Source organism: Geotrypetes seraphini, chromosome 4 (genome assembly GCF_902459505.1).
Source record: "Geotrypetes seraphini chromosome 4, aGeoSer1.1, whole genome shotgun sequence".
Taxonomy (NCBI): domain Eukaryota; kingdom Metazoa; phylum Chordata; class Amphibia; order Gymnophiona; family Dermophiidae; genus Geotrypetes; species Geotrypetes seraphini.
Genome location: NC_047087.1, coordinates 154,934,761 through 155,511,476, shown reverse-complemented (window position 1 = coordinate 155,511,476; position 576,716 = coordinate 154,934,761). Strand labels below are relative to the sequence as shown.

The following is a 576,716-nucleotide window of genomic DNA, read 5'->3' as shown; positions in this document are numbered from 1 at the left end:
CTGCTCCACTTCAGTGATCATCCGGCTATGGGTGTCAAATTTCTCATTCATTTTGTCTACGGCTGACTGGATCTTATTTAGCCGGTCTGCCAGGGCTGCTGAAACCGATTTTGTGATCTCATGGATCCATTCCTCAGTGGGGACAGTGAAAGTGGCCGGCTCTGCCGCCATTTTAAGTGGGTCCAGGGCTGTTTATCTGTGATGTTTTTTGCCGATTTTATAGGCATACCCGGCACTGCTTCTGCTGTCCAAAATGGCTCCAGGCAGGGGCAGGAACCCTTCTCCAGCGCTCAGACCAAAAAGGTCCGGGGGGGGGGTTGACACACACACAGAAAAAGCAGGTAAAATCGCTGATGTAGGTGAGGTGGGAATGTAGCTCTTCTCTCACACGTCTGCACAGGCAGGCTGCATCATATGACCCCCACTTTTCCATCTTTGTCAATGTTTGCCATGCTATCTATTACTATACTATGTCTGAGAAAGTGACGCAGTGGTTAAAGCTGCAGCCTCAGGGCCCTGAAGTTGTGGGTTCAATCCCACACTGCTTCTTGTGACCCTGGGCAACATAAGAACTTAAGAATTGCTACTGCCATTATGCCCAGCAGTCCGCTCACGCACCGGCCCTTATGTCAAAGACCAGAGCCCTAACTGACTAGCCTTACCTGCGTACGTTCTGGTTCAGCAGGAATTTATCTAACTTTATCTTGATTCCCTGGAGGGTGTTTTCCACTATAACAGCCTCCGGAAGAGCGTTCCAGTTTTCCACCACTCTCTGGGTAAAGAAGAACTTCCTTACATTTGTACGGAATCTATCCCCTTTTAGCTTTAGAGAGTGCCCTCTCATTCTCTCTACCTTGGAGAAGGTGAACAACCTGTCTCTATCTACTAAGTCTATTCCCTACATTATCTTGAATGTTTTGATCATGTCCCCTCTCAGTCTCCTCTTTTGAAGGGAGAAGAGGCCCGGTTTCTCTAATCTCTTACTGTACGGCAACTCCTCCAGCCCCTTAACCATTTTAGTCACTCTTCTCTGGACCCTTTTAAGCAGTACCGTGACCTTCTTCATATACGGCGACCAGTGCTGGACGCAGTACTCCAGGTGGGGGCATACCATGGCCCAGTACAGCGGCATGATAACCTTCTCCGATCTGCTTGTGATCCCCTTCTTAATCATTCCTAGCATTCTGTTCGCCCTTTTCGCAGCTGCCACACATTGCATGGATGGCTTCATCGACTTGTCGACCAATATTCCCAAGTCTCTTTCCTGAGGGGTCTCTTCGAGTACCGCACCAGACATCCTGTATTCGTGTATAAGATTTATGTTACCGACATGCATCACCTTACACTTATCCACGTTAAACCTCATTTGCCATTTCTCAAGTGTGTTTATGTCACGTTGCAGGTCTTCGCAATCCTTCTGCGTCTTCACTACTCTGAATAAATACGTATCGTCCGCAAATTTAATCACTTCGCTTGTCGTACCAATTTCCAGATCGTTTATAAATATGTTGAAGAGCACGAGTCCAAGCACCGAACCCTGCGGCACTATACTTGTGATGCTTTTCCAGTCCTAGTATTGTCCATTTACCCCCACTCTCTTGTTTCCTATCCGCCAAACAGTTTTTAATCCATATGAGTATTTCACCCTCAATTCCATGGCTCGCAATTTTTCAAAGCAGTCGTTCATGCGGGCCCTTGAACACGTTCTGAAAATCCAGATATACAATGTCAACCGTCTCACCCTTGTCTACTGCCTGTTTACTTCCTCGAAGAAGTGCAGCAAGTTCGTCAAGCAAGATCTTCCCTTGCTGAAGCCGTGAAGTGATGTCAGCTGTTTATGGAGGACTCAGAGTGGAGGTATGTCAGGTCTCACCGGGGTGGGGATTGCAGAATTGACGAGTCTGATTTTTTTGGCCGATTTGGGCACCACTAGTGTCAGGGATGGAGTCAGGGACATTCGCGGGGGGGGAGGGGCTTCGGGGGTCAATCTTAACTAGGGCTTATTTTTGGGTAGGGCTTATATTAGGAGCATCTTTAAAAATCATGCTAGGGCTTAATTTCGGGATAGGTCTTATTTGGGAGGAAACAGGGTATTATGCAAATTATATGCATGCTTTTTATGCGGAGAATCGCAGGTAAAGAGCTGGAGGAACTGTGCCTAGCAATTCCTCAGAAGAGCAGGTCTCCCCAAGTTTGTTTATTAAAATCTTTATATATCGCATATACAGCCAAAAAAGGATCAAAGTGGTTTACAATATAATTAAATCAAAATTATAAAAAAGAACTCCATTTAAATAGAAAAGAAAAAGAAAAAAACATTTCTAATACATAATATTACATCTAAATAAATAACATCTAAATTAATTAAATTAACAATTAACACAAATTATAAAAATGTTTAAATACAGACTCCAGTCCCAGATTCACATTCTGTCAATTTAAAAAGGCCAGTTGAAAAAAATATGCCTTTAAATGTCTTTTGAAATTTTGAAAAGATTCTTCTTTTCTCAATTATACAGTCAAGCTGTTCCATAATATTGGGACTAAATTAAAAAATGCACAATTTCTAGTCTAGACAAGATGGGCCTTTGAAATATGGGGTACAATTACTCTGTTATCATTCAAAAAAATTAATAAATGCCTAGGCACATAGAATAATACTAAGCTAGAAAGATATAATGGTTGTAACTCAAACAGTGCTCTATGTGCTAACATCAAAATCTTAAATTTGATCCTAAATTCCATTGATAACCAGTGGAATTTTAAATACAAAGGAGGTCACATGATTACAAATATGCCTTCTCAGCTGATTAACTGGCAGGGAGAACAGCAGAAAAAAGAGTCCTGCCGACACCTCCCACTCACCCCCCCCCCCAACACATTGAACAAGATTGGCAGGAGGGAGGCTCATTCCCTCCTGCCACTGCCGCAGCCACAGAGGTCCCCCTATCGCCGTCCCCGCTACCACCCCACAACCTCCCCAATACTATCCCGGCAGGAGGGATGCCCACACCTTCCCGCTGCTGTGATTCCCACCCTTGACATCCCCCTGTCAGGAGGGATGCCCACTCTTTCCATCACCGGTGGTTTCCATTCCCCCACCTCCAACATCTCTGGGAGGAGGGATGCCCACTCTTTCCGCTGGGGTCCTTCACCCCAACATCCCCCATACCTTTCCGACGATGGTTGGCCGGAGTGATACCTTCAAAATGGTGGGCCTTCCCAGTGCATCCTGGGATGCACCAGGGAGGGGACTAAGGTACTGATTGTTCCAGGTGCTTAAGGCCCCTCCTATGGGAGGAGAAAGGGAAGGCCCACCACTTTGAAGAGACGGGCCAGCCAGCTGGAGGAAATAAGTATCCCTCCGGCCAGCCATTGTCGGAAAGGTATGGGGGTAACCTGATGGCAGGAGGGAATGGCATCCTTCCTGCCGGGCGTTGGTGGATGGGAATCACTGGCAGCGGGAGGAAGTAGGCATCCCTCCTGCTCGGAGGGGTTGTCGGGGTGAGAATCACCAGCAGCAGAAGGGAGTGGGCATCCCTCTTGCCTGGGGGGGGTGTTGTCAGTGTGGGAATTGCTGGCGGTGGGAGTGGCCATCCCTCCTTACAGGGGTGTTGGGGATTATCGGAGGGGATGGGGACCCCAATGGTGAGAGGGAGTGGGCATCCCTACTGCTGTCCTTGAATTCAGGGGTCTTTTTATTTTAAATTTGTGGGGGGAGGGGGAGGTCTAAGCTGTCAAGCCTTACTTTTCTGTCAGTGCCTGGACTAATCAGTGCTCAGGCACTGACTGGAAAGTAAGGCTAAGACAGCTCAAACACTGTTGGAAAATTTTGGCTGCACATGTGGCACAACAAGGTTAGGGAATCACCTGGCTATGGTAGAAAATCACCTGGAGTGCTCCTTTAAATATTAATGAGCCAATTCACTATTATTTTAACATTAATGACCTTGTTATACTACATTTACATGGCAGAGTCGGAGACTGCTAGGAAGCTTGGGAAAGTCTGTTCTGATAATTGGCTGGTAAAATACTAGCATTCTAAATCAGCTGGAACTGGTTTAACGACCATGTTAAGGGCATGATAAGTTTTGAGAATTCTGCCCTCAGTTTGTTAAAATGACCTGTCAATGGACCAGTTTGTATGAGATAAAAATATAACAGATCATACAAAGTATATATTGGTCTGCTAGTTGCAGTTAGCTAGATTGTGAGCCCACCGGGACAGAGAGGAAAAATGCTTGAGTACCTGATTGTAAAACCGCTTAGATAACCTTGATAGGCGGTATATAAAATTCTAATAAAACTTAAAACTTGAAACCTGTATTTGTTGCCTAGTTAGCTACTGTTTAACAATAAAATATCCATTTCAAAATCTTTGCTGCTTGGAGCTTCGGGGTACTCGGATGAAAATTTTTCAGTCTAGGTCAGGGGTGTCAAAGTCCCTCCTTGAGGGCCGCAATCCAGTCATGTTTTCAGGATTTCCCCAATCAATATGCATGAGATCTATTAGCATACAATGAAAGCAGTGCATGCAAATAGATCTCATGCATATTCATTGGGGAAATTCTGAAAACCCGACTGGATTGAGGCCCTCGAGGATGGACTTTGACACCCCTAGTCTAGGGGATATTTAGCTTGAACAAGTTTGGAAATACTAGTTTAAATAGTACAGCTAGAAAAACTAACCTTACAGAGTACTTTTTTTTTTTTTTTGCAAGGGTCTTTCAGTTAGGAAGTTAGAAACTTAGAAACTGCTCTGTTGTTCAGTTGCATTTTAGTTAATAGTGCCTGCTTAAAGGAAAGAGCTAAAAGGGCAGAATAAGTGCAGAATGACTCATCCAAGAGGTATAGCTGACATCACTTCCAGTTTAGAGGCACTTCTACAAAAAGGTAATCCAGAACTCAGCTGCTTATTGTCCCGAAAAGGTGCTGGATAAGAATCTGTTAAGGGAAAGAAAAATGCCACTGGAATATTTTATTTATTCCGTTTTATAGCTCTTCCTCCCATAAGAGCCCAGAACAGGTTACAATAGGTGCACAAACTTCTTACAGTAATAGAACAATTTTGATATACAGTACAGTCAGAAAAAATTAACATACGAATTGAGACTTCTTACAAAGCAAGGCAATTTTGACAATAACTCATGAGCCAGCAGAGATGGTTCTCCAGTTAGCAGATACAGAGGACTTTATCTTGAGAATTTGCTTGAGAATAGGAGCTGTCTTTGTAGACAGCATTACATAAAAAGATGGGTTTTCACCGCGTTTCTGAAATTTAATATTCCTTCCAATGATCTGATAGATGGTGGGACTTGGTTCCATACTCTGGGCAAGAAATAAGAGTAGACACATCTTGCGGGCTTGTTCTATTTGAAGGTTTGTGCTAACGGTATATTTAATTTATTTGGTTTTATAGCCCGTCCTTCCAGGAGAGCTCAGAACAGGTTACAAGTTTATAAACATAACAAAGCATGGTAAAACATAACATGACAAACATGGTATGGTGTGACAAAGCATGGCAGACATTGTATTATCCTATATAATAAAACGCTAGCCGCGCATGAGCACTCAGACCTGCGTGATCTGTAATCCCTGATCCGTAGGTCCGTGGCCAGAGTGCGTATGCGGCAGACAGATCGGGAAAGCACAGCACAGCCAGTGACGCCCCCCCTCCCGCCCTCACTCACTGCCAAAACCACCACCTCCTTCTCGCTGGCTCACCTGCTTTTAAATGAAGAGAAAAGCGCTGCACCGCGCTAACGCTGGCTTTTCTGTCTTCTGTCCACTGCGGGCCGCCCTCTCTGACTACTTCCTGTTTCCGCTAAGGTTGGCCGCAGTGGATAGAAGACGCCGAAGCCAGCGGCTGTAGCCGCCGATCTCCGTTCCTCCGGGGGGGGGTCTGGGAGGAGAGGGATTGCGGCCACTCAGCGCCCCCACCGAGGAGCCCAGCAACTTTCCGGTGTCCGGGACCCGAGTCATTTGCCGCCCCCCCCTCTTCCCTTACCGCGGGCCCGATTGGCGATTTAAGCAGCATGTGCAGCAGTCTTCACACGCTGCTTCGGGCCCTTCTACTGCCCTGATTTGCTGCGGATGTGCCAGAGTAAATCAGGGCAGTAGAAGGACCCAAAGCAGCGTGTGAAGATTGCTACACACGCTGCTTGAATCACCATGTATAATCGGGCCCGCGGGAAGGGAAGGGGGGGGCGGCAAAGGACTCGGGCCCGCGTTTGTAGTCCCGACTGTGGGAAGGGAAAGGGGGTAGAGGAAACGCTAATGCTGCTGCAAAGGGAACTGGTGTGGGGGGAGGGAAATGGAGGGGGAGGGAATGCTGCTTTGGACAGACAGACAGAGGGAGGAAGGAAGACAGAAAGACAAGAAGAAAGACACAGGGGCAGGTGCACAGGGAACGTGTGGGGGGAGGGAAATGGAGGGGGAGGGAATGCTGCTTTGGACAGACAGACAGAGGGAGGAAGGGAGACAGAAAGAAAAGAAGAAAGACACAAAGGCAGGGAGATATACAGAAAGACGAACAGACAAAGGGGGCCAGGGACAGAGACAGACAGAAAGAAAGACAGCGGGAGTCGCGTCAGGAGGGGTGCGGGATGCCGCAGAGGGAACTTTTCCAATGGGTGCAACTAGGCGGCTGTCGGGAGCCTCTGATCAGGGGCAGAGCAAGGTAAGTGTATCATAGAGATAAGAAGGAGGAGGGGGGGGGGAGAAAAAGGAAGGGACCCCTACTGCTGGACAGGGGGAGAAGGAAAGAGGTGCTGATGGACAGAGGGGGGTGAAGAAAAAGGAACGGAGGCCTAATGTTGGACAGGGGGAGAAGGAAGGTGCTGATGGACAGGGGGGAGGTAAAACAAAGGGAGAAGGGCTGCTGCTGCATAAGGAGAGCTGTGAAGGGGTGGTGGTGGACACAGGAGAGGTAAAAGGAAGGGAGAATGGACAGGGGGAGCAGGCAAGGGGTGGTGATGGACAGCCAAGGAAAAAGAAAGACAGAAAGAAAGAAAGCAGCTAAGGAGAGAGAGAGAAAGAAATAAAGAGAGACACACACACATATATTCTAGCACCCGTTAATGTAACGGGTTATAAGACTAGTATATAATACAAGCATAGAAAATAAGAACATAAGAATTACCGCTGCTGGATCAGACCAGTGGTCCATTGTGCCCAGCAGTTTGCTCATGCGGTGGCCCATTGGTCAAAGACCAGTGCTCTAAATGAATTGTCTCACCTGCATACGTTCCAGTTTAGCAGGAACTTGTCCAACTTTGTCTTGAATCCCTGGAGGGTGTTTTCCCCTATAACAGACTCCGGAAGAGTGTTCCAGTTTACTACCACTCTCTGGGTGAAGTAGAACTTCCTTACGTTTGTATGGACTCTATCCCCTTTTAACTTTAGAAAGTGCCCTCTCGTTCTCCCTACCTTGGAGAGGGTGAACAATCTGTTTTTATCTACTAAGTCTATTCCCTTCAGTATTTTGAATGTTTCGATCATGTCCCCTCTCAGTCTCCTCTTTTCAAGGGAGAAGAGGCCCAGTTTCTCCAATCTCTCACTGTACGGCAACTCCTCCAAACCTTAACCATTTTAGTCACTCTTTTCTGGACCTTTCGAGTAGTACTGTGTCCTTCTTCATATACGACAACCAGTGCTGGACGCAGTACTCCGGGTGAGGGCGCACCATGGCCAGGTACAGCGGCATGATAACCTTCTCTGATCTGTTCGTGATCCCCTTCTTAATCATTCCTAACATTCTGTTCGCCCTTTTCGCCACCGCCGCGCATTGGGCGGTCGGCTCCATTGGCTTGTTGATCAGAACTTCCAAGTCTCTTTCCTGGGAGGTCTCTCCAAGTACCACCCAGGACATCCTGTATTTATGTATGAGATTTTTGTTACCGACATGCATCACTTTACACTTATCCACGTTGAACCTCATTTGCCATGTCGCTGATTATGTCACGTTGGCAGATCTGACATATCATAACATAAGAACTGCCATCTCCGGATCAGACCTTCGGTCCATCAAGTCTGGCGATCCGCACATGCGGAGGCCCAGCCAGGTGTACACCTAGCATAATTTTAGTCACCCTTATGCCTTTATGCCTCTCGTAAGGAGATTTGCATCTAGTTTGCTTTTAAATCATAAAATGGTGGATTCCGCAATAACTTCCTCTGGGAGAGCATTCCAGGTGTCCACCACTCGTTGCGTGAAGCAGAACTTCCTGATATTTGTCCTGGACTTGTCCCCCCTCAGCTTCAGTCCATGTCCTCTTGTCCGTGTCACATTGGACATTGTAAATAATTTTTTTTCCTGCTCTATTTTGTCGATTCCTTTCAGTATTTTGAAAGTCTCGATCATATCCCCTCTCAGTCTCCTTTTCTCAAGGGAGAACAATCCCAGTCTCTTAAGTCGTTCCTCATATTCCAAGTTCTCCATACCTTTTATTAGCTTCATTGCGCGTCTCTGCACCCTCTCCAGCAGTTTTATATCCCTCTTTAGGTTGGGCACAGCATTCCAAGTGTGGTCTGACCATTGCCCTATAAAGCGGCATTATAACTTTCTCCGATCTACTCGTGATTCCTTTCTTTATCATACCTAACATTCTATTTGCTTTCTTTGCCGCTGCCGCGCATTGTGCCGATGGTTTCAGGGTCCTATCTATCAGTACACCAGGTCCTTTTCTTGTTTGCTCTTACCCAGAGTTGCACCTGACATTCTATACTCGTGTTCCTTGTTCTTTCTGCCTAAATGCATTACTTTGCACTTTTCCACATTAAACTTCATCTGCCATTTCTCCGCCCATTTCTTTAACTGACACAAGTCACTCTGGAGTTCCTCGCTATCCTTCTGCGATCTGATTGCCATGCATAGCTTTGTGTCATCTGCAAACTTGATGATCTCACTGGATGTTCCTTTTTCTAGGTCATTGATGAAAATATTAAATACCGCTAGTCACTTTCTCCCAGTCTGAGAACTTCCCATTTATGCCCACTCTCTGCCTTCTGTTCTCCAGCCATTTGCCTATCCATCTTAGTATATCTCCCTCTATTCCATGGCTTTGTAGTTTCCTGAGAAGTCTTTCATGTGGAACCTTGTCGAACGCTTTCTGGATGTCCAAGTATATTATGTCCACCGATTCTCCACTATCAATTTGTTTGTTCACGGTCTCAAAAAATTGAAGTAAATTCATCAAACATGATTTCCCTTTCCTGAAGCCATGTTGACTGGCTTTCATCAGGTCATGTGTATCCAAGTGCCGGACTATGCTATCTTTAATCAGTGCTTCAACCATCTTTCCAGGGACAGACGTAAGACTCACAGATCTGTAGTTGCCTAGTTCTCCTCTTGATCCTTTTTTGAAAATTGGAGTGATGTTCGCTATCTTCCAATCGTCTGGTATCTGTCCAGTTCTAATTGACAGGTTGGCAAGATTTTGCAAAAGCTCTCCAATTTCAACCTTCAGTTCTTTTAAGACTCTCGGGTGAAATCCATCAGATCCAGGGGATTTGTCACTTTTAAGATTGTCGATCTGGTAGTATATCTGGTCCAAGTCCACTTCTACTGTGGTGAGGCTGTCCTCTATTACTCCTTTGAACACTTTTACTGCTTCTGGTATTATTGCTGCGTCCCCCTGTGTCTTCATGGCAAACATAGTATTATAGATGGTGAACATAGTATTATATATTTTTTATTTATTTTTTTATTTATATTGGGGCGGGAAGTAGGGACAGCTGAGGATAAGTAGTTGGACCCTTATCCTCAGCACTGTATCCAGCCAAATGGTTTACTGTAGTGGCCAAGGGGATTGCAAACTCAAAAAGGAAAAACAACACACGTGCAAAAATTAAAGACTTTTATTTCCCCATACTCTGGGGTGTTGGATCAAGTATAACCAAGTTCAGTCCAGTGCTTCCACTATGCACTGATTTATTCAAAATAGTAGTCTCAAAACAAAACAAATTCCTTTTCACAAATGAAAGGCAAATTGCTTCAAATACAGTCTGTAATGCAGACACACACTTTTCCTCTTGATTCCACTTTCAATTCAGTAACTTGACTATAACTCTATGAGTCTTAGGTCCATCAAATATGTTGGCTTTGTGCCAAATTTTATGCACTGGTGCTATTCAGACAGTTCAATTACAACAGGCTTTGCTAATCAAACTTGAATCATTTTGTCTTTGCACTAAAGCTTTCCTAATATTGGAAAAACTAGTCACTGATCCTTTAACTAGAATTGCCTGGGCTTAGAGAGAGGACAAACCTGCCTGACTGTATCCCTCACGTTTAACAAAGATTAGGGCTTTATATTTAGAGTTTAGTACTACTACAGCCATGTTTGTCAATTAGAGAGAGACAGAGTTAAGGATTCTCTCCCCCCCCCCAGTAAATCTCCTTATGGAAACTAAAATTGCTCTGAAACATGTCAGTTTTTCTCTTCAGTGTTCTCCATTGTAATACACATTCAACCTACCACACTCATGCCTTATGTTTTAGTCCCATAGTAACATAGTAGATCAAAGTTAAAACAGGTAAAATTAAATTAAATTCAAAATGCTTCCGCTGATCCTTCCAACTGGCTCAGCGTGGTAATGTAGGGGAGGCGCGGAGTGCGCTCCCACGCCCGAGGAGTCCTCCAAGCTGCTCCCAGTCCGATGATTGAGGAAAGTAGGCAGGGCCAAAGTAAAAGTTAAGACAGGAGAAGTTAAATTAAGTTCAAAATGCTTCCACTGAGCCTTCCAACTGGCTCAGCGTGGTAACGTCTGCGGCGGTGTTTCTTTTGCTTGTGTCTCTGGGCTTGCTTTTGCTGTGTCTTTTGTTCCAGCAGTGAGGCAGAGGGGAGGAAACCGGAGAAGCAGAGGGGAGGAGGACTAACCAGCAGGCAGGCAGACCGGGGTCGCAGCGAGAGCTAGCTCCGCCCACCCCCACCGCGTCACAGGTCGCATCGGCCCGGGCTCCCCTTTAAGAGGAAGGGAGCCAGGGCACGAGGCAGTCTGCGGCGGCGTTTCTTTTGCTTGTGTCTTTGGGCTTGCTTTTGCTGTGTCTTTTGTTCCAGCAGTGAGGCAGAGGGGAGGAAGCCGGAGAAGCAGAGGGGAGGAGGACTAACCAGCAGGCAGGCAGACCGGGGTCGTGGCGAGAGCTAGCTCCGCCCACCCCCACCGCGTCACAGGTCGCATCGGCCCGGGCTCCCCTTTATGAGGAAGGGAGCCGGGGCACGAGGCAGTCTGCAGCGGCGTTTCTTTTGCTTGTGTCTTTGGGCTTGCTTTTGCTGTGTCTTTTGTACCAGCAGTGAGGCAGAGGGGAGGAAGCCGGAGAAGCAGAGGGGAGGAGGACTAACCAGCAGGCAGGCAGACCGGGGTCGTGGCGAGAGCTAGCTCCGCCCACCCCCACCGCGTCACAGGTCGCATCGGCCCGGGCTCCCCTTTATGAGGAAGGGAGCCGGGGCACGAGGCAGTCTGCAGCGGCGTTTCTTTTGCTTGTGTCTTTGGGCTTGCTTTTGCTGTGTCTTTTGTACCAGCAGTGAGGCAGAGGGGAGGAAGCCGGAGAAGCAGAGGGGAGGAGGACTAACCAGCAGGAAGGCAGGCAGACCGGGGTCGCGGCGAGAGCTAGCTCCGCCCACCCCCACCGCGTCACAGGTCGCATCGGCCCGGGCTCCTCTTTAAGAGGAAGGGAGCCAATGGCGCCCAGCTGTTCGGCGCGCGGCAAAGGCGTGCAGCAAAGGCGCTCGCCTTAGCGAGAGCGCCTTTGTGAAGGAGCCTTGAGAAGGAGCCCAGGCAGTCCAGCAGCAAACCTAATTTCTAAAAAAAAACAAAAAAACCTAACTTTAAAAAAAAAAAAAAAAAGTACTTTTCTTCTCTTCTCATTCTTCTCTCTCTCTCTATTCTTTCAGCTAGCTGCACGCCGGGCACCACTCTCAACCACCGAGGGACCATAGGAGCAAGGAGAAAGAAATGGAGGCTACAGGAACCCAGCGGAGCTACCCAGTATACTGCATCGAATGTCATATGTATGACTACCTCCCCTCCGGGAGGTGGGCATATATATGCAGTCGATGTCAGGAACTGAATAGCCTGAAGAAGGAGGTTGGGAGACTGCAGGTTCGAGTACAGGAACTGGAGGGACTGTGCACCATAGAGGAACAGTGCTGGGCAACTGAGAACACTGCCATAGAGGACCACATCACGGAACAAGTTAGAGAGCTCAAGAAATTCATCGAGGAGGCCTGCAGGATGGTGGAGGCACAGGACCACCAGCACATCAGGGGAGAACTACCGGTCGGATGACAAAATCCACCAGACACCATGGGAGTAGGACCTTGCGGAAAATCTGGACAGGCAGATGAGGAGGAGACCCAACTGAACCGAGAGGAAGGACTAGCTGCCTGCGCCACTGACACAGACCTGAGACCAGAGAGACAGTTGAGGAAGGGGAGATCTGCTATCGCAGTAGGAGACTCAATCCTGAGAAGAGTGGACAGTCACATAGCTGGAAGGAGAGAGGACCGACTCCCTGGGACAAGAACGAAGGACGTCATCGACAGAATTGAGAGGATCCTGGAAGGGACCGAGACGGAGGAGACAGCTGTAGTAATCCATGTTGGAACCAACGACGTCAGTAGGAAGGACTACAACAGGACTGCACTAACTGATCAGTTCAGGATCCTGGGGAGGAAACTGAAACTGAGGGCAAGGAAGATAGCCTTCTCAGAGATCCTGCCAGTACCGAGAGCGGACGCACGGAGGCAGAGTGAACTACAAGCAATAAACGGCTGGCTCAGGAGATGGTTCGAGGAGGAGGGTTTCCTTTTTGTTCGGAACAGGACAACTTTCTTGGGAAAGAATAAGCTGTACAGGAGAGACGGACTGCACCTGAGCACGACTGGGACGAGGATGCTGGCACGCAACGTACAGAGCGCCATAGACTTGGCTTTAAACTGAGGAAGAGGGGAAAGCCGACAGTCAATCTTACACATCGGACAAAAGTATCAAATAAGGATACTGAGCAAGGACATTGTAAAAGAGGGCTCGGGACTGAGTGGGAATTTTCGGAAAAAGGACCTAAGGAAGCATTACAAGGGCCAGGGCCAAGGACATTGAGCAAGGACGTTGTAAAAGAGGGCTCGGGACAGAGTGGGAATTTTTTGAAAAAGGACCTAAGGAAGCAATACAAGGGCTCAGGGCCAAGGACATTGAGCAAGAACATTGTAAAAAAGGGATCGGGGCTGAGTGGGAATTTTTGAGAAAAGGACCTAAGGACGCAATGCAGATGCCCAGGGCCAAGGACATTGAACAAGGACACTGTAAAAGAGGGCTCAGGACTGAGGGGGAATTTTTTGAAGAAGGACCTAAGGACAAATTGCAGGGGTCTAGGACACAAATAAAACTGGCAAACAGGACTAACAGAGAACAACGGAATCCAGAGGGACAACCAAAAATGAGGAAACAGGCTGAGGACGAAACAGACACACCACAGGAGGAGGATGACCGAGACAAGGCTTGGGGATTGGCAACTCACGAGGGGGTCGCCAGGAGCGCCAAACCATGAGGAAAACCAGCAAGAAAGGCGAACAACCGGGACTTACACTGCCTGTACACTAATGCTAGGAGCCTAAGGGCTAAAATGGGAGAGCTGGAAATATTAGCCAGCAAAAAGGGCCTAGACATAATTGGAGTCACAGAAACGTAGTGGACTGATGACAATGAAAGGGATGTGGCTTTTCCAGGGTTCAAACTCTACAGGAGAGATAGGTCACACAAAAAGGGTGGAGGAATAGCGCTATATATAAAAGATTCCATACCTTCAACCAGGATAGAAACAACAGTAAGGGCGGACGACTTGGAATCACTATGGGTTAAGATACCAGGAGGAACTGGAGCAGACATAAAATTGGGTCTGTACTATCGCCCACCTGGACAATCGGAGGAAATCGACCAGGACCTGGAGGCTGAACTGAGGCAGGTATGCAAAAGCGGAAGTGTGGTGGTGATGGGAGACTTCAACTACCCGGGAATAAACTGGAGTATTGGGCACTCAAACTGCATGAGGGAGACCAAATTCATGGAGGTCACGAGGGACTGTTTCATGGAACAGCTGGTCACGGAACCAACATGGGGAGATGCCACTCTTGACCTAATCTTCAACGGACTAGGGGGGCCCGCTAAGGAGGTGGCAGTACTAGCCCCACTAGGAAACAGCGATCACGACACGATCCAGTACAGGCTAGAAATTGGATCATCAAAGTGAAAAGAACCACAACGACAGCACTAAACCTCAAAAAAGGGAATTATGATGCCATGGGGAAAATGGTGGGAAAGAAACTCAACAATACCTGGACCCTACTCAAGGGCACGGTGCCCGAAGCACAGAACCCCAAGTTCAGGAAAGGGTGCAAAAAAAATAGAACAAAAAACCCAGTGTGGATAACAAATGCAGTGAAAAAGGCGATAAGTGATAAGAAGGCATCATTCAAAAAATGGAAAAAAGACCAGACAGAGGATAACCAAAAGGAGCATAAAAAACACCAAAAGGAGGGTCACCGAGTGGTTAGGAAAGCAAAAAGAGAATATGAAGAGAGACTGGCAGGGGAAGCAACAAACTTCAAATCATTCTTCAGGTACGTCAAGGGGAAGCAACCAGCTAGGGAGGAAGTGGGACCCTTGGATGATGGAGACAGAAAGGGAGTGGTAAAAGAGGAAAAGGAAATAGCGGACAGGTTAAATGAGTTCTTCACGTCAGTTTTCACAAGGGAGGACACAACCAACATTCCGGAACCCGAGGAGATCGTAAAAGGAGATCAGGATGAAAATCTGGTCCAACTAGAGGTGAGCAAGGTGGATGTCCTCAGGCAAATAGACAGGCTAAAGAGTGACAAATCGCCAGGTCCGGACGCATTCACCCAAGGGTACTCAAGGAACTAAGGAACGAAATAGCTGAGCCACTTCGACAGATATGCAACCTATCCTTAAAAACTGGAGAGATTCCGGAGGACTGGAAAATAGCAAATGTCACGCCCATCTTAAAGAAAGGCTCAAGGGGAGACCCAGGAAATTACAGGCCGGTGAGCTTGACCTCGGTCCCGGGAAAGATGATGGAAGCGCTGATTAAACACATCGAAAACAATGGGCAGCTAAAGTCGAGCCAGCATGGCTTCTGCAAGGGCAGGTCATGCCTCACAAACTTATTATACTTCTTTGAGGGGGTAAACAGCCAGGTGGATAAAGGGGAATCCATAGACATCATTTACCTTGACTTCCAAAAAGCCTTCGACAAGGTACCACACGAAAGACTGCTAAGGAAGCTATGGAACCACGGGGTGCAAGGGGTGGTCCACCGATGGATCAAAAACTGGCTGGCAGACAGGAAACAGAGGGTTGGAGTAAAGGGCCATTACTCGGATTGGCAATGGGTCACAAGTGGAGTTCCATAGGGGTCGGTGCTGGGACCGCTCCTGTTCAATATATTTATTAACGACCTGGAGGCAGGACCAAAATGTGAGGTTATTAAATTTGCAGGGTCAAAACCATGGAGGACTGCGAAGACCTCCAAAAAGATCTGACAAAGCTGGAAGAGTGGGCCAAAAAGTGGCAAATGAGCTTCAACATAGGGAAATGCAAGGTCATGCATGTTGGGAAAAAGAACCCGATGTTCACTTACAAGATGGGGGGAACGCCGCTAGGGGTGAGCAACCTTGAAAGAGATCTGGGAGTGATGGTAGACACAACATTGAAGGCGTCGGCGCAGTGCGCCACAGCCTCAAGGAAAGCGAACAGAATGTTGGGTATCATTAAGAAAGGTATCACGACCAGGACGAAGGAAGTCATCCTGCCACTGTATCGTGCAATGGTGCGCCCGCACCTGGAGTACTGTGTCCAGTACTGGTCGCCGTACCTCAAGAAGGACATGGCGGTACTTGAGAGAGTCCAGAGAAGAGCAACTAAGCTCCAAGTCCACCTACCACTCCCTTGCCCCCCTTTCCACCAAATCCATCTCCTATCCTCGCAAAGCCCCCTGGTACCTCCCTTATCACAGAGAATTAAAGCAGAAATGCTGTACCCTAGAGCGCATATGGAAAAAATCTAACTCCCCTATAGACAGGCAGTCCTGGAGAGCCAACATTAAGCTCTACAATTCGGCACTAAAAAAGGCTAGGAAGAACTACTACGGTGAGAACATATCCAGATCCAACAATCAGAGTAGTACACTTTTCAAAATCTGGCGCTCTCTAACCTCCAAAAAAGACTCCACCTCTCTCCCCTCCTCTCCCTCATCCGAAGTCCTAGCAAAATTCTTCAATGAAAAGGTCACCACCCTTCGTTGCTCCTTCCCACCTGCTATCTCCTACACCTCCCTAGTTTGCACTGACTTCAACTCTACTCCAACGGCCTCTAATAATATCCCAGCCGACAGATTCTGGGCAACCTTCGAACACATTTCCGAATCCCTCATCCTCAAACTCTGTCTCAAACTGAAATCATGCAATTGCTCTTTAGACCCTTTCCCCTCCTATCTCTATGAGGAAATACCCGCTCAGGCCATCTCCTCCATTACCATACTCCTAAACCTCGCCCTACATTCAGGCCTTTTCTCCCCAGAAATGGGCCATATCGCCTTAACCCCTCTATTGAAAAAACCCGACCTCGACCCTTCCTCACCATCCAGCTATCACCCAATAGCAAATATTCCTCTTTTAACCAAGATGCTCGAGATCATCATATCGACCCAACTCTCATCCTATCTAGAGAAATTTTCCATTCTCCTACCTTACCAATATGGTTTTCGCCCCAATTTCAGCACTGAATCCCTACTGACCTCCCTAATCTCCAAGGTCCAACAACTTCACTCCCGTAACAAGTTCGCTGTCCTCCTACAATTCGATCTTTCCGCCGCCTTCGACGTTGTCCACCACGATATACTGATCTACCAACTCTCCGAGATCGGCATCACCTCTACAGTCCTTGATTGGTTCTCAAAATTCCTCCGTTCCCGTTCCTACATTGTCAATAGGAACGGCACCTCATCCCCCCCCCCTGGACACCAACCTGCGGAGTCCCGCAAGGCTCACCTTTATCTCCTATTCTTTTCAACATTTATATGGCCTCTCTAAAACTCCTCCATCTATCCCCCCTTGAAACAATTTACACCTACGCTGATGACATCCTTGTCCTTCTCGAGGCCGACTCGAACCTCACCAATCTCTCAGAGAACATATCTTCTTGTATCTCGAACCTCCAATCTTGGGCCCACACCGTCCAAATGAAATTGAATGAAACCAAGACAAAACTCCTTTGGCTTGGCCCAAAATTAGCTCACCTACCCGCCTCAATCCCACTGTCCTCTGGCTCCACTCTGCAGCTTGAATTCTCCAGCAAGGTCCTGGGCGTCATCATTAACTCCACATTGTCTTTCAATGACCACCTCAACTCCCTGGTAAAAAAATGCTACTTCAGCCTACACATGCTGAGGAAAGTAAGATCCTGTTTCCATCAAAAACATTTCGCTGTTCTTGTCCAATCCATCATCCTCTCCAGATTGGACTACTGCAATTCTATTTTCATAAGCCTAACGAAGAAAAACCTTCACAAACTCCAACGGATTCAAAATGCCGCGGCCAAGCTTATCTTTGCAAAAAGTAAATTTGATCACGTCTCACCGCTTCTTTCCAAGCTTCATTGGCTCCCGATAATTTCCAGAGTTCACTTCAAATGCATCTGCCTAACTTTCAAGATCCTCCACGGCATCCTTCCTCCATTAATTCCACTCACCTGGAATTCCTCAAATCTCAATACCATCAGACCCACCCAAAAACTAAAATTATCCTTCCCCTCACTAAAAGACATCTCCCACCCAGGAAAACTGGGGACCTCCCTCCTCTTCTGATTCATCGAGCTCTGGAATAGCCTTGCCTCCCCTCTTCGGAACCTGAATGCCCTCGAACCCTTCCATAAACATCTGAAAACCTGGCTTTTCTCAAAAACCTAACACTCCCTCCTCTTTTGATATCCCAGCCCGCTAACATTCTCCCCCTCTGATCTTCACCCATCCCTCCCTTGGAGTTCCTTTCTCATTACAATTCTTGTAAACCGTGCCGAGCTCTACAAATGTGGAGATGGTGCGGTATATAAACCCAAGATTTAGTTTAGTTTAGTTTAATAAAGGGTATGGGGGACCTCTCATATACTGACAGACTGAAAAAGCTGGGGCTTTTCTCACTGGAAAAGCGAAGACTCAGAGGAGACATGATAGAAATCTTCAAGATCATGAAGGGCATAGAAAAAGTGGACAGGGACAGATTTTTCAAACTATGGGGAACCACAAGTACAAGGGGGCACTCAGAGAAATTGAGAGGGAAAGGTTTAGAACAAATGCCAGGAAATTCTTTTTCACCCAGAGGGTGGTGGATACATGGAACGCGCTACCGGAGGATGTGATAAGCAGAAGCACGCTACAGGGCTTCAAAGAAGGTCTGGACAGGTACCTGGAGGACCAAGGGATTGAGGGGTACAGATAAGAGTAGAGGTAAGGTTATAGGGATAGGATTAGAGATAATTTATAAAATTTGGATTAGAGGTAATTTATAAAATTAGTCAGAGACCACTGTTCAGGCAGTGGGCCTGATGGGCCGCCGCAAGAGCGGACCGCTGGGCGAGATGGACCTCTGGTCTGCCTCAGCGGAGGCTACTTCTTATGTTCTTATGTTCTTAACGTTGGGGAGGGGCGGAGTGCATTCTCATGCTCGAGGAGTCCTCCATTCTGCTTCCGGTCCGAAGCTTGAGGAAAGTTGGCAGGGCCAAATTAAAGTTTAAGACAGGAAAAATTAAATTAAATTCAGGATGCTTCCTCTGAGCCAACTGGCTCAGTGTGGTAATGTTGGGGAGGGGCGGAGTGCGCTCTCACGCCCAAGGTCCATCCAGTCTGCCCAACCTAATTCAATCTAAAAAAAAATTTTTCTTCTTCTTAGCTATCTCTGGGCAAGAATCCAAAGCTCTGCCCGGTACTGTGCTTAGGTTCCAACTATTGAAGTTTGCCCAGTACTGGTCTCAGTTCTTCACTATTTACTATTATTTTCGGATTCTAGATCCTCTATTTTCATCCCATGCTTTTTTGAACTCTGTCACCAGTGGCGTACCAAGGAGGAGGCGGGGGCGGGGGGGCGGTCCGCCCTGAGTGCAGTCTTAGGGGGGGTGTACAGCCGGCCTGGTCCCTATTGCGCTCCCACTCTCCCAGCGAGACCAGCAAACCTCCCTCCAATAGCGTCGGCTGCTTCGCGGCTTTCTCCTCCCTCTGCCGCATCGCTGATGACATCATCAGTGACGCTTCACCGGCAGGAGAAAGCCGCGAAGCAGCTGACGCTACTGGAGGGAGGTTTGTTGCTCTCGCTGGGAGGGTTGGTAAGGTTCACTTGGGGGGGAGAGATAGGAGGGTCAGCAGGGGTTCGGCTGGGAGGGGGGAGAAGCAGCTATCTCGGTGCTCCAAGGCCTGGCGCCATTACCTTCTTCGGGCAGCAGCAGCTTTTACAATTTGCTGCTGTTGCCGGCTTCAGGCCTTCCTCTCTGCCGGGTCCTGCCTACTTCCTGTTTTCATGAAGACAGGAACGGACAGAGAGGAAGGCCTGAAGCGGGCAACAGCAGTGAATTGTGAATGCTCCTGCTGCCCGATGAAGTTCAGGACACCAGGCCTTGGATGACAGAAGGAGGAAAGGGAGCAGAGGGGGAGAGAATTGGGGAGAGTGTTGCTGTACCCAACTGGAGGGAATGAAAGGAGATGCCAGGGCTTGGAGGGAATAAGAGACGCCAGGGCATGGAGGGAAGGAGGAAAGCATGCCAGATCAAGGGAAAAGGAAGGGGGAAAGGAAGGAGGAGATATTATAGCATGGAGTAGGAGGGAGAGATGGAAGAAAAGGAAAGGAGAGAGATGTCAGGAATCAGGGAAGGGATGATGCCAGACTGTGAGGTGGGAAGGAAAGAAAGGAGAAGAGAGAGATGCCAGAGCATAGGGGAGGGGGTGGTGACAGAGAGAGAAAAACGGAGAGGTGGACAGAGTTGAAATCAATCATGTACAAAGGAAAGAAGGGGCACGGGATAGATAGTTTATGGAAGGAGCATAGAAAGAGGGAAGATGCCATATGGAAGAGAGAGAGGGGAGCAGTTTACCGGACTGGAGGAGAGCTGAGGGGTGTCCCGTTGCTGGTCCCGGGTGTACAGCGGCGGCTTCCTTTTCCTGGTCGGCGGCGCTGACAGGCAATTACAGAGACGGACCCCTGACGTCACTGGGTCCGTCTCCAACAGCGTAAAAGCACCCGCTGCTGCGGTTGCGGCCGCAGGGCGTGGCCGAAGGGGCGTGCCCTAAGGGGCACGCAAGGCCCCTTGGGAGCCCCTTAGGAGCCACGTAGAGTCCGGGAGCCGGCAGTGGGCAATTTTATTTGGGGTACATAGATCCGGATCGGATCCTGCTCCCTATTATTGGATCTAAGAAGTTTATTCCATATCTGCTGCAGTGAGGACGTCGTTGAAGTTTTTTCTTTCTTAATAATGCCGAAAAGACGAGGAAGGAACACCGGAGGAGCCTCCCGGCGACCCTTAACCCCAGTGGTTACTATTGATGATTTTCTCCGACGCCTACAACGGGAACAAGAAGGGTCGGGTGCTAGCTCGTTGGGGACACCGCCGGAGAGTAGTGCGGTGGGTTCCCCTGAGCATGATGTCACTCTTAGCCCCGACGTTAGGACGCCACCCCTCCAACCGACGCCGCAAGCTGCCAGCTCCCCACGGGACCAGAATCCACCTGAGGAGGTGGTTTCTTCTTTGTCCACAGAGGCTAGTATGGAGGGCTCGCCGAATATGACAACGGGACTTGCGACCGGGACAACAGAGGTTGGAGGAATACAAGACGTCACTGAGGTAAAGCTAATTTCAGAACATTTAGATACTACACCATTACAACTTTTCTCACCTACAAAACCTCCTACAGTCACACTCAAAGCATTATGGGACTTGGTAGTGAATCTGGGGAATTCCTTAAATCCTCAAATAAAAAGTTTGGATAAAGAATTAAAAGAACAAAAGGAAGAAATAAAAGTTTTAAAGCAGGATATGTCACAATTTAAAACAGAGACACAAAATACAAATAAGGAGCTAATGCTACTGAAACAAAATCAAGATATGTTGGTTAAAGATAATATATTACTCAGGAAGAAGTTGGAAGTGCAGGAGAATAATGGCCGAATAAATAACTTGAGATTTATAAATTTTCCAAGAATCCTGTCAACTTCTCCTAGAGAAATGGTGAAAAGATATTTTATGGAAATTTTGGAAATTCCTGAAAACTCCTTACCTCCTCTTACAAGAGTGTATTACCTACCTGCTAAGCCCCAATTCAAAGAAGAAGAAAAAATTGAGGAACCCCGGGAGAGGTCATTGGACATTTCGGCTATACTGGAACAATCAGATAGAGAATTGGCTGTTCCAGCTACTCTCTTGTTGTCTGTTGCTTTGGCTCCAGACAGGGATTGGATATTAAAACTTTTCTTTAAAAATAGATCCAAAGACTTCCTGGGACAGCATATTCAGATTTTTCCTGATGTCTCTAGAGAGACTCAAAAAAGAAGGAAAGAATTTTTAATTCTAAAACCTGGAGTGACTCAAATAGGGGGTATTTTCTTTTTGAGATTTCCAAGTAAATGTGTAGTTAGATATTTATCATTGAAGTATATATTTACAGAGCCATCTCAACTGATTAGCTTTCTCTCAATGAAACGTCTAGAAAAAGGAATAACAACGTCCATGGAAAGTTAGCTTCCTGCACTTTAGTCAGATAAGGATTTTTCTTATTTAATTAATTTGAATTATATATGTTCTACTCTTAATTATGGATCCAATAAAATTGAGGACTAGTGTGAGATTAGCTAGATTAGTATTTCCTTGTAGTAATATTAATTTTGCAATTTTAGTTTAATATGTTGTTTGATCTCACTTTATTGTACAAGATGTATACGCTTGAAAATATTGTAAAATTTTATAAATAAATAAATAAAAAAAAAAAAAGGAAGAGAGAGAGAGAGAGGGTACACACTGGATAGAAAGAGCACAGAGGGCAGTGAATGGAAGGGGCGAGATAGAGGGTGAACAGTAGATAGAAGGGGTAGAGAGAGGGAAACAGACGCTGAATGGAAGTGTGGGGAGAGGAAGGACAGCTGCTGAATGGAAGTGTGAGGGAAAGGGGGAGCTGATGCTGGAAGGAAGTGGGGAGGAGAAAGAAAAAAAGGGCACATGCAGGATTCAGGATAGAGTTAGTTACTGGAAGGGGTGAGGGAAAGAGGTGGCAAGCTATAGGTAGACACAGTGAAAGAGGGAAATTAAGGACTGAATAGTAAAAAATAATTTAGACAGAGGCAGAAAATAAATTGAGAAGGAAGACCAGGGAAGAACAGGAGGAAGGGGGCGGAGAGAGAGATGCCAGAGCAGGGGAAAGGAGAGGAGACAGATACCAGACCAATGGGTGTGAAAGGAGAGATGGAAGGGGGAGGCATACAGTTTCTGGAAGGGGCATAGAAGGAGAGAAGATGCCATATAGGGGCAGAGAGATGGCAGACAGTGGATGGAAGGAAGAGAGTAACAAGACGATGAGGAAAGCAGAAATCAGAGAAGACAATGGTAGAACAAAAATTTTCTATTTATTTATTGCTTTAGGAGACGTGTGTCACTGTTTCTGTGTTATTGCATTGTATGCAGAGTCCAGATTCTTGCTGGTTCAATTTAACCTTTGTCTATGTATTTCTATTTTATTCCCCCTTTTACAAAACTGTGGAACGTTTTTTAGCGCCAGCCATGGTGGTAGCTGCTGTCCCCTTCTTCTTAGTTTAAAGTCTGTTCTTTTCCTCTCCTGACGTTGTTTGCTAGAAGCCTAGTTCCCGCCGCGCTCAGGTGCAATCCATCTCTCCTGAAGAGCTTGCTCTTGCCCCAAAACGTTGTCCAGTTCCTCACGAAGTGGAACCCCTCTTCCTCACACCATCTCCTCATCCATGCATTTATTGATTGTAGTTCTGTTTGCCTCTTGACATCTGCCCTCTCTGAAAATGCTATCTTCTGAGTCCTCATCTTCAACTTCCTTCCCAATATCTTGACTTGTTCTATCACTGCACTTCTACTGTAGTCCCTCCTGCTGACATCATTTGTCCTGATGTGGATCAATACTGTAGTTTCTTCCAATGTTCCCTCTAAGGATTGATGAGGTGTGTGCAAAAAAAAATATGCATGAGCGACAAGTTACATACTCCACAAATTTATGAGCAGGCGCGGAGGACGCATTTTTAAACAAATGTAGTTTATCCTTGTACTCCTTATGTATTTTTAATCATCTATGGATATGTTTGTATGTTTATTGTTCAAATGGTTTTATTTATTTCCCCAAATTTATTTTTGTTATACGCATTGAAAATATTTGATATTGCGTTTAAATCAAAATCTCAATAAACTTGAAACGAGTGCCCGTGAGATTGTGGGAGGATTAAATACTCAAAACTTAGAAGAATAACTATTTACTTAAAGTTTTTGCTTCGCCAGCTTTCTGGTATCTTTACATACAGTGGCGTACCTAGCATATGTAACACCCGGGGCCCATCATTTTTTGGCACCCCCCCCCCATCTGTACGAAAAACATGATTTTTAGTAACAAACCACACATCACACGAGTACCTAGGAAAAGGCAGCATCTTACATATTGCAGTGAGCAGTACATCAATACATCAGTACATACATCAATACATCAATACATCAGTACATCATTGTAAAACTAAACAAGCCAGACCAGCACAGATCAATCCTAACAGAAAACCATGTATTTCGAACACACAGAACACATAAAACACCTTTGCCTAGTATGGAATATGTCAGCACAACTAACCCCTCCCCCTTTTACAAAACTGTAGTGTGGATTTTAGCCATGGTAGTAACAGCTCTGACGCTCATAGAAGTCTGAGCATCAGAGCTGCTACTACCACAGCTGGTGCTAAAAAACGCTCCACAGTTTTGTAAAAGGGGGGATAAAATAGAAATACACAGCTTCAATGCTCTAGATCAGGGGTGTCCAAACTTTTTGGGCTTGCAAGCTATTTTAAAATGACCAAGTCAAAATGATCTACCAACAATAAAATTAAAAAACACAAAGCACACTATACGCTGAGAAAATGTTAATTATCATTCCTATTCTGGGTTTTTTTCAAAGAGGTCAAGGCAGATGACTCTATGCATTGTCACCTCAGTAACAACCATACAAAAATAGACAAATATACCCCCTTCCTTTTTATTAAACCACAATAGCAGTTTTTAGCACAGGGAACTGCGCTAAATGCCCAGCGCTGCTCTCAATGCTCATAGGCTCCCTGCGCTAAAAAACACTATTGCGGTTTAGTAAAAGGGGGCCATAGTGCAAAATATAGACAGCATATATAAATTGAGACACATTTTGATCACTAAATTTAAAATAAAATCTTTTTTCCTACCTTGTCTAGTGATTTCATGAGTCTCTGGTTGCACTTTCATCTTCTGACTGTGCATCCAATCTTTCTTCCCTTCTTTCAGCCTGTATGCTTCCTCTCCTCCAGACCTCATTCCCTCCCCTAACTTTTTCTTCCTCTCTCCCTGCCCTTTCTTTCCTTTTTCTCTCTTGATGCCCCCTTTCTTTTTTTCTATTTCCCTTCTGTCTCCCTGCCTGCCCCCTTTCTTTCTTTCTTTCTTTCTCCCTACCCTCCACAAAGCCACTGCTGCCACCATCGGGGGAAACAGGCCCCAAAGCCACCACCGCGGCTGCCCCGATCTCTCTCTGCTTCCCCCGATGTCAATTCTGCCGTCGGAGAGGAAGTTCCGCCCAGCCAGGCAGCGATTGGCTGGCCCGAACTTCCTCTCCGACTGCAGCCTTAGGAGGGGTGCACTGAAGACGTGGCAGCGGCTCCTCTCACGAATCCCCACCTGCGTCGGAAGTCCGATGCAGTCGGGGATCTTGAGAGGAGCCGCCGCTGCATCTTTCAACTTTAAAATACACTAAGGCCGCCGCCGCTTCCTCTCACCTCCGCCCGCCCTCGAGTGAGCGACAGGAGACAACGTATGAGCGACGCCACTGAAAATAGCGATCGCTCATGCGCTCAGCTTAGAGGGAACACTGGCTCTTCCGTCTCTGCTCCTTCTAGGATCTTCCCAATTTTGTCCACAATGTCCTTTGTTCTCACTCCTGGGAGGCAGGTCACCATTCGATCCTCTCTCCCACCCTATGTGGCTATCTACTTGCCTAATGATTGATTCTTCCACTAGGATCGCAGACGTTCCCTTCTTCAGTTTTCGCTCCGGTCGCAGGTCTATGTCCTCGGAGTGCTTCGCTGCTACTTCATTTTCTATGTCCTCGGTGTGCTTTGCTGCTGCTTCTTCTTGGCATCGACTAGACCATTCCTTCCCTTCCTGCAGGATTCCTCTGTGGGTTTCTTCCTTGGCGTCGTCTTCCACTTGTTCTCCCTTCCATGTTGGTGTGTCTTCATCTTTCCTCTGATGTTCGTGTTCTTCCACCTTTCTCCTGTAGGCCTCCTCAATGAATTCCTCGAGTTCTCTGACTTCTTCCTCAATGTGTTGCCCTCTCATGAAGTCCTCCACTGTCTTGAGTGGGTCTTCTGTGATGTAAAGTCCTTCCAGTTCATGTATCCTGTCCTTCAGTTGCCTGACTTCCCTCTTCAAGCTATTCAGCTCCTGACACCAACCGCATACATATGACTGCCTCCCCGAGGGGAGGTATTGTATGACAGACTGTGCAGAACACTGGAAAACTCATCTTCTGGTTTCCCTCTGCTTCCATTTCTGTCCGCCTTTTTGGAGTGCTCTCTTTTATTTCACTGGTTCCTTTTTGCTTGTGTGAGTGTGTTCTCTTCTGTGCCTGCTGCTTGCTATTTCCCTATTCCCTAATTATATGTTTTTCCCTGTAATTACTTCTAATATGCTGCGTTTGTCTAGTGTTGACTAGTGTTGTGGTGTTTTGTGTTGGTTGGTGTTCCTAAACTTAGGATGGCAGTTTGAGTGGGCAGTAGGGGCGGACGGCTTGGAATCACTATGGGTTAAGCTGACAGGAGGAAATGGAGCAGACATAAAATTGGGACTGTACTATCGTCCACCAGGACAACCGGAAGCAAACGACCAGGACCTGGAGGCTGAATTGAGGCAGGTATGCAAAAGCGGAAGTGTGGTGGTGATGGGTGATTTCAACTACCCTGGAATAGACTGGAGCATTGGACACTCAAATTGCACGAGAGAAACAAAATTCCTGGAGGCGGTGAGGGACTGTTTCATGGAACAGCTGGTCACGGAACCAACCCGAGGAGATGCCACTCTTGACCTAATCCTCAACGGGCTAGGGGGACCTGCAAAGGAGGTGGTAGTACTAGCGCCACTAGGAAACAGCGATCACAACATGATCCAGTGCAAGCTAGAAATAGGAACATCAAAGGTGAAAAAAACCACAACGACAGCACTCAATTTTAGAAAAGGGAATTACGAGGCCGTGAGGAAAAAGGTGGGAAAAAAGCTCAGCAACAGTTCAGGGAAGATGGAGACCGTTGAGGAAGCCTGGGCCCTACTCAAGGACACGGTGCACGAAGCACAAAACCTGTCCCCAGGTTTAGGAAAGGGTGCAAAAAGAATCGAACCAAAAACCCGGCGTGGATAACAGATGCAGTGAAAAAGGCGATAAGTGACAAGAAAACATCATTCAGAAAATGGAAAAAGGACCAAACAAAGGACAACCAGAAGGAGCACAAAAGGCACCAAAAAGACTGTGGTTAGGAAAGCAAAAAGAGAATATGAGGAGAGACTGGCGGGGGAAGCAAGAAACTTCAAACCATTCTTCAGGTATGTGAAGGGGAAACAACCAGCCAGGGAGCAAGTGGGACCATTAGACGATGGAGACAGGAAGGGAGTGATAAAGGAGGAAAAAGAGATAGCTAACAGGTTAAACAAGTTCTTCTCGTCAGTCTTCACGAGAGAGGACACATCCAATATCCCAGAACCCGAGGACATCACAAATGAAGACCATGACGAAAAACTGGTCCAACTAGAGGTAAGCAAAAAGGATGTCCTCAGACAGATAGACAGACTGAAGAGCGACAAATCACCAGGCCCGGACGGCATCCACCCAAGGGTTCTAAAAGAACTGAGAAACGAAATAGCGGAAACACTTCACCAAATATGTAACCTATCCTTAAAAACTGGGGAGATCCCAGAGGACTGGAAAATAGCAAATGTCACGCCCATCTTTAAGAAGGGATCAAGGGGTGACCTGGGAAACTACAGGCCAGTGAGCTTGACCTCGGTTCCGGGAAAGATGATGGAAGCACTGGTTAAGGACACAATCTGCGAACACATAGAAAACAATGGACAACTGAAGGCGAGCATGGCTTCTGCCAGGGAAGGTCATGCCTCACGAACTTGCTGTACTTCTTTGAAGGAATAAACAGCCAGATGGATAAAAGGGAATCCATAGACATCATTTACCTTGACTTCCAAAAAGCCTTCGACAAGGTACCTCACGAACGACTGCTTAAGAAGCTGTGGTGCCAAGGGGTGCAGGGGGATGTCCCAATGGATCAAACACTGGCTGGCAGGCAGGAAACAGAGGGTTGGAGTAAAGGGTCATTACTCAGACTGGCAATGGGTCACGAGCGGAGTTCCGCAGGGGTCGGTGCTGGGACCGCTCCTGTTCAATATATTTATCAACGACCTGGAGACGGGGACGAAATGTGAGGTTATCAAATTTGCTGATGACACCAAACTCTGCAGCAGGGTTAGAAACACGGAAGACTGTGAAGACCTGCAAAGGGACCTAACGAGACTGGAAGAGTGGGCAAAAAAGTGGCAAATGAGTTTTAACATAGAGAAATGCAAGGTCATGCATGTAGGGAAAAAGAACCCGATGTTCAGATACAAAATGGGGGGATCATTGCTAGGGGTGAGCAACCTTGAAAGAGATCTGGGGGTGATGGTGGACTCAACATTGAAAGCATCGGCACAGTGTGCAACAGCCTCAAAGAAAGCAAACAGAATGCTGGGTATCATTAAAAAGGGTATCACAACCAGGACGAAGGAAGTCATCATTCCGCTGTATCGTGCAATGGTGCGTCCACATCTGGAGTACTGTGTCCAGTACTGGTCGCCGTACCTCAAGAAGGACATGGCAGTACTTGAGGGGGTCCAGAGAAGAGCGACTAAACTGATAAAAGGTATGGAAAACTTTTCATACGCTGACAGGTTGAAAATGCTGGGGCTGTTCTCCCTGGAAAAGCGGAGACTTAGAGGAGACATGATAGAAACCTTCAAAATCCTGAGAGGCATAGAGAAGGTAGACAGGGACAGATTCTTCAGACTGTGGGGAACCACAAGTACAAGGGGTCACTCGGAGAAACTGAGAGAGGACAGGTTTAGAACAAATGCTAGGAAGTTCTTTTTTACCCAAAGGGTGGTTGACACATGGAACGCGCTTCCGGAGGTTGTGATAGGCCAGAGCACATTAAAGGATAAGGGGATTGAGGGGTACAGATAGAAGTAGAGGTAGGTTAGAGAAATGGTCAGGAACCACTTCACAGGTCATAGACCTGATGGGCCGCCGCGGGAGCGGACTGCTGGGCACGATGGACCTCTGGTCTGACCCAGTGGAGGCAACTTCTTATGTTCTTATGAGTGTGTCCTGCTGTTGTTACTTATGTATGTGCCCTCTGTGTCTGCTTTGTTCTTGCTTTTATGTACTTGTCTGTCTATTTAGCTGTGATATTTGCTGGCTTCCTTACCTTATTGCCCTTTCTTGGTGTCCTTGAGTGTGGTGACTCTGTCCTTCTTGAGGCCCTTTGCAAAGGCACTCTCACTAAGGCGAATACTTTTGCCGCGCGCCTTCACCGTGCGCCAAATGACCGCGTGCCGTTGGCTCCTCCCCTTTTAAGGGGGAGCTTCAGGTCTGCTTCGGGTGATGTCAGGGGGTGGGCAGAGCTACCTCTCGCTGCAGCCCCCCACTCTCTGCCTCCTCTCCGCTCCCTTGTGCTTCCTTTGGTGAATTTCTTCTCTCTTCCTCCTCTGCCCGACTTCTCCTGCCTGCCCCGAACTCAGAGATATCTCCCTCTACCTCCATAAGAGATTCCTCACTCTCTGAAGCTAGATGCAGGCTATCCTCATGGAGCTTTTCTCTTCCAATTAGTCTCTGCTTGGAAAGTAAAGTTTTGTTAGTATGGAAGTGTTGTGGGACAGGGAGTTTCTTAGTAGAAGGCAATAAGACAGAGCTCCTAGCCTTCAGTTCCCTGTTCTGTGAGAAACGTCCTTCCCTCCAGGTTCCTGATTGCTTATAGATGTTCTAAGCTGGCCTTGATTTAGTCTGCTGTGTAACTTTCACTCCTGCTCTAGCCACGTTCTGCCTGTCAGCTCCACCCCTTTCCTTAACCCATACTGTGTCAGATTGCCTGACCAGAGGTTTTACTAGAGAATTAACAGATGATTTATAAAAGGGATTATAGTGACTTGGAACAGGTGTTCTGTTCTTCTTTGCCATCCCTGCTTGTTTGATCTTAGCACTGGGAACAGAGTTAATGGGCAGCTTCCTTGGCTTAGGAATAGGCACATTTGCTTTAGTGGCAGGGTTTAAAGCAGGTTTTGTATCCGTGACAGGGGCTTCCCTGTCACAGTACATATATCTACCGAAGGCGTGATTCCAGTTGTACTCATTGTACACGGCAGGTTGGTTCTGTGTTGTTGCCATGTTCTTGCCTATGTTTTCTATTGCATGTTTATTAATTGTTTCTTTATATTGCAGAGCAGAATAGAATGAAGTTGTATAGTGGGGAGTTTCCCTATGCCCCCTTGGTGTCTGTTTTGTTCCATTCCTATTTGGTTGATTTTGGATGGTTCTGCAGGGGTTCTGTGTTCCTCAGCCAAGTGGGAGGAGCAGAAGAGAAAAGTGTGTTGGATTTCTGCAACATCTCGTTCCTGGGTTGGGATGAAACAGGAGTTGTAATGGCTCCTTCATGTTTAACAGAAAGAAGATTACCAAGAACCTAATCTTCCATTGGAATTACAATACAGCAGTTTGAAGTACAATACAGTTGAGTTAGATACACGTAGTTAGTGTGATTATGTCATGTAGAGTTTGAGGAGGGAGCTCTTGTGGTTTATGGAAAGGTAAAATGCTGTGTAGGTTGCTGTGGAAAAGCATACTTGTTAAGTATTGACGGAGTATATGTTCTCCAAAAAGAAAGTGTTCCATTTTCTTTCAAAATCTGGGGTAGTTAGGTTCTGTTTTAATAATTTTTGGAAGATTGATGCTGAGGTAGGTGAGTAGTGAGTTAAATATGCACTTGTATTTTACTACTTTGTTTTCTATTGAACATAAGAATAGCCTTACTGGGTCAGGCCAATAGTCAGTCAAGCCCAGTAGCCTGTTTTCATGGTGGCCAATCCAGGTCCCTAGTACCTGGTCAAAACCCAAAGTGTAGCAACATTCCATGTTACCGATCCAGGGTAAGCGTGACTTCCCCCATGTCTTTCTCAGTAACAGACAATGGACTTTTCCTCCAGGAAATTGTCCAAACCTTTCTAAAAACTAGCTATGTTCTACACTCTTACCACAACCTCTGGCAACACATTCCAGAGCTTAACTATTCTCTGAGTGAAAAAATATTTCCTCCCATTGGTTTTAAAATTATTTCCCTGTAACTTCATAGAGTGTCCCCTAGTCTTTGTAATTTTTGACAGAGTGAAAAATCGATCCACTTGTACCCGTTCTACTCCACTCAGGATTTTGTAGAATTCAATCATGTCTCCCCTCTGCCGTCTCTTTTCCAAGCTGAAGAGCCCTAACCTTGTTAGTTTTTGCTCATATGAGAGGAGTTCCATCCCCTTTATCGTATTGATCGCTCTTCTTTGAACCTTTTGTAGTGCCGCTATATCTTTCTTGAGATAAGGAGACCAGAATTGAATGCAGTATTCCAGATGAGGTTGCACCATGGAGTGATACAGGGGCATTATAACATTCTTAGTCTTGTTAATCATCCCTTTTTTAAATTCCTAGCATCCTGTTTGCTTTTTTGGCTGCCACCATCATCACACATTGGGCGGAAGGTTTCATCATATTGTCTACGATGACACCCAGATCCTTTTCTTGGGCGCTAACCCCCAAGGTGGACCCTAGCATCCGATAACTGTGATTCAGGTTATTCTTCCCATTGTTGTAGTGGTCACCTTGCTGAAATGTGAAGATACTCTTCAAGAGTTGAATTTTATTCTCCCCTACCCCCTACAGAGATGTACAGCAATTCAGCAGCCCAACCGCTGAATTTTGTATTTGTAGAGCTACTTAGGTAGACTGGGGAGCTATTTTTATTATTTAGTTAATAAAATTGTAGACCATACTTTCCAACAGTTCTTGGTAGTATACAATAAAATATACAAAAACAACATAAAAAGAAGCAAAGTAAAAGCATAAGTCTAAATTATTTGAAACTTATAGCAACAAAATATGATCATTGAAAATTCAGCAGAATGAAATTCAATACATCAGGGAAGATTCAACTGCAGCAAAGGCTTACATAACCCTGTTGTGAGAAAATTCCATAATATTACACCTTTAATATAAATATATGAATTACATGACATTTGTTTTATATTTACATGACCAGGCCATTACTGAAAGGCACTTATGATGCTGACTATTTAAATACTTTAAAAAAACAATTCAGTGCTGGCTAATGAATAAATGTTGGCTAAACAAGTTGATGTCCAGCTAAAAGGAAGTTTTTTCATACAGGAAAATGAGGTGTTGGGGCATTCAAGTGCAACCAAAATTTACAGAGGGGGAATATTCAGCTGCTGTCTGAATAAGTTTATTCGTTTTAGGAGGACTGCATGAATAGCAGCTCTAATCAGAGAGGGTATGAAATATTAGTTGTAAGGTAAATGACTAAATCATCTAGCTGTGTCTTTGAATATTGACCCTGATATTTTGGCCATTTTTTACCTACCTCATTCTTCACTTTAGATGGGCTATCATTTGGAAAGTAGTAAAGAAATTATTTTAAATAAAATTAATATTAAGCTCCAGTATAGTTTCTTTTTGTCTTTTTGAGACTCATGAGACTAACATTCAGTAGAGTCAGGAATAGAACACACACAAAAAAATCCATTATGGATTGGATGATTTTGTGGTTGTCAGCATTAGAGAATGACACGGGGCCAAATTTTTCCTCGTCCCCGTGGGAACTCATTTTCCTGGTCCAGCAAGTTCTTTTCCTGTCCCATTCCCATTCCTGCAAGCTCTGTCCTCATCTGCACAAGCCTCAAAAACGTTAAAATCATATGTATTTGAGGCTTGTGTGGTTAAAGCAGAGCTTACAGGAATGGGACAGCAACAGCGACAAAACTTGCAGGGATGGGACAAGGAAATTAAGTTCCTGCAGGGATGTAGACAAATTTGTCCCTGTGTAATACTCTAGTCAGCATCTGGGACATTGGGATCCCCCTTGTTTTTTTGTATATGATGGGGTTCATATTCCAGTGCAATATGAGATAAAAAGCTTAGGGGTGTTGTTAGACGCCTCACTGTGATTTCGGAGGCCTTATTGCTGCTGTAGTTAGGAATGTATTTTTAAAGATTTGTTTAGTGCTGAAACTTTGAGGTTTACTTTCTCCTACCAATTTTCATCAGGCTATGCAATGTTTTGTACTGCCACATCTTGATTATTGCGATGCTTTTGTGTGGGCTTCCTAAGAAGTCATTGAGAGCCTTACAGGTGGCCCAGAATGGGGCAACGTGAGTGATTTGAGGCATTCTACATAGTGAACATGTGTCCCCTTTGTTAATTGATTTGCATTGACTTCCAATTGCTTGGAGGATTCAGTTCAAGATTGTGGTTTTAGTGTATAAGGCATTACATCAAACCTTGCCTGAGGTGGTAGCTAATCTAATTGTGCCTTATAAGCCTTCTCACTCTTTGTGTTCTCAGTCCATGCAGTTGTTGGAAATACCCTCATTGCAGCAATTAAGTAAGGTGTCTATTCACTCTCTGTTTTTTGTGTGGCAGTCCCTCAGTTGTGGAACGCTGTTACGGAAACAGTTCATCAGATTCCAACATTTTTATCTTTTTGCAAGGCATGTTATTTTCAGGAGGGTTTGTTTTGTTTTTTTTAAAGAGTGTGGAGTGATATTGTTGTAAGGATTGTAGTTTTTAGTGAGTATGTTTCTTTGTAGCCTGCAGAGATTTTTGGTTGTGTGGTATATAAATGTTTTAAATAAATAAAAAATATAGGAAATGTTTAAAATAAGTAAATTATAAAACACCAGATACATAATTCTGAGAAGACTTAATATTTATTTCTTATGCTTGCAGAAAAGGAGAAAAAAGAAAATATTTAAAGTTTCTAATGAAGTCATCAATGATCAAGACAAGGAAAAAGTTAAAAAGCAGCCATTAATTCCTGTTCCACTGCAAGGTAACATACTCATGGATTCTTATAGAGCTCTCAGATATACGATTTCCATTGAGAGATAATTGTTTCATTCAAGTATGAATATATCTATGACCTGTCTTCCACTGCAAACACATAATTCTAGGCTTTTAGCCAATTAATCATCCAACAAAACATACTTGCACACAAATTAATCTATCCTAGGATGAAGATCCACCAGAAACATACTGTGATCAGGCCGAGCGGTCAACACCCATTACTCCAACATTTCCAGGCACTTATGGTCTTCTATCTCCTACTGCCATGCTTCTAAAACTCAACCAGGCTTCTCCAACACTTCCTGGTCGCCACCGGTTCCTCTCTGGCCCTCATTGGCCCTCCGGGTTTTCGGGCAGCTTATGATACTATTACTGGTCGCTTTGCTGATTGCCACCTGCTCTATCAGTCCCTCCACCAGTCACTCGCCAGTCAGCTTTGGTTAGTGCTCTCTGGGTCTTGTGACAAACCTGTAGCCAGCTTTGTCCCTGTAAGGGATAAAAGCAGAACACAGTCCCTGGTCAGAAGGGCTGACCAGGTTAAAAGTAAAGTTTTGGAAATGGCTGACTACCCCTCAGACAGTGAGGTGGAGCAGGAGAGACATGAGCATAGGAATATCCAGCAGGGAGCGCCATCTCAGTATAGATACTCCAGAAAGCCTGATAGGACTCTTGTTGAGAAATGGAGTCCTAATCCTGCAAGGTATGCACATTACCAGCCTAGGAGGAAGCTGTATGATTTCCCTAGGGATTTCCTGCCCAACCCTCCGGCTCCTAAGAGAGAGGGGTGGGGCTTTAACTCACATAAGAACAGAGCATGGAATCACAGCGGGGAGAGCAGGGACCAAGCAGGAGCTGAGGAGCCTCGGGCAAGGCATGACCTACAGCAGTACAAGTAGGAAGAGAAGGAGAGAAGTCTCTCTCCTCAACCCCACTTTAGTGAGGACATAGAGATGTCTGAGGACTGCCCAAGCTCAACCCCAGCTGCTGCTGAGAAGGCAGAAGCCATGGAGATCTCTGAGTCGTTTGTGGAAGCTGATAATTCCCCTGCTGAAATGGAGGTTAGTTCCTAAAGGGAGTGAAGCAAGGCTGTGCTTGTGCTGGCTCCCGTAATCCAAGCCCCAGCTGGCAGTGATTAGAGATAGCAGGAGAGCCTCTCTGTTTCACTTTGGGGGCTGCCCAGAGGTCAGTTTTCAAGAGCACGGTATCTTGAATAAGTGTAAATTGCCTGTGTGAAAGCTTCAGTAAAACTCTGCAGCTTATCTATTATCCTGCTGTGCTCCGTGAGCTGAGAAACGCAGCTGTTACTAATGAGCTTAGAAGTCAGCTCTGAACTCTTTAATGTTATTCAGCTAGGTTAGCTGAAAGTTGGAACATTAAGGCACAGTTGCTACTTTGGGTTCCTGCTTTGTTAGGCAGTTTGTTTTCATGATTTTGGAGATTTATTTTTGTGGCATTTTTGTGTTTCTGGAACCCTGGTGAAAAGGACTGTGTTCAAGGCAAAGCAAGTCCAGGGAATTGCCATTACATGCCATATTCCAACTGTAAGCCATTCTGACAACTCTGACATCTGTATGGTATTTCAACTGCATGCTGAAGTGCTACATTCTATGTGGGTGGACCCTCTTGGTTAGTAAAGCTAATGAACAAGTTTTGAACAGACTTAAAATTGTGTCACCTCCTTTTTGGGCAAAGAGGATCTCAGTGGGGCCTGGCAGACTAGGCAGGAGCCTAGGTCTGTTCTAACCTGAAAAGCCTTCCTCCTACCTGAGGAGGCCAGGCCGACAGGCCAAGATTCAACACAACTATACCCCCTGCCGGTCAGAGCAGGGTATAGGTGTGTCACAGTCTACAGGCTGTTTCCTTCTGGGTCTTCTGACAACTCCTGATACCAGTCTCTCCACTGGTCGCAATTGGCCCCATTGGTCCCTCCGCCGGTCAATCACCAGTCCCCATCAGCTTAGATCCTTGAACTCTTCTAGCAGCTTTCTTCTGTCTGTCTACCAGGTCACTCTGGGGCCACTGCTTGTCACTTGAATTCCCAGCCTTTTGATCCCCACTGGTCCTGGACACTCTCACTTTCCACTGGTTGTCAAGCTTGAGTACTCTCTGGTCACTCCAAGCTCTACTGGGCCCTCAGCTGCTCTCTGAAGACTCTCCCAGTCACTCACTCTCTCTGAGGATCTCTTTGTCACTCAGACTCGTTCTACCAGGTCATTTGCCTGTCACCAAGCTTGAGCTCTCTCTGGTCACGCCAAGCTCTACCGAACAGGCCGGTCTAGTTCAGTTTACCAAGGATTAGGTTGAAGCCAGCATTCTTCTCAAGGGTCTCCTAGCTCCTAGCTCTTCTCAACTCTTTGCTTTCTTAATTTCTCCTATAGAATTTAGGTCCACCCCAGTGCAGTCTGTTAGATCTATCAAGCTTCTGGGAATCACCCTTGACAAGATACTAACTTTCCATGATCATATCAGCTCTGTTGTATGGAAATGCTTTTACCGTCTCTGCATGATACGCTCTCTTGCTAAGTAACTAGACCATGCTTCCCTTAACATCCTCATCTCCTCTTTAGTTATCTCTTGTTTGGACTATGTAATTCCCTTATATAGGGTGTTGCCAAAGAAAGAAACTTGGTGTCTTCAAATAGTCCAAAAGACTGCCGTCAAAATCATTTTCAATGCAAAAAAATTTGATCACTTCACACCTCTTCTGGTCAAAGCACACTGGCTTCCTATCGAGCACCATATCACTTATAAAATTATGCTATTAGCATTCAAAACCAAAAAAGCAGGGCAGTCCAAATTCATCAATAGACTTCTAATACCCCACTCCACTCAGCGTACTCTTAGATCATCTAACCAAAATTTGCTTGCAATCCCATCATTAAGACATATTAACACCATGAGAAATAATATTTTTTCTGTCACTGTCCCCTCACTCTGGAACTCAGCACTGACTTATTTATGAGAGATTACATAGTTCTTGTACAATATCCTCTGGAATCTACACCCTAGGGTCATTTATCTTTTCCAGCCTGGAAACTGTAGGGAACTTGAAACCAATTTCTAGCCCCTCCCTCTGTGGACATCTCCTGTCACTCAAGCCTGGATATCCAGTTTCATTTCCTACAAGCCTAAGCTTATCTTTTCTGCTCGTGTTTTATTTTCTAAAACTTTGAGAGTAGGTCCCACGATATAGCAGTGTGTAGGCTAGTTAAGTCTAGCAGCCTGATGGACATCATTTCTGAGTCCCGCTGAGAGTTGACCTGTGTTCAGGACAACAGAGAACGCAGAATGCTCCATTCTGAGTGACATCCGGACATCCGGACTTGGCTAGGTTCCTTTCAGAGGTCTGGAGAGTCCCTGGAGGGTTCCCTAAAATGTGCTAGGGCCATGGTGCGTTTGTTTCCCATCGAACCGGAATTCACCAAACGTTTGGCTCTGCTGAAAGTAAATTTGGCTGTGGCGCAGGTTGCTAAGAGCACGTCCTAACCCTTGGATGAGGGGTTGTCCTGAAGGATGTTCCAGGCAGGTGAGTGGAATTCATTCTCAAGCACCTTTTTGTTTCCACGGCGACAGGAGTGAGAGCTACAGCGGCCACCTCCCTTGTTACCCATGCATATTACACCAGACTGCGCCAAGATCTCAAGGAGGTTGTCCTTCGGGACCTAGACATCCTGGTTTCCAGGGTTAATTTTCAAATAGATGCCCTATATGACATGATGAAGGTTTTTGCTAAGCTTGGAACTTATTCTGTGTCAGCATGGCAAATGCTGTCGATTCGCCAGTGGTCTGGTGCTTCTTCCTCCAAGACTACACTGAACAGGTTGCCTTTCAAAGGTTTGTTCATATTTGGCCAGGGTCTGGTTGATGTTATGGCCAGTGTTCCAGACCACAAGCCCAAGGTGCTTCCCAGTTTGAAGCCTCGCCCAGCAAGGGGTTGGGGATGACCAAATTTTCGTCCTTACCGGCACCCTCATCTGTATGCCGGGCTCCAGGCATCTGTGCAACACTTCAAAGCTCTTTCCAGAGCCTGTTTCGGGGGACTGTCCTGTCAACAGTCCTCCAACAATTGCCCTCTTGCCCCTGCTAAGAAGCAGTTCTGATGCCAGGCTCTTTCGCCTCTCCCTTTACCTACCAGAGTGGTAAAGGGTGACTTCAGATCAGAGGGTCCTCGAAGTGCTCAGAGTCTCAAGCTGGGCCAGGTTATCCTGGTGGCCCTGGACTGGCCCAGTAGATCGTGGTACGCAGACCTGGTGCGATTGAGCATAGAGAGGGTTCTGCGTCATCCTTGTCATCCGAGGCATCTCATGTAGGGTCCCATAGCACTTCAAGATCTGGACCGCTTTGGTCTTACGACTTGGCACTTGAGTGCTCAGCTTTGATGGCTAGGGGCTATTTATCTGTGGTCATTGCTACGCTCCTCCATGAGTAAGCAGAAATCCACTGTATCAGCCTCTGCAAAAGCCTAGAGGTACTTTCAGGCTCCTGTAGCATAGGTCCTGGATTTCTTACAAGCAGGCCTTTGAAAGGGCCTTGTGATCTCATCGCTCCGTGTTCCGATTGTGGGCCTCACTTGCTTGGGTCCTGCTTCTCTCAGGGGTTCTCTTGCGTCTCACTCGGACGTGACCTGCTTCTTGCGGGGGACGGGAGAGGCTGCAGCCTGCTTTACACCTGCCTTGTCCAATTTGGCATTTGAATCTGCTGTTCCACTGGCTGGCTCGTCCTCCTTACGAGCTCCTGGATCAGATCTCTCTAAAGGATCTTTCCATAAAGACTGTTTTCCTAGTGGCGATCACGTCGGACCATAGTTCACAACAGAAGCAATACCACTCTCAAACCTCAAGCGTCTTCTAAATTGACCCAATCTTTTTGACAAGCTACTAGAGAGCATAGCTTCAATTCCTTTACATCAGCCAGTCAGAGGTCATCTCCAATTTTATTTTCATTGTTGGGAGTTCATCATCTCAGACCTCTGGGTTCTATAGATCATTCAAGAGGGTTACTCTCTTTATTTTATCTCCATTCCTCCAGATCATCCTCTAAGAGAGTCTGTTTTGAACCCTCATCAGTCCTCCCTTCTTCAGGAAATTGAATCCCTTCTCCTCCTCAATGCCATCAAGAAGGTTCCTGCAGATCAGCAGAACCAGGGGTTTTACTCCCGCTGTTTTCTAGTCCCGAAGAAGACAGGTCTCTGACCTATTTTAGATCTCAGAAACTTCAGCAAGTTTCTTGTCAAGGAAAAATCTTCTCTTGCCACGCTATATCCCCTCTTGGCTCAAAACGATTGGCTAAGCTTTCTAGATCTCAAGGAAGCCTATACTCATATCCCCATTCATACAGCTTACAGAAAGTACCTCAGATTTCAAGTGGCACACCAATCACTATCAATTCAAAGTTCTACCTTTCAGCCTGGCATCCTCTCCCAGAGTCTTCACCAAGTGTCTTGTGGTTGTGGCAGCGGTCTTAAACCCAGTGCCTTCAAGTCAAGGTATACTCTTAGTGACAAATCAGACCATACTATTTCTTCAGAACTTGAGGTTCGAGATCAACTTCCCCATATCACAACATCAACCATCTCAGAAGCTCCAGTTCATCGGAGCTCGGCTCGACACCACTCAACTCAGGGCGTTTCTTCTTCAACAACGTCAGGATACTCTAATCCAACTTTGTCATCAGATCGCTCAGCTTCAGTCAATTTCAGCCAGGCCCATGGTAGTTCTTCTGGGTCACTTGGCTTCCACAGTCCAAGTAACTCCCCTTGTGAGGTTTTATCTCCGGATGCTTCAATGGTTTTTGGAGCTCAGCCCACTCTCTCAACACATTTTTGTCACTTCATCTCTTTGACAGTCACTTCAGTGGTGGATGAGCTCTTCCAATCTTTCCAGAGGTCTTTTGTTTCACATGTTTCCTTACCAAAAAAGATCTGACCACGGATTTGTTAACCAATGCTTGGGAAGCTCATCTGAATGGCCTTCACACTAAAGGTCACTGGTCCCCCAGAGAACATTTTCACATAAATCTTCTGGAACTCAGAGCAATTTACTGTGCTCTCAGAGCTTTTCAGCATTTAGTAATCAATCTTGTCCTTCTAGTCCATACAAACAATCAAGTCGCCATGTACTATATAAACAAGCAAGGAGGGACGGGTTCTCTCCTCTGTCAAGAGGCTCAGAAGATATGGCTTTGGGCAATTGCACGCAACATCTTTCTCAAAGCAATCTATATTCAGGGGGAACAGAATTTTTAGCAGACAAACTCAGCAGAATTATTTGGCCTCATGAATGGACGCTCAATTCAGCAGCTCTCCATCCCCATTTTCTCTCAGTGGGGGACTCCTCAAGTGGATTTGTTTGTGTCTTCCCCACAACAAGTTGCTCCAGACTGTACTCTCCTCATCGTCTGGAGGTGGATGCTTTTCTTCTGGATTGAACGCACAGGTTTCTCTATGCATTTCCACCCTTCCCTGTTATTCTCAAGACACTTAGCAAAGCCAAGCAGGAGTCAGCCACTATGATACTTATAGCTCCTTGATGGCCCAGACAGCCTTGGTTCTCCCTTCTACTTCAACTGAGCATTAAGGATTCAATACATCTGCCAAATTTTCCATCTCTTCTCACGCAGAGTCACAGTTCTCTTCTTCAACCCAACCTTCAGTCTTTACACCTGACAGCTTGGTACCTCTTGGGCTGAGTCTCTCAAGTCTGTCAAACTCATATTGGAAGCTTCCAGAAAACCAGCCACTCAGCAGTGTTATCAGCAAAAATGGACTCGTTTTTCTGCTTGGTGTCGCCATCATCAGGATCCAAAATCCATCTCAGTTTCTTCAGTTTTGGATTATCTCCTTCGTTTGTCTGACTCTGGCCTCAAATTCACATCCATTAGCATCCATCTCAGTGCTATCAACCTTTGGTAAACCTCTCAGTGCTCATCCTCTTATCTCCAGGTTCATGAAAGGACCTTTCAATGTCAAACCACCTTCAGTGGATCGTAATATGGTTCTTGCTATGTTGATGAAGTCTATTTGAACCAATGTGTAAGGCTCATCTCAAATTCCTTACTTGGAAAGTTTCTCTCAATTCTCTTACTTCTGCCAGGAGAGTGAGAACTTCAAGCACTAGTGGCAGACCCACTCTTCACAGTGTTCCACCATGATAAAGTTGTGCTTTGCACTCATCCAAAGTTCCTTCCTAAGGTCGTCACTGAATTTCATCTCAATCAATCCATTGTTATTCCAGTATTTTTTCCCAGGTCTCATTCTCATGCTGGAGAATTGGCTCTTCATACTTTGAACTGTAAGTGGGCATTGGCCTACTAACTTGACAGGACAAAGCCTCAACTTTTTGTCTCCTTTGATCCTAACAAGTTGGGTCATTCTGTTTCAAAGAGAACGATTTCCAATTGGTTGGCTGCGTGCATCTCGTTCTGTTATGCTCAGGCTGGGTTACAACTGGGGAGTCAGGTCACAGCCCATAAAGTTCGAGCTATGGCAGCTTCAGTAGCTTTTCTCCACTCTACTCCTATTGATGAGATCTGCAGAGCTGCTACTTAGTCCTCGGTTCATACTTTCACCTTTCATTACTATCTGGAATCTTTTTCCAGTCAGGATGGACACTTTGGCCAAGCAGTATTGCAAAATTTGTTTTCCTAAAAGCCAAACTTCCCCCCCATCCCATTCTGGTTAGCTTGGCGTCACCCACATGTGAGAATATGCTGCCTGCTTGTCCTGGAATAAAGCACAGTTGCTTATCGTAACGGGTGTTATCAAGGGACAGCAGGCAGATATTCTCACAACCTACCCACCTCCTCTGGTTAGCTTCTTAGCTGGCTTACTGAACTGAAGAGCTGCGTGGCTACATCAGCCAGGAAGACACTCGTGCATAAGCGGTGCGGTCAGTTGCAAACTTTCTAAAGTTCTTAAAGTGCTGATGCACTTTTGCAGCTGTCCGTACCAGGACTCCATGGATGACGTCACCCACATGTGAGAATATATGACTGCTGGATAACACCTGTTATGGTAAGTAACTGTGCTTTACTACAAAGAATCAAAACACTAAATAAGCATACAATATAACCCTAAGACTATCTAAGAAACAAACACTAAATAAAGCATATAATAAAATCCAAGACTCTCCATAATAGTCTAATATATTCCTAGTAGCTTAATAAGGTTAATTAATTAATCAACTCGATAACAAGATGCAAACAGTAGTCCAGCAGCAAGAGGGTTGCTATCCAGTCTTTTGCATTTAGTGTTGCATGTATGATTTTCTCCCGGTTGGTGAGAAGTTGTTATATGTGTGTGCTCGCTGCAAAGAGCTCCTAGCTCTCAGAGAACGAGTACGTTCCCTTGAGGCTAGAGTAGCATACTTGGAGGAGCTGAGGGAGACAGAGTCTGTACATAGAGGAGACCTACAGGGATGTTGTAGAGAAGTCCCACCTCTGCTGCCTTGGAAGAGAAAAGTCTCCTAGAAAGAGAGCATCACCCTGGTGAAGTAGGAAACAATCCTGTAGCTAGGACCTGCCCACCAGGGGATGCAATAGCCTCTCGCATAGAGGATGTGTCTCCAGGGGCTGTTGTAGTTGGTGATTTGATCATTAGACATGTAGATAGCTGGGTGGCTGGTGGGCGTGAGGATCACCTGGTCACTTGCCTGCCTGGTGCGAAAATGGCAGACCTCACGTGTTACATAGATTTTAGATAATGCTGGGGAGGAGCCAGCTGTCTTGGTACATGTAGGTACCAATTACATAGGAAAACGTGGGAGGGAGGTTCTGGAAGCCAAATTTAGGCTCTTAGAAAGCTGAAATCCAGATCCTCCAGAGTAGCATTTTCAGAAATGTTCCCAGTTCCATGCGCAGGACCCAAGAGGCAAGTAGAGTTCCGAAGTCTCAATACATGGTTGAGGCGATGGTGCAGGGATGAGGGATTTAGATTTGTTAGGAACAGGGCAACCGTCTGGGAAAGAGGGAGCTTGTCCGAAAGAACAGACTCCACCTTAACAAGGATGGAACCAGGCTGCTGGCACTAACGTTTAAAAAGGAGATAGACAAGCTTTTAAACTGAGATGTGGGGGAAATCAGAGAGTCGCCTGGGAGCGGATGCTTCAATGTGAGGTATCCTTGGAGGATACTATTGAAACAGGATATTTAGGGAGTTCCAGTAGTGATGTTCAAATAATGGTGAAAGAAAGCCAGAAGGATTTAAGAGGAATGCAAAGTAAAATGGTAACATAGTAAATGACGGCAGATAAAGACTTGAACGGTCCATCCAGTCTGCCCATAAGTTATACTCATTAAAAAATACACAATTAGATTAACATGTCTCTTCTTTGATAAAAACATAAGAATTACCGCTGCTGGGTCAGACCAGTGGTCCATCGTGCCTAGCAGTCCGCTCACGCGGCAGACCTTAGGTCAAAGACCAGTGCGCTATTTGAGTCTAGCCTTACCTGCGTATGTTCTGGTTCAGCAAGAACTTTAACCTTTTCTTGAATCCATGGAGGGTGCTTTCCCCTATAACAGCCTCTGGAAGAGCATTCCAGATTTCTACCAATCTCTGGATGAAGAAGAACTTCCTTACGTTTGTACGGAATCTATCCCTCTCGTTCTTGCCACCTTGGAGAGGGTGAACAATCTCTCTTTCTCTACGGAGTCAATTCCCTTCAATATCTTGAATGTTTCGATCATGTCCCCTCTGTCTTCTCTTTTCAAGGGAGAAGAGGCCCAGTTTCTGTAGCCTCTCATTGTACAGCAACTCCTCCAATCCCTTAACCATTTTTGTCGCTCTTCTCTGGACAATTTTGAGTAGTACTATGTCCTTTTTCATGTACGACAACCAGTGTTGTATGCAGTATTCCAGGTGGGGGCTTACCATGGCCCGGTACAGCGGATTGATAACCTTCTCAGGTCTGTTTGTGATCCCCTTCTTAATCATTCCTAGCATTCTGTTTGCCCTTTTCGCTGCCGCCGCACATTGTGCGGACGGCTTCATTGACTTGTCTACAAGTACTCCCAAGTCCCTTTCCTGGGGGCTCTCTCCGAGTACAGCACCGGATATCTTGTATTCGTGCATATGATTTTTGTTACCGACATGCATCACCTTGCACTTATTGATATTTCTGGGCCATTTCTGGTATTTTCCTAGGTTCCAAATGCTGAAGTTGTCATCCAAGCTCACTCCAGCCTATCCAACCATCCCATTGTTTGCAGGACTACCATAAAGTCTGGCCAGTAACATCCTCCTGTTCCATATTAGTGGTGTCAGGGCTGGATTAACAGGAGGGCCCAATAGGCACGTGCCTAGGGCCCAAACTTTTCATGGGGGCCTGCTGAAAGGAGGGCAAACAAGAAATAACAGAAGACTCAGCATTTTTTTTTTCAAACGGCAACAAGCCCCCAGGAAAGTAAGATTGGCAATGTGGGGCCCCTGGCATCGTACCCCTCCCTGGCATCAGGCTTCCCCAATTTCAGCGGCAACCATTATCTTGCAAGCGGTGCTCAGCCCAAAGCTTCCCCTCTGATGCAGCTTCTTGTTTCTACCTGGGTAGTTCACATCAAAGGGAAACTTTGGCTGAGCAGCAGCACTGCTTGCAACATAACGGTTGCCGCCGATGCCGGGGGGGGGGCGCATTTCCGATCTTACTTTCCCGGGGGCCTGTCACTGTTTGAAAAAAAATATCAGAAAATAAAGTGAGTGGTGACCTCACGAAGGTAAGGGAAGGAGATGGGCCTGGGGTGGAGCCGGGAGAGAGAGAGAGACAGTGGCAGTCGGGCAGATGATGGAAGTGGGGAGAACTTAAGGGAGAGAGAAGGGGTAGGGCAGATAATGGAAGTGGGGACAGGAGAAGGCAGAGAGAGAAGGGGCAGATGATGGAGGTGGGGAGGACTTGTGCCGTCAGTGTCAGGCACATATGGGAAAGCAGCGGTGAGGAGGTGAGGGGGCCCTCACCACTGCTGCTGCTTTCCCACATGCTGGATGGGGAACATATGCTGGATGGGAGGAACGGGGCAAGATAACACGATGGGATTGTCTGGGGTGGAGAGAGAGAGAGAGAAGGGGAAGATGATGGTAGTGGGGAGAAGGGGGAAGATGATGGAAGTGGGGAGAAGAGAGAGAAGGAGGCAGATGATGGAAGAGGGTTAGGGTTAGGGTGTGCCATCAGCTTCAGGTGCATATGGGAAAGCAGCAGCAGCAGTGAGGGCCCTCACCTCCTCACCACTGCTGCTGCTTTAGAGTTAGTGAGATAGTGGAGGGGTGAAGGAAAGGGGTAGCAAGCTGTGAGTAGACACAGTGAAAAGAGGGAAACTGAGGTATGAGTAGTAAGAATTTAATTTAGACTGAGGCAGGAAATAGAGAAGGAAGACCAGAGAAGAAAAGGAAGAGAGAGGAGAGAGTTGCCAGAGAATGGGGAAGGAGACAGAGATATCGGATCTGAGCGGAGGAAATGAGAAGATATGCTAAAAACCACAGGGGGGAGGGAAGGAGAGATGCCAGACCATGAAGGAAACAGAGGGAAGATGACGGATGCCAGACCAAAGGGGGGGGGTGCAGGAGGAGAGATGGAAGGGGCAGACAGACAGTTTCTGGAAGGGGCAAACAGTGGATGAAAGGAAGAGAATGACAAGAAGATGAGAAAACCAGAAACCATATGACAAAGATAGAAAAAAATATTTTTTTATCTTATTGCTTTAGGATAAAGTAGTATTATAGCTGTTTTGATAAATCCTTTTATTGGACTAATTTTAATACATTTTTGATTAACTTTCAGAGACCAAATTCTCCTTCCTCAGGTCAGGACAGAATGCTGTAACAACAGTATACTGACCTAAGGAAAAAGGGTTTGACCTCTGAAAGCTAATGAAAAAATGTTTTAGTCCAATAAAATGGTATTATCTTTTCCATTTTTTGTTTTATTTTTATTTGTTAATTTGTGAAGTGATGTGTTATTTCTCTTTTTTCAAATTTAGATCTGCTCTCTTTATATTTTGTTCAGTATTGGGAGATATGCACCACTGTTTCTTCACCCCATAAACTGTAACACAAGCCAGCATGCTGAATGCTCTGCACTGCTCTGATGGTCATAGAAATCCTATGATCGTAAGAACAGCGCAGAACATTCAGCCCGCCAGCCATTGCTAAAAATCTCTTCCATGCTTTTGTAAAAAGGGGCGGGGAAGGTCAGGTTGTGATTACTTACTCCATACTGGATGAGGGTGGTTCTGTGTCCTGTGTGTATGAAAGACATGGTTTTCTGTTAGCATTGACCAGCCTTGTTTGGCGAAATGCATCAGGCATGGTTCCTGGGAGCACCATGAATACATCTAATTTGAATCTCCTTATTGTCTACCGGTCTTTTGTTCCATGTTGCCTTGTTTTTTGTTACAAATTAATGTACAGGGAGTGGAACACACCAGAGGAGATACAGATTTGATTGTTTATACATACATATAGGTTAAAGTTGGACGACAATGAGTGAGGCAGTTGAGAGGAGTTGCAAACTTGGTTATTAATATAGACTTATGGGGGGCGTGGCTTGGAAGCGCATGAGGAAGGTTGGCTAATAAGTGAGCTCCAAGAAAAAGACCTTGAAAGTCTGCAAAAAGTCTAAAAAAAACTTTAAAAATAAGGAAAAAAAAAAGCTTGGATTAATAAAGAAGACAAGATAAAAGAATGGCAACAGGAAAACAGAACAAAAACGACTTTGCGGTGGCTGGTAGCAGCAAAAGATCAAAACCGGAACAGGAGACAGGTTCAAAAATGACAGATATAGAAGTAGTAAAAGAACTAAAGGAAATAAAAGAAATGCTATCAGTATTAACGAAAAAAGTTACGAATATATCAGAGGACGTTTCAGCACTAAACAAAAAAATGGATCTCCTGGAATTAAAGTCAAATAATCTAGAAGAAAGAATGATGTTTGTAGAAGAAGAAGCAAGTTACAGTCGAACAGATAGAAAAAAAATAGAAATACTTACTAAAGAAATTGAAGATTATTCTAATCGAGAAAGAAGAAGTAATGTCCGTTTGATTGGATTACCAGAAGGAGCAGAAAAGGGAAATCCGGTACTCTTTATTGAAAATCTGTTACCCAAACTACTTCCTATAAAAACAAAATATCCCATAGAGGCAGAAAGAGCACATAGAGTGCCTATGAAGAGAGGAGAAAATCAACACGGACCAAGACCATTTATATTCAAACTATTGCGCCACCAACAGGTCTTAGAAATACTTCAACTAGCAAAGCAAAATAAAGGTCTTAAATATCAAGATGCTTATATCCACTTTGTTCCTGATTTTGCTAAAAACACAGCTATAAAAAGGAAAAAGTTGTTGGAATTGAGGCCAAAACTAAGAGAATTAGGTGCAAAGTTTGGATTAATGTATCCTGCAAACATGAAGGTTACCATCGGAAATAAAACTTTTACATTTGATGATGCTGAGAAACTAGAGAAATTTATTCAAACTCAAGAAATACCTATGTTATCCTAATTTTGAATAATATGTCTTTAATTTATTAATATAAATTTGGGGAAATATTATACTATATATATCATCATATATTAATTATATAGAGAAAATAACTTTAAAGAATTTACTATATTTCAAAATGCAACGATTTAGAATGTTTTTATTTAGCTTCAAATATATTCTTTTCAACGTCTCTCTTACAATAGAATTAGAATGTAACAGACATTCTAAAAAAAAAAAAAAAAATTTCAAAGGCTTAATGCAATTATATGTTTGTAAGTTTAACAGGAAATAATTATAATATAAAATATGAAAAAGAAAGTTAACATAAATTTAAATGAATGTAATATAGAAAGGATAATATAACTAAAAGCCTGCTTTGAAATTGATTACAGACAGAATATATTGATGGGAACATCAGAGATTAAAAAAAAATAAATAAATAAAAAATTGAGGGGAATGGTTTTTCGGGTGAAGTTTTTCTTTTCCTGTGGTGAGACTGCTGCGGGGTCGCACACCGGACGCATATATATGCTTGTTTAAATTGTGTTTCCTCTTCTCTCTTTAAAATGACTTAAAAAATCTAAAAACTTACAATCCCGAAGGTCTATGCGTAAGGAACGCAGGAAATGGATTTTTTTCATACCGGAAACACAACATGAACATATAATATAAAATATAAGAAGAAAAAAGAAGAAGAAGAAATCAGAAAATGGATTATAATAACTTTGGAAGATCGTAAAGAACTATTCAATATAATCTCCTTAAGAAAAGAAGAAGAAAGAAGACAAGGAAAAAGAAGAAAATAAAAATGAGAAGAGAGAGAGAAAGAATCAGATAAGTGGAAAAACGATGTATGTGCCTGGTGTGTGATTTTAGCGGTGTTCTCTCATGGGGGGGGGGAGATTCTTTACTTGTGAAACTATTGTTCCTATATCATTATGTTCCCATATTAATGATATTACTATAATAAAATATAAGATAAGAGGAAAAAGTTTTTTGAGATAGAATGAAAAATACTATATTTATTTAATTATTAATGAATTGATGGTAATAAATATAGACTTTTAAAATATCCTAAGAAATGTATATGTAACTGATTGAATTCACAGATATATAATATATGAATTATTTATATTTTAATTTTATTTAAATATTTAATGACTTAAACTGTATTTGGAAAGCTAAAGGGTCTTCTTGGAGTGTGTTATGGCTGACCTTGATATGCGTGTTACCAAGTATACACTATTTTTGCTAAATGGGGAGGGAAGGGAGGGGGATGGGAAAAGGGAGATGAAATTAATTAAAGAAAATCTTAAAATTAAGGGTTTAATAATAACTAGAAGAATAAATATTAAACATGTGTGGATATCTGATCAAAAATATATTTATAAAATTTTAATTAAAATATTACTTTTTAATTTAAATGGCTCTTAAAATTTATTCTCTTAACGTCAATGGTCTTAACCATCCAATCAAACGAAAGAAAGTACTAAATTTTCTTCATAAGCAAAAAGCTGATATTTATTTCATACAAGAGACACACTTGTCAGGTATTGAATCTAATAAACTAAAAGAGGGTTGGGTGTCCAAATGTTTTTATGCACCTGCTGTTGGAAAAAAAGCAGGAGTAGCTATTCTCATAAATAAAAAATGTATAGCAGATTTTAAGTTAATAAAATTTGATCCATTAGGAAGATGGGTACATATTAAAATGAATCTGAGGAATACAACCCTGGATTTATTCAATTTATATGCTCCCAATTCAAATCAAATGGAGTTTTTCAAAAATATTCAACAGATATTACTACCACTGGCTGCTTCTAATTTAATAGTAGCTGGAGATTTCAATGCTGTAATGGATCCTATTTTGGATAAAAAACCAAGTAAAATAATGAAATCATTAGGATTAGATAATTTGATACAAACTTGTGATTTAGTAGATATATGGCGTATCCTTCATTTTAATGATCAAGAATATTCTTTTTGTTCTCAGGTCCATAAATCCTTTTCAAGAATTGATTATATATTTGTTTCTAATAACATAGCACAAAAAGTGATGAAAGCAATTATTGATCCTATTATTATATCAGATCATGCTGGTGTGTGGATTGATCTACAAAATGATATATCTGTTTATTCTAAACCAATTTGGAGATTTAACAATGCTTTACTTGCAGACATAAAATTTATAGAAAATATTAAAGAAAAAATGCATGAATTCTTTCAATTTAATGATTTGGATAACATAAACATTGAAATTTTATGGGACGCTTATAAAGCAACAATGAGAGGAAATATCATATCATATTCTGCATATATGGAAAAACAACTTAAAAAACAATTTATACAATTGGAACAAGAAATTAAATTATTAGAACAAAAATTAATTACTAAATGGGAACACGATACATTGCAGAAATTATTAAAAACAAAAGTTAAATATAATGAGATTTCTTCTCAATTTGTAAGGAAAGATATGTTCTGTCGGCAAGTACAGTATTATGGAAATTCAAATAAAAATGGAAGATTATTAGCAAATTTTATTAAAGCAAAAAAAAGAAAATCTAAGATTATTGCAATTAAGGATAAACAGGGCAATACACACACTAGTAATGAAGATATTATAAAACAATTTCTTGATTTTTATAAGGATTTATACACTTCTGATACTTATGAAAATAAAGAACAAGATGGTATAGAATTTTTAAAGGCATTTATTGGACCAAATATTCCGGATTATATAAAAGGAAGTTTAGAAGAACATATATCTTTAAAAGAAGTAGAATCAGCATTGAAAGCTCTTAGAGTTGGATCCGCTCCAGGTGGAGATGGATATACTGTTGAATTTTACAAAACATTTCAAAATATTTTATTACCTTATCTATTAAATTTATATCAATATCAAATAAATAATGGAAATATAACGGGAACTATGGCTGATTCTGTTATAATTGTCTTACCAAAACCAAACAGGGATCCGACATTGATAACAAATTATAGGCCTATATCTTTGATGAATGTAGATGCTAAATTAATTGCTAAAGTGCTAGCTATAAGATTAGCAAAAGCTCTTCCTTTTATTAATGATATACACCAAACTGGATTTGTTGCTAAAAGACATTCTTCACATAACACTAGATTAGCATTTCATTCTCTAAATTTAGCAAAAAATTTGAATGATCCAGCTTTTCTAATATCATTAGATGCAGAAAAAGCATTTGATAGAGTAGAATGGAAGTTTATGTATCAAACTCTAGAATGGTTTGGTATAGGACCTGGTTTTATTAAAATGATTCAAACATTATATAGCTCCCCTGGAGCAAGATTAAATATAAACAATAATTTATCTGATAAATTTAACTTGCTAAGGGGAGTTAGACAGGGTTGTCCTTTATCTCCCTTACTATTTGATATCGTTCTAGAACCCTTATTAATTGCAATAAATCAAACTAAGGGAATAAAGGGAATCACATTTTCTAATTGGGAATTTAAATTATCTGCATATGCAGATGATATATTATTATATTTAAGAGAACCAGAAGACACCATTCCACATCTACTTAATTTAATAGAAAAGTTTGGAAAGTTTTCTGGATATAAAATCAATTGGGAAAAATCTGAAGTTCTTCCAATTAATATCCATTGCACCAAAGGACTATTTGATTCATATTCATTTAAATGGAAAGAGGAAGGACTAAAATATTTAGGTATTCTTATAAAAAATACAATTGATGACACAGTAAAAGAGAATGAAAAACTTTTATTAAAAAAAATAACAGAAATGTGCGAGCAATGGAATCCTTTACATCTTTCTTGGTGGGGAAGAGTCCAAACAGTTAAAATGATGATTTTACCTGTGGTTTGTTATCAAATGAGTATGATTCCAATATTTTTTCAGGGGTCATTTTATAAAAAATTAAACAATATTCTAACAAAATTTGTTTGGTTTGGGAAAAGACCAAGAATCGCTTTAGCATCATTACAAAAAACAATTAAGGAAGGAGGGGTAAATTTTCCAAATTTCTATAGGTACCATCAAGCCTATATTTTAAGACAGGGAATGTATTGGATCCTCCCAGATCTCATGGAAAATGTACCCGACTGGTTATATTTAGAATGGCGCCTCATGTTTCCTTTACATCCAGAACATTTTATCAGTATAACAATGCCTAGGAGATATAAGGACAACAGAATTCTAATAGATACATGGAAAACACTAAGATTTATAAGCAATTTAACACCAGATCCTTTGACTAAATCTTTAAATCAATCTATTTGGGTAAACTCCAGGATCAAAATTGGTGGATTTAAAATAGTATGGAAACAATGGATAAAAGCAGGTATACGAACTTTAAAAGATGTAATAGTAAATGGATCACTGCTTAGTTTTTCACAATTGCAACAAAAATTTGGATTAGATAAAACACAATATTTTAAATGGATGCAATTGAAGCAGGCCATTCAGGAAGGGTTCCCTGAATGGAAGAATCTTAACACTCAATATAGTTTACCAATCCTTTGTTTTCAAGCGGATTTTCTAGGACACCAAGCCGCAAAATGGTATAAGAAAATAAACAAATTTTTAAACAAAAAAAAGAGATCAGGACTTAGGGATATTTGGAGTATTGAGATAGGACAGATAATTTCTCCATCTCAATGGCAAAAATTTTGGTCCTGGAGAATACATACTACAAGATCAGCATCTATGAGTCAAACATGGTTGTTTTTATTACATAGAGTTTTATGGACCCCTACGAGATTACAAAAATTAGATAGTAGTAGATCTAATAGATGCTGGCATTGTAAGATAGAAGTGGGGACATTAGACCATTTACTATTCTTTTGTCCCTGCATTAATTCCTTTTGGAAATTAATTTGGCCCCAAATTAATAATTTATTAGAAAATCATGTTGGACTATCATATGATACAATATTATTTGGAACAGCAATGAGAACACAAAGTCCGATTTCTGCTGATAATAATAAACTTTTATTAATTTTAACAGGGGTAGCCATACAGCAAATTACTCAGAACTGGAAGGATTACACTAAATTGAATTACACTTTTTGGTGGAATTCAATTTGTCATATATATAAAATGGAAAAAGTACTGGCATTACAACAAGGTTATATTAACAAATTTAATAAAATATGGAGACCATTGACAATTTATTCCACTGATCAGATATAATAACACATGTATAAAACATATAGAAGGGGTAGGGAGGGAAAACTATTGTAATATTAATATGATATAAATTCTGAAAAAGGGTTTATTTAATTCACATTGTAAGAAAATTTAATGATAATTTCAAGTGTTTTTTTTGTATAATTGAATGTATTACATGTATTTCACTTGATGTAAGAATTTAAAAAAAAAGAATAAAAAATATTTATACAAAAAAAAAAAAAAATATAGACTTATGTTTCAGATAGTATTACTGCTTTACAATGCATTTGAACACATTTATATACGTATGGAAAGGGTTCAGAGTTGAAGTCCTGGGCAAGTAGATAGAAAGGGGGGATTTGTTCAGAGGTGTTTGGGGCTTGCATAGAACTAAAACTGTACACTGGCACTGGTATAGTAATCTTTGTTGTTTGTTTTGAATTTTATAATAAAAGAAATACAAGTGGAAATAAAGAAGTAAATAAGAAAACAGATAAATAAATGGGGGTGGGGCGTGGCAGGGTTAGGGGGCCCAGTGTACTTGTGTGCCTAGGGGCCCTCGAAGAATTAATCCTGCCCTGAGTGGAATTCACATTGATTCCCACCCCAGCCCATCCTACGCAGGTCTGTTCAATACCGTCCCTAGTTCTTTACTTTACATCCTTCATTTTCTAATTAGAGATCCTCTATTTTTATCCCATGCTTTTTTGAATTCCATCACCGTTTTCCTTTCCACCACTTCCTTCGGGAAGACATTCCAGGCATCATCCACCCTCTCCATGAAGAAGAATTTCCTAACATTGCTCCTAAGTCTTCCTCCCTGTAATCTCAAATTATGCCCTCTAGTTTTACAATTTTTTCTTCTCTGGAAAAGATTTGGTTCTATATTAATGCCTTTCAAGTATTTAAACATCTGTATCATATCTCCCCTGTCCCTCCTTTCCTCCAGAGTATACATATTTAGCTCTTCCAGTCTCTTCTCATACTTCTTTTGGTTCAAACCTCATACTATTTTCATCGTCTTCCTTTGGACTGCTTCAAGTCTTTTTATATCCTTTTCCAGATACAGCCTCCAAAACTGAACACAGTACTCCAAGTGCGGCCTCACCAACGACCTATACAGGGGCATCAACACCTCTCTTCCTCTGCTGGTTACTCCTCTTTCTGTACAGCCTAGCATCCTTCTGGCTACAGCCACCGCCTTATCACACTGTTTAGATGCCTTTAGATCCTCAGAAACAATCAACCCAAGGTTCGCTCTCCATCTGGGCTTATCAGCCTCTCACCTCCCAGCAAATATGGTTCCCTCAGATGTCAACCCCCCAAATGCATCACTCTGGACTTCTTCGCTTTGAATTTTATTTGCCAGACGCTAGACCATTCTTTTAACTTTTGCAGATCCTTTTTCATGTTTTCCACTCCGTCCGGGGTGTCCACTCTGTTTCAAATCTTGGTATCATCCACAAAAATATTAATCTTACTTTCTAACCCTTCAGCAATGTCACTCACAAACATACTGAACAGAATTGGTCCCAGCACTGAGCCTTGAGGCACTCCACTACTCACCTAACCCTCCTCTGAGCGAATTCCATTTACCAGTACCCTCTGGCGTCTGTCCATCAACCAGTTTCTAATCCAGTTCACCACTTTTGGTCCAACTTCAACCCATGGAGTTTAAAAGACTCCTATGAGGAACCGTGTCGAAGGCTTTGCTGAAATCTAAGTAAATTACATCTAGCACACGTCCTTGATCCAGTTCTCTGGTCACCCAGTCAAAGAATTCAATCAGATTCGTTTGGCATGATTTACCTTTAGTTAACTCATGTAGCCTCAGATCTTGTAAGCCATTAGATTCTAAGAATTTCACTATCCTTTTCTTCAGCAACATTTCCATTATTTTTCCAATAACTGAAGTGATGCTTAACAGCCTGTAGTTTTCCGCTTCATCTCTACAACCACTTTTGTGAAGAGGGACCACATCCACTCTTCTCTAGTCCCGTGGAATCTCTCCCATCTCTAAAGATTTATTGAACAAATCTTTAAGAGGACCCACCAGAACCTCTCAGAGCTCCCTCAATAGCCTGGGATGGATCCTGTCCAGTCCCATAGCTTTGTCCACCTTCAATTTTTCAAGTTATTCATAAATGCTTTCTTCTGTGAATGGTGCAGTATCCATTCCATTCTAGGTGTAATTTTGCTGACCAATTGCGGTCTGTCTCCATGTTTTTCTTCTGTGAACACCGAACAGAAGTATTTGTTTAGCACAGTGTTTTTCAACCTTTTTACACCTATGGATTGGCAGAAATAAAATAATTATTCTGTGGACCGGCATCGATCTGTGGACCAGCGGTTGAAGAACACTGGGCTAAGTCGTGGGCCAGACCCCGCCCATCTCTACCCAATATCCACCCCAGACCCCACCCCCATAATAGTACTAATTGCACCTTGCACGTCCCATGCCTCATCTGGAAGCCTCTGATGTTGCAATGTCAGAGAGAAGGCTTCCGGTTCAGGCGCAGGATGCCCGTAGGAGCCACTCCCCGTGGCTTTGTGCACTGAATCAGTTAGGAAGAGGGAGCAGGCTCGAAGATTGCATCGATTGTGGTTGAAGAACACTGTTTTGGGCCTGATGCAAGTACTGGCCCTGTGGACCGGCAGGAAATTTCTGTGGACCGGCACTGGTCCATGGACCGGTGGTTGAAGAACACTGATTTAGCACATTTGCTTTTTCCTCATCACTCTCCACTTAGCAGTTCATGCCTTCTTTCAGTCTCGTAATTCAATTTTTTGTCTTCCTTCTTTCACTAATATACCTGGAGGCACATGCTTCCCTTCAGCTCCCAACATCACCCCTAAGCAATTGCAGGTGTATTCCAAAACAAAAAAGAGAGTTTTACAAACATTAGATAGGGAAAAAATGATTGAGTACCTAAACATAAACCATTTTTTAAAAATAAATAAATACAAACAACATGTGCGGGGTTCGGGGAGTGGGGTTTGAAGGGAGTATCCAGTGGCAGGAGGGAGTGGGCATCCCTCCTATCTTTTTTTTTCATTGATGGTTGGGGGGTGTCAATGGCGTGGGGGTCCAGGAAAGGGTGAGAGCATGGCATGGGGATAGTCAGCCAGGTAGGAGGAATTAGGCATCACTTCTTCCATTTTCACTGCCATGTGGGGGTCACGGTGCCAGTTTGTGGGTGTGCGTGGGGGGGGTCATTGGTTAGGGCCATCAGCACGAGGGGGGGGCTTTTTCTTTTTTTAAAGGGACTGATTGTGCGTGTGTAACACATGCACAATATCTGTGCTATTAAAAAATAGAAGCCCTAACAGCAGTGACAGGAGACTGTTTCCCCTGTCACTGCTGTTAGGGCTCTGCACCTGTGTCAATCGCTCACTGAGCAATTGATCTGTCAGGTTTGCATGCAAATGATTTTCACCTCCATGCAAATTATTTGCATGCATACTTGGTAGTGCATCGATCATTGTTCCACAATCGGCCAACAGCGATCCAGTCAGTATTACCAACTGACTTTAGTGCATCTGGCCCTCAGATGTCCTAAATTTCCTGGTTTTGTCCATCCAGTTATACACAGAACCCTTGGCATAATCATTCTCATCTCGTCTGACCTTCTTGATTTTCATCTGTTTAATCTCCAAACAAATTTATCCATCTGCTCTTTAAAAGTGACCATGTTTTCATTAAAGGCTTCTACTGCAACAGAGGCTTGTAAAGTATCCAATTTCTTTTGAAAATCATCCTGGTATTGGATTAACTCTGAGTATTCTCAATGATTAACAACATAAGGTCTAAAAATCACTTGTTGAGGACTATATTTCACTTGTCCAAAAATAACCTAGGTTCTTTCTGACTATGTAAACTTCTGAGAATACATTTTGCTCTACAATATTCCGCCAGTGTGGCAGCATGAAGTTCAGCCCTTATGCGCTTTTGCAAGGAGCCAAGTTGATCCCAATCTAAAGGAATTTGAGCCTCCTCTTGTGTGGAAAGTAGTGGCGTAGAATTTGGGGGGGGGGGGCAGTCTGCCCTGGGCACCATCTTAGTGAGGGTGCAGGCACTCATCCTCCTTTCTGACTCCCGCTCCTTCCCAGCCCCTCCCCCACTGCCATGTAGGCGCACCAGTTCCCTTCCCCCATACCTCTGTAATGTTCCTGGCATGAGCAGCAATTCCAACCTGCTGTCGCACTTGTCGGCTCTTCCTCTAATGTCAGTTCCTAGACCCATGCCTAAGAAGTGATTTCAGAGGATAACTGCAGCTGATGCAACAGCAGCTTGGGGGTTGTTGCTCATGCCAGGAGCATTACAGAGGTGCGGGGGAAGGGAAGCAGCGTGCGCATGCAGCAGAAGGAGGCAGAGAAGATCATGTGGGGGAGGGGGTGGAGAAGAGGGTAGGCAGGGGCCCCACCACCCTGGGTGCCTCACACCTAGGGTTACCAGATGTCTGGGGGTCCGGACGGCTTTTCAAAACCTGTCGCTTTGTCCAGGTTTTGAAAAGCTGTGTCAGGCAGGGAGAAAGCAAGTCATTGGTTTGTCGGTCATCAAAGGAAAGGGCATTATCCCATCCGAAGGACACTATGATATCACCCCCGAGCAGTTGCAGGTGTATTCCAAAACCAAAATTTATTTATTTATTCAATTTTTCTGTGCCATTCTCCAAGGAGAGCTCAACAGTTTAGATGAATTTATTCAGGTACTCAAGCATTTTTCCTTGTCTGTCCTGGCGGGCTCACAATCTATCTAATGTACCTGGGGCATTGGGGGGATTAAGTGACTTGCCCAGGGTCACAAGGAGCAGTTTGGGTTTGAAGCCACAACCCTGCTGAGGCTGTAGCTATAACCACTGTGCCACACTTTCCCCGTCAAAAAGAGAGTTTTACAAACATTAGATAGGGAAAAAATGCTTAAGTACCTAAATATAAATCACTTAAAAGAATAAATAAATATAAACAAAAAAACCTCACTACTGATAGGCAACTTTCTATATAGTCAAAGATATTAAAGTGAATTCTTATGTGCTCATAGATAAAGTTCTTCACAAAGCAGCCATGCGATTAAATAACTTTTAGTAGTGGTCCATGTTAAACTCTAATCATAGCACAGTCTTCAAATATTCACAATAGCAATGCTTTCTCAGTGTTAGTAAAACAAAAGTAGAACCCAGCTTCAGTGGGAAGATTACCTGACATGTAGTTAGTCAGATACTGGCACCAACAGCAACACAACAGATGAGAGTTATGCTAATCCTTGAAATGCATGCAGTGGCTGGTGGATTTTCATAGATACTGAATCTTCAAAGGATTTTGAATCAATTATCAGCCAACCCAATTCCTATAGGAAGTGCATTGGAGTAGGATGTTTCCACAAACATTGATTGACTTCAGGGAACAGCCAAAAAGTATTTCTCCATTGGTATATTTCTGTGGGTCAGAATTTGACCATTCCTAGAGTTCTGATTGTAAGCTAGAAATGTTCTCTGAAGAGGGGGGACTATTGGTTTCCCCTTTGACCCTCTCCTCTAAATAAATGGAGAAAGCTTCCCACAGATGATCTTTTATATGTAAAATTCTAATACTATTCTTATTCAATTAGAGGAAAAAGAAGAACTCGGGGCAGAATTATTGGGCAACTTCCAGTTCCCCCAAAGGAAGCATGATAACACCTACTCACAGGGTCCTGGGGGATACACTAATGAGAATGTGTAGCCCTGTAAACAAAAAGATCAATTGCATCTATAGAGTCCAAAAGGCTCTCAGTAGAGCCATTCACAAAAATGAAGGCAAACTATCCCTGTATATCCAAGAAGTATTAACTGGGAATTGTTACATGCCAAAAGAGTTAGGAGAAAAGGAACTTAGTTGAAACAACTGAATCCCTTTTCAGAACAATCACAAATTCTCCAAATCTTTCAGAAAGTATTTGAGTGGAGTGTTGAGAAGACCACCTCAAAGGAAGATATGTCCTCCATTTCTTTCAAACGGGTATCTTGCTTTTATTTATTTTTCTATACCATTCTCCCAGGGGAGCTCAGAACGGTTTACATTAATTTATTAAGGTACTCAAGCATTTTTCCCTGTCCGTCCCAGTGGGCTCACAATCTTTCTAATGTACCTGGGACAATGGGGAGAGATTAAGTGACTTGCCCAAGGGCACAAGGAGCAGCGTGGATTTGAACCCACAACTACAGGGTGCTGAAGCTGTAGCTTTAACCACTGTGCCACACACTCCCCAAGACAGAGCAAGGACAAAAAGAAAATTCAACAAATCTGCAATAAAAATACAGTGAACAGAAGACAAAGAAAGGTACTATAGACAGATGTACAAGATGCAGGCAAAGTTTATTTTAAACAGATTGTTGCATACAAATGGACCACTTTATATAAAATATGGGATCCAACATGGTACGTGTTTCGAACAACACGTCTTCTTCAGGGGTCCCAAAAAGTGGTGGTAACAAAGGACACGCAACAAATGCTTGATCTGTGTGTTGTGTACTTAGGCGGTGATAATGTACTGCTGAAGAACTAAGTACACAACACACAGATCAGGCATTTTTTGCGTGTCCTTTGTTACCAACACTTTTTGGGGCCCTTAAAGAAGACGTATTGTTCAAAACACGGACCGTGTTGGGTCCTTAATCTATTATAATAAAACGCTAAGCGCGCATGCGCACTCCTACCTGCGTATTCCGTGATCCGTATGTGCGCCTAGGGTTCTGTTTTCCTGTAAGCCAGTTCGTCGTCGTCGCCCATCTCCCCACCACACCCGAACCCCCATTGACCCTCCCACCCGACCCTCCCACCGCGAGGTGACCACAAACTTCCCGTCTCCAGCAGCGTCCGCAGCACTACAAACACGCAGCCTCGTGGCCTTCCACCACCCCGATTTCCTCTGCCGCATCCCTGATGACATCATCAGAGACGCGACAGAGGAAATCAGGGCAGCAGAAGGCCGCGAAGCAGCATGCCCAGATCGCTGCGGACGCTGCCAGAGCTAGGAGGGCCCATTGGTCGACTCGCAATGAGAGGGTCAGTGGGGTCGGCTGCATGGCGGCAGTAGTGGCGGGGGGGGGGGGAGATGGAAACATGCTTCTCAAGGGTTATACTGCAAAGGAGGATGAGAGGCAGGCAGGCAGGCTTCGGAGGGTGGGGCTGGGACAAAATCTAGAAGGCAGTGAGGGGGACAGTGTTCTCCCCAGAAATATTTTTCCAGCCTGGTGGCATGAAAAAGTTGCCGGGTGGGGTGGGATGGGGAAATTTGGTGGTGGGGAAAATTAAATGTGTACTATTTTTATTAATTATTATTATTATTTTCCAATGCTCAATATGACTCCCTTTTTTAAGGGTTGACACTTAGGCAGTGTTCCAGTAGCATTTAAGCCAACCTTGTAAAAAAAGTAATGCAGATCCTTTTATTCCGAATAACTACTGGCCAGTATCGAACCTTCCATTTCTTTCAAAGCTACCGTACTTGAGAGAGTGATATTCAACCAACTTCAAACTCATGTTGAATCAGTTAATGCTTTGCATCCCCGGCAATATGGTTTTTGTTTAAGACATAGCACAGAGACAGTAGTTCCTGCTCCTTATACAAAGCTGCGATAGCAATTCTGCCACAGCAAATGCACTGAAGCCCATAGGAATTGAATGGACTTTGGTGAATTTGCCATGGGAGAATTGCTACTGTGGCCTTGTAAAAGGGGCCCTTACTGCGTGAACTCCATAGTCACCTAGACCAGTGATTCTCAAATTTTTCAAGTCAAGTACCCCCTAAGTCTAACAAATACAACCAAGTACCCCAGCCCAAGCTCTGCCCCTTACCCCACTCCCATTTATAATAGTACTAATTGTAATGCAATTTCTTCCATTCATACACAATATAATCTCATTAATTCACAATGGTAACCACAAATTTTTTTAAAAAGCCACAAAGCACACTGTATGCAGAGAAAATGATAATTATCATTTATATTTGTTTTATTTTTCAAAGCAGTCAAGGCAGAGGACTAAAATATGCACTATCGCCTCAGTAACAACTATAATGCAAAATATAGATAGTAGATTATAAATTCTCAAAACTGACACATTTTGATCACTAAATTGAAAATAAAATTATTTTTCCTACCTTTGTTGTCTGATGATTTCATAAGTCTCTGGTTGCACTTCCTTCTGCATCCAGTATTTCTTTCTGCTTCCTGCATGCTTCCCCTCCTCCGGACCTCATTCCCTTACCCAACCAACATCTCTCTCTGTCCCTCCATGAGTCCATCTTTCCTTCCTCTCTCCTCTACCCCTATTGGCAACATGTCTCCCTTTCTCTCCCTCCTCTGTTATGATCTTGCATCTCTCTGTTCTTCCTCAGAGTCTCCCCCCCCCCCTCCCCATCTCTTCTCTGTCTGCACCTCCCATAGTCCAGCATCTTTCATGTCATAGAAAGATGATGGCAGATAAAGACCAAATGGCCCATCCAGTCTGCCCCTTTGGTCCAGGCCTCTGTCTTTCTGTTGCTTACAAATACCCCCCATCCCCAGCATTTGTACTCCTTTCTTCCAGTTCTTTTTCTGACTCTCTTTCTCTATCTCTCCTTACTTCCTCCCTCCTTGGTTCAGAATCTTTCCACCTCTCTGCAATCTCTTTCTCTCTTCCTTCTATACATCCCCAAATTCAACATCTCCCTCTCTCTTCTGCCTCCCCTTTGTTTCAGGTTTCTCCCTCTATCTTCCTTCTGTTAACTTTTCGAGTTCTCCCACCTTTGTTTCAGGTCTTTCTGTATCTCTCACTGTCTTCTACCTCCCCAGGACCTGGTATATGCATATCTCTCTCCTCGGTTCAGGGTGTTTCCCCTCTCTGCAGTCTCTTTCTCTCCCTCTATACCCTTCTAGTCCAGCATCTGCCCTGTCTTCCCCCTCCCTTTTGATTTAAGTCTACTTTCCCACCCCTTCTCAAGGTCCTTTTCTATCTCTCTGTCTTCTCCTCCTCCTATCCCCACCCCCCAATGTCCAGATCCAGTGTCTCTGAAAAGTTTTTTTAAAAGTTACCGACAAATTCATATGCCCTTACCCTTGTAATATCAACCATAACCCCGCCAAACTCTCTCACATTCTTCTTTCTGAAACTCCCCGAGCGCGGAAACAATTAATTTTACCACAAAATCACCCTATACTGAGCAACAGACGCTCCTCTGAGCTCTTAACTCCTGCGCTGTAGTGTCCAACTTTTTTTCGATTTGAGTCAGGATTGCCAAACACAAATTGTTTATACACTGCATATATCCCAAACAGGCTATTCTTTTGTTTTTATGCAATTCAAAAAGACATGGGGTATACACATAGCATCCCCCATTTGGGAAAAGAATAAAGTATAGTATATTTCCAATCAAAGCAAAACATAACTCCCCCACACACACATACACACCAAAAAAAAGAGGAGCTCATGGGGTGGGGGAAAAGAGGTGATCTTCACAGTGAGAGGATAGCTTACATGGATCAGCAGGTTCAACTCTAGAGAACTTTACAAAACCCACCAAACCGCTGAGGCTGTCCTGCAGGATTAAATAAAGGGGGTGGCTGACAGTTTCACGCCATAGCTCCTCCTCCTCCTCCTCAATTACCTTCCCCAATTATCTTCCATTCGACTCCTCTACATACAAAATAATAAAAAGGAGGCAGGGAGGGGGGTTGAACAGAATTAAATAAAAGCATGATCGGACTTAGAAGTCAGCGGCCCATAAGTCTGCTTTAGGAGGCCTGCATTCCGTCTTCAGCTCATCTCCCTCTCCCTTTCCCTTACAACTTTCTTTTTGGTTTCCCTATGCTGCAAATTTCGACTTTCTTTTAACAAAACTGGTGGGATATAGGAAAAAAAAAGACTGTACAAGAAAAATCTCTCCTGGCAAGGCAGTTAGTAACAGTGGGATCTGAATCGCCAGCACATTCTCTCATTACATGAAGGCTTTCAGCGCTCAGGGAAGGAAACACAGACAGTACAGCCGGTGGCAGCACATGCAGACACACGCCTCTCACAAACACCTACACACGACTTTCACACTAATGAAAGCTACTGGTAAAAAAATAAATAACCCACCGGTTTACCTCCAAACCTCCTCCCTCACTCTTCAGGCTCCTACCCCAGCTGTTGGCCGTCCACCCCAAGACCTCTCCACTCCACGAGTTGTAAATTAAGTGCTTCCAGTCAGCGCGGGTCTGTTCAAAGGTTTTATGCTCTCCTCTTTGGCCATGGCGGGCTCGCTAGTGTTGGTGCTCTTCCCGTACCGACGGCGGTACGGTTCTTTCTCAAAGTTGAAGCTCCTGCTGCGGCGCCGGAATTTTCATTGGCTCAGCTAGGACACAACGGACCAGTCACAAACGACCTCAGAGTTCTACGGTCATTTGTGATTGGTCTGTTGTGCTGCAGCTTAACCAATGAAAAAAAAAACCCTCAGCAATAGGCATTCCAGAACCAGCCAAAAAGTAGCCCAATAAAGTGGAGAGATTTGTGAGCTCCTGTAATGAGAACCGCTGTAACCAGTACTGTCCCGTCAACTAGATTTTGAAGGGTAGTTGTGGTTTCAGTATTTAACAAGTGCCGTTCCAGACTGTCTATCTGAAATTCACAGCCGGGCGCTCACTTAAATTAGCCAGGCGGAGCGCCTAGCTAAAAGTCGCTAGAGAGAACACTGGGGGACATAGGAAGGAGGCACTGGGGGGCACGAAGGACATAGGAAGGGGCACGGGGGCACTAAGGACATGGGAAGTAGACACTGGGGGCACTAAGGACATGGGAAGGAGGCACTGGGGGCACTAAAGACACACGGCGGAGACAATGGGGACACTAAGGACACAGGACGGAGGCACTGGGGGCACTAAGGGCACGGGAAGGAGGCACTGGGGCCACTAAGGACATAGGAAAGGGTACTAAAGACATGGGAAGGAGGCAATAAGGACATAGGAAGGGGCACTGAGGACACTAAGGACATAGGAAGGGGCACTAAGGACATAGGAAGAAGGAACTGAGGGCACTAAGAACATTAAGAACATAAGAATTGCCGCTGCTGAATCAGACCAGTGGTCCTTCATGCCCAGCAGTCCGCTCACGCGGCGGCCTTCTGGTCAAAGACCAGCACCCTAACCTAGACTAGCCCTAATAGTGCACGTTCTTGTTCAGCAGGAACTTGTCTAACTTTGTCTTGAATCCCTGGAGGGTGTTTTCCCCTATAACAGCCTCCAGAACAGCATTCCAGCTTTCTACCACTCTCTGGGTGAAGAAGAATTTCCTTACGTTTGTACGGAATCTATCCCCATTCAACTTTAGAGAGTGCCCTCTCGTTCTCCCTACCTTGGAGAGAGTGAACAACCTGTCCTTATCTACTAAGTCTATCCCCTTCAGTACCTTCAATGTTTCAATCATGTCCCCTCTCAATCTCCTCTGTTCGAGGGAGAAGAGGCCCAGTTTCTCTAATCTTTCGCTGTATGGCAGCTCCTCCAACGCCTTAACCATCTTAGTTGCTCATCTCTGGACCCTTTCGAGTAGTACCGTGTTCTTCTTCATGTATGGCGACCAGTGCTGGATGCAGTACTCCAGGTGAGGGCGCACCATGACCTGGTACAGCAGCATGATAACCTTCTCTGATCTGTTCGTGATCCCCTTTTTTATCATTCCTAGCATTCTGTTTGCCCTTTTTGCTGCCGTCACACATTGTGTGGACGGCTTCATTGACTTGTCGATCAGAACTCCCAAGTCCCTTTCCTGGGAGGTCTCTCCAAGTACTGTCCTGGACATCCTGTATTCGTGCATGAGATTTTTGTTACCAACATGCATCACTGTACACTTATTGATGTTGAACCTCATCTGCCATGTCAATGCCCATTCCTCGAGCCTGATTATGTCACGTTGCAGATCTTCACAATCCCCCTGTGTCTTCACTACTCTGAATAACTTCGTATCATCCGCAAATTTATTCACCTCGCTCATCGTACCTTTGTCCAGATCATTTATAAAGATGTTAAAGAGCACGGGTACAAGCACCGAGTCCTGCAACACCCCACTGGTGATGCTCTTCCAGTCCGAGTATTGTTCATTTACCCCCACTCTCTGTTTCCTATGCTCTAGCCAGTTTTTAATCCACGTGAGTATTTCACCCTCGATTCCATGGCTCGTAATTTTCCAAAATAGTTGTTCATGCGGAACCTTGTCGAACGCCTTGTGAAAATCCAGATATACAATATTCACCAGATCGCCCTTGTCTATCTGTCTGTTTACTCCCTCAAAGAAGTGCAGCAAGTTCGACAAACACAATCTGCCTTTGTTAAAACCGTGCTGATTGGTCCCCATCAGCCCGTGTCTGTCAAGGTGATCAATGATGCTGTCCTTTATCAGTGACTCTACCATCTTTCCCGGTACTGAGGTCAGACTCACAGGTCTGTAGTTTCCCGGATCTCCCCTCGAACCTTTCTTGAAGATCGGCATAACATTTGCCACCTTCCAGTCTTTCCCGATTTGGTCGACAGATTGGCTATTAGTTGAAGCAGTTTAGCTATAGTCCCTTTCAGTTCCTTGATGAATCTCAGATGGATGCCATCCAGTCCCGTGGATTTATCACTCTTAAGCCTATCAATCTGCCTACATACCTCCTCTATACTGACTGTCAATCCTGTCAGCTTTCCATCTACGTTTCCAGCATATAGCTTGATGGGTTTCGGTATGCTGTGTACATCTTTGGTAAATACAGATGCAAAAAATGTGTTCGATTTGTCGGCAATTGCTTTGTCCTCTTTTAGCGCTCCCTTTATACCATGGTCATCCAACAGTTCCACCGCTTCCTTCGCGGGTCGTTTCCCCTTAATATAGCAAAAGAACGGCTTGAAGTTCTTCACCTCTTTAGCTATTTTTTCCTCGTAGTCTCTTTTGGCCCCTTTTTCCGCCTTATGGCACCTGCATTGATGTTGTTTGTGCTTGTTCTAGTTTTCGTCCGTTTTTGACCTTTTCCATTCCTTAATTGAAGTTTTCTTGTCTCTGATCACTTCCTTCACCTTTACAGTGAGCCATGCCGGTTCTTTGTTCTTTTTCCTCTTTTCTCTTGGATCCCTTGTTGATACGCCGTACATATAATTTTGCACCTCGGTGACTGTGTCCTTAAAAAGGGACCAAGCTTGCTCTAGCGTTTTTACAGTGCTTATCCTCTTCTTAATTTTCTTCCCTACCATGAGTCTCATCCCTTCATAATTCCCTTTTCGTAAGTTCAGTGCGTGGCTGTCGTTTTGGATCGATGTTTCTCCCCTGCATCCAGAGCAAAGCGGATCATATTGTGATCGCTGCTTCCCAGCGTCCCTTCTACTTCTACATCTTGTGCCGGTCCTCGCAGGCCATTTAGAATTAAATCTAGAATTGGATTTCCTCTAATATTTTCCTTGACAAGTTGTTCCAGGAAGTAATCGCCTACAGCATCCAAGAACTTGGTCTCTCTAATGCAGCCTGAGGTGCCTAGGTTCCAGTCTATTCCCAGATAGTTGAAGTCACCCATGATAACTGTGTTGCCTCCCTTGCAGTTGCGTTTAATCTCGTCTGTCATTTCTCTGTCAATTTCTTCAGACTGCCCTGGGGGTCGATAGTAGATGCCGATCTTCGTTTCCATGTCATTTTTCCTGGAATTTTGACCCATAGAGAGTCTAACTTATCCGTCAGTTGTGGCGTATTCTCTCCAGTAGATTCAATTTCCTCTTTGACATATATGGCACCTTTTTGAGCCACTCTGTTTCCCAGTAGCACAGTGTCCCAGACGTTTTCCTCAGTCCACCATGTTTCCATGATGCCTATGATGTCAACGTTATCTTGTTGTGCCATGGCTTCTAATTCACCCATCTTATTTCTTAGGCCTCCTTGCGTTTGTGTACATACATTTGAGTTTGCGGCCTGTTCCTTTCTTGCATTTCCTTCCCTCTTGTGTCCTTTTCGATCTGTCTTGCCTGTAATCCAGTGAATCTTTCCCTCTATCTTCTTGCACGGTAGTCTCCTGGTATTCCGGTTCCCGAACCATCGACTCTCTCTCTCGGTCGACTGTCGGCTTTCCCCTTCTTCCTAGTTTAAAAACTTGTCCACTTTTCTCTTGATGTTGCTTGCAAGTAGCCTCATTCCATCTCTGCGGAGGTGGAATCCATCCTTCCCTGTAGAACGTCGTCCAGTTTGCGCAGAGTCTCACACCATCTTTTCTGCATCTAGCCCTGAGTGTCTTGGTTAATCTTTCCACACCAAGAAATACAATACTTACTAAGGAGCTCCTCTCTCTTGGAGACCAATGTGATTGAACCTTTTTGCCACAAAGGAAACTGAGAGGAAGGGGCATCCCATTTCATCCCAGCCTAGACCTAAAAGACTGGAGCAAATACCTGGCTTGAATAAGTTCAAGAGCATATAAGTTGCCTTACAAGCTTAGACCAAAGGTCCATCTAGTCCAGTATCTTGTTTTAACAGTGATCAATCCAGGTGACAAGTACCTCAGTCATCAAACAAATTGCCAGGAAACTAAGCACTTGTGCTGAGGTAGAGATCAAAAGAACACAGTCACCTTATATTACTTATCCCTGGCAATAAGTTGCACGAAATCTTGCTAACTGTTGTGATTCTGCCAGGTACTTCTTATCACCTTATGTGAAAACAAATGATCTCTAATATATGACTTGATAAACATTAGTATATATAGTTTAAACACCCATCAGCTGTTATAACCCCCATATGTTCAAAGTTATGTAGCCATGCCAAGAACCAAAGTCCCTATAGTAAGACCCACCACCCAATCATTGCACATGTGAACAATATTTGAATGCAATCTCTAAAGTGCATGATTAATTCACTTTCATATACATTTTGATTAATTCAATCATCCACTTTAGAGATTGCATTCAAATATTGTTCACATGTGCAATGATTGGGTGGTGGGCTTTGTTCTTGGCATGGCTACACAACTCTGAGCATATGTGGTTATAACAACTGATGGGTGTTTAAACTATATACTAATGGTTTATCAAGTCATATATTAGAGATCATTTGTTTTCACATAAGATGATAAGAAGTACCTGGCAGAATCACAACAGTTAGCAAGATTTTGTGCTACTTATTGCCAGGGATAAGTAATAATAATAATAATAACTTTATTCTTATATACCACCATAGTCGTGAGACTTCTAGGCGGTTCACACTGAAGAGAGCTGGACAGTCAGCGAGTTACAATATGTTGAAGTCCGGGATACAGAATATAGAAACTTACAAAAAACATATAGAATCTTACAAAGAGCATATTGAGTCTTACAGAAAGGCAAAGAGATAGAGCATATAAAATCTTACAAAAGGCAGTGAAATACAGCAAACAGAATCTTAAAAAGGCGGCAAAATATAATGTTAGACACTTCAGACTTGAAAGCAGGAGTGGACATATGTAGTGTTAGGTGTAGTTACTTTATTAGGTGACAATTCTGTTGAATAAGGCAGTTTTTATGGCTTTTCTAAAGGCATTATATGTCAGTCTTGCTCCATTTATGTAGCTGTCTAACCAGTGTTGTTGTTTGTTTGCTTGGTACATAAAAGTTCTATCCAGGAAGGTTTTGTATTTGCAGCCGGTAATGCTTGGGTATGCAAATAGGTTGCTGTTTCTGGTTTGTCTCGTAAGGCTGTATAGAATGAAGTGAGGTAGCAGGTATGTAGGAGCTAGTCCCCAAGCCAGCTTGAATATTATTTGTGCCTCCATTGGTAGCCAGTGAAGCAGTCTGTAGTAGGGGCTAACATGGTCGCTCTTTTTTAATCCAAATATCAAGTGGACTGCTGTGTTTTGGACAATCCTAAGTTTCCTTACAGTTTTGCAATGTTGCAGTAGTCCAGTGTTGAAAGCACCAGTGATTGCACTAGTAGTCTAAATGATAGAGGCTCGAAATATTTTTTGATGGACCTTAATTTCACATAATACAGGATCCTCACTTATCAGGATTGAAGATCAGCATAAATAACAGTCAATAAATATCATAATATATATTTGTAAAAAAATAGATGACGAACAAAATTTTTGTCATTCTTTACTTATCCTTTATTGTATTGTAGTATGCTTGCCCCAATACTTATGTGCCCGACGGGACCCCGTTTCGCCAAAACAGGCTTTCTCAAGGGTTCCAGCAGGGAGCACTCATTTTCAGCTTCCTCTCGCTTCTAGGGCAGGAGAAGCGAGAGGAAGCCGAAAATGAGTGCTCCCTGCTGGACCGGGTATGCATGATCTTTTATATGTAACGTTGTATTTTTAATGTAATATTTTTTTACCTAAAGTCTTAACTAAATCCCAATCATCTTCAGATCCCTCCCACACTTATCTCACATTAATACATATTGAAATCTAAGGACAGATAAAACCCTTTGTAGTAAACTAAAAAAAAAATACAGGAAAATTTCTTTTATAATGTCCATAGAGAATAGAGTCCAGAACTGTTGTGGGAAGGAAAAAAGAATCAAGACAAAAATGAGGTATATGAATGTAAGTAAGTAAAATAATAGTCCATAAAAATAAGTCAACCAAGGATATGTAGAAATCAGCAAGTAATGAAGGCTATGGTAAATGAAAGGCAGATGCCGGCTCACATAGTGATCTTCGCTTCTCAAGCAGAAGTGCAGGCATGTATCTGGAGCAAAGTGCAAAATCTTCAAGAGGGAGACATGCCTTGGGATTGCAGGCCATCCAAGAAGGACTGAAGTTGTTCTGGGGATTCGAAGTGGCGAGTTGAGTTATTAATCGTTACGATCATCCTTGCAGGGTATTGTAGCCCGTATCTGGCTCCCATCGATTTGAGTCTCGCCCTCATTTCAAGAAAGGACTTTCTTTTCCGAGCCGTTGTCTTTGCCAGATCCGGGACTATTAAGATCTTCTTGTCCTCGAATTTCAAATCTGAAGTGGATTTTGCGGCAGTTAGAATTTGTAAAGCCTGAGGATAGCGCAAGTAGCTTTGCAATGATGGGTCTTGGTCGCGTGAACCCTTGCTTCACAGAAGATGGCGTCCTGTGAGCACGCTCGAATTGCAGAGCCGAATCAGTTGGTAAATGCAGGATTTTCGGTAGTTGATCCATAAGGAATTTAATTAAATCAGTTCCCTCTGCACATTCCGCTAATCCAATTATACGAATGTTATTTCGACGATTTCGGTTAGAAAGGTCTTTCCAATTCCTGATCTAGTTTTTTAAAGCGCTGCTGAACTCGTTCCTCGAATTGAGCAGAGGAAAGTGCCGCCATGTCTGCCTTATTTTTCTAGCGCTTCCACACGTGTTTTGCAGGATTCAAAAGAGGCAGAAAGTAAGTTTATTTCACTGCGCATTTCACATGTGATATCGTACTGCTTAGTTATTAAATCTTTCAGCGCCCGAATCTCATCTAACACGATATCAGAGGACTCCACATGATGTTTACTCACCGACTGTTTTTTCCGGAGTCGGAGGATCGTGTTTTGATCTTTTTGAGCTTGAGGCTTGCGGTATTTGCGCTTCTGCTTTAGAAGATTTAGTCGCTGCCATCTCAGTAAGAGAATGAGATGTTTATATGCTTGATTATTAAAGATTATCACTTGCTCCGTGACGATGATTTAGGAATCAAGGAGGAGAGGAGAGATTATGCAGCCATCTTGTTCTCCAGCTCAATAGCGCCCCCCCTGCCAGGTTCTTTCTATTTTTCTCAGTTCCTGTTTTAGAGTTAGTAATTCAGTCGTACCATTCATTTGGTTCCCTTTCTTTCTTTTTGTATGTTTGTAATGGTGATATTTGATCTAATATTTCTTTGCTAGACTTTGCCCATCTGTTTGGGAAGTTTTGTGTTTCCTCCATTTTTGGGTTGTAATTTGTAGTGGGTCCCAGAATTCTATTGGGTTTATAGTTCCTCTTCTGGTGATTGTGGCTGGCTTGGGTTTTTTCTTTTATACTTTGGTTTGGGGTGATTTTTTTTGCCAATAAAAATCAAAATTGCAAATGTAGTGATCTGACCAGATGCATTTTCTCCAGCCTCTATGCTATATTGGATCTTTGGGTCATGGACTTCTTTTTGTGAAAAGGTAATTAGGTCTAGTTGGTGGCCTTTTTCATGTGTTTTCTCTGGTTTTGGTACTGAGAAGCCGAGGGTTGTTAGGAAAGTGACAATTTTCTATCACGTTTGGTTTATCCACTTGTTCTAGGTGAACGTTCATGTCGCCCAGTAGTAGGTTATATGTTCCTTTTAGGGTGTTGGTGGTGAGGTATTCGAAGAACTCTTCTCTAGTATTAGACCACTTTTGGGGGGGGATGTAAAATAGTGTCACAGTTAGTGCCTCTTCTAGTTTGGTGTTGGTGATCTTACAGGTTAATATTTCTAGGTCGTTTGTGGATTTTGCGTCTATTTTGCTATATTCCATTCTCGCTATATCGCCCCCTTTTTTCCAGTTTCTAGATAGTGGTATTATTTTGTAACCTTGGGGTAACATTTCTTTCATAATCGTATCTGTGTCTGAAATCATCCATGTTTCGGTCAGGCATAGGAGATTGGGGTTAGTTTGCGTCAGCCAATCGTGCATTATTTGAGCTTGTTTCTTACCGAACGGGTGTTTAGGTAATATCCCTTGAAATTGGCATATTTAGTTGGGGTGGGAGTATTAGTACATTCTATTGTTTTCAATTTTCTTTCCTTGATCTTGTTACTATGGTGTTTAAAGGAGTTGCGTGTTCTGTTTACCCACGGGTATTTGTAGTGGGCCTAGCTTTGAAAAGTCATGTAGAAATTGATGTGGGCCAGTTGGTTTACTCGTCTTGGTTGGCCTGTGCCAGGAAAAAATGAATAGGGATTGGTTTGGGATTTTTTTTTTGTCATTACACCAGCTTCTATAACATTTTAAGTAGAGAATCCCCAGTATAAGTAGGTATTTGTTTATAATCGCCATGTTTTGTTGTTTAGATTTTGTGATCGAAATTTTTTGCTGTGACAGTGCGATATAATAATATCGGCAGTATTTTTCCCGCAGCAATAATATCAGTTGTCAGCAGTAAGCAGTAATATGCAGTAATACTATATATAATAATATCGGCAGTAATTTTCCGCAGTAATAAGCAGTAATAATATCAGTTGTCAGTAGTAAGCAGTAATGTGCAGTAATAAGCAGTTGTAAGCAGTAATAATGTCAGTTGTAAGCAGTTGTTATACTTATCTTAGTATTTTAGAGTCATGCGAGATCCTCTCTTCACTGATCCTCTCTTCACTGTTCGGTCGCTTCACTAAGGCGCATGCGCCTTTGCCGGCATGCCGAACGCCAGTGTGCTTCCAATTTAAGGAGCCCCTGCTGGTTTCGGGGAAGGGGCGGACTGGCTCATGCTCTCCTGCAGGATCGGGCTCCTCTCGCTGCTGTTCTGCCTTCCCGCCGGCTCACGGTGCGGGAAAAGGCAGTGTGCCGTTGGTGTGCTTCCAATTTAAGGAGCCCCCGCTGGTTTTGGGGGAGGGGCGGACTGGCTCGTGCTCCCCCGCAGGATCGGGCTCCTCTCACTGCTGTTCTGCCTTCCTGCCGGCTCACGGTGTGGGAAAAGGCAGTGCGCCATTGGTGTTCTTCCAATTTAAGGAGCCCCTGCTGGTTTCGGGGGAGGGGCAGACTGGATCGTGCTCCCCCGCAGGATCGGGCTCCTCTCGCTGCTGTTCTGCCTTCCCGCTGGCTCACGGTGCGGGAAAAAATGTCTTTTCCTAAGTTTACAAAGTGTATGAGAGAGTACATAAGTGATAAGAGAGAAGCCAGATAGAGGGACTTGCCTGAGACAATTGTGCAAAGTATCAGATAGAAAATCTTAAATTTCAAACAGGCCATGACAGGAAGCCAGTGTTCTTTGAAAAGCAGAGAGATGACATGATAGTAATGACAGGCATTATGGATCGGTTTCATGACTATTGATTAGACCAGCTGAAGTAATTTCAAAGAGATAAATGGCATAATATTATAAAGTGTATTACAGTTATCAATATGTGGAATTACTAGATAGAATAAGTAGTCAGAGCAGATGAGGACTGTATGAGGACTGGCTGAATGAATATACCATGAGAAAAAAGAAGCATGAATTGCGGATGCTATCTGAATTTACACGGATGCTATCTGAATTTAAAAGTGAGCTTTTTATTTATTTAATTTTATTAGGTATTTATATACCACCTTTCTGTTACATCCCTTCCAGATTCCATAAACTGGGGGGCTCATAATTGAAGTACAAATACATCTAAAAATCTGCCCAAATTGGCACTTGGACGATCTAAAAGACAGGTTGTCTTAATAAGCTTAATAATATATAAGCTTAATAAATATATCAGAAAAAACTACACATCTGAGCGCATATCTGAACATACACATCTGTATGATCCCATCCTCCTCTGCTTGCCTATAGCTGCATCATGCATGTTAAAAATGTACGATATGTTGATATGTGCACCTTTCCTTCCCATCCATCCTCCTCAGCCTGTGCTTACACATCCACAGCTGCATGTTAATGATGATGTATATGTTATGATGATAAATAAGTGCATATGAGCACATCATTAACATGCAGCTATGGATGAATATAAAAAAGGAACAATATTCTGTACAATTGTCAATTTATAAATCAGCGTCTTCTCCCCATTCTCTCTTCCCCATTTCCCTTCAGCGTCCTCAGCCCACTCTCTCTCCACTTTCCTTCAACACACACACATAAAAACAAGCAAGTAATTTATATCATTTTCATTCTATTCATTCATAGAAATTAAAGTCTAAATAATGCTAGTCACATAACAAAACATGATTTTACAAAAATAATTCCCTGCACAGTCAAGCCTTCAAGGATTACTAGATGTCTTTCAGCAGTTCCCCTCCCTCCCTCCCCCTTACCTTGTGGACAAGTCAAAATGATCTACCAACAATAAAATTTTAAAAACACAAAGCACGCTGTACGCAGAGAAAATGTTAATTATCATTTATATTCCGCGGGTTTTCAAAGAGGTCAAGGCAGATGACTTTATGCAATGTCACCTCAGTAACAATTATACAAAAATAGACAAATATTCCCCCTCCCTTTTTACTAAAACGCGATAGCGGTTTTTAGTGCAGGGAGCTGCGCTGAATGCCCCACGCTGCTCTCAACGCTCATAGGCTCCCTGCGCTAAAAAAACGCTATTGCGATTTAGTAAAAGGGGGCCATAGTGCAAAATATAGACAGCATATATAAATTCTCAAAGCAGACACATTTTGATCACTAAATTGAAAATAAAACCATTTTTCCTACCTTTGGTAATTTCATCAATCTCTGGTTGCACTTTATTCTTTCTGACTGTGCATCCAATATTTCTTATATTTCTTCCCTTCTTTCAGCCTCCTGTATGCTTCCTCTCCTCCAGACCTCATTCCCTCCCCAAACTTTTTCTTTGTTTCACCCTGCCCCTTCTTTCTTTTTTCTCTCTCTCCATACCTCCTTTCTTTCTGTATGTCTGTTTTTCTCTCTCTCACCCTGCCCCCTTCTTTCTCTCTCCACACCCTCTTTCGTTCTGTATGTCTGTCTTTCTCTCTCTCTCTTTCCGTGCCCCATTTTTCTTTGTTTCACCCTGCCCCCTTTCTTTCTTTTTGGCTTCCTGTCCCCCTTATCTTTCCTTCTCCCTTCCCTCTCCTATGCCACCACCATTGGGAAAATGCTGCCACCACCACTGGGGAATAGGCTGCCACTGCCACCATCGGGAACAGGCCGGCGCCGAGTTCGCCCTGCTTCTCTTCCCCGCGGGGCCGACCAACTCTCGCCACCCGACATCAATTCTAACGTCAGAGAGGACGTTCTAGGCCAGCCAGGCAGCGATTGGCTGGCCCAGAACATCCTCCTGCAACGTCAGAATTGACGCGAGTGGCGAAGAGTTGGCCGGCCCCACAGGGAAAAGCAGGGAAAACTTGGCACCAGCCTGTTCCCAATGGCGGCGGTGGCACTCAAGTGGCTAAAGAGCCGCAGTTTACCGGCCTAGGGAGAACACTGGAGGGTGGCCAGCTGTGCACACCCTTGGGACGTAAACCCGGGGCGGGGCGGACCGCCCCCCCACCCTGGTATGCCACTATCTGTACCTCACTCCCTCCCTATGACCAAAAATTCTCCTTTCTTCTATTCCCCGTATACACAACCATCTCTTTCCCTCCCTTCCTCTCTCCCAAGTCCATGCCTTCTGTGTCCAAAAACTCATTCCCTCCCCCACCTCAGCATCTCTTTCCCTCCCTTCCTCTCTCCCAAGGTCCATGCCTTCTGTGTCCAAAAACCCATTCCTTCCCCCACCTCAGCATCTCTTTCCCTCCCTTCCTTTCTCCCAAGTTCATGCCTTGTGTCCAAAACGCACTCCCTCCCCCCTTTTGTGTTCCGCGTTTGCCTCCCAGCCCATCTTTGCAACTTTCTCAGCAAAACGAAGCTCAAGCCGCGAGGCTTGTCTTCTGTTTCCTGCCTGCCCTGCTGCACACAAATAGCCGACCGGAAGTATTCTCCGACGTCAACACTGATGTCGGAGGGCAGGCTTTGCTTAACCACTCCCTCCCGACGTCAGCGCTGACATCGGGGAACACTTGTGATCGGCTATATGTGAGCGGCAGGGCAGGCAGGAACAGAAGACGAGCCTCGCGGCTCGAGATATATTGAACTCCGCGGGTCCCCCGTCCAGCTCTCTCCTGTCCACATGGGGTGGACCACCCCTCCCCCTAGACTGTGGCCTAGGACCCTGGGGAGCCCGGGCCCCCTGTCAGCTTCCGGGCCCCTGAATGCCAGGACTGGTGGTACTGCCCTGATGGCGGCCCTGGAAAGGGCTGACAGACTGGCACTGCAGAACTGTGAGTAACCCTCCCTTTATTTCCTATGGGAACTTTGGGGGTGGCTTTTTAAACAGTTTTAAAATAGTTTTTCACAGTTTCTGAGGGTAGGGTTCAGGTCCCTACCTCCCCAGACTCCAAATAGCTATTTTTATTTTTCAGATTTTTCTTTTTGCTGCTTTTGGCACAAATTTGCTGGCGGGGACCATCTTGGATTTTAAACAATCTTTTTTTTCTTAGTTTTATTTCTGCCTCAAAACCCCTTGATTTGATTTAAAAATTGTTTGCAATGAACTCCCCAGACCCCTAATCTATCAAATGTGTGCATTGACTGCGTACTGCATGCCATGGCATGCTGGGGAAGGGGGCAGGAGCTTCGGATTTCTCCAGGTACTCTAGGGCTGGGGAGCTGGCCTGGGTCTGTAGCCTTTGGAAAAAAAATCTTGTCCAGAGACCGTTTTGGAATCTGGCGCAAAACACATGCGTTCCAAGTCTAGGGACTTTCTTGGCACAGTGCGTGTGCCTCAACAGAGCCATACCTTGGTTGTGTGATGTGGACTTTACTTGACTTTGTTTGGCTCCTCTGGAAAGTGTATCTTCAGACCCTGCACATTTGATGCAGCCAGCGGGCACGTCGTGTCTTTCTCGGCCGGTGGCGTAGATTCCTGTTCTGGAGCCCCCTCGTCTGGCTTTGGCAGACCTCAATTGTAGTTGCCATTCAGATATTATGCCTCTTCTGTATCCTGAAATGCTTCTAGATTGGATCTGACTGATACCCTTGCCGGGACTAGTCACCTTGGCTGCCCTGAAAGTCCGGATTTGGGTGATTACCCTTCCAAACACAGACTTTTTAAGCTTGGCTCTGTCCATCTTTTTATTGCTAATGTTGTGAAAGAGCTCAAATTGGAATCTCCATCTTCCACATCTCAGCCTTCAGTTATGGACCATTCTAATGTGCAGTCTTCCTATTTTCCATACTATTCACAGCTTCTTGGTCTAGTTATGGAACAATTGTATACCTCAGAAAGCTCTTTCTGGCTCTCTAAAGCTTTATCCACTGACTCCTGATTTTCAGCAGCCTAAGGTAGATTCCACTGTGGCGTAGGTTATTCGGTGCATGGCCCTCCCTAGTGATGCCTAAGGATTCTCAGGACCGTAGAGTGGATATTATATCGAAAAAGCTTTTTGAAGTGGCTTATGGTCAAATATATTTTATTGAGCTCAACAACAGCAACAAACATGAAACAAGCCACGGGCAAGCAAGCTCAGCAGTTTAAATAACAGTACCCAACATCACTGAATGCAACCTCCCTATACCACCCCCCCAGCCCAATACAACCCTACCCAAAATAAATAACCCCCCCCCCCCAGGGTCCTCCTTCCAAGCAATGCATAATCAGAAAAATCAAACAGTTGTCAGTGTAACCAAGAAATCAAATAGAAACAAATAGAAAAAGTCAACAATTCAGCAAGCTTCTACAAGCCAGCGGGGTCATAGTAGTCCAGAACGGTTCCCAGGTATGCTGAAAAATTTGGCCTGCAGGAGAAGAAAGGTCGATCACATCTCTGCGTTCCCACATCAAAGGGAAATCATCCGCATCTCCAAAGAGAGTAGTCTGGAGCTGCAGCATCAAGCCAGGTAAGTAAAAGGCACTTCAGGGCCACTAGAACAGTCCATTTAAGGAAGGTGGCAGCCCCCCTCACACGTGGGAAGTAATGAGGAACAGTTCCAAACAATAGCAAAGGGGAGCGGCGGATGATAATGTTCCAAATTGCGCTCCACAAAAGCAAAAACAGCATTCCAAAAAGCCTGAACATTAGGGCAAGTCCAAAGCATGTGTCCCAAGCCCGCCTCGGGAGCCTGACAACAAAGACAAGCAGCAGAGTCTTGCAGGTGGGATAAATAAGCCCTCCTAGGAGAGATATACAAACGGAAAACCAACTTATAATGTTGTTCCAAAAAGTGGTATACTTCCCAATAGCAGGCAATCTACGGATAGCATTGCAGGAGCACATCATCCGGCAATTCCACCGCCAGGTCACGTGCCCAGTCATCCTGCAATGAGGAAATGATCAAACAAGGGGGATTTCCATCTTTCAAATGGCGATGATGGATTTGAGGGGTGACATGGAAGCTGGGAACCCAGAGTGAATGCCTGTAGATAACAGCTCATGACCAGAAGCAGTCAAAAAAGGAACCTGAAGGCAAGGAAGAAATATAATCGATCGGATTTGCATATAGCAAAATAATCATGGGCAGGAGACCAAATTCACTCTCTGCAACTGCATAAAAGGCTTTAATGAGACTCCATCCATCCAACCAACCATTGAAAAATCATAGTGAATGCCCTTCGTTTCCCACCTAGCAAAACTTGGGCCCAATCACACCCAGGCAAGAAGGACTATTAAAGTGGATAGGCAAGAATGGTAGGTGTACAGTAGCAGAGTAAGAGCATGGAATTTACAGACCCAGCACTAAACCTTCCGTAAGGGACGGTGGAGCACTTTCACAGAGAAAGATTCAGGCACAGGAGAAGGGAGAGAGTGAAGAAAGGCACTAAAGTGAGTAGAGCGAAAACAGGAGAGTTCCAAGAAATGTTATGTGAACACTGAAGTACCCCTAAAAAAGTCATTAATATGACGCATGTGCCACAGCAACCGTCAAAATAACGAAGATTCAATAAGCCAAACCACCCCTGTACTACGGAGATCGCGGCCACTCTTATAAGGCAGATGAGGCCAATTTTCCAGACCATAGAAACCGCTGAACAAGCGTACCAAACGCCTCTCATCTCGAGAAGTCAAATAAAGAGGAAGGACCTGAAAAAACATTAGAGCCAACAGGAGACTATAAGAAGTTATACAGATGTACCCGACCCAAGAGCGAAAAGGGAAAGATCCCCAAAGCTGAAACAACGGTTCAACGTCAAGCGGTACAAAGTGGACAAGTCCTGCGGATAATGGACCCCAAATATTTCAATGAGTCCGACCCAATGGAGAGGGAAAAACACCCTACCACCGGGAACGTAGTTCGGGTGGGAAAGGCAGAGCTAGGGACTTGTCCAGATTAAGAGACAGACAAAATTAAACCCAAATTCAGAAATGAGATCCAGCGCAACCGGTAAAGAAACTTCAGGCTGGGTGAGAATCAAAAACATATCATCCGCAAATGCAGGGTCTTCAATACAATTCCATCAACGCAGAGACCCCTCACCTCTGCAAATCCCCGAAGAGTACACAGCAAAGGCTCAAGAGAAAGAAGAAACAGCAAGGGGGAGAGGGGGCAACCCTGCCGGGTTCTCACGAAGAATAGGAAAAGAATCCGTGCGAGTCCCATTGACAAGAAGCGAAGCCCGAGGATTTGAGTAAAGGGAGCGTATGGCCTCAAGATAAAAAGCCCCCCAACCCAATGTATTCCAGGGTGCGAAACAAGAAAGACCAATGAACATTATCAAATGCCTTAGAAGCGTCAAGACTTACAACAGAGCAGGGATCTGTGAGAATGACAGTGGGCAAGTGCAAAGAGAATCTTAAGGACATTACAGACTGATTGACGCCCCCGGACAAACCCAACCTGATCCTCATGAATAGCTCTGGGAGATGGGGAGCAAGACGATCAGCTAACATGCGGGCGAAAAGCTTAAAATCTACATTGATCAAGGAGATGGGATCGATAGGAGCCCGGGGAGTCGGCCTCCTTGCCAGGCTTCAACAATAAAGAGATGAGGGCCTCATTGGCGTAACGAGGAAAGGAACCCCGGGCAATAGCAGTGTCAAGTAAGCCAACAAGGGGCCACAAAGATGAGGAGAAAGAAGTCCGGTAAAAGTTACCTGAAAAGCCATCCAGGCCAGGGGGCTCTATCAGGGTGAAGAGCTTTAGTAGCAGATTCCAATTCCAGCCGCCCTAAAGGGGCTATTAAGAGAAGACACTACGTCATCTGACAGGCGAGGGAGACCAGAAGACTGAAGATAGTCTAGTCAATTAATTCCGGAGATACGTCATCAGGGTAGCTGCATATAACCTGCTAAAAAGTCACAAAGCACTCCGGAAATATCAACCGTTTTGGACACCACCCCCCCCACCCCCCCACACCACACACACACTACCTGGGGTCCGGAGAGATAATATCGGTTTCCTAGCGGTCTCAGAGTTAACAATGCGGGCCATGAGACGCCCCGGCCTGTTGCCAAAACGATGAAAGTGATGTTTTTGGAAAGCCGACTAGCACTGGAGCAAGAGTGAAGCAGCAAATTTAAAGCCTCCTGAGTAGACAGTAGCATTCACGGGTCTCCGAGAGGGATGCAAGTAAAAGACTGTTTAGCCCCACATAGAGCATGCTCTAGATTAATAATGCCTTTATTGTTTGTTTGGTCCCCTCGAGCACTCAAAAAAGAAATAATATGTCCCCGAATCACCGCCTTACCAGCCTCCAAAACAGAATAGGATCAGTCAAGTGGGCAGCATTGTGGGTAGAATAGTCCTCCCATTGGGCCCTGCAAAAAGGTTTGAAATTCCTGATCTTTAGCAAGATAGGCGGGAAATCGCCAAGACGGGGTCCGAAGATAGTCGGAATCCAGAGAACATCTACCCAAATTGGAGTATGGTCCGAGATATTCAGAGGACCAATCTCCACCGACCGTACAAAGGGGAACAACTGTGAGGACAAAAAGATATAATCAATACGGGACCATGTTCCCATGGTCCTAGAAAGATGTGTATAATCACGGACTTCAGGATGTAAGAGACGCAAGGGTCTACCACAGAGAGAGTATCACAAAAATCAGAAAGCAAGCGACCCTTAGACCCCAAAGAAGCACTAGAGGTTCCTGATTTATCCAAGTCCGGGCGCAGTACCAAGTTAAAGTCACCCAAGATAAGAAGGGGATCACCAGAAAAGCAAGAACAAAGCTGGAGCAAATGTTGAAGGAAGGCGGATTCCCCCGGAGTTGGAGGCCATACGCCACAAGCAGGAGGTAGGATCGGGCACCCAAAGTGAGGCGTAGAAGCAAGGATCTCCCATCACTAGCTTTATCGAGAACCTGCCACCCCAAGAGGCGAAGATTTACGGACCAACACAGCAACCCCACCATGGCGGCCCTGAGAGGAAGCAAAATATACTGCACCCACCCAGGAGCGGGCCAGTTTTTGGTGTTCCGAATCAATCAGGTGGGTTTCCTGTAAATAAGCAATATCTGAACGATAGCGCTGTAAGGCCGCTAGTATTTTAGGACCGCTTAACCGGAGATGTAATGCCCCCTACATTCCAAGAGGTTAGTCTAAAAGAAGTGCTCAGGTGAGAGAGTCAGTACGGAAGCATCATAGAAAAGACAAAAGAAAGAACATGAAATACCCCAGGGGCCCAGCCTCCCCCCAGAGCATTGAAGCCACACCACCAGTATAACCTGAAAGAGAAAACAGGAGGAAGACAAAATCAATGCAAGCAAAAAATACGATTTGAAGGAGGACCCCCCCCACACCCACCAACCCAACCCACCCAAACCCTACCCCCACCCATTCCCAACCTTCCAAAATCCCCAAAACACCCAGTAACCCAACTACAAACACACACCCCAGTCAACAGACGTGAAGTGGAGAGGAAGCCACACAAAGATGTCAACAGGGCACCCAATCCTCCCCCACCCCACCCGCCCACAGAAGCAAACAAAGCAGAGACCCCTTACACACACACATAGAGAACCAGCCACACACCTGCCATTTCAAACCCACCCCACCCAAACACACTGTATTAGAGAGAAACCAAAGTGCCAGAGTACAAGCAATCTGCCTTGGAACAGAGAGGGCTCCCACAAGAAAGCAGTCCCCAAATAAACAGATCTTCACCCAGCACAAGCGCACCCCCAAACAAGCCATAAGCACCCACAACAGGATCTGCTATAAACAACAGTGCAAGGATAGGATCAAGGAGTCCTCAGGCAGTCCCAAGCCAGCTAGGGTCACGGCCACCCCCTACAGCATCAAGAGAAGCCAAGCGCAGGGAAATGCACCACAGCAGCCCTGGTACACTCAAAGTTCCAGAGAAAGGGGGACTCAAGCCGAGAGCCCAACACCAGCAAATCCAAACAAAGAGCCCTCCCAAAAGAGGGGACCATGAAGAGATCCAGGAAGAGGCAGAACAAGGGCCCAGAAATCTCAATGGGTAGATGAAGGGCCACTCTCCCCCGGAAGGGCATCCAAGTAAGCCTGTGCGTCCTCCGCCGAGGTGTAACTCTTCCACCCGGTAGAAGTCCAAATCTTCAACAGCGCAGGATAGGAGAGCTGGAAGCGCTGCTTACGCTCAAATAAGGCCATACAAACCCTGGAGAACTGGCACCGCCGCTCCTGGAGGGCGGGGGAATAGTCCTGGAACATACGGACCGGAGCCCCTTCAAAGATGAGTACGTTGCGCTTCCTCCTGCCGCATCAGTTCTGTTTTATGAAAAGAATTAAGAACTTTGAAAATAGTCACCCGTTGCACGGGTATGGTCTTCAGCGCGTACGGCCAAGGCGGTGAGCTCTTTCCAGCCGAAGGGGCCCCCATCCCTTCAGGGAGTGGTAACTCTGCCTGGAGCCAGGACTCCAAGGTGGTAAGGAGGCGAGAATCAGAAACCGCCTCAGGCAGACCGATCAGCCGCAAGTTCTCCAAATCTTCAATTTTGTCCTCCTGACGCCGAAGCAGTGCTTTCAAAGAAGAGAGATCTGCAGCAGAAGCAGAGTGGGCCTCCTCCACGTGGGCGATGCGGGTCTCCAGCTCCCCGGTACGGCGAGTGGTGTCAGACAGCAGGGAGTCCAGCGAAGTCAGTTGGGCTGAGAGCCGATCAAAACGGACATTCCAGAGCCCTCACCACTGAGGCAGACAATGCCTCGATGTGGGCCGATGACAAGGGAGCTCAGAGCCTTCCCCAGCAGCCGCGCCATCTTGGAGTCAGACCGCGCGGCTCGCACCTCCCGATCCTTCGCACCACGGCCTGATTTGGCACTCATGGCAGGGCTGGGAGACTGGAGGAAGCGCTCCATGCACCGCACGATCCAAAATGGCGGAGATTAAAGCAGGATCCGAGGGCGGATAGGGCGTGAAGGACCCGGGGCCCCGGAGCTCGAGCAGTGCACGTCCTGCTCGGCTCAGCACATCAAGTGACCCCCTGAAGTGGCTTATTTAGGTATCAAAGTAGCAGCCACCACTTCCTTTTATGGCACGTGCCTGTCACACGAGATTGCATAGTGCCAGTGGCGTACCAAGGGGGGGAAGCCCACCCCAGGTACCACGGCTTGGGGGGGTGCACAGCCGGCCAGGTCCTCCTGCCCTTCCTTTCCCGGGCGCGCCGCTACAATCCAACCTCCTCGCCGACAGAAGTCTTTTCCGACGTCAATTCTGATGTCGGAGAGAACATTCCGGGCCAGCCAGGCAGTGATTGGCTGGCCCGGAACGTCCTCACCGACGTCGGAATTGACGTCGGAAAGTACTTCTTGTCAGCGGGTGGAGGTAAGATTGCAGGCGTGGACCGGGAGAAAGTAAGGGGAGAGGCGCTTTTTTTTTCCGCGGTAGGTAGTGCAGGATGTAGGCAGGCAAGGCTGGCTGACTTTAGTGCAGCAGGAAGAGAGGGAGATAGGTAGGCAGACAGGCAAGGCTGGCTTTGGGGGTGGAGAAAATCTGGAAGGCAGTGAGGGGGACATAAGAAGGCACTGGGGGCACTAAGGACACAGGAAGGAGACACTGGGGGCACCATGGACAAAGGAAGGAGGCACTGGGGGCACTATGGTCACAGGACGGGGACACTGGGGGCACCATGGACAAAGGAAGGAGGCACTGGAAGCACTATGGACACAGGAAGGAGGCACTGGGGGCAATAAGAACATGGGAAGGAAGGAGGGAGGGAATAGAAAGGGACAATTGTTGGGCCTGAGTGCAGAAAGAAAGAAATGAAAGAAAGGATACATAGTCAATTAATAGATGTCCCCTTTTGATGAAATAAATAAATGGTCACGTTACCTCTGACTTACTTTTTCGGCAGCAGAGTCGGCAGCTGTGCTGAGGTACAGGAAGGTCCATGATGACTCATCTGCCGGCTCTGCTCCAGAAGAAGTAAGTTACGTCGGAAGGGGTAGACCCGGCAGACGCAGTCATTGCGGGACTTTGCCACAACTCCCTGCGTCTGCCGGGTCCACCCCGTCCGACGTAACTTACTTCTTCCGGAGCAGAGCCAACAGACGAGTCATCACGGGACCTTCCAGCATGCGGCTACTGAGTCCATTCCAGAGCAAGTACGTCGGAGTGGGGTGGACTGGCAGCCGGCAGCTACAGTCATCGTGGGACCTTGCTGAATGAAGGAGAGAAAGGAGCAAGATGCTGAAATGGAAGAGTGGTGGAGGGAAGGAAAGGGGGCAGGGGTGGTATGGAAGGGTGGTTCTGATAGAATTGATGTACAGAGAAAGGGGAGAGACATAAGGGGGAAGGATATTGGAGGGAAAGAAAGGGGGCAGATGCTGATTGAAGAGGGGTGGATGGCGAGAGAAAGGGCAGGCATTGGATGGTAGTGGGGAGCCTATGCTGGATGGAAATGCAGATGGGAGAGATAATGCAGGAAGGAAATGGGAGGAGAGAAAGAGGGGAGCAGACGCTGGATGGAAGTGGACAGAGAGAGAAGGTACTAGATGGAAGGGTTGGAGAAAGAGGGTACATGATGGAAGGAGGGGATAAATAAAAGGAGGGCACATGATGGGGAGAGAAGGATTGAATTAGGGAAACACTGGAGGGGTGAGGGAAAGAGGTGGCAAGCTTTAGGTAGACAGTAAAAAAGGACATTGATGAGAGGTTAGTAAGAACGTAATCTAGACAGATGCAGAAAATAAATTGAAAAGGAAAATGAGGGAAAAAAGGGATTGCAGAGGAGAGGTGTGGGATAGGAGAGAGATGCCAGATCAATGGGGGTGAAAGGAGAGATGGAAGGGGGAGGGGCATATAAGAAGAGAAGATGCCATATAGGGGAAGAGAGACGGCAGACAGTGGATGGAAGGAAGATAGTTACAAGAAGATGAGGAAAGCAGAAACCACAGAAGACAAAGGTAGAAAAAAAATTTCTATTTATTTATTGCTTTAGGAGACGTGTCACTGTTTCTGTGGTGCACTGTATGCAGAGTCCAGCTTCTTACTGGTTCAATTTAACCTTTGTCTATGTATTTCTATTTTATCCCCCCCCTTTTACAAATCTGTGGAGCGTTTTTTTAGCGCCAGCCATGGTGGTAGCAGCTCTGATGCTCAGAATTCTATGAGCATCAGAGCTGTTACCACCGTGACTAAAATCCACACTACAGTTTTGTAAAAGAGGGAGGGGTTAGTTGTGATTACATATTCCATACTAGGCGAAGGTGTTTTCTGTGTTCTGTGTGTTCGAAAGACATGGATTTTTGTTAGGATTGACTGCAGGATTGATCTGTACTAGTCTGGCTTGTTTAGTTTTACAATGGGTGTATTGATGTTGTACTGCTCACTGCAGTATGTAAGATGCTGCCCTTTTCCTAGGTACTCATGTGTGACGTGGCTTGTTAATAAAAATCATGTTTTTCATACAGATTGGGGGGGGTGTCAAAAAATGATGGGCCCCGGGTGCTCACATATGTAGGTACACCACTGCACAGTGTGTTCTCTGCAGAGGTGCATGCCTGTTTTCCGCTAGTGATGCATGGTATGGATTATGTGGCGGTCACCCTTTATGACTTTTGGATCCATCATTGAGCTGGGGCCGCTACCTCCAAGACCACTTTAAGTAGACTTCCTTTCAAGGGCCTGCTTCTTTTTGGAAAGGGTCTGGATGACCAGTGTTGCCAAGTGCCGTCTTAAGTCTCTCCCTGTGAACAAGTCTTGCCAGACTTCAGAAGGGGACGTGGTTATTTTTGTTCCTCCTGTAGGTTTCATCAGAGATCCTGCAGGTTTCATCAGAGATCATTACAACGGTTTCCATTCCAGGTGTCCTCAAGCCTCAGGTTCCCGATCAGCTACTGCTCCTAAAAAGCCCCAGTGATGCCAGAGGTCAAGTGGGGCTTCCTCATATCGGAGGCCGACTTTCTCAGCTTTATGAATGGACTCACATTTCCTCAGATCAATGGATGCTGGAGGTGCACAAGATGAGACTTCTTTTGCTGCCTTTGGATTTGTTTCTGGACTCCGGCAGGTCAGCCGGAAAAGGATTAAGAACATAAGAAACACCTTCACCGGATCAGACCCTTGGTCCATATAGTCCGGTGACCCGCACATGCGGAGGCCAAGCTAGGTGCTCACTGTTGGAGACCCTGATTTCCCGTATCTCTCGATGTGATTTGCAAGAAAGTGTACATCCAACTTGCGCTTGAATCTCAGAATGGTAGTCTCCGCCACAACCTCCTCCGAGAGAGCATTCCAGTGTCCACCACTCTCTGTGCGAAACAGAACTTCCTGACATTTGTCCTGGACCTGCTGCCCCCTCAGTTTCAGTCTATGACCTCTTGTCCGTGTCACATCTGAAAAAGTGAACAATGATGTTTCTTGTCTATTTTGTCAAATCCTTTTAATATTTTAAAAGTATCATATCCCCTCGCAGTCTCCTCTTTTAAAGGATGAACAGTCCTAGTTTACAGAGGCGTTCTTTGTAGCTCAATTTTTCCATACCTTTGACTAGTTTTGTGGCTCGCCTCTGCACCTTCTCCAGCAGGGCTATATCTTTCTTAAGGTATGGAGAACAGTGTTGGACACAGTATTCCAAGTGTGGTCTGACCATTGCTCTATAAAGCGGCATTATGACGTCCTTGGATCTACTCGTGATGCCCTTCTTTATCATGCCCAACATCCTATTTGCTTTCTTTGCCGCCGCCGCCACGCATTGAGCCGATGGCTTCAGGGTCCTGTCTATCAGTACCCCAAGTCCCTTTCTTGCTCGCATTTGCCCAAGGTTACACCTAACATTCTATATTCATGTTCCATATTTTTCCTACCCAGATGCATCACCTTGCATTTGTCTATGTTAAAATTAATCTGCCACTTTTCTGCCCATTTCTCCAGCTGGTTCAGATCCTTCTGGAGATCCTCGCAGTCCCTTTGAGAGCCAACTGCCCGACATAGTTTTGTGTCATCTGCAAACTTGATTATATTGCTTGTTGTATCCTCTTCCAGGTCATTTATAAAATATTGAACAAGATGAGCCCAAGAACCGAGCCCTGGGGCACGCCGCTAGTTACCTTTGCCCAGTCCGAGAATTTCCCATTTACGCTTACCCTCTACATTCTGTTTTCTAGCCACTTGCCGATCCATCTGAGTACGTGTCCTTGTATTCCATGACTTTAGTAGTTTCCTGAGCGGGACCTGAGCAAGGGACATTGACGCCTTCTTGAAGCTCAATGGTTTGAAAATAATAAAAAAAACATGCAAAATGACACCAACGCAAGGTTTTAAAAATTATAATTAAGATTTATTGAGTTATTGTTTCTATTTTTCCATTATGAGAGTCAAAAGATAAAGCATAATTGCTTGCACTAACAGTTGCGCTAATGGGAGATATACGTTATAGTTGCCAAATGCTGGCATTCTGATAACGAGCTCAGCTTAATATCTCAAGTCACTCTATTATATACTTTTGGCTCAGTGACATCATCAGTTTGACAACCAATAACAATTAACAAAGGAGGTGTTTAAAATTAGACAAAGTTTCAGAACATTACATTTGTTTACTTATATTCATTTCTGAATATAAATCATAATTTTTCACAAAAGTATATTAAGAGAAATTATTTGTTAAAAAGATGCTGAAATGTTCTCAGCCCTATGAACCATGCTGAAAATTAGTCAGCCTTAGAGGAAAAGAGGGCTCTCCCTAAACTGATAGGTTCAAATTACATAAGCCATTACACAGAAGCCTTCCTAGAAAGGAGGAGGAGGGGCTGGCCTCCCCATCTCTTCACTAGAAACTGTTACTCTTTTCCAGATGTTTTAGGATTTCTTTAGGTTGCAAAGATATATAATATGTTTTTTTCAAAACCCATTATTTTGTTCAGTACAGTCACACAATCACATACTTCAGTCATATTTGCTTGGCCAAGCATTCCATACATAATTTTCATTCATAACATATATATAATTCCTGTTATATCTTAGTTTGGGAGTAAGTTATCTTCCTAACCAGGACTAAAGCACATGTGTGGGAAAACTAAACAAAGAAAAACAGAGAGGACAAGAAGACAGAAACTAGTCACTGGCACAAAATGGTGTCCAAAGACAGAGCAGATATAGCAAACAAAAGAACCCAAAATGGATTCCATGTATCCTTTATGATTTCCTCCATGATCTAGCCTAACAGCAAAGTACACAAAAAGAACATCATTCTTTCCCTTATATTAATCTGTAGTGTGTTTTTTCTGGCTTTAGCTACATTTATATTTAGAATTTTATTCACCAGTTTTGTCGTACGCTTCTATTGGGCGTGGCCTTATCTAACACATATGCTTGTATCTAACTAGAATACCCAGAATCATACGAAAAACAGGCACTTTTGTAGAAAAACTCCACAAAATTACTGCACTATCATGTTCTGATATCCATTTCCATTACCGTCCCATAAACATCACCCCCTACTGGCCACAAGCCACTACTCCTCAGACCTTGTCGAACGCTTTCTGGAAGTCCAAGTAAATTATGTCCACCGTGTCTCCGCTATCAATTTGTTTGTTCACCTTCTCAAAAAATTGAAGTAAATTCGTCAAACATGACTTCCTCTTCCTGAAGCTGTGTTGACTAGCTCCCATTAGGTCTTGATTTCCAGGTGTTGCACAATGCTATCTTTAATTAGTGATTCAACCATCTTCCCAGGAACCGACGTAAGACTCACAGAGTCTGTAGTTACCCGGTTCTCCTCTTGATCCTTTTTTGAAGATTGGGATGACATTCGCTATCTTCCAGTCATCTGGTATTTGCCCGGTCATCCGGTATTTGCCCGGACATGTTAGCTAAGGTTTGTAATAGTTCTCCTATTTCAACCTTAAGCTCCTTTATTACTCTCGGGTGGATTCCATATGGTCCAGGGGATTTATCACATTTTAGTTTGTCAATCTGATAGTATATCTTGTCCAAATCCACATTTACTGTGGAGAGATTTTCCTCTATGTCTCCGTTGAATAACCTCCCTGTTTCTGGCATTGTTGTAGTGTCCTCATTGGTGAAGACAGAGGCAAAGAATGAATTTAACCTATCAGCAATCTGTTTGTCCTCCTTAATGCACCCTTTTCTTCCTTGGTCGTCGAGAGGGCCCACTGCCTCTCCTTGTTGGTTCTTCCCTTTTATATATCTAAAAAAGGGCTTGAAGTTTATTGGCTTTTTGGGATTCCAAGGTCCGTGCTACCCTGCAACATCTCTTAGATATCAGAGCGATAGAACTCATTCTAGAACACGAATCGGGCTTCAGCAGATACTCTTTAAACTTCATCAGGCCAAAGAAAGATTGCGACTTTATTAGATCATTGATGAAAGGTAAGAATAAGCAATTTTCGCATGGTGGTTTTCTTTGCCTGTGCTTACAAAGATCCATGGAGAAACTTGTTTATTTACAACTTAACAGTATCTACGGGAATATAATGTCCTTGATGATCATTAGTATGCATTCCGAAAGCATCACAGTACTGAGACCTGAGAATCGATGCTGGATGAATTGCAGAATGGCTTGGATGGGTGGAAAGAAGTATCTGGCTGTCTGTCTCAACATCTCAGCCGCTTTTGATACATTAGATCAAGTCATTTTATCGGTATAGGGTTGCAGCATTGGGGAAGCGGTCATGAATGGTTCTCATCCTTCCTGTCATCGGCAGCAAGAAGTGATGATAAATGGAACACTATCTTGCTGTAGTGAGGTAAAGATGGGTGTTCTACAAGGATCCGCTCTTCCACTGCTCTGTTTAACCTTTATCTTGTCCACTCTGTAAGCTGTCAACATACTGTTCTTTTATTCCCCATAGATGGGGAATTCCAAGAGGCTGTGCAGCGGTTACAAATGGTAATGCCAAAATAACGGCTGGATGGATCACAATAGGTTAAAATTGAGCATCCAAAAAACAAAAGTTATGTGTTTTGGAAGGGCATTAGGGGAAGATCTTCCAGACTCAACTGAATTTTTGGTGCCTCCGTCATAATCTCTAAGGAGGTAAAGTATCTAAGGGTGCTTGTGGATTCTTGTTTGACTTTTAGGGGACAAGTGTATGCAATGGTAGGAAGGTATTTTCAAATTGCACATGATGAACAACTTGAGGCCGTATCTGTTAGGCAATATGTTTAGGATTGTCCTGCAGTCTATAGTCTTATCTAGCCTTGACTATTGTAATCTGGCTTTTTGGGGCATGCCTGCATCAGTATTATACGCTTTGATGGTTGCGCAAAATTCGATTGTTTGGACACTTTTTAGGTTGTATCAGAAGGCTATATAACATTGCCCTAGCTCAAATTAGAGTACCAGATACGTTATAAACTGTTGTCAATAGTTTATCTTTGTGTACACAATTAAGTACCCAAGTACCTGGTGAATAGCATTCTGCTTATATTCCCAGCTACGACAGTTGAATTCGGTCAGATCTACACATTCCTACAGTGAAGCAATTAAGGTTAAAGGTATCTAGGACCAGTATGTTTTCTTGTATAGGCCCCAAGAATAGAACAAACTATCAATGGTATATATGCCAACAGGCAAATATGAGCAATTTCAAAAGACTGTTAAGAAGATATCTTTTTTGTTATGATGAAGTATGGAATTGAATGTTATGCAGTATGTTTGAGCGCTAGTCGCTTATTGGACCCTCTCGCCTGCAAACTCTACTTCCGGTACATGCAGCTTAAAACCTGGTATTTTGCGGCGCACGCTATTCACAACTGCACTGCACTTGTTCACCTAGCTTATTAGAATTGTAGCTTGATAACACAAGTCTGCCGACTAAAGCTGTTTGATTATTTTCATCTAATTTGGTGTGCTGAAAACAAATAAAATATTGAAAAAACTCCTAGACATCATGATTTGCCACAAAATGCAAAATTGTCTTCAAATTTATCAATTTTTTATATTATGGGTTTTAACCAAATTTAAGGCCCAAATTACTATTAATTAATTCACATAAGTGCATTTAAGATATAAAATGCCAAACAATCCTTAAAGGGGTTGTCCAAGTTAGGTAAAAAAAATATAGCACTGTAAATCTGATGGTCAGCATTATATACATAAGCTAAGCAAGTTTAGTGAAAAAAATTATATTTCCTCATTTCCCTAGTTCTCTCTCTGTCCCTTTGTTGTTATTTGCAGGTAAACAATCTCTGCCCCTCCCCCCCTGCAAAGGGGGTGAATACAAGTGCTGCTCTGAGTGACATGTCTGACTACTGGGATACTCAGCAGCATGCTGTATGTTTAAGAGTCAGCCCTGAGTCTGTGCTTTTAATGGTAGAAGGGATTAATCTTTACAGAAGAATCCAGTGGGAGAGAGACTCAGGGCAGATAGCAGCAGCTCCAGTCAGTGCAGTGGGGCATGGCCAGAACTGTGATGACTCGTATAAAGACAAAGAGCTGCTCTCTCCTGCAGTCCACACTTGTGCACGAATCATCATCAGCTTCTTGGTTCTAGGCTGTTCACACTTTATCGCAGTTCGTGTTAGCTTGTCATTCTTCATAACCGTTATGTTATGGCTCCGCGAAAGTGTATTAAATTTGCCAGACAATTTCTGTTTCATCTGTGGTGAATATACAGTGTTGAAGCAACAGCAAGAATATTACAGACTTTGAAAAAAATATACTTCGCAAAATTGGAGATCAAGATAAAGTTTGAGCGCCTCATAAAGTGTGCAAACAGTGTGTTGAGGACCTCCGAAACTGGTTCAAGGGTAAGAAAAAATCTTTCCGTTATGGGATTCCTATGGTATGGCGAGAGCAAAAGAACCATAGTGACGACTGTTACTTTTGTTCATGCGATGTGAAATGGTTTAATTCCAAATGGAAGCATTCCATTCATACCCCAATCTTTACTTAGCAATTCGTCCCATCCTCCATGGCTTAGATATACCAGTACCAAGTCCCCCTGCTACCTTGAAGAGAGTACCTAGCTCCGATGAAGGTGAAGTTCATACCTGAACCAGATGATCAAGTTCTTACTTTGAAGATGATACAAGACCAAAAGTTGTTTTCTCGGGAGGAGATGAATGATTTGGTAAGAGACTTGAATCTTCACAAAGACCATCCGCTGAGATTACTCGGATCAAGGCTGAAAAGCAGAAATTTATTGTTGCCAGGATTGTCATCTTCATAGTTCAGACAGCATGAAATGGAGTTGCGGTTCCTTTACTTCGCCTTGGAAGACAAGTTGGTTTATTGCATCGATGTCAAAGGTCTGATGGGGTCAATTTAAAATCCAATATGGTTCAAAGTCTTTTTATAGATCTTCAAAAAAGAAGTCTCAAAGCAGTTTTACTCCACAATGGGTTATTCCGTACACTTGAAGGAAACCTACGAGAACTTGGAATTGGTTCTTCATAAACTTAAATATGAAGACCATGGTTGGCAAGTATGTGGGGGACTTGAAGGTCTTGTACATGCTGCTCGGGCAACAAGCTGGGTATACCAAATACCCTTGTTTTCTGTGTCTATGGGACAGTCGAGACCGACAAAATCACTGGACCAAGAAGAGTTGGCAAGCCGAGGGTGCTAACAGTCAGTGAAAAAAATGTCCTCCGAGAAACTTTGGTACCTTCCCATAAAGTTCTTCTACCACCTCTCCACATAAAATTGGATTGATGAAGCAATTTGTAAAATCACATTCCAGAGATGGAGAATGCTTCAAATACTTGGTCACCAAGTTTCCAGGCCTGTCGGAGGCAAAATTGAAAGAATGTCGGACCAGACATTAGAAGTCTTATAGTTGATCAAGAGTTTGTCAATAACATGACGGATCCTCAAAAAGAAGGGTGGATTGCATTTAAAGAAGTTGTACAGAAATTTTTAGGCAATAACAAAGATCTCACTACAAAAAGATTGTCGGCGAATGCTGAAGCATTTCAAGCTTTAGGTTGCCTGATGAGTTTGAAAGTGCATTTGCTCCAGTCCCACCATGACTACTTTCCGGAAAATTTGGGAGCTGTGAGTGAGGAACAAGGTGAGCGATTCAATCAAGACATTAAAGAGATGGAAAGGAGATACCAGGGAAAATGGAGCATTACAATGATGGCAGACTACTGTTGGATGCTTCAGAGAGACATTTCCAGATAATACTCACAAGCGTAAATGCATCAAGAGGAGCCTCACAGGGAAGAAGAATCGAGTTTAGTGTGTGTAGGTGAGCTCATTTCAGTTCAAAAAAGGATTTTCATGAAAAAAATTGTAATAAAACTTTAATTTTAGAAGTCTATTTCCATTATTTTGAGGTATTGCCTTATTTAACATAGTTACCTAAATTGTCAGGAAAATGTGATGTCTATGACAAAATAAGAGGTCATTTTTCAGATTCAAGCGCACCAAAAAACAAAGATTACGTGGAATAACCAAAAACAACTCTTGAAGAAAAAAATTTTTTGCAGACCTGTGTAATCTGTATTGTAAGAGTTATTCTCTGCTGTTAATGTTTTGTTCCTGCTTGCCACCTTGTTTTTTAGGCCTTCCCCTCTGAGTTACCTTTGATTTCAACTACCAAAGCGGGCGATGCTTTGGACCCTCTCGCATTCGAATCTCTACTTCCGGTAACCAAACAGGCCTTCCCTGAAGAGTTCTTTCTGCATGTAACATAAGAACATAAGATTTGCCTCCACCGGGTCAGACCAGAGGTCCATCCCGCCAGCGGTCCGCTCCCGCGGCGGCCCTCCAGGTCCATCACCTGTGCTGTGGTCCCTGACTATTCCTATAACCTACCTCAACTCCGATCTGTACCCTCGATCCCCTTATTGTCTAGGAACCTATCCAAACCTTCTTTGAAGCCCTGTATCGTGCTCTGTCCTATTCACGGTCTCCGGAAGCGCGTTCCACATGTCCACCACCCTCTGGGTAAAAAAGAACTTCCTAGCGTTTGTTTTAAACCTTCCCCCTTTTAATTTCTCTGAGTGCCCCCTTGTAACTTGTGGTTCCCCACAGTGTGAAGAATCTGTCCCTGTCTACCTTTTCTATGCCCTCAGGATTTTGAAGGTTTCTATCAGACTCCTCTAAGTCTCTCCCGCTTATTCCAGGGAGAATAGCCCCAGCTTTTTCAACATCGTCCGCATATGAGAGTTTTCCATAACCCTTTATCAGTTTAGAGTCGCCTCTTCTCTGGACTCCCTCAAGTACTGCCATGTCCTTCTTGAGGTACGGCGACCAGTACTGGACACAGTACTCCATTGCACGATACAGTGGCATGATGACTTCCTTCGTCCTGGCTGTGATACCCTTCTTAATGATACCCAGCATTTTGGTTTGCTTTCCTTGAGGGCCGTCGCACATTGTGCCGACGCCTTCAATGTGTGTCTACCATCACCCCCGAATCTCTTCAAGGTTACTTACCCCTAGCAGCGATCCCCCCATTTTGTAGCTGAACATCGGGTTCTTTTTTCCTACATGCATGACCTTGCATCTCTCTATGTTGAAGCTCATTTGCCACTTTTTTGCCCACTCTTCCAGTATCGTTAGGTCCCTTTGCAGGTCCTCGCAGTCTTTCGCGGTTCTAACCCTGCTGCAAAGTTTAGTGTCATCCGCAAATTTTATAACCTCACATTTTGTCCCCGCCTCCAAGTCGTTAATAAATATATTGAACAGGAGCGGTCCCAGCACCGACCCCTGCGGAACGCCGCTCGTGACCCATAGCCAGTCTGAGTAGTGGCCCTTTACTCCAACCCTCTGTTTCCTGCCTGCCAGCCAGTTTTTGATCCATCGGTGGACATCCCCTTGCACCCCGTGGTTCCACAGTTTCTTAAGCAGCCGTTCATGGGGTACCTTGTCGAAGGCTTTTTGGAAGTCAAGGTAAATGATGTCTATGGATTCCCCTTTATCCATCTGGCTGTTTATTCCCTCAAAGAAATATAGTAAGTTTGTGAGGCACGACCTTCCCTTGTAGAAGACGTGCTAGCTCGCCTTCAGCTGTCCATTGTTTTCTATGTGCTCCCAGATGCTGTCCTTAACTAGTGCTTCCATCATCTTTCCCGGAACCGAGGTCAAGCTCACCGGCCTGTAGTTTCCTGGGTCACCCCTTGAACCCTTTTTAAAGATGGGCGTGACATTCGCTATTTTCCAGTCCTCCGGTACCTCCCCAGTTTTTAAGGATAGGTTACATATTTGGTGAAGTGGTTCCGCTATTTCGTTCCTGAGTTCTTTGAGCACCCTTGGGTGGATGAGAGTCCGGCCGGACCCAGTGATTTGTCGCTCTGTCTATCTGTCGGAGGACATCCTCTTGTCTTACCTCTAGTTGGACCAACTTTTCATCCTGATCCCCATTTATGGTCTCGTCGGGTTCTGGAATATTGGATGTGTCCTCTCTCGTGAAGACCGATGAGAAGAACTTATTTAACCTGTCAGCTATCTTTTTTTCCTCCTTTACCGCTCCCTTCTTGTCTACATCATCCAATGGTCCCACTTCTTCCCTGGCTGGTTGTTTCCCCTTGACGTACCTGAAGAACGATTTGAAGTTTGTTGCTTCCCCCGCCAGTCTCTCCTCATATTCTCTTTTTGCTTTCCTAACCACTCGGTGACATTCTCTTTGGTGTCTTTTATGTTCCTTCTGGTTGTCCTTTGTTGGGTCCTTTTTCCATTTTCTGAATGACGCTTTCTTGTCGCTTATTGCCTTTTTCACTGCAGTTGTTATCCACACTGGGTTTTTGTTCGATTCTTTTTGCACCCTTTCCTGAACCTGGGGACGTACAGGTTCTGTGCCTCGTGCATTGTGCCTTTGAGTAGGGACCAGGCTTTTTCTACGGTCTCCATCTTCCCTAAGTTGCCGCTGAGTTTCTTTCTCACCATTTTCCTCATGGCATCGTAGTTCCCTTTTCTGAAATTGAGTGCTGTCGTTGTGGTTCTTACCACCTTTGATGACCCACTTTCTAGCTTGCATTGGATCATGTTCTGATCGCTGTTTCCTAGTGGCGCTAGTACCGCCACCTCCTTTGCGGGTCCCCCTAGCCCGTTGAGGATTGGGTCAAGAGTGGCATCTCCCCGTGTTGGTTCTGTGACCAGCTGTTCCATGAAACAGTCCCTCATAGCCTCCAGGAATTTGGTCTCCCTCGTGCAGTTTGAGTATCCAATACTCCAGTCTATCCCGGGGTAGTTGAAGTCCCCCATCACCACCACACTTCCGCTTTTGCATACCTCCCTCAATTCAGCCTCCAGGTCCTGGTCGATTTTTTCCGGTTGTCTAGGTGGGCAATTTGATGTCTGCTGCAGTTCCCCCTTGTAGCTTAACCCATAGTGATTCCAAGCCGTCCGTCCTTACTGTTGTTTCCATCCTGGTTGAAGGAATGGAGTCCTTTATATATATATATCGCTATTCCTCCACCCTTCTTGTGTGTCCTGTCTCTCCTATAGAGTTTGTACTCTGGTATGGCCACATCCCATTTGTTATCATCAGTCCACCATGTTTCTGTGACTCCAATTATGTCCAGGTCCTTTTTACTGGCTATGACTTCCAGCTCTCCCATTTTGGCTCTTAGGCTCCTAGCATTAGTATATAGGCAATTTAAGTCCCGGTTGCTTGCCTTCCTCGCTGGTGCTCCTCGTGGTTTGGCACTCCTGCCGACCCCCTCATGGGTTTCCAGCTCCCGAGTCTTGTTACTTTCATCCCCATCCTGCGGTTTGTCTGTGTCATCCTCAGCCTGTTTCCCCATATTTGGAGGCCCCTCTGGCTCCTGTTGTTCTCTCTTAGTCCTGCTTGCTAGGATCCTTTGTGCTTTGGGCCCCTGCATTGCGTCCTTGGGACCTTTTTCCAAAAGTTTCCACTTAAGTCCCGAGTCCTCTTTTACATTTCCGTGGTTCAGTACCTTTGTTTGATACTTTGGTCCGATGTGTCGAGGTCAGGTCGACTATCGGCTTTCCCCTACTCCTTAGTTTAAAGCCAAGTCTATGCCGCTCTGGATGTTGTGTGCCAGCATCCTTGTCCCAGCCATGCTCAGGTGCAGTCCGTCCCTCCTGTAGAGCTTGTTCTTCCCCCCAAAAGTTGTACAGTTCCTTACAAAGTGGAAACCCTCCTCTTCGTACCATCTCCTCAGCCAGCTGTTTATTGCTTGCAGCTCGGTCTGCCTCCTTGCATCTGCCCTCGGTACTGGCAGGATCTCTGAGAAGGCTATCTTCCTTGTGTTTCTTCAGTTTCCTCCCCAGGATCTTGAACTGCTCAGTTAGTGTAGTCCTGTTTAGTTCCTCCTGCTTACGTCGTTGGTTCCAACGTGGACTATTACTGCTGTCTCCTCCGTCTCAGCTCCTTCTAGGATTCTCTCGATTCTGTCGATGATGTCCTTCGTTCTTGCCCCCGGGAGACATGTCACTAGTCGGTCCTCTCTCCCTCCTGCTATGTGACTGTCCACTTCTCTCAGGATTGAGTCTCCCACTACAATTGCAGATTTCCCCTTTCTCAGTTGTCTCTCTGGTCTCAGGTCTGTATCAGTGGCGTGGTCAGCTAATCCTTCCTCCGGGTTCTGTTGGGTGGAGACACCTCCTCTGCAAGTCCAGATCCTCCGCAAGGGCCTATTCCCATGGCGTCTGGTGGATTGTGTCCTCCAACTGTTGACTCCCTTCTGATTTGCTGGTGGTCCTGTGCCTCCACCATCCTGCAGGCCTCCTCGATGAATTTCTCGAGCTCTCTAACTTGCTCCGTGATGTGACTCTCTCTGGTGGTATCCTCAGTTGTCCAGCACGGTTCCTCTATGGTGCGGAGTCCCTCCAGGTCCTGGACCCTGACCTGCAGTCTCACAACCTCCCTCCTCAGGCTATCCAGTTCCTGGCATCGACTGCATATGTACGCCTGCCTCCCGGAGGGGAGGTAGTCATATATATGACACTCGGTGCAGTACACTGGGTAGCTCTGCTGGGTTCCTGCAGCCTCCATTTTCTTATTCCTTGTTCCTATGGTCCCTCAGTGTGTAAGAGAAGAAAAGTACCTTAGTTAGATTTTGTTGCTGGGCTGCCTGGGCTCCTTATCAAGGCTTCTTTGCAAAGGCACTCTCGCTAAGGCGAGCGCCTTTGCCGCGCGCCGTTGGCTCCTCCCCTTTTATGGGAGGGATCGGCTGGTGACATCGGGGGTAGGCGGAACTATCTCTCACCTCTTCCCCTGGGCTCTGCTCTGCCCGTTCCGCCTTTGCCCCTCTCTTCTCCTCATCCTAGCAATCTCTCTGCACTCCTCTGATCTTTCTCTGCACTCTGCACTCCTCCGATCTCTCTCTGCACTCCTCCGATCTCTCTCTGCACTCTCCGGTACTGCTCCTCTCCTCTCCGGTCTCTCTCTGCACTCCCCAGCAGCAGCTGCCCGAAGACTTAAAATTACAGCAACCAGGAGGAAGTGGGTAGGGGAGTCGGGAGCTGAAGAGAGACAGGCTGCAGGATCCTGCTGGGCAAAGCTATTAGGCCCCCAAACAAAAAAGCGTTCCGCTGCCTCTGCCCTTCCCCACCACCTCCATCACACAAGATGCAGATGCTGAGGACCCTCAGCAGTTCAAATAGGCATTTCACATAAGGCTCACAAAATCCAGGATGGAGCTTTGTACTGGGGATCTCGAGGACCGCAGCAGGGACACCATGCCAGTTCTCCTGAACTCCGCGGCCACCGCAGTTCTGCGCTTAGCTAATGCACCTTTGGAAGGCCCTGAAAATGGTTTCTTCCCTTGGGAATGCACCTCCAGGGGATCCCCAGCCCTAGAGAACTCAAAGGAGGCTGAGCCCAAGGCTCTGACTCCTCTCTCACATGCTCCATCACACATGGAATATGGACACTCCTTAGCCAGCCAGCCAGCGCAAACCTGGCATGATATAGGGCAGGGGTGTCAAACTCAATTACATAAGGGGCCGAAATCTAAAACGCAGGCTAAGTCACGGGCAAAATTTTTTATTAAGACACTTAGTCTTAGTAGAAGTATAGGGTTACAATCTCTCCAACTCCACGTTGGCTCTGTGGTAACATAGTAACATAGTATATGATGGCAGATAAAGACCTAAATGGTCCATCCAGTCTGCCCAACCTGATTCAATTTAAATTTTTTTAATTTTTTCTTCTTAGCTATTTCTGGGCAAGAATCCAATGCTCTACCCAGTACTGTGCTTGGGTTCCAACTGCTGTAATCTCCGTCAAAACCTAATCCACATCCACCCATCTACACCCTCCCAACCATCTACACCCTCTCCAGCCCATCCTCCCCCAAACGGCCAAATACAGACCGTGGAAGTCTGACCAGTACTGGGCCTTAGTTCAATATTTAATATTATTTTCTGATTCTAGATCCTCTGTGTTCATCCCATGCTTCTTTGAACTCCGTCACCGTTTTCTTCTCCACCACCTCTCTTGGGAGCGCATTCCAGGCATCCACCACCCTCTCCGTAAAGGCATCCACCACCCCTCAACCTCAAATTATGTCCGCTGGTTTTACAATTTTCCTTTCTCTGGAAAATATTTTGTTCTACGTTAATACCATTCAAGTATTTGAATGTCTGTATTATATCTCCCCTCTCCCTCCTTTCCAGCTTCCAGTTTCTCCTCATACATCTCCTGGCGCAAGCCTCCTATCATTTTCGTCACCCTCCTCTGGACCGCTTCAGTCTTCTTACGTCCTTCTCCAGATATGGTCTCCAAAACTGAACACAATACTCCAGATGGGACCTCACCAATGACCTGTACAGGGGTATCAATACCTTCTACTGGCTACGCCTCTCTTTATACAGCCCAGCATCCTTCTGGCAGCAGCCACCACCTTGTCACACTGTTTTTTCGCCTTTAGATCTTCAGACACTATCACCCCAAGGTCCCTCTTCCCGTCCATGCATATCAACTTCTCACCTCCCAGCATATACGGCTCCTTCCGATTATTAATCCCCAAATGCATTACTCTACATTTCTTTGCATTGAATTTTAGTTGCCAGGCATTAGACCATTCCTCTAACTTTTGCAGATCCTTTTTCATATTTATCACTCCCTCTTCGGTGTCTACTCTGTTACAAATCTTGGTATCGTCTGCAAAAAGGCACAATTTTACTTCTAACCCTTCAGTAATGTCACTCACAAACATATTGAACAGGATTGGCCCCAGCACTGAACCCTGAGGGACTCCACTACTCACCTTTCCTTCCTCCGAGCGACTTCATTAACCACCACCCTCTGGCGTCTGTCCGACAGCCAGTTTACATTACATTACATTAGTGATTTCTATTCCGCTTGTACCTTGCGGTTCAAAGCGGATTACATAAGAAGAAGCTGGACATTTCCAGGAGGGTACGTGACATTTAGGGTAAGACATAGTTACAGAATGAGTATAGATTTGGTAACATTGGATGAAGCAGTTATATTACATTACATATCAAATCTTTTTCCAGGCGTTGGTAGGTAATATGAATCGATAGGATGAATTAGGTTTTTTGGTTTTTTTTGGTCGGTTGAGGATATGGTGTCAGGGAGTGGGTAACCTGGTCGGTGTATGTGGAAGAGGAGATTAGGTGTTTTGAATATGTTTCTAACCCAGTTCACCACTTTGGGTCCTAACTTCAGCCCTTCAAGTTTGTTCAACAGCCTCCTATGAGGAACCGTATCAAAGGTTTTGCTGAAATCTAAGTAAATTGCATCTAGCATATGTCCTCGATCCAACTCTTCAGTCACCCAATCAAAAAATTCAATCAGGTTCGTTTGGCACGATTTACCTTTTGTAAAGCCATGTTGCCTCAAATCCTGTAAAGATTCAAGGAAGTACATTACCTTTCTTTCAGCAACACTTCCATTATTTTTCCAACAACTGAAGTGAGGCTTACTAGCCTGTAGTTTCCTGCTTCATCCCTGTGACCACTTTTGTGAATAGGGACCACATCTGCTCTCCTCCAATCCCCAGGAACCAGTCCCTTCTCCAGAGATTTGTTGAATAAGTCTTTAATAGGACACGCCAGAACCTCTCTGAGCTCCCTCAGTATCTTGGGATGGATCCCATCTGGTCCCATCACTTTGTCCACATTCAGTTTTTCAAGTTGTTAATAAACGCTCTCTGTGAACGGCGCAGGATCTACTCCATTTTCTCGTTTATCTTTGCCGGACAATCTCGGTCCTTCTCCAGGATTTTCTTCTGTGAATTCAGAACAGAAGTATTTGTTTAGCACATTTGCTTTTTCCTCAACATATCAGTTCCCAGCATCTTTTAGTTTAGCAATTCCATTTTTCATCTTCCTCCTTTCACTAATATATCTGAAAAAAATTTTTGTCTCCTTTTTTACATTTTTAGCCATTTGTTCTACCGCCTGTGCTTTTGCCATCTCTGTCTTGGCTTCTTCCAGTTTCACCCTGTAGTCTTTTCTGCACTCCTCTTCTTGGTTTTTTTATATTTCACGAACGCCAACTCTTTCTCCTTTATTTTTTCTGCCACTAGTTTGGAGAACCATATCGGCTTCCTTTTTCTCTTGTTTTTATTTATTTTCTTCACATAAAGGTCCATAGCCATTTTTATCGCTCCTTTCAGCTTAGACCTCTGTCTTCCACTTCTCTTATGTCCTCCCATCCTAACAGCTCTTTCTTCAGATACATTCCCATTTCATTAAAGTCCGTACCTTTGAAATCTAGGACTTTAAGTATCGTGCGGCCGCTCTCCACTTTAGCTGTTATATCAAACCAAACTGTTTGATGATCGCTACTTCCCAGGTGAGCACCCACTCGAACATTAGATACTCTTTCCATTTGTGAGGACCAGATCCAATATCTTTTTTTCCCTCATGGGTTCCGTCACCATTTGTCTGAGCAGAGCCTCTTGAAAGGCATCCACAATCTCCCTACTTTTTTCTGATTCTGCAGATGGAACATTCCAGTCCGCATCCGGCAGGTTGAAATCTCCCAACAGTAGCACCTCCTCTTTCCTTCCAAACTTTTGAATATCCACAATCAGATCCTTATCAATTTGCTGCAATTGAGTTGGAGGTCTGTAGTCTACACCCACGTAGATAGAAGTTCCATCTTCTCTTTTCAGAGCAATCCATATCGCTTCTTCCTCTCACCAGGTCCCTTGAATTTCGGTTGCTTGGATATTGATTTTTACATAGAGAGCTACTCCTCCACCTTTTTGACCATCTCTGTCCTTCCTAAAAAGATTGTATGTTTGCATCCCATCCATGTGATTCACTGAACCATGTCTCTGTGATCTGCCTCTAAAATTGACTTGCAGATCATGAACTTTGTTGCTTAGACTGTGAGCATTTGTGGTCATCACTTTCCAGCTATTTTTCAGCGGTAATCTCCTTTTCTGTATAGATTTTTGTTTCGTTTCACTTTCCGTTTCAATGCTAAGAAGTGAGTTGCTGATATTGTTTACGTTGCAGTCTTTACTACCATCACATCTTTTCTTTTGCCGGGGGTGGTCTCTATAATTGTGAACTAAATAAATTTAAAAAAACTTATCCTCTCTTATAGGTCCTAGTTCGCACTTTCTATCTAACACCAGCTCTGACAGGGTACACATTTCAAATCTGACATATTGCAATCACAAAATAGGAAATTTAATTTAATTTTTCTACCTTTTGTTGTCTGGTCATTATTCAAATAATGATGGTCCCAGGCTCTGGTTGTCTTCTGATAACTCGCTTGCCAGGGTCTCCTGACCATTTTTCATTTTCTTCTTTCTCGGTGCTAACCATCCATCTTCCATATCTGTCCTCCCCTTCCATTTCCCTTCACTCCCCCAGAGGTCTGGCATCTTTCCATTTTTTTGTCTCCATCCCCGCAGCTGCAGCGATGGACCCCACCATCCCCAGATCCACCATCTCTCCTTTTCTCAGTTACCCTTTCAGCCAGCATCTCCTTCCTTCCCCACTACCTCAGGGTCCACCATCTCTCCCTTTCTCTTCCTAACTACCCTCCTATACAGTATATCTATCCTCCCCTCCACAGCATCCCATGTGTCCAGCTTCTCTCCCTTTCTGTTCCTTCCCTCCCTCCATCCCATTGTTTACCATCTCTCTCCCTCTCCTCTGTGTTTAGACCCATTATTTCGTCCCTTCCTCCCACCCCTCAGTTTGGCATATGCACTTCTCTTTGGACCCCTCCTTCCCTCTGTCCCTCTGTATTACTACACCAGGGCCCGGCCTCCTCCCCCTGTCTAAGGCCTGCATTTTTCCCCCTTCTTTCTATCATCCTTCGGCTTCCTAGTCTCACCTTCAAAGCAGCCTGCAGAGGATCGCCGGTCAGCTGTAGCAATCCTAGCAGGCTGCCGTCAGCTTCTGCAGACATTTCCTCTGCTGTGGTCCCACCTCTTCTTTGATCTATAGGACCACGGCAGAGGGAACGTGCTGTAGAAGCTGACGGCAGCCTGCTAGGATCACTACAGCTGATCCTCTGCAGGCTACTTTGAAGGTGAGACCGGGAAGCCGGGAGAGAGATGGTGGGCAATTGGATGGTGGGAGGGAAGGAACAGAAAGGGTATTTTCTCGTGGGCCAAATTTAATTACCCTGCAGGCCAAATTTGGCCCATGGGCCTAAGTTTGACACACCTAATATAAGGGTAGGAAGGCCTGAGGGATCCATCCATTTTGATTTTAAGTAAAATTTTGGAGTTTTGAGGCAGATGGAGGCTTTAGAAAAAAGATTGTTTAAAACCCAAGATAGCCACCACAAGTAAAATCACACCATAAACGGCCCGTTGGGACCTACTTGAAGTACAAAAAATACAAGGAAAGGGGTTTTAGAGGTGGGGGACCTTGGTTCTTGCTGCAGAAACCTTTAAAATTCACCCCCCCCTACACCCACACTCAATTCTCCCCATAGGACCAGTAGCATCTATCCCTTTTTTTGTGTGAAGATCATGGTTTAAATTCAATTAACAAAGTACCTAGAGCAATATTCTGGATTACATGAGTCCCAATCAGGTTTAAGATCCAATGGAGACAGTATTGGCTACATTATAAGACCATCTTAACAGTTTGTTGAGTCAGGGTAGCAGCGCATTGGCTCTTCAGTTTGATCTGAGCATTGCCTTTGATCTGGTGGATCACTCCAAACTGCTCAAATCTTTGGATGCATTAGGAATTCAAGGTAAAGTTCTTTCATGGTTTAAGGGATTCCTTAAATCTAGATTATATCAGGTTAGATTTAACAATATAATAATAATAATAATAACTTTATTCTTATATACCACCAACAATCTTGCGACTTCTAGGCGGTTTACAACAAAGAATATTGCAATGTACATCTGATAGTAACAGCTGATAGTAATATGTCTTCCACTACTTGGAAAAACCCCTACGGAGTCCCGCAGGGCTCACCACTCTCTCCCACATTGTTTAATGTGTATCTTTCCTCATTGGGTTACATACTGAGCGACCTGGGCAGCTATGCTGATGACATTACATGCTGATGACATCCCCTGTAGTACAGTTTTGTCCAATAGTACTCAAATTATTGAGTCTGTGTCGAATCCGATGGATTCATGGATGCAGGAATTTAAACTAAAATTTCTTCTGATTTCTACTCATCTTGTAATTTCTCCTATGTTCGCTACCCATCTTGTAATTTCTCCTCTAAGACTCTATTATGTAACCAGCCCCCTAGAGTGTAATTTTCCTGGAAATGCCCAGTTATCTTCTGATATAATCCGCCTAGAACTGCAAGGTACAGGCAGAATAGAAGTCACTAATGTAATGTAATGTAATGTAAATCAAGATAGACTATTTTTTTTTTTTTTTTTTTTTGCTTCTTCACAAAACTCTCATTGAACCACCAATTAAGATAAACTCATCATCTTACACCATATGTCCAACAATTAAAATACTGGGAGTTGTTTTTGATCAGTATTTGATCATGAAGAACCAGATCGATGTCGTGGTTTGAAAGGGATATTATACTTTATGGAAACTACGTACCACAGCTATTTTGAAGCTTTAAAATCCTGGTTCAGTCACTATTGCTAAGTCTTCTCAATTACTGTAACATCATTTACTTGACAAGCACTAAGAAAAACATGGCCAGACTGAAATTGATTCAGAATACCATGGTTAGACTGATCTATGGCCTGAAGAAGTATGATCACGTCACACCTTTCTCTTGTGAACTGCACAGGCTTCCTATGGAGGCCCGTGTTATCTTTAAGTTGGGCTGCTTATAAAAATTGCCTTTGGTTTAGCTCCGTTATATTTAGCCGATAGATTTCTTATAGTGTCCCATAAGAACAGCAGAAAGTCACAGGCCCTTTTTACTTTTCCATCAGTCAAGGGATGTAAAAGTAAGAAATATCTTGAAAGATTTTTGACAGTTGCTGCATACATCTTATGAACATTTTAGAAAACAGCTGAAAACTTTCCTCTTTTCAAAATTCCTGACTAAATAGATTCATTGCATTATTCATTTTGCAAACTTTTGTAAACCACATTGAACTTATGGTTATACAGTCTAGAAATTTGGAGTTATGTTATATTACATTATGTTATAGGCTATAATAGTCTTACTCACTGTGCAATGTGCCTGCCTGCTTCAACTCAGGAATGCAGTTGAGATAAATGGAGAACTCTGCCTCACAGTTTTGCCAAACAAACTGGGTCTTCGGACTGCCAGTTGAGCCAAGGTCGGACTAAGCCTCAGCACCCAGAAAACCTTGCACCGTGAATGGGGAGAGGACCATGCAGCCAGCCCACAAATAATCCTGGCCAAGCTTGGAAGGAGTCAAACAGCCTGTGCTCAAGTTCCTCATAAATCAGGGATGTGAGCAGCTCAAAAACTACAAAAGTAATAGGTGTCCCTGAGAACTGATCCTGGTAGCAGCAGACTTCCACAACATGAGTCTGCTATTTCTCCCAGACAAAGGTCCCAACAAGTAGGAATCTCTAGACACCAAGCCAAAACTACAGAGCAGAGCAGAAACAGTTTTGAGCAACTTGCTTGCAGAAAAAAATTGAGGGGGCAGGAGTAGCTCCCTGGGAAGGAAGTGGTGTTCAAGAGATGATTGACAGCATTCTGCAAGCAACTTGCAAGTTCAGATCAAAAACCCTAGCATTCAGGACCACTAGACACATTACACTAGAAATACTGTGCTAGTTGATGGCGGTATTGCCCTTAAGGATTCTCAAGACCAGGGGTGGGCAATCACAGTCCTCGAGGGCCACAACCCAGTTGGGTTTTCAAGATTTCCACAATGAACCACTGCTTAGAAAAATTGCGAGCCATGGAATCGAGGGTGAAATACTCAGGTGGATTAAAAACTAGTTGGCGGATAGGAAACAGAGTTGGGGTAAATGGACAATACTCGGACTAGAAAAGTGTCACGAGTGGAGTGCCGCAGGGTTTATTGTTTGGACCCATGCTCTTCAACATATTTATAAACAACCTGGAAATTGGTACGACAAGCGAGGTGATAAAATTTGCAAACGATGCAAAGTTATTCAGAGTAGTGAAGACACAGAAGGATTGCAGACCTGTAACGTGGCATAAACACGCTCGAGAAATAGGACATGGCAAATGAGGTTTAACATGGATAAATGTAAGGTGATGCATGTCAGTAACAGAAATCTTATACACAAATATAAGATGTCCGGTGCAGTACTCGGAGAGACCCCAAGGAAAGAGACTTGGGAGTACTGATCGATAAGTCGATGAAGCTGTCCGCGCAATGTGCGGCAGTGGCGAATAGGGAAAACAGAATGTTAGGAATGATTAAGAAGGGGATCACAAACAGATCAGAGAAGGTTATCATGCCACTGTACCGAGCCATGGTACACCCTCACCTAGAATACTGCGTCCAGCACTGGTCGCCGTACTTGAAGGATACAGTACTACTCAAAAGGGTCCAGAGAAGATCAATTAAAATGGTTAAGAGGCTGGAGGAGTTGTCATACAGTGAGAGATTAGAGAAACTGGGCCTTTTCTCCCTTGAAAAGAGGAGACTGAGTGGGAACATGATCAAAACGTTCAAGATAATGAAGGGAATAGACTTAGTAGATAGAGATAGGTTGTTCACCCTCTCCAAGGTAAAGAGAACGAGAGGGCGCTCTCTAAGGTTAAAAGGGGATAGATTCTGTACAAACGTAAGGAAGTTCTTCTTCAGCCAAAGAGTGGTGGAAAACGAACACTCTTCCGGAGGCTGTTATAGGGGAAAACACCCTCCAGGGATTCAAGACAAAGTTAATCAAGTTCCTGCTGAACCAGAATGTACGAAGGTAAGGCTAGACTCAGTTAGGGCAATTCTTATGTTCTTATGTTATGTTCTTATGACATAAATTTGCATGGACTGTTTCCATTGTATGCAAATTAATTTTGTGCATATTCATTGTGGAAATCTTGAAAACCTTACTGAGTAGTGGCCCTTGAGGACTGTGATTACCCACACCTGCTCAAGACCAAAGGTCGTCTGCCGATGCTGCTTCCAAAGCTAAAATCTGTTGTTTTCCTTATAAAAGGTTCTTTGTTGTTGCTTAAAGAAGTATGGCTGTTCAGAATTTGAGTTTCCATTCCAATTTCTTCATGGAGTTTGAATATGATATTAAATGGTGCTTCACACAAAAAGAGATACAGTATTTCTTAGACTCCAGTTTTGCAGAATAGTATATACAAATTCCTCCTCCTTCAGACAGCACACCCAGGCTTTGCCCCTTCAATATCATGCAATTAATTAAAGTAAACTAGTCAATTCATCCTTCTGAGATATAGCAGATATTGGATGTTTGGATGTATGTTGCTGTTAGAATGGATTAGGACTAACACAGTTTTCTTTTGTTTTTCATTCATGCAGCGCACCTTCTACCACTTCCTCAGAGCCTACTACTTCCTATTCCAGCATTTCCTCAAAGACCTGCTGAAGCTGCATCGGTGCCTGTTAGTGCCAGCCCTATATGTGCAGCTGGATCTCCTGCAGACTATCACTCAGAATCTGCTGAATCCATGGATGAGATTCCTGTTGCCCAGACATGTCTTGGCAGTGCTACAGTTAGTGATTACTGGCAGCACACCCATCATGCTTCCAGTAGCAGCCTAGTGAACTCGCATCAAAACCTCTTTCTAAGCAGGCAGAACCAAGGCAATTGGTCAAAGCATCAAAAGTCTCCTAAGTCAAATATCAGACGGAAAAGTTTTCAGAAGTTTTCAAACAATAACAAAAAGTTTGAACTTGTCTCAAAAGCCCCTACTGTATTTGTAAGCAAAAGTAGTGGAGAATCCACTGTACCAAAGGTCAAACCAAGTCCTAGACAACTGGTTGGAACTTCTGGGCACCATAAAAGGAACTGCAGCAATAAGAGACAGCAAGGGAATCAAGTTCTCTCTGATCCATTGGATTTAAAAAATCAGACTCCTTTATAAGCAGATTTCTTATCATGCTGGAGAAATGGAATTTATAAAATGACATTTGACTTCTAAGTTGAGAGAAATATCACTGGTTTTATGACATTCTTCTCTGTGCAGTACTTAGAGGTGTCACTGAGCACAAGCAATAACAGACATGCCTAGAATAATGTTATAAAAATTCTCTACTTATCCTAAAACTTTATCAGGCTATCATTGCTTGCTGACCTAAGAGCAGAAGCTAGCATAGTGGAAGAATAGCCTATTCTTGTTCAATCCTACTTTATTCCGGGATCAGTGGGTTATTTCTGTCTACCTACCAGGAAGCCTCAAACTTCAAAGACTTAAACCCCTCCCTCTCTTACCTCATCACTGCCCCTGTAAGCATCAGTTTTCCTTCCTTCAAGCCAGGTTGTAGGAGCTTGTCTTTTCTGCTCGTGTTTTATTTTGTGTATTTTCAGTCTTTGCATTCACGGTTTTCACCCTTGTACTGTGGAGGTTTCCCTTTGGAAAAGTCTGCTTCTGGAGGGTTTCCTGGAGGGTTTCCTGCTTGTTAGTAAACTTGCACATCAGATCAGGGCTCAGGGACTGTTCCCTTGGGAGCTTGCTCACCCCAGGTTCATCCACCAGTGAGTAGAGCACAGGCTGCATGGTTCCGTGGAGGTGTGCCCAGGATCGTAGCCAGACTGTGTTCCTTCACAAGGCGGTCTGTGCGGTGTGTCTCAGGGTAGCGTAGTTACCCAGCCATGGAAGTCCAACCGGTTGGGCAGTCAGAAAAAGCAAAGTCCAGCTTTCCAGCAACTTGAGTTAGAGGATCTCCCTGTGAGCTGTTTCAGCTTTGTCTTGTGTTTTCCAGTCAGCACATGTTTCTATGAATACAGACTGACAGCCTGAATCAGCAATTTGGGGGGGGGTCTTAAAAAGGGGAGGTTTGGGTGGTTTCCCTGCATGCACTACCTCCCCTACCAACCCCTAAAATTGTGGTTTTCCCATGCTATTTTTAGTCAAAATCTGCACCTACGGTGGCCATCTTGGAATTTTTCCTGATTTGAATTTAAAGTTATTTTTTGTACTTGCCAGCTTTGGTTTTGAAAGAAAACCACATAGATGGCCTCCCCAGGGCAGATATAATGGATTTATGCCTCATTTGAAGTGGATGGCTGTCGGTCTTGCAGCCGTGTTCCACATGCGCTGTGGCCTGCAAGGGGTGTAAGGCTTGCCCAGATTCAATGCCTTTGATCTCCAAGAAGGGTCTTCTAGCGCCTTCTGTTCCGACTCCCGTGAAAATGTTTTGGGGGCCCTGGGAAGTGCGCAGGTAACACTATGATGGAACACAAGTGTGTCTCAGGAAATAAATCTTGTAAATCCTCCGAACAGTCCAAAACTAGTACGCTGGGGTCAGCTCCCACCATGAAGGATGGGTTTTCCCCAGATTTGAATATGCTGTATCAGGCATACTTGGCTAAAAAGTTTCTGTCTCCCTTCAGCCAGCCTCTCTGCTGGTCACAGGGACCCCTGCTCCTGTGGACCAGGGTCTTTTTTCTTGCCCCCCTCCTCAGGGGTGCTGGCAGGAAAGTCGGTAATGCACGCGGTTGCGCCAGATACACTTTTCATACCTCTGCTTTCACAGGGGGGCACCGCGGTGGCCACAGGTGTAGCAGATCTGGTGGATCTCCAGGATCCATACCAGTGCAGAGCCCCTGATTTGGGGGAGGATCCCACTGTGCTCAGATTTTTCAAGCACACGCATCTTGTAGATTTGATCTCTGAATCTCTCCAGGAATTAAAGCTGCAGTCTGAGCAGCCTGTCACTGCAGAATGTTCCCTCATGAGTGACCAGAGGCCACAATCCAGCTCTTTTCTAGATCATCCTGACCTCATTTGGATTTTTGCGGACATCTAGGAGATTCCTGAGGTTCCCTTGAAAAATGCTCGTGCCATGGTGCGGCTTTATCCCATGGCAGATGCCTTTAAAAAGCGCTTTGCTTCACAGAAGGATTCCTCAGTGCAGGTCACTAAGCGCACTTCTCTCCCCAGTGACGGGGGAGAGGTCCTGAGGGATGTTCAGGACCAATGTGTGGTTTTGTCCTTAAGCGTCTGGTTCAGCGGCCACTGGTGTTGAGGCAGCGGTGACCTTTTCTTTTGTGGTCTGGGCATGCCATTCCAAGCTGTGTCATTATCTTGGCGACACTGGAAGAGTCACCTCAAGCTGATGCAGGACTTGGAATATTTGGGAGTTCGATTTCCTGCCTGTGTCCTGTCAGTAGAAGCTATGGCAGGTTTTCAGAGACTTTATGGCCACTCCAGTCCCAATGGCGTTGCAGTACCTCCAAGTTCTGTGGACCATGGTGGCAATGAACGATGTGATCTCTTAGACAAGAACCCGTCTGCATCTGCTGCAGGATGCTCTGCTTTCGCGTTGGAATCCCCAGCAGGACCCATTACATTCACTTGGTGGTTGTGACCTCTCTCGCTATCCAGAGGCCTTCCCCTGCGGATCTGACTTGGGTGATTCTGTCTATGAATGCAAGTCTCAAAGACTAGGGAGCGGTGTCTATGACCATCCCTGTTCAGAGCGCAAGTGGTCGATCACTAGCCTGGAGCTTCGGGCTATTCAGCTAGCTCTCCTCCACTTCTGACTAGCCTTTATAAAAGTGCCATCAGAATGGGTTTAGCACTTAGTTTGGGGGGGGGATGTCTGGTTCAGATGCCCCCTTCTGACAGTGCAGGCTTTGTCTCCTTTTAGCACTGTTTTGTCATTCAGGTTTCTAATATTTGGGTTTTTTTTAAGTTTATCAAGTTTAAATTATTATATCAAGTATAGAGAAGAAAAGTATATATAAAATTTTATATCAAATATAGAGAAGATTGGAACAGTCAAATTTCAGGAAAACAAAAACTTTATTGACTAATAATGATTAGTCAATAAAGTTTTTGTTTTCCTGAAATTTGACTGTTCCAATCTTCTCTACATTTGATATAATAATTTTATATATATACTTTTCTTCAAATCCACAGTTAAGATCCAAGATTACTTAGAGCAGACATATAAAAGTATTACTAGACCAAATTAGAAAAGCAATAAGGAATTAAATCATCTGAAGCCTGGTTCAAGAGACCACCAATCTTTTTAAGAGCTCATACTTCGTGCTCCATCAAGGCGTTTCATGAATAGGAAAGCAGTTAGATGAGAAGGTTCAAAAAACACATATTTCATAGATTGAGAAGAGTGACTAAAATGGTTAAGGGGCTGGAGGAGTTGTCGTACAGTGAGAGATTAGAGAAACTGGGCCTCTTCTCCCTTGAAAAGAAGAGACTGAGAGGGGACATGATCAAAACGTTCAAGATAATGAAGGGAATAGACTTAGTAGATAAAGACAGGTTGTTCACCTTCTCCAAGGTAGGGAGAATGAGAGGGCACTCTCTAAAGTTAAAAGGGGATAGATTCCATACAAACGTAAGGAAGTTCTTCTTCACCCAGAGAGTGGTGGAAAACTGGAACGCTCTTCCAGAGGCTGTTATAGGGGAAAACACCTTTCAGGGATTCAAGACAAAGTTAGACAAGTTCCTGCTAAACCAGAACATACACAGGTAAGGCTAGACTCAATTAAGGCACTGGTTTTTGACCTAAGGGCCACCGCATGAGCAGACTGATGAGCATGATGGACCACTGGTCTGACCCAGCAGCGGCAATTCTTATGTTCTTATGTTTACTATGCATTTACATGGGTATCTCAAATAGAAAGTCCCTCCTATGAGAGTAACTCCAGATTTCAAAAGCAAAAACTGACACCTCCACTTTTGAGTATCACGAGAGACATCCGGGAATATCTGGATCTTAAACCCTAAAAATTCCTTATGTCTTATTTTGAAGAACATTTTCAAAATCCACCTTTTATCTGGCAAAGATGCCACTGAAGCCACTAATGTTGAGGGTTTAGCTGCTGCCCCTTTATCAGAGGTCTCCAAAATAGTTGAAATATCTAACTGTTCTTCATTTTGATTTTGACTAGGAATTTTCTGATCTTGTTGACTTCTAATTGGTAGATAATAGGAAAAGGAGGAATTGAATCCCCTGGTACCAACAAAACTTCCAGGAAATATCTTTTCAACATTTCCCTTGGCATCTCTACAAAGACCTGAGGGAAATTCAGAAATTGTAAAATTATTATTCCTAGAATTATTTTCCAAAATTTCTATTTTTCTGAACTTAACACATCTCATTCGGTTCCTTATCATTTTTATCCAGCTGAAGTTTTAAAGAACCTATTTCAACTCTCAATCCTTTCAAATCTTGTTTATTAATTCTTCCTTCCAGACCTTGAATTTGAGGGCACAGAGATTTCCCCAAATTTGCCACTAAGTCCCATAAAGAATCAAGAGTTATTTCTGAGGATTTAACCAAGGAATATGTTGTAAGTGCACAGGTATACTATATTTTTCACTTCATAAGGCGCATCGGACCATAAGACGAACCCTTGATTTAGAGTAGGAAAACCAGAAAAAAAACATTCTGAACCAAATTGTGTACTAATATATACCAGGCTCTGCACCCAACCCCACACTCCCTGCCAGACTCTGCACCCTCTCTCCCCTTCCCTGCTAGGCTGTTCCTTTCATTTTTCATATACATACAATACACACACCAGATATAAATTATAAAAACTGACACATTTTGATCACTAAATTTAAAATAAAATAATTTTTCCTACCTTTGTTGTCTGGTGATTTCATGAGTCTCCTTCCTTTCTTTCTTTCTTCCTTTCTTAACTCAGGCCCAACAATTGTCCCATCCTTCCCATATCCCAAGTTCATGCCACCTCCTACTCACTGCCTTCCAGCCTTTGCTCTTCGACCTACCTCCCTCCCATGTCCCGAGTTTGTGCCCCCTCCCATTCACTGCCTTCCAGCCTTTGACCTCCCTCCCATATCCCAATTTCGTGGCTTCTCTCTGCTCACCAGCCTTTGTCCTTCGTTCTCCATCCCTACCATGTCCTGAGTTTGTGCCTCCTCCCCCTCACTGCCTTCCAGCCTTTGTCCTTCCTGCCACACTGGAAACTGCCTTCCTTGCTCCCTGCTGCGCTGAAGCCTGCCTACCCTCCGCCAATTCCCCCTCCTCTGGCCCGGGTCCGCTGCCGCAGCTGCACTGCCACTCAATGAAGGGGAAGGGTCAGTGTGCAGCGATGTGCACGTTGCTGGCCCACAAGTAATCGCATGCTGGTCCTTCCCTCCTGAGTTGCAGTGCAGTGGCGGCCAGCAGGTTGCAGCGGCGGTGAGCAGGAACAGTGGTAGTAGCAGGCAGGTGGGTGGCAGTCAGCCCGCATATTCCCAGCGAGTGGGACATTTTGAAAAGGTACAACGGGGTGGGTGGGGGTGTTTTAAAAAAGTCACCAATCTGTCTCTCCTTCTGAAAATCTCCATTGGAGTTCTCGTCCTGCTCAGAAGTTGGTAAAATGCAGGGTCCTTCTGACGTGGAGAATCCGGTTTTACTAGTGTTGATACCAAAGCCTCCAGGAGAGGAATCATTACCATCGTCGGTATGTTCTTCACCCGCTTCAGCGAACTAAGATTCAGCAGTTGAGGAGGAGGAGCTCTGCAATAAGGGCTCAGCATGGCGTCTAGCTCATGGATGTCCACTATGCTTCTGCTCCCTGCTGGCGTCTCCTGCGGGTGTCCCTCTGTTATCTCCTTTTGCAGCCTCTTCAGAAAATTATCCAGTGAGCGGAGCAGAGCAGAGCGGACTTGGGGCGCTGTGATACTCCAGCAGCACTCCTACTTCAGTGCTTTTGGCATAAGAAGGAAGATATTTTCCATCACAAACAGGAACACCACAAAAGAGAGGAAAAACTTTGAAGAGACCTTCCATGCATCAGGTAAGTACGGCCATCTTGGATCAGTCCATGTATATCTGTTTCTAATGTTTTATGGCCTGTTCTCTCACTTTTCATTGTTTCCTGTTTTGCATTTGTTGATATGTGCAGAATTGACTTACTTGCCAAGGAGTTTCTCCATTCCCCTCTCTCTTATTATTCTCTATAGATGTTCCTGGCTGTTTTAAGACTAACTGATGCTTACAGGGACAGTGATGAGGTAAGAGGGAGAGGGATTTAGGTCTCTGAAATTTGAGGCTTCCTACAAAGCCCTGGTAGAAAGATGGAAATATAACCCACTGGTCCCAGAATAAAGTGTGGATTTACAAGAAAGAAGATTAGCAAAGGTAAGAACCTAATCTTTCGTTGCAATGTTTCTCCACCCATCTGGTTTTCAAGATAGGCACAATCAGGATGGATCTGATTTAAATTAAATAAATTTAAATCACTACTCAGAAAGTCTTGATTTTTTTATATATTCTTTTTTGATTTTCCAACTATCAACAGTGCAATAAATAAGTAGATGTACATTTAAATCATGCTCTTGACATTATGAATGAGTTAATGGAATTAATTTAATATAAAATTTAAACATTGCCTCAGGCTACATAATTAGAAACTAATTCTTATTTCATGATGAATAATTTTGAACTGTCCTGTATTTTAAATAGAAAACTATCTTTAAATAGATTTTTTTCTCAGAAAAGCGTTTTATTTAAATAAAAAATCTGATTTATTTTAAGTCATTGATTTTTATAATCTTTATTAAATTTTCCAACTACAATTATGCATACAAATAATTCATGTACATATAATATTACAAGAAAAGCACATATAAACTTACATATAGTAATAAGCAATTATTTTCCCCACTCTCCTACCTATTAATCAAGAAAATAAATACCCACAAAAAACTAAAAATTCTCCACAACAATTCCAGTACAAATCCCTCCCCCTTCTCTCCCACCCTGGATGTGTATGTTTAAGGTCAGTAAAATAAAGTCAGTTATCATTCCTTATAAAATTTAGTCAATGGATCCCAAACATCCATAAATTTCCTGTACCTTCCCAGACGTTCCATTTTAAAAGTATAACAAAGGGATTCCCACCAGAAAGTGTAATTTAACAGTTCTTCCAATTCTTCAAAATAAGTTGTATGGCAACCCTTGTCATTACAAAGAGAAGTTTGTTATTCCTAGCAGATATTTGACTTTTAGCTCTCATTAACGTACCAAATAGGATGGTATCGTATATCAGTGCCACTGGATTTTCCAATATATTGTTCACTTGATACCAGAAAGATCTCCAAAATCTAAGTATCAAAGGACAATAGTATAATAAATGATCCATAGTCCCAGCTTCGAGATGACAGTGCCAGCATCTATTAGACTTTGAACTATCTAATTTCTGTAATTGAACTGGGGTCCAAAATGCTCTATGTAATAAGAAAAACCATGTTTGTCTCATAGATGCAGTTACTGTACATTTCATCCTCCAAGTCCAAATTCGTGGCCATTGAGGCGCAGTAATCTGATGCTTTATCTCAATGCTCCAAATGTCACAAAGACCAGTCTTTGGTTTCTTATTCAAAAATCCAGATATTAATTTATATCACTGAGCAGCCTGGTGCCCCAGGAAGTCCACTTGAAAACATAAAACCGGCAAGCTATATTGATTTTTAAGATTTTTCCACTCAGGGAACCCTTCCTGAATGGCCTGCTTCAACTGCAACCATCTATAACTTTGAGAATTAGTAAGACTAAATCTATGTTGCAATCGTGAAAAGTCAAGCAGTTTACCATCTGACATTACATCATTCAAAGTGTGTATACCTGCCTTTATCCAATGTTTCCAGATGACCTTAAACCCAGCAATGGATTGGTTTGGTATTGGTTCCGGATTTGTACAAATGATTCAAACTTGTATACATATGAACATAAGAAACGCCTTCACCGAATCAGACCTTTGGTCCATCTAGTCCGGTGACCCGCACACGCGGAGGCCAAGCCAGGTGTTCCCCAATGAAGACCTTGTTTACCTGTATCCCTCAATGTGATTTGCAAGAAGGTGTGCATCCAACTTGCCCTTGAAACCCAGAATGGTGGTCTCTGTCATAACCTCCGGGAGAGCATTCCAAGCGTCCACCACTCGCTGTGTGAAACAGAACTTCCTGGTATTTGTCCTGGGCCTGTTGCCTCTCAATTGACCTCTTGTCCGATTCCAGTTCCCCTTCTTCCAGATTATATATAAATAATACCTTTTCAGAATGTTTTTGTCTGGAGAGGGGAGTTAGACAAGGGTGTCCGTTATCTCCTTTGCTTTTTGACATTGTATTGGAACCCTTGTTATTGGCTATTCAGCAAGCAGAAGAGATACAAGCTATTCCTTATGCAGGTCGGGAATATAAAGTGTCTGCTTATGCAGATGATATTTTGCTTCATTTGAAGAATCCTGAAACTACTATTCCACATTTTCTAGATTTGATTGATAGATTTGGTAAATTTTCTGGATATAAAATAAATTGGAGTAAAACGGAGGTTCTTCCACTGAATGTACATTGTCCAAAAGGATTATTTCTTTGGATGGAAGAGGGTATAAAATACTTAAGTATTTGGATAAAATGTACACTGGATGAAACGATGAAAGTACAGAAATGTGTGACCAATGGAACCCTTTACATCTGTCTTGGTGGGGGAGAGTTCAAACGGTTAAGATGATGATTTTGCCTGTGGACTGCTACCAAATGGGTATGTTACCAGTGTTTTTTCAGGGGTCTTTTTACAAAAAATTAAATAGTATTCTTACTAAATTTATTTGGCTGGGGAAAGCTGTGAAAATTGCTTTAGTATCTTTACAAAAACCATTTGTGGAGGGAGGGGTAAATTTTCCAAATTTTATAGGTACCATCAAGCCTATATAATGTGTCAAGGTATGTATTGGATCCTCCCCGAGCTCATGGAAAATCTTCCTGATTGGTTATGGTTGGAATGGCAGCTCCTGTCTCAACTGAGATTAAGTCACATTTTGAGTATCAAGTTTCCGAGGTTATATAAGGACAATAGAATTTTGCTGGATACATGGCAGACATTAAAATGTATTAATAATTTGACACCTATTCCAATTCATAAATCCACCTGTCAGTCCCTTTGGCTGAACTCCAAGATTCAAATAGACGGTCCAAGGATACAGAGGATGAAGGTCCAAGGATACAGAGAAGGCCAGATCATTCATGGCTTTTGTTAAATTTAAGATATGAAAAGCCAGTCTGGTGTTATTTGAAGAATGTCTTTGAGCAACAAAACCCATTTGGTGCATACCAATGATATAAGGGAGAGCCTTGGCCAAGCCTAAAGCCAATAACTTAGCCAAAAGTTTGCCATCTACATTAATCAAAGAAATAGGCCTGTAATTTGAAACCAACGTAGGATCTTTATTTGGCTTCGGCAAAACTATAGTTAAAGATTCTGCCATAGTACCTATAATGCATCCTCTAGTCAGTTGAGCCTGATATAAATTTAATAGATTTATAAAACTCTACAGTGAACCCATCACCACCTGGAGCAGATCCAACTCTAAGGGACTTCAACGCTGTTTGTAGTTCTTTTAGTGAAATAGGAAATTCAAGAGATCCCTTTATATGCTTGGGAATTTTAGGTCCCTTAATTAATTATAAAAACTCTAATCCATCAAGTTCTTTATTTGAAGAGCTCAGAAGCATATAAAGCTTTATAATACTTCAAAAATTGTTTTAAGATACTTCCAATTTGAGAGTGGGTTTCCCCATTCTCATCTTTGATAGCCACAATTTGTATTTTCTTTTTTTTAGCTTTAAGATAGCTAATACTCTTCCCGCTTTATAATACAGAGCCTGCTGAGAAAACAACTCTTTTCTATCCGTTTTAGAGGAAATCTCATTATATTTGTATTTAGCTTTTAAGAGGGCCTGTAAAGTATTTTGTTCCCATTTCAAGGCCAATTGTGATTCTAAGGGCTCCTTTTACGAAGGTGCACTAAGTGTTTTAGCGCACGTATTGGATTAGCGCACAATATAGCATGCGCTAGCCAAAAATCTACTGCCTGCTCAAAAAGAGGCAGTAGCAGCTAGCACACGCGGCAATTTAGTGCGCACTCTTCCGCACATTAATGCCCTAGCGTGGCTTTGTAAAAGAAGCCCCAAGTCTTTAAAATTTTGTTCCAAATTAGAGAATTCTAGCTTAAGTTGTTTCCTGACATGAGCCGAATATGAGATAATTTGCCCTCTCATGGTAGCTTTAAAAGCATCCCAAAGTATTTCTAAAGAGATCTCCTCTGAGGCATTAAGTTTAAAATATTCCTTCATTTTTATTTGGAATTCCTCAATAAATTTTGCATCTGCAAGCAATGTATTATTAAATCTCCAAGCAGGTTTATTATATTCTTGCTCTTCAACTTTAAATTCAATCCAAACTCCACCATTATCTGACAAAATGATTGGATCAATAGTGGCTTTTGTAATCTATTGTACAAATATGTCTGATACAAATACATAGGGCTCCTTTTACAAGGGTGCGCTAGCGTTTTTAGTGTATGCATATGATTAGCTGAAAAACTACCATCTGCTTAAAAGGAGGCAGTAGTGGCTAACACACGTGGCATTTTTGCGTGCACTATGCGCGCGCTAAAACCGCTAGCGCACCTTTGTAAAAGGAGCCCATAATCTACGTGAAAATGATTTATGAACATGAGAGTAAAAGAAAACTCCTGAGCATTATAATGAAGAATCCGCCATATATCCTTCAATCCACAAGATTGAACCAAATTATCCAGTCTTAATGATTTTAACATCCTACTAGGTTTTTTATCCAGCAATGGATCCATTTCAGCATTGAAGTCTCCTGCCACCACTAAATCAGAGGCAGCCAGTGGTAGAATCAACTGTTGCAGAGCCTTGAAAAATTCAATTTCATTTGAATTAGGGGCATATATGTTAATGAGCTTCAGTGTGTGTTTTTCCCATGCTCATTTTCACTTGAACCCATCAACCTAAAGGATCAGCAGAAAGGAATTTAAATGTAGCCAAACATTTTTTATTAATTAAAATAGCCACTCCTGCCACATGTTTAACCTATCCCTGTTCCAACTTACTCGATTCTAAGGCATTTAAATGTGTTTCCTGAATGTAATATATATCTGCATTTTGTTGTTTCAAGAAATTAAGAGTTTTTTCCTCTTAACTGGATGATTAAGGCCATTGACATTTAGTGAGAATAATTTCAGAATCATTTCTATTCTAACAAAAATTGGACCCCAAAATATAATCCAACATACTTAATCCTTATTAGCATTATATAAACAATACACATCCTTATAACCCCTCCAGAGGGCTGCCTTGCTCAATTTTACTAGGAGTGGACTCGCATATCTTTGTATAAATGGGTACTGGACATCATTTGGGAGGGGCACAAGCTAGATTTCTTTTGCCTACCTCCAGATTTGTTTCTGAACTCGCTAGCAGGTCAGCCAGAAAAGGAGTCAAAGGTCCACACTATGCAGCGTCTCTTGGACATCCGAGCACTAGAACCCATTCCAGAACATGAATTGGGTTTCGGTCAAAGTACAGCTCAGAGGCCCATTCTGGATCTTAAGTTGGTCAATCACTTCCTGCAGATTCCTTATTTCTGAATGGAAACTGTTCTTACATTCATTGCTGCTGTCTCTCCTGGGGAGTTTGTAGTGTCCTTGGATCTCACAGAGGCTTTCCTCCATATTCCATTATTTCTTGAGCATCACAGGTTTCTGTGTTTCCATGTTTTGCAACAGCATTTCCAGCCCGCGGTTCTTCCCTTTTGAGCTCACAACAGCTTCCTACACTTTCACCAAGGTGATGGTACTTTTAGTGGTTTTTCTCTGCAGGCAGAGTGTCCTGGGCCATCCTTTCTTGGACGACTGGTTGATCTGGACTGTCTCAACACAAGTGCACCAAAGTTGGATTACTGCAATTCGCTCTATAAAGGAGTTGCTCTATAAAAAAATCCATCTACTACAATTAATTCAAAACACTGTAATCAAAATTATAACGAATAGGAAAAAATTCAGTCATGTAACTCCTCTTCTCAAAGAAGCTCATTGGCTACCAATTGTCCATGGAATCTCCTTTAAAATATCATTATTAACATTCAAAATATTAACAACGAAAGCCCCATCATTCCTAGAAAGGTATATTATTCCATATATTTCTACTAGAAGTTTGAGCTCAGAGGACAAAAACTTTCTAGTAATTCCATCACTTAGTATAATACAGCACCCAGAATATGGAAATCTTTACCAGCACTTAAGGAAGAAAAATCGCTAAGTAAATTTAAAGGGCTGTTAAAATGCTGGTTATATACTGTAAGGATGCCTTTGAGACATAATCACTGGATTCTCTTTTGACCCCGTTCATTGCAGAAACTTTTGTTTCCTTTGTCCCAGGCCTCAATAATTTTTTTATCTCTCTTTAATTTTCTTTTTACTTTTTTATTACACTTTTAAAATTCTTACCTTCCCATTATACTTATCTTTCGTATTTACTTTACTATGCTTATTGTAGTTCTCCCTACTTTCCCTATGTATAAGTCTATAATGTTCATGTTTGTTGTACTTAATAACTGAGACCCTGTTTTTAATTGTACATCAAAATTTTAATAAAACTTGAAACTTACAGTGGAGACAGTGATCTCTCTGCTACAGAGCTGGGTTGGATTGTCAATTTCAAAAAAAGCCAGTTGATGCTGTCTCAGACCTTGGAGTATCTGGACCTTCTCTTCGACACCTAGCAGGGTAGTGCATTTCTTCCCAAGCTACTCAGTCCAAAACTTCAGAAGCAGGTCAGAGATCTCTTGAACCTTCCAGCTCCCACACCCTGGTATTATCTGCAGGTGCTGGGGTCCATGGCAGTCTCATTGGCGGTGGTCTCCTGGACCAGTGCTCACTTGCGATCTCTACAGGAGTCTCTATTCTTTTTTTTATATATATATATATATATATATATATATATATATATAATTTTATTGCTTTTATACAAATACAAAATAATACTCTTGTTCCAGAAATACGGAAAAAGAAAACAAAGAAATTAGTACATTTACAAAATTAGGAATATAACTTTTCCCCTTTTTAGACCACAAACTTGGACAAGATTTCCCCCAAAAAGAGAGGAGTACTTCAATTAAGTAAAGTGGTTTTGGCATATTGGAAGGTCCCAATATCACAACTGATTTAGCTGATTTAGCTAAACAGTTCCAGTCACCAATTTCTTGAAATCTAAGAAAACCCTTAATTGCTCCGATAAATAGAATGTATATTTCAAACCAAGATATTTAATCAAACATTTGCAGAGATAAGCCAACAAGAATGTAGCACCTAATGCCAAAGTTTCTGTCGAGTGACATCAGGATACATCCAAGTCCTTTTCCCATAAAACAATACTTGAGATTGACAAAAATAAGTTCTAAATATGGCATTGATGTCTTGCTCAAATACTAGTGATACCAATAATGTGGCTCTTTCTGTTGATTCTGACAAACTGGTTTCAAGAAGGTTAAATACATTGAGGTTTTCTCTTGCTTCTAAATTAATTGCCTCTACCTTTAGATTTGGACATATTTCCTTCATTGGTAAATAGTAAATTTTATTAACTGGCAGTAAATTTTCTAGAGGAAACTTCAAAACATCAATTAGGTATTTTTTAAACAGATCTAGAGGGGTTGTAAACAAAGGTTTAGGAAAATTCAATACGCGCATTTTTTTTCTTTATTTGAAAAATTTTTATTTATGCAAATATGTATACAAAGTAAAAGATACAACACTCTGAAAACAGACACAACCTAAACAGGACTGAAGATAAGAAGTCATCTGCGTGGTTTCTTCACGGAGACTAAGGGCTCCTTTTACAAAGGTGCGCTAGCATTTTTAGCGCATGCACTGAATTAGAGCGTGCTACCCGAAAAACTACCACCTGCTCAAGAGGAGGCGGTAGCAGCTAGCGCGCGCTATTCCGCGCATTAAGGCCCTAACGCACCTTTGTAAAAGGAGCCCTAAAAGAACCCAACAAAACAGGTCAAAAAACCGTCCCCCCACCCCACCCCAATCCCACCCCCTTCCCCCCTATCCTCCCCAGCACTCCAGTGTCAAATCTCAAAAGAATCAAAAATTCAACAGAGCACTTCGGGCTCCATGGAACAAGCTATCCCAAACAGGAGCCCAAATTGCCCGGAACTTTCTCCAAAGACCAGGTCCACAATTCTTAACATCCTAATATTCATACCTAAATAGAATAAATAGTTCATTTTTCCACATAGTAATGGTAGGTACCTCTGCCTGCCGACACAATAAAAGTATACATTTCCTAGCCAACAAAGAAGCTTTTTGCAATAACAAAGAATTACACTTAGACAATCCCAATGAAGAGATTTGAGAAAAAAGCAGGACATTTGCCTGCAGCGGAACTCGCCTTTGAATGATCGTCTGCAGGTGAAGACCAACAAATGACCAAAAGGTTTGCAATCTGTTACAGGACCAGAATATATAAAAGAGTCCAGCTGGTGTTGAATGACACTTTGGACAGCTGGCATGAGAGACAATATACCCTATAAGGTGAGATATAAAGGCGTAACAGGAATTTGTAGTGTTGTTCCTGCAGAACCACAGAGCGAGTCAAACGCAGTAGACGTTTCATAAGAAGACGCAAACCATCTCCAGTTGTCTGCTCAGAGGAGGCAAGATCCTGATTCCACACCACCGCCATAGCTTCATAGTCCCAGGGAGCACTGAAGCTTCCCAAACACCTGGTGAAAGGACAAACTAGTTCTAGGCTGTCGAGACAAGGCCAAAGTTTCCTGAACCATATCTACCATGTCCACATGGTCCAAAGAGTGTAAGTAATGGGTAACTTGGCCATATGAAAACCAATCTCAAGCCTGCAAAATTCCCCGAGCTTGGAGATCCTGAAAGGACAGGGGAAATCCATGCTCCGACACCACATCCCGCACATAACATAAACCATGGCCTGTCCATCTCTGCAGATACAACTTAGAGCCATCTGGATCCAAGTCTCGATTCCCCCATAAGGGCAACAATACTGTAGAAGTGAAAGGCAAATGCATACGTTTGCATAACCATAGCCAGCACTGTCACATAGATTTCAACAGGGGATGGGAACGGGTAGGAAAAATCCTATAAGGTCTTTTAGAATGAAGATAATATAACAAGCGCATTGGTGCCATCAGCTGCTGTTCAAGAGAAACAGGGGTATAGTGTTGAATGTGCTTGATCCAATCGACCAGATGGTGGAGGAGATAGGCAATATTATATCGTCTCAAATCCGGCAATGCTAAACCACCTCTCCCCACTGGCAAAGTCGATCTGGGTTTCTTATTCCAAAGAAATTTTCACAAAACTTTTTAATACAGCCCCAAATCCTTAGTCACGTACATAGGAAAAGTTTGCATCACATAAATCCATTTTGGAAACAACACCATTTTGAACAAAGCAATTCTGATGGCGGCCCTGGGTGGCTCCTCTCATGATCCCCGCCTGCGTCAGACTTCCGACGCAGGTGGGGGATCATGAGAGGAGCCGCCGCTGCGTCTTTCAACAAAAAGTACAATACGTCAAGGCGAACAGGGAGCAGGCCAGACCGAAGCTCCGAATTTCTCCCCGATGTCAGCTTCAGGCGGCGCGGAGGCTGTCGGCTTCTGATGGCCGCGCGAATCTCCTCACTGTCTCTCCCAGATGTCGGCTTCAGGAGGTAATAGATTGGGAAGCTGCGCTTTGGTGGGGGAAGTGGCGGGTGAGTGAGGGCCTTTCTCTGCAGCAGGAACTCTTCAGCCCCATCATTGCCTGAATCCCTCTGTTCCCGCGTCTGACCTTTTCACTCCTCCATGCCCCGATTTCTCCAGCAGGTATGCTCCAGCTGTCTCATCTGTCCACCTCTGGGGTGTTAGCAACGCCCTCGCTGTCCCCACGTCTCCCACCAACATTCCCCAGTCTCTCCTTCATTCCCATCGCCTCCTGATCAGCATCCAAACGCGTGGTTTAAACTTCATCATGTCACTTTCAAAATCAGAGGAGAAAATCCAAATGGGCTGGCCCAACCCTGAAAGAATTTCTCCTTCCCTCGCTTCTGTTTATTTGCTCTTTGGAGTCTATTAGCTTTTTGAGGTTTTGAAAACTCATATTGCAAGACTGGACAGGGCTCTGTGCTCAGAGCTGAAATTCTTTCAGGGGAAGAGTCCGGGGAGGAGATAAAAAGGAAGGGAGGCCTACTGCTAGACAGGGGGATAGGAAAGAGGTGCTGATGGACAGGGGAAGAGACGGGGGAAGAAAAAAGAAGGGAGGCCTACTGCTGGACAGGGGACAGGAAAGAGGTGCTGCTGGACAGGGGGGAGATAAAAAAAAGGGAGAAAGACTGCTGCTGGATAAGGGGAGCAGTGAAGGGGTGATGGTGATGGCGGCCCCTAGATCAAAGACCAGCGCCTTAACTTAGATTAGCCCTATCTGTGTATGTTCCGGAGGGTGTTTTCCCCTATAACAACCTCCGGAAGAGCATTCCAGTTTTCTACCACTCTCTGGGTGAAGAAGAACTTCCTTACGTTCGTACGGAATCTTGTCTCCTTTCAACTTTAGAGAGTTCCCTTTTGTTCTCCCTACCTTGGAGAGGGTGAACAACCTGTCTTTATCTACCAAATCTATTTCCTTCAGTATTTTGAATGTTTCGATCATGTCCCCTCTCAATCTCCTCTGTTTGAGGCAGAAGAGGCCCAGTTTCTCTAATCTAATATAAACTGCTGTTGATGGTTTGTTTGAGTTTTAATCTTATGGCGCCCAGGTATTCATGCGATTGTTTGGCACTGTATGTCTGAACGAGGCAACTAAGATCCTCCACACAGGGATGGTAAAAAGACGGGAGAATGGGTGGACAGCCGAGGAAAAAGAAAGACACAAAGAAAGACAGAAATACAGAAAGCGGCTAAGGAGAGAGAGAAAGAAATAAACACAGACACACACACATATATATTCTAGCACCCGTTAATGTAACAATATATTTTGTTAACCTGCTTTTGCTGTTGCATTTTTATATTTTGTTTAAATAAAATATTGTCTGCTTTTGGGTAATACATTGCACATCTGTGTAATTTTTGGAGTCAGCTTGGGAAGGGCTTTGGCAGTGAGTTCTTCAGTACTATAGGGCTCTTCCAATGAAAGGTCTGTACCAACTGGGCTGCTGTGAAAGCCAGCCATGTCAATTTATCCTGTGTGTCTTCCACCTTGACCTAGGGTACTTGTGTATTCTGTCTTTCTGTGGGGTATGAGATCTACAGCTCTATTGGTTTGGGGTATCTCAGCTGTCTCTTTGGGGGAAGGGAGAGTTGGGAATAGTGGGAGGGGTTCATTGGGGTTTGGGGGTGGGAGCGGGGGGGGGGTTCATGGATGATTTTTTGAAACTTGGTTACCACTGTTCATGAGTTCCTGTATTGCCTCAGGCTAAGGGGTGCTTTTGTTGAGTGCACCGATTTGCTGTATTTCTTGTGTTTGTATCTGTAGTAGTTTAAATAAAGAATTATAAAAAGAAAAAGAAAAGGTCAATCAGCGGAGCTACCAGAACTTCCCTAAGTTCCTTCAGTACCCTAGGATGTACACCATCCAGCCCCATTGCTTTGTCTTCCTTTATTTTAGCTAGCTCCTCAAGAGCACAACCCTTTTAAAATCGATTAGGGTCGGGCAGTTGGGTCACAAAAAGACAGTGAAGATCTCCAGAAGGATCTAAACCAACTGGAGGAATGGGCGGAAATGTGGCAGATGAAGTTTAACATAGACAAATGCAAGGTGATGCACCTGGGCAAGAAAAATAAGGAACATGAATACAAAATGTTAGGTGTAACATTGGCCAAAACTGAACAAGAAAGAGACCTGGGGGTACTGATAGACAGGAACCAGAAGCCGTCGACTCAATGCGCAGCAGCGGCAAAGAAAGCAAACAGAATGTTGGGCATGATAAAGAAGGGGATCACGAGTAGATCAGCGGACGTTATAATGCCGCTTTACAGAGCAATGGTCAGACCACACTTGGAGTACTGTGTCCAACACTGGTCTCCTTACCTAAAAAAGGATATAGCCCTGCTGGAAAGGGTGCAGAGACGAGCCACGAAACTAGTAAAAGGTATGGAAAATTTGAGCTACAAAGAACGACTAGGAAGACTGGGACTGTTCACCCTCGAGAGGAGGAGACTGCGAGGGGATATGATTGAGACTTTTAAAATACTGAAAGGATTCAACAAAATAGAGCAAGAATCATCGTTGTTCACATTGTCAAATGTGAAACGGACAAGAGGTCATGGACTAAAGCTGAGGGGCAGCAGGCTCAGGACAAATGTCAGGAAGTTCTGTTTCACACAGCGGGTGGTGGACGCTTGAAATGCTCTCCCGGAGGAGGTGTTGACGGAGACTACCATTCTGGGTTTCAAGCGTAAGTTAGATGTATACCTCCTTGCAAAACACATCGATGGATACGGGTGACCAGGGTCTCCGTATCTGGGATCTGGGAGCACCTGGCTTGGCCTCCGCGTGTGCAGGTCGCCGGAATAGATGGACCTAGGGTCTGATCCGGCGAAGGCATTTCTTATGTTCTTATGATCACTATTCACGTTTATCTTCTGCGGTCCCGCTCCCAATGCTTCAACCATGAACACAGAACAGAAATATTTGTTAAGCAATTCAGCCTTTTCTTTATCAGCTTCTACATATTCCTCCTCTTTACCTGTGAGTCTCACAATGTCACTTTTGCACTTCTTCCTATCACTAATATATCTAAAAATGTCTTGTCTTCCCGTTTTACCATTTCAGCTATTTTTTTCTTCCATTTGCATCTTTGCTTTCCTGACTACATGACCAGCTTCTCATAACTTTTCCAGATATTTTTGCCTGTCTTCCTCTTTCAGCGATCTTTTGTAGTTTATGAAAGCTAACCTCTTATTCCTTACCTTCTCAGCTACTTTGAGAACCAAACAGCCTTCTTTTCCTCTTACTTTTACTTACTTGCCTCACAAAAAGGTTTCTTGCCCTTACAATCGCTCCTTTCAGTTTTGTCCATCGCATTTCCACTCCTTCCAGACGTTCTCATCCAGACAATAATAATTCCTTGACATAAACCCCCATCCGAACAAAGTAAGTTTTTTTTAAAGTCTAGAACCTTTACTTTTGAATGAGCCCTGTCTATACCCATCTTAATTTTAAACTGTACCATGCAGTGATCACTGGATGCCAGATATTCACCTACTGTAATATCAGAAACACTAAGTCCAGCATGACCCTATGACGCGTGCGTTCCATTACCAACTGCTGGAACAGTTCTCCTTGTAGAGAATCCATAATCTCCCTACTTCTAGAAGACCCCACAATAGGGATACCCCAATCAACATCCGGCATGTTAAAATAACCTATTAGCAAGACTTCCCCTTTTTTTTAGATATATTCTGAATGTCTACTATTAAATCTCTATCTACTTCTTCTGTCTGTGAAGGAGGACCGTATATCACACCAATGTAAATATATTCACCATTCCCTCTTTCCAAATTGATTCACAGTACCTCTTCCTTGCCCTGCAGATCCTGAAATTATGTGGTTTTAATATGATCATTAACATCATTAACACATAACGCTACTCCTCCTTTTCTTCCTACCCTCTTTCCTGAACAGATTATAGACCGGTATAACTACATTCCAGTCATGGTTCTCTGTGAACCATATCTCTGTAATCGCCACTATATCCAACTCCTCTTCTTCCATCACAGCTTCTAGATCCAGAATCTTGTTTCCCATACTTCGAGCATTAATATAAACTGCTTTCCAGACATTGCCCCCTTTTTACCATCCATGTAGAGATATTCAGTGATTTACTTATCTGAGTGCTTATACTCACCCAGGAGCTTTGATCACCATGCCCCCATCACTTTTAGTTTAAAGCCCTCTTCAGTAGATTAGCCAGCCTGATGGCGAAGACACTTCTTCCCTTCTTTGATAGATGCACACCATCCCTGCTCAACAGCCCTTGGAAGATCATTCCATGGACCAGGAAGTCAAAACTCTCTCAACGACACCATCCACATAATCACGCATTAATCTCCAGAATTCTCTGCCCTGGCTTTTACCCTCAACAGGGAGGATGGACGAGAATACCACTTGCGCACCTGACTGCTTCACCTCTCTCAGAGCCACAAAGTCACTTTTGACACGTTCTCAGGGATACCTGGCAGTATCGTTAGTGCCAATGTGGATGAGCAACATCAGATGTGGATGAGTAGTCATCAGGCTTGATGAGTCTCAGCAAGCTCTCCGTAACATCTTGGATTTTGGCATCAGGCAGACAGCACACCTCTTGTGACATCATGTCTGGTCTGCAGAGGAACACTTCTGCACCCCTCAGAAGGGGAATCACCAACTACCACTACCTTATGCCTCCTAGTAGTCACAGATCCACAGATTTTGGGGATTTCAAGCTCTGGGCTTTCCTCTCCTTAGATGCTCTCTTTTCCTCCACTTCCAGAAGAGCATACCGGTTCTTCAGTTCAAGAGCGGGGGTAGTCACAGTACCAGTCTTGCAGTGTTCCGTAATCTGAGTTCAATTGATTGAAAACAATTTTTTCTGTTAACTGGGCAGATAGGGGATGTTAGCAATTGCGCGGCAGTTGGCACAATCATCAGGATTTCCAGAGGAGATTTCCAGAGGTCTAATTTGTGCTAATTTCCAGTGGATTTCCAATCATATTTGGAATGAAGGAACTGAAAGTGGAGAAATATTTTTTGATTAGGAAAGATGGCAAGGAATCTTCATGGTTTCCTGAGTTATTAATGGAATGCATTGTTTTTTGAATTTCTGATAAAAAAGGTATACTGAACATAAGAATTGCCGCTGCTGGGTAAGACCAGTGGTCCATCGTGCCCAGCAGTCCACTCACGCGGACTGCCCCTAGGTCAAAGGCCAGTGCTCTAAATGAGTCCAGGCTCACCTGCGTACGTTCCAGTTCAGCAGGAACTTGTCTAACTTTATCTTGAATCCCTGGAGGGTACTTTCCCCTACAACAGACTCCGGAAGAGTGTTCCAGTTTTCTACCACTCTCCGGGTGAAGAAGAACTTCCTTACATTTGTATGGAATCTATTCCCTTTTAACTTTAGAGAGTGCCCTCTAATTCTCCCTACCTTGGAGAGGGTGAACAACCTGTCTTTTCCCTTCAGCATCTTGAATGTTTCTATCATGTCCCCTCTTTTCAAGGGAGAAGAGGCCCAGTTTCTCTAATCTCTCACTGTACGGCAACTCCTCCAGCCCCTTAACCATTTTAGTCACTCTTCTCTGGACCCTTTCGAGTAGTACCGTGACCTTGAGAATGTGCTGAAGGAGAGGGAATGAGGCTTGTCAGATGAATTTACAGGGGGCATAGTGTTGTAGAGATTAAATTGTTACGTATAGAGGTGATTTTATTTGAAAAGTAGTTTGCCAAATCCTGTGCTGGGGAAATTGTGGAAGATAGAGTTGGTTTATTGTTTCCTTTTGCAGTAAGCAATTTTACAATTGCATATAAAGCTCAAGAATTTTTGGCTGTGACAATTTTTGTTGTTGTAATACATTTTTTTGTTTTCCTGAATTCGCTTTTTAAAATTTGTGGCTTTATCTTAATACAGGCTGAATAGAGTAGGTGTACGATGATGAATCCAACGTCTTTCAAGAGCATGAACCTGGTGTCAGAGCAGGACTAATTCTGGTGTAAACCAGGGCTCTTTCTTCTTTTTATTAAAAGAGGAATTTTGATCTTGAACGGGAGCTAGGTGATCTAAGAGTTTTTGTGCAGCCTTTGTCCATGATTCTATTTGTGTGTCTATTGGCAGGGTTTGAAAATTTATAATACCAAGATCAAAAGGATTCTACTATAGAATCATGGTTTAGTGTACTAAAGTCCCTGAAGCTGGCTGAATAGTTGGACTGGTTAAGCTACTCGATAAGAGCATGGTCAATCCAAGGAAGTTGGGAGATCTCAGATAATTGAATATCTTGATTCAGGGTGTTTGTGAAGAAGACCATGTCAAGGATGTGGCCTGCAGTGTGTGGGGGTCCTGAGAGAAGGGGAAAAAGATAAGTCTGTGGTTAGGGTTAGAAAGTCAGAGGTCAAGGGGTTATTGATCTCGTCAAAGTGAAGTCACCTAAAAGAATGGGATTGGTGACAAAGGTACAAAAGTCTAGCACAAGAGATTGTAGGAGTGATAAAGAATCTCTAGTAATGGGCGGTGGTAAGTAGATGAGAAGAAAATCCAGTGGTGTACCAAGGGGGGGCGGTCCGCCCCGGGTGCACAGCTGGCCAGGTCCAGGTCGTCCGGTGCTGGTCCGTGCAGGGCCGGCAAGATCGCACTGGGCCATCGGCAGAGTCTGGGTTGCAACGATGATGAGTGGCATCGGCGGCCCCACGACGCAATTCATGATCGGCAACGTCCCCTGCGATGACACTTAAGATCGGCAATGGGCCTCCTACCCCCGGCATCAACAGAACTTCAGATCAGCAACACAGTGCTCAGTCAAAAGCTTCCCCTCTGACTGAACTGCCTGGGCGGAAACAGGAAGCTGAGTCAGTGGGAAGCTTTGGACTGAGCACCGCATTGCCAATCTGAAGTCCTGTTGGTGCCAGGGGTAAAAGGAGGCCCGTTGCCGATCTTAAGTGTCATCGTGGGGGGACATTGCCGATCTTGATGCCAAAATTGGAAAGATGAGAGGAAGGGAGAGAGATGGGCCTGTGGTGGATGGAGAGATTGAGAGAAGGGGCAGATGATGGAAGTGGGGAGAAGGGGGAGAGAGAAGAGGGCAGATGATGGAAGTGGGGAGAGAGAAGAGGGCAGATGATGGAAGTGGGGAGAAGGGGCAGATGATGGAAATGGGGAGAAGGGGGAGCAAATGCTGAATAGAAGTGGAGAAAGAGAACACATACTGGATGGAAGGAGGGATAAAGAAAAAAGACATATGCTGGATGGGGAAGAAGATAGAGTTAGTGAGATAATGGAGGGGTGAAGGAAAGGGGTGGCATGCTGTGGGTAGACTCAGTGAAAAGAGGGAAACTGAGGACTGCAAAGTAAGAAAGAATTTAATTTAGACGGAGGCAGAAAATAAAGAAGGAAGACCAGAGAAGGAAAGGGAAGAGAGAGAGATGCCAGAGAACAGGGAAGGAAACAGAGATATCAGATCTGAGTGGAGGAAATGAGAAGAGAGAGATGCTAAAAACCACAGGGGGGAGGGAAAGAGAGATGAAAGGAAAAAGATGCCAGACCATGAGGGAACAGAGGGAAGATGATGGATGCCAGACCAAAGGGGGATGGTCTAGAGGAGAGGTGGCAGGGGAGACAGACAGTTTCTGGAAGGGGCAGACAGTGGATGGAACGGGCAGATGCTGGATTGAAGAGACAGGGCAGACGCTGGAAGGAAAAGAGTGAAAAGAAGATAAAAGCAGAAACCAGAGACGACAAAAGGTAGAATAAAATCATTTTATTTCTATTTTGTCATTAGAATATATCAGATTTGAAATTTAAATTCTGCTAGAGACATAACTGCAAAGCCCAGGCAGTGCTTCTTTAGCTAGATGGAAGGGGTAGAGAAAGAGGGCACATGATGGAAGGAGAGGATAAATAAAAGGAGGGCACATGATGGGGGGAAAAGGATTGAGTTAGGGAAATACTGGAGGGGGTAAGGGAAAGAGGTGGCGAGCTGTAGGTAGACAGTAAAAAAGGAAATTGATGAGAGGGTAGTATGAACGTAATCTAGATGGATGCAGAAAATAAATTGAAAAGGAAAATGAGGGAAGAAAGGGATTGCAGAAGAGAGGTGTGGGAGAGGGAAGGAGAGGAGAAAGATGCCAGACCAATTGGGGTGAAAGGAGAGATAGAAGGGTGAGGCATACAGTTTCTGGAAGGGGCATAGAAGGAGAGAAGATGCCATATAGGGGCAGAGAGACGGCAGACAGTGGATGGAAGGAAGAGAGTAACAAGAAGATGAGGAAAGCAGAAATCAGAGAAGACAATGGTAGAACAAAAATTTTCTATTTATTTATTGCTTTAGGAGACGTGTGTCACTGTTTCTGTGGTGTTGCATTGTATGCAGAGTCCAGCTTCTTGCTGGTTCAATTTAACCTTTGTCTATGTACAGTCAAACTTCGGTTTGCGAGTAACCCGGTTTGCGAGTGTTTTGCAAGATGAGCAAAACATTCTCGCAAAACTTGTCCGGGGTGGTACTTGGAGAGACCTCCCAGGAAAGGGACTTGGGAGTTCTGATTGACAAGTCGATGAAGCCGTCCACACAATGTGCGGCGGCAGCAAAAAGGGCAAACAGAATGCTAGGAATGATAAAGAAGGGGATCATGAACAGATCAGAGAAGGTTATCATGCAGCTGTACCGGGCCATGGTACGCCCTCACCTGGAATACTGCATCCAGCACTGGTCGCTGTACCTGAAGAAGGACACGGTACTACTCGAAAGGGTCCAGAGAAGAGCGACTAAGATGGTTAAGGGGCTGTAGGAGCTGCCGTACAGCGAAAGATTAGAGAAACTGGGCCTCTTCTCTCTCGAACAGAGGAGATTGAGAGGGGACATGATCAAAACATTCAAGGTACTGAAGGGGATAGACTTAGTAGATAAGGACAGGTTGTTCACCCTCTCCAAGGTAGGGAGAACAAGAGGGCACTCTCTAAAGTTGAAAGGGGATAGATTCCGTACAAACGTAAGGAAGTTCTTCTTCACCCAGAGAGTGGTAGAAAGCTGGAACGCCCTTCCAGAGGCTGTTATAGGGGAAAACACCCTCCAAGGATTCAAGACAAAGTTAGACAAGTTTCTGTTGAACAAGAACGTGCGCTGGTAGGGCTAGTCTCAGTTAGGGTGCTGGTCTTAGACCAGAGGGCCGCCGCATGAGCGGACTGCTGGGTATGATGGACCACTGGTCTGACTCAGCAGTGGCAATTCTTATGTTCTTATGTTCCTAGGGGGAAACTCGCTTTGATATACGAGTATTTTGGTTTACGAGCATGCTTCTGGAACGAATTATGCTCATAAACCAAGGTTCCACTGTATTTCTATTTTATCCCCCTTTTTCAAAACTGTGGAGTGCTTTTTAGCGCCAGCCATGGTGGTAGCAGCTCTGATGCTCAGAATTCTATGAGCATCAGAGCTGTTACCACTGTGGCTAAAATCCACACTACAGTTTTGTAAAAGGGGGAGGGGTTAGTTTGTGATGACATATTCCATACTAGGTGAAGGTGTTTTCTGTGTTCTGTGTGTTCGAAAGACATGGTTTTCTGTTAGGAATGATTGTTTAGTTTTACAATGGGTGTAATGATGTTTTTTTCCTTCTCTTCCTATATTTTAAGTTTTTGTAAACTGTGCTGAGCTCCACATCCGTGGAGATGATGCGGTATGTAAACTTAAGGTCTAGTTTAGTTTAGTACTGCTCACTGCAGTATGTAAGATGCTGCCTTTTCCTAGGTACTCATATATGACGTATGGCTTGTTACTAAAAATCATGTTTTTTGTACAGGGTGTCAAAAAATGATGGGCCCCGGGTGTCACATATGCTAGGTACACCACTGAGAAAATCAATTTGGGTTGTATCGGTTAGTAAGAAGTGCATATCATCTAACCGTTGATTGGAGTAAGTGCATTCAAGTTTGATTTTTAAGGAAAGGTCAAAAATAATAGCAACACCGCCTTCTCTCCTGCCTTGCCTGTTATGATGGAGAAAGGAAAAACCAGAGGGACAGGGTAAGATAAGCTTCTTCTCCATTGTTCAGCCAAGTTTCTATGATGCACAAAATCTTAAGCTGCCGCTAAATGATCAGATCTTTGATCAGGTGAAATTTATTTTTTAAAGAGCAAACGTTAATGAGGCCTAGAGAGCGAGTAGCGATGTTAGGCTGCAGAGGAACAGAAGGGTCGTGAGAATCAGAAGGGAGGATAGGTATTAAGATTCAGTCTCTATATAGAGGTTTTTGTTGTCTTTTAGTGGTATGTCAAGCTCTATGGATTAGAATTCAGGGTGGAACAGTAAATATTGCGAAGCAAACAGCTGAAATAAGACATAAGTAAACACATGCTTAGGACACAAAAGTTTAGGGAGCCCTATCAAATGTGCCAACTGGCTGGATTTTTTTTTTTCTTCCAGGATTCTACATATTTCTAAATGAACAATCTCAAAGCCAGAATGATGGCTAAAATGTCTGAAAGAGTTTAGATCTTTATAGTTCTATAATCCTCCCCCCCCCCTTCCAACGCCGTGTTATAGGATCCAGCCAACGTGCAGGCTTCTAATCACAGGGAGAAAAGACCAAATCATTGAAACCAGTTAGTGTCCAGGGAGAAAGAGTGGTTATTAAGAAGGAGCAGGAATTTAGGAGGAATGGGGTAAGTGTGAGGGGTCTGCTGCAGGCTGAGGAAAAGAGCCAGCAAGAACATTGCAAGATGATGGGCAGAGCTGCCACATTACCCAGTTCCAGGATGGAAACTTTTTGGGGGGAGAGGGAGTGAAAAAAAGAAGTAAATTGGGAGGTTCATGATAAATATCCCACAAATAGACTGCAGGCTAATGACCTTGGGGCCCAATATAGTATTAATCTGGCCAGGAAAACAAACCCATAAAATATGTGTTTTACATGCATAGCTAATTTTGCCTTTCTATCAAATTAAAGGTTGATTGATGCAATTGTCGAGCTCTTGCCATAATGGCTAAAACGGTGGTATTCAAATGCAGCAAGACCCAGACAACTGCAACAACCAAATTAAATGTTTGTTCAAAATACTACCACAAAACAGTTTTAAAAACCATGCAAAACTGCTTAAATTGCTTAGCCTGAAAAACAATGAATTTAGCACAAGGCAAAAACCTGCAAAGAAAAATGTCACGTATTCAAAGGAGCATAAAATAATGTTAAAACACTAGCTCACTTCTTAAATCTGGTGCTGCCTCTTTGCTATCACAATGCAGCTTTGTCAGCTGCTCTCTCACATGTGCAGTAGCAGTAACTCTGAAAACACATAAGAATGTTAATCTTTCTTTACTGTCTTGCTTTGCTGAGTTTTGTGGGCATAAGTCTCTTCAGATAACTTGTGTTTGTGGCAGGCTACGGTATCCAATGTTCCTTGTTTAACAACAACACAAGAAGCATCCTAGCAACACTAGGCTTTATTTTCTTGCCTTCCTCAAAGAAACACTGTCTCCTTATTTTTCTTGTTGCTGGATTTCTGAACAGAAGTGTTTTAGATGATATTTTTAATTGCTACTTGTCAATCGCTAACTGAGCAAATCAGCATTCTACAAATATACTGTACAATAGTGAGACTAGCAACAAGGAACAAAGAATGCCTTCTGTTCCCCAAATCATGCACTCAGCACTTGTTGCTCTACTCCAACCCCACCGTCAATCACAAGACAATACTCTAGTGCTCGTCAACAAGTGTGGAATTTATTTTGGCCACAGCCATTATTGCACGATACAATAAATCATGAACAGTAATCAACTGGACAATACAACAAATCATGAACAGTAATCGACTTACGTCAAGACTGAAAATATGACATAACATATCACTCTATGTACATATCACCTGTTACTAGTATGCAATGTAACAAAAACATGATCAGGTGCACAGTATATGCCTCTCCATCAGTTCACATTGTGGGGTGCTGTACAAGCTTCCCACTGCTCAAACTGATCCAGCCCGTTGAAGGATGGGTCATTTCCATATGCTGTACTTTGCCGTGAAAACCATGGCCTGGCCTCCCTGCCGTCCAAGCAAGGAGACATGCCCCTTTTCCCTAACCTATGTGAAGGTGTTTCTCTGTTATTCATATGCTGTACCTATGACCCCTATCTGGTACCCTCCATTACCCGGGATAGCGAAACCTTGCTTGTCGCAGGTTCCCCCAAGTGTGATGGCTGTGGCCCGCACGTAACAACATCGCCTCTATGCTATCTTGAATTGTACTGATAGATATGTACTGATAAGTATATCTAAACCAATGTACTGATAAATATATCCCCACCATCCAAATCAATGTACTGATAAATATATCCAAACCAATGTCAGACCGGTACACATCCGGACAACTGTCCTCTAGCAGCTCGTGTGGTAATGTAAACCCTAATGTAAACCCCCAATTCTAACTACCATCCATTTATTGATCTTATTTCTTGACACTCGTTCTTACCTCCCAGATGCTCATGAGTAATAGACTCAACCTCTTACCTTTTGTGAGCACCTGTCAGTGAAACTAACCGAGTGAGCTGGTACAAACACCAATTCTAAAGGTCTCAGATAATGAGGTATCAAGCAACTATGGGTGGTAAATGATGGTATCATGGCAATGTAGCTGCTGAAGAAAGAGAAAACATGTGAGGAAAGGAAACAGTTAATACATTGATGACATTCATACATTCCAGCTTGTGAGGACTAAAATACAACTGTTAACTGGCAGTGCTCCATCCGCCCCTTGTATAACGGGAAAATTGGTCCGCTGGGCAATCTAGCGTGCACCCAAGAATTGCTCAAAACACGCCCTCCAATGCAATTGTTGAGCGAGCTAGAGTGCACAAAAACTGGCCAAAGAAGAATTGATACCACCTTGACATGGTCCCTTCCGGTTTTAAGGAGTCATAGAGGATGAAAACCTTGAGAGGCAAAACTAAAACTGTTAAGACATATGAAGTATGTAGCATACTTACCGAGATGCTCCCCCGAGTATGCTACCGTGAGTCCAACCGAACCCATGCTTAACCTCGAGAAAAGCAATCCACAAACACCCAACGACCCCTGCCACTGCATAGAGGAGGAGCAAGTGTCCCCCGGTAGTATGCAAAAGACATAAGAACATAAGAAGTGCCTCTGTTGGGTCAGACCAGAGGTCCATTGTGCCCAGCAGTCCGCTCATGCGGCGGTCCCAACAGGTCCAGGACCTGTGTAGTAGTCCTCTATCTATACCCCTCTATCCCCTTTTCCTTCAGAAAATTATCCAATTCCTTCTTAAACCCTAATACCGTATTCTGTCCTATCACGCCCTCTGGAAGCTCATTCCAGGTGTCCACCACCCGCTGGGTGAAGAAAAACTTCCTAGCATTGGTTTTGAATCTGCCCCCTTTCAGCTTTTCCGAATGCCCTCTCGTTCTTGTAGTTTTCGAAAGTTTGAAGAATCTGTCCTTCTCCACTTTCTCTATGCCCTGGCAAGATAGTGTTATCAGGCAGCATAGTGTGATCTGGACCTCCTGGTTGAAAGGGATCGAATTCCACTAACTCCTTGGATCAAAGTCCCCGAAATCCCCTGATGTTCAACCAAGAGCTGAACCTAAGCCAGAAAAGTATTCTCTGGATCTCCTGATTAACTTCCACTAACACCCGGATCTTCAACGAAGTGAATAAAACTTCAGCGTAACCCAAAACAATTACCTAATGGGTCTTGATTGAAACCTGATCCAGAAGGCTAACCAACGACTGGGCTGACTGCATAGGTCCTGCAGCCTGTCGACTGATGTTGAAGACAAGGGGACAAGGGGCAACAATCCTGCCACCAGTGAGCCGGCGAAAGAACAGGACATATATAGTTGTCAGATGGAGGACAAATCTAAACCAGTCTGGGAGATATACCCAGACCACTTTAACTGACCCCATCTCATCCTTTATGCCTTTCCAAAACACCACCACCACAGCTGCCTCGACACTCTACTGTAATGTGAATGTTGCCCACCTCAAGGCCGAGATCCCTAACAATGGACCACGGGTGTTCTGCACCCTGGGGATACACTCACTGATGAAACCACCCAATCGGGCCAAATTTAATGGACTCACCTGAGCTGGCTTTCCATGTTTTCCGTACCGTCCAAAAAGGCCACAGGCTGTCATATCCGTGGACAGACTTCTTTACAAGAATCGCAGAGGTGCACATCTCCCGCTCCAAATGACACAAATAATTAGAAAAACATGATGGCAGATAAAGGCCATCTAGCCCATCTACAGTAACCATTCTGTTTCTCTCTCCGAGAGATCCCACCTGCTTAGTAGAAACATAGAGCCCAATAGAAGCCTAACGGCAGATAAAGGCCAAGTGGCCAAGTCTACCCATCTGTAGTAAATTATCTCTTTCTCTCCTTGAGAGAGCCCATGTGCCTAATAGAAACATGACGACGGATAAAGGCCCAATCTATCCAAGCTCTCTCTTTATGGAGATGATGCGGTATGCAAACTTAAGGGTTTGCTTCAGTTTGATAGCAACATAACAATGGGTAAAGGCCCAATCTGCCTATCCGCACTACCATTATCTCTTTCTCCCCTCCGAGAAGTCCCTCGGCCTATCTAGTCTGCCCCTTGGTCGTAACCATCAACTCTTTCCCCAGAAAATCCTACTTCCCTAATAGAAACATGACTGCAGATAAAAGGCCAAGTGGCCCATCTAGTCTGCCCATCGCGGTAACCATTATCTATTTCTCTCCCCAAGAGATCCCATGTGCTTAAAGAAAACAGAGTGGCGGATAAAAGCCAAGTGGCCTATCTATTCTGTCCCTCTGTAGTAACCATTATCTAATACATCTAGTCTGCCCATCTATCGTAAGCATCAACTCTTATCTCTGGAAAATCCTATTTGACTAATAGAAAACTGACGGCAGAGAAAAGGCCCAGTGGCCCATCTAGTCTGCCCCATATGTGGTCAGCATTATCTATTTCTCTCCCTGAGAGATCCCACGTGTCTAAAGAAACAGGATGGGAATAAAAGCCAAGTGGCCCATCCAGTCTGCCCTTCTGTAGTAATCATTATCTATTTCTCTGGAGAGAGATCCCAGGTGCTTAAGGAAACATGATGGTGGCTAAAGGCCAAATGGCCCATGTAATCCGTCCGTCCTGTCCACATACAAATCATGCTGGTAAACTTCATGTTAAAAGTGTATTTACCACGCTGTGGATCTTGAGGACTAATGAAGCACATCACGGCACGCCATAAGAACTTGTACAAGCACTTAGAAACTGATTAATCCCGGCGCCTGCCCAAACTGTGATTCCCCTTGTTACACCGGCAACAATTAGTTCCGCTGCCTATGTGTCCAAGTGCCAGTTTAATCATAATAATAATTTTATTCTTATATACGCCATACCGAAAAAGTTCTAGGCAGTTCACAACAAGGTGAGCTAATACATGGGATACAGATAAAATACAAATTAGAATAATGGACTTAAAAACAGATAAAGACAGAAAGCATTTATAATGCAGACAATAACGGCATGGCAGGGAAAGAAGCAATTCATAGATCAGATAAAATACATTAAGTTGAATATAAGGAACCTGATTGAAGAATGAAGCAGAATGCCTTAAGATACCAGCCTATCAAAGAGTTGAGTCTTTAACAATTTTCTAAAATCAAGATAGGAAGAGACCTCTAACATTCAATTTAGAGGCTTGAAATGAGAGGGTTTATGCTTTCTTTCAGATGTCTCTCTTTTTGAAAATAGGCCTGAGAATCTAAGTGAATTGGCATGATGCTCAGTTTTAACTTGTGGTATCAGAAGAGACAAGTAAATCTTCATATGGCACAAGAAAGAAAATATTCACTCTATGCAGGAATGAAATAAACACGGGAAGTAACTTAATTCCTGAGTATGGTTCCCAAAGGCCAGTCAAGTTTTCAGGATATTTATAATTAATATTCATGACACTGATTTACATGTAGATTTATCTCATGCATATTTATTGTAGATACCCCGCCGTATACCCAAGCAGCCATGGGGTCCCCAGGACAAGATCTGGAACCATAGTCCAGTGGCGTACCTAGCATATGTGACACCCGGGGCCCATCATTTTTTGACACCCCCCCATCTGTATGAAAAACATGATTTTTAGTAACAAGCCACACGTCACACATGAGTATCTAGGAAAAGGCAGTATCTTGCATACTGCAGTGAGCAGTACAACATCAATACACCCATTGTAAAACTAAACAAGCCAGACTAGTACAGATCAATCCTGTAGTCGATCCTAACATAAAAACCATGTCTTTCGAACACACAGAACACAGAAAACACCTTCACCTAGTATGGAATATTTCATCACAAACTAACCCCTCCCTCTTTTACAAAACTGTAGTGTGGATTTTAGCCACAATGGTAACAGCTATGACACTCATAGAATGTCTCTCCCCTTTCTCTGTACATCATTTCCATCAGCACCACCCTTCCATACCACCCTGCCCCCTTTATTTCCCTCCACCACTAGCTGTCCTGCTCTTTTCTCTCCCTTCAAGCAGCAAGGTCCCACGATGACTGTAGCTGTCGGCTGCCAGTCCACCCCACTCTGACGAAATTGCTCTGGATCAGACTCAGCAGCCGCATGCTGGAAGGTCCCGTGAATGCTCGTCTGCTGACTCTGCTCTGGAAGAAGTAAGTTACATCAGAGGGGGTGGACCCGGCAGACGCAGGGAGTTGTGGCAAAGTCCCACAATGACTGCATCTGCCGGGTCCACCCCCTCCGACGTAACTTACTTCTTCCGGAGCAGAGCCAGCAGACGAGTCATCGCGGGACCTTTCTGCACCTCAGCGCAGCTGCCGACTCTGCTGCAGAGAAAGTAAGTCAGAGGTAACGTGACCATTTATTTTTTTCATCAAAAGGGGACATCTATTAATTGACTGTATCCTTTCTTTCATTTCTTTCTTTCTGCACTCAGGCCCAACAATTGTCCCTTTCTATTCCCTCCCTCCTTCCTTCCCATGTTCTTATTGCCCCCAGTGCCTCCTTCCCGTGTCCTTAGTGCCCCCAGTGCCTCCTTCCTGTGTCCATAGTGCCCCCAGTGCCTCCTTCTTGTCTCCATAGTGCCCCCAGTGACTCCATCCTGTGTCCATGGTGCCCCCAGTGCCTCCTTCCTGTGTCCATAGTGCCCCCAGTGCCTCCTTCCCGTGTCCTTAGTACCCCCAGTGCCTCCGTCCTGTGTCCATGGTGCCCCCAGTGCTTCCGTCCTGTGTCCATGGTGCCCCCAGTGCCTCCTTCCTGTGTCCATAGTGCCCCAGTGCCTCCTTCCCGTGTCCTTAGTGCCCCCAGTGCTTCCGTCCTGTGTCCATGGTGCCCCCAGTACCTCCGTCCTATGTCCAAGGTGCCCCCTTCCCGTGTCCTTAGTGCCCCCAGTGCCTCCTTGTCTCCCACTGCCTTCCAGATTTTGTCCACCCCCAAAGCCAGCCTGTCTGCCTACCTACCTATCTCCCTCCCTCCCTGCCGCGCTAAGACAGCCAGCTTGCCTGCCTACATCCTTCCCTCCCTGCCATGGAAAAAAAGCGCCTCTCTCCTTCCTTTCCCCCGGTCTGCGTCGCTGCAATCTTATTTCCCCGCTGCTAATCGCCGACAAGAAGTCTTCTTTCCGACATCAATTCTGATATCAGAGGACGTTCCGGGCCAGCCAGGTAGTGATTGGCTGGCCTGGAACGTACTCCAACATCAGAATTGACGTCGGAAAGAAGACTTCTTGTTGGCGATTAGCAGCAGGGAGGTAAGATTGCAGCGGCGCGGACCGGGGGAAAGGAAGGGCAGGAGGGCCCAGACCTGGCCGGCTGTGCACCCCCCAAAGCCATGCACCGGGGGCGGACCTCCCGCCACCCCCCTCTCCCGCCACCCCCCTCCCCCCTTGGTACGCCACTGCCATAGTCATACACACAAAATAGGGAAAACAATCAGGTCTCTTGCAGTTGCTCTCTCCTACCAAGAAATGATAGTTAGCAAACTAGTCCATTATCTGAGACACAGCAGCAGAACCATCACTGATAAGAAAGAGTTAATATATGGAGCTTATTATAGTCTTTTGAACTCAGGTGTCAAAGTGATAATTTGATTTCACAAGTTGCTGTGGGGGAGAGGACAGAGTTGAAGCCGAGTTGCTTAGTGATAACCTATCTGACCTAAGAGAAAGGGCCCCACGCTGCTCCGGCGCACTGTGGCCTGCCTCCGTCGCTTGGAGAGTGCACGCTGGTGGGATTGACCGATGCCCCTACTGCCTGAGTCGCCGACTATGGGTGATCGCAGCCTCCTGCGTTACTTGCTGACTGCCGGAGCTACAAAAGCCTCCACCGCTGCCTGCAAGCCTAGCGGCCCACCCTGTGTCTGTGTCCACGTGGGGACACCCTCTCTTCCCCAATACCAGCACCGCCGGAGCCCTTAGATTGCCGACGCAGCTTCACTACGTCTGAATCTCTCTGCCCTGCACAGGCTACCTCCTGCTCCAGGACACAGCGGCATTGTTCCTTGCAGCTCACCCGGACTCTGTGCCGGCCGGGCGGTGTTACTCTGCGTCTCTCCCAGGGCCTTGCAAGGGCCTACATACCCTCCAACCGTGCTGATGAAACAACCTATCTATTCACAGTTACAATGTTTTTTTACTAACCGCTGCGCTCAAAACGTCCCTCTCCAGGCTGCATGTGGCTGATATCAGACAGCAACGGCTGCTCTATGTGGCCGCTGCCATTTTCCCGGTGACTCTGCAGGCGATCATAAGCCCTAACACTGTGCTTTACTTGTCTCTCTTCCTCTTCCTTTACTTCCTGCTTCTTAGACCACGTGGTCACCCTCTCCGCCCGAATATGAGCGCCGCCGGAATCACAACGCAGCTGTACTGGGTCTCAATATTTCGGACTCTGCAAACATCGCCACTCCTCCGGCGCCCTTGGACACCGCAGCTGCATTGTCCTTTTAAAGTGGACAGCGCATCAGACCTCCCTGCATCTCCCCTGGACCCCGCGATGGCCTACATACCCTCTGCCCGCTGCTACTGCTGGCCCTTGCCACGCGCTGCTCCAGCGTGTCTCATCCGCGGCGTATCTGCCTTCGGAAGATATCGCATGCGGGTCGGGTAATTGCCGCTGTTGCCGCCAAAGTTGCCGCTTATGCCCGCCGAAGGGGAGGAAGCCATAGCACGCCGCCTGAGCACCGCTCCCGCATGTCGGCAACTGGGACTCTGACTGCTAGCTTCAAGCCTTTCTCTTCTGTCCCACACCACAGCCATGCACCCCTACCGCCATCCGAGCGCTGTCAGGATCTCTGCCCCAGTGCCGGCACACAGCAGCGATTCCAGCGACTCTCGCACACGGGAATTAGCCGACCCTACCCAAAGCAGCGCCAGCGGCCATCTATGCCTGCACGGGCAAGCGACGCTAAGGGATCGACCGAAAATCAACTATGGGAACCGCGCAGATACCTCCTCTACTGCCTACCTGCCCCACGCTTCTCATTTTCGACGGTGCTAGCTCCAAACAAGGTAAGGCAAGCAGGTAGTATGAAGTCACGGCCGCCTCCTCTGAGTGCCGGATTCAAAAGCGCAATTTTCCCTTCCACCCTCCACTATCCTTTCTCCCCTTCCTGACCTGCTCTTCCTTGATTCCTGCTCTTCCTTGCCTGCCCTTCTTTGCCGCTCCCCCAACCCTTCTTCTTACCCCCCCCCATCGCAACGGCTTTGGCCGATTTAGCCGCACTCCCCCTAGATGAGATGGGAGCTTGTTTTAAATCATAAAAGCAGTATTCTGTTGCTCTGTTCAGTACGCCACTGTAGATAAACTGCAATGTTGTCCAGCGTGAGCTGTGTCTTTATCTAAACTACTAGTCTTTAAGCCCGTTAGATTAACGGGTGCTAGAACATATGTGTGTGTGTCTGTCTTTTTTTCTCTCTCTCTCCTTAGCCGCTTTCTTTCTTTCTGCGTTTCTTTTTCCTTGGCTGTCCATCACCACCCCTTGCCTGCTCCCCCTGTCCATTTTCCCTTCCTTTTACCTCCAATGTGTCCACCACCACCCCTTCACTGCTCTCCTTATGCAGCAGCAGCCCTTCTCCCTTTGTTTTACCTCCCCCCTGTCCAGCAGCACCTCTTTCCTTCTCCCCCTGTCCAACATTAGTCCTCCGTTCTTTTTTCTTCACCTCCCCTGTCCATCAGCATCTCTTTCCTTCTCCCCCTGTCCAGCAGTAGGCATCCCTTCCTTTTTTATCCTCCCTCCTCCTTCTTATCCCTATGATACTCTTACCTTGCTCTGCCCCTGATCAGAGGTTCCCGACAGCTGCCCAGTTGCACCCATTGGAAAAGTTCCCACTGCCGCATCCCGCACCCCTCCTGACACGGCTCCCGCTGTCCTTTCTGTCTGTCTCTGTCCCTGGCCCCCTTTGCCTGTCTGTCTTTCTGTGTATCTCCCTGACCCTGTGTCTTTCTTCTTTCCTTTCTGTCTCCCTTCCTCCCTCTGTCTGTCTGTCCAAAGCAGCATTCCATCCCCCTCCCCCCACACCAGTTCCCTGTGCACCTGCCCCTGTGTCTTTCTTATTTTCTTTGTGTTTCCCTTCCTCTCTCTGTCTGTCCAAAGCAGCATTCCATCCCCCTCCATTTCCCTCCCCCCACACCAGTTCCCTGAGCACCTGCCCCTGTGTATTTATTATTTTCTTTGTGTTTCCCTTCCTCTCTCTGTCTGTCCGTCCAAAGCAGCATTCCCTTCCCCTCCATTTCCCTCCCCCCCCCCCCACCAGTTCCCTGTGCAGCAGCATTAGCGTTTCCTCTACCCGCCGCTGTCCCTTCCCCTTCCCCTTCCCCTTCCCGCGGGCCGGACTACAAAGGTGGTGATTCCAGCAGCGCTTTTATCAGTCTCCACACGCTGCTTCGGGCCCTTCTGCCCTGATTTACTCTGGCACGTCCCTGATGACATCATCAGAGACGCGGCAGAGCAAATCAGGGCAGTAGAAGGGCCCGAAGCAGCGTGTGGAGACTGATGTACACGCTGCTTGAATCGTCATTCGGACCCGCGGGAAGAGAAGGGGGAGGGCGGCAAAGGCGAAACGGAGATCGGCGGCGGCGACAGGAGAAACGGAGAACGTCGTCTGGCTGCGGTCCGGCTTGTGGAGGCGATTGGGTGGTGACGTATTCGCGCGCATGCGCACTCCTTCGGCCACAGACCTACAGCGCACGGAACACGAAAATAGGACTGCGCATGCGCGAGTTAGCCTTTTATTATATAGGATAACTCAACCATAATAGGCTTAGAGTGGAACATGTTAGAAAATAAGACTATGATGATCATTTTATTGCAATAAAGTCCCAGTTGAAGCATCTCTCATCTCTACTTTTGAGTGCGATATTTTTTTGGTTGCTTTGATCATTATCCCCCTCTTTTACTATTGCATAGTGTGGGTTTTAGTGCTGGCAATGGTGGTAACTGCTCTGACACTCATAGAATTCCTATGACATGGTAGCAGTTACTGCTGCTGCCGCACTAAAATCCACGCTATGTATTAGTAAAAGAGGAGGGTATAAGTTACCCACTAAACCATTACTAACCACAACTGGAAGTAAATTGTGTATTACAAAAAAAGTGACAAACTTATAAAATGAACACAATAAGCTTTAAGATGTCCGATTCATATAATGAGGAAAACCCCCCTCAAATACCCCATGTGTCAAAAACAGTTTTTGCAAAGACACTCATTGAGGAGCAGAAGGTACTATCACTGGTCATAAAACCTCATTTTTATGCAGATATAAGTGCAATAATCAAAATATGTCAAAATTGTGCTATAAATATTTACTGTTGTTTATAAAACCGTACACTAGAAAAAAAATTTTATATACTGTATATTTTTTTAAAAGCTGGTTCCCTGCGAGTAAACAGTTTTAAATTTGTAAAAGTGGGTGTGGTAACTTCTCCCATCTCAAATATCAAGGAACAGTAACAGAGCTGATGGCGATGAAATCAGGGAAGAAGGAGAAACCCCGTACAAAGGCTGAGGAAAACAAAATGGCATTAGGTACATCGGTTAGCTCAGAATGAATGGCTGAGCTAGTAACTGATGTAACAGCTGCAGTGGAGGGAGCACTGGACAAGAAACTACAACATTTTGACCATGTGGAAGTTGGATAGTATGGGATTGGAAATGGATGCCAATTAATTTTGAACAAGTGCCCTTGAAGATCAAGCCTAGGCGGTGTCATGTGAACAAGAACACTTTCGCAAGCGGGTCATGGAATTAGAAATAGGACTCGAAAAAACAATCTCCATTTAGTAGCGCTCTCAGAAACAAAGGCGGAAGGTAATGTGCGAATATTTTTGGAGGAATGGTAACCAAAAACTGTAAATCTGACCGTTAAAATCCCAGACTTTAAAATAGAACACATGCATAGATTGGGGGCTAAACAGGACAGAGCGCAAATTTTGCACATAAGCTCATGATTTTGCACATGATCTCAAGTGGATTATGAAAACTGTAGAGTGCTTTGTTTTCAAAACTATTCAATCTCGTCTGAGAAATTTTTCACCTATTTGCTCAGAGTTATTTAAACAGAAGATACGATTTTCTCTAATATACCCAGCTAAACTCAAGGTTCATTATGATGGGCACGGTAGCAAGTCAAATACATGCAAGACAAAAGCGTGCGGACAACTGCACGCAGACAACTGAGCGCAAGACAATTGCACGCAATGACAATTCAGTGCAAACACAATTCAGCGCAACGACAATTCAGCGCAAATGACAATTGAGTACAATGACAATTGAGCACAACAATTGAGCGCAACGACAATTCAGCGCAAGACAAAATGGCGTTGCGCGCCACAAAACATTAACACAATAACACACAATTACACGTAAACGTGATGGTGTTTTGCAAGTGCATTTTTATCACTATGGTTACCTAGCCTCTTTGTGCTTTGAACATAAAACCTATATAACAAAAACAGATCCTCCCAAGCATCACCTACAATCTACTTCTTAGCAAATCAAAAATGTTCAAACTACTCCTTATGTATCTCCCAATATCTTGACAATTCTCATGGAATCCATTTTATGTATTCTGTATCATCTTGACAATTGTATGTAATCCTCCTTGAACCGCAAGGTAATGGCGGAATAGAAATCACTAATGTAATGTAATATAATGTAATATGTCACGTGAATGCATTGTCGTTACTATGCTTATGTTTGCTTCTTTTATATGTGCTGTTGGGATGGAATGTGCTTATTCCTTTCCTTTCGCTGCCTGACTGTGTCCGTTATAGGTAAAGGTCTGGTCTTGCTAGAACTTGCTCTATAACAGGTATTTGTCTTGCGCGGATTTCACTCTCCTTTGGTGAGAGCGACACTACTTCCAAATTTCTTCATTTGCAGGTATGTTTATATTTTCCTTTCCTAATTTTTTTAATGTTGAAAGCCATACAAGATGCACGCAACAGAATCACAAGATAATCAAGGGTATAATAAAACACTGAGCGCGCTTAAGTTTCTTCATTCGTGCACTCACATTTCACCTTCCTTGTGGCTTCTACGCTAATGGTTTAAGCAACAAAGTTCATGATAAAGGGGAATCCATTGACATCATTTACCTTGACTTTCAAAAAGCCTTTGACAAGGTACCGCACGAAAGACTGCTTAAAAAGCTGTGGAAACACGGGGTGCAAGGGGAGGTCCACCGATGGATCAAAAACTGGCTGGCAGACAGGAAACAGAGGGTTGGAGTAAAGGGCCATTACTCAGACTGGCATTGGGTCACGAGCGGAGTTCCGCAGGGGTCGGTGCTGGGACCGCTCCTGTTCAATATATTTATTAATGACCTGGAGGCGGGAACAAATTGCGAAGTTATTAAATTTGCGGATGACACCAAACTCTACCGCAGGGTTGAAACCATGGAAGACTGCGAAGATCTGCAAAGGGACCTAACGACGCTAGAAGAATGGGCCAAAAAATGGCAAATGAACTTTAACGTAGGGAAATGCAAGGTCATGCATGTAGGGAAAAAGAACCCAATGTTCAGCTACAAAATGGGAGGATCACTGCTAGGGGTAAGTAACCTTGAAAGAGACCTGGGAGTGATGGTGGACACGTCTTTGAAGGCGTCGGCACAGTGCGCCACAGCCTCAAGAAAAGCAAACAAAATGTTGGGTATCATTAAGAAGGGTATCACGACCAGGACAAAGGAGGTCATCCTGCCACTGTATCGTGCAATGGTGCGACCGCATCTGGAGTACTGTGTCCAGTATTGGTCACCGTACCTCAAGAAGGACATGGCGGTACTTGAGGGAGTCCAGAGAAGAGCAACTAAACTGATAAGAGGTATGGAAAACCTCTCATATACTAACAGACTGAAAAAGCTGGGGCTGTTCTCCCTGGAAAAGCGGAGACTTAGAGGAGACATGATAGAAACCTTCAAGATCCTGAAGGGTATAGAAAAAGTAGACAGGGGCAGATTTTTCAGATTATGGGGAACCACAAGTACAAGGGGGCACTCGGAGAAATTAAAAGGGGACAGGTTTAAAACAAATGCCAGAAAGTTCTTTTTCACCCAGAGGGTGGTGGACACATGGAACACGCTTCCGGAGGCTGTGATAGGCCGGAGCACGTTACAAGGCTTCAAAAAAGGTTAGGATAGGTTCCTAGAGGATAAAGGAATTGAGGGGTACAGATAGGAGTAGCGGTAGATTATAGGGATAGTCTGGGACCATTGCTCAGGCAATGGGCCTGATGGGCCGCCGCAGGAGCGGACCGCTGGGCGAGATGGACCTCTGGTCTGCCTCAGCGGAGGCAACTTCTTATGTTCTTATGTTCTTATGATCTGCAAGCCCTAATGTTAGAGGCAGATCTAGATATTGTCGCTATCACAGAGACATGGTTCAGTGAATCATATGGATGGGATGCAAACATACCGGGATATAATCTTCTTAGGAAGGACAGAGATGGTCAAAAAGGTGGAGGAGTAGCTCTCTATCCAAGTGACCGAAATGCAAGGGACCTGGGGAGAGGAAGAAGCGATATGGATTGTTCTGAAAAGAGAAGATGGAACTTCTATCTATGTGGGTGTAGTCTACAGACCTCCGACTCAATCGCAGCAAATTGATAAGGATCTGATTGTGGATATCCAAAAGTTTTGAAGGAAAGAGGAGGTTCTGCTGTTGGGAGATTTCAACTTGCCAGATACAGACTGGAATGTTCCGTCTGCAGAATAGAAAAGAAGTAGGGAGATTGTGGATGCCTTTCAAGAGGCTCTGCTCAGACAAATGGTGACGGAACCCACAAGGGAAAAAGCGATATTGGATCTGGTCCTCACAAATGGAGAGAGTATCTCTAATGTTCGAGTGGGTGCTCAACTGGGAAGTAGTGATCATCAAACGGTTTGGTTTGATATAACGGCTAAAGTGGAGAGCGGCCACACGATACTTAAAGTCCTAGATTTCAAACGTACGGACTTTAATGCTATGGGAGAGTACCTGAAGAAAGAGCTGTTAGGATGGGAGGACATAAGAGAAGTGGAGAGACAGTGGTCTAAGCTAAAAGGAGCGATAAAAATGGCTACGGACCTTTATGTTAAGAAAATCAATAAAAACAAGAGAAAAAGGAAGCCGATATGGTTCTCCAACCTAGTGGCTGAGAAAATAAAGGTGAAAGAGTTGGCGTTCGTGAAATATTAAAAAACCCAAGAAGAGGAGAGCAGAAAGGACTACAGGGTGAAACTGAAAGAAGCCAAGAGAGAGATACGTCTGGCGAAAGCACAGGCGGAAGAACAAATGGCTAAAAATGTAAAAAAGGGAGACAAAAATTTTTTCAGATATATTAGTGAAAGGAGGAAGATGAAAAATGGAATTGCTAGGCTAAAAGATGCTGGGAACCAATATGTGGAAAGTGAAGAGGAGAAAGCGAATGTGCTAAACAAATACTTCTGTTCTGTGTTCACAGAAGAAAATCCTGGAGAAGAACCGAGATTGTCTAGCAAAGTTACACGAGAAAATGGAGTAGATTCTGCGCCGTTCACGGAGGAGGGTGTTTATGAGCAACTTGAAAAACTGAAGGTGGACAAAGCAATGGGACCAGACGGGATCCATCCCAGGATACTAAGGGAGCTCAGAGAGGTTCTGACGAGTCCTATTAAAGACTTGTTCAACAAATCTCTGGAGACGGGAGTGATTCCTGGGGATTAGAGGAGAGCGGATGTGGTCCCTATTCATAAAAGTGGCCACAGGGATGAAGCAGGAAACTACAGGCCGGTGAGCCTCACTTCAGTTGTTGGAAAAATAATGGAAGTTTTGCTGAAAGAAAGGATAGTGTACTTCCTTGAATCTAATGGGTTACAGGATCCGAGGCAACATGGCTTTACAAAAGGTAAATCGTGCCAAACGAACCTGATTGAATTTTTTGATTGGGTGACTAGAGAGCTGGATCGAGGACATATGCTAGATGTAATTTACTTGGATTTCAGCAAAGCCTTTGATACAGTTCCTCATAGGAGGCTGTTGAACAAACTTGAAGGGCTGAAGTTAGGACCCAAAGTGGTGAACTGGGTCAAAAACTGGCTGTCGGACAGACGCCAGAGGGTGGTTGTTAATGGAAGTCGCTCGAAGGAAGGAAAGGTGAGTAGTGGAGTCCCTCAGGGATCGGTGCTGGGGCCAATCCTGTTCAATATGTTTGTGAGTGACATTGCTGAAGGGTTAGAAGGAAAAGTGTGCCTTTTTGCAGATGATACCAAGATTTGTAACAGAGTAGACACCGAAGAGGGAGTGGAAAATATGAAAAAGGATCTGCAAAAGTTAGAGGAATGGTCTAATGCCTGGCAACTAAAATTAAATGCAAAGAAATGCAGAGTAATGCATTTGGAGATTAATAATAGGAAGGAACTGTATATGCTGGGAGGAGAGAAGCTGATATGCATGGACGGGGAGAGGGACCTTGGGGTTATAGTGTCCGAAGATCTAAAGGCGAAAAAACAGTGTGACAAGACAGTGGCTGCTGCCAGAAGGATGCTGGGCTGTATAAAGAGAGGCGTAGTCAGTAGAAGGAAGAAGGTGTTGATGCCCCTGTACATGTCATTGGTAAGGCCCCAGTTGGAGTATTGTGTTCAATTTTGGAGACCGTATCTGGCAAAGGACATAAGAAGACTTGAGGTGGTCCAAAGCAGGGCGACGAAAATGATAGGAGGCTTGCGCCAGAAGACGTATGAGGAGAGACTGGAAGCCCTGAATATGTATACCCTAGAGGAAAGGAGAGACAGGGGAGATATGATTCAGACGTTCAAATACTTGAAGGGTATTAACGTAGAACAAAATCTTTTTCAGAGAAAGAAAAATGATAAAACCAGAGGACATAATTTGAGGTTGAGGGGTGGTAGATTCAAAGGCAATGTTAGGAAATTCTACTTTACGGAGAGGGTGGTGGATGCCTGGAATGCGCTCCCGAGAGAGGTGGTGGAGAGTAAAACTGTGACTGAGTTCAAAGAAGCGTGGAATGAACACAAAGGATCTACAATCAGAAAATAAGATTAATTATTGAACTAAGGCCAGTACGGGGCAGACTTGCACGGTCTGTGTCTGTATATGGCCGTTTGGTGGAGGATGGGCTTGGGAGGGCTTCAATGGCTGGGAGGGTGTAGATGGGCTGGAGTAAGTCTTAACAGAGTTTTCGGCAGTTGGAATCCAAGCACAGTACAGGGTAAAGCTTTGGATTCTTGCCCAGAAATAGCTAAGAAGAAAAAATTTAAAAATTTAAATTGAATCAGGTTGGGCAGACTGGATGGACCATTCCGGTCTTTATCTGCCGTCATCTACTATGTTACTATGTATGTTACTATATAAGATGCACGCTACTGAATTGCATGATAAACGAGTGTAACAATGATAGGCTGCTGTAGAAAAGCACGACTATACGTTTATTTATGGGGCGCGACTACACACTTATTTATCTAATATGATAAAGAGCTAGCCACGCATGCGCACTCCTATTTGCGTGTTCTGTGCGCTGTAGGTCTGTGGCCGAAGGAGTGCGCATGCGCACTAATACGTCACCAGCACAAGCCGGACCGCAGCCAGACGACGATCTCCGTTCCTCCTGCCGCCGCCGATCTCCGTTCCTCCTTTGCCGCCCACCCCCTTCTCTTCCCGCGGGCCCGAATGGCGATTCCAGCAGCGTGTGCATCAGTCTTCACACGCTGCTTCGGGCCCTTCTACTGCCCTGATTTGCTCTGCCGCGTCTCTGATGATGTCATCAGGGACGTGCCAGAGTAAATCATGGCAGTAGAAGGACCCGAAGCAGCGTGTGGAGACTGATGCAAGTGCTGCTGGAATCACCACGTTTGTAGTCCGGACCCCAGGAAGGGAAAGGGGGGGTAGAGGAAATGCTAATGCTGCTGCACAGGGAACTGGTGGGGGGGAGGGAATGCTGCTTTGGACAGACAGACAGAAAGAGGAAGGGAAACAAAGAAAATAAGAAAGACACAGGGGCAGGTGCACAGAGAACTGGTGTGGGGGAGGGAAATGGAGGGGGATGGGATGCTACTTTGGACAGACAGACAGAGGGAGGAAGGGAGACAGAAAGAAAAGAAGAAAGACTCAGGGGCAGGGAGATACACAGAAAGACAGACAGGCAAAGGCGGCCAGGCGGACATCACCACCCCTTGCCTGCTCCCCCTGTCCATTTTCCCTTCCTTTTACCTCCCCTGTGTCCACCACCACCCCTTCACTGCTCTCCTTATGCAGCAGCAGCGGGAGCCGCGTCAGGAGGGGTGCGGGATGCGGCAGTGGGAACTTTTCCAATGGGTGCAACTGGGTGGCTGTCGGGAACCTCTGATCAGGGGCAGAGCAAGGTAAGAGCATCATAGGGATAAGAAGGAAGAGGGGGGGATAAAAAAGGAAGGGATGCCTACTGCTGGACAGGGGGAGAAGGAAAGAGATGCTGATGGACAGGGGAGGTGAAGAAAAAGGAACGGAGGACTAATGTTGGACAGGGGGAGAAGGAAAGAGGTGCTGCTGGACAGGGGGGAGGTAAAACAAAGGGAGAAGGGCTGCTGCTGCATAAGGAGAGCAGTGAAGGGGTGGTGGTGGACACAGGGGAGGTAAAAGGAAGGGAAAATGGACAGGGGGAGCAGGCAAGGGGTGGTGATGGACAGCCAAGGAAAAAGAAAGGCAGAAAGAAAGAAAGCGGCTAAGGAGAGAGAGAAAAAGAAATAAAGACAGACACACACACATATGTTCTAGCACCCGTTAATGTAACAGGCTTAAAGACTAGTGTATGATAAAACGCTGAGTGCACAAGTGCAGATCAAGGTTTCGTCGTTCGTGCACCCGCATAATTTTGTCTCCCTTGGGGCGGTAAGATACTGAATTGCAAGATAAATGAGAGTATCAACTAATAGGATGCTGTAAAAAAGTGCGACTACACTGTTATTTTTATATAATAATGGAACGCTGAGTGTGCATGCGCAGATCAAAGTTTTGTCATTCGTGCACCCACATAATTTCATCATCCGCGTTCATAGTCCAATGCGCGCAAGACAAAGGCGTGATACAACCGCGGCTAAAGCAAAACTCAAGCTAGCAATGGCTAGGAAACATTGAAAAATGGTTCATAGTCGGATGTGCGCATTATATTTGTGTATTGTTAATGAACGATATGCTACTACATAAATTTCCACACCCAACTGTGTTACTTAGCACCTGGATACATTATATATGTGCTTTCTCATGATATTCTCCTGCTTTTCATTGAATGTAAAAGGTTTTAATAACCCAATCAAAAGAACTAAAATATTACGCTACACTGACCGGTTCATAGTCAAATGGCACAGGAAACATAGTTAAAACCACTGACAAATAAAGTCACCCGACATCAAAGGTAGGGGAAATGATTATATTATACATTTAGTGATTGAAATGTGTCAGGTTTGAGAAAGGAAAGATATTAAATGTGAATTTTGAGGCCTGCAGGAAAAATAGGGTACTTGGAGGATGGGAAGAGAAAAGTTAATATCTTATTCAAGAAATTACAATGTTGCATGTAATAGATGCTGGCACTGTCATCTTGAAATAGGGACACTGAATCATTTGTTGGTCTACTGACCTTTAATACTTAACTTTAATACTGACCTTTAATACTTAACTTTTATATCTATCCATTGGTTATTATGACTGTTATACTCATACAAATGGTTATCAAGAACTGGGATACTTAATGTTGTTGGAAATCTTTTTTGATGCTATAAATATGAAAAAATGAAATCAAAAATTATGTGTAAGAATAAGCTATGTACATTAACATGAGGTACAGTGACAAATTTTGTTAATACTGATTAATTGGATTATGCTTATATTTTCCTGTTTTGCTTGCACGTCCATGATGGGTGTGTGGGAGGGAGGGAGAGGAGGTTATGCAGTATTCTCCCTAGGGCCTTTCAGCCGGGCGGTCCGCCCGGGTAATTTAGATGACCGCCCAGCTAAATTCTGCTGCTGCCGCTGCTGTTCAACATTAAAAAAAAAAAAAAAAAAAGCCTGCTTGGAAATTTCACACCTTAGCCCCTAGCGAACTTATGCTCCGGGGCTCTAAAGTGTGCGTGCCAGCTTCCCTTCTCTTCCCTCCGAAACCGGAAGTTGTGTCGGGGGGGGGGGGGGGGGGGAAGAGAAGGAAAGCCGGCACCCGCACACTTTAGAGCCCCGGAGCATACGTTCGCTAAAGGCTAAGGCGATTGTGGTTGGTTTTGAATAAAAGTTTCTTTTCATAATAAATGTAAATGCCAGTAATCAAACATCAACAACTCTACCTAAAAAAAGACACTATTACAAACATTAGAACGGCCCGAAAACAGACTAGGAAAAACCGGGACTCAATAGATCTCTGAATTCTTCACACTATATAACAAGAAAAGAAATTACTCCCTTCAACAGAATATGCCCCGGGAACAAACAAATCGCCATAATTCCCCTTCACCTAAACTTCCAGCTAGCACCATGAAACCACAGTTACTTCCGGTGTAAAGAAAGGAGGTCACAACCAAAAGGAAACAAAAAGGCATTTGGATCAGAGCTGGCTCTTCGTCGTGTGAGTAATGCAGATAGTGGGAATTAGGATCCGGGTTTTAGCTTAATTAAGATGGGTATCCATTATTTTAAAATGCATTTAGATTAGAAAAATGGAAGTTTTTTAGGAAACAGCATTAATTGTGGGGATAGTAGGGGTTGATTTTAGGGCCAGTGAGCAGTTAACCAAGGCCTCTTCTGAGGGGCAATAAAGACCACCAACAGTTAAAGCAAAGCAATAGATCTTGATAGCCAAATAAACACAAAGAATCATCAATATATTATTTTACTTGCAGTGGATGTTTTCAACTACCCAATTTATAATTATACATGCAGCATTATATACCATAGATATATAGCATGATTTAATATTCTAAAGTATTTTATCCAATTAGCAGTGCTGGCATTAGTGGGATTGAAACAAGGCACTTGCATGGGCACCCATGCTAGAAGGGGCCATAAGCCTTCCTACAACTGAAGGCAGCAGCGCTGGGCCTCTGTATGGAAATATGATGGAAGATAAAGGCCAAATGGCCCCATCCAGTCTGCCCATCCACTGTAACCATTATCTCTTCCTCTCTGAGATCCATGTGCCTATCCCACACTTTTTTGAATTCAGACAAAGTCTCTTGTTTCCATCATCTCTTCTGGGAAATTGTTCTATGCATCTACTACCCTGACGTGACATTGCATATTTTAAAGTCTTCTGCCTTGACTAACCTGACCATTTATTTTTTTTATCGAAAGGGGACATCTACTAACTGTCAGTCACACCCCCAATCCTGCCATAGCCCCACCCCAATTCCACCCTAACCCCGCCCCCAATTTCTTCCATTCATTTTTCATGTACACATAATATCTTATTAATTCATAATGGCCTCATTCCCATGTCCTTAGTGCCCCCAGTCCTTAGTCCTTCCTATGTCCTTAGTGCCCCTAGTGCAGGATTAGGGAATTCCGGTCCTCGAGAGCCATATTCTAGTCAGGTTTTCAGGATTTCCCCAATGAATATGCATGAGATCTATTTGCATGCACTGCTTTCCCCTTCTCGGCTGTATTAGCAGGCAGGCGGGAGCAGGAAGAGCAGCTGCCCCGGGCACTCTGTTTTGGTCCGCGATGGTCGTCTACTTTTTCTCTGTTTCCCTGATGCGGCAGGAACAAAAGCTGCCTTCCTTCTCCTCCCTTCCCCGACGTCAATCTTGATGTCAGAGAGGACATTCCGGCCCAACCATGCAGCGATTGGCTGGCCTGGAACGTCCTCTGCGATGTCAAAATTGGCGTTGGGAAGAAGGCAAAAAGCAGCAGCAGTGGACCGGGCTTTGAATTGGCGCAGCAGGGAGGGAAAGCGATCACCCATCCCGGTGTCCCCATGCACTGCTTCAGGACGCTGTCCCTGAAAACGGGACATTTCAGTGTCCCAAAGCGGTGGATTGGGACAATGGGACGGTCGGTCCGAAAACAGGACGTATGGTCACCTTAGCCTTGACCTCTTAAAAAAAAAAATACAAATGATAATTAACATTTTCTCTGCGTACAGTGTGCTTTGTTTTTTCAAATTTTATTGTTGGCCATTTTTTAAAAGTAGCTCGCAAGCTAAAAAAGTGAGGGCACCCCTGCTGTACTGTCTTGAAGAAAGATTTGGCCTCTAAATGCTAATTGAAAAATGGAATAGTCCAATAAAATGGTATTTTCTTATTTCTCATTATTTGTTTTATTTCTGTTTGTTAATTTGTAAAGTGGTGATTGTTACGTAGCAGTTTTTTCAAATTTACATCTACTGCCTTTATATTTTGCACAGTATTAGAGGACATGCCACTGTTTAACATAGAAACATAGAAGATGACAGCAGAAAAGGGCTATAGCCCATCAAGTCTGCCCACCCTACTGACCCTTCCTCTTAAGTCTATACCTAGTGACTATTTATTCAGATTGACCCTCTTAGGGATCCCCTATAGGCATCCCATTTATTTTTAAAGTCCCATTTATTCTTAAAGTCCAACACGATGCAGGTCTCGATCATCCCATCAAGTCTGCTGACCCATCCTCTTAAGTCTATACCTAGCGACCGATGTTCCAGTTTGACCCTCATAAGGATCCCACATAGGTATCCCATTTATTCTTAAAGTCCAGCACGCTGCTGGCCTCGATCATCTGCGCTGGAAGCTCATTCCAATGGTCAACCACTCTTTCTGTGAAGAAATACTTCCTGATGTCGCCATGAAATTTCCCGCCCCTGAGTTTGAGCAGATGCCCTCTAGTGGCAGAGGGTCCCCTATACGTCCTGTGATGTATTTAAATGTCTCAATCATGTCTCCCCTCTCCCTACGTCCTTCTAGAGTGTAGAGCTGTAGTTTGTTTAGTCTCTCCTCGTACGAGAGACCTTTGAGCCCCGAGATCCTCCTGGTGGCCATCCGTTGAACCGACTTGATTCTAAGCACATCTTTACGGTAATGTGCCCTCCAGAATTGTACACAGTATTCCAGATGAGGTCTCACCATGGTTCTGTACAATGGCATTATGACTTCAGGCTTCTTGCTGACAAAGCTTCTACTGATACATCCCATCATCTGCCTTGCTTTAGATGAAGCCTTCTCCACTTGATTGGCAGTTTTCATGTCTGCACTGATGATTACTCCTAGGTCTTGTTTCTGTGGTGTTGCATTGTATGCAGAATCTGGTTTCTTGGTTCAGTTTAACTTTTGTCTACATAGTTCTATTTTTAGTTTGTGATTATTCCATATTGGGCGACGGTGTATCTGTCTGTGTGTATGAAAAGGACATGGCTTTCTGTTAGCATCGACTGTACAGGATCAATTGACTGTGCAGGATCTGGCTTGTTTAGTTTTACATTGCGTGTGTTGGTGTTCTAGTGCTCACTGCAGTATTTAAGATGCTGCCTTTTCCTAGGTGCACCCTTATTGTGTGACTCATGGATTATTACTAAAATATCTTTTTTATAGAGAGGAGGGGGTTGTTAAAAAAATGATCAGCACTGGCTGTCATATATACTAGGTACGCCACTGGATTTGATAACCCTATTCTAACTTTACTGTTGATATAGGTGTTGTCCCTCCCCCCCTACACACACACTATAAAGAATTAAATTAAAGTTGTATTAACATCAAGCAGCTTTCAAATGACATTATAAGCAAATAAAAATAAAATATTTTTAATACATTGCTAATAATTATCTGCATCTTTATCTAAACTGTTTTGCCCTAGCTCTCACTTTGCTCTACAGCAAAATAAAAAAGAAGCAGATAAAGATCAATCACACAGGTCTCCTTCAAGGCTCAGTAACACCTTTCCATAAATTATGTGGAAGAGGTCTGGAAGTGGGGATAGCATCTATTTCATATCCTCAGTGAGACCTCAGGAAGGAACCTAGCGATCAAAACATTATTAGAGGTGCTGTAGAGCCATTTCTTGTATGACTGGATGAGCTATATTTATCTTTTTTGTTGTTGTTGTTTAAATTCATGCAGAAATAAATGGCTAGATTGAACCTAATGACTTCTTAATGCATTTCCCTTTTTTAAACCTCTATACCATTTGAAAGAGGGCAAATATCTAATTATTCCCTTCTAGAATTGGATACTTCTTAAATTTAGTAAAAATATTCTGGCATAAGTGTCAAGCCTTAAAAAAGAAAGTCATATTGAGCATTGGAAAATAATAATTAATAAAAATAGTACACATTTAGGGCTCCTTTTACTAAGCTGCGATAACGGTTTTAGCATGCGCTTAGCGCGTGCAGAATTGCCCCACGCGCTAGACACTAACGCCAGCATTGAGCTGGCATTAGTTTTCCTGCGTAGCGTGGGGGTAATTGCACGCTAAAAACACTAGCACACCTTAGTAAAAGAGGGGGATTAATTTTCCCTACCACCAAATTTCCCCATCCCGCCCCAACCAGCTACTTTTTCATGCCACCCAGCTGGAAAAAATTTCTGGGGAGAACACTGTTATATATTGTGTACTATTTAGTGATTACAAGGGTGATTTATAATATTAATTTTATGTATCATTTAAAGCTCTTTGTGCTTGTTCTCAAATTTGGGTGGGAGGGAGGGAGAGGGGGAAAACATATTCTTTGATTGATTGTAAGTGATGTCTGAGATATTAATTGTATGTATAATTTAATGCAGTTATAGAATTGAAAAGTAATAAAGATGTAAAGAAACATTTTTGCATGAGGTAAAAACTCTTATGCCAGCAATTGTTAATGTAATGGTCTTCAAGACTAGTATCTGAATATTTTTAATTTGAATATTTTTAATTTGGTCCGAGGACAACAATTGGGATGTGGTCATACCAGGGTACAAGCTCTATAGGAGAGACAGGACATACAAGAAGGGTGGAGGAATGGTGCTATGTATAAAGGACTTCATTCCTTCAACCAGGATGGAAACAACAGTAAGGGCGGACGGCTTGGAATCACTATGGGTTAAGCTACCAGGAGAAAATGGAGCAGACATAAAATTGGGACTGTACTATCACCCGCCAGGACAATCAGAAGCAAATGACCAGGACCTGGAGGCTGAATTGAGGCAGGTATGCAATAGCGGAAGTGTGGTGGTGATGGGGGATTTCAACTACCCTGGAATAGACTGGAGTATTGGACACTCAAACTGCACGAGGGAAACAAAATTCCTGGAGGCTATGAGGAACTGTTTCATGGAACAACTGGTCACGGAACCAACACGAGAAGATGCCACTCTCGACCTATTCCTCAACGGGCTAGGGAGACCCGCAAAGGAGGTGGTAGGAACATCAAAGGTGAAAAGAACCACAACGACAGCACTTAATTTCAGAAAAGGGAACTACGAGGCCATGAGGAAAATGGTGGGAAAGAAACTCAGCAGCAGCTCAGGGAAGATGGAGACTGTAGAAAAGCCTGGTCATGAATGTTTAGCTCAAAGATTTTCTTGTGTTTATATAACGTTTGAACATATATGTGTATTACATGTTTCTCATATATGTTATATGTTAATAAACATTGAACATTGTTGAAAAAGTTTTTTCTCTTGTTTTATCTTAGTATGAAATAAATAACCATGGCAGTTATTGTTACTTTTAAACGTGCTATCCCACTAACTAGTAAGGTATACAATTTAAACAATGAAGTAAACACATACAATGGATTCATTTAAACTCTTCCCTTGATTTACAGCTGTTAGGTAATTACTTTTATAAGTTATAAAGACAAGAATTGACATGGTAGATAAGTGAAATAAAGTGATCACATAACAGCTGTGTACATCCAATTAAACCTATACATAATTGGGTAATTATTAAAAGTAGTTATTAAACCTTTTAAACAAATGTGCACATGGTAACACTCCAAAAGTGGAGTTCTAAAAAATCTAATCTTTCTCCTAATTTAAATTACAATAAAATAGCTCAAGCTTGGAATGAAGAGTTGGGGATTCACCTTCAAGGATTCCACATTGTGACAAATCTAGCTCTCTTCCTAGTTTTGGCACAGGATTTAGGGAAGAAGAGCAGGAAACCCTGAGGCAGGAGAGTTGTCCAGGTTGGCTCCACGGTTTGCTGAAAGCGCTGACTTCACTTGGACTAGCTCAGGGGGGTTAAGAAACTACAGCTCCCAGAAGGCCAGCCTCAGCACAGGAAGTTATCACTGAGGCAAGCTCAGCTGCAGAAAGTTTTCTCTCCCTTTCCCCCTCTTCAGAGCAGGGAGGGGTGAGTTGATTGGGGTTAAAAGTGAGCAGCTGAGACAGAGATAGGAGGAGCCCAGGAGGCAGGAGAGCACCCTGCTCCTCCATGGAGGTGTGGGGAACTTAGCCCTAATTGTGAAGATGTCTGATGTGCTGGAGATTGAAGCAGAGGGACAAGTCTAGAGTGGAGAACCCATGGACCTTGGAGTTGCAAGTCTGCCCAGCGAGGGTTTTGATGCCATGAACCTTGATTGAGCAAAGGTGGGGAATGTGTGGCTTTGTTTCTTACCTTTTTTTTTTTGCTTAAAAGTTTGAGTGAAACAGTGCTTGTATGCAAAACGCTGGGAGCTTAGCAAAGCTAATCTTTAAAGCACTGCAATGCTTGAAACGGAACATTGTACTGACTAGCATTGCAACACACGTAGCGTTTGTCTTTTCACTCTCCCAGCCCAGCTGGAAACTAATTAGAGGCAGATTAGATTTTGTCTAACGGCAAGCACAGGAGAGTTCCTTTGTAAAAGAAGTTCCTTATCTCCAGGCACTTCATAGCAGGGCTACAACCTTAGCAGTTTTTTTTTGTCTTGTTGAGGAAAACTGTATTTCTGCTTTGCCTACAAGAATGTTATTTTTGTGCCTACCTTCCACCTTTGTGCTGCTGGAGGGAATTCTGCTGAGGTTATGCTAACTCCCAGAAGGCTGGTGAAGAGGACTGTGGTATAAAAGACTAGAGTCTAGCCTACTCGGGTTTATTTGGTTTGATGTTTTTGGACATTAGGGCTAAGCTGGTGTTTGTTAAGCCAGGGGGGGGGGGGGGCAGATTGGCCTGAAGTTTTATGTTTCACTAAAACCTGTGCATTGGAAATATTGCTATACATGGCAAGTACCTGGACAAAGTAAACCCGGATTATAAAAATAAAATACAGCTTTATTTTTCTGGCATGCTGGGCAGTGTGTAGTTTTCTTTTTCCTTTTGCCTGATTTACCTGAGAACCTTGAACCTACTGTTTTACCTTAGGTGGTTGCCTAAGAAGACCTGAAAGATTCCCTTGTTAAAGGGTTCACGCTGGGGAACAGTTAAAGTCATGTGGACCACAGCTCGCTGCAGTGATCAGGAGCTCGTGGGTTGTGACAATATTCAAAGATTTTTAAAGATTTTATATGGTCTTCTTTCTGATATCACCTATTATGAAATGGGTTATAAATGTATTTGTAGAATATATATTGCTCCCTGGCATGCTTATAGGGTGACTTTTGCTACATTAGGCTCTTGTTTGAAATGTGGTCACCCTAAAGATAATTTATCTCACATGTTTTGGACATGTCCTTTGATACACCAATTTTGGAACGTTATTTTTTCTAAAGTTGAGCAAATGTGGGGAATTGATTGGCATTGCAATAGTTATAATATATTTTGGATTTTTGATGTTAACCATCGTATTCCAAGAGGCCTAAAAGGCTTTCTTCAAAGAACAATCTTATCAGGTTTGAAAGTCATACTTTATCTTTGGATTGGACCTTTAAGACCAACATATAGTCATTGGCGTTCTAGAATGTTACACATTTTAACAATGGAAAGTATGCAATTATCAGAATGGGACACTAGACAGGGAAGACAATTTTTTACTATTTGGGAACCTTATTTAGATACATTAATACCACACACTCGCAGTCGCATATTATTTAATATGTAATTACAGTTCTAAAATAGGGGAAAAGGGGAGGGAATTGGGTATATTTGTTTTTAGTGATAATGTTTATTATATATTAACTCTGTAAATGTTAGTTTTCTTCTTGTATTTAAAATGATTTTTTTTACTATTTTGTTTGTATTTGAAATTTAATAAATATGATTTACATTAAAAAATCTAACTACTCATGTCCATGTTAGTGTGGTTGCACTCCCTGACCTTCAAATGTTACTATAAACATTTTCCATCAACATTCAAGAAATGTGTATACATAGCCTATGCAGTCCCCTCCATACATATGGCAGTTTGCGTATCTATCACCCCCTGTATTGACAATTATAATATATCTCCCTCTTATCCCCTTGTGTGCAGTATATTCTGCCCTTGCCCAATAGCCCTATGTCCAGCATTTCAGCTGCTATCAGCCCTCTTGAACTGTATGCCACATGTCTTCATCCAATCTCTCCAAAGCCATGCCCAAAATTTCACCCCATGTATCCATATCCATCTGTGCCAATGTTTTAACTACTACACTATTATATTTACTCTTTAACATATTGTGCTACCCCTTGTGATACAAATGGATATGATTGGGAGTCTGAGAGTTGTTTTTAGTAACAATGGCTGTTTAAGAAACCATCTTCTACTATCCTAATACCAAATAACAACTTTCTTTTTTTAAAAAGGGGAACTAGAGTTCAGAAAGATAACTTGCACCTGGCGAGCCAGATTTAGTCAAAACAGGATATGGATGACTCAATCGAGAAAGGGGGAAAAAGCAGGATATGCATAAACCGGATCCTGACCATAATACTTTGAGTAAAAAAGTGCCTATATGCTCATGTTTGAGCACAATACATAAACCGGATCCTGACCATAATAACTTGTTTGTGACATGTTCATGTTTGAACACATATACAAACCGGACCCTGACCATAACTTGTCTGTGATATGTTCATGTTTGAACACGTATACAAACCGGATCCTGACCATAATCTGGGCATAAAAAGACAGGCAGAACTCAGTGGAATCAGGACTTCTCCACTGCTGACAAGCCGTGTGATGCTGAGATGAAATGAATGCGCTGCCTCTGATGGTCGCTTGTCCTCCGATATCAGAGTGATGATGCAATATATATGGTAACAAATTATTGATTCCTTACTGCATGATTTCATTATTATAAAATTGTATGAATAAACCTATATTATGCTTTCAGTCATCTGTGTATGCTATTAATTTTCCCAGTCAGAGAGCTGGTGAGGGGAAGGGAAAGTGGGATATAGCATTACCCTTAGAAAAATAGCAATACACCCCTCTTCAAACAATGTTTCTTCTGTGCATGCGCAGATGCATCAATCTCTGTCATGCATATGACTTGCCGCCATTCTGCTTCAGTTATTTTATGTTGTCTCGAACAAATACGTGCAAGACAATTATGAATATTTGATAGTAAACCCTTCTGCACATGCACACTGCACATTTCATATATACGCGACTCACATTAGTATCAAATAAGGAGAAATAAGTCAGTGCATGCATACTTCAGACATCATGTGCGCATGTGCAGTTCGGTCCCCATGCGTTGACGCCTCTGTCTTCCGAGTTCCCAGGAAATCATTTATGTTCTTGGAAGACAAACATAAAGAAATTGCGCTCATTTGATGCTTAACCCGTCAATTGAGCACAGGGAAATCCGTCAATTGCACACAAAATGATTACTTTAAAATGAGGACAGACATCATTACCATGCACTAATGTATGCATGCTGATGTCATCACGCGGTTCATAGTCAAATGCATGCCACGCTGATGCAAATTCTGTGTTTTGCTAAACTAGAGAGACAAAACAATATATGCTTTAAACTTCACAATTCAAATATGCTCAATTAACATGCACATTTCACTATTCGAATGCGTGCTTTCAACATAATATAATCTGTGCTTGACATGTCAAATCAATATTGTTTGACAATTATCCATATAACACATGTTTTAGATAACCAACAGCAGCGCAGGAAGGGGAAATCTCACGATACTCACTCCCAATCAGCCATGTCAGTGGTATATAAGCTGTGTAAATATGTCATACATGCATAGTGAATATGGCTTTGGAAGCGCGAGGGCAAAAGCCCAATTTCACTGAAGGAGAAGTACTCCGGTTAACGGAGTACTTCTCTTTAAATGAGAAATTACTGTTCCCCATTAAACATGTTTCTTTGTTTATTTTATTAGGATTTTATATACCGCCTATCAAGGTTATCTAAGCGGTTTTTACAATCAGGTACTCAAGCATTTTCCCTATCTGTCCCGGTGGGCTCACAATTTATCTAACGTACCTGGGGCTATGGAGGACTGAGTGACTTGCCCAGGGTCACAAGGAGTAGCGTGGGGTTTGAACCCATAACCCCATGGTGCTGAGGCTGTAGCTTCAACCACTGCGCCACACACTCCAAACATAGAAATATTATACAGATGGACAGGGCATTTTGGAAACTCCAGCACCTGTTCAATGCCAGTACCCTGACACCTCGCTCTGTAAATACCTATTAAATACATACGCGGTTTATATATATTTTCAATCAGCATGTTTTTTGTGCGGAAGCCAATAATATGTATGCATATTTCATCCACACTCGATGAAATTGCATACTGCATATTCATCCACCCACAAGAAAATTGCGCTGTTTATAATTGTGCACTAACATTTCACTTGCGCGCAATATATGATATACAGTGCAAGTTGAATAATTTTATTATGAAAATACAACGTTGTAAAATAGTTTATGCGCATGTGCACTGTGACACTACTGTGAACATAAGAACATAAGAAATGCCTTCACCGGATCAGACCGAGGTCCATCAAGTCCGGCGCTCCGCTCACGTGGCGGCCCATTTAGGTTCTCTATTATGAAAACCTGAAATTACCGTATCCCTCAATATGATTTGCAAGAAGGTGTATATCCAACTTGTGCTTGAAACCCCGAAGAGTTGTCTCCGCCACAACTTCTTCTGGTAGAGAATTCCAGGCGCCCACCACTCGTTGTGAGAAACAGAACTTCCTGGCATTCGTCCTGAACCTGCTGCCACCCAGTTTCAGGCTGTGACCTCTTGTCCGTGTCACATCTGAAAATGTTAGTAATGCTGGTTCTTGGTCTATTTCATCCAATCCTTGTAATATTTTAAAAGTCTCTATCATATCGCCTCTCAGTCTTCTCCTCTCGAGTGTGAACAGTCCCAGTTTCCTGAGGCGTTCCTCATAGCTCAAATTTTCCATTCCTTTGACTAGTTTCATGGCTCGCCTTTGCACCTTCTCCAACATAGTTATATCCTTCTTGAGGTAAGGAGACCAGTGTTGGACACAGTATTCCAAGTGTGGTCTGACTATTGCTCTGTAAAGTGGCATTATGACTTCTTCCGATCTACTCGTGATCCCGTTCTTAATCATGCCCAACATCCTGTTTGGAGGAGTGTGTGGCGCAGTGGTTGGATCTACAGCCTCAGCACCCTGGGGTTGGGGGTTCAAACCCCGCGCTGCTCCTTGTGACCCTGGGCAAATCACTTAATCCTCCATAGCCCCAGGTACGTTAGATAGATTGTGAGCCCACTGGGACAGAGAGGGGAAAATGCTTGAGTACCTGATTGTAAAAACCGCTTAGATAACCTTGATAGGCGGTATATAAAACCCTAATAAACTTGATCTGAAACTTGATCTGAAACTTGCTCTCTTCGCCGCCGCTGCACATTGCACCGATGGCTTCAGGTTTCTGTTAATCAGTACCCCCAAATCCCTTTCCTGTTCGCATTTTGCTAATGTTACTCCAAACATTCTATACTCTTGTTCTTTATTTTTTTTTCCTAGATGCATCACCTTGCATTTATTTATGTTAAATTCATCTGCCACTTTGTCGCCCATGTTTCCAGCTGTCTCAGATCCTTCTGAAGCTCCTCGCAGTCCCTTTGAGAGCCAACCGACCGACTTAATTTTGTATCATCGGCAAACTTTATTATATTGCAAGTTGTTTCCTCCTCAAGATCGTTTATAAAAATATTGAACAAAATAGGCCCAAGAACCGAACCCTGGGGCACTCCACTAGTCACATTCACCCAGTCCGAGAATTTCCCTTTTATGCTAACCCTCTGCTTTCTGTTCTCTAGCCATTTACCGATCCATCTATGCCAGGGGTGTCCAATGTCGGTCCTCAAGGGCCGCAGTCCAGTCGGGTTTTCAAGATTTCCCCAATGAATATTCATGAGATCTATTTGCATGCACTGCTTTCATTGTATGCTAATAGATCTCATGCATATTCATTGGGGAAATCCTGAAAACCTGACTGGATTGCGGCCCTCGAGGACCGACATTGGACACTCCTGATCTATGCACTTCCCCCTCCTATTCCGTGGCTTAGTAATTTCTTCATAAGCTTTGCATGTGGGACCTTGTCAAATGCCTTCTGGAAGTCCAAGTAAACTATGTCTATTGGATCACCAATATCCATATGTTTGTTCACTATCTCAAAGAATTGTAGTAAATTTGTCAAACAAGACTTCCCTTTCCTGAATCCGTGTTGACTAGCCCTTATTAGTTTGTGATCCTCTAAGTGTTGCACAATGCTATCTTTAATAAGTGTTTCAATTATCTTCCCAGGAACCGATGTGAGGCTCACAGGTCGGTAGTTTCCTGGATCACCTCTTGATCCTTTTTTGAAAATCGGGATGACATTTGCTGTCCTCCAGTCTTCTGGTATTTGCCCTGTTCTAATTGACATGTTAGCTACGGCTTGTAATAGTTCACCAATTTCCACCTTAAGTTCCTTTAATACTCTCGGGTGAATTCCGTCTGGTCCAGGGGATTTGTCGTTTTTTTAGTTTGTCAATCTGTACGTATATCATGTCCAGCATCACATTTACTGTTGAGAGGTCGTCCTCTATGCCACCGGTTAATATCCTCCCTATGTCTGGCACTGATGAAATGTCCTCATTTGTGAAGACCGAGGCAAAGAATGAATTTAACCTATCGGCAACCTATTTGTCCTCTTTTTTTTTGTTTGAAATAATTTTTATTAAACAGAAAAGCACTGAACAGCCAAAGAAAACAGTACAATACAGACATGGCAGGGAAATAACGAAGTAGCAGATCAGTCAGGGGAGCTCCCCCCCCAAAGGAAGGAGAGACAAGCCCCACGAGACCCCTAAAAGAGCAAACCAAAAGCCAGCACAGTCTGCATAAGAGGAGAGCACAGAATGCAATCAAGCTGGGCAGTACAATTCAACATTTTGCAATAAACAAATGCAACAAAAAAATAAAAAATGAAACCCCCAACATCCAGCCAACTCACCCACCGAAACATCCATACCCCAGTCATACCGACCCCCACACACACAGTCACCGGCAACCATCCAAGCAAACAAACAAAAAAACAACAACAAATAACCCCCCCTCCCCCCCAGTCCAGTGGAAGTAATTAGGGGCAAGGCACACACAGTCACAGAGAGCCAACCTCCAATATGGTAGCATCCCAAAGAGATCGATACAGGCGCCGAGACGCCGACATCGGTTCTGGACAAGAGCGAAGCTCCCATCGAGCCACTTCAAGCAAGGAGCGCTTCCATCCTATCACCTCAGGCGCACTGGTATCCATCCAAAGACGGAGCACACCGCGCTTGGCCACCAGCAGTGCAGTGTACAAAAAGCGCCAGTGTTCCAAACTCAGGCCCTGGTCTAGCACCTCTCCCTCGCACCCCAGTAGAAGAAGTAAATAGGACCATTGAAAGGGCAGTTGCACAACCCGAGCCAAAAAATCCAACACCCCATTCCAGTAACATGTTCAAATTGAAAAGCCCAGTGGTCCCGCGTTCCCCCTCCTATCCGACGTCGCCACCAGAGCAGCGCGCGCCGCAGCGGATCCAACCAAAGAGAATTACAGCCCACCCGGGGGCGCCGCCACCTAGGTACATCAAGACAGGCCAGCGCACTGTGCGGGGCCACCCAAGAATCAAACATGCCTGGGGGAGCAAATCGATAACCGAGCATGTAAAGTTCATGCACCCAGCGCAGCAGAGCCGCCACATTATATAACCGGAGATCCGGAAGCGCTAAGCCGCCCCGCTCTCTACTCTGCGTGAGTCTCCAGAACCCAATGCGGGCCCTCCGGTTCCGCCAGATAAAAGAACCAATAAAGGACCTGTAGGCCCTCTCCTCAGCCACCCTCAGCCATAGAGGTATCATTTGCAAAGGATAAAGAATCTTGGGCAACAGAACCATTTTAACGAGGGCGATGCGACCGAAGAGCGACAAAGGGAGGTCCCCCCAGCGATGACAAGTATCCCGAAGCTGAGCAAGGCGATTCACAATGTTGCTCTGATAAACCGCAGCCCAGTCAGCGCTAAGGAAGATCCCAAGGTATTTAAGCTCCCCCACAGCCCATCGAAAAGGGAAATTGGGCAAGGCACGTGATGCACAAGGCGAAGTGACAGGGAGCGCCTCAGACATTACTGAAATTAATACACAGTCCTGAAAAGGACCCAAATGAGTCAATAAAGGAAGTTATACAAGGAATGGAAACCCGGGCATTGCCTACAAAGAGCAGCATATCATCCGCAAACATGGTGATCTTACAGAGCTCTGCACCCACCCGGATACCCTCCACTCCCGGGGCATCTCGGATCTTAGCCGCCAGTGGTTCAAGTGAAAGTATGAATAACAACGGCGACAAGGGACACCCCTACCGGGTCCCTCTTTGCAAAGGAAAAGAAGTCGTGCGCTGACGATTAATAAGCAGCTGAGCGGTAGGAGCCGTATATAAACGGACCACCCAATCATGAAACAAGCCGGTGATACCAAAGCGCCGAAAGACCCAGAAAAGGTAAGGCCAAACAACCTTATCAAAGGCCTTTTCGGCGTCCAAACTAGCCAGCAAATCGTCCCCAGGGCGTCCCCTGCCCTCCCTCAGAGCCACCAGTGCCTTGAGAATGTTGGCCAAAGAAAAACGTCCAGGCACAAAGCCCACCTGGTTAGGATGTACCAGCAAGGGACAACCTGAGCCAGTCGCTTAGCCAGAATAGCCGTAAGAAGTTTCATGTCTTGGTTAAGCAAGGATATGGGTCTATAAAAGCCTACCAGGGTGGGATCCTTGCCCGGTTTAGGAAGCACCACGACGTGAGCATGGTTCTGCTCCAGGAGAATCCGAAGTCTGCATATCACCAAACATAGCGCATAAGGCAGGGCCCACATGATGTTGTAAGATCTTATAAAACTCGGGCCCCATGCCATCTGGTCCCGCAGCCTTAGCGAGTTTCAAACGGCCTATAGCCATAGAAATCTCCCGACAAGTGATAGGGGCATTGAGTAATTCGCTGTGCGCCTCAGAAACATACGGAAGAGTCAAGTCCAGAAAAAAAGATCGCGAGCCTCAGTATCATATGCGCCCGCGCTGTACAGGTCGCTATTAAAAACGCACAAATTGGGACTGGATAGCCGCCTCTGTCTGGTGCAACACATTAGAATATGAGAGACGCGCGCCGCATGGCGAAATGGCCGAACCAGGTTGGCCAAAAGCTTCACCCGCCCGATTGCCCCATCTGTAAAGTTGAAACTTGTAACATCAATATGAGTTAAAGCCCGCGCAGAGAGAATGGCATCAATCTGTTTACGCAAACGAAGATACGACTGTCGAGCTTCCTCAGAACTGTGCCGCAGATGATAAAACTGGCATTCCCTCATTTGTTTTGCCAACGATGCTAGTTCAGCATCCCGTAACTTTCGTTTGCGAATAGAGTAGGCTATAATGCAACCACGCAGAAAAGCCTTCGCCGCTTCCCAAAACACGGTATCCGAGACATCAGTCCCTTCATTCGTCTGCTTATACTTAGACCATTCCTCAATAAGGTAGGTGTGAAATTCCGCGTCTAAATACAGGGAGGGATTAAAACGCCAAATGCGATCACCAATGGAACCGCTCCCCCACTTGAGAGACAATGATACAGCAGCATGATCACTAAAAGGAACATCCAATATGTGGGTACGCACCGTCCGGCCAATTGAACGAGAGGGGAGTAAAAAATAGTCCAGACGGGAAGTGACAGTGATGAACCCCCGAAAAAAAAAGTAAAATCCACCTCCCCAGGATGGTAAACCCTCCACACATCCTGGAGGTCCAATTCCCCCATCAGGAAATTCACCCCCCTACGCTCATTATCGCTGCCACTGGTCTCGGGGGCTTACAATCAATGGAAAGGATCACTAGTGATTGTTGAAATCCCCACTCACCAAGAGCTCATAATTCGGTAACGCTATCAAGTGGGCCAAGAGAGTAGAGAAGAAAGAGGGAGTGTAAACATTTGGAGCGTAGACATTGCAAAGCACCACAGGTCTGTCAGACAAAGTCCCCGCCCAGATAACAAAATGGCCTTGAGGATCCCGGATAACCCTGTGGGTGACTGCAACAACCGCCTTGTGGATGAGAATAACCACCCCCCTCTGCCTAGAAGAAAAGAGGACGCAACCACTTCCCCCCACCCAGTCACGTTGCAACTTCTGGTGTTCACAGGCCGTGAGGTGAGTCTCCTGTAGAAAAGCCACTGAGACTTTTTCCCTCTTCAAGAACGACAGGACCTTGGTGCGCTTCACAGGAGAATTGATGCCAGCCACGTTCAACATGAGACACACCAAGTCAGCCCATAGCCATGGGAAGCACCCAGCACCAATGCCCAATCCCAATGAAGTAATGTACAGTCCCCTGAGGGTCTCCCAGCCGAACCCCCAAGAACAATCAGTAGAGCTCCCAACCCTCCACAGAACCGGAGAACCTCCCCCCCCGCAGCCAATCCCCCCCTCCCCACCCCAGATCACACCCAAGCACACCCCACACAAACAATCCACAGCCCAACAGATATACAATACCCCACCCATACGTCCCCCCCCGCTCCTCCCTCCCAGCCCCAGCCAGCAATCCCTCCATCCCCTCCCCCCCAACAGTAAAAACATAGTACTGAAAGCCCCCCCAACCCCCTCACGCAAAGACCCAGAAAACTGCAAAAAAAAAAAAAAACCCACCCCAATCCCAGCATCAGACCCCCCAAGACAAACATGCCCCAAGGGCCCGCAGGAACAACAATTGTCCAAAAAGAAAAGAAAAACAAACAAGGGGCATAGGCCGAAATACCAGACACCCAAATTCAGGATCCCTGTAGTCAAAAAGGAACAGCATCGTCCAGGGACCCGGGTGGAAAGGTCCTGGGCAGGGGTCCAAAACTAAAAGGGCAGCAGGCATAACAGGGTAGGGTCACCCTTTAAACTCCCCCAAGGAGGACCAGGAACACCAACCCGGAAGACAGAGAGGCAGTCCAGACCCCAGGTTGAAGCACAGTCGACCCCAGAAACAGCAAACAGGGTAGCCAACAAACTGGCAGAAGTCAAGGCTGGCCCTAGAGCTCTAAAGCCCCCACAACACTGGATCAGGGCAAAGGCTCAAGACAGTCCAACCCCCGGTCCAAGCGCAAAGTCTCCAGGGAGGTCAAAATCTGAAGAGAGTCGCAGTGAGATCGAAGCAAATCTTCTTAGGGCACCGGAGGCACAGGCGCCAGAGATCTTATATAGGCCTGCAACGCCTCTACGTCCTCGCAGGTCTTCGGTCTCCCGGCCTCAAAGACCCGGACCCGTGCAGGATATTGCACCACGAAACGGAGGCCTCTATTGCGGAGCTCGGTGCAGTAAGGCGCCAGGGCGTGCCGGCGAGCAGCCACTTCGACGGAGTAATCGTTGAAGAGCAGGATCTTCGTGCCCGCATGCTCCAGCGAGCTCTTTTTTCTATACAGAGCCATGACCTGGGCCTTATCAGCAAAGTTAAGGTACCTGGCAATAACAGGTCGGGGCTGGCCCGCGCCCTCCCGACGCGGACCCAGGCGATGCACCCTCTCCACCAAGGTGCGCGACCCTTCCGGGGTAAAGCCCACCACTCCAGGAAGCCACATCTCCACCAGCTCTCGCAGCTCAGCGTCACGAATGGTCTCCGCCAGGCCCACCAGTCGGATGTTGTTTCTGCGGCCGCGGTTCTCCTGGTCTTCAAGCCGCTCGTGGAGGGTCGTGCACTGAGCCTGCAGGGCCTGAATCTGCGTCTCCAGCACCCCAGAACGATCCTCCTGGGCAGCTATGCGGGACTCCGCGGTCTGGAGACGCTGACCATGTCGCTCCAGGCAATCCCTAACATCCTCAACTGTTGCCTGGAGCTTAGTAAGCCGTTCGTCGATCATCGCTGAAATTGTCCGGGTCAGTTCTTTAACCGCGTCGTCTTGTAGCAGCACCCTCGGCGGGGTGACAGAGCCGGACGCCATTTTGAGTGCCCCGTGCACACGCTGAGCCCGAGTCAGCCGCAGGGTCTTAATGGGCATAACGTGCGTAGGATCCACTGCAGAGAACTGCCTAAGCGGTCACTAGCACCACACAGCGCTCCGCTCCACTAGCAAGCAAAGAAAAAGTGAGGGCAAAGCAGAATGGCTGAAGAAAGCGAAAATTAGAGCATGAGAGGGTCGGAGCACGAGCAGGGAGCCGCCGCTCAGCTCAACGTCATCACGTGACCCCTGTTTCTGTCTGTTTGTCCTCTTTAATTGCCCCCTTCATTCTTTGGTCGTCTAGAGGCCCCACTGTCTCTCTTGCTGGTTTCTTTCCTTTTACATATCTAAAAAAGGGCTTGAAGTTTTTGGTTTCTTGTGCTATCTTTTCTTCATAGACTTTTTTGGCAGTAGTATTAAAGAACAGCTTAAAAAATAGACCAAAAACAAAACACAGTCATTTATAATCCAACTAGGCAGTTTTCATCACTTGCCTTGAACCAGCACATCGCCATGGGTTGGACTTCGTTCTGCATGTCAGCCTTAGGCTCCGGCTCCAACTCCATGTCTTGAGCGACTTCATCCAGGTTAGGGGTTAGCTCTGGTCTGGCTTCTGTAAGCTCCATGCATTCTGGCAATTGATGGCCCTGCAGAGCTCTCAATCCTGAGTTTTGTTCCTGTTCCCTCAGTTTCTCTGTCTGCCTCTCTAGCAGCTCTGACCTCTGGTTTAGAAGCCTACAACCACACCCCAAACCCTCAGGTGTAGAGGATATCCTGTTACTACCTCTGGGACAGCGTGGGGGAAGGGAAAATTGCAGCTCAGCTCCCGGGCTCCCTCTACTGGAAAAAGCAGGAAAGTCGGGCAACTTGCTAAACTGAGCTTTAACCTGCACAGATTGGGAAATGTCAGCTTTGGAAATGGGTCTAACTCTAGGGCTAGACCTAGCAGGCACAGTCTGCATATCACATACTCCCCCTTAAATGACTGCTAGGGGTGGACCTCTGTCCGGTCCTTTCTCTCCAATTCGAGACAAGGCATCTGCATTGGTATGTAAACGTCCTGGCCTATGTAAGACCTTATACCAAAATGTTTGAAGCGCCAGGTACCATCTGGTGAGTCTGGCATTATTATTCCTCATCAGGTTAAGCCAGTTCAACGCAGCATGATCAGTAACTAAGGTAAATTCTTGACCCTCCAAATAGTGATCAAGATTTTGCATCGCCCATTTGGCCGCTAGGCATTCCAGCTCTACCGCTGCATAATGCCTCTCATTGTCGTGTAGCTTCCAACTTAAGTAGAGCACTGGGTGTTCTAGTCCCTCTAGTTCCTGACTTAACTCTGCTCCTAGCCCTGTCTGGGAAGCATCAGTTTGCAATATATATGGCTTCTGAAAATCTACTGAAGCCAGCACTGGTTTAGAACATAAGCAGGACTTTAAGTCATATAAGGCCTCCTGACCTTCATGACTCCACTGCAGCCTGTCGGGCTTATTCTTTTTTAGCATTTCTGTCAGAGGGGTGGCACGAGTGGCAAAGTGGGGAATGAAGTGCCTGTAGTACCCTACTAGCCCAAGAAACCCCCGAAGCTGTCTTTTAGACTTCGGAACTGGGTACTCTTGAATACATTGAATTTTATCCACCAAGGTTTCACTACCCCCCTTCCCACTGGGTACCCCAAATATTTCACCTCCTTCCATCCCAAACAACATTTTTTTGGGTTAATAGTGAGGACGGCCTCTCTCAGGGCTCGTAGGACCACTTGGACCTTTGCTACGTGTTGTGACCAAGTTTGGGAGTGAATGATATCATCTACATAGGCAGATGCATACTCCTGGTGACTCCTTAACACCTGGTCCATTAGGTGCTGGCAGGAAACGACAGCGCCAGGCAGTCCAAAAGGCATCCTAGTGAACTGGAACAGGCCCTGGGGAGAACTAAAAGTTATCTTAGGTCTGGCAGCTGTCGTCAACGGGATCTGCCAATAGCCTTTGGTAAGATCAACAGTGGTAAGGTACTGTGCTTGTCCCAACCTATCCAGAAGTTCCTCCACCCGGGGCATGGGAAAAGCGTCAAACTGAGAAATAGAATTTAATTGACGGAAGTCAATACAGAACCTTGGAGACCCGCTTTGGGCACGATTACAATCGGGCTTGCCCAAGGACTCTGGGATGGTTCCATAACCCCAAGGGCTAACATCTCCTCTACAAGTCCTGAACCAACACCTTCTTTTCCTCCGACAGCCTATAAGATTTGACTCACACTATTTTCCCCAGAGGGGGTCAGAATATCGTGACTCACCAATGTCGTATTGCCTGGTATGGGTAAAACATCTTTGTACTCCTCCACTAAGAGTTCTACTTCTTCTCTTTGCCTAGAAGTAAGTTCCTCTCCCATACTGACCTGAGCTGTCAAACTAAACTCCTCTATCTGGGGCCCAAATTCATCTTCCTCACAATCTTGGGCAATGAGAGCCAAAATCTGGGCGTTATTTCCACGGCTCTTAAGAAGGTTAATGTGATAGACCTGTTCTTTTCCCTTTACTATCACGGACCTTGTAGTCTACTTCATTGACCTGCTGCACTACCGTAACAGGCCCTTTCTACTGAGCAAGGAACTTATGTGGTACCAAAACCAAAACCTGTTCTCCCACCCTCAATTGTCTTTCTTGGGTTTTCCTGTCATAGCAAGTTTTCTGTTTAACTTGACTCTTTTCCATATGAGTCTTACCCTTTTCTACCAAATTACTGAGCTTTTGTCTGAGATCTTTCAAGTAGGATACTACATTTGTCCTGCACTCCGGGGGAGGATCCCATTTGTCTTTCAGTATATCCAATAGCCCCCTGGGTTTCCGCCCGAACAACATTTCATAAGGGCTGATCCCCAAAGAGACTTGGACCTTCTCCTGGCTGGCATACAGAGCCCATGGTATCATCAAGTCCCAGTCAGTCAGCTCCTGCCCCACTACCTTCCTGCGCATGAGTTTGAGCGACTGATTAAATCTCTCCACCAACCCGTTCCCTTGGGGGTGGTAGGTGGCAGTCTTTATATGCCTAATGTCGAATCGCTGCCAAAAGGCCTCCATCTCCCGTGAAACAAAGTTACTCCCTTGGTCAGTAAGAACCTCCTTTGGGAACCCTACTGAGCAAAACAATCCCACCAACTCCTTGGAAAAGTGGGTTGCTATCCACAATCACCAGTATATACTGGTAACCACGAGGGGTCTTCTCCAGGGCCCTACCATGTCCCCAAGGGTTCCTCCACCCAGGGGATGGGAATCAACGGGGCTCGAGGAAGCTTCTGAATAGCCAACTTTTGACAGGTGGGACAGGAGGCACAAAACTGCACCAACTCCTGGCGCAGCCCAGGCCAGAAGAACCTTTACAAAATCTGGGTCTCAGTAGCTTCCACCCCCTTATGTCCTGCCAACGGATGGTCATGGGCCATTTGTAAGACCAGAGCCCTAAAACCTTGTGGGACCACCAACTGCTCAACCCCGTCGTCCCGTCCTATCCCGGGCCTAACCCGATATAACAATCATCTTCTCACCCTCATGTCTCCTACTCCTTTGTGGACGGTCCCTACCTGCTGCCAGGCTGCCCGCAAAGTGGGATCCGCCTTCTGCTCAGCCTGAAAGGTAGGAAAGGTCTGAAGTACTTGCTCCGATATAGACGGGACTTCTTTTTGCTGAGCAGTGTGAGCCAGGGCCTGCCTCCTTTGCCATTTCTGATGTTTTACTTGAGCCTTGGAAGGACATGGGCCCCTGGTAGTACCTTTCTGGAAAATCTCTCCCTGAAAGGGGAAGGTGCGCCCAAGACTCCCTTCAGTAGTCCCTTCTTTTAGACTCTGGGCTTGGGTACTAACTAGAGTTTGAGCAGTGTTCCATACTCCCGACCAGCCCTCCCAATCCCGCCCCAGGATCATGTCATACGGGGCTCCTGGCACCACTGCAACCAGTAGAGGACTTTCTTGGTCCCCATACTGGACCTTCGTCCATTGAGTCACATAATCATGAACGTCCCCATGTATACAACGGAAGGAGACTTTGGGGCCTTCTGAGCTTACCTCCTCCTTCTCTGTCTGGATAGTAGACCAAATTTGGCTCTTTACCATCGACTGGGAAGCCCCGCTATCTAGAAAGGCCGCAATGGGATGCCCCTCAACCTGCACCCGTACCTGATATCCACCCTGAGTGGGATCAGAGGAGGGCTGCTGTCCTAGCAGATTTACCCGTCCCCTACACTTACTCCGAATATGACCGGGCTTCCCGCACCCAAAACAAGTTATGGACTTTTTGTTGGGTGATCCGGCCTCCTGAACCTTCCTCATGGGCTGGGATGTATTCTCCTGGGGCCTATTAAGACCTCTCGCCTGTGCAGACTGTCCTCTATTTAGCCAAGTCCCCCCATGAGTGCCTCCTTCCGGTCCTATGGTAGCTATAGAATCCATATAGGCCTCTGCTAGGTCAATCACCTGGGCTAGAGAGCGACTACCCTGTCTTTGGATCCAGGCTTTAAGACTTTTAGGCACAGCCTCCAAAAACTGCTAATGTAATACCTCCTTAAGCGATGCCTGAGCATCCCCAAGCCATCTTTCCACTTACTTTCTTAGCCTGTATAGGATTGCCTTAGGTCTTTCTTTATCCTTCATTTGAGTACCCCTAAACTCCTGCCGATAGTGTTCTCTGGTGAATCCTAGATAGTCTAATATTCGATTCTTTATGGCCCTATAATTACTGGCTAGCTCAGGACTGAGAGTCTGATAGGCCGCCAACGCAGTTCCTGCGAGGCACGGTATCAGCCCTGTAGCCCACTGTTGCTCTGGCCAGCCTGCCGCCACGGCCATTCTTTCGAATGCCAGTAGTAAATCATCGGGAGCATCAGTCAGACCCATTTTACATAGTTGCATGTTATTAAGTAAGTGTAGTCCTACCGGAGCTCCCACAGTTGTTGGTGACCCTGCACTGGGTCCACTAGTAGTCCCTTGGAACAATTGGGCTAGTGTCCTCTTCTGGTCACCCATAGCTTGCACCAATTCATCGGGCCGCCGCTCGGTCTCTACCTGACTCGCACGCCAGAAGTCCTGGTTACTTTGCAGCATGACTTTCAGATCCTCGGTCTGCTTCTGACATTCGGAAGCCAAGAGAGTAAAGAGTTGTTGGAGATCCATGGCGAACCTGGAAGGAAACAAACAGAGAAAAAGAACCCAAGTGTGGCCTTTCTTTTCCTCTGCCCCACCTCGCAAGCTAGCCCAGCCTCTGCCTCCCAGTCACTTTATCGAACCCGTATCCTCCACCAGCTGTCCCCAGGTTACTCTTACCCGACAGACTGATGAGTCTGAGCCTTTGGGTATTGATAACTGGGCTTGGCCTTCTGGAACTTAGCTGGGCTCTCTCCGGTTCGGCTTCTCAGTTTCACTTCCTCGTTCCTCCCCGTGCCGGTCTGTTAGCAGAAAGATGGCTACAACCCTGTCTTGGGGATGCTCAGGCATTGCTCACGGAGGTATTACAGGAGCAGTTTTTGGAGCTGTACTGTCTTCCCCCTTAACCCCTCCTAGAAAAACTACAAAAAAAGAAAAAACTCCCAGCCCTTCTCCCTTACACACTCCCTCCCCTCCTGCCCTTACCCCTCCTAGAAAAACTACAAAAAAAGAAAACACAACTCCCACCCCTCCTCCCTTCCCCTTCCACACTCCCTCCCCTACTGCCCTTACCCCTTCTAGAAAAACTACAAAAAAAACAACTCCCACCCTTCCTCCCCCTTTCACACTCCCTCTCCTCTTGCCCTTACCCACTCCTAGAAAAACTACAGAAAAGAAAAAAAACAACTCCCACCCCTCCTCCCTTCCCCTTCCACACTCCCTCCCCTCTTCACCCACCCCCTATACACTCCCACCCCCTCTACATCCATTCCCCACTTACCCATCTTTTCCCCATATAAAGCCATCTCTCATCACAGCAGCAGGACTCGCCTGCATCCCACTCGTCTTATGGTCAGATGTTCTGGACTCCAATCCTCCTGTGAGTGCCTCTCTTCCTTTGCCTGCCTTGCGCCTCTCTCTCCTGTCCAGACTGGTGCTTCCTAGCTCTCACAATCTGTGCTTTCTTCCCCCGCCAGCCTCCTGTGTTGCAGCAGCACTCAAGCCCCACTACTACCTCAGCCATGACTCCTCCAGCAGCAGGACTTGCCTGCGTCCCACCGTCTTATCTCCCACATCTGGACAATACGAGAAGTACTCATGTTAAACAGAATACTTCTCTTTTCCCTGAAATTGGGCTTTCGTCCTCATCCCTCATCGGCAGCCTATTCCCTACATTTTATTAGAAGCCATTGTCTTTTCCATTCAAACTGTTTGGAATTCTCTTTTCCATTGCTGAACATAGTGAACGTCATATTAGTCTGTCACCACCCTTATCAGTTTTAAGTGATCATCTTTCCTTTCATGACCTAGCTTTCTACTTGTATTTCTAACAATAAATAAAACAGCATAAGTGCCATTGAGCAAATTACATTGGTGCAAAAATGATGAAGGAATCTCCCTGCCCTGATAAGCTCACCGGCACCTATAATTTAATTTGTAAACTATTATGTGGTGGTCATATGGTAACATTTCAATGTTATTATTCACAGTTCACTTCATGTTTAATTATGTTCATTAATACTTACATTGTATTTAACTTTGTCCTGGGGGATCTGTTTTGTCCATTCTATATGTTCACTGTATTATGCTTTGTTAAATGACACAGTGAACCAGAAATAAATACATTATTATACAACTACTGAGTCCTGAATTGCCGTGGTCATTTATTTTAACCTCAAAAACTACAATGAGAAAATGAACTTCATAAACACTTTAGGTTCAAATAATTTTTATTGATGCAAACAACAGCTAAGTCAACGCCCTGGCACCCAAAAGGTGCACGGTACAAACAATGATGCATCATATACAATAATTTAACAAGCATGAACAAAAGAAGAGTAACATCAGCCAAACTCCCCCATCCTACTCTATATAGGGAAAGCGAGATTAATGAGGGCAGAAAGGCACTCCGAGGCCCTGGACTCTTATGAGCCCCGAAAATGCCGTACCACCCCCTCCTCCCACCTAAGCCCACTTATCCTATATATGACTGAGTGCCAGAACCGTTCTAGACCCCCCACCTCCCCTCCCCAATCCCCCCTCCCCTCCCCCCAATGGTACTTTCCACCCCACCCCACCAGTACTCGCCATTACTCTTCTAGTCCAACTAACTGAGCGCCCAGATTAGGACACCCATCTTAGGACCGCACTGCGGCCCTTTGGATGCAAGGCTTGGCTCCTAGATATTCAAGAACAACATCTTTCGCTTCCTAGCCCCTCCGGCATCTCGCGTCTCCCAGATGGCCAACTGATGCAACTCGTTCCGCCAATGCCAAGACGCCAGAGGGTCCAGTACCATCCAGCACTGAAGAATACATTTCCTGGCCAGTAAGCTCAGCTTCCTGCACAGAACCCGACGCCCATAGGCAAATAACTAATAGCCTCTGGCAAATCCAAGACAAAGTGGGCCGAGGTACTGCGCAAGGTTCTCCCAATTAACCCTGACATGTAAGAAATTATACGCCTCCAGAAGCGCTGGATAATGGGGCAGGACCAAAAGGCATGTCCCAAAGTGTGTCCCCCATCCACATATTATTGACACAATGGTTGTAGGGAGACCGCCACTGTAAGGTTCATTAAGCATGACCTTCCCTTACAGAATCCGTGCTGGCTTGTTCTCAGTAGGCCATTTCTCTCGATGTGCTCACAAATACCATCCTTGATCATAGCTTCCACCATTTTCCCTATAATTGAGCCTGATTTCAATTATAGGGAAGATGGTGGAAGCTATGATCAAGGATGGTATTTGGGAGCACATCGAGAGAAATGGCCTACTGAGAACAAGCCAGCACGGATTCTGTAAGGGAAGGTCATGCTTAACGAACCTTCTGTACTTCTTTGAGGGAATAAGCAGTCGGGTGGACAATGGGGAACCCATAGACATCATTTACCTCGATTTTCAAAAGGCTTTCGACAAGGTGCCACATGAAAGGCTGCTTAGGAAGCTGTGGAACCATGGGGTGGGAGGGGATGTGCACAGATGGATCGAGCACTGGTTGTCGGGTAGACTGCAGAGGGTCGGAGTAAAGGGACAATATTCTGACTGGCTGGGAGTCACGAGCGGTGTGCCACAGGGATCGGTGCTGGGGCTGTTACTCTTCAACATATTTATCAATGACCTGGAAAAAGGAGGCAAAGTGCGAGGTTATAAAATTTGCAGACGATACCAAACTGTGCGGCAGAGTTAGATCCAGGGAGAGTGTGAGGACCTGCAAAGGGACCTGGACAAGCTGGAAGACTGGGCAAACAAATGGCAAATGCGCTTTAACGTGGAAAAATGCAAGGTCATGCATATAGGGAAAAAGAACCCGTTGTTCAACTACAAATTGGGGGGGGCATTGTTGGGAGACAGCAGTCTAGAGAGAGACTTGGGTGTGCTGGTGGATGCATCACTGAAGCCATCTGCACAGTGCGCAGCAGCCTCGAAAAAAGCCAACAGATGCTGGGCATCATAAAGAGGGGCATAACAACCAGGACGCGGGAAGTCATCATGCCATTGAATCGAGCGATGGTGCGTCCGCATCTGGAATACTGCGTTCAATATTGGTCGCCGTACCTCAAGAAGGACATGGCAGTACTTGAGAGAGTCCAAAGAGAGAGCAACAAACTGGCTAAGAGGCCTGGAACACCACCCATACGCGAGAGGTTGGATAGGCTGGGGCTCTTCTCTTCTGGAAAAAGGAGGCTCAGGGGAGATATTGATAGAGACCTTCAGGATCATGAGGGGCATAGAGAGGGCGGATAGGGACAGATTCTTCAGGCATGCAGGGGACAACAGGTACGAGGGGCATTCGGAGAAACTGCAGGGAGATAGGTTCAAACAAATGCAAGGAAGTTTTTTTTCACACAAAGGGTTGTGGACACCTGGAATGCGCTACGGAGGAAGTGATAGGCAGAGTACGGTACAAGGATTCAAACAGGGATTGGACGGATTCCTGAGGGATCAAGGGATCGTGGGATACTGAGAGAGGTGCTGGGATGTAACACAGGCTATAGAAGATAACAGGTAATATTAGAAACCCATACCAGGTCGTGCATGTGCAAGACTGGAGGGTTAGGACTTCGATGGGAAGATAGGACTCAATGGGAAACCAAGGTGGCAAGGGGGCCCCTTCTGGTGATTCAGACAGGTCGTGACATGTTTGGGCCGCCGCGGAGCGGACTGCTGGGCAGGATGGACCTATGGTCTGACTCGGCGGAGGCACTGCTTATGTTCTTATGTCTTATGTTATGAACATCTTAATCAAGCAAATGCACCCCATCAGAGAAAGGGGCAATGCCCTCCAGGTATCCAGCAAAAGCTCCGTCTGATTGTGAAGCTTATCCACATTAAGACGATACAAATGGTGAACTTGCATCGTCATCAAAGTCCCCTAGTAATATTTCCAGTGTTCCCTCTAAGCTGAGCAGGTGTCCTCCAGCTGCATGCTACCACTAGGGGGTGGAATATTTTCAGTCGCTAAGGACAGGTATGTTCCTGGAGTCCTGCAGAACTTGCATGTCCCTCACAATTGAAAAATGTGACAGTAATCAGCACCCCTCTATTGGTGAGACTGTGGGTGGAGGACTCCTGCTCAGCTTAGAGGGAAACAGTGGCGCAGGCACCCACGTCAATGGAAACCCAGTCTCCATTGGGCCTGTAAACCATCGCAGAGGATGCTAACACCTCCAATTTATCAAAATTTAAGCTAGAACCCAGCATAGTCACCATATTCTTTAATCAAGTCCAATAAGGCCATCAAGGAGGCAAAGGATCTGTAAGGTGTACTAAGATATCATCCGCAAAGGCCGATAACTTAAAGAGGTAGCTCCGATGTCAATCCCCCGTATAGATGGCATCGCATATATATCCCGAATTAGGGGGTCCAATTGTTAGCACAAACAACAATGGTGATAAGGGGCAACCCTGTTTCGTCCCCCTAGAAATCGGGAACCAGTTCTGTTTCAAAATCTTTCAACACTATTCTAGCCTGTGGAAAGAGCATACAATGCTCGCACCGCCGATACAAAAAACCCCTCAGAACTATAGGCTGCTAAAGTATCATAAAGAAAATCCCACCACACCCTATCAAACGCCTTTTCGGCATCAAAGCTAACTAGCACAGATGGGAGATTACACACCGCCCTCTGTTCCAAAGACAGTTATAATTTTCTTACATGAGATTACGGAACTTGGAGACCTGTTGGATGGCTGGCTAGCTGTTAAGCTCCCTCCTGTGAGCATCAATTATTGGACTCCAGAGATATAAATTTTCATCTATTTTATTATAAATTCATCTAATTAATGGCATATAACAAACAAGAGACTCCCGCGCAAAATCCACAGGGAAAACTAAAAGATTAAAGAAGATCCACAGTCTCCCTGTGGGAGTTCTTTGCCTTTGGATGCCTTGGATGTAATAGATATAATGGAAGAATTCAAAAATATAAATCTAATGTTAATGAGATGAGAAAGGATGGGAGGGAAAGGGATAATTCTATTTTAATATGAAGATTTCAAGTGATATATTTAAGTTAAAATGGTTGATATTTTTTTGATGCACTTGATATAAGTTATAAAAATGAATAAAGAAGTTAAAAAAATAATAATTTTCTACATTTTTAGTTTATAGTTCGTCCTTTCACAAATCCCACCTGAGCTTCGTGAATAAGGAAGGAAGCACAGCAGCCATCCGCCTTAGCCATGATTTTCGCTAGCATGTTTACCTCTGTATTCAATAAGGATAATAGGGCGATAAGCGCCTGCTTTTTCAGGGTCTTTATTCGGTTTAGGCAACCAGCAATATGCGTGCCCATGTTCATACCCTCCGGTAAAGCCTCTGCTCCAACCATAATATTAAACATCTGAGCAAGCGGCTGGACAATCTCCTCATTTAAGACCTTATAAAATTCAATACGCATGCCATCTTCACCCGGTGCCTTCAGCAGAGGACTGCTCCCTATTGCCCAATACACTTCCTCCGGCGTTATTGGTGCATTCAGGTGCTCCTTGTCTGTTTCATAGATACGGGGCAACGTTATCCCATCCAAATAGGGCCCTGCCAGTACTTTCTCCTCTGACGGGGGGCATAGAGGTTCTTAAAATAGCGAAAAAATGTCTACGATCTCCGAGTCTGTTGTAACTCTCTTCCCCTGCTCGTTCTGCAGGGCCTGAACCCTACGGGGGCCTGTCCGGGTAGAAACCAGTCGGGCCAGTAATTTCCCCCCCTTATCTATAAAGCTGGTACTTATAGTAAGCGAGGGATTTGTGCGCCCGCTGATAAAGTAGGGAATTGAGGGTCACCTGATATTCCATCAACTCCTGTTTGTGCTTGGGGTCGCCAATCTGGCCATACCGCCTCTGGGCTCTAGCAACGTCCCTCTCTAAACGCAATATTTCCCTATCTCGAGCTTGTTTTACATGACTACTGTAACTAAGGGTATCCCCCCTCAACACCGCCTTCGACACTTCCCAGAATAAAATGAGGTCCTCTTCTGCGTGAGTGTTATGCCGTTTGTACTCATTCCATATACCTAGCAACCGTTCCCTATAGTTCGGATCCCTATACAATGTTAGCGGAAATACCCAATGCCCCACATTCCCCGGAAGCCCCCCCCTCAGCTTGATACGTTCACTTGAACCCAGGGCATGATCAGAGATTGTATAGGGACCTATCTCCACACCGCTCCAGCTTCTGAAACACCTCGTTCCGATCACCCAATATATATATATGGCAAGTACTAGTGTACCATACGCGCCCAGGACATATGGTGTAATACCTTCACGGTGCATGCAGTACCCTCCAGAGGGGTCGATAATTCTCAGGTTATCACTAAATATTTTGGAGCTCCCTCTCCCCTGCCCAACATAGAGCACCCCCCGGCCCCATACAATCCAAACTAGAATAACGAACAGCGTTAAAGTCCCCCCCCCATACAACGAGGGAAATCTGGGCGAAGGGCAGCAACAAGCGGGTCAATGTAGCATAGAATGCTGGGTTCACTTTCAATTAGGAGCATTATACATAGCAAAATACCAGGTCCATGCTGCGCAATCCCTCCTCGACAGAGCACATATCTGACCTCCCCATCTTTAGCAAAAATTTGTAAATTATCTAGGAGGCTCTTACGGAAACAGAATAGCTATCCCCTGCGTTTCCCCTTTGCAGAAACCGCAACACACTCCCCCACTCACCATTGCTTCAATTTTGCATGTTCAAGATCAGTCAAATGGGTCTCCTGGAGAAAGGCCACATCCACCTTATGGCGCTTTAAGTGTTGCCAAAATTTTGGAGTGCTTAATGGGGGAATTTATCCCCCCACATTCCAAGTTACAAAATTAACCAGGATCTACTGCCACTAACCACTCCGCTATACTCCACCATCAATACCCGTGGACCCAGCCACCCCAGTCTCTGACCAGGCCCCACCAGAGCTGCAGCTGTGTATCCCATACCATAGTCAGGGCAGAGAGTACCATCTTCTCCCCCCCACACCCCGACTTCCAACCCCTCCCCCCTCTATCCACCCTTCCCCCCCATCCCGTCCCCTCTAACATCTCCCTCCCCTCTGATCCCAACCCAAACTGTATCTCGAGACCATCCAAACAGGTCTCAAGATCCCCTGGGAAGAAGCAATTCTACCACCCCAGCCACTCCAACATATACCCCCCACCAGCACCCCAAAATATACACCTAATATATGCAGTACACTCCACCCAGGTCCCACCACAAACAAACCTCCCCAACAGAGCCTCCATCCCTCCCTGCAGCACTCACCCTGCACACAATCCCCCCATAACAGACCCCCCCGGCTAGACTGAAACAGACTACCCAGGCCCATCATGCATGCCCCACACTTGCGAATGCCCTCTATATCAATCTGGCTCCCCTCCAAATTACCACCACCACTCACTGACTCCCCCGACCTATCCTCCAACTCCTTCCAAAAACACACTCACCAGCAGCACACCCTGCCCCTCCTCCCAAGTAAAGACCCCACAGCCGTCAAACAGCAGAAGTCATCCAAGCCAATAGTATGCCCATCGATGCCAGCAACCTTTCACGTGGCTGTCCTGGTGGCTCACTGCTCCCTGGCATTCTGCGCCATCGCGCCTCTGATCTGTTGCCACCATTCGGAAGGTCCAGCTATCTCCTCCCCTCGTTCTCCAGCAGGTCCCCTCTCAGAAGGTTAGGAGCACCTAGTTCTTGTAGCACCAACCAGGCCTCTGCCACTGTTCGATCCTGTCTCGTCGAGCTCCCTACCATCAGTACCAAGACGAATGGATATCTCTGCGAAGATAGGTGGTCACTGCTTGCATATCCTTCCGCTTTCGCAAGGTGGCAGCAGCCACATCTTGATAAATGTCCACCCACAAATTATTCCATTTGTAATTCCTCTGCTTTCGCTTTGCATAGAAAATTTCCTCCTTCACCCAAAAGCTGCCCAGGCACAGAACAATGTCAAGGGCAAGTTGGATTCAGGGCGCCCCAAAGCTCGATGTGCTCGTTTTATTTCTATTTCCGGCACCTGTCCCTCACCTGCCAGAGCACTAGTAAAGATGTCCGTAGAGATGTCCAAGGCTGTCTGGTGGGCATCCTGATAGGCACTTTCTTCTGGCACCCCCCGGAATCCGAAGATTACACCCTCCTAGACCTGTTTTCCAGATTTTCAGCTTGTCCCACAGCGCAATCTCCTCCGCGCGTACTCCAGCCACTGCCTGCTGCACTTCTATAATGTCCTCAGTCATGGTGTTAACATGTGCTTCCAACGCATCCTGCCTTTTCATGAGCTCCCCCCTAGGTCTTGTTTTTTAATCTGTTACTGCTTTGGTGACATCGTGGCGTAAGGACTGCATTTTCTTTACAAATATCCAGCAGCACTCGGGGAGTTCGGGGCCTCTATGGAGTCCCCTGCCCCACCACTGCCTGGCCGATCCTGGAGGTCCCACCGCCGCCCCCCATGTGTGGCCTCCGCACACCGCCATCTTGGCCTGCGCCTCCTGCGGTGAGCTTGCTCCCAGTGCTTTCTGAACCCCCTGCCTTCTTTCCTGCAAACACGTAGCTGTCCAATCTTCTTTGTTTGGACATCCCTTACGCATCCGTCAGCCAAGCACAGCAGTCCGGGGGCCTCAGGTGCCTCTATTGGGTGGATAAGGCAAGGTTTCCGCGGTGATAACAGGCTAGAGGGCAATCACGGCCACGCACAAGCAGAACAGCAGGCCAGGGCTAGCGTCCGCACACTGCAGAGGGTCTCCGGGGGTTTCACACTCGAGTCGGAGAGGTGAAGTGGTAGAGTGGACACTCACCCTCAGGATCCATCCAGGGTTAGGGGTGACCACCCAAAATGCAAAGCGAGGGAATACAGGGCACTGGACCACCTCGTTACAGTGCTGTGTGCAGCAACCCGAACAGTTCAAACAGCCAGGTAATGCGTCGAGCCCAGCAGCCAAACAGCTCACAGGATATGCTCTCTTCCGTGTGCAGATGTCGTTCTCTGCTGTCCAGATCTGCAGAGCAGCGCTGGAGAGTACTGCGGCCTGCACTCGGTTGCCTGTTCAATTATCTCCGCTGCTCTCTCACTGCGTCGCGGGTGGGGAAGAAGCAGTCTCGGCTAGCGGGCCGGTGATCCATCGCCTGTGTTCTGTGGAGATCGATCCCTTTTCGGTCCTCTTTTTAGATGGCAGAGAGCCCGGGGAGTTCAGCCATCATCAGCATCCAATAAAGAGGCAAAAAGCCACCGCCGGCATGAGGGGCATCGGGGTAGCTAATAGTGCAAGACAGAGCCTCCGTTTTAGGCTGCCATCTTTGTGGGCGACGTCACTATCTTCTTCATCAACACTTTAAAATTGTATTCTGTCATGTAAAGATTATCATGCAAATATAATTAGCCATTTAGCTTTAACATACTTTTGTGAAACTCATAGAACAAAAATATCCTGCAAGAAAAAACACAAATCAAATGAATACAGGTGGTAAACTTAGAATAATGTAATAACAGAACTTACTGAATGTTGCACACCTCTAGTAGGAGGCATGGTTAGATTAGCATTTGACTATGAACTGGGAGAGAGAAGGGATCAATCAGGTTAGCTTGGCATCAACGGAATAGACACTGCAGGCATAGGAAGAAGGCACTAGGGGCATCAAAACACAATATGGAAAGCACAATATGTCTTGCACGCATTTGACTATGAACCTACTGAAAACACAATAAGGACCTACTATGCCCATTTACCTTATGCTATAAGATCCTGCGCGCTATTGTCTGGTGAAAGGACAAAAGCGTGCGGGCATAGTGTTCACGCTGCTGTGCCGTGTCTACTGAAAACTGAACTTTTCCCCTGAATAATAGGCAAAATATTAAGTTTCCTCTATAATGGGGGGGGTTTACAACCCCCCAAACCACCCCCAACGGCAGCACCAACATTATTAAGTAATCTGGGGGGGGTTCCCCCTACACCCCTCGTTAGCTTTTAAGGCAGCGTGCAGAAGTCTTGCGCTCAATTGTCTGCTCCCAAATGTCGTCATGTGCGTTTGTCTCCTATGTCTTGGTAATACAATCACGCGCAAGACGATGATGTAAGGATATCATTTACGTCATTGTATTGCGCGCATCTGACTATGAACCATCTTGCTAACACAATCACGCGCAATACGTTGACGTAAGGATGTCATTTACGTCATTGTCATACGTTACTGTGTTTGGCAAATGCATTTTTAATCATTATAGTTACATGGAGGGCATAATAAATAACAAAATGTCTTAAGTCCCCTTCTGGCCTAAGGCCTTAAACATAGAAGCAGGGAAAATGTCCATTACCAAAAAAAACATCCAAAAGGAGGTTTTTTTTTGATAATGGCCTGCCTCTATGTTCAGCTGTGTTAAACGCCCAGACCACCACCACGTCTAAACTTACACATATAATCAACCTAAAAAAGCCCCAAACGTCCAAAACAGAGCTTTTAGGTGAAGGAGGGAGCCAGTCCTTCGCCTTAAAAGCTAGATTCTGTAACCGGTGTCTGTCCAAAATACAACACCGGTTATAGAATCCCCTCTACATGATCAGGGCAAGAGGGAGCTCAAGCCCTCCTGCCCTGGTGAACCGCAACCCCCCCCCACCCCCCGCCTGACATCAGAGAACAGGGAGCCCAAGTCTTCCTGCCCCGTGGCAATCCCCAAACCCCTGACTAAATCAGGGCAAGAGGGAGCTCAAGCCCTCCTTCCCTGGTGAAACCACGACCCTCCCCGCTAACATTGGGGCAAGAGGTAGCCAAGTCCCTCTTGCCCCGCGATCCCCAACCCCCCCCCCCCCCCCCCCGCCACCCCAGCCAAGTTCCGATGGGGCCAGGAGGGAGCCCAAGCCCTCACTGGCCCAGCGATCTCCTACCCCCCTCCCCCCCACATGATCCGGCCAGGAGGGATCCAAGCCCACCTCCTGGCCCTGGCGACACCCTCTAACCCCCACCCCCCACTAAATACGGGCAGGAGGATCCCACACTCTCCTGCCCTCGATGCAACCCCCCACGACCGACCCCCTAGACCCCCGATCGGACCACCCACCGACCACGACCCTCCTGCTGACCCCCCCACCCCAACCCCCTTTCCCCGTACCTTAAAATTGTTGGTCGGACAGGTGGGTGCTAAGCCATCTCGGGAATGGCTGGCCTTAGGGCCTGATTGGCCCAGGCGGCTCAAACCCCGCCCACAGTGCAGGAGTCAGTAGGAAGCAGTTACGTGATTGGATTTCTTCAACCCAAAAATCAGCCTGACCGCTGCATTTTGCACTAGTTGTAATCTCTGCATATTCTTCTGGGAAATTGTCAGATGGGGCGATATTGCAGTAGTCAAGATGGCTCAGTATGAAGGATTGTACCAGAATTCTGAATGATGATGCCTCAAATATGCTCTAATGGACCGAAGCTTCCAGAGAATAAAAAATCCTTTTCTGACAAGGAGTCCACTTGGTCTTTCATGGTTGGGCCATGGCCCCAGTATTACCCCAAGTACCTTCATTGTAGGTTTAATAGAGTAACTGAGCTTATTGATGCATAGTAATGCTTTAGTGTCAAGTTGGTGTGGCGAGGCTACAAAGAATTTTGTTTTTTCTGAGTTAAGCTTCAGTTTAAATTCAGTCATCCATTGGTCCATCAAGTTTAGTGCTTCTGTTGCCATAAGGGTATAGCTTCAGAGAGAGGAATAGTGAATGGGATAATAATCATTAACTACCTGCTCATCCTGCGTAACTAAATAATTTATCCCCCGCTGGGTCAATTGCACTCTAGTGATGACATGTAAACATTGAAAAGCATATGGGGATAATGGTGATACAGGGAAATAGAATGGCTGACTTTGAATTAACGTTTTCATGTATTGTTGTGTATCCCTGCCTGTCATGTTCTTGTTGGATTCTTTTTGTGCTATTGATTTGATCTGTGGACTCCTGTTTAGCTTTGATCCAGTTCTGGCTTTTCTTTTACTTTTCAGCTGCTCCGCTGGTGCTGTTCTGGTGCCTTATTCATGGCACCACCTTAATTAATAGTCTTGTCAGCTGTTTCTTGTTTGCTTAGGATATTTAAATGCATTTGTAGCTCCCTGTCATCACTACGTATTGCCGTGGCGACGGCAGAGTTCTTTATCTCTGATGAGCCGTGCTTTGATTTCCTGGCCCGGTAGGTTTGCTTTTCATCTATTTGCTTTTTTTGTTCTTTAACTTGCTCTTTTTGTTCTTTAACTTGCTTTTTTGCTTTTTGTTTTTTTTCTTTTAGTTTTTCTGACTTGTTGGCTAGCTCATATTTTCTCTTTGGTTCTAGTGGCGTTTCTTCCTTTTGAAAAAGAAAGCTTGAAACACGGCCTGTGTCAAGGAAGAAGGAAGGAGGAAGAATGAGTTAAGAAGAATGTTCATGACTCTGATTTAGAACTGCCCCTCTTGCTCATGGGCTTCTTGACTGTGAACTTCTGGTGTATCCGTGGTGGTCCCTTACCTTACGTCAAAGACTTTAGTATACAGGATTTTCAGTCCTAGGATTCTAAGGACTTTGTTTCTTTCTTTGGTTCTTTTTTTTTTGGACTTGCTTTGCTTTCAGGACATTTGCTTTAAATTTTCTTTTTGTTCGGATTTTGCCTGAACTTCTTCTCACTTTTTACCTGATTGAACTCTTTATTTTTTGCACGATATTTTCACTTGATTGTCAGGTGACCTTTCATGTGCTTTTTTTTTGCTGTGTTTGCTTTGTCTGTAACTGTTATTGAATGTAATCGTTTTTGCATCTTTTAAGCTGTTATGCTACCATACATGTTTGTTTTAAACATTTAAAATTGTATCTATTCATTCTACTATTGATGCTTTTGCTTCTGAGCACTCTTCTTGGTTTATATAGATGATATTTTCTAGATTTAAAAGTGTTTAAAGGGTGGAAACATTTAGCTATTGGGATCCCTTTTTCATTCATGATCATGAAGCTTACATTTTTTGCTAGTGGGGCTTGAGTCTTTTTATATATCTTTATACTGATTTTATAATAGTCGTATTAAGTTAATGATACTTTTTCATATATAATATTTCTGAAAATGAATAAAGTTTTGTAAATTGTTTAAGTCTATTTCTGACATTTACACTTTTTTTGCTTTTCCATTTTTTTATTATATTATTTTGATGATATTGAATGTGAGGGGCTTATTTTTGATTGAAACTTAGTTGCCAAGTCTTTGACCAATGCTCCAGCAGGAGTAGGTCCCGCGTCATACTGTCGGGCATTGAGCTTTTGTCGAACACTGTGCTTTCATCTGTTGTGCAGTTGCCTACCATGTTGTATAGTTTGGCGTCATCGGCGAATAATGTAATTTTACCTCAAAGCCCCTCAGCCAAGTCTTTTATGAAGATGTTAAATAGGATCGGGCCCAAGACCGAGCCCTGCGGCACTCCGCTAATCACCTCCGTCGTATTGGAGAGGGTACCGCTTACCACTACCCTCTGAAGTCTACCTCTAAGCCAGTCCCTAACCCATGTGGTTAATGTTTCACTCAGTCCCATCGAACCCATCTTGCTCAATAACCTGCGGTGTGGGACGCTATCAAACGCTTTGCTGAAGTCCAAGTACACGACGTCCAGGGACTCCCCTATATCCAGCTTTCTTGTTACCCAGTCAAAGAAGCTGATCAGATTTGATTGGTAGGACCTTCCCTTCGTAAAACCATGTTGATGGGGATCTCGTAGATTCTCCTCATCCAGGATCATATCCAATTAGCATTTGATTAGTGTTTCCATAAGTTTACTCACTATTGATGTGAGACTCACCACTCTATAATTCTCAGCCTCCGTCCTGCATCCTTTTTGGTGGAGTGGAAATGACGTTAGCCATTTTCCAATCCAACGGGACTCTTCCTGTACTTTAGGGAAAGAATTGAAGAGCGCAGATAACGGTTCCGCCATGACATCACTCAACTCCCTGAGCACCCTGGGATGTAGTTTGTCCGGTCCCATAGCTTTGTTCACCTTGAGTCTTGATAGCTCCTCGTAGACACTGCTGGGCGTAAACTCGAAATTTTGAAATGGGTCTTCCAAGTTTTCCCTCGTCGGCAGCTGAGGGCCGGATCCCGGCGCCTCGCAAGTGAAGACCGAGCAGAAGTATTCATTTAAAAGTTTGGCTTTGTCGGAGTCCGATTCTACATAGTTCCTGTCAGGTTTTCCTAAGGCATACTATCCATCTGTGTTTCTTTTTTCTGTCACTAATATACCGGAAGAAGGATTTATCGCCCTTCTTGATGTTCTTCGCAAGGTTCTCCTCCATTTGGAGTTTGGCCTCCTGACTGCCGCTTTAACCGCTTTTTGACTTGGCCAGATAGTCTTCCTATGGATTCTCGCTTCACCTGATTGTTTGTAGATGATGAACCGCTCTTTTCTTCTTTTTTATGAGGTCTGAGATCTCCGCAGAGAACCACTGTGGTCTTTTGTTTCTTTGCCGTTTACTTACTGATTGACGTAGTGGTTGGTTGCCTGTGTAAGGTATAATTTCAGACCCACAGTACACCCAAATCTCTTTCAAGGCTACTTCTATTTCTATACTAATCCCCCATTTGGTAGCTGAACATTGGGTTCTATTCTCCTAAATGCATGACCTTGCATATTCCCTACATTGAATTCCATCTGCCATTTATTCGCCCACTCCTCAGTTTGCTTAGGTCCCTTTATAGGTCCTCACACTCTTCCGCATTTCTAACCCTTCTACAGAGTTTAGTGTCATCCGCAAATTTGATATACTTCACACTTCATCCCCGTTTCAAAGGTCATTGATAAATACATTTGAACAGCAGCGGTCCGAGTACAGATCCCTGCGGACTCCGCTTGTGACCTTCCTCAGTCCGAGCAGTGACCCTTCACTCCAAACCTCTGCCTTCTGCCTGCCAACCAGTGTTTGAACCCATCATGTTGTGGTCATGGAGGCCAACGTATCGCCTACCGAGACCTCTGTGACACTTTCTCCATTGGTGAGTATTAGGTCTAGTATCGCCCGATCCCTAGTGTGCTCTAATACCATTTGGTCTGAGTCTCGCTCCCTATATAGTGGTTAATAGCTTCCTGCTGCCGCTAGTCGTAGCGGAAAGATTGTTCCTAATCCACATCAGGCATATTGAAGTCTCCTAACAATATGTGTCTCACGCAAAGTGATATTCTCAATGTCTTCGACTAATTCTATATCCTATGTCCTCCTGTTATCTTAGGAGGTCTGTATACTACACCAAGATACAGGCCATTTGTCCTTCCCCTAGCCAAATTCACCAGAGGGATTCCCCGGTGTACTTGACATCTGCGAATTTTGGTAACTTTTGAAGTCCTCTTTAGTGTATAGTGCTACCCCTCCTCCCATTTTGCCCTCTCTGGTCCCGCCGAAGTAAGTTGTATCCCGGTATAGCCATATCCCACCCAAGTCTCGGATATCGCCACCACATCTAGGTCGGCATTCCTCATTTCCATCATCTAATTCCAGAATCTTATTGCCCAAACTGTGGGTATTTAAGTACATAGCCCTTGCTATGTCCCTGTGTAGATATTCCTGCTTGAGCTAATTGGACTCCTATAATACTATTTGCAATGTGTATACTTACCTCTGACTTGGAAATGCAGTGTGTACTTACCTCGGTACTCAGAAATGGATATGGGCAACTTACTCGCCAAGTTGGTTACTTGCGCCAGCACGTGAGGGGGTACCCCTCCCCCAACTTACCTAGTTTAAAGCCCTACGAAGTAGGCGGGCTAGTCGGTGTCCAAGACGTTCTTTTCCCCTTCTGGTCAGGTGACGTCAGTCAGGTCCCTGTAGTCCTTGCAGCGCCTCTCCATGGTTCAGAAATATAGGCGGTATATAAAAAAAAAATCCTAATAACTTAATATATTACTGTTCAAATCTTTGCTGATTAATTAGAAGGGTGTGTTGTAATTTGTTTTGAAGGGTCTCATAGCAAATCTGCTGTGGTGTCCATACAGTCTTCCAACCAACACATCCGTGCAGGAACAGATGAGACACTTGAAACATGTCTATGTCCCCCTTTTTTAATGGCCCAGAAAGCCACGAGGCCCGCTAACTTGCTAGTGCTCAGGATCCCTCCACCAGGAATTTCGTGAAGCCCTCCACAGTCCTCCCTGGCCCCTACCAATCCTAAAATCCATTGGTCTGACATGTGCCAAGTGTGAAGGTTTTTTTTTATGCCAACCAGGTAACCCATTCAAGCATACTTTTACTCACTTTGATCTTTTCTAGGTGTTGTGGGTGGTGTTCATAGGCTTTTTCCTTCATGTAGGGCAGGTCAGATGGTGTCGTTGCTGGAGACGGCTTCATGGGATAGCCAGTGTTAAGCTCCTTCCTTTTTCTAGTGTACTGTTGGATTATCTCCTGTGCCTAGCTCTTTCTCACACCCGCTGCTGTTGGTTATCTCCTGTGCAGGTTAACTCCTGTGCCAGCTCATTCTCACACCCCATGCTGTTGGTTATCTCCTGTGCCAGCTCATTCTCACACCCACTGCTGTTGGTTATCTCCTGTGCCAGATGCTTGTGGTTCATCTCCTTCCCTCACACTCACTGCTGTTGGTTATCTCCTGTGCCAGCTCATTCTCACACCCACTGCTGTTGGTTATCTCCTGTGCATGCTCATTCTCACACCCACTGCTGTTGGTTATCTCCTGTGCCAGATGCTTGTGGTTCATCTCCTTCCCTCACTCTCACTGCTGTTGGTTATCTCCTGTGCAAGCTCATTCTCACACCCACTGCTGTTGGTTATCTCCTGTGCTGGATGCTTGCGGTTCTCTCCTTCCCTCACACTCACTGCTGTTGGTTATATCTGTGCCAGATGCTTGTGGTTCATCTCTTTCCTCACACTCACTGCTGTTGGTTATCTCCTGTGCCAGCTCTTTTCTCACCCATGCTGTTGGTTATCTCCTGTGCAAGCTCATTCTCACACCCACTGCTGTTGGTTATCTCCTGTGCCAGATGCTTGCGGTTCATCTCCTTCCCTCACACTCACTGCATGGCCATAGTATGAGCTGCCCATATTTTGGCACTATGCCTTCCTTTCACATATCCTGAATCACATAATATGTATTCATGGTAATTCATTCTGATACAATGGCACAATGGCCCATGAATGCCTCTGTCAAATAAATAAAATGTTTATAGTTTTCTCTATACGTATTCGACCATACATGATTATATGCAATACTATACAATTTATTGGTTCAACACCCCCATGTGTGTTTATTGTATTAGCAATATAGTACTAGGTTCATTTGCTCTGACATTCATCTAGCTTCCCCCTTTGAGTGTTTCCACAAGCACCCACATCCAAGTAGAATTGAGGTCATATATACCCAGGACTCCACAATGTTAACAAATGTTAACAAAGGTGCAAACGTGATGTTGGCAGTCAGGTGTTGGCATTTGAAGAACCCACAAGCAGAGTCCCCCAAGCAGGAATGTCAATCAGGTGCTGGCTCATAAAACATGAGATGTAGAATAATACATTGTTTTAAAATTCAGCATGTTGTACATTACATGATCATGAATGTTTAGCTCAAAGATTGTTTGGTGTTGACATATTTGAACATATGTGTATTACATGTTTCTCACATAAACATTTACCATTCTTGAAAATGTTTTTTTCTCTTGTTTATCCTTAGAATGGCATTTATTGCTAATTTTAATGTGCTATCTCACTAACTAACGAATAAGGTGTACAATTGAAACAATGAAGTAAACACATACAATGGATTAATCTAAACTCTTCCCTTGATTTTTCAGATTTCTTTTTTCTTTATTCATTTTTGAAACTTACATCAAATGTTTCAGAAATACAAACATTAAAACTCCTCAAACTATTTGCAGATTTGGAAAACAGTCTACGGCAGTAACATCAAACGCGATCCCACCAAGGATCTCTTAAAGTAAGGAGACCATGTGAGGGCTATCAAAAGTTAAAGGAAAATTTGAGAAAGGTTACGAGCAAACATGGACGAATGAGATATTTATAATAAAAGATGTTTTAAACAGGGGTCAGAGAACAACATACAATATATAGGATTATAATAGCGAAGCTATACAAGGTTCTTTTTATCCTGAAGAATTACTAAAAGTCAAGCCTCTACAGGACAGAATATACTGTATCGAAAAGGTTCTAAAGGTAAAAGGAGGGGGTAAGAACAAAAATTTGTCTCGTGAAATGGAAGGGATGGCCTGATAAATTTAACAGTTGGGTGAAGGCCTCAGAGATTCAAGACATCTGATTTTGTCTTATTGAAGCAGCACAGAGAGAGAGAGAGAAAAAAAATGAAATGACGTTGGCTTTTATATCACATTGCCCTAGCAATGCTTCAGCTAGCTATTGCCATAATACCAGCTCTAATTTTACCATACAAATAGCTAGGCCTTTGGATTTACAAGGGTCATGGGATGCGGGCTGATGGAAATACAATACCCACATACTTGGGAAAATATTAAGAAAGACATAAAGTACGTTGTCACCTCTGGAGAAGGAAATGTACACCAATTTACAATCCAGAGAGGATATTATGCGACCATGGGGAGGTTATTGGAAACCATGAATCATGGACTTAGAAGCGTCTATGAGTCTGAGAGACCGACGAGAATCATATATGACCCCAATACGCAAAGAATTCATGTAAAATCAGAGGATAAGTCTGTTATTTCTGGAGGGGTGATTTGGCAACCATTTTGAGGGCTAATGGCTACGTTAATTACAAGGCATTCTCATTTCCAGCAAATATCGGAGACCGCTTTAATACCTTCTACGTGTACACCAATATTGTTAAGCACCAGTTAGTAGGTGACCATTTTGTACAACTGTTGCACTGTGTTTTATGTTTCTATGAATAAATGGGATACCATGTGGGATCCTGCGAGGGTCACAGATAAGGAAATTGGGTCATTAGGGCATCGACAGAGGGTGGGTAAGCAGAGTGGGCAGACTTGATGGGCTGTAGCTCTTTTCTGCGTCTCTTTCTATGTTTACTATGTTTCTATGTGTTCCAGCTCTAAGGTCAGCGGATAAGTTTATCACCCTCACGTCCGATAAACCGCACTATGTACCTGTGAACAAGCAGCACATCGACACCATCACATTTGAAATAAAGCGGATCAGAACAGGAAAGTATCATTTTGTTACGGGAAGGTGATCCGTAAGCTTCACTGCGACCCAGGAAGACTGTTGTGTTTTAAAATGTTGGTGTCTAAAGATTACGTAGACCCTAAAGCATACAAAAATTATTGCACAGCACAAGCCAGTTATGGACTTTCAGGATATCATGGGGCCCCTATCATGCACGGTGCCGGTGTAGGTGGCGTATTTCGTAGTCTCTTTAGAAAAGCAATACCGCTTTTGAGAAGGGGTTTTGAAATTATTAAACCACATGTGAAAGGAGCCGCAAAAAAAAAAAAGCTAAAGATGTCATGGCCATGTCGCAACAATCATTCCTAAATAAAATAAATCATTTCCGCAGAGCAGGCAGGGCAGGACTGGCTGTGGTTAGACGTGCTGTTAAAAGAAAGAGAAACCTTCCTCAAGAGATTCTGCAAGGACCTCTAAAACCTTTTAAAGAAAGAAACCCAAGGTAACAAATCACAGAAGCTATCCAGCGGATCCATGAAGAGAAGGGTCCGTTCTACGAAACGTGATATATTCTAAAAAACCATGGCTTTTGTACACAACAGCTCTGAAGAATGCGTTAAATCAGAACTAGATCTGTTTGAGCTATCCCGACCCAAACCAGTATCGAGAAAAGCATCTATGTGGAAATACCACCATTATCAGCTTTATCGGAAACAGCACCTTGGACTTCTACATAGCGGGGCACGGGTGAAGACTACATTGATTTAACAACACTCTCCTGCATCTGACCTGTAAAATTGTGAAAGAAGACGGTTCAGACATTGACGCAGCCGCCAAAGTAGCCCTGGTAAACTACCCGAATTGCATCTATTTTAGCCAATTGGATGTTACCCTGGGAGACCAGCTGATTAGTCAGAGTAATAACTGTTACCCCTACAGAGCCTCATAGAGCTGATCCTCAATTACGGTGAAGGAGCCCTCAATCACAGTTCACAAGCGGCCTGTTTATATAAGGATACAGCCGAACATCACGACGTTAGAGATATAGGGTGCACGTAATGTGGGTTTTACCGAAAGGGCTCACTTTACAGCATCTAGCCACAAGGTGGAACTTTTGGGACATTCTACACAGTGATCTATTTTTTCAAGAAAAGCTACTCATCAACGGTGTAGATCTTAAATAAAACTGTCTCGTAACAAAAAACTCTTTCTGTTTAATAATGGTGATGCTGACCAAAATTATAAACTCCTTATCCTAAACGCAGCCTCTTTGTAAAGAGAGTTAAAGTGGCCCTGGAGTGGCCGCTTGGGACATGCTGAAGCTCCACTGAAAGCTAACGCCAAGTATGCGATAGACCGTGTGGGGTTGAAGGTGTTTAGCATACCGGTCGGCGCCCGTGTGACTAATCAGGAAAATCTCTTTTTGGAGCCAGTATCCAAAGCTCCTCGTGTTGGGCTTTGTGGATACCGACCGCTCTTCAGTGGTAATTATGCTAAAAACCCTTTCAATTTTTAACATTTATGATATTAATTTGCAGCTCTGTATGTAGATGGTGAATAAGTACCCAGAAACCTCTACAACCCGACTTTGAAAATGGAAATTTTGTGAGAGAATATATGCAACTTTATTCAAGCGACCAGTAATATCTGAAAGACAACGCCCTTCTGGTTGATTGTCAGGAGTTTTACAAAGGTTATAGCTAGCCTTTGACCTATCGCCGGACCAGGAGTGCGCTGACCACTACTCGCCAATCAAAACCGGTAACCTGCGGGCTGAAATACGTTTTGCCAGAGCTTTACCTCACACTGTGAACATGATTGTGTATGGGGTTTTGACAACGTGATAGAAGTTAATCATAGAAGGAATGTTCTTTTTGACCATTCTTGAACATGAACACCGTACAGATCTTCTGTGTTTTAAAGAAGGACTCCTGAGTTAGCAGAATCTTTTTTAGATGTACTGCCCACTGACTGGTTAACAGGATTAGAAATACCAAGGAAACCCGTTGGAAATTGTCGTGAACACACACATACAACCTACTTGGATGAACACTAGTTGGCCTCTATATGACCGGGGATAGGACAGGAGAATTTTTTGATTCTAATGGACAACCACCGGATAGTTTATTCTTTCCTAACAGCATTATGAACTTTTTCAATAAACACTGTAAGGCCGTATTATATCATAAAAGACAGTTACAGCACCTGCTGTCTGAGGCCTATGGCTATCACTGTGTGTTTTTTTTACATCACTGTAAAGGGCAACCTTTTGAAAATAATTTCAGAAATGTATTCTGAAGATTTAATGCAAAATGATGAAATGGTACTGAAATTTGTAAAAAATAAAAAACAAGTCTTGTGTAGACCTTTTCAAAAACCCGTTTCATACTCCCCAGGGTTGTATTTCCTACCTATGATGTCATGCTGCTTCTAAATAAAAAAAAAGTATACCTTAAAATCAAAATGTCTGCAGTCTATTTATTTTCATTTTTAAAAAGCATTATTTTATTAAAGATATGTTTTTATACACTCAGCACCGGTAACTGGGTAATAATTTACGTCTTTTATGAGGCAGGAGTTCTTTGGTCTTGGCAGGTTTCGTATATAGTTCAGGAACCTTCATAGCTGGGTTCTCCTTGAGGCGTAACAGTGTATCTCTGTTGGCAGCGTTGCCACAACCGAGGAAGGCATATTTAATTCACCTAGGGTTTGCATGAACTCCACCCAGCCTAGGGCCTTCTTTGCTCTGAAAGAGCATGGGTCTGCGTAACACTGCGAACGAGGTCGAGCAGGTTAGAACCACTGATAGGTTTTCCTTGGTATACAAACGTACCATTTCCCTCCCAGGATGCAACACTTTTGTTTTTTGAAAGTTTGTTAAGCAGAACTTCTTCATTTTTCTTATAGCGCATGTTGATACTGTTTAACACTTCTTGAACCACAAGTCTGGAGGTATACTATTTTCTGGAGAGGGGGTTGTTGAAGTATCTAACCGGTCCTTGTAGATACACATTTAGCTTTTCTTTTTCCATATCCTTTGTCTGCTCAACACGAGATAGCATTGTAACACTTCTGAGTAACGTTTAACTTTTTCATGGTCAGACATACCGGGATTCTGCAGTATGTTTTTCATTTCCTCGTCTAACCTATGTATGGTTGAGGTTCTAATATTTTCTTCCCGATCTATGGGGTTTCTCAAGCGCTCGAGTTGTTGCCTAGGGACCAGGTACATTTTTTTCAGTGTGATGCATCAGCAGTTTGTCAGAAGACCCGTTATCAATGGTAAAGCAAAACTTAACAAGGGCCCTATACATCCGCCCGATTGTTTCACCAACTGCTTCTTTTTTTCTTAAGGGTTAATCTTTTTATCACACAGTCTCTTTTATAGCGTGACGCTTCCTTTTTAAAACCTTTACCTGGTTTTGTGAAAGCAGGATGTTACCTTTTAGGCTGTTGAGAGCGATTTCAGCTATAGCAGCCACCAAATCATCAGAAGCTGTATTCAGGATGGCTTTTCTGTGCAACAGCAAGGCTTTGACTAAAGTTTTAAAAGGGGCAGGTTTCTCTTTACGCGGCTAGACATGTTACCTGAGACACGCCCCAAGTTATATAAAGGGATCTGGTTATGTATTCACAGCCTTTTTACGGGTTGATTATGGTTTTACACAATATATTGTTGTCCAGTCTGGCGGGAAAATATCCGTTCTCAATCTGTAAGCCTCAGGCGTTGTAGTATTTAAGACCACACAGAGATAGCCGTACGGCTTTCTGGTGGCATCCTCGAAGGCCTCTAAAAGAATTGTGATTTTCCCAGGGTACATCTGTCTAGCCAGAATGGCTATCTGTAACTTATCTCTAGGATTCTTAAAGAGAACCATGTATTTGGTGTTTAAAGTTATAGTCCGGCTTGTTTTACCCTGGCAGAAAACATTCTGAACTATATATATGATGCTCAAGTTTCTGTGATGTACGTACTTAGTAAAGACATTCTCTATTTCGCCGCTTTTACAGGCAGAATACATTAGATCATCTACAATAACCAAGTTTTACTTTATGGGTTGGAAACATTCGGTCATCGTTAAAAGTTTCAGTCAAAATGTCCGTAAAAATAATAAAAGGATATTTATTTAACATTTCTTTATACAAAGGTTGAAACTGACGAAAAATAGGAACACTTGTGATATATAATGTGTATGTTTTGTGATATATAATGTGTATGTTTATAAACAAGGGAAAAAAAAGACCTCAAAACATATCACAAGTGTTCCTATTTTTCGTCAGTTTTCAACTTTGTTATTTGGTCACTTGAATTTTTCCATTACTTCTATATACAAAGGTTGCCATTGTTTTTCAATTGGTTGATGATGGAGCCATTTATGCAGTTGCGAGAGGAATTTGGTCTCCCATCCACTGATTATTTTGTTTATATGCAAATCCATCATTATATTTCTTCCTTACCTTCAGGTTTTTTGACTGCCTCTTGTCATGAGCTGTTACCACGGCCTTCACTTTGGGCTCTCAGCTTCCAGTCCCCCTCAAATTCCATCATTGCCATTTGAAAGATGAATCCCCTTGTTTGATCATTCCTCCTTGCGGGATGCTTGGGCACGTGACCTGGCAGTGGAATTGCCGGATGATGTGCTTCTGCAAGCTATCTGTAGATTGCCTGCTTTTTCGGAAGTACACCACTTTCTGGGAACAACATTATAAGCTGGTTTTCCGTTTGTATATCTCTCCCAGGAGGGCTTATTTATCCCACTTGCGAGAATCTGTTGCCTGTCTTCGTTGTCAGGCTTCAGAGGCGAGCTTGGGACACATGCTTTGGACTTGCCCTACTGTTCAGACTTTTTGGACTACTGTTTTTGTTTTTGTGGAGCGCATTTGGAATATTACCGTCCATCGCTCCCCTTTGATATTGTTTGGAACTGTTTCCTCATTATTTCCCTCATGTGAGGGGGGGCTGCCACTTTCCTCAATTGGACTGTTCTAATGGCCCTGAAGTGCCTTTTACTTACCTGGCTTGATGCTGCTGCTCCAGATTACTCTCTTTGGAGATGCCGGATGATTTCCCTTTCGATGTGGGAGTGCAGAGATGTGATCAACCTTTTTTCTCCTCCAGGCCGTATTTTTCAGCGTACCTGGGAACCGTTTTGGACTACTATGACCCCGCTGGCTCGTAGCTGCTTGCTGAACTGTGATTTTTACCATTTTGTTTCCATTTGTTTTCTTGGTTAACCTGACTACTGTTAGATTTTTCTGATTGTGCATTGCTTGGAAGGAGGACCCTAGGGGTTTTTTTTTTTATTTTGGGCTGGGTTGTGTTGGGCTGGGGGGGGGGTTTCTTTGGGAGTTTGGGGTTCTGTGGTGTTGGGCACTGTTATTTAAAATGCTGAGCTTGCATAACTGTGGTTTGTTTCATGTTCGTTGTTGTTGAGCTCAATAAATACATTTGACCATACAAAGGTTGCCAACAACTATAATACCAAACAATATTGTCAGGTATGACAGACAATACACGGCCAGTGTGTTCTAACAGTTTTTTTAACAAAGAAGCTCTTGCCTGAATTGGACGGTCCTGCTAATATACAAGTGAAAGGGTGCGACTAGCGGGCATCCACCGTGCTAGTATCCATAGAGTAGTGTGCTGAACCCATCCTCCTCTTTCATTCTTTTGTCATACACAACTTGCTGTGTTTTTTTAATCACACCTGTTTTTATAGTCCACCTCTATTTGTTTCTTATAATACGGTTTGTTGCACCCCTATCTTTTTTCTGGGTGTAAACCTCTGCACTCGGTTTGTAGTCCAAAAACTAGATCTTTTTAAACTAGTAAAATTGATTTTCTGGCTGTTTTCTACATTTAACGTTATCCCTTTCACTTTCATACAGGTCTTTCCACTTGTCAGTTTGTAACCGTATGTATAAGGACCGCTGATACATACTCTGTTATATGTTCATCGGCAGGTATCTCCCTGGTGAGCTCCCCTAAATAATCACCCAGAGGGGGGTTCCAGTCACCCTCGTGGATCACAAATATCACAGAATCTGTATCGTGGGTACAGACAGCGTTCTTGTAGACTGTCTAGAAGTTTGTACAACTCTAAACGCGCATAGGCTGTTGTAAAACAAGCTATGAAAACATTAGTGTTACCGGGCAAAGAGTGCGGTCTTTTGAGTGCTTCCAAGACACGCAGGCCGTTTCATCATTGATAAAGTCGCACGATGAAACCTCAAATTCAGGGGAAAACAGGTTATTTAAAGAGATTATCGGGCTCTCTGACAATGCTAATGGTAGGCAGGTTTGTCCTTTGACCAAATTTCCCCCACAGAGAATTTAAGAAAAGTTTTGCTATTTGGCGTTTAGCAGGGTTTAGCTGAATATGGTCTGCATGCAAAAGTACACCTTCTTTTCTACAGAAATCAGAGATGTACATGTTTTGTTTTTTCTGTATCATTGCACCACTGGGGGTAGTCAGAAGTCTCTTGTTTTTGACGGAGGTGTATTTTGATGTATTCAGAAAAGAGACTGTCAGATTTTGCTCGAAATGCCAGATTTCATAGATTTGCAATGGCAACATCCATCTCCACCGTGCACCAAGTCCCGTGAAAGCTCTCTCTCCTCATCCGTATGGGCACGTTTCCTGTTGCCGTGCGTCGGCGCACATAGGGCACAAAGGAAACATAAGCTTACCGCCCACCCCTGAAAAAAGAACTTTCTTGGGAGGATATACTTTTGCTTTTATAAAACCAAAATAATTTGTGGGTGACCAAAGTTGTCATAATGATTTGCGGATGGCCTGTTGGATATTCCTTTGTTTTTTGTTTTTTTAATTTTTATTTATAAAATTTTATTCTTACATAAATGAATAGCATAATATTTAGTTTATAATAATTATAGTTGTATGTACAATATCATATCATATATATTGAATCCCTTTCCCCTGTTATTTGTTTTTTCATTTTTCCTCATATTAATTTCTATATTTCCCTCCCTAACCCTATATTATTATTATCAATGTGTTAAGATATCTGATCTTTAGAATATTTTGTCAATGGATCCCATATTTTCTTAAAATTTTTTATATTTCCTTGTTGTAATGCCAATATTTTCTCCATTTTGTATATGTGACACACCGAGTTCCACCAGAATGTATAATTTAGCTTGGTATAATCCTTCCAATTTTGTGTGATTTGCTGCATGGCAACTCCTGTCAATATTAAAAGCAATTTGTTATTGTTTGCTGATATTGGGACTTTGTGTTTCTCATTGCAGTACCAAATAATATGGTATCATATGAGAGACCAATATGATTTTCTAGTAATATATTAATTTGGGGCCAAATTAAATTCCAAAAGGCTTTTATGCAAGGACAAAAAAAAAATTAATATGATCTAATGTCCCTACTTCTATTTTACAATGCCAGCATCTATTAGATCTAGTATTATCTATTTTTTGCAAGCGCGTCGGGTCCATAACACTCTATGTAATAAAAATATCCATGTTTGACTCATAGATGCTGACTTTGTTAATCTTAATCTCCAGGACCAGAATCTTGGCCATTGAGATGCAGAAATTGTCTGTCCAATCTCAATGCTCCAAATATCCCTAAGTCCAGTTTTCTTTTTTTTTATTTAGAAATCCATATATTAATTTATACCATTTTGCGGCTTGGTGTCCCAAGAAATCCGCCTGGAAACATAAAACTTGCAAACTATATTGGGTATTAAGATCTTTCCATTCAGGGAACCCTACCTGAATGGCTTGCTTCAATTGCATCCATTTAAAATATTGTGTTTTATTTAGTCCAAATTTATTTTGCAATTGTGAAAAAACTAAGCAAGGAACCTTCTGATATGACATCATTCAATGTTCTTATTCCTGCATTTATCCATTGTTTCCAGACGATTTTAAATCCGCCAATTCTGATCCTGGAGTTTACCCATATTGATTGATTTAGAGATTTAGCTATTGGTTCTGGTGATAGGTTACTTATGTATCTCAATGTTTTCCAAGTATCTAAAAAGATTCTGTTATCTTTATATCTCCTAGGCATTGTTATGGTAATTAGATGTTCTGGATATAAAGGGAACAGGAGCTGCCATTCTAAATACAGCCAATCTGGTACATTTTCCATGAGATCTGGGAGGATCCAATACATACCCTGTCTTAAAATATAGGCTTGATGATACCTATAAAAATTTGGAAATTTACCCCCCCTTCCACAATTGGTCTTTGTAATGATACTAAAGCGATTCTTGGTCTTTTCCCAAACCAAACAAATTTTGTAAGAATATTGTTAAGTTTTTTATAAAATGACCCCTGAAAAAATATTGGTATCATACTCATTTGATAACAAACCACAGGCAATACCATCATTTTAATTGTTTGAATTCTTCCCCACCAAGAAAGATGTAATGGATTCCATTGCTCACACATTTCTGTTATTTTTTTCAATAAAAGTTTTTCATTCTCTTTGACTGTGTCTTCTATTGTATTTTTGATCATAATTCCTAAGTATTTTATTCCATCTTCTTTCCAAATAAATGAATATGGGTCAAATAGTCCTTTCGTACAATGAACATTAATTGGGAGGACTTCAGATTTGCTCCAATTAATTTTATATTCAGAAAAAAGTGCGAATTTCTCTAATAAATTAAGTATACATGGAATAGTAGTATCCGGTTCTCTTAAATATAATAAAATATCATCTGCATATGCAGAAAGTTTAAATTCCCAGTTGGAAAACGTGATTCCCTTTATCTCCTTAGTCTTATTTATTGCAATTAATAAAGGTTCTAGGACAATATCAAAAAGTAATGGAGACAAAGGGCATCCTTGTCTAACTCCCCTATGCAAATTAAATCTAGTTGATAAATTATTATTAATATATAATCTTGCACCAGGAGAGCTATACAATGTCTGGATCATTTTAATAAAACCGGAGCCTATACCAAACCATTGTAAAGCTTGATACATAAAATTCCATTCCACTCTTTCAAAAGCTTTTTCTGCATCTAAAGATATTAGAAAAGCTGGATCATTTATATTTTTTGCTAAATTTAATGAGTGGAATGCTAGTCTAGTATTATTTGATGAATGTCTTTTAGCAATAAATCCTGTTTGATGTACATCTATAATGAAAGGAAGAGCTTTTGCCAATCTAAGTGCTAATACTTTAGCCATTAACTTATTATCCACATTTAATAACGAAATAGGCCTGTAATTTGAAACCAGAGTAGGATCTTTGTTTGGTTTTGGTAAGACTATAATTATCGATTCTGCCATAGTACCTGAAATATTTTCATTCTTTATTTGATATTGATATAAATTTAACAGATGTGGTAAAATGATATTTTGAAATGATTTATAAAATTCAACAGTATATTCATCTCCACCTGGAGCAGATCCAACTCTAAGAAACTTCAATGCTGTTTCTATTTCTTTTAAAGATATAGGATCTTCTAAACTTCCTTTTATATGATCCGGAATATTAGGTCCAAGAAAGGAATTTAAGAATGTTAATCCTTCTTGTTCTTTATTTTTATAAGAATTAGAAGTGTATAATTCTTTATAAAAATCAAGAAATTGTGTTATAATATCTTTTGTGCTGGTATGTGTGTTACCTTGTATATCTTTTATTGCAATAATCTTAGATTTTCTTTTCTTTGCTTTAAGAAAATTTGCTAATAATTTTCCCGCTTTATTTGAATTGCCATAATATTGTACTTGTTTATTGAAAATGTCTTTTCTCACATATTGAGAAGAAATCTCATTATATTTAACTTTTACTTTTAACAACTCTTGTAATGTATTGTTTTCCCATTTTTTAATTAATTTATTTTCTAATAATTTAATTTGTTTTTCCATATCTTCATATTGTTTTTTAAGTTGTTTTTTAATAAAAGCTGAATAAGAAATAATATTTCCTCTCATTGTTGCTTTAAAAGCATCCCATAAAATTTCTATATTAATGTCATCTGAAGAATTAAGTTGAAAGAATTCTTGCATTTTTACTTTAAGATCTTCTAAGAATTTCGAATCTGCTAATAAATCATTATTAAATCTCCATATTGAATTAATTGATCAATATTATAATTCTTAAGGTTAATCCACACACCAGCATGATCTGAAATTATAATTGGATCTATAACTGCTTTTGATACACGCTGCGCTATGTTATTAGTTACAAATATATAATCAATTCTTGAAAAAGATTTATGGACCTGAGAACAAAAAGAATATTCTCGATCATTAAATGAAGGATACGCCATATATCTATTAAATTACAAGATTGTATTAAATTATCTAGTCCTAAAGATTTTATGATTTTACTTGGTTTCTTGTCCACAATTGGATCCATTACAGCATTGAAATCTCCAGCTACTACTAAGTTAGAAGTAGCCAGTGGTAGTAATATCTGTTGAATTTGATTAAAAAACTCCATTTGGTTCGAATTAGGAGCATAAAGATTAAATAAATCCAGGGTTGTATTTCCCAGATCCATTTTAATATGTATCCATCTTCCTGAAGAGTCAGAATTTATTAATTTAAAATCAGCTTTGCATTTCTTATTTATTATTATCGCTACCCCTGCTTTCTTCCCTATTGCCAGTGAATAAAAACATTTTGATATCCATCCTTCTGTTAGCTTCCTAGATTCAGTGTCCGAAAGGTGTGTCTCTTGTAGGAAATAAATATCTGCGTTTTGCTTATGGAGAAAACCTAATAATTTTTTTCTTTTTATAGGATGATTTAAGCCATTGACATTAATTGAAAAAAAATTAATATCCATTTACTTTTGTAATTAAAATTTGACATGAAATCATATGATTATTATTTTCAGATATCCACACATTGTAATAATATATTTTCCCCATTCTCTTTCTTCCCCTCTTCCCTCCCTCCCCCCCCCTTCCCCCCCAATATTATCTGTGTATGCTTGGCAACACGCATCTTAGGTCAGGTATCAAAACACTCCACAAAAGTCCATTTCCTGTTAAGATTCAGATATAAGTCACAAATATATCATATATTACTAAATAACATTAACAATCCATATAATATTTAAACATTTTGCCTTTTTTTTTTCCCAATGTTAAATTTAATCTTTTCAAATATTATTTTCTGTATCATTTTCATATTTTATAACTATTAGTATATCTTATTAATTCAAATAATATGAAAAATATCGTAAATTTTTTTTATAAAATTCATATATATCACCTTTATATTTTCTAATTCTATTTCTTTATAATATTTTAAAGTAATATATAAGTTTATGAATATATTCTAGATCCTTATATTTCTTTTAAACTTATATATTATATAATGAGATGTTTCATTTCTTTGGAAAATAAACAATGTTTCACATATATGTGCTACTTGTACTATGTGATTTTTTTTTTTCCCGTTCCAGAGCTTCCTTCCTTCATTATACAGAGTCATACCTCATTCATATAACATACTTCCTAGTTTCATTTTTAAGATATATCAAAGTTAAAGATGTGTCATTCCATTATCTTTATTCATCCAAGTAAATATTATTTTTTCTTCCTTTCTTTTTCTTCGTATTTTTTATATCCAGAGTATTATTCATTTCTTTTCAATAGTTTGTTAATTCCGAATAAGTTCTGGTTCCAGCGACGATCTAATTTTAGTTTATTTTGTGATCTTTCATCCGATGTAATCCTTTATCCTTTATTGTCAAGTCTAGTAGTTTATTTATTCATATTTGTTCATAGTTCATTCGGTTTTAAGAGTTATTCTTTACATGTATTTCCTTTTGCAAGGACTTCTGGGATTTGTAGTTCCATTGAATCCGAGAAAGGATTTTTAATAGGTTTATTCTTCCTGTATTGTCTTCTGAGAAGTGGGTTATATATACATACATCTTCATTCATTCTTACATACATTCCATAGGAAGAAAGCTCTGGACCATGATTCAATCACATAATAATATTTAGGATCTGCTCATTACAGCATCTGTTATTATTAATATCAATAGTTAATTTATTTATTAACTTTCTAAAACCAATTAAGGGCTTATATCTCGTTTTTATATTCAAGTTCTTATTTATTATCTAATAAATATTATATTCTTCCTTGTTTAAAAACTATATTACTTTTATCTAAGATCTTGTATACTTATATGTTAATTTATCATTTGAAGAATCATTCCATTCTAGAATGTATAATCTATCCATATTTCTAGTAAAAAGATCGTTGAAGGAATTTTTTGAACAGAGTCAAAAACATTCTATACCGTTTTTCATCTGCTAAATACTTATTATATTCAATCAATAATTTCCAAAAATACAAGGTGATATTAGCTCTTCTTAATACATATCATTTCCCCTACCTGTTTATATTATAAGACATTCAAACTTGACATTCAAATTATTTAAATTATAATAAAATAAAGAAAATTAAGATGACATTGGCATTTCCTGGTTTAGTATATATTTTTGTAGCTCTTCAGCATTATCAAAGGTTAAAGTTTTGTTTGCTATGGTTACTTTCATATTTGCTGGGTATACAAGACCAAATTTTGCTCCCAGTTCACGTAGTTGTGGTCTCAAATCCAGCAGTTTCTTTCTTTTAATTGCTGTGCTTTTTGCAAAATCCGGGACAAAGTGAATACGGGCATCTTGATATTGTAAACCTTTATTCTGTTTTGCAAGATGAAAAATTTCCATAACCTGTTGGTGGCGTAGTAGTTTAAATATCAGTGGCCTCGGTCCTTGATGCTTTTCTGACCTCTTTGTTGGCACTCTATGTGCTCTTTCAATCTCTATGGGATATTTAGTTTGTAGAGGAAGTAGTTTTGGTAATAAGTTTTCTATAAATGTCACCGGATTCCCCTTTTCTGCTCCTTCCGGTAAACCTATCAGACGAACATTGCTTCTTCTCTCACGATTCGAGTAATCCTCCAGTTCTTTAGTAAGTGTTTCAATTTTCTTTTTTTCAGTTTTTGTGTTGAGAATTTCCTCTTCCACAGTTATCATTCTTTCTTCTAAATCGTTAGATTTTAATTCGATTAGATCCATCTTTTTATTTAATGTTGAAACATCATCTGTTAATTCTGTAACTTTTTTTGTGAGAATTGAAAGCATTTGTTTGATTTCTTTAAGTTCTTTCATTACTTCTGTATCTACGGTTTTGGATCCTGTCTCTTGTTCAGGCTTTGCTCTCTTGCTGCTTCCAGAGACTGCGAAGTCGTTTTTATTTTGCTTTCCTGACGCCATCGAGTTTATTTTTATCATAAATTTAATCTTAATTCTTCAAATTTTTGCGACTTTTTTATTCTTTCAAGGACTTTTTATATGGAGCTCTTCTGTTAACCGACCTCCTTCATGCGTGTCCAAGCCACGCCCCCTCGATATTCCTTTTATTGACAAAAGGGTATAGGCTGGTAAAATCGTAGTAGTGTATTTTTTCCCCAGGTTTTGCTTTGTAGTATAGAGAAACAGCATTTGTTCTACCCCCAAAAAGGGCATCTCGTGGGTCCAAGGATTATGGTAATGCAGCACTAGCCAGGAAGTCTGCACAGCCCCTATCATTTTCTTTGACTATTCGCTTCCACTCATGCTCCCACAGACTCATGACCTTGAAGCTCAGGCTTTCCAGGTAGTCTGTCTTTAGCTGCTTTTTATAATAAAGAAAGCCATAGGTCGTTGCTGCTACAGGATTCTTATCTTTATCATTATAACAGACCGGACAGCTGTGATAAAAGCAACTATTAAATTCAAAAGCTGTTTCTACCCCATCAATGACAGCGTAACCATCAAGAAAATAAGGCCCCAGCTTTCTTTCACCCCCGTTCAGAGCATACATGATCTGTATATTTTGTGCAGCCTCTTGATACAGCAACCATTGAATAGAGGGGGATTAATAAATTTTGTGTCTGTAATAGTTATCCGGGGGGATGAGCGCTACTGTCTCGGGTTCTAAAAACATAAATCTGACCATGGCCATATGTACAGAGGCTAGGGTTATATATTGGAAAGGGTCTAAACAATTCATTAGAATTTTTGAAGTACTCTCTCGTTCTACAACCACATCTTTCTGTGTCATTTTCATGATTTCAGCTCTGTAGAGAACACATGCCTATCGCAAAATAGCCACATTCTGTTGACAGTAATAAGCCAGCTCTTTTTGCAAATCAAACTTCTTGTGCTGGTTGTCCTTGTACCATTTTTAAAATTCCTCTTTTTCTTCAGGCATCATGTTTCCCACACCATAATGCTCCATATCTGGCATATGCCCCACATAGTCTTGATTTTCCTAAGTATTAAAAAAATGCGGGAAATAACCCTTACAGCCTGGAAAGCCTTTGGAAGTTTGCTAAGTTTCATAGGTAGGAAATTTAGAGAGTCTATGAAACAAATAGCTAAAGGTTCAACTGTGATTTGTAAAAGCTTGCCACCTTGAACCAACAGACCTGTGTCCATCTTTTCCTTTAACAGTTGGCTAAGAACAAAATATCCGTCATAGCCTTTGGCATTATGGGCTATGAAGGTATAGTCTTTAATTGTTTTGTCACAAAAAATCTGTACAAAGACAAAAATACACTCAAGACCCTTGAATTCCCATTTTCTTGTTTCGTACAAGTCCACCGCATATATGTAATTAGGAATGTGCCACCCCGTTTCTTGCATACATTCACATTTGTAAATAATATACTTTTTAGATGTTTTGAGTTTATCGATAGGGGTCATAAAACATAAGTGAATGTCGTCACCGCATAAGGGTTCACGGCATAGCTTACACATCCTACCCTTACATTTATGTTTCTCGTTCACATAGGACTCGCATTTCAGACACAGTGTTTTAGATAAACACTCCACTTCTTTTTTCTGCACCAGCTGCATATGTCTATCTAAACATTCTTTAGAGCGACAACACATCTTGCATTTAGGACATCTCTGCTGTACACCGACATTGTTCAAATACGTCTGTGTTGAACAAAGACGACACCATAACGTACAGGAGTGGTCATGACTATAGGGCTTCTGGCAAAAAGTACAGAAATTACGCTCCCCGTAGAATTTTTTGACATCAGTTATGCCGTAGAAATGATCATCATGTAGTAATAAGAAAACCGTTTTAGGATACACGGGTTGATCTGATGTTTTAAAGCAACACCATGAGTTTGTATAAAACACTACTCTTATATTTATCTTTAAATGTTGTTCTATGGTTGCTACATCATCGAGCATGACTTTTTTATGTACCGACCACCCCAAATCATAATGTAGCTTTTCAGCACTTGTTAACAGTTCAGCATCTGTGAGTTTTACTGGCGACATAAGTGCTATAAGGCTACCGGCAAAACACAGGTTATTGCCTATGTTATTCAAATCTATTAAATACATCCTTTTTTCCTATAAAATCTGGCTAAACAGTATAGATTTTAACACCCTAAGGGCCCCATCATCCTTGTTTCTTATTACAAGTATAACACGGAATAAATCACAGACCTGTATTTCTCTGTGACTTTGAAGGAGTTTAGCAACCTGGTCTAAGAAATCATCAGCATTTAGCAATTCGGGATTTAATTTACCAGAAAACAAGGCGCTGTGAAAAAGCGATGAATGTAGATGCACTTGTACGTAGTCACCGGGCGGAACTCTGTTGCTGACATCATCCAGGATATGTTGAATGCCTTGGCGTATGGCATTTTGAGCCTCACGTAATGATGTTATCCTGTCTAAATTAATGAAACAAAATTCTTCTGAATAAAGTACACCATGAAACTTGTCCAGTTTACGATCCCATCTTTTCACAAACTGGACATAGCTGATAGGTTCTGAATCTTCAGAAGAACCTAATGCACCCTTATTTGACCCATCCTCTGACACCTTGCTGCTATCAGAATAATTATCAACTTCATAACATTCTACTTCTTCTGTGCTGTCTGGCTCTGAGACGCTTTCGCTGTGTGTCTTTTTCCTGTTAGACTTTTCTGTTGGCTTCAGGGTATCTGTTTGCGACTTTCTAACATTTTCTTGATCTACAATTTATAACATAGCATAACCTTTAATACACATTTTCTTTGGGGGGAGTCTGACTATGCTTAACATTTTCTTCATCAACCATTATAAAAGTAATGACATTTTCTTTTACATTAGTCTCCTTACAAAATCAGAATACTTACTATTTCGTTTATCTTTTGGTTTCTGGTAAGCACCTTTGGGCTCTGGTTCACTGTCTAAGAAGCTTTCACTATGTGATCTTTTCCTGTTAGACTTTTCTGTCGGGTTCACGGTATCTGCTTGTGACTTTCTAACATTTTCTTGATCTACAATTTATAACAGCATAACCGTTAATACTTTTTCCCCCTTGAGGATCTGACTGCCTAATATTTTCTTGATCAACCATTATAAAAGTAATGATATTTTCTTTTAACCCTAGTCTCCTTACAAAAACCAGGATACCTACTATTTCGTTTATCTTTTGGCTTCTGGTAAGGAACCGGTTGTTCGTTAGAACTTGTCGATGTAGAAGGTGTCGGTTCTCCAGCTGTTTCTTGGTCTAATCATAACGTAAAAAAGAATGTTTTGTAGATGCTGTTTTTAAAAAAACCAACATGCGTACCAGATAAATCAACTGTCACTTACTGTTTAACAATTTCTGTTGTCTTTTTCTGGTAAGAGATAGTTTATTTCTACCATCAGATCCCCGTTGCTGTTTTAAATGCAATGATAGATTCAGAGACAGAAAAAAAATTATATCCCTAAAAACAAAAATAAAAGCCTCTTTTCTACTCACCATATTAGTGGTTGATGTATCCGGGGTCCGGTGTAACATCCACAAAAACCAGAACTCTTGCTGGTCTTGTCACAGCGTATTTTTTATACATTTACAACCCTCTATAGAAGTTATCCATTCACAAAGGCTTTATTGTATGTCTAAGGTCTCTGCTAGATCTTGTTTGTCTTGGTTAGTCATTTTTAGATATCAAAATGACCCCTACGTGCCTAGTCCCTTATAACCTGTCACACGTTCTATTTTTTTAGTTTGGGCTGATAATTCACGTGGCTAGCCATTCCTAAAACATACCACACATTTGTAATTTTAAAATATCTTTATTTTACAATAAATAAACTTTTATACAAACAAACAAGCAGTTACATACTATATTTCCCACAATCCCAAGAATAAAACCATGTTTTAAAAAACAGTTACATACTGTATTTCCCACAATCCCAAGAATAAAACCATGTTTTAAAAAGCATTTCTTTTGAAGAATGATTTATAATCGGTGTCACGGATTAAATCATTTACAATCTCTACATATTCACCATCTCTCATAAAATTGACCAATCTATTGAGTAGTCGTGGCCCGTTTATAGAGGTCTTAATATCTCTGATGAAATCAATGATTATATTAATGCTTTCATTACAAAGTATCAGTATTTTCATTTTATAGCCTACAAAAGTGACTATATTTACCACACATTCCAGGCACAGCATGTCACAAGTTTTCCTGAGTTTCTGTTGTATATCTTTTTGCCCCCATATCAAGCAATCGTGGTATTTTTTTCCCCCCAGCTCGTATTAAGCAGGCTCCACAATCTTCATTCTTCACGCCTTGCAGACGTTTATTTAGAATGCAGTATACAGCTACCTTTATAACTGATTTAAGTTCTGTTGGTGTTTTGGAAAGGCCTATGCCGGTCCAAAACCATAATCACAAGAATCTTCAGTTTTACGTTCATTCACCGCTGGTTCTCTTTGAAATGAGCAGAAAAAACACAAACAGGATAGATTTATCATCGATATGTACACCTTGTCTACAGGTTTCTGTGATCGTGAAGATCCGCCACTTCCCTACAAAAAAACTATACAGAAATAAATTTTCCTTTTTAAAACACACGAACACATCCAGCTTCATAAACCCTTCAACACCGATACCCCCCCCCCGCCAATGAAAAGTGTGTGTGTCTCTCTCTCTCTCTCTCTTACCGTGGAAGATCATGGATTTTCCAACATGTCTGTCGCTTCGATGGTGGCGGCTTCATAAAATTCAATATCCGAAGTATTATCCTGTGGTAGTTAATGGCCTGCATCTTCATTTTCTATGTCTGAATCATATAGTTTTTGAGTGTCTAGAAACTCTTGTATCGGTTTTTCAGCTGGTGGGTAACCCTCTTTCTCTGCATTACAGTCTTTATGAAAGTTACGAGACCTCTTGGTAGGCTTTTTTTCAGTTATCTGTGTGTTAAAGGGGTTCATGTTTTCTTTGTCTGATTCGTACAGTTTTTCTGTCATCGGGTAACCCTCTTTTTCTACATCATGATCTTTAAGAAAGTAACTCAATCTACGAGCCTTTGTGGCAGTCATTTTGTTTGACGGCTTGAGAACCTTTATTTCTGTTGCTAACAGCTGTGAGAAATTTTATTTCTGATGTTAACAGCTGTTAAAGATCTAAGACATATGTCACTATGACAACACCAGGGGGCCGGGACATGTTCAGACAGGTTTAAACACACCTCCCCCTCTCCCCTTGGCTTTATCGGGGGGATGCAAGAAGGATGAACCAATGAGCTGTAAAATGCCGCCACATTTTGGATTTTATAGTCCTGTTAAATCTTTCCACTACAGCTGCTTTAACATCATTATGGGTTACAAAATGGCTAACACCTTTTTGTTTTAATAAATTCTTCAGAGACTTATTTAAAAATTCTTTACCCTTGTCTGTTTGAAGTTTTTCAGGTATACGCCCTAAATTAAATATTGTTTCAAAGGCTTTGGTAACTTCGTGACCGGTTTTTGTTTTTAAACTCACGATCCGTGCATATTTTGACAGGATATCTATTACCGTTTTTATAACCGTTGACAGGATATCTATATACCGTTTTGTAACCGTTGTTATAACGGGCAAAGGCTGACATGTCAACTAAGTCACTTTGCCACTGGCTGTCAACTTCTGACACCATTGTTTTATTTCTTTTAAAATGGATTCTAGCTGGTCTGTGTAATTGTGTGTGTTTTGACCGGTGACCCAGTCCACTACGTCTTTTCTCCGGACTGTAATATTGCTCTTTCTAGCCACTTGAAGTAGAGGGTTAATGCCTCCATAGCTTCCTGCCGCGTATGGATCATAAAAATTTGCTTCTAAAAAAGATTCTTTCATGTTCCATTCAGCTCTGTCAACATAGCTCTAAATAAAAAAAATAGGTCTTAAAACTCTGCCTTTTAGGTTACAGTTGTTTTTTTTTCTCAGATTGTTAAAGACAACACCAGGGGGCTGGGACATGTTCAGACATGTTTAAACACACCTCCCCCTCTCTCCACTTGGCTTTATCAGGGGGGCTGCAAGGGGCTTTTCAGCTGTTACCATGACCCCTCGAAAGGGGTAGCCACACCTCACTAGAATACATGCTTCTGTCAACGATGAACTTCACCCTCACCCACTGGGCATCCTGCTTCTATACTGCCCACCTACCCCTTGGAACAATTCCTCCGAACTTGTCCTTGAGACTATAACAAACGCCTTCCTCAAGTTCCAAAGGTTACTGATCATTGGAGAAATCAATCTCCACCTAGATGACATCACCAGCAAGGATACGATTGAACTTATTAGCTTCCTCACCTCCCTTGGCCTCCCCCCCTGCACCATCCCCAACCCATGAAAAGGGGCAAACACTAGACCTCATTAGCTTCCTCGATCTTACCGCTCACAAGACGTCAGTTGACGACACTCGCTGGGAACATGTCCCTTGGTCTGACCACTTCCTAGGGGCTTTCTGTCTCCCCATCTTTATGTTGCACCTTGGGGCTCCACCCCGCACTTCCAACCCCATTACCTTCCACAAAAAAAATCACAAGCGATCTGTTCTGGTCTAAATTTCTCAATCTATTCTCCTCTGCCCCTAAGCCTGCAGATTCAGGTACTAACTGGCATAACTGTCGCTCTCTCCGAATCCACCTATTTTTCTCTCGCACTTCTTTCCACTAAATCCATCTCCTACCCCCGCAAGGCCCCTTGGTACCTCCCATATCACAGAGAGCTAAAACAGAAATGCCGAGCTCTGGAGCGCATATGGAAAAAATCAAAATGTCCCATAGACAGACAGTCCTGGAGAGTCAATATCAAGCTGAACAATACAGCGCTAAAAAAAGCAAGAAAGAACTTCTATGGTGACAAAATCTCCAGGTCCAACAATCAGAGCAGTGCACTATTCAACATTTGGCGCTCCCTAACCTCCAAAATAGACCCCACCGTGCTCCCCTCCTCTCCCTCAGCCGATGTTCTAGCAAAATTCTTCAACGATAAGGTTTCTACCTTGAGATGCTCCTTCCCTCCTTCAGTCTCCTACAACTCCCTGGTGCCCACTGATTCCACAGATTCCACTCCCATCCTAATGGTCTCCAACCCTATCCCAGCTGACAGATCCTGGACCACCTTTGAGCGCGTATCTGAATCCCTGGTCCTCAAACTCTGCCTCAAACTGAAATCCTGTAATTGCTCCTTGGACCCATTCCCCTCCTACCTATACGAGAACATTCCCGCACAGGCTATCTCTTCTATCACCAATCTCATAAACTCCGCCCTTCAGTCAGGCCATTTCTCCCCAGAAATGGGTCATATTGCCTTGACCCCACTACTGAAAAATATCTGACCTTGACCCTTCCATACCATCCAGCTATCGCCCAATTGCAAATATCCCTCTCCTAACCAAGATGCTAGAGTCCATCATTTCTACCCAACTCTCATCATACTTCATAGATTCTCTATCCTTCTACCCTATCAATATGGCTTTCGTCCTAACTTCAGCACCGAATCCCTACTGTCTTCCCTAATTTCAAAGGTCCAACAACTTCACTCTCAAAACAAGTTCGCCGTCCTCCTATAATTTGACCTTTCCGCTGCTTTCGACGTTGTCCACCATGATATTCTTGTTTACCAACTCTCTAAGATAGGCATAAACTCCACAGTCCTAGATTGGTTCTCTAAATTCCTCTGCTCTCGTTCTTACATTGTTAACATGAATGGCACCTCATCCTCCCCCTGGAAACCGAATTGTGGAGTCCCGCAAGGCTCTCCACTATCGCCTATCCTTTTCATCATCTATATGTCCTCCCTAAAACTCCTCCACCTATCCCCCCTTGAAACAATTTACCCTTATGCTGACATCCTCGTCCTCCTCAAGACCGATTCGAACCTCACCAACCTGTCTAAGAACATATCCTCTTGTATAATGAACCTACAATCCTGGGCCCACACTGTGCAAATGAAATTGAATGAGTCCAAAACAAGACTTCTTTGGCTCGGCCCAAAACTAGACCACCTACCCACCTCTATCCCACTACCCTCTGGCTCCTCTCTGCAACTTGAGTTCTCGAGTAATGTCTTGGGCGTCATCATTGATTCCGCATTGTCCTTCAATGACCACCTCCAATCCTTGGTAAAAAAATGCTTTTTCAGCTTTCACATACTGAGGAAAGTTAGATCCTGCTTCCATCAAAAACATTTTATCCTCCTTGTCCAATCCATCATCCTTTCCAGATTGGACTATTGCAACTCTATCTACTTAAGCCTAACTAAGAAAAACCTCCACAAACTTCAGCGGATTCAGAATGCCGCGGCCAAGCTCATTTTCGCTAAAAGTAAATTTGACCATGTCTCCCCGCTCCTGCCAAGCTTCACTGGCTTCCGATAATCGCCAGGGTCCACTATAAATGCGCCTGTTTAGCTTTCAAAATCCTACACGGTATCCTTCCTCCCTTTATCCCTCTTTCTTGGAATTCCTCAAACCCTAATACCACCAGATCCTCCCACAAATTAAAACTATCCTTCCCCTCGCTAAAAAGCATTTCCCACACAGGAAAGCTAGGGACCTCCCTCCACTTCAAAATCACTGAGCTCTAGAACAACCTTACCTCCCCTCTTCGGAACTTGAGCTTTCTCCAAGTTTTCCGCAAACATTTGAAAACCTGGCTTTTCTCAAAAATGTAAGCCTCTCTCCAACTTAGGAATCAAGAAAACTCTTATATCTGGCATCCTAAGTCCTCTAAATATTCTTCACACTTCTACCTCTAACTCTCTGTTGTAGTTCCTTCCTATTTCATCTACTGTAAACCGAGCCGAGCTCTACGAACGTGGAGATGATGCGGTATACAAACCTAAGGATTAGATTAGATTAGAGTTGCCCATCCCCACAACCATTAACTAAAGTTTCGTGCTGTCTGTTAAAAAAAACAGGACAGAAAAAAATGCAGCCTTTTCTAAGCTGTTTCTACATTGCTCTTAAAACCTGGCATCTGTTTTAAAAACAGGAAAAAAACAAAAACAGCTGTAAATGTCTTTTGTTTTTTGATCTGCCTGTGCATTGCTTTATCCATGAGCTCTTAGAACCTGTCTTTTAACTAAAATGTTAAAATACAGACACTTCTTTTTCTGGCCACATCTTTTCCGGGGGTTTTGACTAAGTCTGTTTCCGGTAAAATCATCAGAAAATGCATTTCCCTCTCATCAGAAAAGCACATTTCCGGCTCTTCATTTACCCTATTTCCACCTACGTCATCAGAATGTACATTTCCGGTAGGGCATGGCACTCCCATTTAAACTAAACTAAACTAAACTAAATCTTAGGTTTGTATACCGCACCATCTCCATGGTCATAGAGCTTGGCACGGTTTACAAGGAATTGTGAAGAGAAAGGAACTACAAGGAAAGGGGTTAGATGAAGATCAGAGGAAAGAGGAATGTTAAAGAGCTAGGATGTCAGATGAGGGGGGGAGTGATTAAGTTTTTGAGAATAGCCAGGTTTTAAGATGTTTGCGGAAGGGTTGGAGAGCACTCAGATTCCGAAGAGGGGAGGTAAGGTTATTCCAGAGCTCGGTGAATCTGAAGAGGAGGGAAGTCCCCAGTTTTCCTGGGTGGGAAATGCCTTTTAATGAGGGGAAGGATAGTTTTGATTTTTGAGTAGGTCTGGTGGTACTAAGATTCGAGGAATTCCAGGACAGTGGGATTAATGGAGGAAGGATGCCGTGGAGGATCTTGAAAGTTAGGCAGATGTATTTGAAGTGGACTCTGGAAATTATCGGAAGCCAGTGAAGCTTGGAGAGGAGTGGTGAGACATGATCGAATTTACTTTTTGCAAAGATAAGCTTGGCCGCGGCATTTTGAATCCGCTGGAGTCTGTGGAGGTTTTTCTTCGTTAGGCAGATGAAGATGGAATTGCAATAGTCCAGTCTGGAGAGGATGATGGATTGGACGAGAACGGCAAAATGTTTTTGATGGAAATGGGATCTTACTGTCCTCAGCATATGAAGGCTGAAGTAGCATTTTTTTTACCAGGGAGTTGAGGTGGTCGTTGAAGGACAGTGTAGAGTCAATGATGACGCCCAGGACCTTGCTGGAGAATTTGAGCTGCAGGGTGGAGCCGGAGGACAATGGGATTGAGGTGGGTAGCTGAGCTAATTTTGGGCCAAGCCAAAGAAGTTTTTTCTTGGATTCGTTCAATTTAATTTGGACGGTGTGGGCCCAAGATTGCAGGTTCGAGATACAGGAGGATATGTTCTCTGAGAGATCATTGAGGTTCAAGTCTGTCTCCAGAAGGACAAGGATGTCGTCAGCATAGGTGTAGATTGTTTCAAGGGAGGATAGCTGGAGGAGTTTTAGGGAGGACATATAAATGTTAAAAAGGATAGGAGATAGAGGTGAACCTTGCGGGACTCCACAGATTGGTATCCAGGGGGAGGATGAGGTGCCATTCTTGTTGACAGTGTAGGAACGGGAATGAAGGAATTTTGAGAACCAGTCAAGGACTGTAGAGGTGATGCCAATCTCGGAGAGTTGGTAAAGTAGAATGTCGTGGTGAACAACGTCGAAAGTGCAGAAAGGTCAAATTGTAGGAGGACGGCGAACTTGTTGCGGGAGTGAAGTTGTTGGACCTTGGAGATTAGGGAGGTCAGAAGGGATTCGGTGCTGAAATTGGGGCGAAAGCCATATTGGTAGGGTAGGAGAATGGAGAATTTCTCTAGGTAGGATGAGAGTTGGGTCGATATGATGGACTCGAGCATCTTGGTTAGGAGGGGGATATTTGCTATTGGGCGATAGCTGGATGGAGCGGAAGGGTCGAGGTCGGGTTTTTTCAGTAGCGGGGTTAAGGCGATATGGCCCATTTCTGGGGAGAAAAGGCCCGAATGTAGAGCAGAGTTTAGGAGTTTGGTAATGGAAGAAATGGCTTGAGTGAGTATTTTCTCATAGAGGTAGGAGGGGAAAGGGTCTAAAGAACAATTGCAGGATCTCATTTTGAGACAGAGTTTGAGGGTGAGGGAATCGGATACTTGGTCAAAGGCAGCCCAGAGTCTGTCGGCTGGGAAAGCGCTAGAGGCTAGCAGAGTAGGGTTGGGGTCAGTGAGCACCAGGGAGTTGTAGGAGACTGCAGGTGGGAAGGAGGATCGTAAGGTAGTGACCTTTTCATTGAAGAATTTTGCTAGAACATCAGCTGAGGGGAAGGAGGGGAGAGAGGTGGAGTCTTTTTTGGAGGTTAGAGAGCGCCAGATTTTGAAGAGAGTACTACTCTGGTTGTTGGATCTGGAGATTTTCTGACCGTAGAAGTTCTTTCTAGCTTTTTTTTAGCGCTGAATTGTAGTGCTTAATATTAGAAAGCATATTTCCGGGGTCAAACACGCCCCCCATTTCTGGTGATGTCATCAGAAAGTGCATTTCCAATGGCATGGGGGTGGGGTATAGGGGCTGGGCCATGGGCGGAGCCACCAACATTCATTCCTATGGGGCGGGGCATGGGCGGGGCTACCACCATTCATTCCTATGGGAGGGGGCAGGGACGGGACTTGGAGAGTGGACGGGGCTTGGGTGGGAGAGGGTGTGGTATGGGCGTGGCCTGGTGGGGCTATGGGAAAGTGGGTGTGGTATTGGTGGGGCCTGGGCAGGGCTAAGAGAAAAGTGGGCGTGGGGTGGGCGGTGCATGGACATGGTTTGGGTAGAGAGTGGGCATGGTGTGGGTGGAGCTTAATCCGGAAGTGAACACTGATTGGTCGATCCTTATCTCTGACAGCTGTCAATCATTGTGACATGAGGTGTGCCCATTATACTACTTCCTGTAATCCCAAAAATCAATTCCTTCTATTTCCGCTCTTGCTTCGTATTGTGACCAGTATTCCTCTGGATTTATGTGATCCCTTGTGAGATGTTCTTTTTTTATCCTTGGGTGTGTTTTAGATTTTAGATGAGCCCAGATTAGGTTAAAGTAATAAGTAAAATGATCAGGCCAGATATCATGACATCAAGTTCTGTCAGTAAGAGAGATAGAAGGATCTAAGATCTCCTTTGTGGACATGGCTGCCACATCTAAATGATAGCCTTTTTCATGTGTTTGTGTGGGTAAATGGAGATTATAATTAAGTAAAGATAGGAAGTTTTAAAAATCTTTTGCATCTAGATCAGTGGTCTCAAATTCAAACCCTTAGTGGGGCCACATTTTGGATTTGTAGGTACTTGGAGGGCCGCAAAAAAAATAGTTAATGTCTTATTAAAGAAATGACAACTTTGCATGAGGTAAAACTCTTTATAGTTTATAAATCTTTCCTTTAACAGTTAAAGGAAAGATTTATAAACTATAAAGAGTTTTACCTTATGCAAAATTGTCATTAACTATTTTTTCTGCAGCCCTCCAAGTACCCTATTTTTTCTGCAGCCCTCACATTTAAAGTTTAATATCTTTCCTTTCTCAAAACTGACACATTTCAATCACTATATTGAAAATAAAATCATTTTCCCTACCTTTGTTGTCTGGTGACTTTATTTTTCTGTGCATTTAACTATGTTTTCAGGGTCTTCTTGTCCTTTGACTGGTTTTCTCTCCGTCTTCATTTTCTGCCTTGCATCCATCTTTGGCATTAACTTAATATTCAATTTTTCTGCTTTCTTTTCAAAATCTACATTTCCATGTCTTACCTTCCCTTCTATCTCTCTCTTCTGTCCCTATTTCCATGGTCTGACATCTCTTTCTTTCCTTTCCCTCCCTCCTTCCTTCCTTCCTTTCCCCTGGTCTGGAATCTGTCTCCTTCCCTCCCCCAACTTTTTATTTCTTTCACCCTGCCCCCTTCTTTCTTTCTCTCTCTATCCATGCCCCCATTCTTTCTATATGTCTGTCTTTCTCTCTCTCTCCGTGCCCCCTTTCTTTCTTTTTTCTCTCTCCATGCCCCTTTCTGTCTGTGTCCCGTTTCCCTTTTTTCTTTCTGCCTCCTGTCCCCCCTTTCTTTCTTTACTTCTCCCTGCCCTCCCCCAAGCCACCACCATTGGGAAACAGGCTGCTGCCACCGCAATCGGGGACCAGGCTGCTGCCGCCACAATTGGGGAACAGGCCAGCGCCGAGGTCTTAACTCTCCCTGCTTATCTTCCCCAGCATGGGGCCGACCAATTCACGCCACCCGACATCAATTCTAACGTCGGGGAGGAACTTGGGCGCTGGCCTTGGGCGCTGGCCTGTTCCCCAATTGCGGTGGCTAGGGGGAGGGCAGTGGGAAGGGAAGCAGATTGGGGACCCCTGCTTTAGGTGAGGACAGATCACGGGCAGCAAAATAGTCCCTGGGGGGGACGCATGCGGCCCGTGGGCCGCATGTTTGAGACCGCTGATCTAGATTGTCCTAATCTAAATCAGTGGTCTCAAACCCTTTGCAGGGCCACATTTTGGATTTGTAGGTACTTGGAGGACCGCAGAAAAAATAGTTAATGTCTTATTAATGAAATTACAACTTTGCATGAGGTAAAACTCTTTATAGTTTATAAAACTTTCCTTTAACAGTTAAAAGGAAAGATATATAAACTATAAAGAGTTTTACCTTATGCAAAATTGTCATTTCTTTAATAAGACATTAATTATTTTTTCTGCGGCCCTCCAAGTACTCTATTTTTTTCTGCAGCCCTCACATTTAAAGTTTAATATCTTTTCTTTCTCAAAACTGACACATTTCAATCATTATATTGAAAATAAAATCATTTTCCCTACCTTTGTTGGCTGGTGATTTTATTTTTCTGTGCTTTTAACTATGTTTCCAGGGCCTTCTTGTCCTTTGACTGTTTTTCTCTCCATCTTCACTTTCTGCCTTACATCCATCTTTGGCATTAACTTAATATTCAATTTTTCTGCTTTCTTTTCAAAATCTAAGTTTCCATATCTTCCCTTCCCTTCTATCTCTCTCTTCTTCCATCCCTTTTTCCATGGCCTGACATCTCTTTCCTTCCTCCCTCCTTCCTTTCCCCTGGTCTGGCATCTGTCTTCTTCCCTCTCCCATGCCCTGGCATCTCTCCCTCCCCCTCCATGGTCTGGTATCTCCTTTCCTTCCCTCCCTCCCTCCCTCCCATGAACTTGGCATCTCTTGTTCCTCTCCTCTTCCTTGTCTTCCTTCTCCTTCCTTCCCTCTCTTTCCCCAATTTGGGTGCAGCAGCAACAGAAGCAGTATTTCCCTTCCCCTTTCCTGTGCAGCAGAAGCATTTCTCTTCCCCTCCCCTTCCGTTCCCTTCCTTGTGGAGCAGCAGTGTGTCTGGCCGGTTCCCTTGCTCAGTCGATTGTTCCGTTCAAAGCCGCGGGTGGCGGCTCCTCGCGAGATCCGCGCCTGCGTCTGAAGCCTCTCTGATGTTGTGATGGCTTCCAATGCAGGAGTGGATAGTGCGAGGAGCCGCCACCCGCGGCTTTGAACGGAACGATGACTGAGCCGGCCAGACACGCTGCTGCTCCATAAGGGAAGGGGGAAGAGAAATGCTGGTGTGGATGGCACCAGGAGCCGCCACCAGCTGCAGCTTTCACCGGAACAATCAACTGCAGCAAGGGAGCAGTTGATCATCGCGTCCAGACCGTGGGCCGCATAATAGCACCTGGAGAGCCGCATGCAGCCCGTGGGCCGCGTGTTTGATACCGCTGATCTAAATGTAAATTAACGTCTCCTGCAATAATATTATATGAAGGAGTAATTGAATAATGTAAAGCAAATTTGCAGAAGTCCTCTTTAGCTTTTGTCCAACTTTTCGGTGGGATATAAAATAATATGCAAGAGAGGGATTCTTCTAGTTCCTTATTGCTAATTTTACAGGCTAGTATTTCTAACTGATTAGTTATTTTGGAATCCAAATTTGAGTCCTTCCTTAAGAATAACTGCTAATCCTCCCCCTCTTCTGTCCTCGCGATTTAGCATGTGAATTTTAAAGTTATCTGGTAAAAGGTCATTTATTATTGGATCCTCTTCAGACAATAGTCATGTTTCCGTTAGAAAGAGACAGTCTATTTGCTTGCTGATGATCCAATCTTTGATTAAGAAAGCTTTGTTCCTTAGAGATCTAGTATTGAGGTAGGCACAAGGAACGGAAGTGGTTGTGATAGGTCTGGTAGGTCTGGTGGTTCTAATAGGTTTTACTTCCCTTTCCCTTTTTTTAAGGGTGCATTGTTGTCTTCTGTTACTTGTGATTATTTTAATATGGTTTACTCTTTCTTCTCATTGGTTGCTTATAAGCCTCATGGGTACATCAGGATAATGGACTGAGTGTAGTTGTGGATAGAGTGAATTAACATCCTTAATGCTACCACTTATTAAATAGATCAATAGGAAATTCATGTTTCTTTGCAGATTATTGTGACTCCTTCCTGTCACAGTAGTTATATTGATTTCCCCTGTCTCTTCTAATTTCATGTTGATTCAAAGCCATGGGGGGCCAACCCGATCTCCCTGTTTTGCTGCTGAAGGCAAAGTTTCCAGTGGGGCAGCTCCCGATAGCAGTGGAGCTGCCCTAAAGAGGTAGAAAATTAAGCTGGAGCTGTGGGGGTTGTCGGGAGGCGGAGCTGGTCTCCCTCGCTGACCCAATCTCCCTGCTTTGCTGCTGAAGGCAAAGTTTCCATTGGGGCAGCTCCCGATAGCAGTGGAGCTGTCCTGAAGAGGTAAAAAGTTAAGCTGGAGCTGCTGTAGGGGGTGTCGGGAGGTGGAGCTGGTCTCCCACGCCGACCCGATCTCCCTCCTTTGCTACCGAAGGAAAAGTTTCTGTTGGGGTAGCTCTTGATAGCAGTGAAGCTGCCCTGAAGAGGTAAAAAGTTAAGCTGGAGCTGCGGGGGGCATCGGGAGGTGGAGCTGGTCTCTCATGCCGACCCGATCTCCCTCCTTTGCTGCCGAAGGCAAAGTTTCAGTTGGGGCATCTCCCAATAGTGTTAGGTCAACTTTTACATATAAGTTGGGACAGCTTGTTTACTATTCTAATTGATTTGGTTACTTAGTCAGTTGACGAGATGAAAATTGTCACTAACTGGCTGGATATGAATGCCATTCCCAGATTGCCCCTAATATAACCTAATCAGTTGAAGGATTCAACTGCATAGGTCAGATGAATGACGCTATATAAATGCTGCGTGATGAATGAGAAAAAGAAGAATTTGAAAGAATACAAAAAGAAAACAGTTCCTTCTTGGGAAATGTAGAAAAAGAAGAAAAGGTTAAGTTGGAGACAGAGGTGTATAAGATGGTAAATGAAAGGCTGGACTTTGACAAACTGGAAGAAAGACACATGAAAGAGATGTTTCTTGCAAGGATGAATGAAATTGACAAAGAAAATCTACAAGTTATACAAATTCACATAAAAACTGTTTAATGGTCTTCTTATATGTGGCAACAGTGAAACTAGCACAAAGGCAGAAAGACAGGGATGCAAAGGCTTAAAGGCCATGGAGTTCAGTAATGATTTGGCATTTGGTTGTTATGCACCTTCTTCTGGAAAATGTTCAGGGAGATCCAGTATGTTTAATCAAAAAAGTGATATTTTTAGGAGATAAAACTCACCAGAGGATACCATGCAGGAAGATAGAGGAGAGGATTCACTAGATCACAGGCAAGATAGTTCGAAAGAGACACAAGAGGGAAGGAAATGCAAGAAAAGAACAAGCCACAAACTCAAGTGTATGTTCACGAATGCAAGGAGCCTAAGGAATAAGATGGGCGAATTAGAAGCTATGACACAAAAAGATAACGTGGACATCATCGGCATCACAGAAACATGGTGGACTGAGGAAAATGTCTGGGACACTGTGCTACCGGGACACAAACTTACCACAGAGACAGAGTGGCTCAAAAAGGTGGAGACGTTGCCATATACTTCAAAGAGAGAATCAAATCTACTGGAGAGACTACACCACAACTGACGGATAAGTTAGAGTCTCTATGGGTCAAAATTCCAGGAACAAATGGACTGGAAACAAAGATTGGCATCTACTACCGACACCCATGGCAGTCAGAAGAAATTGATGGAGAAATGATGGACGAGATTAAACACAACTGCAAGGGAGGCAACGCAGTTATCATGGGTGACTTCAACTATCTGGGGACAGACTAGAATCTAGGCACCTCTGGCTGCTCTAGGGAGACCAAGTTCCTGGATGCTGTAGGCGACTGCTTCATGGAACAGCTTGTAAAGGAAAATACAAGAGGAAATGCAATTCTGAACTTAATTCTAAATGGACTGCGAGGACCTGCAGAAGATGTAGAAGTAGAAGGGACGCTAGGAGGCAGCGATCACAATATGATCCACTTCAACCTGGATGCAGGGGAGAAACATCGGTCCAGAATGAAGGCCACGGTGCTGAACTTCTGAAAAGGGAATTATGAAGGGATGAGACTCATGGTAGGGAAGAAGTTTGAGAAGAGGATAAGCACTGTAAAAACGCTAGAGCAAGCTTGGTCCCTTTTTAAGGATACAGTCACCGAGACGCAAAATCTATATATACCATGTATCAACAAAGGATCCAAGAGGAAAAAGAACAAAGAACCGGCGTGGCTCACTGTAGAGGTGAAGGAAGCGATCAGAGACAAGAAAACTTCATTTAAGGAATGGAAAAGGTCAAAAACGGATGTAAACTGGGAAAAGCACAAACAGCATCAACACAGCTGCCATAAGGGGGTAAAAAGGGCTAAAAGAGACTACGAGGAAAAAATAGCCAAGGAGGCAAAAAACTTCAAGCCATTCTTTCGTTATATTAAGGGGAAACGACCCGCGAAGGAAGCGGTGGGACTGTTTGATAACCATGGAATAAAGGGAGTGCTAAAGAAGGACAAATAAAACGCAGACAAACTGAACACATTTTTTGTGTCTATATTTACCAAAGAGGATCTACACAGCATACCGGAACCCATCAGGTTATAAGGAGGAAACAAAGATGGGAAACTGACAGGGTTGACAGTCAGTCTAGAAGAGGTATGTAGGCAGACTGATAGGCTTAACAGCGATAAATCCCCGGGACCGGATGGCATCCATCCAAGGGTCATCAAGGAACTAAAAGGGACTATAGCTAAACTGCTTCAACTAATAGCCAATCTGTCAATCAAATCGAGAAAGATTCCAGAAGACTGGAAGGTGGCGAGTGTTACGTCGATCTTCAAAAAAGGTTCGAGGGGAGATCTGGGAAACTACAGACTGGTGAGTCTGACCTCGGTACCGGGAAAGATGGTAGAGGCGCTGATAAAGGACCGCTTCATTGATCACCTTGACGAACACGGTTTAATGAGGACCAGCCAGCACGGCTTCAGCAAAGGCAGATCTTGCCTGATGAACTTGCTGCACTTCTTTGAGGGAGTAAACAGGCGTTCGACAAGGTTCCGCATTAACGACTACTTCAGAAAATTGCGAGCCATGGAATCGAGGGTGAAATACTCACGTGGATTAAAAACTGGCTGGAGCATAGGAAACAGAGAGTGGGGGTAAATGGACAATACTTAGACTGGAAGAGTGTCACCAGCTGGGTGCCGCAGGGCTTGGTGCTTGGACCCGTGCTTTTTTTTTTTTTTTTTTTTATTATTTATTTATAATTTTATTTATTCCCAAGCATAAACATCTTGTACAGTAAGATTGTTTTAAATACACATAAAGAAAAAGAAAACAAATTACAATACGATATAGAAGATATTAAATATCATAACATCTTCTCCTTATAAAGACAATCTCTAGTCCACAATAATTGGATCCTAGACTTCAATAGGGTGGATTAAAACAAAAAGATCATAAGATTAATCTTATACTTAAGAAAATCTAAATGGATGAAATCGCGGGGAGCTAATCATGTATTTCTGTTGTTACTTCTATTTTTTCACCTTTCTCAAGACGTTTCAATGCCACAAATTTGGTTAGGTGTGTCGGATCAAAGAAAACATATTTATCAGAACCATAATGAACAATACATTTGCAAGGAAATCTAAGGAAAAATTTCCCTCCCACTGAAATTACACCAGATTTTAATAACAAAAACTGCTTTCTTCGTTTTTGAGTCTCTTTGGTAACATCAGAAAAAATTTGTACTTTCTGACCCAGGAACTCTTTAGTTCTATTTTTAAAGAACATTTTCATAATCCAGTTCTTGTCTGGCATCAATACAACTGTTACCAGTAATGTCGCAGGTTTAACTAATTCTTTCATTGAACTTTCCAGTAATGTAGTAATGTCCAATTTTGATTCCTGTTGTTGCTCGTTGATCAATTGCTGATCCAATTTTCTATCAGGCAGGTAAAATACTTGTGTAAATGGTGGAATTAATTCTTCTGAAACTGAGAAAATCTCCAAGAAGTATTTTTTTAACATTTCCCTAGGAGACATAGAAGGTATCCTGGGAAAGTTTAGGAACCGCAAATTATTGGCTCGTTGGCCATTTTCAATCATTTCCAGTTTCATCCTGATATTTGTACTATCTCTAATCATAGTTTCTTGTACTTGTTTGACCCCTACTATCTCATTTTTATTTTTGTCTGAGGTAGCTTTGACTATAGTCAATTCTGATTGCATTTGAGTCAATTCTTGTTCCTGCTTATCAACTTTCATTTCTAGTGCTTTAAGTTGTGGAGTCAGTGAATTTCCCAGTTTGACTACTAAGTCCCAGAGAGACTCCATTGTAATTTCAGTGGGTTTTTCAACCAAAAAGAAGGAAGTCTCACCTGCCATACTTGCAGTAATCAAGTCTTGTTGTGTCTCCCTTTCCTTTGATGTTCCAGCCGCAGTATCTCTCTCCAGACTTAAAAAGTCTTTTGATAGTTCTAATACATCGCTCAAAGATGAACCAGCCTCCTGGGCTACCGGCACTGCCTCTATGGACGTGCCTTGTGCCTGCGGTGAGCTAGTATGCTGCGGTTGGGGGGGAGTATCTCTTTCTTCCGGGCTCAGCGTAACCTCTAGCCCCTGGATTCTGGCGGCGTCACCCCGTACCGCCAAGTCCTGCGGGCGATTCCCCGAAGTTGCAGGCTCCCTCTGAAGCCGCGTCAATAGGCGCTCAATAGTGAGAGGAGGAGGAATTACAGAACGCCGCGAGGCTCCGGCGGCACTTCTCCCTCTCCTCTTAGGCATGAGGAAATCTTCAGAGCAAGCTGAATATCCAGACAAGGTAAATTATAATATCTACCGAACGCTCAGGAGACGCTCCGAAATTCAACCACTCGCGGCCATCTTGGATCGCATACGGGACGAATCACCTTCTTGGACCCGTGCTTTTTAACATCTTTATAAACAATCTGGACATTGGTACGACGAGTGAGGTGATTAACTTTGCGGACAATACAAAGTTGTTCAGAGTAGTGAAGACATGGGGATTTGTAGATCTTCGCAATCCCCTCAATAACTTTGTATTGTCCACAAACTTGATCATCGTATCAATGTCCAGATTCTTTATAAAGATGTTGAAAAGCACAGGTCCAAGCACCGAGCCCTGTGGCAACCCGCTGGTGACACTCTTCGAGCTCGAGAAATGGGCAGCAACATGCAAATGAGGTTCAACATGGATAAGTGCAAAGTGATGCATGTCGGTAACAAAAATCTCATGCACAAATGCAGGATGCCCAGGGCAGTACTTGGACAGACAAGTTGATGAAGCCATCTGCACAATGCGCTGCGGCGACAAAAAGGGGCAAACAGAATGCTAGGAATGATAAAGAAGGGGATCACGAACAGATCGGAGCAAGCTATCATGCCGTTGTACTGGGCCATGGTGCATCCTCACCTGGAGTACTGCGTCCAGCACTGGTCACCGTACATGAAGAAAGACATGGTACTACTCGAAAGGGTCCAGAGCAGAGCAACTAAAATGGTTAAGGGGCTGGAGGAGTTGCCATACAGTGAGAGATTAGAGAAACTGGGCCTCTTCTCCCTTGAAAAGAGGAGACAGAGAGGAGACATGATCGAAACATTCAAAATACTGAAGGGAATAGCCTTAGTAGATAAAGACAGACTGTTCACACTCTCCAAGGTAGGGAGAACGAGAGGGCACTCTCTAAAGTTGAAAGGGGATAGATTCCGTACAAACGTAAGGAAGTTCTTCATCCAGAGAGTGGTAGAGAGCTGGAACGCTCTTCCGGAATCTGTTGTAGGGGAAAACACCCTCCAGGGTTTCAAGACTAAGCTGGACAAGTTCCTGCTAATCTGGGACATACACAGGTGAGGCTGGACTCATTTTAGAGCACTAGTCTTTGACCCGGGGGCCGCCACGTGAGCGGACTGCTGGGCACGATAGACCACTGGTCTGACCCAGCAGCGGCAATTCTTATGTTCTAGCAATATAGATGCTAATGGAGCAACTGTTTGGAGCTGGTGCTAATGCCTGCACTACCAGTTCTTCGAAAATCAATGATTCTAGACCTTTTGTTTCAGGCAAGGATGTCTTTGAAGCTAGTCATTCCCTCCCTTGGGATAAAGGGAGCAAAGTCAGAACAAAAGTTGATCCTGTCTTTTCAAGTGAAAGGAAAAATATAAACTCTAGGCACAGTGTGCCACATGCAAGCAGACCAGCAGTAAAAGTTGTGGATTCTTTAGATGATGAAATAGAAGAAGTGGTGTGTGAGAATTGTATAATTCATTTTCCCAAATGTATATAGAAATGTTTCACTACGATTTTTATTAAGAAAACACTTTCATAAGAAAAATGCATAATGTCTGATGGTTAGAAATAGCATAGCTCAGGCTTAATTACAATGTGCAATTGAAAAACTGGAGGAAAAAGCCTCAGACTAGGGCCCTCCCACCGACACAAGATAAGTTGAAAGTAATTTCTTCTATCTTTTAGCATAAAATAGCACCGCATAAGGCTTTTATCCTTTGCAGTGAAATGGAGGTTATTTGCTGATGAGGTAAATGCCTAACCACCTTCAACCACTTCTTGTAGCGGTGGGAGGGCCCTATTCTGAGGCTTTTTCCTCCGGTTTTTCAATTGCACATTGTAATTAAGCCCATTGTGCATTTTTCATGTGAAAGTGTTTTCTTAATATTATTGATTTTTCATAATACCCGAGTTTTTTTCACTACGGTATTTACTTCATTTGTTTAAATTTGCATAATTAAAAAGAAAAAGCTCTCTCAAAAGAGTAATTTTGAAAAGTAGCAGAATATACAGTATGGGGCTCATAATTTAAAAAAAAATCTATAAAGCGGCCTAAATGGGTACTTGGACGATCAAAAAGCCTGATCGTCCAAGTACCCATAATCAAAGCTGATTTTAGACGTATCTAAAACCAGCTTAGGCCTTTCCCCTGCCTCTAAACACATAGAGCGAAAAGAGGCATTTTTAGAGGAAGGGAAAGGCCAACCTAGACATAGGCGTACAGCAGGTATAACCAAAAGTTTAGGCAGATTGCCTAGTCGGCACTTATACGTTTTGACTTAGACCAAGTCAAAACAGGTATAAGTGCTGAAAAAGGGGCCGCTGAGCTGATGGCGGCTGGGGCGATCAGCTCAGCGGCCCGGCAACCTACACACCCCCCACTGCAACCATCAGGGCAGGAGAGATGCCTCATCTCCCCTGCCACAATAGTAATACCACCTGTGGGCGGGTTTGAGCCGCCTGGGCCATCTGTGGGCCAATTGGAGGTTCGGGAGGCAGTCGTGGAAGGTTGCGTCGAGGCTGGGATCCCTCCTGCCTGGATTTTAGTGGGGATGGGGGTAGGGGGGTTGCCTGGCCAGGAGGGCTTGAGGTCCCTCCTGGCCCGATGGTCATTGGCAGAGGGGGGGGCGCAGCTCAGGCAAGAGGGCTTGGGCTCCCTCTTGCCCCAATGTTGTCGGGGAAGGTCGCAGCTGGTGGGGCAAGAGGGCTTTGGCTCCCTCTTGCCCTGATGTTGTCGGGGAGGGTCACGGCTGGCGGGGCAAGAGGGCTTGGGCTCCCTCTTAGCCCGATGTTGTGGGGGAGGGTTGCGGTTGGCGGACAAGAGGCTTGTTAGTGTAGATGTAGTGGTGGTCTGGGCGTTTAAACAGCTGAACGTAAAGGCAGGCCATTATAAAAAAATAACTCCTTTTGGACGTTTTTTTTTTTTTTTTTTTTGATAATGGACATTTTCCCTGCTTCTACTTTCAACGTTTAAGGCCTTAGGCCAAAAGGGGACTTAGACATTTTTTTTTATTATGCCCCTCTCTCTCTATATATATATATAATGCATAGTCTTCAGACTTCTCCTGATGGTAAAGTACTGATTTTTGTACAGGCTCATTTTAATAAATGTAATTTGGCGAAGTTTGACTGAGCAGAAACTTCTGCCCGGTGGAACTCTTTTGAATGGCAGTTGGTCTGTCTCCATTTGTTTGTGGAACACAGTAAACAAATTATTCATTTTAATCTGGTTTAATCTTGATACCGATTCAAGATATCTGAGTAATTCAGGCTCTTAAAGGCCTGAACATTACTGAACATTACTTTGAAATTATATGATATTTGAGTATTAGGTAGTTTCTGTACTCTTGTGTTTTATATAAATGCCATGTAGACAACACGCAACAAACATAAATATAAATGAAACAATGAATGAGCATCTCATGTATTCATAAAAACAAACAATCATAACATTTAGAAAACAAATAACTAAAATAAATAAGTGTAATTAATGTGCTAAAATAAATGAAAATGCATCTAATTAATTAATTATAACAAACTGAAAATACATGTAATTAAATATTATAACAAAAGTTGAAAAATTAGGTGGGCATTTAATTCATAATTTATTTCAAACATGTTAAAGATACTTTGCTTAAGTTGCAGCCCAAAACTGTCATATTGCTGCTAAAGTTATCTCCCTTGAACATCAATTCCAATGTGCCAAAGAGACTTACCTTCGTTGACCCACAGTAGCTCACAAAGAAAGTATGTTAACTGCACATGTAGCTTTGAATACCCTATTACATGAAAGAAGTAAACGTTGCAGAATGCGGCAGTCAGACTAATCTTTGGAATAAAAAAATTTGACCACGTGACACCCTACTACCGGCAGCTACATTGGCTGCCGATGAAGGCACGCGTAAAGTTCAAATTTGCCTGTATCTGCTTTAAAGCATTACACGGACTTGCCCCCAAATACATTACTGACCTTTTCTCCTTCTCAACCAACAGACACAAGAGAAGTTCACATTCCAACTTCGTTTCCCCCCCCCAGTGAGAGGTTGCAAACTGAAAAAACACCATGAATTCCTTCTCTCACACCAAGCAGCATCATGGGGTAAAGACCTAGAACAATTACTTTCGCCCTCTACTTATGAGGAATTTAGGAAACGTCTAAAAACACACCTGTTCCTAAAACATCTTGACAACTGATCCACTTATCTCTTTCCTCTCAATAGCGACCTACTGTCCTTTTGATCACTTTTCTCCTCAACAATGAATTTCCTGTCTAATTACTTCTCTTTCTTCTTCCCCTCTTGAAGTCAGTCAATTTGTACCTTTGCTTAATCTTTTGTAAACCGCATAGAACTTCACGGTATTGCGGTATATAAGCTGTTATTATTATTATTATTTTTTTCTCGCAAACATTATTACTTTCATTTTGGGAATCGTCTTGGCAGTTTACTTGCACGTATTACCAAGGTTTGGAGTGGTTCTAAGTTCATTCTCACAATTCATTTACTGGATAGAACCCTGACTAATGCTTCTGATAAGATTTCCCAAGCCTTTTGTGATTATTTTTCTCACCTTTACACAGTCGATGTATCGTCATAACCCTCTTTAGTTCAGGCATACTTAGAAGATGCTTCTTTGCCTCGTTTAACCTCATGGATGCTGGAATCATTAAATGCGCCATTATGTGCGGTAGAGATACAAAAGGTTATTCAGTCCCTGTCTACTTGTAAGGCTCCTCTATCATATTCAGAGTGTGATGGTACGTAATTCTGACATTTGTGTAGAAGATTCTTTTTTTTCCTCTTGGAGCCACAGATGTTTAATCACTTTGATTCCCAAACCTGGGAAAGATCCTCAACATGCAAATTCTTATCACCCCATTTAATTAATTAATATGGATCTCAAAATTTTTTGCGCGGGTGTTGGCAGATAGACTGATGTCTCATCTACCTTTGCTTATAGGGGAAGAGCAGGTCGGGTTTGTGTGTGATCGTCAGTCTGTTTTACAAGTACGTAAAGTTTTGGCTGCATTGGTGACTGGTCAAGCAAAAGCAGTATCAGGACTGTTGGCAAGTCTAGGCACAGATAAGGCATTCGATAGAGTGGAATGGTCTTTTCTTTTTTCCACATTGTCTCACATGGGCTTTTCTGGATGGTTCTTAGACTGTTTACACATCTTATATGCTGGTCCTCATGCATCCATTCTCATTAATGGAACTAGATCTTCATCTTTTATTGTCTCAAGAGGCACTCGTAAGGGATGCCCCCTTTCTCCGTTATTGTTTCTCCTTTATCTAGAACTTTTTCTTACAGACTTTGAAAAGGGATATTCATATAACTGTACTTTATGTTATGGGTAAAGAAAAAAGAGCCCAAGACCTGGTCTCGTTGGGCAACTATAACAATGGGCTGGATGGTCCAAGTTGGTCACCCAGGCAGAGACAGCTTGCAGGTGTCACATGGAGATAGTTGGGTTAAAGGGTCAGAGATAGATAAGGAGGGACTCCACTCCTGCCAAGTGGCTGGGAACGGATTGGCTGCAAGAGGGGAAGCAGGGCATGATGGGTGGTTTTTTAAAAAAAGATTTCATGCCTCTGAGGAACAGTGCGCTTCCCTGTCCCCCGGAGGCAACTTTCACCAGGGAAGCGGTAGTGTCGGGTAAGCCATTACCTTTTAGACTGGGCTTCCGCTTTCGCTGGTCCCGCATGGGGTGTTGGTGGGTATTTAACAGTGTGGCACCAGTCTTCTGCTCCCCGACTGCAGTGGTGTGGATGGCAGGCCGCTGCTTCACCCAGCCTCTGGCTCCAGGCGGTGCGCAGGGCTGGCGGGTGGGTTGGGGCTTGCTTGTGCGGTGAGAGTCCACCCACATGTGGGATGCACACGGGCACTCGGCAGTTGAGAGGGTGTCTCCAGGTGCAGCAGGTTGAGCCCATGCAGCTGCAGGGCCTTTTGCTGGCCTTTGCCAGGTTGTTGACGGCATCTGCGAGCAAGCGATGCGGTTCTGGCCCTGACCTTTCCTGTCGGCATGCTGCTCCTTCGTGATGACTCGGCGGCAGGTAGGTGCCTCTGGCTTGTCTTGGGCGGCAGGGCCTGCAATACAATGCTGTTTGCACCAGCTTGTTTGGCGGTGTGCAGGGCCTAGGTAGAGAAAGTCTGGTCTCTGAACCTGCAGGGTCAGGTCGCTGCTGCTGCTGGCCTCCTCACGCTGGGTCCCCGCATGTTCTGACCACCTCAATTAGCTTCTTGGGGGCAGGGGGAGGTGAGCGCTGGTCTGGTTGGCCGGAAGGGTCGTTGGCAGCAGTGCACCATTGTGTCCTCCTATTACAGCACCTGTGACTTGGTGGTTACTGGGGAGGTTCTTGGCTAAGTGGCAGAGCTCCTGCCTCTTTAGCCCAAGGTGGTGGGATTGCAGCTCAGTGCTGCACCTTAGGACCGTGGGAATATCACTTCCTATCACTTCTTCCATGCTCTGAAAGCCATGGGTTCTTATCCCAAGTGTGGTCAGAGGTTCCCTGCCATTTTCCTATCTCATCTGAGTACGCAGGGGGGTGCATGGGGCTTCCTATCCCACAGACCGCCAGGGTAGGGCTGGAACAGATGTCTTGGACCAGGGAAGATGAGTCCAGGGTCATATTGCCCCTCCTATGCCTGATTCCTCTAGAGTACATGGGGTGACTGGCCACTGCAGCAGGGGTGGCTTTGACGAGCCATTGGGGCTTTCTTTATGGGAGTATGTGGTGTCTCAGTGATTTCTGGCAGCCTCCTGCCACCTGTTGGTGGCCATGCAGCCTGTTGTGGGGCCCAACTCAGGACTTTCCAGAACCTGGGCTCTGACTGCGGCCTCACAGGAATATCGCAGGGCGTTGGAACATCCAGGTAACCTTGTGGAGCTCAGGTAGTCTGATTGGGAACGACTCCCAGCAGTGGGTCATCGTGGCTGGGTGGGGTCACTGCCTTCACAACGCTCCTTGGCAATGGGGGCTGCTAGGGGGCCTTGAGGTTTTGGATATTTCTCGGGTAGCCAGATCCTTGGGAGTTTGGGCAGAGTCATTGAGGAGGTTCCCTGGGGTCAGGGCACTCTGGAACAGGGGGCGTTTATTGCAGCACGTTACAGGGGTGAGTCTCATAGGGGTGCAGAGATGGGTGCTCGGGAGCAATAGGTGGGAAACACAGTGGGCATGTTATCACAGCATGCTATTGGGGTGAGCCTCATAGCGGGTGCCTCCAGTTCCCACTGTGCAGGATGGGGTGCTATGAGACCTCGGTGGAAGACACAGTAGGTGTGTCTGGTGGTAAGGCTGTCACAGGGGGCAGCCTACCCCCTAGCTGTTGCTGCACATAGGTGGGTGAGACGCCCCGGAGAGGTTCGCGGAAGGCCTTCATAGGCCGGTTTTCCTGGAGCACCCTTGCTGCCTCCATGCAGTTTGGGATGAGGGAGGTGGATTAGGCTTGGCGCTGGGCATGGCTGTGGGTGACTGCAGTCTGGGTCTGCTACAGGGGTCCTTGCAGTGCACTGCTTGCTTGTGCTGCTGTTTTTCTTCTGCTTATTTTCAGGAGCGATGGTCCCAGAGCACTTCAGTGATGGGGGTTTTCGGTGTGTCTGACCGGCCTGAGAGATGGATGCAGATGAGAGATAGAGTAGTTGCTGTGGAAGGCACCATTTCCTCTGCAGTCCAGGTCTGGTGGGGGCAAGGTGGCTGCTGCTAGGGTGCCACAGGTCAATGGCACACCCTTTGCAGGCAGATCGTGGAACTGGGGGCTGTTCCGCAGCTGTGAAATGTGGTTGGTTCTGCTGGTTTGTTCGGGTGGGGACCAGGCTGTGTGGGACACACACTGGTAGCTGGAGCAGGCTATGTGGCTGCTGTCAGGGCGCCACCGGTCAGTGGCACCCCTTATTTGGTGACCTGCCGCAGAATGGGGAGTGGGACCCGGCAGTTCCAGGGGGCCCAAGGGCGGCTGGAGTGGACTGCGTGGTTGCTGTCAAGGCATCACCGATCTGCAGCCTTCCCCAATTATATGGCATGCTGCAGACCTGGGGGATGTTCTGCGGTGGTGGTTTTGGGCCGGGCCAGGTGGTCTGGTGGTGCTGCCTGTGTGGCTAGAAGGCCATCGTACAGTTCTTTCCGTTTGATGTCTTTGATTGGAGGGTATGTGAAAGGTGTCTGGGTTCTCCTGTGTCTGGTTGTGGTAGTTTGGATTAGGCGGTTGTTCAATTAGTCTGGGCTGTTACCATTTATGGATTTAAATAATAGACAATAGAATTTAAATAATATTCTTGCTTGGGAGCCAGTAAGTCTCGGTGATGTGGTCATGTTTTCGTAGTGAATAGATTAGTCTCAGGGCTGTATTTTGTACTTTTATAGTTGTTTTATCATTGTTGCGGGGCAGGGGAGATATAGGATGTTGCAGTAGTCAAGGAGACCTAGGACTAGGGACTGGACCATGAGCTGAAATTGTTTTCTGTCAAAGAATTTTTTAACTTGCCTTAGGTTTCGCATGACTGTGAATGATTTCTGTATTGTTTTGTTGATTTGTGGTTGCATGGTGCAGCATCTGTCTATCATCATTCCCAGAAGTTTTAGAGTGGGTTGAATTGGGTATGTGATTGAGTTTATTGCTAGGTTTGTTATGGTTGGGGTTTTAGTTTTTTTCGAGAAGTATGAATTTTGTTTTCTCTGGATTCAGTTTTAGTTTGTGGTCTTTCATCCTTGTTGCCACTGTTTCTAGAGTTCTGTGTAGTGTGTCTGTCATGGTGGGCATTGGCTGATCAAAAGGTAGAAGAATGGTGATGTCGTCTGCATAGCTATAGGAGGTTAAACCTATGTTGTCTAGGCAGGTGCCGAGGGATTCAATGTAGAGATTAAAGAGTGTTGGGGATAATGGCGATCCTTGAGGTATGCCACAGGGGTTGGACCATGGTTCTGATTTTTCTTTGTTTGTCTTTACTCTTATGAATCCTTGAAACCATGTGTGTACTTTGCCTGTGATTCCTATTGTAGCAGGATGTCGTGGTCAAATGCTGCAGTGAGATCTAGTTGAATAATCAGAATTTTTTTTGCCTGTGCTGAGGTGTTTTCTAGCTTTGTCCAGAAGAGAGCCTTGTAGTGTCTCAGTGCTGAAGTTGGTTCTGAATCCAGACTGTGTAGGGTGGAGCAAATTGTGGTTTTCTAGGTAGTTGGTGAGCAGTTTAGCAACAAGGCCTTCCTTGTACTCTCTTTCTGTTACTACATATAACATGTGCACTCTGCCCCGCTCTCTCTGTCACATTCCATGTGCCCTCTGCCACGCTCTCACCGGGTGGAGAGATAGGAAGTAGGTGTGAAGGATTTGAGAGTTTGTAAACCCAATGAGCAGACAGGCAGGAGGGGCTAAATAAAGATTGTACATACTATATATTCAATGAATGTACTATGCCAGGTGTGTCTATTGTGCTAATTTCTGGGCAGAGGGCACCCTTTTGGGGCCCAAAACGTAAATAAATTATATTGCTTTATTTTACTCAAAGTCTCTCATCTTGTAGGCCACACTTGTCAAACACAAGGCCCAGGGGCCAAATCTGGCCTGCTTGCAGTTTTATTTGGCCCTCAGTGACTGTGTCGCATCTAAGTGCCTGACTGTGCAGCCCCTGTCCAAGTGGCACTGCAAGCTCCTCATCATGCTGCCTCAGTACCCATTTGCAGACAGAAGGACCCAGTTCCAGTGTAAAAGCTAGGTTGGAGCAGGGCGCTCCACAGAAGTGTCTGACCGCGCCATAGGTGTCTCAGGGCGAGGAAGGATCTATTCCTTTACTAAGACTATGTATCTTAATAGAAAATTTGGCCCTCGACTTAGCTTGTGTTTTAAATTTCGGCCCCTTTTGTGATTGAGTTTGACACCCCTGTTGTAGGCAGTGCTTTTCTCACAGCTTGAAAAAGTTAAGAAACACTGATTTAGACTAGAATATAGGTTTTGAAAATAATGAATTGGAAGGGTTTGATGAGAAAAACATCCATCTGTCCCTTTATGCTATTTTTTTTGGACATTTTTCTTTCTTGTCCCATAGGGTATGCATCACACAAAGAAGAAAATTCACCACCAAGTCTTTCTCATGATCTTAAATTAGCCCAGCAGGAATCATAATACTCACATTCCTCTTACTTTCATTAGTATGGGCATGGGTGTGGTTAATGCAGCCCTGAATATTAGCTTCTGGCTACTGTTTCCCTCCCTGTGGTAATGATCTAGTGCCTTCCCAGAGAATGCAGGAGAAGCTCTGCAGCCTGACCTTGGTCACTCTGCAGTCTTAGCTCATTTATATGTTACACTCCCTTGGTGTTTCACAGGATGTCTCTATGGATACCAGCATAAACAGAAGATAATAATCCAGCAGCCTTTAAAGCAACATTTCATCTAGAGAGCAAGAGGGTGGGAGCTCGGTTTTGCTGTGGAGACTTGTCTAGCTAGGCACAGAAAGGAACAAGAGGTAAGCACTTGTCTCACTGTCCTCCTAGAGAGAAACTGCGTGACTGCTAAAATTTAAAATGTCCCTAATGGCGTGCCGATACCCCTAATATTATACATAATGACCTAGGTTACTAGGGCAGTTGTAAACGCTGTGCTGCTGCCTTTTCCGATTTCATTACAGTCGGTAATTTTCTGCTTTGCTTCCTGTGGCAGGAATATGCACAGCTTTCTTCCATTTTTCTCCTAGTTACTGTCTTGAAAGTGATTTGCAGTGTCTAAGATACAGGAAGGCACGGTTAACTCCAAGACATAAGAACTCCATAAGGAGTATGTCTGGGAGAATATCGCCTCCTTCGCTCTCTAGAGCATAAGCAGGACACATTTCCAAGCTATGACAAAGAAATACACATAGCTGTTACAGCATCAGTATATAATTGTTGTTTGTTTGTTCAGAAAAAGATACTATAACCTCCAAAGCAGAGTTATCTTCCTGTGACTGATATGGCAACAAACATTTCAATCTGCGATGTGACAATCTATAACTGTTTCAGTTTTGTGCAGATAATCTGTGACTCCAAGCTTTTTGATCTCCCTCTCCTTTCAGTGTTTGGAAGGAAATTACAAGAGTTTATTGATCACAGCTGTTTCAGAATGATTTTTGATTGTTCCTGAGCTTGAATTTAGCAGGATGGCAAGAGATGTCATTCCACTGAAGGAGAATGCTTTTATGACTTAATTGTTTATTGTAAACACAGTGTATATTCTTATCTAGTAGCAGTATTATGAATTATCAGAACCAATCTGTAACAATTCAGAGGGCATGATTCCATTCCCTCTGCTGACTTTGGTAAAGCTAGGGAGGTAGTGTTCACAGCTCTTGGGCAGAGAGAGGCCTAGTCATGTGCAACAGTAACATGTAAAGGGCAATTCAATAACACGGCACCTACATTTACCTTTTTAAGCACCTAGATGTCCAGAATACTGTCACTTTTACAGGCTATTGTATACTTATGCATGTAAGTAGTAGCAAAGCAACTAAGTTATTGGACAGAAAACAGGGTAGTTTTAAATGGCCATTTTTTCTCAATGGAGGAGGGTAAATAGTGGAGTGCCACAGGGATCTGTATTGGGACCAGTGCTATTTAATGTATTTATAAATGATCTGGAAATTGGAATACATAGAATACATAGAGTATAACGGCATAACCAACAAGTCTGCCCACTCAAAGAACCCTCCCCCTAAAAGAACCCTCCCCTAAGCATTTCCCGGAGCAAACCCACATGTTTATCCCATCATCTCTTGAAGTCGAGCACATTGCTGGCTTTGACTACCTGACGTAGAAGACCATTCCAACGATCAACCACCCTTTCAGTGAAGAAGTACTTCCTGATGTTGCCATGAAGTCTCCCACCTTTGAGTTTGAGCGGATGCCTTCTTGTTGCCGTAGGACCTATAACAAAAAAAGATATCTTCCTCCATCTCAGCACGACCTGTATGATATTTGAACGTCTCTATCATGTCTCTCCTCTCTCTGCATTCCTTGAGAGAATATAACTGCAGCCTGCTTAGACGTTCATATGGGAGATCCTTGAGTCCTGAGACCATCTTAGTGGCCATTCGCTGAACCAATTACATTCTCTTCACATCCTTTTGATAATGTGGCCTCCAGTACTGAACACGGTACTCCAGATGAGGTCTCACCATGGACCTGTACAACGGCATTATAACTTCAGGCTTTCGGCTGACAAAACTTCTTCGGATGCAACCCAGCATTTGTCTAGCCTTGGTTGAAGCTTTCTCCACTTGATTGGTAGTCTTTGAAAAGGTTTAGGTCCCAATTCCTGCCCCATACTTTCTCTCTGTCTGTCATTTGTAAGACAGATGCACCTGGGGACATATCTTAGAGGCAAGAAATTATCTCCGAAACATGTCCGCTTTATTGTCAGCTTTACACCTCTTTTATATAATTTTACATGAATCAGTGTTGTCAGCATGTGACGTAAATGCAAACCATATATGGACACAGGTCACATGAAACTTTAAAGAAATTTACAAGCATTTTTACTATCTAAAGACTGAAGTCCATAGGGTGCCCTGGTCAGCAGAGCCTCTTATCTAAAGCTGCTTGCAAATACAGCTTATGAAAACAATTGAAGTCACTTCACAACAAGATAACACACATCTTTTCAAACATAAAATGTCCTTGCAGTATTTCAGCAAGAGAAGGCAAACAGAGTCTGGATTTACAGCTTTAAACACAGTCTAATGAAAACTACAAGACGTGTCCCTTCAGTCTTCATATCTTCACTAATGATTACACCCAGGTCCCGTTCTGCGACAGTTCTTGTTAAGGTTTCACCATTCAGGGTGTATGTTTTGCAGGGGTTACCGCTACCAAGGTGCATAACCTTACACTTTTTAGCGTTAAAACTCATTTACTACAAATAAACCCTTTACTGAAAACCAAATAATTAATCTATAAAGCAAATGCTGATGTAAATAAATTAAATGTAAATATAAATAATTGATAAATATATTTCAATCTTTATTAATCTTATAAACCTCAAAAATATATTAAAAGCTATACACATAAACATGATCTGACAAACATAGTCAAACAACAATCAAAAAAAAATACGTAATAGTCTTTGTGCAAGAACAAGCAGACAAAAAAAGATTGCTCTGTTCAAATTAATGAGATGTATTGTACTTATCTTAAAGCAATCCAAAAACATACGAGTGAAATCTTGGAGCGAGAATCATAAGTAAGATCCAAAATGGCAGATGAAACTTCTGAGTTCACAGTTCAGGATTCAAGGTTCAAAGTGCAAAGTGCAGTCACGTGCAAAAGAATCTATGTGCAACCAAAGCAAAACATTGTTGCAAACCTAAGTGCACAACAAGGAAAAGACAGCATCTTAAAAACTGCAGTGAGCACTTTGTAAAACTAAACAAGCCAGATTAATACAGATCGATCCTGCACAGTCAATGCTAACAGAAAACAATGTCCTTTTCATACATACAGAACACAGATACACCCTCGCCCAGTATGGAATATGTAATCACAAACTAAAAATAGAAATATTTAGACAAAAGTTAAACTGAACCACCAAAAAAGCCAGATTCTGCATACAGTGAAACACCATAGAAACAGTGACATGTCCCCTAATACTGTGCAAAATATAACGATAGCAGATATAAATTTGAAAAAACTAACAAATAATCACCACTTTACAAATTAACAAATAGAAATAACACACAAAAAAAATGGGAAATCAATTTTTCAATTAGCTTTCAGAGGCCAAAACTTCTTTCTTCAGGTCAGTACAGTATACTGCTGTTACAGTATCCTGCCCTGACCTGAGAAGAGGAATTTGGACTCTGAAAGTTTAGTAAAAAAATGTATTAAAATTAGGCAAATAAAAAGATTACCTTATTTCCATTTTCTGTTAACAAACATTTATCAATACAACTATGATTCTACATGTATTTTATTCTAAAGCAACAACAAAAAATCTTTTTCAACCTTTTCTCATTTCTGCTTTATCTTCTCTTTACTTCTTTCTATCCAGCGTCTGTCCTCTGCCCTCTCTCTCTGCCCCTTCCATCCACTATCCTCCCTCTCTGTCTGCCCCTTCCATTGATTGTCTGCCATCTGTCTCTCTCTGCCCCTTCCATCCACTGTCTGCTCTCTCCCCCTTCCATATGGCATCTTATCTTTCTATAAACTCTCTATCCTATGCCCCTTCTTTCTTTTGTACATGATTCATTCCAGCTTCACTCCCTCTCCATTTTTCTCTGGCTCCACTACCTCCCCTATGCTCTGGCATCTCTCTTCTCCTTTCCTTCCTTCCCTTCTCTTCCCCCATGTCCTGGCAATGGCATCTCTTTCCTCTCCTTCCATCTCTCCCTCCTCTTCCATGCTCTGGCATCTCCTCTCCTTCCTTTCCCCTTGGTCAGGCATCTGTCTCTATTCCCTTCCTTCTTCCCATGCCCTGGCATTTATCTCCTCTCCTTCCCTTCCATCTCTGCCTCCCCCTCCATGGTCTGGCCTCTACTTCCTTTCCTTCCCTCCCTCCTTCCTATCTCCTTGGTCTGGCATCTCTGTCTTCTTCCCTCCATGACCTGGTTTCTCTCTCTCCCCCTCAATGGGCTGGCATCTCCTTTCCTTTCCCTCCCTCCCTACTCCTCTCCCTTCCCTGGTCTTCCTTCATCCTCCCTCTTGCCATTTGGGTGCAGAAATTCTCTCCTCCTCCAATCCCTTCTCTCCCTCTCTTTGTCACTCTCCTGGTTTGGCAGCACAGCATTCACAACTCCCTGTTCTTGTTGGCTTTGGGCTGTTCTCTCTGCCAAGTCCTGCCTAATTCCTGTTTCTGTGAAGGAGGGACCCAACAGAGAGGAAGACCTAAAGCCAACAAGAGCAGAGAGGTGTGAATACTGTGCTGCTAAAGTTTCTGATGCCAGCCCTCAGAGGAGTCATCTGAGCACTTCACCTCCATATGCGCTGCAACAGGGGTGGACCGTACCCCCCACCCACACACACAGAATAAGCAGAATCTTAAAAAAACCAAATGTTATATATTTAATGCCGTGCTGAGGCAGTTTACCGGTTCCGAAACTGCAGAGTTATGCCACCCTGTTTCTCCTGTGCTGTATTTTCTGCACAGCCGTAGTGAGTGGTGGTGGGCTTGAGCAGACTGGATTCGTGAGGGTGGAGATCTCAGCCAAGGCTCACTACTGGAAGAGCTCTTACATCCACCAATCTAGGAGAAAGAGCTGGAGCTTGATGGCTGGAGCTCTGTCTCCCTGATTGGTGGATGTGCAGAGCTGTCCTTTGTGAGTGGCAATAAGCAGCTTGTTCACCGCACAATGAAAGAAGGTGCACGGCCGTGCAGCTGCACGGTTTAGAAACAGGGCCGGATTAATGTGTAGGCCCAGTAGGCATGTGCCTAGGGCCCAAAGTTGTCAGGGGGGCTTGCTAAAGAAAGAGGAATTGGGGTTTGTTTGTTTATTCTTTGGCAATGCAGGCCCCCTAGAAAAGATCAGTAGCACTGTGTCTGGGCCTGGCCCCCTTGGGAGATTACCCCCCCCCCCCCAGCATCGACAGCAACGCGGCCGGAATAAGTGATGTCAGAGGAGGGTAGACCGGCAGACTCAGAGAGTTGTTGTAAGGTTCCGCGATGACTTCGTCTGCTGGCTTTGCTCAGGGAAGAAGTAAGTGACATTGGAGAGGATGGACCGGCAGATGCAGTCATCGCGGTACCATGCAGCAAGTCCCCACATCTGCCAGTCCACCCCCTCCAGCGTCACTTACTTCTTCCCTGAGCAGAGCCAGCAGCTGAAGTCATCGCAGGACCTTGCTTCATGGCATTGGTTAGTTTGGAGGGAGAGAGAAAAGAACATAGAAGGGTGGGTGGAGGGAGAGAAAGGGTGCAGATGCTGATGGAAGTAGGAGGAAAGGAAAAGGGAGAGAGACATAAAGGGGAAGGGATACTGGATGGAATTGGGATGGAGGGAAAGAAAGGGGGCAGATGCTGATGGAAGTGGGGGAAGGGAGAGGAGAGAGTGAAATGCCAGACCATAGTGTAGGAGAAGGGAGGAGAGTGATACCAGACCATTGGAGGAGGGAAGGGAAGAAGATGGATGCCACACGAATGGGGGGGAGGGAGAGATGGAAGGAAGAGGCAGACAATTTCTGTTAGAGGCATAGAAGGAGAGCAGATGCCATTTGGAAAAGGCAGACAGTGGATGGAAGGAAGAGAATGATGAGAAGATGAGGAAAGCAGAAGCCAGACAACAAAGGTAGAAAAAAATGTCTATTTGTTTTATTTATTTATTTTTGCTTTAGGATAAAGTATTATTGTAGCTGTGTTAATAATAGTTTATTAATAGAAAATGGAAATAAGGTGATCCTGTTTATTGGACTAATTTTAATACATTTTTTACTAATCCTCAGGTCAGGATAGGGATACTGTAACAGTAGTATAGTTTACTGATCTAAAGAGGTTTTAACCTCTGAAAGCTAAGTGAGAAACATATTAGTCCAATCCGCGAAAGGAGGAAAGACCTCCAGCGCAGAAAACAACTAGGCAGGAGCGACAAAGCCCTACCCACACACAACCATTGGATGCCTCATGTGTGCATAAATAATACAGTGAAGATAATAGTGAAAATTATGTGAACAGTCATTAAATAGTCATTAAATTGTCACACGAGTGAAATCACACAGAGAACTCTGAGAACCCACCAGCCAACTCCCAAAAAGAACTTGAATTAGAACTTAGCTTGAAGGATAAGGCTGCTTCCTCTTGAAAAGAATCAACAGGCACGATGAAATAGGAGTCCAAACAGTCACCACAGTTGAAAATCCCCTGAACCTACAGGGGATTTTCAACTGTGGTGATTGTTTGGACTCCTGTTTCATCATGTCTGTTGACCCAGTAGCATACTAAGGGGGGGGGAGGTCCGCCCTGGGTGCACGCCCCAAGGGGGTACACATCCGGCCACCTTCCCTATTTTGCCGCTCACCACCATATCCCGGCACCGGCTCCCCCGCAGCGTCATTCCTTAACCCGGCCAGCCGGCCGGCAACTGGTAGGTGAAGACAAAAGATGAGGCGGGCTGGTGGGCGGGGAAAAAGCATCAGGCCCACAAGGCTTCACCTCCGGCGTCAATTCTAACATCGGAGGGTAAGTTCTGGGCCAGCCAATTGCTGTCTGGCTGGCCGGCAACTTCCTCCCCATTAGAACTGATGCCAGAAGTGAAATCTTGTGGAGAAATCGGCACGATGGCTTTGTGGGGGCTAGGGGGAGAGAGAAAGAAAGGCAAAAATAAAGAGGGGGGCCAGGGAGAGAGAAAGAAAGGCAAAATAAAGAGGGGGGGGCCAGGGGGAGAGAGAATAAAAGGCAAAATATAAAGAGGGGGACAAGAAAGAAAGCAGAATATAAAGAGGGGCCTGGGGGGAGAGAGAAAGAAAGCAGAAATAAAGAGGGGGCCGGGGAGAGAGAAAGAAAGAGGGGGGGGGGGCCTGGAGGAGGAAAGAAGAGGACCATGAAGAAGGACCAGAGACTTATAAAATCACCAGACAAAAAGGTAGGAATAAATGATTTTATTTTCAATTTAGGATCAAAATGTGTCCGTTTTGAGAATTTATATCTGCTGTCTATATTTTGCACTAGGCCCTCTTTTACTAAACTGCAATAGTTTTTTTAGCGCAGGAGCCTATGGAGCGTCGAGAGCACGTGGTCAATCAGCACAGCTCCCTGCACTAAAAACCACTATCGCGTTTTAGTAAAAAGGGTGGGTATTTGTCTATTTTGTATAGTTGTTACTGAAGTGACATTGCATAGAGTCATCTGCCTTGACCTCTTTGAAACCCCCCAGAATATAAGTGATAATTAAAATTTTCTCTGCATACAATGTGCTTTGTGGGTTTTTTTAAATTTTATTAGTGGTAGATCATTTTGACTTGGTCATTTTAAAAGTAACTCGCAAGCCCATAAAAGTGTGGGCATCCCTTCTGTAAACAGTGGTGTCCGTTCCAGCTTGTGCTCCCTCGGGTGGGTTGTTCATTTCTGGCTGGCTCCCCTGCTCAAAGCTGCGGGTATTGGCTCCTCACGCAATCCGCGGCTGCATCAGAAGTGTTCCCTCTGACGTCACGATGTCAGAGAGAAGGCTTCCAACGCAGCCGCGATCGTGTGAGGTGTAGACGCCTGCTGCTTTGGAGCAGGGGACCTGGCCAGACATGCTGGGCAGGGAAGAGATGTTCCTGCTGCACAGGGAAGGGGGTGAGAAAAATGCTGCGCTGCTGCTGCACCAATTGGGTAAGAGAGAGGAAGAAGGGAGACGGAAGACAAGGGAGAGGAACCAGAGATGCCAAGTCCATGGGAGGGATGGAAAGGAAAGGAGATACCAGACCATGGAGGGGGATGGAAGAGATGCCAATGGCATGGGGGAGGGAAGGGAAGGAGATAGAGATACCACACCATGGTGTGGAGTGGGAAGGAAGGAAGGAAAGGAGAAGAGAAAGAGAGAGATGCCAAAGCATAGGGGAGGGGGTGGAGACAGAAAAATGGAGAGGGGGTCAAGCTGAAATGAATCATGTGCAAAGGAGAAAAGGGACCCTGGATATACAGTTTATTGAAGGGACATAGAAAGAGGGAAGATGCCATATGGAAGAGAGAGGGGGGTGGACGTAGATGGAAAGGGGCAGAGGGAGTATGGGCAGTAGATGGAAGGGGTAGAGAGAGAGGGCAGAAGCTGGGTGGAAGGGGCTAAAGAGAGGCAGATGTTGCATGGAAGGGAGAGAGGACAATCGCTGTATAGAAAGAGAGAGATGAACATAAGAACATAAGAACATAAGCAATGCCTCTGCTGGGTCAGACCTGAGTCCATCATGCCCAGCAGTCCGCTCACCGGCGGCGCACAGGTCCTGGACCTGTGCAGAAATCCTCTATTTATACCCTTCTATCCTCTTTTCCAGCAGGAAACTGTCCAATCCTTTCTTAAATCCCAGTACCGTACTCTGCCCTATTACATTCTCTGGAAGCGCATTCCAGGTGTCCACCACACGTTGGGTAAAGAAGAACTTCCTAGCATTTGTTTTGAATCTGTCCCCTTTCAACTTTTCCAGATGCCCTCTTGTTCTTTTATTTTTTGAAAGTGTGAAGAATCTGTCCCTCTCTACTCTCTCTATGCCCTTCATGATCTTATAAGTCTCTATCATATCCCCTCTAAGTCTCCTCTTCTCCAGGGAAAAGAGACCCAGTTTCTCCAATCTCTCAGCATATGGAAGGTTTTCCATCCCTTTTATCAGACGTGTCGCTCTCCTCTGAACCCTCTCGAGTATCGCCATATCCTTCTTAAGGTACGGCGACCAATATTGGACGCAGTATTCCAGATGCGGGCGCACCATCGCCCGATACAACGGCAGGATAACTTCTTTCGTCCTGGTTGTAATACCCTTCTTGATTATACCTAGCATTCTATTCGCTCTCTTAGCGGCCGCTGCGCACTGTGCCGTTGGCTTCATTGTCATGTCCACCATTACCCCTAAGTCCCTTTCCTGGGTACTCTCATTCAATAACATCCCTCCCATCGTATAGTTGTACTTCAGGTTTCTGCTTCCCACATGCAGTACTTTACATTTCTCAACGTTGAACTTCATCTGCCATCTCGTCGCCCATTCCCCTAGTTTATTCAGGTCCCTTTGCAATTCTTCGCAGTCCTCTTTAGTCCGAGCTCCACTGAATAGTTTGGTGTCGTCTGCAAATTTTATTATCTCACACGTCGTCCCTATTTCTAGATCATTTATGAATATATTAAATAGTAGTGGCCCGAGCACCGAGCCCTGCGGAACACCACTTGTGACCCTCTTCCAGTCCGAGTAGTGGCCCTTCACCCCTACCCTCTGTTTCCTACCCGCCAACCAGTTTCTGATCCATCTATGCACATCTCCGTCCACCCTATGGTTCTTCAGTTTCCGGAGTAGACGCTCGTGAGGCACCTTGTCAAAGGCTTTTTGGAAATCTAGGTATACGATGTCTATGGGGTCTCCTTTGTCCGTCCGTTTGTTGATTCCTTCGAAGAAGTGCAATAAGTTAGTTAAGCACGATCTCCCCCTGCAGAAACCATGTTGGCTTGGTATCAGAAGTTCGTTTCTTTCCAAATGTTCATCGATGTTTTCTTTTATCAGCGCTTCTGCCATTTTCCCCGGAACCGAGGTCAGACTCACAGGTCTGTAGTTTCCCGGGTCACCTCTTGATCCCTTTTTGAAGATGGGCGTGACGTTGGCTATCTTCCAATCCTCTGGTATCACACCTGTTTTCAGGGATAGGTTGCAAACTTGCTGCAGTAGTTCCGCTATCTCCAACTTTAATTCCTTCAGAACCCTTGGATGGATTCCGTCTGGACCCGGGGATTTGTCAGTTTTTAGTTTTTCTATCTGCCTGCGCACATCTTCAAGGCTCACTTCCATGGATGTTAATTTTTCTGCTTGATTTCCATTGAAGAATTGCTCAGGTTCCGGTAAGTTGGTTGTGTCTTCGTTCGTAAATACAGACGAAAAGAACATGTTAAGTCTTTCTGCGACTTCTTTCTCCTCCTTCACTATCCCCTTCCTGTCTCCATCATCCAGCGGTCCCACCTCCTCCCTAGCTGGCTGTTTCCCTTTAACATATCTGAAGAATGGTTTGAAATTTCGTGCCTCCCTGGCTAGCCTCTCTTCATACTCTCTTTTGGCTTTTCGAACCACTCGGTGACATTCTTTTTGATACTTCCTGTGCTCCTTCCAGTTCCCCTCAGTTTTGTCCTTTTTCCATTTCCTGAATGAATTTTTCTTATTGCCTATCGCTTCCTTCACTATTTTAGTCAGCCATACCGGGTCTTTTGTTCGACTCTTTTTGCTCCCCTTTCTGAATCTGGGTATGTACAAATTTTGCGCCTCGCTCACCGTGTCCCTGAAAAAAAGCCAGGCATGTTCTACCGTTTGCCATTTCTTGGAAGTGTTCCTAAGTTTCTTCCTTACCATTTCCCTCATTGCTTCATAGTTTCCTTTCCTGAAGTTGAAAGTTGTTGCTATGGTTCTCTTTCCTTTCGGTATTCCTACTTCAACTTTGAATTTGATCATATTATGATCGCTGTTTCCCAACGGTCCCACTACTTCCACTTCCTTTGCAGGGCCCATTAACCCATTTAGGATTAGATCCAGAGTGGCATTTCCTCTCGTCGGTTCTCTAACAAGCTGCTCCATGAAGCAATCTTGTGTAGCCTCCAGAAATTCTGTCTCTCTAGCGCATCTGGAGCTTCCAAGTTTCCAGTCTATCCCGGGGTAGTTGAAGTCTCCCATAATAACTGTGTAACCACTTTTGCATTCTCGCTTCATCTCGGTTTCCATTTCTCTGTCGATATCTCCGGTTTGCCCGGTTGGACGATAGTATAGGCCCATCTTTATTTCATGTCCTTTCCTATCCGGTATTTTAATCCATAGTGATTCCAGCTTGTTGGTCATCTCCACTGTGTCCATTCTTGTCGATTGTATGCTTTCTTTTATGTATAGGGCTATTCCACCTCCTTTCTGTCCTGACCTGTCCTGGCGATAGAGCTTGTACCCCGGCAGTGCTGTATCCCATTTGCTTTCCTCATTCCACCATGTTTCAGAGATTCCAATGATGTCTATGTCCTCTGCATTGGCCAAAGCCTCTAGTTCCCCCATTTTGTTGCTTAGACTCCTTGCATTAGTATATATGCAATTTAGGTCCTGGCATTTTGTTGTCTTCACTACCTTTCCCTGTGCTTCGATCCTTGGTGTCTTCTCTTTTGCTGCACTCTTTCTAACCTCCTCTTCTGGTTTAGTCGACTCCTGTAATTTGTCCCTTGCTTCTTCCCAGCCTTTTTTCCCCTTAGTATCTTCATGGGATACCTTCTTCCGAATTGTCGACGCTAGGTCGACTGTCGGCTTTCCCCTTCCTTTTAGTTTAAAGCCTGTTCTATTCCTCTCATGACGTTGCTTGCTAGAAGTCTTGTTCCCGCTGCGCTCAGGTGCAGTCCATCTCTCCTGTAGAGCTTGTTCTTGCCCCAGAACATTGTCCAGTTCCTCACGAAGTGGAAACCTTCTTCCTCACACCATTTCCTCATCCACGCATTTATTGATTGTAGTTCCTCCTGCCTTTTCACATCTGCCCTCGGTACCGGTAGGATCTCTGAGAATGCTATCTTCTGGGTCCTCATCTTCAGCTTCCTTCCCAGAATCTTGAACTGTTCTATCAGCGTGCCTCTTCTGTAGTCTCTCCTGCTGACATCATTCGTCCCGATGTGGATCATTACTGCGGTCTCTTCCGTCTCTGCTCCATCCAGGATCATCCCAATTTTGTCCACGATGTCCTTGGTTCTCGCTCCTGGGAGGCAGGTCACCAGTCGATCCTCTCTCCCTCCTGCTATGTGGCTGTCCACATGCCTCAGGATCGAGTCTCCCACTAGGATCGCTGACTTTCCCTTCTTCAGTTTTCGCTTCGGTCTCAGGTCAATGTCCTCGGTGTGCTTCTCTCTCTCTTCTGGGCATCGACTAGCCAATTTCTCCCCCTCTTGTGGTATTCCTCCGTGGCTGTCTTCTTTGAGGTCATCTGCTTCTTGCTCCCCCTTCCATATTGGTGTAACTTCATCCTTCATCTGGAGTTCGTTCTCTGCCACCCTCCTCCTGTATGCTTCCTCAATGAATTCCTCGAGCTCCCTGACTTCCTTCTCAATGTGTCTCTCACTCCTGAAGTCTTCAAATGCCTTGATAGGGTCCTCTGTGGTGTAAAGTCCTTCTAGCTCCAGTATCTTGTCCTCAAGTCGCTTGACTTCTTTCTTCAAGCTTTTCAGCTCCTGACACCGACTGCATACATAAGACTGTCTCCCCGAGGGGAGGTAGTCATACATATGACAGTCTGTGCAGAACACTGGAAAGCTCATCTTCTGGTTTCCCTCTGCTTCCATCGTCATTCCTACTTTTAAGATAACAGTTAAGATTATGTGCTCTTTCTGTGCCTGTTTCTTGCCTTGCTACCTTCTTCTTGTGTGTGCTGCCTATGCTCTACCTTTCCTTGCTTTTGCTTGTGTGTTTATTTCTTCTGTGCCTGCTTCTTGCCTTGCTGCCTTCTTATGTGTGCTGTCTTTGCTCTTCCTTACTTTACTGCTTCTTGTGTGTGCTGGTTCTTTCTGCGCTTGCTTCTTCCTTACCTTCTGTGTTTCTGTACTTGCCGCTTCCTTACCTTTCAGTCCTTCCCTGTACTCCTGGGTGTAGTGACTTGGCCCTTCTTGAGGCCCTTCGCAAAGGCGCTCTCGCTAAGGCGAGCGCCTTTGCCGCCCGCCTTCGCCGCGCGCCGAACGGCTGCGTGCTGTTAGCTCCTCCCCTTTTGTAGGGGAGTTCGGACGCTGACTCTTCCGACGCGGTGGGGGTGGGCGGAGCTTACTCTCGCCCTGCCCCTAACCTCCTGCTCTTCCTCCTCGGCTCTTTTCTTTACTTTAACTGCTTTTAAACAGCTTTCTCCTGCTCCTCTTCCTCTCCCTTAGCTATTCTTGCTGCTCCTCCTGTCCGATGCTGTGCACCGTGTGTGTCTTTGACTCCTCCCCTTTTGTAGGGGAGTTCGGACGCTGACTCTTCCGACGCGGTGGGGGTGGGCGGAGCTTACTCTCGCCCTGCCCCTAACCTCCTGCTCTTCCTCCTCGGCTCTTTTCTTTACTTTAACTGCTTTTAAACTGCTTTCTCCTGCTCCTCTTCCTCTCCCTTAGCTATTCTTGCTGCTCCTCCTGTCCGATGCTGTGCGATGATTAAAGCAGAAACGACAAAAGGTAGAAAGATTTTTTTTGTTGCTTTACTTAGAATCAAGTAGTATTGTAACTGTATTGATAAAAGTTTATAAATAGGAAATGGAAATAAGGCAATTTTTTGGACTACACCCCTTTCCTCAGGACAGAATAGCATAACAGCAGTATACTGTACTGTTCTGAAGAAAGATTTGGCCTCTGAAAGCTAATTGAAAAATGGATTAGTCCAATAAAATGGTATTTTCTTATTTCTCTTTATTTGTTTTATTTTTATTTGTTAATTTGTAAAGTGGTGATTGTTATGTATCAGTTTTTTCAAATTTACATCTACTGTCTTTATATTTTGCACAGTATTAGGGGACATGTGTAACTGTTTTTTGTGGTATTGCATTGTATGCAGAGTCTGGTTTCTTGGCGGTTCAGTTTAACTTTTGTCTACATATTTCTATTTTTAGTTTGTGATTATTCCATATTGGACGAGGATGTATCTCTGTTCTGTGTGTATGAAAAGGACATAGTTTTCAGTTGGCATTGACTGCAGGATCAATTGACTGTGCGGGATCTGGCTTGTTTAGTTTTATAATGTATGTGTTGGTGTTCTAGTGCTCACTGCAGTGTTTAAGATGCTGCCTTTTCCTAGGTACACTCTTGTTGTGCGATATGTGGATTGTTACTAAAAAATATATTTTTCATATAGATGGGGGGGGAGGGGTCAAAAAATGATGGGCCCCGAGTCTCACATATGCTATGTACGCCACTGTGTTGACCATCCAAAGATGGTGTGCGGGTAGCGGTTTGTCGCTCCTGCCTAGTTGTTTTCTGCGCTAGAGGTCTTTCCTCCTTTTGCAGATCCCCCACACTGAGGACGCCCCGTTTCACTTAATGTATTATTGAGTATTTGTTTTGCTCTCGAGTGATCACTTCGGAGTTCTCTCTGAGAACCTATTGACTGTTACTGCCTTTTTGTAGCGTCTTTTTAAGTTGTTTTGGCAGTCTTGCTTTGGAGTTTTTTTTGTGAATTATAAATTGGTGGACTTCCCAAAGTCTTGCCAGCTGAAGATCTCTTCCTCTAGGAAGGAAGGAGAGATTTGTTCAGAGATGTTTGGAGGTTGCATAGAAGAAAAACTACACTGGTACTAGTATGGTAATCTTTGTTGTTTGTTTTGAATTAAAAAAAAAAAAAGAAATAAAGAAATAAAGTAGAAATACTAAACTAAACTAAACCTTAGGTTTGTATACCGCATCTTCTCCACGGTCGTAGAGCTCGGCACGGTTTACAGGACTAAGATAAAATGGAACTCCAAAGGATGGTTGTGGGTTGAGAGTAATGGAGAAAAAGGGAGTAAATAATGAAGTAAATAAAAAAATGGGTAAATAAATAGGGATGGGGCAGGGGGCGGGGCATGAGTGGTGGGGCGGGGAGCCCAGTGTACTTGTGTGTCTAGGGGGCGGGGCTTGTGGGGTGGGGTGGGGCGGGGGCCCAGTGTACTTGTATGTCTAAGGGCCCTCAATGAATTAATCCTTCCCTGCTTCAATATAACATTGGTATCATTGTAGCCACTACACTGAAATCTTCTACCCAATTTGAGACTTTGGCAAAGAAAAGTTTGGAATTATTAGGAAAGGCATGGTTAATAAGACTGAGAATATTATAACGCTTATTTCATCTGATAATATCCTCTTTAGATTTCCTTGATAGTAACGTATTATTTAAAGCAGTGGTCCCCAACCTTGTCCTGGAGAACCACCAGGGTTTTCAGGCTAGCCCTAATGAATATGCATGAGAGAGATTTGCATATAGTGGAAGTGACAAGCATGCAAATCTGCTCCATTAATATTCATTAAGGCTAGCTTGAAAACCCGCTTGGCCTGGTGGTCCTCCAAGACAGGGATGAGGACCACTGATTTAGTGCATGTTTGTATTTCTGAACTGCTGAAATTAGACTTGCTTTGCATGCAAATATAAATTGTTTGGCTATTTACTTTAGAATTAGTTATTTGATATGATGTTTTTTTGTTTCTTTAATTGGTGAATTTACTGATTCTTTAATTGGTGAATTTACTGATTCTTTAATTGGTGATTTACTGATATTTTATATTGGGGAGAATGTTTATGATGTTGTCCAGACATGTCTACGTTACAGTGAAAGATTAGAGAAACTGGACCTTTTCTCACTCAAACAGAGGAGATTGAGAGGGGACATGATCGAAACATTCAAGGTACTGAAGAGAATAGACTTAGTAGATAAGGACAGGTTGTTCACCCTCAAGAATGAGAGGGCACTCTCTAAAATTGAAAGGGGACAGATTCCGTACGAACATAAGGAAGTTCTTCTTCACCCAGAGAGTGGTAGAAAACTGGAACGCTCTTCCGGAGCCTGTCATAGGGGAAAACACCGTCCAGGGATTCAAGACAAAGTTAGAGAAGTCCATAATGAACAAGGGCGTACGCTGGTAGGACTGGTCTCAGTTAAGGTGCTGGTTTTTGACCAGAAGGCTGTCGCATGAGCGGACTGCTGGGCATGATGGACCACTGTTCTGACCCAGCAGTGGCAATTCTTATGTTCTTATGTGAAAATCGCAGGGAAACAAGATTTTATGTATGTGATATAGAAACTGCATAGTTGTATAGGATATATAAATTTTTAAATAAATAAATGTCTCTGTATCACTCTATGGTGTGTCCTTGCCTTAAATATTGTGCACAGTTTTGGTCATCGTATCTCAAACAATATATAGTGGAATTAGAAAAGGTTCAAAGAAAATCAACCAAAATGATAAAGGGAATAGAACTCGTCTCGTATGAGGAAAGACTAAAGAGGTTGGGGCTCTTCAGCTTGGAAAAGAGATAGTTAAGAGGGCATTTGATTGAGGTCTACACAATCCTTAATGATATAGGACAAGTAAGAGTGAATCAATTTTTCACTCTTTCCAAAAATAGAAAAATTAGGGGACACAAATTAAATTACATGAAAATATTTTTAAATCAAATATAATTTTTTTTAACTTAAAATAGTTAAGCTCTGGAACTCATTTCTAGAGGAAGTGGTTAAGCGGTTAGCGTAGCTAGGTTTAAGAACGGTTTGGATAAGTTCCTAGAGGAAAAGTCCATAGTCCATAGACAGACATGGGGGAAACCACTGCTTGTCCTGGATTGGATGTGACCTGGATTGGCCCCTGCTGGAAACAGGTGACTGGGCTAGATGGACCTAGTCTGACCTAGTCTGTTCTTCCTTCCTTCCTTCCTATCATAGGTCTGAACAATCTCTGATAACTTTCAAATCACAATTAAAAGCCTGTTACTTTATATTGGCCTTTACTACATCATCTTCTACTTGATCTTTCTATTTCTTAATAATTGACTCATCACCTGAACAGCTTTTTACCCCATCAACATGTTTTTTCCTACTCTTTTGTTCCCCTTGGTATACATTGTATTTTTTTCCCTGCCCTCATTCTCACTTCATATCTGTAGGTCTTGTTTCTCTTCCTCCCCACAAATATGCATGTATTCAATGACATCATTGTTATTCCAAGGATTCGTTGTATTCAAGAACTTCATTGTTATTTCTTCGCTGACTGTCCAGCTCTTCTTATTGTAAACCGCCTCAAACTACTTTGGCTTTGGCAGTATATAAAAATAAAATAATTATTATTATTCTCTTGTCTAAGTGTGTTTAAATTTACTCCCTCCCTTATTTTATTGTAAACTACTTATAATATTTCACTTTTGTATATATTTGTGATATATCAAATAAATCAAACTTGAACTTGCTCCTCAAGATTCAGCACCCACTCCAAATCAGTTGGCTGACTACTTTTCCTCAAAATGCTACATCTCTCAGATATTGACATAGTAACATAGTAGATGACGGCAAATAAAGACCCGAATGGTCCATCCAGTCTGCCCAACCTGATTCAATTAAAATGGTTTTTTTTGGGTTTTTTTTATTTTTTCTTCTTAGCTATTTCTTGGCAAGAATCCAAAGCTTTACCCGGTACTGTGCTTGGGTTCAAACTGCCAAAATCTCTGTTAAGACTTACTCCAGCCCATCTACACCCTCCCAGCCATTGAAGCCCTCCCCTGCCCATCCTCCACCAAACGGCCATACACAGACACAGACCGTGCAAGTCTGCCCAGTAACTGGCCTAGTTCAATATTTAATATTATTTTCTGATTCTAAATCTTCTGTGTTCATCCCACGCTTCTTTGAACTCAGTCACAGTTTTACTCTCCACCACCTCTCTCGGGAGCGCATTCCAGGCATCCACTACCCTCTCCGTAAAGTAGAATTTCCTAACATTGCCCCTGAATCTACCACCCCTCAACCTCAAATTATGTCCTCTGGCTTTACCATTTTCCTTTCTCTGGAAAATATTTTGTTCTACGTATTTGAACGTCTGAATCATATCTCCCCTGTCTCTCCTTTCCTCTAGGGTATACATATTCAGGGCTTCCAGTCTCTCCTCATACGTCTTCTGGCGCAAGTATGACCATGTTACACCAGCTTTGAAAGACGCCCATTGGCTTCCAGTGACACACCGTATCACTTACAAAATTATCTTACTGACATTCAAAATAAAATCTTCACAGTTACCATTGTTTCTTCACAAATTACTCATTCCTCTTTACTCCTCTCGAACTTTGAGATCTACTTGCTAATTCCCTCTATAAAAGAATTTTACTACACACGAAAAATAAATTTTGCCGTATCTGCCCCGACACTGTGGAATTCCCTTCCACAACCGCTCCGAGAAGAACAACATCTTGAAAAATTCAAGAAGAGTCTAAAAACTTTCCTATTTCTTGACGCTTTTTCTTCCGTATAAATTTCTCCTTACCATCATACTTCTACACACTATTCCACATCACTTACAATTCCCCCACCCTATCTGTTATAACCCAACCCTTCTATTTCCATTTTCTCTCTACAATGTAACTTTACCCACCCTTCCCTTTCTTGCCCTCACTATCCAGTTTGTCATGTTAAAGTCATTAATGTTCACTACGTGTTTTAATTTTATTTTTTATATTTTTTAATTTGTGTTTTTTAAAAAAAATTTTTTTTTTTTTAATTACTCGTACCATTTATTTTAGAAAAAACTTTTAAACTTTATGTAAACCGGCTAGATATTTGCTTGATAGTCAGTATATTAAAATTCTAATAAACTTGAAACTTGATCATTTTCGTCGCCCTCCTCTGGACCGCCTCAAGTCTTCTTATGTCTTTCGCCAGATACGGTCTCCAAAACTGAACACAATACTCCAAGTGGGGCCTCACCAATGACCTGTACAGGGGCATCAACACCTTCTTCCTTCTACTGACTACGCCTCTCTTTATACAGCCCAGCATCCTTCTGGCAGCAGCCACTGCCTTGTCACACTGTTTTTTTGTCTTTAGATCTTCGGACACTATAACCCCAAGGTCCCTCTCCCCGTCCATGCATATCAGCTTCTCTCCTCCCAGCATATACGGTTCCTTCCTATTATTAATCCCCAAATGCATTACTCTGCATTTCTTTGCATTGAATTTTAGTTGCCAGGCATTAGACCATTCCTCTAACTTTTGCAGATCCTTTTTCATATTTTCCACTCCCTCTTCGGTGTCTACTCTGTTACAAATCTTGGTATCATCTGCAAAAAGGCATACTTTTCCTTCTAACCCTTCAGCAATGTCACTCACAAACATATTGAACAGGATTGGCCCCAGCACCGAACCCTGAGGGACTCCACTAGTCACCTTTCCTTCCTTTGAGCGACTTCCATTAACCACCACCCTCTGGCATCTGTCCGACAGCCAGTTTCTGAGTGTAAAGCTGACCTATACTGGAATGACTTCTCCATTCCAGAATGGGACAAATTTAATATTCTATTTAACAAATATTCAAAATTGCATTGTCCTTCGGACATATGCCCACCAAGTATTCTAAAATTAGCCCCATTACAATTTAGAATGGATGTGTTCTCTTGGTTAACTACCCATTTGCTAAATGGAATTTTTCCATCAGAATTTGGCCATATTTTAATAACACCTGTCATTAAAAACTCAAGAGAATCTATCACTTCCATCAGCAATTACAGACCAATTGCTGCTATTCCTTTTTTGATTAAACTGATGGAGAGACTTGTCTGTCACAAATTAAATAACTATTAGGATCAGTTTTCAATATTACATCTCTTTTAATCAGGATTTCATTCTCTTCATAGTACATAGACAGAGCTGGTCTCTTTATTGGATTATTTATTTCAACATTTTAGTTTGAGTAGGAGTGCTTTGATTATGCAATTTGACTTAAACAGTGCTTTTGATCTTGTTGATCATGAAATCCTACTTAGATGTCTTGATGCTATTGGACTATCAGCGTGGGTTCACAATTGGTTTAGGGGTTTTCTGAAGAGCATCAAATTCGTCTTAGAGAACAACTCTCTTTAAAATAGACAGATTTAAGTGGAATTAGGTAACTGGCCCAATTCCAGTTGGCCCAGGTGCCTAAAGCCCCTCCTATGAGTGGGGTCTGAGGTTCCTGGGCCAATCAGGCCCTAGGCCCTTCCCCGGTGCATCCCACAATGCACGGGAAGGGTAAGGTCCACTATTCAGAGGACGACGGCCTCTGTCCGATCATCGATTAAGGTTGGGGGGCACAATCGGGGGGGGGGGGGGCAAGATCGGGGGGTTCAGGGGGAGGTTGCCAGCCTGGTCCTGTGCCACTTCCCGTGAGAAAACTCCTATTAAGAACTCTCGCGGGAAGCGGCACGGGACCATGCCGGCAGCCTTGTGCCGCAAAGGAAGAGGACTCTGAGGCAGCTGCATTAGCTGTCAGTGCTCGGGGAACCAAGGCAGGCAGCCACGTCCAGCGAGGGAGGCCTCAGAATTTTAAAAAGGGTGGAATGTGCTTCCAGAGGGTGTCAAAGGACAGAGTATGGTATTGGGGTTCAAGAAGGGATTAGATAACTTCCTGATGGAAAAGGGGACAGAGGGGTATAGATGGAGGATCACTATACAGGTCCAGGACCTGATGGGCCCCCGCGTGAGCGAACTGCTGGGCATGATGAACCTATGGTCTGATCCAGCAGAGGCACTGCTTATGTTCTTATAAGAACATAAGAACTGCCATCTCCGGATCAGACCTTAGGTCCATCAAGTCCGGTGATCCGCTCACGTGGAGGCCCAGCCAGGTGTAAATTGGCGAAAACTTAGTCACCTGTATCCTTCTATGCATCTTTTGAGGGTATGTGCATCTAACTTGCCTTTAAATCCTAGAACGGTGGGTTCCTCCGCAACCTCCACCGGGAGAGCGTTCCAGGTGTGCACTACTCGCTGTGTGAAGCAGAACGTCCTGGCATTTGTCCTGGGTTTATTCCCCCTCAGCTTCAGTCCATGACCTCTTGTCCTAGTCACATTTGACATTGTAAATAACTTTTTATCCTGCTCTATTTTGTCTATTCCTTTTATTAATTTGAAAGTCTCAATCAGATCCCCTCGCAGTCTCCTCTTCTCAAGGGAGAACAGTCCCAGTTTTCTAAGTCGTTCTTTGTAGTTCAATTTCTCCATACCTTTTACTAGCTTTGTTGCTCGTCTTTGTACCCTCTCCAGCAGTTTTATATCCTTCTTTAGGTAGGGAGACCAGTGTTGGACACAATATTCCAAGTGTGGTCTGACCATTGCTCTATAAAGTGGCATTATGACCCTCTGCAATCTACTCGTGATTCCCTTCTTTATCATGCCCAACATTCTATTTGCTTTCTTCGCTGCCACCACCGCACATTGTGCTGACGGTTTCAGGGTCCTTTCTATCAGTACCCCCAGGTCCTTTTCTTGATCGCTCTTACCCAGAGTTGCACCTGACATTCTATACTCGTGCTCCTTGTTCTTTCTGCCCAAATGCATTACCTTACATTTTTCCACATTAAACTTCATCTGCCATTTCTCTACCCATCTCTCTAACTGGCTCAAATCTCTCTGTAGTTCCTCGTTGTCCTTTTGCGATCTGATTGCCCGACATAACTTCGTGTCATCTGCAAACTTGATGATTTCACTGGATGTTCCTTCTTCCAGGTCATTGATGAAAATATTGAATAAGATGGGCCCAAGAACCGATCCCTGGGGCACACCGCTAGTCATTTTCTCCCAGTCTGAGAGCTTCCCATTTATGCCTACCCTCTGCATTCTGTTTTCCAGCCATTTGCCTATCCACCTTAGTATGTCTCCCTCTATTCCGTGGCTTTGTAATTTCCTGAGAAGTCTTTCGTGTGGGACTTTGTCGAACGCTTTCTGGAAGTCCAAGTATATTATGTCCACTGGTTCCCTGTTATAGATTTGTTTGTTTACTGTTTCAAAGAATTGTATTAAATTCGTCAAGCATGACTACCCTTTCCTGAAGCCATGTTTACTGGCTCTCATCAGTTGTGGGTATCCAAGTGCCGGACTATGCTATCTTTAATCAGCGCTTCAACCATCTTCCCAGGGACAGACATAAGACTCACCAGTCTGTAGTTGCCCAGTTCTCCTCTTGATCCTTTTTTGAAAATTGGGGTGACGTTCACTATCTTCCAGTCGTCCGTTATCTGTCCAGTTCTAATTGACAGGTTAGCAAGGTTTTGCAGTAGTTCTCCGATTTCTACCTTCAGTTCCTTTAAAACTCTCGGGTGAATTCCATCCAGTCCAGGGGATTTGTCACTTTTAAGTTTGTCGATCTGGTAGTATATCTGGTCCTAATCCGCTTCTACTGTGGTGAGGCTGTCCTCTGTTTCTCCTTTGAACACTTTCACTGTTTCATGTAATGGAAAAAGTGCATCTTATGGAGCAAAAAATACGGTAGTTCTGTCATTAGAGGGGATAAACACTTCTGACTTTGTCTTTCCTACTGCAGGCAAGACTTATTTTACATAGCCAATCAGAACAAAAAGCAGCTTTAAGGCTTAATCTGTAGTTGGAGATTAAAGCATAGAAACTGCTACCTAGATTTATTGGGAATATTTAGAATTTTTTTAAAAAAAGGAAAAAAAGGTATATTCCAGCAGAATTTGTATCATAGTGTCTCAAATTGCTAGGTCCTTCTATAGAACTGCTATTAGGGATCTTGCTGACTCACTGGGACTTTACTCCCTCCCACCCATCCCAGGGTTGGCAACTCATATACAGACAGTCCAATAATCAAGAAGTCTCAGTCAATCCCAATTCCAACCAATCAAAAGGAATTTCATTCAGTGCAATCATTGTGGTGCTTTAGTTCCCAGGCACACCATCTGGAGACTCAAGGCTTGCCCCATCTGTCTTCAACTTGATAGTATCAAAGAGGAACTCTATAAACTTAAAAAAGAATTGGAGGTAATTAAAGCAACTACAATTACCCCATACAAACGTACCAATTTACCACCACTCCCCCAAAGAATAAAACAACCCAGGAATAAATGGATCATAGTAGGCTCAGGTAGACTGTGGCATATGGCACAGAAACATCCATCTTCACAATTGTTGTCTCTAAAGAATCCCTATGCTTCATTAGAACAGTGTGATGCTAAAGATAAAAGAACTGAGGAGGAATTAGAACCAGTGAAGATAACTTGTGAAGAAAAGCTTCCCCTTAGCACATATAAAAAGCTCAAACCAGAAAAGTATTACTGCTCAGGGATTCCATCATCAGAGGGATTAACCTTGGAGCACAGGACAAGGAACTCAACAAAGTGAAATGCCTTCCAGGATCCTCAGCTACCAGGATTGCGAGACAAATACTGACTGTAATTAGGGAAGAAGCAAAGATTTTGAACCCTGATCCACCTCAGAACAAATGACCTAACCAACAATAACCTACCTGTAGAACAGAAAGCTTTTTGGGAACTGGGAGAGTGGATAAAACCTTTTGTAAAGACTGTAGCATTTTCAGAAGTACTGCCTACTTAAAGAAAGGGTGTGGAATGAGTAAAGAACACTGAGAACTTCAATAGGTGGCTCAAAGCCTGGTGTCATCAAGAAGGCTTTAGGTACTGTGATGGGGGTGTATATCCCATCACGTGTGAGAGTACTTTCCCGAGGGAGAGCTACACCAGAGTCTGCCCCTCCTCAGAGTTCCCATGGGAAATAGGTAACCAGGGTTAAACAGGGAATAGCTGTGTTCAACTGGTTCCTAATGGGGTGGTTTGTAGAAATGCCACAAAAGAAACACACACACGCAGTCTTAGAATCGGGAGGAGGCGCTAGTAAGGGCTAGCTCCGAGTCCCTATTTATTATGCTTCTAAGATAATGACATCATAGTAACTCCCTCGTTTACACATCTCATGATTGGTGGATACAAAGATAGGTACATGCTTTTACCTCATGATCATCCTCCAACTCAGCACTTAGACAAGGGCCTGATTAATACATGGACAGGGCCTGAGTCTTTGCATATCCTCAAGGCCTGTCAGCTGATGTCCTTTCCTATTAAGGACAGCTCAAATAAGATAAGCATGTGACAGTCCAAAGGTTATAATGCATACTCCTAAAGCTACTAAGCTCAGGGCCTGCACGTAGGCTGAGTCTGATTGCTGCCCATATAAGGAATAAGGGTAAACCTGTGTCAGGTTAATATGTGACAGGTCTTGTGACAACATAGTAACATAGTAGATGACGGCAGATAAAGACCCGAATGGTCCATCCAGTCTGCCCAACCTGATTCAATTTAAATTTTTTTCTTCTTAGCTATTTCTGGGCAAGAATCCAAAGCTTTACCCTGTACTGTGCTTGGGTTCCAACTGCCGAAATCTCTGTTAAGACTTACTCCAGCCCATCTACACCCTCCCAGCCATTGAAGCCCTCCCCAGCCCATCCTCCACCAAACGGCCATATACAGACACAGACCGTGCAAGTCTGCCCAGTACTGGCCTTAGTTCAATATTTAATCTTATTTTCTGATTTTAGATCCTTTGTATCATCCCATGCTTCTTTGAACTCAGTCACAGTTTTACTCTCCACCACCTCTCTCGGGAGCGCATTCCAGGCATCCACCACTCTCTCCGTAAAATAGTATTTCCTAACATTGCCTTTGAATCTACCACCCTTCAACCTCAAATTATGTCCTCTGGTTTTACCATTTTCCTTTCTCTGAAAAAGATTTTGTTCTACGTTAATGCCCTTCAAGTATTTGAACGTTTGAATCATATCTCCCCTGTCTCTCCTTTCCTCTAGAGTATACATATTCAGGGCTTCCAGTCTCTCCTCATACGTCTTCTGGCACAAGCCTCCTATCATTTTCGTCGCCCTCCTCTGGACCGCCTCAAGTCTTCTTACGTCCTTCGCCAGATACGGTCTCCAAAATTGAACACAATACTCCAAGTGGGGCCTTACCAATGACCTGTACAGGGGCATCAACACCTTCTTCCTTCTACTGACTACACCTCTCTTTATACAGCCCAGCATCCTTCTGGCAGCAGCCACTGCCTTGTCACACTGTTTTTTCACCTTTAGATCTTCGGACACTATCACCCCAAGGTCCCTCTCCCCGTCCGTGCATATCAGCTTCTCTCCTCCCAGCATATACGGTTCCTTCCTATTATTAATCCCCAAATGCATTACTCTGCATTTCTTTGCATTGAATTTTAGTTGCCAGGCATTAGACCATTCCTCTAACTTTTGCAGATCCTTTTTCATATTTTCCACTCCCTCTTTGGTGTCTACTCTGTTACAAATCTTGGTATCATCTGCAAAAAGGCACACTTTTCCTTCTAACCCTTCAGCAATGTCACTCACAAACATATTGAACAGGATTGGCCCCAGCACTGATCCCTGAGGGACTCCATTACTCACCTTTCCTTCCTTCGAGCGACTTCCATTAACCACCACCCTCTGGCGTCTGTCCGACAGCCAGTTTCTGACCCAGTTCACCACTTTGGGTCCTAACTTCAGCCCTTCAAGTTTGTTCAACAGCCTCCTATGAGGAACTGTATCAAAGGCTTTGCTGAAATCCAAGTAAATTACATCTAGCATATGTCCTCGATCCAGCTCTCTGGTCACCCAATCAAAAAATTCAATCGGGTTCGTTTGGCATGATTTACCTTTTGTAAAGCCATGTTGCCTCGGATCCTGTAACTCATTAGATTCAAGGAAATACACTATCCTTTCTTTTAGCAACACTTCCATTATTTTTCCAACAACTGAAGTGAGGCTCACCGGCCTGTAGTTTCCTGCTTCATCCCTGTGACCACTTTTATGAATAAGAACCACATCCGCTCTCCTCCAATCCCCAGGAATCACTCCTGTCTCCAGAGATTTGTTGAACAAGTCTTTAATAGGGCTCGCCAGAACCTCTCTGAGCTCCCTTAGTATCCTGGGATGGATCCCGTCTGGTCCCATCGCTTTGTCCACCTTCAGTTTTTCAAGTTGCTCATAAATACCCTCCTCCGTGAATGGCGCAGAATCTACTCCATTTTCTCGTGTAACTTTGCTAGACAATCTCGGTCCTTCTCCAGGATTTTCTTCTGTGAACACAGAACAGAAGTATTTGTTTAGCACATTCGCTTTCTCCTCATCACTTTCCACATATTGGTTCCCAGCATCTTTTAGCATAGCAATTCCATTTTTCATCTTCCTCCTTTCACTAATATATCTGAAAAAAATTTTGTCTCCCTTTTTTACATTTTTAGCCATTTGTTCTTCCGCCTGTGCTTTCGCCAGACATATCTCTCTCTTGGCTTCTTTCAGTTTCACCCTGTAGTCCTTTCTGCTCTCCTCTTCTTGTTTTTTTTTATATTTCACGAACGCCAACTCTTTCGCCTTTATTTTCTCAGCCACTAGGTTGGAGAACCATATCGGCTTCCTTTTTCTCTTGTTTTTATTGATTTTCTTCACATAAAGGTCCGTAGCCATTTTTATCGCTCCTTTCAGCTTAGACCACTATCTTTCCACTTCTCTTATGTCCTCCCATCCTAACAGCTCTTTCTTCAGGTACTCTCCCATAGCATTAAAGTCCGTACGTTTGAAATCTAGGACTTTAAGTATCGTGCGGCCGCTCTCCACTTTAGCCGTTATATCAAACCAAACCGTTTGATGATCGCTACTTCCCAGGTGAGCACCCACTCGAACATTAGAGATACTCTCTCCATTTGTGAGGACCAGATCCAATATCGCTTTTTCCTTTGTGGGTTCCATCACCATTTGTCTGAGCAGAGCCTCTTGAAAGGCATCCACAATCTCCCTACTTCTTTCCTATTCTGCAGACGGAACATTCCAGTCTGCATCCGGCAGGTTGAAATCTCCCAACAGCAGAACCTCCTCTTTCCTTCCAAACTTTTGGATATCCACAATCAGATCCTTATCAATTTGCTGCAATTGAGTCGGAGGTCTGTAGACTACACCCACATAGATAGAAGTTCCATCTTCTCTTTTCAGAGCAATCCATATCGCTTCTTCCTCTCCCCAGGTCCCTTGCATTTCGGTTGCTTGGATATTGATTTTTACATAGAGAGCTACTCCTCCACCTTTTTGACCATCTCTGTCCTTCCTAAAAAGATTATATCCCGGTATGTTTGCATCCCATCCATGTGATTCACTGAACCATGTCTCTGTGATAGCGACAATATCTAGATCTGCCTCTAACATCAGGGCTTACAGATCATGAACTTTATTGCTTAGACTGTGAGCATTTGTGGTCATCGCTTTCCAGCTATTTTTCAGCGATAATTTCCTTTTTCGTATATTCACGCTGAACCCATTGTCTGGAAATATGCTAGAAGCCATGCATGGTAGCACAGCATGTAAAGCAGGTCAGAGTTTCAAAGTTATCATTGAGGAAGTTTGCTGATCTGCTTGCTGACCGTGTGTAATTCTCTCTGGGCTGAATCCTGAGCCCAGGGCACCTGAGTAATGCCGGCTGAAACGGACTCAGCTGAATGAATGGTATAAGGAAAACCAGAAGCTTCCTGCATTTTGTGGGACAGTAAGAGAAGCTGGGGTTTTGAATGTTTTCCTGGTTTTCCTCTCAAATATGTGAGCTGGGGTTTTTGAGGGAGAAGACCTTGTGAAAGTTATTTTTGCCTTTTTATGTTTCTTTCTATGATTTCTGCTTGGAACTTGTGTGACCCAGGGAAGTGGTTAAAAAACCTGAATGGGACTTTCCAAAATAAAAAGGACTGTGAGAATTATGCTGGTTTTTCTTTTGGGTATGTTTTAAACCCGAACTGGTTTTCTTCAAGGCTGCTTATTTTGCTGGACTGTTCATAAGAGACTGTAGCAATAAGACCTCCAGGAGTGGGGGGGGGGGGGGGGGGAGGGAGAAGTTTCTTTATTCAGCATTACGTTTCTTGCTGGGAAACATCCTGACCCACAGGTTTTGAATGTGAGGGTTTTTTTTTTTCTTTTTCTGATTTTGTAAAGTTTATAAGAAGTTCCAAAGCTTGAATACCGGGTCTTGTTTATGGACTATGCTTAGCCCGGAGGCACTCCAACTGTTTGGTTATATTTGCTCGATTATGCCATCTGACATGACTGTGAATTGAATTATTATTTCCAATTAAAGGAAACATTGGCTTTGCTTTTGAAACTCTGTGTGATTTGGTTCCTTTTGGAACCAAGTGAAAAGCTTAGCGGGAGTATACCAGTGGGCCTGGGAGCCACTGGCAGGATCCAGGTCACAGACAACTCTATTCCTTGTGGCACGGGGCCCCGGGTAGGTCACACCAGCCTAGCTCAAGCATCCCTGCCACAATATTTACCGTGTATCATCAAGGGATCCATGAGGAAAAAGAACAAGGAACCGGCGTGAAGGAAGTGATCAGAGACAAGAAGACTTCGTTTAAGGAATGGAAAAGGTAAAAAATGGACGAAAACTGGAAAAAGTACAAACAATATCAAAGCAGGTGCCACAAGGCGGTAAGAAGGGCCAAAAGAGACTATGAGGAAAAAATAGAGAAGGAGGCAAAAAACTTCAAGCCATTCTTTCGATATATTAAGGGAAATGACTCACAAAGGAAGCGGTAGAGCTGTTGGATGACCATGGGATAAATGGAGTGCTAAAGGAGGACAAAGCCATCGCTGACCAAACTGAACACATTTTTTGCATCTGTATTTACCGAAAAGGATATGCACAACATACCAGAAGCCGAGAGGCTATATGCAGGAAACGAGGATGGGAAACTGACAGGGTTGACGGTCAGTCTAGAAGAAGTATGCAGGCAGATTGATAGACTCAAAAACTATAAATCCCCGGAACCAGATGGCATCCATTCAAGGGTAATCAAGGAACTGAAAGGGGCTATAGCTGAACTGCTTCAACTATTAGCCAATTTGTCTATCAATTCGGGAAGGATTTCAGAAGACGGGAAAGTGGCGAATGTCACACCGATCTTCAAGAAAGGTTCGAGGGGAGATTTGGGAAACTACAGACCAGTGAGTCTGACCTCAGTACCTCAGCAAGCCGGTTGAAATTTATATCTGGATTTTCAGAAGGCGTTCGACAAGATCCCGCATGAACGACTACTTTGAAAAATTGCGAGCCATGGAATCGAGGGTGAAATACTCATGTGGATTTAAAACTGGATGGCGGATAGGAAATAGAGTGGGGTAAAATGGACACTACTTGGACTGGAAGAACATCACCAGTGGGGTGCTTGGACCCATGCTCTTCAACATATTTATAAACAACCTGGCAATTGATACGACGAGTGAGGTGATTAAATTTGCAGACGATACGAAGTTATTCAGAGTAGTGAAGATGCAGGAGGATTGTGAAGACCTGCAACGTGACATAAACAGACTTGAGAAATGGGCTGCAACATGGCAAATGAGGTTTAACGTGGATAAGTGTAAGGTGATGCATGTCAGTAATAAAAATCTTATTCACTAATACAGGATGTCCAGTGCAGTACTTGGAGAGAGCCCCCAGGATCCCCCAGGACCAATACTTGGGAGTATTGGTCGACAAGCCAATGAAGCCGTCTGCACAATGTGAACAGAATGCTAGAAATAATTAAGAAGGGGATCAAGAACAGATCAGAGAAGGTTATCATGCCGCTGTACTGGGCATGGTAAGCCCTCACCTGGAATACTGCGTCCAGCACTGGTCACCGTACATGAAGAAAGACACAGTACTACTCAAAAGGGTCCAGAGAAGAGCGATTAAAATGGTTAAGGGGTTGGAGAAGTTGCCATACATTGAGAGAATAGAGAAACTGGGCCTCTTCTCCCTTGAAAAGAGGAGACTGAGAGGGGGACATGATAGAAACATTCAAGATAATGAAGGGAATAGACTTAGTAGATAGAGTCAGGTTGTTCACCCTCTCCAAGGTAGAGAGATTGAGAGGGCACTCTAAAGTTAAAAGGGGATTGATTCTGTACAAACGTTAAGAAGTTCTTCTTCACGCAGAGAGTGGTGGAAAACTGGAACGCTGTTCCCTCCAGGGATTCAAGATAAAGTTAGACAAGTTCCTGCTGAACCAGAACGTACGCAGGTAAAGCTAGTCTCAGTTAGGACACTGGTCTTTGACCAAAGGGCCGCTGCGTCAGCGGACTGCTGGGTATGATGGACCACTGGTCTGACCCAGCAGTGGCAATTCTTATGTTCTTATGTCTTACTTGACTAACTGTATGAAGTCCGTCTTTACCACCACTCCCCCAAAGAATAAAACAACCCAGGAATAAATGGATCACAGTCGGCTCAGGTAGACTGCGGCATGTGACACAAACATCAACCTTCACAACTGGTGCTCCTAAAGAATCTCTTTGCTCCATTAGAGCATTGTGATGCTCAAGATAAAAGAACTGAGGAGGAACCAGAAGCAGTGAAGATAACTTGTGAAATTAAACATCCCCAAAGTACATATAAAAAAGCTCAAGATAAAAGAAGAACTACGAAGGAACAAGAACCATTGAAGATCACTTGCGAAGTAAAACACCCCAGTGCACATATACAAAAGCTCAAACCAGGGAAGAATTGCTGCTAGGGGATTCCATCATCAGAGGAATTAACCTTGGAACACCAGACAAGGAACTCAAAATAGTGAAATACCTTTCGGGATCCTCAGCCACCAGGAATGCCAGACAAATACTGAATGTAATTAGGGAAGAAGCAAAGAATTTGAACACTGATATTATGATCCACCTCGGAACAAATGACCTGGCTAACAATAACCGACTTGCAGCACAGAAAGCTTTTCGAGAGCTTGGAGAGTGGATAAAACCTTTTGCAAAGACTGTAGCTTTTTCAGAAGTATTGCCTACTTATGGAAAGGGGGAGGAAAGAGTACAAAACACTGAGAACTTCAATAGGTGGCTCACAGCCTTGTGTCATCAAGAAGGCTTTAGGTACATTGGAGGATGGGGCAATACATGGAAAAACAAGAGACTGTATTGTAATGGGCTGCACCTTACCATGGAAGGGAAAAGAATCCTAGCTGAGAAATTCAAGCAACATGTTTCTAGGCATTTAAACTAGAAGGTGGGAGTGGTATATGTATAGAGGTTACTTCCGGTGGCCACCTCAAGCAAAAGACAAGATTTGATGATGATAAAGAAAGCAATGAAAACAACAATATTAGCAATTCACTTCATAGTGATGCAACAGAAAATGTGCTGGAATTAAAAACTATACAAAAATGAGATTGTTGAGGAATAGTAGCTGGAAAGCAATGACCACAAACACCCGCAGTCTAAGCAACAAAAATCAGGATCACAAACACCCGCAGTCTAGGCAACAAAAATCAGGATCTGCAAGCCCTGATGTTAGAGGCAGACTTGGATATTGTTGCTATCACAGAGACATGGTTCACTGAGTCCCATGCCAACTTACAGGGCTATAATCTCTTCAGGAAGGACAGAGATTGTAGCTTTCTATGTAAGGACAGATATCCAGGCGACTGAAATGCAGGGCACCTAGGGAAAGGAAGAAGCGATATGGATTGTTTTAAAAAGAAAATATGGAACTTCTATCCACTTGGGTGTTTTCTACAGACCTTAGACTCAATTGTAGAAAATTGACAAAGATCTGATTATGAATATACAAAAGTTAGGAAAGAAAGGGGAAGTGATGTTGCTGGATGTGGACTGGAAAGTTCCGTCTGCAAAATCAGAAAGAAGTAGGGAGATCGTGAATGCCTTTCAAGGGGCTTGCTCAGACAAATGGTAATAGAACCCACGAGGGGAAAAAGTGATATTGGATCTGGTGCTCACAAATAGTGAAAGTGTTTCTAATGTCGAAGTGGGGACCCACCTGGGAAGTAGTGCTCATCATACAGTTTGGCTTGATATAGCAGCCAAAGTGGAGGATGGCCACACAAAACTCAAAGTCCTGGATTTCAAACATACAGACTTTATTAGCATGGGGAAAAAAAGAGCTGATTGGATGGAAAAACAGTGGTCCAAGTTGAAAGGTGCAATAAAAAGAGCTACTGACCTTTATATGAAGAAAATAAATAAAAATAAGAGAAAAAGGAAACCGATATGGATCTCTAAACTAGTGGCGGAAAAAATAAAGGCAAAAGAATTGATGTTCGTGAAATATAAAAAACTCAAGGAGTACAGAAAGGCATATCGAGAGAGATACGTCTGGCGAAAGCAGAAGAGCAAATGGCTATAAATATAAGAAAATGAGACAAAATTTTTTTAGGTATATTATTGAAAGGAGAAAAAAAAATGGAATTATGAGACTGAAAGAAGGTACAAATTGTTATGTGGAGAGTGATGAGGAAAAAGCAAATGTGCTAAATACTTCTGTTCGGTGTTCGCAGAATAAAAACATGAAGAAGGACTGCAATTGGTCAGCAAAATTACACCTGAGAATGGAATGGATATTGCACTGTTCACAGAAGAAAGCATTTATGAACAACTTGAAAAACTGAAGGTGGAGAAAGCTATGGGACCAGACGGAATCCATCCCAGGATATTGAGGGAGCTCCAAAAGGTTCTAGCGGGTCTTCTTAAAGATTTGTTCAATAGATCTTTAGACATGGGAGAGGTTCCATGGGACTGGAGAAGAGCAGATGTGGTCCCTCTTCACAAAAGTAGTTGCAGAGATGAAGCGGGAAATTACAGACTGGTAAGCCTCACTTCAGTTATTAGAAAAATAATGGAAATGTTGCTAAAGAAAAGGATAGTGAAATTCCTAGAATCTAATGGATTACAGGATCCGAGACAACATGAGTTTACTAAAGGTAAATCGTGCCAAATGAATCTGATTGAATTCTTTGACTGGGTGACCAGAGAACTGGATGAAGGATATGCACTAGATGTAATTTACTTAGATTTCAGCAAAGCCTTTGACACGGTTCCTCATAGGAGGCTCTTAAACAAACTCCATTGGCTGAAGTTAAGGCCCAAATTCATGAACTGGATTAGAAGCTGGTTGACGGACAGGCGTCAGAGGGTAGTTGTTAATGGAATTCGCTGAGAGGAGGGAAAGGTGACTAGTGGAGTGCCTCAAGTGGGGTCGATTCTGTTTAATATGTTTGTGAGCGATATTGCTGAAGGGTTAGAAGGAAAGGTTAGCTTTTTTGTAGATGATACCCGGAGGGAGTGGAAAACATGAAAAAGGATCTGCAAAAGTTTAAAGAATGGTCTAATGTCTGGCAACTAAAATTCATTGCGAAGAGGTGCAGAGTGACGCATTTGGGAGGTAGAAATCCAAGGGAACCGTATGTGCTGGGAGATGATAGGCTAATAAGTACAGACAGAGAAAGAGGGACCTTGGGGTGTGTGATATGCAGACTGTGCCTGCTAGGTCTGGCCCTAGGGTTAGACCTATCCTATATCAAAAACAGACAGTTGCTAACCTGCTCAGGTTAAAACCCAGTTTAACATTTTGCCTGACGTACCTTCTGTTTCCAGTAGGGTTAAGCAGCAGTTTTCCCTTCCCCCACGTAATCCCAGAGGAAAGAACCGGATATCCTCTACACCTGAGGGTTTGGGGCGTGGTTGCCAGCCCCTAAACCAAAGGTCTGAGCTGCTAGAGAGACAGAGAGAGAGTTGGAGGGAACAAAAGCAGCTACAAAGCTCAGGGCTGAGAGCTCTGCAAGGCTGTTCTTCACCAGAATGCATGGAGATCACAGAGGCTGGAGCAGAGCTACCTTGTGACCCTGCTGAAGAATACCAAGCCATGGAACTGGAACCGGAGCCAATTACAGAGGTACCTAACGATGTTCAGCCCATGGAAATATGTTGGTCCAAGGCTAATGTTTGAAACTCTAGTGGATTACAAATATCCGGGTTTTGTTTCTTGGACTATTTTTCTTGATACTGTGCCTTGTCAGTCTTGTTATGTTAAAGCAGGATTGGATTGCTTGACAAGGGCTGTGCTGGACTTATCCTGTTTTGAATTAGTTTTTCTTTTCTTCCTTTTTGGAAGTTTAACTGTTTGGTATCCAAGATGGTGGGGGGTTTGCCCCACGTTCATGCGGAGGGATTGAGGGCCAAATCTTGGCAAATTACCAGCACGTGGAGCACGCCACCTTGCCAAGCACTACTGCTGCTGGAAGATTCGGTGCAGGTGCACTTTCTGAGGCATGCAAGGACTTTTGTTTGGACTATTTTTGGTTTAAAAGTAAACCTTTTGTTTTGGGACTTCATTATTGGTTACTGAATCCTGACAAGTTTATGTTTGATTTATTGGAGGACTGGATTAAGAATAAAAGAGTAAAGCCACTCTTCTGTTTGTGCTGTAGAATAAATCTGGTCCGGGTTTTGATTTTCACCTTGCTAGTTGTTGTGTTTCTTCCACTAAACCCTGACTTTCTTTTTCCTTGTGTTGCCCTCCTTGGCACACAAGAGTATTTCCTTGTCCCAGCGGTCCAGGACCCATTGCCCTGAGCCCGCTGGTGACAGGTGATTGTGTCTGAGGATCTAAAAGCATCTAAACAGTGTGATAAGGTGATGGCTGTAGCAAGAAGGATGCTAGGCTGTATAGAAAGAGGAATAAACAAATTATAAATAGAGCTAAGACACCCAAAATTAAATCAAACAAATCAAAAATAAGACGTGTCTACATCTCTGAAGGGGGCACCCAAACAAGCTTCAATCAATATTAGCAAATGGACCTCAAAATCCAAAGGATAGCCTCCCGAAGTACAAAGACTTGGATCAGGGAGATAAAAGACTATCATGGGTCCAGCTCCGGAGAAAAACTCTCTGCAAGTTGAGAAAAAACTCTCAGAGCTCAAAAACCGGACATAAATCATTAAAGCTTAGTTCTACATGGGGGCACCCCACAGTGAGGGGGAGTGTGAATCAAGAGGTAGGTTATAAAATCAAGGAGGCATGTTTTCAAATAATTTTAAACAGCAAGCAAAAAGTTAAATGAAAAATTTACCTCTTAGCTGTAAAGTTACTGTTACTGTCTGTGTAGTGCAATCTTTCTGCCTTTTACCACAGTCCCAGTATTTAGAAGGTATCCACAATGCTTTGAACTGCCACCTCCCAGAAAGATTTACATCAGCAAGAGAACCTTGTTTCGCATAAAGATTGCTGTGTCAGGATGAATGAACCTCTCCAATAACGACTGCACAGAGTAGGGAAGGCGGGCCACTTAAAAACTGACCCTTATAATGGCAGAAAAGATGCGAAAATTCAAAAACGTCAAATGCTTATGGGGAAACTATATTAGGAAGACATTAAAGGGAAATTCTCAATGTACTACATAGTTGTTGTCATACTACACCAAAATTCAGCTGATAAAGCCCAAACAGTTCAAAAGTTAAAAAGTTAAAACCCAGCTTCATTCCTGAAAACGCTACGGGGGTAATAATAATAAAAAAAAAAACGTCTAAAAAGTGTCCTAAATGGCTACTTGGACGATCAAAAAGCTTGATCGTCCAAGTACCCATAACCAAAGCTGGTTTTTAGACGTATCTAAAACCAACTTAGGCCTTTCCCCTGCCTCTAAACGCACAGAGAGAAAAGAGGTGTGTTTAGAGGAGGGGAAAGGGCGGGCAATGGGCGGGAGGAGGGCCGACCTACACCTAGCCGTACAACAGGTATAACCAATACAGTTTAGTCGGCACTTAGACCTTTTTTGTTTAGACGAAATAAAACCAGGTCTAAGTGCCGAAAAAGGGGCCGCTGAGCTGATGGCTGCTGGCGCCATCAGTTCAGCGGCCCGGCAACCTAACCATCACGGCAGGAGAGATGCCTCATCTCCCCTACCGTGATGCCATCACTCTTCTCACATCAATAGTGTGCAAACTCATGGAAACACTAATTAAAAGCGAATTGGACACGATCTTGAATGAAGGGAATCTTCGGGATCCCAGTCAGCATGGATTCACCAAGGGTAGGTCCTGCCAATCCAATCTCATCAGCTTCTTTGACTGGGTAACAAGAAAGTTGGACTTGGGAGAGTCTTTGGACGTCGTGTACCTGGACTTCAGTAAAGCTTTTGACAGTGTCCCACACCGCAGGCTGCTAAGCAAGATGGAATCGATGGGGTTAGGAGAGACACTAACTGCATGGGTCAATGATTGGCTGAGTGGCAGACTTCAGAGGGTGGTGGTTAATGGTACCCTCTCTAAAACATCGGAGGTGACCAGTGGAGTGCCGCAGGGCTCGGTCCTGGGTCCACTCCTTTTCAACATATTCATAGGGGATCTGACTCAAGGGCTTCAAGGTAAAATAACACTATTCACCGATGACGCCAAACTATGTAATATAGTAAGTGAATGCAGTTTACAGAATTATATGGCGCAGGACCTGCTTACATTGGAAAGTTGGTCCTCAACCTGGCAGCTAGGCTTCAATGCTAAGAAATGTAAGGTCATGCACCTCGGAAGCGGAAATCCATGCAGGACGTACTTCTTGAATGGAGAAACTTTAATTAGGACTTCAGCAGAACGAGATTTAGGAGTAATCATCAGTGCAGACATGAAAACTGCCAGTCAAGTGGAGAAGGCTTCATCTAAGGCAAGGCAGATATTGGGTTGTATCAATAGAAGTTTCGTCAGCCGAAAGCCTGAAGTCATAATGCCGTTGTACAGGGCCATGGTGAGACCTCATCTGGAGTACTGTGTGCAATTCTGGAGGCCACATTACAGTAAAGATGTGCGCAGAATTGAATCGGTTCAACGGACGGCCACCAGGATGATCTCGGGGCTCAAGGGTCTCTCGTACGAAGAGAGACTGAACAAATTGCAGCTCTACACTCTTGAGGAACGTAGGGAGAGGGGAGACATGATCGAAACATTTAAGTACCTCACGGGACGTGTCGAAGTGGAAGATGATATTTTCTTTCTCAAGGGACCCTTGGCCACAAGAGGGCACCCACTCAAACTCAGGGGCGGAAAATTTCATGGCGACACCAGAAAGTATTTCTTCACAGAGAGAGTGGTTGATCATTGGAACAAGCTTCCAGTGCAGGTTATCGAGGCAGACAGCGTGCCAGACTTTAAGAATAAATGGGATACCCATGTGGGATCCCTATGAGGGTCAAGATAAGGAAATTGGGTCATTAGGGCATAGACAGGGGGTGGGTAAGCAGAGTGGGCAGACTTGATGGGCTGTAGCCCTTTTCTGCTGTCATCTTCTATGTTTCTATGAACTGCCGTGACCCGTGGCAGTTTGGGTAGAGGAGTGATGGCATCGCGGTAGGGGAGATGAGGCATCTCTCCTGCCGTGATGCATCACTCCCCTCCCCACACACAACATCGGGGCAAGAGGGAGCTCAAGCCCTCTTGCCCCAGCCAACCGCGGCACCCCCGACATGATCGGGGCAAGAGGGAGCCCAAGCCCTCTTGCCTCGCCGACTCCCCAACTCCTCGACAATATCAGGCCAGGAGGGAGCCCAAGCCCTCCTGGCCCTGGCAACCCTCCCTCCCCCTCCCTGCTAATTGTTCGGGCCAGGAGGGAGCCCAAGTCCTCCTGGCCCTGGCAACCCTCCCTCCCCCTCCCTGCTAGTTGTTCGGGCCAGGAGGGAGCCCAAACCCTCCTGGCCCAGCCGATACTGCCTCCCCCCTGACAACATCAGGCCAGGAGGGAGCCCAAACCCTCCTGGCCACGGCGACCCCCTACCCCCACTCCACACTACATTACGGGCAGGAGGGATCCCAGGCCTTCTGCCCTCGATGCAAACCCCCCTTCCCCCAATGACCGCCCCCCCCAAGAACCTCCGACCGCCCCCCCAGCCAACCCGCGACCTCCCTGGTGCGGTTCGAGAGAGGAGTCGTGGCGGCGGCTTGAGCATAAGCGCGATTGTTGTCCCCCTACCTAGCCGCGAGGCTGCGGTGGCCTTCCTCACCCGGCTCTCACGGCTGGCGGCCGGTGAACCCTAATGCTGACATTCAATCCAAGTAAACAACCGGGGCTGCCTAAAGAAACATGGTAATCATATTCTGTCCTGAAAGCCCCTGCCGCAGCTCCTCTCTCGATCCTGCTGCAGTTCGAGAGAGGAGCCGTGATGGCAGCTTGAGCATAGTGCACAGTGAGAGCCAGGGGTGCGCATGCGCAGTCGTATTTCCACGACGGATCAGGGAACACGACTTTTGAGTGCGCATGCGCGACCTAGCATTTTATTATATTAGATGGCAGTAATGGTGGGATGATCAGGAGAGGAGGGGTCCCCCTTCTTAATTTCTGCCCGGGTCCCACAATGTCCAAAACCAACCTTGGTTCACTGACCTGATTGGGAACAGGGCACTCCACCAATTTGAATTTTGGTGGGAAAGTCAGCCGGCAGAAATTTGAGTTTTGTTGTAAAGTCCCTAGAATGGAAGTCTCCACAGCTGGCATTGTGCATGTTGCAGGTTTCCAAGTCTTGCTACGTAATTGTCAAGTAGAAACCGATGTTTCAGCCTCCATGCTGTGGATTTCTTCAGGGTATGCTCTGAAGTCTGCAGTGTGACTTTGTAAATAGTGGGTTCACTGACCTGATTGGGAACAGGGCAGTCCACCAATATGAATTTTGGTGGGAAAGTCAGTTGGTCAGAAATTTGAGTTTTCTGACCAACTGATTTTCCCGCCAAAATTCAAATTGGTTGGCTGTCCTGTTCCCTGTTACAAAGTCACACTGCAGACTTCAGAGCATACCCTGAAGAAAGCCATAGCATGGTGGCTGAAACGTCGGTTTCTACCTGACAAAGACGTAGTAAGACCTGGAAACTTGCAACAAGCATATAGAGATGCATTTTCTTTTCTTTTTTTTTTTATTTGGATTTAATGCATTTACAATATCATAAAGATATCAAGGAAAAAAAGGTTTCCATACAAGTTTTCAATACAACAAATAATACAAAAAAACAATCCTTTACAAGCCCACTAAAGGGGAAACATATTGCTTATACCAACTAAGTTTTTAAAGAAAAACAAGGAAATGGGTTGAATTCCAATGAACCCAAATCATTCCCAACTAAATTAGGACATTAGACATTCCTACCCTAATTCTCGTCAATAAATGAAAAAGAAAAAGAAAGAAGGAAAAAAAAGAGAAAACTCACTTCTGTTCACGAGCTACCAAAAATTGTTGCAATTGAATGGGATCCCAAAAGACAAACTCAGTATCCTGTATCTTAACTAAGGAAACTTCAAATAAAATGAAGCCTCAAGTGCCAATACTCTAGTTCTCAATTTCAAAAATTATTTTCTTCTAAATTGAGTAGCTCTTGAGACATTGGGAAACATGCTAACCAAGTCCCCACAGAACTTGGTCAGTCTATTTTTAAAGTAAAGTTTCATTAACAACATTTTATCTGTCTCACTAATACATGTTAGAATCATTGTGGACCGAGTCTGAATAACATCTTGAGATGCATTTTCAATATGATATCTAAATCTGATTTTGGACGTTTTGGACTGTAAATGGCAAGCATACCATTTGCATACAGATATCTGCTGTCATCTACTATGTTTCTAGAATATATTACTGTGGAATTGGAAAAATTCCACCTTAGAAATATACTTATTAATGAATCTCTAATATTAAGCTAGGATCTTCTAGAAGTAGTAAGAGCAGTTAACTACATGCACCATGTATGGGCCTCTGCTGAATCTGAAATTCACTCTATTTTTATGTATTCATGTGATCCATTTGTGTTTAGAGATGCAAAATTCCCTATATAAGGGGCTGGCTTTTGTCTAGAAATTTAGAACATACTAAATCTGCCTTAAGATTTGTGTGTCATCATATATCAATATATTAATATACAATTGTTAAACTGACACAACTAGTTTTTATTTCTACAATTCTTTGTGGAGAATGCTAATGGCAGGTTAACTTCCTCTAATCCATATGGGAATGATCTTTCCCTGGCACCATCAACACAAGGGTAGATGACCTCATTTTAAAATCATCTCAGAAATGGAGACAGACATCCATGTGTATGATGTTCAGGGATACAACTGATTTCCCAGATAATAGTATAAAACAGTTTGTGGGTTGGATTTTCAAAATTGTCTGCAGACAGGATCCTGTTTTTTGTGTGGTAGTGTGTTTTAGTGTTAAGTGTTCTGTGTGGCCAGTCAGGAATTAATACAGGCAGGGCTGACAGTGGTCTCATACTGGCAACTTTGCCTAACACTGTCTACTTGTCATAGCCCATTCTATATTTCTCTTTATGTGTCTACTTCTTCTCATCAGTTAAAATTCAAGATTATGGTTTCAGGGCTAAAGGAGACCTGTGTACAAATAATCTCAGGACAGAAATAGTATTCCCAAGACAGTGGGAAGGGGGGATATAGGAGATATCCCAGGGCTTTAAATAGCTGGTAGAGTTCCCGAGACAGGGTGTCATAGGAAGGAAGGATAGAAAATATCCCAGAACTTAAAGATATATGTTTAAAAACTACAGTACAAATGGGCAATATAAGATTTCTCAACTTCTATCAAGTCAAGTACCGCCCTTAAGTCTAACAAATAAGAACATAAGAACATAAAGCAATGCCTCCACTGGGTCAGACCCGAGGTCCATCGTGCCCAGCATTCCGCTCACGCGGCTGCCCAACGGGTCCAGGACCTGTAGCAGTAGCCCTCTATCCATACCCCTCTATCCCTTTTTCCAGCAGGAAATTGTCCAATCCTTTCTTGAACTCCAGTACGTACTCTGTACCTAGTACGTCCTCTGGAAGCGCATTCCAGGTGTCCACGACGCTGGGTAAAGAAAAACTTCCTAGCATTCGTTCTGAATCTGTCTCCTTCCAACTGTTCCGAATGCCCTCTTGTTCTTTTATGTTTTGAGAGTTTGAAGAATCTGTCCCTCTCTACTCTCTCTATGCCCTTCATGATCTTGTATTTTATTTATTTAATTCGATTTCTATCCCATCCTCCCAGTAGCTCAGAATGGCCTACAAGCAAACATTCACGGAGGAATACATTTGGACAGTACAAAGACTATACAGTAGTTTAAGTACAAGGACAATACAGCAATTTAATTACAGGTTAAGAATGGAGAAGAGAGGGTGGAAGGAAGTTGGAATTTAAGGGAGCGAAGGGGTAGATTGCAGTTGTAATTTTAGTTGAAGAGGAGGGTCTTTACTGCTTTCCAGAAGGTCATCAATGAGTTTTGTAATCTGATTTGCGGGGGGAGTTGGTTCCAGAGTTGGGGGATGAAGTGGCTGTAGGAGCGTTGCGGGCGGTTTTCTGACAAGAGAGACCTCCTGGGGGGGATGCATAGGGTTGTTTCTCCATTTCCAAGCAGAGCGTGGGGTGGGGTGTACAGGTGTAGCTTGGATCCTATGTAGGCTGGGGTGGTGCGGAGATTCTTTTATGCACTAGATCTTTTATGCAAGATTCTTTTACCAGCATCTTGAATGCACAACATTGGTTGATTAGAAGCCAGTGCTCTACGCGGAGGACTGGGGATGATGGGGTCATGGTAGTTGAGGGTGGATTGCTGTGTTTTGGTTACACTGGAGGTGCTTGAGATCTTTTTGGCTACTCCATTAAATAAGGAGTTGCAGTACTCCATCCTGGAGAGAACATAGGCATAGAGGAGTTGGGGCTAGGTCAGGTTTGGAGATGTAGGGTTTGATCCTTCTCAGTTGGCGGAGGTATTAGAAGGGAGGGTGGAGACTACTTGAGATATGTATAGTTCCCCTTATGCAAGATTATACATTAATAATAATTTTCTGAGACGTTTTGTCTTAGAAGGGAAGTTAGATAAGGGGTGTCCGTTATCTCCTTTGCTTTTTGACATTGTATTGGAACCCTTGTTATTAGCTGAAAACTAGGCTATACACAAAAATGTAATGCTCTTTTCCCTCTATAACCCAACCTCCAACCCCATTATGCTGTACCTTCCTAACATTAAGCTCCTGTAAACTGCGCCGAGATCCATAATTATGGAGAGGATGTGGTATATAAACTTAAGGTTTAGTTTAGTTTAGTTTAGTTTAGCTATTCAGCAGGCAAAGGACATACAGGGTATTCCTTATGCAGGTCGGGAATACAAGGTCTCTGCTTATGCAGATGGCATATTGCTTCATTTGAGGAATCCTGAAACCACCATTCTGCATTTACAGGATTTAATTGATAGATTTGGAAAATTCTCTGGTTACAAAATAAACTGGAGCAAATCAGAAGTTCTTCCACTAAATGTACATTGTCCAAAAGGATTATTTGATGCATTCCCTTTTCTTTGGAAGGAAGAGGGTATAAAATATTTAAGTATTTGGATAAAAAGTTCCATAGAAGAAACTATGAAAGTAAATAAAAAATCTTTATTACTGAAGGTCACAGAAATGTGTGAGCATTGGAACCCATTACATCTGTCTTGGTGTGGGAGATTCCAAACAGTTAAGATGATGAATTCTGCCTGTGGTTTGTTACCAAATGGGAATGCTACCGTTGTTATTTCAGGGGTCCTTTTATAAGAAAGTAAATAGTATTCTGACAAAATTAATTTGGCTGGGAAAGCACAAGAATTGCCTTGGTATCTCTACATAAAACCAATTTGGCGGAGGGTGGGGTAAATTTTTCCAACTTTTATAGGTACCATCAAGCCCATATTATGCATCAGGGTAATGTACTGGATCCATCCTGAGCTCATTGGAAAATCTCCCAGATTGGTTATGGTGGAATGGGCAACTCACGTTTCCATTGCGATTAGGTCACGTTCTAAGTATCAAGTTTTCCTAGACTGTATAAGGACAATAGAATTTTATAGACACATGGCAAACTTTAAAATTTATCAGTTAACAACTATTCCAATCCATAAATCCACATGTCAGTCCCTCTGGCTGAACTCGAAGATTCAAATTGGTGGGTTTAAGGTCATCTGGAAATACGGATGAAGGGCAGGAAATACGTACTTTGGATGATGTTATATCAGATGGTAAGCTGCTTGACTTTTCACAATTGTAACACAAATTTGGGCTTAACAAATCACAAAATTATAGATGGTTGCAGTTGAAGCAGGCCATTCAGGAAAGGGTTCCCTGAATTGAAAAATCTAATTAATCAGCATAGTTTGCCGATCTTATGTTTTCAGGTGGACTTCCTGGGACACCAGGCCACTCAGGTGGTATAAATTAATATTTGGATTTTTGAATAAGAAACCAAAGACTGGTCTGCGTGACATTTGGAGCATTGAGATAAAGCATCAAATACTGTGTCTCAATGGCCACGAATCTGGGCTTGGAGGATGAGATGTATGAGGCGTCGGCATCTATGAGACAAACTTGGTTTTTCTTATTACATAGAATAGTGTGGACCCCAGCTCGTTTACAGAAATTAGATAGCTCTAAGTCTAATTGATGCTGGCACATGTCATCTCGAAGCTGGGACATTCTATTATCCATTGATACATTAGTTTTTGAAAATCTATTTGGGTGCCAAATGAATAATCTACTGGAAAATCCGGTGGCTTTATCATATGACACTGTGTTATATTGGTACTTCCATGAGAGCTAAAAGTCAAATCTCTTCTAATAATAATAAACTTTGCTCATTATGACAGGAGTTGCCATTCAGCAAATTATGAAAAACTGGAAAAATTGGGATTGGCTGAATTATAATTTTTGGTGAAATTCAGCATGCCAAATCTTTAAAATGGAGAAAGGGCATTTTAAGAAATTTAGGGATGTGTGGGAGCCATAACAAAATATTGTACAGAAAGGAATATTATTTTCTCCCTTTGTTCACACACGTTGAGGGGGGAGGGAATATTTATGATTTATTATGCTTAAGTACAATTGTTGGATATAAGGGGGGAGGGATATTTGATGCGAGTTAAACTTTGATGGTATTTTAAGTGATTTTAAAGTATAAAATGATTGTATATTATGTTACACTTGTTGAAAGTTTTAAAAATGAATAAAGATAAAAAAAACCAAAGATGGCATGTCCGGACGTCCAGACATCTGGTAACCCTATCTAAAACCATACTTCTTGAATTGCGCAAGTGTAAACTCAGTCTGCAAGTCTGCATTCCAAGCTGACATGTAATAATGATAATGCAACTCATTAGTGGTATCTTGCAAATATCTGTGATGATATCTTAGAGAAACCTGCACTTCTTCATTTAAGTCCTCCCAAGAAAGTGTTTTAAACTGTAAATATGGAAATGAACTGTATCTTGGGGGAACAATGAGAATGCCTGTTACAGTTCTTTAAAAGATTTCATTTTGCCCTTTTCTCTAACCATATGAAACAGGTATTTAATACCCTTTGCTTGCAATTGATGGAAGGTACTGAAGTTTGTTCTGGAAGAAAAGAATTTCCATAAATAGCTAGAAAGTGGGTCATTGTAGCTGAAAAATGCTGATACCCATCGTTAGGGTTACCAGATTTGGTAAGTCAAAAGAGGACACCTGGCCCTTTCCTGGCACCACCCATCCCCACCCTCCGGCCAACCCACAGTGGTCTCAGGTCAGATTCCATTAACTTACACACAGGCTCCAAGTGAATGATGCCGCCTGGAAAAAACCAACCTTGAAACAGTATATGTGTAAGCAAAGTGAACAAAAATGTCCAGATGACTCTGTCAAAAGCCTTTTCCATGTCCAAGCTGACCACTATTAAGAGCTTCACTAAGAGACACCTGTGTGGAAACTGATCTAGCTCAATAAGTAAAAGCCCTGTGCTCCTCTTCCAGAGGTCATAGGTTCTAAGCCCAGCACATATTTTAATTGTGGCATTCTACCTTGTAGGTGCACCTTGATGATCTCACAATGAGGTCACCATTGTGCAGCTGCAAACCTCAATTTGCAATGAAGTAGAAACCATGCTAAGGTCTGTATCTGGGGTGTTTGTTGTTGGGGTTTTTTTTGTTTTTTTTTCAGTTTTTGAGCTTTTGCAAATGGAGGATTCCGGAACTTGGAGGCTGAGTGGATGGCTGGCTGATTGCTGAGCTCCCTCCTCTGAGCATCAAATATAGAACTTCAGAGATATAATTTTTATTTTATTTGGAAATATTTATAAATATGTCTTCTAACAAACAAAAGATACAAGAAGTTCCAGCAAAATCTTTGGGAAAGAACAAAAGACTAAAGGAAGACCCACAGACACCTAGTGGAAGTTCATTACCTATGGATACTTTAGATATTATAGATGTTATGGAAAACATCAACTTATCTTTGATGGGGATGAAGAAAGAAATGAACAACATGAACAGAAAATTACATATAATAACCAATAGGATTGACAAAATGGACAATAGGATGGAAAAGATAGAACATATACAACAAGAAAATAAAGAGGATCATAGGATATTACAAGAAATGAAAAAGAAGCTGACGGATCTTGAAAATCGCTCCAGTAAACAGAATTTAAGAATAACAGGTTTAAAAGAAGGTTTTGAGGGGAAAAACATGATTTCTTTTCTAGAAGAAATTATACCAAGAATTCTTCCACTCAAATTAACAACACCTTTAGAAATTGAAAAAGCAAATAGAATTGGAGCAAAAACATCACATAATCAAGGTAAGCCAAGAATAGTAATATTCAGAGTAATGAGATTCCAACATGTTCTGGATATTTTAAAAGCGGCCAGAGAAGCAAAAAATATTTTATATAAAGATTGTAAAGTGTTATTCACTCCAGATCTGGTCAAAGAATCTGTTCAAATAAGACAAAAATTTTTACAGCTTAGACAGCCATTAAAAGAACGGGGAGCAAAATATGGTTTGTACTATCCAGCACAGATGAGAATTACTTATAAAGATAAATCTCATCTGTTTGAAGATCCATAGAAACTAAAGGAGTTCTTATCTTCTCAAGAAACACCTATGATCTGAAAATTAATATATTGATAAGAACAAAAACTATTCTTGAAATATAAGGAATTCAGGAATATATAAATAGTCATATATATATATATATATATATATATATATATATATATTTATTTTAACATCAAAGATGGCCACGACAAATGACTTTAACTGATTTGGAATTGTTTGTAATCAGAAACATTTTAAATAGGATATAATTCTAAACTATAAAATATACTTGCTGATGTAACTGAGGTGTTCAGGAATGTGCTGACATCTGAGGATTCTATGATGAAGTCATAAGATATTCTGGTTCTGGTTCTGATAATTCCTCTCCACTTCTCTGATCTGGTGAAGGATGCTCATCATGGTGGTCTGAGGTGGTTTCTATTGGTTTCTTGGGATTCTTTTTTGACCTCGGCTGCAAACAAACCACTACAAAGAATTTAAATAGCACTCACCACAAGGCACCCTCATAAAGCATGAAACAGAGATGCTGGCGATGGTGCTGACTCCAGACACTGACAACTCTCCTATACGCGCGTCTTCTGTGGCAGCCTAAGCAAAGGAGCAGAGAAAACTCGCAGTACACTCCCACTGATTGCTCAGTGCTATCACCTTCAACTGGGGCCGAACTAGCCCGGCCTGAGTAGACCGTCTTTAAAACCGGTTCCTGTCAGTGCGCGTTACCTGAACAGCACGGCAAGCAGCAGGAAACCATCAAACATCGCCTACCCGTAACCGCATAGCCGGCCCCGTACATGTACGGTCATGCCGCTAACATGATCTGCGTTGTCAGGGCCGACCAAAGCAGAAAAAGACGCACGGAGCCGAAGGCCTCACACACTGGTTTCCTACAGGCACGTGTCGTCACTGCATTCAGCACCACAGAAGACCAGGAAACAGCTGCGGGCCGCCAGAGCCATTCCTCACACTGCATACAGTGCCAGCTCTCTCCCAACACATTTCTCTGGTTCCAGGGACAGAACTACATGCAGCAGGCACTATGTGAACGGACCCTTGATGTCATGGGGTCCGTTTTCAACTTAGTAAATTGGAACTGCTGCCGTGGTCAACCGGGGAGTCAGATACTGTAACTGAGAGATGCCGATGAGGTTTCTTATTTTTAGTTTCCGGGCTTCCTGCATTAGCGACTATTGTATGTTCCGGCAAGGAACAGGCATTATTATATGGGACGGACCCCTGATGTCATTTGGTCCGTCTCCAACTGTATGAAAAGAAGCCGCTGCAATGATTAAATCGGAAATCCTGATGTCATTTCTGGATTGAGAAAGGAAACTGAACAGCTTGAGCAGATTGCTCAGGTTATGATTTGAGGAGGGAATCGATACAGTCGGAGGAAGGAGGATTCAGAGTGGTGAGGAAAGAAGAAATGATGGATTTGTTGTATGCTTGTTTCTTTCTGACTTCAGATCTTTGGAGGTGAATGGTGAGGAAGCAATGCTAGTTAATTTGTGGCTCTGGCTGAGTCTCGGGAATTCTGCGTGTCTCTGCTTGTGGCAAGTGTTTATTAGACTTGCAGAAGTTTGCTGACATTACATATCCACCTGAATTTGTATTTTACCTTGGCCATCTTTTGAGACACTTCTGTGGAATACATGTACATTGTTTAGATTTAGAATGATCTAGGTGGACTGCCCCTGGTGGTTCTGCATAGGTCTTCTTCCTCTTATGATTCTTTCTCTGGTATACTTTTCTGACTTTAGAGTTTAGAAATGGTTATTAGTAAATGAATATGACTATGAAAATATATATTTAATATAAAACATATTTAATATGAATTGGATGAATGGATAAACTAAATTTTTATGAAATTCAGATTAGATTGAGTATGTGGTTGATTGAAATATTGTAAGGTATTTGTTTTATGTTTAAGGGGTAAATATATTGATACAAGGTATATATTTCAGATAATTATATTTATGAGTACAATTAAACATTTATTTTTATACATGGTTATGGAAATAGTTTAAAGTATAATTCTATGAAAATAAGATGGGATACTAATTATTTTTTTATCATTTATAGTGTTAAAAGAAAATGTATGGATGGATTAATCTCTATAATATTATCACCTGATGTAATAGGATGCTTGGGGGAGGGGTAGTTGGGCTAGTTTGAATTTATGTCTTCAAGTTTTTGCAAAACAGAAAGGGTAGGGTTATGGGAGTGAATAGGGAGGGGGTTTGGGGATTATAGAATTATAATAATTAAGAAAATAAAGGAAGTTTTACAAAGTAATTTAAGGGAGATGAAAGGTATAAAGAACAATTATATTAAGATAATATATTTGAGAAGGTTTATGTGTTCAATACATAAATTTCTTAATGGAGCTTAAATTTTATTCGCTAAATGTTAATGGCCTCAACCATCCTATAAAAAAGGAAGAAAACACTTTTTATTTTTTAAAAAGCAGAATGTAGATATGTTACATTCAAGAGACTCATCTATCAGCTTTAGAGTCCAAGAAATTGGAAACAGATTGGATAAAATATTGTTTTTTTGCCCCAGCTATAGGGAAAAAGGCAGGGGTAGCAATTTTAATAAATAAAATATGTAATGCTTTATTTAAGATGATTAAGGCTGATCCTTTAGGAAGATGGGTACATGTAGACATGATAATGGGAAATACTACCCTGGCACTTTTCAATGTATATGCACCTAATTCGAATCAAATTGAATTTTTTAGATCTGTACAACCATTGTTATTACCACTGGCTGCTTCTAATTTAGTTGTGGCAGGGGATTTTAATGCTGTTTTAGATCCTATATTGGATAAAAATCCTAGCAAAGTTATGAAATCATTAGGTTAGATAATTTGATACAAAATTGTGATTTGCAAGATATATGGCGGATATTTCATTTTAATGATCGGGAATTTTCATTTTGCTCCCATGTCCACAAATCATTTTCAAGAATAGATTATATATTTGTTTCAAATGCTTTAGTTCAACAAGTTACACAAGCCTCCATAGATCCAATTATTTGGCTGATCATGGTGGGGTGTGGATTAATATTAAAATAATTGATCAAGATGATAGCAGATCTGTATGGAGATTCAATAATACATTGCTTGTAGAACCAAATTTTATAGAGCAAATTCAATTAAAAATAAATGATTATTTTCTAACTAGTCTTTAAGCCCGTTACATTAACGGGTGCTAGAACATATGTGTGTGTGTGTCTGTCTTTCTTTCTCTCTCTCTCCTTAGCCGCTTTCTTTCTTTCTGCCTTTCATTTTCCTTGGCTGTCCATCACCACCCCTTGCCTGCTCCCCCTGTCCATTTTCCCTTCCTTTTACCTCCACTGTGTCCACCACCACCCCTTCACTGCTCTCCTTATGCAGCAGCAGCCCTTCTCCCTTTGTTTTACCTCCCCCCTGTCCAGCAGCACCTCTTTCCTTCTCCCTCTGTCCAACATTATTCCTCCGTTCCTTTTTCTTCACCTCCCCTGTCCATCAGCATCTCTTTTCTTCTCCCCCTGTCCAGTAGTAGGCATCCCTTCCTTTTTTATCCTCCCTCCTCCTTCTTATCCCTATGATACTCTTACCTTGCTCTGCCCCTGATCAGAGGTTCCCGACAGCTGCCCAGTTGCACCCATTGGAAAAGTTTCCACTGCCGCATCCCGCACCCCTCCTGACGCGGCTCCCGCTGTCCTTTCTGTCTGTCTCTGTCCCGGCCCCCTTTGCCTGTCTGTCTTTCTGTGTATCTCCCTGACCCTGTGTCTTTCTTCTTTCCTTTCTGTCTCCCTTCCTCCCTCTGTCTGTCTGTCCAAAGCAGCATTCCATCCCCCTCCATTTCCCTCCCCCACACCAGTTCCCTGTGCACCTGCCCCTGTGTCTTTCTTATTTTCTTTGTGTTCCCCTTCCTCTCTCTGTCTGTCTGTCCAAAGCAGCATTCCCTTCCCCTCCATTTCCCTCCCCCCCCCACCAGTTCCCTGTGCAGCAGCATTAGCGTTTCCTCTACCCCCCCCCTTTCCCTTCCCGCGGTCCGGACTACAAAGGTGGTGATTCCAGCAGCGCTTGCATCAGTCTCCACACGCTGCTTCGGGCCCTTCTACTGCCCTGATTTATTCTGGCACGTCCCTGATGACATCATCAGAGACGCGGCAGAGAAAATCAGGGCAATAGAAGGGCCCGAAGCAGCGTTGCTGGAATCGCCATTCGGGCCCGCGGGAAGAGAAGGGGGTGGGCGGCAAAGGAGAAACGGAGATCGGTGGCGGCGGCAGGAGGAACGGGCATCATCATCTGGCTGCGGTCCGGCTTGTGGAGGTGACGTATTAGCGCGCATGCGCACTCCTTCGGCCACAGACCTACAGCGCACAGAACACGCAAATAGGAGTGCGCATGCGCGAGTTAGCCTTTTATTATATATGATTAATAATACGGAAGATTTCTCAACAGAAACGTTGTGGAATGCTTTTAAGGCAACCATGAAAGGTCAAATTATTTCTTTATCGGCATTTATTAAAAAACAAATTAAAAATCAATTTTCCAAATTAGAACAAGATATAAAGATGCTGGAATCTAAATTAATTGATAAATGGGAATACTCTACATCAGTGTTCTTCAACCTTTTTACACCCGTGGACCGGCAGAAATAAAAGAATTATTTTGTGGACCGGCAAACTACTAAGACCGAAATAAAAAAACACATTTCCGCCCCGTCTCCGCAAGCTCGGTCCCCACAAACCATCTGATCCCATCTGCACAAGCCTCAGTTATGATTTTATATTGAACGTATTTTATTAAAGTATAAAAAGAAACAATATTCTGTACAATTGTCATTTTATAAATATAAATATTCAGAACAAGGACCAACAAAACCCCTGTCTCCCCTCCCCTTCACATATATCCCCTCTACTATCAAGAAAACTGAACAAGCCAAATTATTACAGAATGCTACACAGAAATATCATGCTAACAGAATACTGCAGTCACACATGACAGGAATAGTGTTAGGCTTTGCAGTCCACAGTTATGTCTCTAGCAGGATATATATTTCAAATCTGATATATTGTAATGACAAAATAGAAATAAAATGATTTTTTTCTACCTTTTGTGGTCTCTGCTTTCATCTTTTTTCCACTCTTCCTTCCAGCATCTGCCCATTCCATCCACTGTCTGGCCTCTCCCCTTTCCATATGTATCTGACTTCTTTCTATGCCCCTCTCCCCTTTCCATCCAGCCTGTGCCTCCTCTCTCCTTTTTACATCATTCATTCCAGCTTCACTGCTTTCTTCATTTTTATCTCTCCTACACCAGATCTAGCATCTTTATCCCTCTCTCATTTCTCTGCTGACCCCCTTTCCAGCATCAATCTCTCTCTACTTTCCCATTCCTGTCTCTCCCCTTTCCCTCCTCTAATCTCCCTGCCAGCTGTTTCCTTCCTTTTTACCTTCTCCCTTCCCTCCTCCCCCCTATCCAACAGTAGCTCTCTTCCCAACTCTTTCCCTCTTCCCCTCCCAGCAGCATCTCTCTTTCTACCTCTCTCCAGGTGCAGTAGCAGCTCTCCCTTTATCCATCAGATTCCCAGCCTCCAACAGTGGCTTCCTCTCCTTCCAGCAGCTCTCAGTACTTGCCTGCAGCAGTGATTTCCTTAGGCAGCCTTGGGTCCGTTGCCGCCTCTGAGGAAAGGGGAAGTTCCCAAAGTGAATCATTGCCCTGGTAAGTACAGAGCTGCTAGGAGAGGAGACAGCCACTGTTGAAGGCTCCCCATGATCTTACTCCTGCTGTGCCCTGCACATTCGCGACCCCCCCCCCCCCAAGCCGGCAAAAACAGCTTTGCACCGCAGGCCCAGCCGCCCAAGACGAGTCGGAGGCCCCTACCCGCCGCATCCTGCACGTGGGCAGACTCAGCACAAACGCTGCTGATGGCCCCAATCGACACGCTGACCTCCCCGCGCACGCTGACCATCTTCTCTCTGCCTGCACTTTCCCCGCGGCCCTCTTCGGCGACTCAGCAGGGGCAGCGATCAAGACAGGCTGCAAACGTCGGGACCTTCCCTCTCTGAGTCCCGCCTATTTTGTTTCAACTTCCTGTTTCCGCATAGGCAAGACTCACAGAGGGAATGACCGCCTGTCTTGATTGCCCGAGGCTGGGAGGAACAGAAGATTTCTGCAAACACCATCGGGGCAGAAAATTTAACGGGTCCATCTCGCCGGTCCTGTGCGGACCGGCAGGAATTTTCTGCGGACCGACACCGGTCCGCGGACCGGCGGTTGAAGAACTGTGCTCTACATTATAGGATCTTTTGAAAGCTAAAGGAAAATATAATGAGATTTCTTCTAAATTGATAAGAAAAGATTTATTTTCTCAACAGGCTTTGTATTATGGGAATTCAAATAAGGCAGGAAGATTATTGGCAAACTATCTAAAAGCAAAGAAATGGAAAACGAAAATAGTGGCGATAAAAGATGAAAAAGGGAATACATATTCTCAAATTGGACTGATTTTAAAACAATTTTTGGATTTCTACAAAGACTTAAGCAAAGCCCTCCCTCCTTCCGACGTCAGCGCTGACATTGGGAAGACTTCCGGTTGGCTGTGTGCTGCGGCAGGGCAGGTAGGGAAAAGGCAGTGGTGTACCAAGGGGGGGGCCGGGAGGGCGGGCGGTCCACCCTGGGTGCAGCTCAATCGTCCAGGTCCTTACCTTTGTGGCGCTTCCCCGACTGACCGACAACAGGACCGGTCCGACAAACCTCCCTGCCCTGTAGCCGCAAATCTAAATTACCTTCTTACAGCAGTAAGAAGGTAATTTAGATTCGCGGCTACAGGGCAGGGAGGTTTGTCGGACCGGGCCTGTTCTGTTGTCGGGTGGGCGGGGAAGCGCCACGAAGGTAAGGGGGCAGGAAGAGAGAAAGGGAGGAAAGGTGGAATGGAGAGGAAAAGACGCTTAAGGGAAATGGGTAAAACTGAGGGGGGAGAAGGACGCTGAAAGCACTGGGGAAGACAAAGGGGTGGAGAAGGACGCTGAAAGGACATGGGGAAGACAGAGGGGGGAGAAGGACGCTGAAAGCACATGGGGAAGACAGAGGGGGGAGAAGGATGCTGAAAGGACATGGGGAAGATGGGGGAGAAGGACGCTGAAAGGACATGGGGAAGACGGGGGGAGAAGGACGCTGAAAGGACATGGGGAAGACAAAGGGGTGAAAAAGGATGCTGAAATCACATGGGGAAGACAAAGGGGTGGAGAAGGATGCTGAAAGAACATGGGGAAGATGGTGGGAAAAGGACGCTGGAAGGACATGGGGAAGACAGAGGGGGAGAAGGACACTGAAAGCACATGTGGAAGACAGAGGGAGGAGAAGGATGCTGACGGGACATGGGGAAGATGGGGGGGGAGAAGGATGCTGAAAGGAAATGGGGAAGAGAGATTGGGGAAAAGACGCTGGCAGGGAAGAAGACAGAGATGCCAGACTATGGGGGGAGCGGAGGGAAGAAGATGAGTGCCAGACCAATTTGGAAGGGGGAGAAAGGGAGAGGCACAGTAACAGAACAAATGGAAGATGCAGAGAGAAGAGAGACAGTGGATGGAAGGAATTGAATGAGAACATGAGGAAAGCAGAAACCAGGCAACAAAGGTAGGAAAAGAATTCTTTTTTTTTTTTTTTGCTTCAGGATAAAGTAGTATATTAGTTGTGTTGATAAAAATTTATAAATATTAGAGGCTCTGGTAGAAACCCGTTTGCAAAGTATGTATTCTTCCCAATTAATATTTCCAAATTAATTAAGTCTTTTTGCTTATTTGTAAATGGGTTTCTACCAGACCCTTTAATTCAGTAGCATAATTAAATGAAATAACTATTTCTGAAGTTTACAGGGATGGGCGGGGAAGGAGGGGATTCCTCACGGGGACGGGCGTGGACGGAGGAGATTCCTCGCGGGGACGGGTGGGGATAGAGGGATTCCTCACAGGGATGGGTGGGGATGGGTGGGACTTTGGCGGGGACGGGTGGGATTTCTGTCCCCGCGCAACATTGAAGTCCCTTAGAGTTGGATCCGCTCCAGGTGGGGAATGAGTTCTATAAATCATTCCAAATTACCCTATTACCATATTTGTTAAATTTATATCAGACTCAATTAACTAAAGGATGTATTACAGGTACCATGGCAGAATCGTTAACTATAGTTTTGCCAAAGCCAAATAAAGATCCCACACTGGTTTCAAATTACAGGCCTATTTCTTTAATTAATGTTGATGGAAAACTTTTAGCTAAAACTTTAGCTATATGTTTGGCTAAAGCTCTCCCTTTTATTATTGGAATGCATCAAACAGGATTCGTTGCTCAAAGACATTCTTCTTGCATTACATATGTTGAATTTGTCAAAAGACTTAAATGATCCAGCTTTTTCTGTGTCCCTTGATGCAGAGAAGGTCTTTGATTGTGTTGAATGGACCTTCATGTATCAAGCATTGGATTGGTTTGGTATTGGTTCAGGATTTATACAAATGGTTCAAACATTGTATAGCTCCCCTGTTGCTAAATTATATATTAATAATAATTTTTCAGATGGCTTTAGGTTGCAGAGGGTGGTTAGACAAGGATGTCCCTTATCTCCTCTGCTTTTTGATATTGCATTGGAACCCTTGTTATTAGCTATTCAACAGGCAGAGGAGATTCAGGGTATTCCCTATAAGGATCGGGAATATAAGGTCTCTGCTTATGCGGATGATATATTGCTCTATTTGAGATATCCTGAGACAACTATTCCCTCTTTACTTGAATTGATTGAGGAATTTGGAAAATTTTCAGGATACAAGATAAACTGGAGTAAATCAGAAATTCTTCCACTTAATGTCCACTGTACAAAAGGTTTATTTGATTCATTTCCCTTTCTTTGGAAAGAGGATGGAATAAAGTATTTAGGCATCTGGATTACAAATACGCTGGAAGAAACAATGAAAATTAATGAAAAATCTTTAATGCAGAAAATAACAGAATTGTGTGAGCAATGGAATCCTCTACATATTTCATGGTGGGGGAGAGTTCAAACTATTAAAATGAAGATTTTGCCTGTAATTTGTTATCAAATGGGTATATTGCCAGTTTATTTTCAAGGGTCCTTTTATAAAAAATTAAATATTATTCTTATAAAATTTATTTGGTTGGGTAAAACTCCTAGAGTGGCTTTGGTATCTTTACAAAGACCAATTTCAAAGGGAGGGGTAAATTTTCCCAATTTTTATAGGTATCATCAAGCCTATATTTTGCGCCAGGGTATATATTGGGTCCTCCCAGAGCTCATGGAAAAACTTCCAGATTGGTTGTGGGTAGAATGGCAACTCATGTCTCCATTACGCTTTTGTCATGTGCTCAGTATCAAAATGCCTAGTTACAGTAAAAATAACTGAATTTTAGCTGATACATGGAAAACATTGCGGTATGTAAGCAATTTAACAACTATTCCAATTCACAAATCTACAAATCAATCTATATGGGTGAACTCCAAGATTCAAATTGGCGAAGAAAGGCTCGTCTGGAAGCATTGGATGATTGCAGGAATACGTATATTAGATGATGTTATTTCTAATGGTGATATGCTTGAATTTTCACAGTTGCAACATAAATTTGGACTTAGATCTGAAAGTTTTAGATGGTTGCAGCTGAAGCATGCCATTCAGGCGGGGTTCCTTGACTGGAAAAATCTTAATAATCATTATAGTATGGAGTTCCTATGTTTTCAGGCAGACTTCTTGGGTCACCAGGCCGCCCAGTGGTAGAAATTATTAAATGGACTTATTAAATAGAAATTAAACACTGGTCTTAGAGACATTTGGAGCATTGAGATTAAGCATCAAATTACTGCATCTCAATGGCCACGAATTTGGTCTTGGAGGATGAGATGTATAGTGTCAGCATCTATGAGACAAACTTGTTTTTTCTGTTACATAGAGCGTTATGGACCCCTGTTCGGTTACAAAAATTGGATAGCTCTAAGTCTAATAGATGTTGACACTGTCATCTTGAAGCAGGGACTTTAGATCATTTATTATTCTATTGTCCATTTATTATGAATTTCTGGAAATCAATTTGGGACCAAATTAATTGTTTATTAGATAACCCAGTGGCATTATCATATGATACTGTGCTATTTGGTATGGAAATGAGAGCAAAAAGTCAGATTTCTACAAACAATAAAAATTATTACTCAAAACGACTGGTGTTGCCAATCAACAAATTACGTATAATTGGAAAAACTGGAGTAGATTAAATTATAATTTTTGGTGGCATTCCTTATGTCATATATATAAAATGGAGAGATTTCTAGCAATACAGTGGGGTAGTTTCAAGAAATTCCAAGATGTTTGGGAGCCATTAACAAAGTATTGTACTGATTAGATGAAATTTTCTTTTCCCTTAAATTTACAAGTTCAATTGTGAGGGAAGGAGGGTGAATTTTATAGTTATGTATTGTATAAGTCAGGGGTGCCCAATACGTCGATCGCGATCGACCGGTAGCTCAGGAAGGCAACATGAGTCGATCGCGGAGCCCATCCCGGGCTCCGTGATAGACTAGTGTTGCCGTCCTGATCTACTGGGCCTGATCTACTGATCCTTCCTCGGTGTTCTCCCTAGGGCCTTTTAGCTGCTGCCGCCACTGCTGAACATTAAAAAAAAAACGGCTTGGAGATTTCAGCCCGTAGCGAACTTATGCTCCGGGCTCTAACGTGTGCGTGCCGGCTTCTCTTCTCTTCCCTCCGAAAGCGGAAGTTATGTCCGGGGGGAGAAGGGAAGCCGGCACGCACATGTTGAGAGCCCTGAAGCAAGCGTTCGCTACGGGCTAAGGCGGGAGACATGTTAGTGAAGCATTTCCTCTTCTTGCTGCTGGGTCCTGCCTACTTTCTGTTTCCGCGAAGGCAGGACCCGGCAGCATTTCCCCCAACAGCTCGATCGCGATGCTGGTCGGCCGAAGCAGGGAGAGGTTGGGGCGGCGTCGGCTTTCGGGCGTGTTATTGGCGTCGGCTTTCGGGCCTGTTATTGGTGGCGGTTTGGGTCCTGGCCCCCAATGGCAGTTTGGGTCCTGGTCCCCGATGGCAATGGCAGTGGCAGTGGCTTGGGGGAGGGCAGGGAGAAAGAAAGAAAAAGGGCAGGCAGGGAGACAGAAGGAAAGAAGAGAAACAGAAAAAAAGGAAAGGGAGGCAGGGATAGGGCAGGGAGAGAGATAGGGCAGGGAGAGAGGAAGGAAAAGTTGGGGGAGAGAATGAGGTCTGATACAGGCTAAAAGGGATACGGGCTAAAAGGGAATGAGGAAGCATACAGGCTAAAAGGGAAGAAAGATTGGAAGCACAGTCAGAAGAAGAAAGTGCAACCAGAGACTCATGAAATCACCAGACAAGGTAGGAAAAATGATTTGATTTTAAATTTAGTGATCAAAATGTGTCTGAATTTATATCTGCTGTCTATATTTTACACTGTGGTCCCCTTTTACTAAACCGCAATAGCGGTTTTTAGCACAGGGAGCCTATGAGCGTCGAGAGCAGCTCCCTGCGGTAAAAACTGCTATCGTGGTTTAGTAAAAAGGGAGGGGGTATATTTGTCTATTTTTGTATGGTTGTTACTGAGGTGATAGTGCATAGAGTCATCTGCTTTGACCTCTTTGAAAAACCCTGGAATAGGAAAGATAATTAACATTTTCTATGCGTACAGTGTGTTTTGTGTTTTTTAAAAATGTTACTGTTGGTAGATCATTTTGACTTGGTCATTTTAAAAGTAGCTCGCAAGCCCAAAAAGTGTGGGCACCCCTGGTATAAGTATTGATTATTTGATAGGTAAGGGGGGGAAGGGGGGAGTTAAGTATTTATCACTGTTACCATTGATGATTATTAAGTGATATAGATATTGTTAATTTGTTTGGACATTTTATCACACTTATTGTAAGTTTGATAATGAATAAAGAATTAAAAAAAAAAAAAAAGCTTTTGCAAATGAAGTTACGTATGCAATCTATATATTTTTGTCATGTGCTAATGAGTTGATTGGAGCACTGTGTAGTCAGGAAAAAAAGGGTAGCTTTTTAGCAAGAAAACTAAAGCTATGTTTTTCATGTGATATGCTTCAGTTAATGGATCTTTTCCTCTAATTAATAAATAGCATTGCTGTTTGTCCACAAAAATAGGTTTTGCATTCAATATATCTGTTTTAATGTGCCCCGTTTATGTGGTGCCTTATTAAATGTATTTTGAGCTTAATAATGCAAAAATAAAAACCCAGAGAGCTATTTAGCAGATCACATTAAGGACATCCAAACTGTGCCTAAGTTCTGGAAGAACGTCCAAAGAGTGGCTAAGTTCCGCCTATAGAATTCAGATCTATTTGAAGCCCAAACTAAGCTCAAAAGTAGACCTGGTTTTCATTCACCTACAATATAGGCATCATATGGACGCCCTAGGTCGCTCAGTGTTATGTAAATGAATGAAAGGATGCCCAAATTGAGTCATTGTCCAAACCATGCCCATTCGACACCCACGCATATTGAGATAGGCGTGAGTTATAAACATAGGCATTCATGAAATTGTGGCTGCATCTACAAAATGGCGCTTTGGATGCCTAAGTACCAATTATCGCTTGCTAAGACCCTTAATTGGCTCATTAACTACTTTAGACTGGACGCCTAAAGCATGCCTAACTTTAGGCATGCTTTAGGCGTCCTTTATAGAATCGGGGCCTTTGAGTCTTATCTTAGTCTTAGTGGTGTCACAAACACTCCTCAGAGCGGAGCTCACCAGTGAAAAAACTTATACTCGGCGTGTCCCCTATAACCAGGGGTCTCTTCAGGTCTTTCGGTCAGCCCTAGGGAATTGCCTAGGCCAGGGAGAGAAAGGTTAAGTACTGGCTTTAAAGGCACCACCACTCAGACCAGGTTCTTCAAACAAGATTAATATATATTTATTTGTGACCTTGGTGATCCAAACAGGTGAAAAACAAATCAAAGATATTTGTAGCATTTCACACAAACAACTTCAGTTGCCCAAAACAAGAAAAAAACAAAAACCAATTCAAACACAAAAATGCCATACATGTTGTTTGCATAAGTTTCAGTAATGCATTTTTTTAGTGATATTCAAACAGAATCCCAAAACTTCCTCTTAGCATTATTCCTCTCAAAAGGTAGGAAACATAAATGTTCAGCATTCAGATAAAGTTCATATCAATCTCTTGTCACAGTGAACAGTAGAATTTCAGTGAGGCAGCAAGCCCCAGAACAGCCTTGCAAACAGCCTACTACTTCTGCAGCTACCTCCTGTAGAGTAGTACAGCTGTGGGAGATTAGGTGATTATCCCAGGACAAGCAGGCATGATATTCTCACATGTGGGTGACGTCATCTACAGAGCCCCGATGCGGAAGTATTTTCAAGCAAACTTGATTGAAGATTTAAGTTTGCTCTGCTGCTCCACGCATGCGTGCCTTCCTGCTCCACTAGGGGGAGCATCCCCTCGTGGTCTCCAGTTCAAAATTTTCCGCTGAGCCTAGAAGTCGTGTTTTTTCAGGCTCTGCCCCAACTGCCTTCTAGCACCGCGATTTTTTCTTATTTTTCTCGATTAAGTCGCTGTGCGCAAATTTTTTTCTTGTTTCAACTTGTTCCTGCTTCATTTTTGACCGACCCGGGTAAGTCCCCTCTTCAGGTCCCGTAACAGCGAAGAAGCCAGCCTCGGGGACACCGGCGACGCATAGCGGAAGTCCCATGCTTACAGCCCCGGCGAAGTCCTCCAAGCCTTCGGGCCGTGCCTCCACCACACGGGAATACTCTGATACGAGGTCGCCCCCGGTGGAGCGCACCGAGGCAGTGGACATGCCCTCGATGCTGTCCGTGCCCGTTTTCCAGGACCTACTCCGAGCGATGATCTCATCGGAGCTGTCCGCTGCAATGGCCCATCTACAACCGGCCTCAACCTCGACCCCGCATGTGCAAGACCAGCCTGAGCCTCACGTCGAGCCACCTCGAGGAAAAGCGCGCAAGCTTCGCCGCATCCCATCCTCCTCGGACTCCTCGCCGAGACACCCGAGGCGCTCTCCCTCCACAGACCGCCGCGGGGCAAAACGTCGTGCTAAAACGACAGAAACCTCGAACCGCCGTACCTCCAAGAAGGTCCGGGGTTCCCCCACTCTACGAGGCCGTTCACCTACACCTCGTACGGGACCGCTCAGGGAAACGGAGCTATCACTCTCCAACCCGCGCATCCTCCGAACTCCCCCTCGGACCGGGGCTCCGATCTGAGGCTTCGGGCTTTCACCGAGGGAGTCCGGGTCGAGGTCACCGATTCGACACCGATCGGTACCCCAAACCCCGGCATCGTCTCCGAGGGGCTCCTCGAGACGTCGGAGATCCACGACCCCTTTCACAGTGCGTCCCCGGTCTCGGAGCATGGATCGGAGCAAGAGCCTCGATACTCGAGGGAAGCCTCCCCATCCTTCTCCACCTGACGGAGGTCTCGTTCACCGACCCCGCACGGGGCCTCGGGAACACCCCGCCCATCCTTCTCACGCTTTGTCCAGGACATGGGCCACGCTTTGGACTTGGACCTCCAATCCGACTCCAGATACTCTAAGGAGTACCTAGCGGAGCTGGATATGCCATCACTGCCCAGAGAGTCCCTTCGCTTACCGCCTAACCCGGTACTCCAACAGGCTTTCTTCAGGAACCTGGAGACCCCTTATATGGTCACAGCAGTACCCTCCAAAATGGAGGCCAAGTACCGTACAGTACCCTTCCCTGGATTTGAACAACCGCAGCTCTCCCACCAGTCCTCCTTGAAAAAGGCTCACCCCTCCAGGGTCTCAGCGGCGGTCCCCCCAGGCCGAGAAGGCCGAACCCTAGACAAGTTCGGCAGGAGACTATATCAAAATGCGATGATGGCCTCTAGGGTGCAAAGCTACACCTTCACCTTCACATCCTACCTCAAACACCTCATTGGACTACTGAGAGCCTTTGAGACTGACCTACCGGCCTCCCGCCAAGGAGCGTTTAACCTGCTTTCAGAGTCCCTCTCCAACCTACGCCTCCATCTATTCCATGCGGCCTACGATGGCTTCGAACTCTTCTCCAGAGAGGCAGCCTTTGCTATCGCCATGCGCCGCCTAGCCTGGCTGCGCCTGGTCGACATGGACCCCAACTTACAGGACCGGTTGGCTAACCTCCCTTGCGTGGGTAAAGAACTGTTCGATGACACTATCGAGGCGGCTACAAAACGCCTCTCCGAACACGAACGCTTGTTTGCCTCCCTCGTGCGGCAAAAGCCTAAACCGCCCGCGTCCAGGCCGTTCAGGGCCCCTCCGCGCCGCTACCCACAAAAATCCACTCCTGCCTTCTCGCGGCCCCCGCCCAGGCGTCCGTAAGCACACCATCGGGCCATGCCCAAGTCCCAACCGCCTGCGACTACCAAACCATCCCCGTCCTTTTGACGGGATACGCGGAAGGGGGCGGGCCCCCTCCGCCATAGTCCCAGGCCTCCTTCCCATCGGGGTCGCCTCAAAGCCTTTTACCCTCGCTGGGAACAAGTCACGTCGGACACATGGGTCCTTGGCATGATCTCATCAGGATACTCTCTCAACTTTCGAGCCATTCCTCCTGACAACCCCCCCAAGGAATTGCCCTCCCAACCGGACGCAGCTACCCCTACTCCTCTCCGAAGCTCGAGATCTGCTTCGCCTGAGAGCAGTAGAGGAGGTCCCCCCCAGCCAACGGGGGAAGGGCTTCTACTCCCGTTACTTCCTGGTACCGAAAAAAACGGGAGACCTTCGCCCAATACTAGACTTGAGACGCCTCAACAAATTTCTGGTACGGGAAAAATTTCGGATGCTTTCCCTACCGACCCTCTACCCCCTGATCGACGAGGGTGACTGGCTCTGCTCCCTCGATCTGAAGGAGGCGTACACACATGTTCCAGTGCACCCCGCTCACCACAAGTTCTTGCGATTTCAGGTGGGAGACCTGCACCTGCAATACCAAGTCCTCCCCTTCGGCCTAGCATCGTCACCTCGGGTCTTCACCAAGTGCCTCGTAGTGGTTGCAGCTACCTTACGCTCTCGAGGTCTTCAGGTATTCCCCTACCTGGACGACTGGCTGATCAAAGCGACCCAACAGACTATTACCTACCTACAGAGTCTGGGGTTCGAGATAAACTTCCTGAAATCCCAACTACACCCCTCGCAGTCCCTACAATTCATCGGGGCAATGCTGGACACGGTTCGCCTCCGTTCCTTCCTCCCCCCTCCACGTCGAGAGGCGTTAGTAGGTCTGAGCCGAAGGATCTCACTGCTGACCTCGGTATCAGCGCGACAGATGATGACTCTCCTGGGCCACATGGCCTCCACCGTCCATGTCACACCCTTTGCCCGCCTCCATCTGAGAATCCCTCAATGGACCCTGGCCTCTCAATGGCGTCAAGACTGGGACCCGATCGATCGCCCCGTGACAGTGACTCCTTCCTTGCAACGATCGCTCCGCTGGTGGGCCGACTCTTCAAATCTTTCCAAAGGTTTACTCTTCCTCGCCCCTCCCCACAGCAAGGTACTTACCACGGACTCATCGGAGTACGCTTGGGGAGCCCACCTGGACGGCCTCCGCACTCAGGGGATGTGGTCAGCAGAAGACCGCCGCTGTCACATCAACGTGCTAGAGCTCTGGGCCATCTATCTCGCAGCTGTAGCTTTTCAACACCTGCTTCACGACCGGGTGGTCCTCATCCGAACCGACAACCAGGTGGCAATGTACTACGTAAACAAACAAGGGGGGACAGGGTCTTGGCCCCTCTGTCGGGAAGCCATGCGCCTCTGGACATGGGCAATCTCCAACAACACCTTCCTTCGAGCGGTGTACATACAAGGAGAACAAAACTGTCTGGCGGACAGACTCAGCCGCCTCCTCCAGCCGCACGAATGGTCACTGCACACTCAGACCCTACGACAAGTGTTCGAAAAGTGGGGGATGCCTCAAATAGATCTGTTCGCATCCCCCCACAATCACAAACTGCCCCTCTTCTGCTCCCGGATATACTCCCCGGACCGACTCGAGGCCGACGCCTTCCTCCTCGACTGGGAGGGAAGGTTTCTGTACGCGTTTCCGCCGTTTCCTCTGATCCTGCGGACGCTGGTCCACCTGAAAACGGTGAAAGCCACCCTGATCCTGATTGCTCCTCGCTGGCCACGCCAGCCTTGGTTTTCCCTTCTACTTCAACTCAGTGTCAGAGATCCACTGCCTCTGCCTCGGTTTCCCTCTCTACTATCACAGAGTCAGGGTTCGCTGTTTCATCCCAATCTTCAATCTCTTCATCTGAATGAACATAAGAACATAAGAAGTTGCCTCCACTGAGTCAGACCCTAGGTCCATCCTACTCAGCAGTCCGCTCCCGCGGCGGCCCATCAGGCCCATTGTCTGAGCAATGGTCTATACCTATCTATACCCCTCAATCCCTTTTTCTTCTAGGAATCTATCCAAACCTTCTTTGAAACCATTTAATGTTTTCTTGTCTACAACAGCCTCTGGAAGCGCGTTCCATGTATCCACCACCCTCTGAGTGAAAAAGAACTTCCTAGCGTTTGTTCTAAACCTGTCCCCTTTCAATTTTTCCGAGTGCCCCCTTGTACTTGTGGCGCCCCTTAATTTGAAAAATCTGCCCCTGTCTACTTTTTCTATGCCCTTCAGGATCTTGAAGGTTTCTATCATGTCTCCTCTAAGTCTTCGCTTCTCCAGGGAGAAAAGTCCCAACTGCTTCAATCTTTCGGTATATGGGAGATTTTCCATTCCCTTTATCAGTCTAGTTGCTCTTCTTTGTACTCCCTCAAGTACCGCCATGTCTTTCTTGAGGTACGGTGACCAGTACTGGACGCAGTACTCCAGATGCGGCCGCACCATTGCTCGATACAGCGGCATGATGACTTCTTTCGTCCTGGTTGTAATACCCTTCTTAATGATACCCAACATTCTGTTTGCTTTCCTTGAGGCCGTGGCGCATTGCGCCGATGCCTTCAGTGTTGCATCTACCATCACTCCCAGGTCTCTCTCCAGGTTGCTGACCCCTAGTGGTGTTCTTTCCCCCTGACTTCTCTCCCCGTGTCTCAATCAGTCAAGGAGATATTGGAGGCCTCTAGAAAGACCTCGACGAGAACCTGCTATTCCCAAAAATGGACCAGATTCTCAGCTTGGTGCTCTTCTCACAGCCAGGACCCGGTGTCGGTCCCCGTCCCTCTGGTCCTTGACTATTTACTTCAATTATCTCACTCCGGCCTAAAGACCAACTCCATTCGAGTACACCTCAGTGCGATTGCGGCCTTCCATCAGCCCCTGGAAGGAAAAGTCCTCTCGCTCCACCCCTTAGTCTCTCGCTTCATGAAGGGTCTGCTGAATGTCCACCCTCCTCTCAAACCCCCACCGGTGGTTTGGGACCTTAACGTGGTTCTGGCTCAACTAATGAAACCTCCATTTGAGCCCCTAGACAAATGCCATCCTAAATTCCTCACTTGGAAGGTGATTTTCCTGCTTGCACTCACTTCCGCTCGGCGAGTTAGTGAGCTACAGGCCCTGGTAGCGGGCCCACCCTTCACTGTATTCCACCATGACAAGGTGGTACTCCGCACACATCCAAAGTTCTTGCCTAAAGTAGTGTCTGATTTCCATCTCAATCAGTCCATCGTCTTGCCCGTGTTTTTTCCCAAGCCCCACTCTCACCCCGGAGAGGTGGCGCTTCACACTCTTGACTGTAAGAGAGCGTTGGCCTTTTACCTCCAACGCACTCAACCACACCGGAAAGTCCCACAATTGTTTTTGTCCTTAGACCCAAACCGGTTAGGCCACCCAGTTTCCAAGCGCACCTTGTCCAACTGGTTGGCCGATTGCTATGCTCAGGCTGGTCTCGCGCTGCATGGTCGAGTAACGGGACACAAGGTCCGAGTGATGGCAGCCTCCATAGCGTTCCTCAGGTCCACACCTATTGAGGAAATCTGCAAGGCTGCCACGTGGTCTTCGGTTCATACTTTCACCTCCCACCACTGTCTGGACTCACTATCCAGAAGCGATGGCCGGTTCGGCCAATCGGTATTGCGAAATCTATTTGCTTAAATTGCCAACTTCCCTCCATCCCTTTTCAGTTAGCTTGGAGGTCACCCACATGTGAGAATATCATGCCTGCTTGTCCTGGGATAAAGCACAGTTACTTACCGTAACAGGTGTTATCCAGGGACAGCAGGCATATATTCTCACAACCTGCCCACCTCCCCGAGGTTGGCTTCTTTGCTAGTTAAGTGAACTGGAGACCACGAGGGGATGCGCCCCCTAGTGGAGCAGGAAGGCACGCATGCGTGGAGCAGCAGAGCAAACTTAAATCTTCAATCAAGTTTGCTTGAAAATGCTTCCGCATCGGGGCTCCGTAGATGACATCACCCACATGTGAGAATATATGCCTGCTGTCCCTGGATAACACCTGTTACGGTAAGTAACTGTGCTTTAGCCACCACCAAACCGTAGCCACAGTATGGTTTCAAAAACTCAAAACAAAAATCCATTCATACAGAACTCCGTTTCCTTTAGCCCAAACTTTACTTTAGGTTTAAACCCAGTTGTTAGCATTCAGGTAAGTAACTTTCTTAAACCCAAAATAATAACTACCCTAAAGATAGGCAGCAAATTCTTCAGGCATTTCTTGTAAAGGAAGAAGGAAAAAAAACCACACCCACTGTTTTCCAGCTACTCACAAACTCATTCAGTGTTCATGAGCTCTGCCTGGCTCTCTATCATAGGGCATATCTCTATCTTGTACCTCCATTACTTCCACATAGTCAGGCTCCTGGAAGTCTGAAGTGAGGAGGCTTTCTTCCACCTCCTGCATAGGTCAATCTGGAACTTCTGTGTCTGTTCCTTGGCTCCACAGCTCTTGCCCTTCCTTGGGCTGCAGAAGTGACTCCTCCTGGTCACTCGCTCCTCCCCCTGCTGTATGCTTCAGCCTGCTTTTGAACAGCTCAGAGCCAATCCCCTTCAGCCTGTAGAGGAGGATGGGCTTTGGTTTCCCTGCAGGTTTTTCCTGCTTAGGTTTTCTAAGTGCAGCCAATCTCTCACTGGCTTTCCTAGCTACTTTATAGACCATCTGCTGCTGTGGCCAGTCTGCCTGCCTCTGTTCCACATTACTCCTACTCTGGTCATATGAACAAGAGAGGTCAGCCTCAAGTTGCTCCCTAGAATCAATCTGGTCAGCTTTTCTGCACCGGATCCTAATAGGGGCAAAACTAGTACTGGTGCTAGGTTTGTCACAGTGGACAACCCTGTTGCGTGTCTCTCAAAATGAGAAAGGTCTCAGGTCAGATTCTGTTAACTTGCAAAACAGGCTCCAGGGGGATATACCGCCTCAAAATACCCAACCTTGAAACCCCATATATGTAAGCAAAGTGAACAAGTGTCCAGCTGACTCTGTCAAAAGCCTTTTCCATGTCCAGGCTGACCACTACAGAAGAGCTTCACTAAGAGAAGCTTGCGAACTTTCCATACCGACTACCTGCCTCGTATAAACCCCACTTGTTCAGGCTTTATGACCCGAGGAAGCACAGTAGCCAGCATAATGTGACCATTTATTTTTTTCATCAAAACGGGACATCTATTAATATTCAGTCCCGCCCCCAATCCCGCCCTAGCACCACCACCAGCCCCATCCTAGCCCCGCCCCAATTTCTTCCATTCATTTTCTTGTACACACAATATCTTAATTTATAATGGTAAACATAAAATATAAAAAAAAAACACAATGCACATTGCACGCAGAGAAAATATTAATTATCATTTATGAGTTTCAGGGTTTTTTCAAAGATTACTTTAAAATATGCAATGTCACCTCAGTAACTATAGAAAAAAAGACAAATATAGTGCAAAATATAGACAGCAGATATAAATTCTCATAACAGACACATTTTGATCACTAAATTGATAATAAAATCATTTTTCCTACCTTTGTTGTCTGGTGATTTCATGAGTCTCTGGTTGCACTTCCTTCTGACTCTGCATCCAATCTTTCTTTCTTTTGCATTCAACATTTCTTTCAGAATCCATTCCCATCCCCTTTGGGTCCAGGTCTCTCTCTCTTTTCCCTCTGTTACCCTCCCCAGATTCAGTGTCAGTTCTCCTTTCTACCTTTGTTCCAGGTCTCCCTCTCTCTCCCCCTCTGTTTGAACCTCCCATAGTCCTGCATCTGCCTCCTGTCTTTCCACTTTCGTCAAAGTCTTTTTCTCTGTAGTCTTTCTAATGTGCTTACAACCCCCCCCCTTTCTCTGCCTCTTTCTCTCCTTCTTTCCTTCCTCCCTCCCAACAGATTTTAGCATATCTCTCTCCTCCTTTTTTCCCCTCGAATCTAGTATCTGTCTCCTTCCTCTTTTCCTCCTCCCAGGTCTGGTATCTGTCTCCTCTCCTTCCCCCCTGCTCTGGCATCTCTCTCTCCGCTCTCTTCCTCCGTTCTTCCCTGGTCTTCCTTCTCAATTTATTTTCTGCCTCTGTCTAAATTCTTTTTTACTATTCAGTCCTCAATTTCCCTCTTTCACTGTGTCTACCTATAGCTTGCTACCTCTTTCCCTTGCATCCCATGTACTGACTAAACGTATCTTTATTGTAAACCGTTTCTATCCCATGTACTGTCAAATGTATCTTTATTGTAAACCGCTTCGAACTTCACGGTATAGCGGTATATAAGAAATAAATTATTATTATTATTTCCCTCACCCCTTCCAGTAACTAACTCTATCCTCTTCCCTCAATCCTGCATGTGCCCTTTTTTCTTTCTCCTCCCCACTTCCTTCCAGTGTCTGCTCCCCCTGTCCCTCACACTTCCATTCAGCGGCTGTCCCTCCTCTCCCCCACACTTCCATTCAGTGTCTGTTTCTCTCTCTATCCCTTCCATCTACTGTTCACCCTCTATCTCGCCCCTTCCATTCACTGCCCTCTGTGCTTTTTCCATCCAGTGTCCGCCCTCTCTCTCTTTCTCTCTCTTCCATATGGCATCTTCCCTCTTTCTATGCTCCTTCCATAAACTATCTATCCCATGCCCCTTCTTTCCTTTGTACATGATTGATTTCAGCTCTGTCACCTCTCCGTTTTTCTCTCTCTGTCACCACCCTCTCCCCTATGCTCTGGCATCTCTCTCTTCTCCTTTCTTTCTTTCCCCCATGGTCTGGCATCATGTCTTTCCTGATTCCCGGCATCTCTCTCCTTTCCTTTTCTTCCATCTCTCCCTCCCCCTCCATGCTCTTACATCTCCTCCTTCCTTTTCCCTTGGTCTGGCATACCTTCCTCCTTCCCTCCAAGCCCTGGCATTTCCTTTCATTACCTCCCTCATCTTCCTTCAACACTCTCCCCAATTCTCTCCCCCTCTGCTCCCTTTCCTCCTTGTCACCCAAGGCCTGGTGTCCTGAACTTCATCGGGCAGCAGCAGCATTCACAATTCACTGCTGTTGCCGGCTTCAGGCCTTCCTCTCTGTCGGGTCCTGTCTTCATGAAAACAGGAAGTAGGCAGGACCCGGCAGAGAGCAAGGCCTGAAGCCAGCAACAGCAGCGAATTGTAAACGCTGCTGCTGCCCGAATAAGGTAATAGAGTACCGAGGCAGACCTCTTCTCCCCCTTCCAGCTGAAACCCCGCTGACCCTCCTATCTCTCCCTCCCGACCCTCCCAGCGAGTTGACAACCTCTTTCCAGTAGCGTCGGCAGCCACAGCAAGCTAAACAGGCTGCTTCGCGGCTTTCTCCTGCCTGCGAATCCCTCTGCCGCGTCACTGATGACATCATCAGTGACACTTCGCCGGCAGGAGAAAGCCGCGAAGCAACCTGTTTAGCTTGCTGTGGCTGCCGACGCTACTGGAGGGAGGTTGTCAACTCGCTGGGAGGATCGGGAGGGAGAGATAGGAGGGTCAGCGAGGCCTGAATCCAGGCTGTGATCCCCTGTCCTGTTGTCCACACTCACAGCTTTGGGACGCCCTCTCTGAAAACGGGACATTTCAGCGTCCCGAAGCTGTGAGGGGATGTGAAAAAGGGACTGTCTCGTTCAAAACGGGACGTATGGTCACCTTAAGCCTGGATGCCAAAATGGTTGACAAAATCTTGATGTCCACATTGATTAAGGACATAGGTCTGTAGGCCTTTATTGTTTCTACATGCCTACCCATCCCCGGCTTAGGTATTAAAGTAACCAATACAACATTTTATCTATCACCTCATTATAACATGCCTGCAATGGACCCAATAATAAGAATTCCTGTTGTTTGTAAAATTCATCCAAAAATCTGTTGGGGCCAAGGGCAGAGCCTAACTTTAGCGAGTGGATGGCTTGTTGTAATTCTTTGCCAGTAATGGGCATACTTAAATAAGAAAGCCTATCTAGTGACAATTTAGGAACCCCTGAATTTTCTAGATACCCTATAACCTTCAACAGTGCTATTTTAAATCATTCCTATGAGTCTCTCCCTCTTTAATCAAGAGCTTTAGCCACCACCTCTGCCGTACCTCTGCCCCAGCATATATCTTTCCCTCCTGGCTGGCACCTCACCTTACTCCCCCCCCCCACCCTCCTGCTGTTGCCGCAGGTATAGATAGAGGATCACTAAACAGGTCCTGGACCTGATGGGCCGCCGTGTGGGCGGACTGCTGGGAAAGATGGACCTCTGGTCTGACCCAGCAGAGGCACTGCTTATGTTCTTATGAATCTACTTTATTTATATTTCAGATATTACTGGTGGCAGAGATTCACATACGCTTTATAAGGGATGAAATCCCACCCACATTACAGGATATTAAGCGATTATGAAAAACCCCCAGGTCACCGCAGAGTCCTGCAGGCACTGCCAACTATGCATGCAAAACACAAGATGGATGCCCAGCCCCCAGCCCCATTCCCACATGGGGAACCAATGAGAACATCATCTGGTCTGTACAATTATCCCCCTCTATTCCCACAGACTATCCCCTCCCTCCCATCCCCAACACCTCCAAATCCCAAGCCCCACTCTCCCACCACTCACTCCTCGTGTTCCAGAGCTTAACTATTCTCTGAGTGAAAAAAAATTTCCTCCTATTGGTTTTAAAAGTATTTCCCTGTAACTTCATCGAGTGTCCCCTAGTCTTTGTAATTTTTGATAGAGTGAAAAATTAATCCACTTGTACCCTTTCTATTCCACTCAAGATTTTGTAGACTTCAATCCCCTCAGCCGTCTACTTTTCCAAGCTGAAGAGCCCTAACCGTTTTAGTCTTTCCTCATACGAGAGGAGTTCCATCCCCTTCCATCTTGGTCACTCTTCTTTGAACCTTTTCTAGCGTCATAAAAATCTTCCATTACTCCAATGCTGCAGGAACGTTGGCGGCAGTTACAACTATTATGTGTGGCCTTAGCACAGGGCTGACAAGTCCGGTCCTCGAGATCTACTGGCAGGCCAGGTTTTCAGGATATCCACAATGAATATGCATGAGAGAGATTTGCCTGCACTACCTTCTTGATATGCAAATCTCTCTCTCTTGCATGGAATGTTGCTACTCCTTGGGTTTTAGCCAGGTACAAGTGACCTGGATTGGCCATCGTGAGAATGGGCTACTGGGCTTGATGGACCATTGGTCTGACCTAGTAAGGCTATTCTTATGTTCTTATAGCAGAGAAATTCTCTCTTTAGGCGATAACATTTTTATGATGACATCCGTGTAGAAATACACGGAGGGAATGGGGGGGTTCAAAGAGACGCGCATATGCCGGACTTTGGGTGGGAAGAAATAATGGGTCTGAAAATAGAGAAGAGGGAGAGAGATGATGGACCATGGTTTTTAGAGAGGGAAGGAACAGAAAGGGAGAGAAGTTGGACACAAGGGATGGTGTGGAGGGGGAGATAGAGATACTGGATAGGAGGGTAGTTGGGAAAAGAAAGGGAAAGATGGTGGACCCTGGGGTGTTGGGGAAGGAGGGAGAGATGCTGGATGAAAGGGTAAGAAAAGATGGATCTATGGAGGGAGACGAAAAAAGGATAGATGCCAGACCTCCTGGGGAGGGAAGGGAAACGGGGAGGACAGAGATGGCAGATGGATGGTTAGCATGCAGAAAGAAGGAAGAAGGAGACCCTGGCAAGCAAGTTATCAGAAGACAACCAGAGCCTGGGACCAACAAGATTTGAAAAATAACCAGACAACAAAAGGTAGAAAAACTAATTTTATTTTCTGTTTTGTGATTACAATATGTCAGATTTGAAATGTGTATCCTGCCAGAGCTGGTGTTAGACCGCAAACGTGAGCTAGGATTTAACAGAGAGGAAAAGTCCTTTTTGTTTCTTTATTTTATTTACACCACAGCGCCAGTGTGGTTAGGAGAAGCCAAAGGAGGGTGAAAAAGCTATAAAATAAACCCACCAGGATGTTTGAAAAAAACAAACAAACACCCAATTGGGCAAGAAAGTTGAATCGAAAAACCAATTCAATAGGCTGAATCGAATCGAAAAAAATTTTGTTTTCTTGAATCGGGCAGCACTAGTTTGCGCTACTATCTTAGACTTTAGGACCTGGGATTGGAGAGAGATGGCATCCTCAGTACTTTATAATGCAAGTGAAATGAGGATTTGGTCAGACTTTTGAAGGGTCTGCAGAAGAAAAATATTGTATAGGCCGGGGACATGAGACAGCAGGAAACGAGAACTTTTCTTCCTTCTATTTTTGTGAATGGCAAGGCTGAGGATGTCAGAGAGTTCAGTTAAAATATGTGCTTTATAAGAAAATATAATAATTTGTTTTATACAGTTTATAAGCATTGCTGGCCTACCCGGTGAGGTGTTCCTAATGGTGGTGGTGGTGGCGGCAGCGTATCAATGTGTTGAGAGGAAGAGGTGGTCTGGTAAATTCTGCTGAGCAAACTCCGGGCCCATTTCCACCCCCCAGTTAGTCCACTCCACTCAACTGGTTCACACACTGAGTGGGTCTTTGGGTGTTGTGCCTGGGTAGTTGTTTTGGGATCTCTTCCAGTGGTTTGTCAGTATCTCCTTGTGGTCCAAGGAAGGAAACTTTGTTAATCTTAGCATTGACCTTCAGAATATGTTTGTAACAACGCTGCTTGTGTGGCATTAGGCTATGTAGTGATCGAAAGAAAAAAACAGACCTTTGCACATTTTTGCACTATATGGTAGGTGTATGAGGAGATTCACAATTCCTGCACAGCTAAGTCCTTGTGAAGTTACCTTGTTCTTTCTGTACTTGACATCTAGCAAGGTCTCTGTTTGGAAGGAAAGATCTAAGCTTAAAAATGAAGTAGCCAGAAATTATGGTAAAAGCAGATAGCATTGCTGATTTTAAGAAAGGTTTGGACAAATTCCTGGAGGAAAAGTCCATAGTCTGTTATTAAGACATGGGGGAAGTGTCTGCTTGCCCTGGATCGGTGGCATGGAATGTTGCTACTCTTTGGGTTTTGACCAGGTACTAGTGACCTGGATTGGTTACCATGAGAATGGGCTACTGGGCATGATGGACCATTGGTCTGACCCAGTTAGACTATTCTTATGTTATGTTCTCATCTGTAGGGGCCTTTGTTTTCACTTCTTATTTTAATGTATTTTTTTTCTGGGAACTTATCAGTGTATTTTAGAATGGGAACAAAAATGGAAGAGAATTAATGTGTGTGGAATGGGGGGGTTTACTAATTTCTTCAGCTAAATAATTAAATCCACTTCAACCAGACATAGGAGAACTCACGCCCCATTCACATACCCTCCAACCAAAATCGTCAAAAGAAAAAAAACTGTTCGTCAACCTCCTAACGCTCAACCCTCAACTCTACAACCTATTGACCTCGACCACAAACTACAAAACCTTCAAAAAAGAAATAAAAACCCTTCTATTCAAAAAACACATAAAACCGAACTATCCCAAGCATCACCTGCAACTACTCCATATGTACTTCTGATGTCATTATAATTCAGACATAATTTGTGTTATGTTTGGATTAATGGTTACATATATGAGGTCCAATAAAAGAAAATTTTCACTGCCTGTTTCTATTCTGACCATTTATTCCGTTTCATGGTTATTACAAAAAATATTTTTTTACATGGGGGGATGTCAAAAACTGATGGGCCCCGGGTGCCACATACCCTAGGTACGCCACTGCGTGGAAATGCAGTCACCTGAAGAAGGAATTGAACTTCTAGAGGACAATTTGCTAGAGGATATGGAAACGAATGCCCTGCCTGAGCTATCACTTTCTGAGGAGATGGAAGTGAGTTAAACTGTTTGTTGGCCTTTGCCAAGGGTTTTATTTTCCTTTTTCTGGAGCAAGAGTTTTGCTGTTTTGTTTGCTGGGACAATTGCTTGCCTCTAAGGAAGTTTATGGCTGTGAGTTCTACTGGGATGTTTCAGAACTTGTGGGTACTTTCAGAAGAGAGAAGTTTATTCCTTGAAACTTTTCAGTGAGATTGTTCTTTTTCCTGGAGGGTTTTTTTCCCCTTTTAAAATGGCTGCCGCTGCAGTTAAGCAGGGTTGAGACTATCTTTGCCTGGAAAGTTTATTTTACTTTATTGAAACTAAGAAGACATAGAGGTTGGGGGATGGATTTGCCCGTCATCTTTGTGGAGGGATTTTGAGAGTTGCATTTTGTTCTGGCAAAGTACCAAATTGGCAGATCCACCAATCTCGCTCTCCTTGCTAGTATTGAGAGGAGGGAGAATTCTCAATGCCTGAGCTGGAACATTTTTTTTCTGCTAAAGAACTGAATGATTGTGATGTTCTGATTCATGTTTGTTTGGTTTTTTTTTGGGGGGGTGGGGGGGGTTTGTTTGTTTTGAAAATAAGCAGAACTTACCTGGGACATGGATTGAGCACTCGAGGATTTTGCCAGACCAGGCTGGCAGGAGAAACTTTGGGTTTCTTTTTTTTATTATTGGTTGTACTCCAGGACACAGTTTATTATGAATTCTCAGTCAAACCTGAATTCAAAATAAATTCTGTTTGTTTTTGAAAGCTTACCTATTTCATGCCATTCTGATGGTTGTAAGCTGGGTAAGTCCACAGATACAGGGACTTCCTCCTATTTGAGGAAGCATGCCAGGCCTATATCTGTGGCGTGTGCCGGTCCCTGCCATAACCTAAGGGACGACCATGCTACAAACCGAAGCAGTTGCTAGATTTTATTGTGGCTAGAGAAAGAGGGGGTGGGGGAGTAATGATTAAATCAGTGGCCTCTCCTACAGATTAATGCGAACCAGTTGCCAACACTGTACGTCCAGTTGCTGTCTTCCTTAATATATATATATTACCTCTGTATTCTTGTGGACTAAATAATGAAAATTTCGTATAGTTAGATGATTTGTTTGTTTTTCACCATAAATTTTTTTGTGAATTTATTACATTGCATTACTGACTTCTATTCCGGTTCAAGGCGGATTACATAAGAATTGTTATGATCTTAATACATAAGCTTATATAGGAACATTTTCTAATTTGCTAAGGAGAAGATTGGTAAAGTTGGTGGGGTTTGGAACTTTGTTGGTAGAGTTATATTGGTCTTATGTGTTTTTTGAAGAGTAAGGTTTTTGTTTCTTTTTTGAAAGTTTTGTAGTCTGTGGTTGAAGTCAACAGATTGGTGAGTTGTCGGTCTAGTTTTGCTGCTCTGGTGGCCAGAAGGTTGTCATATATTTTTTTTTCGTTTGACCTTTTTGATTGGCGGGTGTGCGAAGATTGTGTGGGTTCTCCTGTGTCTGAATGAGGTGGAATGAGTTAGTCGATTGTTCCAGTAGGAAGGGCTGTTTCCGTTTATGGCTTTGAAAAGTAGGCAAAGGAATTTGAAGTGTATTCTGGCTTGTATTGGGAGCCAGTGTGAGTCGTGGTAGGCCTCTGTGATGTGGTCGTACTTTTTTAGAGAGTAGATAAGTCTTAGGGCTGTGTTTTGTATTGTTTGGAGTTGTTTTATCTTTGTTGTTGGGCAGGGGAGATATAGAATGTTGTAGTAGTCTATTAAGCCTAGGATTAGAGATTTAACCATCAGTTGGAATTGTTTTCTGTTGAAGAATTTTCTGACTTGTCTAAGGTTTCTCATAGTGGAGAATGATGTTTTTATAATTTTGTTGATTTGTGGTTGCATGGTTTAACCTCTATCTATCAACACTCTGAGTAGTTTTAGTGTGGGATGGATGGGGTATGAGATTGAGTTAATTTCTATGTTTGTCAAGGTTGGGGTTTTGCAGTTTTCAAGGAGGATGAAGTTTGTTTTATCCGGGTTAAGTTTTAGTTTGTGTTCTTTCATCCATGTTGCTACTGTCTCAAGTGTTCTGTGTATTGTGCCTATCATTGATGGTTCAAGTTGGTCGAAGGGGATGAGTATGGTGATATCATCTGCGTAGCTGTAAGAAGTAATACCTAGTTTATCTAGGTATGAACTTAGGGAGGCAATGTAAAGGTTGAAAAGTGTGGGAGATAGGGGAGATCCTTGTGGTACTCCACATGGGTTGGACCAAGGATCCGATTTTTCTTTGTTTGTTTTGACTCTATAAGTTCTGGATTGTAGGAATCCTTTAAACCATGTTATAACTTTTCCTGTAATTCCTATTGCATCAAGAGTTTGTAAAAGGATGTCGTGGTCTACTAGATCAAAGGCTGCAGAGAGGTCTAGTTGTATGATCATCATTTTATTCCCAGTGCAGAGGTGCTGTCTCGCGATGTCCATGAGTGTTCCTAGTAGAGTTTCTGTGCTGTAATTGGTTCTGAAGCCGGATTGTGTGGGGTGGAGTATGTTGTGATGATCTAGGTAATTGTTTAGGGCTTTAGCTACTAGGCCTTCTATTAGTTTGACATATAGTGGGACTGAGGCTATAGGTCTATAGTTAGATGGTTGGTCTGTTGCTCCCTTGGGGTCTTTTAAGATTGGAGTTATGATGATTTCGCTGAGGTTTTTTGGGAAATGGCTATCAGTGAATAGGGTTTGTATCCATTGTAGGAGTAGAGTGTGGAATATCGTACTGGAGGTTTTCAGTAGGTATGGTGGGCAGTGATTGAGATCGCAGGCTGTGTGGCTGTATTTGTTGTATAGTTTGTTGAAGTCTGACCATTGTATAGGTGAGAAGTGGGACCAGGTCCTGTCAGCTGCTATCGATTCTTTTTCTGTGGGAGAAGTTGAGATTTCTTCTAGGTGAGTCTGTATGTCATTGAACGTGGATCTGATATTAGCGATTTTATTTTTGAAGAATGTGACTAATGCGGTGGCTGAGGGAGGGGGGAGTTGTTAGTAGTTAGATATGGTGTGGTGTCTGAGTTCTTTTAGTAGCTGGAATATCTTTTTTGTGTCTGGGGATCCTTCTCCTATTTGCTTTGTGTAGTACGTCTTTCTTTTTTCTTTCAGCTTTTGTTTGTAGTTCTGTTCAAGTATAGTATGCATGTCTTAAGAACATAAGAATATAAGAAGTTGCCTCCACTGAGGCAGACCAGAGGTCCATCTCGCACAGCGGTCCGCTCCCGCGGCGGCCCATCAGGCCTATTGCCTGAGCAGTGATCCCTGACTATTCCTATAACTTACCTCTTACTTCTATCCCTATAACCTACCTCTACTCCTATCTGTACCCCTCAATCCCTTTGTCTTCTAGGAACCTATCTAAACCTTCTTTGAAGCCCTGTAACGTGCTCCTGCCTATCACTGCCTCCGGAAGCGCGTTCCATGTATCCACCACCCTCTGGGTGAAAAAAAACTTCCTAACGTTTGTTCTAAACCTGTCCCCTTTAAATTTCTCCGAGTGCTCCCTTGTACTTGTGGTCCCCCATAATTTGAAAAATCTGTCCCTGTCTACCTTTTCTATGACCTTCAGGATCTTGAACATAGTAACATAGTAGATGACGGCAGATAAAGACCCGAATGGTCCATCCAGTCTGCCCAACCTGATTCAATTTAAATTTTTTTTTTTTTTCTTCTTCTTAGCTATTTCTGGACGAGAATCCAAAGCTTTACCCGGTACTGTGCTTGGGTTCCAACTGCCGAAATCTCTGTTAAGACTTACTCCAGCCCATCTACACCCTCCCAGCCATTGAAGCCCTCCCCTGCCCATCCTCCTCCAAACAGCCATGCACAGACACAGACCGTACAAGTCTGCCCAGTAACTGGCCTAGTTCAATCTTTAATATTATTTTCTGATTCTAAATCTTCTGTGTTCATCCCACGCTTCTTTGAACTCAGTCACAGTTTTACTCTCCACCACCTCTCTCGGGAGCGCATTCCAGGCATCCACCACCCTCTCCGTAAAGTAGAATCTCCTAACATTGCCCCTGAATCTACCACCCCTCAACCTCAAATTATGTCCTCTGGTTTTACCATTTTCCTTTCTCTGGAAAAGATTTTGTTCTACGTTAATACCCTTTAAGTATTTGAACGTCTGAATCATATCTCCCCTGTCTCTCCTTTCCTCTAGGGTATACATATTCAGGGCTTCCAGTCTCTCCTCATACGTATTCTGGCGCAAGCCTCCTATCATTTTCGTCGCCCTCCTCTGGACCGCCTCAAGTCTTCTTACGTCTTTCGCCAGATACGGTCTCCAAAACTGAACACAATACTCCAAGTGGGGCCTCACCAATGACCTGTACAGGGGCATCAACACCTTCTTCCTTCTACTGACTACGCCTCTCTTTATACAGCCCAGCATCCTTCTGGCAGCAGCCACTGCCTTGTCACACTGTTTTTTCGCCTTTAGATCTTCGGACACTATCACCCCAAGGTCCCTCTCCCCGTCCGTGCATATCAGCTTCTCTCCTCCCAGCATATACGGTTCCTTCCTATGATTAATCCCCAAATGCGTTACTATGAATTTCTTTGCATTGAATTTTAGTTGCCAGGCATTAGACCATTCCTCTAACTTTTGCAGATCCTTTTTCATATTTTCCACTCCCTCTTCGGTGTCTACTCTGTTACAAATCTTGGTATCATCTGCAAAAAGGCACACTTTTCCTTCTAACCCTTCAGCAATGTCACTTACATACATATTGAACAGGATTGACCCCAGCACCGAACCCTGAGGGACTCCACTAGTCACCTTTCCTTCCTTCGAGCGACTTCCATTAACCACCACCCTCTGGCGTCTGTCTGAAAGCCAGTTTCTGACCCAGTTCACCACTTTGGGTCCTAACTTCAGCCCTTCAAGTTTGTTCAACAGCCTCCTATGAGGAACTGTATCAAAGGCTTTGCTGAAATCCAAGTAAATTACATCTAGCATATGTCCTCGATCCAGCTCTCTGGTCACCCAATCAAAAAATTCAATCAGGTTCGTTTGGCACGATTTACCTTTTGTAAAGCCATGTTGCCTTGGATCCTGTAACCCATTAGATTCAAGGAAATACACTATCCTTTCTTTCAGCAACACTTCCATTATTTTTCCAACAACTGAAGTGAGGCTCACCGGCCTGTAGTTTCCTGCTTCATTCCTGTGACCACATTTATGAATAGGGACCACATCCGCTCTCCTCCAATCCCCAGGAATCACTCCCGTCTCCAGAGATTTGTTGAACAAGTCTTTAATAGGACTCGCCAGAACCTCTCTGAGTTCCCTTAGTATCCTGGGATGGATCCCGTCTGGTCCCATCGCTTTGTCCACCTTCAGTTTTTCAAGTTGCTCATAAACACCCTCCTCCGTGAACGGCGCAGAATCTACTCCATTTTCTCGTGTAACTTTGCCGGACAATCTCGGTCCTTCTCCAGGATTTTCTTCTGTGAACACAGAACAGAAGTATTTGTTTAGCACATTTGCTTTCTCCTCATCACTCTCCACATATTTGTTCCCAGCATCTTTTAGCCTAGCAATTCCATTTTTTATCTTCCTCCTTTCACTAATATATCTGAAAAAATTTTTATCTCCCTTTTTTACATTTTTAGCCATTTGTTCTTCCGCCTGTGCCTTCGCCAAACGTATTTCTCTCTTGGCTTCTTTCAGTTTCACCCTGTAGTCCTTTCTGCTCTCCTCTTCTTGAGTTTTTTTATATTTCATGAACGCCAACTCTTTCGCCTTTATTTTCCTAGCCACTAGGTTGAAGAACCATATCGGCTTCCTTTTTCTCTTGTTTTTATTGATTTTCTTCACATAAAGGTCCGTAGCCATTTTTATCGCTCCTTTCAGCTTAGACCACTGTCTTTCCACTTCTCTTATGTCCTCCCATCCTAACAGCTCTTTCTTCAGGTACTTTCCCATTGCATTAAAGTCCATACGTTTGAAATCTAGGACTTTAAGTATCGTGCGGCCGCTCTCCACTTTAGCCGTTATATCAAACAAAACCGTTTGATGATCGCTACTACCTAGGTGAGCACCCACTCGAACATTAGAGATACTCTCTCCATTTGTGAGGATCAGATCCAATATCGCTTTTTCCCTTGTGGGTTCCATCACCATTTGTCTGAGCAGAGCCTCTTGAAAGGCTCTTGAAGGTTTCTATCATGTCTCCTCTAAGTCTCCGCTTTTCCAGGGAGAACAGCTCAAGCTTTTTCAGTCTGTCAGTATATGAGAGGTTTTCCATACCCTTTATCAGTTTAGTTGCTCTTCTCTGGACTCCCTCAAGTACTGCCATGTCCTTCTTGAGGTAAGGCGACCAGTACTGGACACAGTACTCCAGGGCTCACCATTGCACGATACAGAGGCAGGATGACTTCCTTCGTCCTGGTCGTGATACCCTTCTTAATGATACCCAACATTTTGTTTGCTTTCCTTGAGGCTGTGGTGCACTGCGCCGACGTCTTCAGTGTTGTGTCTACCATCACTCCCAGGTCTCTTTCAAGGTTACTTACCACTAGCGGTGATCCCCCCATTTTGTAAGTGAACATCGGGTTCTTTTTCCCTACATGCATGACCCTGCATTTCCCTATGTTGAAGCTCATTTGCCACTTTTTGGCCCACTCTTCCAGTGTCGTCAGATCCTTTTGGAGATCTTCACAGTCTTCCGTGGTTTTAACCCTGCTGTATAGTTTGGTGTCATCCGCAAATTTAATAACCTCACATTTTGTTCCTGCCTCCAGGTCGTTAATAAATATATTGAACAGGAGTGGTCCCAGCACCGACCCCTGCGGAACTCCGCTCGTGACCCATTGCCAGTCTGAGTAATAGCCCTTTACTCCAACCCTCTGTTTCCTGTCTGCCAGCAAGTTTTTGATCCATTGGTGGACCTCCCCTTGCACCCCGTGGTTCCATAGTTTCTTAAGCAGTCTTTCGTGTGGTACCTTGTCGAATGCTTTTTGGAAGTCAAGGTAAATGATGTCTATGGTTTCCCCTTTATCCACCTGGCTGTTTACCCCCTCAAAGAAGTACAATAAGTTTGTGAGGCATGACCTACCCTTGCAGAAGCCATGCTGACTCGACTTTAGCTGCCCATTGTTTTCGATGTGCTCACAGATGCTGTCCTTAATCAGCACTTCCATCATCTTTCCCGGGACCGAGGTCAAGCTCACCGGCCTGTAGTTTCCTGGGTCACCCCTTGAACCCTTCTTGAAGATGGGCGTGACATTTGCTATTTTCCAGTCCTCCAGAACCTCTCCAGTTTTTAAGGATAGGTTGCATATTTGTCGAAGTGGCTCTGCTATTTCGTTCCTTAGTTCCTTGAGTACCCTTGGGTGAATGCCGTCCCGACCTGGCGATTTGTCGCTCTTTAGCCTGACTATCTGCCTGAGGACATCCACTCGGCTCACTTCTAGTTGGACCAGTTTATCGTCCTGATCTCCATTTATGATCTCTTCGGGTTCCGGAATGTTGGTTGTGTCCTCCCTCATGAAGACTGACGTGAAGAACTCATTTAACTTGTCAGCTATCTCTTTTTCCTCTTTTACCACTCCTTTTCTGTCTCCATCATCCAAGGATCCCACTTCCTCCCTTGCTGGTTGCTTCCCCTTAACCTGAAGAATGATTTGAAGTTTGTTGCTTCCCCCGCCAGTCTCTTCATATTCTCTTTTTGCTTTCCTAACCACTCGGTGACACTCTCTCTGGTGTTCTTTGTGCTCCTTGTGGTTGTCCTTTGTTTGGTCCTTTTTCCATTTTATTGAACGATGCTTTCTTGTCACCTATCGCCTTTTTCACTGCATTTGTTATCCATACTGGTCTTTTGTTCTATTTTTTTTGCACCCTTTCCTGAACTTGGGATGCACAGGTTCTGTGCATCATGCACCATGCCCTTGAGTAGGGTCCAGACTTTTTCTACGGACTCCATCTTCCTTGCGTTGCCGTTGAGTTTCTTTCCCACCATTTTCCTCATGGCATCATAATTCCATTTTTTTAAGTTGAGTGTTGTCGTTGTGGTTCTTTTCACCTTTGATGATCCAATTTCTAGCCTGCAATGGATCGTGTTGTGATCGCTGTTTCCTAGTGGGGCTTGTACCGCCACCTCTTTTGCGGGTCCCCCTAGTCCGTCAAGAGTGGCATCTCCCCGTGTTGGTTCCATGACCAGCTGTTCCATGAAACAGTCCCTCGTGGCCTCCAGGAATTTGGTCTCCCTCGTGCAGTTTGAGTGCCCAATACCCCAGTTTATCCCAGGGTAGTTGAAGTCCCCCATCACCACCACACTTCCGCTTTTGCATACCTGCCTCAGTTTCAGCCTCCAGCTCCTGGTCGATTTCTTCCGATTGTCCAGGTGGGCGATAGTACAGTTCCAATTTTATGTCTGCTCCAGTTCCTTCTGGTAGCTTAACCCATAGTGATTCCAAGCCATCCGCCCTTACTGTTGTTTCCATCCTGGTTGAGGGTATGGAGTTTTTTACATATAGCGCTATTCCTCCACCCTTTTTGTGTGTCCTGTCCCTTCTGTAGAGTTTGTACCCTGGTATGGCCACATCCCATTTATTGTCATCAGTCCACCATGTTTCTGTGGCTCCAATTATGTCTAGGTCCTTCTTGCCGGCTATGACTTCCAGCTCTCCCATTTTGGCCCTTAGGCTCCTAGCATTGGTGTATAGGCAATGTAAGTCCCGGTTGTTTGCCTGCCATGCTGGTTTTTCTCGTGGTTTGGCGCTCCTGGCGACCCCCTCCTGGGTTGCTAGTCCCCGAGCCTCGTCTCAGTCATCCTCCTCCTGCGGTGTGTCTGTTTCGTCCTCAGCCTGTTTACATTACATTAGTGATTTCTATTCCGCCTGTGCCTTGCGGTTCTAGGCGGATTACAATTTAGAAGATATCTGGGCATTTCCAGTAGAATTGCATAACAGGAAGTGAGTATATTACAGGTTACGGTAGAGAATAATAACACATTCAAGTTACAGAAGATGGTTACATAACATTGAAGGAAGAAGTTTTCTAGTTACAGATGGTGATTGCTTATTTAGGTTTCTTAATATATGTTGGTGATATAGTTTTAAGAGATGATTAGTTTGAAGATTTGACTAGATGTTACTATAGGGGTGGTATTCCCGAGGGAATAACCATGAGCTAATAGGTGGTGGTTAGAGTGATTGGAAGTATTTTTTGAATAGAAGTGTTTTTATTTCTTTTTGGAACACTTTAATGTCTGTTTTGATCAGTATTTTGAAGATGGAAGGGTCAATTTTAGCTGCCTGTGTCGCTAGAAGGTTGTCGTACAGTTTCTTGCGTCGAGTACCATTGAGAGGAGGGTAGGTGAAAAGGTTCTGAGTTCTCCTTCTTCTGGGTGGGAGGTTTCCCCTTTTTTGTTTGCCCCTCTTGCTCCCGTTGTTCTCTGTTAATCCTGATTGCCCGTTCCATTTGTGCCCTGGGCCCATGCATTGCGTCCTTAGATCCTTTTTCCAAAAATTCTCACTCAGTCCCGAGCCCTCTTTTACAATGTCCTTGCTCGGTATCCTTTTTTGATACTTTTGTCCGATGTGTCGAGGTCAGATCGACTATCGGCTCTCCCCTTCTCCTCAGTCTATGACGCTCTGGACATTGCGTGCCCGCATCCTTGTCCCAGCCGTGCTCAGGTGCAGTCCGTCTCTCCTGTAGAGCTTGTTCTTCCCCAAGAAAGTTGTCCAGTTCCGAACAAAGTGGAAACCCTCCTCTTCGCATCATCTCCTCAGCCAACCGTTTATTACTTGTAGTTCGCTCTGCCACCCTGCGTCCGCTCTCGGTACTGGCAGGATCTCTGAGAAGGCTATCTTCCTCGTCCTCAGTTTCAGTTTCCTCCCCAGGATCCTGAACTGGTCAGTTAGTGTAGTCCTCCTGCTGACGTCGTTGGTTCCAATGTGGATTACTACTGCTGTCTCCTCCGTCTCGGCTCCCTCCAGGATCCTTTCAATTCTGTCGATAACATCCTTCGTTCTTGCCCCCGGGAGACATGTCACCAATCGGCCCTCTCTCCCTCCCACTTCTTTCAGGATTGAGTCTCCCACTACAATAGAAGATCTCCCCTTCCTCAACTGTCTCTCTGGTCTCAGGTCTGTGTCAGTGGCGCAGTCCGCTGGTCCTTCCTCCAGACTCTGATGGATCTCCACCTCATCTGCCTATCCAGATCCTCCGCAAGGTCCTACTCCCATGGCGTCTGGTGGTTTCTGTCATCCAACTGTTGGCTCTCTCCTGATGTGCTGTTGGTCCTGTGCCTCCACCATCCTGCAGGCCTCCTCGATGAACTTCTCGAGCTCTCTAACTTGTTCCGTGATGTAGCTCTCTCTGGTGGCGCCTTCGGTTGCCCAAAACTGCTCCTCTATGGTGCAGAGTCCCTCCAGCTCCTGGACTCTAACCTGCAGTCTCTCGACCTCCTTCTTCAGGCTATCCAGTTCTTGGCATCGACCGCATATGTACGCCTGCCTCCCGGTGGGGAGGTAGTCATACATATGACACTCTGTGCAGTATACTGGGTAGCTCAGCTGGGTTCCTACAGCCTCCATTACTCCTTTCTCGTTCTAATGTCCCACGGTGTGAATGGGTTGTGCCCGGCGCGCAGCTAGCTGAAAGAGTAGAGAGAGAAGAGAGAAATGAGTAGAAAAGAAGTACCTGTGGTTTATTTTACAGAAGTTAGATATCGCTGCTGGGCTGCCTGGGCTCCTGGCTCCTTCTCAAGGCTCCTTCACAAAAGCGCTCTCGCTAAGGCGAGCGCCTTTGTCGCTCACCTTCGCCGTGCGCCGTTGGCTCCCTGCTCTTAAAGGGGAGCCCGGGCACCGATGCGACCTCTGATGCGGTGGGGGTGGGCGGAGCTTCCTCTCGCCTCGACCCCAATCAGGCTTCCGCCCCTCTGCCTCTCCTCCCGATCAGGCTGTCTTCCCTCTGCCTCTCCTGCCTCTCAGGCTGCTCTGTTAACAAAAAACAAAAATGCTGCCGAGATCTGCCTCATGGTCCGGCTCCCTGCTCTTAAAGGGGAGCCCGGGCACCGATGCGACCTCTGACGCGGTGGGGGTGGGCGGAGATTCCTCTCGCCTCGACCCCAATCAGGCTTCCGCCCCTCTGCCTCTCCTCCCGATCAGGCTGTCTTCCCTCTGCCTCTCCTGCTGATCAGGCTGTCTCCCCTCTGCCTCTCCTGCCTCTCAGGCTGCTCTGTTAACAAAAAACAAAAATGCTGCCGAGATTTGCCTCGTGGTCCGGCTTCCTGCTCTTAAAGGGGAGCCCGGGCACCGATGCGACCTCTGACGCGTGGGGATGGGCGGAGCTTCCTCTCCCCTCGACCCCGATCAGGCTTCCGCCCCTCTGCCTCTCCTCCCGATCAGGCCGTCTCCCCTCTGCCTCTCCTGCTGATCAGGCTGTCTCCCCTCTGCCTCTCCTGCCTCTCAGGCTGCTCTGTTACCAAAAAACAAAAACGCTGCCGAGATCTGCCTCATTGTCCGGTTCCCTGCTCTTAAAGGGGAGCCCGGGCACCGATGCGACCTCTGAAGCGGTGGGGGTGGGCGGAGCTTCCTCTCGCCTCGACTCCGATCAGGCTTCCGCCCCTCTGCCTCTCCTCCCGATCAAGCTGTCTCCCCTCTGCCTCTCCTGCTGATCAGGCTGCTTTGTTAACAAAAAACAAAAACGCTGCCGAGATCTTACAAAATACCACCATTAAACTTATCTATCACGCAAAAAAATTCGACCACATCACTCCGCTTCCAATCCCTCACTGCATCACATTCAAAATTCTACTTCTCACCTATAAAATTAAACACCATATTCCTGCCTTTATAGACAAATATTTAATCCCCTCCGCTTTAACCCGTGCACTATGCTCAAATTGTTGTCCCCTCCATCCGAGAAATCTTCTATGACACCAGCAGAAAATTCATCTTCTCATTCATGGCACCCTCACTCTAGAACACTCTTCCTCTTCATATAAAACAAGAGTCATCCTTACATTATTCAGGACCAAACTCAAAACTTTTTTATTCAAGGATGCATACAATACCTAATACAGGAACCCTTTTCTTTCACTGGAATAATTTTTATTTCAGGTTTTCAACTCCAAATGCCTCTTTAGAGATGAATTAACTCCTAATGTTCTATCCATCCCTCTCCCTCCACTCTCTCTATATTTTTTTTATCTCGCTGTATTTTTTACCACCTCTTATACCTTCCTCCCCTGACTTAAGTAATATATGTTACCTCTCCCCTTCCTCCACATTTAATTACCATGTGGTGGAATTTTTTTTCTTTTTAACTTTTAACTCTTGCTTTTAAATATTTTTATTGACTGTAAACCATCTAGATAAATTTTGATGGATGGTATATCAAAGAAATAATAAACTTGGAAACTTGAAAGTATGTAAATCTATAAATAATTTTTTTTTAAGATTATAAAAGATAGTGCAGATTCTGTACCTCTTGAGACAATGCACACTCAAAAAACCCTGTTTTTCATATAGGCTTTTATACAAAAATTTCCAAACCCCTTATGTATCAGGTATAATATATAGGTAAACTATGGTAAAGGAAAACATACACTTTAACATGTCATGATAAGAGTAAGAAACAATATCTTGCTGCCATGAATATTTTGTCCTGTAATCCACTGTGAGTGTCCTTTTGTAACCCGTTCTGAGCTCCTGGGAGAATGGGATAGAAATTGAAGTAAATAAATAAATAAATGAGTCTTGAAACTATAGGAGCTAGTTCTGTGGATGGGAGTGAAGGCTGAGCACTCCCAGTATTAATCAAACTCCTTTACTATGTCCAGGAAGAGGTAATTTGTAGTGTTTGGCACCCCCAATCATTATGAAAATGTTGATGCCACTGCTTGAAACTTAATTTGAAGGGAAAGAGTTGTTTCAATCCTGTGTCTGGAAACAGCAAATAAAAATAATATACAATCAATAGTGGCTAGACATGTGACAGAGTTGATAGGACTAAGAGAAGTATGAGTTGAAACAAGCAGATAGAATATAGAAGATAATGAAAAAAATCAGAGAGATCAAAAGGGACTAGATACATGAAGCAGTTTGAAATCATGGAGGAATGTGAAATAGGGAATCAAAGGGGTATGAGTACTGCAGTTTCATTTGGGGTGACCAGGTTACCCAGTCCAGAAGGGAGACTTTTTGGCCAAGTCTGGATTTCTGCCCACCTCATCTTGGTGCATTATGGGACCTGCAGCATTGATTTCAATGGATAGAATCATGGACTACAAATACTACATTCTTTGGATGTAATTTTAAAACCAGTACTGGCCAATAAGTCTCCCTTCTGGGATGGATAACCTGGTAACCCTAGTTTCATTCCATATCATAAATAAGATATTTGGAATTTAATCCTTAGGAAAAAGAATTGCACTTGTCAATATATGAAGGAATAAAACCATGAATAAGCATTTCAGTAAAAGCAGTCAAAAGTTATTTTGTTGCTGGCTGTATTGCTTAGCTGTTGGAATGCAGATCTGATATTTGAGAAATAAGGCTGAAAAGACAATTGTAGATAAAGGCAGAAGTCAACATTACAGAGAAGCAATGAATGTAAGATTGTTTTCCAAATGAGAGGCAGATAAAGAGTTATTGTTGATGAGGGATGCCTAATACAGAAGATTTTGAAAATGTGTAGGCATAGATGTGAGAAACTGATGAAATATCATTTATAGTGAATCAAGACCAGCAAGTTGTATTATGCTATTTAGTCTTTTTCCTTATTAAATGTTTCATTTAAAATGTTTTTATTTGTGACTAGAACTTCTTGTCCCCTTCCTCGCTTCTCCCAAACTTTTCAGGAACCAGGTTATGCTCCAGGTTATGTTATAAATTGCCACACACCTTTATCAGTATCATTATCCTCTAGGACAGTGGTCTTCATTGCAAGGCCCGCGAACCAATGACAGCTCACAGAGACCTTCTGGGCAGCTCGCGCACCTATCCAAAGTCTCCTCCCTCCCAGTGAGATACAGTGCTTGCTCACCGTTCTTGTTCCCAGCAGCGCTACTGTAACTCTTTGGGCCACTGGCAGCATGACTAAAGTAAATACGCTGCCGATGACCCAGAAGCTTTTTCTCTGTTACTGTGTCCTGTCTCACAGTAGTGAAGGAGAATCCCTGTTGGACCCCTCCCTGAAGACCCCCGGGACATGACTACAGGACTTAAAAATAGACCAAGTTTGATTGTCAGCATAACTTCATCTTCACAAGAACTCTGGAATAGAAACTGTTTCTATATCTCATGTGGCAATTTCCTCCAACCTCTGCTGATCGAGATAAGACACAGCACACAGATCAGTGCTTGCTGCATGGAAAGAAAATTATAGTACTGGTGCTCAACTGGAAGACAGAGACAGAGATGCAGGTGTAAGGCCTCCAGCAGTGATTCCCGTATTTCCTATATTCCCTAGCCAAAGGTGAAACAATGGACAGCAGGCCAGGCATGAGGCGTATGCACAGGATACAAAGCTTGGACATCTGCGATAAGTGACAAGGTTGTCTTTCTGACATTTGCCCACTACAGATGGCGTAAAAGCCTCTTTGGACATCAGATAACACAGATAACATTTGAACTACAGTTGTCTTGGTCCATGGAACATCACAAGTACAAGATGACCACATATGCAAAACCATAGCACCTGGCAGGACGGGATGGGGGCTGTTCTTGGAATTGGGTGTAGGTCATGCATAGATAACCTCTGAAAAAGCCCCAAGCAGAAGAGTGTCAGGGGTAGATAATTGTAGGTGGCTTTTGGCCACCAAACCAATCTGATAACATTACATTAAATTAAATTTGTGATTTTTATTCTGCCATTACTTCCCCCTGAATTGCTGCGGTTTGGGGGAGGGATCACCATCGCTGCAGGAGAGATGCCCAATCTCTCCTGCCATGATCCACCCCCCCCCCCACCCCACCGAACCAATACGGGCAGGAGAAGCCCAACCCCTCCTGTCCCAACAAACCCCCACCCCTCCACCTCGATCCTCACCCCGAAGTGCCGTGGTTTGGGGGGTGGGGATTGCCATTGTGGCAGTGGAGATGAGCCATATCTCCTGCTGCGATTATTGTGTTGGGGTGGACAGGTTGCTGGAGCTACTGAGCGGATCACGGCAGCCACAATCAGCTCAGTGGCCCCTTTTCGGCACTTATACCTGTTTTGACTTGGTCTAAGTCAAAACGTATGTGCTGACTAGGCACCTTACCTTACCTGCTGTATGAATAAGTCTAGGTCGGCCCACCTCCCACCCTTTCTCCTCTTCTAAAAACGCCTCTTTTCCCTCTAGGCATTTAGAGGCAGGGGAAAGTCCTAAGCTGGTTTTAGATAGTCTAAAACCAGCTTTGATTATCAGTACTTGGACGATCTGGATTTTTGATCATCCAAGTACCGATTTAGGTCACTTTTTAGATGTTTTTTTGTTTTGATTATGAGCCCCACAGAATTAATTTTGCTAATGATGCTGGCAAATCAAACTTGCAACTGTTCACTTATGATAATGCTAATAACCAATCAGAAACTTTCCAATTTGTCCCTGTCCCCGCAACCACCGTCCCCACTTTCCAATAGATTGCAATACAAGGCGAATAATATATTAATTCATGTAAGATAAGGAAGAGCAGCAGACAAGGTGTTTTCTCACCATTCTGCAGGTGAAGAGATTATATCTACTCTGTTCCACTTTGAATGTTGTCATTTTGCTTTTTCTTTTATGCTGCCATTTGATTCAAAATAAACTTATACTTTTAAGCAACAGCATTCCAGGTGTGGTGTGAGTCCTTTATGGTAAGGGTCTAAGCAGCCTGCTCTTTCCAGTAGCAGAGGGAAGGAAAGATATCAGACCTCCAGGGGAAGAAAGGAAAGGGAAGGGGCAGATAGAGATGCCAGATCATGGGAGGTAGGGAAGGGAAATAGAGAGATGTCAGACCAGGGAAAGGAAGGAGGAGGGAAGGTAAGAGAAAGACAGAGAGATGCCAAACCACAAAGGGGGGAGGAGGGGAGAGGAAGGAGGGAAAAGAGATGCCAAACTGTGGGAAGGAGAGGATAAAGATTCCAGACCATAGGAGGAGAAAGGGGGAAGACAGATGTCAGACCATAGAAGAGGGAAAGAGAGAGAGAGGACATGGTGCACAGGGATGGAGGGGAGGGTGTAAGAGAGAGGACATGGTGCAAAGGGATGGGCAAGGGAAGAAATGGAAGAAATGTTGTTTATGGATAGATGGGTATAGGGGAGAAGAAAGAGGGAGGTAATTGCACACATAGATGGTGGGGAAGGGCATCTAGAGGGAGGAGATAGTGTGCGTAGATAGAAGAGAAGGGAAGACATGAAGTAGATACATTTGAGGAGGAAGTAGAGAAATGGAATAAAGCTGAATGTTCAAATTTAATGCCAAAGATTGATGTAGGGCAGAAAGTAAAGGTGAGAAAAATAGCAAATGGATAAGAAGGCCTTGGAAACAGAGTTAAGAGCACAGAGAGAAGGAAGCGCAACCAGAGACTGGGAAAAGATGAGTAGAAAATAAAATTACCAGACAACAAAGGTAGGAAAAGTAATTTTATTTTCAATTTAGTGATTCAAATGTGTCGGTTTTTAAATTTTATATCTGCTGTCTATATTTTGCACTGTTCAGGAAAAAATGCATTGCTTTCTATTTCTCTGGTGTACTGCAGTGGTCCCCAACCCTGTCCTAGAGGACCACCAGGCCTCTAGGGTTTTCAGGATAGCCCTAATGGAGCAGATTTGCATGCCTGCCACTTCCATTATATACAAATCTCTCTCATGCATATTCTTTAGGGCTAGTCTGAAAATCCAAATGGCCTGGTGATCCTCCAGGACAGGGTTGGGGACCACTGTTGTACTGCATGCAGTCTTGCCTCTTAGAGTTTTGTTTATGCTTGTTAGGACTTTTAGTTTGTGGTCCTGTACCTGTGTTCTGCATATGTGATCAAGGCTAGGTGTCATGAAACGTTATTGGTGTCATGGCCCCAAGTAGGAGGATAAAAATTAGCAAAGACCACTGCTCTAGGAGGTGACCATGCTTATATCTTAGGTCGCATGATGTGGTGGGCTTAACAGGACGTATCCGTGGGAATAGAAAAGAAGTGCTCACCGCCTGTATGGGGAGAAAGCCATTCACTGCCCCGTGGAGCAGTGAAAGGCCTTGTCTCTGCAGTGAAGGGAAGGAACGCGCGCAGTTATCGGTCGCGCTCTCTCCCTCCATACTGATAGCCACCAACGCCCGATCGCCGCCGCTGCCGCCCAAGCATCTCCCTGCCTCCATCCCTCCTGATTGCTGTCACCTGATTGAAACATGAACCCAATTGCCGCCACCGCCTGAGCATCTCCCTCCCTGCTCTTTACCTTTGCGGCAGGCAATTTCTCTAAAAGTGCTTCCTACCAGCAGCCGGAGAGTTGAAATCGCTTGTGGCTGCCGTAAAGGTCATCTCTGACGCAACCGGAGGTTGCTAAATATTGCAGTACTGAGGCTTGTATGGATGCTGCAGGGATGGGGACGGGGTGGGGACAGTGGTCGTGGGGACAGGGACAAATTTTTTTTTGCTGTGTCATTCTCTAATAAATATAGCATGCTTACAGGAAACTAAACTATCTGATGTAGATCACATGAAGCTTAAATCTGGGTGGGTGGGAGAGTTTTATTATTCAAGTTTCAAGTTTATTTAATTTCTTTGATTACCTCGCATAGTCCAAATCTAATGTGATTTACACAAGTTCCAAAATTATGTAAAATATTAAAAACCTACAAACATAACATTCATTACTAATAAAATAGTACATGTAAGGAGGGAAGCGGTTAACAACAATTAACATAAATACAATCCTAAAAAAAAACCTAAAAGTAGAAATAAAACCAGGGGAGGGTTAGGCCACAGAAGGTTGGGGAACAAATACCCGCTTAAATTCTATTAGATCGTCTTCCTGAGACTAAATCTATTGGAAAGCGTCCTTGAATAGCCAGCTCTTTAGGAGACTTTTAAACTTGCTAAGTGATTTTTCTTCTCTTATATTGAGTGGAAGTGAATTCCAAATTTGTGGAGCTGTGGCGGAAAAGATATCTCTCCTAGAATATATAACTTTTAAGGAAGGTACTACTAGCAGGGCTTTATCTTCAGATCTTAAGGATTTTATGGGGGAGTATGGTATTAGATATCTTTCTAAAAATATGAGAGCTTTATTTATAAGTATTTTATGTGTGAGTAAAGCAAAATTGTAAGAAATATGGGGTAGCAGTGCTTATTAGCAAAAGATCGCAATACCAAACTAAACTACTTACAAAGGACTCATATGGTCATTTTGTGCTTTTGCAAATGATTTTAAGTTCCATCAGTTTTAATCTTTTAGTTGTTTATGCTCCCACGATTTATAAACATGCTTTCTTTCAGAACCTTGCCAAGACTATACTGAGTTTTGATACTGGCCCTCTTTATTTTGGCTGGTGATTTGAATCAAGTTTTGGATAATTCTTTAGATAGATCTTCTCTGGGACAGCAGCCTTCCCTACCTCATAAATATGTTCCTTATTTATACCCAACTTATAACCCTTGGATAATACTACACCCTACAGAAAGAGACTACACACATCTTTCTCGTTCTCATTTAACTTGGTCTCGCATATATTATATTATATATTATATCTCAATTATTGTTCCCTCAAGTTCTTTTTTCTGTCAATGCTCCACAGGCAATTTCAGATCATTCTCTGATATTTATAGATATGGAAGTAGAAAATCACAGTGGAAAGGGTTGGCATTTTCCTTCTTATTTGTTTGAGGATCCCCATTTTCAACAATATCTTGTGGAAAGGTGGGCAGATTATGCCCATTTTAATTCAGAACACTCAGATCCGATCCTATACTGGGAAACCTCTAAAGCAGTAATTAGAGGACATGTCATTGCATATGTAGCTGCAAGAAATCGTAGAATTGCTTCAAAAATTATCTCCCCTGAATGCCAATTTCAAAGTGCTAAGAAGACTTATTTACATTGCCCTACAATGGCACATAAGGAAAGAATGTTGGCAGTACAGGTAGCTTTGAACACTCTGCTACATGAAAGGACTAAGCGTAGTACTATCTATAGAAAATTTCATTTTTTCCGTTTTAGACATTATCTTGCTAATCTTACCAAGGCCTGGAATGGGCCTAGGTTTGTTCACACTATTCATCTTTCGGATGGAACTTAAAGCCACTGATAAGATCTCTCAAGCTTTCTGTGATTATTTTTCTTCATCTCAATTCTCATTGATACAGGTGTGTTTGGAAGATGCTGGTTTGCAAAGCTTAACCCCTCAGATGCTAGATTCTTTAAATAAGCCCTTACGGGAGATAGAAATACAACAGGCTATTAAGTCTTTGTCTACATGCAAAGCACCTTGACCTGATGGGTTTACTGCTGAACAGTGGCGTACCAATGGGGGGGCGGGGGGGAGGTCCGCCCCGGGTGCAAGCCCTGAGGGGGTGCTCCCGGTCCGATTCTCCCCCCTGTGCCAGGTGTCGCGTCTGGAAACAGCCTGCAGCAAGATCGCGATGCCAGCGATCTTTGCCTGCTTCGGCTGTTTCCTCCGCCGCGGTCCCGCCCCTCCTCTGATGTTGGAGGAAACAGCCAAAGCAGGCAACGATCGCTGGCATCGCAATCTTGCTGCAGGCTGTTTCCCCAGGGAAATGGTACGGGGAGGCCGGGGGGATGAGCAGTGCTTCCTGGTGGTGGTGGTGGGGGCGACTGGTCCTTCAAGGTAGTGGGGGGGGGCAGCAGGCCTTCAAGGTGGGGCAGGCAGGCAGGCCTTGTGGAGGAGGGGAAGACAGGCCTTCAAGGGGAACAGGCAGCAAGCCTTCAAGGGGGGGACAAGCCTTCAGGGGGGTGCAGGCCTTTGGGGGGGGGGACAAGCCTTCAAGGGGGACAGGCATGCAGGCCTTCAAGGGGGGGGCACAGGCCTTCTAGGGGAACAGGTAGGCAGGCCTTCAAGAGGGGACATGCCTTCGGGGGGGGTGCAGGCCTTCGGTGGGGGTGCAGGCCTTCAAGGGAGGGCACAGGCCTTCAAGGGGAACAGACAGGCAGGCCTTCGGGGGGACAGGAAGGCAGGCCTTCAAGGGGGGGACAGGCCTTCGGGGGGGAACAGGCAGTCAGGCCTTCAAGGGGGGGACAGGCCTTCAGGGGAGGAGGGGCCCTGGTGTAGAAGTACACGGAGGGAAGGGGGAGGGGTTCAAAGAGACGTGCATATGCCAGACTTTGGGTGGGAAGAAATAATGGGTCTGAAAATAGAGGAGAGGGAGAGAAATGATGGACCACGGGTTTGAGGGAGGGAGGGAAGGAACAGAAAGGGAGAGAAGCTGGCAGAAGGAATGGTGTGGGGGGGATAGAGATACTGGTTAGGAGGGTAGTTGGGAAAAGAAAGGGAGAGATGGTGAACCCTGGGGTGGTGGGGAAGGAGGGAGAGCTGCTGGATGAAAGGGTAGTTAAGAAAAGGTGGATCTGTGGAGGGAGACGAAAAAAAGGAAAGATGCCAGACATCCGGGGAAGGGAAGGGAAACGGAAGGGGAGGACAGAGATGGCAGATGGATGGTTAGCACGGAAAAAGAAGAAAGAAGGAGACCCTGGCAAGCAAGTTATCAGAAGACAACCAGAGCCTTGGACCAACAAGATTTGAAAAATAACCAGACAACAAAAGGTAGAAAAACTAATTTTATTTTCAGTTTTGTGATTACAATATGTCAGATTTGAAATGTGTATCCTGCCAGAGCTGGTGTTAGACCGCAAACGTGAGCTAGGATTTAACAGAGAGAGGAAAAGTCCTTTTTGTTTCTTTATTTTATTTACACCACAGTGCCAGTGTGGTTAGGAGAAGCCAAAGGGGGGGGGGGGGTGAAAAAGCTATAAAATAAACCCACCAGGATGTTTGAAAAAAACGCCCAATTGGGCAGGAAAATCGAATCGATAAACCAATTCAATAGGCTGAATCGAATCGAAATTTTTTTTTCCTGAATCTGGCAGCACTAGATTGCGCTACTGTCTTAGACTTTAGGACCTGGGATTGGGGAGAAATGGAATCCTCGGTACTTCATAATGCAAGTGAAATGAGGATTTGGTAAGCCTTTTGAAGGGTCTGCAGAAGAAAAATATTGTATAGGCCGGAGACATGAGACAGCAGGAAATGGGAACTTGTCTTCCTTCTATTTTTGTGAATGGATAGGCTGAGGATGTCAGAGAGTTCAGTTAAAATATGTGCTTTATAAGAAAATATAATAATGTGTTTTATAAAGTTTATAGCATTGCTGGCCTGTCCGATGAGGTGTTCCTAGTGGTGGTGGTGGCAGCGTGTCAATGTGTTGAGAGGAAGAGGTGGTCTGGGAAATTCTGCTGAGCAAACTGCGGGCCCATTTCCACCCCCCAGTTAGTCCACTCCACTCAACTGATTCAAACACTGAGTGGGTCTTTGGGTGTTGTTCCTTGGTAATTGTTTTGGGATCTCTTCCAGTAGTTTGTCAGTATCTCCTTGTGGTCCAAGGAAGGAAACTTTGTTAACCTTAGCACTGACCTACAGAATATGTTTGTAACAGCACTGCTTGTGTGGCATTAGGCTATGTAGTGATCGAAAGAAAAAAACAGACCTTTGCACATTTTTGCACTATAGGTGGGTGTATGAGGAGATTCACATTTCCTGCACAGCTAAGTCCGTGTGAAGTTCCCTTGTGCTGTATTTGACATCTAGCAAGGTCTCTGTTTGGAAGGAAAGATCTAAGTTTAAAAATGAAGTGGCCAGAAGTTATGGTAAAAGCAGATAGTTTAGCTGGTTTTAAGAAAGATTTGGACAAATTCCTGGAGGAAAAGTCCATAGTCTGTTATTAAGACATGGGGGGGGGGGTGTCTGTTTGCCCTGGATCGGTAGCATTTAATGTTGCTACTCTTTGGGTTTTGACCAGGTATTAGAGACCTGGATTGGCTACCATGAGAATGGGCTACTGGGCATGATTGTCCATTGGTCTGACCCAGTTAGGCTATTCTTATGTTATGTTCTCATCTGTAGGGGCCTTTGTTTTCACTTCTTATTTTAATGTATTTTTTTTCTGGGAACTTATCAGTGTTTTTTTGAATGGGAACAAAAATGGAAGAGAACTAATGTGTGTGGAATGGGGGGGTGGGGGGTAAGTAATTTCTTCAGCTAAATAATTAAATCCACCTCAACCAGACATAGGAAAACTCATGTACCATTCACACACCCTCCAACCAAAAACGTCAAAAGAAAAAAACAGTTTGACAACCTCCTAGCTATTCGAGCTGCAACACTCGACCCCCAACTCTACAACCTATTGACCTCGACCACAAACTACAAAACCTTCAAAAAAGAAATAAAAAACATTCTATTCAAAAAACACATAAAACCGAACTAACACAATCAGAACTGTCCCAAGCATCACCTACAACTACTCCATATGTACTTCTGATGTCATGACAATTCAGAAATAATTTATGTTATGTTATGTTTGGAATAATGGTTACATATATGAGGTTCAATAAAAGAAAATTTTCACTGCCTGTTTCTATTCTGACCATTTATTCCGTTTCATGGTCATTACAAAAAATATTTTTTTACATGGGGGGTGTCAAAAAATGATGGGCCCCGGGTGCCACATACCCTATGTACGCCACTGCTGCTAAATATTATAAACTGCTTCTTTGCCATCTCCCAGGACTGATGGTGCGCTATTTTACCACATGTGTAGATGATGGTTCCTTCCCTTTAGGTGCTACAAACGCCTTAATCACTTTAATCTCGAAACCAGGAAAGGACCCATAAGCACATAAGCACATAAGCATGGCCTCTGCCGAGTCAGACCATAGGTCCATCGTGCCCAGCAGTCCGCTCCCGCGGCGGCCCCCCAGGTCAATGACCTGTATTGATCTATTACTCAAGAGCATTTTGTCTTGTATAGTGACCCTCTAATTGTACCCCTGGATTCCCTTACCCCTCAGGAATTCGTCCAATCCCTTTTTGAAACCCAACACCGTACTCTGCTCAACCACCCCCTCTGGAAGCGCATTCCAGGTGTCCACCACCCTCTGGGTAAAGAAGAACTTCCTAGCATTTGTTCTAAAACTATCTCCCTTCAATTTTTTTGAGTGTCCTCTAGTTCTTGTTGCCCCCGCCAGTCTGAAAAATCTGTCTCTCTCTACCTTCACTATACCCTTCATGATCTTATAAGTTTCTATCATATCCCCTCTAAGTCTCCTCTTTTCTAGGGAAAAGAGCCCCAACTTCTCCAGCCTCTCAGCATACGAGAGGTTTTCCATGCCCTTTATCATTTTTGTCGCTCTTCTCTGGACCCTCTCGAGTATCGCCATATCTTTCTTTAGGTACGGCGACCAGTACTGGACGCAGTACTCCAGATGCGGTCGCACCATTGCCCTGTACAGCGGGAGGATAACTTCCTTGGTTCTGGTAGTGATACCTTTTTTGATAATGCCCAACATTCTGTTCGCCTTTTTTGAGGCCGCTGCGCATTGTGCTGCCGGTTTCATTGTTTTATCCACCAAAACCCCCAAGTCCTTTTCTAGGTTGCCTTTTCCCATGTCATCCCCCCCATCATGTAGTTGTACATCAGGTTCCCTTTCCCTATGTGCATAACTTTACATTTCTCCACATTAAAACTCATCTGCCATTTATCTGCCCACTCACTCAGTTTGTCCAGATCCCTTTGGAGTTTTTTACATTCCTCTACAGATCTAACCTTACAGGAGAGTTTTGTGTCATCCGCAAATTTTATAACTTCACACTTTGTCCCTGTTTCCAAGTCATTAATAAATATATTGAATAGCAGCGGTCCCAGCACTGACCCTTGTGGGACGCCACTTGTGACCCCTTTCCAGTCAGAATAGTGTCCCTTTACTCCTACCCTCTGTTTCCTGTTTGCCAACCAGTTTTTGATCCATCTGTGTATGTCCCCTTCCACCCCGTGGTTCCACAGTTTCCTTAGAAGGCGCTCATGAGGTACCTTGTCGAAGGCTTTCTGGAAGTCTAGGTATACTATATCTATGGGGTCACCTTTGTCCAAATGTCCGCTTATCCCCTCGAAGAAGTGCAGTAGGTTCGTTTGGCAGGATCTTCCAGTACAGAAACCATGCTGGCTTGTTCTCATCAGCTTATTTTTCTCTATGTGCTCACTGATACTGTTCTTGATCAATGATTCGGCCATCTTCCCCGGAACCGAGGTCAAGCTGACCGGTCTATAATTCCCCGGGTCGCCTCTGGTTCCCTTCTTGAAGATAGGTGTAACATTTGCTATCCTCCAGTCTTCCGGTATTACCCCTGTTTTCAGGGATAGGTTACAAATCTGTTGCAGTAACTCCGCTATTTCGTTTCTAAGTTCTCTTAGTATTCTTGGGTGAATTCCGTCCGGGCCTGGCGATTTGTCAGTTTTTAGCCTATCTATCTGTTTGAGTACGTCTTCGAGGCTTACCTCCATGCACGATAATTTTTCCTCTTGGTCCCCCTTGAAGAATTTTTCCGGTTCCGGAACATTGGATGTGTCCTCTTTTGTGAAGACCGACGAGAAGAACGTGTTTAATCTGTCCGCCACTTCCTTTTCCTCCTTTACCACTCCTTTCCTATCCCCCTCATCCAGGGGTCCCACTTCCTCCCTCGCCGGCTGTTTCCCTTTCACATATCGAAAGAAAGGTTTAAAGTTCCGTGCCTCTTTTGCAAGTTTCTCTTCATATTCTCTCTTTGCTGTTCTGACTACGCGGTGGCATTCTTTTTGGTGCTTCCTGTGCTTTTTCCAATTTTCCTCAGTTTTATCCTTTTTCCATGTCCTGAAGGATTTTTTCTTATCTCCTACCACATTCTTAACTTCTCTTGTTAACCATGCTGGGTCCTTTGCTTGATTCTTTCTGTCCCCTTTTCTAAATCTGGGTATATATCGGCTTTGCGCCTCGTTCACTGTGTCCTTAAAAAGGGTCCAGGCTTGGTCCACCGTCAGTGCCTTTCTGGTGCTGTTCTTGAGTTTTCTCTTTACCATGTGTCTCATGGCATCATAGTTCCCTTTCTTGAAGTTGAACGTTGTTACAGTGGTTCTCTTCCCCTTTGGCATACTTAGTTCCACTTTGAATTGGATCGTGTTGTGGTCACTGTTCCCTAAAGGTCCCGCTACTTCCACTTCTTGGGCAGGTCCTCTCAAAATATTGATTCTTTCCACCCTATTTCTCTGCTTAATGTAGATCTATAATCTTTGCCCAGGTTTTAACAGATAGATTAGCATCTTATTTGCCTCAATCGGGACTGAACAAGTTGGATTTGTTCATGGTAGACAATCAGTAATACATGTATGAAAGGTATTGATGGAATTATTGACTGGCTGGAGCAACAAGCTGACTGGAATTCCTAGATGCCCAAAAGGCTTTTGATAGGGTGGAGTGTTTTTTTCTCTTTCATACGTTGACTTATCTTGTTTTTTCTGGATGGTTCTTAGAAAGTCTACAAACTCTATACTGACCTCGGGGCGTTTATACTATTAAATGGGACTCGTTCTTCTCCCTCTAAAATTTTGAGAGGAACTCATCAGGGTTGTCCCCTATCCCCGTTATTATTTCTTCTCTCTTTAGAACCATTGTTACGTACCTTGCAAAGAGATGTTCATATTAAAGGTCATGAACTGAAAGTATTGGCTTTTGTAGATGATCTTATGCTAATTATGACAGACCCAGAAAGATCCATATCACATTTAATTGATGCTATGACTGAATATGGTTTTCATTCTGGTTTTCAGCTGAATTATCAAAAATCAGTAGCTCTAATGTTTCAATCTACATTACCAGTACGATTTACCAGTACCTTTCCCTTTAACCTAGGCATCTGAGAAAATATATAATCCCGCAAAATATTATCCAACTTGAGGTAAATATACAGCCTTTACTAAACAAGACTAAATCAATGTTTTTTGGCATGGAGACAAAAGAACATAAGAATTGCCGCTGCTGGGTCAGACCAATGGTCCATCGTGCTCATGCAGCGGCCCTCGGGTCAAAGACCAGTGCTTCTAAAATGAGTCCAGCCTCACCTGTGTACGTCCCAGTTTAGCAGGAATTTGTCCAGCTTAGTTTTGAAACCCCGGAGGGTGTTTTCCCCTACAACAGACTCTGGAAGAGCGTTCCAGCTCTCCACTACTCTCTGTGTGAAGAACTTCCTTATGTTTGTACGGAATCTATCCCCTTTCTCAACTTTAAAGAGTGCCCTCTTGTTCTCCCTACCTTGGAGAGTGTGAACAGTCTGTCTTTATCTACTAAGTCTATTCAAGGAAGAAGAGGCCCAGTTTCTCTAATCTCTCACTGTATGGCAACTCCTCCAGTCCCTTAACCATTTTAGTCACTCTTCTCTGGACCCTTTCAAGTAGTACCATGTCTTTCTTCATGTACGGCGACCAGTGCTAGATGCAGTACTCCAGCTGAGGATGCACAATATCCGATCTGTTCATGATCCCCTTCTTTATCATTCCTAGCATTCTATTTGCCCTTTTTGCCGCCGCAGCACATTGTGCAGACGGCTTCATCGACTTGTTGATCAGAACTCCCAAGTCTCTTTCCTGTGAGGTCTCTCCAAGTACCGCCCCAGACATCCTGTATTTATGCATGAGATTTTTGTTACCGACATGCATCACTTTGCACTTATCCACATTGAACCTCATTTGCCATGTTGCAGCCCATTTTTCGAGCTTGATTATGTCACTTTGTAGATCTTCGCAAACCCCCTGTGTCTTCACTACTCTGAATAACTTTGTATCGTCTGCAAACTTAATCACCTCACTCATCGTACCAATGTCCAGATCATTTATAAAGATGTTGAAGAGCATGGGTCCAAGCACCGAGCCCTGCGGCACCCCGCTGGTGACACTCTTTCAGTCCAAATATTGTCCATTTACCCCACTCTCTATTTCCTATGCTCCAGCCAGTTTTTAATCCATGTGAGTATTTCACCCTCGATTCCATGACTCACAATTTTCTGAAGTAGTCAGTCATGCGGAACTTTGTCGAACACCTTCTGAAAATCCAGATATACAATGTCGACCTTGTCTATCCACCTGTCTATCCACCTGTCTATCCACCTTGTCTATCCACCTTGTCTATCCACCTGTCGACCTTGTCTATCCGCCCTTGTCTATCCACCTGTTTACTCCTTCAAAGAAGTGCAGCAAGTTTGTCAAGCAAGATCTGCCTTTGCTGAAACCATGCTGGATGGTCATCATTAAACCGTGTTCGTCAAGGTAATCGATGATACGGTACTTTATCAGCACCTCTACCATCTTTCCCAGTACTGAGGTCAGACTCACCAGTCTGGATCTCCCCTCGATCCTTTTTTGAAGATCGGCGTAACATTCGCCACCTTCCAGTCTTCCGGAATCTTTCCCGATTTGATCGACAGATTGGCTATTAGTTGAAGCAGTTTAGCTATAGTCCCTTTCAGTTCCTTGCTGACCCTCGGATGGATGTTATCTGGTCCTGGGGATTTATCGCTCTTAAGCCTATCAATCTGCCTGCATACCTCTTCTAGACTGACCATCAACCCTGTCAGTTTCCCATCTTCGTTTCCTCCATACAGCCTGATGGGTTATGGTATACTGTGTAGATCCTCTTTGGTAAATGCAGACGTAAAAAATGTGTTCAGTTTGTCTGTGATTTCTTTGTCCTCCTTTATGCCATGGTCATCCAACGGTCCCACAGCTTCCTTTGCGGGTCGTTTCCCCTTAATATATCAAAAGAACAGCTTGAAGTTTTTCGCCTCCTTGGCTCCTCGTAGTCTCTTTTAGCCCCTTTTACGGTCTTATGGCACCTGCGTTGATGCTGTTTGTGCTTATTCCAGTTTTCGTCCGTTTTTGACCTTTTCCATTCCTTAAATGAAGTTTTCTTGTGTCTGATCGCTTCCTTCACCTCTAAAGTGAGCCATGCTGGTTCTTTGTTCTTTTTCCTCTTGGATCCTTTGTTGATACGCGGTATATATAGATTTTGCACCTCGGTGACTGTGTCCTTAAAAAGAGACCAAGCTTGCTCTAGCATTTTTACAGTGACTCTAGCATTTTTACAGTTTCTTATATGTAATGTAATGTAATTTATTTCTTATATACCGCTACATCCGTTAGGTTCTAAGCGGTTTACAGAAAATATACATTAAGATTAGAAATAAGAAAGGTACTTGAAAAATTATATCTCTACTGGGACGCATTGGTCTTTATAATATGATGATTTTGCCTGGATGGTTATATCTTTATCAAATGTTACCTTTATCTCTTTTACGGAGAGTTGAATCTCAATTAGATAAAATAATTAGGGGATTTCTATGGCATGGAAAATGATTTGAACTATGTAAGATGACACTATCAATTGATAAGGATGGTCTTGGCCAGTGGCGTACTAAGGGGGGGGAGGGGGGCGGGGGGGGGGCTGTCCGCCCCGGGTGTAAGCCCTGAGGGGGTGCTCCGGCGTCCGTTCTGCCCCCCGACGTCCGGTTCTTTTCCCTCTGGCCTCCCCGCACCATTAAGAGTACCGAAGCAGCCTGCAGCAAGATCGCGATGTCAGCGATATAGCGCTGCTTCTTGCTGTCCTCCGCCGCGGTCCCGCCCCCTCCACTGATGTCAGAGGAGGGGGCGGGTCCACGGCGGAGGACTGCACAAGCAGCACAAGAACGCTGACATCGCAATCTTGCTGCAGGCTGCTTCGGTACTCTTAATGGTGCGGGGAGGCCAGAGGGGAAGAACCGGACGTCGGAGTGGAGGGGGGCGAGTGGTCCTTCGGGGTGGGGCGGGCAGGCAGGCCTTCAGGGGGAGATGCAGGCCTTAAAGGGGGGGACAAGCCTTCATGGGGGGAGACAGGCTTTCGGGGGGACATGCAGGCAGGCCTTTAAGGGGGGGATAGGCCTTACAGGTCTACAAGGGGGTGCAGGCCCTCGGTGGGGGTGCAGGCCTTCAGGGGTGAGATGCAGACCTTTTGGGGGGGACCCTGGTGTAGAAGAACATGGAGGGAAGGGGTGTTCAAAGAGACGTGCATATGCCAGACTTTGGGGGGGAAGAAATAATGGGTCTGAAAATAGAGAGATGATGGACCATGGGATTTAGAGAGGGAAGGAACAGAAAGGGAGAGAAATTGGACACAAGGGATGGTGTGGAGGAGGGATTGAGATACTGGATAGGAGGGTAATTGGGAAAAGAAAGGGAGAGATGGTGGGCCCTGGGGTGGTGGAGAAGGAGGAAGAGATGCCGGATGAAAGGATAGTTACGAAAAGGTGGATCTGTGGAAGGAGATGAAAAAAAGGAAAGATACCAGACTTCCTGGGGAGGGAAGGGAAATGGAAAGGGAGGACAGAGATGGCAGATGGATGGTTAGCATGAAGAAAGAAGGAGACCCTGGCAAGCAAGTTATCAGAAGACAACCAGAGCCTGGGACCAACAAGATTTGAAAAATAACCAGACAACAAAAGGTAGAAAAATTAATTTTATTTTCTGTTTTGTGATTACAATATGTCAGATTTGAAATGTGTATCCTGCCAGAGCTGGTGTTAGACCGCAAACGTGAGCTAGGATTTAACAGAGAGAGGAAAAGTCCTTTTTGTTTCTTTATTTTATTTACACCACAGCACTAGTGTGGTTAGGAGAAGCCAAAGGGGGTGAAAAAGCTATAAAACCCACCAGGATTTTTGAAAAAAATCACCCAACTGGGCAGGAAAATCGAATCGAAAAACCAATTAAATAGGCTGAATCAAAATTTTTCTTCCTGAATCGGGCAGTTTGCGCTACTCAGACTTTAGGACCTGGGATTGGGGAGAGATGGCATTCTCAGTACTTTATAATGCAAGTGAAATGAGGATTTGGTCAGACTTTTGAAGGGTCTGCAGAAGAAAAATATTGTATAGGCCGGGGACATGAGACAGCAGGAAATGGGAACTTTTCTTCCTTCTATTTTTTGTGAATGGAAAGGCTGAGGATGTCAGAGTTCAGTTAAAATATGTGCTTTATAAAAAAATATAATAATGTGTTTTATAAAGTTTATAAGCATTGCTGGCCTACCCGGTGAGGTGTTCCTAGTGGTAGTGGTGGTGGTGGTAGTGTGTCAATGTGTTGAGAGGAAGAGGTGATCTGGGAAATTCTCCTGAGCAAACTCCGGGCCCATTTCCACCCCCCAATTAGTCCATTCCACTCAACTGGTTCACACATTGAGTGGGTCTTTGGGTATTGTGCCTAGGTAATTATTTTGGGATCTCTTCCAGTGGTTTGTCAGTATCTCCTTGTGGTCCAAGGAAGGAAACTTTGTTAACCTTAGCACTGACCTTTTGTAACACTGCTGCTAGTGTGGCATTAGGCTATGTAGTGATCGAAAGAAAAAACCAGACCTTTGCACATTTTTGCACTATAGGTGGGTGTATGAGGAGATTCACATTTCCTGCACAGCTAAGTCCGTGTGAAGTATTGTGCTGTATTTGACATCTAGCAAGGTCTCTGTTTGGAAGGAAAGATCAAGCTTAAAAATGAAGTGGCCAGAAGTTATGGTAAAAGCAGATAGCTTAGCTGGTTAAGAAAGATTTGGACAAATTCCTGGAGGAAAAATCCATAGTCTGTTATTAAAACATGGGGGAAGTGTCTGCTTGCCCTGGATCGGTAGCATGGAATGTTGCTACTCTTTGAGTTTTGACCAGGTACTAGTGACCTGGATTGGCTACCATGAGAATGGGCTACTGGGCATGATGGACCATTGGTCTGACCCAGTTAGGCTATTCTTATGTTATTTTCTCATCTGTAGGGGCCTTTTCTCATCTGTAGGGGCCTTATTTTAATGTATTTTTTTTTTCTGGGAACTTATCAGTGTTTTTTTATAATGGGAACAAAAATGGAAGAGAATTAATGTGTGTGGAATGGGGGGGGGGGTAAGTAATTTCTTCAGCTAAATAATTAAATCCACCTCAACCAGACATAGGAGAACTCGCACACCATTCACACACCCTCCAACCAAAAACGTCAAAAGAAAAAACTGTTCGACAACCTTCTAGCCATTCGAGCTGCAACACTCGACCCCCTAATTCTACAACCTATTGACCTCGACCACAGACTACAAAACCTTCAAAAAAGAAATAAAAACCCTTCTATTCAAAAAACACATAAAACCGAACTAACACAATCAGAACTGTCCCAAGCATCACCTGCAGCTATTCCATATGTACTTCTCATGTCATGACAATTAAGACATAATTTATGTTATGTTATGTTTGGAATAATGGTTACATATATGAGGTTCAATAAAAGAAAATTTTCACTGCCTGTTTCTATTCTGACCATTTATTCCGTTTCATGGTTATTACAAAAAAATATTTTTTACATGGGGGGTGGGTGGGGGGGTGTCAAAAAATGATGGGCCCCAGGTGCCACATACCCTAGGTACGCCACTGGTCTTGGCTTATTGTCATATTGTCTCCTCTATACATTTTATTTTTCTTAGACTCAGGTAGAGATTCAATTTTGGAAACCCTATCATTTTAGTTACCTTTTACATACTCTTAAAGTGGAGGCTGCTGTTCTGGGGAATCCTTATTTTCTACTTGCACCTCTGAACTCCACTTGGCGACAGGTTTGTATTCAGATGAAATTAAAATCTCAAATTATACCTTTGTTGCCTGTTAATGGTAATGGCTCTTTTCTACCTGGTATGACTGCAGCAGGTTTTTAGGAAATAAGAGGAGATAATGTTATTTTTTTATATCAAATTCTAACTGATGAAGGTTCATTACCTACAATTAATCAGTTACGTACTGATTATGGTTGGTGTAGATTAGATATTTTCTCTTATCTACAGCTCAGACATTATGGACTCCTTTTACTAAGCTGCGATAGCGGTTTTAGCGTGCGCTGAATTGCTGTGCGTGCTAGACCTTAATGCCAGCATTGAGCTGGCGTTAGTTCTAGCCATGTAGCGTGAGTTTAACGCATGCACTAAAAATGCTATCGCAGCTTAGTAAAAGGAGCCCAATGTGTCTTCATTGTCTTCATCGTCTCTATTACTAAATATATTTGAAAATTTGTCTGAAGTATATTGGTTAGATGCCCAATTGGTAGTTCCTTTAAAATATTTTTGTCTATCAATGTTGGAATATTCTCCTTCTTTAAACTATTCTAAAGTGGCTCAGGCTTGGAATGATGAACTACAAATCAATTTGCAAGGAAATCATATCCAACACTTTCTGAAATTGATGTATGGTTTTCTACCTGACCTTTCTTACTTTGAAATAGGATATAAATTTATATGTCGATTATATATAGCACCCTGGCGTGCATATAGAGCAACACTTGTTTCTGTAGGTTCATGGTTAAAATGTAGACACCCTAAAGCAACTCTATCGCATTTGTTTGGGGAATGCTCATTAGACAGACATTTTTGGTCTGTTATTTTTTCATGAGTTAGTAATATGTAGAATACTAACCCCCTCTTTTACAAAGGTGTGCTATGCTTTTTAGCACATGCTAAATATTAGCGCGCACTAAACATGTGCTAAACGCTAACACGTGCATGTTATCCTATGGACACGTTAGCGCTTAGCGCACCTTTATAAAAGAGGGCCTAAATGGCATTATAATAGTAATTGGTTTGTTTTGGCTATTTGATATTCATCATCCTAGATCTACGGGTTATAAAGGTTCTTTTGAAAAGGCTGATTCTTTCTGATTTGAAAGTTCTTCTTTCACATTGGATAGGATCTCAAGGTCCAAATTATGGACATTGGCGTGCTCGTAATCTGCATTTGCTAACTATGGAAACTGTGTGTCTGATTGGCAAACTAAACAGGGAAGAAAGTTACTTAATATTTGGCAACCATTTTTAAACACTTTAACACCTAATGTACGTAGTCGTGTTTTATTAGGAAAACCTTTAAATACTTTTGTTTTACTTTACAGTCCTGGGAATGGGGGAGGAGAGGTGGGATAGAGGAGGCTGAGGGTGGGGGATATTGAAGTTAATTAAATTATTTTATTATTTATTTTATTGTGCAATGTTAATTATTAATATACTAGTCTTTAAGCCCGTTACATTAACGGGTGCTAGAATATATGTATGTCTGTCTTTCATTCTTTCTTTCTCTCTCTCCCCTTGGCCGCTTTCTGTCTCTCTCTTTCCTCAGCTGTCAACCATCACCCCTTGCCTGTTCCACCTGTCCAGCCGTAGTCCTTCTCCCTTCCTTTTACCTCCCCCTGTCCAGCAGCACTCCTTACCTGCTCCCCCTGTCCCTCTTCCCTGCTCCCCCTGTCCAGCAGCACTTCTTCCCTGCTCCCCAGTCACTCCTTCACTGCTCCCCTTATCCAGCAACCTCTTCCTGCTCCCCCTGTCCAGCAGTAGGCCTCCCTTCCTTACCCCCCCTGTCCATTAGCACCTCTTCCTGCTCCCCCTGTCCAGCAGTAGGCCTCCCTTCCTTTTTCCCCCCCCCCCAGTTCATCAGCACCTCTTCTTGCTCCCCCTGTCCAGCAGTAGGCTTCCCTTCCTCCCCCCCCACCAGACCAGAATCTCCCCTTTCTCTATCCCCCCCAACAGTCCAACATATCCCTTCTCTCTATCTCCCATCAATCAAGCATCTTCCCTCTGTCTCCTCCTGTCAGCCGCTGCCGTTCGCCATCTCGTCGAGCTGCTGCCGATAGGCTGGGTCCAGCTCCGGTGCGTTGCTCGCGCACAGCAGCGGGAGTAGCGTCACCAGCAGCAGCACCGCCATCGTCGCTTCTGGACACCGTGAGCGGCAGTTGATTGCAGAGCGTGCGAGGCCAGCTTTTCAACCCTTCTCGAGGGGGCGGGACACGCTGGTGAGGAGCTTCGGGGGCTGCTGCTGTTAGCCCTGGCAGAGACAGAGCAGCCGAGGTGAGCGGGCGGCAGAGCCCTCATGTGTGTCCCCCCTCCCTGGTGCCAGCGCCGCTCTCCCTCTCAACGGGCTTGGCCGGACCGTGGCTTCTTCGGAAGACGGGGCCTCAGCTTTTTGTAGGGCCGGGTCTGGTGCCACCGTGTAGGGCGGAAGTGGGAGGCGGGGCCTCAGCACCAGCTGGGCGGCTGGCGCGCCGCCGGCCCCCAGGAGCTCGAGGCCGGCGGCGGACATGCCTAGCGTGCCATGGTACAGGAGGAGCAGAGATCGATCGGAGAGCAGGTGGTGACGTAAAACCCGCGCATGCGCACTCGTGTTTTCGCGACGGATCAGGGAACACCTTTTTTTAGTGCGCATGCGCGGCATATCATTTTATTATATTAGATGATAGCATATTTCTTAATTTTCAAATTGTATTATATTGTCATTAATGATTGTATTTGTTTGTTAATTTAATTTAATAAAAATGATATTAAATATACAAATACCTTAAAAATACAATTGTCCCCTTATTTTGTTGTGTACAGCAGATTGCCATGGGGACCAGAGAAACATTGGCTTGAGTACAATAAGCACTGTGTTGCTTTGGAAATGATGGATGAAAATGATGCCTCTTCTGGGACTTCTGTCACTGACTTTACCAGAAACAAGTGTTTGATGTGAAATCTGTAGGCTTGGTGTTATATTATTTCCTACATTGGACTTAGAGAACAGAAAATCTGCAGATCAAATGAAGTGCCGTGCCTTTATTAATAATTACATGGTCAAAAATTACATTTTTAAATGGCCTTATTTGTATAAATCTAGTGTGCATTCCCAAGGATTGGTTCACACTAAGTTTCCTGCTGATGGCATTTCTTACTGTTTAAGACAGTCCCTTTACACACTAAGGGGCTCATAATCAAAAACCAAAGACGTCTAAAAAAAACGCATGTTGGAGTTTGGACTTTACCCGGCAAAACGTACAAGTGGCCATAATCAAAAGTCGACCAGCAGTAAATCCTACGCCGCAATACGTCCAGCGTAAGTAATACAGCATGGGAGCATTCCATGGGTGTTCTGAGAGCAGGTTTAGGACACAAATGTACAAATACGATAACCAAAACTAAATCAGTTTGCTCTGTGTGTTCTAAGTAGCATTTCCACTTAGAGTAGACCTACTTCCACAACGTCTAAGCCAGGGGTTAGGAACCTTTTGGCTGAGACAGCCATAAACATGACATATTTTTTCCTTTGTAAATTTTATATTATTTTCCAATATGAACAGTGCAATACAAATGTATACATTTGAAAGATATCAACCATAGAAACACACTTTTGAAAAACAAATTTTAAAAGATCATCATTATCCCCCCAACCCTTTACAAACCCGAAATATAGACATATTCTAATACATTGCTATGAAATACCCCCCTCCCTCCCCGGATGTGTATGGAACCAAACCTAACTTAACTTGAAAAAAGATATAACTTAAATAGATGCAACAAAAGCTGCTAACGGGCCCCATACTAATTTAAATACCTTATTCTTCCCTAATAATTCTGCATTCATCTTTTCACATTTATACATAGAACATAAACTTGCCCACCAGAAAGGGAAGCTGAGACTGTCAGAACTCTTCCAATTGCTAGTTATCATTTGGATGGCTATCCCTGTCATTATCAATAAAAGCCAGCTTTTATAACGATCTAATGGGGCTTAACATGCAATAAGTGGAAATGTTGAATCAAGAATTTCATTGATCTGTCCCCATATCGATTTCCAGAATCTGAGTATCAGAGGACAAAAAAACAGCAGATGATCCAATGTCCCAATGTCTGTATGACAATGCCAGCATCTATTAGAACTAGAACTATCTATTTTTTGTAAACGCACAGGGGTCCAAAAGCTTCTATGTAACAGAAAAAACCAAGTTTGTCTCATAGATGCAGACATTGTACATTTCATCCTCCAAGTCCAAATTCGTGATTAAGGAGGATAAAGAGGTAGCTGAGAGGTTGAACACGTTCTTCTCGTCGGTTTTCACGAGCGAAGAACCGGACTCAGAGGAGCTCATGAGTGGGGAACAGGCCAAAAAATTGGAGCACATAGAGGTAAATAAGGAGGATGTCCTCAAACAGATAGACAGGTTAAAATGCAGTAAATCACCGGGCCCGGACGGGATCCACCCAAGGGTTCTGAAGGAACTAAGACAAGAAATAGCGGGCACAATCCAGCATGTTTTCAACCTATCCTTGAAAACTGGTGAGGTACCAGAGGACTGGAAATTGGCGAATGTCACACCTATCTTCAAGAAGGGATCGAGGGGTGACCCCGGGAACTACAGGCCAGTGAGCCTGACTTCAATTATAGGGAAGATGGTGGAAGCTATGATCAAGGACGGCATTTGCGAGCACATCGAGAGGAATGGCCTACTGAGAACAAGCCAGCACGGATTCTGTAAGGGAAGGTCGTGCCTAACGAACCTTCTGTACTTCTTTGAGGGAATAAGCAGTCGGGTGGACAATGGGGAACCCATAGACATCATTTACCTCGATTTTCAAAAGGCTTTCGACAAGGTGCCACATGAAAGGCTGCTTAGGAAGCTGTGGAACCACGGGGTGGGAGAGGATGTGCACAGATGGATCAAGCACTGGTTGTCGGGTAGACTGCAGAGGGTCGGAGTGAAGGGCCAATATTCTGACTGGCGGGGAGTCACAAGCGGTGTGCCACAGGGATCGGTGCTGGGGCCGTTACTCTTCAACATATTTATCAATGACTTGGAAAAGGAGGCAAAGTGCGAGGTTATAAAATTTGCAGACGATACCAAACTGTGCGGCAGAGTTAGGTCCAGGGAGGAGTGTGAGGACCTGCAAAGGGACCTGGACAAGCTGGAAGACTGGGCAAACAAATGGCAAATGCGCTTTAACGTGGAAAAATGCAAGGTCATGCATATAGGGAAAAAGAACCCATTGTTCAACTACAAATTGGAGGGGGGCATTGTTGGGAGACAGCAGACTTGAGAGAGACTTGGGTGTGCTGGTGGATGCATCACTGAAGCCATCTGCACAGTGCGCAGCAGCCTCGAAAAAAGCCAACAGGATGCTGGGCATCATAAAGAGGGGCATAACAACCAGGACGCGGGAAATCATCATGCCATTGTATCGAGCGATGGTGCGTCCACATCTGGAATACTGCGTTCAGTATTGGTCGCCGCACCTCAAGAAGGACATGGCGGTACTTGAGAGAGTCCAAAGGAGAGCAACGAAACTGGTAAAAGGGCTGAAACACTGCCCATACGCCGAGAGGTTGGATAGGCTGGGGCTCTTCTCTCTGGAAAAAAGGAGGCTCAGGGGAGATATGATAGAGACCTTCAAGATCATGAGGGGCATAGAGAGGGTGGATAGGGACAGATTCTTCAGACTGAAGGGGACAACAAGTACGAGGGGGCATTCGGAGAAACTGAAGGGAGATAGGTTCAAAACAAATGCAAGGAAGTTTTTTTTCACCCAAAGGGTCGTGGACACTTGGAATGCGCTACCGGAGGAAGTGATCAGGCAGAGTACGGTACAGGGATTCAAACAGGGATTGGACGGATTCCTGAGGGATAAAGGGATCATGCTGGGATGTAACACAAGTATAGAAAGCTAACCAGGTAATAAGTATAGAAACCCAACAGGTCGTGCATGTGCAAGACCGGAGGGTTAGGACTTCGATGGGAAGATAGGACTTCAATGAGAAACCAAGGTGGCAAGGGAGCCCCTTCTGCTGATTCAGACAGGTCGTGACCTGTTTGGGCCGCCGCGGGAGTGGACTGCCGGGCAGGATGGACCTATGGTCTGACCCGGTGGAGGCACTGCTTATGTTCTTATGTACTTATGTGGCCATTGAGCTACAGAAATATGCTGTTTAATCTCAATGCTCCAAATGTCCTTTAGACTCATCTTTGGGTTTTTATTCAATAAGTCAGATATTAGTTTATACCACCGGGAGGCCTGATGCCCTAAGGAATCTGTCTGAAAGCATAGGATCTGCAAACTAAAGTAATTTTTGAAATTTCTCCATTCAGGGAACCCTTTCTGAATGGCTTGCTTCAATTGCAACCATTTATAAATTTGAGTCTTAGAGATACCAAAGGACTGTTGCAATTGTGAAAACTCAAGCAATTTTCCATGAGATATAACATCATCTAAAGTACGTATGCCTGCTTGCATCCAATGCTTCTAGGCAATCTTCGTCCCGCCAATTTGTATCTTGGAGTTTACCCATAATGACTGACATGTGGATTTCTCTATTTAAATATCAGACAAATTATTAATATATTTTATAGTTTTCCATGTATCTAATAAAATAATGTCCTTAACATAGTTTGGTAACTTAATACTTAATACATGAGGCAATCTCAATGGGGACATCAATTGCCATTCTAAATTCAACCAGTCTGGAATGTAATTCCGCGACAGCCATCCAATATGTTTAAAACTAAATACAAGTAAATGTGTGCATTTTATGTAAGACCAACACTTTTAAAATACAATAAGTCTCTGAATTCTTTTTAATAACGTTGTTATGCTGTTGCTAACCAATGATGAATAAAGTAGTTCTTACCATTAATGCGATTTCTGGTGCTGCATGGTTTTGCTGATGGCTTTGTAGTCTGGTTGATATGTGGTGAGGTTAAGTTTCATGCAGTCATTGAGACTTCCATCCGTTAAATGTGATCGTAGGTTGGTCTTAATGTTCTTTAGATGTGAGAAAGACTGCTCACATGCATACGTAGAGCCAAACATTGTTAGTACAGCAATACTCGCACGCTGCAGTGTGTGGTATGTGACGGGAAGCGCGTTCCAAGTTTTGACAATCAGCTGGTCTGCAGGTTGAAGTTTTTTCATTTCTCCCCACTTGTGTTTGCTCGCCAACTCTGCTTGCTGTCGTGCAAGTCTTGCCAAATCTTCATTCAGTGACTTGAACTTTTTCACCCACATGTCTGAGACCTTCAGGTCAGCAGCTTGGAGCTCAAAATCTCTGACGGAGACACCGGGGATGTAACTCAGGTCGGCACTGTCCACTTCACACTCGTGTGGATGAGTGATGAACTTAAAAAGACGAGCGCGCTCACGAAATTCTCCAAAGCGCGCTTTGAATGACTGCAGGAGTTTAGATGTGAAGCCCACTAGCTGCTGAAGATCAAGATGTTGAGCAGGGTCACTTGCTGTGCATGCATCTTTAAACTCTCCCAGTTTTTCAAAGTGTAGTAAACGACCTGTTTCAATGTCGGCGATGAAGAGTTCTAGCTTGTTTTCAAATGCAAACACTGCTTGTTGAACGGATAACACTGTATTTCCAACGCCTTGCATTTTCACATTGAGCTGGTTCAGATGTTCAATCATGTCCATGAGATAGTAGAACTTAAAGAGCCACTCAGTGTTAGCTAACTCAGGATACTCGATGTTTTTCATTTCAAGAAAAGTCTGGATGTCGCTCAGACAAGCCGCAAAATGGCTGAGCACCTTCCCTCTTGACAACCAACACATATTGCTGTGCAGAAGTAGACCAGGATAATTATTCCCAACTTCATCCAGCAGTGTTTTAAACTGGCGATCATTTAAAGCTCGGGCAACAATTAAGTTGACCACCTGAATGACCAGTGACATCACCTCACCAAGCTGCTCGCCACACATCTGAGCACAAAGCGCCTCCTGATGTAGGATGCAGTGAAAACTTAGGATGGGTCTCTTTTCATGTTCATGAAGAAGCGCTACGAATCCTCTTTTTCCCCACCATGCACGGAGCACCATCAGTACACACCGAAATAAGTTTATCCATTGGTAAATTTTGTTCTTTAGCAAGCTCAGTGAAAGACTTGAATAAATCCTCCCCTCTTGTTGTCCCTTTCATAGGCAAAACAGCAAGACTTTCCTCACGCAGTGTGTCACCGACAGCATACCTTGCAATCACGCTGAACTGGGATAAATGGCTTACGTCTGTTGACTCATCCAAAGCAAGAGAAAAGAATGGTGCTGCCTTTATGTCCTTCACTTGTGTTGCCTCAATTTGATTTGCCATCAGGATGGTACGATCGTGAACAGCTCTTGCCAACAGAGGCATGTCTTTTATTTGTTGATTATCTTGTCTTTATCCGAAAAGTCGTCAAAAAGTTCATTGGCAACATCAAGCATGAATGTTTTGGCTTACTCCCCATTTGTGGATGACTTTCCGTTTCTCACAATTGCTAAAGCACCAGCAAAGCTAGCCGAATTCCAGTCACCGTGTTGGGTCCAAACATGGAGTTGCTACTGACTAGCTTGCACTCTGCACAGTAGCTCTTGACATGCTTTCTTCCTGCTGTCCCCCGCAGGATATTTTGATGCAAATGTAGTATGGCGTGTGTTGAAGTGCCTCTTTATATTTGACCATTTCATCGATGCAATTTTATCATTGCATATTAGACACACTGCAGAACCTGCTCTCTCCACAAATGCGAATTCCTCTGTCCATTCCTGCTGAAAAGTACGATAATCCTCATCTTTTTTTCTTTTAGCCATCTTCTTCAATAAAAGGGTTTCTGCAATTAGTTAGCTGAATGAGGTGAGGAGGATAACACCCCAGGTAGTGGTCTGTGGGGCAGGGTAATGAAGGCAGGGTAGCCAATTGCAGGTATAGCTGGTGGGATGGGAAACCGGGGCCTCGATTTGGGGCTGCTTGTGAAGGATGATGCAGCTTCAGGCCCGTTCAGCCGTGGATGCTGTGGGGCAAGGTAGGGATGCCGGATGCCGGATGCGATGCAGAGGAGGGCATGGCCTGCACTCGGCAGAAAGAAGACATGTTCTTCTTTCCCAGCATTCGTCAATCAAGCCTCAGCCAAGGATCTTTCCCAGTCACAGAGGGACACTGGGGAGATTAGGGGGGTTCTGGAGCAATAACAAACTTGTCCCCTTCACTGGTATAGCTTGCTGCAGACCAGGCTAGAATCTGCAGCTGGAGGAGGTGCCACACTGTGCAGAGCGTCGGAAGATGGTCGCTGCTGTCACTGTCCTGGCTCAGATCCGATCCGGCTCTGTGTCGGCGGCTCCTGCTTCTGGGTGACTGGTAGAATGTCCCCGATGGTCTGGGTAGGTTTGCTCGGGTGTCCTCTGCTGCAGTGCATGTCTTGGAGAAGATTTTTCTCTACTGCAGCAGAGGAGTTCATAGTGTGTGCGGCCACTCTCCTTGGCTCCTTGTCACGTTGGCAGCGTGCCAGATGCATCCATCAAAAGAGCCACATCTGGCTCGCGAGTCATAGGTTCCTGACCCTATGTGATGTAGCACACACCAGGAACAGCTTAGACCAGGAGTCAGGAACCTATGACTCGCGAGCCAGATGTGGCTCTTTTGATGGCTGCATCTGGCTCGCTGCCAACGTGACAAGGAGCCAAGGAGAGTGGCCGCACACACTACGAACTCCTCTGCTGCAGGTACCTTTCTACAGGTAATGGAAGAGTGTGTAATTTTGTGTGTGTACCCCCTCACTCTGACCATCTGACTTATTTTCTCACTGTCGTTTGTCTCCCCACGTTTCACTGACCTCTGCAAAAACCCCTATCTCATCCCACTTACCTCTTAGCAGCATCACCAGCTCTTTATTTTCCATCCATTTCATCTTACTCATTCACTGTGGTCTCTATCATGTGGCAGGAGCTGCACAAGAGTGCTCTGTTTCACCACCTAGCTTAATCCCTGGTGGGGGTGAGGGGGGTGTCGAGTGACTGCCTGGCTGGAGCCTGTTTAGACTCTAATGAGCTCTGCTTTCTTTGGCAGGTGGTAGTGGCCTGCACCTCTGTGGGCAATGGAAGGGCTCAATGCTTTGGTTGCGGTGGAAATCCTTCTGCAGGAAGAGGAGCAGGAGCATGAGAGGCGCCATCACCGAGCCCACCACAGGAGGGTCTTTAGACCTCACTCCTGCTTCCTTGACCTGACGGACTAGCAGTGCCTGGAGGCCACCAAACAGGATCTCTGTCTCCAATTGCACCCCCTGCTACAGGCCTGCACTCGGCGCAATTACCCAATCCCAGTGCATTTAAAAGTAACAGCAGCCCTCACTTTCGTGGCAACTGGGAGCTTCCAGTCTGTCCTGGCAGCCAACACTGGGCTCACTCAGCCTGCCATTTCAAACTGCCTCACCCCATTTCTTCGTGCCTTCCTAACTCACACCTGACTAAATCTCCCTCCATCATCGGAGTGGTAGACTGCACCAATATTGCCCTCAGACCCCCTCGGGCAGATGAGGCCAGTTACAGGAATAGAAAGGCCTAACACTCGATGAACATGCAGGTGGTATTCAATGCACAGGGATAGATCCTGGATGTGTGTGCCAGATACCCTGGCTCAACACACAATGCTTACATCCTCCAGTATTCTGGCCTCCACAGGAGAAAAACCCAGGGTAAATTCAATGGCAGTTGGCTTCTTGGTAAGCACCAAGCAAAAAACAAAAGGAATTGACCCCAAAATATCCACAAAGAAGAAAATCCAGAGAAAAACAAAAAAAACTCTGTGGAGTGATGATGTTCCTAAATGGACTTTATTTGAAAGTATCAAAGTTCCAAAGATACACTAAAATCATCCACATAAAATAATTCCATCCACATAAAAGTAAATCATCCACATAAGAGCCTTAAAGGACCTAGTCCGCTAGGGATACAGGACCCAACACGGTCCGTGTTTTGACAAAAAGTCTTCTTCAGGGGTCCCTGGGGGTCCTATAAAGATGAGTACGGGGGAAACAATTGTGTGGTGAGCCGGAAGTGAGACACTGCTTGCATTTGCAATGGTAAGCACCTCAGGGACTCAGCTACTCTGTTTCCTCCCATCCCAACACTCTCTTCCTGCACTTGCAAATCACTGCCACTCATCATTGTTCCCTCTCTCTCTCTCTCTGTTTCTCTATCTCTCATAGGTGACAGGGGGTATCCTCAGTGAGTGTGGCTCATGACCCCAATTGTCCACCCTCACACTCTAGCTGAGGAAAAATACAATCACCATCACAGAGCCACCAGGAGCATCGTTGAGCAGACCTTTGGCCAGTTAAAAAAACGATTTCGATGCCTGGATCGATCAGGAGGCCAGCTGCTGTACAACTCCGAGAAGGTGGCTCAGATCTTGTTGCATAACCTTGCAGTTCGCAAATACCAGCCACTGCCAGATCCCCCACAGCAACACCTACAGCAGCCACCTGATGCCGATGATGAGCCTCCCCCACCCCCACAGCACAGAGCGCCTTCCAGGAAGGGGTCAACACCAGGCACTGTTTAATACAGACCCACTTCCTGTGAAATGGACACTGTACCCTAGCCACCTGACAGTATAGCAGTTCAGTGCCACTTAACTGTACTGCAAAAACACCACACACTATTGTGAGCTTCAGTGCCTTTTAACTGAGGCTTTAAAAACTATTGTGAGCTTCGGTGCTATTTAACTGAGGCTTTAAAACCCCACTAACTCTTCCATCAGTTCAGTGCCACTTAACTGGACTGCAAAAACACCACACACTAATGTGAGCTTCAGTGTAGATAAACTGAAGCTGGTAAACAGAGCGGACAATAGGTTCTTTTAAACAAGTTTCAAGTTTATTAGAAGTTTGTTATACATGCAATATCAAATATTTCTATGCGTATTACAATTTAAAATTGGGTGACAAAATAAAACAATTTGTACAATTAAACATGCAATGTATGTACATAAGTAATTAGCGATACAAAAGGGAAGAGGGGTGAACTACAATCTTTAAGAAAAGTAAAAATACATTTAAGGGAAAACAACATCAGGAGGGTAATGAAGAATTTTTTTTTAAAGAAACAAACACCTTTATTTTCCAAAATTTTGTGCACAACACCACCCCTACATACACACATCCTCTCCAAACCCACCCCCACCCAAATACCCCAATAACACGAGCCCCTTACCTACTTCCCCTTCCCTTGCCCATGTGCTCACCCACGGCCCCTGACAGCCCTCCCAACTCCCCCTCTAGATAGAGCTGAAGCTTCTGGACCAACTGGGGCCACATCAGTGTCTGAGCTGACACTATCACTGCTGGAGTCAGTGTCCTGATGTGCCTGCTGTACAAAAGCCGGCCATTTTACTGGAGTGGAGGAAGGGAGGGATGGAACAGGCCCCAAGATCTGGGGGTGGTTTCTTTTCTCCGTGGCTTTGCGTCCTGTTGCCACTGAGCCAGTGCTGGAGGGTGGTGCAGGCACCTGATGAATGTGCTGGCTTGTAGAAGGAGGACGGTTCCTAGCTCTCAGCTCACTCTGGAGGCCTTCCAACTTTGCAACTATGCCAGTGTTGGCATGCAAAAGCTGCATCAGAAGTTCATTGCTCTCCTGTTGGGCCTCCACTGACTGCTGTTTTGCCTCCACACCCTGTCTCAGGAGCTGGAACTTCTGCTGCCGATATTCCTCCAGGCTCAGATTGTGCCCCAGTAGCTTCTGGGCCAGTCTAAGTAGGTGGCGACGCTGGCAACTGGGTGCCCTCCAGTGGCCAGGCTGTGCTCCCTCACTGCCCTCCTCAATATCCCCAGCCACATTGGCAAACTGCTGAGGTGGTGGGAGAATTAGCAGGTCCTCATCCCCTATGTTTGGGTGTCCTGGGACTTGTGAGGCTCTTGCTAGCTGAGTGTTGCTGCTGCCTGCACACCTTCCTCATCCTGCTGCCCCTGCACAGTTAGTGCGTTGATGGTACTACATCCTGGCTGATTCTCTTTGGAGCTGCCATCTGCATAGGGGAAAAGCACATATGGAAGTCACAGCATACCACAGTTTGTCCTACTCCCTCCAGATGTGCTACCTGTGTCTAGGTGATATGAGTTGGCAGTAGCATGCATCTCAAAGGTGTGTGACTACATACCCAACTACCATAGGGAGGTGTGTTGGTGACATTATGGAAGGAGTGTATGTGCAGACACCTTGCCTGAGCACACCTGCTGATCATAGCAAATGTTCCAAACTGTCAGTATAAGGGTGTAAGAATCTAATTCCATGCATCAACATGCTCATGCACCAGCACATGGAGCAGTACCAAACAGGTGTTATTTAAAGGTTTGAGCAGCAGGTGTACTCACTGCCCCATTAGAGGAGTAGGAGAAGAAGGATGAAAGAGAGGTCTCTCAGAATATGGGACATAGCTGTGAGGCTACATACCAGAAGGCTGTGCAGGTGTGGCAGCTGATGTGTCCTGTGTGCCCACACCATAGGTGGAGGTTGCTGACACAAAGGTGAGCACCAGCTGCTCCAAGGGGCTGAGGTCTGCCATATCAGCATCTGGAGGCCAGTTGCCCACCTTAACTTGGACCTCCCTTTTGATGGCTCTCCATTTTTTCTTGCAGTCCTCCACATCTCAGTTATGGCGGTTGACTGCATTTAGGCGCTCAGCTATTCCCGTCCAGATTTTGCTCTTGGAGTATGCCTCAAGTCTTTCTCCTTAGGGCGAGAAGAGCTGCTGGTGGTGTGTGTTCACCTCCTGCAACAGCATTTCTGTCTCAGCCTGGGAGAAGTTTGGCTTTTGGGACAGAGGTTTGACTGGTTTGGGAGCCATGGTGTCAAAGTACCTACACATTTGATAATATGAGGTTAGACGTTTTTATTGACAATTAAGCACATCCATGTGGTCAATTATGGACAAATCAGAAAAACATCTAGCCAATTTTCTGCCATCTAAGCCACATTTTGTGTTCATTTATTGGCAGGGCAGGATTAATTCTTCGAGGGCCCCTAGGCACACAAGTACAATGGGCCCCCCAGCTGCGCCCCATCCATACTCCACCCACACCCCGCCCCCTGCCCCGCCCCATTTATTTACCTGTTTTCTTATTTACTTTTTTATTTCCACTTGTATTTCTTTTTTTATTTTATTATAAAATTCAAAACAAACAACAAAGATTACCATACCAGTGCCAGTGTACAGTTTTAGTTCTTTGCAAGCCCCCAACTCTGAACAAATCCCCCCTTCCTTCCTACCTACTTGCCCAGAACCCTTTCCTAATGTATATAAAAGTGTTCAAATGCATTGTACAGCAGTAATACTAACCGAAACATGTCTATATTAATAACAAAGTTTGCAACCCCTCTCAACTGCCTCACTATATGTCGTCAAACTTTAACCCATATGTATAAACAACCAAATCTGTAAATCCTCTGGTACATTCCACTCCATGTATGTTAATTTGTAACAAAACAACAAGGCAAGCGGTCCACCAAAGAATCCAACGTGGAACAAAAGAGGATTGGCAGACAATAAGGAGATTCAAATTAGGTTTATTTTTCAAGGTGCTCCCAGGAACCATGCCGGTTGCATTTCGCCAAACAAGGCTGTTCAAAGCTATCAGAAAACCGTGTCTTTCATACACACAGGACACAGAGCCACCCTCACCCTGTATTGAATAAGTAATCACAAACTAACCCCCCCTCCTTTTTTTATTACAAAAGCACAGAAGAGGTTTTTAGCGCTGGCTGGCGGGCTGAATGTTCTGTGCTGTTCTGACGATCATAAGAATTCTATGACCATCAGATCAGTGCAGAGCATTCAGCTTGCTGGCTTGTGCTACAAATTGAAGGAACGGTACAGTTTAGGGAGTGAAGAAACAGTGGTGCATATCCCCCAATACTGAACAAAATACTGAACAAAAAAATACAGAATAGCAGATGTAAATTTGAAAAAAGAGAAATAACAAATCACTTTACAAATTAACAAATAAAAATAAAACAAAAAATGGAAAATAAGATCATTACATTACATTATGGATTTCTATTCTGCCATTACCTTGCGGTTCAAAGGCGGAATCAAGAGAGAATACATAGAAAAGGGCTAAAAAAATGCATCCAAACTGATTAGGAAAAAGATGGCAGCAAACATACTGTCATTGGAGTAGGATTATGAAGAGATACAGAAAGAACTCACTTAGATTCTTATGAACCAACCTTTCGCAGTCTCTCTAAGGGACACTGTTGGTAACATGACTGGGGCCTCAATGACCCGTTAGCAGCTTGCCCTTAACTTTAGACCCTTCATCACCTATACAGGCTCCTTAAAAATGGCAACCAGCTGCCTCAGAAGGCTCACAATCTCCTGCAGGATCTACATGGTTTCCCTCCTCTCCTCCTCCTGCAGTTCACTCTGCATTTTGTAACCCGTACTGTGGTCTACAGCACCCCTCAGTGGTTACAACAAATAATAGCACTAACGTGTGACCCGGACTGGAGTCACCCTGCAGGCTTGGACTGCCACCAATTTAGAAAAACAAAAATCACAATCCTTTCAAAAGGGTTCTAAATCAGAATGCCTCAGGTTTATTCTTTTCAAACATAAAAATCAGGAAAATCATGAATCCTACCAAACAGACCATAAATCTTCAAGCAGTCCAAAATCAAAAGAAAGAACAACAAAACAGTTTGAATATAAAGTCCAGCTACTTCCCTTATTTCACCCCTCTGAGGTTGGGCCTCACCTCAGAGCTCAAGGCAACCTGCTCCCAAACAGGTTATACAGTGTAGTACAAAAATAGAGTTCAAGGCACTGGATTCACGTCCACAGTGCTCCTATAGTGAAGCCTCTGGCAGCCCTACACTAAACTGCCAGGCAAAGGAGAGTGTCACAGGTTTGCTTTCAATTAGCTACTACATAGCCTACGAAATGCCCTCCCAGGTAACAGCAAACCTCTCCCAAAAACTGACACTTTCAGCTTAAAAAAAAACCAAAAGAAAAGCAAAGCAAAATCCCAAAAGGATCAGTATCAGCACACAGTCACTTTCAATCACACTCACTGTTGCTGCCAATTAGGACTTGCAGCTGATGGAAAGACCAACCTCCATGGCTTCCTCACAAGGACTTACTTCCTCAGGCAGGTTGTCAAGTTCCATTGGAAGATCAGCATCAGAAAGAACTTCCTCCAGCATTTCACCAGCCTCCTGTACCTCCATGGGTGAGGTTGTATCGTCCCTGCTTGGCCCGAGGAGACTCTCAGGGAAGAGAGGTCTGAACCTTCTCCCTAGCCTGCCTGTCTGCTTGTGCTCAGCTGCTGGTTTTTGTACTCCAGGGGCACGCCCTATTCTACCTGAGTCAGCAGACCTGCCTGAGGCTCTTGGGCTCCTCCTGTGGTGACCTAGATACTGCTCTTGCAGGAGGTCCTTGGAGATTTCAGGCTCCCCCTGGTGGTTAAACTGAAAATCATCCCTAGCACAACCCTTGTCCATTCCCTTCCGGGTTTTCTTTTGTGTCCTAGCAGAAACTTTAGCTGGAACCAAGTCAGGCACGATGTCTGTCTGGTTACATACCCCCTCCCTTAAATGATGCTTATCCCTATAAGCATGGGGTTTACCAGAATTTTCAGGGATTCGTGACAGAACATCCACGTTAGTATTCAGACTCCCTGGGCGATGAACCACAGAGAATCTGAAAGTTTGTAAAGTTAAGTACCAGCGAGTAAGGTGAGCGTTGTTATTCCGCATGGTACCCAACCATTTAAGAGCTGCGTGATCAGTGACTAACGTGAAATGCTTTTCTCCTAAATAATGCTCTAGTGTCTGCATGGCCCACTTTGCTGCTAAGCACTCTAGTTCCACCACAGCATAATTCTTCTCATTGGGGTGTAACTTACGGCTCAGATATAGGACAGGGTGCTCGGTGCCCTGACTTTCCTGGCTGAGTACAGCCCCTAACCCACACCCAGATGCATCTGTCTGGAGGACAAGTGGTTTACTGAAATCAATAGCTGCCAACACCGGCTGCCTGCACAGACTATCCTTCAAGTCTATAAATGCTTTCACCCCATCCTCCCCCCAGTGCAACACATCCGGAACTTCCTTCCTTAACATATTTGTCAGAGGGGTGGCCCTAGTGGCAAAGTCGGGTATAAATCTCCTATAATACCCCAATAGGCCCAAAAACCCTCGCAATTGTTTTTTTGTTCCAGGACGGGGATATTCTTGGATACACTTTACCTTATCTATCAAAGGTTTTACCTGTCCGCGGCCCACCGTGTACCCCAAGTACCTGACCTCTCGCTGGCACAGAAAACACTTTTTCGGGTTAACAGTGAAGCCTGCCTTCCTTAAGGCTTTCAACACTGCTGTAACATGCTCTAAATGTAATTGCCAAGAAGGTGAGTATATTACAATATCGTCAAGATAGGCCTCGGCGTAGGCATGGTGACCCCTTAAAACTTCATTTACTGCCCTTTGACATTTCACAGCTGCCCCGTGCAGTCCAAACGGCATGCGGGTGAATTGAAATAACCCATACGGGGTGCTGAAGGCAGTTTTGGGTTTTGCACTATGGGTCAAAGGAATCTGCCAATACCCTTTAGTCAGGTCAATGGTGGAAAGATATTGGGCCTGGCCTAATTTATCAAGTAATTCATCTACTCTTGGCATGGGAAAAGCATCGAATTGTGACACCTCATTGACCTGTCTGAAGTCAATGCAGAATCTAGGGGAGCCGTCAGCCTTCGGAACGATAACTATGGGACTGCACCAGGGACTTTGCGATGGCTTAATAACCCCTAGTGACAGCATTTCCTGCACTAGTTCACAGACCAGTGTCTTCTTCTCTTCCGAGAGAGGCGATAAGGTCTCACTCTGACTATTTTACCCGGATTGGTAATGATGTCGTGAGTGACCCCCCCTTTGTACGTCCCGGGACGGACGAAAATACATCTGCAAATTGGCCAATGAGTGTCTGTACTTGACGAGTCTGTGATACAGACAATTCTTCCCCTACATTCACCTTTTCAGTCTGCTCCAAGTCCGCTATCTGGGGTCCTAGATCATCCTCTTGGCAGCGCTGAGCTATAAGAGCTAAGGCTTCTCTATCCTTCCAGGCCTTTAAAAGGTTAACATGATACGTTTGTACCCGGCCTTGCTCCTCCTTAACTTTATAACTCACAGGTCCTGCTTTCCCAATAATCGTGGCCGGACCCTTCCAGTGGGCTAAAAATTTATGAGGATCTGAGGGCACCAATATTAATACCCTGTCCCCTACCGAGAATTGGCGTTCTTTAGCTCCCCTGTCATAGTAGACTTTTTGCTTCTTTTGAGCCCACTCGAGGTTTTCCCATCCCAATTTGGACACTTATGCCAGACTCTGCTTTAACCGAGACAGGTAAGATATAATATTCATACCTGTCTCTTCGGGAGGGTCCCAACCCTCCTTAATCACATCCAGAAGTCCCCTGGGAGCCCGCCCATATAATAATTCAAATGGACTAACCCCCAGGGAGTCCTGCACTTTTTCCCTAGCAGCAAATAGCACGAAGGGAATGAACAGGTCCCAATCCCTCAGATTGTCTTCTAACCCCTTCTTTAACATATGTTTTAGGGATTGATTGAACCTCTCAACTAACCCATTGGCCTGAGGGTGGTAAGCAGAGGTTCGGATATGCCTCACCCCGAGTCCCTTCCAGAATTCCTCCATTTCCCTGGACAAGAAATTGCTTCCCCGGTCAGAAAGGACTTCCCTCAGAAAGCCTATGGTAGAGAATAACCCCATGAGTTCCTTCATCAGTACCCCCGAGGTAGTCTTACACAAAGGAAAAGCCCATGGAAATCTGGTGGCCACGTCCATTACCACAAAAATGAATTGGCACCCCCTAGGGGTCTTTTCTAATGGTCCTACAATGTCCATGGCTAACCGCGAGAGAGGTTCTTCCACCACAAGAGGTGCCCGTGTGGGCTTGCTCAAAGCCAGCCTCTGGCATGTAGGACAAGATTTACAGAAATCATCAATTTCTTGTCTCCAACCAGGCCAGTAGAACCTCCGCTGTACCTGTACCTGAGTGGCCTGAATCCCTTTATGTCCTGCTACGGGTGAGTCATGGGCGGTTTGCAAAATGGCCTTCCTAAATCCCTTGGGAACCACTAACTGTTCCCCTCCTCCCTCCTGGTCTGTAGTGCCAGCTCTTTCTTTATAAATGATGCCTTTCTTTATAAATGATGCCTTTCTTTATAAATCAAGCCTGATCCAGCAGATTGGGGTCCTGTGGCTTGGAGCCTAAGTTCCCTCAATGAAGGGTCAGCCTTCTGCTCCTGGCCAAACGTGGGGAAGGTATTACTAATTTCATGCGGGAGACTAGGGAATTCTTTTCTTCGCTCAGTTTGTCTAATATTTTGGGCCCTCTGTTGTTGTTGTCTCCTCTTCTGTGCCCTGGAGGACCTAGCCTGCGTCGCCGGTCTAATCACCCCCTTTTTAAAGGGAAAAACTTCTCCCAACAAGGTCTCAGGCTCCAGGCTAGGCCTTCCTTGAGAACGGGTGTTCACCAACCCCTGCTTGGTCTGCAAACACTCTTCTAACCTGGCCCAATCCTGTCCCAAAACTATTTCATAAGGGACCCCGGGAATTAAGGCCATCGGCACCTTGTATACTCGGTCTCTATGTAGGAGGGTAGTCGGCCTAAGCGTATAGTGAGCACTGTCTCCATGGACGCATTTAATCACCACTTTGCCTGCCCCAAATGACTCTTTTTCCCCAGGAAAGATCCTTTTCCAGAATGGGACAGCCATCATGGACTGATCGGCCCCTGTATCCACCAAAGCCTTCACCACCTGGCCCCCTACTGATATGTTGACAAGGTATTTAACCTCACCCCCGTTTCCAGGAGCCTTTGAACCTAACATGCTATGATGGCCAGTCGGTTCTTTCTCCTTGGAAACCTGGGCCTGTTTATTTGGAACCTTGGTTTTAACTTCAGGGTTAGAGGCCCTACAAAACTGTTGTGTGTGTCCTGGTTTTCCACACCTGTAACACCGTCTGTCCCCCCCTGGAGTTTTAGGTTTAGGACTGGGCCCAAAGGTATCCTTGACCGGAGGCTTCTTACCCCATCCTTTGCCTAACTCCCGTGGGTTCTGTCTAGGTGTGTGTTCAGGTAAGGGACTCGTGTTCTCCCCAGAAGGTTCTTGGGCATCAAGAAACGCTTCGGCTACTTCCAGAACTTGTCCTAGAGTTTTACAGTTCTGTCTTTTGATCCAGGACCTAATATTCTTTGGGACAGCGTCTAACAGTTGTTCTTTCACTATTTCTGTGAATAAAGCCCTGGCATCATTCAGAACCGGCTGCAGCCATTTTTCAGCCAGTTTGGTGACACACTGAAGCAAAGCTTTAGGCCGTTCTGCATGAAGCATTGTAGTTGCCCTGAACTGCTGTCTATAGTGTTCTGTGGTAAAGCCTAAGTAATCCAGAATATGGGCTTTCACTACGGGGTAGCTATTGGCATGTTCGGGCCCTAGGGTCTGGAATGCCGCTAGAGTCTCCCCGGCCAGGCAGGGCAATAATCGGTACACCCATTGCTCCGGAGGCCATCCGGCAGCCACAGCAATCCTTTCAAAAGAATTAAGGAAATCATCCGGTGCATCCCCAGGCGCTAACTTGCACAAATTTAAATGCGATAATGGATTAGGTCCTGCCGGAGCTGGAACAGATACAGATGGTAGTGTCTGTCATCCAGGCTGTATAGCAGTCTTTTGCAGAACTTGCGAAAAAACTTTGGCCTGGTCCTGCATTGTGGAAATCAGTTCCCCATGCTGCCGCATCATTGCCTCCTGGTTCGTCTGCCAGCGTTCCTCACTCGACTTCAGGATAGCCTTCAAGTCATCACACTGCCGCTGCCGTTCTCCGGCCAATGTGGCTAGTATCTGGGCCTGCTCCATCACGACCACCTACAAAACAAACAACAAGACAAGGGAACCCAAGTGTGGCCGCTTGGAAAGAGTATTCCTCCCTCACTTGCCTCCCCCAGCTTCCAGTCCTCCCCAACCAGCACCACTTTATCCTTACCAGGTACTGATGAGTCTTCGCATTCGTGCTGATTGGGTGCACCGCCCGTGCTGTCTCCGGTCTGGAACTGGGTCCCCGGCTCGGTCCATAGGTCCTTCTGGATCCTCCTGGAACTCGGCTCCCGAACTGGAACTCTGGTCTGGCTCTCTCCACCTCCGAACTCCAACTGAGCTCCTCGCTGCACTCCTCCACAGGATATGCTGCTGTCTTTATCCCTGCTTCCACCTTCCGGTTGGAAACTCCTCCTCCGAATAGGTTACAGGAAACTCCAGATAAAGTACTTCAAAAAAAATATGCTTCTCCAAACAAACAATTGGTAAATAGTCCAATAATCACAATATCAACATCTAGGATACGCAAGTCCAAAAAAATGGCAAAGCAAAAGAAAAACTTTTTTTTTTTTTTTTTCAATTGCAGTTCCCTGGTGTCGCCTGCAGGAGGTGTAATATTCCACTCCTGATACCAAACTATGTAACCCGTACCGTGGTCTAACCAGGACTCTACAGCACCCCTCAGTGGTTACAACAAATAATAGCACTAACGTGTGACCCAGACTGGAGTCACCCTGCAGGCTTGGACTGCCACCAATTTAGAAAAACAAAAATCACAATCCTTTCAAAAGAGTTCTAAATCAGAATGCCTCAGGTTTATTCTTTTCAAACATAAAAATCAGAAAAATCATGAATCCTACCAAACAGGTAAGTAGACCATAAATCTTCAAGCAGTCCAAAATCAAAAGAAACAAAACAGTTCGAATATAAAGTCCAGCTACTTCCCTTATTTCACCCCTCTGAGGTTGGGCCTCACCTCAGAGCTCAAGGCAACCTGCTCCCAAACAGTGTAGTACAAAAATAGAGTTCAAGGCACTGGATTCACTGTCCACAGTGCTCCTATAGTGAAGCCTCTGGCAGCCCTACACTAAACTGCCAGGCAAAGGAGAGTGTCACAGGTTTGCTTTCAATTAGCTACTACATAGCCTACGAAATGCCCTCCCAGGTAACAGCAAACCTCTCCCAAAAACTGACATTTTCAGCTTCAAAAAAAACCAAAAGAAAAGCAAAGCAAAATCCCAAAAGGATCAGTATCAGCACACAGTCACTTTCAATCACAGAGAGCTGAAAACACACTCACTGTTGCTGCCAATTAGGACTTGTAGCTGATGGAAAGACCAACCTCCATGGCTTCCTCACAAGGACTTACTTCCTCAGGCAGGTTGTCAAGTTCCATTGGAAGATCAGCATCAGAAAGAACTTCCTCCAGCATTTCACCAGCCTCCTGTACCTCCTGGGTGAGGTTGTATCGTCCCTGCTTGGCCCGAGGAGACTCTCAGGGAAGAGAGGTCTGAACCTTCTCCCTAGCCTGCCTGTCAGCTTGTGCTCAGCTGCTGGTTTTTGTACTCCAGGGGCACGCCCTATTCTACCTGAGTCAGCAGACCTGCCTGAGGCTCTTGGGCTCCTCCTGTGGTGACCTAGATACTGCTCTTGCAGGAGGTCCTTGGAGATTTCAGGCTCCCCCTGGTGGTTAACCTGAAAATCATCCCTAGCACAACCCTTGTCCATTCCCTTCCGGGTTTTCTTTTGTGTCCTGGCAGAAACTTTAGCTGGAACCAAGTCAGGCACGATGTCTGTCTGGTTACAATTTGCCCCACTATGTTCAGCAGCTCTCCATATGCCTCAGTGGGGGGAAGAACTATTGGGGCCTCTGGCTGCACTTCAGGGCGTGGGGCCGGGGCTGCTGCCTCTATGACCACCTCCTCATCCCCTTCAAGTGGGGGCATGTCCTCATAGAGATCAGGGACCTCCCATGCTCCCTGCTCCACAACCACATGCTGGTCGTCCACCACCACCACCTGGGCCTCGTCCTCCACCTCTGCCACCTGGGCCTTGTCCTCCACCTCGTCCTCCACAATATCCTCAGGTGGCAGACTTTCCTCCAATGCAGAGTCCCCTGCCACCTCCTGTTGAGCCTCTGCCACTGCCTCCCTGGCTGCCTGTTTGCACATTTCCTGGACCACCTCCTGGGCCAGGACCTCAGCAGCATGCTGTGCGTGACCTGTGTGCAGTAAGAATATGAAGTTAGGCTTACCACAGCGTGCATTGGTTGCATACTACATACACAGTTAAGTACCAATCCCCCACCCAACAAATTGAGACCAAGTGGGTGTAGGGACACAGGTCAGGCCACTGTGTGAACAAATATGTAAACTAATTTCAGTGTACAGTTGCACCAGTATACATCTAAACAAAAGGTGGCAGGAATATGCTGGTGACACTGAATGGGCTTGATGTATTTGTTGACACAGTGGGCTGACCAATGTCTCATCAACCACATTTTGGCTGGCAATGGGTTGCATATTAGAACAGCTGCCAAGGAAGAGCACATTCACAAGGAGGTGGGCTTTGAGAGGTGCCAGCAATGACATGACATAGGATAGAACTTGACAGGTGCAGCTATGAATCACAGATTATGCTTTGAATCGGATAGTATCTCTCTGAACCCCTTATCTGCAATCAACTGCATTTTCAAGGAAGCATAACTGAACAAGGGAAATACACCTCAGAAACAGCAGAGCTGGCATTAGTCTGGTGCTATGAATGTGAGCTCCAGACCAACGTCTGCCCTGCAGCTTCTGAGGTGTTTTTCCCTTGTTCAGTTATGCCTCCTTGAAAATGCAGTTGATTACAGATAAGGGGTTCAGAGAATGAGCACTCAGTATGCTACCAACGCAGATGTCAACTGGAGAGATATTCATTGATTGAACTGAAGATTACCGTATTTTCGCGGATATAACGCGCGCGTTATACGCGATTTTACCTACCGCGCATACCCCTCGCGCGTTATATGCCTGAGCGCGGTATAGAAAAGTTTTTAAACATAGTTCCCACCCCGCCCGATGCCCGATTCACCCCCCCAGCAGGACCGCTCGCACCCCCACCCCGAACGACCGCTCGCACGCGCTCCCACCCGCACCCGCGATCGGAGCAAGAGGGAGCCCAAGCCCTCTTGCCCGGCCGACTCCCCGACGTCCGATACATCCCCCCCCCCGAAGGACCGCCGACTTCCCGACAATATCGGGCCAGGAGGGAGCCCAAACCCTCCTGGCCACGGCGACCCCCTACCCCCACCCCGCACTACATTACGGGCAGGAGGGATCCCAGGCCCTCCTGCCCTCGACGCAAACCCCCTCCCCCCAACGACCGCCCCCCCCCAAGAACCTCCGCCCGTCCCCCAGCCGACCCGCGACCCCCCTGGCCGACCCCCACGACACCCCCACCCGCCTTCCCCGTACCTTTGTGTAGTTGGGCCAGAAGGGAGCCCAAACCCTCCTGGCCACGGCGACCCCCCACCCCCACCCCGCACTACATTACGGGCAGGAGGGATCCCAGGCCCTCCTGCCCTCGACGCAAACCCCCCTCCTCCAAGAACCTCCGCCCGTCCCCCAGCCGACCCGCGACCCCCCTGGCCGACCCCCCCCACCCCCCCCCCCCCCTTCCCCGTACCTTTGGAAGTTGGCCGGACAGACGGGAGCCAAACCCGCCTGTCCGGCAGGCAGCCAACGAAGGAATGAGGCCGGATTGGCCCATCCGTCCTAAAGCTCCGCCTACTGGTGGGGCCTAAGGCGCGTGGGCCAATCAGAATAGGCCCTGGAGCCTTAGGTCCCACCTGGGGGCGCGGCCTGAGACACATGGTCGGGTTTGGCCCATGTGCCTCAGGCCGCGCCCCCAGGTGGGACCTAAGGCTCCAGGGCCTATTCTGATTGGCCCACGCGCCTTAGGCCCCACCAGTAGGCGGAGCTTTAGAACGGATGGGCCAATCCGGCCTCATTCCTTCGTTGGCTGCCTGCCGGACAGGCGGGTTTGGCTCCCGTCTGTCCGGCCAACTTCCAAAGGTACGGGGAAGGGGGGTGGGGGGGTCGTGGGGGTCGGCCAGGGGGGTCGCGGGTCGGCTGGGGGACGGGCGGAGGTTCTTGGGGGAGGGGGGTTTGCGTCGAGGGCAGGAGGGCCTGGGATCCCTCCTGCCCGTAATGTAGTGCGGGGTGGGGTTAGGGGGTCGCCGTGGCCAGGAGGGTTTGGGCTCCCTCCTGGCCCGATATTGTTGGGGAGTCGGCGGTCCTTCGGGGTGAGGGTGCGAGTGGTGCTGCCGGGGGGGGGGGATGTATCGGACGTCGGGGGGGGGCATCAGGCTTTCAGGATGGGGACAGACCTTCAAGGGGGGACAGGACTTCAAGGGGGGACAGTGCACGGAAGTCAGGGGGGTGAACGGAGAGTCGGGACAGCGCACGGAAAGTCAGGGCGGGCGAAAGGAGCGTCGGGCATCATGCGCGTTATATGCCTGAGCGCGGTATAGAAAAGTTTTGGTACATATCATCGTGATTTCTGCGCGCTATACCCCTGTGCGCGTTTTACACAGGTGCGCGTTATATCCGCGAAAATACGGTACCTCCGGTTCCTCCATTATAGCTTTTTAGAATCTGATAGTCACATACACATTTCAGGGTTTCTGGTATGTCTTCCAAAGCAGCTGCCCAACCTGTGCTACTACAGTGTTGTGTGCAATGAGTGCAGTGTGTGTGTGTGTATGTGTGTGGGGGTTGAATAGGTATGAGGTTAATGGGCCAGGGACATCATGAGTAGCCTCTTTTACTCTGTTGTCTTTTATCAATTCCCCTTTTGTCAATTGATGGTGTGGTGTATGCATTTGGGATGAGGTGGTGCTGCCGCAGCAAGGGTAGGTTGCCAATTGTTTTGTTTTGTAATGTTTTCCAAGCGGCAGCAAATACCCAGATATATCTGAGTGCGAGAGCTTTTCTCAGTGACAAACAATGGGTAGCGTGCATATATGCCTTCTTCTTTCCTCCTGGCACAATTCTTCCCATGTCATCTCATAGGGATAGCAGGTGCAGAAAAAAGGTAAGAGCATCAAATAGGAGACATGATAGACTTGCCCAGTTGTAGAGATGCTGTGTGTGTGTGTGTTGGGGGCTGCCACTTACATCCGGCTCTGAGGCAGTGTCTGGTGCACCGGATGAGGCCTGGATTGTCTCGGTTCACCCTGCGATACCTGCGCCTCAGGGACTCGAGGTCACGGTACACCCCATAACGCCTGCAAGAAGAATATGGTAGAGAATGGGGTCAGGTGACAGTCCTTTGCATCCCCCCTTTTCAAACATATGCAGGGTTATGAGGGCACTAAGTACATCACATCTGTCATGTATATTCTGATGACATATCCAGAGATGAAACATCTGCCTACGAAGATATTGTTATCCTTCTTTATCTATCTATGACATCTATCTCTCTCTCTCTCTCTCTATCTATTGATATATATACATACAGACTCCTACGTTTCCTTTATATCTATGATATATGTATTTATAGAACACACAATAAACTAGAAGGGGGGGGGGGCAATAGGTGACAGGTTTTGAGACTAGGACACATTGGCTACATGTGTGGCCTTACATAGTGATAGGTACTAGGTGATTCTCACCTATGCAGGTTGTCACGTATTCTTGACCAGGCCCTTATCGCAACGCTGTGGGGTAGGCTTTTGCCATTGTGGCCAAACACCCTGGCCTCATACTGGAGGCAGAGCTCAACTAGGGACTCCATCTCCCCTAGGGAGTAATTCAGTTCCCTTCTTTCCACCATCACACCCCACCCACTCACACAGGCTCTCACACACACACCCCCTCTCACACACTCACCCTGGTGGCCACACACTCTTCCTAGCACACCCTTCCTCACTACACGATCTCTCACTCCCACAATCACATTGTCTCTCCTGTCTGTCACCCTTATACTCTCTCACTTTCTCTCACACTGCCACTCACAGAATCACTGTCCAATCACTCAATCCCACTCAGTAATCAATGTATCTAACCTATCCACCACCAAACTCCTACCAGTCTCCTAACTCCTCTCACAATGCCTACTAACACCCACAAGGGTTGCACTTCCACATGGAGGTTTATATATGGGCATGCAGGACATTATTGGGGGAACATGTGACATCAGTAGGATAGGGAGCGCTATATGACTAGCAGATCGTACAACAGATGGTGGCGAAAATTTTTGTATGTCTTGTGTAGCCAGACATCGATTTAGTCGGCAATTTTAGGCGCTTCGGTATGCTGCCTGTGGACGTATTTATGTTGGATGTCTTTCGTGCCGATAATTGAACGACTTGGACATCTTTCCATTATCTGCACATTCAGTTGGATGTCTTATGCCGCCGACACACAGATCTTTTATACGACCTATTGATTATGCCCCTCTAAGTTTCCTGCTGATGGCATTTCTTACTGTTTAAGACAGTCCCTGTGCACAGGCTTAGCTTGCCTTGTTCCATTAGTACTGTAATCCTCGTAGCCTAATTAACTGTGAGATCAATATTCAAAGTGTTTAGGCTCCTAAATTTGAGAGTTATGGGGCTCAATTTAAAAAAAAGATAGACGTCCAAAAGACTGGCACTTGGCACATGGACATCTTACTAATCAAAATGTTCAACTGGGCATTTTCCAACCTGACTTTACAGATGTCTTTCTAGTTGTTTTATTTCTAGTGTGTCTAAATCTTAAAGGGGCATGTTAGAGATGTTATGGGCAGGCTTAGGACTTGTATGTTCTGCAGGGATAATCAAACTTTTAACAAAATGTCCAGGGCATCATTTAGACATTTGGAGCTAGACTTGTTTTAAAAACAAATAAGGGTCAAAAAAGGTGCCCAAATTGATCAGATGACCACAAGAGAGACTAAGGCATGACCCCCACCTTATTCCCCAAGTGGTCACCAACCCCCACCCACCACCCAGAGAAGTGAAAACCCCCAGTACATTCCAGCTTGTTTTACAGTTTCAGATGGTTAGCAGCCACTCGCCTAGGTGGGAACAGGAAGTTGCTGCTGAATTAAGACTTCTGGGGCAGGCCAACGGCAGAAGGCTCATCTCATGGATGCTGCACTGAAGCTGCCAGAACATTTAAAATAACAGCGACCCAGGGGGGACAGGTGTGGGGGAGTCCAGAGCTGAATAGATCGTGCTGCAATATCCTACTGAGGGGAGGGAGGGAGGAAAGAAGGAAAGAAGAACATAAGTTGCACGCTATGGGCTTGGGGGTTGAGAAGATGGGGAGGAGAGATGCTGGGATGATGAGTGGGAAGTCAGGGAAGAACAGATGTTGCAAAGGCTGGGAAGGGATTAGGAAGGACAGATGCTGCATGGATAGGGTGCTGGGAAGGAGAAAAAGAGAGATGCTGCCAGTTTGGGGAGGGAAGAGAAAAAGAAAATTGTTGTACATAGGTGCATGGAGTGGGAGGAAAAGAGAGATGATATACATGGGGAAAGGAAGAAAGAGGGAGAATTGTTAGACATGATAGTGGTGAAGAGGGGGAAAAGAGAAATATTACACTGGGAGGGAGAACAGATGACTCAAAGAAGGGAGAGATGTCAGATTCTGGAGAAGGGTGATGGAAGGAGAGAGAGACTTGTTAGACTACTGGAGAGATGCCAGACCAGAGAAAGGAAGGAGAAAAGAAAGAGATACCAGACTGCGGAAATGAAAGGAGAGAGATGTTAGATCATGAGAAGAGAGATGGTGCACAGCAATGGGTATGGCAGGGAAGAGAGATAGGAGAAATTCTTCATATGGGATAAATGGGAATAGGGGAGAAAATGGTACATATGGATAGCTGGGAAAGGCAGGTAAGACAAGGAAAAGTAGATTTTGATAAGAAAGCAGAAAAATGTAAGAAAGTTGAATGTTAAAAATAAATGCCAAAGATGAATGTAGAAAACTAGGCAAACCCAAAATTAAGGGAGAAGAAAAAAATCTCCATATTCCCCGAACAAATAGGATGAAGGGGTGAGACGACCCAAACTACACACTACCATAAGAAATAATAATAATAATGGTGGAAGGGAGCCCTCAGTCACACAGCCTGCAGTGGGGACATAGCCCCTAAAGCTCCAGCTGTCACAAGAATATCCCCAAAGGAATGTTATCTGTGAAACATCCCTGGGCTCCCTCCGTGTGAAATAAGTGATGAATCAAAACACAAACGTGTACTAATAGTGAAAATAATGAATAATACACACTCATAAAGTTGTTAAGGCTGTCTCTACCCCTCATCCAGGGGGAAAAAAAAACAGCGTCCACAATCAGCAATGCAACAAGAAGGTGAAATATCTACTGGAAGTACTTAGCTTCTCTGTAGTAAACTAGCCATCCAAGTTCGTCCTACGGAACTCCATTTCGAGGGTGAAAACTCCCTTCCTCAGGAACCGGCTATACTGTTCTGTTATAAAGTCTGAATCACCAACTGCAGATTGAAAAGCAGAGTTGAAAATGACGCTGAACCAGAGAGAACGCCTCCAGTGATTTAACTGCAGTAGCGTATGACATCATTCGTAACTCGATCACGTGATCGTCAACCCAGAAGGTTCAAAAACCTCTCTGCCGAATCTCAAGGACATGATAAAATACTCCAAAGGAAGAACCTAAAAAAATGAAAAATATGAAATGTAAAGAAATAAATTGAAAGAATAAATGATATGGAACAATGTAAAAAAATGAAAAAACTATTTAAAAAAATGAGGAAGAATAACAAAAAAATAAAAATTCAAAAATGTAAAATTCCTTCGATGAGTGGTGAAAAGTTTATTGTTATACTCCTGATGAAAGTGGACATAATGCCATTCAATGTATTCATTGAGCCCCAGCGGATGCAATGACTGCAGCTCAAAAATCCAATATTATTCTCTTTCTCCGCTGGAGGAGAGATAATTTGTCCCCTTCATATTCCTCATGAACCTGTTCTATAACCGTCCAGCATAGGTCATTAAAAGAATGGCTCAATTGGACACAATGAGGGACCATCGGGAAACTCATGGATTGAGTATTGATCCTGCTTCTGTGTTCAATGAGGCGAGTTTTAATAGCTCTTTGTGTGCGCCCCACATATAACAACTGACAGGGACATATTATAATATAGATAACCCACATTGATTTACAGTGGGTAGTGGATTTGAGAGCATATTTTTTATGAGTACGAGGATGACTCCACACTTCGCACTCAATGGTGATCTTACACATCTCACTGGTGATCTTACACATCTCACAAGTATTACTGCATTTTTGATGTTTACCATCACGCATCTGAATCCTGGGGTCCAAAGTGAATCTTGAATGTTCTACGTAATCCGCCACATTTTTAGTACGAGAATATGCAATACATGGTAAATCCTGAAAAACAGGATGTAGTTGAAGAATGTGCCAGTGTCGTCTAATACTGTGTGCGACAGTATCAGCTTGATCTGAAAAGGTTAATACATAGATGGTTTTTGTGTCCTCTAAGGATGTTATATTAGATAACATTAGATCCCTAACAATAGAGCTCTGTTGTATGCACATTGGAGGACCTGATGAGGATAGCCCTGCTCTCTAAACCGATTATAACGACTCCGTCCTTGAATCCGGAATTCACTGACATTAGAACACAATCTGCGAATCCGAAGGAACTGACTGATGGGTAAAGATTGTTTCAACCAGATAGGATGACAACTGGTGTAATTCAAATAATTGTTGACCTCAACACTGCAGTGGTGAGTATAGGGCTGGATTTTTGTACTAAAACATCCAAAAAAGATACTTGATTCAAACTCTGTGTCATAGTGAATCTCAAATTCGGATCCTAAGAATTAAGCCATTCTAAAAAGAAGGGCATAAGTTCATGGGGTCCAATCCAAATGCAGAATATGTCATCAATGAACCTAAGCCAAACCTTGATGTAATTGTACCAGAGGGAAGTGTACAAACGTATAAATTTGCAATGCTGGGGGCTGCTGCTGTGCCCATAGCAACACCATGTGTCTGTAAGAAAAATTGTTGATCAAATTTGAAATAATTATGATTTAACACTAACCGGGTCAACTGAATGAGAAAATCAGCTCTGATTTGTTCATGATGAACTTCCTGCATGAGGATCCTCGAAATGAGTTCCAAAGCTGTTATTAGAATATAAAGATTCTAGGACCATTGTGACTAATATGTGAGTATCATGTATATCAGACATCTGTTCAATAATGGATAAAAAAAATGTGTGGCGTCTTTAATGTAAGATCTAGCTCTGCTAACGAGTGGTTTCAAGAACCAGTCGATGAATTTAGACAGGGGCTCCAAAACAGTGCCTCTCAAAAATACGATTGGTCTCCCAGGACAACGTAAAAAATCGGACATCGGGGGGAAGAAACTTTTAGATATTTAGTCTCAGCTTTAGTAAGTTGACCTTCATTATATGCTGTGTCAACTATGCCTGCTATAATACTAATTAAAGAGGGGGCGTGGCTTGGAACACGCACAAGATGGAGGTGTGATCACATTGCTCTGCTCCCCAGGCACTAATTCTGAAGAATTTGCTATAAAATAAAGTTCCTTGTATCAAAAGAACTTACTATAAAGTCAGAGGATGGCAACTTTAAGACAGACGAAACTTGAGACGGCTTTTGTGGGCACTGGTAAGTGTGTCAAGCATGATCATGTGACGCCAGTAAAGACTGCACTCCTGGATCAGGAAGAAATTGATAAAAAAGAAGTGATGACAGCGCTGGAAAAAATACAGCAGATGCTACAAAAGAACACAGACTACATACAAGAAGTAAAGGAAGAGGTTGTCAACATAAATAAGCAATTGGAATTGGCAAACCAGAGAGTGACAACACTGGAAAAAAAAATGGAACAGTTGGAACTAACAGAAGTTCAGTTTAAAGCTGAAAGAAAAATCATTTCAGAGATGCAACAAAAACTGGAAAATTATGAGAATCGTGGACGTCGAAAGAACATAAAAATAATTGGGCTGGCGGAAAAATTGGAGGGAGATAATCCCATAAAGTTTCTGGAGACTTTAATACCAAAACTTTTTCAGCTGAACTCAAAACAACCTCTGGAAATTGAAAGAGCCCACAGAATTCCGTTCCAACGGTCAGAAAGTCAGTCAAAGCCCAGACCACTTATCTTTAAACTGTTAAGGTTTCAGCAAGCCTTTGAAATACTGAAGTTGGCAAAAGCAGAAAAAAATTTGACATATAAAGGATCAAAATTATTATTTTTGCCTGACTGCAAAAAATACAGCAGCATTGAGGCAGCAGTTTCTGCAGTTAAGACCACAGCTTAAAGAAAAAGGATATAGATACGGTTTATATTTCCCTGCAAAGATGAGGATTTCCTATGGGAGTAAATCATTATATTTTGAGGATCCAGGGAAGTTGAAAGACTTTCTGAATAACTCTGAACCAATGACTATGTAAGGAAGAAAAGGTTTAGAAGACAGAAATATATTAATAGGAGTGGAATATAAAAGTAAGACTGGAATAGAATGGATGGAATGCTAAGGATTTATGAAAATGTTACATTTCTTCTTTTATGTATGTGTGTAGTGAATATGAAATTGAATGAAATGGTATAGAATTCTAATATAAATATATTTAAAGAAACATATTCATAAATAAATTAAAAGAAATATAGATATAATGCTGTGAAAGTGGGAGGAGGGAGGAATATAAGATGAACTTAAGGAGGATTTATAAAATAAGTAAAGTTTTGAAATGTTCATTTATTAATATTGAATATGGGGGAACTTAAAAGATTTAAAAAAGAATTGATAAAAAGGTAAAGGTGGTATTTGACCATTTTGGAAATTGGGTTATATAAAAGTATGGAAAAATAATGAAATAAATGGTTATGTTAATATTTATAATATGTCATGGTAGTAAAATATAAGATGGGAAAAAGTACATTTATATGTGGGAGACAATGTATAAATGCCTGGGGGGTGGAAGTGGTTGCATATCCTATGCGTGGTTCAAGTTTATCCATAATGAAGGGAAGGGTGGGAGGGATATGGGGAGGGGGGATATTTAAGAGTAAAGGGAAAGAATATCTGTGTAGTAGGGGATATTATATCATATTCTTATATTTTATGGATGTTATGGGAAGGATGGTGTCTAATCAATTTCATTTATATAAACTGGAGTGTCAATGCTGGAATTTTATTGAGTTGAAAGATGGAGACTAAATTTTACTCTTTAAATGTCAATGGCCTGAATCACCAAATTAAAAGGAAAAAAATGTTAAATTTCCTTAAAAAGCAACAAGCGGATGTATATTTCATCCAAGAGACCCATCTGTCCACAATAGAATCTAGAAAGCTGGAAGGGGGATGGATTTCAAAAGTATTTTTTGCTCCAGCAAATGGGAAAAAGGCTGGAGTGGCCATTTTAATTAATAAAAAATGTACAGCTGATTTTAAGATGGTAGAAATGGATCCATTAGGAAGGTGGGTGCATATTGAAATGAGCATGGAAAATAATACCCTGGACTTATTTAACATCTACGCTCCTAATACGAATCAGATGGAGTTTTTTAAGAACCTACTACAAATTTTAATGCCACTGGCTGCTTCTAATTTAGTGGTGGCTGGAGATTTCAATGCTGTAATGGATTCAATTATGGATAAAAATCCAAGTAGAGTTATGAAATCATTAGGGCTAGATAATTTGGTAAAATCTTGTGATTTAATAGATATATGGCGTATTCTTCATTTTAATGATCGGGAATTCTCTTTTTGTTCACAGGTCCATAATTCTTTTTCAAGAATTGATTATATTTTTGTTTCAAATAATTTAGCGAAAAATGTAATAAAAGCTATTATAGATCCTATTCTCTTATCTGATCATGGTGCTGTATGGATTGAGTTAAAGGAAGGTGAAAAGGATTATTCTAAGCCGGTTTGGAGATTTGATAATTCTTTGGTAGTAGATTCAAATTTTACTGAAGATTTTAAAATAAAAATGATTGAGTTCTTCCAAATTAATGATACTAATGATATAAATATGGAAGTATTATGGGATGCGTTTAAAGCAACCATGAGAGGTAATATTATCTCATATTCAGCATACGTTAGGAAAAAGTTTACGAAACAATTTGTTGATTTGGAAAAGGAAATTAAAATATTGGAAAGTAATTTAATTAATAGATGGGAGTGGAATACTTTACAATTATTATTAAAAGCAAAAGTTAAATATAATGAGTTATCCTCTAAATTTGTAAGGAATGATTTATTTTCTCAACAAACTCAATACTATGGAAATTCAAATAAGGCAGGTAGGATGCTAGCAAATTATCTTAAAGCAAGGAAAAGAAGAACAAAAATTGTTGTAATAAAAGATAAAAATGGAAAATCACATAATAAAATTGATCAGATTCTAAAACAATTTTTTAGTTTTTATAAAGACTTGTATTCTTCTGAATCTTACAGAGATAGAGAAAAGGATGGATTGGAATTTTTAAGTTCACTTAAGGGGCCTCAAATTCCTGAACATATAAAAGGAAGTTTAGAAGAACCTATATCTTTAAAAGAGTTAGAAACAGCATTGAAGTCTCTTAGAGTTGGATCCGCTCCAGGTGGTGATGGATATACGGTAGAGTTCTATAAATTATTTCAAAATACTTTGTTACCCTATTTGTTAAAATTATATCAATACCAACTGAATAAAAGTTGTATATCAGGTACTATGGCAGATTCATTAATTATTGTCTTACCAAAACCAAACAAAGATCATACTTTGGTATCAAACTACAGGCCTATTTCATTAATTAATGTAGATGGTAAACTTTTAGCCAAATTTTGGCATTAAGATTGGCCAAAGCTCTCCCTTTTATTATTGATACTCACCAAACAGGATTCGTTGCAAGAAGACATTCTTCCAATAATACCAGACTGGCTTTTCATACTTTAAATTTAACAAAAGATATTCAGGATCCGGCATTCTTAATTTCTTTGGATGCAGAAAAAGCCTTTGACAGAGTTGAATGGTCTTTTATGTATCAAGCATTAGAATGGTTTGGTATAGGGACTGGTTTTATTCAAATGATTCAGACATTGTATAGCTCCCCTGGTGCTAGGCTATATATTAATAATAATTTATCAGATAGATTTAGTTTACAAAGGGGGGTTAGACAAGGTTGTCCTTTGTCTCCTTTGCTTTTTGATGTTGTTCTGGAACCCTTGTTGATAGCTATTAATCAGGCAAAGGAGATACAAGGAATTCCGTTTTCAAGTTGGGAATATAAGCTCTCCGCTTATGCGGATGATATTCTGCTTTATTTGAGGAAACCAGAGACTACTATTCCATGTTTGCTTGAATTGATTGAAAAATTTGGAAAGTTTTCTGGGTACAAGATTAATTGGAGCAAATCGGAAGTGCTACCACTTAATGTACATTGTACCAAAGGATTATTTGATTCATTTACATTTGTTTGGAAAGAAGATGGATTAAAATATTTAGGAATCAATATCAAAAGTAATATTGAAGATACAGTAAAGGAAAATGAAAAACTTTTATTAAAGAAAGTAACGGAAATGTGTGAGCAATGGAATCCTTTATATTTATCTTGGTGGGGGAGAGTTCAAACAATGATGATATTGCCTGTGGTTTGTTATCAAATGAGAATGATACCAGTTTTTTTTCAGGGGTCATTTTATAAAAAGTTGAATGGTATTCTTACAAAATTTGTTTGGTTGGGGAAAAGACCTAGAATTGCTTTAGTAAAGTTACAAAAAACAATTGTGGAAGGGGGGGTAAATTTTCCAAATTTTTATAGGTACCATCAAGCCTATATTTTAAGACAGGGTATGTATTGGGTCCTTCCAGAGCTCATGGAGAATGTCCCAGACTGGTTGTATTTGGAATGGCGACTCATGTTTCCTATACATTTGGTTCATCTTTTGAGTATACCAATGCCTAATAGATGCAAAGGGAATAGAATTTTGATTGATACTTGGAAGACTTTGAGATATGTTACTAAATTATCACCTATTCCAATTTTTAAATCATTAAATCAATCCATTTGGCTAAACTCCAAGATCAAAATAGGCGGTCATAAAATTCTCTGGAAACAATGGATCATTGCAGGAATAAGAACTTTAAATGATGTTATTTCAAATGGTAAGCTGCTTAGTTTTTCACAGCTGCAACATAAATATGGTTTTACTAAGTCACAAAGTTTTAAATGGTTGCAGCTGAAGCAGGCTATTCAGGAGGGGTTCCCTGAACGGAAAGATCTTGATACTCAATATAGTTCGGAAATCCTGTGTTTCCAGGTGGATTTCTTGGGTCACCAAGCCGCTAAGTGGTATAAATTGATATATGGTTTTACAAATAAAAAACAAAAAACGGGTCTAAGAGACATTTGGAGCATTGAGATTAAGCATCAAATTTCTGCTTCTCAATGGCCACGAATTTGGTCTTGGAGAATTAGATGTACAGTGTCGGCATCTATGAGACAGACTTGGTTCTTTTTGTTGCATAGAGCTCTTTTGACCCCAGTACGTTTACAAAAGTTTGATAGCTCTAGATCTAATAAATGTTGGCACTGTAATCTAGAAGCAGGGACTTTGGATCATCTAATTTTTTTATTGTCCTTGTATTAACGCCTTCTGGAAGTCAATTTGGTCTCAAATTAATTATTTTCTAGAAAATCCAGTTGCTATGTCATATGATACAATTTTGTTTGGAACAATGATGAGAGCAAAGAGTCAAATTTCAGCAAATAATAATAAATTACTAATGATTATGACAGGGGTTGCTATTCAAAATATAACTAGAAATTGGAAAGATTATACAAGACTTAACTATACTTTTTGGTGGAATTCTATATGTTATATTTATAAAATGGAACGAATTCTTGCTATGCAAAAAGGAAATTATAACAAGTTTAAAAAAATTTGGGGGCCATTGATTGAATATTCGAATGATTAGACATTTTTTTTTTTAGAAGAATAATATGATATGGGATTGGGAGGGTATAATGTGTGAGATTCAAATAAAATGTTGATATGTGTGGAAAGGAAGGGGGGAGGGGGGATAATATAAGATTTAATATTATATGAAGTATACAAGTGAATTGTATGAATATTGAATGATTATTGTATACTTGTTATGAGATATGAAAATGAATAAAGAATTGGAAAAAAAAATAATACTAATTAAAGCATTAGTGGGATCTCCATTTAAGATGGAGTAAAACCGGGAATCTGAGAGTTGTTTTTTGACCTCAGTAAGATACTGATCCCGGTTTAAAACCACAATTGAACCCCCCCCTTGTCCGCGGGTTTAATAACACGTTGATTGTCCCTACTCAGTTCTAATAAGGCGTTAAGCTCCCGTCTGGATAAGTTGGAATACCTCCTCATTTTTTGTTGTAACTGGGTCACGGATCGGCGGGGGGGGGCCGATCGGGGTTCGGGGGGGCAGTCGTTGGGGGGAGGGGGGATGTGTCGAGGGCAGGAGGGCCTGGGATCCCTCCTGCCCGCATTGTAGTGGGGGGTGGGGGGTAGGGGGTCGCTGGGGCCAGGAGAGCTTGGACTCTCTCCTGGCTTGTTGCTGTTAGAGGGTGGTCGCCAGGGCCAGGAGAGCTTCGGCTCTCTCCTGGCCCGTTGCTATCAGAGGGGGAGTCGCCGGGGCGAGGAGGGCTTGGGCTCCATCCTGGCCTGCTCGTACTCAGTGGGGGGGCATGATCGCCGGGGCAAGAGGGCTTGAGCTCCTTCTTTCCCTGATGTCATCGGGGGGGTCATGGTTCGACGGGGCAAGAGGGCTTGGGCTCCCTCTTGCCCCGATGTTGGGGGGGTTGCGGTTTGACGGGGCAAAAGGGCTTGGGCTCCCTCTTGCCCCAATGTTGTCGGAGGGAGGTTCGCGGTTCGACATGGCAGGAGGGCTTGGGCACCCTCCTTCCTGGATCGTTGTGGGGGGGGGGATTCTGTAATCGGTGTTGTTTTTGACAGACTGGCTCCTCCTTCACCTAAAAGCTATTCTGTTGGACATTTGAGGCTTAGGTGTTTTTTGGGTTCATTATGGGCAAAAAGTGTAGACGTCGTGGGGTGTACTTGTAGACGTAGTGGTGATCTGGGCGTTTAGTAGAGGCAGGCCATAATCAAAACAAGGAAGTTTGTTTTGGTTATGGACACTTTCCCTGCTTCTGCTTTGAACGTTTAAGGACTTAGGCAAAAAGGGAACTTAGACTTTTTTTTGATTATGCCCCTCCACACGTTTATTTGTATAAAATTGTCTTATTTTTTTGTCTCCTAATTTTAAATTGTCATACGCATTGAAGGCATTCTTCAGTTATGTAAAGGGGAAGCAACCAGTGAGAGAGGAGGTGGGGCCATTGGACGATGGGGATAGGAAGGGAGTGATTAAGGAGGATAAAGAAGTAGCTGAGAGGTTGAACACGTTCTTCTCGTCGGTCTTCACGAACGAGGACACATCCAATATACCGGACTCAGAGGAGCTTATGAGTGGGGAGCAGGCCAAAAGATTGGGGCATATAGAGGTAAGTCGGGAGGATGTCCTCAAGCAGATTGACAGACTGAAAAGCGGCAAATCACCGGGACCGGACGGGATCCACCCAAGGGTTCTAAAGGAACTAAGTCAGGAAATAGCGGGCGCAATCCAGCATGTTTGCAACCTATCCTTGAAAACTGGAGAGGTACCAGAGGACTGGAAACTGGCGAATGTCACACCTATCTTTAAGAAGGGATCGAGAGGTGACCCCGGGAATTACAGGCCGGTGAGCCTGACTTCAGTTATAGGGAAGATGGTGGAAGCAATGATCAAGGACAGCATTTGTGAGCACATCGAGAAAAATGGCCTACTGCGGACAAGCCAGCACGGATTCTGTAAGGGAAGGTCGTGCCTGACAAACCTTCTGTACTTCTTTGAGGGAATAAGCAGTCAGGTGGACAAAGGGGAACCCATAGACATCATTTACCTCGATTTTCAAAAGGCCTTTGACACATGAAAGGCTGCTTAGGAAGCTGTGGAACCACGGGGTGGGCGGGGATGTACACAGATGGATCAAGCACTGGCTGTCAGGTAGACTATTCTGACTGGCGGGGAGTCACGAGCGGTGTGCCGCAGGGATCGGTGCTGGGGCCGCTACTCTTCAACATATTTATCAATGACCTGGAAACGGAGGCAAAGTGTGAGGTTATAAAATTTGCAGACGATACCAAACTCTGCGCCAGAGTTAGGACCAGGGAGGAGTGTGAGGAACTGCAAAGAGACCTCGATAAGCTAGAGGATTGGGCAAAGAAATGGCAAATGCGCTTTAACGTAGATAAATGCAAGGTCATGCACATAGGGAAAAAGAACCCATTGTTCGAGTATAAAATGGGGGGGAGATTGCTGGAAGACACCGGACTTGAGAGAGACTTGGGTGTGCTAGTGGATCCATCCATGAAACCATCCGCACAGTGTGCAGCAGCCTCGAAGAAAGCCAACAGGATGCTGGGCATCATCAAGAGGGGCATATCAACCAGGACGTGGGAAGTCATCATGCCACTGTATCGAGCGATGGTGCGCCCACATCTGGAATACTGCGTTCAATATTGGTCGCCGCACCTCAAGAAGGACATGGCAGTTCTTGAGAGAGTCCAAAGGAGGGCATCGAAACTGGTAAGAGGGCTGGAAAACTGCCCATATGCCGAGAGGCTGGATAAACTGGGGCTCTTCTCTCTGGAAAAGAGTAGGCTCAGGGGGGATATGATAGAGACCTTCAAAATACTTAGGGGCATATAGAGGGTGGACAGGGACAGGTTCTTCAGACTAAAAGGGACAACAAGTACGAGGGGGCACTCAGAGAAACTGAAGGGAGATAGGTTCAAATCAAATGCAAGGAAGTTTTTCTTCACCCAAAGGGTCGTGGACAAATGGAATGCGCTCCCGGAGGAAGTGATCCGGCAGAGTACAGTACAGGGATTCAAACAGGGATTGGACAGATTCCTGAGGGAAAAGGGGATCGTGGGGTACTGAGGGAGGTGCTGGGGTGTTGCATAAGTATAGACAGCTCAACAGGTCGTGCAGGTGCAAGGCCGGAGGGTTAGGAGATTGATGGGAAGATAGGACTTCGATGAGAAACCTAGGGGGCAAGGGGGCCCCTTCTGGTGATTAAGGCAGGTCATGACCTGTTGGGCCGCCGCGGGGGCGGACTGCTGGGCGGGATGGACCTCTGGTCTGACCCGGCAGAGGCACTGCTTATGTTCTTATGTTCTTATGTTAAGTATTTGGCATTGCATGTACAACAAACTTTTAATAAACTTGAAACATGAATTGGTCACACAGACAACCGAGCATAGGAGAGGGGCATAAAAAGTCTCTGGTACACATTGCACCATAACCCATATATTATATGGTGAGTCCTCCAAAATCCACCCAAAATTTACTATACCTACCTGTACACCACAACAATAGCTCTTATGGCTGCAGGTGTCATCTTTATGTAGATTTTGAGTGGGTTTTGGAGTGCTCACCATACAACTGGGACTTTTTATGTGACATTCCCTGCAGTGCTGCAGTACTACTACTATTTATAATTTCTATAGCACTGAAAGGCATATGCAGCACTGTACATTTAACATTCTCAGAAGAGCTTACAATATAATTTGTAATCCCCTAATGCAATTTTGGATAAGTTGATAACATTAAATACTCCCAATGGAGTATTTAAGACAATAAAAAAACTGCGATTAATACAAAACACCGCCGTCCGCCTAATTTTCGGACTAAGAAAAAACGACCACATCAGCCCCTACTATAAAAAGCTGCATTGGCTTCCAATAGAAGCGAGAATTCTTTTCAAATTTGCTTGCACCTGTTTCAAGCAAGCCTGGGGACTAGCACCACCATACCTACAAACTCACTTCAGCCTACACAATCTCACTAGAACGACCAGAAACAAAAACATCTTTGCTTACCCAAAGACTACAGGCTGCAGATACAAATCCTTCTTGGACAGAACATTTAAGTTCCAAGCGAACAGACAGCAAATCTGGCTGAAAAACCACATAAACGAACCCAATACGACTTATAATACATTCCGCAAATCGATCAAAACCGCCCTATTCGCAAAATTCATTGACTAAAACAGTCCCCTCCCCCACTAGTACTCCCCTCCCCAACAAACGCCTTTCTCTCTCGCAAGAAGCCCCCCAACAAACGCCTTTCTCTCTCTCAAGAAGCCCCTCCTTTTCTGATCTTCTCTACCCTTAGAACTCCAACTTATGGATGTCCTAAATCTCTCAGATATTCTTTGCCCATAGATCCCCAACTTAACATGTAAGTTTCCCATCTAGACTATCGTACTGCATTAAGACTCCTTGTACGGTATTATATTTAGACTCATTATAGGTTATTGTATTTAGACTCACTGTATTATTTACTATTATATGTTATTGTATTTAGACTCACTGTATTATTTACTATTGTATTAAGACTGTATTATATGTTATTGTATTTAGACTGTATTATATGTTATTGTATTTAGACTCACTATATTGTTTTGTAAGTGGATCTATGATATCGTATTGTATTAAGATGTTTGCTATTCGCTGAATGTCCAGCCTTCTTATAATGTAAACCGCCTAGAAGTCGCCTGACTATGGCGGTATAGAAAAATAAAGTTATTATTATTATTATTATTATTATATAACTAATAATAATTATAATTATAAATGTGACCTCAATGCAAAGGTGAAAGCTAATGAATACCTGATGAACCAGTGTTCCAGACTTCAACAACTTAAAGGGAGCTGTTTTTCAAGCCCCCCTTATGCACCATCATGGGCCCACATACATGCACTAAATAATGCGTGACCATAAAGTGAAGGTTTTCAAAATGTGCCTTAAACAATAAAAATGTTAATAATCTTATCAACTTATCCAAAATGCTGCTCAAAAACTGGAGAGTTACTCAGTACTTATCTATGGATATTCTGCAGGTCTTTGTAGTAGTGTTCGGCAATATTAAGCTCGACCCTGATAGTGTAGAAACTTGTCCATGTTTTACAGTTCAACCGGCCCAGTTTCAGGTAGAAAAACCCTTCCTCAGGAGCTTCTGTGTGGCTGACATGCCATGCTGCAAGGAGAACAAACCAAATGAGCAATCTCCAACCGCCACCAGCAAGTCAGAAGGGCGGAGACACAAAGTGCTTTTAAAACAGCCCAACAGCGTCATTGTTGAATAACTTTATTGTACCAACAATGATTCAATAACACAATAACTTTATTGGAATAGGTTCCCAATTACAGCCACACCAGCAAAAGTTTACAACAGGGCGCTCTATTCTATATTGTCATTCAACCCCAATAGGTCTGTTGTGTTAAATTCTAATATCTAGTATTGTTCCCTTAATAAGAAGTAATTTCTTCTGTCCCCATGAAACATTGCCGGTATTTGCTCCAGTACTGACCAGCGAAGATCCTGGAATAAGTGAGTTTTCTCCATACAATGGGATACTATAGGGGCTGTGATCAATTCATTTTGAAACCTACTTTTATGTTCAGTTAGTCCTGTACGGACCTGACGCATAGTACACCCCACATATAAAAGTAAGCTGGGCACATAATGATGTAAACAACTTCCATAGATCTACATATGGTGTTACCTCTCAGCTTGTAGATTCTGCCACTTACAGGATGTTTAAAGGTATCACCCCCCAGAGTCAATTCATACATGCTACATCCCAGACAGGCACTATGACCCTGCGGCTTGCTCTCCCTCTGGATGCCAGTAGTAGGCTTGCCAGATGTCAAATAATTGGCCAAGTTCTTTGATCTGGAAAACGCCATGCAAGGGCCCTTTTGGAAGACCTCATGCATGGCCAATACATCCCAGTGTTTCAGTATGATCTTAGCGACTTGGGGGGCTTTATCAGAATATGTTAAAACACACACCTGTTTCTCCATCGGCACTCGCTACTGAGTTTGCAGAAGTAAAGTTGGATTATGTTAAATGCCTGCTGTATATGCCTGCTGTATATGCCTGCTGTATAGAAGTGATAGATTAGCTTCCTGGTTGTCTTTTATACTCGTGGTCAGTGGAACAAATACATCTTATCCTTAAGAACTGACCTATAGGCAGAGCTTGTTTCAACCTCAAAGGATGACAACTATCATATGACAGGTAGGTATTCTTGTCCGTTGACTTTCAAAACACAGTAGTCGTCAGTTGTTGATTGTTCTTCATAACCCTCTCATTCAAGAAGGTTACTTCATGCAGGTCTTGAGACATAGTGAATTTCAGATTCTTGTCAATACTATTCAACCAGCTCTGAAACTGAATTAAATCAGCAGGAGTCCCAGTCCAAACACAAAATAATTCATCAATAAACCAGACCCACATATGAATATTTTTGTACCAGCTGGATATTTTTGTACAAGTGGGTTTCCTCACAGTTGGTGACGTACAAATTTGCAACACTTGGAGCCATGGCTATACCCATGGCTACCCCATAGATTTGAAGGTACAGGTACTCGTCGACTTATGACCTATTCAAGTTATGACTATTCGACTTTACAACACGTTTACTACAGTTTCCCCCACCAGCTGTTAGCCCCAGTCTCCCGCACTCCCATGTCTCACTGCGCAGCAGTAATAATATAAAGAGGAGGAGGCACCACAACTAATGTTCACCACAAAGGGACTGTGCTGTGCTTGATTTAGAAAGTAAGAAAATGTTGACAAAATATTACTTTAAGATGATTACAATATCATTACCCAGTCTAATACAGTATTCTTACCTTAGTCTAACATAGGCCAACTTACGGAACCAATTATGGTCGTAAGTCAACGAGTACCTGTAGTATATTTCATTATATTGAAAGTAATTTCTATGTAGAACCAATGTAGCTAAATCTTTCAAAAACTCCAATGGGATACGGTGAGTGGACTGAGAACCTCCTAAGATCTTAATAATGATGTTAATAGCCACTTGCTGTGGTATATTATAATACAGAGCTTCAAGATCAAAAGTTACCAAAACATCAGAGTTCTGTAAACCCCTGTACATTCTGTAGCAAGTTCAAAAAGTGAGTAGTGTATTTCACATAGGATTTTGCTTGACCCACAAAAGGTTTCAAAAAGTGGACTATGAACTTGGAAAGAGGTTCCAATACTGTATTACAGAGCAAGACTATAGAATGACCAGGTGGAGCAGTGGTGGATTTATGAATTTTGGGGACAGTATAGAAAATAGGTATCCTACTAGGTACCTGAGTAAGATATTTAACCTCACCCTTGGATAACTAATCTATTTCACCAGCCCTGTAGACCAGCTGGGAAATAAGCTGTTGAAGTTCCTTGGTGGGGTCTTGATCTAATATTTTATACCATTCCCAATTTGACAGGCGGGCTTCCACCTGACTGTTATATTGGGACTGGTTTAAAACCACCACTGCTCCCCCACACTAGGGTCATTTCTCAAAATGTTCAAAGCCTCATTTTGCTCGCAAGTAAGGTTCCTGGGAACATAAACTTTCTTTACTTTTAGAGCCTTATAATTCCGAACTACTAAGTCCCGAAATATTTGTATAGCGGGATCCATGTTACCCGGAGGGACCAATTTAGATGACTTTCTAAATCTGGTGGTAAAAAAATTGAACTTACTCGTAGGAACAAAGGAAAGGCCCTTAAGAACATAAGAATTGCTGCTGCTGGGTCAGACCAGTGGTCCATTGTGCCTAGCAGTCCGCTCCCGCAGCAGCCCGTAGGTCAAAGACCAGTGCCCTGACTGAGTCTAGCGTTATCTGCGTACTTTCCGGTTCAGCAGGAACTTGTCTAACTTTGTCTTGAATCCCTGGAGGGTGTTTTCCCCTATAACAGCCTCCGGAAGAGCGTTCCAGTTTTCCACCACTCTCTGGGTGAAGAAGAACTTCCTTACGTTTGTATGGAATCTATCCCCTGTCAATTTTAGAGAGTGCTTTCTCGTTCTCCCTACCTTGGAGAGGGTGAACAACCTGTCTTTACTAAGTCTATTCCCTTCATTATCTTGAATGTTTCAATCATGTCCCCTCTCAGTCTCCTCTTTTCAAGGGAGAAGAGACCCAGTTTCTCTAATCTCTCACTGTATGGCAACTCCTTCAGCCCCTTAACTATTTTAGTCGCTCTTCTCTGGACCCTTTTGAGTGTCCTTCTTTTAGTACGGCGACCAGTGCTGGACGCAGTATTCCAGGTGGGGGCGTTCCATGGCCCAGTACAGCGGCATGATAATCTTTTCCGATTTGTTCATGATCCCCTTCTTTATCATTCCTACCATTCTGTTCACCCTTTTTGCCGCCGCTGCACATTGTACGGACAGCTTCATCGACTTGTCCACCAGTACTCCCAAGTCTCTTTCCTGGGGGACATCCTGTATTGGTAACAAGATTCTTGTTACCGACATGCATCACCTTACACTTATCCACATTAAGCCTCATTTGCCATGTCGCAGCCCATTTCTCAAGCGTGTTTATGTCACATTGCAGGTCTTCATAATCCTTCTGTGTCTTCAGTACTCTGAATAACTTTGTATCGTCTGCAAATTTAATCACCTTGCTCGTCGTTCCAATTTCCAGGTCGTTTATAAATATGTTGAAGAGCACGGGTCTAAGCACCGAACCCTGCGGAGCACCACTTTTCCAGACCGAATATTGTCCATTTACCCCCACTCTCTGTTTCCTATCCGCCAACCAGTTTTTAATCCACGTGAGTATTTCACCCTCGATTCCATGGTTCGCAATTTTTCGAAGCAGTCGTTCATGCGGGACTTTGTCAAATGCCTTCTGAAAGTCCAGATATACAATGTTGATCAGGTCACCATTGTCTATCTGCCTGTTTACTCCCTTGAAGAAGTGCAACAAGTTTGTCAAGCAAGATCTTCCTTTACTGAAGCCATGCTGGCTGGTCCTCATTGGATCGTTTCCGTCAAGTGGTCAACGATGCTGTCCTTTATCAGTGCCTCTATCATCTTTCCCGGTACCGAAGTCAGACTCACCGGTCAGTAGTTTCCCCGGATCTCCCCTCGAACCTTTCTTGAAGACCGGCGTAACATTTGCCACTTTCCAGTCTTCCGGAATCCTTCCTGATTTGGTCAACAGATTGGTTATTAGTTGAAGCAGTTCAGCTATAACCCCTTTCAGTTCCTTGATTACCCTCGGATTGATGCCATCCGGTCAAGGAGATTTATCGTTTTTAAGCCTATCAATCTGCCTATATACCTCTTCTAGACTGACCGTCAACTCAGTTTCCTGTCTTCATTTCCTGCGTATAGCCAGTCGACGTCCGGTATGTTGTAGATATTCTCTTCGGTAAATACAGATGCAAAAAATGTGTTGTTTGTCAGCGATGGCTTTGTCCTCCTTTAGCACTCCCTTTATTCCATGGTCATCCAACGGCCCCACCGCTTCCTTCGCAGGTTGTTTCCCCTTAATATATCGAAAGAACGGCTTGAAGTTTTTTGCCTCCTTGGCTATTTTTTCCTCGTAATCTCTTTTGGCCCCTCTCACTGCCTTATAGCACCTGCTTGTGCTTTTTCCAGTTTTCATCTGTTTTTGACTTTTTCCATTCCTTAAACGAAGCCTTCTTGTTTAATACTTGTTCCTGAGCCATAGTTAAAGGGACCCCAGAGAACCTTACTTGTGAGTAAAATGAGGCCCCTATAGTATCCAAAATTCAAAATCTAAAGAAGTGTATAGTATCAACTATATGTGCAAAATCACTTCCTTATACACATTTGTTACTGCAGTCCTGCAGAATTATTTATGCCATGCCTCAGAGACCACGTATTTCAGCAACTAGTGCTAAATAGATGTGGTGGTCAAAGTCTCAATCATTGGCAAAAATGGCAATTGTAGAAACAATTTTCACTTAGATTTACTTTTTTTATAATAAAAGAGAAATTAACTCTTTATATTGAATTTAAATTACTTTTAAGTATAAATGTGATAACATCTTTCCAATAGCCACAAATATCATGAGAATTGTTAAAAAATAGTGCCTATACTTTTTAAATTAAAGCACTTATCTTAGGTCAGTCTGTGCACTGCTTTAGTCCCAACGGGGGCCACCGTTTCACCTGGAGTGGCTTCTTCAGGGGAAAACGTGGACAGTGCCTGTAAAAAATAGTAAAAGCTTTAAAGATCATTATACAGACATTTGTGAGAGTTAAATTTTAAGTCTATGTGTTAGTACAGTTCAGCAAACTTACGACAATGAAATTGCTCTCAGCGTACAATTCTCAAAAAATGGCGTCGGTACCTTGCTGAATTAAGCCCTTTAAATCCCCAGCTGGGTGCGTGCCGGTACGGCGTCAAAAATGTAAAAAACGTAAAAAACGTCATGACGCAAACGCAGCTGAAAGAGGTCCGAGAATCCAAAAAATTTTTTGGATTCTCGGACCTCTTTCAGCTGCGTTTGCGTCATGACGTTTTTGACGTTTTTTACGTTTTTGACGCCGTACCGGCACGCACCCAGCTGGGGATTTAAAGGGCTTAATTCAGCAAGGTACCGACGCCATTTTTTGAGAATTGTACGCTGAGAGCAATTTCATTGTCGTAAGTTTGCTGAACTGTACTAACACATAGACTTAAAATTTAACTCTCACAAATGTCTGTATAATGATCTTTAAAGCTTTTACTATTTTTTACAGGCACTGTCCACGTTTTCCCCTGAAGAAGCCACTCCAGGTGAAACGGTGGCCCCCGTTGGGACTAAAGCAGTGCACAGACTGACCTAAGATAAGTGCTTTAATTTAAAAAGTATAGGCACTATTTTTTAACAATTCTCATGATATTTGTGGCTATTGGAAAGATGTTATCACATTTATACTTAAAAGCAATTTAAATTCAATATAAAGAGTTAATTTCTCTTTTATTATAAAAAAAAGTAATCTAAGTGAAAATTGTTTCTACAATTGCCATTTTTGCCAATGATTGAGACTTTGACCACCACATCTATTTAGCACTAGTTGCTGAAATACGTGGTCTCTGAGGCATGGCATAAATAATTCTGCAGGACTGCAGTAACAAATGTGTATAAGGAAGTGATTTTGCACATATAGTTGCCCCTATAGTATCCCATTGTATGGAGAAAACTCACATATTCCAGGATCTTCGCTGGTCAGTATTGGAGCAAATGCCGACAATGTTTCGTGGAGACAGAAGAAATTACTTATTATTAAGGGAACAATACTGAATATTAGAAATTAGCACAATAGACCCATTGGGGTTGAATGACAGTATAGAATGGAGCGCCCTGTTGTAAACTTTTGCTGGTATGGCTGTGGTTGGAACCCTATTCCAATAAAGTTATTGTGTTATTGAATCATTGTTGGTACAATAAAGTTATTCAACAATGATGCTGTTGGGTTGTTTTAAGGTTCAATATGTTTATTGATTTTCAAAAATGAAACAAAACACACAGGCATGTGATACATGGTGTTCAACAAAACATTTGAATACAGACTTTCTCCCAAACTTCACCATGTAGCTAAACGCCCACCCACTCCCCCACCCCGCCCCCCCCCAAAACCAGTTCCAATACAGCAAAATACACTCCATTCCATGTAGTGCCACGAAAGAAATTTAAACATTAAGCAGATGACTACGAGCTCTGTGGGTTAACGTAAGTCAAAATGGTTCCCAACAAAAACTAAAAGTTTTACCCCTCGCGGAGTCAAAAGCTGAGAATTGTAAACGTTCCATAGAAGTGTGTTGTAGCATCAAGGTACGCCAGTGGGACAAAGTGGGGGAATCTGAAGAAATCCAACAGTGCAAAATCACCTTCTTCCCCAACAACACCGAGCAAGCCATAAAACCCCAGAACCCCTTCGGATGGGGAAGAGGAAGATGGTCCAAGGTAAACAGCAGTTCCGGTCGGAGGGCAAAATTGTAAGTCCACATTGTCTGGATGTGTCGATGAAGCTGTAGCCAAAAGGAATGAACCCTCGGGCAGGACCAAAACTGATGTCCAAGAGTAGACGGGGAATAAGAACATTTAAGGCATTGTGCCGAAGTACACATCTTAGCTCGAAAGAGGTAAGCAGGAGACCTGTAGAGACGCAGCAAAAATTTAAAGTTCATTTCAATCAAGGGCACACTAGGTGACAGGCGTGCCGTCCCAGGAAGGCCTCTCTTAATCATTTGTGCTGTCACTGTGCAGGAAAGTTCCAGGGACCATTTCTCTGCATAGGATTCATAAAAAAGTTCGCCCAATTGCTCTTGGAGATGGCGATGATGAAATCTCAAGGGAATCATGTCCTGCGCAGTCAGACTTAGGGCCTCTGAGATGGTTTCCATGCGCCAATCCGTGAGAGCTTCCCGTGATAAGGAATGTATATAGGAAGAAAGCTGAAGAAGAAAACCAGTCCTTCTCCATCCAACCATGGTCCCTACGAAGGTCCTCAAATGATTTCAAGGACCCATCAGAATTTAACAGCTGAAAAATGTATTGGTTAGAATTAACAGTCCATATAGCAGATGTTGCCGGTGTCATTCCAATGGGAAAATCCCCATTATCCCTCAAAGGTAAAAAGGGGGTCACCTGAGATGAGACATGCAATTGATGACACAAATGCCTCCAGAGACGTCTCAGGGGAAGCAAGAAAATGTCCCGTGCCAAAGAGGTCTTCGGAGGCATGCGCTGCACATGAAGAAGGTAACTGAAATGGAATGGGGCACACAATAAAAGTTCCCATCTGGTGGCCGAAAAATAGCTGGTCCCCCTAAACCAGTCATTTAAATGTCTCATCTGGCACGCCTGTGATAACAAACGAAGGCTGCGCAATCCCAAACCTCCAAGGTCTCTAGGACGCGCCAGATGAACAAGAGACAAACGTACTCTTTTACCATTCCATAAATATTTTTGGAGACACCGGCCAATGAATTTATCATGTTTAGCAGATAATAAAATAGGTAACATCTGAAATGCATATAACCACTGAGGCACCATATTATACAATGCTATTTTCCCCATAAGTGAAAGTGGAAATGCCCTCCACGTCTCCAATTTATGTTGTGTATTGTGAACAAGAGGGACAATGTTTAAAGGGTAAAGTGTGGTAAGGTCGGGAGAAATAGTTATTCCCAAATAAGTAAGAGTTCCCGGAGCCCATGCAAGAGGAAAGGGACCCTGCCATTGAGCCTGGACTACGGGAGATAAAGGCAACACCATAGATTTTTGTTTATTCAGAACCATACCAGAATACATACTAAACTCATCTAGTAAATCCAACTCTCTAGGAAGGGAAAGGTCAGGAGACCCCAAGGTCAACAAAAGGTCATCCACTTACGCCAATACCCTCAATTGTGAGGCTCCCTCCGGTAGTCCCTGCAGTTCGTCATCCAACAAAAGGGTGTGAAGAAAGGAGTCTAAATAAAGAAGAAAGAGTAGAGGGGACAACGGACTACCCTGTCTAGTGCCCTGCGCTATTGAAAACTTAGATGAACGAGAACCGTTCACCAAGATACTAGCCGTTGGGTCTTTATAGAGCAAATGGACCATCTCTAAAAACCAACTCTCAAATCCCATATAAGAAAGGACTTTAAACAGGTAGGCCCAGTTAACCTGGTCAAAGGCTTTAGCTGCATCTAAGCCAACCAAGATTCCCCGAACATCCTTGTCCCAGGCACTTTGCATAGCAGTAAGAAGTCTGCGTACATTCAGCACTGAGTGACGACGTGGAACAAAGCCCACCTGTTCAGGAATTATCAAAGTGGGCAATAACGTGGCCAAGCGATTAGCCAATATTTTATCCAGAATTTTGATATCTACGTTAAGTAATGAAATCGGCCTGTAAGATTCAAGATCCGTGTCGGGTTTGCCCGGTTTAGGTATTAAAGTTATGAACGCATGGTTAGACCCGTCAGGGAAGCGCCCTGCCGCAAGAGCCGCCGAATAATAAGCCTCCAAAGGGCCACAGATAGAGACCAAAAGAGATTTATAAAATTCGGGGGGAAATCCATCTGGGCCCGGCGAGATGCCACCCTTTAACTGTTTAACCGCTGTCTGTAGTTCCTTACCCTGGATCGGGCGATTCAAAAAGAGGCGGTCAGGGGATGATAAACGGGGAACCCCAGCATCTGTCCACAACCTCTGGAGCCCCCCGCTGGATCCCTGGAGGCATAAAAATCCCGGAAATAGGTGAAAAAACTGTCCGTAATATCTTCAGTCGAAGTCACCAGCTGCCCCAACGGTAGATCAAGAAGACGCCCTGTGGCTTCTGCTTCGTTGAATACTATACAAGACTTGAAGCAGAGCATGCCATGAGGTTCCTCAATGGCACACGCTTGGATGACCAGATAATTCGTACAGACTGGGATGCTGGATTTAAGGAAGGTCGACAGTTTGGTAGAGGAAAAACTGGTGGACAGGTTAGAGATGAATATCGCACAGATTATGATGCTGGGCGAGGTGGTTTAGGAAAAATAGTGCAGTGGCAGAAGACCAGTAATCAGACTGCAATATATTAACCTGTTTTTGTGCATAAGAACTAAAAAATGCAGCATCTACTATTGGCATTTTCCAAATAATCCTGGATTCAAGAACATGACCTGAAATTCTAGTGTGCTGTATATAGACAGTCTCAGCATAAAGACATTCTGGAACTTCCACACACTGCTACTGTACAGGAACAGAAGAAATGAAAAGCTCAACATGCAGACACTATCCATGGAGACATAGTATTTGCTGTTTAGTGAGTGGCCTTTCACTCAGATTTCGTTGTAATAATGAAATGAATAAATTATTTTTGCTATGTTTGCACCCTGTGCTAAGTCTTGCACAGTAATTGAACAGTTGGAATTGTGGCCTGCATTTGGTTAAGATTTTATAGTGAGCCCTGATAATTTATATAGGTGATGAAATGTCTTTCAAGTTTTGGTCTGTACTGGTTTTTAACTTTTGTTTCTACAGACTGTAGAAGAGGTAGAAACGTATTTGGACATCGACTGGCCCGCCGGCTTTAAACTAGGTAAGTTGGGGGAGGGTACATACTTATATCCCAGAGCAGTAAGAAACCACCCTGAGGAGGCAGGTCGCACCCACACTACCGGGTCTAAGGTAGGTAACAATGATATCCACATTAATTCAGGTAGTATTATCAATGATAATTTAGGAGCCACACTACCTAATAAGGGAATCTCTTCACAGATATGGAGGGCTATGTAAGTTAATGCACACAGCTTGGGCAATAAAATTCTAGAATTGGAGACTGAGATAACAAACGCCGATCTTGACGTGATAGCGATATCCGAAACCTGGTTCACGGAATCGCATGGGTGGGATATGGTTGTACCAGGGTACAACCTACTTCATTGCGACCGAGAGGGTAAATTGGGAGGAGGTGTAGCATTGTACAAGTTTCAAGTTTATTAGTTTTTAATATCCCGATCATAAAATAAATATCTGACCGGTTAACAATAAAAATTTAAAATAGGAAAGTAAGAGCTAGTTAATAGTGTATTAGAAATATTAGAGAAAACATATTAAACATATACTGACAAACATGACCGTGAGGATAAATGGGATGGAAGGGAAAAGTTACATAATATTAGAAGAAATGATATAGAGGGAAGGGAAAGAACATGAAGGATAAGGGTGCGTGATGTTAAGATATGCGCTGAAGTAAAGGATAGTATTGGGAAGGAGTTGAAAATTAAATAGATAAAGTAAAGATTAAGATTTGTCAAAGGCATCTTGAAATAGGAAAGTTTTAAGATTTATTTTAAATTTTTGTAAATGAATTTCATCCCGGAGAAATTGAGGGAGAGAATTCCATAATGTTGGGGCAGTTATAGCAAAATTAGTTTTCCTAGTATAGTAGGATTCTTTTAAAGATGGAATGAAAAGAAGTTTTTGGTCGGTGGATCGTAAAGAACGGGGAGAGCTTTGGGGTATTAATAATTTATCGAGGAATAGAGGTAAGTGGGAATGTTTGATTTTAAAGGAGAGCAGTATGATTTTGTAAATTATACGGTGTGTGACTGGGAGCCAATGAGCCTCTTTAAGAAGAGGGGTAACATGTTCGAATTTACCTATTTTGTAAACTAGTTTAATTGCGGTATTTTGTATGAGTTGCAGACGTCGAAGTTCTTTTTGAGGTAGTCCATTTAAAAGAGAATTACAGTAATCTAAGTGGGAAATGACTAAGGAATGAATTAAGATGTTGATCGAGTCAGTATTTAAAATAGATCTGAGTGAACGGATGATGCGTAATTTAAAGAAACAAGTTTTTACTACTGAACTTATGTGGTCATGAAAAGTAAGATCTCTATCTAAGGTTACGCCTAGTAATTTTATTTTGGTATCCATAAGTAAAGGTGTAGATTTGATATAAATAGTTCCAGGTAATGTTTCAGATTTTTTAATGGGGAGGAGGAGACCACAAGATTTATCAACGTTGAGTGAAAGTTTGTTAGAGAAGAGCCAATCACTTATAATATCTAATTTGGTATTTAGATCATTTATTTCTGAAGAGTTTGAAGTATTTATCGGGTAAAGCAGCTGTATATCATCAGCATAGGCGAAAATTGAGAATCCCAATGATTGGGCAAGAGAAAGAAGAGGGGAAAGGAAGATATTGAATAGTAGCGGGGATAAAATAGAGCCCTGAGGAACTCCAAAAGTTTGAGTTATCGGAGAAGAAGTTTGATTTTTTGCATGAACTTTAAAATAACGTTGATGAAAATAGGATATAAACCAGTTAAGAGCGTGACCTGTGATGTTACAGTCAGCTAATCTAGATAAGAGAAGAGAATGGTCGATGGTGTCAAAGGCTGCAGATAAGTCAAGGGAAATTAGTATTACTGATTTTAAATGGTCGTGGGAGTATTGTATAGTTGTAATGAGACCAATTAATGATAATTCAGTGGAATGTGAAGTTCGAAAACCTGTCTGATAAGGATGTAGAGCATGTGTTTGATCAAAGAATTCTGATAATTGGGAATGAATAATTTTTTCGGTAATTTTAGAAATTAAAGGCAGATTGGCTATGGGACGGTAGTTATTTGGTAAAGAGGGATCAGTGTTGTGTTGTTTAAGTTTAGGGAAAACTAGAGCTGTTTTCCATGCAGTAGGGACGCAGCAATCAGAGAAAGATTTAGAAATCATTTCCCTTATATAAGGACCAAAGAAAGAAAAGAATTTTTTGAGAACATGTGGAGGAAAACTTTCAGTAATGTTATTGGGAGAATTTATAGATTATAAAATGGAGAATAGTTGGGTTAGTGAGGGTAGTTTGAAATTAGAGAAAGAACTGAGAGGTAAGAAGGTTAAATCATTATCGGTAGGTGCCGATAATTACACTAAGGAAAGCATCAAAACTACCAGAATCACAGGTGTTAGATACACCGGGGAATCCCTCTGGGTGAACCTGGCCAGAGGGAATGAAAAATGCCTATACCTTGGAGTGATATACAGACCTCCCAGGCAACAGGAGGACAAAGACATGAAATTAATCGAGGACATAGAGAACATCACACTGCGCAGGGACACAGTAATGCTAGGAGACTTCAACATGCCCGATGCAGATTGGAACACATTTTCCGCGACTACGGGTAGCAGTAAAAGAATATTAACCTCCATAAAGGGTGCACGTCTCAATCAATTGGTATTGGAGCCCACCAGGGACCAGGCGATACTAGACCTAGTACTCACCAACGGAGATAGCATCACCGAAGTCTCAGTAGGTGATACACTGGCCTCCAGCGACCATAATATGGTATGGCTCAACCTCAAGAGAGGTTTCCCTAAGACAAACACAGCAACAAGGGTTCTCAACTTTAGAGGCACAGACTTCAACCGCATGGGAGATTTTGTCCATCAGGAGCTACATAAACAAGCAAAATCTGACAATGTGGAGGATATGTGGTCGTCTCTGAAGTCCATCCTACACGAGGCAACAAACCGATACATAAAGACAGCAAGTAAACGCAGGAGAAACAAAAAACCCCAATGGTTCAGTAAAGAAATTTCAGACCTAGTTAAGCAGAAAAAAGACGCATTTATCACCTACAAACATTCAGGAAAACAGGGGGCGAGGGAGGAATATCTAGACAGATCTAAAGCTGTCAAAAAAGTAGTCAGAGAGGCCAAACTCCGAATGGAGGAAGAGCTAGCACGGAAAATTAAGAAAGGGGATAAATCTTTCTTTAGCTATATTAGTGACAGGAAAAGAAACAAAGGTGGGATAGAACGTCTGAAGCAATCGGACGGTAACTTTGCGGAATCAGATTCTGACAAGGCAGAACTACTAAACGAATACTTCTGTTCAGTGTTCACCCGTGAAGCACCGGGAGATGGTCCACAGTTACAGACGGGAGATAATCAGAAAGACCCATTTCAAGATTTCGAATTTACGCCCAGTAACGTCTACAATGAACTATCAAGACTCAAAGTAAACAAAGCCATGGGGCCAGACAACCTACACCCCATGGTGCTCAGGGAGTTAAGCGAAGTCCTGGCAGAACCATTATCTGTTCTTTTCAATCTTTCTCTACGCACAGGAAGGGTCTCCTTGGACTAGAAAACCGCCAACGTAATCCCACTCCACAAAAAGGGCTGCAGGACAGACAGCAAACTACAGACCAGTGAGTCTCACGTCTATAGTGTGTAAACTCATGGAAACACTGATCAAATGGAATCTTGACACAATCCTAGATGAAGAAAACCTACGTGATCCACAACAACACGGGTTTACCCAGGGTAGATCATGCCAATCTAATCTGATTAGCTTGACTGGGTTACTAGACAACTGGACGCTTGAGAGTCACTGGACGTGGTATATTTGGACTTCAGTAAAGCATTTGATAGCGTCCCTCACCGAAGGTTATTGAACAAGCTGAAATCGATGGGATTAGGAGACACTCTAACTACATGGGTCGGGGATTGGCTGAACGGTAGACTTCAGAGGGTGGTGGTGAACGGTACTCCATCCGAAGTGTCGGACGTGATCAGTGGAGTGCCGCAGGGCTCAGTTCTGGGCCCGATTCTATTTAACTTATTCATAAGAGATATGACGCAAGGACTTAAAGAAAGGGTATCACTGTTCGCAGACGACGCAAAACTTTGCAACATAGTAGGCAAAAGCTTATTACCTGATAATATGACACACGACCTACTGCTGTTAGAAATATGGTCAGCAACTTGGCAGCTAGGCTTCAATGCTAAAAAATGCAAGATAATGCACCTGGGTAAGAGAAACCCGCGTAGAACTTATGTACTAAATGGGGAGACCTTGGTTAGGACCACGGCGGAATGCGATCTAGGGGTGATCATTAGTGAGGACATGAAGGCTGCCAATCAAGTGGAGAAGGCTTCCTCCAGAGCAAGACAAATGATGGGGTGTATCCGCAGAGGTTTTGTCAGCAGGAGACCTGAAGTCATGATGCCGTTGTACAGATCCATGGTGAGGCCTCACTTAGAATACTGTGTTCAATTTTGGAGACCACACTACCGAAAGGACGTGCTGAGGATTGAGTCTTGGGGCTCAAGGATCTCATGTATGAAGAAAGACTAAAAAAATTACGGCTATAAACACTTGAGGAAAGAAGAGAACGGGGAGACATGATTGAAACGTATAAGTACATCACGGGACGTATAGAGTCGAAAGATGAAATCTTCTGGCTCATGGGACCCTCGACCACCAGAGGGCATCCGCTGAAAATCAGGGGAGGAAAGTTTCATGGCGACTCCATAAGAACATAAGAACATAAGCAGTGTCTCCGCCGAGTCAGACCATAGGTCCATCCCGCCCGGCAGTCCGCCCCCGCGGCGGCCCAACAGGTCACGACCTGTCTGAATTCCAGAACGGGCCCCCTTGCCACCTTGGTTTCTCATTGAAGTCCTATTTTCCCATCGAAGTTCTAACCCTCCGGCCTTGCACATGCACGACCTGCTTGGCTTTCTATACTATACTTATTACCTGTTTAGCTTTCTATACTTGTGTTACATCCCAGAACTTCTCTCAGCATCCCACGATCCCTTTATCCCTCAGGAATCCGTCCAAACCCTGTTTGAATCCCTGCACCGTACTCTGCCTGATCACTTCCTCCGGTAGCGCATTCCAAGTGTCTACGACCTCGCATTTGTTTTGAACCTATCTCCCTTCAGTTTCTCCGAATGCCCCCTCGTACCTGTTGTCCCCCTCAGTCTGAAGAATCTGTCCCTATCCACCCTCTCTATGCCCCTCATGATCTTGAAGGTCTCTATCATATCTCCCCTGAGCCTCCTCTTTTCCAGAGAGAAGAGCCCCAGCCTATCCAACCTCTCGGCGTATGGGCAGTGTTCCAGCCCTCTTACCAGTTTCGTTGCTCTCCTTTGGACTCTCTCAAGTACCGCCATGTCCTTCTTGAGGTGCAGCGACCAATACTGAACGCAGTATTCCAGATGTGGACGCACCATCGCTCGATACAATGGCATGATGAATTCCCGCATCCTGGTTGTTATGCCCCTCTTTATGATGCCCAGCATCCTGTTGGCTTTTTTTGAGGCTGCTGCGCACTGTGCAGATGGCTTCAGTGATGCATCCACCAGCACATCCAAGTCTCTCTCAAGTCTGCTGTCTCCCAACAATGCCCCCCCCAATTTGTAGTTGAACAACGGGTTCTTTTTCCCTATATGCATGACCTTGCATTTTTCCACGTTAAAGCGCATTTGCCATTTGTTTGCCCAGTCTTCCAGCTTGTCCAGGTCCCTTTGCAGGTCCTCACACTCCTCCCTGGACCTAACTCTGCCGCACAGTTTGGTATCGTCTGCAAATTTTATAACCTCGCACTTTGCCTCCTTTTCCAGCACCGATCCCTGTGGCACACCGCTCATGACTCCCCGCCAGTCAGAATATTGGCCCTTTACTCCGACCCTCTGCAGTCTACCTGACAACCAGTGCTTGATCCATCTGTGCACATCCCCTCCCACCCCGTGGTTCCACAGTTTCCTAAGCAGCCTTTCATGTGGTACCTTGTCGAAAGCCTTTTGGAAATCAAGGTAAATGATGTCCATGGGTTCCCCATTGTCCACCCGACTGCTTATTCCCTCAAAGAAGTACAGAAGGTTCGTTAGGCACGACCTTCCCTTACAGAATCCGTGCTGGCTTGTTCGCAGTAGGCCATTCCTCTCGATGTGTTCGCAAATGCCGTCCTTGATCATAGCTTCCACCATCTTCCCTATAGTTGAAGTCAGGCTCACTGGCCTGTAGTTCCCGGGGTCACCCCTTGATCCCTTCTTGAAGATAGGTGTGACATTCGCCAATTTCCAGTCCTCTGGTACCTCTCCAGTTTTCAAGGATAGGTTGCAAACATGCTGGATTGTGCCCGCTATTTCTTGTCTTAATTCCTTCAGAACCCTTGGGTGGATCCCGTCCGGGCCCGGTGATTTACCGCATTTTAACCTGTCTATCTGTTTCAGAACATCCTCCTTACTTACCTCTATGTGCTCCAATTTTTCTGCCTGTTCCCCACTCATGAGCTCCTCTGAGTCTGGTATATTAGATGTGTCTTCGCTCGTGAAAACTGACGAGAAGAACGTGTTCAACCTCTCAGCTACCTCTTTATCCTCCTTAATCACTCCCTTCCTATCCCCGTCGTCCAACGGCCCCACCTCCTCTCTCGCTGGTCGCTTCCCCTTTACGTAACTGAAGAATGCCTTGAAGTTTTTCGCCTCCCTGGCCAGCCCCTCTTCGTATTCCCCTTTTGCTTTTCTAACCTCTCGGTGGCATTCCTTTTGGTATTTCCTGTGCGCCTGGTGATTTTCCTCTATTGGGTCCTTTTTCTATCTCCGGAAGGATATTTTTTTGTCATTTATTGCCCTCTTTACTTCAGTTGACATCCAAACCGGGTCCTTTGACCGTTTGTTCTTGCAGCCTTTCCTGAAACTGTGGACGTATATTCTTTGTGCTTCCTGCAGGGTGTCCCTGAATAGGGTCCAGGCGCTTCCTACAGTCTCCATCCTAAAGATGTTTCTGAGCTTCCTCCCCACCATTTCCCTCATAGCAACATAGTTCCCTTTCCTGAAGTTGAGCGCAGTTGTTGCGGTCCTCCTTACTATGGGTGTCCCCCTTTCTAATGCGAATCTGACCGCGTTGTGATCACTGTTGCCTAGTGGTCCTCCCACTTCTACCCCTCTTGCAGGCCCCCCTAATCCGTTTAGGATGAGGTCAAGAGTGGCACCCCCTCGCGTCGGTTCCCTGACCAGCTGCTCCATGAAGCAGTCCCTCACAGCTTCTACAAATCCTGTTTCTCTAGTGCAGTTGGAGTGACCCGTACTCCAGTCTATCCCCGGGTAGTTGAAGTCCCCCATCACTGTTACACTTCCAGTCCTGCATTCCTGTCTCAGTTCAGCTTCCAAGTCGTGTCCGACTCCTTCTGGCGTACCAGGTGGGCGATAGTACAGCCCCAGTTTTATGCCTGCACCCTTGTTTCCCGGCAATTTGACCCATAGCGATTCCAGCCCCTCTGCCTTCGTTGCCATATCCATCCCGACCGAGCAGATAGAGTCCTTTATATATAGTGCTATTCCTCCCCCCTTCTTGTGGGTCCTGTCCCTCCTGTAGAGCTTGTACCCCGGCAGCGCCACATCCCATTGAGGAATCTTTCCACCAGGTTTCTGTAATTCCAATTATGTCCAGGTCCTCCCCTTTGGCCACGACTTCTAGTTCACCCATCTTGGCCATGAGGCTTCTTGCACCGCAGGTCCTGTCGTTTTTCCTCCACCTCTGCACTTATCTGGGCCGCCTCATCTTGATTTTCGGGCAGCTCTCCCGTTCCCTGTGTTTGTGGTTTGCCCTCAGCCTTTACCCTCGTAACTTTCAGCTTCCCAACACTCCCGCCACCCCACTTCCCCGCTTTTCCTCTGGGTTTTCTAGCCCTACCGGCCCCCTCCTGGGCTATCATCCCTTGAGCCTCTGTTTGATCCCCCTCGCCTTGTGGCGCCTCTATATTGCCCTCAGCTTTCGCCCTCGTGCCACCCAGTCCCCCTGTGTCTCCATGCCCCTTAGTCTCCTCCCAGCAGGCTCCCTTTACCTGATGTTTCCCTCGGTAAGATCCACAGTTCCCTCTACTTCCTCCCTGCAGTCAGCCCGTTCAGCATCTGTTCTGGATACTGTTGTCCGAAGTGTCAACATCAGATCAGCTGTCGGCTTTCCCCCTCTCCTCAGTTTAAAGCCCTCTCGATCTCCTTCCTCATATTGGCTGCCAGTAGTCTAGTTCCTGCTGTGCTCAGGTGCAGGCCGTCCCGCCGGTAGAGCTTGCTCTTTCCCCAGAAGGATGTCCAGTTCCTCACAAAGTGGAAGCCCTCCTCCTGGCACCATCTCCTCAACCATGCATTCACAGCCTGGAGGTCTACCTGCCTCTTTGCATCTGCTCTCGGTACAGGCAGGATCTCTGAGAACGCTATCCTCCATGTATTCCGCTTCACTGAAAGAGTGGTGGATCAGTGGAACAGACTCCCACTACAGGTGATTGAGGCCAGAAGCGTGACGGATTTTAAGAGAAAATGGGATACTCACGTGGGATCTTTAAGGGAGTGAATTCAGGGGAGGATACTTGGAATGGGCAGACTTGGTGGGCTATAGCCCTTTTCTGCCGCTTTTTTCTATGTTTCTATGTTTCTAGTAATAAACTGGGAATGTAACGAGGTGGGCGTTTAGGTTTTGTCAATGTTGCCAACAGTTGTCCTGCCTTATGGCCAAATTTATAGTAACGAAATCTAGAATAATGAAGATATTTCTGAGTGCGGTCGTGCAACAGCGTGTTCAACGCAACCTGGGCCGCCACCATCGCTTCCTGAGATTGAGGAGAGGGATGCGACAAGTGCCTACGCTTTAATTTTTGATATTCCCGTTCTAAATGTAAGAGGCCACGGGATAGACGGTTTTTCTGGGCAACCACGTAAGATATAATGTCACCCCCAATACCAACTTGGCTGCTTCTCAAAATAATAAAGGGTTGTCTCGATGTTGGCCATTAAAAGCCACATAGTCTTCCCATTTTTGTGTTAGATATTTGAGAAACTTCGGGTTAGAGACTAAATAAGAAGGAAATTTCCAACTCCCCCCCGTAGAAACTGTTTCTCCCCGTGAAAGGTCAATCCATATAGGACAGTGGTCGGACACAGCAAGAGGTCCTACCTCAGAGGAGTGGACCCGGGACAAATACCCAGCCGGAGTCAGAATGTAATCGATTCTAGAAAAGGTATGGTGAGCCCGTGATTGATGGGTAAAGTCCTTCTCTGTAGGATGTAGCAGGCGCCATGGATTGATAAGATCCAAGTTTTCACAAAGAAAGGGAATACCCCGGTTAGAACTATAAGACTGAGAAGTACCCGGGCCCGTTCTGTCCATGACCGGGTCCAGAACCTGATTAAAGTCACCCAGTAAAATCACTGGGTTAGTGGGATCCCTGACGCCTAGTGTCACCAAGGAGGAGAAAAAAGCATGGTCATATTGATTGGAGGCATATACCACTAAGAGATTAAAGGTGTAGCCAGACATAGTTACCTTACACAGTAAAATTCTCCCCTGGGAGTCACCATACAAGCGTTCTACCTTACCCGGGGACCCCCTGCGTACCAAAAGAGCAACACTGACCCACCCAGCCCCTCAGTAATTTGTCATGTTCTGCATCAGTCAATCTGGTCTCCTGCAAACATGCCAGATCAGCTTTGTGATGTTGAAGCCTTTGAAATATTTTGCTGCGCTTAATAGGAGAGGTTATACCACAGACATTCCAGGACAAGAGGCGAAAAGTCTTTATCACCCAAGTAAGAAAGGAGACAAATACACTCGCCCTTGCCCTCGGAAAGTCCCTCCCAGGCTCCCAGCCAGGCCTAAGAGAAAGTACCACAGAACCCACAGAAAAAAGGCACACTGAGCGACATCATAATAAATCAGCAAAAACATTGGAATAGAGAAAATAAAATTCTGCAGATTAATCCACAACCCCCTTTCCCAAACCCATGCCCCCCTCCATCAATTCCCCAAACTCCCCCCCAACTCTTCCCCAATCCCAATCCCAATCCCAAACCCAAGTACATGGCTTGCCAAGAACCCTTCGGGCCCCAGGAAAGCAGATCACGTCACTGACGCCGTCAGCGCCCTGTCCTCCTTGATGAGTGAGTTGTCAAGTCGTGAGAAAGATGCAGAAAAAGAACTAAGGTGAAACCACCGCTAGTCACAAAAGACTGTTTCACACTGCCCAATTCAGGGGGGAGGCGAGGAAGGCTCCAGACGATTCACAAATTCACCCGCTAGGTCCGCTGAGTCAAACACGTGCCACTTTCCATTGTGCTGAATTTTCAAGAAGGCCGGATATATAAACATGAAACGACGCTTCTTTTCCACAAGCCTGGCGCAGATAGGATGAAACAGATTACTCGGCTGAGTAATCTTGACCAATTCTCACAGGTAAAGTTTCATAGACCAACAAATCCTTTTTTGTGCGGTATGCCTGAAGTATTTCCACTTTATGACGATAGTTATGGAGTTTTTCAATGACCACTCTAGGGTGCTGATCTGAGCCAGTACGGGAGCCCACCCGATGTACCCGTTCAAACCGGGCCGGTCCCAAGGACGTCGGCATCGGCAACTCACTGGCCAGCCACGACTCCACCACTGAGAGCAGCACTGAATCAGAGATATTTTCAGGGAGACCTATAAACCTCAAGTTGCCACGACGAGACCTATTTTCCAGGTCTTCCAGTTTGTCCTGGCAGAAACGCAGTTGGGTCGTCAGCGTGGCCACCTCGGATGACATCCCAAGTGCCCCATCTTCCACCGCAGACACCCGGGGCTCCAACTCCGTGACTTGGGTGGAGTGGTCCTCCAGCATCGATTCCAATTTGGTGAGCTGCGTGGAAATTTGAGCCATACGCGGCTCCAGTGCCTGTAAAATTGCCTGCTGTAAGTCGGTGAGCATGGCTGGTGTAAACACCGGGCCATCTGCGCGCGGCACATCCACCATCTTGTCTTCGGTCGCTTTCCCTCGTTCCCGATCCTTTTTCGCGGATTTTGAAGCCATGGCGGAGGGCGATCGGGCTAGGAACCTGTCCATGCGACAACGGCACCGGAACTGCGGTAGCGGCGGTCAGCGAGTCTTGCAAAAGTCTCACCTTAAAGCAAAATGAAGAGCAGGGCTCCGGAGCCGGCACAGAGCGCTGTTGCCCGGCTCACAGCATCACGTGATCTCTGTTGTTGTTGGGTTGTTTTAAAAGCACTTTGTGTCTCCGCACTTCTGACTCATTGGCGACGGTTGGAGATTGCTCATTCGGTTTGTTCTCCTTGCAGCATGGCATGTCGGCCACACAGAAGCTCCTGAGGAAGGGTTTTTGTACCTGAAACAGGGCCGGTTGAGATGTAAAACGTGGACAAGTTTCTACACTATCAGGGTCAAGCTTAATATTGCTGAACAATACTACAAAGGCCTGCAGAATATCCAAAGATAAATACTGAGTAACTCTCCAGTTTTTGAGCAGCATTTTGGATAAGTTGATAACATTGTTAACATTATAATTCACTTTATGGTCACACATTATTTAGTGCACATATGTGGGCCCATGATGGTGCACAAGGGGGCTTGAAAAACAGCTCCCTTTAAGTTGTTAAAGCCTGGAACCCTGGTTCATCAGGTGTTCATTAGCTTTCACCTTTGCACTGAGGCCATATATATAATTATAATTATTATTAGTTATATATCCCCATTGGGAGAATTTAATATTATCAATTTACCCAAAATTACATTGGGGAGATTATATTGTATTAGCATTTATTAATATTCCCATTAGGGTTTTTCTCACTGTACAATATAATTTGGATAGACAGGACATCTCAGAGTTGGGGAGTTTCTGGCAGAAGGAATGATACTTAAGTCTGGATTTACCTGGACATGTTTGGGCGTCCGGATGGCTTTTCAAAACCCAGCACTTTGTTCGGGTTTTGAAAAGCTTCCTCTTCAGATTGCATCAGGAGGAACCCTCCTGACCAACAAGAAAAGGCTGAGAGGTTGAGGATGGGGCGTGGTAAAGGCATAACATGGCAGGGATGGGTGGAATTGGGCGGGCCTGGGGGTCTTGTGTATGGGTCCTGATTTTACGCAAATTAAATCTGGTAATCCTAAATTAAGAGATGAAAACAGGTTCAAAAAAGTGGGCTTATAGCTTGGATTTGAATACTGCTAGAGATGGAGCATGACATATTGACTCTGGCAGCCTGTTCCAGACATACAGCATGGCAAGAAAGAAGAGACAGAGTCTGGAGTTAGTGGTGGAACAGAATGGTGCCGATAAAAGGGACTTACCCGATGAACAGAGTTCTTGGGGGGAGCATAATTGAGGAGAGATATTGAAGAGCTACAGAGTCAATGCACTTGTAAGTTAGTAAGAGGAGTTTGAACTGTATTCGGAAATGGATGGGGAGCCAATAGAGTGACTTAAGGAGAGGGGTAATGTGAGAATGGCATCATAGGTGCCTTCTCTGTGGGTGCTCGAGTACCCCAATATTTTTTTTTGCAGCACTGCTCAACCATCAAAACTGAAATCCTCATGCAGACGAAAGCAGGACTTAAGGCTGTGTCCCCTCAGCTACTGCTCCTGCCTTCCCCTGCAGCCTATTGGTCAGCCAATAAGCTGCAAAGGAGGCAGAACTAGTGATTTAGGGGACACCATTGATCAGATAGCTAGTCAATAGGCTGCAGGGGAAAGCAGAACAGAAGGTTGATGTCTCCTAAGCTACTGGTCCTGCCTCCCCCTGCAATCTATAGGTTAGCTAAGGAATGTCTAAGCAATGGGCTCATAGGGAGTAGAGGAGAGCATGAATCGATGGCACCTAACACACTCAGAGGAGGTCAGACAGGCTTCCTCCCTTTGGTCTACCACAGAGAGGGGGAGAAGTGCTAAGGGTGGCACTGGGAAAAGAAGTGATAACCTAGACAAAGGAAGGGTAACCTAGACATGTCCTCTTTTTAGAGGACTATCCGGGTGCCTGGACGGACTTTACAAAACTCAGCAGTTTGTCAGGGGTTTGGTAAGCTCTGGTCACATTTGGAGGGCCTCTGAGCATGTGTGGATAATGTCACATGCTTCCGTATATGCTCGGAAGCCCTCAGTCTGGAGGTCCTCAAACTGGAGGTCAAGAAGGTCCTCAGACCGGAGGTCAAGAAATGAAAAAAATGAAGTTTATGGGGGCAGGGCTGTGGGTGGAATGAAGCAGGGCTAGAGACAGAACATAATGACTTAGTGTGAATGCATGCTCCTATGCGTTGGGCTGGTAGAATATATTCTCCCACTCAGCATGTAATTTTTGAGGTTTCAAACTGCAATCCTTGTTGGGGGAGGAGGAATCGTCGGCAGGTTGGCTTGGGGGCAGGCAGGGTTTGGAGCACCTTCAGGGGAGGGAGGAAGGCATGTGAGTGGGACATAGGAAGGAGGAGCATAGGGAGGGAGGGAGGAAGGGGGCACTAATTTGGGACATAGGAAGGAGGGAGAGAGGGAATAGAAAGGGACAATTGTTGGGCCTGAGTTTGTGAGTGAGAGGGAAAGAGATGGTGCACATGGGGAAAGGAAGAGGAAATTTGGGCATAGAGAGGAGTGAGGTAGAAATGCATGTGGAGTAGAAGGATGAGAGAGATGTTGGTTGGTGAATGGAATGAGGTCTGGAGGAGAGGAAGCATGTGAAAGACAGAAATAAATAAATATTGGATGCACAGTCAGAAGGAAGTGCAACCAGAGACTCATGAAATCACCAGACAACAAAGGTAGGAAAAAGCACAGTTACTTACCGTAACAGGTGTTATCCAGGGACAGCAGGCAGATATTCTCTACATGTGGGTGACATCATCTACAGAGCCCTGATCGGGCACTCTCGCAAGCAAACTTGCTTGAAGATCTTCAAGCTTGCGAGTGTACCGCGCATGCACCTTCCCGCCCGAGTCAGGGCGCGCATCTCCTCAGCGTGGCCTCAGTTCAGATAGCTAGCAAAGAAACCAACCCGGGGAGGTGGGTGGGTTGCGAGAATATCTGCCTGCTGTCCCTGGATAACACCTGTTACGGTAAGTAACTGTGCTTTATCCCAGGACAAGCAGGCAGCATATTCTCTACATGTGGGTGATCTCCAAGCTAAAAAAAAAAATTCTGAGAGAAATTATATTCAACAAAACATAAAGGATTCAACAACAAAAATCTACTACCAAAGAATCCACTAATTTAAACACAATATAAATAAATCCAAAAGTTAAGTCAACCATTATTGATCCAAAAATTACTTATCTTGCAGGACAAATGCCTGACAATTAATATTGCTCTTATCATATATTAGATAGTTGAAAATCATCCAATAAATAATATCATTTTTATTAATAACATCATCAATCATTAAAATACAAATCAACCAAGAACACAAACATACACATAACAATACAAACAGAAATCAGTGTACAACAAAATCATATCAACAAAAGTCAAATCATGAAAAAGACAGAGGAATCCATTATATGCATCAAAAAGTAATATATCAATCACTTATCTCACAAAAGTCCAGCCTTTGATGGAATCCGCCTCGGTAGTCAAGCCAGGGCGAGTGGAGTCCTCAATCATCCAATGACAACAAGATCATACAAAAATCCAAAATTCATGTGCAATCATCTGAAAAAAGTCATGTGCAAGTAAATCCCAAGATGATTAAAGTACAAAAGTATAAAGATGCGGTAATGATAAAACCAATGAAGTCAAAACATCAATGATCAATGTTCAGTGGATAGACGAAAAATCATTAGGTCTTTCAGCGCTATTCCAGTGCCCTCCTCCTCAACACAGGCCGTTTCGATAGATTTCTTTCTCAAGAGGAAGAATCATGCTGCAAACAAGGAGCAATAACACACCAACATAACACCAAATAGACTTAACAGCATGAAATCTATAAAACAAAAATGCAAACCTGAGTGATCTCCAACCCTTCCGTAACCATCTGAAAACCTGGCTTTTCTCTAAAACACTCCCCCCTCTTCTGTCTTCCCAGCCCTCTAACATTCTTCTCTCCTCTGATCTCCTCTAGCCCTTCCTTGGAGTTCCTTTCTCTTTACAATTCCTGTAAACCGTGCCGAGCTCCACAACTATGGAGATGGTGCGGTATACAAACCCAAAGTTTAGTTTAGTTTAGTTTAGCAAACACAAATAAATCAAAAAGAAAGCAAATATACTGGGCGGTAAGTCGAAGCAAGCATGACCAGGAGCAAAGCTTGCTACCACCGCACAAGCGTAATGGCAATAAAAAAGGCGGTGCTATAAAGCACCATGATACCGGAAGTAGCAGCTGAAGAAAATAATTTGCAACTATTGAATGAATCCAAAAAAGAGATCCAAACAGTTAAATGAATACTAATGCAAAACCAGCCATTCAATTTCTTTATTTAAGCCATTAGGAAACACCATGTGCCATGCAAAAATCAAGCGGTGCTCCTGATAGGTAATAACCGGGAAATATCGCCCCCAGTCCTAGTGGCAAACTGCTTAAAAACACAGAAACGCAAATCAGATACAGAATGATGGAACTGTGCCCAATGGTCTACTAATGGGGCATCACTTTTCAAATTTCTGATGCAACTTAAATGTTCAGCAATACGAAGTTTAATAGCTCTCTTAGTCTGACCAATATAAAGCTTGTTGCAAGGGCAAAAAATGCCATAAACAACTTGAGAAGAATTACAGTTAGTTTTACAATGTAGTTTAAACTGAATATTCGCGTTGGGAATAAAGACGTTCTCAATGTTCATTGAATACTGACAATATCTACAATTGCCACAAGGGGTATGACCCACCTTATCATTGGCAGCAGGAGAAGACGAGTGATGTTTAAGTGATTCCCCTAAATTCTTACCACATTTAAAAGCAAACCTGGGTTTGTTACTAAATGCAGGGTGAAAACACAACAGATGCCAATGTTGTGCTATAATATTCTGAACATGAGAAGATAAAGGAGAGAAAGGAAGTACGCAAGTAATGCTATGGTCAGTAATGTCACTTGATGATTTAGGGAGAAATAACCATTGTCATTCAGCGTATGTGGCACGTTTAGCTGCTCGCTTAATAACCCGAGTAGGGTATCCACGCTACCGAAATCTCCGAGACAATTGACAACTTTGAATTTTAAAGTCACTGTCAGAAGAACATAACCATTTTAATCTTAACATTTGACCCATAAGAATACTATGCATATAAAGCCTAGACCAGATAACCTTTTTGATTTTCTATTATCATTTAGATCAAGTCTTTTTTAAAAAAACACACAAAAAAAACACCAGTTACTTTTAGACCAAGTTTCTTTAAAAACTTTTTAATACCCCTCCTGATGTTGTTCTTCCCTAAATGTTTTTCTTTTGGTTATTTTATTTTAAACAAATGTAGTTTATTCTTGTATTCCTTATGTATCTTCAAATAGCTATAGATAAGATTGTATGTATATTGTTCTAATGGTTGTTATTTGTCCCCCCCAAATTACTATTGTTAAACGCATTTAAATATTTGATATTGCGTTCAAATCAAAATTTTAATAAACTTGAAACTATTGCATAAAGTTCTGGGATGATAACTACGATAATGTAGTATAGCATTGGTGTCTGTAGGTTTTCAAAAAATGGAGGTGTCAAATTGCCCCTCACTATAATATAACTATGTCCAAAAAATTAATCAAAGAAGAAGTCATAGTGAATTGAATGTTCTGATCACATTGATTAAGATAGCCCAGAAAACTGACTAATGCATCCAGGGATCCCCCCAAATAATGAAAATATCATCTATATACCTCTTCCAATACAGTACATCAGAAAAAAATATAGATGAATAAACAAATGTCTCCTCAAACATAGCCATAAACAGGCAAGCAATAGAGGGTGCCACTGTGGCACCCATGGCAACGTCCTTCTTCTGTATGTAAAATAACTCGTTAAATTGAAAATAATTTTTATTGATAACAAAATCAGCCATGGACAAAAGTAACTCTAAACGATTATCAATATCGGCGGACTCAGATAGCGTCTTACCAAGAACTTTCATTGCAGCAGATTGAGGAATGCTGATGTATAAAGACATAATGTCCATGGTAACCAAAAAGATGGAATCCCTTTTATCCAAAGGTATAGTAACCTTGGATAGCTGGGTAATGAAATCCATAGAGTCACAAACATAAGAAGTTATTTTACAAACAACCGGTTGTAAAAAGAAGTCAATAAATTGAGACAAAGGTTCAAACAATGATTTTCTACATGATACCAGGGTGACCAGGGGGGTTGATTAGAGATTTGTATATTTTGGGGAGAAAGTAAATAGTCAGGATGACAGGATGCTGACAATACAAATATTTAAATTCCTTAGATGACAATAAACCCTCCTGGTGAGCCCGAAATAGCATAGTATGAACTTCTTTCTGAAAGCCCGACGTGGGATCCCCAGCAAGGCATGCATAGATATTAATGTCAGAGAATTGCTGATTCGCTTCAGTGAGATACATTGTAGAATCAAGGATCACTACACCGCCGCCATTATCGGCTTTAGTGATTACAATAGTGGCATCCTGAGCTAAAGATTTTACTGCCAAATTTTGGACACGGGTAAGATTGTATGGCATCTTCGTCTTCAAGAGACGAAGCTGATTCATATCCTTAAGAATCAACTTCTCTAAAGCAGCGATAAATACGTCAGGATCCCTAGGAGGCATCCAAGTAAAAGGAACACAATGACAGTCAGTGAATGAAGGATTAATTATAGGAGCTTGATCCCAACCAAAAAACAATTTCAATTTAAGGTTTCTGAAGAAACGATGAAGATAGGCATATGTATCATACATGTCAGTGGGCACAAAAGGAACAAACGACATGCCTTAGTGAAGCACTGACAGTTCAGAAGGGGAAAGCTTTCTGGAAGATAAATTAAAGACAGAAGAGCTTAACTCTTCTCTGCTCTGCGAGTCCTGCCCTTGTTGGAAATTGACAGTTGATTGGCAATCGGCCCAACTGGGGAAGGTAGGCGTAAAATAGAAGAAGGTAAATTAGCATCTGCGGTCTTAGAATATGAAATCCCAGCCCCAAAAGCGTTACTAGAATTATCAATAGAATAATCACTAGATGTATTAATGAATGCTATCCATTTTTGGGGGGGTTAGACCTATTACGTCTAGATTTTCTCCCCTTATCCACGGATAAGGGGATAACCTCATCCCGCTTAAATTTAGAAATCTTTTGCTTATGGATATCCTGCTGACATAACTCCATTTGTTTCATGTGTTTACAATATTGTACCTCGAATTCAGAATTGACATCAGATGTTTTAAGTTGTTCAAGACATGAGACTAACTCAACGTCAATATCAGTGATAATCGAATTCAGATGATCAATAGTGAGAAGCATCAGATCCAATGAGCACTGAGAGAGAACTGAATTCCACTTTTGTACATGTTCTTGATTATCCAAAAACCGTGGAATACATTGGATTTTAAATATGTTTATTGAGTTTCAAATACCAAATAGAGAAACAAATAATGGAACAGAAACATCAAGGTACAAGTAAACAATGGAGTTCAACAGAACCATCAGGAAACCCAAAGGGTTAACATACAATATACAACATAGAGAACCTCAGGGGGATAACCAGATGGTCCAATAGGGACCAAATAGAATCCTGGAGAGGAAGAAAAAGAGGAGAGAGAGGAAAGATAAGAGGGAAAAGAGCAAAGCCAGTAAGATATCGAGGAAGTGAAGTGAGTATAAAAAAGAATGCAGGACGGACACCCCAACCCCATATAGGGTAGCAGAAAAAAGAAAAGGATAAGGAAGGAGCCATCAGAATCATAGGAAAAGACAACGGTTAAGGAGAGAAATGTTGAATAGGTTCCCATATTCGAGAAATAAGCAGAGCTCTGTTCGAAAAATCTGCCGCTTTCGTCTCATACAAATGGATCATAAGAACAGTGTTCCACCAAAAGACAACATTGAGTAAGTCTGCAGATTTCCAATTGTGAAGTATCATTTGAATCGTTATAGCAATTAATATATTAAGAAGAGATTGCTGATTGGCAGAGAGAGGGTCTGGCACCGCTAAAGCTCTGAAGAGTAAGATATCAAATGAGAACTCAGAGGAAATAGGTATAATACGCTGAATAAGGCGCCATATTTGTGCCCAAAACGTCTTAAGAATGGGACAAGCAAAGATCATATGATGAAGATCCCCCAACTCTGACGCACAGTGCCAACAAAGATTGGAATCCCTGAGACCTGCCATAAACATCTTATTGGGCGTCCAGAAGACTTTATACGCAAGAAAATATTGAGATTGAGATAAGCTGGCAGATGTCGTTGGACGAACAATTTTACTGAAATAATGGTCCCAATCCTGGTCAGAACCACGCCATGTAGTGTGGGACGACCAAACATCAGTAGATCTCGTGGATCTAGGGTATAAATGGGATCGGAGTTCTTTATAGAAGAGGGATATGGTGTGACCAAGTACTAGACCCATATGCGAGAATGTCATAAAGGCAGAAGTCTGAGCATATGTAAAGATGGAAGGAGAACATTTCGTCAAGCAATGAGAAAGTTGTATCCAATGAAAGCATTCCGAAGGTAGGAGGGCAAACTTGTCCATGATCTGAGAAAAAGATAGGAGCACCCCATCGTCCATGATCTGATTCAATGTCCAAATCCCTCTATCCATCCAAGAGCACCAGCAAATAAGGCGATTATCAATACGGAAAGAGGAGTTGAACCATATAGGGGAAGAGACCGTAAGTCTTCTGTCGGACCTAGAAATACGATCGAAATGTTGGATCGCTTGGAGAGTGGCACAGATGATAACAGACTTAGAGGGTAGCGAAGAGGGGAAGAGGAACGGCAAACAAGACAACGGAATCGGGTGCACAATATGTTGTTCAATGCGAAGCCAGGCAGCTAGATCTATGGATAAAGTAGAGTCCTGTGTCCACAATGAGCTATAGCGAAGGAGCGATGCAGTGTGGTAAAGGAAGAAATCCAGGAGCCTAAGAAATAAAATGGGAGAACAAGAAGTCATGGCCAAAAAAGAGAACCTAGACATCATTGAGGTCTCTGAAACATGGTAGAACGAAGAAAACAAATGGGACATAGCACTGCCGGAGTACAAACTCTATCGCGAAGACAGGTCAGGTCAGAAAGGAGGAGAAATAGCCCTACACATAAAAGAAAACATACACTCGACCAGAGTGGACACAGCAGCAATGACCAACAAACTGGAGTCACTATGGGTTAAGGGAAGGGAAGGAAAGGGCCCGAGATAAAGATGGGCGTGTCCACCTGTGCAAACCAAAGCAAACGATGAAGACATGAAAGCTGAGATGAAACGAGAATGCAAAAGCGGTAACATGGTTATTATGGGAGACTTCAACTATCCTGGGATAGTCTTGGAAACTCACAATGCGCTAGGGAGACCGGATTTCTGGAGGCTATACAGGTCTGCTTCATGGAGCAGCTTGTCAGAGAACCGACGAGAGGGAATGCCACTCTGGATCTAATCTTTAATGGGCTAAGAGGACCTGCAAAGGAAGTGGAAGTAGTGGAACCGTTGGGAAACAGCGATCACAATATGATCAAGTTCAAAGTTGAAGTAGGAATACCGAAGGGAAAGAGAACCATAGCGACAACTTTTAACTTCAAGAAAGGAAACTACAAAGCAATGAGGAAGAAACTTAGGAACAGCTCAAAGAAATCGCAGACTGAAGAGCAAACCTGGTCTTTATTCAAGGACATGGTGAGTGAGGTGCAATATCTGTATATCCCCAGATTTAGAAAAGGATGCAAAAAGAGCCGAACAAAATACCCGGAGTGGATAACTAAAGAAGTGAAGAAAGCGATAGGAGATAAGAAAAATTCTTTCCGGAAATGGAAAAAGAACAAAACCGGGGAGAACTAGAAAGATCACAGGAAGCATCAAAAAGAATGTCACCTCGTGGTTAGAAGAGCAAAAAAAAAATATGAAGAGAGGCTAGCCAGGGAAGCAAAAAATTTCAAACCGTTTTTCAGATATGTTAAAGGGAAGCAGCTGGCAAGGGAAGAGGTGGGACTGCTAGATGACGGAGATAGGAAAGGAGTGGTGAAGGAGGAAAAAGAAGTGGCAGATAGACTAAACATGTTCTTTTTGTCAGTATTTACAAAAGAGGACACATCTAATGAAAAAATCTTCAAAGGAGATCAAGCAGAAAAATTAACAGCCATAGAAGTAAGCCTTGAAGACGTATATAAGCAGATAGATAGATTAAAAACTGACAAATCTCTGGGCCCAGACGGAATCCACCCTAGGGTATTGAAAAAACTAAAGGAGGAAATAGCGAAACTACTACAGCAGGTTTGTAATCTATCCCTGAAAACAGGTGAAATCCCGGAGAATTGGAAGATAGCTAATGTTACGCCTATCTTTAAAAAAGGATCAAGAGGTGACCCGGGGAATTACAGATCGGTAAGTATGACTTCGGTTTCGGGGAAGATGGCGGAAGCACTGATAAAAGACAGCATCAATGAGCATCTAGAAAGGAATAAACTGATGAAAAAAAGCAAACATGGATTCTGCAAGGGTAGATCGTGCCAAACGAACTTATTGCACTTTAAAGAAATTAACAAACAAATGGACAAAGGGGGCCCCATAGACATCGTATACTTAGACTTCCAGAAAGCCTTTGACAAGGTATCCCACTACAGAAACTGAAGAACCATGGGGTGGAAGGAGATGTACATAGATGGATCAAAAATTGGTTGGCGGGTAGGAAGCAAAGGGTAGGAGTGAAGGGCCACTACTCTGACTGGAGGAGGGTCATGAGTGGTGTTCTGCAGAGGTCGGTACTCAGACCGCTGCTGTTCAATGTATTTATAAACGATCTAGAAACATGGATGAAGTGCGAAGTTATAAAATTCGCAGACGACACCAAACTGTTTACTGGAGTTGGGACAAAAGAGGACTGTGAAGACTTACAAAGGGACCTAAACAAACTAGAAGAGTGGGCGACGAGATGGCAGATGAAGTTTAATGTAGAGAAATGTAAAGTCTTGCATGTAGGAAACAGAAACCCGAAGTACAGCTGGTAATGGGGTGAAAGTACCCTAGAAAAGGACTTGGGGGTAATGGTGGACAAGACAATGAAGCCGTCGGCAAAGTGCACAGCGGCCTCTAAGAAGGCGAATAGAATACTAGGTATTATCAAGAAAGGTATTACAACCAGAACGAAAGAAGTTATCTTGCCATTGTATGGGGCGATGGTGCGCCCGCATCTGGAGTACTGCGTCCAATATTGGTCACCGTACCTTAAGAAGGATATGGCGTTACTCGAGAGGGTTCAGAAAAGAGTGACGTGATTGATAAAAGGTATGGAAAACCTTTCATATGCTGACAGATTAGAAAAAGTGGGGCTCTATTCCCTGGAAAAGCGGAGACTTAGAGGGGACATGATAGAGACTTACAAGATCATGAAGGGCATAGAGAAAGTGGAGAGGGACAGATTCTTCAAACTTTCGAAAACTACAAGAACGAGAGACCATTCGGAAAAATTAAGAGGGGACAGATTCAGAACCAATGCCAAAGGGTGGTGGACACCTGGAATGTGCTTCCAGAGGGTGTGATAAGACAGAGTACAGTGTTGGGGTTCAAGAGGGGATTGGATGATTTCCTGAAGAAAAAGGGGATAGAAGGGTATAGATAGAGGATTACTATACAGGTCCGCATGAGCGGACTATTGGGCAAGATGGGCCTCTGGTCTGACCCAGCAGAGGCATCTGCCTCGATTCAGTAAGGAAAATAAATCCTGGAGCAGAATCGAGGCAACTTGTGGTTTAGGGGGAAGCAAACAGATCTACCTGTGGGAGATGTAATACCTGGTTGGTCGTCCACATGAGAACCACGTGGTCGCGAAGCAGGTGAAGGAAAGCCTTGAGAGCATTGAAGATTGCTCAAAGCTCTAACAGATTGATGTGACAGCATCACTCCTCGCTGGACCAAGGGCCTTGCGTCTGGAGGTTAGTCCCCCTAAGCGTAGGCAGACGAGTCTGTTGTCAGGACCTTCTGCGCAGGGGGAGCGTGAAACAGAAAACCTCTGGAAAGATTGGAACAGCACATCCACCAGCGGAGAGATTGTTTCAAAGAAGGAGTCATCGCAATCCGGCAAGAGACCGAATCGCAATCCTGACACCACTGCGAGGCCAGGGTCCACTGCGGAATGCAAAGGTGAAGTCTGGCAAAAGGCGTCACATGAATGGTGGAGGCCATGTGCCCTAGCAGGATCATCATGCTCTTGGCCGAGACGGTCGAAAGAAGAGACACCTTCCGGCAAAGGCAGGCGAGAGTCTTCTGACGAGGTCGAGGCAGGAACAAGTGGAGACGAAGCGTATCCAACACCGCTCTGATGAAGCAGAGATTGGGATTTTGGGAAGTTGATCTCGAAACCCAGATGTTGAAGGAACAGAATAGTCTGTTGGGTCGCTGAGATAACCTCCAATCGAGACGATGCTTTGATGAGCCAATCATTGAGGTACGGGAAAACCTGAAAACCCTGCGTCCACAGGGCTGCGGCAACCACCACCAGATACTTCATGAACACCCTCGGGGAAGACGCGAGGCCGAAGGGGAGAACACGGTACTCTAGATGGAGATTCCCCACCCAAAATTTCAAGAACTGGCGAGAGGCCGGATGAATCGGGATGTGCATGTAGGCCTCTTTCAGATCCAGGGAGCATAACCAGTCCCCCTCGTCCATTAGGGGGTACAATGTTGGAAGAGAGAGCATGCAAAACTTTTCCTTGACCAGGCATTTGTTGAGAGCCCTCAGATCGAGAACGGGACGCCAGTCCCCGATCTTCTTGGGGACCAGGAAAAACCAGGAGTAGAACCCCAAGTTCCGCTAGTACACAGGGACCTCCTCAACAGCCCGGAGGCGGAGGAGAGCCTGGGCCTCCTGAAGCAGGAGGGGAAGTTGCGACCCGTCGAAAGGAAACTCCTGTAGGGGCTGAACCAGAGGCACATGCCGAAAGTGAAGAGAATACCCCTCCCTAATTATGGTGAGAACCCAGGAGTCGGTTGTTAGCAACTCCCACTGATGATAGAAATGATGGAGCTGACCCCCGATAGTCAGGGAGGAAGGCTGATGGACGAAGGACACTGGCGTGCTCTGACAGGAATTGTCAAAAGGACAGCGCTGGCTTCGCCGCCGCAGGCGTCAGGTTTTGAAGGACGCTGCTACTACTGAGGCTGCCGAGGAGGCGGATGAGAAAGAGCTGGGGTGGACTTCTGCGGATAGCACCATGGAGGAAGCTTATACTGCTTAGCAGGGGGGGCTTTCACCTTAGGGCGCACCAGGGAGTCAAAGGATCTCTCGTGCTCCGAAAAGCGTTTCGTAGCCGCCTCGATCAAGTCATCAAAGAGCTCGTTCCCCACACATGGAAGATTTGCCAGGCGATCCTGCAAATTGGGGTCCATGTGACACATCGCCACCGCAAAGGCTGTGACCCGGGACAACAGCTCAAAGGCGTCGTACACAGCCTGGAGCATATAGAGATGGATTTGGGAAAGCGTCTCCAGAAGGTGATGGAATGCCAGCTGACGGCGAGAGGGCAAGTCAGAAAGGAAAGTGCAGGACCTTCAGGCAATGTTTGAGATAAGAGGTGAAAGTAAAGTTATTGTTAAGGATACGGTTCGCCATCATTGAGTTTTAATAGAGACGGCGACTGAACTTGTCCATCGTCCGACCCACCCTACCCGGGGGATGGCAGCGTAAACCCTGGAGGGGATAGACTTTTTCAGCAAGGACTCCACAACCAGGGACTGATGGGAAAGCTGTGCCTTTCAAAACCCTTACATGGAACTGTGCGGTATCGAGATTCCATTTTGGAAGGGATGGCAGGAATGGCATAAGGGATCTCCAGGTTCCAGAAGAAAGTCTGTTTCAGAACCTGATTCAGAGGAAGCCGCAAGGACTCTCTAGGAGGATGAGAGAGCTCCAACTCATCCAGGTATTCCTGGGTGTACCGGGATTCAGACTGGAGGTCTAGCTGAAGAGCCTTACCCATGTCCGAGATAAACCCCGCAAAGGAGGAGGTCCGAGAGGAAGAAAAGACCTCATGAGGCAAGGAAGACCTGGAACATCGAACCGCCGAAAAGGACAGGGACGCTTCCCTAGAATAGAGAGCAGGCATGTACGAGTCTCGAGAAAAGGACAAGCATGACGTCCTGCTCCAAAGCCCCGGGGAGGTAGAGGAGCGCCCATGCTGCAACCGACCAGGGGAAGAACCCGGAGTTGAGAAATGGGAGAAGAGACCAACTTCCCCAACGGCTTCGAGGGAGGGGTCCTCGACCTTGAACCACCCCAACCTGGGGAGACCGACAGGGAGGGCTGCCTTCGAGAACGAGAGGTGCGTCTCAACCGCATCGAAGCCTCAAAGTGCCTCGAGGTCTGTGGGGCAGGGGACCTACCCTGGTGAGGCGAGTCCCTCTGCCGCTTCGAGGGCAGAAGCCTCAAAGAAGAAGTGGCCTCGGAGAAGTGCTTCAAACGAGGCATACAGGCCAGAGACCCAAGCCTCGAAGTAGCAGGGGAAGACCCACTAGAAGAGAGCCTGCAAGACCATCGAGACTGCCACCGGGGGACGTCGAGCGGGAGCTCAGGCTGGCCTGCCAAGAGCGAGATCGAGGCAGGGGCAAGCTGGTTCAGTACCGAGGAGATCTGCGCTTTCAGGATGGCCTTCAGCATGTCCTCGAACATCGGCACCGAGACCATTGGATCAGGCCTTACAGGTGCAGCAGTGCGCTCCAAAGAGGGCGACCTCGATGAAGAGTATTCCCGTTGTGTGGAGGCGCGCTTAGTAGGTCTTGATGGGGCATGGCCTACTGCACCCCCCTGAGATCCCCAGGGAAGGCTTCTTTGCTAACAAACCTGAGGGAGGAAGAGGAGACTTACCCGAGGCCACAGATTTCGTCGGGGCAGCTACCGAAGCCTTGGTGGAAGAGGGCGACTTCGACGAAGTCAAGGCCAAGGCCCCTACCGAGGCCAAGGTTGCCCCGGCTGCAGGATCCATGGCTTCAAACAGTTCAAGGATTCGTGCCCGTCTCCTACAAAGCACCCATAGCTGGACGGTAGCACATCGTGGGCAGGATTCAGTCTGATGATCGGCTCCCAGGCACTCAATGCACCAATGGTGGGGGGTCAGTAATAGAAGTCACCCAACCGTGGAGTGTCACTGCAGCTGCACGAGGCTCATCGGCCTGGCAGGACCCGGGTCAATGACGAACTCGAGTAAAAATTTTTGTGTGTGTGGAAACGCGCCACACAGCGACTCACCCTTAATTGAAAACAAAAACCGAAGCAAGCCAAGGTGCAAGAGGCACTCCGATCGCACAGAGCAGAGGAACAGAGCTTCTGGCTCCACAGAAAATGAAGAACTGAAGCCACGCAGAGGAGACGCGTGCCCTGACTTGGGCGGGAAGGCACACGCATGCGCGGTACACTCAAAAGCTTGAAGATCTTCAAGCAAGTTTGCTTACGAGAGTGTGCGATCGGGGCTCTGTAGACGATGTCACCAACATGTAGAGAACATGCTGTCTGCTTGTCCATAAATGATTTTATTTTCAATTTAATGATCAAAATGTGTCCGTTTTGAGAATTTATATCTGCAGTCTATATTTTACACTATATTTGTCTATTTTTCTATAGTTGTTACTGAGGTGACATTACATATTTTAAAGTCATCTGCCTTTACATCTTTGAAAAACTCCCGAATATAAATGATAATTAACATTTTCTCTGTGTACAGTGTGGTTTGTGATTTTTTTAATTTTGTGGTTACCATTATGTATTAATAAGATTATATTGTGTGTATATGAAAAATGGATGGAAGAAATTGCATTTAATTTATTATCATTATTATTATTATTATTATTATGGGGTGGAGTCTAGGGTGGAGTTTTGGCGGGATTGGGGCAGAGTTTGGGCAGGGGTACTCGATATTTGTTAGGTCTTAGGGGGTACTTGGCTTGAAAAGGTTGAGAAACACTGACTTAGAAGAATGGTCTAATCAGTGGCATACCTAGGGTATGTGGCACCCGGGGCCCATCATTTTTTGACACCCCCCCCATGTAAAAAAATATTTTTTGTTATAACAATGAAAAATAAATTTTCTTTTATTGAACTTCATATATGTAACCATTAATCCAAACATAACATAAATTATGTCTGAATTGTCATGACATCAGAAGTACATATGGAGTAGTTGCAGGTGATGCTTCGGACAGTTCTGATTGTGTTAGTTCGGTTTTAGGTATTTTTTGAATAGAAGGGTTTTTATTTCTTTTTTGAAGGTTTTGTAGTTTGTGGTCGAGGTCAATAGGTTGTAGAGTTGGGGTCAAGTGTTAGGAGGTTGTCGAACAGTTTTTTCTCTTTTGACGATTTTGGTTGGAGGGTGTGTGAATGGTGCGTGAGTTCTCCTATGTCTGGTTGAAGTGGATTTAATTATTTAGCTGAAGAAATTAGTAACCCCCCCCCCCATTCCACACACATTAATTCTCTTCCATTTTTGTTCCCATTCTAAAAAACACTGATAAGATCCCAGAAAAAAAATACATTAAAATAGTGAAAACAAAGGCCCCTACAGATGAGAACATAACATAAGAATAGCCTAACTGGGTTAGACCAATGGTCCATCATGCCCAGTAGCCCATTCTCATGGTAGCCAATCCAGGTCACTAGTACCTGGTCAAAACCCAAAGAGTAGCAACATTCCATGCCACCGATCCAGGGCAAGCAGACACTTCCCCCATGTCTTAATAACAGACTATGGACTTTTCCTCCAGGAATTTGTCCAAACCTTTCTTAAAATCAGCAATGCTATCTGCTTTTACCATAATTTCTGGCCACTTCATTTTTAAGCTTAGATCTTTCCTTCCAAACAGAGACCTTGCTAGATGTCAAGTACAGAAAGAACAAGGTAACTTCACAAGGACTTAGCTGTGCAGGAATTGTGAATCTCCTCATACACCCACCATATAGTGCAAAAATGTGCAAAGGTCTGTTTTTTTCTTTCGATCACTACATAGCCTAATGCCACACAAGCAGTGCTGTTACAAACATATTCTGAAGGTCAATGCTAAGGTTAACAAAGTTTCCTTCCTTGGACCACAAGGAGATACTGACAAACCACTGGAAGAGATCCCAAAACGACACCCAAAGACCCACTCAGTGTGTGAACCAGTTGAGTGGAGTGGACTAACTGGGGGGTGGAAATGGGCCCGGAGTTTGCTCAGCAGAATTTCCCAGGCCATTTCTTCCTCTCAACACATTGACAAGCTGCTGCTGCCGCCACCGCCACCACCATTAGGAACACCTCACCGGGTAGGCCAGCAATGCTTATAAACTTTATAAAATACATTATTATATTTTCTTATAAAGCAGATATTTTAACTGAACTCTCTGACATCCTCAGTCTTGCCATTCACAAAAATAGAAGGAAGAAAAGTTCCCGTTTCCTGCTGTCTCATGTCCCCGGCCTATACAATATTTTTCTTCTGCAGACCCTTCAAAAGTCTGACCAAATCCTTGTTTCACTTGCATTATAAAGTACTGAGGATGCCATCTCTCTCCAATCCCAAGTCCTAAAGTCTAAGACAGTAGCGCAAACTAGTGCTGCCCGATTAAAGAAAAAAAAAAAAATTTTTTGATTCGATTCAGCCTATTGAATTGGTTTTTCAATTCAACTTTCCTGCCCAATTGGGTGTTTGTTTGTTTTTTTCAAACATCCTGGTGGGTTTATTTTATAGCTTTTTCACCCCCCTTTGGCTTCTCCTAACCACACTGGCGCTGTGGTGTAAATAAAATAAAGAAACAAAAAGGACTTTTCCTCTCTGTTAAATCCTAGCTTACGTTTGTGGTCTAACACCAGCTCTGGCAGGATACACATTTCAAATCTGACATTGTAATCACAAAACAGAATATAAAATTAGTTTTTCTACCTTTTGTTGTCTGGTTATTTTTCAAATCTTGTTGGTCCAAGGCTCTGGTTGTCTTCTGATAACTTGCTTGCCAGGGTCTCCTTCTTCCTTCTTTCTGCATGCTAACCATCCATCTGCCATCTCTGTCCTCCCCGTTTCCCTTCCCTCCCCAGGAGGTCTGGCATCTATCCTTTTTTCGTCTCCCTCCACAGATCCTTCTTTTCTTAACGACCCTTTCATCCAGCATCTCTCCCTCCTTCCCCACCACCCCAGGGTCCACCATCTCTCCCTTTCTTTTCCCAACTACCCTCCTATCCAGTATCTCTATCCTCCCTCCACACCATCCCTTGTGTCCAACTTCTCTCCCTTTCTGTTCCTTCCCTCTCTAAAAACCATGGTCCATCATCTCTCTCCCTCTTCTCTATTTTCAGACCCATTATTTCTTCCCACCCAAAGTCCGGCATATGCGCGTCTCTTTGAACCCCCCATTCCCTCCGTGTATTTCTACACCAGGGCCCCCCTCCCTGAAGGCCTGTCCTCCCCTTAAAGGTCTGCATCTCACCCTGAAGGCCTGCCCTCCCCTCCTGAAGGCCTGCACCCCGCCCGAAGGCCTGCACCCCCCCTTGAAAGCCTGTCCTTCCCTTAAAAGCCTGCCTGCCTGTCCCCCTCTTGAAGGCCTGTCCCCCCCTTTGAAGGCCTGCCTGCCTGTCTCCCCTTTGAAGGCCTGCCTGTCCCCTCCTTGAAGGCCTGCCTGCCTGTCTGTCACCCCCCCCTTGAAGGCCTGCCTGCCTGCCCGCCCCGAAGGACCGCTCGCCGCCCCTGCACCACCTATGAAGCAGCCCGCAGCGAGATTGCGATGTCAGCGATCCCTGCGCTGCTTCGGCGCTGCTTCCTCCGCCGTGGTCCCGCCCCTCCTCTGATGTCAGAGTATCAAAATTTTTATGGAATAAGGCCCCTCGAATTGCGCTTAAGAAGTTAAAATGTACAAAAAACAACGGTGGGGTGAACTTTCCTAGTATGTATGACTACCACATTGCCTTCTTGGGAAGACAAGGTTCACAATGGCTGTTGACTCCAGATAATCGGTCTCTACCCACCTGGTTGCAATTCGAACACAAGCTTCACCGAAAGGATTTTTTAAGAACACTAGCTTTTATACCACCTACAGATTCTGTTCGGAATAACCCTATTATGCTTTCTACAGCTGTTGCACTCAAGGACATAGATATATTTGCGATGAGGGTAATGGGTAAGAAACTTAGGAACAGCTCAAAGAAATCACAGACTGTAGAGCAAGTCTGGTCTTTATTCAAGGACACGGTAAGCGAGGCGCAAAATCTGTATATCCCCAGATTTAGAAAAGGATGTAAAACATTGTCCTCCCCAGAAATTTTTTCCAGCTGGGTTGCCTGAAAAAGTAGCTGGGTGGGGCGGGATAGGGAAAATTAAATGTGTACTATTTTTATTAGTAATTATTATTAATTATTTTCTAATGCTCAATATGACTTCCTTTTTTAAGGTACTTGTGCCAGAATATTTTTATTAAATTTAAGAAGTATCCAATTTTAGAAGTGAATAATTAGATATTTGCCCTCTTTCAAATGATATAAAGCAGTGTTCTTCAACCTTTTGACACCTATGGACCAGTGGAAATAAAATACAGTAAAACCTTGGATTGCAAGTAACTTGGTTTGCAAGTGTTTTGCAAGACAAGCAAAACATTTTATTAAATTTTAACTTGATATACAAGCAATGTCTTGCAATACAAGTACATACAGTATACACACATCACAACTGAGCCAATGGTTTGTCTCTCTCTGACACTGCAAGAGTGTAGTGACTGTTCTAAACGAGCAAAGCCTTGCAATACGAGTACATACAGTATACACGCATCACATCATCACAACTGAGCCGATGGTTCTTAAAAGGAAGGGAGCCGCGGCGAAGGCGCGAGGGCTACTGCGGGCCACGTGGAAGCGGCGAAGAGAGGCGGAGGAAGAGAAGAGGAGCCAGAAGTTCCATCTAGCGGCGGCAGGAGTGGGTAGTGGTGAGAGAAGGCTCCGCCCACCCCCTGCATGTCAGCGCCGCGTCAGCTCCCGGACTCCCCCCTTAAAAGGAAGGGAGCCAACAGCGTGCAGCTGTTCGGCGTGCGACAAAGGCGAGCGGCAAAGGCGCTCACCTTAATGAGAGCGCCTTTGCGAAGGAGCCTTAAGAAGGGCCGAGCAAATACAGTCAAGGACTCAGCAAAACACAGGAAGAGAGAGAAGACTCACATAAGCCCAGACAACCCAGAAAGGAAGCAAGGAATGATTGACCACGGAAGCCAGAAGATGGGCTTTCCAGTCTTCTGCACCGGATGCAACATGTATGACTACCTCCCCTCGGGGATTATGGCATACATTTTCAGTCGATGTAGGGAGCTGGATGGCCTGAAACAGCAAGTCTGACTGTTGGAGGGAACAGTGAAAAAACTAGAAGAACTCCTCACCTTTAAAGAAGAACTCAGCAAACAGGAGAAGTTGCTTATGGAATCCAGTGCCAGCGAAGGGATCAAAGAACTTGAGAGATTAATTGAGGAAGCCTACCAGCAACATGTGGAGGTCCCAGGGCTGGAGAACTGTACCCGAACAACCCAGGAAGAAGGCCTTGGCGAGATGGAAGAAGACACCACTACAGAGGATGAAGAAACAGATGTGGAGGTTGAGGGCGACCACCCACCCAGCGGAACTGAGAGTCTGCACGAGGTTGTGACACAGAAGATAGCAGATGGAACCTTCACCATAGATATAGACTTATGACCCCCAAGGAACCCACGAATGGAGAAGGTCGGGATCATCATTGGAGATTCCATCATACGCAATGTGGACAGCCATACCGCAGGAGGGAGAGAAGATAGACTGGTCACCTGCTTGCCTAGAGTGAGAGACAGCACAGGAGGAAAGGAGACTACTGTAATTATCCATGTGGGAACCAACGATGTGAGCGGAAGGAAGTATGACAATGATCAAATGAAAGACCAGCTCCGCTCACTGGGAAGAAAACTGAAGGTCAGGGAGGTGAAAGTGGCCTTCTCCGAGATCCTACCAGTACCGAGAGCAGATACAAAAAGGCAAGATGAACTTCTAGCAATCAACGCCTGGATGAGACGATGGTGCGAAGAAGAGGGCTTCGACTTTGTGCACAACTGGACGGCATTCTGGGGAAGAAGCAGGTACTATAGGAAGGACGGACTACACCTCACCAAGGAAGGAGCGAGAATACTGGCTGGAAACATGAAGAAGGCTTTAAACTGAAGAACAGGGGAGAGCCGGCAGTCGACAATCAGTCGATGGCACGGACAACAGAAGGTCCAAGTGAGGGCACTGTAGAAATCTGCCCAGATAAGGGGGAAGAGCTTGAAGCAAATGAAGGAGACACAAAAGGAGCGCAAATAGATACTGTGAAAGACACAACAAGGACTGCGAAGCCCAGAAAAACCAAGATGAGAGCACATAGAGAGCTTAAATGTATGTCTACGAATGCCAGAAGCCTGGGAAAAATGGGGGAGTTAGAGGTACTAGAAAGACACGATAAAATAGATATTATTGGCATATCAGAAACATGGTGGAATGACGAAAATGAATGGGAGATGGTACTGCAGGGATACAAGCTATTCAGAAGGGGCAGAAAGGGGGAGGCATTGCCCTTTACATCCAAGAAGGAGTAGTAGCGATCAGGGAAGAGAACACAGAGGGGACAGAGAAACTAGAGTCACTCTGGGTAAGGATTCCCAGACAGAATGGAGCGGACACAAAAATTGGCCTCTACTATAGACCCCCAGGACAGACAGAGGAAACAGACATAGAAATGACAGAAGAAATAAGGCAAGGATGTAGGACAGGCAATGTAACGATCATGGGAGACTTCAACTTCCCGGGGATAGACTGGAACCTAGAAACCACAAGCTACGGCAAAGAAACAAAGTTCCTGGAAATTATAGGAGGCTGCTTCCTTGAGCAAATGATAGGGGAACCAACAAGAGGGAACGCCACATTGGACTTGATCCTGAACGGCATAACTGGGCAGACAAGAGATGTAGTAGTCACAGTCCCACTGGGGATGAGCGACCACAGCATGATCAACTTTAAACTGGACATTGGGAAAGGAAAACAAATTTTGGTAAGAAAACGTCTCAAGAAAAGGATAGCTGAAATAGAAATGGTAGAGCAGGCATGGTCCCTACTAAAAAATACTATCACCGAAGCTCAGAATTTATACATTCCACAGATAGCCAAGGGAAGGAAACATAAAGGCAAAGGAGAACTAGCTTGGCTAACCAAAGAGGTAAAAGATGCAATAAGGGGAAAAAAAGGAGTCATTTAAAATATGGAAACGCAAGAAAACAGTCGAGGCTTGGAATAGCCACAAGGTCGACCAGAGGAAGTGTCACAAGGTAGTGAGTGAAGCCAAAAGGAACTATGAGGAAAGGATAGCGCAGGAGGCCAAAAACTTCAAACCTTTCTTTAGAGACGTAAAAGGGAAGAAACCAGCCAAGGAGGCAGTGGGCCGTCTCGACGATCAAGGAAGAAAAGGATACATCAAAGAGGACAAACAGATTGCAGACAGATTAAATTCCTTCTTTGTGTCGGTCTTCACCAATGAAGACACCACATCAGTACCCGAGCCAATGAAAGCATTCAAGGGAGTAACATAGGAGAGCCTCAACACAGTAAATGTGGATCTGGACCAGATTTACTATCAAATCAACAAACTAAAAAGCAACAAATCCCCTGGCCCGGATTGAATTCACCCGAAAGTATTAAAGGAGTTAAAGGTAGAAATCGGAGAATTACTGCAATCGCTCGCTAACATGTCAATTAGAACCGGAAAGATACCAGAAGACTGGAGGATAGCAAACGTCATCCCAATCTTCAAAAAAGGATCAAGAGGAGAACCAGGAAACTGCAGACCTGTGAGTCTCACATCAGTCCCTGGATAGATGGTTGAAGCATTGATCAAGGATACGGGGGGTGTCGCCAGGGCCAGGAGGACTTGGGCTCCCTCCTGGCCCGATATTGTCGGGGAGTTGGGGAGTCGGTGGGGCAAGAGGGCTTGGGCTCCCTTTTGCCCCGATCGTGTCGGGGAGTCGGGGGGGGCAAGAGGGCTTGATCCCACCCCTGCGAAACTCTAGGCCCCTAACCCTTGCGGAACTCCGCTTGTGACCCATTTCCAGTCTGAGTAATGTCCCTTTATTGCAACCCTCTGCTTCCTGTCCGCCAGCCAGTTTTTGATCCATCGGTGGACCTCCCCTTGTACCCCGTGGTTCCATATCTTCTTAAGTAGTCTTTCGTGTGGTACCTTGTCGAAGGCTTTTTGGAAGTCAAGGTAAATGATGTCTACCCCTCAAAGAAGTACAATATGTTTGTACGGCATGACCTACCCTTACAGAAGCCATGCTGGCTCGACTCTAGCTGCCCATTGTTTGCAATGTGTTCACAGATGCTGTCCTTAACCAGCGCTTCCATCATCTTTCCCTGGACCGAGGTCAAGCTCACCGGCCTGTAGTTTCCTGGGTCACCCCTTGAATCCTTCTTGAAGATGGGCGTGACATTTGCTATTTTCCAGTCCTCCAGGGTCTCTCCAGTTTTTAAGGATAGGTTGCATATTTGTCGAAGTGGCTCTGCTATTTCGTTCCTTAGTTCCTTGAGTACCCTTGGGTGAATGCCGTCCGGACCCGGCGATTTGTCGCTCTTTAGCCTGTCTATCTGCCTGAGGACATCCTCTTGGCTTACCTCTAGTTTGACCAGCTTAACATCTTGGTCTCCATTTACAATCTCCTCAGGTTCCGGAATGTTGGTTGTGTCTTCCCTCGTGAAGACTGACGTGAAGAACTCATTTAACTTGTCCGCTATCTCTTTTTCATCTTTTACCACTCCCTTTCTGTCTCCATCATCTAAGGGTCCCACTTCCTCCCTTGCCGGTTGCTTCCCCTTAATGTACCTGAAGAATGATTTGAAGTTTTTTTGCTTCCCCCACCAGTCTCTCTTCGTATTCTCTTTTTGCTTTTCTAACCACTCAGTGACACTCCCTTTGGTGTTCTTTGTGCTCCTTTTGGTTGTCCTTTGTTCGGTCTCTTTTCCATTTTTTTGAACGATGTTTTCTTGTCACTTATCGCCTTCTTCACTGCATTTGTTATCCACGCTGGGTTTTTAGTTCTATTTTTTTTGCACCCTTTCCTGAACTTGGGGACGCACAGGTTTTGTGCTTCGTGCACAGTATCCTTGAATAGGTTCCAGGTTTTTTCTACGGACTCCATCTTCCTTGTATTGCCGTTGAGTTTCTTTCCCACCATTTTCCTCATGGCATCATAATTCCCTTTTTTGAAGTTGAGTGCCGTTGTTGTGGTTCTTTTCACCTTTGATGATCCAATTTCTAGCCTGCACTGGATCGTGTTGTGATCGCTGTTTCCTAGTGGGGCTAATACCGCCACCTCCTTTGCGGGTCCCCCTAGTCCGTTGAAGATTAGGTCAAGAGTGGCATCTCCCCGTGTTGGTTCCATGAAACAGTCCCTCATGACCTCCAGGAATTTGGTCTCCCTCATGCAGTTAAGATGAGATTGTCTTAAGTTGTGAATTATACCATCAATTTTGAAAATGGACAGTTTGCACAAACTGAAAAAATTTGCTACAAGACTCTCATGTCTCTTGGAACTTTTCTTTGGGTATTTGCCTATTGTTGATCATGTCTTTAATGTTCTAATTCACACTATCATTATCTTAATTATTGTTCAAATTATGCTATGTATTGTTATGATTTTCGTTTGCTGCAAAATGAAATACATTACATCTCTTTACAAGCATTTCCTATAAAGTACCCACTATCTTTTAAGAGAGTTAAACATGATTTTCCAGCATCTTTCTTTGTCACCAAACTAATTTGGCTAATTTGCCACTGTCTACTGCATTGTACACCAGGGTCAGACACAGTATATGGTCTCTTCTGACACCCTCATACCCCCACTCATGGCATCCTGGTACCTTTAGGCCTAAAACCTCCTGAGAAAACTTCCTGCATTCCAAATGCATTGTTCATTCTCTCTAAGATAGATAAGAGGTGGCATATTGGGTTTACCCACTCAGTAGTGATTGCCCGAACTAAGGCACAAGATCTGGACTCAAAATGGGAATTGCTTATCTCTATAGCCAGGGAGATAGACTGTTAATGGGATCTGCTGATATAGCAAAATATGTAATATTGAAGGTAAGAGGCATCATAGAAGGGAAAACTGTCTGTTTACAAAAGAGTTGTGAATGCCATATGGAATGGTACTTCAGGCTTCGTTAAAAAAATGTGGGAAATGTCAACCTTACATTTCTGAATGCTACCTGTCAGCATTTTCTGCTGGTCTAACCAGAGTGTCAGTAAAGGACTCTAGGATATTATTGAACAATCTGACTCTGGAATGTTAATGTGGATTGACCCTAAAGGCCCCTGACAAGAATACACATATCCTGAGTATTTAGCCAGCCTGGATTTTTTTATCATAAAGATATGTTAACTACAGTACTTGAATGGAACAAAAGATGTCAGAAAGACTGATTACATCTATCATTCCTGTAAGAGTGTCAGACCTTCCTTATCAGTTATGGACCATTGTCTCAAACATGTATGGCAGAGAAAGATGCTGGAAAATATGTACTTAACAACAATAGATATATTTTAGAATAAATCTCAAACCTATAAATACAAGCTAAAAGCCCTCTCTCTCTCTCTGGACTCTCTTGCTTATCTCTCTTTCTCTCTCTCTCTCTCTACCTCTTCTCTTACTATTCAGGACCAGATATACACTCATTCATTTAGGGGCACTTGGTCTGTCTATGCTCTGGAAAAAGCCATGTTTCCCTATACACACAAAGAATCAGCTTTAAATCCAACTGCATGCTCTATATTTGTAATATTAAGCCTATTCCTATAAAATAAATACTTTATGCATCCACTCTTGGCTATCATTGTCATTAATTTTACTTCCTGCTGCTCCTTTTAGACACAAAAGATTACATTTGAATTCTACCTCTGACAAATGGCTTTACAGTATATTGTAATAGATGTGACTTTTTGATTATCTGCATATTCTTAAATCTCTACAAATTGGCACTTACTTGACTTTGGAGAAGACAATGTCCACATCTGTGCTGGTGACTGATTTCCCATCAATCACTTTGCAATCCTTGCATATTTTGGCCCAGTTTTTTCCAGTCATTTCATGCCCAGTAGCCTTTGTATCCCCATATACAGAAAATTTTCGAAAGCTATCTTCCAGCACTGTCAATTCAGAATTCTCAGCCATGATTATCTACTGGGAAAATATCAGAAACCTCAGCACATTGTCCCTATGGGTGAGAGAAGATCCTCAAGTATTAAGCAATTCAGCCCTATATATAGATGGAAAAAGGACCTAGAGGTGGGAACAAAATGTGAGGTCATTAAATTTGCGGATGACACCAAACTATACAGCAGGGTTAAAACCATGGAAGACTGCGAAGATCTCAAAAAGGATCTAACGACACTGGAAGAGTGGGCCAAAAAGTGGCAAATGAGCTTCAACATAGGGAAATGCAAGGTCATGCATGTGGGGAAAAAGAACCCGATGTTCAGCTACAAAATGGGGGGATCACTACTAGGGGTAAGTAACCTTGAAAGAGACCTGGGAGTGATGGTAGACACAACACTGTGGCACCCATGGCAACGTCCTTCTTCTGTATGTAAAATAACTCGTTAAATTGAAAATAATTTTTATTGATAACAAAATCAGCCATGGACAAAAGTAACTCTAAACGATTACCAATATCGGCGGACTCAGATAGCGTCTTACCAAGAACTTTCATTGCAGCAGATTGAGGAATGCTGATGTATAAAGACATAATGTCCATGGTAACCAAAAAGATGGAATCCCTTTTATCCAAAGGTATAGTAACCTTGGATAGCTGGGTAATGAAATCCATAGAGTCACAAACATAAGAAGTTATTTTACAAACAACCGGTTGTAAAAAGAAGTCAATAAATTGAGACAAAGGTTCAAACAATGATTTTCTACATGATACCAGGGTGACCAGGGGGGTTGATTAGAGATTTGTATATTTTGGGGAGAAAGTAAATAGTCAGGATGACAGGATGCTGACAATACAAATATTTAAATTCCTTAGATGACAATAAACCCTCCTGGTGAGCCCGAAATAGCATAGTATGAACTTCTTTCTGAAAGCCCGACGTGGGATCCCCAGCAAGGCAGCAAGGCATGTATAGATATTAATGTCAGAGAATTGCTGATTCGCTTCAGTGAGATACATTGTAGAATCAAGGATCACTACACCGCCGCCATTATCGGCTTTAGTGATTACAATAGTGGCATCCTGAGCTAAAGATTTTACTGCCAAATTTTGGACACGGGTAAGATTGTATGGCATCTTCGTCTTCAAGAGACGAAGCTGATTCATATCCTTAAGAACCAACTTCTCAAAAGCAGCGATAAATACGTCAGGATCCCCAGGAGGCATCCAAGTAGAAGGAACACAATGACAGTCAGTGAATGAAGGATTAATTATAGGAGCTTGATCCCAACCAAAAAACAATTTCAATTTAAGGTTTCTGAAGAAACGATGAAGATAGGCATATGTATCATACATGTCAGTGAGCACAAAAGGAACAAACGACATGCCTAATTGAAGCACTGACAGTTCAGAAGGGGAAAGCTTTCTGGAAGATAAATTAAAGACAGAAGAGCTTAACTCTTCTCTGCTCTGCGAGTCCTGCCCTTGTTGGAAATTGACAGTTGATTGGCAATCGGCCCAACTGGGGAAGGTAGGCGTAAAATAGAAGAAGGTAAATTAGCATCTGCGGTCTTAGAATATGAAATCCCAGCCCCAAAAGTGTTACTAGAATTATCAATAGAATAATCACTAGATGTATTAATGAATGCTATCCATTTTTGGGGGGGTTAGACCTATTACGTCTAGATTTTCTCCCCTTATCCACGGATAAGGGGATAACCTCATCCCACTTAAATTTAGAAATCTTTTGCTTATGGATATCCTGCTGACATAACTCCATTTGTTTCATGTGTTTACAATATTGTACCTCGAATTCAGAATTGACATCAGATGTTTTAAGTTGTTCAAGACATGAGACTAACTCAACGTCAATATCAGTGATAATCGAATTCAGATGATCAATAGTGAGAAGCATCAGATCCAATGAGCACTGAGAGAGAACTGAATTCCACTTTTGTACATGTTCTTGATTATCCAAAAACCGTGGAATACATTGGATTTCAAATATGTTTATTGAGTTTCAAATACCAAATAGAGAAACAAATAATGGAACAGAAACATCAAGGTACAAGTAAACAATGGAGTTCAACAGAACCATCAGGAAACCCAAAGGGTTAACATACAATATACAACATAGAGAACCTCAGGGGGATAACCAGATGGTCCAATAGGGACCAAATAGAATCCTGGAGAGGAAGAAAAAGAGGAGAGAGAGGAAAGATAAGAGGGAAAAGAGCAAAGCCAGTAAGATATCGAGGAAGTGAAGTGAGTATAAAAAAGAATGCAGGACGGACACCCCAACCCCATATAGGGTAGCAGAAAAAAGAAAAGGATAAGGAAGGAGCCATCAGAATCATAGGAAAAGACAACGGTTAAGGAGAGAAATGTTGAATAGGTTCCCATATTCGAGAAATAAGCAGAGCTCTGTTCGAAAAATCTGCCGCTTTCGTCTCATACAAATGGATCATAAGAACAGTGTTCCACCAAAAGACAACATTGAGTAAGTCTGCAGATTTCCAATTGTGAAGTATCATTTGAATCGTTATAGCAATTAATATATTAAGAAGAGATTGCTGATTGGCAGAGAGAGGGTCTGGCACCGCTAAAGCTCTGAAGAGTAAGATATCAAATGAGAACTCAGAGGAAATAGGTATAATACGCTGAATAAGGCGCCATATTTGTGCCCAAAACGTCTTAAGAATGGGACAAGCAAAGATCATATGATGAAGATCCCCCAACTCTGACGCACAGTGCCAACAAAGATTGGAATCCCTGAGACCTGCCATAAACATCTTATTGGGCGTCCAGAAGACTTTATACGCAAGAAAATATTGAGATTGAGATAAGCTGGCAGATGTCGTTGGACGAACAATTTTACTGAAATAATGGTCCCAATCCTGGTCAGAACCACGCCATGTAGTGTGGGACGACCAAACATCAGTAGATCTCGTGGATCTAGGGTATAAATGGGATCGGAGTTCTTTATAGAAGAGGGATATGGTGTGACCAAGTACTAGACCCATATGCGAGAATGTCATAAAGGCAGAAGTCTGAGCATATGTAAAGATGGAAGGAGAACATTTCGTCAAGCAATGAGAAAGTTGTATCCAATGAAAGCATTCCGAGGGTAGGAGGGCAAACTTGTCCATGATCTGAGAAAAAGATAGGAGCACCCCATCGTCCATGATCTGATTCAATGTCCAAATCCCTCTATCCATCCAAGAGCACCAGCAAATAAGGCGATTATCAATACGGAAAGAGGAGTTGAACCATATAGGGGAAGAGACCGTAAGTCTTCTGTCGGACCTAGAAATACGATCGAAATGTTGGATCGCTTGGAGAGTGGCACAGATGATAACAGACTTAGAGGGTAGCGAAGAGGGGGAGAGGAACGGCAAACAAGACAACGGAATCGGGCGCACAATATGTTGTTCAATGCGAAGCCAGGCAGCTAGATCTATGGATAAAGTAGAGTCCTGTGTCCACAATGAGCTATAGCGAAGGAGCGATGCAGTGTGGTAAAGGAAGAAATCCGGGAATCCCATGCCCCCATTCTCTTTAGAGGACTTAAAGGTTTTCAGTGAAATGCGAGGGGTCTTTTTACACCAGAGGTAAGCCGATAGTTTGTTCTCGATGGTTTTATAGAACTCCTTTGGGGCCAACCTAGGTAGCATGGAAAGATAGTAATTAACAACCGGCGTAATAGTCATTTTAATAGCTTCAAGGCGTCCCCACCACGATAGAGAAAGGGGGGACCATCTCTTCAACAAAGTGTCTACTTTAGTTGTTATAGCAGATAAATTAATAGACATCATTGTGTCGGTATCCTGATGGAAGAAGGTACCAAGATATTTCAAGGAAGAGCTGGCCCAACGAAATGAGATGGGACCACAGTCAGCTAGAGAAGTAACCTCATTAAGAGGCATGACTTCAGACTTATCCCAATTTATACGATAACCCGAGCATCGGGAAAAATCGGATACCAATTGGAGAAGTACGGGAATAGGGGAAGCTGGCTTAGAGAGAAACACAAGTAAATCGTCGGCGTATGCTAACGTTTTAACTTGAAAGGAGCCCACAGGGATTCCTACTAGATGAGGATGCTGACGGATGGCCAGTAATAGTGGTTCAATGGCTAAATTAAACAAGAGAGGAGATAGGGGGCAGTCTTGGCGAGTGCCTCTATGGAGATGTACGGGAGTAGAGAGAGAGTCATTGATTCGTAATCTGGAATAAGGCTTGTTGTACAGTAGTCGAATCCAATGAACGAAGTCCGAACCGCAACCAAACCATGTGAGAGCGGCAAATATATGATCCCACTTGACCATATCAAAGGCCTTCTCGGCATCCAAGGAAATCGCTATCAAGGGATCAGGGGAAGAATGGGCAATATCCAATACAGCGTGGAATGTGCACGCGTTATCTCCAATAAATCGATTTTTCATGAAACCTACCTGATCAGGATGAACAAGACAGCCCAAAACCTTATCCAAGCGAGAGGCCAGAACTTTGGCTAAGATCTTACAATCAGTATTAAGCAAAGAGATAGGTCGATAATTAGCCACCACAGTTTTATCTCAGCTTTGGGTAAAACTATAATATGTGCTTCCGCAAATCCACCTTGATCATCAGGATAAGAAAAAAGATAATCGAAAAGATGCTTCAGCAGTGGAGCAAGATCTGCAGAAAAGGTTTTGTAAAATTCGATCGGATATCCATCACGCCCCGGTGATTTGTGGGAAGATAGAGATTTGATGGCTTCCAAAATCTCATCCTCTGAAATGGAGGCACCAAGGCTGGCGGCCTGAGAATGAGTTAAAGAGGGATGAGAAATGTCACTGAAAAAATCAGCACTAGATATAGAAGAAGAGGCTGTAGATGAGGAGTATAAAGTCTCATAAAAATTAGTGAAAAGTTGAGAGATGGAGGCATCTTCAGTAGTGGGAGTACCATCTTCTCTCATTAAAGCGGCCACTCTGGACCGTTGTTTGCGATTAGTCAGTGTCACACCCACGCTCTCTGAGAACACCTTGAGCCGTCGGGTAGTGACATGAAGCTTGTTACAGGCGTGGTCCCTTTAGAATTAGGGTCACCTTTCAAGTTGGTAGTCCCTGGCAAATGCCCAACTAAGCTTATTCTCCAAGGGTTTTGAAAAATCACACTTTGTCAGAATGGCTTTGGTGAAAACATAAGCTTTTATTCGGCCATCGGCCGTGGAATTACTGTGCCGCTCCAGGTTTTCCTGGTAGCATGAACATCATATAAAAATATCAGAAAAAGTTCATTTCATTCCTGGTCACCAAGCAAGCAGCTCTGGGCTTGATTGGTAAAACACATACAGTCCTTAATATGCCATGAGGCTAGGCAGTGAAATAGTTAACACAATTAATTCTCCATTGTAGCTTTACAGGAGAGACATTCTTGTTCATGATTGAGAAATATGTTGTGCTGTCCTGCAGTGCATTCACTCTCTCTAGCTAGGTTGGACTTTCTCCCTAGTCCCGAGCAGGCTTTTCCCTGAGAGGGTTAATTTCCTTCTTCCTACTAGGCAGGCAGAATAATTGAATTAGTTAGTTGCTAAGGCACTATCTTAACAGCTGGGCACTTCCACGGAGTGTGGAAGTCAGGAAATTCTGGGCTTTAAACTAGCCAGCATGGCGTTTGGTTCAGCTGAGACCATAACCTGAAGAGGAGGTTACTGTATCCTTTATCAATTTCAGCAAACCAACAGGTGAAATTGCAGTACAGGATTATTTCCCTAGTAACTCCCACAGTCATTAGTTCAAAGAGCCCACAGAGAAATACAGCCAAAACAAAGCTCTGTTCACAGACCTTTTCAGGATATTCAGCTCTCCATTTCCTCTGGCCAGCTTTCCTGTATATCCCCACTTTCCACCAAAACCATGGGTTCTGGGGGAAGGAATTCGGTGGTCAAATTACCAGCCTGTTCCTCAGTCATTTCCCAGTCAGTGCTGAGGAACTGCTCAGCCCCGTCCTGCCTCTGCTCTACTGCCAAGCCTCGTTCTGCTCCTCCTCCTTCCTCCTTCTGCTCTCTAATGAGCCTGGCTTTAAGCTGAGGGGAAGAACCACTCCCCCTTGGCTTTGGATGGGGGAAAGGAATTCCTTCCTCAGCCCATGCCGTTCCTCTGAGGGGAAACTGCCTACGAGCTTTCTGCCTTACAGGCAATGGACAATAGCAAGGCAGCTTCTTCCTGCCTGGCTCTGGAACTGCTTCAGGTAAGTCTAAGCCTTCCTGTTCTATTTCCATTTCATTGTCACTCACCAGGTAGTCAGCTAATTTATTGTCCTGGGCACTGACCTGGTCAGCCCTTCTGCACTGGGGTTTATATACTTTCCTTAATTTCCCTGTGGCAAACCTTGGGAAAGACGTCCGTTTGTCACATTCCCCCACACTTAAAAGCTGACCACCTGGTTTAGATAGGGTACCCCCTGTGTTTTCTGGGATACGCGACAAAATATCCACGTTTGTGTTTAGCTTCCCTGGCCGATGTACCACCTTGAACTTAAATGTCTGAAGGGCCAGATACCATCTTGTAAGTCTCGCATTATTATTGCGCATCGTATTAAGCCATTTCAGAGCGGCATGATCGGTAACCAGCGTGAATGGTCTATCTTGCAGGTAATGCTCCAGTACCTGGACTGCCCATTTTACCGCTAGGCACTCCTGCTCTACAGTAGCATACCTTCTTTCATTCGGATGTAACTTCCTACTAAGGAAGAGTACTGGGTGTTCTACCCCCTGGTGTTCCTGGCTCAGAACAGCCCCCAACCCTGTACCTGATGCATCTGTCTGCAGCACCAATGGTTGGGCGAAGTCGATGGCTCTCAGCACCGACCATGTACATAGCTTATTCTTAAGTGCCTCGAAGGCCTGGCTGCTAGTTTCCCCAACACAAGATCTCAGGGCTTCAGCATGTCAGTAAGTGGCCCAGCCTGTGATGCGAAGTGTGGAATAAAACGCCTATAGTATCCTATGAGTCCCAAAAAGGCTCTTAGCTGTTTTTTGTTGTTGGGTTGTGGGTATATGTGGATACACTCTACTTTATCCACTATGGGTCTTATATGCCCTCTTCCCACAATGTACCCCAAATACCGGACCTCCCGCTGGGCCAAGAAGCATTTCTTCGGGTTTGTTGTCAACCCCGCCTCTCTCAAAGCCTTCAGTACTGCTGCCACATGCCCCAGATGTTGCTCCCATGTTGCTGAGTGGATTACGATGTCGTCAATATATGCGTCCGCATAATCATAGTGGTCCCGGAGCACTTCACGGACGAGGCGCTGGCAATCGCAGCTGCCCCATGAAGGCCAAAAGGCATCCGCCTAAACTGAAACAACCCCCTTGGGGTGCTGAATGCCGTTTTGGGTCGCGCGGAGTCCGTGAGTGGGATCTTGCCAGTATCCCTTTGTTAAATCTAATGTTGTTAGGAATTGGGCTTGCCCCAGCCTATCTAGTAGCTCATCTACCCTTGGCATAGAGAAGGCATCGAACTGGGACACCTCATTCAATTGCCTAAAATCAATGCAGAACCTTGGTGTACCGTCAGCCTTGGGGACTATCACAATAGGACTACATCAAGGACTCTGCGAAGGCTCTATTACTCCTAGGTCCAGCATTTCCTGGACCAGTTCCTGCACTGCTTTTTTCTTTTCTTCTGACAGCCTGTAGGGTCGAACCCGTACCACCTTACCCGGATTTGTTGTAATATCATGGGTCACTAAGTCTGTTGTCCCCGGTAGTGGTGAAAAGACATCCCCAAACTGCTCGATGAGTGCCTGTACTTGCTGATACTGCCCTTGGGAGAGATCAGTCCCTATGTTCACCTCCCCTTGTATCTCAAATTCTGTCACTTGGGGCCCTAAATCTTCCTCCGGTCCCCGCTGAGCCAGCAGAGCAATGCCATCCCTGTCCTTCCAGGGTTTAAGTAGATTAATGTGGTACATCTGGATGCGGCCTTTATTATCCCTTACTCGATAATCCACATCCCCCACTTTATCTGTAATCCTAAATGGGCCCTTCCACTGAGCCAAGAACTTATGCGTATCTGTGGGAATTAGCACCAATACCTGGTCTCCCACCTTTAACTGACGTGACTTCGCCTTCCTATCGTAATAGGCCTTTTGCCGCTGTTGACTCCACTCCCACTTTTCCTTGGCCTGGCTAAGAGCTTGTTTCAAACCCTCCTTAAGTCGTGCCAGATAAGAGATGATGTTACTACCAGCTTCTTCTGGAAAATTCCATCCATCTCTAAGCATGTCCAACACTCCTCTCGGCGGGCGCCCAAACAACAGCTCGTAAGGGCTTACCCCTAGAGAGTCCTGTACTTTCTCCCGGGCTGCAAAGAGGGCGAAGGGCACTAGCAAATCCCAGTCTTTCGGCTCCTTTCCAACCCCTTTCTTCAACATCTGTTTGAGGGTCTGGTTAAACCGCTCTACCATCCCATTGGCCTGGGGGTGGTAAGCCGAGGTTTTGATGTGCCTCACTCGAAATCCTTCCCAGAACATCCTCATTCCTACTGACAGGAAATTGCTCCCCTGATCCGTAAGGACCTCTCTGGGAAACCCCACCATGCAAAATAGTCCTAGCAGTTCTTTCATGATAGCGGTGGATGTGGCCTTCCTAATGGGAAAAGCCCAGGGGAACCGTGTAGCCACATCCATGACCACCAAGATGAAACTGTTCCCCCTAGGGGTCTTTTCTAAGGGACCTATTATATCCATCGCTATGTGCCGTAATGGTTCCTCAATGACTGGGATAGGTATGAGAGGTGCCCTCGCTGGTCTAGCCAAGGAGAGCTTCTGACAGGTCGGGCAGGACTGGCAGAACTTTATCACTTCCTGTCTACTCCCTGGCCAGAAGAATCGTCTGTCAACCTGACTAAAGGTGGCCTCAGCCCCCTTGTGTCCTGACAGAGGATGGTCATGCGCCACCCGGAGGACTAAGCTCCTGAATACCCGGGGCACTACCAATTTCTGTTCTCTATTCCCTGTGTGGCTTCCCGGCACTTCCTTATACAGTAGCCCTTGTTTTATAACCCACCGGATTTCTCCCTCTTGTCTGCCGGCTGCTCGCTGCCACTCTTCCCTCAACGTGGGGTCGGCTTTCTGTTTCACCTTAAAAGTCGGGAAGGTTTCCATGACTTCCCTCGGCAACCAGGATACTCCCCTGGTGTTGCTAGCTCATGCCATCGCCTGACCCCTCCTTTGCTGTTGCTTCCTCCTCTGGGTGCGTGTCCCCCGTACTCCCCTCCCTTGGGGTCTCTGGAAGACTTCCCCCGTGAAAGGAAAGATCCTCCCCAACTCTGGTTCAGGCTCCTTCCTAGGCGGCCCTTGAGAACGGGTGTTCGCCAGACACCGTTTGTTCCCCATAGCTTCTGGGAACCCCCGCCAATCACGACCCAATATAATTTCAAAGGGAGCTTCGGGGACTATCGCTAGAGGGGTTCTATATACCTTATCGTTATACCTAATAAGGGTAGACCGCACCGGGTATTGCCTACTGTCCCCGTGGACACACCTAATTTTAACCCTGTTCCTATTTTCCCCCGCACTTTCTCTAGGAAACACCTCTTTCCACAATTGGCGGGCCATCATGGACTGGTCCGCCCCTGAGTCCAACAATGCTTCCACTTCATGTCCCCCTATGGCCACCGTTAGGAAGTACCCCCCTTGGGTCCCTACTTCCTCTTTACGGGCACCCCAAGCCACCCTGGGGCTTCCTGTTTCTTTACATGCCCACTGCCAATGTCCTTTTCCCCCACACTTAAAGCATCGAACCTCATTGGATGTAGTTCCTTTCCTCTGAGGTGCAATACCTGGCTCTGGGTACCCTATTCCCACTAGGTGACATATCCCCAGATGTGTGTGTTGGGGCGGGTGTGGGTGGGTATGTTCTGTACACAGGCCTTACAATATCCACCCTACTTTGGGCATCTACATATGCCTCTACCACCTGCAAGGTTTGTGTCAGATCTTGACATCCCTGCCTACGCACCCATTCCTGAATTTTTAGTGGCATTGTTTCCAGAAATTGCTCCATTACTATTTCCGCAAACAGTGCCCCAGGGTCTGCTAACATTGGTTGAAGCCACCTCTCCGCCATCTTAGTAAGGCGTTGAAGCACAACCTTAGGCCTCTCTTTCTCGTGCCACTGCATGCCACGGAAAGCCTGCCTGTAGTGTTCTCTCGTAAACCCCAAAAAATCCAGAATGTGTGTTTTAATGGCATGATAATTATTGGCTTGTCCCGGAGGTAAAGTTTGGAACGCAGCCAATGATTCTCCTGCCAGACATGGTAAGAGCCTAACAGCCCATTGATCCACCGGCCACCCTGCCGCCGTGGCAATACGCTCAAACGAGCTCAGAAAATCATCCGGGCATCTTTTGCTGTAATTTTACTCAGGTTAAGCATGTTAAGAGAGTTTTGTCCTACTGTGGGTTGGGCAGGCAAGCCCCCCATTACCGGATTTGCCGCTGGACCAGTCACTGAAGCTTGCAACAGCTGTCCCATGATGTGTGACTGTGTTTCCATCACTTTTACAAAGTCCTTATGGTGACACTCCGCTGCCTCTTGGCTGGCTTGCCACAGTCCTTGGTTGGTCTCCAGGACTCTCTTGAGCTCCTCATTCTGGCGCTGCCGTTCAGCCGCCACTGCTGCCAATGCCGCCGTCTACATCTTGGACCTGCGGAAACTGGAAAGAAAGCACACTATCCAAGTGCGATACCTCAATTAACTTATCTTCCCAGTACCACCCTCGCCAGACCCCACGTCTTATGCGCTTACCGCGGTACTGACGAGTCTGCGCCTGCGTGCTCCTTAACAGGGTGCACCGCCCTTCTTCCGGAACCTCCTGGTTCCCTCTGGTTCCTCAGGTCCCTCTGCCAAGCCTGCTCCTCCTCCTTCCTCCTTATGCTCTCTAACGAGCCTGGCTTTAAGCTGAGGGGAAGAACCACTCCCCCTTGGCTTTGGATGGGGGAAGGGAATTCCTTCCTCAGCCCATGCCGTTCCTCTGAGGGGAAACTGCCTACGATCTTTCTGCCTTACAGGCAATGGACAATAGCAAGGCAGCTTCTTCCTGCCTGGCTCTGGAACTGCTTCAGGTAAGTCTAAGCCTTCCTGTTCTATTTCCATTTCATTGTCACTCACTAGGTAGTCAGCTAATTTATTGTCCTGGGCACTGACCTGGTCAGCCCTTCTGCACTGGGGTTTATATACTTTCCTTAATTTCCCTGTGGCAAACCTTGGGAAAGACGTCCGTTTGTCACACCAGATAGCGAGCTAGAAAGCGACCGGATTTATTAGCCGAGACATAGGTACCAGTTTTGGAGATCAGAAAGTCTTGCTGGGCTTTAAGCCGAGATAGCAGATTAAATTCAACTTTTTTCTTAATTAAGATAGGGGAAACCTGAGTTAAGTCATCTTTAATCTGTCGTTTTCTAATAGGGAGATGTCCTTTTCCAAGGCCTCCATGTTGGATGAGTCAGACTTACGCTTCCATGCTAAAAAAAACTAATCACCTCGCCCCTAAGACTCGCTTTGAAGGCTTCCCAAATGGTGGTATAAGAGGAGATGGAAGAAACATTGTTAGCAAAAAATTCAGGAATAAAGCTACGGATTTTATCTTGAAAAGCGGAGTCCGAGAGAATGGAAGTATTAAACCGCCATATACGACTAGGGCGTATATGCTGTAATTCAATATGTATCGGTCGATGGGAGCGTGATCCGAAAGAATAATGGGATGAATAAGGGAAGCACACACCAAGAGGAGGAGAGATTTAGAGATAAGAAAGAAATCAGTTCTAGAGTAGGATCGGTAACGAGCAGAGTAGAACGTAAATGAGCGTTCCTCAGGATGAAGCAATCTCCAAGGGTCACAGAGGCCCAAGTCCTGAATAACATGGTGAAGTTCAGTCCACATTTTGGAAGTACGGAAGTGAGAGAGAGATTGTCTATCTTTAAAGACATCTAGCGGAAGATTAAAGTCACCTCCAATAATCAGAGGGTTATCAGCTACATTCAGCAGTGTGTCATGCAACGAAGACATAAAGGATGGCATGTTGATGTTTGGCGCGTAGATATTAACAATGGAGAAGAGCAGATCACCGACTTGAACGGAGGTGGCAATCCACCTGCCCTCTAGGTCAGAAAGCTGATGTAAGACGTGAGCTTGTAGAGAGGTTTTAAGGAAGATGGACACTCCTCTCTTCTTGTGAAATGCTGGAGAAAATAAATGCATGGCATATCCAGGCACTTTGAATTTGGAACAATCTTTAGAGTTAAGATGAGTCTCCTGCAATAAGAGGATATCGTAATCTTTCGATTTAAGATAATCCATGATTTTTTTACATTTAAGAGGTTGATTGATACCGTTGACATTCCACGAGACAAGCTTAAGGGATGACATAAGAGTAGAAGAAGAAGCGAATATGAGAGAGACCATGAGAGGGGATGTCCGCCCCGAGCGAGAACATAGTAAGTGGGTAGGAAGTGAATAAGCCACAGAAGACAGAAATAAAGAAGAACCCTCTCCAGGAGGAGGGAGGGAGAAAAGAAAGCACCAGTTTGTCAAACATATAGCAAAAGAGCTATAATAACCCAACTAAACACAGGAAATAATGTGAGCATAGCAAATACCAACAATGGTAAATGTAACAGGGGTAAGTTACCCAAAACTGAAAGGAGGAGGAACAACCCTAGAGCAAGTGTGTAACAAGGAGAGCATAGAACAAAATAAGGTACATAGAATATGCGAACAGGTGGCACAAACTGTAAAGTACATAACGTAATCAAATGTATAGGATGACATTGCAATCTGCACTGGAACAAAAAGCAAACCCAACTATGCTAAAGATAAAGTGCGCACTGTGAGTATCAAGGTAACATACAGGAGTTAAGTACATGCAGGATAATGATTGGTCGTAAAACATAAGACATTTCAACAAGGAGATATACGTAATAGAGGTAAGCCATAGGGGACATGGAAAGGAGAGGGAACAACTAAAAGAAGAGTGCATCAATACAATATAGTAGCATAATAATGAGATAAATATTATAAGGGATAAACATAGATCAAATGAACAGTTCATTATGTAGTTGTAAAAATATAGAAAGGGGATGAACATCATAGGAAAAAAAAAATTCAGAGAATTTGGAGTAGAACATCTCAAGAATCAAAGAGAATTAAAACAAGTAAACGTAAATAAAGGCGCATATCAGATAGTGTGAATTCATGGGGCACACAACAAATCATTACTGTGCAATTAAGGTAGTATAAATTCAGATTATATCAAATAATACATCTGGAGGACATGTCAGTATAATATAAAGAAAATAAATAACATAAGCAATAATCATTAAGTGATATACAATTCATCTCAAAGGGAAGGAGTCCAGAAAGAGAAGTGAGTACTGTAAGAAATAATCTTGAAACTGTAAATTCATCAAGCAAAAAAGAGATCAATACTGTGCAAGTAGAGCAACACAAATTCATAATATGAATAATATTTCATCTGGAAGACATGGCATTATAGTAGAAAGAAAATAAATATCACAAGAAATAATCCTGATACATTGCATAATTCATCACGACTGTAGAGAGTCCAAAAAGGGAAATAAATATGATAAAAAATAGTCCTGAGCCTGTTAATTCATCAAGCAAGGAACAAATCATTACTTTACAAATAGTGCAGCGCACATTCACATCATAGCTAATATTTCATCTGGGAGACGTGGCAGCGTAGTAAAAAGAGAAGAAATACCATAAGAAATAATCCAGAAATTACATACAATTCATCACAGAGGGAGGGAGACCCGAAAGAGAAATAAATAAGGAAAGAAATAGTCATGAAAGTGTAGATTTATCAAGTAGATAGCAAATCATTACTGTGCAAGTATTGTAACACAAATTCATATTATGTATAATATTTCATCAGGAGGGCATGGCAGTATAGTAGGATGAAAATAAAAACATAAGAGATAACCTTGATGCACTGCATAATTCATCACGAAGATAGAGAGTCCATATAGGGAGATAAATACTGTAAAAAATAGTCTTGAGACTGTAAATTCATCAAACAAAAATCAAATCATTACTTTGCAAGTGATGCAGCGTATATTCATATCATGGCTAATATTTCAGCTGGGAGACAAGTCAGCATAGTGAAAAGAGAGGAAATAACATAAGAAATAATCATGAAACAGCATACAATTCATTATGCAGAGAAGGAGACCAGAAAGAGAAATAAATAATGAAAGAAGTAGTTATGAAATTATAAATTCATCAAGTAAATAGTGAATCAGTACCTTGCAAGGGAAGCAATCTAAATGCAAAGTAGAACAAAATGAGACAATACCAAAAAGGAAAGAACCACGTGCGGTAAAAGTGGAGGGATATGTGCAAAAGCAACTAGACAAAATACATCAGTAAGTGAGTGAAACTGCGAAGGAAATAAAGAATACAATAGAAATAAATAGAAATGAATCCATCAGGAGGAGCTATAATACAATAAGAAGGAGGAAGGGAGAATGAGTGAGGGACAAGAGTAAAAGCAAAGAGTAAAGAGATAAAATACTAGGTAGGAAAGATGAGTCATCGCCCCAAAAAGCAACCAGGAAAGAATCGAAGCAGAGAAAAGACAAGGGGTGAAACATTTAGCGAGAAAGGGAGGCAATACAACCAACATAGAAGTTGTACAGTTCAAGCATACAAGCAAATAAAAGGGGCCAGAAAGGAAATACGAGTGAGAATTGAACAGAAAGAAGTAAGAGAGAGGGAACACAAAAGAGATATAATAGCTCTGAGAGAGAACAATTATTCCGGGCAGAGTGGTAGAGGCAGAAAAAATAGACATGAAGAGAACAAGGACAAGGAGTAACCTAAAAAAAGGATCAGGCGCGAAGAGCCAGATACTTAACAAAACAGGAAAGAACAGAGGAGCGCCATTAAATCAAAGGGTAGGATAGACCAAAATATACAGAGAACAAAATGGCGTGAGGAGAGGAGGGAGAAACGGAAAACAGGAGCGCACCATAACACACAAAAATTCCATGAGAGATAATAATATAGATCAGAGAATAAGTAAGGGTGGTCGACAAATTAGCACAAAAGAAAAAGAAAGTAAAAGAAAAGATTTAATGTCCCAAAAAAGTGGGGGCAGTGCGGCAGGCAGGATAAAGCCATAAACCGGCCAACACGTGGAGTCGAATCACAGAAGGGTTGCATCGAGAGGTCCAGTGAGAAGGAATTCATCGAAGACAGTCAGCGAAGGGTTACCCCATTTTAGTCTGGTGAAGCCAGGAACGCAGGAGCTCAGGATCTGAGTAAGTGTCTGTTTTATTCCGGTAAGTAACACGGAATCTCGCCGGGTAGAAGAGGCCATATTGTGCTCCTAAGTCTTTGAGATCCTGTCGCATGGCGAGAAAGGCCTCTCGTCTCGTCGCTGTAGTGGGAGCCAGGTCGGGCACGATGATGATCTTGTGGCCCTGATATAACATCGATGTTTTCCCCTTCGCGGCGGTCAGGATCTGCAGGGTGTGCTGAAAGCGGAGCACCTTGACAACCAGCGGGCGCGGATGCTTGTTTCCTTGTTGCAGGGTGGAAGGAGAGCGATGAGTGCACTCTAGCTCCAAAGCCGGGGAAAATTCGAGGTCGAGAAACTTAGGGAGCCAGGAGGTTAGGAATGCAAGTGTGTCGTTACCTACGGCCCCTTCCGGCATGCCAAGTATCCGTAAATTCGATCTACGAATTCTATCCTCGAGGTCTGCAGATAGTTTTAAAATGGCTGCTGAGTTGGCGCGAACTGCCGGAATATCTTTTTCCACAGCCGTGACTCGATTAGAAAGAAGCTCAAAATGCTGTTGAGAGGCAGCCAGTTGAGTGTGAATCGATTCCAGTTCTACCCGCATGTCCTTCGATATATCAATGTGGGTTTTCATCATGGATTTTATGCTCTGCAGTTCAGCAAGAATCGGGTCGCTCTCCTCCTCAAGGTCCGTGGCGGCGCCAGATTTATCAGGGGAAAGGGGAGCCGATTTAAGGCGTTTATTAGCCTGGAGTGCATCGGTTTTGAATTTTTTGTTGGCCATGGCGCTGAGGATAGCAAAAATAGCTTATGGAAAAGCTTTAGATGAGGAAAAAAGTAGGTCGTATATGCTGTCTCAGAACGATTATCTGAAGGGAAAGTGAGAGCTCACAGCTCACGCAGCCATGCTGTCTGAGTCCAAACATTCCAACAACGTGGCAGCATGTAATTGTTTCTAATTAAACTTTTATGCAATTTGGCCATAGAGACCAAGTCTGCTTCCGTATTAACATATTCCTGTCCAGGTGAAAATAATCTGTTGCCACTCATGAACTGGGCAATTTTCTCGGCCGATAATCCAAGCTTAGAATCCCACCCGATAGAAGCCATATTCTCTCAAAGTAATTGTAATATCAAACCAAAAAAAAATTCAGAGAGAAATTATATTCAACAAAACATAAAGGATTCAACAACAAAAATCTACTACCAATGATATTTATTGGATGATTTTCAACTATCTAATATATGATAGGAGCAATATTAATTGTCAGGCATTTGTCCTGCAAGATAAGTATTTTTTGGATCCATATTGGTTGACTTAACTTTTGGATTTATTTATATTGTGTTTAAATTAGTGGATTCTTTGGTAGTGACCTCCAAGCTAACCAGAAAGGGATGGAGGGAGAGTTGGCAATTTAGGAGAACAGATTACGCAAAACAGACTGGCCAAACTGGCCATCTCGTCTGGAAAAGGTATCCAGACAGTAGTGAGAGGTGAAGATATGAACCGAGGACCAAGTGGCAGCCTTACAGATCTCCTCAATAGGAGTGGACCTGAGGAAAGCAATAGATGCCGCCATCACTCTGACTTTATTCCCCGTGACCCAACCCTGCAGAGGGAGACCAGCCTGAGTGAAGCAGAAAGAAATACAAGCAGCCAACCAGTTGGATAAGGTGCGCTTGGACATGGGGTGCTCCAACCGATTCGGATTGAAAGAAATGAAGAGTTGGGGGGCAGTCTGATGAGCCTGAGTGCGTTGCAAGTAGAAAGCCAATGCATGATTACAGTCAAGAGTGTGGAGTGCCACTTCTCCAAGATGCAAATGGGGTTTAGGAAAAAACACAGGCAGAACAATGGATTGGTTGAGGTGAAAACCTGAAACCACCTTAGGCAAAAATTTAGGATGGATACAGAGAACCACCTTATCATGATGGAAAACAGTGAAAGGGGAATCCGCCATCAAAGCCTGCAGCTCACTGACCCTGCGAGCAGACGTGAGAGCAATAAGAAACACCATTTTCCAAGTGAGATACTTCAGATGAGACTGACCAATAGGTTCAAAGGGAAGCTTTATCAACTGAGAAAAGACAACATTAAGATCCCAAATCACTGAAGGAGGTTTGAGAGGAGGATGAACATTGAAAAGGCCTTTCATAAACCAGGAAACAACCGGATGAACAGAGAGTGGTTTCCCCTCCAGCAGCTGGTGAAAAGCAGCGATGGCACAGGAAAAGAAAATGAAGACAAACAAACAAATACCAGGAGCCTAAGAAATAAAATGGGAGAACTAGAAGTCATGGCCAAAAAAGACCACCTAGACATCATTGAGGTCTCTGAAACATGGTAGAACGAAGAAAACAAATGGGACATAGCACTGCCGGAGTACAAACTCTATTGCGAAGACAGGTCAGGTCAGAAAGGAGGAGGAATAGCCCTACACATAAAAGAAAACATACACTTGACCAGAGTGGACACAGCAGCAATGACCAACAAACTGGAGTCACTATGGGTTAAGGGAAGGGAAGGAAAGGGCCTGAGATAAAGATGGGCGTGTCCACCTGTGCAAACCAAAGCAAACGATGAAGACATGAAAGCTGAGATGAAACGAGAATGCAAAAGCGGTAACACGGTTATTATGGGAGACTTCAACTATCCTGGGATAGTCTTGGAAACTCACAATGCGCTAGGGAGACCGGATTTCTGGAGGCTATACAGGACTGCTTCATGGAGCAGCTTGTCAGAGAACCGACGAGAGGGAATGCCACTCTGGATCTAATCTTTAATGGGCTAAGAGGACCTGCAAAGGAAGTGGAAGTAGTTGGAACCGTTGGGAAACAGCGATCACAATATGATCAAGTTCAAAGTTGAAGTAGGAATACCGAAGGGAAAGAGAACCATAGCGACAACTTTTAACTTCAAGAAAGGAAACTACGAAGCAATGAGGAAGAAACTTAGGAACAGCTCAAAGAAATCGCAGACTGTAGAGCAAACCTGGTCTTTATTCAAGGACATGGTGAGTGAGGTGCAATATCTGTATATCCCCAGATTTAGAAAAGGATGCAAAAAGAGCCGAACAAAATACCCGGAGTGGATAACTAAAGAAGTGAAGAAAGCGATAGGAGATAAGAAAAATTCTTTCCGGAAATGGAAAAAGAACAAAACCGGGGAGAACTAGAAAGATCACAGGAAGCATCAAAAAGAATGTCACCTCGTGGTTAGAAGAGCAAAAAAAAAAATATGAAGAGAGGCTAGCCAGGGAAGCAAAAAATTTCAAACCGTTTTTCAGATATGTTAAAGGGAAGCAGCTGGCAAGGGAAGAGGTGGGACTGCTAGATGACGGAGATAGGAAAGGAGTGGTGAAGGAGGAAAAAGAAGTGGCAGATAGACTAAACATGTTCTTTTTGTCAGTATTTACAAAAGAGGACACATCTAATGAAAAAATCTTCAAAGGAGAACAAGCAGAAAAATTAACAGCCATAGAAGTAAGCCTTGAAGACGTATATAAGCAGATAGATAGATTAAAAACTGACAAATCTCTGGGCCCAGACGGAATCCATCCTAGGGTATTGAAAAAACTAAAGGAGGAAATAGCGAAACTACTACAGCAGGTTTGTAATCTATCCCTGAAAACAGGTGAAATCCCGGAGAATTGGAAGATAGCTAATGTTACGCCTATCTTTAAAAAAGGATCAAGAGGTGACCCGGGGAAGATGGCGGAAGCACTGATAAAAGACAGCATCAATGAGCATCTAGAAAGGAATAAACTGATGAAAAAAAGCCAACATGGATTCTGCAAGGGAAGATCGTGCCAAACAAACTTATTGCACTTTAAAGAAATTAACAAACAAATGGACAAAGGGGGCCACATAGACATCGTATACTTAGACTTCCAGAAAGCCTTTGACAAGGTATCCCACTACAGAAACTGAAGAACCATGGGGTGGAAGGAGATGTACATAGATGGATCAAAAATTGGTTGGCGGGTAGGAAGCAAAGGGTAGGAGTGAAGGGCCACTACTCTGACTGAAGGAGGGTCATGAGTGGTGTTCTGCAGAGGTCGGTACTCAGACCGCTGCTGTTCAATGTATTTATAAACGATCTAGAAACAGGGATGAAGTGCGAAGTTATAAAATTCGCAGACGACACCAAACTGTTTACTGGAGTTGGGACAAAAGAGGACTGTGAAGACTTACAAAGGGACCTAAACAAACTAGAAGAGTGGGCGACGAGATGGCAGATGAAGTTTAATGTAGAGAAATGTAAAGTCTTGCATGTAGGAAACAGAAACCCGAAGTACAGCTGGTAATGGGGTGAAAGTACCCTAGAAAAGGACTTGGGGGTAATGGTGGACAAGATAATGAAGCCGTCGGCAAAGTGCACAGCGGCCTCTAAGAAGGCGAATAGAATACTAGGTATTATCAAGAAAGGTATTACAACCAGAACGAAAGAAGTTATCTTGCCATTGTATGGGGCGTTGGTGCGCCCGCATCTGGAGTACTGCGTCCAATATTGGTCACCGTACCTTAAGAAGGATATGGCGTTACTCGAGAGGGTTCAGAAAAGAGTGACGTGATTGATAAAAGGTATGGAAAACCTTTCATATGCTGACAGATTAGAAAAAGTGGGGCTCTTTTCCCTGGAAAAGCGGAGACTTAGAGGGGACATGATAGAGACTTACAAGATCATGAAGGGCATAGAGAAAGTGGAGAGGGACAGATTCTTCAAACTTTCGAAAACTACAAGAACGAGAGACCATTCGGAAAAATTAAGAGGGGACAGATTCAGAACCAATGCCAAAGGGTGGTGGACACCTGGAATGTGCTTCCAGAGGGTGTGATAAGACAGAGTACAGTGTTGGGGTTCAAGAGGGGATTGGATGATTTCCTGAAGAAAAAGGGGATAGAAGGGTATAGATAGAGGATTACTATACAGGTCCGCATGAGCGGACTATTGGGCAAGATGGACCTCTGGTCCGACCCAGCAGAGGCATCTGCCTCGATTCAGTAAGGAAAATAAATCCTGGAGCAGAATCGAGGCAACTTGTGGTTTAGGGGGAAGCAAACAGATCTACCTGTGGGAGATGTAATACCTGGTTGGTCGTCCACATGAGAACCACGTGGTCGCGAAGCAGGTGAAGGAAAGCCTTGAGAGCATTGAAGATTGCTCAAAGCTCTAACAGATTGATGTGACAGCATCACTCCTCGCTGGACCAAGGGCCTTGCGTCTGGAGGTTAGTCCCCCTAAGCGTAGGCAGACGAGTCTGTTGTCAGGACCTTCTGCGCAGGGGGAGCATGAAACAGAAAACCTCTGGAAAGATTGGAACAGCACATCCACCAGCGGAGAGATTGTTTCAAAGAAGGAGTCACCGCAATCCGGCAAGAGACCGAATCGCAATCCTGACACCACTGCGAGGCCAGGGTCCAATGCGGAATGCAAAGGTGAAGTCTGGCAAAAGGCGTCACATGAATGGTGGAGGCCATGTGCCCTAGCAGGATCATCATGCTCTTGGCCGAGACGGTCGAAAGAAGAGACACCTTCCGGCAAAGGCGGGCGAGAGTCTTCTGACGAGGTCGAGGCAGGAACAAGTGGAGATGAAGCGTATCCAACACCGCTCTGATGAAGCAGAGATTGGGATTTTGGGAAGTTGATCTCGAAACCCAGATGTTGAAGGAACAGAATAGTCTGTTGGGTCGCTGAGATAACCTCCAATCGAGACGATGCTTTGATGAGCCAGTCATTGAGGTACGGGAAAACCTGAAAACCCTGCGTCCACAGGGCTGCGGCAACCACCACCAGACACTTCATGAACACCCTCGGGGAAGACGCGAGGCCGAAGGGGAGAACACGGTACTCTAGATGGAGATTCCCCACCTAAAATTTCAAGAACTGGCGAGAGGCCGGATGAATCGGGATGTGCATGTAGGCCTCTTTCAGATCCAGGGAGCATAATCAGTCCCCCTCGTCCATTAGGGGGTACAATGTTGGAAGAGAGAGCATGCAAAACTTTTCCTTGACCAGGCATTTGTTGAGAGCCCTCAGATCGAGAACGGGACGCCAGTCCCCGATCTTCTTGGGGACCAGGAAAAACCAGGAGTAGAACCCCAAGTTCCGCTAGTACACAGGGACCTCCTCAACAGCCCGGAGGCGGAGGAGAGCCTGGGCCTCCTGAAGCAGGAGGGGAAGTTGCGACCCGTCGAAAGGAAACTCCTGTAGGGGCTGAACCAGAGGCACATGCCGAAAGTGAAGAGAATACCCCTCCCTAATTATGGTGAGAACCCAGGAGTCGGTTGTTAGCAACTCCCACTGATGATAGAAATGATGGAGCTGACCCCCGATGGTCAGGGAGGAAGGCTGATGGACGAAGGACACTGGCGTGCTCTGACAGGAATTGTCAAAAGGACAGCGCTGGCTTCGCCGCCGCAGGCGTCAGGTTTTGAAGGACGCTGCTGAGGCTGCCGAGGAGGCGGATGAGAAAGAGCTGGGGTGGACTTCTGCGGATAGCACCATGGAGGAAGCTTATACTGCTTAGCAGGGGGGGCTTTCACCTTAGGGCGCACCAGGGAGTCAAAGGATCTCTCGTGCTCCGAAAAGCGTTTCGTAGCCGCCTCGATCAAGTCATCAAAGAGCTCGTTCCCCACACATGGAAGATTTGCCAGGCGATCCTGCAAATTGGGGTCCATGTGACACATCGCCACCGCAAAGGCCGTGACCCGGGACAACAGCTCAAAGGCGTCGTACACAGCCTGGAGCATATAGAGATGGATTTGGGAAAGCGTCTCCAGAAGGTGATGGAATGCCAGCTGACGGTGAGAGAGCAAGTCAGAAAGGAAAGTGCAGGACCTTCAGGCAATGTTTGAGATAAGAGGTGAAAGTAAAGTTATTGTTAAGGATACGGTTCGCCATCATTGAGTTCTAATAGAGATGGCGACTGAACTTGTCCATCGTCCGACCCACCCTACCCGAGGGATGGCAGCGTAAACCCTGGAGGGGATAGACTTTTTCAGCAAGGACTCCACAACCAGGGACTGATGGGAAAGCTGTGCCTTTCAAAACCCTTACATGGAACTGTGCGGTATCGAGATTCCATTTTGGAAGGGATGGCAGAAATGGCATAAGGGATCTCCAGGTTCCAGAAGAAAGTCTGTTTCAGAACCTGATTCAGAGGAAGCCGCAAGGACTCTCTAGGAGGATGAGAGAGCTCCAACTCATCCAGGTATTCCTGGGTGTACCGGGATTCAGACTGGAGGTCTAGCTGAAGAGCCTTACCCATGTCCGAGACAAACCCCGCAAAGGAGGAGGTCCGAGAGGAAGAAAAGACCTCATGAGGCAAGGAAGACCTGGAACGTCGAACCGCCGAAAAGGACGGGGACGCTTCCCTAGAATAGAGAGCAGGCATGTACGAGTCTCGAGAAAAGGACAAGGATGACGTCCTGCTCCAAAGCCCCGGGGAGGTAGAGGAGCGCCCATGCTGCAACCGACCAGGGGAAGAACCCGGAGTCGAGAAATGGGAGAAGAGACCAACTTCCCCAACGGCTTCGAGGGAGGGGTCCTCGACCTTGAACCACCCCAACCTGGGGAGATCGACAGGGAGGGCTGCCTTCGAGAACGAGAGGCGCATCTCAACCACATCGAAGCCTCAAAGTGCCTCGAGGTCTGTGGGGCAGGGGACCTACCCTGGTGAGACGAGTCCCTCTGCCGCTTCGAGGGCAGAAGCCTCAAAGAAGAAGTGGCCTCGGAGAAGTGCTTCAAACGAGGCATACAGGCCAGAGACCCAAGCTTCGAAGTAGCAGGGGAAGACCCACTAGAAGAGAGCCTGCGAGACCATCGAGACTGCCACCGGGGGACATCGAGCGGGAGCTCAGGCTGGCCTGCCAAGAGCGAGATCGAGGCAGGGGCAAGCTGGTTCAGTACCGAGGAGATCTGCGCTTTCAGGATGGCCTTCAGCATGTCCTCGAACATCGGCACCGAGACCATTGGATCAGGCCTTACAGGTGCAGCAGTGCGCTCCAAAGAGGGCGTCCTCGATGAAGAGTATTCCCGTTGTGTGGAGGCGCGCTTAGGAGGTCTTGATGGGGCATGGCCTACTGCACCCCCCTGAGACCCCCAGGGAAGGCTTCTTTGCTAACAAACCTGAGGGAGGAAGAGGAGACTTACCCGAGGCCACAGATTTCGTCGGGGCAACTACCGAAGCCTTGGTGGAAGAGGGCGACTTCGACGAAGTCGAGGCCAAGGTTGCCCCGGCTGCAGGATCCATGGCTTCAAACAGTTCGAGGATTCGTGCCCGTCTCCTACAAAGTACCCATAGCTGGACGGTAGCACATCGTGGGCAGGATTCAGTCTGATGATCGGCTCCCAGGCACTCAATGCACCAATGGTAGGGGGTCAGTAATAGAAGTCACCCAACCGTGGAGTGTCACTGCAGCTGCGCGAGGCTCATCGGCCTGGCAGGACCCGGGTCAATGACGAACTCGAGTAAAAATTTTTGTGTGTGTGGAAACGCGCCACACAGCGACTCACCCTTAATTGAAAACAAAAACCGAAGCAAGCCAAGGTGCAAGAGGCACTCCGATCGCACAGAGCAGAGGAACAGAGCTTCTGGCTCCACAGAAAATGAAGAACTGAGGCCACGCAGAGGAGACGCGTGCCCTGACTTGGGCGGGAAGGCACACGCATGCGCGGTACACTCAAAAGCTTGAAGATCTTCAAGCAAGTTTGCTTGCGAGAGTGTGCGATCGGGGCTCTGTAGACGATGTCACCAACATGTAGAGAACATGCTGTCTGCTTGTCCATAAATGATTTTATTTTCAATTTCATGATCAAAATGTGTCCTTTTTGAGAATTTATATCTGCAGTCTATATTTTACACTATATTTGTCTATTTTTCTATAGTTGTTACTGAGGTGACATTACATATTTTAAAGTCATCTGCCTTTACATCTTTGAAAAACTCCCGAATATAAATGATAATTAACATTTTCTCTGTGTACAGTGTGGTTTGTGATTTTTTTAATTTTGTGGTTACCATTATGTATTAATAAGATTATATTGTGTGTATATGAAAAATGGATGGAAGAAATTGCATTTCATTTATTATCATTATTATTATTATTATTATTATGGGGTGGAGTCTAGGGTGGAGTTTGGGCGGGATTGGGGCAGAGTTTGGGCAGGGGTACTCGATATTTGTTAGGTCTTAGGGGGTACTTGGCTTGAAAAGGTTGAGAAACACTGACTTAGAAGAATGGTCTAATCAGTGGCATACCTAGGGTATGTGGCACCCGGGGCCCATCATTTTTTGACACCCCCCCATGTAAAAAAATATTTTTTGTTATAACAATGAAAAATAAATTTTCTTTTATTGAACTTCATATATGTAACCATTAATCCAAACATAACATAAATTATGTCTGAATTGTCATGACATCAGAAGTACATATGGAGTAGTTGCAGGTGATGCTTCGGACAGTTCTGATTGTGTTAGTTCGGTTTTAGGTATTTTTTGAATAGAAGGGTTTTTATTTCTTTTTTGAAGGTTTTGTAGTTTGTGGTCGAGGTCAATAGGTTGTAGAGTTGGGGTCAAGTGTTAGGAGGTTGTCGAACAGTTTTTTCTCTTTTGACGATTTTGGTTGGAGGGTGTGTGAATGGTGCGTGAGTTCTCCTATGTCTGGTTGAAGTGGATTTAATTATTTAGCTGAAGAAATTAGTAACCCCCCCCCCCATTCCACACACATTAATTCTCTTCCATTTTTGTTCCCATTCTAAAAAACACTGATAAGATCCCAGAAAAAAAATACATTAAAATAGTGAAAACAAAGGCCCCTACAGATGAGAACATAACATAAGAATAGCCTAACTGGGTTAGACCAATGGTCCATCATGCCCAGTAGCCCATTCTCATGGTAGCCAATCCAGGTCACTAGTACCTGGTCAAAACCCAAAGAGTAGCAACATTCCATGCCACCGATCCAGGGCAAGCAGACACTTCCCCCATGTCTTAATAACAGACTATGGACTTTTCCTCCAGGAATTTGTCCAAACCTTTCTTAAAATCAGCAATGCTATCTGCTTTTACCATAATTTCTGGCCACTTCATTTTTAAGCTTAGATCTTTCCTTCCAAACAGAGACCTTGCTAGATGTCAAGTACAGAAAGAACAAGGTAACTTCACAAGGACTTAGCTGTGCAGGAATTGTGAATCTCCTCATACACCCACCATATAGTGCAAAAATGTGCAAAGGTCTGTTTTTTTCTTTCGATCACTACATAGCCTAATGCCACACAAGCAGTGCTGTTACAAACATATTCTGAAGGTCAATGCTAAGGTTAACAAAGTTTCCTTCCTTGGACCACAAGGAGATACTGACAAACCACTGGAAGAGATCCCAAAACGACACCCAAAGACCCACTCAGTGTGTGAACCAGTTGAGTGGAGTGGACTAACTGGGGGGTGGAAATGGGCCCGGAGTTTGCTCAGCAGAATTTCCCAGGCCATTTCTTCCTCTCAACACATTGACAAGCTGCTGCTGCCGCCACCGCCACCACCATTAGGAACACCTCACCGGGTAGGCCAGCAATGCTTATAAACTTTATAAAATACATTATTATATTTTCTTATAAAGCAGATATTTTAACTGAACTCTCTGACATCCTCAGTCTTGCCATTCACAAAAATAGAAGGAAGAAAAGTTCCCGTTTCCTGCTGTCTCATGTCCCCGGCCTATACAATATTTTTCTTCTGCAGACCCTTCAAAAGTCTGACCAAATCCTTGTTTCACTTGCATTATAAAGTACTGAGGATGCCATCTCTCTCCAATCCCAAGTCCTAAAGTCTAAGACAGTAGCGCAAACTAGTGCTGCCCGATTAAAGAAAAAAAAAATAAATTTTGATTCGATTCAGCCTATTGAATTGGTTTTTCAATTCAACTTTCCTGCCCAATTGGGTGTTTGTTTGTTTTTTTCAAACATCCTGGTGGGTTTATTTTATAGCTTTTTCACACCCCTTTGGCTTCTCCTAAGCACACTGGCGCTGTGGTTTAAATAAAATAAAGAAACAAAAAGGACTTTTCCTCTCTGTTAAATCCTAGCTTACGTTTGCGGTCTAACACCAGCTCTGGCAGGATACACATTTCAAATCTGACATTGTAATCACAAAACAGAAAATAAAATTAGTTTTTCTACCTTTTGTTGTCTGGTTATTTTTCAAATCTTGTTGGTCCAAGGCTCTGGTTGTCTTCTGATAACTTGCTTGCCAGGGTCTCCTTCTTCCTTCTTTCTGCATGCTAACCATCCATCTGCCATCTCTGTCCTCCCCGTTTCCCTTCCCTCCCCAGGAGGTCTGGCATCTATCCTTTTTTCGTCTCCCTCCACAGATCCTTCTTTTCTTAACGACCCTTTCATCCAGCATCTCTCCCTCCTTCCCCACCACCCCAGGGTCCACCATCTCTCCCTTTCTTTTCCCAACTACCCTCCTATCCAGTATCTCTATCCTCCCTCCACACCATCCCTTGTGTCCAACTTCTCTCCCTTTCTGTTCCTTCCCTCTCTAAAAACCATGGTCCATCATCTCTCTCCCTCTTCTCTATTTTCAGACCCATTATTTCTTCCCACCCAAAGTCCGGCATATGCGCGTCTCTTTGAACCCCCCATTCCCTCCGTGTATTTCTACACCAGGGCCCCCCTCCCTGAAGGCCTGTCCCCCCCTTAAAGGTCTGCATCTCACCCTGAAGGCCTGCCCTCCCCTCCTGAAGGCCTGCACCCCGCCCGAAGGCCTGCACCCCCCCTTGAAGGCCTGTCCTTCCCTTAAAAGCCTGCCTGCCTGTCCCCCTCTTGAAGGCCTGTCCCCCCCCTTTGAAGGCCTGCCTGCCTGTCTCCCCTTTGAAGGCCTGCCTGTCCCCTCCTTGAAGGCCTGCCTGCCTGTCTGTCACCCCCCCCTTGAAGGCCTGCCTGCCTGCCCGCGCCGAAGGACCGCTCGCCCCCCTGCACCACCTATGAAGCAGCCCGCAGCGAGATCGCGATGTCAGCGATCCCTGCACTGCTTCGGCGCTGCTTCCTCCGCCGTGGTCCCGCCCCTCCTCTGATGTCAGAGTATCAAAATTTTTATGGAATAAGGCCCCTCGAATTGCGCTTAAGAAGTTAAAATGTACAAAAAACAACGGTGGGGTGAACTTTCCTAGTATGTATGACTACCACATTGCCTTCTTGGGAAGACAAGGTTCACAATGGCTGTTGACTCCAGATAATCGGTCTCTACCCACCTGGTTGCAATTCGAACACAAGCTTCACCGAAAGGATTTTTTAAGAACACTAGCTTTTATACCACCTACAGATTCTGTTCGGAATAACCCTATTATGCTTTCTACAGCTGTTGCACTCAAGGACATAGATATATTTGCGATGAGGGTAATGGGTAAGAAACTTAGGAACAGCTCAAAGAAATCACAGACTGTAGAGCAAGTCTGGTCTTTATTCAAGGACATGGTAAGCGAGGCGCAAAATCTGTATATCCCCAGATTTAGAAAAGGATGTAAAACATTGTCCTCCCCAGAAATTTTTTCCAGCTGGGTTGCCTGAAAAAGTAGCTGGGTGGGGCGGGATAGGGAAAATTAAATGTGTACTATTTTTATTAGTAATTATTATTAATTATTTTCTAATGCTCAATATGACTTCCTTTTTTAAGGTACTTGTGCCAGAATATTTTTATTAAATTTAAGAAGTATCCAATTTTAGAAGTGAATAATTAGATATTTGCCCTCTTTCAAATGATATAAAGCAGTGTTCTTCAACCTTTTGACACCTATGGACCGGTGGAAATAAAATACAGTAAAACCTTGGATTGCAAGTAACTTGGTTTGCAAGTGTTTTGCAAGACAAGCAAAACATTTTATTAAATTTTAACTTGATATACAAGCAATGTCTTGCAATACAAGTACATACAGTATACACACATCACAACTGAGCCAATGGTTTGTCTCTCTCTGACACTGCAAGAGTGTAGTGACTGTTCTAAACGAGCAAAGCCTTGCAATATGAGTACATACAGTATACACGCATCACATCATCACAACTGAGCCGATGGTTCTTAAAAGGAAGGGAGCCGCGGCGAAGGCGCGAGGGCTACTGCGGGCCACGTGGAAGCGGCGAAGAGAGGCGGAGGAAGAGAAGAGGAGCCAGAAGTTCCATCTAGCGGCGGCAGGAGTGGGTAGTGGTGAGAGAAGGCTCCGCCCACCCCCTGCATGTCAGCGCCGCGTCAGCTCCCGGACTCCCCCCTTAAAAGGAAGGGAGCCAACAGCGTGCAGCTGTTCGGCGTGCAACAAAGGCGAGCGGCAAAGGCGCTCACCTTAGCGAGAGCGCCTTTGCGAAGGAGCCTTAAGAAGGGCCGAGCAAATACAGTCAAGGACTCAGCAAAACACAGGAAGAGAGAGAAGACTCACATAAGCCCAGACAACCCAGAAAGGAAGCAAGGAATGATTGACCACGGAAGCCAGAAGATGGGCTTTCCAGTCTTCTGCACCGGATGCAACATGTATGACTACCTCCCCTCGGGGATTATGGCATACATTTTCAGTCGATGTAGGGAGCTGGATGGCCTGAAACAGCAAGTCTGACTGTTGGAGGGAACAGTGAAAAAACTAGAAGAACTCCTCACCTTTAAAGAAGAACTCAGCAAACAGGAGAAGTTGCTTATGGAATCCAGTGCCAGCGAAGGGATCAAAGAACTTGAGAGATTAATTGAGGAAGCCTACCAGCAACATGTGGAGGTCCCAGGGCTGGAGAACTGTACCCGAACAACCCAGGAAGAAGGCCTTGGCGAGATGGAAGAAGACACCACTACAGAGGATGAAGAAACAGATGTGGAGGTTGAGGGCGACCACCCACCCAGCGGAACTGAGAGTCTGCACGAGGTTGTGACACGGAAGATAGCAGATGGAACCTTCACCATAGATATAGACTTATGACCCCCAAGGAACCCACGAATGGAGAAGGTCGGGATCATCATTGGAGATTCCATCATACGCAATGTGGACAGCCATACCGCAGGAGGGAGAGAAGATAGACTGGTCACCTGCTTGCCTAGAGCGAGAGTAAAGGATGTGGCCAGCAGGATCACCAGGGTCATAGACAGCACAGGAGGAAAGGAGACTACTGTAATTATCCATGTGGGAACCAACGATGTGAGCGGAAGGAAGTATGACAATGATCAAATGAAAGACCAGCACCGCTCACTGGGAAGAAAACTGAAGGTCAGGGAAGTGAAAGTGGCCTTCTCCGAGATCCTACCAGTACCGAGAGCAGATACAAAAAGGCAAGATGAACTTCTAGCAATCAACGCCTGGATGAGACGATGGTGCGAAGAAGAGGGCTTCGACTTTGTGCACAACTGGACGGCATTCTGGGGAAGAAGCAGGTACTATAGGAAGGACGGACTACACCTCACCAAGGAAGGAGCGAGAATACTGGCTGGAAACATGAAGAAGGCTTTAAACTGAAGAACAGGGGAGAGCCGGCAGTCGACAATCAGTCGATGGTACGGACAACAGAAGGTCCAAGTGAGGGCACTGTAGAAATCTGCCCAGATAAGGGGGAAGAGCTTGAAGCAAATGAAGGAGACACAAAAGGAGCGCAAATAGATACTGTGAAAGACACAACAAGGACTGCGAAGCCCAGAAAAACCAAGATGAGAGCACAAAGAGAGCTTAAATGTATGTCTACGAATGCCAGAAGCCTGGGAAAAATGGGGGAGTTAGAGGTACTAGAAAGACACGATAAAATAGATATTATTGGCATATCAGAAACATGGTGGAATGACGAAAATGAATGGGAGATGGTACTGCAGGGATACAAGCTATTCAGAAGGGGCAGAAAGGGGGAGGCATTGCCCTTTACATCCAAGAAGGAGTAGTAGCGATCAGGGAAGAGAACACAGAGGGGACAGAGAAACTAGAGTCACTCTGGGTAAGGATTCCCAGACAGAATGGAGCGGACACAAAAATTGGCCTCTACTATAGACCCCCAGGACAGACAGAGGAAACAGACATAGAAATGACAGAAGAAATAAGGCAAGGATGTAGGACAGGCAATGTAACGATCATGGGAGACTTCAACTTCCCGGGGATAGACTGGAACCTAGAAACCACAAGCTACGGCAAAGAAACAAAGTTCCTGGAAATTATAGGAGGCTGCTTCCTTGAGCAAATGATAGGGGAACCAACAAGAGGGAACGCCACATTGGACTTGATCCTGAACGGCATAACTGGGCAGACAAGAGATGTAGTAGTCACAGTCCCACTGGGGATGAGCGACCACAGCATGATCAACTTTAAACTGGACATTGGGAAAGGAAAACAAATTTTGGTAAGAAAACGTCTCAAGAAAAGGATAGCTGAAATAGAAATGGTAGAGCAGGCATGGTCCCTACTAAAAAATACTATCACCGAAGCTCAGAATTTATACATTCCACAGATAGCCAAGGGAAGGAAACATAAAGGCAAAGGAGAACTAGCTTGGCTAACCAAAGAGGTAAAAGATGCAATAAGGGGAAAAAAAGGAGTCATTTAAAATATGGAAACGCAAGAAAACAGTCGAGGCTTGGAATAGCCACAAGGTCGACCAGAGGAAGTGTCACAAGGTAGTGAGTGAAGCCAAAAGGAACTATGAGGAAAGGATAGCGCAGGAGGCCAAAAACTTCAAACCTTTCTTTAGAGACGTAAAAGGGAAGAAACCAGCCAAGGAGGCAGTGGGCCGTCTCGACGATCAAGGAAGAAAAGGATACATCAAAGAGGACAAACAGATTGCAGACAGATTAAATTCCTTCTTTGTGTCGGTCTTCACCAATGAAGACACCACATCAGTACCCGAGCCAGTGAAAGCATTCAAGGGAGTAACATAGGAGAGCCTCAACACAGTAAATGTGGATCTGGACCAGATTTACTATCAAATCAACAAACTAAAAAGCAACAAATCCCCTGGCCCGGATTGAATTCACCCGAAAGTATTAAAGGAGTTAAAGGTAGAAATCGGAGAATTACTGCAATCGCTCGCTAACATGTCAATTAGAACCGGAAAGATACCAGAAGACTGGAGGATAGCAAACGTCATCCCAATCTTCAAAAAAGGATCAAGAGGAGAACCAGGAAACTGCAGACCTGTGAGTCTCACATCAGTCCCTGGATAGATGGTTGAAGCATTGATCAAGGATAGCATAGTCCAACATCTGGATACCCATGACCTAATTAGAGCTAGTCAACATGGATTCAGGAAGGGGCAGTCATGTTTGACGAATTTACTTCAGTTTTATGAGACAGTGAACAAACATATTGATAGCGGAGAACCGGTGGATATAATATACTTGGACTTCCAGAAGGCTTTTGACAAAGTTCCACATGAGCGACTTCTCAGAAAACTTCAAAGTCCTGGAATAGAAGGGGACATTCTAAAATGGATAGGAAAATGGCTGGAAGAGAGAAGACAGAGGGTGAGCGTAAATGGAAAGTTCTCGGACTGGGAGAAAGTAACTAGTGGAGTGCCTCAGGGCTCAGTTCTTGGGCCCATCATGTTCAATATTTTCATAAATGACCTGGAAGAAGAAACAACAAGTGAAATCATCAAGTTTGCTGATGACACAAAACTAAGTCGGGCAATCAGGTCACAGATGAACTGCGAGGAACTCCAGAAAGATTTGAGACAACTGGAGAAATGGGCAGAGAAGTGGCAAATGAAGTTTAACATAGAAAAATGCAAAGTGATGCACCTGGGCAGGAAAAACAAGGAGCACCAGTATACCTTATTTGATGCAACTTTGGGCAAAAGCGAACAAGAAAGGGGCCTGGGGATAATGATATACAGGACCCTGAAGCCGTCGGCTCAATGTGCAGTGGTGGCAAAAAAAGCAAACAGGATGTTGGGCATGATAAAGAAGGGTATCATGAGTAGATCTGAGGATGTAATAATGCCGTTATACAGAGCGATGGTGAGACCACACTTGGAATACTGTGTCCAACATTGGTCTCCCTATCTAAAGAAGGATATAATGCTACTGGAGAGGGTGCAGAGGCGAGTGACAAAGCTAATAAAAGGTATGGAGAATTTGAGCTACAAAGATCGCCTCACAAAACTGGGACTTTTCACCCTCGAAAAGAGGAGACTGCGAGGGGATCTGATCGAGACTTTTAAAATACTGAAAGGATTCGACAAAACAGAACAGGAAACACCTTTATTCACACTGTCGAAGGTGACTCGGACAAGAGGTCATGGACTGAAGCTGTGGGGAGACAGCGCCAGGACAAATGTCAGAAAGTTCTGCTTCACACAGTGAGTGGTGAATGCCTGGAACGCTCTCCTGGAAGAGGTTGTGGAGGAAACCACCATTCCAGGATTTAAGGGCAAGTTGGATGCATATCTTCTTGAAAGACACATTGAGTAACTAAGGTATTCGCCAGGGTAGACCTGGCTGGGCCTCCGCATATGCGGATCACCAGACTAGATGGACCCATGGTCTGATCCGGTGCAGGCATTTCTTATGTTCTTATACTAGTACAGAACTCAGAATAACCTCCCACATTTTATTACACTGGCCCTTAAGGACTGATTGCTGGAAAAGGATGAAAAATAATGAGTATGGCACAAGTCTAGGGCAGGGAAGAACAAGGGAGAATTCTGCTTAAGAATTATTACAATTAAAACATACAGGATTTTACACAGAACTTTTATTTTTGCATAAACTCCCCAGGAATATTCCTTGCACAGGTGGGGCAGGGAGACTGTTGCTGCTGCAGCTGTGACCTTAGCACATAATGTCATTGTGAGGTGGCATAATGTATCGACCCACGAGAAATCAAGGCATTGTCCCATTTCAACTGCACTTTCCCACCCTTCTGCTGCTAACCTACTCAGACTCTCAAGTGTAGCCCGACCTTATAACACCGGTGAAGACAAAGCAAAAATAGTAAATAAGATAATAATAAAAAGCCAACACATTTAAGATGACCATGGAAATAATATCCCAGCAGCTACAGAATTTGACTTGACTGACAGCCTGCACATTTTTCTACTGTTCTTGGGGTGTTTTTTTTTTTTTCCCCTTTTAGCTTAAATGAGATACCGACGTGTAAGAAATAAATAATTTGATTCATCAGACTGGTAACCCTGCCAAGTTTAAAAGCTTCTTACTTTCCCACAGGTTTCCATGCTTCTTTAAATTAGGTGCAGCAGCAGCATTTCTCTACCCCCCTCCCCCGTCGGCCCCTCCCCTCCGGTCGGCAGATTTGCTACAGGCTAAGGCGGGAGATAGGTCAGCGATGGAGGGAAGCTTTCAACTTGATACTCTTGCTTGCTTCGGGCCTTCCTCGATGCTGGATCCTGCCTTCAGGGAAACAGAAAGCAAGCAAGAACACCTAGTTGTAAGCTTCCCTCCATCGCTGACCTATCTCCCCCCTTAGCGTATAGCGAATCTATTTCTCAGACCTGCTTTATTCCTCTTAGGCACCTTCTCCCTCCTTTTCTGTGTGCTAGCAGCAGTTACTGAAACACGCAGCTATTAGCTTCCGCCTCTCCTCTTTCTGAAGAACCAATATCCAGCCTGTCTTGCAGGATAAGCAGCAGAAAGAGGCGCACTCGGTCATAATGAACGAAACCAATCAGAATAATAAAGCGAAACCAATCAGAAAGAGGTGCACTCGTCATAATGAGCTTGCAGCCCCTGTCTCCAACTGCGACCGTAAAAACTAACCAGCAGACGGATCTACATACAGAAATTGTTACTCCCACTGGCTGCTTCTAAAATAGTAGTGGCTGGAGATTTTAACGCTGTTATGGATCCATTAATTGATTTTAAAAAACATGTAAAAATATAAAATCTTTAGGGCTAGATAATTTGGTTCATTCATGTGATTTGAAAGATATTTGGCGTATTCTTCATTTTAATGATCAGGAATTCTCCTTTTGTCCACAGGTTCATAAGTCTTTTTTCAGGATAGATTATATCTTTGTTTCAACTCACATAGTTCAACAAGTGATGAAAGCTTCCATAGATCCAATTATTTTATCTGATCATGCGGGTATATGGATTGAACTTAAATTAGATCAACAAGAGTATAGTAGACCTGTTTGGAGATTTGATAATACACTGCTTGTGGATACTAAATTCCTTGAGGATTTTAAATAAAAAATAAGTGAATTTTTCATTTTAATTTATCAGAAGACATTTCCAAGGAAAATTTATGGGATGCCTTTAAGAGGTTCTATTATCTCATATTCTGCTTATATTAGAAAACAATTCAAAAAGCAATATTCTGAGTTGGAAAAAGAAATTAAAGCATTAGAATCTAAATTGATTAATAAATGGGAACATAACACTTTGCAGGCTCTTCTAAAAGCAAAAGGTAACTATAATGAATTATGTTCAAAATTAATTAGGAAAGATTTGTTCTCTAAACAAGCTTTGTATTATGGAAATTCTAATAAGGTGGGAATATTATTGGCAAATTATTTAAAAGCAAAGAAAAAAAGGAATAATATTATTGCAATTAAGGATGATAACGGAATCTCATATAATCAGATTGGAAAGATATTAAGTCAATTTCTTAATTTTTATAAAGACCTATATTCTTCTGAGCCTTATGAAGACAGGAAAAAAGATGGTTTGGAATTTTTTAATTTAATTATTGGACCGAAGGTTTCTGATCATATAAAAAGGAGTTTAGAAGAACTGATATCTTTAAAAGAATTAGAACTGGCGTTGAAATCTCTTAGAGTTGGATCTGCTCCAGGTGGTGATGGTTTTACAGTAGAATTTTATAAATCTTTTCAAATTCTCCTTTTACCTCATTTGTTAAATTTATATCAGTCACAACTTACTAATGGTTGTATTAAAGGTACTATGGCGGAATCATTAACAATTGTTTTGCCTAAGACAAATAGAGAACCCACTTTGGTTTCAAACTACAGGCCTATCTCATTAATAAATATGGATGGAAAACTTTTGGCTAAGTTATTGGTTTTGCGCTTAATTAAGGCTCTCCCTTATATTATTGATATGCATCAAACAGGATTTGTTGCTAAACGACATTCTTCTAATAATTCTAGATTAGCGTTTCATATGTTAAATTTATCCAAAAGTATGAATGATCTGGCTTTGTCTATCTTTGGATGCAGAGAAAGCTTTTGATAGGGTTGAAAGCTTTTGATAGGGTTGAATGGATCTTTATGTATCAAGCACTAGATTGGTTTGGTATAGGTCCTGGATTTATACAAATGATTAAAACATTGTATAGCTCCCCTTCTGCAAGATTGAATATTAATAATAATTTATCTGAGCGTTTTAATTTGCAGAGGGGAGTTAGACAAGGCTGTCCTTTGTCTCCTTTGCTGTTCGATGTTGTATTAGAACCCCTATTGTTAGCCATTCAACAAGCAAAGGGGATTCAGGGCATTCCGTATTCAGATATGGAATATAAAGTTTCAGCATATGCAGAAACTTATTTATTTGAGATTTATTTGGATTTATTTGAGAAATCCAGAAACTACCATTCCATGTTTATTGGACTTGATTGATACATTTGGAAAATTTTCAGGATACAAAATAAATTGGAGTAAGTCAGAGATTCTTCCTTTAAATGTGCATTGTTCTAAAGGATTATTTGATTATTTTCCATTCATATGGAACGAAGATGGATTAAAATATTTAGGTATTTGGATTAAAAATAATATGGATGACACAGTAAAAGAAAACGAGGAACTTTTATTAAAAAGAGTTACAGAGTTATGCGAGCAATGGAATCCTTTACATCTCTCTTGGTGGGGAAGAGTTCAAACTATTAAAATGATGATATTGCCTGTGGTTTGTTATCAAATGAGTATGATACCAATTTTTTTTCATGGGTCCTTTTATAAAAAGCTTAATGGTATCCTCACAAAATTTCTTTGGCTGGGTAAAATGCCTAGAATTGCTTTAGTATCTCTTCAAAAATCAATTGAGGAGGGTGGGGTAAATTTTCCAAATTTTTATAGGTATCATCAAGCCTATATTTTACGTCAGGGTATGTATTGGATCCTCCCAGAACTCATAGATAATGCCCCGGATTGGCTGTATTTGGAGTGGCGTCTCTTTTTTCCTTTAAATTTAGTTCATGTTCCTAGTATTAAAATGCCGAGAAGTCTTTACGGATAAACTCCAAGATTCAAATTGGCGGATCTAAAATCTTATGGAAGAACTGGATTATTGCAGGTATTCGAACTCTGAATGATGTTATTTCAGATGGTAAACTGCTTGAATTTTCACAGCTACAGCATAGATTTGGTCTTAATAAATCACAAAGTTTTAAATGGTTGCAGCTGATGCAGGCTATTCAGGTGGGGTTCCCTGAATGGAAAACATTGAATAATTAGTATAGCCTAGAGTTCCTATGCTTTCAAGCGGACTTCCTGGGACATCAAGCCGCATTGTGGTATAAATTAATATCTGGATATATGAATAAAAAAACCAAAAAATGGTCTTAGAGACATTTGGAGCATTGAGATTAAGCAGCACATTTCTGCATCTCAATGGCCACGAATTTGGTCTTGGAGAATGAGATGTACAGTATCAGCATCTATGAGGCAAACTTGGTTCTTTTTGTTGCATAGAGCGTTTTGGACCCCTGTTCGTTTACAAAAGTTAGATAGCTCTAAGTCTAATAAATGCTGGCATTGTAATTTGGAAGCGGAGACACTTGATCATTTAATTTACCATTGTCCCTGTATAAGATTATTTTGGAATTCAATTTGGACTCAAGTAAATTGTCTATTAGAAAACCATGTTGCATTATCCTATGATACTATTCTGTTTGGCATGGCTATGAGGAATAAAAGTCAAATATCAGCACTTAATAAACTATTATTAATCTTGACTGGGGTTGCTATTCAGCATATCACCAATAACTGGAAAAATTATACTAATCTTAATTATACATTTTGGTGGAATTCGGTATGCCATATTTTTAAGATGGAAAGAGCAATTGCAATACAGAAAGGGAACTGTAATAATTTTATAAAGATCTGGGGGCCATTGGAACGATATTGTAAGGAGTAAACATCATTTTCCTTGGATGAATATATGTACACATTGGGGGGTGGGAGGGAGTTTTTCTGGAAATTTCACTATATTATGTGTTTATATTATATTTATGATATAATTGATTATAATATTTGAAAGAAGGTGGGTGGGACGGGATATAATTTTTATGTTTGTAGAATTATATGAGTTATAGTGTTATTATTGTTACTAATGATATATTCCTGTACGCTTGCTGTAAGTTTTCAAAATGAATAAAGAATATTAAAAAAAAACAACTAACCAGCAGTAGGAAATTTTTTTTAAAAAGTAAAGCTGAAAACCTTAAAGCTGGCGCTTAAAAAAAAAAAAAAAAGTCAGGCTTAGGCGAATTTGCAACCGAAATGATAGCTGGGCGCTCACCTAAATTAGCTGGGTGGTGCGCCCGACTAAAAGGCGCTAGGGAGAACACTGCAAAAAGAACCGAACAAAAGACCTGGCGTGGATAACTAAAGAAGTGAAGAAAGTGATAGGAGATAAGAAAAATTCATTCCGGAAATGGAAAATGGACAAAACCGGAGAGAACTGGAAAGAGCACAGGAAGCATCAAAAAGAATGTCACCTCGCGGTTAGAAGAACAAAAAGAGAATATGAAGAGAGGCTAGCCAGGGAAGCACGAAATTTCAAACTGTTCTTCAAATATGTTAAAGTGAAGTAGCTGGCAAGGGAGGAGGTGGGACCGCTGGATGATGGAGAAAGGAAAGGAGTGGTGAAGGAGGAAAAAAAAATGGCGGATAGACTAAACATGTTATTTTCGTCAGTATTTACAAAAGAGGACATATCTAACGTGCCGGAACCTGAAAAAATCTTCAAAGGAGATCAAGCAGATAAATTAACATCCATGGAGGTAAGCAGATAGATAGATTAAAAACTGAAAAATCTCCGGGGCCCGGACAGAATTTACCCTAGGATATTGAAAGAACTAAAGGAGGAAATAGCGGAACTACTACAGCAGGTTTGCAATCTATCCCTAAAAACAGGTGTAATCCCGGAGGATTGGAAGATAGCTAATGTTATGCCCATCTTCAAAAAAAGATCGAGAGGCGACTCGGGGATCTACAGACCGGTAAGTTTGACTTCAGTTCCGGGGAAGTTGGCGGAAGTGCTGATAAAAGACAGCATCGATGAGCTGTCTTTTATCAGGAACAAACTGATGAAAACAAGCCAACATGGCTTCTGCAAGGGAAGATCGTGCCAAACGAACTTATTGCACTTCTTCGAAGGAATTAACAAATGGATGGACAAGGGGGACCCCATAGACATCGTATACTTAGATTTCCAAAAAAACCTTTGACAAGGTACCCTATGAATGCCTACTACAGAAACTGAAGAACCATGGGGTGGAAGGAGACATACATAGATGGATCGGAAATTGGTTGGCAGGTAGGAGGCAAAGGGTAGGAGTGAAGGGCCATTACTCTGACTGGAGGAGGGTCATGAGTGGTGTTCTGCAGAGGTCGGTACTCGGACCGCTGCTGTTCAATGTATTTATAAATGATCTAGAAACAGGGACGAAGTGCAAAGTTATAAAATTTAGTGGGGTTAGGACTAAAGAGGACTGTGAAGATTTACAAAGGGACCTGAACAAAATGGGAGAGTAGGCGAAAAGATGGCAGATGAAGTTTAATGTAGAGAAATGTAAAGTCTTGCATGTAGGAAACAGAAACCCGATGTATATCTATATGATGGGAGGGCTGGTAATGGGTGAAAGTAGCCTAGAAAAGGACCTGGGGGAACTGGTGGAAAAGACAATGAAGCCGTCAGCACAGTGCACAGCGGCCTCTAAGAAGGCGAACATAATGCTAGGTATTATCAAGAAAGGTATTACAACCAGAACGAAAGAAGTTATCCTGCTGTTGTATGCGTCCGCATCTGGAGTATGGCGATATTCGAGAGGGTTCAGAAAAGAGCAACACGATTGATAAAGGGTATGGAAAACCTTTCATATGCTGAGAGATTAGAGAAACTGGGGCTCTTTTCCCTGGAAAAGCGGAGACTTAGAGGGGACATGATAGAGACTTACAAGATCATGAAAGGCATAGAGAAAGTGGAGAGGGATAGATTCTTCAAACTTTCGAAAACTACAAGAACGAGAGGGCATTCGGAAAAATTAAAAGGGGACAGATTCAGAACCAATGCAAGGAAGTTCTTCACCCAAAGGGTGGTGGACACCTGGAATGTGCTTCCAGAGGATGTGATAGGGTTTCAAGAAGAGATTAGATAATTTCCTGAAGGAAAAGGGGATAGAAGGGTATAGATAGAGGATCAATATACAGGTCCTGGAACTGATGGGCCACTGCGTGAGTGGACTGCTGGGCATGATGGACCTCTGGTCTGACCCAGCAGAGGCACTGCTTATGTTCTTATGTTCTGACCTTAAATGGAATTTGACTACATCATCTGCCATATGGCTCAATCCACAAATACTAATTCAAGGCAAACATATCAAATGGAAATCATGGATCAAGTCTGGTCTCTGGAGTATATCCCAATTATTTAAAGAAAACATATGGATAGATTTTGCAACCTTAACAGATGAATACCACATTCCTCCTGCTCACTTTTATAAATGGATTCAACTACAGCATGCCATTAAGGCGTTTATGAAAAAAGAACTTCTATCACATGATGCTCCAACTATCTTACAATGGTGTGCTCTATTCAGGTTAAAAAAGGGAGAGGCATCCGCCTTGTACAAACTTCTAAAGAAACACAAATTTACCGCTCCTACATCTTTATATGATATATGGGCCCATGATAGTTTCAAGTTTCAAGTTTATTAGATTTTAATATACCGACCATCAAGCAAATATCTGGACGGTTTACATTAGATTTAAAAATTAACAGATAGGAGTAGGAACAATTGAAGAAATATTGAGTAATTTAAATAATATATAGTGAACATTAAAGACATTAACAAGACGGACTTGACAGTGAGGAGAGAGGGAAAGGATGGGTAAAGTTACATTGTAGGTAGAAAAAGGAGAAAGAGGGGTTGGGAGAAAAACATATGGGATGGGAATAAAATATATGGAATGTTTGTAAAAGAGAGAAATTAGATAGAAGAGAAATTAAGAAGGGAGAAATTAAATAGAAGAGTGCATCACAAAATAGAAAAGTTTTTAAGTTTTTCTTAAATTTGTCAAGGTGTTGTTCGTCTCGAAGTAGTTGTGGAAGGGAGTTCCACAATGTCGGGGCAGTTACCGCAAAATTTATTTTGCGTGTGTAATAAAACTCTTTTATAGACGGAATCAATAAGAGATTTTGATTTGAAGATCTCAAAGTTTGAGTAGAGCACTGAGGAATGAGAAGTTTGTGAAGATATAGCGGCAGATGAGAAGATTTTATTTTGAATGACAAAAGAATGATTTTATAGGTGATTCGATGTGTCACGGGTAGCCAGTGAGCTTCTTTTAGTGCTGGCGTAACATGTTCATATTTACCTAGGTTATAGATGAGTTTTATTGCGGTGTTTTGTATAAGTTGGAGGCGGCGAATTTCTTTTTGTGGGAGGCCATTGAGTAGGGAATTACAGTAATCTAGGTGAGAAATAATTAGAGAATGAACAAGAATTTTGATAGATTCGGTTTCTAGGATTGAGGTCAATGAGCGAATTATGCGTAGTTTAAAGAAGCATGTTTTAACTACCGAACTAATATGGTCATGAAATGATAGGTCTTTATCAATGGTCACTCCTAAGAGTTTTATTTTTGTCTCCATTTGAATTGGGATAGATTTAATAGAAAGTTTTTCTGGGAGAAATTCAGGATTTTTGATTGAAAATAATAGACCGCGAGATTTGTCTATGTTGAGAGATAGTTTATTAGAATGAAGCCAATCGTTTATGGAGTCCAGTTTATTGTTTATATCTTTTATCTCAGACGTTTTGGAAATATTGATTGGGTGAAGGAGTTGTATGTCATCTGCATAGGCAAAGATCGTGAATCCGATAGATTGTGCTAAGGTTAAGAGGGGAGATAGAAAGATATTGAATAATAGAGGGGAAAGAATGGAACCTTGCGGGACCCCGTACGTTAATGATACGGAGGGAGAAGTTTCATTTCTGGCAAAGACTTTAAAGCTGCGTTCTTGAAAGTAAGATGAAAACCAAGATAGCGCCGTTCCTGTGATACCGCACTCTTTAGGTCTATTTAGGAGAAGCGAATGATCAATGGTGTCAAAGGCTGCAGATAGGTCGAGTGAGATAAGAAGGGCAGATTTTTGGTGGTCATGATAGTAGTGTATGGTTGAGATAAGGCCTAGCAGAGACAGTTCAGTTGAATGTGATGAACGGAAGCCTGTTTGGCAGGGGTGTAAAGCAAATGTTTTTTCGATGAATTCTGACAATTGTGTGTGTATGATTTTTTCCGTTAGTTTAGATATTAAAGGAAGATTTGCAATTGGACGGTAGTTTGCTGGGAGTGAAGGATCTAGATTGTGGTGTTTTATTTTTGGAAAAACAAGAGCAGTTTTCCATGTCAAAGGAACAGAACAGTTGGAAAATGATTTAGATATCATTTCCCAGAGATATGGACCAAAGAAAGAAAATAATTTTTTAAGAAGAAAAGGAGGAATACTTTCAAGGGGTGTGTTAGAGGTATTGAGAGATTTCAATATTAATAGTAAATTTGCTAGTGAGGGCATTGTAAATGTAGAAAAGGTACTGAATGGTAGAATGGAAGAGTCATTGATGATTTGGGAGGATGGAGAGGATGGAGGTGTTCCGAAATGTGTTCTGATACTCTTGATTTTATTGTCAAAAAAGTTTATTAGTTCAGATGCAGAGGGAGAAGTAGTTAGGGGTAGATTTTTAGTAGAATATTTTGACAGAGATTGAGCGAGATTGAAAAGTGTTGAAGAATTGCGAGTGGATACAATAAGTTTGGCATAATATTCCTTTTTAGCTTGTTGAATTGCTTTTTTATAGTAAGAGGATTTTTCTCTGTAAAGCAATAGGAAATTAGGAAGGTAGGTTTTTCGCCATTTATGCTCTATGGAGCGAAGTTGTCTGCGTATAAGAGTAAGATTTTCGTTGTACCAGGGCTGTTGTTTATGAGTTAAGTTTGTAGTAAATTTCTTTTTTTCTTGTTGGGGTGTCAGGGAGTCTAGTAGGGATTTTGTGGAAGTATACCAGAGGGAGATTTGTTCGTCAAGAGAAAGAGAAGAAAAGTCAGTGAGATTTAGATTGAAATGGTTCTGGATGAATGTAAGAGTGATTTTATTAGTATTACGGATTGTGAATGTATCTTTTTTGTTTTGATTTTGGACGATTCCTGAGGGTGAAGGAAAATCTAGTTGCCAATTAATAAGTAGGTGATCAGACCATGGTATAGAATGGGATTGGAAATTTTGAAATAAATGGGAAGTAGATGTGGGACAGAAAATCATGTCTATTGTGTTGCCAGCCGTGTGGGTGGGCATAGAAAGAAGAGGAGTTAGAGAAAGGTCAGAGATCAGCGTTAGGAGTTCAGAGGTATTGTGATGGTTGGGAAAATTAAAATGAATATTAAAGTCTCCGAGGATAACGGAGTCTGGATAATTAATATTGAATTCTGAAATGATAGAGATAAGAGTTGAAAGAGAAGTCTTGTTTACTGGAGGGGGAAGATAGATTAGAAGAAAATTAAAAGTGTGAAAGAGTTTAATGGAAAATGGCAGAGTTTCGACTGAGGAGGTGGCAGAAAAGTTAGAAGAATTAGATTGGAGGGAAATGGAGATATGGTAAATAACAGCGACTCCACCTCCTTTTTTGTTTAAGCGAGGTTTAAAGATAGTCTTGTAATTGGGGGGACATGCTTGAGTTAAATAAGCTTCTTCTCCTTGAGCTAACCAGATTTCAGTGAGACATAGAATTTGGAGTTTGTGTTGAATAATAGTATCATGAATAAGGTGATATTTATTTTTTAGGGATCGTACATTTACTAAACCAATGTTGAGTTTAGAAAGAGAATGAGGTGGGGTAGTAAAAGAGGTAAAAGAGGGACAAATTGGAATGATGGTGTATGATCTAGCCCGTATTTCTGTAGGATAGGGGATTTTCTTAATAGGTCGGTGGCCCCAAAAGGTGGTAATTGAGGACATTATTTTATTGTTAGTAGGTTGAGAGATGGAGAGAAAGTGTTGTAATGGGGTGTGAGATAATGGAGGAGAGGTAGAAAGGTTGGATATTAAGAGTAGCGTTGCAAATAGAAGTACATTGATAGAGAAGACTTTTTTGAGACGATGAAGTGAGGCATGAAGGAGCGCATAAAGGAGCAGGGGAAAGCAAAGCAAAGGAATTTGAAGCAAACCGAACTACCGGTGGTGGATAGTGGGCGGAGTCGTCGTCGGCGGTCTCTTTGGGAAACAACAAAGCCTGTTAAAATGGAAATGGACAACCATTAGGAAAAAGGTAATACTACAGACTTAATAAATAATGGATAGAGAAATTAGAAAGAATAGAAAAAAAATAGACATAGAATAAGGTCAAATATAGAAAATAGATTACAAACAGGCATAGAATGAATGTATAAAACAAATAATAACAATACTAACTGTTTTAAAGTAAGTGGAATTAAAAAGTTAAAATAAAACTTGAATCAGTAATTTAAAAAAGGCAGAAATAGCAGGTTAAAACTTTAGGCAGAGAGACAATAAAACAAATAAATCTTAAAAGTATCTAGAGTTGGGTGTCAGTGAGTCAGCAGGCAGTGAGTAGTGAGCCAATATGGCGTGCGCCGCAAAGCAAGGGAATTTGAAGCAAACCGAACTACCGGTGGTGGATAGTGGGCGGAGTACCAGATGATGGCTGCCAGGTAAGCTCTGCAGTAAACAAAACACACACTGATGCATGCACACGCTAGGAATTCTTGCTGTTTCCTACCATCTCCCATCACATTTCCTAATATACCAGTTTAATTCTTGCTCACCTCTGCTCCCAACATGGCTGTTTAATGCAAGATTGTCTTCTTTTGTTTTCACTCCTACATAGGTCAGGGGTGCCCAATAGGTCGATCATGATCGACCGGTAGATTGCCAAGGCAAAGTGAGTCGATCGCAGAGCCCATCCTGGGCTCCGTGATATACTCACGTTGCCTTCACACTCTATTGGCCGATCAGCCTTCCTCTCCCCGACTGCCTGGTGAAGACAGCTTCCCTCCCTTCCACTCCCTCACTGCCTTCTCGCCCACAAGTGAACTGAACTCAGGTTGCGGGGCTCTAACACTGCGTGCGCTGGCTTCCCTTCTCCGAAACAGGAAGTTATGTCATTCCTATTTCAGAAGAGAAAGGAAGCCGGCGTGCACAGTTTTAGAGCCCCCCACCTGGGTTCAGTTCCTCTAATACTGCATGCTCCCCATTGTACATTACGCTCATCTAATCAAAACTTGCTATCCATCCCTTCTTTAAGATACATTAATACTATGTGTACTAGTATTTTTTTCTGTTACAGCCCCTACCACCTGGAATTCAGCACCAAATTATATAAGAGAAATTACATCCCTTGATAAATTTAAAAGTAACTTGAAGGCCTTTCTTTTTAAAGACACTTTCGATGTATAATATTCCTTTTAAGGACGGTAATGGAAATCTGTTCCTTGCCAAATTTTTATCGTTTTAGCCTATTTTACAAAATACTAGACTATTTATTTTATTGTTCTACTTCCTTTTGTTTTGATCCTTCTCCCCCTCTTTTTCTTTATACAAATTGTATTTCTGCCCTTTTCCATCCTGTATCGTTAAGTTAATAGTTGTCAGTGCATTTGATTGTTTGTAGCATTATTTGTAATTTGTTTTTAATGTATGCTCTTTATATACTTTGTTTTTATATTATGCAATTTTGAATTTTGATAATTTTTTGATAAACCTGAAACCTCCAAAACAGGAATGACGCACCTTGCAAGCTCCAGCTTCGGGGCGCAACACTCTTGGTAGCTGGCTGCAGATGCGTACCGCACGGTCATAGCGGCATGTATCTGGACTGCCGAAGGAGCAGGGGCAGGATACAGCAGCCCTGCTCTGAGCATCGCCTTCCCTCCCGGTAGAAAGTTTCCGTTCGTGTCCGCCCCCGAGGAGAGCACCGCTCTCCCCACCAACTTTTCTGTCATCCTCTCCCACTACAGTATCCACAGAGCCTGAGAAGGCAAGTGGCTGCGTCCCGTTCTTTCATTGGAGCTTCTCCAGAAGGAAGGGCAAGTGACCCTTGGCCACTAGCCAGCAAGTCTGAGAGGTCCAAACCAGACCTTGTAACGTCTGGGTGATGCCGCCCTTTACCTCCAGCCTGGCTACCAAGCACGGAGGCAACAGCAGAAGCACAGTAAATGCCATGGGCTTCCGAGAGAAGGAAATGAGAAACCAGACCATGGAAGGAGAGAAAATGCCAGATAATGGAGGGGGTAGGGAAAGATAGAAGAGAAGGAGAGCAGAAAGATGCCAGGGCATGGGGAGAGGGAAGGGAAATTAAGGAGACAGATGCCAGACCAGAGAGAAAGGAAGGAGAGGAGATGCCAGAGCATGGTGGGGGAGGAAGAGATAGAAGAGAAGGAAAGGAGAGAGATGCCAGGCCATGGGGTTGAGTAGGAAGGAAAGGAGGCATGAAGAGAGAAAAAAACAAAGGGAGGCAGGGAGAAAGAAAGGAAAGCCATGGAGAGAGGAAGAAAAAGTTGGGGGAGGGAATGGGGTCGGAGGACAGGAAGCATACAGGGTTCAATTTGACAGAAGAGTGGGTGGTGGTGAACGGGAAGGTGATAACTTCACAGGGTGCTTGACAGAGATGGTGGTGGTATTAGTGCAAGTGTTTTCAGTGGTGCCATGGTGGTGGGATTACTGATGTGTAGTTGGCCAAGGCCACTCATAAGAACACAAGAAGAACCATACTGGGTCAGACCAATGGTCCAGTATCCTGTTTCCACTGTGGCCATCCAGGTCACAAGTACCTGGCAGAAACCCAAATAGTAACAACATAGTTCCCTTTACTTCCTAATATAGACAGTCTACCCAGATGCTTTCTCTTGCAACAGTGAATCCAACCAAGTCAGCTGCCTCTTTCAGCTCCATCTGCCATTCTTGTAGGGCCAGCTTCCTATCACTTTGGGAGTGAGAAAGATGATCTGCACTCCTAGCTGTTCAATGGCCACCCTGTGGCATCTGGGGAATCTTTAGATAGCTATTGGAGGCCAAAGTAGGGTAACTGCGGTGGGATGAAATGCTCTTCCACTTTCGTGGTGAGAGGCATGTCCTGTAGGTAATCAGTGGGCGCCAGCACCTATCATCCCTGGCCATCTTCCCTTCTGGAACCCCCCACTGGCATCTCTGGGCCCACCTGGAGGGCCTTCACACACATGCGGACATCGACATGATGATGTCATGCATGCACATGATGTCATCATGATGATATCTGTGCACTTCCAGGTGTCTTGAGCCATGGCCACTACTTTTAGTGTGCCATGGCTCGAAAAAGTTTGCGGGACACTGCTCTAGACATTGCATAGTTTTAGAGAAGGTTAGATAGGGTCACTTCAGAGTCGAGAGGGCGGTACATAAGAAGGGGATACAAGGTACAGCTTAGTCACATAATTTCAGCAAATAAAATGGCATCTAGCGTGCGTGGGATATATGATTTGAGCAACATAAAGATCATTCCTTGTCTAGTCATGTAGCTGCAGTGCATGAAAAGTATTGGTAAGTGTTATGCCACATCAGGGCCGCCATCAGGGCAGTACTACCAGTCCTGCATTCAGGGACCCGGAGCTGACAGGGGGCCCGGGCTCCCCCAGGGTCCTAGGCAGTGTTCTAAGGCAGGAGCGCCAGTAGCTCGCCAAGGCAAAGTGAGTCGATCACCCAGGACTCACTTTGTCATGGTGATCTAATCTATCGGGCCGATCAGTCTTCCTCTCCCCGACATCAATTCTGCTGTCGGAGAGGAAGTTTGGGCCAGCCAATCGCTGCCTGGCTGGGCGGAACTTCCTCTCCGATGGCAGAATTGACGTCGGGGAGAGGAAGACTGATCGGCCCGAAGCAGGGAGAGCATGCGTCGGCATCGGGGCCTGTTATCCATTGGTGGGTCCTGTTCCCCGATGGCAGCGGCAGTGGCAGTGGCTTGGGGAACGGCAGGGAGAAAGAAAGAAAGGGGCAGGCAGGGAAACAGAAGGAAAGAAGAGAAACAGAAAGGTCAGGGAGAGAGGAAGAAAAAGTTGGGGGAGGCAATGAGGTGTGGAGGAGAGAAAGCATACAGGCTGATAGAAGGGAAGAAAGATTGGATGCACAGTCAGAAGAAGAAAGTGCAACCAGAGACTCATGAAATCACCAGACAAGGTAGGAAAAATGATTTTATTTTAAATTTAGCAAAGTTGAGGCAGTATTACTACAGTTTTCAAAGGAATTTCCCCAAATAACTTAATAGTTAACTGGGTAAATTCCCAGAGATGAAAACTTCCCTTCACTTACTATGCACAGTTCTGAATTTATATCTGAATTTTTTACAATATGGTCCCCTTTTACTAAACCGCAATAGTGGTTTTTAGCGCAGGGAGCCTATGAGCATCAAGAGCAGCGTTGGGCATTCAGCGCAGCTCCCTGCGCTAAAAACTGCTATTGTGGTTTAATAAAAAGGATGGAGTGTATATTTGTCTATTTTTTTATAGTTGTTACTGAGGTGACAATGCATAGAGTCATCTGCCTTGACCTCTTTGAAAAAAACCCAGAATAGGAATGATAATTAACATTTTCTCAGCATATAGTGTGCTTTGTGTTTTTTAATTTTATTGTTGGTAGATCATTTTGACTTGGTCATTTTAAAGTAGCTCACAAGCTCAAAAAGTTTGGGCACCTCTGAACTAGAGCGTTGAAACTGTGTATTTCTATTTTATCCCCCCTTTTACAAAACTGTGGAGCGTTTTTTAGCGCCAGCTGTGGTGGTAGCAGCTCTGATGCTCAGAATTCTATGAGCGTCAGGGCTGTTACCACTGTGGCTAAAATCCACACTACAGTTTTGTAAAAGAGTGAGGGGTTAGTTTGTGATGACATATTCCATTATAGGCGAAGGTGTTTTCTGTGTTCTGTGTGTTCGAAAGACATGGTTTTCTGTTAGGATTGACGGTGTAGGATTGATCTGTGCTGGTCTGGCTTGTTTAGTTTTACAATGGGTGTATTGATGTACTGCTCACTGCAATATGTAAGATTCTGCCTCTTCCTAGGTACTCATGTGTGACGTGTGGTTTGTTACTAAAAATCATGTTTTTCTTACAGATGGGGGGGGTGCCAAAAAATGATGGGCCCCGGGTGTTACATATGTTACGTACGCCACTGTATGTAAATATACCAGAAAGCTGGCGTAGCAAAAACTTTAAGTAAATTGTTATTCTTCTAAGTTTTGAGTATTTAACCCTCCCACAATCTCACGGGCACTCGTTTCAAGTTTATTGAGATTTTGATTTAAACGCAATATCAAATATTTTCAATGCGTATAACAAAAATAAATTTTGGGAAATAAATAAAACCATTTGAACAATAAACATACAGACAGAGGAGGACCCGAGACGGTGGACAGAGGTCGCTGTGCAGACCGAGGCCTTCCCCCAGCAGTATACCACAGTCTCTACGCAGACAGAGGAGGTGGAACAGCTGGACGGTGACATCTTGCAGGAACTATGGAACCTGAGGGAGGAGGTGAAACGCTTGCGGAGCATCCGAGAGGATGAGGCATTCATCGATGAGGTCGTCCAGGAGCTGTCCCACATCACCGTGCCGGCGCACGACGAGTCCATCCTCGAGACGCCCAAACCTTCAGCTTTGAGACCAACGATTGGGGTGCAGGAGATGGCCGGAGATGCCGACTCCTGGCAGCTAGTAACCTCCTCCACAGGCAAGCGCAGAAGCCCCCCCCCTTATTTAGCTTCATCTTCTTCTCTTTCTCGTACACAGGGTAGCTTCACATCAACCCCACAACTCACCCTGAGGAACAGATTCCAGATCTTACAGGAAGGAACGGCTGACGAGAATCAGGAAGACACCCATCACACGACTCCAGTTCCGGGGACATCTGATCGACATCCCCAAAGGAAGCGCAGAGTAATAGTCATCGGGGACTCCATGTTGAGGGGCACCGAGGGACCAATATGCAGACCAGATATGCAGTCGAGGGAGGTCTGCTGTCTGCCTGGAGCCAGAATACGAGATGTGACAGCCTGTCTCGATAGGCTTCTCAGGCCCAAGGACCACTTCCCAATGCTGCTCATCCACGTCGGAACGAATGATACTGCCAAGAACACTCTGGAGGGCATAGCTAGAGACTTCGGAGCTCTGGGGGAGAGGCTGAAGCAGACAGGAGCACAGGTAGTATTCTCTTCAATTCTTCCTGTTAGGGGCAAGGGAAGAGACAGGGACGAACGTATTCTGAAGACAAATGAGTGGCTACAACGATGGTGCTGGGAAATGAACTTCGGATTCCTGAATCACGGGGAGGCACTACAGGGACTCCAGGGATCAGACGGACTCCACCTGACCAACAGAGGTAAGAACGTCTTCGGACACCGAGTAGCCCCCCTGCTTCGAAGGGCTTTAAACTAGGTAAGTTGGGGGAGGGTACCCATTTATATACCGGAGCAGTAAGTAACAATCCTGATAAGGTGAACCAAAACTCCACTTCTAAGTCAGAGGTAAGTACCCTTGCTGCAAAAGATTCGCTAGGAGACACTCTAATTCAGATGGGTAACTCTCTAAAGGAGTTTAGACACAAAGAGTGGAGAGCTATGTATGTAAATGCACACAGCCTAGGGAATAAATTTCTAGAACTAGAAACAGAAATAGTAAATGCAGACCTAGACGTGGTAGCAATATCCGAAACATGGTTCACTGACTCTCATGGGTGGGATATAACTATACCAGGATATAACCTGCTTCGCCAAGATAGAGAGGGTAAGTTGGGAGGTGGGGTAGCACTTTACATCAAAGAGAACATCAAGACAACTAGGATCACAGATGTCAAGTACACTGGGGAATCCATCTGGGTAAACCTGGCCAGAGGCGGAGAAAAATGCCTATACCTCGGTGTGGTATACAGACCTCCAAGACAATCGGAGGACAAAGACACAGAATTAATTGAAGACATTGAGAATATCACCTTACGGGGGGACGTTGTCCTGTTAGGGGACTTCAACATGCCTGATGTAGACTGGAACACATTCTCAGCAACAACTTGTAGTAGCAAGAGGATATTAACATCCATGAAGGGAGTACAGCTCAAACAAATGGTACTAGAGCCCACTAGGGCCCAGGCCATCCTGGACCTGATACTTACGAACGGGGAAAGCGTCACGGAAGTCTCGGTGGGAGAAACGCTGGCAACCAGTGACCATAACATGGTATGGTTCAACCTTAAAAAGGGCTTCCCTAGATCACAAACAAAAACGAAGGTACTCAATTTCCGGGGCACTGACTTCGCAAGCATGGGCGATTTCGTCCATCAGACGCTACAGGCTCAAGAAACAACTTACGAAGTGGAAGATATGTGGTCAACACTGAAAAGGACACTACACGAAGCAACTATCCGCTACATAAAATCGGTAAATAAACAACAAAGAAAGAAGAAACCCCGTTGGTTCACTGATGAGGTCTCACACCTAGTCAAGGACAAGAAAAGAGCATTTCTCTCATACAAACGCACCGGGGAGAAAGAAGCTAACATTGAATACAAAACAAGGTCTGCAGCAGTCAAAACAGCAGTCAGGGAGGCCAAACTTCGAGTGGAAGAAACTCTAGCAAAGAACATTAAGAAAGGGGACAAATCCTTCTTCAGGTATATTAGTGACAGGCAGAAGAACACAAAGGGGATAGTACGTCTTAGAACAGCAGATGGGATTTATGTGGAAACAGATTCCGAAAAAGCCAAACTACTGAACGATTACTTCTGCTCAGTCTTTACCTGCGAGGCACCTGGACACGGGCCACAGCTGGAAGCAAAGCCAAGCAAGGAAGACCCATTTCAGAATTTTGGGTTCTCACCAGCTGATGTTTACAGCGAACTGTCAAGACTCAAGGTGAGCAAAGCCATGGGACCAGACAAATTGCACCCACGAGTACTCAGGGAGCTGTGCGATGTCCTGGCGGAACCATTAACCATGCTCTTCAATCTCTCCCTAAGTACAGGGAGAGTCCCCCTGGACTGGAAAACAGCTAACGTCGTTCCTCTGCACAAAAAGGGTTGCAGAGCGGAGGCTGCAAATTACAGACCAGTGAGTCTCACATCAATAGTGTGTAAACTCATGGAAACATTACTTAAATGTAAATTAGACACGATTTTGGATGAGGGGAATCTAAGGGATCCTAGTCAACATGGATTCACTAGGGGTAGGTCATGCCAATCCAATCTTATCGGCTTCTTTGATTGGGTAACAGGAAAGCTGGACTCGGGAGAGTCTCTGGACATAGTGTACTTAGATTTCAGTAAAGCTTTCGACAGCGTCCCACACCGTAGACTATTAAACAAGATGAAATCTATGGGGTTAGGTGAGACACTAATTGCATGGGTCAAAGATTGGCTGAGTGGAAGACGTCAGAGGGTGGTGGTCAACGGCACCCTCTCTGAGACATCGGAGGTGACCAGCGGAGTGCCACAAGGCTCGGTCCTGGGTCCACTCCTTTTTAACATATTCATAAGAGACTTGACCCAAGGGCTTCAGGGTAAAGTAACTCTATTCGCTGATGACGCCAAACTATGTAATATAGTAAGTGAAAGCAATCTGCAGGATAGTATGACGCAGGATCTGCTTACGTTGGAAAACTGGTCCTCGACATGGCAGCTGGGCTTCAACGCTAAGAAATGTAAGGTTATGCATCTCGGTAGCAGAAATCCATGCAAACCTTACACCTTAAATGGAGAAACACTAGCTAGGACTTCAGAAGAAAGAGACTTGGGAGTAATCATCAGTGCAGACATGAAGGCCGCCAAACAAGTAGAGAAGGCCTCATCCAAAGCAAGGCAACTTATGGGATGTATCAATAGAAGCTTCGTTAGCCGCAAATCTGAAGTCATAATGCCACTGTACAGAACCATGGTGAGACCTCATCTGGAGTACTGTGTGCAATTCTGGAGGCCACATTACCGTAAAGACGTGCTTAGAGTTGAGTCGGTTCAGCGGATGGCCACTAGGATGATCTCGGGGCTCAAGGGTCTCTCGTACGAAGAAAGACTAAACAAATTGCAGCTCTACACTCTAGAGGAGCGCAGGGAGAGGGGGGACATGATTGAGACATTTAAATACATCACGGGACGTGTCGAGGTGGAAGAAGACATCTTCTTTCTCAGGGGACCCTCGGTCACAAGGGGGCATCCATTCAAACTCAGAGGAGGGAAATTCGATGGTGACATAAGGAAGTATTTCTTCACAGAAAGGGTTGTAGATCACTGGAACAAGCTTCCAGAGCAGGTGATCAAGGCCATCAGCGTTATTGACTTTAAGAATAAATGGGATGCCCTAGTAGGATCCTTACGAGGGTCGAGTTAAGGAACTAGGTCATTAGTACTCAGACTTAATGGGGTGGGTCAGTAGAGTGGGCAGACTTGATGGGCTATAGCCCTTTTCTGCCATCATCTTTCTATGTTTCTATGTTTCTATAACATATCCATAGATGATTAAAATTACATAAGGAGTACAAGGATAAACTACATTTGTTTAAAAATGCGTTCTCCGCGCCTGCTCATAAATTTGTTGACTGGAAGCATCCAGCAATATGGCCAGATGCCATTCAGGACAAAGACAGAGAAAGAATTGTGCAATTTGGATTAATGGTGGAAGATGATTTAAAGCAAATGGCACAGTCTATGAGTAAAGATCTTGACGGACGTTCTTTTTATGAATATCTCCTCTATGCCAAATCACCCAATGGACGTGAGAAGATTTTATGGGACTGGCTTAGGTGGAGCATTAGCAGAAAAGTAGGTGTGTATTCGGCCCATGGAAGAAGGAGGGGGCGTCGGGGAGGGGAAGGGGTGCGTGGGGGGCCCAATAGGATTGCGCATCAGAAGAATAAGAAATTTTATTGCATAAACATCAGATAAAACAGATTATATATATATATATATATATACAGTGGTACCTTGTATTACGAGCATAATCCGTTCCAGGAGCATGCTCGTAATCCAAAATGCTCATTTATCAAAGCGAATTTCCCCATAGGAAATAATGGAAACTCGCTTTGATGCGTTTCCCCTCCCCCTCCCCCCCCCCCGAGAACCGGCATTGCTCCCCTCGAAGGCCCCCCCTGCGATCCAGCACACCCCCCTGCCTCGAACCGGCACCCCCCGACACGATTGGGCACCCCTACGACACGATCCGACATCCCCCCCCCCCGACACTATTGGGCACCCCCCGCCGCTTCTTACCCTCATCTGGGCACTCTTGAAGATCGGCCTACTCGTCTGCTGGGCCTTGAGTATCTGAGCATGTTCAAGGCCTGCGAGTTCACGTTCTGAACGTGAGTGTGAACTCGCAGGCCTTGAGCATGCTCAGATGCTCAAGGCCCAGCAGACGAGTAGGCCGATCTTTAAGAGTGCCCAGATGAGGGTAAGAAGCGGCGGGGGGGGTGCCCAATTGTGTCGGGAGGGATGTCGGATCATGTCGGGGGGGTGCACAATCGTGTCGGGGGGGGGGGTCGGATCGTGGCGGGGAGGGGGCCGGTTCGAGGCAGAGGGGGTGCCGGATCGCGGGGGGGGTGCTGGATTGCGGGGGGGGGGGGATGCTCGTAAATCGAGCCATGCTCGGTTTCCGAGGCACCGATTTTGCAAATGTTTTGCTCGTCTTGCAAAACACTCGCAAACCGGTGCACTCGTAAACCAAGGTACCAATGTATATATATATATATTGAAAAACATCACCATGTCTGTCATAGCCGCCCTTCACAATAGGTTGGCACAGTCCACGGGATTCCTTCCCTTAGTTGCAACTGGATTCAGTCTTGGATGTGACTCTCAGTCTTATATAGCATGAAAGTTACAAGTTGTTTTGCAAGTCTGTCTCACATACAGATGGTTTTCAGGTTCTGTGTCCTTAGTTTCAACTGTAGCAGGATAAGCTCTTGATAACAGAGTTGAGACAAAGTTGAACATAGACATGAAACAGTACAAGATGCGCCCACGTATGTTCTCGGTAACAGAGTTGAAACAAAGTTAAAATCAGAGTTAAAGCAGGCATGAAGATTCACAGACTGTTAAGTACGCTATACCCTGGCCATAGGCACAACATTCCACTCCCGAATCTTCAGGTCTGCACTTCAACATAAGAAGTCATGCGAATGGGTGGGGGGGGGGGGGGTCATGGTGTGTTTATAAACACAATAGGTAAACCCACAATTAAAAAAGGTTAACATCAAAATAAACAGCATAATAGTTGCTTCAATATGATCAGTCACTGAATGTAATTTGTCACCCAAAAATTCAGTATCAATTTTATGTTGTAACAGAGTGAGATTACGATATTGTCTAGCTTTATACAAGATATCTACATGCTTCATTGCTCAGGTAATATTAGGAAATTGTATTGATCCAATTTAAGACAGTAGTGATATTACTATCTAGAGCATATGGGGCTCATAATCGAAAGAGAAAAACGTCTAAAAACCAGCCTAAGTCGGCACTTGGACGAACATTATCCAAATACGTACAAGTGCCGATAATAAAAACGGGTTTTGGACGTATGTCTAAACGACCTAGGCCTTCATAGTGCTGCTATAGTGCTGCTGAATGACCAAAGCTAAATGGGGCGTTTCAGGAGGAGTGTCGAGGGCGGGAGTTGGGCGGGGCGTGGGCTGGCTTAGACTTAGTCTATAGTCTTAGTCTATAGTATAATTGAAAATTCTACAGCCCAGGATCAACGGTACTTGGACGTTGTGACTTAGACCATTTAAAACATGGTCTAAGTCATAAAAACCTACCTAAAGTCATCAGATAAGCACTGCAAACAAATCACACTACCCCAGTGATCACCGACCCCCCAAGCCCCATAAAAATCGTAATCATACCTTTAAAATTCAGCCTCCAGACCATCATCACCTGGCAGCCTGGCATAGGAAAGCCTAGTCGTCCAGCACAGAGGTGGCTTAAGCTGGCTTGGGGGTGAGTTAGAGACTCATGGAGAGGAGGACCCATGTCCATAAGCCCCTGTAATCACTGCATTGATACTTAAACATGTGCACTCCCCTATACACCCCCAAAACCCTTTTCTACTGGCATATAAGTGGCTCCTGCAGCCATAAGGGCTATTAGGGTGATAGATAAGTGGGTCTAGGGGATTCTGGAGGTGGTTTGGGGGGCTCACCATGACCTATAAGGGAGCTGTAGTGAGGAGAAGACATGGCACCCTTTTTGTGAAGTTCACAGCAGTGCCTATTTAGGTGCCATGTCTGGGTGTTCAGTTCATCACTTTGCAGACCACTCCCACGTCCAACAGGGCTTGTTCTAGGTGTTTTTGACCTGGACGAAAAGTTGGATGAAAATGTGGTATAAAGATGGACGATTTAGCGACTTGGACAATCAGATCGGCAGGACATATAGTTAGATGATTTTTGAAACAAAAAAATTTTTGGACATATTTTTCGAATATGTGCCCTAGGCTGTTTTATACTTTGGATGACTTACGACTTAGACGAAAACAGACTTAGACGTTCCTTTCGATTATGCCCCTCCACGGCTTTAAAATACTGTTATTTACAAAATGAAGCATAATATCATCATTTATCCAGGGACAAGCAGGCAGGTATTCTCACTAATGGGTGACGTGATCCAACGGAGCCCCAATGCGGACGCCTCACAAGCGTTTTTGATTGATGAAACTTGAAGTTTCGAGTCGCCCGCACCGCGCATGCGCGAGTGCCTTCCTGCCTAGACCAGGGCACGTCTCCTCAGTTCTTACTTTTCTGCGATGCCGAGAAGTCCATCTTCGACTCTCTGCGTGAAGATTTTTCACTTGTGCCTTCTAAAGTCCGTGGTTTTGGGTTATTTTTCTCTCAATCGTTGATTTTCGTCGTTCTTTATTGTTTTTCTTCCATCCGTCCAACCGGGCAGGCCACGTGGCTGCAGCCTCGTGGCTTCAATCTTGCGGCGAAGCTTTTCCGGCCTATGTCCTGGCCTATCACCAGTTTTAAAAAGTGTGCCAAGTGCCAGCGCGCGATTTTGCTCACGGACCCTCATCGACGCTGTGTTCGGTGTCTCAGGCCTGAACACCTTCCGAAATCGTGCCGGCCTTGCTCCACACTCACTGCATGTGCTTTCAAGCGCCGTTGCATCTTGTGGGAGTCGCTGTTCAGCATGGAGTCCTCGACGGAGCAATCATCATCGAAAGGCCCTTTACCTTCGACTTCATCCGCTGCTCCCCAGCCTTCCACCTCTGCGGCGCCGAGTCTCATCAAGCCTGCATTGTTTGTGCCGGCCCCGAATCCAGCGCCTGCTGCAATGCCTTCCTCAGTCTCTTCAGATCAGATAGCACAGCAGCCTATTCCACCGGCAGTGCTAAAAGTGCCCAAGGCTTCTAGGCCCAAGCACTCACACACTACCCCCAAAAAACGCGAGGCCCATGCAGGCGGTCCCATTGCAGATGCGGATCCGTCCTTGCCGGCCTCGTTCCAGACCTTGTTAGAGAAGCAATTCATTGAGCTCTTCACCACCATTGGGCCTAAGCTTCTCTCTCAAATCCAGCCTGGGCACGGGGAGGCCTCCCGCGAGGTCGAGCCGCCTCCAGTGCCTCAGCGATACACACACTCTCTACAGGGAGCAGAGTCTCTGTGAGTGTCTGGTCTGGCTTCGGTGCATGCATCGCAAGGAGCAGTTTTCTCAACCTGTGAGAGAGGTCCTGGAAGCTTCAAGGAAGCCTGCTACTAGACAATGCTACTACCAGAAGTGGACTAGATTCTCTGCTTGGTGTTTTTCTCATCATCATGAGCCACAACACTTCTCCTTGTCTTCAGTTTTGGAGTACCTCTTGCACCTCTCTCATTCTGGTCTCAAGTCTACATCGATACAAGTCCATCTTAGTGCAATTGCTGCTTTCCATCAGCCTCTCCAAGGGAAACCCCTCTCTGCTCATCCGGTGGTTTCCAGATTCAATGAAAGGACTTTTCCATGTCAATCCTCCCCTCAAACTGCCTCCAGTGGTTTGGGACCTCAATGTTGTTTTTTCTCAGCTTATGAAACCTCCATTTGAACCTCTCCACAAGGCTCATCTGAAGTATCTCACTTGGAAAGTGGTGTTCCTTATTGGCCTCACCTCTGCTCATCAAGTTAGTGAGCTTCAAGCATTGGTGGTGGATCCACCTTTCATAGTATTCCACCATGACAAGGTGGTCCTTTGCACTCATACAAAATTCCTCCCCAAAGTGGTCTCGGAATTTCATCTGAATCAATCCATTGTTCTCCCTGTGTTTTTTCCAAAGCCTCATTCTCACCCTGGAAAATCAGCTCTTCATATTCTGGACTGTAAACATGCCTTGGCTTTCTACCTGGAACACACCAAGCCACACAGAACTGCTCCTCAACTTTTCATCTCCTTTGATCCGAACAAGTTGGGACGTCCCATCTCTAAGCGCACCATCTCCAACTGGATGGCGGCTTGTATCTCCTTCTGCTATGCCCAGGCTGGATTACCCCCTTCACAGTAAAGTTACAGCCCACAAGTTCAGAGCAATGGCAGCCTCTGTAGCCTTCCTCAGATCGACACCGATTGAGGAGATTTGTAAGGCTGCCACTTGGTCCTCGGTTCACACCTTCACTTCTCATTATTGTCTGGATACTTTCTCCAGATGGGATGGACAGTTTGGCCAAACAGTATTACAAAATTTATTCTCCTAAGTTGCCAACTCTCCCACCATCCCATTGTCGTTAGCTTGGAGGTCACCCATTAGTTAGAATACCTGCCTGCTTGTCCTGGGATAAAGCAATGTTACTTACCGTAACAATTGTTATCTAGGGACAGTAGGCAGCTATTCTCACGTCCCACCCACCTCCCCTGGGTTGGCTTCTCTGCTAGCTATCTGAACTGAGGAGACGCGCCCTGGTCTGGGCGGGAAGGCACTCGCGCATGTACGGTGCGGGCGACTCGAAACTTCGAGTTTCATCAAGCAAAAACGCTTGTGAGGCGTCCGCATCAGGGCTCCATTGGATCACGTCACCCATTAGTGAGAATAGCTGCCTGCTGTCCCTGGATAACAACTGTTACGGTAAGTAACATTGCTATTTCAGAGTAAGCTAGGGGTAAGTAACCTTGAAAGAGACCTGGGAGTGATGGTAGACACAACTTTGAAGGCGTCGGCACAGTGCGCCACAGCCTCAAGAAATGGAAACAAAATGTTGGGTATCATTAAGAAGGGTATCACGATCAGGACGAAGGAGGTCATCCTGCCACTATATCGTGCATTGGTGCGACCGCATCTGGAGTACTGTGTCCTGTACTGGTCGCCGTACCTCAAGAAGGACATGGCGATACTTGAGGGAGTCCAGAGAAGAGCAACTAAACTGATAAGGGGTATGGAAAACCTCTCATATACTGACAGACTGAAAAAGCTGGGGCTGTTCTCCCTGGAAAAGCGGAGACTTAGAGGAGACATGATAGAAACCTTCAAGATCCTGAAGGGTATAGAAAAGGTAGACAGGGACAGATTTTTCAGATTATGGGGAACCACAAGTACAAGGAGGCACTCGGAGAAATTAAAAGGGGACAGGTTTAGAACAAATGCCAGAAAGTTATTTTTCACCCAGAGGGTGGTGGATACATGGAACACGCTTCCGGAGGCTGTGATAGGCCGGAGCACGTTACAAGGCTTCAAAGAAGGTTTGGATAGGTTCCTAGAGGAGAAAGGAATTGAGGGGTACAGATAGGAGTAGAGGTAGATTATAGGGATAGTCTGGGATCACTGCTCAGGCAATGGGCCTGATGGGCCGCCGCGGGAGCGGAACGCTGGGCGAGATGGACCTCTGGTCTGCCTCAGCGGAGGCAACTTCTTATGTTCTTATGTACAGTGTTGGGAAGTCACCTTCCTTCCCAATGAAAGACATCCACCACCCTTTCCCCTTACATGTGGAAAGATGGTGTACTATGGAAGCATTTAATAGTGCAGGAGCATTTAGGGTCTATCTGCATCAACATTCCAATTTCAGATTGATATAATGTCCCCTAGGCCGCTGCTGACATTGGTTAGGCCAACTGAAAATTCTGGCTACTAACATCTCCTTTTCTGTTTTATGCTTTGAGATGAGGCAAGCTTGCGGTACATATGACTTATACTTCTGCAACAGTTTCATAAACAGCCAGTTTGCCCTTCGCAGGTGCCTCTTTTACTTCCAACATTATATTAGCACATCCCCTTGTCCTGCACAATCTCCAAGCTATGAAGATAAACAGTTCCCATTAGGTTGTACAGTCATCTGGGCGGGGAAACCCAATATGCTACATTTTACCCATCTTTGAGTGAATGAATGGTGCATAAGGGATGCAGGAAACTTTCTCAGGAGGTTAAGGCTTAAAGGTATCAAGATGCCATGAGTATGAGAGTATGGGATAGGGGATCATATATCATATCTGACCCTAGCATGCGATGCAATAGGCCATGCCAAATCAACCAAATCAGAACCCAATTAGCAAGTGTCAGAGAAGATCATATAAAATTGAATGCATGATCATTTTATAGCAAAGGAAAATCATAACTATACATAGCAAAAATTTTTGCAATAGGCAAATGCCCAAAGAACAGTTCTCAAACTGAGACATGAGCATCTCGTAGTAAATTTTCAATAGTTTGTGCAATTTGTCCATTTTCAAGAGTGATGTATGATTCACTTATTTGGAGGTAGTTTTAAGTTGTTCAATGTAGGCATGGATTTCTCTAAAATTCAGCAGCTTGTAGAATGTTTCATTCCCCATGCCAAGAGGGAGTGGATGCACAGCATACGAAATGAATGACTACACCAGATATTGTTTAGGTACAGCAAAGCATTCTTAGGAAAGTGGCTGTGAAAATAACAGGTGAAAACAAAAGTGTCTGCAGTCAGGGTACAGGGAGATGAATTAGTCCAATAGGAGCTGACAGCCTCTTTAAACTGCACATATAGGGAGGGATATACCAGCTTGACAGGAGTCCAGGTATCATCCAGCGGCTGAACCCCAGTGAAGTGATCCACATAATAGATAGAAAAGAGAGAGACCATGTTGCCTGTACTGAGTGTAGCAACATGACAATATTAATGCATTTACCTGGTATAGGTATTGCAAGAGAGAAACAACATGCAAGTACTTTATGGTCTTAATCAGACATTCCAAAAAGATATATTTTCCCCCTTTTTTTATGTGTGCTGCACACAACTCATTATGGCACTCAAGAGAGACCACAACTATGTACTGATTATATCGAACAGAAAAACTATGTCAGAAATGTGTCCTGAATTAATCACATCCAGTGAGCACCATAGAACAAACACTACACAAAACCTTTCCTTAATATAACATAGCCTAATCTACACTTGGGCTATGTAAACTATAACTAAAAGGATATTGCGCAATTGGACCAGTAAAAAATGGAAAAAGAGCTCTAGAAATGGCCAATGTCATGTATCTCGGGGTGCCCCTTAAATTGAAACAAATAGACAAAACTGAAACCACATGGCACAGACAAAACAGAAAACAAAGTTTTAGGCTTGAAACTGTTCTTCCATCTGTCAAGGATTCAGGGCAGAACTTAAATCTGCAGATAACATAAGAGCATAAGAACTGCCGCTGCTGGGTCAGACCAGTGGTCCATCTTGCCCAGCAGTCCGCTCACACGATGGCCCTCTGGTCAAAGACCAGCGCCCTAACTGAGATTAGCCCTACCTGAGTACGTTCCGGTTCAGCAGGAACTTGTCTAACTTTGTCTTGAATCCCTGGAGGGTGTTTTCCCCTATGACAGACTCCGGAAGAGCATTCCAGTTTTCTACCACTATCTGGGTGAAGAAGAACTTCCTTACGTTCGTATGGAATCTATCCCCTTTTAATTTTAGAGCGTGCCCTCTCATTCTCCCTACCTTGGAGAGGGTGAACAACCTGTCCGTATCTACTAAGTCTATTCCCTTCAGTACTTTGAATGTTTCAATTATTTCCACTCTCAATCTCCTCTGTTTGAGGGAGAAAAGGCCCAGTTTCTCTAATCTTTCACTATACGGCAACTCCTCCAGCCCGTTAACCAACTTAGTCACCCTTCTCTGGACCCTTTCGAGTAGTACCTTGTCCTTTTTCATGTACGGCGACAAGTGCTGGACACAGTACTCCAGGTGAGGGTGGACCATGGCCTGGTACAGTGGCATGATAACCTTCTCCGATCTGTTTGTGATCCCCTTCTTTATCATTCCCAGCATTCTGTTCGTCCTTTTCGCCGCCATACAGTTATACAAAAACAAGCATCATAGCACTGGACATATTTGTGTGCACACATCAGCAAAGTAAATTTTTATATAACACATGGTGTAATAATCACATAATCAGAAAAGGCATAATCAAATGGTGTGGTGTCTAAATGTCTGCTGGAACTTCTGCAAGAGAGAACTAAGAATTTAATCACTCGGCTCCGTTGCCCTGCCTATTTCATTCATAGGACATGAGAGATAATGTAGACAGGGACACAAACTGCTAGGTTGTGCTCCAATCTTTAAAAATAAGCAGAACTTACTAGTTAAAGCAAGATACAGTGTACAGTGTTAGGTTTTCCAAAGTGTACAAACTACTTTCGCTTTTTAGTACAGGAAGCTTGTAATGATCTGTAAATTACCGTATTTTCTCGCATATAGCGCGCGCGTTATACGTAGTTTTTACGTACCGGCACACCCTTGCACGTTATACGCGTGAGTGCGTTGTACAAAAATTTTTTTACATAGTTCCCCCCCCCGACGTCCGATTCACCCTCCCCCGCAGGACCGCTCGCACCCCACCCCCGAAGGACTGCTCGCATGCACCCACACCCCCACCCCGAAGGACCGCTCGCACGCACTCCCACCCGCACCCCCACCCTGAAGGACCGCTCGCACCCCCACAGCCTCCCGACCCCCCCATCATGTAGAAGCTCCTACTGGTGTCCTGCTGCTTCCTCTTGGCGGTCCCGACACCCGACATGATCGGGGCAAGAGGGAGCTCAAGCCCTCTTACCCCAGCCAACCACGGCACCCCCAACACGATTGGGGCAAGAGGGAGCTCAAGCCCTCTTGCCCCCCCCCGACTCCCCGACACGATCAGAGCAAAAGGGAGCCCAAGCCCTCTTGCCCCGCCGACTCCCCAACTCCCCAACAATATCGGGCCAGGAGGGAGCCCAAGTCCTCCTGGCCCTGGAGACCCCCCCCCCCCCGCTAGTTGTTCGGGCCAGGAGGGAGCCCAAACCCTCCTGGCCACGGCGACCCCCTACCCCCACCCCGCACTACATTACGGGCAGGAGGGATCCCAGGCCCTCCTGCCCTCGACGCAAACTCCCCTCCCCCCAATGACCGCCCCCCCCCAAGAACCTCCGACCGCCCCTCCAGCCGACCCGCGACCCCCCTGGCCGACCCCCCATGACACCCCCACCCCCCCTTCCCCATACCTTTGTGTAGTTGGCCAGACAGACGGGAGTCAAACTCGCCTGTCCGGCAGGCAGCCAACGACGGAATGAGGCTGGATTGGCCCATCCGTCCCAAAGCTCCGCCTACTGGTGGGGCCTAAGGCGCCTGGGCCAATCAGAATAGGCTCAGGAGCCTTAGGTCCCACCTGGGGGCGGGGCCTGAGGCACATGGGCCCAACCCGACCATGTGCCCAAGGCCCTGCCCCCAGGAGGGACCTAAGGCTCCCGGGCCTATTCTGATTGGCCCAGGCGCCTTAAGCCCCACCAGTAGGCGGAGCTTTGGGACGGATGGGCCAATCCGGCCTCATTCCGTCGTTGGCTGCCTGCCGGACAGGCGAGTTTGGCTCCTGTCTGTCCGGCCAACTACACAAAGGTACGGGGAAGGGGGGTGGGGGTGTTGTGGGGGGTCGGCCAGGGGGGTCGCGGGTCGGCTGGGGGGCGGTCGGAGGTTCTTGGGGGGGGGTGGTCGTTGGGGGGGGGGGGGTTTGCGTCGAGGGCAGGAGGGCCTGGGATCCCTCCTGCCCGTAATGTAGTGCGGGGTGGGGGTAAGGGGTCGCCGTGGCCAGGAGGGTTTGAGCTCCCTCATGGCCCGAACAACTAGCGGGGGGGTGTCGCCAGGGCCAGGAGGACTTGGGCTCCCTCCTGGCCCGATATTGTCGGGGAGTTGGGGAGTCGGCGGGGCAAGAGGGCTTGGGCTCCCTTTTGCCCCGATCGTGTCGGGGAGTCGGTGGGGGGCAAGAGGGCTTGAGCTCCCTCTTGCCCCGATCGTGTCGGGGATGCCGCGGTTGGCTGGGCCAGAGGGTTTGAGCTCCCTCTTGCCCCGATCATGTCGGGGGTGCCGCGGTTGGCTGGGGCAAGAGGGCTTGAGCTCCCTCTTGCCCCGATCGTGTCGGGGAGTTGGGACCGCCAAGAGGAAGCAGCAGGACACCGGTAGGAGCTTCTACATGATGGGGGGGTCGGGAGGCTGTGGGGGTGCGAGCGGTCCTTCGGGGTGGGGGTTCGGGTGTGTGCGAGCGGTCCTTTGGGGTGGGGGTGTGAGCGGTCCTGCGGGGGGAGGTGAATCGGACGTCGGGGGGGGCATCAGGCTTTCAGGGTGGGGACAGGACTTCAAGGGGGAGAGGAGAGTCGGGGCGGGCGAAAGGAGATTCGGGATGGCCAGAGGAGAGTCGGGGCGGGCGAAAGGAGAGTCGGGCAGCATGCGTGGTATATGGGTGTGCGCGGTATATAAAAATTTCTGTACATAAATTTGTGTTTTTCGCGTGCTATACCCGTGTGCGCGTTTTACACGGTTGCGCGTCATCTACGTGAAAATACGGTAACTCCCTGTACTCTTCAGTATCTTAATTTAATTGTAATTTCTCTATCTACCTTTATAGATTATATTTAAAATTAATCAACTGTCTAATGTAGTTGGAAAAAATCTCACAACAGCCCCTCCCTGTTCACCACAAGTGGTAGTGAACCTCCTGTACTGTCCTTCTAAGATCTATACCCGGAAAAAGTAATCTGTCCCTTTGCCCAAATGTAATCTTTCTGTTATATTAACATGCATATATACAACGGTCCGTGCACTAATGCTATAGTTTTATAACTCTTGCTAAGCAAATGTATACAGGCATCATACAAAAACAGATTATACTTATCATAATATTATTCCTTGTATAATTTTATAGGCAGCACATGAATATAATTTAATAAAATAAAGCATGCTTATTTAAAGAATTTATACTTACAGTTGGCTGGCCACACCTTCCATAAAATATACCTTCACCGTACAGGACAACCTTCACCGTACAGGACACCCCTAAGCAACAATTCTAGCCTCCATGCCCTCCCCCCGGATCACAATTTTTTTAACACAAATATGCAGATAGGACAATCCACCTTCCCCCCTCCGTTTTTATATTTATATTTTGCACACCTCACTACTGCCTTCTCAGCTACATTCTGATACGTATCCATCTTATCCATTAACAATTTATTCTGTCTCACATACAGATGGTTTTCAGGTTCTGTGTCCTTAGTTTCAACTATAGCAAGATATGCTCTTGATAACAGAGTTGAGACAAAGTTGAACATAGACATGAAACAGTACAGGATGCACCCACGCATGTTCTCAGTAACAGAATTGAAACAAAGTTAAAATCAGAGTTGAAGCAGGCATGAAGATTCACACAGATTGTTACGTACGCTATACCCTGGCCATAGGCACAACACTAAGGCAATAACGAAAGCTAGGATCCTGAAATTTACTGGGAAGCTCCCAAAGCAGTAATTCGTGGTCATATCCTAAAATATGTTGCCACTAAACGGAGGAAGCAGGGGGAGAAGCTGATGGCCCTCTTCGCTGAACTGACCGCTTTGTGGTAGCTTCATAAAAAGCGCTTGGCTGACCACGAACTACAGCAAATTAAATCTACACTTTACCCTCCTGATTCACGGGTTTAGGACTCGCAACTTCAGTTATTTGTAAGTTTTTTTTAACCTGGAATCACCCCTGCCTCCCGGACCTCTCCACATCTTACCTGGTGGTCTAGCGTTGGTGGTCTAGTGATGAAGCGAGGCAGGAGTGATTGTCCTACGCTCCTGCCCTATGCAGAGATATCCACAAAATTGACTGCTGTGAGTTCCCGTGGTCTCACGAGACCATCAGGTAAGGTGTGGAGAGGTCCGGGAGGCAGGAGGGAGGTGGGGTTGGGTCAGAGTCAGTACTAAAAGTTATTCATGTTTTTCAATATTTGCGGGCCGGCTCTGCCCCTAACCCCTGCAAATATTGAGGGGGAAGTGTATTCGATCTCAAATAAATATCTTAGATCAGAAAGCGAGGCAATATATTTATTTTCAGAAATTTAAATTATATCAGTAGGGTAATAAAGTGGGTAAACTATTAGCTAACTTAGTGCGGCATATCGGAAAAAACAGTTATTAGGCTTTTGAAGAACAATAAGGGAATCTGCTACACCATGTAATCTCAAATTAAGGACCAATTCATGAAGTTTTATAGCAACTTGTACAAGCATCTGGATTTTTTTATAATGGAGCGGAACCAGTTTTTTCAGGGACTCCCTATCCCACGGATTACTCTGGATCAAGCAGCATCGCTGAATGCACCCAACCTACCTGAGGAGATTCGATTGGGGATCAAGAGACTGAAATTAGCCAAGTCGCCAGGACCCGATGGAGAAATAATATTTCTGAAATACATTTGTGGCAATGAATGAATCCAGAAACTACAGACCAGTCTCCAACCTTCCTATAATATCCAGGATCCTTGAAAAACCTTACTATCACAACTCCAGGCCTTTGTTGACAAACAGAATGCCCTCTTCCATAGCACAGAAACGGTCCTAAAGGACATTATCAATGACTTTTGGAGCATACTAGAGCAATTTTCTTAATGATGGACTGCTGGTCCTTCTGGACCTCAATGCCGCCTTCAATACTGTTGATCACCTCCACCTTCTCGCCAGACTAGCAAATATTGGAATCAACGATCAAGCACTCTGATGATTCTCATCATTCCTGAGCAATACAAGTTTCAAGTTCAAGTTTCAAGTTTATTTGTTCTTGATGAATCACCTATTCAAATTGCTAGGCGATGTACAGCAATAAAAACATGTACTAATAAAATATACAAATAAAATGTTAGTATTAACAAATAAAATAACTTTTGTTATGAGTTAGAACTTAACAAACTGAGCACATACATTTAAAATAATTTTTCTGGGTTGAGACTTACAAGAATTGTGAGGATAAGAGGGGAAAAAAGTTACAATTTTTGGATAGAAGAGAGGAAAAAACATAAAAGGGGAAAACAAAAAGGAGGGTAATGTTAGCTGCTTAAAAAGAGAGAAAAAAAATCAATATTTAATAAACTAGGAGTCATAGGCGTCCTTAAAAAGAAATGTTTTTAACGTTTTTTTTAAACAAAGTTAAATCTTTTAGTTCTCTAATATATTGTGGTAAGAGATTCCATGAATGGGGGACCATAACTGAGATCATATCATGCCGTCTGATACCTATGACTTTCAATGAAGGAACGGAGAGAAGATTGTGAGAGGTTGAGCGAAGAGATCGTGTTGTGCTATAGGGGATTAGCCATCTATTGATAAATTGGGGTTCATTAAAATTTAAGGCTTTAAAAACTAAAAACAGTATTTTAAAAGTAATGCGATGGCTTACCGGAAGCCAGTGGGATTTAATCAACAGAGGGGTAACATGGTCATATTTTTTAGCGTTGTAGATCATTTTCACGGCAGTATTTTGTATTAATTGCAGCCTTCTTTTTTCTTTTTGCGTAACGTTAATGAGGAGGGAATTACAATAATCTATTTTAGAGATTATTAAAGAATGTATTAGAATATTAATGGATTCAGGCTGTAAGAATTTGGCAAGTGAGCGAATTAATCGAAGTTTATAAAAACATGTTTTAACAATATTGCTAATGTAATCGTGATATGTAAGTTTATGATCTATCAAAACGCCTAGTATTTTTATAGTAGTGACCAGTTCTAAATCAGTGTTGTTAATGGAAATTGGAGATCTTAATAATGTATCTTTTTTCCAAGAAAAGAGCATCGACTTCGTTTTATTGAGATTTAATTCTAATTTATTTGTGTTAAGCCAGTTTTTTATTATTACAAGTTTGTTGTTAATGGCTGCAATATCATCTTTGTTTTCCGGGTCTAATGGATGAATTAGCTGAATGTCGTCAGCATAAGCAAATGCTGTAAAACCTAAAGATTGTGTTATGTTTAAGAGTGGTGAGAGGAATATATTGAAAAGAAGGGGAGATAGTATTGAACCTTGTGGGATACCATATTTTGAAGAATAAATTTTGGACGTACTATCGTTAAATCTGACGAAAGATGAACGGCTAGACAAAAAGGAGGTGAACCATGCTAAAACTTGGTCTGTGATTCCAATTGATTCTAATCGATCGATTAATAAGTCATGGTCTATGGTGTCAAAAGCGGCAGTTAGATCTAGGGAGATTAGAACTACGGATTTATGGTGGTCAAGAAAGTAGTGAATATTATTGGTTAAACCTATCATGGAGTATTCAGTGCTATGAAATTTTCGAAACCCAGTTTGGTGGGGATGGAGTACATTGGTTGATTCAATGAAGTCTGAGAGTTGTTCGAATACAAGCCTCTCAGTAAGTTTTGCCATGAAAGGGATATTTGCAATAGGGCGATAATTAGAAATTTCATCCTACTAAAATCTATTATTTTTTATTTTTATTTTATTTCTTCCATTTGTGCATCACACATACCTGTACAAGCTGTAGGCGACATTACAGAGGAAGGGGTTAGAAGAGGGTAGGGAGGACTATGGAGGGCAAGAAGGAGCGGAGAGGAGAGAAGTATGTAGAATATTTCATAGATAGGAGCACCATCTATGTAAATGATATCTGAATGAATTAAAGTAATATGTAAAAAGGAATAGAAGGGAGGAACCGTTAAACAATAGAATTCAGTTAATAAAATAAAAAGAATAGGGGTAAAAACAACGGAATAAAATTTAAAATAATTCATAAACTGTAATAAAAAATTGAAAAACAACGGCAAAAGTCTAGATGGGACAGATATCAGCTCAAGCTTTCCAGCTGCTGCAGCCCCGACTCATTGCTTCCAGGCAGAAGATGCACAGAAATTGTTCCAACAATCCAGCGCTGGGCTGCACTGCTCTTGGTGGGCGGCGGATGCTCATGGGCATTATATCACAGCCTAAACCAATAAAATATAGAGTACCACACAGGCCCTCCTGTCTCCTCTGCTTTTCAACCTCTATATCAGACCGTTGATGGACATCACCTTAAAATATCAAATAAAGATCCACTTGTTTGCTGATGCCATACTGTACCTACCACTAGGCTCATACCAAGATGCTCGAATCTCCAAATTACATGACTGCCTTTCAGAAATAAAAAAACTGGATGACCCAAAATAAGACACAGGTAAATGCGGAAAAAACCAAACTCCTTTAGATACAGAGAGGTGACCTTGAACCGCCCGCGCATCGATCTCATGGGAATTGACCACCCTGATGGGCAAAGACAAAGTATGCAGCCAAGAGGTGATCCTTGATGGTGACCTTTCGCTCTCTGACCATATCTCCCAAGTAATTCCCCAGACCTTCTGACAAAGGCCTGACTCTCCACTGACTCGAGTCTCAAACACTGATATGCCTAATCCTATGTCTGACTATGCCATGTTTTGTCATACAATGTTCTACCACACTGTCACACTATTTGCCATCCTTGTTCTACTATACTTTAGTATATGCCATATTTAACATACTATGCCATGCTATGTCGGCAATGCGTCAATCTCTCATGCCTTGTCTGCTGTTCCATGCTTCCTCAAGCACGCATGCCTAACCATTTTTTCTAGTCATGTCATACTATGTTAGCCATTCTTTGTAATACTATATTTACCGTTTTGTCATATTATATTTTTACCATCCTTTGTAAACTATGATCCGCTATCCTTGCCATCAAAAGACTTTGTCAAGGGTTCTCTGGATGTTCTGCAAATAGTGAAAATACTAATTTAAAAGATTTAATAGAAAGAATTTTTTTAAAGTGTGTAGAAAGATTTACGGTCCACTAATCAGTTACATACACAAATATATGCCTGTTAGTTTCTAGGGAAGACCATAATATCTCATCCAGGTTCAGCTTTCTTTGCCTACTTACACAGCACAAGACCAAGGCTAATGAGAAATACTTTTATTATGAAAATAGAAAAATATAATTCACAAGCCAGCAGCAATATCTAATTATTGTTCACAAAATATCCGATTACAGATATGAAACTCAGTACATAATTATCACAACACACTTGCTAGATAAATACGTAACTAATTCTTACAAACACTAAACAGTTCCTTATAATAACAATTCCTGATTAGCAGCAATCTATTACAGTTATCACCAAGAGTAGCTTTACAAGCCTTATCCTATATCACAATAGGATACTTTATCTAACCCCAGCTGATAAGATAATAGAATTCTGTATTCTTACCATCCAATTAGGCCTTGGCACAAAATCAGGTGAAATGGAAGAAGTCTCTCCTCAGCTTAGCAGATATAGAAATCCTTCTGTTACAGGAACAAGAGTTCATCAGCCACTGGTGCAGCTATAATTTAGGTTGGCAGCAAAGGTTTCCTTGATGTGATGGAATTCAGATCTGTTTAAGGACCGATTCACTTTTATTATAAAAGAGGTGCGTGGAGAACACCTGTGATGAGATGCGAGTTCACCTACATCCGAACACAGACTAAATTATAATTAGCACCTTTTCACTTGGATCTCGTCAGATGACTTCTCTGGACCAATCCAGAAACAGAACTTAGATGAATAGCCTTTCTGTATAAAGTCTCGTACAGGCTAGGAGACACAGGCGCCTTCGATAGATAGTATGCCTCCCCCAAAATTCACATGGGCATAGCTGGATGTCCTTGACTAAAATACAGTTCTGGTACATACCCAGAAGGCATCAGGCAGAAACAACAAAAATGTTTTCTTCTTTCTCTTCTTGCAGGTTCAGGCTGGAATGATTTCTTGCAAATAATGGTTCAGGCTTGATGATGTCAGAGAGGCCTAACCTTCAGGTGCAAATAAGGAAACACCACTACAAATGTACAATATACACCCCTAAACTGTGTTCTAGCTCTACATAAAACTATGATTCAGTTTTAAATATTTCTAATTCCATTTAAAAATAATTAATGAAAATCATCACTTTTAAAACAACTCCTATTATTTCTCTGGTATTAAATCATTACCGGGTTCACTACGCACATTGCTCCCTTTTGATAGTGAAATGGGTCCCATCAGGGCAGGCTAGATATTCTGCATATTAAAGATAAGTGAAGATCTCTTACTGTTTAAATAATTAAAGTAAAATACCATACCAATATAAATATATTTTTGACAATAAGATTTTAGTTTAGCAACAGGAGGAGGTAGAAATAAGGGTCAATGAGTGAGACTTTCAACCATTCATTCTTGACATCACACATTAATGTTTCTGGTCAAGCTGGTTTCTGAGACCCTTCACCCTTCTCCTATCATACATTCTATTGTGGGATTTCATGTATCTGTGGATTGTTTCCAATTAATCCTGCTTACCATTTTCCCTGTCTTGTCAGTGATTCAATGTGATTATTAGGGGCTGGGAGAGCCCTCAGTGCATGTGTGCCGGATAATACAACCGAGCGACAGAGAGCTGGGAGAGTCGAAGGACCTGGAGAGCATTGGCCAAAGGACTGAAAAGCAGTCTGGCGGAGGGATGATGGCAACCAGCAGTACCGGCAATGGTACTGAACTTTGCCGAAAACCTGGAGGGTTAATGCAGGATCAAAGGAAGGACTCTGGAGATCTGGAAAGATGGAATCAAGGGAGGATTTGGGACGACCAGGTTGGGGAGTTTAAAGAGAATGAATATGGCATGTATGTGTAACCTGTATTTGTTTTTACAGTGAACAAAGGTGCCTGGGGGTATGGATATGTGACGGGTATACTGTTCAGCCCAGTCACATAATGACAACCACCTAAGGATTCCCATTGGAATCAGTACATTTTTAGTAATCTGCATTGTCTTTATGGAACTTAGTCCCACGTAGAATGTATTGCTCTTGTCGTTTCTCTCGGGGGCAATACCTCCAAATGGCTTAGTTTTGTACACTGAGGATCACCATGTAAAGCTGCTATTAAGAATATCACTGATGCATCAATTAATGCAAATGAAGGCACCTATATATGAAATATATAGATATATGAAAATTAGATATATGAAAATTAGTGCCTTTAGTTCTATTTAATTTATTTTTTGAATAATGCATGCATATGAAATGCATATGAAATGTTAAATGCATAATAGATGAGTTTTTTGGACTGGTGAATGAGAAAGTTTGAGCTTGTTAATGCTTTATAAGAAGTCAACATCTGACCTTCTTTTTCTCTTCTTTATGCACTTTATGGCAGTGGTGTAATTCAGAGTTAGCAGAAGTGGTTGTATATGATATATTAGTTTTGTACATACTGTTATACCATGAAAATAATGAACCTCGCTTCTAAGCCAGGGTACTGCTACTGTTTACCATAGTTCTTGTGTCTTGTCAAAGACCTCCTGCAGTTCAAAGGATGTGATATGTGTAGGCAACCTATCAATATATGCTTTGAAATTGCTTTAAATCAGGTCAGTGGCACCTAATATGCAATGGGAAATATTTCTGATTCCTTTTTCCATCTATATATAGGGCTGAATTGCTTAATACTTGAGGATCTTCTCTCACCCATAGGGACAATGTGCTGAGGTTTCTGATATTTTCCCAGTAGATAATCATGGCTGAGAATTCTGAATTGACAGTGCTGGAAGATAGCTTTCGAAAATTTTCTGTATATGGGGATACAAAGGCTACTGGGCATGAAATGACTGGAAAAAACTGGGCCAAAATATGCAAGGATTGCAAAGTGATTGATGGGAAATCAGTCACCAGCACAGATGTGGACATTGTCTTCTCCAAAGTCAAGTAAGTGCCAATTTGTAGAGATTTAAGAATATGCAGATAATCAAAAAGTCACATCTATTACAATATACTGTAAAGCCATTTGTCAGAGGTAGAATTCAAATGTAATCTTTTGTGTCTAAAAGGAGCAGCAGGAAGTAAAATTAATGACAATGATAGCCAAGAGTGGTTGCATAAAGTATTTATTTTATAGGAATAGGCTTAATATTACAAATATAGAGCATGCAGTTGGATTTAAAGCTGATTCTTTGTGTGTATAGGGAAACATGGCTTTTTCCAGAGCATAGACAGACCAAGTGCCCCTAAATGAATGAGTGTATATCTGGTCCTGAATAGTAAGAGAAGAGGTAGAGAGAGAGAGAAAGAGAGATAAGCAAGAGAGTCCAGAGAGAGAGAGAGGGCTTTTAGCTTGTATTTATAGGTTTGAGATTTATTCTAAAATATATCTATTGTTGTTAAGTACATATTTTCCAGCATCTTTCTCTGCCATACATGTTTGAGACAATGGTCCATAACTGATAAGGAAGGTCTGACACTCTTACAGGAATGATAGATGTAATCAGTCTTTCTGACATCTTTTGTTCCATTCAAGTACTGTAGTTAACATATCTTTATGATAAAAAAATCCAGGCTGGCTAAATACTCAGGATATGTGTATTCTTGTCAGGGGCCTTTAGGGTCAATCCACATTAACATTCCAGAGTCAGATTGTTCAATAATATCCTAGAGTCCTTTACTGACACTCTGGTTAGACCAGCAGAAAATGCTGACAGCTAGCATTCAGAAATGTAAGGTTGACATTTCCCACATTTTTTTAACGAAGCCTGAAGTACCATTCCATATGGCATTCACAACTCTTTTGTAAACAGACAGTTTTCCCTTCTATGATGCCTCTTACCTTCAATATTACATATTTTGCTATATCAGCAGATCCCATTAACCTGCACAGTCTATCTCCCTGGCTATAGAGATAAGCAATTCCCATTTTGAGTCCAGATCTTGTGCCTTAGTTCGGGCAATCACTACTGAGTGGGTAAACCCAATATGCCACCTCTTATCTATCTTAGAGAGAATGAACAATGCATTTGGAATGCAGGAAGTTTTCTCAGGAGGTTTTAGGCCTAAAGGTACCAGGATGCCATGAGTGGGGGTATGAGGGTGTCAGAAGAGACCATATACTGTGTCTGACCCTGGTGTACAATGCAGTAGACAGTGGCAAATTAGCCAAATTAGTTTGGTGACAAAGAAAGATGCTGGAAAATCATGTTTAACTCTCTTAAAAGATAGTGGGTACTTTATAGGAAATGCTTGTAAAGAGATGTAATGTATTTCATTTTGCAGCAAACGAAAATCATAACAATAATTTGAACAATAATTAAGATAATGATCAACAATAGGCAAATACCCAAAGAAAAGTTCCAAGAGACATGAGAGTCTTGTAGCAAATTTTTTCAGTTTGTGCAAACTGTCCATTTTCAAAAGTGATGGTATAATTCACAACTTAAGACAATCTCATCTTAACTGCACGAGGGAGACCAAATTCCTGGAGGTCATGAGGGACTGTTTCATGGAACCAACACGGGGAGATGCCACTCTTGACCTAATCTTCAACGGACTAGGGGGACCCGCAAAGGAGGTGGCGGTATTAGCCCCACTAGGAAACAGCGATCACAACACGATCCAGTGCAGGCTAGAAATTGGATCATCAAAGGTGAAAAGAACCACAACAACGGCACTCAACTTCAAAAAAGGGAATTATGATGCCATGAGGAAAATGGTGGGAAAGAAACTCAACGGCAATACAAGGAAGATGGAGTCCGTAGAAAAAACCTGGAACCTATTCAAGGACACTGTGCACGAAGCACAAAACCTGTGCGTCCCCAAGTTCAGGAAAGGGTGCAAAAAAAATAGAACTAAAAACCCAGCGTGGATAACAAATGCAGTGAAGAAGGCGATAAGTGACAAGAAAACATCGTTCAAAAAAATGGAAAAGAGACCGAACAAAGGACAACCAAAAGGAGCACAAAGAACACCAAAGGGAGTGTCACTGAGTGGTTAGAAAAGCAAAAAGAGAATACGAAGAGAGACTGGTGGGGGAAGCAAAAAAACTTCAAATCATTCTTCAGGTACATTAAGGGGAAGCAACCGGCAAGGGAGGAAGTGGGACCCTTAGATGATGGAGACAGAAAGGGAGTGGTAAAAGATGAAAAAGAGATAGCGGACAAGTTAAATGAGTTCTTCACGTCAGTCTTCACGAGGGAAGACACAACCAACATTCCGGAACCTGAGGAGATCGTAAATGGAGACCAAGATGTTAAGCTGGTCAAACTAGAGGTAAGCCAAGAGGATGTCCTCAGGCAGATAGACAGGCTAAAGAGCGACAAATCGCCGGGTCCGGACGGCATTCACCCAAGGGTACTCAAGGAACTAAGGAACGAAATAGCAGAGCCACTTCGACAAATATGCAACCTATCCTTAAAAACTGGAGAGATCCTGGAGGACTGGAAAATAGCAAATGTCACGCCCATCTTCAAGAAGGATTCAAGGGGTGACCCAGGAAACTACAGGCCGGTGAGCTTGACCTCGGTCCAGGGAAAGATGATGGAAGCGCTGGTTAAGGACAGCATCTGTGAACACATTGCAAACAATGGGCAGCTAGAGTCGAGCCAGCATGGCTTCTGTAAGGGTAGGTCATGCCGTACAAACTTATTGTACTTCTTTGAGGGGGTAAACAGCCAGGTAGATAAAGGGGAATCTATAGACATCATTTACCTTGACTTCCAAAAAGCCTTCGACAAGGTACCACACGAAAGACTACTTAAGAAGATATGGAACCACGGGGTACAAGGGGAGGTCCACCGATGGATCAAAAACTGGCTGGCGGACAGGAAGCAGAGGGTTGGAATAAAGGGACATTACTCAGACTGGAAATGGGTCACAAGCGGAGTTCCGCAGGGGTCAGGGGCCTAGAGTACCGCAGGGGTGGGATCTAGAGTTCCCACCTCTAGGTCATAAATGACCTAGAGGTGGGAACAAAATGTGAGGTCATTAAATTTGCGGATGACACCAAACTATACAGCAGGGTTAAAACCATGGAAGACTGCGAAGATCTCCAAAAGGATCTAACGACACTGGAAGAGTGGGCCAAAAAGTGGCAAATGAGCTTCAACATAGGGAAATGCAAGGTCATGCATGTGGGGAAAAAGAACCCGATGTTCAGCTACAAAATGGGGGGATCACTACTAGGGGTAAGTAACCTTGAAAGAGACCTGGGATTGATGGTAGACACAACACTGAAGGCGTCGGCGCAGTGCGCCACAGCCTCAAGGAAAGCAAACAAAATGTTGTGCATCATTAAAAAGGGTATCACGACCAGGTCGAAGGAAGTCATCCTGCCACTGTATCGTGCAATGGTGCGGCCGCATCTGGAATACTGTGTCCAGTACTGGTCGCCGTACCTCAAGAAGGACATGGCAGTACTTGAGGGAGTCCAGAGAAGAGCAACTAAACTGATAGAGGGTATGGAAAATCTCTCATATACTGACAAATTGAAACAGTTAGGACTGTTCTCCCTGGAGAAGCGGAGACAGGGGAGACATGATAGAAACCTTCTAGATCCTGAAAGGCATAGAGAAAGTAGATAGGGACAGATTTTTCAAACTAAGGGGAACCACAAGTACAAGGGCGCACTCGGAGAAATTGAAAGGGGACAGGTTTAGAACAAAAGCTAGGAAGTTCTTTTTCACCCAGAGGGTGGTGGATACATGGAATGTGCTTCCAGAGGCTGTGGTGGACAGGAGCACTGTACAGGGCTTCAAAGAAGGTTTGTATAGGTTCCTAGAGGAAAAAGGGATTGAGCGGTATAGATAGATGTAGAGATGGGTTATAGGGATAAGAGTAGAGGTAAGTTATAGGAATAGGAGTAGAGATAGGTTATAGAGCTAGTCAGGGACCACTGCTCAGGCAATGGGCCTGATGGGCCGCCGCGGGAGCAGACCGCTGGGCGAGATGGACCTCTGGTCTGCCTCAGCGGAGGCAACTTCTTATGTTCTTCTGTTCTTAAGTTGTTCAATATAGGTATGGAGTTCTGTAAAATTCAGCAGCTTGTGAAATGTCTCGTTCACCATGCCAGCATATGAAATAAAGCCTGGAATGTCTACAGAGTCATTGGTTACCAGAGGTATGGAATAGATTGTCCCATTATTGGTGTTGTAAGGCTACACCAGGTATTATTCAGTAAATAGTCTGAACAGTATTCTTAAGAAGTTGGCTGTCAAGTACCTGGGGATCCAGAGAAAAGGAAACATTGTGTGACAATATTAATGCATGTAAACTGGTATATGTTTGATAAAAGAGAAACAATATTCCTGTACAAAAATGTATCTCTTCTGAATGTCTTACTAAGTAAATGTACTTAGTAGGACATTCAGAAGAGATACATTTTTGTGTGCTGCACACAACTATTACGTCACTCAGGAGAGACTATAACTATGCATGAATTATTTTGCAATGAAGATAGGTAGGGATCACCTGGAGTGGAATCAGTATCATCAAAAAACTTACTATGATAGGGGTGTGAAGACTCGCCAGTTGCAGGTGGGAGATCAGGTGTTCGTACTGGTTCCCTCAGACCCTCACAAATTCTTAGCTCAATGGAAAGGCCCAGCCACTGTGATAGAAAAAGTGGGTGAGGTAGACTACTGGGTAAATGACCATAAGAACAGGGTACAGACATACCATATTAATCTCTTGAAGCCCTGGAAGGATAGGGAGGTATTGACCATGGTGACACAGCAATGGAGGGACGATGACTTGGGTCCCCAGATAGCTGATATGGGCACTGAGGAGAAGGAGAGCATTGGGACAGGACTAACCAAGGCACAAGCATTTCGGGATATGATTCATCACTTTAAAGATGTGTTTTCTACTATGCCAGGGAAGACAAGGTATTGCCCATGATATTGTCACTACCCCAGGGAAGGTTGTCCAGGTCTGTCCCTACAGACTACCCGAAGGGAAAAAGACTTTGGTGAACAAATTGGTCCAGGAAATGTTGACTCTTGGGGTAATAGAACTCCTGGTGCAGTCTGATAGTCATTGCTCCGAAGGCCGACGGGACCCCATGATTTTGTATTGATTTTAGACAGCTTAACAAAATTTTGCAATTTGATGCGTTCCCGATGCAATGAGTGAATGAGCTGCTCGATCAGTTGGGGCAAACCCAGTTCCTCAGGACATTAGACCTAACAAAAGGCTATTGCCAAATACCTCTTACTAATGATGTTAAGCCTAAGACAGCATTTAGTATGCCCCAAGGTTTGTTCCAGTTTAGGAGAATGCCCTTTGGCTTACATTGTGCGGTGGCTTCATGCCAATGGGTATTGAGGGACCACCATGATTATGCCGACGCATATATTGATGACATTGTCATAAATTCGGCATCATGGGAGGAACATCTGGGGCAGGTAGCAGCAGTCACTGAGGGAGGCAGGCCTCACTGTCAACCCAAAAAATGTTTTGTAGGCCAAAGAGAGGCCTACATTGTAGGAAGGGGCAAGTTAGGCCCTTGGTGGACAAGGTCCAGTGCATTCGAGATTACCCACGGCCATGTACCAAAAAAACAGCTCCGGGCCTATCTAGGACTAATATGCTACTATAGGAGATTTATCCAGCATTTTTCCTCAAAAGCAGCCCCACTGACAGATATGTTAAAGAAAGGGAGTCCAGATACCCTGCAGTGGGAATCAGACAGCATATGGGCTTTCGAAGGCTTGAAGGAAAGCCTATGTAAACAGCCTGTCCTAAAGGCTCTGGACTTCAACAAGCACCTCATCCTAAAAACAGATGCCTCTGGCAAAGGGTTAGGGGCTATCCTAAGTCAGGAGAGTGAAGGGATTGAACATCCGGTCTTGTGCCTTAGCCATAAGCTTCATCCTAACAAAAGGAACTATGCCACAGTAAAATAGGAATGTCTGGCAGTCAAGTGGGCAGTACAGACATTAGAACATTATTTGCAGGAAAAGGAATTTACCCTAGTCACAGACCATGCTACCTTAAAGTGGCTAAACACTATGCGTAACAATAACACTCATCTGACACGCTGGTATTTAGCATTACAATCCTTCAGATACACCACCCAGGAAAGCTTAATACCAACGTAGACATTCTTTACAGAATACCTGAGAATACGGGACACCCTCAAAGTCTTCAGGATATTTATCCTTTAAGTAGGGGGATTGTGTCAAACCCGTAGCCAGCTTTGTCCCTGAATTGGATAAAAGCAGAGCATAGTCCCTGGTCAGGAGAGCTGACCAGGTTAAATGTAAGGATATTGAAATGGATGACTACCCCTCAGACATTGAGGTAGAACAGGAAGGGTTTAAACCTAAGGTTATTCAGCACAGAATGCCATATCAGAATAAATACACCAGAAAGCCTGATAGGACTTTTACTGAGAAGTGGAGACCTAGTCCTGCAAGGTATTCACATTATCAGCCTAGGAGAAACCTGAGTTATTTCCCTAGGGATTTCCAGCCCAACCCCCTGCTCCTAGGAGAGAGGGTGGGGCTATGACACACATAAAAGCAGAGCCCTGAATAACACAGAGGAGAGCAGGGATGGAGGCACAGAGGACAGACAAACACCAAGGCAGGAGCAGCAGAGAAGACAGGAAGGTGAGGAGAGAAGTCTCTCTCCTCAGCCCCACAGCAGTGAGGACATGGAAATGGCAGAGGATTTCCCAAGCCTGAGCCCAGCTGCTGAGAAGGCTGAGGCAATGGACACCACTGAATTGATTCTGGAAGCTGACTATAACCCAGAGGGAATGGAGGTTAGTCCATGAGGGGAAGTGAAGCAAGGAAGCTGTCTTTCTAAGCTGCATTTGTGTGCTGGCTCTCTGTAACCCGAGATCAGGTATCCTTGATTAGGGAGAGAAGGAAAACCTCTCTGTTTTTCTCTGGGACTGCCTGGAGGTTGTTTGTTTAAGAAGCTGTATTTCTGATCATGTGAAGCCACTGGGATAAAGTCTCTGTAAAGCTAACAGCTTATCTAATATCCTGCTGTGGTCCGACGGTTGGAAAGCTCAGCTGATACTGATGAGCTCTATTGTAAAGCAGAGCTCTGAACGGAGTTGGAGCTGGGAAGCTTGTGACTTTATTTTCAAAGGTTGCTGCTTTATTTGCTTGCTGTTTATGCAATTTTGCTTTCATTGTTTGGAAGTTTATTTTCATGGCATTTCTGTTTATTTGAACCCTGGTGAAGAGGACTATCTTTAAGCAGAGAACATCCAGGGGAATGCAATTGTATGCCATACTTGGACTTTAAGCCATTCTGACAATTCTGACAACTGTATGATTTATTTTTACCTTTTTGCCTGACTTTTGCATGTCTTGAGGGTGGTTGACGGTGTTCAGACCCCCTATCCAATAAAGCCTGAGAATGAGATTTTGACCTGAGGTACGTTTGCCAATAAAGGGAGACACAATTAAGGTATTCCTGAATTGTGTCTCCCTTTATTGGCAAACGTACCTCAGTGTGGCCTGGGCAGGAGCCTTCCTCTTTCCTGGGGAAGCCACATCGACAGGTAAGAATACAGCACAGCTAAACCGCCTGCTGGCCAGAGCAGGGGATAGTTGTGTGACAACGTACAGATAATATATACTCGTAGCATAATCATCCCATAAGTAGAAAAGGCACAAAACTAGTGCCCTTATCTCTGTTGCTGATAAACACACTCCTTTTGGAGTACATTTAAATTAAAAATGTGTCTATGCCAAAACTGGTCTGGGATAGTCATGTACATGTTCAAAATATGGCTGCTTGAATTCTGAAAAGACAAAAAAGAACTTGGTCACATTGCTCTGCCTGTTATATTCATAGGACATTCCCTCCTTCATAGGCTCCTTCACACATTCCTTTAAAAAGAAATACAAGCAGGGGTATAGACTGAGAGGCTTTGTTTCAATCTACAAAAATAAATCAAGGTAGAGTTTACAGTTTTAGCTACCAAGATATTTTGAAATGTCACAGTGCTAGTGCTGAGAAAAAGAAAAAAACATTTTAAATCCAAAATATCATCAAGGTCACTTAAGCAAAATGTGTCCATGTTCCAATCTAGCTGACAGAGACCACGTGTCTGCCACCTGGGTCCTACTGCAATCTGAAGAGTAGACACTGCTGTGGAGAGGTCAGGTGTAGGCTGGATGCATCTTCTTTGGTCTGCCACTGAAAAGGTGTCTTGTCCTGGCCCTCAGGGCCAGAGGTAGGGTCCAAAAGCCATAAGATATGTCTAAGACAATTTTACATTTGAGGTTCAAGTTAGAAATCAAAAGCCCAATATTCTATAATGATCCCAAAGGATTCCCCTGGTTTGGCACCTGGCCAGGCTGGAGTCCCTCTGGATCAAGATTCCTAGACAATGGTGCAGACACAAAAATTGGCCTTTACTATCGACCCCCAGGACAGACGGAGGAGACAGACTCAGAAATGATAGAGGAAATTAAACAAGAATGTAAGACAGGTAATGTAATAATCATAGGAGACTTCAATTTCCCGGGGATAGGCTAGAACCTGGGAACCTCGAACTGCGGCAAGGAGGCCAAGTTCCTGGAAGTGCTAGAGGACTGCTTCCTGGAACAAATGGTGGGAGAGCCGACGAGAGGAAACACCACCTTGGACTTGGTCCTAAATGTCATTACAGGACCGACAAAAGAAGTAGAAGTCACGGTCCTGCTGGGGACAAGCGATCACAACATGATCAACTTTAAACTTGACATCGGGAAAGGGAAATGTATCAAAACCTTAACCACGACATTAAACTTTAAAAAGGGAAGATATGATAGCATGAGAGCCATGGTGAAACAACGGCTCAAGAAAAAGATGAACAAGGTTAAAACGGTAGATCAGGCATGGTCCCTACTGAAAAATACTATCACGGAAGCACAAAATCTCTACATTCCGTGGATTTCCAAAGAAAGGAAAACTAAAGGCAAAGACTTACTAGAGAGGTGAAGGAAGCCATAAAAGAAAAGAAGAACTCCTTTAAAAAATGGAAACGCACGAAACAACCGAAGCTTGGAACAAACACAAAGATGATCAGAAGAAATGTCACAAGGTGGTGAGGAATGCCAAAAAGGACTATAAAAAGAAAATAGCGCAAGAGGCCAAAAATTTCAAGCCCTTCTGTAGATACGTAAAAGGAAAAAAACCTGCAAAAGAGGCGGTGGGACTGCTGGATGACCAGGGAAGAAAAGGGTACGTCAAGGAAGACAAACAAATTGCAGACAGACTAAATTCCTTCTTTGCGTCTGTCTTTATGAAGGAGGACATGGCAACAATACCAGAAGCAGTGAAAGTGTTCAAAGGAGTAATAAAGGACAGCCTCACCACAGTAGAAGTGGACTTTGCCAGATATACTACCAGATCGACAATCTTAAAAGTGACAAATCCCCTGGACCTGATGGAATTCACTTGAGAGTCTTAAAAGAACTGAAGGTTGAAATCGGAGAGCTTTTGCAAAAACTTGCTAACCTATCAATTAGAACTGGACAGATACCGGATGACTGGAAGATAGCGAACGTCACGCCAGTTTTCAAAAAAGGATCAAGAGGAGAACCGGGCAACTACAGACCTGTGAGTCTTACGTCTGTCCCTGGAAAGATGATTAAAGATAGCATAGTCCGGCACTTGGATACACACTACCTGATGAGAGGCAGTCAACATGGCTTCAGGAAAGGGAAATCATTTACTTCAATTGTTTGAGACCGTAAACAAACAAATTGATAGTGGAGAACCGGTGGACATAATATACTTGGACTTCCAGAAAGCGTTCGACAAGGTTCCACATGAAAAACTTTTCAGGAAACTACAAAGCCATGGAATAGAGGGAGATATACTAAGACGGATAGGCAAATGGCTGGAGAACAGAAAGTAGAGAGTGGGCATAAATGGGAAGTTCTCAGACTGGGAGAAAGTGACTAGCGGTGTGCCCCAGGGCTCGGTACTTGGGCCCATCTTATTTAATATTTTCATCAATGACCTAGAAGAAGGAACATCCAGTGAGATCATCAAGTTTGCAGACGACACAAAGCTATGCCGGGCAATCAGATTGCAGAAGGATAGCGAGGAACTCCAGAGTGACTTGTGTCAGTTAGAGAAATGGGCAGAGAAATGGCAGATGAAGTTTAATGTGGAAAAGTGCAAAGTAATGCATTTAGGCAGAAAGAACAAGGAACACGAGTATAGAATGTCAGGTGCAACTCTGGGTAAAAGCGAACAAGAAAAGGACCTAGGTGTACTGATAGATAGGACCCTGAAACCGTCGGCACAATGCACGGCAGCAGCAAAGAAAGAAAATAGAATGTTAGGCATGATAAAGAAAGGAATCACGAGTAGATTGGAGAAAGTTATAATGCCGCTTTATAGAGCAATGGTCAGACCACACTTGGAATACTGTGTCCAACATTGGTCTCCCAACCTAAAGAAGGATATAAAACTGCTGGAGAGGGTGCAGAGATGAGCAATGAAGCTAATAAAAGGTATGGAGAACTTGGAATATGAGGAACGACTTAAGAGACTGGGATTGTTCTCCCTTGAGAAAAGGAGACTGCGAGAGGATATGATCGAGACTTTCAAAATACTGAAAAGAATCGACAAAATAGAGAAGGAAAAAAATTTATTTTCAATGTCCAATGTGGAAAATCACCAGCAACACTGGAACTGCCAAGATGCACCTACAGGGAGTGAGGACCACCTGGAGGACAACCACAAGGAAGAAATGGGTGACACAGCAAGATCTGGAAACAGCAGAGGGAATCCACATGAAGACGAGTCCGGTGCAAGGAAGATGAGGGAAGATGGAAGTGCAAAGAGGACATGGACCTATGGCTGGAGAAATAAGAGAAGATAGAGAGGCTGCGGCTAGAGAGGCAAGAGAAGATAGAGAGGACAGCGCTCGTCGTGGGTGACTCCATCATCAGACAAGTCGACAGCCATATAGCGGGAGGAAGACAGGATCGGCTAGTGACCTGCCTACCAGGAGCCAAGGAAGAAGATATAGTGAGCCACATCGACAGTATGGAAGAGGAAGATACGGTGGTGGTGATCCATGTGGGGACAAACAATGTGAGCAACAGGAACTACAGCAGGGAAGGATTGAAGGACCAGTTCCGGATACTAGGAAGGAAGATAAAGACCAGAACACAGAGGATAGCGTTCTTGAAGATCCTGCCGGTACCCAGGGCCAATGAGAAGAGGCAGACGGAGCTGCAAGCAGTCAACGCATGTATGAGGTGCTGGTGTGAGGAAGGATTCCATTTAATGCGCAACTGGACAACATTCTGGGGGAAGAGCAAGCTATTCAGGATGGATGGCCTCCACCTCAGCGGAGATGGAAATTCAGAAGTTTTTAAACTAGGAAGAAGGGGAAAGCTGACAATTGACCAAGAGTTGATGGTTTGGGAACCGGTATACCCAGAGGATACTGTGCAGAAAGATAGCGAGGAAGACTCCCCGGATCATAGACAAGATAGAAATCTTGACTGATCAAAAATGACACAAGAGGGAAGAAATTGTAAGAAAGTAACAGACCGCAAGCTCAAGTGCATGTACACAAATGTAAGAAACCTAATAAATAAGATGGGGGAATTGGAAGCTATGGCACAAAAAAATAACCTTGACATCATCGGCGTCATGGAAACATGGTGGAATGAGGAAAATGCCTGGGACACTTTGCTACCAGTATACAAGCTATACCACAGAGACAGAGTAGGTCAAAAAAGTGGGGGTATTGCCCTATACATCAAAGAAGAAATTGAGTCTACAAGAGAGAACACGCCAGAAACAAAAAATAAGGTAGAGTCTCTATGGACCAAAATTCCAAGAAGAAAAGGAACGAAAACGAAGATCAGCATCTACTACTGACCCCCAGGGCAGTCCGAAGAAATTGATGGAGAGATGATGGACAAGATTAAATGCAACTGCAAGGGAAGCAATGCAGTTATCATGGGTGACTTCAATTATCGGGGGATTGACTGGAACCTATGCACCTCCGGCACCAAGTTCCTGGATGCTTCCTGGAACAACTTGTCAAGGAAAATACGAGAGGAAATGAAATTCTGGACTTAATTCTAAATGGACTACGAGACCAGTGCAAAGTGTAGAAGTAGAAGGGATGCTGGGAAGCAGTGATCACATTATTATCCGCTTCGACCTGGACACAGGAGTAAAACATCGATCCAGAACGTCGGCCATGGCACTGAACTTCCAAAAAGGGAATTACGAAGAGATGAAACTCATGGTGGAGAAGAAGAGAGTAATCAAGGAACTGAAAGGGGCTATAGCTGAACTGCTTCAACTAATAGCCAATCTGTCGATCAAATCGGGAAGGATTCCGGAAGATTGAAAAGTGGCGAATCTTCAAGAAAGATCTGGGATACTACATACTGGTGAGTCTGACCTCAGTACCGGGAAAGATGGTAGAGGCCACATCATTGATCACCTTGACGGACACAATCTGATGAGGACCAGCCAGCATGGCTTCAGCAAAGGAAGATCTTGCTTGATGAACCTGCTGCACTTCTTTGAGGGAGTAAATAGGCAGATAGATAAGGGCGAGCTGGCATTCGACAAGGTCCCGCATGAACGACTGCTTTGAAAAATTGCAAGCCATGGAATCGAGGGTGAAATACTCATGTGGATAAAAAACTGGTTGGCGGATAGGAAACAGAGTGGAAAAGCATCACGAGTGGAGTGCCGCAGGGTTCGGTGCTTGGACCCATGCTCTTCAACATATAAACAACCTGGAAATTGGTATGACGAGCGAAGTGATTAAATTTGCAGATGATACAAAGTTATTCAGAGTAGTGAAGACGCAGAAGGATTGTGAAGATCTGCAACGTGACATAACACGTTTGATAAATGGGCTGCGACATGGCAAATGAGGTTTAACATGGATAAGTGTAAGGTAATGCATGTCGGTAACAAAAATCTTATACACAAATACAGGATGTCTGGTGCGGTACTCGAAGAGATCCCCCAGGAAAGAGACTGAAGCCGTCCGCGCAATGCACGGGGGTAGCAAAAAGGGCGAACAGAATACTAGGAATGATTAAGAATGGGATCATGAGCAGATCAGAGAAGGTTATCATGCCGCTATACCGGAGTACGCCCCCACCTGGAATACTGCATCCAGCACTGGTCGCCGTACATGAAGGACTGCTCAAAAGGGTCCAGAGAAGAGCGACTAAAATGGTTAAGGGGCTGGAGGAGTTGCCGTACAGTGAGAGATTAGAGAAACTGGACCTCTTCTCCCTTGAAAAGAGGAGACTGAGAGGGGACATGATCGAAACATTCAAGATAATGAAGGGAATAAACTTAGATCAAGACAGGTTGTTCACCCTCTCCAAGGTAGAGAAAACGATAGGGCACTCTCTAAAGTGAAAATGGGATAGATTGCGTACAAATGTAAAGAAGTTCTTCACCCAGAGAGTGGTAGAAAACTGGAACGCTCTTCCAGAGGCTGTTATAAGGGAAAACACCCTCCAGGGATTCAAGATAAAGTTAGACAAGTTCCTGCTGAACTGAATCCTACTACACAGGTAAGGCTAGTCTCAGTTAGGGCACTGGTCTTTGACTTAAGGGTCGCCGCGTGAGCGGACTGCTGGGCACGATGGACCCTGTTCTGACCCAGCAGCGGCAATTCTTATGTTCAGTATTTTCCTTTCTCATGCTAATGAGTCTCCTACATATACCTTGGATGAAAAGGCACTTTCTTTTATTTGTTTTCTTTCTGAATTCTTGAGAATGGTGCAACATTTACTTTTGAATATCGTACCATGTTCCCTTTGTAAAATCACCTTCATAGTATCCACCTTTTTCTCAAAATTTATTATTTATTTAAAAATTTATATACCACATCCAACTATGCGGTTTCCATATGACAAACATAGAATCTTGTTTCCCTCCGATTATCACGTATAACATAGACCAGGGGTAGGGAATCCTTGAGAGCCGTATTCCAGTCGGGTTTTCAGGATTTCCCCAATGAATATGCATGAGATCTATTTGCATGCACTGCTTTCAATGCATATTCATTGGGGAAATCCTGAAAACCCGACTGGAATACGGCTCTCGAGGACCTGAGTTCCCTACCCCTGACAGACATATCAAGATAACATCGTTAATCATCCCTGTTAGTTCTTAAAATAAAAAATGTTCATATTTGAGGCTGCAGATGACTGCCTCAGTACTGGGGTCTGATTCATTTATTTATATTGCTTACCATGACCAAATTAGTTCATTGGTAAGAACATGTTTCTATAGGTTAAGATTAATTAGATCTCTTTCTGCATTCCTCGATAAATCATCACTAAATATTTTATTACATTCTCTGGTCATCTCTAAAATCGACTATTGTAATGCCCTATACAAAGGGATTACCTTAAAAGAAACATGTAGATTACAAATTCTCCAAAACATCGCAATAAAAATTATTATGAACAGGAAAAAATTTGATCACGTAACCCCACTGCTGATGGAAAATCATTGGTTACCGGTAAACCATAGAATTACTTATAAAATAGCTTTACTGACACATAAGATATTAGTAAATAAAGCCCCAGTATTTTTAGAAAGATTCTTAATACCATACACGCCTGTAAAATCTCTCAGATCAGAAGAAAAATCCTTGCTGGTAACTCCCTCACTAAAAATTATTTACTCAAGGAGGGATATAATCTTTTCTGTCACAGTTCCACAAATTTGGAACTCTCTTAATCTCAAATATAAGAGAAGAAAAATTACTTACTAAATTCAAAGGCTTACTAAAAAGCTGGCTGTTTAGGGATGCCTTTAACTGATCTTTCTTAATCACATTACTTCTTTCCTTGAACTTATCTGGACAAAGGTACACTGTTAAGTAGAAATTAAGTGGGTACCGTCCCTTAACCTTCTGTTTCCTTACCCACCCTTTCATTTATTTTTATATTGTATTTAATCCATTTTTTTTCTCCCTCATTTTCTGTAGAGTTTTTACGTCATAATTGTTTTTAATGCCCTGTTTGGTGTAAATTTTTTTATTTTTAATTTACCTACTTTTAATTTTGTAAATCGCATTGGATTTGGATACTGTGATTATATCAAATATTATAATAAACTTGAAACTATATATGTGTAATCTTGGATGTAGAAATGCTCCCATTTACGGAGGAAAGAGACTAGAAAAAGTGGAGGTTAAGCATGTTAGACAAGCATTGCCATCATAAGACCACGACTAAGCCCTCACCTTGAGCACTGGAACAGGCAGAAGTTTAGTTAGAAAAAGGTGTTAGAATATCAGAGTTGTCAGCTGCCAGTTCCAGCCTAGTCTGAACTGGTCCTTCACCAGAAAAGAGAAACAAAAGGACAATGTTACAAAATTTTTACTTTAAAAATTTAAATTCTGCCTTAGCCTCTTCTAATTGTTCATTTACAGATAGAAAGGAATTTGTAGCTTGAACTATTTGGATTCATAGCATTGAGATATTAATTTGTGCCTCATTTAAGTCCTTGGTAAAATTTAGCTGGAAAAAATATAAGAAAGGTATTAGAAGTTGTCAGCTGCCAGTTTCAGCCAAATCTGAACTGGTCCTTCACCAGAGCAGATACTGACAAGAAAGAGAAGTAAAAGGACAAAGTTACAAAAAGTAAAGTTGTTACCAGGGACATATGTGGGTGTCTTAAATGAGGGATTGCTTAACTTAGTACTACATCCAAAACAGAGTTGGATTGTCTAGCAGTCTTTTCTGAGTAGATCAAACTTTAAAACATAAATAGGGAGAATTGTTGGACATGAGTGGAGGAGAGGAGCGAGGGAGAAATATTGGATGTTGTGGTGGAGAGGGAGGGGTGGAACAGATGGAAAGGGATACATGGAGGGAAGGGAGGAAGAAATGCAGCATGATGTTGGAGAGGGTTGATAGAAGGAGAAATGTGCATGGGTCTGGTGCGGAGAGACAAAATATGCTATATAGATTAGAAGCCAGGGCACAAGAGAGAGAAATGTTGGATTTGGCAGTAGAGTGGTGGTTCTTTGAATCCCTTTGTAGCATGGGAGAGAATGAGAGAGAGGGAGACATGTTGCACATTGGAGGAGAGAGAGAGGAAGAAATGCAGAAGACAGGAAAGCAGAAAAAAAGAGAAACTGGAACTGACTTGACTGAAATATGTTAGCTTTGGGAAATGTATATAGCAGATGTCTTTGTATTCTGTTCAACAGATAGAAACATAGAAACATAGAAAGATGACGGCAGATAAGGGCTACAGCCCATCAAGTCTGCCCATACCATTGACCCCCTTTTAAGTCTACTGGCCCCCTTAACTCTACTGACCTGCTCTATTAAGTCTATATCCTAGCGACCCTATTTATTGGTATGACTCCCGGAGTGATCCCACATAGGTATCCCATTTATTCTTGAAGTCTGGGATACTGCGGGCCTCGATCACCTGTACTGGAAGCTTGTTCCAATGCTCTATCACTCGTTCCGTGAAGAAGTACTTCCTGACGTCTCCACAAAACTTCCCTCCCCTGAGTTTGAGCGGATGTCCTCTTGTGTTCGAGGGTCTTTTGAGAAGAAAGATATCATCTTCCACCTCGACCCGTCCCGTGATGTACTTAAATGTCTCAATCGTGTCTCCCCTCTCCCTACGCTCGAGACCCTACGGGTCTCTCATTCTCTTCGTACGAGAGACCCTTTAGCCCCGAGACCATCCTGGTGGCCATCCGCTGAACCGACTCAATTCTGAGCACATCTTTACGGTAATGTGGCCTCCAAAATTGCACACAGTATTCCAGATGAGGTCTCACCATGGCTCTGTATAATGGCATCATGACCTCAGGCTTCCTGTTGACGAAACTTCTCTTGATACAACCCATCATCTGCCGTGCCTTAGATGAAGCCTTCTCCACTTGAGTAGCAGTCTTCATGTCTGCACTGATGATCACTCCCAAGTCTCGTTCTGCTGTAGTCTTGGTCAAAGTTTCTCCATTCAGGACTACAGCAGAACGAGACTTGGGAGTGATCATGGGAGATGTACACAGAGGATCTCTAATCACAAAATAATGATATATATTGAAGAACTAAGGCCTGCACTGGGCAGACTTGCACAGTCTGTGACCCGTATATGGCCATTCAATTGAGGATGGGCTGGGATGGTTTAGATGAGGTGGAGTGAGCTTTGACGGAGACTCCAGTAGATAGAACCAGTCTGTGTGTGACTTTGGTTGTGAGAGGAGCTGGAGAGAGAGCTGCAACTGAGAAACAGAGGCCTGTGGAAGGTGGAAGCTAGGCCTAGCTCTGTGCCCCAGGGAAGGTCCCAGTTTGGAGGGCCTACTATGGAAGGAAGGAGGGAACCAGATGGTGAAAAGCCTGGGCCATCAGGCTGGAGGAGGCCAGGAGAGCCAGACCCCAGAGCTCCTAAAGGAAGGGTTCCTGTTCCAGAGTTGACACCAAGGAGCATGAAGGTACAACAAGGGTCTGGGAGTTGGAGGTGGAGATGGGCAGGCAGAAAGCCCCAGTGGTGGAGGATATTTTCAGTGGGGAGGAGGAGTTGGAGAAGGACATGAATTTGGCCATAAGAGCCATACTAACAGTTAAGGAAATGGCTGGACTGGAGAAAAAAGCTGCAGGACTTACAAAAGAAACAATGTATGGTGTCCACTCTGTATAAGCTGGCTCCAGAGGAGCAAAAGAAAAAGTATAAGAAGGAACAGCAATATCTTCAGTAGCAGGTGGAGAACTGCATAACAGAAATGGCTGTTATCACAAAAGATGTGTCCAACCCCTGAAGTGTATCGGAACAGAGAGGGAATGGCAGGGTTGCAGGGACACCAGGGGAAATTACAAACAGCAGTTTCTACAAAAGAACCCTGTGCAGAAGCAGGACAGTTAAAAGGGGTGCAAGAAATTCCCACAGCAGTGGAAGAAAAAGTTACCACAGAGGCTACTGGAGAAAAGTTGGGAGACAGCCTGGATTGGTACAGCTGGAGAAAGAGTGTAGTCACAACAGAAACCGGAGTGGAGGAGGGGCGGATAAAGGAGCGCAGGAAGAAGAAAGCCACACAAAGAGTGGAACAAGCAGGGACTGAGAAACCACAAACAGAGCTTGAGCTACCACAAACTTTAATAAAAGCACCTGAGGGAGTACTGGAACAGCAGGTAGCTGAGAATAGTTTGTCCAGTAACTTGCTACAATTCTTCGAAGAGGAGGAAGAATGTGGTTTGGCAGCAGCAGGGAATGGAAACACCTGAGCTCTAGCTGCAATGAATATCCCAGTTAATGGGAGTAGGGCAAAATGTAGCTCAGGGGAGGAGTTCCCAAGAACTGGTAGGTGAAATTGTTTGTGTGATTGAGAATATGACTGAGAAAGAGGTGGAGTCTTCTCTGAGCTGTGCTGAGGGAACTCAGCCTAATTCAAAGTGCAGAGTACAGCAGAGAGGTGTTTCCAGTGTGTTGGAAGAAGTGGAGTGGAGTCAGAAGCTGGAACCTGAGAATCTACAGAAAGAAGTACAGCAGGAGGTGGCTGCAGGTGATGGAGCAGTGCTGCCGCAAGGGCAGCAAGGGACAAAGCAAGTTTTGCCTTGTTCTAAAGAACTGCAGTTGAGAGAACTGAATGCAAGGCAGTTTGAAGTAGGACATGTCCCTATGGATGTAAATGGGGTGTTGGGGAGGGAGTAGGAGATGGTGGGGGATCTGATGGTAATGGGCATGGTGCCCGGAAAGGGGTTAAAAGGGGAATATCTTTTGCAGATGTGGCTGGGGGATTGGGGCAGGGGGAATGCACAAGGGGAGAGTGGGGGGAGGAGGGAGGATGGTAGAGGGAATGGTAATGGTGGTGGGGTGGAGCAGTGGGGAGGGGTGGGGGTGAGGTGGTAATTTCAAGTGAAGAAATGTGGTTCAGTTGAAGTGGGTGGGGGTTGGGAATATGCCAACAAGGGACAGGGTGTTGAGAATGGTTCTGAGGTTGGGCTTCATCCCTGAGGACCTGTATGTCTGTATTCACCCAGTAATGGTTCCGGAGTATGACATCGGTTTCCAGAGACAGAGGGGTTTGGAGTTATTTTGGGAAAAATATGAGGGGGGAGGGGGAGGGAGCAGTGGGCAGAATTTAAAGCCTTATCTGTGAGTAAACCTGACCTTGTGCAAATGACAGTGTTGGTGAGAAATTAGTCCATCCCCAGTTCAGAACTGACATACAGGTTGAACCATTAGTGAAGATCATGGACCCAATTAGGGTCTGGGCTGGTGGATGGACGGCCAGCGTGAAGCTAAGTCAAGGGGGTAATGTGATACAGCATGTTCCACCGGTGGCATACATTGGAAGAGAGCGCATCCAATGTTTTTATAAGGGGCAGCCCAGGGTATGTTTTCGAAATGGATCATTTAGGCATCTAAGTATGGTGTATCCTACTTTGATGTGTGTAAAATGTGGAGAAAAGGGGCATATTGGGGAGGAGTGTGACCTCATTCGGTGCAACTTGTGTGGATGTCTGGGACACATGCTCAGCAAGTGTCCAAAGGCTGCACATAACAGGTGGCGGGAAGATGAAGAGGGGAGGGAGGAAGATGATGGGGGAGGGGAGGAACCTCAGGAGTGAGGCCAGGAAGAGAAACAGGATCAGGAGGGTGGTCAGGAAGATAGCCAGGAAAGGATGGGGCAGGATGTAGGGCTGGTGCAGAAATCAGGGGGAGGGGGATAGAGAGGGTGGGGGTGGGGATGAGGGTGCATGGGAAATGGTACGTAGTAAGAAGGTGGGGAAACACCAGAGGAAAAGAAGGGGGGATAGGGTTGAGAATACTAATAGGTTTAGTGTATTGACACTAGAGGAAGAGAATGGAGGTGGGGTGTCCCAGGAGAGGAAGGAGAAAAGAGGTAGGGAGGGAGGGCAGCGGTTTACACACAGGTACTTCAAAATAGGAGATACTGGAAAGCAGAAGATGGATAGGACTAGGTGGGAAGAAGAAGGGGGAAGGGAATGGAACAGAAGGTAGATGGGCCAGGATATGGGTAGGAGAAGGGGAGCAGAGTAGAAACTGAATGGAACTACAGGTGAGGTAAATAAAGCAGAAGATGACTAAGCAGGAGGACAGATCAGAGGATGAAAATGAGGCTGGGCTAGGGTGGGCACAGAGTAGAAGATGACTGAGGATAGGGATGACTAGTGATGGAATGGGGAGAGTGTTGGAGCGAAGAGCAGGGAATTATGATAGGAGATATGGATTGGGAATTTCAAGGGTATGAGTGGGGGAAATTGATGGTAAAATGAATGAGGGGGTAAATGAAGGGTAAATGAGAGATATGAGAAGGTGGCCAAGAAAAGAGGATGGCATGGGGAAAGGTTGAGAGTGGAGAGAGGAGAAGAGGCATTGAAAAGGGATGGGGTTGAATGAGGGTGGAAGTGGAGTTAAAAGATGGGGTATAGGGTAAGAGACAGAAGAATGACCTTGGAGGCAAGGGAAAGGAGAGACAACACTAATAGGATGATGAGCTGGGGCTGATAGGGTGATGAGATGAAGTGGGGGGTAAATGAGGGCTAAAATGGCACAGAGGTTGGGAAGGGGGACTAAAGAAATGGGGAAAGGGGGACTAAAGAAATGGGAAAAGGTGGAGGCAGGGGTGAAACTGGTGTGAGGCAGGGAAAGTGAGGCGGGGATGAAGTGGCGGACACAAAACCAAAAGTTGGTCCAGGACACCACAGCCTCTTGAGCTGGCAAGGATAGCCCCCCCAACTTCCTATGCCTTATCTAAGATTCCTGATGAGATCGGTTCTGAGGTGGAACAGAGGAGCTAAAAAAAACCCTTCAAATATTATGTGGGTCCCACTAGCTGAATAATCTTTTTATGCAGTTTAGAGGAGAAGTTATCAAAAAAGGCTACCATTAAGATGTTATTTTATTGTTAATAAAAACATAAGAACATAAGCAATGCTGCTGGGTCAGACCTGAGGTCCATCGTGCCCAACAGTCCGCTCACGCGGCGGCACAACAGGTCCGGGACCTGTGCAGTAATCCTCTATCTATACCCCTCTATCCCCTTTTCCAGCAGGAAATTGTCCAATCCTTTCTTGAACCTCAGTACCGTACTCTGCCCTATTACACTCTCTCGAAGTGCATTACCGTTGTCCACCACACGTTGGGTAAAGAAGAACTTCCTAGCATTCGTTTTGAATCTGTCCCCTTTCAACTTTTCTGAATGCCCTCTTGTTCTTTTATTTTTTGAAAGTTTGAAGAATCTGTCCCTCTCTACTCTCTCTATGCCCTTCATGATCTTGTAAGTCTCTATCATATCCCCTCTAAGTCTCCTCTTCTCCAGGGAAAAGAGACCCAGTTTCTCCAATCTCTCAGTGTATGAAAGGTTTTCCATCCCCTTTATCAGATGCGTCGCTCTCCTCTGAACCCTCTCGAGTAACGCCATGTCCTTCTTAAGGTATTGTGACCAATATTGGTCGCAGTACTCCAGATGCGGACGCACCATTGCCCAATACAATGGTAGGATTACTTCTTTCGTTCTGGTTGTAATACCCTTCTTGATTATGCCTAGCATTCTGTTTGCCTTCTTAGCGGCCGTTGTGCACTGTGCCGTCAGCTTCATTGTTATGTCCACCATTACCCCCAAGTCCCTTTCTTGGGTACTCTCATTTAATAACATCCCTCCCATCGTATAGTTGTACCTCGGGTTTCTGTTTCCCACATGTAATACTTTAGATTTCTCAATGTTGAACTTCATCTGCCATCTCATCGCCCATTCCCCTAGTTTATTCAAGTCCCTTTGCAATTCTTTGCAGTCCTCTTTAGTCCGAGCTCCACTAAATAGTTTGGTGTCATCCGCAAATTTTATTATCTCACACTTAGCCCCTGTTTCTAGATCATTTATGAATATATTAAATAGCAGCGGCCCGAGCCCCGCAGGACCCTACTCGTGACCCTCCTCCAGTCCGAGTAGTGGCCCTTCACTCCTACCCTCTGTTTCCTACCTACCAACCAGTTTCTGATCCATCTATGTACATCTCCTTCCACCCCATGGTTCTTCAGTTTCCGGAGTAGGCGTTCATGGGGCACCTTGTCAAAGGCATTTTGGAAATCTAGATATATGTCTTTGGGGTCTCCTTTGTCCATCCATTTGTTAATTCCTTCAAAGAAGTGCAATAAGTTAGTTAGGCACGATCTCCCCTTGCAGAAACCATGTTGGCTGGTTATCAGAAGTTCGTTTCTTTCAAAATGTTCATAAATGTTGTCTTTTATCAGTGCTTCCGCCATTTTCCCCAGAACCAAGGTCAGACTCACCGGTCTGTAGTTTCCCGGGTCACCTCTTGATCCCTTTTTAAAGATGGGCGTAATGTTGGCTATCTTCCAGTCCTCCGGGATCACGCCCGTTTTTAGGGATAGATTGCAAATTTGCTGCAGTAGATCCGCTATCTCCTCCTTTAATTCCTTCAGAACCCTTGGATGGATTCTGTCCGGACCCGGGGATTTGTCAGTTTTTAGTTTTTCTCTCTGCCTGCGTACATCTTCAAGGCTCACTTCCATGGATGTTAATCTTTCTGCTTGATTTCCATTGAAGAATTGCTCAGGTTCCGGTATGTTGGATGTGTCTTCGTTTGTAAATACAGACGAAAAGAACATGTTAAGTCTTTCTGCCACTTCTTTCTCCTCCTTCACCACTCCCTTCCTGTCTCCATCGTCCAGCGATCCCACCTCCTCCCTAGCCAGTTGCTTCCCTTTAACATATCTAAAGAACGGTTTGAAATTTCGTGCTTCCCTGGCTAGCCTCTCTTCATGCTCTCTTTTGGCTTTTCGAACCACGCGGTGACATTCTTTTTGATATTTCCTGTGCTCTTTCCAGTTCCCCTCAGTTTTGTCCTTTTTCCATTTCCTGAATGAATTTTTTTTAATTGCCTATCGCTTCCTTCACTATTTTAGTTATCCATGTCGGGTCTTTTGTTCAACTCTTTTTGCACCCCTTTCTGAATCTGGGGATATAAAGATTTTGTGCCTTGCTCACCATGTTCTTGAGAAAAGACCATTTGCCATTTTTTGGAAGTGTTCCTAAGTTTCTTCCTTACCATTTCTCTCATTGCTTCGTAGTTTCCTTTCCTGAAGTTGAAAGTTGTCGCTATGGTTCTCTTTCCTTTCGGTATTCCTACCTCATCCTTGAACTTGATCATGTTATGATCGCTGTTTCCCAACGGTACCACTACCTCTACTTCCTTTGCAGGTCCCCTTAACCCATTTAGGATTAGATCCAGAGTGGCATTTCCTCTCGTTGGTTCTCTAACAAGCTGCTCCATGAAACAATCTTGTATAGCCTCCAAGAATTCTGTCTTCCTAGCGCATTTTGAGCTTTCAAGACTCCAGTCTATCCTGGGGTAGTTGAAGTCTCCCATAATAACCGTGTTACCGCTTTTGCATTCTCGCTTCATCTCGGCTTCCATTTCTTCATCGATATCTCCGGTTTGCCCGGGTGGATGATAGTATAGGCCCATCTTTATTTCATGCCCTTTCCTTCCTTGTATTTTAACCCATAGTGATTCCAGCTTGTTGGTCATCTCTGCTGTGTCCATTTTTGTCGATTGTATGCTTTCTTTTATGTGTAGGGCTATTCCACCTCCTTTCTGACCTGACCTGTCCTGGCGATAGAGCTTGTATCCCGGCAGTGCTGTATCCAATTTGTTTTCTTCATTCCACCACATTTCAGAGACTCCAATGATGTCTATGTCCTCTGCATTGGCCATGGCTTTTAATTCCCCCATTTTGTTTCTTAGGCTCCTTGCATTAGTATATATGCAATTTAGATCCTGGTATTTTCTTGTCTTCATTTCCTTTCCCAGTGCTTCGGTCTTTAGTTTCTTCTCTTTTGTTACAATCCTTCTAACCTCCTCTTCTGGGTTAGTCGACTCCTGTAATTTGTCCATTGTTTCTTCCCAGCCTTTTTTCCCCTCGGTATCTTCACGGGATACCTTCTTGGTCGACTGTCGGCTTTCCCCTTCTTCTTAGTTTAAAGCCTGTTCTATTCCTCTCCTGATATTGTTTGCTAGAAGTCTTGTTCCCGCCGCACTCAGATGCAGTCCATCTCTCCTGTAGAGCTTGCTCTTGCCCCAGAACTTTGCCAAGTTCCTCACGAAGTGGAACCCTTCTTCCTCACACCATCTCCTCATCCATGCATTTATTGATTATAGTTCCTCCTGCCTTTTCACATCTGCCCTCAGTACTGGTAGGATCTCTGAGAACGCTATCTTCTGGGTCCTCATCTTCAGCTTCCTTCCCAGAATCTTGAACTGTTCTATCAGCGTGCTTCTTCTGTAGTCTCTCCTGCTGACATTGTTCATCCCAATGTGGATCGTTACTGTGGCCTCTTCCATCTCCGCTCCTTCCAGGATCTTTCCAATTTTATCCACGATGTCCATGGTTCTCACTCCTGGGAGGCAGGTCACCAGTCGATCCTCTCTCCCTCCTGCTATGTGGCTGTCCACATGCCTCAGGATCGAGTCTCCCACTAGGATCGCTGACTTTCCCTTCTTTAGGTTTCGCTTCGGTCTCAGTTCAATGTCCTCAGTGTGCTTCGCTGCTTCCTCTCCTGGGCATCGACTAGCCATTTTCTCCCCTTTGTGTGATGTTCCTCTGTGGGTGTCTTCTATGAGGTCATCTGCTTCTTGTTCTCCCTTCCATGTTGGTGTTGGTGTAACTTCATCGTTCATCTGAAGTTCGTTTTCTTCCACTCTCCTCCTGTAGGCTTCCTCAATGAATTTCTCGAGTTTCCTGACCTCCTCCTCAATGTGTCTCTTATTCGTGAAGTCTATAGCTGTCCTTATTGGGTCCTCTGTAGTGTGAAGTCCTTCTAGCTCCTGTATCTTGTCCTCTAGTCGCTTTACTTCCTTCTTCAAGCTTTCCAGCTCCTGGCACCGACCGCATACATATGACAGTCTGTGCAGAACACTGGAAAGCTCATCTTCTGGTTTCCCTCTGCTTCCATTGTCATTCTCTCTCTCTCTCTGCCTGCTGCTGGTGTCCTCTCTCTGCCTGCTTGCTGTCCTTCCCTGATGTCCTTGGGTGTAGTGACCTGGCCCTTCTTGAGGCCCTTCGCAAAGGCGCTCTCGCTAAGTAGAGCGCCTTTGCCGATCACCTTCGCTGCTCGCCGAACAGCCGCACGTTGGCTTCTCCCCTTTTAAGGGGGAGCTTCGAGTCTGCTTCGGGTGATGTCAGGGAGTGGGCGGAGCTACCACTCGCCTCAACCCCTCACCCACTGCCTTCTCTCTGCTCCCTCGTGCCTTCTTCGGTGGATTTTCTCCTCTCTCCCTCCTCTGCCTGACTTCACCTGCCTGCCCCGAACTCAGGCAAGCTGGATCTTCTGAATTATTAGTAACTAGGTCCCATTGCATAAAATAGAACATGCTAAATACAGTGGTAAAATAGCACATCTTAATAGTAGCCCAAGTTCTGACAACTGCACCCCTAAATTGTTTGTTATGCCCCAGTGAATGACTAGCTTTCTTATTGTAATCTTTAATGAACTACCCTATTTCCTGGAAAATAAGAAACTGTTTTATATTAATTTTGGGCCCCTAAAAAGGCACTAGATCTTATTTTCAAGGATGTCTTATTTTTTTCATGTACAATGATCATCTCTCTCTTCGTCTCCTCCACCCCAATTCTTCCTATTTCCTTTCTCTCCCCTCTCACCCATAAGAACATAAGAATTGCCGCTACTGGGTCAGACCAGTGGTCCATCGTGCCCAGCAGGCCGCTCACATGTCCCTTGTGAAGTATCTTTCTGTTCCTCCCTCCCATCTCTTGTGCAGTAGAACCCTTGCAGCTTCTATCCATCCCTCCCGTCCTTTGTGCAGAACCCTTGCAGCTTCTATCCCTCCCTCCCTCCCATCCCTTGTTGCTGCCGACACTGCCGGTTTGTTATAAGGTATTTATTTCGGTCTCGCAGTTCGGATGAGAGGGAGATATGGGTCAGGTTGTGGGTTGGGGGTGGGAAGCGCTGCTGCTGTTTGGGGAAATACTGTAGATGACTGGGAATGGTAGAATATAATTAATGCATTTTATTGTATTGTATAAACTTGCCTAAACTTACACATGTCAGAAGCTTTAAAATTAGGTTGCTATTCTATAGGATCATGCCTAAGTGCTATAGTCTGCCACGTGAAGTAACTGGTTGTCTATAACTTCAGATGCACTAATTTGGGTTTATATTAGTATTTTATAATGGTATTTTAGTGCACAGATGATGTTATAAAATTGGTGCTCAGTACATAGTACTGGCACGTCTAAATAGAGGTGCCAAGATGCCAAGTTATAGAATTGCTCCCACTATGTTATCCTACCCACACCATGCTCCTTTGAAATCTGTGTATGTTGTGGATATACAGTACATATATAATTAAAATCTTTGCTTACATGCGTATGTCTACTTACTTGTGAAAGCTAACTTTCTACATGTGTAAATACCTCCTAATCCTAATATGCAGTATTAATTAAACATGTGTTTGCACATTCCAGACAAAAATCAGCTAGAGTAATAAATTTTGAAGAGTTTAAAAAGGCCTTAGAGGAGTTGGCAGCAAAGAGGTTTAAAGGCAAAAGTAAAGAGGAAGCCTTTGATGCAATATGCCACCTTATTGCTGGAAAAGAACCAGCCAGTCTTGGAGTAACTGTAAGTAATTTAATTTATCCTTTCACTAATTTCTGCAAACTGAAAATTTATTGAACCTGAAGAATATCTGTTTTGTTTTAGGAAATACTCCAAACATCTGAAACAAAATCTCATCTAATTGAAAGAGCATCTGCTACAAGATCTTTCTCCTCCTAGTAGTTAATTTTGGAAAAATAAAACATAGGGGTTGATATTCAAGCCGGCAGTGCTCTATATTTTGCTGACTACCACTTAGTGCCCCTTCCTATGTCCTTAGTGCCCTAGTGCCTCCTTCCTATGTCCTTAGTGCCCCTTCCTATATCCTTAGTGCCTCCAGTGTCTCCTTCCCATGTCCTTAGTGCCCCCAGTTCCTTCTTCCTATGTCCTTAGTGCCCCTTCCCATGTCCTTAGTGCCCCCAGTGCCTCCTTCCTATGTCTTTAGTGCCCCTTCCCATGTCCTTAGTGCCCCAGTGCCTCCTTCCTATGTCCTTAGTGCCCCCAGTGCCTCCTTCCCATGTCCTTAGTGCCCCAGTGCCTCCTGTGACACACTTATCCCTTGCTCTAACCAGCAGAGGGATTAGGTGTGTTGAGTTCTGGCCTGTCGGCGTGGCCTCCTCAGGTTGGAGGAAGGCTTTTCAGGTTATAACAGACCTAGGCGTCTGCCTAGTCTGCCAGGCCACACTGAGAGTAGCTTGTAAAGAGAAGACCACACAGGTAAGTCTTGTTACAAAAGAACGTTCTTGTTCTTTATTGAACCCGGGTGTCTGAATACCATCAGCCACCCGCATGTCATGGCAAAAAATATAAAACACAAAGTAGCTTGCAGATGTCAAAATGGCGTGCTACAAATGCCACATACAGTTCAATACCCTGGACTTTTCAGCCTAAATACAGTCCTCTTCACCAGGGGTAAAGGTAAATGAAAAATATCAGGAAAATAAACTTTCAAACTTTGCACACCTTGTGAACACAGCCAGAGTAATTACAGTTCCCAAACCTAGCAATGAATTTCTCAACCATCTCAGCTTACCTAGCTGAGACATGGATAGGTTTTGCAGAGCAGGCTTCACAGCTCGTTACTATCAGCTGGGCTTCCGAACCGACGGAATATAGCATGACATTAGGTAAGCTGTGAACTTTACTTAGGTTTTCACATGGAGCTTTCACACCCCTACAGATAAAGTTCCTTGAACAAACAATGCTCTCCGGGCAGTCATACAGTGTAGCGGAGAGATTTTCCTGTTCTTCCCCTAATCACTGTCAGCTGGGCTTGAGTTACGGGAGCCAGCACAAGCACAGCCTTGCTTCCTTCCCCTTAGCAACTAACCTCCATGTCAGTGGGGAAATAGCCAGCTTCCAGCAGTGGTTCAGAGACGTCCATAGCCTCTGTCTGCTCAGCCGCTTCTGGAGTGGAGCTGAGGTAGTCCTCGGTCATCTCCACGTCCTCCCTGCTGTGGGTTGGAGGAGAGAGACTACTCCCCTCATCTGCTTCCAAGCCTTGCTGCTTCTGCCGCTGCCTGAGCTCGTTAGCTCTAGCCCCGTCCCGGCTCTCCCTGCTCTCCTTTACTGAGATCCCATACTCTGTTTTTATGTTAGTTAAAGCCCCACCCCTCTCTCCTAGGAGGAGCTGTGTTAGGCAGGAAATCCCTAGGGAAATAATCCAGGTTTCTCCTAGGCTGGTAATGAACATACCTTCCAGCATTGGGACTCCACTTCTCAATAAGAGTCCTATCAGGCTTTCTAGAGTACCTGTCCTGAGAGGGTGCTCTCTGCTGGATGTACCTATGTTCCTGTCTCTCCTGCCCTACCTCACTGTCTGAGGGGTAGTCAGCCAAAACCAAACTTTTACTTTTAACCTGGTCAGCCCTTCTGAACAGGGACCGTGTTTTGCTTTTATCCCTTACAGGGACAAAGCTGGCCACAGGTTTGTCACACTCCTTCCTATGTCCTTAGTGCCCCTTCCTATGTCCTTAATGCCCCCAGTGCCTCCTTCCTATGTCCTTAGTGCCCCCTTCATTAAGGTCTTCATTAAGGCCTCGCTCTGTGATGTAATTTAATTAGGCTTGTATTCAGCATTTAGGCAGGAAAGCCGTTAGTATACGCTGATGAGGAAAAAGAATATGCAGCTTCACAAATGAATCATTAAAACAGGAGTGAAAGAGCAAAAGCTGAGCAGGCAGTTTAAGTCAGAGAGGAGTAAGGGCGGCAAAACCAAGGAGAGTTCAGCTGAAAATAAAAAGAGATATTCCAAGAAAGTCAGAAAGTACTCATCGGAGAAGGCAGTATGGCGGCGTAGGACCACATGTTGGAGAGATCTTGAGCAGAGTAGCAGGATACACAGAAGTTTTAAGAGGAGGATATTCCTTGTGTTCGAATTTGATTGAGGTACTTCTGTAGTTGATCTGGAGAATCGAAGGTGCAGGGTAACAGTCATTCTGGCTGGGTATTGAAGACCGTAACATGCCCCCCAAGATTTCAAATGAGCCCTCATTTCCAGGAAAGATTTCCTTTTTTTGGCTGTCATTTTAGCCAGATCTGGAACAATGAGAATTCTTTTCCCTGCAAATTGGAGGCTGGTAATTTGAAGTGCTTGAGGGAAGCGGAGCAGTTTAGCCACTATGGGTCTAGGATGGGTCAGACCCTGCTTGAGAAATGAAGGAGTCTGTGTGCTTGCTCAAATTGCAGTGGGAGATCCATTGAAAGATTAAGAAGTGCAGGGAGCTGTTCCACCAGAAATTTAGTGAAATCCAATCCTTCTGAGCTTTCTGGGAGACCAATAATTCATATATTATTTCTCCTGCTTCTGTTAGAAAGGTCCTCAATTTCTTGTTCCAGTTGCTTTAATTTTAGTTGAGTTTGATCTTCAAATTGAGCTGCTAAGAGTGCAGCCGTGTCAGCTCTAGTTTCTAAAGCATCAACTCTGGTTTGGCAAGCTTGAAGAGAAGCAGTTAGAGAGGATAAATCCTGTTTGAGATCGCAGGTCACCTCATAATGCTTAGTAATAAGATCTTTGAGAGGTTGAAGTTCCTCAAGCATTATATCTGATGCTGATGCCATTTGCTTGCTGGCAGAGGATTTTTCAGGAGAAGGAGGGTCATGCTTCTGGCGTTTTGAGACTGATGGAATATTTGGAAGCTCTGCTTTGGTAAACTTGTTCCCTGACATTTCCAAATGCAGGCGTAGTATTATTTTCAGGAAAAATTTAAGCAGAGATAGGTGCTCAAGCCAATTTTCTAGAGCTGTAGAGGAGAGATAGCTTTATGCAGCCATCTTGGTTCTCATCTCAATGGCGCCCCCCAGAGAAAGAATTTTATATTGAACTCTAAGACCCATAGGCAGCCAGTGCAGTTCTTTTAGCACCAGCATGATATGGCAAAATCGAGGAAGGTCCATAAGTACTCTAGCAGATGCATTTTGCGCTTCTTGTACAGCAGACAAAATATTATTGAGAAGGCCCAGTAATTAGTTGTTTGGACAGGAGTGGATTACATGGATCCATGATAAGACAGAAGTAATGATGATTGAAGTCCCGGGAGCTGTTTCAAGGGGGAGCAGGGCTATAGCCCATAAGAGAGTGCTTCCAGGGCTAGTGTCTTCTCCTTCTGGCAGTGGCAGCCCCAGTCTTAGCCTTCATAACTCACTTCTCTGCCAGCATCAGGCCTTCCTCTTTGCCTTCTGCCTTCATGGAAATAGGAAGTAGGTAGGCCCAGCAGATAGGAAGGCCTGACACTAGACAGAGCAGCAAGTTGTGAAGGCTACCGCTATCAACAATGGAAGAAAAGTTTTTTTAGGGGGGTGACAAAGAGAGAGGGGTTACCCATCTGGGGGAGAGAGGGAAGAGAGAAGGAAGGAAAGGGAGAGGAGAGAGATGCCAGACCATAAGGAAGGAAGGGAGGGAAAGGAAGGATTGGAGATGCCAGACCATGGAACAAGAGGAGAAGGAGAGATGGAAGGAGAGGAGAGAGATACCTGAGCATAAGGAGAAGGGAAGGAGACAGATGCCAAACCATGGGTTGGGGTGGGATAGAAGGAAAGGAGAAGAGAAGGTGAACCTGAAATGAATCATGTTGTGACAGTGCAGGCCAAGACAACCAAGCAGTTGACCCTTTGAATCCACAGGAAAGTGAAAGTCCAAAACAAAAGAAACTGTGGAGACTGATATTATTGACACAGGCTTTATTGGTACAAAAAGGTAATCCACAATCCTTAAAACATTGAGTATCATCCATAACTTAGTCAATAGAGAGGACCCGACACGGTCCGTGTTTCGACCTTGAGAGTCTTCTTCAGGGGTCCTATGGGTATGAATTTATGTGAGAATGTAAGATGGTATAAAACCATATTCTATTGTATAAGTGGATGGTGTTCAGATAACCATTCTGTAATTAGAACCTGAGCAAGATTGAAGTGAAGGTGAAACTAGATGGAAACTAGACGGAAATGAGTTGTGAGACTTGGATAGGTGAGAACGATGATGAGAATATATTGAATGTGTGTTACCCAAACCATACGTGACAAGTAACTTTACTAAGTCTCACCGCTTTCTAGCTCTTTGCTGGGGTTGTGGGTTCAAACCCACGCTGCTCCTTGTGACCCTGGGCAAGTCATTTAATCCCCCATTGCCCCATGTACATTAAGTAGATTGTAAGCCCGCCAGGACAGACAGGGGAAAATGCTTGAGTACCTGAATAAATTAATGTAAACCATTCTGAGCTCCCTTGGGAGAACGGTATAGAAAATTGAATAACTAAATTTTAGCTGCCAAATTTCAGACCATTCTTCAAGCTTCGCCAGTTCTTTCTTCATGTTATTCACACTATCCGGTGTGACTACTCTATTGCAGATTTTCATATCATCTGCAAAGAGGCAAATCTTACCCAACAACCCTTCAGCAAAATAGTTTATAAAAGTGTTAAAAAGAATAGGCCCAAGAACAGAACCTTGAGGTACACCACTGGTAATATCCCTTTGTTGCCTTCCACTCAGCCAGTTTTTGACCTAGCCCATCACTTTGGGACCCATCCCGAGGGCACTCAGTTTATTTATTAGACGGCTGTGTGGAACACTGTCAAAGGCTTTGCTAAAATATAAATACACCACATCTAGCACACATCCTCTATCCAATTCTCTGGTCACACAGGCAAAGAAATTGATCAGATTTGTCTGATAAGACCTACCTCTAGTGAATCCATGTTGCCTCCAGTTTTGTAATCCACAGGATTCCAGAAACTTGACCATTCTCTTTTTTAAAAGTGTTTCCATTAATTGTTTTTGCTCGGAACCAACAGTAGCGTGCAGTCAATTCAGAAAAGCGTTGCTATGACATATATCCCTGATGCAGCGGGGATGTAAGTTTGTCCCGCAAAACGCAGGACTTGTCACATGATTGAAAATATAAGCAATGGCCCTGGTTTCAAAAAGAGCAAAGCTAAGCTAAGTACTTTAAGTCTTGAAAATACTGAACTGAATGAATTGAATTGAATGAAATGAAGAATATACTGCACATAAGCACTTTAAAGTACCACTGCACTTTATATTTACAGCATAGTTTCTCTGTCAATTTCAACTGTTGAAATAAATTGTAGATTTTTAATGGTAAATGAATCCCTAACTATGATAAATTATTGAGTTATAAGAGTTTTTATATTAGATTATCTAATTGGAGAATGAAATAAGAATGAAATAAAATTAGATGGTAAGATTTATGAATTAAAAAATTAAATTACTCTAATCAATATAGAATAAGTAATAAACTAATTTTGGTAGGGAGGATGGGTTCAAGCCAGAGACGTTATCAGGAGTAAAAGACAAGAAGTTTTCTTTCTCTTGGAATAAATCCCAGAATGGGAGAATTTACTCCATAATCTGAGGCATGTTAAATTGCTGCATCTGGGTCGGACCAGTGGTCTATTGTGCCCAGCAGTCCACTCATGTGGTGCCTTTAGGTCAAAGGCCAGTGCCCTAACTGAGATTAGCCTTACCTGCGTACGTTCTGGTTCAGCAGGAACCTAACTTTATCTTGAATCTCTGGAGGGTGTTTTCCCCTATAACAGCCTCCGGAAGAGCATTCTAGTTTTCTACCACTTTTTGGGTGAAGAAGAACTTCCTTATGTTTGTATGGAATCTATCCCCTATTAACTTTAGAGTGCCCTCTCATTTTCTCTACCTTGGAGAGGATGAACAACTTGTCATTATCTACTAAGTCTATTCCCTTCATTATCTTGAATGTTTTTATCATGTCCCCTCTCAGTCTCCTCTTTTCAAGGGAGAAGAGGCCCAGTTTCTCTAATCTCTCGCTGTATGGCAACTCCTCCAGCCTCTTAACCATTTTTATTTATTTATTTATTTCTAATTATACATCAAAATTTACAAAAATATATCTTGCTCCAATAAACACAGGGAGGAAAAACAAACCAAGAATAATCAAAGTTCATTCTTACAATAATACATTCTTTATCCCCTTCTTAGACCACCATACTGGGGGAATGGTCAAGCAATGATTTATGAGAGAAAATTAAAGAGGAATTTAATTAAAACAAATAGGCTTAATGTATCTAAACAACTGCTTTACTTCCATTATACCTCAATCCCTGATGATCTTCTTAACATCTAAGAATTCCTTCAGATGGTTTGGAGAGAAAAATGTATATTTAACTCCTAAATACCTAACCAAGCATTTGCAGGGGTATGCTAAAAGAAATGTTGCTCCCAATTAAAATCTCTTGACGCATAGAAAGAAATTAACCTCTTAACCATTTTAGTCGCTCTTCTCTGGACCCTTTTGAGTAGTATTATGTCCTTCTTCATGTTTGGCGACAAGTGCTAGACACAGTATTCCAGGTGAGGGTGTACCATGGCCTGATACAGCGGCATGATAACCTTCTCCTATCTGTTCGTGATCACCTTCTTACTCATTCCTAGTATTTCCCTAAACCTCTGTTAGAGGCTTGTCAGGATTGCCTCTTTCACTTGGGCATATGTGGTTAACCTAAGGTGACCATACATCCCGTTTTGAACGGGACAGTCCCTTTTTCACATCCCCTGTCCCCACTCACAGCTTCGGGATGCCAAAATGTCCCGTTTTCAGAGAGGGCGTCCCAAAGCTGTGAGTGGGGACAACGGGACAGGGGATCGCAGCCTGGATTCAGGCCCCGCTGACCCTCCTATATTTCCTTCCCGACCCTCCCAGCAAGTTGACAACCTCCCTCCAGTAGCGTCGACAGCTGCAGCAAGCTAAACAGGCTGCTTTGCTGCATTCTCCTGCCGGCGAAGCATCACTGATGACGTCAACGGTGACGCAGCAGAGGGATTCGCGGGCAGAAGAAAGCCACAAAGCAACCTGTTTAGCTTGCTGCGGCTGCCGACGCTACTGGAGGGAGGTTGTCAACTCGCTGGGAGGGTCGGGAGGGAGAGATAGGAGGGTCAGCGGGGGTTCAGCTGGGAGAAGCGGTCTGCCTCGGTGCTCCATTACCTTCTTCTGGCAGCAGCAGCATTTACAATTCGCTGCTGTTGCCGGCTTCAGGCCTTGCTCTCTGCCGGGTCCTGCCTACTTCCTGTTTTCATGAAGACAGGATCCGACAGAGAGGAAGGCCTGAAGCCGGCAACAGCAGTGAATTGTGAATGCTGCTGCTGCTGCCCGATGAAGTTCAGGACACCAGGCCTTGGGTGACAAGGAGGAAAGGGAGCGAGAATTGGGGAGAGTGTTGAAGGAAGATGAGGGAGGGAATGAAAGGAAATGCCAGGGCTTGGAGGGAAGGAGGAAGGTATGCCAGACCAAGGGAAAAGGAAGGAGGAGATGTCAGAGCATGGAGGGGGAGGGTGAGATGGAAGAAAAGGAAAGGAGAGAGATGCCGGGAATCAGGGAAAGGATGATGCCAGACCATGGGGGAAGGAAAGAGAGATGCCAGAGCATAGGGGAGGGGGTTGTGACAGAGAGAGAAAAATGGAGAGGTGACAGAGCTGAAATCAATCATGTACAAATGAGAGAAGGGGCATGGGATAGATAGTTTATGGAAGGAGCATAGAAAGAGGGAAGATGCCATATGGAAGAGAGAGAAAGAGAGAGAGGGCGGACACTGGATGGAAAGAGCACAGAGGGCAGTGAATGGAAGGGATAGAGAGAGGGAAACAGACACTGATTGGAAGTGTGGGGGAGAGGAGAGACAGCCGCTGAATGGAAGTGTGAGGGACAGGGGGAGCAGACGCTGGAAGGAAGTGGGGAGGAGAAAGAAAAAAGGGCACATGCAGGATTGAGGGAAGAGGATAGAGTTAGTTCCTGGAAGGGGTTAGGGAAAGAGGTGGCAAGCTATAGGTAGACACAGTGAAAGAGGGAAATTGAGGACTGAATAATATAAAAGAATTTAGACAGAGGCTGAAAATAAATTGAGAAGGAAGACCAGGGAAGAACAGGAGGAAGGGAGCGGAGAGAGAGATGCCAGAGCAGGGGGGAAGGAGAGGAGACAGATACCAGACCTGGGAGGAGGAAAAGAGGAAGGAGACAGATACTAGATCCGAGGGGAAAAAAGGAGGAGAGAGATATGCTAAAATCTGCTGGGAGGGAGGAAGGAAAGGAGAGAAAGAGGCAGAGAAAGGGGGGTTGTAAGCACATTAGAAAGACTACAGAGAAAAAGGCTTTGACGAAAGTGGAAAGACAGGAGGCAGATGCAGGACTATGGGAGGTTCAAACAGAGGGGGAGAGAGAGGGAGACCTGGAACAAAGGTAGAAAGGAGAACTGACACTGAATCTGGGGAGGCTAACAGAAGGAAAAGAGAGGGAGACCTGGACCCAAAGGGGATGGGGCTAGATTCTGAAAGAAATTTTGAATGCAAAAGAAAGAAAGATTGGATGCAGAGTCAGAAGGAAGTGCAACCAGAGACTCATGAAATCACCAGACAACAAAGGTAGGAAAAATGATTTTATTATCAATTTAGTGATCAAAATGTCTTTTTTGAGAATTTATATCTGCTGTCTATATTTTGCACTATATTTGTCTATTTTTCTATAGTTACTGAGGTGACATTGCATATTTTAAAGTAATCTGCCTTGACATCTTTGAAAAAACCCTGAAACTCGTAAATGATAATTAATATTTTCTCTGCGTATAGTGTGCATTGTGGTTTCTTTAAATATTTTATGTTTACCATTATGAATTAATAAGATATTGTGTGTGCAAGAAAATGAATGGAAGAAATTGGGGGCGGGGCTAGGGTGGGACTGAATATTAATAGATGTCCCGTTGTGATGAAAAAAATAAATGGTCACATTAGGTTAACCCCACAGAACTGATGTCTTGGAAAGCCGTTTTACTGATTTCAATCAACAAGTTGGCTAAGTCGGTAACAAAAATCTTATACACTGTAGCGGAGCCGGCACCTGTGGCTTCACTAGGCCAGTCCTCCGCTCACGACAGCGCTTCCCTGGACGTGCTTCCCGTAAAGTAGGGAAGTCCTGCTGGATTATGGTCACTCTCAATATATGAAACAAAATGGAAAAAAGTCAGTTCTCAGTTTCTATCATAATCAGTTTATTGTGGGTGACAGTTGGGAGACTACTTGCATTCAGTCCTGACTCCAAAACAAATGCCAAAATAATTCCACAAACAACAAAAATAGAGCTGATCAAAAACATGAAGTTTCAGCTCTCACCTTCATACAGGTAAGTGAGATAAACTACTTGAATATATAATTGCCTTCAAAGGATGAGAACTGCTGCTGTCCTCACCTCAGACAGTTCTGTAGCACTGCTGCCTGCACTTCTTACAGTGCTATCTTCAAGCCTTAAAGTTGAGCAGGCTTGGCCCCAATCAGTTCAAACTGCTGATGGGGGGAGGGGAGTAAGTGAATCCACTGATTAAACTTTCTGTACTACAGAATGCCACAAATGGCCCCACAAACCCAACCAGTATGTAAAGTGGATTCTCCCCAAACATTACTTCCCTCACTCATCACATAACAGCACAACTTAAAGTAAACTTCCTGGGTTTCAGCACCCTTTAAGTTTAAGGGGAAAAAAAACGTTTTGTTTTTTTTCTGCTTTAACTCAGCAGGACAACACAAGTCCCATGCAACTTACAATAGCCCCAGTCTCTGAGTAATATAGAAACATAGATCATACTCCCCACAACTACCTGGTCCTGCCACTTAATTCTCTTCCATCAGAATGTCTTCAGGCAGTCCATCCGTTGTTGAGCAGTCCATGGGCTTTTGTAGTGTTTACTGATTGGCAAAAGGGTCAGTCTCAATCTCCTGCATCTCAACGTCCTGATACTCAGGAGAGCAGCCAGGAGAGACCTCTCCCTGGGCTGTCCCAGGGTGAACTGCCTTTCTCTTTCCCAGAGCAGCTTCTAAAGAGCTGAGGTGAGCACGCCCTGCTCTTCTCGGGAGAGGAGCAGCCTGCACTATTTGCATAGCTTTCCTGGGCTTTCTAATTATCTCCTTCAGCTGGAGGTGCACAGGGGGAGGTGAATTCCTAGCAGGCTGTTCTAAGCTGTTTCTCTGATCATCCTCTCCTCCCTGGAGATCCTTCAGTTTAGATTTAAAGGGGAATGTAGGAATTTCCCTTCTCCTGCCTACAACCCTATCTCCCTGGTTCGCCTTTTGTACCAACGGGCTAGTTTTACTCGTAACAAAACCTGGCACAAGATGAGCTTCAGGGCTAGGATTGTGACATACCCCCACTCTAAAAATATGACTGTCCTCAGTCTATAAGGGGTCTCCTCTTCTTCCTGTATTCTTGACCGTGAATATCGCTACGTACAGAGCAAGATTAAAATGAAGCTCAGTAGCGCTTCCGGGGTTTGTTAAATTTCTTTCCCTGCCCTAGAGTTGGCGGGTCTGGGTCCTCGAAATCCTCTGGCCATCTTGGCAGGGGTGTCTCATATTGTCCTACTGAGTCCCCCCTATCCTGATCTTTAGGACTTTCCAACCCCTCCACTCTCTGGGCTAACGCTGCTATAACTTGAGTTATACCCCCTAACTCCTCTTTCTTCATTTGGGCAATTTGCTCCCTCACTTCATCCAGGTCCTGTTCCATCCCCTTAAAGGTATCTAGGACCTTTTCAAAGTGCTGGGCATGCTGTTCTATTTGTTCTTCTTGTGCCCTTTGTTTTATCACCCAACCCTCTGTCTTTCTGGTTCTGTTCGTTAGCTCCCCGCATGTGTTTTTTTATCTCCCTAACACTATGCTGCACTGCTTGTTGTTGAGCTTGATTTTCCTCTACCTGCCCCTGTACCAACTTAAGCTGGGTGGTAACTTGCTCTATCAGGCTGGTCAGCTTCTCTGATTCTCGCTGCCCCTGTGCAGTGACTTCTTCCCTAGACCGTTGACCCTCCCGGTCTAAGGACTCCTTCCCAGCTTGGAACTTGGCTTCGGGTTGGGATCTAAAGTTTGCCTCCCAGTTCCTCCGTGCTGATGTCAACTCATCCCTCAACTTGAGTATTTCTGCCTCCAATGTGGCTAGCTTAGCGGCCTCTTTGTCTCCCTTCAGGATGAACCCTAATCCGGGGCGAGGTCTCTCTTCTGGTACTCCAATCCCTGTAGACCCGAACCCCTGTTCTCCCCTTTCTGTATCCGGAAGACGGGACCACTGTACTATGTTGGGGTGCCAAATTCTCTCACAAATTAGTTGAGCTACCCGCTTCCCAACCTGCACTTTATATTCCATATCACCCTGATTTACCAGAAGCACTGCTAGATTACCTCTGAAATCGGGGTCCACCACCCCAGCAGCCACATCTATTGACTGCTTTAAAGCCAACCCTGATCTAGGAGCTACCCGGAGGTAGGCACCTGGGGGAGGTGCCACCTGGATGTCCGTTTTTATCAAGGCCCTTCCCTTAGCCGGTATCGTTTGTTCGTAGGCGGCATACAGATCATAACCTGCAGCCCTCGGGTAAGCCCGCGTGGGCGCTATGGCCTTATCAGAAAGCGGGGCCCACCTATGTGTAGGCTTCCAGCGTTTAGGCTTCTGCGTCCTGAAACGTCGTCTCCCCACTGGAAAGACGCCGGGCCTCCCTTCTACCTTGGCTCCCAACATCCATCTGCCCTGGATCCCCGGGCTGCTGTTCCCTTCACTACCCAGGCCTTCCCCTTGAGTCCATACTCCAGCCCGGCTTAACCAGTCCCTCCCCAGGATAACGGGATAAAGGGCCGAGTTTAACACCGCCACTTCGATGCGCATGCTCTCCCCTTTATATTCGATGTTTATGGGCCAGAGTGGGTACTCCTTGGACACCCCATGAACACACATAATAGGGACCTTCTCCACACTCTTCCCCAAGCCCTTGACTCCCACCACCTGGGTCCAAAACTGTCGGGATACTGCAGACTGTTCGGCCCCTGTGTCAACCAGGGCTAATACCTTCCTCCCTGCCACAGAGACTGACACCCGATATACCCTAGGGTGCTTGTCCGCTAGTCCCCGGGTGTACACAAAATCTCTTTTCTTTTTACAGAATCGTTGTGTATGCCCCTCTTTTCCACAGCAGAAACAACGTAGCCCCTCCCGTGAGACCTCCCTGGGCTTGGACCACCCCATTTTATGGGTCTGACTTTGGGATCCCGTATTCTTATCCCCCCGGGCCTGTTCCTTACTTTCTTCAGGGGCCTGTAAGGAGGTAGTCCTCTCGGCTACCAGGCTCTGGACTGGCCCACCGGCTGTACTTGTGAATGGGCGCTGTAGCAGCTGAGCTAATAGTTTGGTCTGCTCACCCATTGCCATCACAAGTTCATTGTGCTGTTGTCTGGCATGTTCCTGGCTGCGATCCCATAAGTCCTGGTTCGCCTTTAAGACGGCCTGCAGGTTCTCACTCTGCTTCTGCCTCTCCTCCGCAAGGAACACCAACAGCTGCTGCTGATCCATCCTCGCTGGGTCTGGAACGCAAACAAACACAGAGACCAACCCAAGTGCGGTACTTCAAACAATAGGGTAGCCAATCTCCCTCACCAACCCCCTAGCTCGGGTACATTACCAGAGCGATTGGTGAGTCTGCGCCTTTGGTTTGTAGGCCTCCTTGGCCCCCAGTCGCTTTTCTGCGTTTCTGTCCTCTTATACTCAAATCGGGTATCCTCGGTCCTCCTCCGACGCTGGTTACCCTTAGGGAAGGCCGGATCCCTCTGGTCTCGGGTCCCTCTGCACACGCTGGCGGAAAGCCCTGGAAACTGGTTACTCTCAACAGGAACCAACACAATAAACTAAAACATCAAACTAAAAAAAAAAATTCAAAAGTCCAACTTTTTTTTTTTTTTTTTCCAAAGTTCCACGAATGTCCAGCAGGAGGCGCTATATCCCACCGCTGCCACCAATTGTAGCGGAGCCGGCACCTGTGGCTTCACTAGGCCAGTCCTCCACTCACGATAGCGCTTCCCTGGACGTGCTTCCCGTAAAGTAGGGAAGTCCTGCTGGATTATGGTCACTCTCAATATATGAAACAAAATGGAAAAAAGTCAGTTCTCAGTTTCTATCATAATCAGTTTATTGTGGGTGACAGTTGGGAGACTACTTGCATTCAGTCCTGACTCCAAAACAAATGCCAAAATAATTCCACAAACAACAAAAATAGAGCTGATCAAAAACATGAAGTTTCAGCTCTCACCTTCATACAGGTAAGTGAGATAAACTACTTGAATATATAATTGCCTTCAAAGGCTGAGAACTCAAAGTCCAAACTGCTGCTGTCCTCACCTCAGACAGTTCTGTAGCACTGCTGCCTGCACTTCTTACAGTGCTATCTTCAAGCCTTAAAGTTGAGCAGGCTTGGCCCCAATCAGTTCAAACTGCTGATGGGGGGAGGGGAGTAAGTGAATCCACTGATTAAACTTTCTGTACTACAGAATGCCACAAATGGCCCCACAAACCCAACCAGTATGTAAAGTGGATTCTCCCCAAACATTACTTCCCTCACTCATCACATAACAGCACAACTTAAAGTAAACTTCCTGGGTTTCAGCACCCTTTAAGTTTAAGGGGAAAAAAAACGTTTTGTTTTTTTTCTGCTTTAACTCAGCAGGACAACACAAGTCCCATGCAACTTACAATAGCCCCAGTCTCTGAGTAATATAGAAACATAGATCATACTCCCCACAACTACCTGGTCCTGCCACTTAATTCTCTTCCATCAGAATGTCTTCAGGCAGTCCATCCGTTGTTGAGCAGTCCATGGGCTCTTGTAGTGTTTACTGATTGGCAAAAGGGTCAATCTCAATCTCCTGCATCTCAACGTCCTGATACTCAGGAGAGCAGCCAGGAGAGACCTCTCCCTGGGCTGTCCCAGGGTGAACTGCCTTTCTCTTTCCCAGAGCAGCTTCTAAAGAGCTGAGGTGAGCACGCCCTGCTCTTCTCGGGGGAGGAGCAGCCTGCACTATTTGCATAGCTTTCCTGGGCTTTCTAATTATCTCCTTCAGCTGGAGGTGCACAGGGGGAGGTGAATTCCTAGCAGGCTGTTCTAAGCTGTTTCTCTGATCATCCTCTCCTCCCTGGAGATCCTTCAGTTTAGATTTAAAGGGGAATGTAGGAATTTCCCTTCTCCTGCCTACAACCCTATCTCCCTGGTTCGCCTTTTGTACCAACGGGCTAGTTTTACTCGTAACAAAAACTGGCACAAGATGAGCTTCAGGGCTAGGATTGTGACAACACGAATAAAGGATGTCCAGTGCAGTACTCGGAGAGACCCCCCTGGAAAGAGGGAGACTACTGGTCAACAAGTTGAAGCCGTCTGCTCAATGTGCCGTGGCAGCGAAAAGGGTGAACAGAATGCTAGGAATGATTAAGAAGGGGATCACGAACAGATCGGAGAAGGTTATCATGCTGCTGTATCAGGCCATGGTACGCCCTCACCTGGAATACTGCATCCAGCACTGGTCACCGTACATGAAGGAGGACACAGTACTACTCGAAAGGGTCCAGAGAAGAGCGACTAAAATGGTTAAGGAGCTGGAGTTGCTGTATGGAGGAGTTGCTGTACAGTGAGAGATTAGAGAAATTGGGCCTCTTCTCCCCATGTCCTTTCTTTTATAGGAAAAGATATCCTCTCATTGAATTTTTGAGCCATTCACCATGAATGTTAGAAGACACACTGGTTGTTCAGTAGTTAGGACAAACATTGGGATAAACGTAAATATGTTGAGAAGTCTGAAAAAACTCTACATAGGTTTCGGAGAGGCAGCTTACATTTAACATCTCCCAAGGAAGACCCATTTGGGGTTGAAACACCTATAAAAGAAAGGGCGTCGGGATCTAGGAAATATCAACCGATGGTAGCAGGTTCCACTATTTTTCAAGATAAGTGTTGCCTTTCAATTAGAATTAGGTTCTTTTTTACATGATTCACAGGGAATTTTTTAGAATTGATATTTATGGGTATTATTTATCAAAAAATGAGTTACAGAATTATTAATTAAAAATAAAGATATAATAGGGAATGGTAGGTGGTGGTGGGCAAAATTGATAATAAAAACATACAAGCCGGGAACTTGAAATGACATATATATCACAAGAGGTTCCAAAGACTGATGTCTGTATAGTTATGATATGCCCACTATGGATCTAACTGCTCAAAGAAGAAACAGGAAGAATACCAATAAGAGATGCAATGTAAAAATTGATGCTAGGAACTGATGACAACAGTTTATTGGTTATCACAACAATTAAAACTTGATTAGAAATTTATTATCAAAAAAGTTTAATTTCACCATTTATTTATTTATTTTTATTTATTTAATTTTCTATACTGTTTTCCCAGGGGAGCTCAGAACAGTTTACATGCATTTATTCAGGTACTCAAGCAATTTTCCCTCTCTGTCCTGGCAGGCTCACAATCTAACATACCTGGGGCAATGGGGGGATTAAGTGACTTGCCCAGGGTCACAAGGAGCAGCGTGGGTTTGAACCCACAACCTCAGGGTGCTGAGGCTGTAGCTCTTTAACTCTCTCGCCACACCATCTTGGGTACCCCATTTTTTGCTATAAATCAGGGATGCCCAAGTCCGGTCCTCGAGATCTACTGGCAGGCCAGGTTTTCAGGATAGCCACAATGAATATGGGGTTGATGTCTTAAGGCTTTATTCTGTAGTACCTATATCTTTACATACAGACTTGTTTTTCTGTGCTTCTCTGTACTAGGAACCATATATCTTCTTGCTCACATAATCCAAGTTCAAATACATGACAGGCCTTCCAGCAAAGCCTTGATGTCCAGCAGGGCCTCGGCCTGCTTCTTTAATAAATGAAACTTAAGCAGGTTGAAAAGGAAATGCAGGGCAGGCCTGCATATTGCCACTTCATAGGGGACAGAGGGCCTTCGGGGGACAGAGGCCCTTCAACAATCCCCTCTTGGCGGGTCTGAGGCCTAGGAACCAAAGCGGCCGCAACCATAGCATAAGTCATCATGGTGATAGAACTCTTCATAGACGATTCCTTTGATAAGATGATGGTACACAGGTAGATAGAAAAAAAAATCAGGCCTGGGGCCTATCTTTGGAAAATCAGGAAGTGATAAAGGACCAGAGCCCATCTAACTATAAACCTCACCCCAGACGACCCAATATGAGAAAGTGTACCCTTGTCAAACTAATATCTAATTTCTAGGTATTATGCAATACTTATTGAAAACTAAAGCCTTACAAACATGGTATAATGAATTACTTATGAAGATAACATTCTATATCAACAAGATTATAGTCTACATCATTGGCAAGCTTCGTATTAGGAGAGTGTACATGAGTATACATATCTTCTCTGTCATAGATCTATGAATCTTAAAACAACAGGACAGACAGCATGGATAACCTTCAATGCAACAGATGATTAAGACATCCCATATCTACAGATATATATTTATAGAGTATCAAAGTCCAGTTCCAAAAATAAGTGCATTTCTTCAAGTCATGTTAAGCTCATTACTGTATTAATTTTAGTTTCCTGTTGAAAATAAGTTGTTTTCAAGCTTAATTTTTGCATTTTGTTCTTTCTTTAAAAAAAATTCCTCAGGGGAAAACCAATATATGCATAATAATATGAGAACTAGACCATAGGAAATTAAGAAAGCAATAAATACGCACAGGATATATTTTTCTTTGCTGGCAATCTCTCTAAACAGAATTAAAGCATTAAAAACTAAAGCTTTGTCAGTAAATAATAGAAATAAAAGAACTGTCAAACTTGACAGGTCTATAGCCTAATCTAGGCATCACAGTATAAAAATATACTAGGGTAACTTAAAAAGAATATACAGGATAAAACAAATCATTTCTTCTCATAGATGATGTCATGAGACAAAAATAAAGTGTCCAAGAAATTAAAGTTCATGATGCAGCATTTCATGTCTATCAGTCTCTTTAAACTGGTGAGGTACACACATGGAATGAAATGAAGTCCGCACATACAGGGAGGAATACACAGGCTTGAAAAAAAATCCAGGGATCATCCAGCAGCAGAATACCAGCAGTGAGATGATCCAAAGAGAGAGAGACCACGTTGCCTGTACTAAGTGTAGCAACATGTGACAATCTTAATGCATTTACTTGGTATAGGTACGGCAAAAGAGAGACAATATTCAGACACTTAATATACTTAATAGGACATCCCAAAAGATATGTCTTTGTTTGTTGCACACAATTATTATAACATGCAAGAGAGACCATAATTGTGTACTGAATATATTGCACAAAAAAGAAAGTATGTTAGAAATGTGTGAATTGATCATATTGCATAAAACCTTTTCTTAATAATATAACCCCTAACTAAGCTGCACATAGGCTATGAAAACAATAGCTAAAAAAATATTGTGCAATGTGAATGTAAAAGTAGAGATTTAAAAAACTCTAGAAATGGCCAATGTTATTATATTACATTAGGGATTTCTATTCCGCCATTACCTTGCGGTTCAAGGCAGATTACAAATGGATTGTCCGGAGATTAGAAGTATTTAAGGAGTAGTTTGTTCATTTCCTTGAGTTGCTAAGGATTACATCTGAGTTGTCATAATATTGGAAGTACATATGTTGTCATGGTATTGAAAGTACATATGTAGTAGTTGCAGGTGATGCAAGTGATGCTTGGGACATTTGATTGTGTTGGTTTGGTTTTATGTGGTTTTTGAATAGAAGGTTTTTTATTTCTTTTTTGAAGGTTTTATAGTCTGTGGTTGTGGTCAATAAGATGTAGAGTTGTGGGTCGAGTGTTGCAGCTCGAGTGGCTAGGAGGTTATCGTACAGTTTTTTTCTTTTGACATTTTTGGTTGGAGGGTATGTGAATGGTGTGTGGGTTCTATGTCTGGTTGAGGTGGATTGAACTAGTCGATTGTTCCAATAGGCTGAGCTGTCTCCGTTTATTGCTTTAAATAATAGGCAGTAAAATCTGAAGTGCATTCTCGTTTGTATTGGGAGCCAATCTGAGTCGTGGTATGCCTCTGTGATGTGGTCAAATTTCTTCAGTGAGTAGATCAGTCTTATGGCTGTGTTTTGAATTGTTTGTAGTTGTTTTATCATGGTTGCTGTGCATGGGAGATATAGTATGTTGCAGTAGTCTATTAGACCTAGTATTAGGGATTGTACCAAGAGTTGAAATTGTTTTCTGTTTTCTCATGCTGCGAATGATTTTTTAAATTGTTTTGTTGATTTGTGGCTGCATTATACAGCCTCTGTCTATTAGCACTCCCAGGAGTTTTAAAGTGGGTTGGAAGTGGTATGTTGTAGAATTTATGACAAGGTTTGTTACAGTTGGGGTTTTGTTATTTTCGAGTAGGATGAAGTTTATTTTGTCCGAATTTAGTTTTAGTTTGTGGTCTTTCATCCATGTTGTTATTGTTTCAAGTGTTCTGTGTATTGTGTCCACCATGGATGGTGCTGGTTGATCAAATGGAAGGAGAATGGTGATGTCATCTGCATAACTGGAGGAGGTTAGACCTTGTTTGTCTAGGTAGGAGCTGAGGGAAGCAATGTCTAGGTTGAAGAGTGTGGGGGAAAGAGGTGATCCTTGGGGTACTCTGCAGGGATTAGACCATGGTTCGGATTTTTCTGGATAGTAGGAATCCTTTAAGCCATGATAGTAACATACCACTGATTCCTATTGAGTCCAGTATTTATAGAAGAATGTTATGGTCTACCAGGTCAAAGGCTGCAGAGATCTAGTTGGATAATTTGCATTTTTTGCCTGTGCTGAGGTGTTGTCTGGCGATGTCCATGAGTGAGCCTAGTAGGGTGCTGTGGTTGATTCTGAAGCCTGATTGTGTTGGGTGGAATAGGTTTTTGTTGTTGGTCCAGTTGATATTGAAGGAGTATGTATAGTGGTCTGACCAGAGGGAGCGATGCCATTTTCCATTTGAAGTGTGAATATCTGGTTGTGTGGGTTGTTGGGTCATGTAGGCTGTAATGTCGAGTTGGTGACCTTTTTCATGAGTTGTTTGAGGGTCTAATAACTTGTATGTTAAGGCCTCAAGGTAAGATAGTAAGATTTCTACTTGTTTGGAGGCTTGGTTTTTGAGGTGGAGTTTAGGTCTCCTAAGATTAAGTTGTAAGTTGTCGTTAATGAGTTTCGGTAGATAAAGTCTTCAAATTTTGGTTTTGCTGTGTTCCAGTTTCCTGGTGTTATGTAGCAAAACATGCAGTTTAGGGTGCCTTTGAGTGAGGAGCCTGAGAGTTGACAGGCTAGTAACATAGAAACATAGAAGATGACGGCAGATAAGGGCCATAGCCCATCAGGTCTGCCCACTCTACTGACCCACCCCCAAGTCTACTATCCCAGGGATCCCACTCCTGGTGACAGGTTCCCTTGGCTTAACCCTCTAAGGGATCCCACATGGGCATCCCATTTGCTTTTAAATTCTTGCACGCTGTTTGCCTCGATCACCTGCACCGGGAGCTCGTTCCAAGGATCAACCACTCTCTCAGTGAAGAAATATTTCCTGGTGTCGCCATGAAATTTCCCGCCCCTGAGTTTGAGCGGATGCCCTCTTGTAGCTGAGGGTCCTTTGAGAAACAGAATCTCTTCTTCCATCTCGATACGGCCGGTAATATACTTAAACGTCTCGATCATGTCTCCTCTCTCCATGAGTGAGTACAGACGCAAATTTTTCAGCCTTTCCTCGTATGATAGATCTTGAGCCCCGAGACCATCCTGGTGGCCATCCGTTGCACCGACTCTACTCTCAGCACATCTTTTTGGTAGTGTGGCCTCCAGGATTGCACACAGTATTCCAAATGAGGCCTCACCATGATTCTGTATAATGGCATTATGACTTCAGGCTTCCGGCTGACGAAACTCCTGCGCATACAACTTAACAACTGTCTTGCCTTAGATGAAGCCTTCTCCACATGATCAGCAGTTTTCATGTCTACGATGATGATCACTCCCAAGTCTCGTTCTGTTGAAGTTCTAGCTAAGGTCTTACTATTCAAGGTGTAAGTTCTGCACGGATTTCTGCTGCCGAGATGCATGATCTTGCATTTCTTAGTGTTGAAGCCCAGCTGCCAGGTCGAGGACCAAAGCTCTAACAAATGTAGGTCCTGTGTCATACTATCGGGTGAATTGCCATCTCTCACTATATTGCATAGTTTGGCGTCGTCAGCGAATAACGTTACCTTACCTTGAAGCCCCTGAGTTAGGTCACCTATGAATATGTTAAAAAGGAGCGGGCCCAAGACTGAGCCCTGCGGTACTCCACTGGTCACCTCCGATGTTTTAGAGAGGGTACCGTTAACTACCACCCTCTGAAGTCTGCCACTCAGCCAGTCATTGACCCATGTAGTTAGTGTTTCTCCCAGCCCCATTGATTTCATCTTGCTCAACAGCCTGCGATGCGGGACACTATCGAAAGCTTTGCTGAAGTCTAGGTATACGACGTCCATGGATTCTCCCAAATCTAACTGTTTTGTTATCCAGTCAAAGAAGCTGATGAGATTGGATTGGCAGGACCTACCCTTGGTGAATCCGTGTTGACTGGGATCCCGTAGATTCTCATCCAAGATTGCGTCTAATTTATGTTTGATTAGTGTTTCCATGAGTTTGCATACTATTGATGTGAGACTCACAGGTCTGTAGTTTGCAGCCTCTGCCCTGCAACCCTTTTTGTGCAGTGGAATGACGTTAGCTGTTTTCCAGTCTATGGAGACTCTCCCCGAACTTAGGGAGAGATTGAAGAGTCCTGATAGCGGTTCTGCCAGGACATCATGCAGCTCACTGAGCACCCTGGGGTGTAGATTGTCCGGTCCCATGGCTTTGTTCGCCTTGAGTCTTGCCAATTTGTCTTGTATTTTTAGGACTATGGTGATTTTAGCTATGATGGCAATTCCTCCTCCTCTTTTGTTTTCTCTACAGACCACTACCATTTTGTATCCTTTAGGGCAAACTTCTGTTATTCTGGGATTTGTTTCAGAAGTAAGCCAGGTTTCAGTGAGAAAGAGGCAGTCCAGTTTTTCTCTTTCTATCCAGTTTTTTATGTGTTCTGTTTTTGGCCCCATGGCTCTTATGTTTAAGTATGCACATGTGAGATTGGTGAAGTTTGTTGGTTTGCTGCAAATTGTTTTCGGGTAGATGAGCGATCTTTGGAGAGAGTGTGTTTTGGTATTGTAGGGGTTAGTCAGTCTTTGTGTGTTGGGGTGGTAGGTGTCGGTCTGGTAGTTTGTGTATCTGTCTGTTGTGATTCATCTGGATGGATGGAGAATTCCATTGGTATTTGATATAGTTGGTATTGGGAAGATGTCGTTTGCTGTTGTCTTCTGGTTGGCTAGGATCAGGGCAATAGGTAAGATAGCTTGTATGTGTTTTTGTAGTGTAGTTAACAATTTGAGAGTAAGTGTGTCTGGTAGAGTGATTGTATGAAACCAAATTGTAGGTTGGTTAGTTAGGGTTGAAGTTGTAGTTCGGTCGTTTCTCGGTCGCTTCGCTAAGGTGCTCGTTAGTGCGTCTTTGATGTGTGCATTAGTCGGGGCGTCGGACGGCTGTGTGCCGTTAGAGTTATGTCTTTTAAGTGGTTTGGAGGGTTGTAGCTTCAGGGAGGGGCGGAGTGTGTTCCCACACCCGATGAAGTCATCTCAACTGCAACTAAAGAAAGGCTGTCCTGTTGAGCCTTCCACCTGGTTGTAGTGTCGGGGAGGGGCAGAGTGTGCTCCCTCGCCCGATTAAGACCTCCCGACTGCTACCAGAGAAAGGCAGGTAGAAATTCAAACTGTCCCACTGAGCCTTCCAACTGGCTCAGCAGGTTGTAGCTTCAGGGATGGGTGGAGTGTGCTCCCAAGGCCGATAAATAATAATAATAATAATAACTTTATTCTTGTATACCGCATTACCGTGGAAGTTCTATGCGGTTAACAGAAGAAGAGACTGTACAATTACAGCGAAGGTACAATTTTGTTAATGTTACATTAACATTTTAGACAATGCAATTTTTTCAATCAAGTTACATTTACATTTTAGACGGTACATTGACAGAGAAGTTAATTTTTTACATACAGCAGTTTTACAAATAGAAGTGTAACCTATTTGTAATTTAATTTGTAATGTAATTTAATTTGTAAGTGTAATTTAAGATCCTATGGAGGATCTTAAATTGGGTCTCCTGCCAAAAGTGTGCAAGGTGTGACAGAGCTCCTGGAAGGTATCAGGAGTATAGGACGTCGTGAGGTCCCCATTCCACAGGTCCCGAAAATGAGTTAAATGCCCCTGAGAAGTGGATAAACGGACCACCCAATACCACACCGAGAGGTAACTTTGAGAAGCTGGCACCGATCCTGGAATTGGGCAAATGTGGAAAAAACGCCCGTATCCCTATCAATCAAGTGGGAGAGAATAAAAGTCCCCCGGGAAACCCATACCGCAAAAGGAGAGTGGCCGAGACCTGGTAAGAAACTGGGATTGCCCTGCAGTTGTAAAAAGGGGGAAGCAAATTGGACCAGGCCTACGCCACCACCTCCATGCCATGCAAAAGGGGCGCAGAAACCGCAACTTAGATGGCAGGACACCCCTCTGGCTGCGGGGAATACAGTAGATTTAGAAAGGTAAGGGCGCACACCAGCCCGCACACCCCCTCGTGAACAAAACACATAAGGGCCACCACATTATATGCACAAACATCAGGGAGCCTCAAGCCCCCCCTCCCTCTTGGAAAGAGTCAGCTTCGCTTAGGCAATATATGCCGAGTGATGATGCCAAAGTAGTATCTCGCCAAGCAGCAAAGAGGGCCACAACATTACATTGATACATAACCCGAGGATTCGTGTGCAGGTAGATTCCAAGATATCGCATCGGTTTACGCACCGGAGGAATCTGCAACGCATCATCCCATGGCTCCCAAGGTAACAGCTCAAATTTCTTACAATTTACTTTAAGACCCGAGAGAGAGCCAAACTCAGCCACCAAACGCAATGCTACCAGCAAGTGACAGGGGGCCTGGTCAGGAAAGAGCAATATATCATCCGCAAACAAGGTAATATGACACTCCATACTCCATATCTGGATATCACGGAGCTCAGGGCTGGAGCAAATTTTAATGGCTAGTGGTTCAATGGCCAAGATGAACAACAAGGGCGAGAGGGGGCAGCCCTGGTGCGTCCCCCTGCAGAGCTGGAAAAAAGGCGACAGGCTGCCATTTAGGATAAGACATGCCTGCGGCGCAATATATAGTCCCGGAATCCAATGGAGGAAATTTCCATCTACGCCATACTCTGGCAATACCCAAAAAAGGTACTGCCAAGAAATGCTATCAAAGGCCTTTTCCATATCAAGCTCAGCTATCGCAGAAGTGCCACCCCCTCCACGATGCTCATGCAGCGCCATTAACGCTTTGAGGAGATTCATGGAGGCATAACGCTGAGGGGCAAACCCTACCTGATCATCCTCAATAAGCCTAGGTAGGAACAAATTCAGCTGAACCACCAAAATAGCAGCCAACAGCTTGATATCCTGATTCAACAACGAGATCGGGCGATAGGATCCAACCTGAGTGGGGTCCTTCCCAGGTTTTGGGAGCACAGTGAGGCCCAACATAGTAGTGGAAAGGAAATTAAAATAGTTCCCCAAGGGCTGAGCAAGAAGATCAGGCAAGAGTTTATAGTATTCCAGGCCAAACCCGTTGGGGCCCGGAGACTTGGTAAGCTTCAGTTTCTTAATTCCCATACAGATCTCCAAAGATATGGGAACATTCAGCCTCTTCGCCTGGTTCCCGGAGAGCCACGGAAGACGAAGATCCCAGAAAAAATGATTCTGTTCTCCCTAGGTAAAGTCCCTTGGTGCATAAAGAGTGCTGTAAAGTTCTACAAATTGCTCCCGAATTTGGGTCTCCTGAGTGAAACTCACTCCCCTAGTATTCTTTATCATCTGAATAATTTGTTTTTTCCGGTAGGGCTACACCAAGTTCGCAAGAAGTTTACCAGCCTTGCCCCCCCCCCCCATTGGTAAAAACAGAATTTCTGATAATAAATGTCTTGGCAAGCTTGTTGATCCAAGATATCATTGATCTGAAGACGGATAGTTTTGATCAGCTGACCATCCGATCCCGCCAAACACCCAATGACGCCTACGCAAGGCCACCAGTTGCGCCGAAATATCAAGGAGTTTCTCCCCTTGTTGTTTCCATTTAGTAGCTATGTATTGGATGATATGACCCCGCAATATCGCTTTAGAAGCATCCCAAAATACTGCTGGATCCACTTCTCCAGTGTTGCTATGCAGATCGTACGTCAACCAACGGGCCCTCAGAAACTGCCAGGTCCATTCCTCCCTCCAGTCCGTGAACTACCGCTGAATGATCCGAAAGTGAGATGTCGACAATAGTAATTTGGTCCACCTGAGAGAACAGGGCATGCGACACCAAAACATAATCCAGATGGGAATACATGGCATGAAGGTTAGAGTAGAACGTGTACTCCCGTTCTAATGGATGGAGGGTTCTCCACGCGTCCACCACTGCTAGATGTTCACAAAGGAAATTAACCCCCCACTGAGCAGTATCTCTAGGCCGCGGCTTGGCAGGAGAGCAGTCCAAAGTAGGGTCAGCTGCAAGGTTAAAGTCCCCCCGACAATCAGATGGTAGGTGGGATATTGGGCCAAAATACCCAAGAGCCCAGAATAAAATTTATGACTATAAACATTCGGGGCGTAAAGATTACAAAATAGAAGCTGAAAGCCCCAGAGCTCCCCAATAAAAGAACATAACCCTCCTTATCCTGAATGGTCTTATGAATGTGTAAAGGTAATTGTTTATGCACCAGAATCGCCATCCCCCTCTGTCTGCTATTAAAAGCAGAATAACTCACATCTCCCACCCAATCTCTACACAGCTTCTCATGCTCATCAGCAGTCAAATGAGTTTCCTGGAGAAAAGCAACATCAACATGAGCCGTGTGAGAATTTTCTTTCGCTTAATAGGAGAGTTGATACCATCCACATTAAAAGTGGCGGCAATCAAGTTAACCATAGCTGCTCAGCAAAAAAAGCAACCACAGCACCCAAAAGGGCGATGGACATCAAACCATCCAAGGAACGGACCCCCCCCCTAGCTAGGTCCAGCTCCAAGAAAAATGAGCATAACAAAAGGCACGTTCCCTGCAACCCCCCAGTCCCCCTTCTACAAGAACCCCCATCCCTAATCCCTGACCCACCAGCCAACTAGCAACCACAACCACACCACACACACATCCCCTCCCCCACCCTCTTCACCCCGAAAGTCTACCCCAGGACCTCCATATCCCCCAGCCCTAGAAAATCTTCAGCACTCACCCGCCCAACACCTCTCCCATTCCCTAGACCAGGGGTGTCAAAGTCCCTCCTTGAGGGCCGGAATCCAGTCGGGTTTTCTGGATTTCCCCAATGAATATGCATTGAAAGCAGTGCATGCAAATAGTAACATAGTAACATAGTAGATGACGGCAGATAAAGACCCGAATGGTCCATCCAGTCTGCCCAACCTGATTCAATTTAAATTTTTTTTTTTTTTCTTCTTAGCTATTTCTGGGCGAGAATCCAAAGCTTTACCCGGTACTGTGCTTGGGTTCCAACTGCCGAAATCTCTGTTAAGACTTACTCCAGCCCATCTACACCCTCCCAGCCATTGAAGCCCTCCCCTGCCCATCCTCCTCCAAACGGCCATGCACAGACACAGACCGTACAAGTCTGCCCAGTAACTGGCCTAGTTCAATCTTTAATATTATTTTCTGATTCTAAATCTTCTGTGTTCATCCCACGCTTCTTTGAACTCAGTCACAGTTTTACTCTCCACCACCTCTCTCGGGAGCGCATTCCAGGCATCCACCACCCTCTCCGTAAAGTAGAATTTCCTAACATTGCCCCTGAATCTACCACCCCTCAACCTCAAATTATGTCCTCTGGTTTTACCATTTTCCTTTCTCTGGAAAAGATTTTGTTCTACGTTAATACCCTTTAAGTATTTGAACGTCTGAATCATATCTCCCCTGTCTCTCCTTTCCTCTAGGGTATACATATTCAGGGCTTCCAGTCTCTCCTCATACGTCTTCTGGCGCAAGCCTCCTATCATTTTTGTCGCCCTCCTCTGGACTGCCTCAAGTCTTCTTACGTCTTTCGCCAGATACGGTCTCCAAAACTGAACACAATACTCCAAGTGGGGCCTCACCAATGACCTGTACAGGGGCATCAACACCTTCTTCCTTCTACTGACTACGCCTCTCTTTATACAGCCCAGAATCCTTCTGGCAGCAGCCACTGCCTTGTCACACTGTTTTTTTCGCCTTTAGATCTTCGGACACTATCACCCCAAGGTCCCTCTCCCCGTCCGTGCATATCAGCTTCTCTCCTCCCAGCATATACGGTTCCTTCCTATTATTAATCCCCAAATGCATTACTCTGCATTTCTTTGCATTGAATTTTAGTTGCCAGGCATTAGACCATTCCTCTAACTTTTGCAGATCCTTTTTCATATTTTCCACTCCCTCTTCGGTGTCTACTCTGTTACAAATCTTGGTATCATCTGCAAAAAGGCACACTTTTCCTTCTAACCCTTCAGCAATGTCACTTACATACATATTGAACAGGATTGGCCCTAGCACCGAACCCTGAGGGACTCCACTAGTCACCTTTCCTTCCTTCGAGCGACTTCCATTAACCACCACCCTCTGGCGTCTGTCCGACAGCCAGTTTCCGACCCAGTTCACTACTTTGGGTCCTAACTTCAGCCCTTCAAGTTTGTTCAACAGCCTCCTATGAGGAACTGTATCTAAGGCTTTGCTGAAATCCAAGTAAATTACATCTAGCATATGTCCTCGATCCAGCTCTCTGGTCACCCAATCAAAAAATTCAATCAGGTTCGTTTGGCACGATTTACCTTTTGTAAAGCCATGTTGCCTCGGATCCTGTAACCCATTAGATTCAAGGAAATACACTATCCTTTTTTCAGCAACACTTCCATTATTTTTCCAACAACTGAAATGAGGCTCACCAGCCTGTAATTTCCTGCTTCATCCCTGTGACCACTTTTGTGAATAGGGACCACATCCGCTCTCCTCCAATCCCCAGGAACCACTCCCGTCTCCAGAGATTTGTTGAACAAGTCTTTAATAGGACTCTCCAGAACTCTCTGAGTTCCCTTAGTATCCTGGGATGGATCCCGTCTGGTCCCATTGCTTTGTCCACATTCAGTTTTTCAAGTTGCTCATAAACACTCTCCTACTTGAACAGCGCAGAATCCACTCCATTTTCTCGTGTAACTTTGCCAGACAATCTTGGTCCTTCTCCAGGATTTTCTTCTGTGAACACAGAACAGAAGTATTTGTTTAGCACATTTGCTTTTTCTTCATCACCCTCCTCATCCCCCGTCTGTGCTATATTCCTGCCAGCCCCTGCACTACCAGAACAGGGAAAGACCCCCCTCCCCCAAAAGAGAGGAAGAAGAGAGGGATAAAGACAAGGTCCCCCCACTCCCCCTGTCATCACCCCCCCGAATGGCCACCCAGAAGTGGTCACCGAACCTCCCCCAGGAGCTCACCCCTTACCTCCCGAGTCCTGCCCAATTCCCTCCTCCCTGAAGATTAGTGTCTCTATCCTACCCTACTAACCCAAGGGACCCCCAAACCTAGGTAACAAAGGCAACAACCCCTCCCCCCTATGGACAAGGAACCGGATAAGGACCATCAATAGACATATTGGAGTAGCCAGAACACGCAAGATAGCCATCAGGCAGAACAGAGCAGTAAATCAAACAAGTAGAGCAGTGGCATACCTAGGGTATATGGCACCCGGGGCCCATCATTTTTTGACACCCCCCATGTAAAAAAATATTTTTTGTAATAACCATGAAACGGAATAAATGGTCATAATATAAATAGGCAGTGAAAATTTTCTTTTATTGAACCTCATATATGTAACCATTATTCCAAACATAACATAAATTATGTCTGAATTGTCATGACATCAGAAGTACATATGGAGTAGTTGCAGGTGATGCTTGGGACAGTTCTGATTGTGTTAGTTCGGTTTTATGTGTTTTTTGAATAGAAGGGTTTTTATTTATTTTTTGAAGGTTTGTAGTCTGTGGTCGAGATCAATAGGTTGTAGAGTTGGGGGTCGAGTGTTAGGAGGTTGTCGAACAGTTTTTTTTCTTTTGACGATTTTGGTTGGAGGGTGTGTGAATGGTGCCTGAGTTCTCCTATGTATGGTTGAGGTGGATTGAATTATTTAGCTGAAGAAATTAGTTACCCCCCCATTCCACACACATTAATTCTGTTCCATTTTTGTTCCCATTATAAAAAACACTGATAAGTTCCCAGAAAAAAATACATTAAAATAAGAAGTGAAAACAAAGGCCCGTACAGATGAGAACATAACATAAGAATAGCCTAACTGGGTCAGACCAATGGACAATCATGCCCAGTAGCCCATTCTCATGGTAACCAATCCAGGTCACTAGTATCTGGTCAAAACCCAAAGAGTAGCAACATTCCATGCTACCGATCCAGGGCAAGCAGACACTTCCTCCATGTCTTAATAACAGACTATGGACTTTTCCTCCAGGAATTTGGCCAAATCTTTCTTAAAACCAGCTACACTATCTGCTTTTACCATAACTTCTGGCCACTTCATTTTTAAGCTTAGATCTTTCCTTCCAAACAGAGACCTTGCTAGATGTCCAATACAGAAAGAACAAGGTAACTTCACAAGGACTTAGCTGTGCAGGAAATGTGAATCTCCTCATACACCCACCATATAGTGCAAAAATGTGCAAAGGTCTGTTTTTTTCTTTCGATCACTACATAGCCTAATGCCACACAAGCAGCGCTGTTACAAACATATTCTGAAGGTCAATGCTAAGGTTAACAAAGTTTCCTTCCTTGGACTACAAGGAGATAATGACAAACCACTGGAAGAGATCCCAAAACAACTACCCAGGCACAACACCCAAAGACCCACTCAGTGTGTGAACCAGTTGAGTGGACTAACAGGGGGGGGGGGGTGGAAATGGGTCCGGAGTTTGCTCAGCAGAATTTCCCAGACCACCTCTTCCTCTCAACACATTGTCACACTGCCACCACCATCACCACCATTAGGAACACCTAACCGGGTAGGCCAACAATGCTTATAAACTTTATAAAACACATTATTATATTTTCTTATAAAGCACATATTTTAACTGAACTCTCTGACATCCTCAGCCTTGCCATTCACAAAAATAAAAGGAAGAAGAGTTCCCGTTTTCTGCTATCTCATGTCCCCGGCCTATACAATATTTTTCTTCTGCAGACCCTTCAAAAGTCCAACCCCAAAGAGCTTACCAAAACAAAAATAACTTAGAACTTTGCTCACTCCTGCCTAATCCAACTAAAATATCCCTTGCAATAAGGACATAATACATTCACACACCTAAGTGTGCTGCCAACAGTAGCAGTCACCTTCCACTATATTTTCCCATATCTTTTCCTTACAATAAAAACCCACTTCGCTTAACTTCAAATTCTGATTTCCATTCTACTACGTGCACTAACCTGTCCTCAACTTTCAGCAACTATCATGCATCCTTGCTTTACCAAATTCACATCAGCCACAATGCAGACATAAATCTGCAACCTTTTCCATGTTTCCAACCCAAATTATTTTCCTTCTTCCTTGTTAACATGACCAATTTTTCTTTCTCTTGTCTTGTTTCCCCAGTTCCTTCTTGTACCAAGTTTCCAAGTTTTTAAAAAATTTGATTAGACATCTATCAAATACCCACGTGTTTTACAATTAAAGAAGACAAATTAAAACAACAAAGATTAAAAATTACAAAAACGCAGACAAACAGAATTAAACATACAAAAAATGAGGAGAGAAGGAAGAACTACAATGAGCAAAGGAAAGAGAACATAGGAAAAACCCCAATAGACAATGATAGGAATATAGATAGGAAACATAAATAGGAAAGAATGAAAAGAGAATTTTAATAGTATTGCACTGTCTTCTGCAATCCTGCTGAATATATATAGACTAGAATATATATATAGACTAGAATATATATATATATAGACTAGAATATATATAGACTAGAATATATATATTGTCACAAACCCGAGCCCAAGGCCGGCCTTGTGCCAGGGAAGAATCATAAAAAACATCCCCTGAAACTCGTCCGGGCTAACCACGTTGTCCCTGTTAGGCAGGAACAGGACCAGGAAGCACAGGCTGTGTTCAGACCTGCTTTAGAACACAGCCTGGTGAAAACTGGTAGGGCCCCTTTAAATCCTCCATTTTGTAAGAGGCTGGCTAAACAGGGTAGAAGGCAGCTTCAGCTGAAAGAAGTCCGGCCCCTGAGTAGGACTGGGCGTGGTACAGCAGCTTTGCAGCATTTGGAAAGCTGGCTGTCCAGGAGAAGGGGAGAAACAGGAGAAGCTCTTAGGTGGAAGGAGCCTCCAATTTCTCCAGAGCCCAAGGATGTTGAAATGCTGGACACGGGGTCAGAAGGAACAACCCTGGTAAACCCAGAACATGAAGCAATTTTTTACCAGAGGTGCTTTACCAGAGGTGGGACTGACTGAAGAAATGGATGTTAGTTGATTTTCCTTGAGCATGCTAGCTAAGGGATGTATGCTAGCAAAGTGTTTGCTTTGATTGGAAGTTTTTTTTTTCCTTGTTGCCAAGATGGCTTCTGTGAAAGAACTTCAGCAATTTCTTTCATAGAGTGGGAATATTCTGAAGGCTGGGGCAGGATTTGCCCAACACCTTAGTGGAGGGTTTGCGGGTTATTTGCTCTTTACAACAAGGAGCCGTTTTTGGTAAATCCACCAGCCTTCTGCCACTGCATTTGAAAAGTCAGTACTGCACATTGCTACGTGCCATAGTTTGTTTTTCAATTTGCAAGGAAGACTTTTGAGAGTTAAAGACTGCCAGAGACTCTGCTATACCTGGGACATTAGTAAAAGAACTTTTGGAAGAATTAACCAGACCAGGCTGGTAAACAAAGTATGATTTTGCTTGCACTATTTTTTTTGCCATTACCTTTTTGAGACTGTTATCCTTCATGCCTTTTTTGTTTGGACTTGTTCGGATACACAATAAATTTGATTTCCTTATTTGAAACCTACCTGTGTGAAGCCATATTGTTTTTGGATACAAGATAGTGTATCCACAACAGGGTCTTCCTCCCTCTTGGGGAAGCACGCTAAAGGAATTTTGTAAGCAATGTGCCGGTTACCGCTAGTCTTGAGGGCCGGCCACGCTACTATATATATATATATATATGTATATATATACTAGTCATTAACATATATATATATATATATGTATATATGTATATATATACTAGTCATTAACGGGTGCTAGAATATATGTATGTCTGTCTTTCTTTCTTTCTGTCTCACTCCCTGCCCTTGTGTCTTTCTTCTTTTCTTTGTCTCCCTCCCTCCTATTATTTGTCTTTCTTTCTATTTGTCTCTCTTTCTGCCCCTATGCAGCATTTATCTCCCCTTGACCACTTTCCAAGTTTCCAAGTTTATTAAAAAGTTTGTTATACCGCTTATATAAATTCCCATATCAGCATTCCCTCCCCTCCATTTCCTTGTGCATCAGCATTTCCCCCCCCCCTACTTCCCTGTGCAGCATTTTCCTCCCTAGCCACTTTTTCCTGTCCATTCTCCCTTCTTTTTACCTCCCCTGTGTCCACCACCACCCCTTCACTGCTCCCCTTATCCAGCAGCAGCCCTTCTCCCTTTGTTTTACCTCCCCCCTGTCCATCAGTACTTCTTCCTGCTCCCCCTGTCCAACAATAGGCATCCCTTCCTTTTTTCCCCCCCTGTCCATCATCACCTCTTCCTGCTCCCTCTGTCCAGCAGTAGGCCTCCCTTCATTTCCCCCCTCCCGTCCATCAGCATCTCTTCCTGCTCCCCCTGTCCAGCAGTAGGCCTCCCTTCATTTTTCCCCCTTGTCCATCAGCACCTCTTCCTGCTCCCCCCTGTCCAGCAGTAGGCCTCCCTTCATTATTCCCCCTGTCCATCAGCACCTCTTCCTGCTCCCCCTGTCCAGCAGTAGGCCTCCCTTCATTTTTCCCCCCTGTCCACCACCACCCCTTCACTTCTCCCCTTATCCAGCAGCAGCCCTTCTCCCTTCATTCCCCCCCCCTGTCCATCAGCACCTCTTCCTGCTCCCCCTGTCCAACAATAGGCCTCCCTTCCTTTTTCCCCCCCTGTCCATCAGCACCTCTTCCTGCTCCCCCTGTCCACGGGAGTTAGTACAGGGCTGGTCTCTGGCGTTCTCCCCAGAGTTTTTTATTTACTCGGATAGAGTCCTTGCCAACCTCCCCCCTTCCCTTCTCGCGTACCCGATTACGAACTCGGCGATTCAAGCAGCCTGTGCAGCAGTCTTCACACGCTGCTTCAGGTTCTTCTACTGCCCTGATTTACTCTGGCACGTCCCTGATGACATCATCAGAGACGCGGCAGAGCAAATCAGGGCAATAGAAGGGCCTGAAGCAGCATGTGAAGACTGCTGCACAGGCTGCTTAAATCGCCGGGTAGGTAGTCGGGTCAGCGGTAAGGGAAGGGTGGTGAGCGGCAAAGGATTCCTCTGGTCTGTTGCAGAGGGCGGCCCGGCTCCATTTCTCGATTCGTTCTGGAGAGGGGGGGGGGGCAAATGCGCTGTGTTGGGGGGAAGGGTAGGCAGACGCGGGTACCGGGTTGCGCGCTTTCACGCTCAGTATATTTCACAGCGTCTGTGGTGCCTGAGCTGCAGGAGAGGGAGCGGGTTGTGCGTGGCGGGGGAGGCCCTGACTGCCCCAACTGCAGCTTCTTCGTCGTTGAAAGCCGCCGCCGCAGCTCTTTTCTCGATCCTGGTGCAGTTCGAGAGAGGAGCCGGTACCATGCACAGTGAGAGCCGGGGGTGAGGAAGGCCACCGCAGCTGTGTAACTTTTTTTATTTGAAAGCCGCCGCCGGGGCCGCGCATGCGCACTCTCATGTCCGCGACGAATCAGGGAACACGACTTTTGAGTGCGCATGCGCGGCCTAGCATTTTATTATATTAGATAAAACCGCACTTCTATCCTTAACTATCCCTATCCTTAATATAATAATTAATACCTATAAAGTTATGTACAGAGCTATATAAAATAAGAATAACTACTTACATTCTGTATGGTCATTGCATGGCTGTTATATTACCTTCAAGTCCGTCGTGCAGGATTTCTTTTACCACCTAGATGAAATTTCTTTACCACCACACAGATGAGGATTTCTTTTCACCACACAGGTGAGGGGTTCGAATCAGGCAAGTATTGTCTTTTAAATTCAATGCTGAAAAATAAAATTATCATCAATCGCCAGCGCTCCTACGAACAGTCTAAGATCTGATCACACCAGGGGTCACCAGGCCTTCTTATCCATTTGCTGGTTTTCTCTCCTTCACTTTGGCACTTTCTCTCCTTCAATTTGGCATCCATCTTTGCCATTAACTTTTAACATTCAATTTCTTCCATTTTTCTGCTATCTTTTCAAAATCTGCCTACCGTCTTCCTTACCATCTATCCATCTCCCTCTTTCTTCTCCCCTATTCACATCTATCCATAAGAAGCATTTCTTCTCTCTTCCCTGCCACACCAATCCCTGTGCACCAATCCCTGTGCACCATCCCTTTCTCTCCCCTTCCCCTCCCTCTATCTCCTATGGTCTAGCATCTTTCTTCTCTCCTTCACACAGCCTGGCATCTCTCTCCTCTTCCATGGTCTGGCATCTCCTTCCACTTCCAGTGGTCTAATATATCTCTCTCTCCCTCCTTCCATCACCCTTCTCCAGAATCTGACATCTCTCCCTTCTTTGAGTCATCTCTTTTCCCTCTTTTTCTCCCTTCTTCCCTCCTCATATCCAACAATTCTTCCTCTTTCTTCCTTTCCCCATGTATACCATCTCTTTCCCTACCACTCCATGCACCTATGTCCAACAATTATCTGTTTCCCTCCCTTCCCGCGATCCACTCATGCATCTCTTTCCCTCCCTTCCTAACCCCCCAGCCCTTACAGCATCTGTCCTTCCCTGCCTTCCCAATTCCCCAGCCTGTGCAACATCTGTCCTTCTGTCTTCCCAACCCCACCAGCCCAAGTAGCACCTGTTCTTCCCTGCCTTCCCAACTCCCTCTCAGCCTATACAGCATCTGTCCTTTCCTGTCTTCCCAAACCCCAGCCCGTGCAGCATATGTTCTTCCCTCCATGCCCAGCCCCAACCTAAGCCTAGCAGGATCCTCTCTAGCTCTCGACTCCCCTCACCTACCTCTTATCGCCATTGTAATTTTAAATCTTCAGGCAGCCGGCGGTGGCAACAAAGTGAACCTGCTGCAGTCGGCCTACCCCAGCAGTCGTCATTCTGTAGCGACTTCCTCTTCCCACATAGGATGCTGCGGGAGGGGGCAGGGCTGAGGTTGGGAATGGAGGGAAGAACATATGCTTGCAGGGGGTGGGGGGGTTGGTAAAGCAGGGACTCTTCCAACTACCAATTTTGGGGGAGGCCATGGCCCCTCTGCCCACCAACCCCCATTCCTGTTCTGATGCCTATGGCTGACCTAATTGCTATACTTGGGAGTACTTGTAGACAAGTTAATGAAACTGTCCGCGCAATGTGCGGCAGTGGCGAAAAAGGCCAACAGAATGCTAGGAATGATTAAGAAGGGATTCTCTGACATCAGAGAAAGGGCGGGACCGCCGGAAGAGGAAGCAGTGTAGACGCAGGGCTAAGAGAAGGGGCAGGACCGCCGGCAGAGGAAGCAGCAGGACGACGGTAGGAAACTTCTACATGATGGGGGTGGGGTGGGGAGACTGTGGGGGTGCGAAGCGGTCCTTCGGGGTGGGGGTGCGGGTGCGTGTTCCAGCACGAGCGGTCCTTCGGGGTGCGGGTGCGAGCGGTCCTGCGGGGGGGGGGTGAATCGGACGTCAGGGGGGGATCAGGCTTTTAGGGTGGGGACAGGACTTCAAAGGGGGAGAAGAGAGTCGGGGCGGGCTAAAGGAGAGTCGGGCTGGCCAGAGGAGAGTCGGGGCGGGGCGAAAGGAGAGTCGGGCAGCGACGGGAGAGTCGGGGCGGCATGCGCGGTATACAGGTGTGTGCGGTATATAAAAATTTATTTACATAAATTACAGTTCCCCGCGCGCTATACCCGTGTGCGCGTTTTACACGGTGTGCGCGTTATCTACATGAAAAATACGGTAAATAAATAATTTAGGTTATGTTATATTATTTATGTTCTGCTTCACTTTGTGTCCTCTTGCCCTGAACAGTGCAAAATATAGACAGTGGGTTATAAATTCTCCAAACTAAAAGCGCTTTATTTCTTGCCTTAAATCCATCTTTTGGACTTATTTTTCATTTGCAACTTTCTTCTATTTCACTGGACAACAAAGTTTTTGCTTCTTCAACACTTTGGGGTGTATCCTACAGGCTGCTGATCAGAAAAATCATGTTTAAAATTATGTATCACATATCATTTTAACAAAAAAGTGCATTTTTACAATTTCTTGTTATACTTTCGGGCTAATGCAATTAATTCCTAGCCTAATTCTTTAATATGGGCCAATTGCTCACGTTATACCTGCGGGCATTCAGGGCAGGTTGCGTAACGTCCATGGAAATGATGCAGTCTGGGCATGCTTGTACATGGGCTTGATGGATGTTGCCTAGAAAAGCTATATAAAAGCAGTTTGCATATAGGGAAAATCTTCATTACGTGTCTGTTAGTTCGGGTAAGCCAGTTAATTGTTAATTGCTATAGGATGATTTGTGACAGCAGAAATATCTTGCTGATGTCGCAACAGCTGTGATACATTCTGCTTAAGCCTCAAAGACGCATCATGACTCGAATTAGGGAAAGCTGTACTTCGATTTCAAGATTGGTGATCAAGACAAACCATGGGTTCCTCATATTTGTTGTGCAAGATGTGCTGTTGATCTTAGAGCTTGACTCTAAGGTACCCAATAATATGTTGAGAACAGAAGAATCACCTAGTCACTTCCGTCTGAGAAATGTTGGCTTCTCTGGTAAAAATAAGAAATCAATTGAGTATCCTAATCTTCCTTCAGCTTTGAGACAAGTGTCCTCATGATGACAGTCTTCTGGTACTGAAGCCACCAGAGAAATGGAGCTTAAACAAACCGATGAAGAATCTGCAATGCACCAGCCAAGCACTGACTTGACATTGATCCTGATTTTGAACCATGTATGTAACCATGGTTGTAACCATGCTTCATCTTATAACACAGTCAGAATTAAATGACCTGGTCAGGGACTTAGGTTTGTGAAAAGGAAAAGCAGAATTATTGGGTTCAAGATTGCAGGGATGGTATTCGCTCTCACCAGGTATAAAATTTTTTTGTCTTTCGAAGCAGCCAAGACGATTTAACAAATTTCTTTGCACAGGTTGAAAACCTCTGGATCTGAACTGACATTGAAGGGTTGTTCACAGCTTTGGGTTGCACACATGACCCACAGAAGTGGCTTCTTTTTATTGATTCGTCAGTGTTAAGCCTCAAGGCTGTTTTGTTACACAATGTTTACCCATTGATACCTATTGGCTATGCTGCACACATGAAAGAAACATATGAAAACATGGAACTGCTATTAAAGCATACCCAGTACACAAAGTACAACGGGAACATCTGTGGTGATCTGCTACTTGGAATGCAGATTGGATATACCAAGTACTGTTGTTTTATTTGTGAATGGGATGGCCTTGCTAAAGAGTTGCATTATATTCAAAAGAACTAACCCCTCTGTAAGTTGGTTCCCGGACAGAAAAATGTAGTACATGAACCACTTGTTGACCCTTCTTCACATAAAACTGATGAAAAGTTTCGTAAAAGCGATGAACAAGGCAGCCAAAAGTTTTCTTTAAGACATTGTTTTCAAGAATAACTGATGGATTTGTAGGTCCACAGATCAAACACGTCATCAATGAAGAGAGATTTGTTAAGTGGACCAGAGAAAATCACCTGGAAAGCATTCAAGGATGTCATTGAGAATAGAGAATGACACGGTGGCGGTTTACCCGCGGCCACCGCATTTTAGCCGCGGGTCACCCGCCGAAAACGGGAAGAAAACTAGCAGTCGCTGCGGCGACGGGGACAAGGCCATTCACCGCCCGCGGGGCGGTGAATGGTCTTGTCCCCGCAGTGAGGCATGAAGGATCGCGCGGTCCCCGCAGCTCACACCCGCCTGCCCAATCGATTCTAGTGTTTAGCCAGCTCTCTCCCTTCTCCTCACCTTAGTTGCAGCAGAGCAGAAGATTGAACACTGAGCAGCCGCGCGTGCGCGGCTCTTTGGGAAAGCGTGCAGGTCGCCGAAAAAGAAAACCTATAAACTAAGGTAAGGAGAAGGGAGAGAGCTGGCTAAACACTAGGATCGATTGGGCAGGCAGGTAGTGGCTGCGGGGACCGTGTGATCGCTAGTGTTCCGGGCTCAAATTGGAAGGAGGGAGTGAAAGGGAAAAGGATTCTGGGCCAAGGGGATGAAGTCGGAAAGAAAAACCCACAGCAGGAAAGGAAGGGAAGGACTGGCAGGTGAGCCAGATGCTAGAAGCAGGGGGGGGGAAAGAAAGAGGGATAAAAGCTAGATGGGGTTGAAAAGAAGAGACACACTGGTATGGAAGAGGAAGATAGGGGAAATCTGGACACAGGAAGGTAACAGAAGAGGGGAAATTATGTGCATGGGGCATAGGGACAGAGACATAAAGGGGACATGCCATGGGGATGGTATATGGACACAGGGGGGGGGGCAATGACAGATACATAGGGGAGATATTAGAAATGGAGAAAATAGGAGCACAGAAGCGAGATGGTTTGTGGGGATGGGACAGGGACCGAGCTTGCAGGCTCCAGTGGCTTGCACAAATTACATTGTAACGTGCCATGAAAATAGAGGAAGGAAGGTAGATAGGCCACGCGAGAGGAGCTGAAGGGTAGTAGAAAGGAACAGATTGGTAAAGGAGAGGGAGGGAAGGGTGGTGGTGAAAGGAATAGAACAGACATTGAAGGAGGGTGGAGAGGAACAGACCCCCAAGGAAATGTGGAAGACAGAGTAGGAAGAAGACAGATGCCAGACTATGCGGGAGCGGAGGGAAGAAGATGGGTGCTAGACCAATTGGGGGGGGGGGTTAAGGGAGAGGCACAGTAACAGCATATGGAAGACGCAGAGAGAAGACACACAGTGGATGGAAGGAATTCAATGAGAAGATGTGGAAAGCAGAAACCAGACAACATAAGGTAGAAAAAAAATTATATTTATTTATTTTTTGCTTTAGGATAAAATAGTATATTAGTTGTGTTGATAAAAATTTATAAACAAAGCCCTGCCAGCTGAACATCTCTTTCTCTAGTTCAGCAGCAGGAACTTTGATTTATAAGAAAGGAATAAGTCTAAATATTACAGTACTAAGGCTTATATGGATGCAGCGGGGACGGTGACGGGGGCGGTGAATGGGATGGCAGTGGCGGGTGACGGGGCGGTGAAAGGGATGGCGGTGACGGTGACGGGGCGGTGAAGGGAACGGCGGTGACGGGGCGGTGCAGAGGATGGTGGGGCGGTGACGGGGACAGATTTTTTCCCCGTGTCATTCTCTAATTGAGAATTTCACTGTCACTGAAGATGCACTTTCTACAGTCACACTTTGGATTTCCTCTCCGCAAATTTTGATGCAGTCAGCAACTAACATGGCGAAAGATGTCACCAGAACATTATCACTATGGAAAAAAAGATATCAGGGCAACTGGCTAGCTGACTATTGTTGGACGCTGCAACGAGATGCACTGGACACAGAGTAGAAACAAAAATCAGCAGGAAAACACTTTTAGCCAAGGCGAACTATCACAGTGTATCAGAAACTTTGTGCATGAAAACATGGCAACATGGCTCAACATGCCAAATGAACCTGATTGAATTTTTTGATTGGGTGACCAGAGAACTGGATTGAGGACATATGCTAGATGTAATTTACTTAGATTTCAGCAAAGCCTTTGGCACAGTTCCTCATAGGAGGCTCTTGAAACAAACTTGAAGGGCTGAAATTAGGACCCAAAGTGGAGAACTGGATTAGAAACTGGTTGACGGACAGATGCCAGAGGGTGGTGGTTAATGGAAGTTGCTCGGAGGAAGGAAAGGTGAGTAGTGGAATCCCTCAGGGTTCGGTGCTGATCCTGTTCAATATGTTTGTGAGTGACATTACTGAAGGGTTAGAAGAAAAGGTTTGGATAATACCAAGATTTGTAAACAGAGTAGAGGGAATGGAAAACATGAAAAAGGATCTACAAAAGTTAGAGGAATGGTCTAAATCTGGCAACTAAAATTCAATGCAAAGAAATGCAAGTTTCAAGTTTAATGAGGTTTTGATTAATCGCTTAATCATAATTCTAAGCGATGTACAATATAACAAAATTACAAAGTTTGGGAAACAATACAATACTAACAAAAGCTAAGTCCTATAGGACTATAGACAGACTTGACAAAACTAAAAACATAAGGAGGTGGTTAATGCCGAGTAATGCATTTGGGGATTAATAATCGGAAGGAGCTGTATATGCTGGGAGGTGAGAGGCTGATATGCACAGACCTTGGGGTGATAGTGTTCAAAGATCTAAGGGCAAAAAAACAGTGCAACAAGGCGGTGGCTGCTGCCAGAAGGATGCTGGCCTGTAACCAGTAGAAGAACGAAAGTGTTGATGCCCCTATACAGGCCATTAGTGAGGCCCCACTTGGAGTATTGTTTTGGAGACCGTATCTGGCAAAGGACACAAAAAGGCTTGAAGCGGTCCAGAGGAGGGCGACGAAAATGATAGGAGGTTTGTGACAAAAGATGTATGAGGAGAGACTGAAAGCCCTGTATATGTATACCTTAGAGGAAAGGACGGACAGGGGAGATATGATTCAGAAGTTCAAATTCTTGAAAGGTATTAATGTAGAATAAAATCTTTCCCAGAGAAAGGAAAATGGTAAAACCAGAGGACATAATTTGAGGTTGAGGGAATGTAAGGAAATTCTTATTTTCGGAGAGGTTGGTGGATGCCTGGAATGCACTCACCGAGAGAGGTGGTGGAAAATGGTGATGGAGTTCAAAAAAGCGTGGGATGAACCCAGAGGATCTAGAATCAGAAAATAATAGTAAATATTGAAGAACTAAGGCCAGTACTGGGCAGACTTGCATGGTCTGTGTCTGTATATGGCCGTTTGGGGGGGAGGATGGGCTGGGGAGGGCTTTAATGGCTGGGAGGGTGTAGATGGACTGGAGTGAGCTTTGACGGAGACTTCAGTAGTTGGAACCTAAGAACCAGGCAGAGCTTTAGATCAGTGGTTCCCAACCCTGTCCTGGAGGACCACCAGGCCAATCGGGTTTTCAGGTTAGCCCTAATGAATATGCATGAGAGATTTGCATATAATGGAAGTGACAGGCATGCAAATTTGAGCCATGCATATTCATTAGGGCTAGCCTGAAAACCCGATTGGCCTGATGGTCCTCCAGGACAGGGTTGGGAACCACTGCTTTAGATCCTTAACCAGAAATAGCTAAGGAGAAGTAAAAAACCAAAAATAACTCATCAGATTTTCAGATTGAATCAGGTTGGGCAGACTAGATGGACCATTCAGGTCTTTATCTGCCGTCATCTACTATGTTACTATGTTATGTTATAGTCAATTAAAGATACTATCATGTTTCTCAAAATTCCTGCGTGATACAGTCAGTGGGAAATTATATTTGTGTTTATTTTGAAGAGGTCTATCATAATCACCAGTTTGTTTTTAAGGAAGCAAAACTTTTGGAAAAATTTGTTGTCCATTTTCTGCATTTTTCTTAATATAGTTTTCCATCTCTTCCATCCATTGCATTTCACTCTCCCTTCTATCTATGTACATTTTCCCTTCTACATGTGTTCCCTTCTCATACATTTCCCTTCTATTTGTGTGCAGAATTTTCTTCTCTCCTTTTCATGTGCATTTCCTCCTCTCCCTTTCATCCATGTGCAGAATTTTTCCCTCTTTATCCATGTGCAGTTGCTTGTAGGTCTGGTATACATTCATACCTTTCACTACCCCGTTCCTGCAGACCTACAGATTTTCAGGCATTAGCCAGCAAAGTCGACAGTGATTAATGACTGGCCTGAGCTTTCCCACTACCACATTACTGACTGGCCTCCACCACATCTTTCCCATGTGGCAACAGGATGTTGCAACAGAGGGAAGGGCCCTGGGGTTGGATGGAGAGAAAGCCTGCTAATGCTGCAAATAAGGAGGTCCACGGGAGCAGAGGGGAGATAGGAAAGCCATGCCAACCCTGCAGGAAGGAACAAGGGGAAATGGAGATAGAGAGTCAATGATTGACTGCAAGGGAGATTTTTGGGATGTAGTAACACCTATAACTGTGAGGTCTCCATAGACCCTGCGGCATACTGGTTGAAAAAACACTACTCTAAAAACATGGTAGCTAGAAACATGGAAACATGATGGCAGATAAAGGCCAAATGGCCCATCTGCCCATCCACAGTAACCATTATTTCTTTCTCTCTCCAAGAGATCCCATGTGCCTATCCCAGGCCCTCTTGAATTCAGATACAGTCTCTGTTTCCACCACCTCTTTGGGAGGCTGTACCACACATCTACCACCCTTTCCGTAAAAAAGTATTTCCTTAGATTACTTCGGAGCCTATCTTAACTTCATCCTATGCTCTCTCATTGCAGAGTTTCCTTTCAAATGAAAGAGACTCGACTCATGCACATTTATATTACATAGGTATTTAAATGACTATCATATCTCCAAAGTATACAGATTGAGATTTTTAAGTCTGTCCCCATATGCCTTATCACAAAGACCACACACCATTTTAGTAGCCTTCCTCTGGACCAACTCTTTCCTTTTCACATCTTTTTAAAGATGTGGCCTCTTTATGCATTCTGACTATGATTGGTCCTCTCATTTTCTTGTTGGTGTCTTTTTCTTTGTTTTAAAAAGTAGTACAAAGTTTATGCTACTGTGGAAAGTTTGTAATTTTTTGCCTCTCATTTGATTTTTCCTATTTGTTTCAGAAAACAACAAGCAGTGGGGCTGTGGAGAGGTTGACAGACACCAGCAAGTATACAGGATCTCACAAAGAGCGCTTTGATGAAAGTGGGAAAGGCAAAGGGAAAAGCGGCCGAGAAGACTAATAGTTGAAAACACAGGCTATGTCAGTGCCTACAAGCATGCAGGCACTTATGACGCCAAAGTGAAAAAGTAAAGGATTGTCTGCTAAACCAAAGCCTGTCTTCCTAATCTGAGATAACTTCCCACAATAAAAATAACATGTATCACAGTATGTATTACCCAGAATCCTATATTTTCAACCCCATGAGACACTAACAAACTGACATAAATACAAAAATGTGTTCATTAGAGAGGAATATCCTACAGAGAGACACTGCAGTAGTGGCAACTAGAATCCTTATGTATAATTGATTATTCCCCTCTCTGATTCCCAATAGATTTCAACAGGAAATTTAGTCACCTCATTGTTTCTGTCTCTTAAGATGCCAATTTTCCTAATATTAAAATATATATATAACTTAATACTGATTGTGCATGGCACATTGTAGGTCTAGCCCTTCCAGCTGTAATTATGTGAAATCACATATCTTTGTAAGATGAGATGTTTCTAATCAATGCTCAGTTTCTAGAGGATAATTTTTTAACTAAGGGCTCATTTTACAAAGCTGCAGTAGTGATTCTTCTGCAGCAAATGCACTGAAGCCCATAGGAATTGTTAACTTTTGGCGCTTCTTTCCTGAGCAGAGACGCTAAAACGTTACCACACAGCATTTGCAGAGTATCATAAGTTCCTTGTTGTCCCCTGAGGAAGGTGATGCAGTCGCTGAAACTTGGATCATAGTCGGGACCACATATATATTGTATGTCAAGGACTTGTTTTTGGACTTTGGATAAACTACCAATAAAGTATATATAACTGGAGGTTGTATTTTTTCATTGGTGTGTTTTTACTCCAAGGCTTGGTACCTTCTTTTCTGTTGTTGTTAGATGCCATCCACTCATTGTTCAAGTCCTAGCGACTTGATGAATCTAAAAAGAAATCAGTTTTGTGCTAGTCTGGTAAGGTCCTCCAGCATTTATCCCTATGGTTGTTTTCAATGTGTCCAGATATCTAATTGTCTGGTTCCTTCAAACTTCTCAAATATGATATCCTTTTCCAATGATTTTTCTCTTCTGACAGTATGACCGAAATAAGGACAGTTGTAACTTTGTCATTTGGGCTCTGAGTGATATAGCCAGAATTGATTTTGCTAGTTCTTTTGGTGGTCTATGGTACGCATAAAATCTTTCTCCCGCACCAAAGCTCAAATGAGTCAATTTTCTTTCCGT

General features: G+C 44.2%; 2 protein-coding genes across 8 annotated transcripts in view; both read left to right on the top strand.

The window, feature by feature from the left end:
• The window catches only part of LOC117359220 (probable palmitoyltransferase ZDHHC1), a 570,963-nt gene extending 460,701 nt beyond the window's left edge, over positions 1 to 110,262 (top strand). For all 7 annotated transcript variants that reach the window (XM_033941591.1, XM_033941593.1, XM_033941589.1 and 4 more), the window contains 2 exons: positions 33,393 to 33,495; positions 106,848 to 110,262. In XM_033941591.1, coding sequence (XP_033797482.1) covers positions 33,393 to 33,495; positions 106,848 to 107,413 — 669 coding nt within the window. In that variant the 3' untranslated portion in view covers positions 107,414 to 110,262. The remainder of the gene's footprint in view (positions 1 to 33,392; positions 33,496 to 106,847) is intronic.
• Positions 110,263 to 240,103: 129,841 nt separating this feature from the next.
• Positions 240,104 to 576,308, top strand: LOC117359305 (tubulin polymerization-promoting protein family member 3-like). The gene is made up of 4 exons (XM_033941842.1): positions 240,104 to 240,339; positions 506,060 to 506,256; positions 532,789 to 532,942; positions 575,390 to 576,308. Exons 2-4 carry the CDS (start codon positions 506,069 to 506,071, stop codon positions 575,507 to 575,509), a joined length of 462 nt encoding a protein of 153 aa, XP_033797733.1. The 5' UTR covers positions 240,104 to 240,339; positions 506,060 to 506,068; the 3' UTR covers positions 575,510 to 576,308.
• Positions 576,309 to 576,716: the final 408 nt, after the last annotated feature.

What these genes read in the sequence shown, in the direction of transcription:
- LOC117359305 (XM_033941842.1), top strand. Translation starts at nt 506,069, where the DNA reads ATGGCTGAGAATTCTGAATTGACAGTGCTGGAAGATAGCTTTCGAAAA. An exon ending in ATTGTCTTCTCCAAAGTCAA is followed by an intron (nt 506,257 to 532,788) that starts GTAAGTGCCAAT and finishes TGCACATTCCAG; the next exon opens with ACAAAAATCAGCTAGAGTAA. An exon ending in CAGCCAGTCTTGGAGTAACT is followed by an intron (nt 532,943 to 575,389) that starts GTAAGTAATTTA and finishes TATTTGTTTCAG; the next exon opens with AAAACAACAAGCAGTGGGGC.